The sequence below is a fragment of the Colias philodice genome, chromosome 29 (assembly GCF_061535455.1).
Source record: "Colias philodice isolate Cphi_HAF_F1 chromosome 29, ilColPhil1 Martin Lab GWU primary, whole genome shotgun sequence".
In the NCBI taxonomy this organism is placed as follows: Eukaryota; Metazoa; Arthropoda; class Insecta; order Lepidoptera; family Pieridae; genus Colias; species Colias philodice.
In genome coordinates, this window is record NC_143114.1 from 5,857,113 (window position 1) to 6,267,019 (window position 409,907).

General features: G+C 34.7%; 17 protein-coding genes, 4 long non-coding RNA genes and 2 other non-coding genes across 31 annotated transcripts; 10 read left to right on the top strand and 13 right to left on the bottom strand.

The window, feature by feature from the left end:
* The first annotated feature begins 2,739 nt into the window (after window positions 1-2,739).
* On the top strand, window positions 2,740-235,367 carry LOC149476015 (uncharacterized). The gene is made up of 3 exons (XR_016318002.1): window positions 2,740-2,824; window positions 159,520-160,923; window positions 235,044-235,367. It is a non-coding gene; the product is annotated as an uncharacterized LOC149476015 (long non-coding RNA).
* LOC149476016 (uncharacterized) lies at window positions 11,127-12,221 on the top strand. The gene is made up of 3 exons (XR_016318016.1): window positions 11,127-11,628; window positions 11,756-11,817; window positions 11,892-12,221. It is a non-coding gene; the product is annotated as an uncharacterized LOC149476016 (long non-coding RNA).
* LOC149476017 (uncharacterized) lies at window positions 61,913-67,069 on the bottom strand. Of its 3 annotated transcripts, none has more exons than XM_089712582.1 (3): window positions 66,727-67,069; window positions 65,313-66,360; window positions 61,913-63,501 (listed from the first exon to the last, which is right to left on the bottom strand). In XM_089712582.1, the coding sequence occupies exons 1-2, from the start codon at window positions 66,860-66,862 to the stop codon at window positions 65,318-65,320; spliced, it is 1,179 nt and encodes a 392-aa protein (XP_089568708.1). In that variant the 5' UTR covers window positions 66,863-67,069; the 3' UTR covers window positions 61,913-63,501; window positions 65,313-65,317. The 3 variants fall into 3 exon arrangements, with proteins under 3 accessions (XP_089568708.1, XP_089568707.1, XP_089568706.1); XM_089712581.1 differs by having other exon boundaries at window positions 61,913-63,508; XM_089712580.1 differs by having other exon boundaries at window positions 61,913-66,360.
* LOC149476018 (uncharacterized) lies at window positions 70,451-71,783 on the top strand. The gene has a single exon (XM_089712542.1). The coding sequence runs from the start codon at window positions 70,504-70,506 to the stop codon at window positions 71,488-71,490; it is 987 nt and encodes a 328-aa protein (XP_089568668.1). The 5' UTR covers window positions 70,451-70,503; the 3' UTR covers window positions 71,491-71,783.
* On the bottom strand, window positions 124,024-151,335 carry cv-d (vitellogenin-like lipoprotein). The gene is made up of 30 exons (XM_089713015.1): window positions 151,294-151,335; window positions 149,382-149,423; window positions 148,593-148,777; window positions 147,954-148,046; window positions 147,493-147,615; window positions 146,921-147,061; window positions 146,378-146,499; window positions 140,339-140,495; window positions 139,258-139,352; window positions 138,678-138,846; window positions 137,846-138,098; window positions 137,150-137,313; window positions 136,632-136,852; window positions 135,475-135,676; window positions 134,546-134,683; window positions 134,131-134,224; window positions 133,342-133,443; window positions 132,771-132,885; window positions 131,937-132,080; window positions 131,111-131,234; window positions 130,659-130,753; window positions 130,290-130,490; window positions 129,701-129,836; window positions 128,459-128,686; window positions 127,629-127,744; window positions 126,741-126,862; window positions 126,011-126,125; window positions 125,233-125,322; window positions 124,602-124,830; window positions 124,024-124,204 (listed from the first exon to the last, which is right to left on the bottom strand). Exons 2-29 carry the CDS (start codon window positions 149,410-149,412, stop codon window positions 124,677-124,679), a joined length of 3,930 nt encoding a protein of 1,309 aa, XP_089569141.1. The 5' UTR covers window positions 149,413-149,423; window positions 151,294-151,335; the 3' UTR covers window positions 124,024-124,204; window positions 124,602-124,676.
* LOC149476020 (uncharacterized) lies at window positions 140,845-146,019 on the bottom strand. The gene has a single exon (XM_089713183.1). The coding sequence runs from the start codon at window positions 145,461-145,463 to the stop codon at window positions 143,946-143,948; it is 1,518 nt and encodes a 505-aa protein (XP_089569309.1). The 5' UTR covers window positions 145,464-146,019; the 3' UTR covers window positions 140,845-143,945.
* LOC149476021 (uncharacterized) lies at window positions 153,950-155,809 on the top strand. The gene is made up of 4 exons (XR_016317907.1): window positions 153,950-154,001; window positions 154,621-154,657; window positions 154,943-155,063; window positions 155,504-155,809. It is a non-coding gene; the product is annotated as an uncharacterized LOC149476021 (long non-coding RNA).
* LOC149476022 (glutamate receptor ionotropic, kainate 2) lies at window positions 162,011-200,452 on the bottom strand. The gene is made up of 21 exons (XM_089713105.1): window positions 200,083-200,452; window positions 186,343-186,455; window positions 185,785-185,946; window positions 183,328-183,459; window positions 182,645-182,776; window positions 179,969-180,132; window positions 179,239-179,292; window positions 178,581-178,742; window positions 175,877-176,020; window positions 174,315-174,554; window positions 172,886-173,089; window positions 171,020-171,124; window positions 170,232-170,368; window positions 169,323-169,446; window positions 168,140-168,337; window positions 167,357-167,557; window positions 166,214-166,397; window positions 165,058-165,185; window positions 163,834-163,941; window positions 162,819-162,942; window positions 162,011-162,440 (listed from the first exon to the last, which is right to left on the bottom strand). The coding sequence occupies exons 2-20, from the start codon at window positions 186,413-186,415 to the stop codon at window positions 162,895-162,897; spliced, it is 2,700 nt and encodes an 899-aa protein (XP_089569231.1). The 5' UTR covers window positions 186,416-186,455; window positions 200,083-200,452; the 3' UTR covers window positions 162,011-162,440; window positions 162,819-162,894.
* Window positions 202,178-212,369, top strand: Egm (acyl-CoA dehydrogenase family member enigma). The gene is made up of 9 exons (XM_089713107.1): window positions 202,178-202,974; window positions 203,741-203,902; window positions 204,634-204,777; window positions 205,442-205,592; window positions 206,714-206,865; window positions 207,843-207,958; window positions 208,904-209,061; window positions 210,174-210,245; window positions 211,619-212,369. The coding sequence occupies exons 1-9, from the start codon at window positions 202,308-202,310 to the stop codon at window positions 211,830-211,832; spliced, it is 1,836 nt and encodes a 611-aa protein (XP_089569233.1). The 5' UTR covers window positions 202,178-202,307; the 3' UTR covers window positions 211,833-212,369.
* On the bottom strand, window positions 214,603-240,500 carry Ir8a (Ionotropic receptor 8a). Its single transcript, XM_089713023.1, has 18 exons — window positions 240,424-240,500; window positions 233,689-233,835; window positions 232,604-232,795; window positions 231,603-231,769; window positions 231,310-231,483; window positions 230,496-230,683; window positions 229,640-229,799; window positions 225,553-225,669; window positions 225,115-225,219; window positions 224,533-224,632; window positions 223,562-223,739; window positions 222,291-222,474; window positions 221,524-221,645; window positions 220,253-220,365; window positions 217,638-217,728; window positions 216,691-216,852; window positions 216,103-216,176; window positions 214,603-215,356 (listed from the first exon to the last, which is right to left on the bottom strand). The coding sequence occupies exons 3-18, from the start codon at window positions 232,731-232,733 to the stop codon at window positions 215,061-215,063; spliced, it is 2,361 nt and encodes a 786-aa protein (XP_089569149.1). The 5' UTR covers window positions 232,734-232,795; window positions 233,689-233,835; window positions 240,424-240,500; the 3' UTR covers window positions 214,603-215,060.
* An 820-nt stretch (window positions 240,501-241,320) lies between these two features.
* On the bottom strand, window positions 241,321-275,134 carry LOC149476025 (uncharacterized). 2 transcript variants are annotated; one of them, XM_089713033.1, is made up of 7 exons: window positions 249,547-249,796; window positions 249,008-249,223; window positions 248,143-248,301; window positions 244,986-245,344; window positions 243,924-244,002; window positions 242,707-243,107; window positions 241,321-241,739 (listed from the first exon to the last, which is right to left on the bottom strand). In XM_089713033.1, exons 1-7 carry the CDS (start codon window positions 249,581-249,583, stop codon window positions 241,449-241,451), a joined length of 1,542 nt encoding a protein of 513 aa, XP_089569159.1. In that variant the 5' UTR covers window positions 249,584-249,796; the 3' UTR covers window positions 241,321-241,448. The 2 variants fall into 2 exon arrangements, with proteins under 2 accessions (XP_089569159.1, XP_089569160.1); XM_089713034.1 differs by lacking the exons at window positions 248,143-248,301; window positions 249,008-249,223; window positions 249,547-249,796 and adding an exon at window positions 274,934-275,134.
* LOC149476026 (uncharacterized) lies at window positions 273,434-274,357 on the bottom strand. Its single transcript, XR_016318018.1, has 2 exons — window positions 273,966-274,357; window positions 273,434-273,715 (listed from the first exon to the last, which is right to left on the bottom strand). It is a non-coding gene; the product is annotated as an uncharacterized LOC149476026 (long non-coding RNA).
* Window positions 275,135-276,165: 1,031 nt separating the features above from the next.
* On the bottom strand, window positions 276,166-280,305 carry RpL32 (Ribosomal protein L32). The gene is made up of 3 exons (XM_089712564.1): window positions 280,111-280,305; window positions 278,006-278,115; window positions 276,166-276,363 (listed from the first exon to the last, which is right to left on the bottom strand). The coding sequence occupies exons 1-3, from the start codon at window positions 280,223-280,225 to the stop codon at window positions 276,184-276,186; spliced, it is 405 nt and encodes a 134-aa protein (XP_089568690.1). The 5' UTR covers window positions 280,226-280,305; the 3' UTR covers window positions 276,166-276,183.
* On the bottom strand, window positions 276,923-277,051 carry LOC149476028 (small nucleolar RNA psi18S-841/snoR66). Its single transcript, XR_016318028.1, has one exon. It is a non-coding gene; the product is annotated as a small nucleolar RNA psi18S-841/snoR66 (small nucleolar RNA).
* On the bottom strand, window positions 279,119-279,247 carry LOC149476029 (small nucleolar RNA psi18S-841/snoR66). The gene has a single exon (XR_016318029.1). It is a non-coding gene; the product is annotated as a small nucleolar RNA psi18S-841/snoR66 (small nucleolar RNA).
* Window positions 280,306-281,092: 787 nt separating the features above from the next.
* Ssdp (Sequence-specific single-stranded DNA-binding protein) lies at window positions 281,093-294,315 on the top strand. Of its 4 annotated transcripts, none has more exons than XM_089713154.1 (7): window positions 281,093-281,572; window positions 283,391-283,603; window positions 287,697-287,852; window positions 288,355-288,540; window positions 290,068-290,187; window positions 291,256-291,363; window positions 292,150-294,315. In XM_089713154.1, the coding sequence occupies exons 1-7, from the start codon at window positions 281,227-281,229 to the stop codon at window positions 292,281-292,283; spliced, it is 1,263 nt and encodes a 420-aa protein (XP_089569280.1). In that variant the 5' UTR covers window positions 281,093-281,226; the 3' UTR covers window positions 292,284-294,315. The 4 variants fall into 4 exon arrangements, with proteins under 4 accessions (XP_089569280.1, XP_089569281.1, XP_089569285.1 ...); XM_089713155.1 differs by having other exon boundaries at window positions 292,126-292,264; XM_089713159.1 differs by lacking the exon at window positions 290,068-290,187 and having other exon boundaries at window positions 292,126-292,264.
* Window positions 294,316-299,351: 5,036 nt separating this feature from the next.
* On the top strand, window positions 299,352-308,170 carry LOC149476031 (uncharacterized). Of its 3 annotated transcripts, none has more exons than XM_089713163.1 (8): window positions 299,352-299,451; window positions 300,195-300,308; window positions 300,704-300,833; window positions 301,633-301,787; window positions 305,248-305,379; window positions 305,670-305,780; window positions 306,682-306,780; window positions 307,625-308,170. In XM_089713163.1, the coding sequence occupies exons 2-8, from the start codon at window positions 300,216-300,218 to the stop codon at window positions 307,670-307,672; spliced, it is 768 nt and encodes a 255-aa protein (XP_089569289.1). In that variant the 5' UTR covers window positions 299,352-299,451; window positions 300,195-300,215; the 3' UTR covers window positions 307,673-308,170. The 3 variants fall into 3 exon arrangements, with proteins under 3 accessions (XP_089569289.1, XP_089569288.1, XP_089569290.1); XM_089713162.1 differs by having other exon boundaries at window positions 307,636-308,165; XM_089713164.1 differs by having other exon boundaries at window positions 299,368-299,444; window positions 307,636-308,170.
* Window positions 308,171-308,415: 245 nt separating this feature from the next.
* On the bottom strand, window positions 308,416-312,448 carry LOC149476032 (uncharacterized). The gene is made up of 6 exons (XM_089713075.1): window positions 312,401-312,448; window positions 311,676-311,843; window positions 310,978-311,086; window positions 310,548-310,743; window positions 309,810-309,983; window positions 308,416-309,519 (listed from the first exon to the last, which is right to left on the bottom strand). The coding sequence occupies exons 1-6, from the start codon at window positions 312,446-312,448 to the stop codon at window positions 309,207-309,209; spliced, it is 1,008 nt and encodes a 335-aa protein (XP_089569201.1). The 3' UTR covers window positions 308,416-309,206.
* A 573-nt stretch (window positions 312,449-313,021) lies between these two features.
* Window positions 313,022-320,361, top strand: kin17 (kin17 DNA and RNA binding protein). Its single transcript, XM_089713069.1, has 7 exons — window positions 313,022-313,576; window positions 314,130-314,322; window positions 315,385-315,529; window positions 315,960-316,104; window positions 316,816-316,975; window positions 317,438-317,560; window positions 320,257-320,361. Exons 1-7 carry the CDS (start codon window positions 313,269-313,271, stop codon window positions 320,326-320,328), a joined length of 1,146 nt encoding a protein of 381 aa, XP_089569195.1. The 5' UTR covers window positions 313,022-313,268; the 3' UTR covers window positions 320,329-320,361.
* A 5,459-nt stretch (window positions 320,362-325,820) lies between these two features.
* On the bottom strand, window positions 325,821-374,415 carry LOC149476034 (unextended protein-like). The gene is made up of 14 exons (XM_089713016.1): window positions 374,038-374,415; window positions 344,969-345,398; window positions 343,941-344,480; window positions 342,529-342,645; window positions 340,656-340,827; window positions 337,829-338,020; window positions 335,715-335,858; window positions 334,829-334,966; window positions 334,046-334,188; window positions 333,091-333,217; window positions 332,565-332,694; window positions 331,746-331,842; window positions 330,574-330,639; window positions 325,821-327,005 (listed from the first exon to the last, which is right to left on the bottom strand). The coding sequence occupies exons 1-14, from the start codon at window positions 374,403-374,405 to the stop codon at window positions 326,907-326,909; spliced, it is 2,763 nt and encodes a 920-aa protein (XP_089569142.1). The 5' UTR covers window positions 374,406-374,415; the 3' UTR covers window positions 325,821-326,906.
* A 4,927-nt stretch (window positions 374,416-379,342) lies between these two features.
* On the bottom strand, window positions 379,343-383,688 carry Prosalpha2 (proteasome alpha2 subunit). Its single transcript, XM_089712557.1, has 6 exons — window positions 383,569-383,688; window positions 383,308-383,384; window positions 383,103-383,201; window positions 382,028-382,184; window positions 380,019-380,174; window positions 379,343-379,545 (listed from the first exon to the last, which is right to left on the bottom strand). The coding sequence occupies exons 1-6, from the start codon at window positions 383,607-383,609 to the stop codon at window positions 379,371-379,373; spliced, it is 705 nt and encodes a 234-aa protein (XP_089568683.1). The 5' UTR covers window positions 383,610-383,688; the 3' UTR covers window positions 379,343-379,370.
* Window positions 383,689-383,918: 230 nt separating this feature from the next.
* On the top strand, window positions 383,919-390,868 carry Scgbeta (sarcoglycan beta). Its single transcript, XM_089712556.1, has 4 exons — window positions 383,919-384,312; window positions 386,677-386,842; window positions 388,538-388,700; window positions 390,173-390,868. Exons 1-4 carry the CDS (start codon window positions 384,024-384,026, stop codon window positions 390,542-390,544), a joined length of 990 nt encoding a protein of 329 aa, XP_089568682.1. The 5' UTR covers window positions 383,919-384,023; the 3' UTR covers window positions 390,545-390,868.
* A 3,693-nt stretch (window positions 390,869-394,561) lies between these two features.
* On the top strand, window positions 394,562-401,698 carry LOC149476037 (acyl-CoA Delta(11) desaturase-like). The gene is made up of 5 exons (XM_089712555.1): window positions 394,562-394,655; window positions 399,010-399,239; window positions 399,577-399,751; window positions 400,233-400,394; window positions 401,181-401,698. Exons 2-5 carry the CDS (start codon window positions 399,017-399,019, stop codon window positions 401,635-401,637), a joined length of 1,017 nt encoding a protein of 338 aa, XP_089568681.1. The 5' UTR covers window positions 394,562-394,655; window positions 399,010-399,016; the 3' UTR covers window positions 401,638-401,698.
* Window positions 401,699-409,907: the final 8,209 nt, after the last annotated feature.

The window sequence follows — 409,907 nt, forward strand, 5'->3', positions numbered from 1 at the left end:
TTTTTGTAATAAAAGTAATAAAACTATTCTAATATTATAAAGCTGAAGAGTTTGTTTGTGTGTTTGAACGCGCTAATCTCAACATACACTGATCCGATTTGAAAGATTCTTTCGGTGTTGGATAGCCCATTTATCGAGGAAGGCTATATATCATCACGCAGGACCAACAGGAGCGGAGCCACGCGGGTGAAACCGCGAAGAGCAGCTAGTAAAATAATATAAACTTGTGAATTGTGTGGTTTTTAAACATCTCTTTTTTGTTTTAAAATCGGAAAGTTTGTTCAAACGGCACGGCACGTGGCAGCCATTTGTAATTCTAATCGAATCTTTGCCGCCATTTTAGAAATGCGCGCCAAAAGTTTTGAAGCCTTTTGGAATTTGAACCGAATTGTTACATTAAAAAGCTTTCCTTGAATTTTGATGGATGAGTTTGGAATTTTCGTTAACTAGCCGTTTTCCTGGGTTTATTCGGGAGAAATAAAAATTTGTTGATTTATTTTTTTGTAGTATTAAGAGTCTGTAATTAGGGTTATTATTGGCTCATTTGTCAATCCCTACTAATATTATAAATGCGAAAGTAACTCTGTCTGTCCGTCTGTTACTCAATCACGCCTTAACTACTGAACCAATTTGCATGAAATTTGGTAGGTATAGAGATATTTTGATACCCGAGAAAGGACATAGGCTACTTTTTACCCCGGGAAATAGGATAGGTTTTATCCCGGAAATCCCACGGGAACGGGAACTATGCGGGTTTTTCTTTACTGCGCGGGCGATGCTGCGGGTGGAAAGCTAGTTAATATAATATGATTGAATAAATATGATATGCATAATTGACCCGGAACAAAAGTAATCTACCTAGTTAATAGTTAAGTTATTTGGTGACGATGTAATTTTTTTTAATGGAAAAATAATTTTTGTATATTAAAACGTATCAAAACTTTGTTTTTTTTAATAATTGGTACCTATAGTTTATTTACACATTTTCTATTAAATAAACATAATTGCGAAAGTAAATAATTAGTCATTTAGCTATACATATTAGAAAGTTATATACCTACTAGCGGTCCGCCCCGGCTTCGCCCGTGGTACATATGAAAAATAGATGTTGGCCAATTCTCAGACTTACCCGATATGCACAGAAAATTTCATGAGAATCGGTCCACCCGTTTCGGAGGAGTATGCAGACTAACATTGTGACACGAGAATTTTATATATAAGACTAGCGGTCCGCCCCGGCTTCGCCCGTGGTACGTATGAAAAATAGATGTTGGCCGATTCTCAGACTTACCCGATATGCACAGAAAATTTCATGAGAATCGGTCCACCCGTTTCGGAGGAGTATGCAGACTAACATTGTGACACGAGAATTTTATATATAAGACTAGCGGCCCGCCCCGGCTTCGCCCGTGGTACATATGAAAAATAGATGTTGGCCCATTCTCAGACTTACCCGATATGCACAGAAAATTTCATGAGAATCGGTCCACCCGTTTCGGAGGAGTATGCAGACTAACATTGTGACACGAGAATTTTATATATAAGACTAGCGGTCCGCCCCGGCTTCGCCCGTGGTACGTATGAAAAATAGATGTTGGCCGATTCTCAGACTTACCCGATATGCACAGAAAATTTCATGAGAATCGGTCCACCCGTTTCGGATGAGTATGCAGACTAACATTGTGACACGAGAATTTTATATATAAGAAGAAGATGTACAATTTTTATTCAAGTTTATTTTAAACAAAAATACAAGTTTCCCTCTAATAATATTAGTATAGTGTATATCTATACAGCTCTCAAGTGATTAATTTTGAAAAACAATTCAAAGAATTGCTTTATACTTACAAAATTGTTAGGTAATTGGGATGGAAATTTACAGTCAAAGGTTTTTAGGACAAGACCGTTAGGTAACTTGATACTAAAGATAGGTTCATACCTTCTACAAAATTTCAAATGTTGTATATAGATGAATCATTTAACAATTTTTTTTGTTAAATATGATTTCGTTGTTTAAAAATAAACTTATTAAATAAGATATAAATTCAAAGATATTAAAAAAATATATATTTATAAAAGTTGTGTCCTGTGCCTAGTAATTATTAAAAAAAAACATTTTACCGTATCTAATGTACTGTTAGTAGAAAAAAGTACATTTATTACAGGAAAGATCAAAAATCAAAAGTCAACTAAAGAAGTGAAATAGGAGACAGGAAACAATTTTGAAGAGTAATCTGCGACCGAAGCCGCATTTGGCTAAAATAATGCTTGGGCGTAATCTACAATCGATATTGATGCCAAAAATAAAGTCTGTTTGTCTGTATGTCTGTCCGGATTTCGGACTAAACTCCAAAGTTCCAAGTACATGGATTTACTTCAAATTTTGAATATAATGAATATAACTAACAGGTTGGGTCAACATATAGGCTATACAGGGTGTCCCACTATTGGTATACTAAGCGTGAAGGTCCTTGTAGTCTTGCATACACAGATCACGTAAAAAATACTTAAACAACAAAATTACGCCAAAAAATTTTTGCTAAATTTTTCCAATTCACGTTTTCTTCTCTAGCTTCGCGCAGCCGGCATATAACGCTTCGCTAATTTGAGCATTTTGTCTATGAAAACATAATCTTAAACGATAGCTCACGTGCGGCACACGTGCGGGTGGCAAAGTTTTTTGTTAGGGGCGTACACAAAGAGTTTTAAGAATTCATCTATTTTAAAAAAATGCATATGGATTTTTATAAGAATTTTTCACGTACTCAGCGTATGCAAAACTATAACCTCCATTGAGCTTAGAATACCGACGGCGGGACACCCTGTATATCATTAAAACTAGTAAAAAATAACAGTTAACAAATACAAAAATACATGACATACTCAAAAACGCAGTCCTATTATTAAAAAACCCTCATTCAGGAAACAAATATAAAAAGTAATAAAAGCTACAATGCTATAAATGTAATCAACACCTGTTTCAGTAATAGAACATAAAACATGATTACAACTCGAGTGATTAAAATTTACCTTCCCATTTTTGATATGGCAACATAATCTGTCGGATTTTGGGCATTTATTATCTGTGAAATATGACATTTCATCTGTCAGTCATGAATTTCCCGCGCGTTTGTAAATAACCGTATGTAATTAGCATGTATGTTTTTGGGAAGTTCAAAAAGAGATGTAGCTTAAATAATAATAAGTCGTTGTTTTTAGATATTTTGTTTCTCATAAATTGTGTCTATTTATTTAGGATGTTGGTCTTCAAATTTTCAATATTTATTATTTTTTTTACGAGGAAGTATGTTTATTGTTCAACTTTATATGAACGTCGCATATTCAATACAACCAGGAATCGCTTACCTATAATACCATGTAGCCTATTATTTTACAATTTTTGAAATTAAGGTCAAATACTTGCCGATGATTCTTTCATTTTTTACTCTTTTCATTAGAATGTCATTTTCTGCCCATAAAAATAAAGGTACATAATTACTTAAAGCTACAAAAGATTATTATAAATATAAATATTATATATTACAGCACAATCCAACAACTGAACAATCTTTTCTTCTTTTCTTCTTCTCTAATCTTCCATTCTTAACTATTCTTTTCTCTTCTGTAGCAGTACCACACCGTCTGCAAGTAGTTTCCGCCGGCCTACAGTCTATAAACAGCTGAAGGCCGAAAGAAACCCCTGCAGACAGAGCGTATCTTCTATCTTCTTCCGTCTAATACTAATAATACGGGCATTTCTCCGCAACTCGACGTCAAGCGCCTATTTTGCGTGAGAGAGGGAGGTGGGGGAAACCAGCTAAAATTGAAACCACCCGAGCTCCTCCATGAAGCCAAGCAGCTTGTGAGGGCTGCCAAATCTCTTGCTCTTCTTCCGTCTTCTTTTCTCTTCTTATCTCCTTTCGTAGTAATTATTTACAAACATTTCACAAACTTTCAGAATAATTATTACTACTATTTTTAGTTAAGAATACTACCAAGTAGGTATGACCCCGGCAAAAGCGAGGCTCGCGACGATTGGCTTACGTTCCATCTCTTAAAACTGCTAGATCTGTACCCAGTTACAAAAAAACATTTCCCTCAGTCTAACCTCTTTCAAAAAATACATATTTCTACAATCTACCATACCATAGTCTTAATAAAATTCACATAGGATATGAATATTAGGTATATAGAATGTTTTACATTTTTATATTCTTCTTTCTCCTTTGGCTGCTTATAAAACTTTCTATCAGGTAGTACCTACCATAATTACAACCGAACAAAGTCATAAATTAGCTCCATTACAAATTACAATGCCCAAATTATCAACTTACTTCAACCCAGCCACGACCTCCATAGCGCCGTTGAAGTTGCCAATATTCCAGCAGGTCAAAGCAACCCGTAGCACGCAGGTGAGCACCACTTTCTTGTCTTCTAGAGACGCCGGAGACATCACCAGGTCGGTTACCCACGCGGAGACCTGGGGACAAATGCACAATTTTATAGAAGAGATATTAAAGGACAAAGGGATCTCTTTCATTGGATTTGTCAAGTTTGTTAGAGAGATTTTATTCTTACAATTGACTTTGACGATCAAACAAATAATGGGGTGTTATTTTAAGAGGGTTAAGTTTGTTCAATTCCCGGGTGTGGCAAGGAAATCGGAAAGTGTTGAATTAAAAAAAAATATTGGGATATATTCTGTGTCTAAACATTTCTACCTTTAGTATAAAGAGTAGCTGATATTTTATAAAGACTAAGTCTTTTCCCTTTAAATGGCATTCCACCTTGAATAGAAATATTTGACACAGAAAATCGATTCTGTGATTAGCGCGTTCCAAACAATTTGGTTTGGTTGTAACCAAACTATACTTTTCGAAAGAATCTAGAAGACTTAACCTTGAATGGACTCTCCTAACACTTCAAAATAAACAAAAAATAAGTAAGTGAAGTCCCATGTCCCCTAGTGGGGTAAGGGGCAGATGCATTATACATCTGTTTCACTGATCGATTTTCTTTAGGGACAAGTAGGTGATCAGCTTTCTGTGTCCTACTAGACCAAGACATTTTTTTTCTTCGTCTCCACCGGGTTTCGAACCCAGGACCCCTCGGTGCTACGCTTACGCGTCAACCACTGTACCGAGGAGGCGGTCAAATTGTATAATGATAGGTATATATCAATCAACGGTTCGAGAGTGGCATCTTTCTACTTTGGAGGCTAAAACTTTTTTACATAACAAGCCGAAGCCGAAACAAAAAATACTTTCAGCCTTTATAATCCAACCAAATAAAGGAATAATACATATTTAACGGCTGCTATTACATATAATACAGATAAGAAGCGAGGAATAATCTCAAAGGACACGGACAATATATTTCGGCCCAAAACATCCACCCTTCCATTTATTTTTTGTAACTTTACACTCGCGTCATTTAATCGTACTTAACGATACTCAAGCGAAATGTATTGAACCGTTTATACGCTATAGAGCGTGCCAAAGAAACATACATACACATTACCTTACCACATAATATAAAACAAAGTCACTTTCTCTGTCCCTATGTCCCTTTGTATGCTTAATTCTTTCAAAATACGCAACGGATTTTGATGCAGTTGTTTTTAAATAAATAGTGATTCAAGAGGAAGGTTTTTAGTATGTAATTTATTAGGTTTTAGACAAAGCGGGCGAAGCCGCAGGCGAAAAGCTAGTAGATTCTAAAAACAAAACCTTTATGACGCAGTTGGGTAAAATTATCATAAACTTTGCTTACCTTTCTTATATACCTACTTGAAATATCTACACTAATATTATAAAGAGGAAAACTTTGTTTGTTTGTTTGTTTGTTTGTTTGATTGTAATGAATAGGCTCATAAACTACTGGACCGATTTTAAAAATTCTTTCACCATTCGAAAGCTACATTATCCACGAGTAAAATAGGCTAGGTTTTATCCCGGAAATCCCACGGGAACGGGAACTATGCGGGTTTTTCTTTGAAAACGTGGGCGAAGCCGCAGGCGGAAAGCTAGTGTATTATATATGCGAATGTGTTTGTTTATCTCTATTTTACGTCGCAACGGAGGGATACGACGAAGGAATTGTGAATAGAAGGGAAACTAGAGATTGATGTAGGCTTCTTTTACTCAGGTGAAACATTAATTCATTCCCATGGGAATTTCCTTTACTACGCTGGGGCCTTAGACAAAGTAACAATTAAAAAACGATAACGAAGTTAGAAAAGGCAAAAATGTATGGGATTGACATACGCCGCGTTAGATCACGTGGTCTATCTAATGTCAATCCCATACATTTTTCCTTTTCTAACTTCGTTATCGTTTTTTAATTGTTACTTTGTCTACGGGCCCAGGTCGCGAGCGTTACGTTCGACTACCGGTTCCTTATATAATTATACTAGCTGCTCCACGCGGTTTCACCCCCGTGGCTCCACTCCTGTTGGTCGTAGCGTGATGATATATAGCCTATAACCTTCCTCGATAAATGGGCTATTTAACACCGAAAGAATTTTTCAAATCGGACCAGTAGTTACCGAGATTAGCGCGTTCAAACAAACAAACAAACTCTTCAGCTTTATAATATTAGTATAGATACTTCTTATACTAACGAATTTGTTTGTTTGTTTGAACGCGCTAATCTCAGAAACTACTGGTCCGGTTTGAAAAATTATTTTGGTGTTAGATAGCCCATTTATCGAGGAAGGCTATAGGCTATATATAATCACATTAAGACCCACAGGAGCGGGGCAATGCGAGTAAAACCATGGGGCACAACTAGTCTCGGGAAAACAACAAACAATGTCGACTTATGTGTGGAGTGACATACTCCAGAAAATCTATCTTCTGGTGTATGAATGAAAGGAATCTGAATTTTCGAAATTAATTAGCTATTTTTAGTTTAACCAACCACATCTTTTTCTCTATAACATACATAGAAAATCTATATATACTATCAAAGATTTAACGCAACCAGTCTAATCTCGACATCAGAATTGTAAGATTATTCGAGCCAAGTTTTTAAAGAACCTTGCAGTTTCCTCTTGACATTGTTCCAATCGTTTTACATTTTGAGAGGAAACTCGTAATAGGGTGTGAGAGTTTGTATGCATGCATTTAGAAGTGGACGATTCGTAAATGCACGATTTGGATATGAATAAAAGGAGTAGGAGTGATGATTAATGGATGAATTATTTCTTAGAATGAATTTCACTCTAATCTCACGAATGTTCTAAAAATGAACGTATGTAGTGTCCACATTCAGGACATTTTCGTGATAAAGAAATATATTATATTCGCTAATCGCCATTGAATTTATAAAGCTTGTAGGTATATTAGGTACCTACATATAATATATCAGCAAAATATACTTGATGTAATGATATATGCTTGCCAGCGCATAAAAGGATAACAGGTTGATCATCTTGAATGAAATTGATCTCGTTGAAAAATTTATCTCGACACGAAAAACAAAAGTTCATACAGATGAACTAATAATAATAAATGGCTGGTGTCCCACAACACATTAAATTCTCTAAAGGGCCTCTGCGTGTTGGACCTGTGTCCCCACGTAAGCTTTCCAAAGGACCGGGTATCTTCCTTCTGGTTGTGCCCGTGTATTATGGAGAGAGACATAAATAAAATAAAAAATGTGTGCGTGTACTAGAGTACACACGTAAGAAGTGAAACTTCTTTATGTCCTTATTTTTCAAAAAATAATTTACTATATACAATATTAAAGAAATACGTTAGTCACACGCTCGTCGCTACCTACTAATATTTACACCGGCCGCTGCTGCAACTCGCTCGCTTCGCTCGCTCGGCTCGTGCGGTAGTTCAAAAGTTAACCTAAGGCGCGGGTCAAACACAAGCGGCGCGGGCGCGGGCGTGCCATAAGCGCACCTCTTGAATCTGTTTTGCACCACGTCCTTCTTATACATTTTGTATGAAAGAATTTTGGAAAGGCGACGAGGCGGCACGCCACGGTTGCGCCGCGGGCGTACCGCAGGCGTACCGCAGGCGCGCTTCCCCCATCGCATCCAAATAGAGGTCAATTCACGGTCATACACAATCAAAAACAAATCGGGTGGTAGTAGACCGGGAGATACTGACACAAAATTTCGAGTCATTTGTCTGTTACAATTTTTACAAAAAAAAAATTTGCAGATTTTCGGCGGTATGGCGACCATTTGGAATCGTCCGAAAAGTATGGCATGGCGATTTTCGTAAATGGCTGCACGACGATGGTTACCTGTGCAAAAGTTAGCCTGGTACAAATGGTTGAATTGTTTTTTTTAAATCAACACATTCGCGTCGGTATGGCGGGCTGTAAGTCACACCGGAAAAGTATGGCATGACACTACCGCCTACTTCTTTTTTATGGGCTATCGGTAAATTCTAAATTTTTTGTGTTACAAATCGTTTGACTTCGCTATTTTTCCGACGAGTTCGACTAACGCCCACGCGACTAAGCCGACGGTACCAGCGTTCACACCATCGTTTTTCTTTTTGTCATTGCGTACTAAGACCCCTGTAGAACCGCCATCCTGTTACAAATGACTCGAAATTTTGTGTCAGTATCTCCCGGTCTATAGGAGACGGTAGCCTGTCAGTCAAAAATGTGTTCTCTCTGTGTGGAATTATATAGAGCTGCTATTACATACCCTTCTTCGTTTTGTTTTTAAAGGTGAATTGAATTAATCGATGAAATGATTTACACAGGTGATGGCAGTAGGGAAAGTGAAAATGAAGAAGAGCATAATGAAAGTTCCCATGTAGGTATTTACAATGTCAGAAATAAAGATAATCCTGATTTTGATTGTGTTTTTTATTTATTTGTAATTGTAATAATATTGTGGAATGATCAGTACTGTAAATACTTTTGAACTGAGATTTTAATGATAAGATTTATATGGTTTAAATGTAAACCTGTGTTTGAAAACCATATTTTATCTATACTAATATTATAAAGAGGAAAGGTTTGTATGTATGTATGTATGTATGTATGTATGTATGTATGTATGGTTTTCACGCATAAACTAGGTACTGGACCGATTTTGATGAAATTTGGCACAGATAATCTTTAGACCCTGAGAAAGAACATAGGCTACCTTTTATTGCGAAATATGTACCACGGGCGAAGCCGGGGCGGACCGCTAGTACAATATAAATTTTGTGTTATTTTAACCTTCTTTTCTTCCATCATTACACCAGTACTACTTTAAAATTACTTTAAAAGTACTATAAAATTTTCCAAGTAAATTCCAACATTTCCAACAAAGATATATTTGCAATCGTGGGGTTATCCTCGCTATTTACTTACAAGGAATTATCAAAACAAAATCGTTACTTTCAAATTAACGTTACTTTCAAATCTCTTTTAGCACAAAAAACATAATTTTACTAAATTATGCATGAAGAAAATGCATTTAACCACTCTATATAAATATCATTTTCGGACGCCAACAGCGCGCCCGATGCGCGCCGCGCCGCTTGTATATGTCCCGCGCCTAAGATGCTCGTCGCTTCGCTCCTCGCTACCTATTTAAATATTTACACCGGCCGCTGCTGCAACTCGCTCGCTTCGCTCGCTCGGCTCGTGCGGTAGTTCAAAAGTTAACCTAAGATGCTCGTCGCTTCGCTCCTCGCTACCTATTTGAATATTTACGCCGGCCACTGCCGTTTTCAGCTTATAAAGGATTTCGACTTAGGCGGATTTTGTTTGGACAGAGAGTTTGAGGTTTACTCTTATAAATTTTGAATTCATAAAATTATAATTGAACACCTGACACCAATCAAGCAAACACGTGTTTACGTGAGTCATAGATTTATTATCGTATACTCCTAAAATGTTTTCTAAGAAACAATAGTGTACTTACATTGTCGGCACGTTCTTAAAGTCGGTAACTTATTTTTGTTTGAACAATAGAGGTAATAAATTCCTAATGATCAAGTTGTAAAGGTTGTAAAATAAAAAATATTCTATATTAAAACGTATATATAATATGTGCGTCATTAATTTCTGACTGTTTCGAAATTTGGTGCAAAATAAAATAGTGTGTAAATAAAATTTGTAAAAAATCAATAAAATAAAACAATTGAGTAAAGATCTATAGGCATATTATGTATGTATTTATACAAGATATGTTTAATATTTATACAGGGAACTTCTCAACGTGTTATCTATGAAATTATACTTTTACTCAATTGTTTAATTTTATTTACACACTGTTTTATTTTGCACCAAATCTCGAAACAGTCAGAAATTAATGACGCACATAGTACATAATATATACATATTAAGACAGAGGTTAAGCTTAAATAACTTGAAAAATAAATAACATGATCACGCCCACGTGTTGGTGTTTTAAAAAATTCAATCATAAACTGAGAATAACTGTAAATATTTTAGAATTAGAAAAATAAATATGTACCACAATAACATTCAAGTATTAGAAAAAATTTATACATAATTCCACCCACGTGCTAGTGTATCTATACATATTATCTATACATATTATAATAAAATTGAAAAAATTGAAAAATACAATAAAAAAGTGAGGTTAATTTTAAATAACTTAGAAAAATAAATACCATAATTACACCTAAGTATTAGAAAAAGATATGTAATTACTTACTTTTTTTTTTAAATTCACTGGAATTAGAATAATTAAAATAAACACTTTGATTGTGCTGATCACTTTAATATAATATTATCACGTCACCATAGAGCGTTGGAAATAAATACGAGTGCAATAGAAAAACGGTCAAGTAAAGTGGTAGGACGTACGTTAAAACGATACGATATCCCTACTCCGCTGGAGAAAGTATACGTCGAATCACGCGTGGTAGGGATAAGAAAAAAAATGTCACGAGTACGGCGTAACGCAAAAATGTAACGCGCGCGGCGTAACGCAAAAAATGTAACGCGCGCGGCGTAACGCAAAAAATGTCTCACAAAATTTTTGTCCACCCCCGATAAAGAAGTTTCACTTCAATAATAATAACTAATAATATAATAGTTGTGTCCAGTCTTTAGTTAAGGTGATGAATTAATTTTTCTAACATTTACGGCCCTTTTTAAACCTTCGTAATTTTTATATTACTAAAGTTGTCGTGATGAAAATTCTTGACAAGAAAGTTCAATAGTAACACAATACGTCTACCGTTTTAGAAACATGATTCCATGATATTTTCTCGATAGAAAAAAAAAACAAAGTTCTCATTGTTATTTTTTTTTTAATCTCTGGCATCTTCAAAATAACAAACGTAAAGTTACGACTTTTTGGATATTAACTATAAAACATACAACCTATACGTCTACCGATTTAGAATTTTGAAATATGCGATGGTTTTGAAATAAACAAGAAATACTTGAAATTAGCGCGCGACCAGCCAATATAGCGAGAGCCGCCCTGTACCTTCCCACCCCGATCGCTGCATGAGTCATTCCCGCTACGGCCGTCACACGGGGAACTTGTGTCGCTCGCGCCATCGTAAAAAAGGGTGACAACACAATAAGACAAAATGAGACAAATGGGGACAATAAAGAAAATAAGAAGAAGAAACATAAAGGTTGGAGGAAAAAGAATGCTTACAATTGGAACAAATTAATGAAGTAAGTTGGTTTTATTTTAAATTTGATGATAATTGTATTATAGACGATGTTTGATATGTACCCCTGTTTTAAGTACATAACGAATGTGTAAGATTTTTTTCATTTATAGCATAGATAATCTTTTCAGAAATCCGGAATCCAGAAGGAAAATAAACCCACTGATTGTTCACAATGTGAACCCACTCCTTCGTAAGTACCTTTATTCAGTCAAAAATGTATGTTATCAACGCTCTACTGGTTTTATCGCATGATTCCATTTTTAGCAAAAAGCAACAAAGTGCAAAGAAATAAAAAATCATGGTGAACTTAGTGGAAGTATGGTGGCCGTAATATGGAACAGGAGCTCATTGGAGTAGTATTATATTTAAAAAAATACGAAAAAATTTCAAGAATTACATTTCTTAGTAGGTGGTAGATAAGTATGTTGTATAAAGAATTTGATGTTGATATTTATTTCATTTATACTTACTACACCTGTGCGGGAAATTGCTTAGTACTAAAACAGGTTTATATTCATATTTACATAGTAATGTGAGTTTTCATTTCGAAAAATTTTGTGTAAGTATATTAAATTGAGTTCCTGGGTGATCTGGAAACATAGTTGGGCCCGGAAGATGGCGCTGCAGTCACTCCTCCTAATCACATGAACCGATTTGGATGAATATTTGTGTGCACATTTCATTGTTGTGGGATGATTGGTTGATTCGTTTTCACATTAGCTAATATTATGTATTTTTGTTGTAAACTTAATTTAATGTTTATAATACATTATTATTGGTATAAATAAGCCAGTGTTCGTCTCACATTGCTGTACCTGCCTACCTACCCTACCAGGGCCTAACTTTGTTCTGGCTATTTTATTTTGATTATTTGTAATGAATAATTACAATTATAATAGAGTGCAAAAAATAAATACATGCGTCAATATATTTTGTGTTTTTTTTAAAACAATTTTTTTATTTAAAAAAATATCATTCCGACCGCGGCTTTGCCCGCGTGGAATTAGGTTATATCGTGAATCCTGTTTTTTCCCACAGAAGTGTTCAGTTCGGATAAAAAGTATCCTATGTGTAAATCCAGGCAATTAGCTATATTTTATCAAAATTGGTAATGTAGTCTTGACGTGATTAAGTAACAACTAACAAAAAAATATACAAATTAACATCCAAAGTTTCGCATCAGTTTTACTGTATTAGTGATATCTTCCACTCTTGACTTTGACTGAGAAGAATTAGGGTTTATAACTTCTTTCAGAAATAGTACCTTTCATTTCTGGGCTTGATGTAATATCTACGTCAGCATCAAATTCTATCTAAATCAATTCAGTAGTCCGCGTTATTGAGTACCATTTCATTTTTTCAGAGTAACAATATTTTTTGTTATTTTAAAGATTATTTATAACCTGTATTATTTTGTAAAAAAGTAAACATTACGAAATGATAATAATTATTAATAATGTCTAAGTAGTTGTTAAAAAGAAGATTATTTGTTTATAAGCAAGAAAATAAAACCAATAAATCAACAATTAAATAAATGTATGACAATATTATAACTGTATGACGACTCCATACATGTTTGTCCCGAGTCGGCCAGCGGCAGCGCGGCGAGTTTGCAAGAATGACTTCGCGCACACCCGCGTTCGCGATAGCGAGCTATTAGACTCCGCCCGCCAAGCAGTGGATTTTTTTTTGTGTATCGTCTTAAATAACTCGACTTATAATATTACTAGCTGTCCCAGCAAACGTTGCTCTGCCAATTATATCTATGATTTTAATTCCGGTATTCTCAGACCTACACAAAAAAACTTCGTATAAACGACCAAGCCGTTCCGGAGGAGTTTGGTTACACTGCGAAACAACAATCCATACTAATATTATAAATGCGAAAGTAACTCTGTCTGTCTGTCTGTTACTCAATCACGCCTTAACTACTGAACCAATTTGCATGAAATTTGGTATGCAGATATTTTGATACCCGAGAAAGGACATAGGCTACCTTTTATTGCGAAATATGTACCACGGGCGAAGCCGGGGCGGACCTCTAGTTTCATATACATACTTATTATACAGGGTGTCCCACTTTCGGTATACTAAGCGCAAAGGGACTTGTAGTTTTGCATACGCTGAGTACGTAAAAAATAATTATAAAATTCCAGACGCATTTTTTTTTAAATAGAGGAATTCTTAAAATTCCATGTGTACACCCCCAACAAGCAAACCGCCCAACTTTGCCACTCGCATGTGAGCTATCGTTTAAGATTATGTTTTCATAGACAAAATACTCACATTAGCGAAGCGGTATATGCCGGCTGCGCGAAGCTAGAGACGAATACATGGATTTTAAGGAAAAATTTAGCAAAAAATTTTTCGCGTAATTTTGTTATTTAAGTATTTTTTATGTGATCAGTGTATGCAAAACTACAAGTCCCTTCGCGCTTAGTATACCGAAAGCGGGACACCCTGTATAGATTACATCTCAACCTGTACCGGCAGAGTCTTTACCTCAGGCTAAATAGAAACCTTTGATATTATCATAACGCTAATAGAATCGGGAATCGAAACCTAAACCTAATCTAGGGCATTCACGAGCTGGGTTAAGGGATTTTCGTAGATCTATTCACGAGATATGTTTGTAGGCGCATGTAATTTATTTTTATAATAATATAAGTCTATGTTTCACATAGTGGTTTCTGTGAATGTGATTTCTGAATGCATTTATTCAATCTTAATTTTTCGGTCCGGAATTCAGAAAGCTTGTGAAACATTTTGTCAGATCTGAAAAATTAGAAATCTGTAAAAATCAAACAAGCGTGGAACTGGTGGAACGGTCAAATTGTTTGCATTTCCATGATTACTGAATTTAGATTATTAATTAAGATCCTGAATTTAGACAGGGATCCGAACTGTGTGAGGCATATTTTTATCATAATGATTAAAAAATTACACACCTGCGTTACACTTACATTAAGTAACCACCAAATATATCAAAAAATAAATAAATATATTTAACACTGAGCCGACACACCCTTAGCCACTCCGTTAAAGCTTCGATATTTGATTCTGCCCGTTCACTTTCTTTCAAGTAGGGTGACGTAATGGTATTACTCGAACCTTTGTAGGGTGACCATTTTATTGGATTTTTTTGGGACTTATATTTAACTTAACATAAATCTCATGTATGTAGTTTTATTTAACTTTTCATACGACATTTTTATCAAAGTAAGAAATAAAAAGAGAAGACCAGGAACAGCCAGTCGTTTATTCGTCATAAATACCTACATATTGAGGATATTTTATAATAATATGTTAGTTTTGTGACCAATTGAAAAAATATATGTTCTTCAAGTGGATTAGAATCCACATTCTCATACGTCAGTCTTTGTCAACCATTGGTACCACATGGTGTAATCATTATAAAAACTGTGTTATCACAATAGAACAATTGTACCTACTTGTTTTATTTACTAATGAAATTTAAAAAAGCTAATTGCGCGACTAATACTAGCTTACCGCCCGCGGCTTCACCCGCTTCGTCTAAAACCTAATAAATTATACACTTAAACCTTCCTCTTCAATAGTGATAGAGTGCTATCTATTTAAAAAACCGCATCAAACTCCGTTGCGTAGTTTTAAAGATCTAAGCATACAAAGGGACAGAGAAAGCGACTTTGTTTTATACTATGTAGTGATCAGCACACGCTTGACTATGTCAATGATTCATTATTTGATTTCATTTCGCACACCTTCTTACTATGACGTAATGCTATTACTTTAAAAGAAGTCGTGTGACCATTATTTCAGGTTTTACGACATTTCTCAAGTATTAAAAATGTTGTAAAATTTCATAAATGCAGAGACAAGTTATGTTAAAGCTCACACAAATACTATTTTAAATTAAAAGATATATAATTGCAATAACAACAAAGAAATTTTAACGAAAATCTAACCATATTCAAATTGTAAGTTCTAAATTAAATTTAATAGGCCTCATTCAAAATAAATTATCGAAATCAGTTCACCCAGTCAAAAGTTATTAGGTAACAAAGCCAAAAAATTATACAATCGAATTGAGATACACCTGTTTTGAAGTTGGTTAAAAGAAAAAATTCAACTACATACCCATATTAATAACTAATTATTTCTTTCAACCAAAATTATATACACCCTACAGAGTACAGTCCGGCTTATAAGCTGATCATGGTCGTCCTACATCCTAAGCTTACATATATGCGATCGACCCTGAAGAGAATATTATTATATCTGCCAATTTGTAAGGAAAATATTAAAATTGACAAGATTGGGAAAACTGGCAACACTACAAATTTTACCTTAGAGAGGTAAGGAACAGATTACGTACCCATTTTTGTAAGAAAGTTCCTTAGAGACTAGTCTTTTACATTTAAAAAGCTTTTTAAAATAAGTCGGGTAGTTTTAAGTAAAAACGTAAATTTTTAGTAAAAAGTGTGTGCTGCGCTCACGTGTCAGAAGTGAAACTTCTTTGGCAAGATTCAAAGATACCAAAATCATCACCGTACTCCATGACGTGACGGTATTGCCATGACGTGACCTTCCCCCCTAGACAATTGGCTTTCTATTAGCGTAAAGTTTAATAGAATAGATATATGAATGTAATAGCGGTCCGCCCCGGCTTCGCCCGTGGTACATGTTTACGTTTTCTCTACATAAGAACCATCCTCGTACTTCAAGGAATATAATAAAAAAAGAATTATCGAAATCGGTTCAGCCGTTCTCGAGTTATGCGCTTACCAACACATTTTGCGATTCATTTTTATATATAAGAAGAAGAAGATGAGATTGCCGTAAGCAGGAGATCTCTATCTCGTATCTCGGGGGCTTGAAATTTTAGTCTCAACGCGGCGCAAGAAAATTCACTTCAAAAAGCGAAAAAAAAAGGCTTGAGCTCATAAAATTATTGTATTGTCACCGAGTCAAGTCTAGTGGAGTCGACATACAAACATACAGGTGAAGCTAATAAGTACATATCCAACGGTGAAAGAATTTGGCATCGGTTCGGTAGTTCCTGAGATTAGCGCGGTTAAACAAACAAACTCTTCTTATTTATATTTTTACTAGCGGTCCCTCCCGGCTTCGCCCGTGGTATCTACATGTTTACGTTTTTTTTTTATAAGAACCATCCTCGTACTCAATATATAGCCTATGTTGCTCAGTGAAGATGCAGCATTCTAATGGTGAAAGAATTTTTGAAATCGGTCCAGTAGTTTATGCGTGAAAACCATACATACATACATAATTACAAACCTTTCCTCTTTATAATATTAGTATAGAAAACGATCCGTTTAAACTTTAAATACATAAAATGGTACTACAAAAGGTTGTGAATAAATTTTGTTTCATTTCCATACGAAAATGTTAATTTTAGTAAATTAATTTATAAAGATAACTCAATTGGCCGAGTCGTCGAAATTAATCTTATTTATTTTCAATTACAATTTAATTTTTGATTCATGAATACCTCATTATTAGTATAATCACTACATAGTATAAAACAAAGTCGCTTTCTCTGTCCCTATGTCCCTATATACATAGGCTTAAATCTTTAAAACTACGCAACGGATTTTGATGCGGTTTTTTTATAGATAGAGTGATTCAAGAGGAAGGTTTTAGTATATAATTTATTATGTTTTAGACAAAGCGGGCGAAGCCGCGGGCGGAAAGCTAGTTAGTTAATAATTTTAATTATAGCTTGAAAGTAATGTAATTTTTGCGTCCTCTGTGCTCCGCGGTTTTACCCGCATTGCTCCGCTCCTATTGGTCTTAGCTTGATGATAGCCTTCCTCGATAAATGGGCTAACTGACACCGAAAATTTTTTTTCAAATCGGACTAGTAGTTCCTGAGATTAACGCGTTCAAACAAATAAACAAACAAATTCTTCATCTTTATAATATTAGTATAGATAAGTATAGATAACTAGCGGTCCGCCCCGGCTTCGCCCGTGGTACATAATATTTACGTTTTCTCTACATAAGAACCATCCTCGTACTTCAAGGAATATAATAAAAAAAGAATTATCGAAATCGGTTCAGCCGTTCTCGAGTTATGCGCTTACCAACACATTTTGCGATTCATTTTTATATATAAGAAGATATAAAATTCTCGTGTCACAATGTTAGTCTGCATACTCCTCCGAAACGGGTGGACCGATTCTCATGAAATTTTCTGTGCATATCGGGTAAGTCTGAGAATCGGCCAACATCTATTTTTCATATGTACCACGGGCGAAGCCGGGGCGGACCGCTAGTATGTATATAAAATTCTCGCGTCACAATGTTAGTCTGCATACTCCTCCGAAACGGGTGGACCGATTCTCATGAAATTTTCTGTGCATATCGGGTAAGTCTGAGAATCGGCCAACATCTATTTTTCATATGTACCACGGGCGAAGCCGGGGCGGGCCGCTAGTTTTTATATATAAGAAGATATAATACTAGATATAAGTATAGAGCTATTTTAAAGTGATGTCCCATATCGATTCGTTCACGATTCAAAATCGATAAAGCATTATAACATACCAGTACATAGTGTCGTACTTATACACGTGATGCCATTAGAGGAAGTTGTAGGGATGGTACGTGATATCGATGTAATGGGTTCTAAAAAGGGATGGAATTATAGTGATGTCCTTGTTTATCGATGGTGTCGATACAACTGTAGAGACATGTTAGTGAACTTAGCAGATCATTTTTAGCAGATCAAAAAAAATGTGAGTTCTTATCGCGTGCAGTTGAGTTCTACAGTTCCTGATACTTTTTAGAAATACTCGCGTAAAATGAAACACTAGAAAATTTATTTATGTCATATTTCATCACGCCGTAGCACCATGCCGTAGCATTACGCCGTAGCACCATGCCGTAGCATCACGCCGTAGCATCACGCCGTAGTATTATGCCGTAGCATCATGCCGTAGCTTCATGCCGTAGCATCATGCCGTAGCATCACGCCGTAGCATCACGCCGTAGTATCATGCCGTAGCATCATGCCGTAGCTTCATGCCGTAGCATCATGCCGTAGCATCACGCCGTAGCATCATGCCGTAGCATCACGCCGTAGCATCACGCCGTAGTATCATGCCGTAGCGTCATGCCGTAGCTTCATGCCGTAGCATCATGCCGTAGCATCATGCCGTAGCATCACGCCGTAGCATCATGCCGTAGCATCACGCCGTAGCATCACAGCGTAGCAGTACGCCGTAACACATGCCGTAGCATTACACCGTAGCATCACGCCGTAGCATCACAGCGTAGCATCACGCCGTAGCATCACGTCGTAGCATCACGTTATAGCATCACGTCGTAGCATTACGTCTTAGCATCACGTTAAGCCGGGTCCAGGTCGGGTTTTTTCAAATGTCGTTTGTTAAGGTAAAAACGCCAGAACTATTTCTAAAAAGTATCAGGAACTGTAGAACTCAACTGCACGCGATAAGAACTCACATTTTTTTGATCTGCTGAAAATGATCTGCTACGGGAAGTTGGCAGATCATTTTTTCAATTGTCGTTTTTTAAGGTAAAAACGCCAGAACTATTTCTAAAAAGTATCAGGAACTGTAGAACTCAACTGCACGCGATAAGAACTCACATTTTTTTTTGGATCTGCTAAAAGTGATCTGCTAAGTTCACTAATATTAGTCCGGGATACATCGCCCATTTTTGCAAGTGATTACTATCAAGCTAATTTTTCGTGAGTAGCTTTATTTTGATGAGATGCCCAATAATTTCATGTACGAAACTCTCGATTGTGGTAGCTTACAGAGGTAACAAGGATAAAAATTTTTGATTTGACGGTTCTCAAATATTTATTACGCAATTTGTAGGACAATATGTCTGTTGAATTATATAAGTATTAAATAAGTGAAAATAAAAAAATCAGCTGGTTAGTAATCATTTATGATGACTTCGTTATCGATACACATTGGAAAGGGGGACTCTTTGATCAAACCATAGATTTTGTAGGACAAATATTTTTTTGAATAATTTAGATAATTATCTTGAGATTGAACAAAAAAAAACATTCAGTTAGTAATTAATATTTGAGAACCATCAAATCTAAATATTTTATCCTTGTTTCCTCTGGTAGCTACCACAATCGAGAGATTTGTACATGAAATTATTGGGCATCTCATCAAAATAAAGCTACTCACGAAAAATTAGCTTGATAGTAATCACTTGCAAAAATGGGCGATGTATCCCGGACTATATTGTAGAGACTGAAAATTTCAAAGTGGCAAGTTTTAAAAAAAGCTGTGGTAAACAAGTTAATTAATTTAAAAAATGAATGTAAGTATATGCACTAATAAATAAACAAAATTTGAATTTTTGACTACTGTATTATAATTTTATTGACTTTTTCTAATAATTATCCCCATGAACTACATTGTACTTTAACCGACAAAAAAATCGAAGAAAATATTAAATAACGCACCAATATAAGTTAATTATTCTACGAGTTATAATTCCACAGACAGAAGAGTTTGGAAGAGTTTCATAAATAAAAAATCAAATTATAAGTTATAGATAAAACACAGCACATCCCTACCCGGCGCCAGTACCGTCTACCTAAATTACACAATTATATACAATTATACCCACTCAATTTGTCGATAATTCGATCCTAAACACCAATAATTAGGCGCTATTTGACCTTAAGAATATCGTATTCAGGAAAATGGGTGAAAGATGTTTTTAGGATTCTGTACAAAAGGGCTACAAAATAATTTTAGAAGTGAAACTTCTTATTAGAGCAGAGAGTAAAATATCAAGGTCGCGTCATGGCAATACCGTCACGTCATGGAGTACGATTTTGGTATCTTTGAATCTATCCAAAGTCTCACTTCTGACACGTGTGCTCAGCGCGCATGCTATTTTTTCTGTCGGTGGTGAAAGGCGGGTTCTGTATCCAATCCGCAGTTAATCATTACATAGTATAAAAACAAAGTCGCTTTTTCTGTCCCTATGTCCCCATATATACTTAAATCTTTAAAAATACGCAACGGACTTTGATGTGGATTTTTTAATAGATAGAGTGATTCAAGAGCAAGGTATAATTTATTTGGTTTTAGACAAAGCGGTCGAAGCCGCGGGCGGAAAGCTAGTATTAATATAAATATAAGTTATTTCATCGCGGAAATACTTCAATTATCAATTCAAAACAGTATTTAATTAGAAAATCAGGAACGCAATTCAGATTTGAATAAATGGAGTGTAATTGACACTAGAGTTAACATAATCTGTGGTTTGGCGAGATTGTCACGAAGCAAAATTAGGTTAGGTTAATCTTTTTAAATTAGCTTTTATACAGGGTGTCCCACCGTCGGTATTCTAAGCTCAATGCAGGTAACAGTTTTGCATACGCGGAGTATGTAAAAAATACTTATAAAATTCCAGATGCATTTTTTTTTCAAATATATGAATTCTTAAAACTCCTAACAAGCAACCCGCCCAACTTTACCAACACCACGTGAGCTATGGTTTAAGATTATATTTTCATAGACAAAATGTTCAAATTAGCGAAGCATACAAGCATACAACATGCTGGCTGCGCGAAGCTAGGGAAGAAAACATGAATTTTAAGGAAAAATTTAGCAAACAATTTTTGGCGTAATTTTGTTGTTTATGTATTTTTTACGTGATCAGTGTATGCATGACTACAGGTCCCTTCGCGCTTAGTATACCGATAGTGGGACACCCTGTATAATTTATTTAAATATTAATAAAAAAATCCTGCCAATCACTATATCTTTATAACTAGATTGAGCACAACATTATATCCAGCTTATTAAAAAAAAGTCGTTGTTACACGTCATATTTCGCAAATAATTAATTTTAATTAAAAAAAAAATTAAACCATATCTTTATTTTCTGTGCCTCCAGTGAATAAGGGAAAAACTCAAAAACAGCACTTTTCAGGAGAGACAAAAAACTATATATCAATACTAAATCTTTATAAATTCAAAAATTTTAAGCTTGTATGGGAAAGATATGATGTTAGACTATAGTTTTACATATGAACACATATTGTATCTAACAACCCCATAAATATACTTTTTTCGAGTTTTTTTGTAGTTGTGGCCTTATGAACGAGTACTTCATGGAATAACTCAATGTATTCACATAATTTTTTTTTACTCTTTGCAATATAACGACTTATGCCCTTACGCACTATGTTCATAGTCGCACAACACGACTTATATTATTGCCAGTTTTGGTTACATCACTAGTGATATTAACATCGATAAAAAAATTTGAACGCCATCTTTTTTACTTTTATGTAAGTACGTTCTTCTAGGAAGGACAATAATAATACAATGTAGGTAAATTATAAGGAATTTGGACCGAAACATTTCCATAAAATAACAATAGGTACGTCGTTTTTATTCGAGCATTTATTTAGTAGAGTACTTATAATAATTTAAATTATTATTGAAGTGAAACTTCTTTATCGGGGTTGGAAAAAAAATTCGTGTAACATTTTTTCGTTACGCGTGACATTTTTCCGTTACGCGCCATATTTTTCTTATCCCTACCACGCGTGATTCGACGTATTTCTTTAAAGTTGCATATTATAGTAGGTAAATTATTTTTTGAAAAAAGGTCATGAAGAAGTTTCACTTCTTACGTGTGTACACGCACACATTTTTTTACACGCTTTATATTAGCTTCACCTGTATGTTTGTAACCGACTTCTTTGGGCGCGATTTTGACCCACTTTAAACGGCCAGATTTCGTTCAAACTTTGTAGATTTATTGAGGACCGATGACAATACACTAATTTGATAAAATTTTCTATTTTTTAGTTCGGTTTTCTATAAAAAGCGTGTTTTTTTAGTTTTATTAAACTATTATTATTTTAACAGACAGACAGAGTAGATAACTTTCGCATTTATAATATTAGTTAGGATAGTTAGGATTTTATTACTTAGTAAAGACAACTTTCAAGCTATATATTAGCACATAAAACACAACAAAATATATCAACCGGCCACGTGCAAACCGCCATTACAGGCCAATACAGGTAAATTAGCTTGGAGAAATTTTTGCATATGTAGTGGTGTGTATATTACTCAGATCTTAGAGCGCGTTTCCACTATATCGTTCTGGCCTATACAAAAATGTTTCGATATCCTAACATTACTATTTAATTTTATACTTATTCCTAGCAACACTTTTGTTTTCAATAAAAACAAGTTTTTATTTGAAAGAAAATGGTTTTGACTTTATAAAAAAAAATATATCATTCAATTTTACGTCCTTGAGCAAACGACAAGGCGACTACCGTGAAACAATAAAATATCGTGTCCATAATAATTTGTTTCATAATTAATATTTGACCATAATAATTACGAAACAAAACAAATAAATAAATCGTCACTTGATAGTGGAAAGTGGAAACACGCACAAAACCAGAATAAACCAGTTTACGCTGTCCGCAGGTGCCACGTGCAGTCGTTTGGTAACGTTAGAACATAAAGCACATTTCATTCAAAAATTATAATTATTATGTACGTAGTTTAATTGATAAATTTTGTATTTGTTGATTGTTGTTATTATTTGTTATTATTGTTATAATATTTGTTGAAGTGAATTACATGTCCCGCAGCCGGAGGCCCCAAATGAAAACTCAGATGTACTTAAAAACTACATTTAATAGCTAAAATGAGACTTTTACACCCATGTCTGCACGATGCAGACCGGAGTTAAAGAATGAATTTATACAGTTTAATAATTATAAAGACGTAAGCTTGGATGCTAACTAAGGGAAATCGCATCCACATTCTATTCCCGTGCGAACGGCGTATTCAGCAGTTTTGTATGAAGGCAGGGCCATAACTAGTGTTTAATTTGTGTGTAAGTGTTGTAACTTTATATTGTTAATTCAATATGGCTCCAGTGTTAAAACATGGTCTTTTTTTTTTTCTTTTTTTTTGTGTGGTGTCTCTCAATGTTAGCCAGAAGGGCTTCTACATTTTAACGCGGACGCGGGGGTGAACTGAAGGTTCACCCTGGTAGCGACATGCACAAGGGCGTCCCCCCTTGACGGGGGAAAACATGGTCGAGGCAAGCCTTTGACTTCTCAAACTAAAGAATTGTGCCGTCAGCACATTACAGTTACTTATTAGGTCAGGCATCATGTAACATTAATATGTATTCTACCAATTGTACTTCAGTCGTAAATTGGCTCCAATATAAAGAGGTTGTCAATCCGTTGTTTCATTTCCGCTATCCAAAATATATAAAGCCGCTACAATCTGGTGACCCCGACAAACAACAACACCCGACTAACCACAACGCCTGACAACGCGACAACCTGGCAACGTATTTCGTGACCTCGGACTTTACACGAAGCCATAAGAATATAAAAATGACAACTGAAAATAGAGCTCCGTCAGCAAGCCCAGCGTCCGAGTTAGCAACAGTAACAGTATCATCTAGGATACCGGAATTTTGGTGCGATCAAGCTCGCTTATGGTTCGTGCAGTGTGAAGCCATCTTAACACCTCAAAAACTAAGCGACGAGGCGAAATTTAACTTAGTCGTCACGAAATTGGGAAAAGACGTCATTCAACAAGTAAGCGACATATTGCTTCAGCAGCCCCAAACGAAGAAATATGACACCTTAAAAGCAAGATTATTAGCAGTGTATGAAGAATCAGAAAACCGGCAACTCCAAAAACTTTTGAGCGAAATCGACCTTGGCGACGAAAAACCCTCTCAACTCTTGAGGCGCATGCGAGATTTGGCCCGCGGAAAAATTCCCGATGAAACGCTGAGTATCATGTGGCAAGGTCATCTTCCAGCTGCAGTACGCTCCGTTCTCGCCGTCACCGACGTAAAAGATTTGGAAAATTTAGCTACGATTGCAGACAAAATTATGGAAAATATAAGACCTAATCAAATATCGGAGGTTAGTAGCAAACCGTCGACGTCAGCTGATACCGTTTCCGTGCTGCAAGAGCAAATAGCTCAATTGACTCTACAAGTGATGGAATTACAGAACATTTATAGATTGCAACATAAAAAACGAAATTATAATTATCGTAATCGGTCTAGTTCGAGATCCCGTGGACGTAACATGATACGGCGTGAGCCGCGGAGCGCCGACAGTCTTTGTTATTACCACGCGCGATTTTATCATAGAGCTAACAAATGTATAGAGCCGTGTGCTTGGAATAAAAAACCTAAACAGCAGGAAAACTAGAAGGAGTGCAATCGCAGGCGGAGATTTGCACTATTAAGCCATCGCACCGCCTTAACATTACCGATAGAACATCGGGACTAAATTTTTTAATTGATACGGGAGCGAATATATCAGTGATCCCTGTGACTAAAACTGTGCATAAGCGACCGAAGTGCGATAATTACGAGTTATACGCTGCTAACGGAAGCGTTATAAAGACTTATGGTGTAAAGACACTTACATTAGATTTAAAATTACGTAGACCTTACCGGTGGACTTTTATTATAGCCGAAGTGAAACAAGCAATATTAGGTGCTGATTTTTTGGGACATTACAAACTTTTAGTGGACATTCATCGTCAAAAATTAATTGATACAGTGACAAACTTATGTGTAATCGGTTCAGTAACTTTGAGTAAACATATACCAGTGAACACAATCGACTTTAATCATAAATATAGTGATCTGTTATCGCAATTTCCGAACATTACTAAGCCAATGCGTTTCATAGAGACTCCACGACATTCTATAGTCCATCACATCGAAACAAGCGGCCCACCCGTATTTTCGCGACCGCGACCTCTACCGCCTGACAAATACAATAAAGTTCGCGCAGAATTTCAGCGAATGCAAGAGATGGGGATTTGTCAACCATCAAAAAGTTGCTGGGCCAGTCCTTTACATGTGGTAATGAAAAAGAACGGAGATATTAGACCCTGTGGAGATTATCGACGCTTAAATGCGATAACTAAACCGGACAGATATCCCATACCGCGTATACAAGACTGTACATACCTATTGGCAGGAAAAACTATATTTTCAAGGTTAGATTTGCAACGTGCCTATCATAATATTGGTGTCGCCGAATCAGATATTGAGAAAACAGCCATAACTACACCCTTCGGCTTATATGAATTTAAAAGAATGACTTTTGGACTTAAGAATGCAGCGCAGACATTCCAACGATTTTTAAACAACGTTGTGTTCCGTGACCTTCATTTTCCAACTGATTCCGAAAATGGCGAGAAAAGCGAGGAAAACGTTCCATTTTTATTTTCCTACATCGATGACGTCATCATTGCGTCATCAGGACACCAGAGCCATACGAAACACTTACGAATGGTTTTCGAACGTTTGAATGAGTTTGGAATCACTATCAATTTATCAAAATGTGAATTCGGCAAAACGGAATTAAGTTTTTTGGGATATAATATTTCACAACAAGGATTAAAACCATTAGAAGATAAGGTCAAGGTCATAAAAGAGTACCCAAAACCACAAACAGTCGAAGAATTACGACGATTTCTAGGAATGCTAAATTTCTATAGACGTCATTTACCTCACGCTGCAGAAGTACAATCAAAACTAAATCAGTACATACATAACTCCGGCAAGAAAGATAAAACTCCGATACAATGGACTGATGAAGCATCAACAGCCTTCGAGCAATGTAAGGAAAACCTTCAAAGTGCCGTTACATTGTCATTTCCCGCCGCAGATGCTACTATTGCTATCATGACCGATTGTTCTAGCACATGTGCCGGTGCAGTACTTCAACAGAGAGAAGGAAACTCATGGAAGCCTCTCGGATTTTTTTCACAAAAATTAAGCGAAGCGCAACAACGCTATAGTACATTCGATCGAGAGTTGCTAGCTATATACATGGCTATAAAACATTTTAGATATATGGTCGAAGGCAGGCCATTAACCGTGTATACTGATCACAAACCTTTAATACATACATTCAAAAATAATACAATCAGCAAAAATGATACGCCGCGAAGATTACGTCATCTCGATTTCATACTGCAATTTTGTACATCAATCGAACATATAAGCGGATCAGAAAATGTAGTGGCCGATGCATTATCAAGGATAGCTACAATAGATATGCCATCGCCCATCGATTACGAAAAGTTATCAAAAGCTCAAGAAAATGATGAGGAACTCAAGTTATTACTACAATCGAAAAATCTAAACTTTAAAAAGATAATTTTACCGCCTAGTAACATGCCAGTGTATTGTGATGTAACTATGCAGAACGCAAGACCATATTTGCCCGAAGAATTTCGTATATCGGCTTACAACGCCATACATGGAATTAGTCATCCTAGCATACGTACGACACGAAGACTCTTGCGAGACAGATTTATATGGACATCTATAAACAAAGATGTTACCAATTGGACACGTGCATGTATAGAGTGTCAACGTTCCAAAGTACATAGGCATACTATTTCGCCTACTGGAACTTTTACGAAAAGCGACCGATTCGAGCATTTGCATATCGACATCGTTGGTCCTTTACAATATTGCAATGGTTATCGATACATTCTAACCATGATCGACAGAAGTACCTCTTGGCCAGAAGCTTTTCCCATAAAAGATATTACAGCAGAGACTGTAGCTGAAATTGTCTATTCAGGATGGATTTGTCGGTTTGGAAGTCCTATACGGATAACTACCGATCAAGGACGACAATTCGAGTCAAGTTTGTTTACAAATTTAGCAAAGCGAATGGGTATTAAAAAGATAAGGACTTGTGCATATCACCCGCAAGCGAACGGTGCTATAGAAAGATGGCACAGAGTATTGAAAACAGCTCTTATGTGTAGAGGCAATGCAGTCGACTGGGTTGGACAATTACCATCTGTTTTGTTTGGACTAAGGGCGAGTCTACGAGACGACACACAGACAAGTGCCGCCGAAATGGTTTATGGTGAAGCAATAAGATTACCCGGAGATTTTTTCCAGCTGCAAAGGCCTAATATTTCCGAGAATGAAACATTCCTTAGCCAACTGCGTAAAAAAATACACAACATATCGTCAGTTCCTAAAAGAGAGTCCAGTAAACGCAATATATTTGTTCATCCAGAATTGCAAAAATGCACACATGTATTTGTACGTTGTGACAAAATGGTAAAATCGCTGACACCTCCATATCGAGGACCTTTCAAAGTTTTGGAAAGAAATGATAAATATTTCAAAATATCACAAGCAGACAAAGAGAACATAATTAGTATTGATCGTCTTAAACCAGCCTTTATAATAAACATTGATGACAATAGTCCGAATACGGTAGCGCAAGCGCCTAATGTAAACAACTTGCCGACTGTAACACGATCAGGTCGCATTGTTAAACCTGTCGTAAGATTTAAATTGTAATTAGAAGTACTTACATGTTTATTTTATTTTTTATATCAATGCATTATGTTTATATTAACTTTTCAATTTTATTTTTACATTTATTTCTATTGTTTTATTTACATTTTTAACTGTATAATGTTGTTTTTTGCTATATACACTTTTATATACATTTTTTTTTTTTTTTTTTTTTTTTTTTTTTTTTTATTTTTTTTTTTTTTTTTTTTTTTTATTCTGTAATTTATTTATTTATTTATTTATTTATTAGACACACCAATAATGACTCAATTAATACAATATACAGAAATACATTAATAATTATTTCATAAACTGAATTGGCCATAAAGCAGGCGTATACAACAATTATAAAAAAAAATGTCTTAAAATTTTTCAGTTTTAAAAGTCTAAAAATACATAATCAAGTTTATCATCCATTGACGAAAAAACATAAAATTCATCACATAATTAAAAATTTATCAAGAATACATAAAATTAATACTACAATGATAACATGATTAAAATTTTGAAATTTGAAACATCCAATATATACCTTTCATCCTTATTATCCTTATTATATACCTTTTTCGATTATATTAGACAATTTTGAAATTAGAAATTTAAAGTTCATGCTAAAGATTATTTTTTATGTTTGTGATGATTATTATATTGTACAAGTAATGTTTACTGTTAAAAAAAAATTTTTTTCAATGTATAATTTTTTTCCAAATTTAGGGGAAAGCTATGTGCCGTCAGCACATTACAGTTACTTATTAGGTCAGGCATCATGTAACATTAATATGTATTCTACCAATTGTACTTCAGTCGTAAATTGGCTCCAATATAAAGAGGTTGTCAATCCGTTGTTTCATTTCCGCTATCCAAAATATATAAAGCCGCTACAGAATTAAACTTTAAATGTCGTTTCTTTTTCAGGTTAGTAAATTTTTCATTTTAGTAACATTGTTAATGTAAAAGTTATATGTATGTTAAATGTGCAAATATTAAAATAAAGTCTCATCTTTTTCAGAGGAGAAACACATATAGTTTAATTTAAAATCCCTTATATATACAGGGTTACTTGTAAAACACCGGCAACCTCGCAGGACAAGATAGCTAACATCATAAGTAACAACATTTGTTCTACGACTTTTGATAATTTGTTAGATTTTATTTTCATACAAAAATAAATATTCATTTAATTTTCCGTCTGAATATTATAAACTCTACGCCTCCCAAAAATTACGTAAACAAAAAGCGAATGAGAGGGGGAAGGGGGCGTCGCGTCGTCCATCCGATAATTAATAGAACATAGACTTACAAATGTAAGGAGAGTACAATAAAAGTTTAAAAAATCATTTAAAAATAATTTATTGCGTTATGCCAAAAGTCGTAGAACAAATGTTGTTACTTATGATGTTAGCTATCTTGTCCTGCGAGGTTGCTGGTGTTTTACAAGTAACCCTGTATAAAATAAAAACTAAAAATAAAATGTTGTTTTATTTTATTTGCTGACCATACACTACTACAAACGCAAAAATTTCTCCAAGCTAATTTACCTGTACAATGTATGTACGTTGTTAACGACTATAACCCGTGCCAATAAATGACGCAATTGAAAGTTTTGCGCCATTTTTGTCGCACGGTTTTTAAGTTTAATAAATTTCCACATTTTAAATAAGGAAATCTGGATTAATTAGAAACTTATAGATAACCATTGAGGTTATTGATAACCATTGATTACTAGAGAGGGCACCACGAACAAAATCTGTGCGACAAGCGCGGCGGCGCGGGGAGGCTAGTGAGTAGTGAGCACTTTGTAGATATTCTGCCTCTTATTACTTATAAATTAAAACTGTAGCGACACCTCGCTCTGAATCGCGCAAGCGAAATGTTTTCGCTACAGAGCTATATATACAACTTTCCGACATCATCCATCGGGGCCTTCACGGCCGGCCAGTCAAGTTGACTGGTCGAGGATCCTCCCTTTTTCGATGGAGGAATTCCACCTTCCTTCCTCCACAGTGGTGACCCCTGACAGTTCACAACTCCTTCTGTCCATCCATGATGTCCATGCTCATCTATCCCTTCCCCGCCTACGATCAACGCCCGCCAGCCAGCGCACTCGGCTTCAAATGGAGTCCTGTCCACTACCATGTGCGATCGCGCATGCTTGGTCAGCTCCACAGCCATCCTCACTGCACACTCCGACTCACTGGAGCATTACACGCAGCATCACCGCACTCAGTTCCGACTCACTGTGAACTAGCGGCTTCCTGTTCCGACTCACTGGAACATACCTGGCACTGGCAAGGCAATTCGTACTACGACCTCCGGTCTCGGAGGGGAGTCCTGTAGCGACACCTCGCTCTGAATCGCGCAAGCGAAATGTTTTCGCTACAGAGCTATATATACAACTTTCCGACATCATCCATCGGGGCCTTCACGGCCGGCCAGTCAAGTTGACTGGTCGAGGATCCTCCCTTTTTCGATGGAGGAATTCCACCTTCCTTCCTCCACAAAAACCAATCAATGTAACAAAAAAAATTGGTTTGAGACGATTGACTCTAACTCATGTTACAAATAGTGTAGAAGCGATGTCCTCTCTAGTACGTAGTACATAGTAAATCAATGTAGATAACTTGAGAATTTAGTCGCTAATTCATTAAATCGCTAATTCATATAGCTAACTAGCTTTCCTTTTAAAATCTTCCTCTGGAATCAAACTCAAACTCTGATATTCAATACCTACTGCTCTCCGAATCGGTGGTTAATGTTAAAAATATGTAATGACAATTCAAAAGTGCTTCTAGATGAAGTCTAATAGAATAAATAAATGTTTGAGATTGAGTTTATTCAATTTTGATCGCCACATTTATCGCACGGATTATATTTGAATATCGAGTTTTATTGCTGTTGGCTAACTTTCACCCCCATTTCACACTTCGAGGACAATTCCCAACATCGTGTATTGTTAATTTCATTTAATGTCTCTTTTGTTATAGCTCATACTAGCTTATACACCCGGCGCCTCTCGAGTTTTCAATAGTTTATGTAGTAATGAATTTATTATTTGCCGAATTCAATATTTAGAAATAAAATACCTTATAACATTAACGTTTTCTAATAGTATAAAACTTGCGTTAAACCAAACACAAGAAAATACTGTGAATTCGTATATATACCTAAACATCTATTGTAAGTTTGTAAATTGTATGTCTGACCGGCTACTCACCTACCTGCAGCAGGGGCAATATTGGAATTGGACCCATAATTGGCTCCTTAATTGTGATGTGTATAGGCAAGCAGGGGCAATTTAGAGAACAACTGAAATTGTTCCGACCGCGCCGTGCAACCGAGATTGTTCCAATATTGCCCCTGCAGCAGGTACGTGAGTACGGTCTTACAATTTTGACGTGACAACGTCTTATAATTCGATAGAGCCGGCTGCACGCTCGAAAAAACATGACTCATGCGGCGTTACCTCGCTCTGAGGCGTTCCATGTAAGGCTTGAAGTGCAGGCGAGAGCGCGGAACGAGCGACAAAGAAGCACAATCGGACGTTGTCACGTTCAACTATCGTCAGTAAACCGACTTTACAGACAACCAATTTTTTCAGCTAAACCACATCACCGATTTGGATACAATTCGGATCGTTTTTGTTTTAATAAATCAACCGTAAAAGGTAGGAACAGGGACGGAAAGTTTTTGCCAAAAAAACAATCTGTAAAATCGGTTGAAATACGTGACAAAAGCTGCCCGCAGTTTGCCCGGGTCAAGCGAGTAATGAAATACTCTATCCCGGGTGTCATAGTTGTTCAACACAGATTATATTCAAACTAGCTGTGGCGCGCGGTTTCACAAGCGGATATACAAAATCAACTTTTTTATAGCCTAAGTGTTATCTGATATAACCTATATGTAAAAAACCGAAAAGTTTCATCTAAATCAGTAATCAGTCTAAATCAGTAGTATTTTCGTGAAAGAGTAACAAACATCGATCCTCACAAACTTTCACAATTATATTAATACACAAGCTTACCGCCCGCGACTTCGCCCGCTTTGTCTAAAACCTAATAAATAAATTATATACTAAAACCTTCCTCTTGAATCACTCTCTCTATTAAAAAAAACCGCATCAAAATCCGTTGCGTAGTTTTAAAGATTTAAGCATACAAAGGGACATAGAGACAGAAAAAGCGACTTTGTTTTGTACTACTACTATGGAGTGTAGCCGCCCGGGCTTACCCACGATATAAACGAAATAATGTATAGCCTATTACTTCCTAAAAATGTAGCTTTTTTAAGTGACCCATAATAATAATTATTATTATTATGAAAAAAAAAACGACTTATTACCACATCTCTGATGATTACAAAGACGTCTCATAAGTCAAAATCCGTCCATTGGTTCGGGCTGTAGCCGTAGGGCGTGCCAAAGAAATATACATACATATATACACTCGACACGAAAAACGACTCGAAAAATATAACCCTCCTTATTTCGCAGTCGGCTAAAACATCATTAAAATAGGTCCAGTACTTTTGTAGCTTATCCAATACAAACAAACAAAAATCTTGTTATAATATTAGTGAATTATATTCAAATATAAACCTCTTCGTTACGGTGATTGATACGCCACGTTATTGAGTCGGGAAGATCGATGTAGCAATATTTGAGATAGACACAAATTGCTTCAGAGCGTAGGTTGTGGTTTCAGGTCTTTGGTTAGCCTGTGGCCTGTTGGTGAAAGTATATCTATATAGTATACTTTATATCTATATAGCAGACCGCCTTCTTGGTACAGTGGTTGACGCGTGAGCGTAGAACCGAGGGGTCTTGGGTTCGATTCCCGGTGGAGACGAAGAAAAAAAATGTCTCGGTCTGGCAGGACACAGAAGGCTGATCACCTACTTGTCCCTAAAGAAAATCGATCAGTGAAACAGATGTATAATGCATCTGCCCCTTACCCCACTAGGGGACATGGGACTTTACTTATACTTTATAGAATACTATACATATACCTTCTATGCAACACAAACTTGAAACGTGTGTTAAAGAAAGTTCTTATAAATGAAATTTTTGAAATTGTTAAACGTGTTTTAATTCCGTTAAATTCATATTCAAATATTAATCGTCAAGTTCTTTGATGTAGTTACACAAAACATAAAGCCTAGAATTAGCAGAATTCCATCACACGAAAGAAAGTAAGCGATAGAAATATCCCAAAACTTCTTCATAACTATCACAAATCTGTAATCCATACTAATATTATAAATGCGAAAGTAACTCTGTCTGTCTGTCTGTTACTCAATCACGCCTTAACTACTGAACCAATTTGCATGAAATTTGGTATAGAGATATTTTGATACCCGAGAAAGGACATAGGCTACTTTTTACCCCGGGAAATAGGATAGGTCTTATCCCGGAAATCCCACGGGAACAGGAACTATGCGGGTTTTTCTTTGAAAACGCGGGCGAAGCCGCGGGTGGAAAGCTAGTTATCTATATACCAATGAAGCAGAATATTGAACGATGATGAATCGTTTGCTATTCGTAGTCCATCAAGTATAGAGACTAAGGACTTTGCAAGATAGAACGCATAAAATGCGCGCGTCAGAGTGCTAACTTGACGCCGCGCTATGTCGCGGAATTGTGTTGTACACGCGGTAACATATAGAAAATAAGAGCGACAATGCTCTGACGCACGCTAAGTACTTCTATCTGACGAAGCTAAAAGAGCGTAGTACAGTACATCTCGGCGTAATAGCGCGGCATCAGGTTAGCACTCTGACGCATGTTAGTGAACTTAGCAGATCAAAAAAAAAATGTGAGTTCTTATCGCGTGCAGTTGAGTTCTACAGTTCCTGATACTTTTTAGAAATAGTTCTGGCGTTTTTACCTTAAAAAACGACATTTGAAAAAATGATCTGCCAACTTCCCGTAGCAGATCATTTTTAGCAGATCAAAAAAAAAAAATGTGAGTTCTTATCGCGTGCAGTTGAGTTCTACAGTTCCTGATACTTTTTAGAAATAGTTCTGGCGTTTTTACCTTAAAAAACGACATTTGAAAAAAAATGATCTGCCAACTTCCCGTAGCAGATCATTTTTAGCAGATCAAAAAAGAATGTGAGTTCTTATCGCGTGCAGTTGAGTTCTACAGTTCCTGATACTTTTTAGAAATAGTTCTGGCGTTTTTACCTTAACAAACGACATTTGAAAAAACCCGACCTGGACCCGGCTTAACGTGATGCTAAGACGTGATGCTACGACGTGATGCTACGACGTGATGCTACGGCGTGATGCTACGCTGTGATGCTACGGCGTGATGCTACGGCGTAATTCTACGGCATGTGTTACGGCGTGATGCTACGCTGTGATGCTACGGCGTGATGCTACGGTGTGATGCTACGATGTGATGCTACGGCATGATGCTACGGCGTGATGCTACGGCATGATGCTACGGCATGATGCTACGGCATGATGCTACGGCGTGATGCTACGGCGTGATGCTACGGCGTGATGCTACGGCGTAATGCTACGGCGTGATGCTACGGCATGATGCTACGGCATGATGCCTCGGCATGAAGCTACGGCATGATTCTACGGCATGATACTACGGCGTGATGCTACGGCGTGATGCTACGGCATGATGCTACGGCATGCTGCTACGGAATGGTGCTGCGGCGTGATGAAATATGACATAAATAAATTTTCTAGTGTTTCATTTTACGCGAGTATTTCTAAAAAGTATCAGGAACTGTAGAACTCAACTGCACGCGATAAGAACTCACATTTTTTTTTGATCTGCTAAAAATGATCTGCTACGGGAAGTTGGCAGATAAATTTTTTCAAATGTCGTTTTTTAAGGTAAAAACGCCAGAACTATTTCTAAAAAGTATCAGGAACTGTAGAACTCAACTGCACGCGATAAGAACTCACATTTTTTTTGATCTGCTAAAAATTATCTACTACGGGAAGTTGGCAGATCATTTTTTCAAATGTCGTTTTTTAAGGTAAAAACGCCAGAACTTTTTCTAAAAAGTATCAGGAATCTAAGTTCACTAACATCTCTGACGCGTCTAAAATTGCGTTCTATCTGAGAAAGCTATAATATAACGTCAAAACGAAAACGCTCTGACGCGCGCTAAGAACGCGTTTTACCTGACAACACGTGGTACAATAACCGGCATTATAGAGCGGCATCAGAATAACGCTCTGACGCGCTTAGAACGCGTCCTATGTGACAAAGCCATAAATTCGATCAAATAATGGTCCTTCGAGATTGTCATTTCGTACTGGATTAGCCATTAAAACTCGTATAATGTCTTCATATAATTTTTCATGAGCGCATTAAAGCATATTGATATTTACTACCCATAAAATGATTATACACTAATGCTAGATATATTCTAGCTCTCAGGTCATGCATGAAATGGTATATGATAATGTATTCCCACTAATATTAGAAATGCGAAAATAAATCTATCTGTCTCTTCTTCACACGTATACTAGTGAACTGATTTGGATGAAATGGTACTGAGATAGGTTAAGACGTGAGAAAGGACATAGGATTATTTTTTCTTGAAATCCTACGACAACGGGAAATATGCAGATATACTTATGGATATATGACTGAAGCTGTGGGCGCTGAAGGGAAATTATTATTTTTTTTAAGTGAAACTTCTTTATTGGGGTTGGAAAAAAATTTAGTGTAACATTATTTCGTTACGCGTGACATTTTTCCGTTCCGCGCCATCTTTTTCTTATCCCTACCACGCGTGATTCGACGTATTTCTGTAAAGTTGCATATAGTAAATTATTTTTTGAAAAATAAGGTCATAAAGAAGTTTCATTTCTTACGTGTGTACACTAGTACACGCACACATTTTTTTAATTAATTATATCCACGCAATCATGCGGAAAAGAGCCAGGCGCGGTCCTAGCCTGATATTTTGGGGGGGAGTCACGCGGCTGTAAAAGTATGCAAATTTCTACATCGCAAGGGATTAAAAACAACTTTAAACGGAACTTTTATAGGTGTGCGAGTGACTCCGATTCGCACTTGACCAGTTTTTGTTATATTTTGTACAGTACCTATAAGAAATTTTTTCTATTTTATCAAGTACGATTTTGGGGGGGGTCATGTCCCCCGTGACCACCCCCCTGGGACCGCGCCTGAAAAGAGCGGTATCCATGATGCGCCGTGTCCGGCAATCGTCCAGCAGCATCCTAACTCTTCGTGGACAGATGGGAAAGCAATGTCTTGAGACATTGGAAATCCATGTCTCAAGCACGTTGTGATTTAAAATAGTATTGTTAATAATTAATTTTGTAATTTTAATGCTAACATAGGTTTAAGGTAACAAGATACTAACAATTATATGGATTACTAGAGGTCCGACCCGGCTTCGCCCGTGGTACATATTTCGCAATAAAAGGTAGCTTATGTCCTTTCTCGGGTATCAAAATATCTCCATACCAAATTTCATGCAAATTGGTTCAGTATTTTAGGCGTGATTGAGTAACAGACAGACAGACAGAGTTACTTTCGCATTTATAATATTAGTATGGATTGCAATTATCTGAAATAAATGAATAAATAAATAAATAATGTTTATAATTCTGGTTACAGGCATCTCGGTCAAGCTTAGAGAATCTCAGTCAGAAAGTTGTGGTCAGTCTAAGCTAATGTAGTATCTAGAAATGCTCGCTTACCGCCAATCGGATATCCGGGCAAATTTAAATTTCTCAAATACTGATATGAAAATGTGTGTAGGAACAAGTTTATAAACACAACTATGGGGATCATATTTATTATTATTACTAGCGGTCCGCCTCGGCTTCTCCCGTGGTACCTACATGTTTAAACTATCCTATCTCTCAAGTTGGATCGAACTGCACATGGTGTGTGAATTTTATTATAATCGGTTAAGTGGTTTAGGAGTCCATTGAGGACAAACATTGTGACACGAGATCTCTTATATATAAAATTCTCGTGTCACAATGTTAGTCTGCATACTCCTCCGAAACGGGTGGACCGATTCTCATGAAATTTTCTGTGCATATCGGGTAAGTCTGAGAATTGGCCAACATCTATTTTTCATATGTACCACGGGCGAAGCCGGGGCGGACCGCTAGTTTATATATATATTACGATGTATTATACTTCTTTCTATATTTCAGGTAACACCAGAAATAAATCGATCACTTATACAAGGTGTTCTGCCATCGGTGTACTAAGCCGAATGGATTATAGTTTTACATACACAGATGTCGTAAAAATACTCATTGACACCAACTATGGGACATCCTGGATATGGTCGTTAATGTAAAGATGTTCGTTGTTAATTAATTCCTTTATTAGGTACAAGCTTTCCACCCGCAGCTTCGCCCGCGCAGTCAAAGAAAAACCCGCATAGTTCCCGTTCCCGTGGGATTTCCGGGATAAAACCTGTCCCATTTCCCGGGATAAAAAGTAGCCTATGTCTTTTCTTCGGTATCAAAATATCTCCTTACCAAATTTCAAGCAAATTGGTTCAGTAGTTTAAGCATGATTGAGTAACAGACAGACAGACAGAGTTACTTTCGCATATTAATATTAATATTAGTATGGATTATTAAGGTTACATATTTAGTTTTATATGACAATTGAGAAGTATTTAGTTTTATATGACGATTGACAAGAACAGATCCTCTTATTCGTAAATTATTAAGGTGCGTATAAATTAAGCGCGGCAGCCGCGCGAGCCAATGTTCGACCAGAGTTGACGTTCATTTGCTGCGCGAGCCAATATGTAGATATATTTTAAGTTGAACGTAGTTGCCGCGCGCGGCAGGCGATCCATCACGAACATCTCTTCTGTAGGACGCCAAAAGTGTAGTCATTTTCTTTTTCAAGTCAGGAATAGGTATATCCATTTTCTTACTGATTTCTACCCACGCATCATACCTCAGCGATTTATTGTGGTATTGGGAGGATTTGCTGTTCCACAAAAATTCATTAGCGCCATACAATTGTATTAGTAAACGGCACTTTTCGTTGTCCATTTTTACGTATACGCCGCGCGAGCCGAATCACCAAAACTACAAACCGTCCACACGGCGCGCGAGCGAACGCCTGAAGCTCCTTTGATGCGGTCTCAAAAACCGACAGTGAGCGGATCGCCCCGCGGCACGTTCGAGCGCGGCAATGTTCGCGTCGCCGCGCGCGGCGATCCCGTCTACATAGTGCGCGGCCGCCGCGCGCGCCTATGTTCGATGGTTTGCCGCGCTTAGTTTATACGCGGCTTTACACTGCGAGGATTGTATGAAAAATGTATCAAATAATTTTCTTCAATACAAATTTTTCCTCACTAGAGAAATACGTTCCACTCGGCCTAGCATGTGCTCCACAACTGAAGGTTGTCGACCCGTTCTGTCACGTTTTGATCGTAAATGTCTATATCTCTTACGCCCATAAGGCTAAAACCACACTACGCTTTTTTCCGCAAGCGGTAAACCGCCCGAGTTGTAGGTATACTGCATCTTATAGTGATACTAACACTACGTACTGCTAAAATCTGTGTGCCGAAAATTAATTAATTATTAATTATATTTATTAATTTTGGCGCGGTCTCGCGGGCTTTTGAACTTGAGCATTTTGTAACAACGTAGTTTTAAAATCTGTAAGGAAGGTATTCGTTTGCTTCAAGCACAAAATCAAGCCGTTAAAAACCGTGGCGGTTCTACCGTAGTGCGGCCAAAACATAGCATTGTAAGAACTAATCTATACTTAATTTTATAAAGCTAAAGAGTTTGTTTGTTTGTTTTAACGCGCTAATCTCAGGAACTACTCTTTGAAAAATTCTTTCGGTGTTAGATAGCCCATTCGTCGAGGAAGGCTATAGACTATAATTATAATATCATCACGCTAAGACCAAAAGGAGAGGAGCCACGCGGGTGAAACCGCGGGGCACAGCTAGTCCTGTAATAACGCTCATATAAATAATGTTAAGTGAATAAACTCCCTCAGGGGATGTAATCCTCTGTGGAAAAAATATGATGGCAAATAATACTCGACCTCTTGTGTAGATATTTGATGTTTATCAACAAACGACATTGTTTCGTCTACAAACCCTGTATTGCCGGCAAATTTTATAAAATATATTATTTCTTTCTCTGATTCCAATATAAAATATCTGCCGCGTAAAAAGTTAACGTTAAAATTCTTTTTTTATTTACAATAAAAGATTTATAAAGATAAGAATTCAATACTTTAATTTTTGTCATACTGCTATCTACGCTGTCTTGTCGTGCTACGGCTACGCCATTTTATTTTGCTACGGCTAAGGCTACGGCAGTTTATCTTGCTACAGCTACGCTATTTTATCTTGCTACAGCTATGGCGTTTAGTTGTGCTACGGCTAGGCTTTTATGTTGTACTAAGGCATCGTGATTTTATATTGCTTCGGCTACGGCATTTCATCTTGCTACAGCTACTACGTTTAGTAGTGTTACTGCTACGGCATTTTATCTTGCTACGGCTACGCGATATTAGCTGGCTACAACAAGAACTTTATCGACGATGCTACGCATGTTTAGAAGTCTGGCTAGATGCGATATATATGGAGAAATTCAAGCCAGAGCAGTCATATAATTTCTCTTCACACGTGATAGCATGACCATATTAAAAAAGGCTTCATATACATGTACACGATAAAATGCATAGATTAAAGTAATAAAAAAACCTCGTTAAATCTTCGTATAAGTGATCGGACGCTGCTCTTAGCTTGCGGCGTGTGTGTCGCCGGCGGCCGGCGTATCATGTGACGCTCGCTGACGGTACCCAGTACCCCCTCGCCTCCGAGATCCAGGGTCACTTGGCGGAGGTAGTCTATAGGTGGCACCTGAAAAAAGAAAATATTAATATTGCGTTTCACTATAAGGACATATTTGGTCTTAAAACAAAACAATTTAAACACAGTCCAACTTTAAACCAAGAATCTGTCACTTTAATAATTGTCTATGTGAAATACGACAAAACCAGATTAAAGAGAACCCGCGCTTAAAGTTAAACCCTGTCTAAAGTTTTTTTGTGGCAAGACAGTAGTATTATGTTTATGTACATGGGCAAAATTTATGATGCCTTTTATTTTGTGGCAATCTCTTTGGTACAGATATAAACGCATGGTAACTAAGGGGTTGATTATTTTTGAATCTATATCTATTTTATTATTTGTATAATACAATTAGGACAGTAGATAGATAGTTCTTGAGAACGTCCTCTCTTTTTAAAGTCCATTTGTATTATACAAAGACTAGCGACCCGCCCCGGCTTCGCACGGGTGCAATGGCGGCCGGCCGGTACCGCCGCAAACGCTACGTCCCGCAATTTTTAAATCTGTAATATATTCGAAAAGATTCACTTAAATCATACGGTGTAAAGGGTCATATAGATCTATATTAAATGAACAATGTATTCAAGGTATTTAATTCGTTAAGGATTAATGCTGTATTGGTTAAAATCAAAAATTAACCATTATTTGTCGTAAAAAGTAAATGACAAAAAAAAGTTATTGTGCGTTATCCATAAGAGATAAACTTCGCGGACTTTTCTGTAGACCTTTTCAATGTGTACAATACTTAGTACATTATTTTGATAAAACTCGTAGGGTTCAGCCTGCCTTTGCAATGTAAGCGGAAAAAATGTAATTATTTACCACATCACATTAGAAACCTCAAAAATAACAGTACTTCTCCACTATTTAAAGGATGTTATTATACATATAGAGAGAGATGGAAGTCTTTAGAGGAGGCCTTTGTCGAAAGACAAACTGTTAACTATTGAAACCCATTGATAGAAAAAAGTAATTGTTTAAGAAAATCATCATCATCAATACATATAATAAAATTCTAGAAACTAGTGGTGTCTGTACAATGAAAATATGTAAAAAAAAATTAGCAGGGGTTATTACTACATCGATCCCAAACCCAAAACTGTCGTTAAAATTTTTTTTGTCTGTTTGTCTGTTTGTCCGTTTGTCCGTTTGTCTGTTTGTCTGTATGTTTGAACACGCTAATCTCAGAAACGGCTTATCCGATTTAAATGCTGTTTTCACTAATATATTGTGGTAATCTTCATTTAACATTTAGTGTTTATTTCATGTCAATCGGTTTATAAATAAAAAAGTTATGACCATTTAAGTATTCACGGAGAACATTTGCTAAGGCATTCTATGGTACACTATTATACAGTGTACGATAAAACGTAAGTTATCTGTTATACGCTACAGTTATTTCTATAAAATGTCCAGGTGATCATATCGAAAGTCCCCAAGGGTGGGGTGGGCCGTGGGGGTGGGGGGGTAAGCTGAGGTAGTAGGGGGGGAGGGGTCAAATTAAAATTATGCTTATTTTTAGGTAAATTTTATACATAAAATGTCCTTTAAATTATGTCGTATTACATATATTTTTAAGCCCCGACACAAAAAGATGAGTGATAAGTGTTTGACCGCTATGTGTGTATCTGTTTGTTCCACCGTAGCTCGCTAACAGGTAATCCGAATTAGATGCGGTTTTTTGTTAGGCAGCATATTTTCCGACGCTGGTTCTTAGATAAAGTGTATCAAAATCGGTTCATCCATTTATTATACCTACCTATAGGGGTAAAAGTGGGAATGAAAAAAATTAAAGTTGTCGAATCTAAGTGATATATATTAAATGAAAGTGAACGTTTTATCAAAATCGGTTCATCCATGTATTTGATATAGGTATAAAAGCGGTAATAAAAAAATGAATTTTGTCAATTATACTCAAGTGACATATGAAATGAAAGGGCATGACGTGTAAAGTTTAATTAGACGTATTTAATCAAAATCGGTTCATCCATTTACTATACCTATATATAGATAAAAAAGGGGGAATGAAAAAAATGAATGTTGTCAAATATACCTAAGACACATATATCAAATGAAAGTGCATAACGGGTGAAGTACAGTTAGTTATATTTTTATCCAATTCGGTTTATCCATTTGTTAGACTACAGAGGTAAAAGTGGAAATGAACAATAATCGAATGTGGTCAAATAATATACTCAAGCGGCATATCAAAATATGAAAGGGCAACGTGTGAATTACAATTAGTTAGTAATTTTTTATAGAAATCGGTTCATCCGTTTATTACATATAGGGCACTTTAGGGTAGGACTGTTGATAAAATATCTATATATCGAAATATTGATATTATTATTTCGAAATATCGATATTTTTTACTAATATTTTTTGGACGATATATCGATAGTTCGGTATTGAAATATCGATATCGATGGTCGATATTTTTTTTAATAATTTTTTTTCCGTAATTTATTTAATCTAAAAAAATCATCGTAAACTTAATGTTAGCAGTCGCTTGACAATTTTTTATCATCTGAACGAGTTGCTTCTTCAATCAATCTTTCAGTGCCTAACAATCTTAGTAGCCAAACAGCTGAACATATTTAAAACAAAGAGTATTTTTAAAAACTCTTACAGAAAAATATTGGTATTGGTATACATAATTGTCTTATTTAAATTTAAAAAGTAATTACCAAGAACTGTAACCTACTACTTATGTACATTCATAATTTAATTTGTTTAATAAATCTACTAGACTATAAATTGTGTAATCATTTTTGAGCTGACTTACGATTTTTTTTAAATAAAGCCGATATATCGAAATATCGATATTTTTTTCGATATATCGAACTCCGATACTGATATATTTGATAATATCGATGCATCGAAAATCCGATACTTTAAAAAATATCAACAGTCCTACTTTAGGGGTGACAGTTGTTGGATAAATAAACCAAATGGAGCATCAAACGACAGGATATGACGTGTACATATAGATACAATTAGATATGGTTTACATCAAAATCGGTTCTGCCATTTACTAGGGGTGGAAAGGGAAGTCTGTGAAAGAAGAAGGGACATGGGAGCGAGAGGATAGCCACACCCTGGAAATTTTGAACTCTACTTATAGCCACATAGGCCAGGCCATTGGCAATTTTTTTTCCTAAATATACCTTCTTCCTACTTCTTTTGCCACTGTGGTCCATTGCAATTTGTGCATGGTTACGGCCCAACTTAAAAGATTTCAAGGAGCAAAAAGCTTATAGATATCAATATGATGTAGGAATGTAATATGGAGGTAGAATTGATAGCTCGGTCTCGCTCACTTGAAAATATTACATGAAAATAAGAAAATTTAATTATAAAAGAAAATTTAATAAAAAAAAACCCAACGCAATGAAGAAAAAATTTTAGGAATAAATAATTTTACAAACTTTCCGACGATCTTTAAAATTAAGTACCATTATAAAAGAAAAAATATGATATAATATGTATTATGATAATGATGGCATGGCAGCCCCGACGACTTTGTTTTTTATTTTTATAAATATTTAAAACTAGCTTTCCGCCTGCGGCCGTTTCCGGGATAAAACCTAGCCTATTTTGCTCAGTGAAGATGCAGCTTTCTGATGGTGAAAGAATTTTTGAAATCGTTCCAGTAGTTTATGCGTGAAAACCATACATACATACATAATTACAAACATTTCCTCTTTATAATATCAGTATAGATGGTATTTATTTTTAAAGAGCGTCGGGAAGTTTGTGAAATTATTTATTCCTTTTTCTATGCACTTTTATTCGTTGCGTTGGGTGTTTTTTAATTTAATTTTTATTGCATGGTCTAAACGGTAATTAATTACTACATGCGTGAGACAGGAAAGATCTGATTTGGATTTGGTGCTGGATTTGATAAAAACTGAGTATCGATTAAGCTGATCAGCAGGCCAAGACTAATGTCAGAGAATAGAATAACGCTAAAGAATAGAAACTACTATCGCTAATTTTTTACATAAACTCATGATATTTTAGTAATGGTTCGGACACACTACCAACGGCGACGACGACTACGACCAAAATTGTCCTCCACACAAAATTGGTTTAAAAAAAATATTAAAATTTCCCGTCATTGCGACTGAATGAAAATTTTTTTCGTGGTCGTCGTCGTCGTTGGTAGGGTGAACAAATCCTTAGCAAAACATCATACGCTTATGTCAATTAGTATCGATAGCGGATTCTATTCCTTTGCGTTTTGACGTTTGTCTCGGCGCTCAGTTGCTGCACGATACATTGTTAAAAACACACATACAAGAAAGGAGAGTAAATAAATTTGCTCCCCTCGACCCTGGTGCCTAAAAAATAATATGACATAATTTAAAAGAAATTTTACGTAAAAAATTAACTAGGCATTTCTTTTTTATTTTTTAGCTCAGTTTAGTCATAAATTTTACTAACAGTTCTTTTAATTATTTATGGTAGTACGTGTTTACTCAATATTCCACGCGGACGAAGTCGCGGGCACAGCTAGTTGTAAATATTATTGTAAAAGATTAAAGTAAGACTAAAGTTGTAACTATTGTAAAATTAAACAGTAATAAAGGCTTATTTTATTTTATTTTATTTATTTTATTATACATATAAACCTTCCTCTTGAATCACTCTATCTATTAAAAAAAATCGCATCAAAAACCCTTGCGTAGTTTCAAAGATTTAAGCGTACAAAGGGACATAGGGACATAGGGACAGAGAAAGCGACTTTGTTTTATACTATGTAGTGAAGAGAAAGACAATTTCACTACATTAGTACTAACATACCTATTCAAAGCTAGTCGGTCAGTTTTACGAGCGAATACGTTACAATCACTCCTCGTTAACGGTTTCATTACTTTATGGGTTATAAACGTGATGGAGACACGGCTCATTGCGAGGGCAACTAGCGGATTGCAGTTCTACATCTATATACTACTAAATTACTAATCCATACTATTATTAATATTATAAATGCGAAAGTAACTCTGTCTGTCTGTCTGTTGCTCAATCACGCCTAAACTACTGAACCAATTTTCATGAAATTTGTTATGGAGATATTTTGATACCCGAGAAAAAACAGAGGCTACTTTTTACCCAGATAAAATAAATAGACAGATAAAAGAAAACAATCAATATCATTTCGGAATAATAGCTTCCTATTGGCGAAATGAATAAAAAACAACTCTCTCTAAATGCTAATACCATTTAAAGTTTATTGGAAATTAAATCTATCAAAGAAAAAAGAGAGAACAATTAAGCTACCCTAATCTAAACGTTTGAAGGGTCAATCAGTTAGGGATAAACAAATACAATCTAATTTGAACCTTATATCTATTAGGATAAGGCACAAAACTGCTTGATTGATATTCGGAACGGTGATTCGAAATCTTTAAACAATTTTAAGATGTAGGTATTAAGAATGTTCGTATTTTCTTCTAAACTAGAGAGATAAGTAGTCTATGTGCTAATACAGACTATAATCTACCTCTCTACAAAATTGCATCCACATCCTATTAGCTGTTTACGCGTGAAAGAGTTACAATCGACACATTCACAATTCAATAAATAAATAAATAAATATTTCAGGACATTTTTCACACACGGCACGATCTGATCCCATACTAAGTTTTTGCTTGTTATGGAAACCAAATGGCTGATAAACATACATATATAATTTTAATTAAAAAAACAGAGCAAGCATCTATGTTCATCACACAAATATTTTCCCTGAGTGGGAATCGAACTCATGACCTCTGGCTTACTTCTAACTACCACCAACGAGCCAACCGGTCAGTAAGAGAAGTAGGAATTGATTTAATTGTATAAAATTTCAAATGCAGATTTTAGCGAACAAAACAGAGATACATTAATAAAAGATCAGAATTGTTTATGGGTAACCCTAATTCGAAATAAATCGATAAGGGACAACCCTTATTCTATTTCAAATTAAAAATGGCCACCTTTTTATTTTTTAAAACCCAGATGAGGTTTTCTGTCTGTAAAAGTTACATGAAAAACGTTCCATGTGTATTATAGGTAGGTAAGTTAATACAAACATAGCCCTTACAAATTCCTACGTATTATAGTTAAGTTAGAATTACAATATTAAACACAATAGTGTTGAATAAATAACATATCTTTTTTGAAGTCGGTTAATAAAAGACGCAGTCAAACTGACTTTAATGGCGTATTAACACAAATTCAGAATATCGGGAAAATCCACAGATATAGAGAAAACTAGATACGACAGCGCACATATTTTAAGAATACTAGTAATTTTTATTATTATAAGCAGAGTTACAAAATCAAAGGAAATTCTGCGATGTGTAGTACCAAAATTGACAAAATTTTAGTTTATAACGAAATTTGATCATTTTAATCTCAATAATTGCACGATATAATTTATGTATTAGTTTCAACATCATCGAATCAACGCTTCTATTTCAGCTGCATAACTGAATTACATAATATGTTCAATTAGACACTGCCAGCAGCCAGACATACAAATAGTAGGACACTCGTTAAAGTATAAGTATATACTGATTGAGCATTTAACATTAAGTTAATCCCAAATTAAAATTTACATGCCACGGAGAGCCCGTTAAGATCTCTCCTCTCTATCACTGATCTTAAGTCTTCCGTGCGATTTTGAGAACTCAAAAACTACTGACTGATTTGCATTATGTTTTCACCAATGGAAAGGTTTTATTATGTTAATTTTTAAGGTATGGAAAATGGGGACGGAAAGTTAGTTAAAATTAATTCAGTCACATCCAGTACTTATACATCTATGTTCTTTCAAAACTTTACCGATATACCCTCAATTGAAATGTTTTCAAAGTTGAATTTTCGATTTGCGAGAATCCTTATTTGAATTACGATGGAATTGTTATTATTACAGCTTTGAGTGGAGTGGTTACAACATAGTAACGGGTTCGATATTTATTTATTTTATTTATTTAGTATATAAGGTGTTATGTTGTTTTTGGATATTGTTTGTAGTGTCGAAAAAAATGGAGCAATTTTATTTTAAGAGGCGTGTAAAAAATGATTTAATATAGGTAATATTATCCTTCCTACTAATATTATAAATGCGAAAGTTTGTTAGCATGGATGTATTTGTATGTATGTTTGTTACTCTTTCACGCACTACTGAACCAATTACAATAAAATTTAGCACACATATAGAGGGTAACTTGGATTAACACATAGGATAGGTTTTATCTCGGAAATCCATGGGGAACGGGAACTATGCGGGTTTTTCTTTGAAAACGTGGGCGAAGAAGCGGGCGGAAATCTAGTATAGTAGTCTATTACAAGTTATTATGTTACTTTTTTGTATTCGTAATTTCTATACTTAAATAAAACTTTATCTTTAACGTGAGTAAATTATAATTTTCCAAATCAGTCCAGTTGTTCCTGATTCTCTTAGTACATATACAGACTACTAATATAGTATGCAATATTGATTTCCGAACCGTTAGTAAATGATTATTCTGTATTTTGACGATTCAAAAGCGATTCTAAACGAAGTCAAGTTGAATAAATAAATGTTTGAGTTTAAGTTTAAGCATATATAATACTAGCTGCGCTCCGCGGTTTCACCCGCATGGCTCCGCTTCTGTTGGTCTTAGCGTGATGATATGGGTGTCCCACTATTGGTATACTAAGCACGAAGGAACTTGTAGTTTTGCATACACTGATCACGTAAAAAATACTTAAACAACAAAGTTACATCAAAAAAGTTTTGCTAAATTTTTCCTGAAAATCCATGTTTTCTCCTCTAGCTTCGCGCAGCCGGCAAATACCGCTTCGCTATTGAGAGCATTTTGTCTATGAAAACCTAATCTTAAACGATAGGTCACGTGCTGGTAGCAAAGCTAGGCGGGTTGCTTGTTAGGGGTGTACACATAGAGTTTTAAGAATTCATCTATTTGAAAAAAAGTGCGTCTGGAATTTTATAAATATTTTCTACGTAGTCAGCGTATGCAAAACTATAAGCTCCTATGAGCTTACTATACCAACAGTGGGACACCCTGTATAGCCTATAGCCTACCTCGATAAATGGGCTATCTAACACAGAAATAATTTTTCAAATCGGATCCAGTAGGTCTTGAGATTAGCGCGTTCAAACAAATAAACAAACTCTTCAGCTTTATAATATTAGTATAGATTGTCTGTGGTACAGATATTACTCTTATTAAAGTCATAACCAAAAAGCTTAAGTATTGATTTCGTCTAATTTTAAACCGCGCCACTCTGGGATGGAGGGTCACCATCATTTATTATTTATGCCTTTTATTTGTGGGAACCATTTTAGTTTTTTGTACAGTGGTTACAGTGAAATTGAGGGGTTTGGGTTCGAATCCCGGTGGTGGAACAAGAAAAATCTAACTCTTTAACTATTTTCTTATTATTTCATACTACTGCTTTACTTTCTCTAATAAATATTTAAAAAACTTCGCTTATAACTAACAATATAAATAGAAATAGTATAGTAATAATACTACTTAATAGTATTTTCTTGCGTTTGATTATTTACGGGAGCATTATACAATATTATTAAATTATTTAATAAAATAAACAATCATTTTAAATGAACAGAAATTTAAATTGCCCTTTGCTTAAAAAAATATCGAATGTCCATCAATGTTCAAAAATTATAGTCACCGTCCCTTGACCCAGGGTTGGTTTATCTCCACATGACCTTGTCTAAGAATTTCGGTCCGAATGTATGTCATTTGGAGTATGGGGTAATGGTGACTATCTTTTGTGTAAAAGTGGGACGGTACGAAAAATTCAATACAACGTCAAAAATAAATTATTTCATGAAGAAAAAAGACTTTTTTAAAGTGAAACTTTTATTACATCGTCTCAAACTTTTTGGTCTGTGTAGCGCATGTCGCGTGTATCGCGGCTGCCGAGTAGGTATACCTACTCGGCAGCCGCGATACACCGACCGTCACGCGACATGCGCTACACAAAGCAGTGTTCGGAACCGTTCGAACAGTTTCACTTTTACCGTGGTTTCATAAAACCACACAACATTTTTTTTTAGGGTTCCGTACCTCAAAAGGAAAAAACGGAACCCTTATAGGATCACTTTGTTGTCCGTCTGTCCGTCCGTCCGTCCGTCCGTCCGTCCGTCTGTCAAGACCCTTTTTCTCAGGAACGCGTGGAGGTATGAAGCTGAAATTTATATCAATTACTCAGGTCTACTGTCCCTTGAAGCTGTGAAAAAATCAAACTTCTAAGCCAACGCAATCAAAAGATACAGCCGTTTATGCCGCAAATTTTCGACATTTGCAAGGGAATCAAAACCTACAGGGTGCTTCCCGTAAACTCAGAATCTTGAAATTTGGTACGAAGCAACGTCTTATAGCATAGATAAAGGAAAAATTACGAATACCATAAATTGTACTTTGTAAACCTTGCAGGTTTGTACGGAACCCTCGGTGCGCGAGTCCGACTCGCACTTGGCCGGTTTTTGTATTTTAACTAGTACTAATGTTAGATTTTATGCGACTTTGACACGTTGAATTTAATTCTTATAATTGGATTATAAATACGATTTATGCTTTACACGAGCAGACTCCACAACGCGTGACCGCGTCGCTGTAAAGTGTTTGAAATGTCATAGCATATGCCATAGCATATGCATATTTAATTAAAAGCCTTCAAAATCTGTAAATGAGTCTTATACAACTTTTATACAATTGTAATTATTTTAAAAGTATCATTTGTGTATACAAACCATTATTTGACAGCCAAAATAAAAAATGCCTCAGACCCCTATCGCGGATAGCGATACCAATTAATAGTAGAGGATATTTATTATTATGAAAAAAAAAGAGCGCGTGTTCCGAGCACACGTGTCAGAAGTGAAACTTCTTTAGCAAGCTTCTAAGATACCAAAATCGTCGCCTAACTCCATAACGCACCAAAAGAAGTTTCACTTCTAAAACATTAGTACAACATACAACTTTTGTCGAAACTTACAACACATTGTTTTTTCTCTTACGGCGGTCCATGACATATTGAAAACGGGACAGTCCCACAAAAATGGGACTTATGCCGTCTATAGTGTGGGGTATGGGGCATATCCTGTTAACAATAATTACACTGGGGTAGATCCCTTTAAAAATAATAAAAAGTGCAAAAAAATCGCAGTCGGATGAAACCCATTAGAAAAGGAGGGGAATATGATGAAAATTAAAGGAAAAATAAATTACGGTCAATCCGAGTTCGGGAAAAGGGAGGGGGGAGCTTTTAAGAGAAAAAAATGGTTTCTCTTGATTTCCGACAAAACTACAAGTCCTACGGAAAAAAGTTCAATGGCAAAGTTGTAGATAATAAAAAGATCTACAACTTTTGTATTGACAATTTTTTCACATAACCTCAAAATTTAGGTGAAAAATTCAAAAAACCAAATTTTTGGTTTTTTATTTTTATCTACTTCAAAATTTATTTTTTTTCTACGAAATTTGGTGGAAACTTGCTTTATTATGTCCCAAATACACTGTAATTTATTTGACTGAAAATATTTATTTTTTCGCCTTATTTTGAATTAATACCAAAAAAACAACCTAATTTTCAATCGAAAAGTCACCCGTCAAAATATCAGCTTTTTTCAAAAACTTTGGGAGCCTTTTATTCATCAAAATCTCTACTTTTATATGGTGTAAAAAAAATAAACCTTACCATAGTAAATGTTCTCAGGAAATGCTTACAAACAGTGTCATAATTAGCTTTTACTAAATCAGGCACACTTCTCGAACTCTATATCTTCTCTTGTATCGGCTTTTCGGTAATATTTCAAAAGAAAAAAAATATCTGTTCTAAGTATAATATTTTACAGCATATTCAAAAGCAAAATGATTTCGATAAAAACATTTTAGGTAGTTTGAGAAGTGTGCCTGATTTAGTAAAAGCTCATTTTCACACTGTTTGTATGCATTTTCTGAGAACATTTACTATGGTAATGTTTATTTTTTTTTACACCATATGAAAGTAGAGATTTCAATGAATAAAAGGCTCCCCAAGTTTTTGAAAAAAGATGATATTTTGACGGGTGACTTTTCGATTGAAAATTAGGTTGTTTTTTTGGTATTAATTCAAAATAAGGCGAAAAAATAAATATTTTCAGTCAAATAAATTACAGTGTATTTGGGACATAATAAAGCAAGTTTCCACCAAATTTCGTAGAAAAAAAATAAATTTTGAAGTAGATAAAAATAAAAAACCAAAAATTTGGTTTTTTGAATTTTTCACCTAAATTTTGAGGTTATGTGAAAAAATTGTCAATACAAAAGTTGTAGATCTTTTTATTATCTACAACTTTGCCATTGAACTTTTTTCCGTAGGACTTGTAGTTTTGTCGGAAATCAAGAGAAACCATTTTTTTCTCTTAAAAGCTCCCCCCTCCCTTTTCCCGAACTCGGATTGACCGTAATTTATTTTTCCTTTAATTTTCATCATATTCCCCTCCTTTTCTAATGGGTTTCATCCGACTGCGTTTTTTTTTTGTTTCAAAAATTATCTACTCTAGTCTAAATGGACATTTTGTCGTATATAATATAGTTAGAACATGCGGGTTTGCGTATGTTAATTATATATTTATCTGTTCGTGAAATATGATAGAATAAAATAATATTAGCTGTCCCTGCAAACGTTGTTCTTCCTTAACTCTTATAACTTAGAGATTGAAAAATATAATAATTCGATTCTCAGATCTACAATTGGGTAGGTCTGAGAATCGAATTATTCTATTTTGCACGCAAAATTTCATGAGAATCGATCAAGCCGTTTCGAAGGAGTTTAATTACAAACACCGCGACACGAGAATTTTATATATTATGCTAGTTTTTCTCCAGCGGCTTCGCCTGCTATAACTATCTAGAATTTAACAAATTATGTACCAAAAATTTTTCCTAACTAATCTACATCTACAAAAAACCGCATCTAAATAATCCTTTGCGAAGTATAGCTGTTACAGGCAAATTGTAAGATTTTGCCATTTTCAAACGTCGTCAGTTTACAAACGCCCAGTTTTGTATTATGCCAAGAATTTTGCTTTTCCCAAACGTCCGTCAGGAGCAGGTTGCGAGAGAGACTCCTATTTTCTATGTAGTTGGGAATAAAACGAATCTAACCTACCTCACCTGGTAACTAAACCAATATTTTTTAAGCTATTGCATAGCTTCTAACGCGGGCTTTGAGCGCGGGGACCGAATCCAGAAATTGCGTAACGAAAAAAACCTCACGCTCCCCACTCCGACGGACACGGAGGTGTGGCTTGAAGGCACTATTGACTATGCAATAGCTTTACCGCTTTTTAATAGAATTTCTCAATATATCATGTAAAATGTCTAGGTATTGAAACTTTGTAATTATTCCACTGTTATGATGGTAATCCTGGGTGCCATATTGGATAATTTTTAATTCTGAACAATATATACATATTATAAATAGTAATACTAAAGTATGTAATATCTATACTAATATTATAAAGGTGAAAGGTTTGTTTATTTGTTTGAACGCGCTAATCTCTGGAACTAATGGTCCGATTTGAAAAATCATTTCGGTGTTAAATATCCCATTTATCGAGGAAGGCTATCCATACTAATATTATAAATGCGAAAGTAACTCTGTCTGTCTGTCTGTTACTCAATCACGCCTAAACTACTGAACCAATTTTCATGAAATTTGGTATGGAGATATTTTGATACCCGAGGAAGAACATAGGCTACTTTTTATCTCGGGAAAATGACGCAATCCCGGAAATCCCACGGGAATGGGAACTATGCGGGATTTTCTTTGACTGCGCGGGCGAAGCCGCGGGCGGAAACCTAGTTGGCTATATATTATCATCACGCTAAGACCAACAGGAGCGAAGCAATGCGAGCAAAACCGCGGGGCACAGCTCGTAAATTATAAATTCGGACGTGTGTTTGTTTGCCTTTCTTTTATGTCTTTACTTATAACATTAAGAAGCGCTTCTTAAAGAAGTCTTCAGTAAAACATGTTTGAATATAAAAATAACACAGCTGAATAATTCCTTCTTAGCTTTTCAGGTGTACAATCCTGGACGCTTCCCGCGTTACCATGGCAACGCCATCAAGCTGTCCCATTTTCCTTGCTTTCCGCCATTTTGAATTCAGTATTATCCCGTATTTTATGTTTTTATAGTCTGCAATTTCTTAACATCTTCAAAGGGATAATTTAATGTACAGGAATCCTTATCATAATTGTGAATAAAAAGTGTGTAAGTATGAAACGTTTTTAAGCAAAACAGCTGAGCTGATTTTGATGTATTTTAAAATGGAAAGATTAACTAAACAATGAAGATGATTAAAAACTACTTTTAATAGCCGATATAACATTATGAAGGGTGGAATAAGTCGGTTAGTCGTGCGATAATGTACAAAACACGTGAGCAAAGCCACGGGTACAAACTACTTTCTAAAATTGCATAAAAATACGAACGAATTCCATCGACGTCATAATATTTATCTAAAAGTAGTCCATGTGCTTATCTTGTCTGATAATATCAAAGATAGACTCTCTTCCAAATGTCATATAGATCCGAAGCTGTTTTAACTTGAATGAAGATCATCTATACAACTTAACAAATTTTAATAAACGGAGAAAGCGGTTTTCCGGGAATACCCGGGTAAAATAGAAGCTTACGTCATCATTCAGACTATGGATTATATACTGATTACTGTATTAACAAATCTATACTAATATTATAAAGCTGAAGAGTTTGTTTGTTTGTTTAAACGCACTAATCTCAGGAACTACTGGTCCGATTTGAGAAATTATTTCGGTGTAAGATAGCCTATATTAATCGAGGAAGGCTATAGGCTATATATCATCACGCTAAGACCAACAGGAGCGGAGCAATGCGGTTGAAACCGCGGGGCACAACTACTACAAAATATATTATGAAAAAATATTACCTAAAATAAAAATATCATATCAGGTGATACCGCGGAGCGCAGCTAGTGCGTTAATACAGATATAAATCTTCACTATTCTCTATGCCAAATAAAAAAATAATAAAAAAGACCGATCACTTTTTGCGCGTGCTAGAGTAACATCCATCGTTACTTTTTTTCTATAATATTATATCTAATATATACTATAAAGGCGAAAGTTTGTATGGATGTTTGTTACTCTTTCACGTAAAAACTACTGAATGGATTTGAATGAAACTTTACCACAATATAGCTTATACATCAGAATAACACATAGGATAGGTTTTATCCCGGAAATGTCACGGGAACGGGAACTATGTGGGTTTTCCTTTGAAAACGCGGGCGAAGCCGCGGGCGGAAATCTAGTTAGGAATATAATATTAGGAAGAAGTAGGAAAGGATAGGAAAAAGATAGAATCATGAGATAGTTTAGACTTTAGAACAAGTTTAGGAGAAGTATAATATAGTAGGGTTGAATAAATTCGATTGCTCTGGCGGATACACAGCTGAGGTCAGGCGTAGTCCCGGAATGGCGAAAGACGCGGGTTCGATTACCGCCTCGTGATACAATTTATTTCTATTCTTTAAAAATTTATAATGTACGAGCGGTTCGCCCCGGCTTCGCCCGTGGTACCTACATGTTTACGTTTTTTTTTCATAAAAACTATCCTATCTCTCAAGTTGGATCGAACTGCACATGGTGTGAAAATTTTATTATAATCGGTTAAGTGGTTTAGTCCATTGAGGACAAACATTGTGAAACGAGATTTATATACATATATTAAGATTAAAAATAGGACTTACTTGATAAAAAAGTTTATATTCCGTATCTGTCAATCTCAACGCAACCTCTTCTGGGAAATGCAACAATGTTTTCAGTGAAGTTAACTCTTCATAACTATCTTCAACGCCTGTAGCACCTGGAATGAATTGATATATTTATTGTGTATTTGTATAACAAAAAAGAGCGTATGTACCGAGCACACGTGTCAGAATTGAAACTTCTTTGGCAAGTTGTGACGGTATTGAAATGACGTGACCTTGAAATTTTACTCTCAACGCGCCTGAAGAAGTTTCATATAAATTATATTTAACAAAAAACTTAATCGCCTTCAAATTGTTAAAACGAGGCCAAATTTAAATGGAACACGGAAGGATCCAGCATTCAAATAAAAAAAAGAATCATCTAAATAGTATATTATATACTTAGTCAAAATTTCTGAGGTAACAAACACAAAAAAATACAGTTAAAACTCCTTTTGAAGTCGATTGAAATAAATTAGATAGCTCTTGGAATAATGTTTATTTTGTGGTTTATTTATTATTTTAACATCGTATTTTGTAATGGTACAATGTAATAGAAAATGGGGTATGGGGTAGATGCATTATGCATATAATATCTGTTCCACTGATCGAGTTTTAGGGACAAGTAGGTGATCAGCCTTCTCTGTCCTGCCAGAGAGAGACATCTTTTATTTCTTCTCCACCGGGAATCGAACCCAGAGCCCCTCGCTTCTACGCTCAATCGTTAACCACTGTACAGTTCGATTCAAACTTAATGGCAGTTCTGAAGTTAGCTGCGAATGCACGAATGCTCTGGTATCCGACCCTTAACGTTCCGGTCATATTTAAATTATTGTTTTCTGCGCATAAGAACGTTCGATGTTCCTAGCCGCCATTAAGTTTGAATCGTACTATACTAAGGAGACGGTTTTGTTTGCCACCAGGAAAAGAACTCAGGTCACCACGGTTCTACGCTCACGCGTTAACTTTTACAAAGAGCCGGCCACTCAAAGCAGTGTTGACGGTAATAAAATTTTATTAGACCGTAATTGAAAACCTCGAACAAACTTTACCTATCACGCCGGCAGGATTAACTTGCACCATAAACAGAAGTTTTTTAATTGAACGTCCGTTAATGCAGCCTTTAAAGTACCCTACTTGCGTATTATAATGTTTAGCACGGGCTTATAAAGGATGTCATCTGGTTGAATCTGCTATTTGGTTGAATGACTAGCGCGTTCATAGAATGACGTTCGCGCTATAGATTTGTTTAACTAACTTCAAAAAAGTAGGTTCTCAAGTCGACTGTTTATTATATAATATTGTCTCGACCTGTTGGTACTATGTGTTGTCCCGATCTGTTGTAATATTAACGCAATATTTGAAGTTAATCCATACAGTACCCGTTGAGTTCAGAAAACTACATTTGTGGCTTCGATATCGATTTTAGATCACGCCCCAAGTATTCTTTAAAATTTAAATTTAAATATTCAAAGTACAGTTTTGACATTCCTACGATTTTTTGGCAGATTTAAAATCGTCACATGAGAAAAAGATCTCTTGTCCTAACTTTTAAAAAGTTTTTAAGCCATCGAATCCTAAACGAAAATCGAAACGTGACGCGCATTCGTAGCGATTGTCTTTCGTTGTTTATTCAACGCACGTTCCAACTACCCTCACTTTGTTAATGGTCTTTGTGAAGAAGATTTGTTATCAGCTGCCTACGATTTAGGCAGTTGTGTACAGTCGTACGTTCCTATGTTCAAACTAATATTCTACGCAGCTTCCTTAGATTTCTAAAATACTAAAAAAATACTACTAAAAGGAAATATATTGGATTTTTATCTATAAAGGAAGTTAGCACCATTATTTAAGAGAAAAAAATGTTGTGTGGTTTTATGAAACCACGGTAAAAGTAAAACTGTTCGAACGGTTCCGAACACTGCTTCGTGTAGCGCATGTCGCGTGACGGTCGGCTGCCGAGTAGGTAGGTATACCTACTCGGCAGCCGCGATACACGCGACATGCGCTACACAGACCAAAAGGTTTGAGACGATGTAATAAAAGTTTCACTTTAAAAAAAAAGCAGAAACTTAAGCATTAACTCGATGATAAATTTATTTTCACCTTATTTTAACTTTAAAACTAAATTTTCACAGTTCTCATGTATATGTCGCCGTCATCTATTAAATCAAGACGTTGAACGTTATTGACGTTACTTGACGATTTGTCCTTTAGTGATACAATTGAATATCGTCATTAAATGAACGCGCCAGTCATTCCATCAAACAGCAGATTTAACCAGATGTCTGCGACATATACAAAGTGCGTGAAGCAAAAGTACAGTATATAATTAAAAAGATACTTAAAAATGTATAACTACCTTCAAATTCAGATTCGAATACATGCCCCGACAAGCCACCACTGGGGCCTGGTTTGGACCCGTCTCGCATTTCACACAATTCACTTAATATTTACACTAAACACTACACTACATTACACTAACACTTTCAACTTGTCACATTGAGATTAGCGCCATCTATTGGTACAAAAAACAAATTCACTACAGTGCCATTTCTTGGTGGAATTATGAACTTATTTTACGGCATTTTTCCGAAGTGGCACCTGAAACAAATGAAAAATTTTGTTAATAAATTGATCGATTAATAATAGTATTATTTCTAAATTGAGATATGGATAAGAAATCTATACTAATACTAATTAATACTAATACTAATTAATACTAATACCAATAATATTATAAAGCTGAAGACTGTTTGTTTGTTTGAACGCGCTAATCTCAAGAACTACTGGTCAAATTTGAAAAATTATTTCGGTGTTAGATAGCCTATTTATCGAGGAAGGCTATGGGCTATACGTATATCATTACGCTAAGACCAATAGGAGCGAAGCCACGCGGGTGAAATCGCGAAGCGCAGCTAGTAAAAAGATACAAGGCCAATTTTTTAAAGCCCTACAGTGCGCCCGCATTTCAAAAGAAATTTCCATGAGAATGAGATGTTTCAGTTTTCACCACTTTAAAAAGTAGCTTACTTTTATCACTTTCTATCTTCCCATATTTAGACTCAAAAATCATATGATAGTTTAGATATTTCGAACCTAAATATGATGTTACGAAACCGGTCTTAGTTTTTATAATACACAAAAAGAAAATAAAAGTTGAGCAAGTGAATTGTGTTTCTTTAAAATATCTGAACTATAAAATGCAATTCCATCAGGAGGTAATACAAAGTATAAATTTTAAAAATCATTTGATATAATCGCTCCGTTGCTACGTAAAAGAAAGACAAACAAAACACACTTGCATTTAATATATTAAGTAAGGATTTATAGGTGACTAGCTGTGCCCCGCGGTTTTGCACAAAGTGCTCCGCTCCTGTTGGTCTTAGCGTGATGATATTATATTATAGCCGATTACTTTCGGTGTTATTAGCCTTCCACGATAATGGGCTATCTAACACCGAAAGAATTTTTCAAATCGGACAGTACTTCCTGAGATTAGCGAGTTCAAACAAACAAACAAACTCTTCAGCTTTATAATATTAGTATAGATAAATAAACAAATACGAAAAAGGATATCTATTATAACACTCGTAAATTTAGAGTGTAATTCTAGAATAAAATAACGTAAGGCAATCTTTAAATCACCGGAGCTCTGGAGTGGTAGGGATGGGAAGTAATTTATCGATATCGATAATGTCCAATAATGTATAAGGTTTACATAATATCGTACACAAAGGTTTTTAAAGATGATATTAGTACATTCATCAATCGAACCGAAATAATATAACATTGTATAATTCTTATATTAACTGTAAGAATAACATTTAAAAGATGATTCCTGAACGAATTAAATGACATATTGTCGAAGGTACCTTTAACTTATATTTAAAACTAGCTGCTCCGCGCGGTTTCACCCCCGTGGCTCCACTCCTATTGCCCGTAGCGTGATGAAATATATCCTATAACCTTCCTCGATAAATGGGCTATCTAATACCGAAAGAATTTTTCAAATCGGACCAGTAGTTCCCGAGATTAGTGCGTTCAAACAAACAAACAAACAAACAAACAAACTCTTCAGCTTTATAATATTAGTATAGATGGATAAGAACCCAGAAACGTACAAATAGTGTTATAAATAGCTAGTAAACTTAACAAGTAATTAATTTTAAATTAGTTTAAGTTTAAAAGTAAATTTTCTACTAATATATGCGCTAATTTTCATCCAGATCCGTATTGTCGTTTTCACGTTATTGATACACATTCATGTATACTTACAAACTTTGCTAAACTATTTATCAAATAATTATCGATATATCGATACAAGGTGTCACATCACTAGCCGCACAGCTGTTATATTTCACCTAAAACCTTTCTGAACGCACCGTATCCCTTATATATTTCGTAGCAAATAGTTATGTACATAATATTATTTATACTAAACGTTTCCTGTACATTTTATTTACAAGCTGTTTCCTGTGACTTTACCTACGTTTTTTAAGGTATTATTTGTATATTATACACAATCATAGATTACTAAATGTACCAACTACGTAAAATCTATTACTAATCTCTACTTTATATTATAAAGCTGAAGAGTTTGTTTGTTTGAACTTGCTAATCTCAGGAACTACTGGTCCGATTTGAAAAATTATTTCGGTGTTAGATAGTCCATTTATCGAGGAAAGCTATAGGTTATATATCATCAGGAGCACTGCGGGTAAAACCGCGGGGCACAGCTAGTTAACTACAAGTGAAGATTACCGTGATACATTACTGAAAACGAAACGGTTAATATATTCCTGAGATTACTGTGAACAAACTCTTATCAATCCATTATTTATTGAAACATTTTTTTATGAAATGAACAGAGTTAGTTACATTTTTTATTTATAGATAGTGGTCTAACAACCAAAACTTTTATGCACTAAATACGCATAAATCCAACAACATCACTAAAAGCGAAACGCGAAATAACGTCCCGAAATCACACATTAAAATAACATACAAAAATTATTTTAAACCCGGAAAGATTCTGAAAATTAATATCACACAAGTGCAAATTACTCCATTCAAATTTCGTCAACACAAAAAGATGTAGCTCAAAGGGTTTGTACTTTATGATCTTCAAACCTATATTCTCGTTGACCTACTTCCCGCCATGGACTGTCCAGTGACGTAGTTGGGGCCCGGGACCCTAAACGTACTGGGGCCCGGGACCCTAGCTGTGATTTGTAGGGTTCCATATAGAAAGAAAAAACATTTATTTTAAGGAAAATGAAAGAAACATACAATTCACAAGCTAGAAAAAAAGTGTCAGAAGTAAAACTTCTTTGGAAAGATTCAAATATACCAAAACCGTCGCCTTACTGTATAACGTGACGGTATTAACTTAACACGACCTTTGACATGAAGCTGAAGAGTTTGTTTGTTTGAACGCGCCAATCTCAAGGACTACTAGACCTATTTCGAAATTTCTTTCACCGTTTCAACGTTAACACGTAATCCCTGAGTGAGTTATAGGCTATAATATATAATTACAAGCTTCCGCCCGCGGCTTCGTCCGCGTGGTGTTTTGATAAAAGGTAGCCTATGTTCTTTCTCAGGGTCTAAAGATTGTCTGTGCCAAATTTCATCAAAATCGGTTGAGAGGTTTAAGCGGGAAAGCGTAACAGACAGACAGAGTTACTTTCGCATTTATAATATTAGTAGGGATTTCAAAATTTAATATTATTTCAAAATATTTTGTTAATCTCAATAAGTGCTGAATACATAATTTAGTCACCATTTAATTTTAAATTCGTCACTCAATTAAGACGAAACGACACCTCTTAAGCTGAAACCCATCAAGATGTTTACACTACAGAGAGTCTAAGAAATATACGTAAATTAATGTACTTATATGTGAAATGTATACCATAGAATATAGATTATTATATTTTATATACTGGCACAGATAATCTTATATATAAAATTCTCGTGTCACAATGTTAGTCTGCATACTCCTCCGAAACGGGTGGACCGATTCTCATGAAATTTTCTGTGCATATCGGGTAAGTCTGAGAATCGGCCAACATCTATTTTTCATATGTACCACGGGCGAAGCCGGGGCGGACCGCTAGTATATATATATAAATCTCGTGTCACAATGTTTGTCCTCAATGGAGTCCTAAACCACTTAACCGATTATAATAAAATTCACACACCATGTGCAGTTCGATCCAACTTGAGAGATAGGATAGTTTAAACATGTAGGTACCACGGGAGAAGCCGGGGCGGACCGCTAGTATACTAAAGATACTGGTAATCTAAATATAACTATTCAAATATATAACTTTTTTAAGCGAAACTTCTTTAGGTGCGTTGAGAGTAAAATTTCAAGGTCGCGTCATGGTAATACCGTCACGTCATGGAGTAAGGCGACGACGATTTTGGTATCTTTTAATCTTGCCAAAGAAATTTCACTTATTTCTTCTTCACGTGTACTCGGCACACACGCTCTCTTTTCTTATAAACAACATATATTATGCATGATGCAACTTGAAACACGCAAGAGATCCCACGGCCGAACACTAGTCATAAATACCATACATTCAAACCCAACCCCTACTAGTAAATTATGACGTCACATATCTTCCGAATACCCATAATGCGAGGGCATCATTACGTAGGACAAGTCGAAAAGGAATGTAGCATGATGAATTGCTGTAACTTATGTAGCGATAGCAAATAAATAATACACTTTTAGTTTTATTTTCATATATAAGGGTGTTTATTTATACCCGGGGCACGACAGTTTATTTATTTATTTATTTGACACTTAATTAGTTGTACAAATAGGAAACCTTAGACTTACAGCTAAACCAGAGTACAACTAACTTGGCGGCCTTATCACTAAGTAGTGATCTCTTCCAGGCAACTACGGTAAAAGGTAACGAGCAAAAATATCACTATTGGCGGGACGAGAACAGAACAAAAAGAATAATAATATTGATAGTGTTAATGTCTGACAAAAACCGGGGCAAAAGCATTCGTAATACATAGATTTAAATTATATTATAGAGATTAATTTATTTGTAAAAATAGCCGTTGTTTTCTATGCCTATGTTGATGTAGCCTGATTTCTAACTATTACTATTGTAAATTTCATCCAAATCAGTCATTTGTTTTGGACGTGAAATCGTTACGAACAGACAGACGTAATATATTACTACAGTATAGCGAGTAATCTGTATAATATATGATCAAACGAACTTCTAGAAGGAAGTTCGATCATTATTATATGAATAGCTCCATTCGAAGATATAGTATTACCATGTAGTTTCCCTAACGTACTAGGTAGTGTCGCACTTTAAGATTTATATCGATTGTTTTTACTCGATTCGAATTTTAAAACCGTTATCTATAGCCTACGCATCCCTACCGCTCCAGTGACTTGCTCATTCTTTTTAGAGATACCAAAACTTTTACAAAGGGTTGAGGTGGGTGGGTTCTTATATCTTCGAATGGAGCTATTCATATAATAATGATCGAACTTCCTTCTAGAAGTTCGTTTGATCATATATTATATTTTCATAGCTCCATTCTTCAGATATAGTATTACCATGTAGATGTTCAGAGAACTGAAGTAATGAATAGATATTTTCTAAAAGTTTTGGTAGGAATCGTATAAAATAAAATAAAATAAAACACAGCTTATTGAAACAAAAATGATTTTTATTTTAATAACTTCCAAATCAATATAACAATCAAAATAAATATAACAATCAATATAACAATCAAAATAAATAACAATCTCCAATAATTTTATACAATTTTTATATAATCAATCAACCTTAGTCAATACCATTATCAAAGACAGACCTAGCTACCTCTTGTGAAATAATGGGACGATTATAAAATTTTGCAAACGTCTGTGATGAAGCCGTCCATCCAGCTGTTTTGCGTATTGAGTCTATGGATACGCCTGCGGCGCGGGCGGCCGATGTTGAGGCGTGACGCGTGCTATGAGCGCTAAATTTCGTCACGTCAATGCCACTCTCTGCTAACATACTTTTAATCCATCGACTGATGGTTTGTGACGTCACCGGCTTATGGGGACGTTTGTAAGTTACAAATAAGTTTGAAGAACCATTTCTAATATTTTTAGTAATTTCTAGGTAATCTTCCAAACATTTTGCAGGACAAATGCTAGGTTTGTCAGTGAAATATGGTATGACTAAGGTTGGCTGCTCGCGATTGATAGCAGAGGTTTTAATTAAATTTGTAATGGTTATAATAATTTGATTTTTATGAACTACAATACTATTAGTTTTTATTAAAGACAATGTTTGTACGCGATGTGCTGTACAAAGGGCCAAAAGAGTTGCCAACTTTTTTGAAAGTTGACATAATGATAAATTTGTATGAGGGAACCATTTATCCATAAAGTCTAAAGTTACTTGTGGGTCCCATATGGTGTTATATTTAGGTATATTAGGTCTACATTTGAAGACTCCTTTTAGTAACCGTGTCACTTGTACATCAGAACCTATATTATTGCCTAGCAGCAGTGATATAGCTGAACGATGGCTATTTAATGTGCCATATGAAGCTCCATTCTCATATTGCTTAGTAAGAAATAAAATTACCTCTGATTTTGGTGCTTCTAAGTAGTTTATATGATTGGTTAAACAATGATTCCACCAAAGTTTGAACGATGTGTTATATTGTTTAATAGTGTTTTCCGCCAACGAAGAGACCATTAGATATATCGCTTCTGATGGAATGCCTTGTTTTTTGAAGGCTTCCCGGAGACAATGGCTGCTGCCAGGATAGTCTGCGTGGGAAGATGTAGCCTGTAATCTGACCGAATTGCATTTTTTAGAAAAATAATATCTGATATTATAATATTGCTCAACAAAGGAAACCACACTTGGGTGGGCCAATAAGGAAAAACTAAAATTCCAGTAGACCTTTCGCTGACAATTTTTTGTAAACATTTTTGAATTATTGCAAAAGGGGGAAAACAGTAAAAATAATATTTTGACCATGATATTGTAAAAGCATCAACCGTAAGTGCATCTGGGTCTGGTCTCCAGGAAACGTATACCCTACATTTGGCATTGGTGCGAGATGCAAACAAATCTATATCAACTTTACCTAGTTTATTAATGATTTTTTGAAAAGCATTCGAACATAGTTCTATTTCAGTGTCGGGATTAATTCTGCGTGATTCGGTGTCAGCTTCTTTATTTTCTTTGGAGTTGATATAAGATGCAAATAACCACAAGTCGCGTTCTTCGCACCACTGCCAAATGGATCTCGTTAATTCATTAAGGTGTGGGAATTGTATACCACCCATTCTGTTGATATAACTAATAGCCGTTGTGTTGTCGATTCGCATCAATATAGCGCAATTGGTAACATTATAGGCAAAACATTTAAGGCCAAAAAATGCTGCTTTAAGCTCTAAATAATTAATGTGATATTTTAGCTCACTTTCTTTCCAGTGGCCATTAGCGCGCATATTATTGCAGACAGCACCCCAGCCTGACCTTGACGCGTCCGTGAAAATTGTCAATTTGTATATCGGAGGCGTAATAAAGCTTTTAGATATTAAAATATTACTTTCCCACCAATTTAAATCTGGTAAAATGTTATTTGACAGTCTCATAATTGAATCGTAATTATTGTTAGATTTTTTGAGGGCGAGATACTTTTCCCTTTCAAATTTCTTTGTGTATAACCAACTATATTTTATTGCCGGGCATGCGGCTGTTAACACACCTATAAATTGAGAGAATTCTCGAATGGTACATTTATGTAATGTTTTGAATTTTTTCACTAAATGTAATATATGACTTTGTTTGTTTTCTGGTAAGTACATAGTCATATTTTCTGTGTCAAACATATAACCTAAAAATTTGCATGTTCGTTTTGGTTCTAACGAGCTCTTTTCGAAATTTATGATAAAACCTAAACATTCGAGGATTCTCACAGTTTCATTTACGTTCAAAAGACATTTTTCGTAAGAATTCTCGATACACAAGGTATCATCTAAATATGTTACTGAACTAAAACCACGTTTCCTTAAGTAACCGATTACTTCCTTCATAATTTTTGTAAATGTTCTTGGTGCTGATGATAGGCCGTAAGGGATTGCATTAAATTCATATGTGATTAAATTTTGTGAATCGTCTTCATTCTGAAACCTTAAATACTTTTTATGTTCTGGGTGTATAGGAACTAATAAATATGACTCTTTCAAATCAATACTAGCCATGTAACTGTTCTTTGATAATAAAGTACATACACTTCTATAATCCTCCATCTTAAAATGTTCGTTTTCTACATATTTATTGAAATATTTTAAATTTAAAATAAAACGATCTGTCCCATTAGGTTTTGGAATCAAAAAAATCGGTGAAAGAAATTGTTCAGTGCGTTTTTCGCATACAGAAATAGCTCCTAAGTCAAGAAGGTTATTAATGGCAAGTTGAATTTTTTGTTTTTCTTTATATGATAAAGATTTATTTGGTATATACGGTCGTGAAACATTATTTATTAATGGTATACGATAGCCATTTAAAATATAATCTAACACGGTTTTATTTTTTGTTATGTGTAGCCAACAATCATAATAAAAAGTTAATCGACCTGCATGTACCTGAACTACTGACGTGTTGGGGCACGTTGTCTGGTTGCTGGCTTCGCCTGCGACTGCGGTGGCGGCAGCTGCGCTGCTTGAGGGCGAAATTGTCTGTTCGGATGTAATCTGCTCGTCATGTATGCTCCGCGCCCCCCCCTGCTCGACGACGAGGCATATCGAGGAGGAGGTGGCCAGTTTCCCGTGTATCTGCCTTTTGTTGATTGAGCTTGATTATTTCGTTGCGGTATGCTTCTTTTAATTTGTGAGCCTTGTTTTTCAATGGCTTTTGCAGCCTTTATTTTTTCCGACAATTGACTACCAAATAAGAATTCGTCTCTTTCCTCTTCTTGGATTATGTTCAGTATAGATTTATCTAGACACGGAGTAATACATTTAGTGCGAATTTGTGTTTCTGTATAATGTAGATCTGTCAAAATTCTACAACCATTAGAAAGATGTTTTATAGCAGTAATTTTATTTCCATCATTAATGATGGTTTCCATAGCTCTTGAAATAGCAGTAATAGCAAAGCCTAATTGGTTTTGTTTTACTTCCATCTTTTTATCCCTACTCCGAACTGCTTCTGCGACAGCAGCGGCTATCTCGGGGTTTAAACTGGGTGATTTTAGTAATTTGCAGTTACCTGGAATATGATATTCCTTCAACAAGTTTTCTTTAACTTCTTTGGTCAATCCTTTCTTTAATATAGGCAACCAGCGCTGTGTCAAGTCGCTGTGAATATTGGGTCCATATTTAGGACTGTCTTCAATGGGGTCCCCCAATGCAAGACGTATTTCTGGATCAAGTTCTATATGTAATTCATTTGAGGATTCTGGACCCGTATTAATTTGGTCTTGTGGAGGATTTGGAGTTTCAGATAATTCGCCATCATTTTTACTATCTCCGTCCATGCATCTTTGCGATAACAATGGGTCGCCTATAACTGATGTACTCGCTAACGGTATGTCAACCGGTATCATCGGTAATGATTCATCCTGTATATTAGGGTAATCATGGTGCATAATCTCAACTCCCTCAATATTATCATTTTCGGGTATTTGGATATCTGAAAGTATAAGGTTAAAATTTAAATAACTTTTTTTCTTTTTTTTTTTTTTTTTTGGAGGTAGTTTTAAAATAAAAAATAATATCTTATTACATAATATTATAATATCTTATGAATCTTTGTTGTTTTACATTAGGTTTATATAATTATAAAAATAAAGTTTTTGTATTCGTCAAATGCTCATAATGTACATTGTATGTATTATGCCTTCGTGTATGACTCTCAGTCAACCTCCAGGCTTAAATTTTTGTGTCATGTCTAACCATCGTGTATAACTCGCGGTTACCCTCCAGGCAGACTTATAGACACTGTATTGCACACATTATTATTAATTCGTTAACACTTGTAAAATTAAAAATTGCTTACCTTCGTTTTCGATATCACTCTCTGAGTCCGAATTTATAATAATACGGCGATGTTTACGCCCTTTCGTTTTCTCTTCTAAACGTTTTATTTTTTCTTTATACCGCTTAATTTTGTCTTCCGCCTTTCTTTTCGGCATATTTGAAATGTAATTTTAAGCGACGTGCGTTCACTACCGCGCACTAAAAAGGAATGAGCAAGTCACTGGAGCGGTAGGGATGCGTAGGCTATAGATAACGGTTTTAAAATTCGAATCGAGTAAAAACAATCGATATAAATCTTAAAGTGCGACACTACCTAGTACGTTAGGGAAACTACATGGTAATACTATATCTGAAGAATGGAGCTATGAAAATATAATTTAAAATTTTATATTATAAATACTAGCTTTGACCTGCGGTTTTACCCGAAGTGCTCTGGTCCAGTAGTTCCTAAGATTAGCGCGTTCAAACAAACAAACAATCAAACTCTTCAGCTTTATAATATTTTATTTATATAAAATATCACTACATAGTATAAAACAAAGTCGCTTTCACTGTCCCTATATCCCTATGTCCCTTTGTACGCTTAAATCTTTGAAACTACGCAACGGATTTTCATGCGGTTTTTTTAATAGATAGAGTGATTCAAGAGGAAGGTTTATATGTATTTATTACAGATTTAAAAATTGCGGGACGTAGCGTTTGCGGCGGTACCAGCCGGCCGCCTGGCTATCTATATACATATTATTATTTTATACCCGTGCGAAGCCGGAGCGGGCCGCTTTGTTTTTATATAGGTACAACGTTCACAGTTTTTCTGTAGTGTAATAAGTATCAGCATTGCACCCGTGCGAAGCCGGGGCGGGTCGCTAGTAAAATATAAACATATTCAAAGAACATGTTTGTCAAATAGTGAAATGATGTCCTAGTTGTGTAATTTTGTAATTTAATTGTTATTACTGTATAAGAAACCATTATTTTAATTGTCTTTCTTTTATATCTTACTAGAGGTCCGCCCCGGCTTCGCCCGTGGTACATATTTCGCTATAAAAGGTAGCCTATGTCCTTTCTCGGTTATCAAAATATCTCCACACCAAATTTCATGCAAATTGGTTCTGTAGTTTAGGCGTGATTGAGTAACAGACAGACAGACAGAGTTACTTTCGCATTTATAATATTAGTATGGATTATAACACGCTTCAAATAACTGTAAGCTGTATCTAATTGTAGTAGTAATTGTACACATTTTGTTGGGTTGCGATCTGCTCCTGAAATTGATATGTCGCCTATGGGTCCGGCAAGATCGTGACCTGATATGTGTATTTAATTTAAATAAATAAATAAATATAAATATTTTATTTTCTTTATTGAATTTGTATACGCAATAAACGGAATGTTCATAATTTCTCGCACACACGGTGTACATGTCGATAGATTGTAACATGATGAATTGATGTAACTTCGGTAGCGTCAGCAACGAAAAATAACTTTTTTCCAATTTTTTTTTTTATATATTGCTTATGTAATGATAGAAAAGGCCATCTATTCTAATATCATAAGCAGAAAATATATCGTGTTTTTTGGAAACTACTAAATGGTTTTTATAATAATTCGAAGGCAGAAATAAAAGAGCGTGTGTGCTGAGCACAAGTGTCAGAAGTGAAACTTCTTTGGTAATATTCAAAATACCAAATTTGTCGCCTTATTTCTGCGGTATTGCCATGACCTTGAAATTTTACTCTCAACGCGCCTAAAGAAGTTTCATTTCAAAAATAAATTAATAAAAATAAAAAGACCGTGTATGCTGACGGTACATCATATGTTACAGAAATTACTTAAGGCATCGACTTTGAAACTTTTCCGAACCGTGACGAAAATTAAACAGAACAACTTGTGTGTAATAAGTTTGTGGGTTATATTAAGAAAAAGATGGATAACCTATAAATAAATAAATATTCCACTTGACACTTTTCACACACGGTACGATCTGATCCCATACTAAGCTTTCGCTTGTGTTATGGAAACCAGATGGCTGATAAACATACATATATAATTTTAAATAAATACTTATATAGAAAATTAATACCCAGACACAGAGCAAACATCTATGTTCATCACACAAATATTTGCCCCGGGTGTAGATCAAACCCACAAACTCTGGCTTGGAAGGCCACTACCAACTAAGCCAACCGGTCAGTCAATCTCTATACATCATAGTCATAATAATAGTTACCATTCTCAGAAACGGCTGCACCGATTTTCATGAAATTTTGCGTGCATATGGGGTAGGTCTGAGAATTGGTCAACATAATTTTTTTTCATACTCTTATGTAGATTAAGGCAGAATAACAGAGCATTATCCATCTCTGTCCCTATATACCATTGTATGCTTAAAACTATGCAACGGATTTGATGCGGTTTTTTTTAAATAGATAGAGTGATTCAAGAGGAAGGTTGTAGTAGGTATATAATTAACTAGCTGGGCTCCGCGGTTTCACCCGCGTGGCTCTGCTCCTGTTGGTTTTAGCGTGATATAGCCTATAGCTTTCCTCGATGAATGGGCTATCTAACACCGAAAGAGTTTTTCAAATCGGACCAGTAGTTCCTGAGATTAGCGCGTTCAAACAAACAAACAAACTTTATAATATTAGTATAGATTAAGTTTTCAGACAAAGCGGGCGGAAAGCTAGTGTATAATCCATACTAATATTATAAATGCGAAAGTAACTCTGTCTGTCTGTCTGTTACTCAATCACGCCTAAACTACTGAACCAATTTGCATGAAATTTGGTATGGAGATATTTAGATACCCGAGAAAGGACATAGGCTACCTTTTATTGCGAAATATGTACCACGGGCGAAGCCGGGGCGGACCACTAGTAATAATATAATACTGTGTATAATTCCTTTTTTAAAAGAAAACTTATTCCATGTTCCAACATTTCATAAAACAGATTCATTTCAAATAAAATGGGTTAACTATTCAGAAATGCTAATTTATTTCAACTCAAGTAACTTAACAACTCTTTATCGTGTTAAAAGAGTTTAAGATAAAACTGTTTGAAATTAAGTTTAAATTGTAAGCATTTAAATGTTTTTAAGCTATTGCATAGCTTCTATCGCGGGTCTTGAGCGCGGGGACCGAATCCAGAAATTCCGTAACGAAAAACCTCACGCTCCCCACGGGGACGGGCGCGGAGGTATTGTAAACCTTTAACCTGAGAGCGTAAGGTTTGTGTGTGCTTGATTGGTGTCAAGTGTTCAATTATGATTTTGTGAATTCAAAATTTATAAGAATAAACCTCAAACTTGTGGTTAACACTTGTGGTTTGTACATGTAATAGATGAGATCGTATTAATGACAGTTGGAGTGACAGTTACTGTTCTGCAGAAATTTAAGTTTTTAATTAATTATACGTAATTTATTAGTTTAAAAAGTGCACAAAATCATTAATTCTAACACATACTACCTCGATAAATGTTATCTCAGTGTTCTGTTGTGTTATAGTGGACGTATCTCGACGGTTAACACGGCTGACAAACAGCTGATGTAACGGCTGTTACAATCAAACAGCTGATGAACACAAAATCATATTGGAGATAAGGTTTGGAACGATTTATTTATAGTTTCTGGCAGAAGGCCTTTCGTTTTAATATAAATCTCATCCCTCCAACTATTAATATTAAAGATATCAAATATTAAAAAGTTCATATTATATCATACAATAACAACGTTATCTTCACGCCATCTATCTAGTCGATATTACAATAACTGGTGGATCAACTCTTATAAATCATTATGGCTAATAAATGTTCCAGCTGTGGTAAGTTCTTTGCGGCGACAGATGGCGCCAAATGTAACAAATGCAGCGTTACTTACCATAGGCAATGCTGTAACTTAAGCCCCGATACGCGTACAAATGCCAAATGGGTTTGCCAAAAATGCAAGCCGAAAAGCACTGCAAAAGCCTTAGACAATATTACCACACAAGACCATGATATTGACGAGTTCCAGGACGCAAATCCTTCTCGAAGTGATTCACCTTTACTTACACGTGAAATACAACTCTTACGATCCGAGTTATCTAGTTTCAGACTAGAGATATCTAAGCTTTCCGCACTTGTTTCCAACTTTGGCACTAGGCTAGACAATATAGAGGAGCGCGTATCGCAACTTGAAGCCGTTAATACGGGCACCGTGCACGAGCAGGAGCTGATTCAGCAAAATATTGAGTCTATTGATACATTAAAAAAGCAACTGAATGAATCGGAGCAAGAGAAGCTGTTGAACGATATCGAGATAACAAATGTACCGGAGGTTAGTGGCGAGAACTTGCTACATGTCGCTATTACGTTGGCGCAGAAGATCGGATTAACTCTCGATGAACGTGATATAGTGAATGTACATAGGCGTGGGGTACGACGGCGTGCCGAAGTTGAGAGCCCGGGCAGCGCGAGCGACGAGCGAGTGCGCGCGCGCCCCATCGTCGTGCGTCTCACGCGCCGGCATCTGCGCGACGAACTACTGCGTGCGGCGCGCGTGCGCCGCGGTGCCGACACTGCCAATACGGGGGTGGGGGGTCCACCGCGACGATTTTATCTTAATGAACATCTCACGTACACTAATCGTAATTTATTTTATTCAGCTCGCGAAAAACTGGGCCGGTCTAATAACTGGCGCTTTATCTGGACCCGAGGAGGTCGTATTTTTGCCAGGCGAGATAATAAATCAAAAGTCGTATATATAACTTGTGAAAAAGATATAGATGAGGTTTTTTGTTCTTAAACGATTTGGAAATGTTTGTCGTCACTACTTTTATTTTTATGTTCTATCTCAATATTATGAATACGATGTTTTATAATATGTCTACGTTAAATAATTTTAATAATGTATATGCGCCCAATTCAACTCATATTACAATAATTTTAACTTTTTATTTTTTCCTTAACTTAAAAAACTTCAATTTGAAATTTTATTTAGGTATAAAATCGAATCACATAATTAGTAATAATATTGTATTGCATTTTGGTGTTGTCCTATGTGAGAACAAACATCCTATTGATTTACTATTTCCCTCACTCTCGCAATATTTATGTAGTATCCTAATATATTATAATAACTTGTTACTTATATACACTGTATGGCTTTGTATTTGTTACTTGTTGGTCCTTAAGAACAAACAATTATTAATAATATTATTCTTGAACGTATGTGATAGCAATGTTTAATGTTAAGGATAAATTAAAATTTGGATTCTTAAACCCAGGATCACTCGGAACTAATCATGATGAATTTCTTGTGGCTATGTTGCGTCACTCCGTCGATTTGATGGCTATCAATGAGACGTGGCTACGCGAAGGTGAGGAAGGGCGCGCGCCTGTCGTGCCCGGCTACCGGCTGCGTCATGTGCCGCGTCCACCCAGCACTCGTTCGCGCGGAGGTGGTGTCGGGTTTTACATAAAAAAGGGACTATCCGTACAGGTAGTTTCTCATCCTGGACATGCCTTTCCGATGGTGGAACAGATGTGGCTTAAACTCGTAGTTCGTGGTAAAGTGCTGGTCGTGGGTACTGCGTATCGCCCTCCGTGGATGGACTCGGGGATGTTCTTTGAAGCCTTAACTGAAAGTATGGGAACTTTTGTGTGGTGTGATTATATCATTTTATTAGGGGACTTCAACATTAACACTTTAAATTGCAACCACTCAAATTTTTTAAAACTAGATACATTTTTGGGCACCTTTAAATTAAAACAACACGTAACCGAACCCACACATTTCACTGCTAACTCGGAGACATTATTGGACTTGGTTTGCACAAACGTTCCAGTATCATGCGTCACAGTAGACCACATCGGAGCCCTTAGTAACCACGCTTTTATTACATTCTTACTACATCTAAAAAAAGAAAAACCATTGACCAAGCATATTACCTATAGATCCATTAAAACTATCGACAACGACCTTTTTCAACAATCTTTAAATAACATATCGTGGAATAATTTACTGTTACTAGACGATGTAAATGACCTAGTGGCTGCTTTGACTGATATTATATTGTCTCTTTTTGATTTTTACGCGCCCAAAAAGATTATACATATAAGAGAGAAACATTACCCGTGGATAACCTATAATATGAAGAAAATTATGAACTGTCGCGATAAAGCCCAAATTAAAGCGCGGAAAACGAAGCTTAGTGCAGATAAAGACACTTACCTTGAATTAAAACACTATGTAAGGCTCGCTATTCATAGGGAAAAGGTGGCATATTTTGACACATATATTAACAATAATATAAATCGCCCGTCGATAATGTGGAAACATATTAAAGAGCAAGTCCAGATCAACACAAAAAAAGACACTATTTTACCATCCCACATTAATAACCCGGTTGAAATTAATGATCACTTTTTAAATATACCTGGCACCATACCTGTTGACCAGTCAACCCTTACCTACTATCAGTCTCATAGGTTCAATGACTCTGTATTTAAATTCAAGCTTGTCGACGAGAATACCGTACTTAAAACTGTGAATGAGATCAAATCTCAAGCTATAGGCGTTGACGATATCTCGTTAGATATGTTTCTCCTCACCTTGCCTAATTCGCTGCCTACTTTAACCCGTATAATAAATACATCTTTCCAGACTCATACATTCCCACACTCATGGCGTCAAGCAATAGTTTACCCTATACCTAAAAATAACCACCCAGATAGCCTGAAAGATCTCCGACCTATTAGTGTGCTTCCTTGTTTATCAAAGGTTATAGAAAAGCTTGTTCACAAACAATTAACAGAATTCCTGGAACTACATGACATCTTACCTGAGCAACAATCTGGCTTTAGGAAGCATAGAGGTACTGCTACGGCACTCATGGACGTTGTTGATAACGTGTTATGCGCTCAAGATGATGGAAAGGGCACAATCATGCTACTGTTAGACTATTCTCGGGCTTTTGACACAATAGACATTAACCTGCTACTTTGTAAGCTTGTATACTACGGGTTAGATGAGAATAGTGTGAAATGGTTTAACAGTTACCTGTGCAATCGTACTCAAACTGTCTCAGTCTTAAAAGAAGACGGAAGCAGGTCACTCTCGAATACTAGTAGTGTCCTTAGAGGTGTTCCTCAGGGATCAATTTTAGGCCCTCTCTTATTTATATTGTACAGTGCAGATGTTGTAAATATGATTAAAAACTGTAACTATCAAATTTACGCAGACGACATACAACTATACTACTCATTTCATCCTAATCAAACTCTTGACGCAATTACTCGAGTAAATTCTGATTTAAAGGATATAAATACATGGTCTGAACGTAACTCACTTATTCTTAACCCATCCAAAACAAAATTTATGATCTTAGGTAATCCATATATAATAAATAAAATTAACCAATATGACATAAATTTAATAATTAAAGACAGAAAAATTGACCGAGTACACGAGGCTCGAAATTTAGGTATAATCTTTGACGAGAACTTAAGATTCGAGAAACACATCAACACTACTATTTCCAATTGCTTTTATCGCTTAAAAACTCTATATAGAATACGAAAATACATTGACACATCTCTTCGCATTCGCCTCTGTGATACGCTTGTACTGTCCAAGTTCAACTACGCTGATACTGTGTATGGGCCTAGATTGCTCTCACGGACCAAATCAGCAATTCAACGTGTACAAAACGCTTGTGCACGTTATTGCTGGAATATACCGCCACGAACTCATGTCAGTCCATACATTAAGAGTGCCAAACTTTTAAACATGGAGGCGCGTAGGCGTTTACATTTTGCCACACTTCTTTTCGGAATAATGCAAGCCAAAGTTCCACTTTATCTATATACTAAACTTGCTTGGATGGGTGAGCGCAGTGCCCAAAACTATGAAACAAGATCTGCATTCCAAAAACTAGCCATTCCTAGACACCACTCCGCAGCGTTCAGGGGTAGTTTCCGCTACAGTGCCACCATGTGTTGGAATAATCTTCCACCACCACTGCGCCAATTGCGCAATAAAGAAAACTTCCGTATAAAATATCGTAATTACTTATTGATCTCAGCTTCTTGAAGGCCTTGGTGGCACTGAAAGTAATTCCTTACTTCCTTTTTCATATAGATTCCTGTGTTTGATTTTCATAAAATATTAGTTTCCGTTAGTTTATTTTAATATGTTACTGTTTTTTTATTGTTATTTTTTTTTTTTGTACGCTTTAAAAAGTTTTTGTTTGTTTTTAGACCTTTTTTACTTTTCTTTGGTTGTTTTAATTGTATTTTTTTTTTTTTCTCTCATTTCTGATACTCGTTTAATTGTAAGTATTGTTAGTGACGTGTTTTATTAGTTTAATTTTGCTGTTGTTTCAATCTCGTTTATTTTTATTCTTATTTTTTTTGTATTTCGTAATTGTCAACTCCAAGTGTCATTAGGGGCCACTGAAAATCAGTGGCACGAATGGTTTTACTATCATTCGTGCCGAATACTGAGTTGGTCCCTTTTGTCAACGTGAAAATGCCCAGTACCTTCCCACATTATAGTATGAATACATTTTTTTTTTGATGATAATAATTACTTATTGATGATAAATAATTTAATGTTTGTATTATATGTGTGTTGCTAAATGCCTATATTGTGTAAAATCTCATGCTCTGGTGTATTTGTGTTATGTTGACAATAAACGTTTATTTATTTATTTATTTATTTATTTAAACTCTTGATGTCCAATCAAAATCCGCCTAAGTCGAAATCGCGTGTTAGACTAACGTATTTCTGTAATATTGTACATAGTAAATTATTTTTGAAAAATAAGGTCATAAAGAAGTTTCACTTATAAGAAGTGAAACTTCTTTGTGTGTACACGCACACTTTTTTATATAATATATCGTGGTTATTGAAAAAGTTAAAATGTAACTAACTAATAAGTATTGTAAATGAATAAAGGACATTTATTTAATAAATTAGTAAAAAACATTTTCTCCTCTAAATATTTCATGTAAACTGCACTTCATTCAAAAATGTTTGTGACCACTGTCAGTAGGTAAAGAGGTCATTGTACGAAATTCTTTCTGCTCCGCGACCGTACTTTACAGAAAAGATGCTGGGAACAATATCCTTCCTACTAGTAATATTATAAATGCAAAAGTTTGTGAGGATGGATGTATGTGAATGTGTAGGTTTTTATGTATTCAATTAATTATCAAGGATTGGTGACAATACAATAATTTAATGAGATTAGCTTATTATGAAAAGCTGGTTTTTTATTTATTAATTGTATAATTTGGTACTCGTATTATTCATATTTGGTAAGAAATAATCGTCATGTGATCATTGTGGTGTTAGTATAATACTTACTAGCGGTCCGCCCCGGCTTCGCCCGTGGTACATATTTCGCAATAAAAAGTAGCCTATGTCCTTTCTCGGGTATCAAAATATCTCCATACAAAATTTCATGCAAATTGGTTCAGTAGTTTAGGCGTGATTGAGTAACAGACAGACAGACAGAGTTACTTTCACATTTATAATATTAGTATGGATTAAGTTTAAGACAAAGCGGACGAAGCCGCGGGCGGAAAATTTGTTTATAAATATAATGAAAAGTTTCAAAATTTAGAGCAACGCCAAAGGACAAAGCTAGTAATATTTAATGAACGAAATATAACTATAGTTCAACATACATAACATTAAAATGCCTTTAGTTTTTCACTTAAACTTCGACGGCCATATTTAAGTATTAATGTCATGAAAATATACAGTTTTTAATTCGTAATACAATCTTCGCGATTTTTTACTCAACGCAATTTCGACAAATTGAAAAAGTTTTCCATAAACGTTGATTTTTTACACTATAGATTCACATGCAAACAGTAATAATATTAAATTGCAAAAATAACATTAAACTAGGTACAAGGCAGCATAGATTTGCAAGAAAAATGATGTTTGTTTGCAGAGCCGCTGCATTTATAGATTTATAGAGTTTTGAGCCTTCTTTTACTTTTTGAAAATTTTGAATTGATATTTATTACGTTGATTCATTACGTAAAATAATAATAAAAATTAGGATATTAAAATATATCCAGAGATGTTAGCTTAAAAGCAAACGCTACATGTTATATAGATTTTTCTGCCCGTATGTTTACAAAGATGCCAACAAACTAAAACAGCTGAATCGTTAAAACAATGCCCTCCATTCACCTGTTAGGGTTGCTAGTGATGTTCCGACTTATATCGATATTTTAATATTTTAAACTTTCCGCGGCTTCGGGACTGAGGGAAGCGACTTTGTTTTATATTATGTAGTGATTTATATAATACCTTCTTCAGGAATGTCGATAGATTCGTTTTTATGGGTGAGCAAACGATTATTGATATTAAAAACATACAATCAACTTTTTTGTTAAGATATAAAGTGAAAATTAATATGTTCGATTAAATCCTTAATTTTCTTTCATTATCAATAATGTAAGTATTGCTCTATTATGTGCTCACAAGAAGTATCAAATTCGCTTCATAATTGTATAGTTTAATGTTTTACAAATACACAACGTGTTATATCGATATAAATCTTTTCTTAAATTTTATCGATATAAAGGCACATCACTAGTAAGCTTTGATTAGAGAAAATAGAGATGCGGTCTGAATATGACATTAAGTACGTAATTTACCCTTTTACCTTCAGTGAGCTTTTTAACATCAAAGTTGAACGAAATTGTAAACCTCTTCACGACGCGACGTTTAAAGGGACAAACCGACAAAAATTATAATAGATTTTGCTTGACTCTTTATATAAAGTAAGTATGACCTTCTACAAAAATTAATACTGTGAATCGATTATCTATGAAGAGTTTGTTTGTATGTTCGTTTGTTTGAACGCGCTAATCTCGGGAACTACTGGTCCGATTTGAAAAATTATTTCGGTGTTAGATAGCCCATTTATCGAGGAAGGTTATAGGCTATATATCATCACGCTACGACCAATAGGAGCGGAGCAATGCGGGTAAAACCGCGGAGCACACCTAGTACAGTAAACTCAAAGTCTGCATCAGAATTTTTGAAGTGAAACTTCTTATGCGTTTAGAGTAAAATTTCAAAGTCTCGTCATGGCAATGACGTCACGTCATGGACTAAGGTGGCGATTTTTCTTATATCTTTGAATCTTGCCAAAGAATTTTCACTTATGATACGTGTGTCTTTTTATTTTTTTCTTACTTTTATCTTCAACATAACATAATTTAATCCATTGTTACAGACGAAGGTAAAAATTCATTTCCTTGTAATAAATGAAGAAAATTCGATATATTACAACGCTATAGTATCGAAATATAATATTTTATACGTAATAAGCTGAGAGGGTTGATAAAGTAAGAATTCTAATGCAAGAGCGGATACACCAAATTGGCGTATCAAATACAATTACATGTAATTCGGAGAAAATTCAATGAGGCAATATATGGAGGGTGTTAAGTTTGTTAGATATGGTTTCTTTTTGGGTTCATGCTTCCATGTATATGCAATTATCAATATACTAGCTGTGCCCCGCGGTTTCACCCGCGTGGCTTCGCTCCTGTTGGTCTTAGCGTAATGATAAGTCTATCGACTTCCTCTTAAAACTTGGATCGTGATCTACAACAGATACCGAAGCCAAAAATAAATGAAATAATTTATACTAATATTATAAAGAAGAGTTTGTTTGTTTGAACGCGCTAATCTCGGGAACTACTGGTCCGATTTGAAAAATTCTTTCGGTGTTAGATAGCCCATTTATCGAGGAAGTCTATCAGCTAGGTATATATCATCACCCTAAGACCAACAAGAGTGAAGCACTGCGGGTAAAACCGCAGGGCACATCTAGTATAATATAAGCATGATGACTCGTTATTGCCGACCGTTTATAAACACAGTTTGAAATGACGAAATCACTGTTTGCCTGTAACATATATGTACATAATATATGTATCATACATAGTAACATGCCAGCAGGATGCGACCTGGTTATCGAATAAGCCGGCATCCGGTCAGGTTAATATTTCATTTAGGCTTGTCATAAGGGAATTGAGGAAAATATCCAGTTATTTACCTTTTGCTGTAAGAGATAATGTATGTTTATTAAGTCGTAGCCAATTAGTTTGTTTTGCAGTTAATAGCTTAGGTTTCTTATTAAACGGTTGTAATATTAAACTATTGTTCTAAATACTAAAAAAGAATAAAACGTTAGGTACCGTTAGAATAGCATTAATTATTAATTTATTAGCCACTAAAACCACCTTACATTTTTAACAGTAGGTATATATAAACAAAATATATACTGTTCAGTGTTCACATTGAGTTACCATGCACTACGTACATGTAGATAGGGCATCGCTACTAAACTATTTGTAACACGAGTTAGAGTCAATCGTCTCCAACCATTTTTTTTTGTTACATTGATTGGTTTTAATTGATAATTTTATTCATATTTTTTAAATAAGATAAACAATATTTATTTGTTACATTGATTGGTTTTAATTTATAAGAAATAAGAGGCAAAGTGTCACAAAGTATCTACAAAGTGTATGACTCACTAGCCGGCCTGCGCCGCCGCGCTTGTTGCACAGATTTTGTTCGTGGTGTCCTCTCTATAATAATACCTCAATAACTGTTCAACCAGAATCATAAATTTAAAAAATCCAAATAAAACTACAGTAAATCAAAAATCTTACCATAGATGACTACATACATATTACCATTTCAATAATACTATTAATTTGCACACAAACCGTTTCATCCATCTACGAGCTACAGACAAACAAACATACAAATAAACATATCAATAATTATTATGCCTCATAATGACGTCATTCACAATATCCGGAACTGGAAACCACTTGACCTATATTAGTTCAATGTACGCTTTTCTATTCATCAAAATAATGTTCATTTTATTGAATGACAATCGCAATTAAATTTAATTAACTGAAAGTTAAATTTGTAAATTATCACTAGATACTTAAAAAAATAAAGTCACTTATGTACAACACAAAAGAATAAACAACTGCGTTTGGTTATAAAATGGCGCCTACCATTGCACTTTGAAATTCGAAGGAATTTCGTTTTTTTTTCTTTGAAGAATGGACAAGAATTTCTATTAATATTTTTTTCAACATTTTGTTTAAATTTCATTTTTATTTTCGAATTTTCAAATACTGGCAACCAAATTCAATATAAAAAGAAGATAAAAAATGTTGTGTGGTTTTATGAAACCACGGTAAAAGTGAAACTGTTCGAACGGTTCCGAACACTGCTTTGTGTAGCGCATGTCGCGTGACGGTCGGCTGCCGCGATACACGCGACATGCGCTACACAGACCAAAAAGTTTGAGACGATGTAATAAAAGTTTCACTTTAAAAAGTACCTATATCTCAAACCAAAAATAAATAAAAACTGGATCGCTAAACTTCGATATAACTATAAAACCTTCATCCATACGAACTCTTGAAACGTTCTAAAACTAAAACATTGCGGTAATAGTTAGCTACCATGCTATGATGACTCGCGTGTTTTAACATAATTTTACAAGGGTCAGAACTATTAAATACCAGCTTTCTAACGTGAGCGAATAAAAAGTTTTATATTTTGAGCTTTGAGGGAAACGCTTTAGCTTCAATAATTCTTATACCTAGTTTTTTTAAAAGAAATTATTATAAGTAATAGCTGACCCCAAGAATGTTCTGCAAAGACACCAGCCAAACGGTATGAAATATACTTAAAACTTACTTTCAGACCTAATTGTATGAAAAAAATTATAAAATAAAAATATGTAAATCTAAATATTTTTTAAGTAGGTAGTTAAAAGGCGAAATTAATAATAATATTTTTACTTTTCTGTGTCCTATTTCCCCTACTGTTGCATTTTACAGTTTTCAAAAACATTAATTATTATCTATATATAATATTTTTTGACAGCTGTCAATTCAAATTGCGCGCTACGTTTTGACAGTGCGGATAATTTGGTGCCACGTCAAAAAAAAAAACGATGAAGATAGCGCCGTAAATTTAAATATAGAATTGTATTGTTATAACTGCGATGTTGATTTAGTTTCATTAAAATATCAATGAGATATTATTAAGTATTAGGATATCATAAGTGGAGAGATTGTTTGTGTTAGAACTAGAAAATTACCCGGAAAAGGAATCATAATTGAAGTAAATAGTAAATGGAATGTAAGTGAACCTTTTTTACCTTCGATAGCTTGTATTAGGAGAAAGATCTCCTTTAGATTAGTAAGAACTAAAACTAAGACGGTATGTCGTCGACCTTCAGATACGTATAAAATAAATAGAATTTGAAAATTTCCATTTACTTGGAAAATCTTATTACTTATCACTAACGGTTTATTTTATAAAATAACTAGCTTTCCGCCCGCGGCTTCGCCCGTGTTTTCAAAGAAAAAACCGCATAGTTACCGTTCCCGTGGGATTTCCGGGATAAAACCTATCCTATGTGTTAATCCAAGTTACCCTCTATATGTGTGCTAAATTTCATTGTAATCGGTACAGTAGTATTTGCGTGAAAGAGTAACAAACACACACACACATCCTCACAAACTTTCGCATTTATAATATTAGTAGCTTCCCGTCCGTGGCTTCGCCCGCTTTGTCTAAAACCTAATAAATTATATACTAAAACCTTCCTCTTGAATCACTCGTTCTATTAAAAAACCGCATCAAATCCGTTGCGTAGTTTTAAAGATTTAAGCATACATAGGGACATAGGGACAGAGAAAGCGACTTTGTTTTATACTATGTAGTGAAGTAGGAAAGGAATTAGTAGGATTGGATCTAGAGAATGACGTACATGACCCAACTATAAAACTTGTATTTCCTACTAGATTTCCGCCCGCGGCGAGATAGTTCCCGTTCCCGTGGGATTTCCGGGATAAAAACTATCCTATGTGTTAATCCAAGTTACCCTCTATATGTGTGCTAAATTTCATTGTAATCGGTTCAGTAGTATTTGCGTGAAAGAGTAGCAAACACACACACACACATCCTCACAAACTTTCGCATTTATAATATTAGTAGGATAGGATCTAGAGAATGACGTACATGACCCAACTATAAAACTTGTATTTCCTATCATAGTTCCTAAAGGAATCAATGCAATCATCCGTATAACTCGAAAATTGGACCAAGTACTGTTCCTGGCAATTCTTCGTCAATTACTTGAATTATTGAGGAGATATCGATTCTTGTCCAGCTGTGTATTTTCAATTTGATTATATTTTACCAATGTTTTTGGGTTTTGTTATGTTACTTGGTTTTTCTGCTACGTTTTGTGAAATTTTATATCTTCTTAAATATAATAAAACCGGCCAAGTGCGAGTCGGGCTCGCGCACAAAGGGTTCCGTAGCAGCAAATATAATAAATTACAGTTAAATCAACCTATCTCAAAAACTATAAGAGATACTTTGATCAAACCAAAAATCGTTGAAAGAGTTAATTAGCATGCATCACCTCTATTTTTTTTAGAATTTTATACCCCGTAGTTATAAAAATAGAGGGGGGGGGACATACTTTTTACGACTTTGAGAGCTGATATCTCAAAAACCGTTCACTTTAAGAAAAATGTTTTTTAGAAAACTTTATATCATTTTAAAAGACCTTTCCATTGATACCCCACACGGGTATGTACATCGAAAAAAAAAATTTCATCCCTCAGTTACATGTATGGGGGGCCCCACCCCCAATTCTTTTTTTTTACTATTTAGTGTCATATTTTTGTAGCGGTTCATACAACACATATTCCCATCAAATTTCATCACTGTAGTACTTATAGTTTCCGAGTAAATCGGCTGTGACAGACGGACAGACGGACAGACGGACAGACGGACATGACGAAACTATAAGGGTTCCGTTTTTGCCATTTTGGCTACGGAACCCTAAAAATGAATCGCAAAATGTGTTGGTAAGCGCATAACTCGAGAACGGCTGAACCGATTTCGATAATTCTTTTTTTATTATATTCCTTGAAGTACGAGGATGGTTTTTACGTAGAGAAAACGTAAATATGTACCACGGGCGAAGCCGGGGTGGACCGCTAGTAATATTATAAAGCTGAAGAGTTTGTTTGTTTGAACGCGCTAATCTCAGGAACTACTGATCCGATTTGAAAAATTATTTCGGTGTTAGATAGTCCATTTATCGAGAAAGGCTATAGGCTATATTATATCATCACGCTAAGAATAACATGAGTGGAAGAATGCGGGTGAAACCGTGGAGCACAGCTAGTTCTTAATAATGATTAAAATATGTACACACGTAATTGCGATATTATAACAACATTGATTGTCATTTAAATTATTTTTAGAAAAATATCCAGTAAAATCTTTTTCTTAATGTTGTTCTTGCTTCAAAACAATTCTGAACATTTATATTATTAACCACATAAGAGAAAATCAAATAAGGTTAAATACTAGCCCCATACCCCACTAGGGGACATACTCCTTCCTACTTCCTATTAAAGGCTCATAAAACTGCAATAAAATTGCAACAACTAACTATATAACTTGTAACCACCAAAAGAGCTTAAGGGTGCTTTTACACCAGAGATATGCTATGCAGCTATATTGCGTAAATGTTATAGCTATGCTTTGAAACTATGTGAACGTTTTTACTGCTATGTGGTGCGAGTAATATATTATGGTATGAAGATGCGTCATGCGCAGATCGAGCTATGTGGTATCTGTTTGTCGTAGTCATCTGGTTGAATCTGCTATTTGATTGAATGACTAGCTTGTTTATTGAATGGCCTTAGCCATTCAATAAACAAGTCCCTTAGGACAACTCGTCAAATTGTTGAATGTAACGTTCAACGTTGACTGAACGTCATTTAGCATAGTCGTTGGTTTGGATGAGGGGTTAGGTTCGTGTTTTATTTAACTACACAGATATAAGAGCCCATACCATAGTATATCTATCCATAGCACGCATCCTTCCATAAAAAACGTATATTAGTTGAATCCGTTTCAGTACTAAGTTATATGCATCAACTAGCTGTTGCCCGCAGCTTCGCCTGCGTGGAAAAGGTAAATTTTCATGGTACAAACTTTCATCCCCTATTTTATACCCTTGGGGGTAGAATTGATCAAAATCCTTTCTTAGCGGATGCCTACGTCTTAAAATCTACCTGGATGCCAAATTTCAGCCCAATCCTTTGAGCTGTGCGTTGATAGATCACTATGTCAGTCAGTCACCTTTGAATTATATAATATACTAGCTGTGCTCCGCGGTTTTACCGCAGTGCTCCGCTCCTGTTGGTCTTAGCGAGATGATATACATATAGCCTATAGCCTTCCTCGATAAATGGGCTATCTAACACCGAAAGAATTTATCAAATCGGACTAATAGTTCCTGAGATTAGCGCGTTCAAACAAACTCTTCAGCTTTATAATATTAGTATAGATTAAGATGAATATTATTGGTGGATATCAAACGCATCTACAGCAGGAGCACATCTCTGGTGCAAAAGCACCCTAAGTCTATATATGTCCATGCAATAAATAGCTTATATACAAGTTACCTAAGTTACATCAGAGCCCCCAAGGAGATAACTTGGCCAAGTTAGATTGGTTCTACGCTAAAATTTCAAGTGAATTTTAAGCAATTTACACTTAGTTGTTTATTTTATACCTTTGATGCTATCGACCTAGATAGCGTATTGATATTACTTCTGGAACGGGTTTAAAGCGTGATTTTTTCCCGTTTTAATCTCGAAGTTTGAGTGAAAAAAGATATTGGAAATGTTCCAAATAAAAATGTTTTCTGGAATCATGTATGTATGTTTCGTTATTTCACTGTAGCTTCTAAATTCGTGAACCAATATGTATGTGATGTCGTTTAAATTATTACGTAAATAGTATTCCTTTATTATTTTTATCCTACAAAGAAAAACAAATTAAAGGAGGTTACAAAATCGTTATATTTATAAGACGAAAAAGTTATTATTTTAACACAATGTGGAAAGTGCGTCATCAATGTTACAGGTAAATTGTTGAAACCTGTTATTTTATAATACAACTAGCTTTTACGGGCTTTACCCGCTTTGTCTAAAACCTAATAAATTATATACTAAAACCTTCCTCGAGAACCACTCTATCTATTCAAAAACTCTATCAAAAGCTGATGCGTAATTTTAAAGATCAAAACATACAGGCATACACGGGAAAGCGACTTTGTTTCATACTATGTAGTAACTATTGTTTTAGTTTTGGGAACTTTTGAATTAAACTCCATTTTCTAAGAGACTCTATCGCTTTGTTTTGGTTCATTTAAATTTATAATTAAGCGCTATTTATAGCTTCATAACTTCTGAATATGTTCCAAATTCTGTTTTGTTTATGTCCCAGCAATGTCCTAGTTCAGAATTATATGAATACTAGCTTTCGCCCGCGTGGTGATTTGATAAAAGGTAGCCTATGTTCTTTCTCAGGGTCTAAAGATTGTCTGTGCCAAATTTCATCAAAAATCAAAATCGGTTGAGAGGTTTAAGCGGGAAAGCGTAACAGGCGAGAGTTACTTTCGCATTTATAATATTAGTAGGGATGTACATATAGGTAACTAGCGGTCCGCCCCGGCTTCGCCCGTAGTACATATTTCGCAATAAAAGGTAGCCTATGTTCTTTCTGAGGGTCTAAAGATTATCTGTGCCAAATTTCATCAAAATCGGTCCAGTAGTTTATGAGCCTATTCATTACAATCAAACAAACAAACAAACAAACAAAGTTTTCCTCTTTATAATATTAGTGTAGATAACTCAAAACTGGCTGAAAGGATTCTAATGATTTTTGTTTGTTTTATCTCCATCTATATAAGAATAATAACTATTAAAGATTCGAGAGGTCCTAGCAGTGGGAACGTATGTGGGCTGGTGATGATGGATAAATTTATCAGTAAGACGTGAAATGAATTCTACGTGTTTTTTATGTTTATTGAGACTTATTATAATATTCTTCATCTTCATATTGTCTTCAAACGACTTCAGAAAAGGAAAAGGTTCCGTCAGAACGTATGACTGGGGATTTGAATGACTTTTTTTCGTTAGAAAGATAGTGTCTTCCTGTTGGTCTATGTAACTTTTGCCCTCAAGGCGGTTTAATTTTTTGTTAAAAAATAATTAAACAAGGATTACAGAAAACGTTTCTAAAAGATACTAATTTTAAAAATAATGACAAATATACTAAATGTACCCAATTGTAATTGCACCTTCACCATAAAATTATGTTATCCTTATGGTTTTGCGGGTTGTCTGGCAGAAATCGCTTACAGCGATAAGACCACCCTCTGTACATGTTTTAACTTTTGTCGCTCTTCTGTTGTAATCCTGTATGTGTGTGCAATAAAGAATTTTTCATTCATTCATTCATTCAAATATATGTTCTCAAAAGATACTAATTTTAAAAATTATCCCAGAAAATGTTTCTCAAAAGATACTAATTTTAGAACAACTTGTCATGTTGAGACGCTTCCAATATAATACAATTCGAAATTACCATATCTTGTTCCAAGGACTTATTAATGTTAAGCTGTTCATTAATAAATTGAGATCATCCGAAGATAAGTCGAAACTTTTGGCTTCAGCGATTAATTGCTTTTGTTATTTATTATTTTGTGTAAGAAAATATTGGAGATACTTTTAATAACAACTAGCGGTCCGCCCCGGCTTCGCCCGTGGTACATAATATTTACGTTTTCTCTACATAAGAACCATCCTCGTACTTCAAGGAATATAATAAAAAAAGAATTATCGAAATCGGTTCAGCCGTTCTCGAGTTATGCGCTTACCAACACATTTTGCGATTCATTTTTATATATAAGACTAGCGGTCCGCCCCGGCTTCGCCCGTGGTACATGTTTACGTTTTCTCTACATAAGAACCATCCTCGTACTTCAAGGAATATAATAAAAAAAGAATTATCGAAATCGGTTCAGCCGTTCTCGAGTTATGCGCTTACCAACACATTTTGCGATTCATTTTTATATATAAGAAGAAGATTACGTATTACCTTCGCGTACATAATGGAATAAAAATATATAAATCTATATACCTAGTTATGTGACATTTTTTGTCGCCTCTCTAGATAATCTATACTTACCTAATATTATAAAGCTGAAGAGTTTGTTTGTTTAAACGCGCTTATCTCAGGAACTACTGGTCCGATTTGAAAAATTATTTCTGTATTAGATAGCCCATTTATCGAGGAAGGTTATATCATCACGCTAAGACCAACAGGAGCGGCGCCACGCGGGTAAAACCGCGGCACGCAGCTAGTCTTTATAATAAAAACGAATCCCCAAATACGTTGCTAAGCGCAAAAGTTGGTTCGTTAATTGTTTTTTTATAATATTCCTGAAGTACGAGGATGGTTCTTATGGAGAGAAAACGTAAACATATACCACAGGCGAAACCGAATAGGACCGCTAGTATATAATAAAATGTTCCGAATATTTTTTTCTATGCTGCCTCATCGATCTAGTACATCTTAAGGGTGCACTCACACACATCAGTCACCGTCACGGCACGTCACCGGACAGGATTAAAAAAAAATATGTATCAATAGTTCTAGTATGACTCTGTTCCCACACGACAGTCGCCGGCACGAAATCTATCAGTGACGTCACCGGTCAGGCACGTCAAATAATCTTTCCATACATGTATCATACTTTTATCCCCACTCACCCGGTGCCGTCACGTCTCAGTTCAGTCAGCGTCGTGCTACCGTCAATTGCTACATGTTCTCTAGCGTGACACACGTCTAATCACTGACTAACCTGATGTATGTGTTCAATGATTCAGTCAAACCGGCGACGTGACTGACGGACAACATGACGGTGACTGGTGTTTGTGGATACGTACATGAACCGTCACCGATCAGTCATCGGTGACTTGACGGTGACTGATGTGTGTGAGTGCACCCTTAGGGTGCACTCACACACATCAGTCACCGTCACGGCACGTCACCGGACAGGATTAAAAAAAAATATGTATCAATAGTTCTAGTATGACTCTGTTCCCACACGACAGTCGCCGGCACGAAATCTATCAGTGACGTCACCGGTCAGGCACGTCAAATAATCTTTCCATACATGTATCATACTTTTATCCCCACTCACCCGGTGCCGTCACGTCTCAGTTCAGTCAGCGTCGTGCTACCGTCAATGAAACGTGGCATTTTATCCGTCAGGGCAGTATCTGTTCTCTAGCGTGACACACGTCTAATCACTGACTAACCTGATGTATGTGTTCAATGATTCAGTCAAACCGGCGACGTGACTGACGGACAACATGACGGTGACTGGTGTTTGTGGATACGTACACGAACCGTCACCGATCAGTCATCGGTGACTTGACGGTGACTGATGTGTGTGAGTGCACCCTTAAACGTCTTAAAAATAAACTTATTCACAACTGTAAAAAAATATTTATGAACAGAAAACTACATTAAATAGTCATTTACAATTTCGCTAAGGTCAATACAAAAAAAAATCTGCAGGTAGACACTTATATAAAACGCAGATTCCACGAAGCAACAGCAACGTGAATACCGCAAAATATTCGTTTGAGAGCAAAAAGTGGACTTATTCAAATAACTCGACAGCTTACAAGCTTCTGAGTCAGAAATAATTTTCATACTAATTATATATACTTGGTAAAGTTGCGAAATGTCTGTTTGTTGAATGAATTTGAGGTTCGCGCTCTGGCGTCGGCTTGAATCTATATAATACTAATAATATTATAAAGCTGAAGAGTTTATTTGTTTGTTTGAACGCGCTAATCTCACTAACCACTATTCCGATTTGAAAAATTATTTCGGTGTTAGATAGCCCATTTATCGAGGAAGGCTATAGGCTATAATATAATATCATCACGCTTAGACCAACAGGAGCGGAGCAACGCGAGGAAAACCGCGGAGCACAGCTAGTTTTTTTGTAATTTTGTTATAGATGGGTATTTTCAACAGGGATTACTATTTTTATCTTTTGTTTGATTCGGTCTAGTATATCTGTAAATATCTATATTTTGCATATTTCCCAATTTATTTCACATCGATAAAAGGTATTATTTTTGACCTCCAATCTTCAAGTTAAATTTCATTAAAATGTGTTCAACATTTTACCCTACAAACCGTATCAAACATTACTTTCAACGGAACCTTTCAAAATAATAAAACAATGACTTTTCCTATACTCAGGATTTTAAAAACAACATCACAAGCCCACCACGTAACAACATTTCATGTGTATGTCCATCATAATACACGTAATGGATGGCTTCGTTTAAGTGCTTTTACGTCGTATTATAGCAAGGTAACCTTGTTACTGACGCTTTGAAACACGTTATTGGTCGGTAATATTATTTGCCTGGTTGTGTATACTAACACTAGCTGTGCCCCCCGGTTTCACCCGCAGTGCTCGATCTCAGGAAACACGAATTTTAAATATTATTTCTCTGTTAGATAGTCCATTTATCGAGGAAGACAATACGCTATATATCAACAAGCTAAGACCAATGGGAGCGGAGTAATGCGGGTAAAACCGTGGGGCACAGCGAGTCTAGAACAAATAAGCACTAATAAAACACTAACTCTATAGAAACATGTGTGATAGGATTCTATCCAACCTCCTTTATTGAAGTCAGTTAAAATAATGACAAATATAAGTTTTCATCAAAAAATAAAATAATCCAAATCGGTTTACTCAGCCAAAAGTTCTGTGCTAACAAATCTAAAACAATCAAATTAAAATCCTCCTTTTTATGAAGTCGATTGAAAATAACAAATGTCTTGATATAAAGTGAAGTCCCATGTCCCCAAGTGGGGTAAGGGGCAGATGCATTATACATCCGTTTCACTGATCGATTTTCTTTAGGGACAAGTAGGTGATCAGCCTTCTGTGTCTTACCAGACCAAGACATTTTTTTTCTTCGTCTCCACCGGGAATCGAATCCAAGACCCCTCGGTGCTACGCTCACGCGTCAACCACTGTACCAAGGAGGCGGTCTAAAATAACAAATGTCTTGATATGGAAACTATAATTTACAAATTACTCATTAATCGATCGATACTTGATAAATAATTCAGAACCAATTATTGGCTGACATGTTGTCGAAATACAAGCGAAATTGAATCAAATGTAATTATAATAGAATTCAATTTTCAATGTTATTTGTTATTGGATATGGATGATGTTATAGAGAACGGTTAATTATTAAAAAAAAAGACGTGTGGCCCTCGGGGACTGCCGCGGTAAAGCTATTGCGTAGCATGCTTTCAAGCCACACCTCCGCGCCCGTCGGAGTGGGGAGCGTGAGGTTTTTCGTTACGCAATTTCTGGATTCGGTCCCCACGCTCAAGGCCCGCGATAGAAGCTATGCAATAGCTTAAAAGAAAATGTATGCCTATGAAAAAAATTGAGGCATTATTTAGAATTTCGTCGAAAGTAAAAATGTAAATTATTTATTGTGTTACATAGATACATAAAAAAAAAACTAAAATATAACAGCAAAAGACGGCCTTACCGCTAGCTAGTGATCGGTACCAGGCAAGCCTAACAATTAATATAGGAGATCAAACAATCTGGTAGGTGAGCCAAAATAAGGCAACACACTGTTTTATAATAATTTTAAATAAAAATGTGATTCAATAAAACAATCCATACTAATATTATAAATGCGAAAGTGATTCTGTCTGTCTGTCTGTTACTCAATCACGCCTTAACTACCGAACCAATTTGCATGAAATTTGGTACGGAGATATTTTGACACCCGAGAAAGGACATAGGCTACCTTTTATTGCGAAATATGTACCACGGGCGAAGTCGGGACGGACCTCTAGTAAAAAATACTTTCCTACAATAACATGTTTTGATGGAATGATGATAAAACTTTTTCTCTAATGTCATATTTAGTACTTGCAACGTAACACTAAAATACGCGAGAAATAATAATTAAAAAAGCTAAAAAGCACGATTGAAATTATTGTATAGTCATCGATCCTTGATAAGTGTACAAAGTTTGAATTAAATCTGTCCGTTTACAGTGGGTCAAAATCGAGTCTAAAGGAGTCGGTTACATACAAACATACAGGTGAAGCTAATAAAAGCGTGTTAAAAGCCATTGAGTATAAATAGACTTTTATACTATGTTTAGAAATGTATTCTTTCTCCGTTAAGAATTCCTAGAACACGGAACGCCCTGTAAACTTATATAGGACTAGCTTTCCGCCCGCGTTTTCAAAGAAAAACCCGCATAGTTCCCGTTCCCGTGGGATTTCCGGGATAAAACCTATCTTATGTGTTAATCCAAGTTACCCTCTATATGCGTGCTAAATTTCATTGTAATCGTTCTAGTAGTATTTGCGTGAAAGAGTAACAAACATACACATACATCCATCCTCACAAACATTCGCATTTATAATATTAGTAGGAAGTGGAAAACCTTCCAGATCGTTACGAGGAAGCTTTGGCCTAATGAAGAATATTAGATCCAACCAATCTAGGGTTTTTGTTTCATCCCTACGTGTTGAGAAATACAATTCAAGTTTGTGTTTGAGTTTTTAGTTAGTTATAAGTTTGTCCCCTTGAAAGGTAAAAAGGATATGCGGTCAGAAATAATTTTTAAAAGGTTGGTACTATTTAAAGGAACAATCACTCTCGTTTTCGTGATTGATAATGTTGCAAATAAAAAAGAGCGTGTGTGCCGAGCACACGTGTCAGAAATGAAACTTCTTTGGCAAGATTCAAAGATCTAAAATCGTTGCTTTACTCCAAGACGTATTGAAATTTTACTCATAACGGGCCTAAAAAAGTTTCATTTTAATAAAAAAAAATACGTTTTAACCGAAAACAGACAAACCTTCGAATTTATTAGTATACTAGCGGTCCGCCCCGGCTTCGTCCGTGTTACATATTTACGTTTTATCTACAAGAACCATCCTCGTACTTCAAGGAATATAATAAAAAAAGAATTATCGAAATCGGTCCACCCGTTCACACGTGATGACGTGACAACGCGAAACGGTTTTCATTTTTATATATATAGACTATTATTTGTTACTTTCTGGTTGAAATATCGCTTGAGCATTTTTTGAGTTATATGTTACTGATTTTAAAAATATTTCGTAGTTAAGTTACTACCGTATGTATGCAATTAGCCTGTGTGAAACATGACTTTTCATTTTTTCTGACTCAGTTGGGAATAACTTTGTTATTTATATGCGAATTTTACACTAGTTTTATACGTTTTTCATGCATTTGTATTCTATACAATGAAAAATGTTTGACGAAAAAGAGATTATAGTCTTAATTACCGAATAGATTATTTTATTCGGTTAAGTAACTGAGTAACACCGCGGTTCGACCTAGTTAACCTTGCTAATATTATAAACTAGTTGTGCCCCGCAGTTTTAGCCACAGTGCTCCGTTCCTGTTGGTCTTAGCATGATGTGTTATATAGCCTATAGCCTTCCTCGATAAATGAGCTATCTAACATCGAAATAATTTTTCAAATCAACCAGTAGTTCCTGAGAGTAGCGCGTTCAAACAAGCAAACAAACTCTTCAGTTTTATAATATTAAGCATAGATTGAGAATGCGTTTGTTTGTTTGTCTTTCTTTCACTTTAGAATAGAGCGATTTTTAAGTATGATTTTTATATCTACTCATTCCCATGGTAATTCCCTGAGACCACGGTGTCGAAGCCGCGGTCATGATAAATATGGTAAATATCTTACTAATATTATAAAGGCGAAAGTTTGTGAGGATGTGTGTGTGTGTGTTTGTTACTCTTTCATGCAAATACTACTGAACCAATTACAATGAAATTTAGCACACATATAGAGGGTAACTTGGATTAACACATAGGATAGGTTTTATCCCAGAAATCCCACGGGAACGGGAACTATGCGGGTTTTTCTTTGAAAACGCGAAGCCGCGGGCGGAAAGCTAATATAACAGTTTAAGTAAGTAAAGAGCATTGATATCAAAAGATAACAACGTATTGATCAACTTTAATGCTAGATTAAGTTTGATAAAACTCAACGTTAGTGATAGTAAATATAGGATTATTTATGGATATAATTTATAAATGATAAACCTGGCTGATTGATATTATGTTATTTCAATCAATATAAGTCTGTTTGTCCTTATAATATCTCAAAACCATAATCCATTACGCCTTACTCCAATTCAAATGTATAAGAAATAATAATAATAATGTTTTAATAAAAATATAAACCGCATTCTAATTGTCAAAACAAAAGAAAATTAAAATGGAACGAGCAGAAGAGACGAGAGAAAGCACGAGCTATCAAATTATGTGAGTATCATCAATTATCGGTTCACCCAGTCGAAAGTTCTGAATTAACAAACAGTCGAATTGAAAGCCTCTGCTTTGAAGTCGGTTTAAAATTTATGAGAATAAAAATTGATTTACTCTAGAAAATCTCATGATATAAAAAAATATATCGATCCCTGAACCTTCTTTCTTGAAGTCGGTAAAAAGCAACCCCAAAAGCACATATTTAACCTTAATTTGATAAAAAGCCCCGAAAACACCGCAGAATGCACGTCTGTACGGCCCGCGGGTAAACAGTCTTGTGAAATATTATCATGTATAGCTAGAGATGTAACTAATATATCGATAAAAATGTATATAATAATGTATAATAAATGTATATAAAAATGTATATGTAATAATTTATATAAAAATGTTTAAATACAAGGTGTTAATGAGCGACGCTGTGTTATTAGCTCTGTCAATAATGACACAGAATAAAAATATTCTACTAACACTGGAATAATTAATTATAAATTCGATAAAACAGTAGGTACTGTGTATCTAAAGTTAATTGTAAAGATTTAATTGTTTGTTGCGATTTAACTCAAAAACTATACTAACATAGCATGACTTTTTACTTTATATTTATACTAAATTACCGCCCGCGGCTTCGCCCGCTTTGTCTAAAACCTAATAAATTATATACTAAAACCTTCCTCTTGAATCACTCTATCTATTAAAAAAACCGCATCAAAATCCGTTGCGTAGTTTTAAAGATTTAAGCATACAAAGGGACATAGGGACAGAGAAAGCGACTTTGTTTTATATTATGTAGTGATACTTTATATTCTTAAAAACCCAAAATATGCAATTTATACCTTCACTATTGGGATAAACTTTTGATAGAAATTGTAGGTATATGTTTCAACATAAACTTAACTTACACACAGCGAAAGCCCTATTTCAACAAAGCGAACAAAACAACATTAATTCAATTTACCTAACCCAAAAAAAAACATCGACAACTATCACAACAGTCGAACAACACTAAAACGAATCTAGCACACGTTCAAAAACAAACAATGTACGAGTACACAAATCGCTGCTCTCGCTTGAATATAAAAAAACATTTTTTTCACAAAAAAACAAACATTTTTAGTTTTCTTTTGTTTATCGGAATAATGGAGCCAATTCACAGTTTTTGATTTATTGTTGACGCGATTCGAGCGGTTTGTCTATTTCTGTTTTGTAATACTAGTTATATTGTCTGACTTTGTCTGTTTTTAATGGATTTTTATGGATTTTATATTTTATGGATAAGCTTTTGTGTATTATTTAAAAGATTATCTTGTATTGACAATCATGATTGTATTTTAAGTTAGGGTGACATAGAATAGAATAGAACTTCTAAGTTATCTATCAATCATCTGCTTATGAAAGTCTCGTTAAAATCGGTTCAGCCGTTTTTGAGATTATTTAAGTACATTGAAAGTTTAAACTAGGGATGTAACGATACCGATACCGATACCGATATATCGGCCGATATAATCGGCAAGCCGATATATCGGTATCGCCGATAATAAAACAACCGATACCGATATCAAACAATTCAAAAAACCGCGCCCAATGAACGATGCGGGAGACCGCCCGCGCGTGCGCACTTTGTTTTATGAAAAAACTCTACCAATACTAAACTTTTATAAGGTACTGATTGTATGTGTATTACTTAAAGTTTAACTGACTTTGTAAAATAATAATACTAAAATAAATGGTTTTGTTGTTTTTTGATTTGTCATTTTTATTTAAAAGAATACGATTAACAGTTGAGTCTCTGTTAAATGTTGGTAACTTTTTATGCATAATTCACTATTTATTAATTATTTTTCTACCAAGCCATCGATATCGGTATCGGTATCGGTATCGCCGATACATTACTACAAATATCGGTATCGGTATCGTATCGGCAAAATCATGTATCGTTACATCCCAAGTTTAAACCTTCAAATAATTTTATTGTAGTAGTGTAAGTAATAATATTAGTGTTCCTGACTGCTTTGAATCATTTGAACACATGTGGTTTTTTTTTAATTTTGATTTTGAAATAAAACTGCCTCGTATGTTTCAAGCCTAAAATTAATTATTAATCATTACACATCTATGAACCAGAACGTAACGTAACAACATATTTAAGCGCTTATTTATATAATCCAATGTTATTCAGAATTCCCTTTAAGACACAAGGCATTGAGATTTTTTGGTTTGTTAGACTTAGGCTTTTACATACTACGCGTGTTTATTTATGAATTCTAAGAACCAGTTTCATAATTTTCTTGTTAAGTTACTGGTAGCATATTTAATACTGTTGATCTTCTTTTAAATGTTTTTTACACATTTGTAATTGTTGAAGAGAACATATAAAAAATCTGTTTACACAAGGAGGCATTTAGCAATGAAATACCTTTAAGGCCTGTCTGTGACCACGCTAATATACTAATTGAAAACATTTTAAATATACTAATTTTTGCTAAATTTTTCCTTAAAATTCATGTTTTAGTCTCTAGCTTCGTGCAGCCGGCATATACCGCTTCGCTAATGTGAGTATTTCGACTATGAAAACTTACTCTTAAACGATAGCTCACGTGCGGGTGGCAAAGTTGAGCGGGTTGCTTGTTAGGGGTGTACAGTACGATTCACGAAAGACGACCACAAATGGCGGCCGTCTGCGCACGTTCACTCATGAAGAAAAGACATAAGACAAAATAATATTTTAATGTTGGTTTAATAATTTATTTTTTATTTATTTAAAAATAAATCCGCCCGCGCCTCACCTCGCACCTCCGTAGGGACCTAAAATATGCCTTCTGCGTCGTGGTCATCTTTCGTGAATCTTACTGTACACATAGAGTTTTAAGAATTCATCTATTTGTCAAATTGATAATCTTACCGATCTCACGCGTAAAATCAGGATTCTCGTTTTTTACAGAAGCGTAAAATCAAAAGCTCCTATTGATTGGTCGAACAGTTTAGAATCTTACGAATGGATATCCGTTAGTTTATAAATTTACTCAGTATTATCTTAACTCCAAAGATAACCGCGGACAGGACAACAGGGGCCTTAGACAAAGTAACAATTAAAAAACGATAACGAAGTTAGAAAAGGAAAAATGTATGGGATTGACATTAGATAGACCACGTGATCTAACGCGGCGTATGTCAATCCCATACATTTTTGCCTTTTCTAACTTCGTTATCGTTTTTTAATTGTTACTTTGTCTAAGGCCCCTGGGCTTGCTGATCTTGCAATCTTCCTGTGACAAATACATTAAAAAGAACGCCGCGTTCCAACCGCCCTGTTATATCAGGCCTTAACATACCAGGTTGGTCGTCACAAAGATTTAATTATGTTTGCAGTCAGCTAACAAAGTAACAATGCCTACGGGATAGAGAAGAGTGATTACTTTTTATTTTTCACTGCGACAGAGATGGCTCTGTTTTTATTTCACCTATATTTTTGTCTTAGCATGTGGTTTGTGTACTAGTTCGCCGACCATGCTTCGCTTGTGTTAAATCAATGTAACTTTACAACTGCAATAGATCATACAACGCGAAATTTAACGCTTGTTAGCTTTTTATTCAAAAAAATGTGAGCCGCCATGGGATGACCGCGACTGGCAGACGTGAAACACCGTACACACTACAGCTGTAAGTCTGTATATTCTATGTAATATGAATATAATATTCATCATATTATAATACTAGCTTTCCTTCCGCTGCTTCGCCCGCGTTTTCAAAGAAAAACCCGCATAGTTCCCGTTCGCGTGGGATTTTCGGGATAAAACCTATCCTATGTGTTAATCCAAGGTACCCTCTATATGTGTGCTAAATTTCATTGTAATCGGTGCAGTAGTTTATGCGTGAAAACCATACATACATACATAATTACAAACCTTTCCTCTTTATAATATTAGTATAGAAGTATAGATATGCTGTGGCTAAGCGTAGCCACGGCATGCGTCGCCACGCCACAATTCGGTATTACGACATAGATGTTTCACATCAAAATTTGTACCACAGTAATATCCATATTACTCCGTAACAGCTTGACAGATTTTAATGAAACCTTTTATGCATATTCGGTAGGTCTAAAAATAGGTCGTTAAATATTTTTATACCCCTACTAGTAGCGCCCCGCGGAATCACCCGCGTGGCTATACTCCTGTTGGTCTTAGCGTGATGATAAAACATACATTTTTCAAATCGGACCAGTAGTTCCTAAAATTAGCACGTTCAAACAAACAATCAAACAAATTCTTCAGCTTTATAATATTAAATATAGATAAGTACCTAACTATGACGTGTCAAATAATCTTCTCTTATATATAAAAATGAATCGCAAAATGTGTTGGTAAGCGCATAACTCGAGAACGGCTGAACCGATTTCGATAATTCTTTTTTTATTATATTCCTTGAAGTACGAGGATGGTTTTTATGTAGAGAAAACGTAAATATGTACCACGGGCGAAGCCGGGGCGGACCGCTAGTCTTATATATAAAAATGAATCGCAAAATGTGTTGGTAAGCGCATAACTCGAGAACAGCTGAACCGATTTCAATAATTCTTTTTTTATTATATTCCTTGAAGTACGAGGATGGTTTTTATATAGAGAAAACGTAAACATGTACCACGGGCGAAGCCGGGGCGGACCGCTAGTTTTATATACTATTATAAAGGCGAAAGTTTGTATGGATGTATGGATGTTTGTTACTCTTTCTAAAACTTATCGATTAATCGACATACTTAATTAATAAGTTATTTAAACATATTAATATCATTAACATTATTCTCCTGGGAATCTATAACTTCATCACATTAATAATTAAGGTAATCATGCTAATTTCTCTCTTGAGTATAGGTTAAGGGCATTAACCATGCGAATATCCATATTCGTAATATATAGGCGAATGTCTGTCTGTTACTCTATCACGTCTAAACAACACTACCGATTTGAATGTAATTTAGAAAGAAAACAAAGTGAAAGACAAACATAGGCTTTTTCCTAAAAAAAACAAACTTTTAATGCTTTTAGAAAATGAAAGTGTCTGGCCACGGATAGCGTTAGCTACAATTTAGTATTCTGTGCCACGGATGAAGCCGCAAGGTGTAGCTAGTATAGTTAAAATCAAAGAGATTGGTATTACGTCATAATCATACCTTTTATCATGATTATTACATTATTTTTTTTAAATAATAATCAAACAATATATAATCAAAAATAATAGTGTAAATAATAGTCAATCTACACTATTTTTAAGACTGCTTAAAAATTTAAGACTTAGAATTCGTATTATTCACAAATATCAACTTAAAATCGAACCCACAACGTCTAACTTAAATAACTTGCGCTAAGCACTGAACCGACAAAGCAACCATGTCACAGATAACTTGTTTGTAATTACATTAGCTTATTCGGTTAGGGTTGCCATCTACAAGTTATTAAAGTTATTTCATATGTTGTACCGAGTTGTTCAATTAAATTATCATGTTTATTACTTGAATTTGAATTTGAATTGTTGAAGTGAAACTTCTTTATCGGGGTTGGAAAAAATTTAGTGTAACATTTTTTCGTTACGCGTGACATTTTTCCGTTACGCGCCATCTTTTTCTTATCCCTACCACACGTGATTCGACGTATTTCTGTAAAGTTGCATATAGTAAATTATTTTTTGAAAAATAAGGTCATAAAGAAGTTTCACTTCTTACGTGTGTACACTTAGTACACGCACACATTTTTTTTATTTGATTAGTGCATTATGCCAGATAGTGTGAATTCCTACGAGAAAAATAGTTTAAGGTCAAAACTATTGTTTATCATTCAGATTTTCTGAGATACTAACTTATTGTAGTATTGGAACGAAGTACCTTATCGCGCGTTGCGAAAGGGGACTAGACGGAATTAAAAACAAAAGTTGTAACGACACTTTTTGCTATAGCTGTAAGCCGTGCGGCGTGCGCGTGTTTCTCTGTCTACCTCTCACTCTCTCTCTCATAGAACAAGCCAGTTATTTTAGTACCTTCGTTCCATCTGGGTGTTCCTTGATACCTCTCAAGTTCATTCTTAATTATTCAGAATAGGGACAAAATGTATTGTTAATTATTATTTTATGTAATTAATTTGGTATAGACATAAAGGTAATCGCGTAAGTGTACTCAACTGTACTCAAGAACGATTAAACTGATTTTCGACTTCTGAAATGAAATAAAAATATTTTTATTTGATGGATATAATTTTTTTTTTCATAATTATATCAGTTGATAAGGCTTTTTGTACACATATTTCCATAATTGTTAAAAGCAAAATTTTGCATTTATAATAATACTAGCTTTCCGCCCGCGGCTTCGCCCGCGTTTTCAGAGAAAAACCCGTTCCCGTAGGATTTCCAGGATAAAACCTATCCTATGTCCTTTCTCGGGTATCAAAATATATCTATACCAAATTTCATGCAAATTGGTTCAGTAGTTCAGGCGTGATTGAGTAACAGACAGACAGACAGACTTACTTTCGCATTTATAATATTAGTATGGATTATTTAAAGCGTAGCAGCCCTATTCAAATATGTCTACCTACAAACAAGACAAAGGGTATGCCCTAGGGCGAGTGGCGAATAATTATTTTATGACCTTCACAAAGAGGTATAACATTATATTAGATGGCTTTTAAATTGTTAGATTTGCTAATATAAGATCTTTTGAAAAAGTCTGAAAGAAAAAAATTATATTTGTTCACATAGCGTTCTATATAGGTATTGGTAAATTAAAATCATCTTTAAAAAGAGCAAGCTACCGTCTACGGTAATAGATACCTCTAGGTAAGGTAAACGGTTAGGGTATATCACACTGGCCAAGTGCGAATAAGTAAATAAATAATTATTTTCGGGACAATTTTCACACACGGCACGATCTGATCCCATACTAAGCTTTCGCTTGTGTTATGGACACCAGATGGCTGATAAACAAATATTTAATTTTAAATTAATACTTATGTAGATAAAATTAACACTCAGACACAGAGCAAACATCTATGTTGATCACACAAATATTTGTCCCGGCTGGGAATCGAACCCACGACCAGGCTTGGAAGGCAGGGCCACTACCAACCAAGCCAACCGGTCAGTCTTATATTTATGTATACTACAATTAAAATCCAAACTAAAATCATCAAATTAAAACTGCACACATAAATTCATTATTCACAGCGTAATTCAAGCTTACATTATTATATCTTCAACGCGATTCGTTCCCGTAAAATGAGATCCTATCTCGTTTCCAAGGCAGCGTCTGTCCCTATCTAACCACGCTTGTAAGAGCGAGAGGGTGATACGTTGCGAGAATACAAATAAGCCCTATGTTTTTATACATACTAGTTGGCGCACGTGACGTTATTTTAGAGGGATTCTGTTTTCTTTAGAGCAATCGCTTTTTACAAGCTGTGATGTTGAAAAGTTTTGTTAGTATTTAATGAAGTTAAATGGAATTGGGTGAAAAAGGTTTGTGTTTTAGTTAGTGGAAATTATCAGAAAAGGCTTTGAATTATTATTATTATCTTAAATATATATAAATCTCGTGTCACAATGTTTGTCCTCAATGGAATCCTAAACCACTTAACCGATTATAATAAAATTCGCACACCATGTGCAGTTCGATCCAACTTGATGAGAGTTTAAATATGAAAAAACGTAAATATTATGTACCTCGGGCGAAGCCGGGGCGGACCGCTAGTATTATATATATATTATTATTTTGACAATGCTTTTAGAAAGTTACATTATTAAAACGTAACACTAAATATTAAGTTACTAGCGCTCTGCCATCGCCCGTGGTACATATTTACGTTTTCTCTCCATAAGAACCATCCTCGAATTTCAAGGAATATAATATAAAAAGAATTAACGATATCGCTTCCGCCGTTCTCGAGTTTTGCGCTCACCAACACATTTTGCGATTCATTTTTATTAATATATAGAAGATAGATAATAATTTATACGATTTGTTCACTACATTGTCACGAATAAACTCAAAAATTACTAAACCGATTTTGAAAATACATTTCTATATTGAAAATGTGTTAAAAACAATATGACTGTATATGCAAGATATAAATTTAATTTATCACATATTAACGAGAAATTTTATGAACAAATTTCACAAAAAAGCAGATTATCGTAAAATGTTTGGCCTACTTATATATTGGCCTAGATTACAGACATAATATTTTTCGAACTCAAACTCAAACATTTATTTATCCAATTAGACTTCTTCTAGAAGCACTTTTGAATCGCCATAACATATTTTTAAGACTTACCAACGATTCGGAAAGCAGTATCTATGGAGAAGAACCGGCAAGAAACTCAGTGTAGTTACGTACTTTTTATAACAGTATGCACTTTATTTATTTTTTTACTACAAGAACGTATAATTTATTTATTTCAAAACGCGTTGTAAGCGTTTTCATACGAGGCACAACATGAATTATTTGAAGGAAAGAAAGAAAAAATGTTTATTCAATAGCACATTACAAAAACAATATTAAAAATACCTACTTATATGATACTAGTGGCCCGCCCCGGCTTCGCCCGTGGTACATATTTCGCAATAAAAGGTAGCCTATGTCCTTTCTCGGGTATCAAAATATCTCCATACCAAATTTCATGCAAATTGGTTCAGTAGTTTAGGCGTGATTGAGTAACAGACAGACAGACAGAGTTACTTTCGCATTTGTAATATTAGTATTGATTAAAAAATACACATTGAAGTGTGTCTGTGAAGCATAATGCCATTAAAAGGGGAATCATTCGGTGAACATCTGTTACGTAAATAACGTCGTAGCACCGATTTTCAGTAGGCCCCACGAATTAATTTCTTCATATTACTTTTACGCGAACTCAAACCTAAGGCCTCATGATACTAACACGCTTACCACTTCACTAAGGGCTTTATTTATCATAACAAAGTAGCATACAATATTTATATTTACTGGTTTACCCTAATAACTCAATTATTCGTAGCACATTGTAGCAAAGTGCTACGAATACGACGTAGCCGTACTTAAAAGCTTGTAAAATACGATGTTAATATATTTGTTTTTCAGGTTTAGTAAAATATTTATGAAGATAGTTCATGTTCGGATAAAGTTACATGGTAAATCTGCACTAATATAATAAAACTGTTTTTTTTTTGTTCATTTGTTTCGATATAACCCAAAAACTACACGATCGGTTTAAAAATAGGTGACAACTGACAAGCAGGTATTAATACCTTTAATATCTAAATTTGTCGTTAAGGATTGAACCCGAGACACATAGGATAGGATAGGACTAAGGCGACATTCAAATATTTTATGCAAGCAATACCGACATGATGTTTGACATGATATTTTCCTTTGAAATTATAAGTTTTGTTTTCTATTCTTATTCTTGATATCAATCTTCTAAATGTGTTTAACATAAAGGAATGATCTATCTAATTTAGTGTTCACAAATAGAAAAATGTGTGTATGTGAACAAAATCTCAGAAATGTATTATTTTGTATAAATAACGTCTATTGTACATTTAATTTCATCGTATCTCGTTTAGTAGTTTTTGTTAAAAGCAATATGTGTTCGTTCACTCATATTGCTACTAATATTAGGAGGAGAAAAGATTAAATTTTTTGTATGTTACTTGCTATGTAATGGAGTATCTGCAGACCGCTACTTCGCCAGTTAAACTAAACAAATACTAAAACCTTTCTAGAGAACCACGCCAATTGGTGAAAACAAAATTAAAATCGTTGTAGCAGTTTGTGAGTTTAGAGCGTAGACAGATAGATAAATTTGTTAGTATAATATGTTGTGTGTGTGTGTGAAGTCCCGTGTCCCCAAGTGGGGTAAGGGGCAGATGCATCATACATCTGTTTCACTGATCGATTTTCTTTAGGGACAAGTAGGTGATCAGCCTTCTGTGTCCAGACCGAGACATTTTTTTTCTTCTTCTCCACCGGGAATCGAACCCAGGACCCCTCGGTTCTACGCTCACGCGTCAAACACTGTACCAAGGAGGCTGTCTATAATATGTTGTGGTGAAGCAAAAAGTTACATTATCTATAAATGGATATGCTATTTCCTTGTAGTTTTTATATTGGGTCATCCCGGACAAAACTGAGACGCGTTTACGAAATAACAAATAAGTGTGGCAATGTAGCATTTTGTGGGGACAGGATGTATTTTATTCATGCGAGTAAAGATTACTGGACTATTTTCACGAAGATTGTTAGTCATGTAATGCATTATATCATTATGCATTATTTATTTGCATAATAATACACTGTATTTAGTAGCAATATAACATATCTGAATAGAATATATATTCCATAATAATATTATAAATGCGATAGTAACTTTGTCTGTCTGTCTGTTACTCAATCACGCCTTAACTACTGAAACAATTTGCATGAAATTTGGTAGAGATATATTGATACCCAAGAAAGGACATAGGCTACTTTTTACCCCGGGAAATAGGATAGGTTTTATCCCGGAAATCCCACGGGAACGGAAACTATGCGGGTTTTTCTTTGACTGCGCGGGCGAAGCTGCGGGTGGAAAGCTAGTATAGATATATAGATAAACTTTTTATTTGTATGTAAAAAAAAATCTATAATTTATCTAGCTACTACGCAGGTAAAGTCGCTGTCAGATTTTTGTGTTTTAATTTAGTTTAGACATTGTAAAAATTAGCGGTGTTTAGCTCCTATTTGTCATCATATTTGAGCCTGGTCCTTTGGCCACAATGACCCTCTGTGTTATCCTACAAATATTATAAATGCGAAAGTTTGTGAGGATGGATGTATGTGTATGTATGTATGTTTGTTACTCTTTCACGCAAATACTACTAAACCGATCACAATGAAATTCAGCACACATATAAAGGGTAACTTGGATTAACACATAGGTTAGATTTTACCCCGGAAATCCCACGGGAACGGGAACTATGCGAGTTTTTTTTTAAAACGCGGGCGAAACCGCGGGTGGATAGCTAGTATTTTAATATTGTTGGTTATGTTTCACGTTAAGAAGTTAATAAAAATTTACAACATATTGTTTCGAAGCAATATATTTATTTGTAGTGTATCTAGTTAAAAAATCCTTTACGAATAAAGCATGTATTTAACCGTTGAATGAATGAATGAATGAATTCATTCATTCATTCACGTATTTAACCGTTCTTTAAATATTTCGGGACTATTTTCACACACAGCACGATCTGATCCCATACTAAGCTTTCGCTTGTGTTATGGAAACCAGATGGCTGATAAACACACATATATAATTTTAAATAAATACTTATATAGATAGTTAGCACCCAGACACAGAGCAAACATCTATGTTCATCACACAAATATTTGCCCCGGGTGAGAATCGAACCCACGACCAGTGACTTGGAAGGCAGGGTCACTACCAACCAAGCCAACCGGCCAGTCAATCGATCTTTTGACTAGGTAATGAATAAATACCTAAAATAAACACAAGTAAACCAACCATTGTAAGTAGGTTACACTAGACCAACACTTTATTGCAAAGTGTCTTTAACAATAGTTTTTGTATCGTTTTCAGCACCGTTTGTACGGCTTTCACTATTTCTCTTTGGAGCTTTTCTATTCTGTGTTGGAATATTTTCTAACCTTAGCTTGTGTTAAACTTAGTTTGAGAGAGTATTTTACGTAGAGAAATGCTTATACGGATACCTTTTTATGGTTTAACGTTTTTGATCGATTTACTTTTAAAGGTATTGAGAATTGTTTTTTACATGACTGCTTAACAAAAGGATATAGTAGTTAATTTATTGATTTACTTTTAATGTACCCTGTATATAGACACGTTAAAGTGAAGTCCCGTGTCCCAAGGTGGGGTGAGGGGCAGATGCATTATGCATACATCTGTTTCACTGATCCATTTCCTTTAGGGACAAGTAGGTGATCAGCCTTCTGTGTCCTGCCAGACCCAGACATTTTTTTTTTCGTCTACACCGGGAATCGAGCCCAGGCCCCTCGGTTCTACGCTCACGCGTCAATCACTGTACCAAGGAGTCGGTCATATAGATATAGACACGTAGGACACGTTATAAATTTTATTATAATAACAAAATTCTCATTTCAGGCTTTTCTTTTTTCTAAATATCCACTAATGGACATAGGATTCCCTCGCCTAAACAATTTCTGTCTTTAATCAGGTCATTCGTCCATCTATAATCAAATCGCCATTACGATTATGCTTTTTTCCTGCACAAATGACTAAAGAAAGACGACAATTTGTTAATAATTGAATATTTATGTATCTAGTTTTGTTGGCTAGCCACTCAAAGTACTGTCTCTGATTTTAATGGACATTTAAAAAAATCTAGAGTTTTTCTAAATTTTAAATGCGATACTGAAAAAGAGGTTGTTTTGTAATGTTTGAATAAATTAAATGGTAAGTTCTAGGCCCTTGATAGAAAAAATAAGATAGTCACAAACATCTGTTTTAAATTTAAAATTTTAGTTTCACATAACTATTTATCTGAAACTTATTTAAAAACATGTAACCTTTCATAAATACTAGAAAAACTACGTTGTTTATTTACAACGCCTATTCGTTACGATATCGTAGCACACAGCTACGCGACGTAGACACGCTACAGCGTAGGCGCTACGGCGTAGGCGTGCTATTTATAAAAGCATTGGTTTTTTAAAGCATTTTTCTTTCCTTTATGATGATCGCAATTAGCTTTTACCCTCGGCTTCGGTCACGAGGGATTTATATTACATTTTTAAAGGAATAACGGAATTTAAAAAGGCTTGACATCAAATTATTTACATATATTACTGAAAGGTCGTAACGATCGTTCAGTTTTGTTTGATATTTGATTATATTAAAACGATACAATAAACAGCTGTTTTAAACCTATTTAAAGAAATAAATATAGCATTTATAACACTTATAATGAGTATGTGTACTACGTAAAACTGTGGCCGAGTACCATGCGAATAAAAAGGGCTCTGGAAGAGTTTGTTTGAACGCCAAAATCTAGGGAACGACTGTTTCGAATTAAAAAAAAAGACGTGTGGCACTCGGGGACTGCCGCGGTAAAGCTATTGCATAGCATGCCTTCAAGCCACACCTCCGTGTCCGTCGCAGTGGGGAGCGTGAGGTTTTTCGTTACGAAATTTCTGGATTCGGTCCCCGCGCTCAAGGCCCGCGATAGAAGCTATGCAATAGCTTAATAATTTGCCTTTGTATATATGGGCAAAACTATATGGTACTACATGCTATCACATAATATGTGAATCTGCTTACCCTTACTAATATAAAAAATGATGGGTGCTCGTTTGCTTGTCTGTTTTTCACGTCGCAACGTATGTTAGAAGAAACGCTCAACTGTTACTATACATTTTAAATTAACAATTTGTAGATTGTTGAATGTGTTAAGTTTTTAAATTATTTCGTACACCATTTATTACTTATCACTACATAGTATAAAACAAAGTCGCTTTCTCTTTCCCTATTTCCCTATGTCCCTTTTTATGCTTAAATCTTTAAAACTACGCAACGGATTTTGATGCGGTTTTTTTAATAGATAGAGTGATTCAAGAGGAAGGTTTTAAGTTTAGTATATAATTTATTAGGTTTTAGACAAAGCTGGCGAAGCCGCGGGCGGTATGCTAGTTAATTTTATAAAGCTGAAGAGTTTGTTTGTTCAAACAAATATTCGTAGAAACACAGCATAACAAACTATCTCAGAAATGTACCACAATTCTAAACAGTTTAATTGATGTTCACAAATCAGTCTGTCAGCGTCTATTAACTATGGGTCGAGTAACGACTTATTTATTACTATATCGCAACAACCACATGTCTGGCATGCTGACACAGAGAATGAATACTTTGATAAATTGAATGAATGAATGAATACAAAATTCTTTATTGCTAGTTTTTAAATTATTTCGTACTAGCTGCGCTGCGCAGATTCACCCGCGTAGCTCCGCTCCTGTTGGTCTTTGCATGATGGTATATAGCCTATAGCCTTCCTCGATAAATGGGCTATCCAACACCGAAAGAAGTTTTCAAATCGGACCAGTAGTTTCTGAGATTACCGCGTTCAAACAAACAAACTCTTCAGCTTTATAATATTAGTATAGATTTGAAAATGTGTGAAAATCTCATCTTTTTGACATTTGTATTTTTTTGGTTTGGTCTCTATTACAATTTTTATCTATCACCTTGTGTCTACCTTGTATTTCCCTACATATACACATACACATAAACACGACCACACACACATACACAAGTAAATCTTCTTACTATCCCCAGGGAAAATGACCGAAATTTCCAGTTAAGAAGATTAATTTAATAAGATAGGATATAATTGTTCACTAAATTCGGTGTTGTATATTAAATATATCGTTAATTAACTTAACCACTTTTCTCGTCTACTGCTCTTTATTTGTTCGTTATCTTATTGTGTTTAATATCTTGGTTCTGAATAATTAATCCGGTATATTTTCATGATTTTCTTTATATAGTTTGTTATGATTAATTTCATGAATTTATACTAATATTATAAAGAGGAAAGGTTTGTATGTATGTATGGTTTTCACGCATAAACTACTGAACCGATTACAATGAAATTTTATAGCACACATATAGAGGGTAACTTGGATTAACACAAAGGATAGGTTTTATCCCGGAAATCCCACGGGAATAGGAACTATGCGGATTTTCCTTTGAAAACGCGGGCGAAGCTGCAGGCGGAAATCTAGTTGTATTATAAAAAGTATGATAATTTAAGTAAGTAAGTATATCGTTATTAATTTTATATTAAATTCAATTTGATATTTGCAATACCTAGTCGTGGAAAAACTAAAATATAGATACCGTACAAAAATAATGTAAGAAATTAGTTCAAATTTTAATTTCCTAAGGGCCGCTTTTTCAATGCTTGGATAAAACTTATCCGCCCAATAAAGTATTACACGATAATATTAAAATGTCACGTAAACTGTCAAATACGGGCAATTAGAATACGTTTTTAAAATGGTAGTTTTATACATTATTCGACGAATAAGTTTTAAACAAGGATTGAAAAATCGGCCCTAAGTAAGATATAATTGATACCAATTACCCATATAACACAGCTACGTGAGTAGTACTTGATATTTTATTAATAATAAAAAAGAATTAAAAACTAAAATAAATATTCTAACACTAGTTCATTTAAACTACACTTTTATTCTATAAGGGCTGATTTTTCAATCCCTGGTTAAAACTTAGGGTGCACTCACACACATCAGTCACCGTCACGGCACGTCACCGGACAGGATTAAAAAAATATATGTATCAATAGTTCTAGTATGACTCTGTTCCCACACGACAGTTGTCGGCACGAAATCTATCAGTGACGTCACCGGTCAGGCACGTCAAATAATCTTTCCATACATGTATCATACTTTTATCCCCACTCACCCGGTGCCGTCACGTCTCAGTTCAGTCAGCGTCGTGCTACCGTCAATTGCTACATGTTCTCTAGCGTGACACACGTCTAATCACTGACTAACCTGATGTATGTGTTCAATGATTCAGTCAAACCGGCGACGTGACTGACGGACAACATGACGGTGACTGGTGTTTGTGGATACGTACACAAACCGTCACCGATCAGTCATCGGTGACTTGACGGTGACTGATGTGTGTGAGTGCACCCTTATTCGTCGAATAACGTATTAAACTACCATTTCAAAAATGTATTATAATTGTCCGTATTTGGCAGTTTACAGGTGACATTTTAATATGTTCGTGTAATAATACTTTATTAGACGGATACATTTTAACCAAGGATTGAAAAATCGGCCCTAAAAGGAAAATCCGCCCCAAAATTAATTTATTTCCCGTACAGACCTTAATTACAAATTATATACAGCCTATCGTTAATAATAAATTCGAACCAAAATGATTTTCTTATCAAAACTGAAATATCATGAGAAATAACCTCTATTGTGAATTGATTATTAATACGAAATTAATTGAAATGAAGCGATTTAGAATATTTATTAATATACTAGCTGTGCCCCGCGGTTTAACCCGCAGTGCTCCGCTCCTGTTGGTATTAGCGTGATGATTATATATATGGGAAATTAAGTGTATGGGATTGTTTAATGTAACTTTTTTGGATATTTTTCGTTTTATATTTAAAAAGTTATTATTGTCATTTTACTTGTAACGTACTTTCGACATAAGTTTAAAGTTTTTACATACTTATCTGTAATAGTTACGAAATAATCGCCTGTGCACACTTAACGATTACACCCTGTATATACTCTTACTCTACTTGTATATACGTACTCTTTCGAACATTAAAATCACAACTAATATTTATATACTAGCTTCCGTCCGCGCGGAAAAATTAAGATTTATTTCTTTTCTACGTATTTTTCCGGGATAAAAAAGTATCCTATTTTATGCCCAGGATAATAAGGTATAATTATACCAAGTTTCATCGAAATCGAACCGCTAGTTTTCACGTGATGCCTTCATATACAGACATACAGACAGACAGACAGACAAAAATTTTTTTTATCACATATTTGGGTTTGGTATCGATCCAGTAACACCCCCTGCTATTTATTTTTTCAATATTTTCAATGTACAGAATTGACCCTTCTACAGATTTATTATATGTATGTATAGATTAGTTACAATATAAGTTGTGTTAAGTGTTACTAACACATTAATTATGCAACTAATGCTGATATTTTATATCTCAGTAAGATCTTTGTTATAACCAGCTTATCACGATAAAATTAATACAACCAAACAATTCAGAAATAATGTAGCTTCCTTCTTATGAATTTTTTCGTTATGATATTTCAAAATCTGTAGAGTACACTTGAGTTTCGTTACAAGTGTACTTAGGAACAATGAAATATTTATCAATAAAAAATAAGTGGACAATACTTGTAAGCTCTATATTTTAATACTAGATGTGCCGCGTGCTCCGCTCCTGTTGGTCGCGTGATGATAAGATGGCCTATAGCCTTCCTCGAGAAATAGGCTATCTAACACCAAAACAATTTTTCAAATCGGACCAGTATTTCCTGAGATTAGCGCGTTCAAACAAACAAACTCTTCAGCTTTATAATATTAGTATACATAATAAGTTTATTTTTATAGTTTATACTGTTGTCACGAGTAAAACCACGTGATAAAGTATTCGTTTGACTTTTAAAGAATATATACATACGTTAAAAATGTTATAATAAATTTTCGTCTCTACATTATAGAGCGAAGCCTATTTTAAGAAGAATAATTAATTTAATGAAAAGATGATTTTTTCAAATAATATTCATTCAATTAATATTGCTCTAAAAGAAATTTTTAATAACGAAATGAGTTTTTTACGTTAACGTAACAGAAAATATACTCATATTTTTCTTATAAATATTATTTCTATAAAACTTAGAATTTCTACGAAAATGACTTTCTCGTGGAAATGGTATTTGTGGAAATCTTTAATATAATGTATGATAGCGTAATCATAATACACAATGTTTTTTTATACTGACTTAAATTTATCTACAAAAAACTGTATTTTCTCGTATAGAATTTAATATAATTAAAGCCAAAGTATTATTTCCTATATTACTCAAACTCAAACTCAAACATTTATTTATTCAATTAGACTTCTTCGAGAAGCACTTTTGAAACGTCATTACATATTTTTAACATTTACCACCGATTCGGAAAGCAGTATCTATGGAGAAGAACCGGCAAGAAACTCCATAGTTGCTCTTTTAAATCATTTCAGTATTACAATTTAATTTTACAAAATATGTAACTGTATATTATCATAATATGCCAAAGAACTATACTAAGTACTAACTATATAAAAAACCTCTTATCACACAATACATGATAGAATAATAATGATCTACAAATATATTCGTTTCTCATAATATCCGGTCTCAAATAAACATGTCGAAAATAACATTAATTCCAATTCAATTTCCTCACACACAAATAACGAGAAACTAAAAAAAACCCCACGCAAAGCCCGATTCATATCTATATTTCATTAAATGGACCACAAAACTTCGATTACAAAATGCCTATTACCATTTTTAACAGCACGGCTTTGGACGATTGAAATGTAATCTTATTACCCTGTAATACGACACAAAACTACCTGTACTATATGAAAACTTACCAATTTTATAAGACACAACACCTATTAAATCATAGTTCATAATTAAGTCCGTAAGAATGGTAACTTGGCAATACACCCGCCCACTACGGAGCGATCACATCGACTGAACAGTGGGGCTATTTTACGCCTATATATTATAGCTACGAAGGGCGGAAGGCAGTTCGGGGACGAGCGTCGCAACCGCTGGTTTCATAAATGTAATAGCTGAGTCAAAAAACTGTTAGGTTTAAGACTCAGACCTAGACAAACTGTCTTAACTGAGGTCTGAGTAACAAATGTCATGGCTTAAAACTCGTACCTACAGAAACTCGTAAACTCGTTCCTTCATCTGTTACCGTACCTACTATGTTCTAGTTAACAATAAGATTTATTCCTCACCAACTCTTATTTATGGAATTCTGATATTCTATATTTGGAACTAGTAATAGGATATTCATTTTGCAGTTTTATACCATTCAAATGTGATATATGAGACAATTTTAAAGAATAAAAAAAACACTAGTCTTATTTGGCCAAACCGATGCATAACATGACATTGTGATCATAAAATCTCAAACAGATGAATAAAGACTTACACATTTATAGCGCTACTCTAGTGTTTACGCTAATGTTATTGTAGAGTGTAGAGTATTGTACAAAGACTAACTACAACCAAGATTTTTTCTTGTAAAAACCTTATAAAAACTTGTTATGCAAAAGCTCCATACCTAAGGGTACTGCGTTAAGTAGCAGTCCTATTGAGCGATAAAACTACCTTTAATCATTTTGTGCAATTAGTAGAGATATGGATGTTTATTATCTATTAACACATTTATTTAAAATTATGTATGTATGTTTATCAGCCATCTAGTTTCCATAACACAAGCGAAAGCTTAGTACAGTATCAGACAGATGGGGGTCTTCAAGCGTAGAGTGAACAGGTACCTTCTAGGGAAGCGCGTTCCATCTTAGACCACATCTGTACTTAACATCAGGCGAGATTGTGGTCAAGCGCTTCCCTATCGACAAAAAAGACCGTGCCGTGTGTGAAAATTGTCCTGAAATATTTATTTATTTATTTTAATCCTAACAAAATTGATATTTTGTGAAGTTGAAAGCTCTACATAAGATAGCTAGGTTATGCTGAATTATTATATGAAACGGAATTACCGATTTTGACGAGTTTAAACAAAAAGACACAGTAGGTACCTATAGCATATAATAGAGATAATCTTGTAAAACTTTTATTCATAGATAACCTACCTCTACGCAACTGCTACGAGAAAATATTAAACATTTGATGTTATAAAGAAACGGCTAAATCGATTTCGAATATTATTTTATAAGTCGAACATTATTTTCGATATTTAGACCAATTGTATTAATTCGGATAATTACTGTAAAACGGGATAAGCTAAAAAATAGATGTCCTAAATTATTTTCCTGCGTTTCAACCGCCTCGTATGTAACCAGCCTTAAAGCTTAGGGCATAGTAGGTAAAGCGCTTGGAAAATTTATTGTTACCATACTGGAGTGAACGTATCGGGAACAAACTTATAAAATTTATTGGAAATCCGTGAAGGTGGAATATTAATTGAAGCTCTTTGGGAGATCGAAGACCGGCTTAAAGGTATGTATTGTGTTTATGTGTTACATGCTGATATACTATTATAAAGAGGAAAGAAAATTTGTTTGTTTGTTTGATTGTAATGAATAGGCTCATAAACTACTGGACCGATTTTAAAAATTCTTTCACCATTCGAAAGCTACATTATCCACGAGTAATAAAGGATAGGTTTTATCCCGGAAATTCCACGGGAACGGGAACTATGCGAGTTTTTCTTTGAAACGGGCGGAGCCGCCGGCGGAAAGCTAGTTTGACATATGTTTTTATCTATACTTCTACACTTATATTATAAAGAGGAAAGGTTTGCAATTATGTGTATGTATGTATGGTTTTCACGCATAAACTACTGGACCGATTTCAAAAATTCTTTCACCATTAGAAAGCTGCATCTTCACTGAGCAACATAGGCTTTATTGCATTTTCAAAAAAATTAGTTTCTCTCTGTTCTGGCTGCGCCGATTTTGATGGGACTTTCACTCCAAGCTCCATTTCATTAAGCGAGCAACTTAACGTTTCTATAAGTCATCATAAACTTTCACATTTATAATATTAGTAGGATATAGTGACAGGTACGAACAAACGACCCCTTTCTAAGGGGTTTCTGGAACCCTGTTTCCTGCAATAGGGGTCTTAAGTTCTACGCAATACTATATTGAATTGTCTTTCTCAGAAGCTTGAGTATAACGTCCGGATTATTCTTATACTATCTTCTTGTTCTGTATTTGACCTGGATATGATTTATAATATGCTATTTCATAGAACCGAATATTCAATGCACGTTGTCTATAGGATAACTAGGAATTTTTCCTTCCATAGTAATTTAATTTATTTACTAGCCACATTGCGCGGTTTCAACCGCGTGGCTCCCCTCCTGTTAGTCTTAGCGTGATGATATATAGCCTATAGCCTTCCTCAATAAATAGGCTATCTAACAACGAAAGAATTTTTCAAATCGGTCCAGTAGTTCCTGAGATTAGCGCGTTCAAACAAACAAACTCTTCAGCTTTATAATATTGAAGAGTTTGTTACTGAAGAGTTTGTTTGTTTGAACGCGCTAATCTCCGGAACTACTAGTCCGGTTTGAAAAATTCTTTCGGTGTTAGATAGCTCATTTATCTAGGAAGGCTATGGGCTATATAATATCATCTCGCTAAGACCAACAAGAGCGGAGCACTACGGGTAAAAACGCGGAGCACAGCTAGTAATTGATAATTGATTTGACTTGAAAATATTCTAGTTACAAAAATAAGTCAATATTTTAGGTAACAGCCTATCAAATATGCAATTTATCAAGTACTTAAGTAGGATAATTTTCTTTATTGAAATTTAATCCTAAAATTACCTTCCCGATCGTCAAATCAATCGTAAGTCGATTGTGATTCATCATACTCGATCAAATTAAGAGATCGGATTGAGATATTACCTCATTTCTTTTTTATTATCGTGTTTAGTCCGTAGAATTCAGAAAAAAAGACGTGTGGCACTCGGGGACTGCCGCGGTAAAGCTGTTGCATAGTATCGCATCGCTGTGCCGGTTGGAGAGGGGGGCGTTAGGTTTTATCGTTACGGAATTTTTACATTCGGTCGCCGCGTTCAAAGTCTGAGATAAAAGCTATGTGAGTGAGTGAGTTTTTTTTCAATCAATTTCCATTTTTACATTATCTCCATAGAGCAATCGGTGGGAAGGGTTGGGTTACCTTTGTCTATCACCCAGCCTGCTCTTGAAAAGCGTAGTAGCCTAAAACTGAAAGTATTTTTAAATCAACTTTACTCATTACTTTACATGAGGTGGAATCACATTGTAAAAAGTTTGATTTTTACAGTACGAATACTTCCATTCTACATTTCAAATTGACATTTTTTTATGTTCTTGCTACCTCTACCTTATAAAATAGTATAAAGTTGATGGTACACTGGTTTCTTTCTGTGGTTGGATAAGCTTATTTTAAATGTACAATACGTAAACATAATAGTGTTATGTTATTTTGATAAATGTAAAACGATAGCATTTCATAAATATTTTGCGTAAAAACCGCGTTACTAATTTGCATTTACTAATGTTATCTACGATAAAGTGAAATAGCATCGATTTAATAATATCGTAGAGCCATGAAATTGGGCAAAAAGATATACTACAGTCTTTATTTATAAAATAATAAAAAGTAAAAAAAAATAAAACCCAACTTCGACAAAAAACGGCGTTGAAAAAGTATAAAACAAGATTTTCGGAATACTGAACTGAACAAAGTTGCTAATGTAGTTGCAAGTAAATGGACACAGTAGACACTACCAAGATGTCTTCGTTGTAAATTGACAATAATGTCATACAATAGGTACTATTCTGAAGTATGCAATATTCCACTATGTAGAGATAAATTTTCATGTTTGAAAAACCGCAGTCACACGTTGTCAAAGTGCTACCGACGGTAGATAGGTATGTAAATCATAACCCTCCTTTTGCTTTGCCGTAGTCGGGTAATAAATATACTTATTACACTAGCGGTCGGCTCGGGTAAAGCCGTTACCCGGGATATAGAGAAACTAACACTGACAACAATGTAATATTATGAATGAAACGTAGCCGCGAAAGCGATGATATTCAATAAGATAGGGAACAGTTAGAAATATATGAAAAAATACAACCACAATGAATATCTAACACCATTATTATTTCTCAGTGTGCTATCAGCCTAACGCTTCAAAACCCATTTCCTTATTCAGTATCAAGTTTCTTTTGAGAGAATTAACGTGGTACGGTGCAGTGCTTCGTTTACATTTCCATCCCATCTATCCTATCTCAGTTTAATTATAAATATTACTTAAAATAAAATAAAAAAGCCTTTTATTTCTAGACAGTGATAAACATTAACAAAAATAAATGTAACTTAAAAATAAAAAAGTAACTTAAATCAAAAGCAAAATATGAATAAATGTAATTACAATCTAAGTTTGATCATCTGCCAGAACCCCTCTGCAGGTGAAGGCCTCCTCCAAGGCTGTCCAGTCTCCTCTAGATTTGGCTAATTCCAACCAATCCACACCGGCGACTTTAACTAAGTCATCTTCCCATCTTGCAATGCGGCGAATATTACTTACTTTAAATAAATTCGTCTATGTGTACATCTGATATCTGCATAAAAAAATATTCGATTGACTTATAATTATTCTTTAATTAATCTTTATAATGCACTAAGCATTCTAGTACTTATCATTCACATTTCTGGCTTTAGTATAATATCTGTTAAAAATGTTTAGTAGATAACTTAAAAATATAAATCATCTTAACATATTCTGGACGAAATAACTTAAAACAATATATTCATATAGTCCAATCCCAAAATTATCATCATCATCATCATCTGAGGCTCTACAGCCGCGAGTGGCTCTTGGCCTGCTCCAGTATTTTCTTCCAGACCTCTCGATCCTTTGCCCCGGTTCTCCAATTTTTCACACCTATCGTTCTTAAGTCCAACCTTATCACTTTTTCATTAAAAACCATTTAATTAAAATTACACACTTCTAAAAGAATATACTCATGCCAGTACACTGGCCCATTAAAACACTCCTGAGCTCGGGGTCAAAAGTACCACGAAGCGGTTAAAAATCTGTTTGTATTTCTAATTAATATAAACCCAGGTTTGTACTTGGGCTCACCTGTTTGTTCTTGGAGCGGGCTTAATGTTAATACTTGTCAATATAATTATTGCGTTAATTATTCTGTTATTTTGGCACTTGTTTATAAGAAACTAGCTTTCCACCCGCTTCCCCAGCTTCTCCAGCTTCCCCAGCTTCACCCGCTATGATTAAAACCTTCCTCGAGAACCACTCTATCTATAAAAAAAACCGCATCAAAATCCGTTGCGTAGTTTTAAAGATTTAAGCATACATAGGGACATAGGGACAGAGACTTTGTTTTATACTATGTAGTGAAGTAGCGTAATGTCGAGTTGACTTTGCATAAGAAAATGTATCCTTTTCGATGAAGATGTAGAGCTGCCTAATGATTTTTTTTTATAATTAGTAAAGTAGCTATTGAATTAAATTTAACAAAAACTCAAATGTATCCTCTTTACAACATAGTTTACGTGATCACTTATTAGGTGTGATGTTATTGGACTAAGCTATCCTTCCCTTTATTTTCTTGATTAATTTGACTTAATACAGTTTAAAATTTGTAAAAAAGCACGTTTAAACGTATTAAATTATTGTATTGTCATCGATCCTTGATAATAATTAGTGTACAAAGTTTTAATGAAATAAATAAATAAATAAATAAATATTTCAGGACAATTTTCACACACGGCACAATCTGATCCCATACTAAGCTTTCGCTTGTGTTATGGAAACCAGATGGCTGATAAACATACATATATATAATTTTTAAATAAATACTTATATAGATAATTAACACCCAGACACAGAGCAAATATCTATGTTCAGCACACAAATATTTGCCCCGGGTGGGAATCGAACCCACGACCTCTGGCTTGGAAGGCAGGGCCACTACCAACCAAGCCAACCGGTCAGTCAATCTGTCCATCTAAATTGAGTTGAGTCGAGCCTAAAGGTCGAGTCTAAGGAGTCGCTTACATACAGACATACAGGTGAAGCTAATTTAAGCGTGTTAAAAAGAATATAGTGTTCAATATAATAACGATCAGCGATCAGCACGAGTAAACACCTCTCAAACGCATTAAAAACCACAACTGCATAAGCAACGCGTAAATAAAACAACTAGGTTGGAAATTCACGCTATAAACAACTGACAATTTTTAATAGAACCATCGACACTTGAACGATCAAACGTGCTGTCCGGCCGGAGGGCGACGCTCGAATGACCAATTTTACGTCACAATTTAAATATGGAACGCGGCGAGCGCGAGTAATGATTGGTCAGAACCATAGGTAATAGGCTTAGAGCCGCAGCCGTGCATAGTCTGTAGTCTTTGATCATCCTTACACTCGGTTAATCTAATCTTACAAAGGCCGTTCATTAGGTATCTGTTAAGCTATTTTTTAACGTTTTTCTTTTGATTTTTAGACCGTATATGGGTTACCTATATTTCTAAAATAGTTACAGTGTGTTTGTGTTTATGTACTTTAAAATATGAGTAGCTTCGATTTTTATAACGAAAATACTGACAAATCGTAAATATTATATTGGTAACTAGCTTTCCGCCCGCGGCTTCGCCCGCGTTCTCAAAGAAAAACCCGCATAGTTCCCGTTCCCGTGGGATTTTCGGGATAAAACCTATGCTATGTGTTTATCCAAGTACCCCCTATATGTGTGCTAAATTTCATGCAAATACATCCAAGTAATAAAAAGTTTCATACAAACTTCTATCCCCTATATTACCCCTTTAGGGGATGAATTTTCTAAAATCCTTTCTTAGGGGACGCCTACGTTATGACATCTACCTGCATGCCAGCCCGATACGTCCAGCGGTTTGGGCTGTGCGTTGATAGATCACTATATCAGTCACCTTTGGGTTTTATATATTATATAGATAGATTACTAATAACGTAGATAGCTCATAGCTAGTTAGTTGTTATCACTGTCTTTGACCAAGTAGTCCTTCATTCATGAACTTATTCATATGAAATTATATTCAAATTCAATATTAAAATAAAACAAGCAATTATATTAAACAACGTCATACTGTATCAGTGATTACCACAGTCGTTTAGCTATTCAGCCCCCCTAGTCTATTCTATTGAACGCTACGCTAACAGAAAGCCACTTGACTAGGGGGGCAGGTATTTACAGACACAAACAGAAAAACAAAATTTAATAATTTGTGTTCTATTGTGATATTTGAAATAAAATATCTTTGCAACTATAAGAAAATATGGTGAAAAACTCAAAAACTTCAGCTGCGCAAAATACATTCATTCAACACGGGTAGAGCCAGAGTTAGAGGCTTGTATTTTGAATTCTAAGTAATAAAAAACAAATAACAAATTGTTGTATTTTTGAATTGAAACGACTGTATGCGCGTTGAGTGTAAAATTTCAAGGTTGCGTCATGGCAAAACCGTCACGTCATGGAGTAAGGCGACGATTTTAGTATCTTTGAATCTTGCCAAAGACGTTTCACTTCTGACATGTGTGCTCGACACACACGCTCTTTTTTGTGTACAATATATTGAGGAGACTACGCTGTGCATAATGAACGACGTGGGTGAAACCGCGGGGTACAACTAGTATATAATATGCGTGTGCTCGTCACACACTCTTTCGTATTTTTAAATAAAATGAAACCCAATAACTCTCTTTTAATTATCTAACTTAAGAGAAAATATCAGATAGCTAAGATCTCTATTTGAGTTAAGCAAGTTGTACCAACTTAGTGGCTAAGTTAGCCAAGTTACCCGGTAAGTAAAAAGCCTTTCAAGTAGAGTTCTTACTTTTATTGACTATGGACCTTTTATACAAGTAATCTCTATATAATAATATAAATGAATCGTCAATGTGTTGCTGAGCGCAAAACTCGAGAACAGCTGAACCGTTTTCGTTAATTATCCTACTTATATTATAAACTAGCGGTCCGCCCCGGCTTTGCCCGTGGTACATATTTACGTTTTCTCTACATAAGAACTATCCTCGTACTTCAAGGAATATAATAAAAAAAGAATTATCGAAATCGGTTCAGCCGTTCTCAAGTTATGCGCTTACCAACACATTTTGGGATTCATTTTTATATTTAAGATTTATCTTGCAGTTACATAAACTACAATTTTACTATATTACTAGCTTTCCGCCCGCGGTTTCATCCGCTGTGTCTATAACCTAATAATTTATAGAAATTAGAAATAAACCATCCTCTTCAATCACTCTATCTATAAAAAACCGCATCAAAATCCGTTGTGTAGTTTTTAAGATTTAAGCATACATAGGAATATAGGGACAGAGACAGCGACTTTGTTTAATACTATGTAGTGATAACTGCTACGCCGTAGAGGCTTCATGTTTTTTACTAGTTGCGCTTCACAGTTTCACCCGCGTAGCTCCGCTTCTGTTGGTCTTAGCGTAATGATATATAGCCTATAGCCTTCCTCGATAAATGTGCTATCTAACACCGAAAGAATTTTTCATATCGGCCCAGTAGTTCCTGAAATTAGCGCGTTCATACAAACAAACTCTTTAGCTTTATAATATTAGTATAGATTACATCGATCTTATTTCAGTCAGCTCTTACACCATAAACGGCTCTTAAACTACAAAATAATTCAGTTAAAACACACGTTAACATACTCAAAGGCCCTTTGATCATTGGTATGACTAAGCTCGTACACCCGGCTGCGCACGGGTTTGATTCTATACGAATTACGCAGGTGTTTGGTAGATATGTATTATGTGTAAAGTTTAGCCGACGTGGGAAAAGGTTTATTGCGTATTAAACTGTGTAGAAATTGAGGATATTATTTGGTTTAGATGTGAATCAAAATTAGTAATATGTAATGTATGTAATTTTCCAAATAACCGCCTCCTTGGTACAGAGGTTGACGCGTGAGCGTAGCACCGAGGGGTCCTGGGTTCGATTCCCGGTGGAGACGAAGAAAAAAAAATGTCTTGGTCTGGTAGGACACAGAAGGCTGATTACCTACTTGTCCCTAAAGAGAATCGATCACTGAAACAGATGTATAATGCATCTGCCCCTTACCCCACTAGGGGACATGGGACTTCACTTATTGTATGTAATATGAAAAAAGGAACCAATAAAATAACGCTGAAAAGTCTGTTTATTTATTGTTTGTTTAAACTAATCTCAGGTACCTACCTACCACGATGCACGGGTCCTATTTGAAAAAACATTTCACTGATAGATAGACCATTTATCGAGGAAGGCTTAAGCGCGTCACACATGGTGAAGATACTATAATATTTTATGTTAAGATTCTCTAATATAAAATATTACAGTAAATTTTGTGTCAGTGTTTCGGGTCATTTGTAACAGGATGGCGGTTCTACAGGGGTCTTAGTACGCAATGACAAAAAGAAAAATGATGGTCAGGACGCTGATACCGGATACCTTAAGAGCGCATATTCTATTTAACGCAAGTCAAAAACTCCGCGATCTATTACGATAGATCGCGGCTTGCGCTATCCTTTTACTATGAACAGCATAGGTCCACAGGAGAGCGCCGAGCAACATGTCCTCTCTCTGGAAAGGCTCGCTGCCGACTGATTTTAATCGGGTCGCGCGCAGTGTTTTATAGTACTTTAAAAAAAATTGTAGAAAAATAATAGAGGTACCTTAGTTGATTTTTTAAATTTTATCTTATAAGTAAGACATTCTTTTATTGCAATATGTATAAATTATATTCAATAAAGTCAAATATCTTGGTGAAAATAATCATTTTGTCGACTATAATTTCTAAAATAATTCACATTGTTCGGATTTTAATTTCGTAAGTTAGGAGTCCAAAATAAAAAAATTTTCTAACTAACTATTTTAATAAGGATTTTTGCAGTTAGTTAAAAATAATTGTTTGTTAGATCTCTCAGCAATTTCAGATATTTTTAGCTTCGAAATTGACACTAAAAGTGAAATCAAGTAATCATCGGCTCAGTTATCTTGATGGTATTCAGAAATACTGTATTAATTGAAAAAAACTCTTAACTAACTACATAGACATTAAAATTTCCTAAAATTATTAGTAATTCATATGTTTGTAAGATAAGTGGTTGATGGACAATCTGGTTTGAAAAATCACATATTTGAGCCAAACAGCGCACGGACCGCGTACACGGCCTTAAGATACTGTAATTTTTTATATTAGAGAATCTTAACATAAAATATTATAGTATCTTCACCGTGTGTGATGCGCTTTACGCTTAGACCAATTAGAACGGAGCCATGCGGATAGAGTAGCTGTTCCGTCCTGTTTGCATAGGACATTTTAGTTTAAAATTCCATCCAAATCGGTAAGTACTGTGGTTAAGACAGACAGACTCACAGTTATATTATTAATATTTTCATATTTATTTTAATATTATTTCAACAGAATCAAACAAGTAATCCAATTCATTCCACTAAACCCTAAAGGACTCAGTTGCTTAATCACGTGTGTCTTATGTTAAGTTGAGTGTTAACCATGTGTTTACAAGCTTAGGGTGTGGCTCAGTGGTTAATATATTTGAAGGGTCGTGGGTTTGAAAGAAAGGCTGTACAGATAATAATCTATACTATATAATATTATAAAGCTGAAGAGTTTGTTTGAACGCGCTAATCTCAGGAACTACTGGTCTGATTTGAAAAATTCTTTCCCTGTTAGATAGCCCATTTATCGAGGAAGGCTATAGGCTATATATCATCACGCTAAGACCAACAGGAGCGGAGCAATGCGGGTGAAACCGCGGAGCACAGCTAGTAACTTATAATATGCTTTGTTTAGTCATGTATATCTTATTTTAAACTAGCTTACCACCCGCGGCTTCGCCCGCTTTGTCTAAAACCTAATAAATTATATTATACTAAAACCTTCCTCTTGAATTACACTACTATCTATTAAAAAAAACCGCATCAAAATCCGTTGCGTAGTTTTAAAGATTTAAGCATACAAAGGGACATAGGGACAGAGAAAGCGACTTTGTTTTATACTATGTAGTGATTGAGTGATAACTGCAGCTCTGTAGCAAGCTTAGGGTGTGGCTCAGTAGTTATTATCTTTGAAGGGTCGTGGGTTTGAAAGAAAGGCTGCACAGATAAGTAATAAGTTATAATATGCTTTGAAGTAGAGCTTATTTAGTAGAGTAATTTTAGAGGTGTCTATAGAGTTTTGTGTTGTTACAAAAACAAAACGGAAAAATGAATTTGACTTAAAAATGAAAATAAAATATTAACTAAATGTGTAAGTTTAACAAAAAAACAATTGTCAGATGATGTGACTTAAATGTGTGTTTGCTATTACAAACAAAATTCCTAACATTAGATTGAAATTAAGAATTCCCCTTTTTTTTTGTAAAACTTGAAGTTACTGCAATTAATTATAGACAAATTAAATTTTATAATTAAAACTAGCGGTTGCCCGCAGCTCATTATAGAAAAGATAAATTTCCATGGTAACTACAAAGTTTCGTCTCTTATTTTATCTCCTTGAGGATCAAAATCCTTTCTTAGCGGATGCCTACGCTTTAACATCTACCTGCATGCCAAATTTCAGCCCGATTCGTCCAGTGGTTTGAGCTCTGCGTTGATAGATCACTATTACAGTCACTCAGTCAGTCATCTTTCAGTTATATGTATAATTACATATTGTAATAAGGTCTTAAAATGTTGTATCCTTTAAAAGTATGCTCCGAAACGAGGGTATTGAACCTAGTCATACGAAATAGGGTAAAAAATAAAACATCAGGTATTCTTTCAGATATTTATTTACATCTGTATCTTAAAACTAAATATTATCTTATATCTAATAATATTTATAGTATTTCATGATATAATTGTTAGGTTTAACGCCCTTTGCCCTAGTATTATGTCCGAACTATTTTTAATCGAATCTATTTTTAATTCAAATAATCTGTAAGAAGTACATATTTAATCTTTATACAATCTTAAAATATAACTACATAACATGAAATATGTATTCTTTTAAACGCACTTCTAAAAGAAAGTCCACTTGAATTAATCTTCTTATATATAAAAATGAATCGCAAAATGTGTTGGTAAGCGCATAACTCGAGAACGGCTGAACCGATTTCGATAATTCTTTTTTTATTATATTCCTTGAAGTACGAGGATGGTTTTTATGTAGAGAAAACGTAAATATGTACCACGGGCGAAGCCGGGGCGGACCGCTAGTTTATAATAATTACTACTCGATCAAACTAAGTTTGCACCTCGCGTCGATTACTGACGCTTAGGTACGCCTAAGCGTCAGTAATCGACATCCTTTTTTGCAGACCGTAGTCTGCAAAAAAGGATTCGCTATGACTTAAAAAAAGTAAACAAATGTTTGTTAGATTTCACTTTGCATTTATTATTTATTTTGCAGTTTTGTGCAAACTTAGCTTGGTCGAGTTGTAGTTAGTTTAGTCTTTAAGTGCTTAATTGTTACAATACAAAGACACTGTTGGTAATATCTATCCTTTTTTTAAATACGTTTGTGTTATAAAGTTCCATTAAATATTCAATAGATGGCACTGAAATAAAAAATCTTATATACAATATGGCACTTTCATTGTAAATAGGAAAATTCACGTGGTCTCATATTATATTTAAAACATATTTTCACGTATGGCAAGATATCAATAGTTATTTCATTCAAATAAAAATTGTAGTAATAAAATTCAAGCAGTATAAGAAAAACGAATTATGCTTGTATACAAGGTGGCCCACTGTTGGTAAACTAAGCTCAAAGGAGGTTATAGTTTTGCATACGCTGAGTACATAAAAAATACTTATAAAATTCCAGACGCATTTTTTTTTTCAAATAGATGAACTTCTTAAAACTCTATGTGTACACCCATAACAAGCAACCCGCCTACTTGCCAACCGCACGTGAGCTATCGTTTAAGATTATGTTTTCATAGACAAAATGCTCACATTAGCGAAGCGGCTGGCGGCTGCTGGCTGCGCGAAGCTAGAGAAGAAAACATGGATTTTCAGGAAAAATTTAGCAAAAAATTTTTGACGTAATTTTGTTGTTTAAGCATTTACGTGATCAGTGTATGCAAAACTACAAGTCCCTTCGCGCTTAGTATACCAAGGACACCCTGTATGTAGATTCTCATTTCGTCTTTTTAGGGCAAGATAGGGGCTTATAATATTACCTATCGAATACAAATGATCAACAATTATTATATTCTTGTCCTAAACATTCTCCGCAAACGGAGTCCATGTATGCAAAGGGAACTAGTATTACTGTTTCATTGTATTTCTTATAAATTAGCACTCCTGTGGACTCTGAAGCCACTCTGACTCCATCGTTGATCGGAATTAATCTGAAAATATAGTTATTTGTAATAATTTTCAATTAAAAAGGAGAGATAACACAAACATAGTAGGTAAGAACACAAACGTAATAATAAGCGAATGTATGCACAAAAACACACACACATATACCTACTTTCAAACTCTTCCTCTCAAACACATATAAGCAAGCATTAACACATTATATTATGATATGCGTATATACACACGCACTTAAATAATAAAAGTGCACGCACACATTTGTACTACCTACTTGCATATACACTCAGGTATACACATACACCACAAAATACACGCACACACTTATAAGTACGCTCACACACACACAAACACACGCTCACACGTACACACTGCACAAGCAATACACACATTGACAAACACGTACACAAAATTCAGTATCACAAGAGACTTACGGCGATTCGGACGTGTTTCCATTGCCAGCTGCGCTGTGATCAGCGTCATACATTTTGATACCACCGTCCTTTTGACGAAGAATTACGAAGCTGTAAAATAAAAAGCGGTTTTAGTTGTAATTATAATAAACTTGTTGGTATATAAAAATGCTTTATACTATGATATTCTTTTTGTATTATATTATAATACTAGCTTACCGCCCGCGGCTTCGCCCGCTTTGACTTAAACCTAATAAATTATATACTAAAACCTTCCTCTTGAATCACTCTATCTATTAAAAAAACCGCATCAAAATCCGTTGCGTAGTTTGAAAGATTTAAGCATACAAAGGGACATAGGGACAGAGAAAGTGACTTTGTTTTATACTATGTAGTGATTTATGCCGTTTTTTTTTTGTGGAACAAGATGTAAACTGATGTAAAATATAAACTTAACTTTATTATTTATGTAAACTTTTACAAGTAAAACTGTATAGTAATTTTTAAACTGCCTTCGACTGCCGACTACGGCCCTATTTTACTGACATGGTAATACCACAATTGTTGTTATTTTGAGTAATTAGGTACCTACAGAATCAATATGAAATCTTTGGAAAACGATTTCAAAATGATCTATAAATTACGGATTTCTAAAATCTAATCCAACATATAAATCGAAAAAAAATACCTCCCTCTACACTGCCATCATAATTATCATCATTTTATAACTATTTTTGAATCGACTATTACAAAAAATGTTTATTATAATTACTAATTTTCTTATTTAAAAATATAATACCTAGGAACAGCAGAACAGTCAGCCAACACCAAATTATCAGCACAATGCATGGGCTGCAATTGTTCCACGCCTCCTGATAGAGTCTGAACTGTGAGTTCTTGGAGTCTGCATTCCCCTGAAAATAGAATAATTTACATTAATTAATATTGCCTATAGTCTTTCTTATTTGTACAAAACTATCATTCCAGTAAATGTATAAAATATTTTATGTTATAATTTGGATTTATACACATGAGTGTATAAATCAACTTTAAATGGATTTTAAAAATAATTAGGTACTAGCGTAAAAACGTATGTAGAGTCTGAGTAAAAAAACGAAATTATACAGCTTTTGTTTGTAAAAAATTCTCAGAATGATATTATCCAATCCATATACAATATACAATACTACAAATCCATTATATCCATATACAATACTCAACATAATATAGGTACGACGAAGATGCCTGATCCTCCTAATTTTATAAACGCCAAAGCTTATCAGAATGTATCTATGTATGTTTTCTATTTACACGGAAAATGGTTATTGCTAGTATATAATATAACTAGCGACTCTCTCCGGCTTCGCATATTTAATACATAAATAAACCTTCCCATTTAATCACTATCTATTAATAGAAACACATCAAAATCGTTGCGTTGAAAGATGTAACCATACATAAGGACAGACAAACACGCAGGAAGCGACGTTGTTTTCTACTATGTAATGTAAGTAAGAAATAATACTCACTGTAAATACCAAACTTCTTCATAATTTGCATAGCAGTTAGACTATCAAGTAGTGTCGCTATATTATCCGATTTGAACTGCATTTCCGGTCCTTGATTAACTACCAACGATGCGACTCCATTTCTCTCCTGAAAATTAATAAAGTTTATAAGTACCTAATCCTGTTTATTTTTTAAATTTAAAATCGTATTATCATTAATTACACTTGTCATACGTTTAAAATCAGAAAGATAAAAAAATCAATCGAATTCATGATCTCCTTAAAATTGATATTATTTAATAACGATATTATTTGTAAGCATTGAGTTACTATGTACTACGTACTAGAGAGCACATCGCTACTACACTATTTGTAACACGAGTAAGAGTCAATCGTCTTAAACCATTTTTTTTTTGTTACATTGATTGGTTTTAATTGATAAGTTTATTCATATTTTTTTAATAAGATAAACAATCTTTAATTTGTTACATTGATTGGTTTGAATGTATAAGTAATAAGAGGCAGAATATCTACAAAATGTATGACTCACTAGCCGCCACGCGCCGCCGCGCTTGTCGCACAAATTTTGTTCGTGGTGTCCTCTCTATACGTAGTAATAATACCTCAATGTTTGTAACAAAAAATTTTTTCAGCTGAACCTTGTTGAACACTTATAAATAGAAAAAAGAAGGATCGAATTCTTGATCTTCTTTTTACGAGTTTCACAGTTGTCAGTTTTGTTTTCATGATATTGAAATCCAGTAAATCCTATATAATTAAAAAATGTTCTGAAACATCAGTTTGTTTGTGGTTTCCTTCTATACGTTAAACTCGTATTTGCCAATTTATTTACGCCAAAGACAAAGAATTTTTTTTATTTATGCTCACAAAATAACTAAATTACTTAACCTTACCTTGATAACAGCAGTAGCATTAATCGAGTCTTTATCCAGGCTGCCAAGGAACTGACCAGCCGGAGTGCCCCCCATTAAACCTAGTTTTGGTAGAAGGTCGAAGTCTTGAAGCTGAAATTATTATTTATTTAGGAAAAACGAAAAAAAAAATACAAGAGGAATACATTTTACAGTCATTTAAAAAACTGCCTTTTTTACAGATTCGATCAGTGTAGATCATAAGGAAATCTTTTTTTGGCGCTGAAAAACAATATAGGTAATATATCGATCAGTCAAATAAATGTGAAATCCGACTAGGGTGATAATACCAAAGCACAGAACAATAATAATATATTTAACGCCTTACCTAAAAATATAAGAGAGCTATCGTTTAAAAACTGGTTAATTGACAAATGCCATAATAATTTAAATGAATTTTTTGATGCAAATATGTAATTTTTTTTTGATTTGAATCTCTGTCATCATCGTTAATAAATGTTTATAATTTATATTAATTTAAAATTTAACAAGCACTGTAAAATTTAGTGTAACCATTCGCATGCCAGCTGTGACTGGCGAATTGTGTAGAACATGTTCTCTCATAACACCATTGTATTACCACTTTTCTTGCGAATAAATTCATTTCATTTCAATGCCTATACCACAAATTGAGACAACATCTTGTTGTCTCAATTCTAAAACAATCCTTTCTTTTTCATATTTTGAATTTTTAATAATGCATAGCGATAAGACCGCAAATTGCTTAAATGTATTCTTAGGTTAAGTCTTCTAATAATCATAAGAGCAATAAAGTATTAATAAATGAACATATAAAAATATACTAACCCTCTGCCCCATAACTTGCAAATCCACTCGTCTCTCCAAACTCCCCTGCAAGTATTTCGGAGCACCTCTATACCGTATAGACACACTGGAGCTATCATCCATGGAACAGCTGCTGAATTTATCTGATGATCTGTACGTGATGGTGGTCCGGCCTTCGAAGGCGGACGGTGTTGTGGTGATGTCTTCGTCTGCTGGTGCGTGGCTAACGTCGTCTTCTTTGTAGCAGAGCTGAGAGAATTTCAAACCCCAACTTGAACATGACTACATAGTATAAAACAAAGTCGCTGTCGCTGTCCGTCCGTCCGTGCTTAAATATTTAAAATTTACACAACGGTTTTTGAAGCAGTTTTTTATAGATATAGTGATTCAAGAGAAGAAGGTTTATATGCATAATTTGTTGACAAATATGGGCTATAAGTGGATAGAGTACGCTGACTCACATCAAAATACCTAGCCATGACGTCCCATAGGCTTTCAAAACACGGAAAGAAACTTTTATGCAATTGTGGATTACCATCTTCCTTTTGAAAGCTGTTTTGTTGTTTTATGAAATAACTATCAGGAATATTAATATTTCAGGACAATTTTCACACACGGCACGATCTGATCCCATACTAAGCTTTCGCTTGTGTTATGGAAACCAGATGGCTGATAAACATACATAATATTATATAATTTTAAATAAATACTTATATAGATAATTAACACCCAGACACAGAGCAAACATCTATGTTCATCACACAAATATTCGATTTCCAACCTACGACCTCTGGCTTGGATGGCAGGGCCACTACCAACCAGGCCAACCTAAGACCAAAATATTAAAACATATATTGTACCTGTTATTTTTTATGTTAATACAATAAAGTGTTCAAAATAAATAAATGTTCAATACCTTCCAGCGGTGGGAAGACGATATTAAAAAGATAGCTGGCCCGGAATGGATCAGAATAGCTAAAAATAGAGCGAAATGGAAATCCTTAGAGGAGGCCTTTGTCGGAAGACAAGCTGCCATAGAAGAACCAAGTTTGCCGATTATATAGATTAACAACTAACGTAATAATATAATACAGAAAATAGTTTAGAAACGTTTAAAATAATATACAATATAATATAATATAGGAATAAATAAGGAATATTGTCAACGGCATATAGTATTAGTAGTATAAGATTTTTTGTAGTAGTTTGTAATGTTTTTGCAGTAATTGGATGGCTTATTTTATTTTATTTTTATTTTATTACCTTCCAATGAGTTCTCTTAGGGTCTGCCGCGTGTGGTTGTTTCACATATAAATTCCATTCTACAGATACATTACGGCCTGCACTTCTTATTTTTGTATTTGAGTCGATTTTCAAGAACACATTCTTCTCATCGAGACTGAAAATAAATAACAATAATTTAGAAGATATTATTATCGTATCCAAGCGTTTATTTAAAATTAAGATATAATATATTTATCAATTACTAATATATCCCTCTAAAATAATCATACAACTCTTTTCAACCTTTTCACAAGAAAACAGAACAAATTTCATAAAATTGTACCAATTTACCAAACTTTAATTATAAAGTTAGAAGTACCATGGCACAAACCCATAGTTAGTATCTAATATCTATGTATTTGATAACTAGCTGCGCTTCGCGGTTTCACCTGCGTGGCTCCGCTCCTGTTGGTCTTAGCGTAATGATAACGTATAGCCTATAAGCCTTCCTCGATAAATGGGTTATCTAACACCGAAAACAATTTTCAAATCGGACCAGTAGTTCCTGATATTATCGCGTTCAAACAAACAAACTTCAGATTTATAATATTAGTATAGATGTACATACCTATAATAACTCAACACGACACCAAAATTAGCCTCCACTCGGTCTATCCTTTCCAAAGATACATTGCCCAGTGTAAACTTAACCCGAATAACTTCATCCCCCCCTTGTTCCTGTCGTGTAGGGGGGAGAATCAGCCCACACCCGGGGAGGGGGGTCAATTGGTGTATCGTATCCAGGATCGTCTTTTGGGAATGCGGTGTACTGAAAAAAAGAGCGTGTGTGCCCACGTGTTAGAAATGAAACTTCTTTGCCAAGATTGAAAGATACGAAAATGAAACGTCTACCCGAGTGGGTGAGCTTTTTTCCTCATCTCCACTAGGAATCAAACCCAGAAATTCGTTTACAACCTTTGAGTTTATAAATACTTACTCGTAGTTGATAATTTTGGACATGATATACTTTTCGATGACTTCAGAGCCAGATGTCTGCTGCTCACAGTCGAAGAATATGCCCTTTTCATTCACCTACAATAATAAACGAAATTATATTATTGAGAATCAACGAAAAATACCTGTAGCTGTATTATTACTACGTAGTGTACGTAGTACATAGTAACTCAATGATGCATCCAAATTAAGTTTTAAATAATAATTTCAGATGATTTTAAATGAGAATTATATCTACGTGTAATTCTGCCATATTTCAATCATGATTTTGATGAAATTCGTAACAAAAAGAGGAAACAAGGGACCTTCTTCTCCCCTTCAAAACCCGATGCCAAAGATGAAAGAAAATTTTAAATCGATGCTATAGATTTCCAATAATAAAAACTCAGCAGCTTTATATTATTAGTAAAGATATCGATAGGAGATTGAACTTACATTAGATATAGGTCTGGAAGACACGGTATACGCATCACGTCCTGACTTCGAATCCATGGTTATTTGGACCCTAGAGTGCATGGCTACTCCCGCCCTTTGAGCGAATGGATTTAACCAGGTTAAACTGAAAATGAAGATTGAGTTATAAACTTTAGGATGCTACCTTAAATATTTTTTTACATACTTGAAATACATTTTTTCATACTACGCTTATAAAAACGTTTTTAAAATACTTTTGTAACCAATATTTCATTTCAACATCCGAAAAAAAAACAGTTAAACCAGTCTCACAATGGGAAAATCTGATCACAGACGATGAAAAACATAAAATAGTAGAAATTCCTATATTTAATATCTCCGCTCCGCGTTGCTCCGCTCCTGTTGGTCTTAGCGTGATGATATAATATACTACTATCTAACACCGAAAGAATTTTTCCTGAAATTAGGGCATTCAAACAAACAACCAAACAAACTCTCCAATTTTTATGATATTAGTATAGATGGACTGTGATCCCGTATTATTTTCATCCTTCCCAGGACTCTTTTTTATTTCCATCAAGAAAAAGACAGTTAATCCATACTAATATTATAAATGCGAAAGTAACTCTGTCTGTCTGTCTGTTACTCAATCACGCCTGAACTACTGAACCAATTTGCATGAAATTTGGTAAAGATATATTTTGATACCTGAGAAAGGACATAGGATAGGTTTTATCCCGGAAATCCTACGGGAACGGGTTTTTCTCTGAAAACGCGGGCGAAGCCGTGGGCGGAAAGCTAGTGTTCTATATGTAACCCTAAAAACTTATTGAAACTGTATACTCACGCCACAGATCTCGTAGAAGACTGGCAGGTAACATTGAACTTGATCGGCAGATGAGCTACCACAGATCTCTGGACTCTTGCTGCATGTTCTGATTGAAGAAGTGGTGCTGTTGTTGATATGGATGTTACTTGTGTACCTTGGAACCTGGGAACATACTTAATTGGCGGTTTTCTGACTTTGTATGGGTGATTCAGGATGAGAAAAGAATTCAGAATAATAGCCTGTGTTAGAAGAGAATATTTATTTATTTATAGTTAAAATAATGTTGTTTACGCGAGCTTGTTAACTATATAAGCGCTAAAATATCACACATACAATCAAAATGGAACTTTGGTATATAATTTATTGGGTCTTTTTCTTTCCATGTACAAGACGTTACGTAACGAAGAAGAATTTACGTAATTGTAACATTTTCGCTCGATTCATTCAGTTAGTAAGATACTATTAAAATATTATCTGTTGTGATTCGATTGAAACTTTTAAATAAAGTAAGAACTATCCATCCTGAGGCGTGAGGCATGATGGTACACACAGCATCGCCACAAGAAGACGAAGGACGCGACAAATATTTCAAAATTGTATAATTATAATACTAATATAATTTTAAGGTATACTAACATTTATATGGATGAAAATCTTAATTTAATGAAAAAAAATTAAAAAAAATCTACAGAGATATCCAGATCGATAATATAAAGCTATATATTTGAAACGAGCCAATCCAGGAACCACTTTTTAAAATTGTTGAAGATAATGAGGTTTTGATCGTAATAATAATTATGCAGATGATGATGATAATAATAATAAAGAAGAAGATGATGATGATGAACTAACCGTATATGCAAATCGTTCTCCCAATCCAGATCGAGTGAGGGATCAGGTGGTGCTGTGAGGTTTCCACGCACTGATGTGAACGCCATGTTCAATGTTTGCAGACGTACTGGTGTTCCTGTAGATAAACATACAATAATTTTGAATACATTTAGTACTTTGTGTTTTAATGGTCTGCTTTTCATATAATATCTTTTTTTTATTATGTCTGATAGATGAGGTTTAAATTAAACAAAATAAAAACTCCAGATATTGTTTTTATTTTTGCCCACCTCCATCAAGATTCCTTTCGGTTCCAGGTTTATTTCAAAAGAAAATAAAAAAATATACGTGTTTGGGTTTGAGCTTAGATTTAGTTTTTATACTTAAGCTTAGCCCGCGGTTTTATTCGAATGTTACTCGAAGATGAAATCATACACCCTAACTATACTTAATTTTACCCTACGGTAAATTTCATTCAGATCCGTTGAGTCTTTTTAGAAAAAATATAACTCTCTTTTCGTATGATATTATTTCAATATTAACTTAGCTTGTTTCCTGTACTTCTCCAATATTCTGACTGTTCAATTCTTACCTAAATCACTGGGCAGGTTAATTTCCATTTGAGTAGGATAGTACACCATTTGTTGGTTTATGTGACTTCCAAAGCGTAGAAACTCCATTATTGATTTGGCCACTAAAATAAATAAGAACATTAATTTTCGTTTAACGTTTCGTTAATTTATACAAATTTTCGTGAATTATAAATTGATTTCCACTATATTTTTTGATCCTTCCTAAATAGATCTTGACCGAACAAATTTTTTGAAGTGAAACTTCTTTAGGCGCGTTGAGAGTAAAATTTCAAGGTCGCGTCATGGCAATACGTTATGAAGTAAAGCGCCGTCACACACGGTGAAGATACTATAATATTTTATCTTAAGATACTGTTATATTTTATATTACAGTATCTTAACGCATCCGGTATCAGCGTTCGGACCATCATTTTTCTTTTTGTCATTGCGTACTAAGACTCCTGTAGAACCGCCATCCTGTTACAAATGACGCGAAATTTTGTGGGTCATTTGTAACAGGATGGCGGTTCTACAGGAGTCTTAGTACGCAATGACAAAAAGAAAAATGATGGTCAGAACGCTGATACCGGATACCTTAAGATACTGTAATATAAAATATTACAGTATCTTAAGATAAATCTTCACCGTGTGTGACGCGCTTAAGGCGACGATTTTGGTATCTTTGAATATTGCCAAAGAAGCTTCACTTTTGACACGTGTGCTCAGCACACACGCTCTTTCCTTACTGTTTGATAAAATTTTGTTAATATTTTTTGCCTATATTTTATTCGTAAGAAATAATTACGTACTGTCGTCACCGTTCCAACTATTAAATCTTGTCTGATTTACATGTGTTGCGTAGACAGTTTTATCCTGAATCTTTATTACAACATCTATATGTACCTGAAACAAAATTATTATATTATCAACCAGAAAGCTGCTAGTACACGCAAATTAGTCCGCTCTAAAAAGCAATATTTTTGCAACATTTTTTATTGCTTCTCCCCCTCTGTTAGTCTAGGCTACAGGTACTGCTTATTTTCAATCGATTTCAAAAAGAGATTCTCAATTTGACTGTCTTCTTTCTTGTACAATAATCCCCGAAATTGCTTAACGAAATTTGCAAATTATTTCAGCAACAGAAAGCTTATTTACCTGTCGACATTTATATTTTTTGTCGTTTTATTTTTAGCTTCAAATAAACTAATAATGCTTATCATTTACCTCTTGCGGTGTTTTCAATGTCCATATCTTCATCTTCTCCAAGACTTTCACCAGCGTTTCCACTTTCATGTCTTTCACGTTTGAGTATCTCATTTTCTTGAATATATGTGACGATACACCCTCCGCTATAAAATATATCTATAAAAGAAGTTGGTTTACATTTAATAAGGATAACATAACATAAGGGCATAGGTACACACATACACACAGGGACATAAGGGCTGGGTCATAGTTGTATTTTTCTTTTTGTTTTCGTCAGTGTAGTCATAAAGTAAACAGTCAAATCCTACTCTCTATTTACGATTTTGATATAAGATCATCAGGTCATCATTTCGGTTACTTTTTATATAAATTTAACATAAAAGATTTTATATTGTAACCAATTTTAATTAATTAAGTACTTGCTAAGAGGCTTTTTGTGAATTTATTTTAGAGGCAAGCTGTTTCTCCTAAACACAGGTTGCCCAGTAACCTAGCTAGGGAAACATTGGCTTGTATAAATTGTTTTGGTAGCCTTTTTATTTATATAATTTTACATGAATATTAATTGTATATTGTCATAAATTGTAATTGTAATTGTATGTATGTATGTTTAATAATAAATAAAATTTGATTTGAAGATCGGATTTTTATTTTTAAAGTGAAACTTTTATTACATCGTCTCACACTTTTTGGTCTGTGTAGCGCATGTCGCGTGACGGTCGGCTGCCGAGTAGGTATAAAGCAGTGTTCGGAAAGTTTCACTTTTACCGTGGTTTCATAAAACACACACAACATTTTTTTATTTTTCTAAGTCTGCTCGTTTTTCTTCTTCTAATGAAGCCAGGAAGGTAAGTTGTATTATTTTTATTGTTTGTATTTTTATTATCTAATGCTTTTGTTTTTTATTGTATTTTGATTGATTTTTTAGATGTATCTAAATGACTCACAGCAGCCTGATACGGCCTCCTCCCCCCAGAACTGATCGTGGCACTTGCCATCGCCGGCATGGCGTTCGACTCCTCCCCAATACTGAACATTTGGAAGGCTGCTCCGTTCTCATCTCCATTTGTGATGATGTAATTGTTTGTCGCCCAGTATGTTGTGTCTGGGTTGGTGACTTGCTTCGCTACGAACGGGACGAAGTAGGATCTGTAAACATCATGATAAATTAAAGGATTATGATTAATACGGTATTGCCATGACGCGACCTTAAAATTTTACTCTCAACGTGCCTAAAGAAGTTTCACTTCAAAAATTTTGATGTATTCTAAACTTTGCTTTTTCTATTCTACACAACATTATTGACCTATAGTTATTTATTTATGACACTTTATTGTACATATAACAGGAATTTAAAATAAGTGAATACATAAAATTGGAAAGTGTACAATAGGCGGCCTTATTGCTTAAAAGCAATCTCTTCCAGGCAACCATAAAAATAAAGGACATGTAAGACATTGGAAAAAAGCGAGGGCGCATCAAAAAGATTTAAAAAAAAGGATAGATAATACAAATTATTCATTACTAATTAAATAATAGACATAGATAATTCAGTATATATGTATTAATCAAGTTATATTTATATTATACATACAAATTAAATAAAAATAATAAGTTAAATACAAATTAATAAATATATTTATATATATATATATGCATATAAATACATATTATACATAGTACTTACATATACATATATAAAATATAAATACATATTTATAAGATAAAAAAGGAAACTAAATACTGGAGAAATAGTTCTCCTAACCAACAAAATAGTTATATATATTAGTGCGGTCCGCCCCGGCTTCGCCCGTGGTACATGTTTACGTTTTCTCTCCATACGAACCATCCACGTACTTCAAGGAATTTTATAAAAATATAATTAACAAAATCGGTTCAGCTGTTTTCGAATTTGGCGTTAGTAATACATTTGACGATTGATTTTTATTATATAGAAGATAACGGTGAAAATTAATAATAAATATTGTTTAGGAAAAATGGAAAATATACCCAGGCTTTACAAAACTAGCAACAAATAGTGTTTGTGTTTATGAGTCAAATATCTTTATTTTATTTTAAATAAACAAACAAATTAAATACTTACGCAGCGCTATACCCCTCAAAGTGCTTATTCGTTTCCAAGCTCTTCACAGTGGTATACCAGAATCTCTTGAGTTGGTCATCTTCAGAGCTCGTAATGTAGTTGTGGATGAAAAGGAAGTCTGTTGCTCGGATGTCGGACCGTAGGATCGCGTGTAGCGCCGCGATACGAAGTTGTATGTGCTCTGCGTCGTTGGTCAAAATGGGGAGGCTTATTTCTAGCGCCTGGAAGTTATTGGTCATTTATTTAAGTTACCAATAGATATTTATTTATGATTTTCCAACAAAGGCGACCGCTGAAGTAGCCTCTGCCGTTCACAACTTGCCGTTCGTCTGTTATAACTCTTAAATCAACATTGTTAATGTTTTCATCCTTCTCTACATTTTTAATAAAATTAATAAATAATTAAATAATTCCTTAATAAATTAAGCTTTCTTACTAAAATAGGACGCAAGGAGGTTTTATCTGTTTTATATTTATTAATGTAAAAAGGTCATAGCTTCTAATTTCCTTCAACTTACCGTATAACCTCTAGCCTCCAAACCACACGCGAGAGACGCCCACAGCCTCTCATGCCTGTTCCTACTCGTATCACTGTAAATGGTTCGAATGTAGGATTCGGCCGCATAACCCAGACTGCAGAGACCTTGCAGCCAGATCATCCTGTCCAGGTATTGGGGGCAATCTGAAAATGTATTTATATAAGGTAAGTGAAACGAAGAAAAATTCAAGCAGTTCTAACAGGCATAAACATTAACAATGTGTGGTTGAACAGCTCCTGGATATGGTCTGCTTATCTATATCATAACTATAGTTATGTAGGTAATTTAATAGTTGCCCACGTGCATTTATTTTTTTTAAACGTGAAAAGTTTTGAAATGTGTTTTGAAATAGAGGTGGATATATTATTACACTAGCGGTCCGCCCCGGCTTCGCCCGTGGTACATATTTACGTTTTCTCTACGTAAAAACCATCCTCGTACTTCAAGGAATATAATAAAAAAAGAATTATCGAAATCGGTTCAGCCGTTCTCGAGTTATGCGCTTACCAACACATTTTGCGATTCATTTTTATATATTATAAAGATTTCGTTTAAATCGTAATTTCGTAAATCAACAAAGTTTTATAAAGACCTTAACCCCTTATCAAACGGCTGCTCAATTTAAGACATTCCATAAGACACTAATACTAATACACAAATAATTTGCACACTCACCACTATACATCCGGAAGTACTTCACGACCAGATTGTCAAAGTAATCCTGTTTCACCTGATTCGCTTCAGCAGTTTTATACGCAAGTATAGCGAAAGATAGGATCCCAGCATGTCGTATATCCGTGGGAAAGTCCAGACCGAGCTTGGTGAATGTCTCCAGGTCTTCTAACAGGGATTGGCTGTGGTTGCCCATAGCAACGTTGAACGGGAGCTTTCGTATGAGAGAAAGGAGCGTTGCATCTTCTATTTTTGACTGAAAATAAGGATATTTATGCAGTACTTTCTTGTTTTGTAAGTAAATATATTGGGCTCTGTAGATCTTTGGTGTTTTGGTGAAACGTTAGCATGAACAATATAACGAATAAATGGCGTTTAGAATCAAGACAGTTCGTATTTTTTAGGTATTTTGTAACTAATTTTTTTTCCTCTAATTTAAGATTCGTTACCATTTCTCTTATTTTTTTGCTTCGCTTCTATTGATGTAAAATCAATTTTGTCATTCCATGTTTATTTTGTTTGTATGACTATTTATTCTAGTTGTAGTATTTTTTATCGCACTAGCATTCCACCCGCGGCTTCGCCCGCTTTGTCTAAAACCTAATAAATTATATATTAAATCCTTCCTCTCGAATCACTCTATCTATTAAAAAAACCGCATCAAAATCCGTTGCGTAGTTTAAAGATTTAAGCCTACATAGGGATATAGGGACAGAGAAAGTGACTTTGTTTTATAGATACTATGTAGTGATGTGTAATGTCCTTTTTATAAAAAAAAATTCTTACAAATAATTAATTTAATTTACTAGCAAAAATCATTTAAATAAATCTTTACCTTCTGTTCAATAACAAGATACTTGATGAACCTCGCGCACGCTTCACTCCTAGCGTGAGGCAGAACTTCTAGGAACATATTTCTAGCAGTTTCTAGGTCATAACTAGTTCCTAGGACTAGGTCTGCGAAGAGCTGTACTAGAGAGTCGTAGGAGAGCCGGGATACGGTGCTGAAATTTGATGACGTTAATTTTAGTCTCAATGATTTCATTGTGAGTTTTGTAATTTGTGAGTTGTGTAAATTTTTGTATTTAATCAAAAAGTCAAGTTTGAAGAGTGTATACTGAATAATAATTGAAATAGATAAAGGAAATGCGTCATTTATAACATTTCTAAACGTACGTTTTTCAATACTCATTATAATAGTTTAAGCTGAAGGATTATCAAAATTCTACAAGATAAGACTACAATATGTTGAACATTAATATTGATCGCAGTGATCGCAGTAAGCTTTCAAAATAAAAAAGATGTGTTATGTACGCCGTGGGTCAAAAACCAGATAATTTTTTGCCCATTTGAATTTAGTGTATTAGTCAATTTCGAGTAATGTATTATGTTATAATTATAATTAATACACTCACTTCAGAAGATCAATGAAATCCAAGCTATGTATCAGAGCCTCATTTCTAACGATGTTATCTGCGTCTATTCCTTTTGTTGCTATTTTCATTAATATCTGAAACATAAACTGTCTTACCACAAAAAACTTTAGACAGGGGCGCAGGTTCTCTTTAATCTGGTTTTGTCGTAGTTCACATATACAACTATTAAAGTCACATATCCCTGGTTTAAAGTTAAATTGTTTTGTGGTAATACTAAAAATATTTTTAAAATCCCAAAGCTAAAAAAGGATGAAGGAATGATTTTGAGTAAGTATCTAAAATAATTGAATTATTTTAATGAATAACCCAGAAATATACGAATGTCTCCTGATAGCTCCTAAACAAAGGGACTGATATTTAAATGTTTTTCTTAGTTCTCAAATATGATGTTTATGTGTTTAGAAAAAAAAACAAGAAAGCATTTATTTCATACACTCAAACACACTACAAAAACATTATAAATTAATACAAGGTAAATTATAAAAAGGAATGAAAACATTGTGTGGTTGCGTGTGCCAAAAAAAGATGCCAATTGGGATAATTTTTAAACTCACACAGAAACTCAAAATAAGCATGTTATTAATGAAACTTTAAGCTTATTAACAGGAAGCTCATAAGGTTATGCATATTGTACAAAGAATCTAATATCTAATATATATTATAAAGGCGAAAGTTTGTAAGGATGTATGGATGTATGGATGTTTGTTACTCTTTCACGTAAAAACTACTGAACCGATTACAATGAAATTTAGCACACATATAGAGGGTAACTTGGATTAACACATTGGATAGTTTTTATCCCGGAAATCCCACGGGAACGGGAACTATGCGGGTTTTCCTTTGCAAACGCGGGCGAAGCCGCGGGCGGAAATCTAGTAGTATATTATGAGTTTCGATTGTTTTTGTCTTACCACAAAAAACTCAACTTTAAGCGCGGGTTCTCTTTATCTGGTTTTGTCGTATTTCACATGGACAACTATTAAAGTGTCAGATCCCTGGTTTAAAGTTAGACTGTGTATAAATTATTGTTTTGTGGTAAGACTATTTATGTCTAAGCTACCTCATAAGTCCGATTCTTCAAATGTTCCTGACTAGACGATCGAATGCCATTTGTAGGGTCAGCAAAATCATTGGCCTGGTACTGAATGCTCTCCTTAGATATATCCAGTTTGGATGTTTGCGGGGCTGCTGATTCGCTGTCCAGGTAGAGGGATAGCCTGGAATATAGCAATACTGATAAGATTTGTGTACTAGAATGGCAGTAAATGCTGAACATGACAGTTTATCTGAACGCTTTGTAAGGAGTCATCTAATTTTTAGCTTTATAGCATTCAAATGCTTTTCTATTCTTTAAAATTTTACCAAGGCGCCATCTATTATTAAATCTTTTTATACTTAAAATTCCTCCGTAATGGCTGGACCGATTTGTATGAAATTTAGTGTATTTGTATTAAATACCGGGTAAGTAGGTTGAGAATTGACAAACATGTATATTTCATACCCCTGAATGATAAGGGTGTCCTGGTAGAACAACGATTCAAACTCAAACATTTAAACTCAAACTCAAACATTTATTTATTCAATTAGACTTCTTCCAGAAGCACTTTTGAATCGTCATTACATTCTTTAAATTTACCACCGATTCGGAAAGCAGTATCTATGGAGAAGAACCGGCAAGAAACTCCATAGTTGCTCTTTTAAAGTCATGTCCATATACAATATAATTTTACATTACATGTTACTTACATCTAACTACATAATATTATATATTATCATAATATGCCAAAGAACTGTCCTGTTATTCTTACGCGACAACCCTCCATGGATTTTCATCTTCCATATATTCCTTAATGCTGTAGTAGGCTCTCTGAACTAATACATTTTTTAAATAAGTTTTAAATTTAACACTACTAAACTCTTTAATACTATGAGGAATTCTATTGTAAAAACGTATACCTTGGCCCATAAATGAATTTTTAACTTTAGCTAACCTATAAAATGGCATTTCAATTTTATTTCTATTCCTTGTGCCATAACAGTGTCTATCTCCTACTTTTGTGTGTAAGTCCGCGTTTTTGTGTACATGTAAAACATTATTAAATATATACTGTGATGGTACAGTGAGGATACCAATATTCTTAAAGAGATCTCTTAGTGAGTCCCGAGCACGTAAATTATATATAGAGCGTATGGCTCTTTTCTGTAATATAAATATAGTTTCTATATCTGCAGCCCTGCCCCATAGTAGAATTCCATAGGACATAATGCTATGAAAGTAACTAAAATAAACCAATCTAGCCGTATCTTCATCGGTGAGATGCCTTATTCTTCTAACTGCATATGCAGCTGAGCTGAGCTTAGCAGCGGTGGTGGCAACATGGGTCCCCCATTGTAGCTTCTCATCTAGTGTCAAACCAAGAAAAACAGTAGACTCGACAGGGTATAATACCTCCCCGTTTAAAATGATATCCCTTTTGACCTTTTTTACATTTGGAAGGATAAACTCTACACAATTTGTTTTTTTTGCATTCAATAATAAATTATTAGCATTAAACCAATTAGATATGCGTAAAAGAGCAGAGTTTACTTCGTCAACATTTGTGTCATATCTATCCACATTAAATATTAATGAGGTATCATCTGCAAACAGTACTATTTCACACATATCCTGCAAATAATAAGGTAGGTCATTAATATACACTAAGAACAAAAACGGTCCTAAGATAGATCCCTGCGGAACACCAATGTTAATCGGCGCACCGCAAGATTTCTCTCCATTAACAACAACGGTCTGTACCCTGTTCTGAAGATATGAAGCTATGAGGTCCTGAGATAAACCTTTGATACCATAAAAATTTAGTTTCCGTAATAGAGTGGAATGTTCTACACAGTCGAAAGCCTTAGAAAGGTCGCAGAATATCCCCAAAGCATTCTTTGAATTTTCCCATGCTTTATATATATGTGACAAAAGAGCTATTCCAGCATCAGTGGTAGAGCGCCCCCTTGTAAAACCAAACTGTTTGGCGTGCAGTAAACCATTTGAAACAAAATGACTACATAATTGGTTTAAAATCAATTTCTCGAAGACTTTGCTCAAAGTTGGTAAAATAGAAATAGGCCTATAGTTATTACAGTCTTCTTGGTCACCGCTTTTGAATAAAGGAATAACTTTACTAAACTTTAATAAATCAGGGAATATACCACAGTCACAACATTGATTAAATATAAACGCTAAATGGTTGGCAATGTTTTCTATAATATTATTTACTAAATTCACAGACATTCCCCAGAGATCACATGTTTTTTTTAAGTTTAATGTTTTAAAAGTTTTAACAATTTCATCTGCAGTCACATGTCGCAATTCAAATAATACATTACACTCCGCAACATGGTCCCTCAAAAGGGACTCCGCAAGCACTGATGATGAATTTAATTTTTTAGTAATACTAACAGGGACACTACTAAAGAAATCTTCAAAAGCAAGCGCAACATCAGCACTTTTGTCAATTACCCTGCCAGCATTTACAAGTTTTATGGTACTATTTGTCCGGCTTTTGCCCATTTCACCATTAATAATTGTCCAAACAGTTTTAACTTTGTTATCAGAGTTGCGTATTTTATCTCTGACATATAGACACTTGGCAGTGAAACAAACTTTTTTAAAAGTTTTTGAATAATTTCTAACATAATTATGGAATGACAAGTCTTTGTTATATTGCTTCATGCCATATAACTCATATAGAATGTTCCTGCATCTGTGTATACTAGGTGTTGCCCATTGACTAAATGGTAAATCCTTGGTGATACTTAAAGATTTAACTTTAAATATTTTTTAAACTCATTATGAACTAAATTAAAAAGATTTGTAAACATTTCACAAGGATTATTATAAAAGGATTGATCATTCAGGTTAGGCAGTTTATTATTAATATTATCTCTAAATTTATCAATGCCTTTTTTAGTTATAGGCCTAACATTAATTCTTTTAAACTTAGGTATGCAATCCCATTCCAAAACTACTTTCTGGCCACAGTGATCTGAAGTCAGTATATTGAGGATATTTTTTTCTAGACAGTTGCAATCACAGTATATATTATCAATACAAGTTGCAGAAGTAGGTGTAATTCGTGTGGGTTCATCAAAAACTTTATACAGATTAAATGAGTGAAACAAATTAACTATTCGTGTTGCCGTCTGTGTGTGTGAAAGTAAATCAATATTAAAATCACCACATACTATTACCTTCTTTTTACTCCTGCCTAAACGCTTTAATGTTTCTTCCATGACTGTCTCAAACATATTATAGTCACTGGAAGGAGGTCTGTATACGCAAACAATAATATAACGCTCAAGCTCAACACAGGACAGTTCAATGGTGCGTTCTACAGAAAGACTTACAATGTCAGTTCGTTCTTTGCATTTAACACTATTGTGAACAAAAATAAGAGAACCTCCATGAATAGCATGTGCCCTATAGTATATACTTTTTAATTTATAATTATCAATATTTAATAACAACTGACATTGTTTAAGCCAATGTTCTGTTACACAAAATATTTTTATACTATTATGATTTAAAAATAATTCTATTTCTAATAATTTGCTAGCCAAGCCTTGAATATTTTGATGTACAATGGAAAAATGCTGCTTAGCTGTTGTCTTACATACTAGTTTAAATCTAGCTTAGGGCTAGTTTGTCCGTCAACACTTAACCTCGGTTGATGTATATAATTACTACTACATAAAATTATAGTAGATCGTTGGTCTGATACCAAACATGTACCAGACTGGTTAATAATTTTATATGCTATTAACATAGCAAGTTCTCTCTTATATCTAAATGGCAGATACACTGTATTCCTTGTCAAGCAAAAAGATTTTGTACATGAATTTATGTCAAAATATATAAATGCATCACTATGATGATTTGTTAAATTATATAATTTTAAGTTAATGTTATAGATAAATCTATATTGATTTTGTGTCAAACCAGGCAAATATGGTAATGTACACAACATAAATTTGCATTTTGTCTCACTACTAATTTTCAACATTTTTTGAAATCCTATATCAATGTCATGTTTTTTTAGATTAAGACTATCTCCATATAATATAACAACAATGCTATTTTCATTAAAACTAAAATTATCTAATGAATTCATGATATATGTAAATGAACTATTAGGAGTACAAAAATTAGTTACTTTATGCCCTAAGTTGTTAAGCAAAGCGCCAAATCCCTGACCAATGTTATCCGACAACACAATAATTTCCTGCATGGAAAGATGTTTTGTTTTACTAGATGAAATTGTTGCCGTGGATGGAATACTATGCATGTCAGTGCAGTCAATGGGCTTATGGGGCGACGGTTGCTCCTTGTCACTTATGGAACACTTACATACATAGTTATTGGTTAGAGACTCGAAACGATCCATATTTTCATTGCTTAACTTTATAAGGTAATCTGCCTCTTTTATGTGCTCATTGATTTGTAACTGGGCAGCAGAATATTTTTGGTTGAGGTCATGTAATATATCATTTAATGAGTCTATTTTCTCCTTTAGTTCAGTAGTTTCCACTTCATATATCATTTTATAATGTTCTAAGTCCCTATGATATCTATCTAACTCTTTCACAAGGCTTTTATTTTTAGTTTGCAATTGTGCTACATTTCTTAATGAAAATCTATTTTTAATTACTGATTTTGTGTGCTTAATAAACCTACTTAATTTGAGATAATTTTTTAATTTGTTATGTGAATTTAACTTGATTTTTTTATTGTTTTCAAAGCCACTTAACTGTCCACATTCAACCAGTTCACCATAAAGACTGTTGGATGAATTGCATAGCCGCTTGGAGTTATCCTCTTGAACCTCCATTAAACTGCATTCCAGTTCAACGATACGACTGAGAGCCTTCTCGTGGTCATTGGAACACTGTTGGAAGCTGTCAACAATGTCTTGGAGGGCTGTGCACTTGTTTTGGCTGTCCATATATTGAGTGTGGAGTTCAGCTAGCTCGGCCTTCAAACTTGTGTTCTTTTTTATTATTTTCTGGATTTCAAGTTCATGTTCCTCTCTCTCCAGCAAGAGTTGTTCACACAGGGATTGTGAAGCCTTTAAGTCCTGTAGTGTGGCCTTTAGTTTGTTTTCCATATCTTTGGCCACTGCCTTGCGGGTCAGCATGTTGTAATTTTAGTTGCTGAAACAGGTGAAATAGATGTTAAAAAAATTGTATTTATGATGCAATTTTAATAAAATTTACTTGTGTTAGATAGATAGTGAATAGATAAAAAGTAGTTTTTTAGTAGAAATGAAGTATATTTTGTCTGGAGCTATTAGTTTTTGTCCTCTAAATTGCTTCCAACTTGTCAAGCAAAGTGAGACGATAACTATGCGCTCATGTATTTATTGTGACGTTACTCATAAAATATGAGCAGTGTTATTAGTTAAAATGAATGCGAATGTTGTGTATAGTGTTAAATATAGTAGATATATTAGAACTAGTACTCCCCTGGTTTATCGAAGAAATTCGAATTTGAATTTCCGTTGGCTCGTTGACATCCACGTTATACAAAACGTTGCTTCAGTCACATAAATGCGTACTTCACATTAATTAATACACATACGTTGATAATATAGTTAACTAATACTAAATATTACTGTTTTTACCACTAATTATTGAATTTATTATATTTTATTGAATTTAAAACTAAGAGCTGATGTTCACTCAGCTGTTGACATCTGTACCAAGGATTCCTAGGTGATCTAGTTAATTCAATAAAAATGTAAATTACTTATTTTTTTAAACTAGGCAAATGATACTTCTATAAGTGAAGTCCCATGTCCCCTAGTGGGGTAAGGGGCAGATGCATTATGCATCTGTTTCACTGATCGATTTTCTTTAGGGACAAGTAGGCGATCAGACTATGTGTCCTGCCAGACCGAGACATTTTTTATTCGTCTCCACCGGGAATCGAACCCAGGACCCCTCGGTTCTACGCTCACGCGTCAACCACTGTACCAAGGAGGCGGTCGATACTTCTATACATTCTAAGAAACTTTTCTATACAATATTTTCTATGTAATAGAATACTTACTCTGAAGTAACGCTTAAAATGTGTTCATTGACTTTGTATCGGAAATCTCCCTTCATATTTAAGCTCGTTAATCCATGTTCGTCTAACTCGTATATCCTTTCTGATGTTGCGATGTTTTCGGGCTGAAATTTAATAAAGATTATCGAATAAAGAATAAACAATAACAAAAATGTAACCGCTATACAAGATTGAATGAAATATAAAGAATAACAAAAATATAACCGCTATACAAGATTGAATATCTTAGATACAAAGAAGATGTTGAAAATGGTGCTGACCCATTAATTATTATTTTTGTAAGAATTTTTGAAGATTTCTTTCTCTGTTAGATAGCCCATTTATCGAGGAAAGCTATAGGCTATATAGTACATAATCAAGCTAAGACCAACAGGAGCGGAGCAATGCGAGTAAAAGCGCGGGGCACAGCTAGTTAGCTATAATATTAGCCACTTTGTTTTACACAGAACATTCTAGAACCTTCTAGAATATTCCAGAACATTCTTGAACCTTCTAGAAAATTCTAGAACATTCTAGAACACTTACCACACGTCCAACGCTATTGACCCAAGGAACAGAGCTCCACGAATACTCCATGCCACCAGAAGAGAATTGGATAGAACTGTACTTCTTTATAGAATTACCACGAGCCGTGTAGATCATTACGCAACTTGCGTAGAGACATGGCTGAAAGAAAACAATATATTTTTTTTAAACTGTATCATTTAAGGAGTTTTAAACACGATTTTAATTTTTTCGTATCAAACTTGTTTTATATTAATATCATATTGCGTATGAAAATCAAAATGTTTATATTTTGCTGGGATCCCGCTTCGCGACTTTTTTTTTATTCATAAAATGTGTATAAAATAAAACATTAAATGCTATGGCAGTAAAAAAAAAGAAGAATAAAATATTCATTTTCATTCAATATCCCTTTGCTCGTTATGAAATATTTCACAATTTTACAAAAACATTTTGACTGCTTTCTACTTATGTAGGTACAGACAATGCAATACAGGTAGATCAAAGCTAAAGTTTTTAATATTTTAAATCTTTATTAATTATTATTGTTTTTTATTAATTCTTTACATTTATTCTAAGTCTGGAAAACTCACCTCAGTATTAGTGTATGACCCCACATCCTTCTTCAATTGGAAGTTAATAGATATCGCCCGTTTTATGTTCTTTGACCATGTTGTATCATTGCCAAAGTATATAGAGCTGATAAAACCGTTTTCCTGAAATAAATAATGTTATTTTAACATGCAGGTATTATTCTTGTACATTATTTAGTGTTTCTACATAATATTACGATTTTATATAATATTATATCGTTGTTCCTGTCTCAGAATGCGGATTTGTCGAATGAATTTTTCAACAAGATACGTGCTTTGTAATCGTTGGAGAGAGAGAACTGATGGTGACTAGATTTTCTTTGTTATTGTGTACAGAAATGATGTATTGATTAATTAAAAATATTTTGCAAGTACTGAACTCAGCGAAAACTGTTAAACAATATCAGCGCATAATAATATATGCTTTTACAACACCACATAATATCTTCTATTATGTTTACCTGATACTCCACTTCCCAGGGTTGAGAGAGATAAAACACTGCATCTTCTGAGTGATATGATGCGTAGCCATTGTTTCTGCTCCACAATGAAGCCTGAAAAAATATTTTTTTTCCATAAATTTCGACATCTTGATGTGTTAGAATTTGTATTGCATTTATTTTTTCAATTTTCTCGTACTAAAAGTCGTAGTTTTTTGATAGTATGGAATTAAGTTCTCTAATTAATACTAGCTTTCCGCCCGCGGCTTCGCCCGCGTCTTCAAAGAAAAAACTGCATAGTTCCCGTTCTCGTGGGATTTTCGGGATAAAACCTATCCTATGTGTTAATCCAAGTTACCCTCTATATTTGTGCAAAATTGCATTGTAATCGGTTCAGTAGTATTTGCTTGAAAGAGTTACAAACACACACATACACATCCTCACAAACTTTCGCATTTATAATATTAGTAAGATTTCAATTGGAGTGTTTAAGAGCATTTTTTTTATTGAGACAACATTTATAGCTTTTAAATGCTTGGAGTAGAACATCTCGCTCTTCCTTAGACATAACATTATTTAACACGAATAAAATTTTCTTTAATAAAGTGATTTAAAGGGAAATAATATGTGAAAATTAAACAGTAAGTCCATATAAGTTACCTGTAACCCTTCCAGCTTTAATCTAATCCTATTCCTATCATACAAGAGCACCAGAAGTCGGCCACCGAGTGACCAATAGCTAGCGGAGTCCAGACTGCCCACAGACACGTTGGCCTTCAGGTCATAGTGGTATTGCTTCTGCTCAGGGAAGAGGGACTCCAGGCCAGAGCTGGCAACGAATGTGGCTGGAGAGAGAAGATTTAGTTATTAATTTATTTACACTTTATTGTACACTAGCTTACCGCCCGCGGCTTCGCCCGCTTTGTCTAAAACCTAATAAATTATATACTAAAATATTACAAAAACCGCATCAAAATCCGTTGCGCAGTTTTAAAGATTTAAGCATACAAAGAGATATAGAGACAGAGAAAGCGACTTTGTTTTATACTTACTATGCAGACACAAAGACAAAGCGGGTGAAGCCGCGGGCGGTAAGCTAGTTATTATATATACCTACACTAGTTCAATAGAAGTGTTTTTGTAGCAATCTGAAAAAGTGACTTCGATTGCCGATACTTTTCAAATCAGAATTTTAGCCTAAAGCCTTAATCCATGATCATTGGTCATCGTTGGATAGGCTATCTGCCATCAAATCCGAGATATTCTATAAACCTAGGATATATGACGAGGTTTTAAATAAATTATTATTTACTAGTACAATATGTTTACGTTTTCTCTCCATAAGAACCATCCTCGTACTTCAAGGAATATTTAAAAAATGTTGTGTTTGGGAAAAATAAATAACTATTTAGTTATCACAAACACAAAAAAGATAGTAAGGATACTCACCAGCCAACAGCACCAGCCCACAAGTTAACATTGCTGTCTTTTCTGAAAAAAAAATAACAAATTCGTAAAAATTATTTTCGTGAACATTTAATAACAAATAAACTACACAAATTCAAACACTATATTATAATATCCATTCGCGACCTTTCTTGGGTCTCCAACTATCTTTGTAGACAATTTCATCCAAATCGGTTAAGTGGTGCAGGCGTAAATAATAGAGTATAGACAGAGATACAAACAGGGTATAAATTTTCATATTTATCAAACCAGAATTCATTGGTGTATAAATTTTCATATTTATCAAACCAGATTATAAACTTTAATCACTATTTAACTCCAAATACCTTCAAAATAAGTACAGTAATTTTAACGAAACAGAAACGAACAATCAATCTTAAGACCTTCAATTACTCCTAGTTATAATTAGACTAGCCGCAGCTCGCGGTTTCTCGTGGTAACTGGATATAATGTAGCCTACATAATACATATTGTCCGCCTCCTTGGTACAGTGGTTGACGCGTGAGCGTAGCACCGAGGGGTCCTGGGTTCGATTTCCGGTGGAGACGAAGAAAAAAAAATGTCTTGGTCTAGCAGAACACAGGAGGCTGATCACCTACTTGTCCCTAAAGAAAATCGATCAAACAGATGTATAATGCATCTGCCCCTTACCCCACTAGGGGACATGGGACTTCACTACTACACATCCTACTACTATGTAATGATGTTTCTGCTTCAAAACTGACTAACTTTTAAAGTGAAACTTTTATTACATCGTCTCAAACTTTTTGGTCTGTGTAGCGCATGTCGCGTGTATCGCGGCTGCCGAGTAGGTATACCTACTCGGCAGCCGACCGTCACGCGACATGCGCTACACAAAGCAGTGTTCGGAACCGTTCGAACAGTTTCACTTTTATTCATACAAACACACATTTTTTAGCGCCCCAAAAAGTGCGAATTTCTAAAATGCTTTCTTGATGCCCACTTACACTATAAAAAGAAATGGTACATAATTTCAACTGTCTTATGCTTGTAGCTATCTTTTTATGTGTCTTCACTTACGCCACAAAAAGAAAGCAGCAAAAATTTCAACTGTCTTATGCTAGTAGCTGTTCCATTTTGTGTCAGTGAGCCACTAAGTTAGTTTTCCTTATTATTTTAGATTACTTAATGACCCGGCAAACTTTGTTCTGCCTACCCTTATCACTTAAGGGTATAAAAATAGTTCACTATTCTCAAACCAACCGTATTCATAAACTTTTCTTTAGAAAAATCGTTCGATAACACAAAAATACATAAAAATCGTCTAATTTACACAATTTTGGTGACAAGCACGAAAATAATCCATACTAATATTATAAATGCGAAAGTAACTCTGTCTGTCTGTCTGTTACTCAATCACGCCTGAACTACTGAACCAATTTGCATGTAATTTGGTATGGAGATATTTTGATACCCGAGAAAGGACATAGGCTACCTTTTATTGCGGGCTACATATTTATATGTACCACGGGTGAAGCCGGGGCGGACCACTAGTACTATATAAAGACTAACTAAACCGGCGAATGTTATTCTGACACACTTATCATTTAAGTATATAAAAAAACTTAACGACCTATCGAATACTAGCTGTGCCCCGCGATTTTACCCACTGTGCTCCGCTCCTGTTAGTCTTAGCGTGATGATATATAGCCTATAGCCTTCCTCGATAAATGGGCTATCTTACACCTAAAGAATCTTTCAAATCGGACTAGTAGTTCCTGAGATAAGCACGTTCAAACAAACAAACTCTTCAGCTTTGTAAAATTAGTATAGATACACAAAATTTCAAGTTACTCAAGAGTTTCTTACAAAAACAGTGACAAAATAGGTTGTATATAAATAGATCATTTAAAAGAGAATTATAAATACTTACGATTAATAAACTGTTATTCGCACTGTTTTCATCTCAAGAGACTCACACTTAATGATTACGTACTAATATTAGAGGTAGTGGAACAGGGCTGTAACTCGATTGTGTTATCTTTTATTTGGTACTAGCTTTCCGCCCGCGGCTTCGCCCGCGTTTTCAGAGAAAAACCCGTTCCCGTAGGATTTCCGGGATAAAACCTATCCTATGTCCTTTCTCGGGTATCAAAATATCTCTATACCAAATTTCATGCAAATTGGTTCAGTAGTTAAGGCGTGATTGAGTAACAGACAGACAGCAGAGTTACTTTCGCATTTATAATATTAGTATGGATTGTTTAAACGGATTTAGAGAAGAAAGAATACGAATAATATGATAATATTATGTGCAACAAAAATAAATTAATATGGCTAAAATATAATCCCAACAAAATTTGTTTTATATAAAATGTTGTTTAGACTACAATATAGGGCTTGCACTTTACATATTAAAGGAAATTTAAACATTAAAAGTAAAGGTAAACATTTGTTATAAATTATAGTGGATACAATTCTAGATCCTTAATTTATATTCCAATGTCCGTAGTCCATACTTAGGTGGCGAATCTTTCAAATGTCTCTTAAGAATTATGTTCTGACTAGATTTCCGCCCGCGGCTTCGCCCGCGTTTTCAAAGGAAAACCCGCATAGTTCCCGTTCCCGTGGGATTTCCGGGATAAAACCTATCCTATGTGTTAATCCAAGTTACCCTCTATATGTGTGCTAAATTTCATTGTAATCGGTTCAGTAGTTTTTACGTGAAAGAGTAACAAACATCCATACATCCATACAAACTTTCGCCTTTATAATAGTATTAAGATTAAGATAACTTAAAGCTGTCGTTCGGGATGTACAAGCTTTTGTAAAAAAATGACTCCATCGAAAACACCTTGTCTCTTTTCTAAACACAACTAGTTACTAGATAAATAAGTAGACAAACAAAATTTCCCAAAATACTCCACCAAATTATAAGTCATAAAAATAATATTTTTTATCAAGTTACAACCGTAGCCCCTCACGTTTATCAGCGTACATTGACAAGACGTGACCTTTAGCCCGTAAATTAAATTCATTACCTGACCACACTAATTGGCCCCTCATTTCTGGTACTAGAGCACTTTTTGTATGGAATTTTGTTCGAAGAAATGGTGGGGGAGGTCAACGTGACTGGTTCATGGTTGAACACTAGATTTTAATTTTTAGTGAATCGGATGTTGGTTTGCGTTTTAAGTATGGTTTAGGGCAGATTTTACAATGCTTGGATAAAACTTATTCGTCGAATAATGTATAAAACTACCATTTTAAAAACGTATTCTAATTGCCTGTATTTGACAGTTTACGTGACATTTTAATTTTATCGTGTAATACTTTATTGGACGGATAAGTTTTATCCAATGAAAAATCGGCCCTTATAAATATAGGGATAGTTTATATATGGATTAAATATTTTGGGATGTGGATCTAGAGTAAATGCAAAAAATGTTTTACTATATAATTGATATCTGCTACCCTTCTAAATATTTAACAAATGTGTTGATAATAAAATTGCATCTTCAAGTCAAATCAAACATGGACAGTTCTTAGGCATAACTATCAATATTGATAAATATTGTGTATAGAATGTTTAAAATTTCTTTACTTTTTTACCTAAGATAATATACTAGCTTTCCGCCCGCGGTTTCGACTGTGTAGTCAAGCATAGTTCCCGTTCCCGTATTACTTCTGAGATAAAACTTCTCTAGCTATTTTTGTGCTAAATTTCATCAACATCGGTTCAGTGATTGAGGCGTGAAGAAGACTAGACAGACAGAGTTACTTTCGCAATTATAATATTAGTTAAGATTAGTTAGGATGCCCATACTAATATTAAAAAATAATGAGATCATATTTTGTCACACCTATGATGTATTGTTTTTACAATAATAATTTGTTTTAAACAGATAAATACAAAATTATAAGCCTACTTCCACCTTCATTACACCCGCATGTCATTATGAAAACCAAGACTTGACTTTTGCTACATGGGTTCTGTATTCGATTTTCTAAATAAAAAAGGAAAATAATCCACATTGTGTTTAATATGAAACGATTATCAACGTTTTTACTAAATATGTAAGTATAATCGGTTAAGAAGCAAAAGTGACTTAATGATTGACTGTCTGATCAACAAACATACATACTATGTATTTAAAATTAATATGTACTTAAAATTTAATTTATCAAAATATATCTAAGGCATTTTCGTACTGATTTTACCCCGTTTAACTTTATCTTGTCCCAATTATTAAATGTGAAAATCTATTTTCATACGAAACTAGCGGTCCGCCCCGGCTTCGCCCGTGGTACGTATTTACGTTTTCTCTACATAAAAACCACCCTCGTACTTCAAGGAATATAATAAAAAAAGAATTATCGAAATCGGTTTAGCCGTTCTCGAGTTATGCGCTTACCAACACATTTTGCGATTCATTTTTATATATAAGAAGATAATGGAATAACTTTTCCAGCAGCAGTTTTAAAAACTCTTTGGAGTCTCTTTTTTTGGGGTGCGGAACGCTAAAATGGTAGCAATATATAAATATATATATCTATAAAGCAGAAAATATATTTTAAATGATCATTACAAAATGTACCGTTTCGTGTTATTTATCATATTACTGTTGGTGTTTCAGCGAGGTTAGTTACATTGTTATTTTTTTTAATGCTATGAGGTGCATTAGGGTAATTCCGGATGACGGGGTAAATGCAATAACGTTAAATTAAGCGTTCTAACAGACGAACGGCTAGTTGCGAACGGCAGACTACTTCTGCCGTCGCCACATGTCGACGGTAGTCGTCGACGCGTCGGCCGCAGCAGTCAATATGTGGACAGGTGGCGACGCGGCTGAAGTAGCCTCTGCCGTTCACAGCTTGCCGTTCATCTGTAAGAACTCTAATACGTAACTATGTGATTGATTAAACAAATATGAATAATATTGTTATCAAACCTTATTTTCATGCCATGTGAAGGATACTCAAAATAAAACGATGCTCTGAAGTGGTATTCATAATTTTCCGAATTACCCGACATCCGGAATTCCTCGAATGCACTAAATTGTATTGGCTGAACATGTTTGTACTTTATTAATATAATTGTATCACCATATTTTAATGCCATGTTTAAAGCAAAATAAAGATTTATTTTATTTATTTTTATGTTATTGGAAGACATATAAATATTTTCTTTCTACGTATAATTCTTGTTTCTTATAAATAGGTAATCCTATAATTATAAAATAATGTTTACTTTCTACAGATATCTATGGAAATGCTGCTAGGTCCAGACAAAAACGGTATTTATAATAATTAAAACTTTGATACTTAATGATTTTGAAGTGAAGCTTATTTGGGTAAAGAGTAAAATTTTGAGGTACTTAAGAGTAAAATTTTAAGATCGTCGTTGCCATGAGGCAATACCGTCACTTCATGGAGTACGGCGTCGATTTTGGTATCTTTACCAAAGAAGTTTCACTTCTGACACGTGTGCACGGGGTAGACACGCTCTTTTTTCTGTGTCCTACATATTACCTACTAGTTAGAATTTAATATTAGTGATAATATTTATTTCTTAATTTCAGTTGCATAGTTTTTCAAAAGCAATCAGGCACGCATGGAGACAGCACTGAAGAAAATTCAGACGGACAGTCAGAGAGATTTCGACCCGGGAAAAAACTTCTTGAACTAAGCCATGATGCAGAGGTAAGATGTTTTCATCATCATAATCAGTAGCCCATTTCGTTCCCACTGCTGGGACATGGGCCTCCGTTGCCCGGGCCACATGGGATCAAGCCGTAATCCACCACACTGGCCAAGTGCAGGTTGGCAGACGTCAAATGTCGTCGAACTTTTGATTCTTCGACATGTCGGTTTCCTCACGATGTTTTCCTTCACCGTTCAAGCAGTGGTGATTATTGCGCAGATAAATTGAAAAATCCTGGTCCTGAAAATTTAAATGGAACCAACTGGTAGACGCCATATTTCAAATAATATTAAAATCGGATCACCTAGATCTTTCCCTATGCATGCTTAGATCTTTAAAACTACGCACCCGATTTTGATGCGGTTTTTTTAATGAATAGTTTTATAATAAATATGTAATGTATGTAATTATGTATATAGATATAATTTTCTTTTTTCAGGTTTTGCCAGATTTGCTGAAGCGCGGATTGAGTCCGTTAACAAAGATTAACAATGAATTATATAAATTAAGAAACAAGCTTATTCATCATAGACTTTACTAGAGGAAGATTCTTAAAAAAACACCTATAGCACAGACTAATAATAATATACTACGTATCCTATAGTATCATGTGTTTTTAATTATTCGTAATAACACCTGAATTAGATTAGCCTTTTACACGGTTATTTCTTTTTTAAGAAAATACTTCGAAAGAACAATCAATCAGCCGAAGACGCCTATTCCACTAACTCCTGATATTTTGTTCAGCGAGAATTGTATATCTATGTAGTAATGTGGTAATTATAAAATAAATTGTAAAAAATATAAAATTTTGTTTTTCCCTATTACCTACATCTCCTTCCTTAGGTATACATTTTTTCTATATATATCAAAAACAACTTTATAAAAATCGATCCTTCCGTTTGTAACATACGTCACACATTAACAAGTGATTACTTATCACTTTGGACTCTGTGTCGTATTTTTTTTTCATAAGGGTGAAAAATTACTAGGAAAATTTTGTATTATAGATAGTATGTAATTTGAAAATTTTTATCAAATCGACACAGTAGTTCCTCAGATGCGCGTTCAAACAGACGTTTCAGCTTTATATTAGTGTATATTTCCTATTAAGACACAGATTCGCTAAGAACAGAGAACAAAATAAAACAATATAATATTATCAACGCATTTTATTACAAATCTCGATATTACAATCACAATTAACACCAAACATTACTGATGACGTCACTCCTCGCTCCTCTTGGGACATGGGGCATACAAGTATATTTTATATAGTACAAAAAACAGACTTTTTAAATATTAAAAATCTATTTGTTTAAAGAATTAAATTTCGAATTAAAAATCGTTTAAATATGTTTAAAAACTTATTTTTTTAAACTTCCAACTTCAAGTAGTGATATCAAAGATAATTAATCAATAGATTTTATTTTTTACGCATTTTATTACGCATAAAAACAAATGTCATTAAAACAGAATAAGATTGAGTTATAATAGTAACATGGGAAGCGAGCCTTATCAATAAAAACATAGAAAAAAAGACGTGTGGCACTCGGGGACTGCCGCGGTAAAGCTATTGCATGCTATGCCTTCAAGCCACACCTCCGCGCCCGTCGGAGTGGGGAGCGTGAGGTTTTTCGTTACGCAATTTCTGGATTCGGTCCCCGCGCTCAAGGCCCGCGATAGAAGCTATGCAATAGCTTAAAATTGAAAAATAATACTTGTCATCATTGGGCCTTGCTTTTAGAAATGTTTTACACAGTATATTACAAAAACAATTGATAAAACTTACGCTTCAATTTAGCTAGGTACATCTTTTTCTTATACGTGTAAAAATTAATTAATTTTTAGTTCACACTTCACTATATTATCCTCATTTTATCGAAACAAAAATCTATTGCCCCATGCCATGTTCAACATCAGCTATTACATGCAGTTATCTAAAAATAAATTATCACATAAAACTGATTTTATCGATATTTTTATAACTTTTGAAACGCAAACATTACCTATAATGTTTAAATATATAGTCAAAGAATACATATAATAGTCCAAAATAAGTTTTTAAAGAGGAACAAGTCTTCAATCTCCATTATTTCTGAATATGTCATTCTCGAAAAATCATGCACAAGAAAATATTATTTGTATGGATTTTTAGTGAGTGTTAATGGTGTGAATTCCTAATATGTAGTTATCTAATTGTTAAATTATACTTATAAAATATATATATATATGTCACGGCTAAAGGTAGGTGAGAACATAAACTTAAGATTAGCCGGCTAAACTTAGGTTTATTTTCGACGAGGTGTTAATGTTAGTTTGTTCTATCTTTAGCCGGCTAAACTTAAGTGTAACCGCAGGCCCGTGGCTAAAAATGTCGGGGTGGGTAGATTTGGTTAGCGCCGGGCCGGTGGAGGGCTTGAGGGGCCCGCACAGTGCCAGAAAACACTCGCCCTGTTCCTTACATGTATTATAGTAACCAAATCTACCCACCCCGACTCAGGGCAGAAAGCTGGTGGCTAGGTTAGGTTAGGTTAGAACTCTTAAGACCCGCACGAGCCGAGCGAGCGCAGCGAGCGTGCTGCGGCAGCAGCCGGCGAAGTGCCAGAAAACACTCGCCCTGTTCCTTACATGTATTATAGTAACCAAATCTACCCACCCCGACTCAGGGCAGAAAGCTGGTGGCTAGGTTAGGTTAGGTTAGAACTCTTAAGACCCGCACGAGCCGAGCGAGCGCAGCGAGCGTGCTGCGGCAGCAGCCGGCGAAGTGCCAGAAAACACTCGCCCTGTTCCTTACATGTATTATAGTAACCAAATCTACCCACCCCGACTCAGGGCAGAAAGCTGGTGGCTAGGTTAGGTTAGGTTAGAACTCTTAAGACCCGCACGAGCCGAGCGAGCGCAGCGAGCGTGCTGCGGCAGCAGCCGGCGAAGTGCCAGAAAACACTCGCCCTGTTCTTTACATGTATTATAGTAACCAAATCTACCCACCCCGACATTTTTAGCCACGGGCCTGCGGTTACACTTAAGTTTAGCCGGCTAAAGATAGAACAAACTAACATTAACACCTCGTCGAAAATAAACCTAAGTTTAGCCGGCTAATCTTAAGTTTATGTTCTCACCTACCTTTAGCCGTAACATATATATAAATGCGAAAGTTTGTGAGGATGTGTGTGTGTTTGAATACTCTTTCACGCAAATACTACTGAACCGATTACAATGAAATTTAGCACACATACAGAGGGTAACTTGGATTAACACATAGGTTTCATCCCGGAAATCCCACGGGAACGGGAACTATGTGTAATACCCTTATAGTAAGACTAACTTCCGTTTCATGTGATAATTTTTTAAACCATACATACGCTGTACAAAATCTTATAATTACTCTAGCGTTACACTATTGCGAAGTATGATCCGGTACAAAAAACGCTCTCTTTGCAAAGGTATAAATTAATAGTAATAACAAATATGTGCGTGTACTAGTGTAGGTACACGCACGTAAGAAGTGAAACTACTTTATGACCTTATTTTTTTTTAAATAATTTACTATATGCAACTTTACAAAAATACGTCGAATCACGCGTGGTAGGGATAAGAAAAAGATGGCGCGTAACGGAAAAATGTCACGCGTAACGAAAAAATGCGACACTTTTTTTTCCAACCCCGATAAAGAAGTTTCACTTCAATAAATTAGGTATATATAAAAAGTACGTGTCACTATGTCCGCGATGGATTCCAAAACTACTGACCCGATTTTTAATTTGATTTACACATTTATTTGTGTGATGTTTAACCCAATTTGAATTATAGGATAGGTTTCAAATTAAATTTATTTTATTAAATTTATTTATTTTATTTGACAGTTACAATCTGTGCCTCTGCGTATTGGACCTGTTTCCCCATGTAAGGCTTCCAAAGGACCCGAAATTTTGTGGGTCATTTGTAACAGGATGGCGGTTCTACAGGGGTCTTAGTACGCAATGTCAAAAAGAAAAATGATGGTCAGAACGCTGATACCGGATACCTTATAAAAATATTATAGTATTTTCACCGTGTGTGACGTGCTTATGGCGGTACCCCGTGTATTGTGGAGAGAAAGACTTTATTGTAAAATGCACAGATATAAAATACAATATCATAGAAAAGGAATCTTCACCGTACAAATTGACGGCCTTATCACTTTGAAACGATTTCTTCCAGGCAACCTGTGCATTCTTACAATAAGTAAGTATGTAATAGGTTTTTAAGTATTTCAAGTTTTTTTGTACCGGATCGTATACAAGTATACACAATCTATATCCACACAACAAACATTTCAAAACATTTACATTAAATAAATATTATACGCGTATAAATTATCCGTGTTTTATAATCGTTATAAATTTGTATGAACACAATTCGTAGGTTTTTGAAATAAATAGATAATATAAATAATACTGATAATAAATTAAGATTATCTTGGATTTAGACGATTTAACTATAGGGTCAACCGGGGCAAATGCAACTATGGGGCTATGGCAACTAGTTATCATAACTAATTTATTAGAGTTGTTGTAATAAATCGCCACCTATGATTCAATAACTCAACGACTAATAAATCTTACAAGTAATAGATGGTGCCCCTACGATGAAAACTATTTGATTGATAGGCCATTGTGTCAAACCGCTATTTTGAAGTTGGTGTGCGTAAAAACAGGTGTCGAGTTTTGCAGACAAAAAAATTGTTTAGGAGTGATTTTTTGCAGGTGTTTTTGATTGGACACGATTATCACAAGCCGTTAAGCATATTTCATTTATATTTTTAGTGCGTTAGTTGACTCTATTTTGTGTTATTGATGCAGTTACAATTGCCTCATGAAAATTTCACTGTGGGGTTATTGCAACTGTGAGGTTAGTTACAATAGCCCCTTATATTTTTGTATGAAACTAAAAACACTAGTGATGTGACAGTGTCGATATTTTTATTATGTATCCTTCTTGGTAGTCAAAATATACTTTCTTTATGATTAATTAAAGAAGAACCATCGATTATTTCTTCGATATTATACCCAGAGATGGGTTCATAAGTAAAATTCAAATTAGATAAAGCGTGGTTAAAGAATATAAGTAACTAAAAACGATAGGTAGGATAGTTCTGTGATTGTTCAAGTAATTTTTAGTAAACGGTTGATTAACTAATAAACGTATTTTGTTTGGTTTACGTTTTTAACAATATTTAACACAAAGAATATTATTTGTTCTGAACAAAAACTAAAATTGACTTAGTAGGTAGTACACTGTTATTTTTTTTTGTTGCGATTTAAAGTGGTAAATCAAAGTAGGTACATGAGTTTTTCCTCTAAATAATGCGGCGCCATCTACGATCGCAACGTTATTGTATAGATAACGTTATTGTATATATATATAGAATAATAAAAATATATCGATGAATAAGTTTTTTGCATTCCCCACACTAATTCTCTAACAAATAGTTGCATTTGCCCCACAATCAGAAAAATAAGATTTTTCCTGAAAACTCGTCCTTGCTACACGGTAATCCAGTTCAAAATCCTATGAATAACATGAAATCTCATAAATATATTCTATATTCGTTGTTTTATATGAAATAGAAGAAGAGCTATGGCAGTTAGTTGCATTTACCCCCGACTAGGGGTTAATGTAACTTTTTCTACCAATTTTAGGAAATATTCTCACTACCAGTTATTTATAAGACTACTGTATTGTTTGATTGGTTGAAAATAATCTTGAATAAATACAAAAATCACTAAATGGGTCAAATAAATGACCAAATATAAAAGGAGATAACTGCAACCGATCAAACTTGAAACTTGTTATTTTTTAGTTGCATTTACCCCGGTTGACCCTAGATGAAAATTGAATTCTATGTTGTTTACAATATGGTCGGTTTTAGAATAATTATGTGTGTGATTTATAATTTTGAGGAATGAAATAATTTGCATATAAAGCCGGCTACTCACGTACCTGCGGCAGGGGCAATATTGGAACAATCTCGGTTTGTCGGCGGTCGGAGCAATATCAGCTGTTCTTAAATTGCCCCTGCTTGTCTATACACATCACAATTAAGGGTACAATTCCAATATTGCCCCTACTGCAGGTACGTGAGTAGCCGGCTTTAAAATACCAAAATATTAACCCAGCGATTTTGATTAGAGTTGATCCTTGTTATATTTTAATAAGAAAAAAGCCAAAATTAACATAAAAAATTTCAAAGATTTTTAATGATATTCAAGTGAAGTATTTAAAATATTTGTACTAATACAACAAATCTAGGTACTTATTCAAAAAATCCCACGAATTAAGTACAGTTGTACACAAAATAGCTGTATCATTTAATACATATCATTATAATCATATTACATCCTCAATAAATATATATTTTATACAAGAATTATAATTTAATCTAAATTAAATATTTGTGAAAGATCTTATTTTTATTTGAACGTTTCTAATAACCTCGTCAATTTCAAACTTAAATAGATAAATCTTATATATAAAATTCTCGTGTCACAATGTTAGTCTGCATACTCCTCCGAAACGGGTGGACCGATTCTCATGAAATTTTCTGTGCATATCGGGTAAGTCTGAGAATCGGCCAACATCTATTTTTCATATGTACCACGGGCGAAGCCGGGGCGGGCCGCTAGTAATTAAATAAAATTCATAAAGAAATCGTGTTGACTTTAAATTTAGCCAAAATGCATCAAAAATATACAAAGAGAATGAGCACACGTGTCAAAAGTGATACTTCTTTGGCAAGGTTTAAAGATACCAAAATCGTCACTTTACTTTACTTTTAATGCGCATAAAGTAGTTCCACTTCAAAAATTTCAAATCTTAAGGAAATATATTATAGGCCAAATATAAATAGGCGAATTCGTTTTAGTAAATGACTTGAATATTATATGGCTGTGACAAAATATAAGATTGTGTTCCATAATGCTTTAGACATGGTTGCTTATGTAATTTTTCCTTATATTTTCAACTTCAAATTATAAAAAATCTAATTAAATAAAACATAATATGAATTTCGTTCTTAAATAACAAACAGAATTGATATATTCATTAGTTAATATTCGCAGAAACCATTAATAAGTTGAATGTATATTACACGGTGTTCTTCAGGGTTCTTTAAAAGGGCCTGTTCTATTCCTATCTTATGTAACAGATATAAGTATAATTATTAAAAATGAAATTAAATAATATTGATAAATAATATTTTTATAGATATACAGGTTATTAGAAACGGCAGTAAAAAATCTACATTTAGATTTAGGCAACTATTTGAACATGTTTCTTCTCTCGAGGCTCCTTCAGGACGTACGACGACGTTCTTCGTAGAGTACTTGTTGAGTCTGAAAATTATACAAATTTATATTATTATGGTTTTCTTTAACTTCACTAGAGAAACTAAAACAAACTTTAAAACTAGCACTAAAAACTAAAACGCTCATGATTTTAAGCCGAGTATTAATGCATTATGCTGCAAAAGATTGCAGCTTTATAATGGGCAGAATGAGAATTTGTCTAGTTTTTAAACGCAACGAATTGATACGTACGTGTGTGTGTGTGTTCGGTGCGCGAGCGGTGTGACCAGTGACAAATAAACTACAAATACGTACGTGTTTGTGTATCTGGGCGGTAGGGATAAGACAAGTGACTGTAAATTCATACGTGTGTGTGTCTATCAGACCCGGTAGGGATATGACAAGTGATAAGTGGCAAATACATACGTGTATGTGTATGTCGGGTGGGAGCTAGCGCAGGCGCGGGCGAGGCGGGCGCGGAGACGCCGCGCCGCGCCCCGCGCTATGACCAGCGCAGCTCCTTGAGCTCCACTGTGCTTGACGCGTCCGCCTGGACACACGACATAGTATCACTACATAGTATAAAACAAAGTCGCTTTCTCTGTCCCTATGTCCCTTTGTATGCTTAAATCTTTAAAAGTACGCAACGGATTTTAATTCGGTTTTTTTTTAATAGATAGAGTGATTCAAGAGGAAGGTTTTAGTATATAATTTATTAGGTTTTAGACAAAGCGGGCAAAGCTAGTAGAACCATAATATACAAACAACATGTAGGGAAACTTCATACAACACGTTCGAAATGGCTCACACACACAAACAAGGGGGTTTACGAGAATCGTAAGCCCGGCCGTACACGGACTGCTCGAGCGGTCGGTCGTTGACTGCTCAAGCTGTCGCTACAAACCGCGCAGTTGACGGCTCGAAGCTGTCGCGACCGCTCGAGCAGTCCGTGTACGGCAGTGAATGAATATTTATAGTTCACCGCGCGGTCGCGGCTTCAAGCCGTCGGTCTCAACTGCTTGAAGCGGTCCGTATACGGCCGCTCTAACACCCAGACACAGAGCTAACATCTATGTTCATCACAAATATTTGCCCCGGCTGGGAATCGAACCCTCTAGCTTGAAAGGCCATTAATTCGGTTAATCGGGGTTCCAATGTATATATCAAACAAATAATGCTATAAAAGGAAACACTATCCTACTATATAATTATATACTATTTATAAAGGCGAAAGTTTGTAAGTATGGATGTTTGTTACTCTTTCACGCAAATACTAATGAACCGATTACAATGAAATTTAGCACACATATAGAGGGTAACTTGGATTAACACAAAGGATAGGTTTTATCCCGGAAATCCCATGGGAACGGGAACTATGCGGGTTTTTCCTTGACTGCGCGGGCGAAGCCGCGGGTGGAAAGCTAGTAATTAATAAACCTACCTCATATCTAGCTGGAGCTGGTGGCACGTGTGTGGCTGGAGAGCATCTGGAGCAGCCAGGCTTTAGCACCGTCCTGGATGAACCGCCTCGCATCGCTGTGCGGAGCTCCTGGGGTTAATTAGCGCGTATTATTAACAAATTTCACTATGGAAATTGATATATACTTAAATGTTATGATCGAATGTTTTCTATTCTTTCAAAATTAATATTTATAAAGTATTTGAATGCAATAAAAAAACGAAATATCAGAACTTTTTAATTTTTGAAGTGAAACTTCTTTATCGGGGTTGGAAAACAATTTAGTGTAACATTTTTTCGTTACGCGTGACATTTTTCCGTTACGCGCCATCTTTTTCTTATCCCTACCACGCGTGATTCGACAGATTTCTGTAAAGTTGCATATATGATAATTATAGTAGGTAAATTATTTTTTGAAAAATAAGGTCCTAAAGAAGTTTCACTTCTTACGTGTGTACACTAGTACACGCACACATTTTTTTTTATTATAAAACAATTCTGTGTAGACTTGCAAAGAACATGGGACCAGACATAGCGAGACTTTGACGCTAAATTTTAAGTAAACGCAAAAAAAACGATTGTCAATTACTATTATTAGTAGATTTTATAAGACTATTTCAATTATAATCAAAATTAATACCAAAAAAAAATTAACATTTTTACAAAAAACAATATAATTTTATTTTTGTGATATTACCATTTTATATACAGTCAGAAAATTCTTCATACATCTATACTAATCCATACTAATATTATAAATGCGAAAGAAACTCTGTCTGTCTGTCTGTTACTCAATCACGCCTTAACTACTGAAGCAATTTGCATGAAATTTGGTATAGAGATATTTTGATACCCGAGAAAGGACATAGGCTATTTTTTATCCCGGGAAATAGGATAGGTTTTATCCTGGAAATCCCACGGGAACGGGAACTATGCGGGTTTTTCTTGGACTGCGCGGGCGAAGCTGCGGGTGGAAAGCTAGTATTATATAAAGGAAAGGTTTGCATGTATGGTTTTCACGCATAAACTACTGAACCGATTATAATGAAATTTAGCACACATATAGAGGGTATCTTGGATTAACACATAGGATAGGTTTTATCCCGGAAATCCTACTCCTTTGAAAACGCGGGCGAAAAGCTAGTTTTTTTATATTTTGATGAAATATAAAATATCCCTAGATTTTCTTATGTAGTGCATATTTACCTGACCCATTTCACTGCACAGGGACTGCCTACCCTGCGACGCGTTTTTCCTTGTGTTCCAACAGAATTCTAAAATGGCCACCACTATGGCCAGAACCAAGCCACATAGAAGTGTGACGAATACTCCACCTGAAAATTATAATATTGTTAGACGTAACTTTTGATTTTATATTTTTGTGGATGAATAGTTGTCAGTTTGTCACTGTTTCCTGTGTGAACATGCTTAGCTGTCGAATACTATAAATTGCCGCTTTCCTTTGACTCGTGGCGCTCGTACGAATCGTGCCTCAGACGTTTTTTATACCTACGACGTTTTGACCCAACTACCCTCACTTTGCTAAAAGTCGTTGACTTGCTGTGATTTGTTATCAACTACCTACATCAATAAGGTAGCTGTGTAGAATCGCAGTACATTCTTATTACATTCAAACTAATATTTAACCCGGCCTCGCGTGTAATTTCTAATAATATTTAAAATTCTTAGAAAATAGATTTATAAGGTTGGTCATATACTCAAAAACTGCTATACCGAAAGTTCTGTCACCAATTTATACCTAGATATTTTTATTTCGAAGCATAAATCGAGTTGTTTTTTAAATAATTCTAATTTTTTAACATTTCTGGGACCATGAGTAACTAACTCCTAAATAAAAAAAAACAACAATGAATGTATGAATTCAGGCAAACTGATTTTACTCTTACATATAAATTTCTCTTCGCTTAATAAATCTGTACTAATATTATAAAGCTGAAGAGTTTGTTTGTTTGAACGCGCTAATCTCAGGAACTAATGATCCGATTTGAAAAATTATTTCGGTGTTAGATTGCCTATTTATTAAGAAAGGCTATAGGCTATATATGTACCACGAACGAAGTCGGGACGGACCGCTAGTGCATTATAAGAAGACACTATATTTTTCCACTAAGAATGATCAAACCCATTAGCTATTTTTAAAATAAAAAAAAAATTAAATACCGTTTAGCTATAGCCTAATTATTTAAAATACAACGAAAAATATTATCATCATCATCAGCCCATATACGTTCCCACTGCTGGGACACCTCCTATGAGGGTACAGGCCATCATCCACCACGCTGGCCAAGTGCGGGCAGATATCAAATGTCGTCGAACTAAATCGTTGAAGAAATATTCTTACCAATATTCTGAACGCCCAGCGGATTAGCCTTACTATCCTTCCCATCACGGTTACATACATCGCCCGTATTTTTCCACCATTTGTCATAGAGTATCTGTATTACTCCTTTTTCCTGTAACTCCAGTATGGCTAGCGATATCTTGTCCCGCCATGGACTGCCTTTCCATGTTGCTATGCCGTAACCCTGGAAAAATTATTGTATTTTTATAGCTTTTAAACGCTTACAAATGTTCAAAATATTTATAAAAAACTTTTTAAATATTTTTTTGCCTAAATCTAGATAACTATTCAATACTGTTTCAAAGCAAGGTAGTTCGATACTATAATAAAATATGTAAGTTTGCAATATTTTAACAATAAAATAAAAAGAGCTTGTTATTATTTGGGAACAATTAAGGTAAACAGAATTATCATCAAAATAATATTGTTGTTGTTACAAAATTTTTATAGCCTTTATTTTAAGATGGGTATTTATTCAACTTGACTTCATTCTAATAAATGAATCGTAACATACAGAATCTATTATGGCTAGTATCTTGTGTCATGGACTGCCTTTCCATGTTGCTATGCCGTAACCCTGGAGAATATTTTTCAAACTCAAACTCAAACTTTTGAAGTGAAACTTCGCTGAGAGTAAAATTTCAAGGTCGCCTCATGGCAATACCGTCACGTCACGGAGTAAGGCGACGATTTTGGTATCTTTTAATCTTGCCAAATAAATTTCACTTGTGATATGTGTGCTCGGCACACACGCTCTTTTTTATTGTATGTTTTATAGATTAAAAATGCTTATAAATATTTTTAAAACTGTATAGAACAGAAAATATGGATGAAAAACATTCAAAGTATTTTTTTCCCTAAATCTAGATGACTATTCAATACTATTTACGATAAAAAATTTCACACAAGGTCGTTCTATACTATAATGAAATCTGTAAGTTTATAATATTTTAACAATAAAAAAAATTGCCACTATTTGGGAACAATTAAAGCAAACAGACACATTTATATTCTTATACAAAAATTTTATAGCCTATATTTAGAGATGGGGTGCCACAAGTCCAGTATTAGGTCCACAACTATTCCTTCATTACAACAATCGTACATCCAATCTTTTTATGAATTTTATTCATTTTTATTTACCTTCGAATCCAACAGCCCTCCAATTTGTGTCAAATTACAATCCCTCTGTACTCTATGGTCCAACATGGTGGACTCCATTAGGAACGCGTAGTTTCCCCCCAAGACCCTTCTAACTCCTTCTTCATAAGAGGAAACTAACGCCGGAGGGGAGGCGGTCGACATGTGTTGCCACATACGCTGGTATATATCTATGTTAGAATCCTGGAAAGTGGAAAAAAATATAAGAATAGTAGATTGAATAGTGGTTAAAGCATTTGAAAGGGTTTAAAGCTTTTGAAAAAGATAATTCGTAAAGAGAAGTAATATTTAATAGATTTTATATTTATCTGCAAGCCATCAACACAGGCTATAAGTGGTAGTTTAGGTCATAATACATCACGCTTTGCCCTTTCTTTTATCTTTACCTCAAATTTTTTTTCATATCAATAAAAAGGTTAAGCAAAACACACCCACGTATTAAAACTAAATTCCATCTCCACTTTTGTAATAAATATTTATCAATATAAAAATTCTTCAATTCGTCCCCGAGTACTACTGAAAAGTAGCAAAAATCACAACAACATCATGCATTGATGCAACAAACATAACCTAAAACTGAATTTGATATGTTGGTTTTATGGCATTCAAATGCTTTATAAATATACATTTTTAAAGCATAGAAAAAATTCGATCACGAAGCGGTATTCGAACCCGATCATCGATACCTACGAATTACGATACATCGATTAAATATTAATATGTATTAATATTACCTAAAACAACAAAAAATCTTGAAAAACTCACTCTAAAGAACGTCATAGTAGACCCTCCATTGAGTGTCCCATACTGCACACTGTTCTGAGCGGCTAAATCCGCTGCGCTCTGTATTGGTAATACCGTCCGCTCTACCGTGAGGAAGGCAGCCAAATTCGCGGTATACGATGATAGTATGATTAGCGTGAAGAACCACCAAATACCACCTACTATTCGCGTTGATGTAGCCTAAAAATACATTATTGTAAATTAAAAATAATTTGGAAAATCCAAAAGTGCACGCCTCATAATTTTTTTTAATAAATATTTATTAATTATTATTTTTGTTTATTTAATAACAATTAAACCACATCGAATCAGACCCTGAAAAATGAAAGGGTTCTATTCCTGAGCATACTCAAGCGTAAGAGAAAAAAAAAGACTCGATTAGTAAAGTATTTCGGTCGCTATCGTGTTAACAAGAAAAAGGATCCGCACATACAGACACACGGACGTCCAAGACAGAACTTTTTTAAACTGTTTTTTAACTAGTTTAAATAACAAAAATGACATCAAAAATATCATGAACGTTAAAAATAGTGTTTTTTCTTAATATGTGTGTGTATGTATTATCTTACAAGTGCAATGTATGATACATAAAGACATTTTAAGTTTGAAAAATCAGATGTTTTGCGCGAAGTGACAGTAGTACCCACCTCAACGCTTCGCTTATGAGGCGTGCAAAAGCGTGTGTATGGAGCACACGTGTAAGAAGTGAAACTTCTGTGGCAAGATTAAAAGATACCAACACCGTCGCCTTACTTCATGACGTGACGGTATTGCTATGACATCACCTTGAAATTTTATTCCAACGCGCCTAAAGAAGTTTCACTTAAAAAAAATCTAGTTTTTTTAATTGAATTTCGCTCCTTCCGACTAAAAATGTGAAAAAAAAAAAACATTTTTTTAATATATTTTTTTCCAATTTAGGATCGGACTGCTAGCAAAGTTATTCATGGGAAAAAGCATGTAGTATATGAATTCTACAGTACCTATATAAAGTACTTATATGTAATAGAATTGAATTAAACATAAATAATAAAACATAAATTTTGTAATAATTTATACGTTGGAATAAAATATATGAAAAATTGTATCTAGACTTTAGTAATAAATGGACCTAGACCTCTTAAAATGCATAAATAATTTAATTTATTAAAGTAGTAAAACTAACCTTAGGATTCAATCCAGAGCCCTGTCTCAGAAACGTTCCAGTTATGAACCAAATGGAGTTACATACACTAAATTGATTTGTTAGTAATTTAGTTTCATGACCACATACGTGCGTACTGCTTGACCTGAAAAGTGTAAAAATAACATAAGTATTATTAAAAAAAATATTGGAATAAAGAGCGTGTACACGTGTCAGAAGTGAAACTTCTTTGGCAAAAAATGTTGTGTGGTTTTATGAAACCACGGTAAAAGTGAAACTTAGGCACAAAATTATCGTATTTGTACGATAATTATCGTACGGTTCCGAACACTGCTTTATACCTACTCGGCAGCTGACCGTCACGCGACATGCGCTACACAGACCAAAAAGTTTGAGACGATGTAATAAAAGTTTCACTTTAATAATTTTATAAAATTATTTTTGAAATAAGAATACATTTATTCGTTAACAGAGCGTGTGTGCTGTGCACACGTGTCAGAAGTGAAACTTCTTTGGCAAATAATTTTACAAAATTATTTTTGTAATAAGAATACACTATTGGAAAAATAGTGCGTGTGTGCTGAGCACACGTGTCAGAGGTGAAACTTCTTTGGCAAGATCCAAAGATACGCAATCGAAGCCTTACTCCATGACATGACGGTATTGCCATGACGCGACTTTGAAATTTTACTCTCAACGCGCCTAGAAGTTTCACTTCAAAAATAATAATCTATACTAATATTATAAAACTGAGGGGTTTGTTTGTTTGGACGCGCTAATCTCAAGAACTATTGGTCCGATTTGAAAAATTATTTCGGTGTTGGATAGCCCATTTATCAAGGAAGGCTATATATCATCACGCTAATACCAACAGAAGCGGAGCCACGCGAGTGAAACCGCGGAGCGCAGCTAGTATAAAATATGACTCACCATTCATAAGGTGAGAATCTCGCCATAACAAATAATGTAAATGAAACCAATATATACGCAGCTAGAACATATAACCATATCTCTATTGCTAGTGGGTTTAGAAAGCTGAATAGACGCGTTGGTTGGGATGAGGGTACCTGTAAAATTGATAAAAAAAATACTTTAAAAAAATAAAATTAAGATTATCAAGGAAAAACGCATATCAACACACTTGCAACGCTATGAGTGAGAGTGAGAGTAAGAGTTAGAGTGAGAGTGAGAGTAAGAATGAGAATGAAAATGAAAATTTATTTGTCATAGATGTAGTTACAAAGTATTTATATATAAAAAATTGACTTGGGTATTATTTTAGTAATACATATACAGGATGCCCCACAAGGGCCTCGTAGTTTTGCATACACTGATCACGTAAAAAATACTTAAAAAAAAAAATCGTCAAAAAATTTTTTGCTCAATTTTTCCTGAAAATCCATGTTTTCTTCTCTAGCTTCGCGCGGCCGGTAAAATGCTCACATTCTCTAATGTGAGCATTTTATCTATGAAAACATAATCTTAAACGATAGCTCACGTGCTGGTGGCAAAGTTGGGCGGGTTGCTTGTTATGGGTATACGCAAAGAGTTTTAAAAATTCATCTATTTGAAAAAAAATGCGTCTGGAATTTTATAAGTATTTTTTACGAACTCAGCGTATGCAAAACTATAACCTCCTTTGAGCTTAGTATACTAACAGTGGGACACCCTGTATAATATATAAGTTTATGCATGGACTACGGGAGTGAAGTCAGTACCTTAAACAAGATCCCAATGCCCAAATTCATGAACGGCTTCGTGAAATCTATAACGACTTCCCGTGCGTAGTTGATCGTCATCGACGCGACTGCTATGTCTGCTTTCTGAAATATAAATACAAAAAAATGAAGAGCAATACATTTTTTTTTTATTTTATTTAAATTTATTAAATACTTTTTAAAACTTGATAATGTTCTACCATAAGGGATTTTTTTCTATGTTTATTTTTGTATGTTAAAGGGATACTCTATTGTATTTATCATTGTTCAAATAATATTAATTTATTAATTGATAGTTTTTTAGAAAATTAAGGATTCTTATATATGTTTAATCGCTTAGTTATTATCTTATGAATGGAGAACATGAGGGTCAAAATATTACTAAAATATACACTTACAAACCACTTTGGTCGTTAATATCTCAGCCATTTTTAACCTTTAAGTATGGACGTGGAGTCTCACAGGCTACTCAATGTTTACGTTTTCATAGTTTCACCTATTTCCCCTCGCTCCCCGGGATTGAGCGGCTCAGTAGCTTTTGTTTTAGTTGCCAAACTAACAACGAGGAAGGAGGTTGTGTCGTCCGGTGAATATTGCGTGAGTAATAACCATCCAAAAATGGACTGGAGCCTGTCAGGCTACACGTCCATTGTTGTCATATAATATATTTTATAAGGGCGATTATGTTTGTTTCAGATTTTGTAGTACAAAATGTCAAATTATAAATAATGCCGTTAATTTTTCATCAAAACTACCGTCTACGACTTCTGTTCAGGGCCCTGCGCAAAAAATTTCCGTGTCGCTGATCCAACTTTCGAACAAAAAGTGAGTGAGTTGTTCGCTACGGATTAGTCTGACAATGAAGAGAATATTGAAGGTTTTTTTTTTATATTGGAGTCCGAACTAATACAAAATCATGAGAGTGACAGTGATGAAGATCAGGACCAAGATCAGGACCATGATCAGGACCAAGATCAGGACCAAGATCAGGACCGGGAACCGGACCAGGTCCTAGGAGAAGAATCGGACAGTTCCAAAAGCTGTGGAAAGAGGAGATTTAAAAAAAAACTAGCACTCGTGCTTGTAGTGCCTCATGTGCAAAGACGTGTTATAAATACTTCATTGCCAAGAGAACTGAGGTTGACAATGAATCGCTTTTTAGGTAATGATATGGTTACAGATGGTGTCCAGGATCAAGAAACCATTCAAGGGTCCAGAAGAGCATGTAGAATCTGTCCCGCGAAAAAACATAGGATAACTACCTATGTTTGTGTTGGGTGCAAGAAACCTGTGTGTCTCCTATGTTCTAGACCTTTGTGCACTGACTGCCAATAAATTAGCGTTATTAGACCGTTGTCAATATTTTTTGTATTAGTTACCGGAAGTAGGTATTTTGTGTTTTTGGTTCCTTATATATTATATTTTAAGAAAAAAAGACTCATTTTGTTATGTCATAAGTTTGGCTGTTTTTAATATCTAAAAATGTAGCCTAAGTAAATTTAGACTTAAAAGTGTCACGATTTTTTATTTTTTACATTTCTATATTTTTTTTAATAAAAGTTGATTACATAAGCACGTTATTTTATTGCTAAATCCCTTAAATTCAATATCCAATCAGCTTTAAAGCAACCTTATATCAAATTCTCAAAAAAAAAGTATGTACATATAGGAGCCTGTGAGACTCCACGTCCGCAGTAGTGTTAAGAAAAAATGACGTCCATACTTAAAGGTTAAAGATATGAAAAAACTAAAAACACAGTTTCTTTCGTAATTTTTTGAAGATTTTTTTGACATGTAAAGTGAAAAACGCTTGTCGGACCCATTATTACCAAAATTAGTTTTTACAAACTTACACACAATACTCACCCGATCTATGAGCTCTCTCACAATCCCGTTCCACTGCCCTGTATCCGGATCCCAAGCCCCATACATATTATCCGGCACGAGCCTCAACCGGTAATCGAACCCGGCTCTAGCGGCGACACGAGCTAAGAGATCTATGCAGAAACCTTCGAAGCGAGCGTTGCCTTGCAGGTTCCAGCCTTCTTTCACCATTACGTAGGGTTTTTCCTGGTTTTAAAGATATTGGCTGTTAGTTCGTTACGAATACGGGATATTCAAACTCAAACTCAAACATTTATTTATTCAATTAGACTTCTTCGAGAAGCACTTTTGAAACGTCATATTTTTACATATTTTTAACATTTACCACCGATTCCTAAATAATAAATATTTAAGAATTAAGGTATGTAATTTAGGACGTGTTTTACAATTTCAAGGCATGTTCTGTTAAGCGTATATCTGTCAGTTAATTTGATATAAAATATATAGAAATGTACCTATGTTACTAAAATCACAATATAAAAAGATTTACATAAAAGTGTCAGATAGCCTATCAAAAATATTATCAGAATGTGGTGAAAGGCAGTCGGTAACCGAACCCGGTGTAAGAGGCAACTCTAACCAATAGAGTACAGGCCCATGTTGAAAAATTTATGGGTCATTTGAACCACCAGGTGACCTATCTAAAACGATATAAGAGCATAAAATAATAAGATTCAGCACTATGCCGTTACTTGTAAGCTGTCCAACATGCCGTACAAAATAAAATGACCAAATTTACCCCAGCAATTGGCGGAAAATAAAAATAAATTCCGTCTTTGTGGAACACCATTTAACTTTTTCAACATGGGCCTGTAGTCTATAAATAGAAACTCTCTAAATAGCATTGCCTTGTTGCCTTTAGTAGGAAAAAAGTAATTTCTTAACCTAGGTTCTCAATTCCTTTTTAATTAACCCCTATTACATCACAAAATGGCGCAGAATCGATACTATTCTTGAGGTGTCATTGTAATCATCAGAATTTTGGTAGTAACATAGGCTACGTAAACTAGCAGTCGGGATTTTTGTTTCCGTAATAATAATATTTTTAAGCTATTGCATAGCTTCTATCGCGGGCCTTGAGCGCGGGGACCGAATCCAGAAATTCCGTAACGAAAAAACCTCACGCTCCCCACTCCGACGGGCGCGGAGGTGTGGCTTGAAGGCATAGCATGCAATAAGCTTTACCGCGGCAGTCCCCGAGTGCCACACGTCTTTTTACACGCTTTATATTAGCTTCACCTGTATGTTTGTATGTTTGTAACCGACTTCTTTGGGCGCGATTTTGACCCACTTTAAACTGCCAGATTTCGTTCAAACTTTGTAGATTTATTGAGGACCGATGACAATACACTAATTTGATAAAATTATCTACATATACATACGTATATCTGCCACCCATCCTTTCACTTACCTCAACAGTAACAACAGTAAGCGTAACATTAGGCGGTGGGTCCCGTCTATACGCGGCCGGATCTGTGACTTCGAGCCCATCAGTCGGGTTCCACGTACCCGACATAACTGTCCCCCCATCCCTACCCCCAGCACCCCAAACACCCCCAACACCCCCCACTAGACGCATCAGCTGCAGGTTGAATGTGGTTCGGACTCCGTTTGTGAATTCCATGGGTCCAGTTAGACCGTGTGCATGTACCTAGAAATGTAAGATTTGTGTTTAGTGTAGACGAGATAAAAAAAGACGGGTTGCACTCCGGGAGTGCCGGCAGAAGTGAAAACTTGATAAACGTTCAGCATGTTTGATATTTTGGAATGGTATCCGTCTTACGCATGGAATATAAGGGCTAAAAAAAATCCGTCTTACGCTTTTTCGATGGTCACGTGTCCTGACGCGAGTTTAAGATTTTATACCCAACGCCGCTAAAGAAGTTTTCACTTCAAAAATTGAAAATCTGACCGTTAGCAAGTAATATTGCGATAGTGAACGAATAATATCTGTGAGTATAGTCAGAGTCTTGTCTTTCATATGTAATACTAGCTGTGTCGCGCGGTTTCACTCGCGTGGCTCCGCTCCTGTTAGTCTTATCGTGATGATATATAGCCTATAGCCTTCCTCGATAAATGGGCTATATAACACTGAAAGAATTTTTCAAATCGGACCAGTAGTTCCCGAGATTAACTAAAATTTATGTTAATTCAATTGTTAGTCGATCTGTTACAGATTGATATTATTGCCTTTACTTTTTTACGTTGTTGTTAAGTTTCAATTTAAACCAGTATAAAAATTTCAACAGTTAAAAATGTTTTGAACCCCGGAAAGGTCACTTACATTCTCTATTAAAATTTTGTATAAGCGGGGAAAAAAACATTTTTTGACGTGACAACGTCTTATAATTCGATAGAGCCAGTTGCACGCACGAAAAAACATGACTCATGCGGCGTTACCTCGCTCTGAGGCGTTCCATGTAAGGCTTGAAGTGCGAGCGAGAGCGCGGAACGAGCGACAAAGAAGCACAATCGGACGTTGTCACGTTCAACTATCGTCAGTAAACCGACTTTACAGACAACCAATTTTTTTTTTTGAGGGCTTGCAAATTGCAATGCGACCAATTTTTTCAAATTAGAGCGGGGGCACACGATGCGTTGCGGCGGCGGTGCGGTGCCGGAGCGGTGTCGCTGCGTCGTCTTACATAGAAATATCTGTGGCATGTCACACGATGCGCTCCGGCGCCGCACCGGACTTGTAACCACCAAGACGAGGCGGGGAGGGGTGAATGCGGTGCGACGTCGGAGCGGCACCGCTCAGTTGTTTTGCGTCACAAGGAAGGACACGCTGTGCAACGCTGCTACGACGCCGCTGCGACAGAACAACGTTACGGCGCCGCACCGCTCGTGTGCCCACTGACACGGTGAAATCTTTGCGGTGCGGCGCCGCAACGCATCGTGTGCCCGCGCCCTTACTGATAACGAAACCGCAGGCGACAACCATTTAGTTTTCTATAGATATATATTGATTACCTTATGTATATTCTCCCACAACATATTCCCGTGGGCCATAGGCGTTTCCGTGTCACAGGACACATTGCTTTTGTGAACATCTTTGGTTGAAGCCAGTGCTAAAGCCAGCACTTGGACAGCGTCGTAGAGAAGCGCAGGGTCAGTCTGAAATTGAGATATTTAATTTTATTTAAATACATAAATAATAAATATTTCAGGACCATTTTCACACACGGCACGATCGGATCCCATACTAAGCTTTCGCTTGTGTTATGGAAACAAGATGGCTGATAAACATACATAAGTATATAATTTTAAATAAATACTTATATAGACAATTAATACCCACACACAGAGCAAAGATCTTCATCACAAGACTATTTTCCCTGGGTAAATAATAAAAAAATCATAATTTATTTCTCAAATATCTCCCATTTGAGATTTAAGTTTGTACAAAATCGAGCCATTAATGCAAAAAATCTGCATGTTTGTCTGTTGCGCTTTCACGGCTGAAGTTTGAAAGAAATACAAATGTCTACGGCCAAACATAGGCTATTTTCAAGGCTAATCTCCTCTAAACAGTGAATCAGAAAAAAAATTTGCCCATTGCTTTCCTAGCTGTCTGCGACAGCTAGGACAACTAATTTATTATCTACTAGCTTTCCGCCCGCGGCTTCGCCCGCGTTTTCAAAGACTAACCCACATAGTTCCCGTTCCCGTGGGATTTCCAGGATAAAACATGTCCTATGTGTTAATCCAAGTTACCCTCTACTTTTGCGCTAAATTTTATTGTAATCGGTTCAGTAGTATTTGCATGAAAGAGGAACATACACACACATACACACCCATCCTCACAAACTTTCGCATTTATAATATTAGTAGGATAGGACGTAGTGATGCCACGCCCCGGACACTCCATACAAAATTATCGTTTTGACAGTCACACTGTTGAGACTGCAAATGTGTGTGTTAACACTTTATGGTTAAATAAAATAAATAAATAAATAAATCGTTTATTTGCACATGAACATGGTATACATAGGTGTTAAGAATAAGATACATTATTTCAGCATGTTTAGCCGTTATTCAACGGCATGCAAATACATTTTACATTAGATATACATTTTATATTATGTCTTCTTAATTTTATTTTATTAAAATCAATTCATTTGTTATTCATTCACATTATTATAATTAATATTTCACAATTCATTCATATTCATTACAAAAATTACATACATTATTACAAAATCAATATTAAGACGCAAGTAGACAATGTTAATTACGAGTTTAGATATTCTTTAACACTATAAAAACATTTCTGTTCAAGCCATTTATGAAGTTCTTTAAAAAATAATTTAGTATCTAAGTTTTTTAATTTAGTTGGCACCTTATTATATATTTTTACACTCATACAAAGACAGTTTTTATTATATTTTTTTAATCTAGGATTATCTTTTAAAATTAGTTTACTTGGATCTCTGCGACTACGGCTATTTAAATCACTTGCCTTTTTATAAAGATACATATGCTTAGTCACAAACACGCACATATCATAAATGTAAAGAGATGGCAATGGCAGCAGACAAAGTTTTTTAAATATCGGCTTACAGGACTGATCCGATCTCATACCACATAAGGCCCGTATACATCTCTTTTGAGCCAGAAATGCTCTTGTTATATCGGTACTATTGCCCCAGATAACAAGGCCATAACGCAAAACAGATTCCACGTAAGCGTAATAAGAAGTAAGTGCGGTTTTTAAGTTTGTAACCCTTCTTACTTCCTTAATGCATAAACAAATTTATTTAATCTACTACACACATTTTCTATATGTAGTTTCCAGTCTATATTTGTATCTATTGTCACACCTAGAAACTTTATTTCATTTTTTGCTTGTATTTTAGGAATGTCAAAGTTAAATTTATTAAATTGTAAAAATTTTGTTTTGTCCAAATTTATTTTCAAATCATTATTGTCAAGCCATTTTATTATGTTGTCAATACTATAATTAATGTCATTTATGTGGTCATGTATATTATTTTTGTCAGAAGTTACAATTAAAGAAATGTCGTCAGCAAATAAGATGCACTTGTGATTTGTTATATTAACTATGTCATTTACATATAATACAAAAAGAATTGGACCAAGTACACTGCCTTGCGGTACGCCATATTTTATTATTTCGTAGTCAGAAAAATAATGCGTTATTTCATCGTTTTTATTTACTTCAGAAATTGTTACACACTGCTGCCTATTTTGAAGGTAAGATCTTATCCAGTGAAGCGTTTGCCCTCTTATACCGTACGATTCTAGTTTTTTTAATAGTTTATAGTGTGACACGAAGTCGAACGCTTTGGAAAGGTCAAAGAAAAGAGCTGTAGTTAATTTGTTTTGATTAATGCTGCCTAAAACTTTATCCATCAGGGAATATATAGCTAGCTAGCAGCTATTAATAATGGTTGGCACATTTTTGACTAGCGTAAAAAAAAATTAGCGTTTTTCTGATGAAATACATGCGTAAACAGCACAATATCTAACCATTTTCTACGAAAAACGATAATCACAAATCCAAAATAATAAAATTACTATAAGTCAATTTGAAATGTGGACCATTTTTAGACTGATCGTGCGGGGTGAGGTAAGTGTTTAATTTTGGCGGGAGGCGGAGAGTGTCCGTTCTGTAGCGTTTAGCTATTATTATGTATTCTGTGGTGATGCTTACCTTAATATGTCCCCCAGAGAGTATAGACGCCCCAATCGGATGGAACTTCTCCATAACTTGTAGCGCATCTTTCACTTTATCAGAGTCTCTATTGACGAGCCTCCATCCGCTCATGTTCACGCGGTTATAGTAAAAGTCTTCTAAATCGAATAATTCCATATCCTGAAAAAAAAAATATGAGGGTAGCTGTAGATATTAAAGTTTTGGGAATTGTTCTGGAAGAAGTGACATTTGAAATTGGTAGAAATATCTGAAATTTATCAAAAAAAGTATGTTATTGAAGTTAAACTTCTTTAGGCGCGTTAAATTTCAAGGTCACGTCATGGCAATACCGTCACGTCATGGAGTAAGGCGACGTTTTTGGTATCTTTGAATCTTGCCAAAGAAGTTTCACTTCTGACACGTGTCCTCGGCACACACGCTCTTTTTTATAATATTTGTTAGCATGTTGTTTAACGTGTTCCACTATTAACTAATAATTTCTCTGATTCGTCTATTTGACACTTCATAACGTGAATTTTCATACATTATTAGTAATTTTAACTCTAAGTTTTAACCGACAGATAAGTTAATCATACAATATCCAGAAGCTGCGAAGCCGGTCTTTTAAAATATTTTTATATCGTAAGATTATTGATTGAAAAATGATAATACTTACAAAAGAAGTAAAGATATAATGATAGTTTTCGTTGTTCATTTGTAACTGTAGGATCTGAAAAAGAGAAAATATAATTTTAAAAAATTATTTCCCACACTTCTACATGACCTTAAAAAAACAAGTTTTACCTATAGTTCTTCATAGTTTATACAGTTCTAGCCAACAGAGCCCAGATAATCAACTTTTAAATAACGTTATATAATTACTAGGTTTCCGCCCGCGGCTTTGCCCGCGCAGTCAAAGAAAAACCCGCATAGTTCCCGTTCCCGTGGGATTTCCGGGATTGCGTTATTTTCCCGGGATAAAAAGTAGCCTATGTCCTTTCTCGGGTATCAAAATATCTCCATACCAAATTTCATGAAAATTGGTTCACTTGGACAGAGTTACTTTCGCATTTATAATATTAGTATGGATGCTCTGTCAATTTCCATTCCCTAGCAGAGCATATTTTACTAAGGATATGTTCTCATACGTAACCTAAGGTCAGTGTCAACAATAATATGTCGGGTTTGAGCTGATACAGCTCTCAATTAACATAATAAGTACACATACAGAAATCGCCAATAGATTTAAACGCCTAAGATTTGTCTTTTCACAGTTTAATCCTATATAAAATCCTTTTTTTCGAACTACCCTCACCTATTAGAGCATGATTTATTGATTCGATATTGACATTTGTATGTGTGCGTGTATGTGTTTCTATATCTATATGTTGTGTGTGGGTACTTACAGCTCTAGCCAATTGCCGTAAATGCCTAGGATCCGTGTCCACAATAATATGGCTGATCCCTTGCGCCTTAAGTTGGTACAGCGCTCGTCGGTAGTCGCGGGCTTCACATCGCACCGCGTACATGTCTCTGCCGTCTCGGGCTAGGTTACCTATGTTTAGTTCTCCTGGAATTTATAATAATTATATAATTAAAAACAAATTAAGGAATAATTTGGAAAATCCAAAAGTGCACGCCTCATAATTTTTTTTTAATAATTATTTATTAATTATTATTTTTGTTTATTTAATAACAATTAAACCACATCGAATCAGACCCTGAAAAATGAAAGGGTTCTATTCCTGAGCATACTCAAGCGTAAGAGAAAAAAAAAGCCTCGATTAGTAAAGTATTTCGGTCGCTATCGTGTTAACAAGAAAATCCTCCGCACATACAGACACACGGACGTCCAAGACAGAACTTTTTTAAACTGTTTTTTAACTAGTTTAAATAACAAAAATGCCATCAAAAATATCATGAATGTTAACAATAGTGTTTTTTCTTAATATGTGTGTGTATGTATTATCTTACAAGTGCAATGTATGATACATAAAGACATTTTAAGTTTGAAAAATCAGATGTTTTGCGCGAAGTGACAGTAGTACCCACCTCAACGCTTCGCTTATGAGGCGTGCAAAATTCATGAAATTACTGTATTGTTAGACGTAACTTGTGATTTAATATTTTTGTGTATGAATAGTTGTCAGTGTAGTTGTCACTATCCGAACATGCTTAGCTGTCGAATACTATAAAATGCTGCTTTCTTTTGAATCGTGGCACATTCGTACAAAGGGGCTCGGGCGTTGTTTATACGAAGTTTGACCCAACTACCCTCACTTTGTTAATAGTCGTTGACTTGCTGTGATTTATCAACTACCTACATCAATTAGGCAGTTGTGTAGAATCGCAGTACATTCTTATTACATTCAAACTAATATTGAACCCGGCCCCTCCTGTGTAATTTCTAACAGTAGTGTCACCGATCCTTGATAAGTTTAATACTTGAATTTATATTTTTGGTTTTTATGGCATTCAAATGCTTTGTAAATATAAATTTATAAAGAATAGAAAAAATTCGATCACGAGGCGGGACTCGAACCCGCATCCTTCGCGCCATTCCGGGGCGGATGCCTCACCAACTCAGCCACTCGTGACCCGCCCGAGTGATCGAATTTATTCTATTCTTTCAGTTTTATGTGTCTGAAGGGACACACTGCGCGCCATCTATTGAGATGATTAACAACCATTTCAACCAATATGAAGCACTTTTCAGTGAATACAATATTGTAACGATGGAACACGACCTTTTTTGTTGAATTTATATTTTTGGTTTTTATGGCATTCAAATGCTTTGTAAATATAAATTTATAAAGAATAGAAAATTTTCTATTCTTTATAAATTTATATTTACAAAGCATTTGAATGCCATAAAAACCAAAAATATAAATTAGAAAATTTTCTATTCTTTATAAATTTATATTTACAAAGCATTTGAATGCCATAAAAACCAAAAATATAAATTCAACAAAAAAGGTCGTGTTCCATCGTTACAATATTGTATTCACTGAAAAGTGCTTCATATTGGTTGAAATGGTTGTTAATCATCTCAATAGATGGCGCGCAGTGTGTCCCTTCAGACACATAAAACTGAAAGAATAGAATAAATTCGATCACTCGGGCGGGTCACGAGTGGCTGAGTTGGTGAGGCATCCGCCCCGGAATGGCGCGAAGGATGCGGGTTCGAGTCCCGCCTCGTGATCGAATTTTTTCTATTCTTTATAAATTTATAAGTTTAATACTTTGTACAAATTTTGAATTAGATCTTGAAGAATATAGAAAGGCTACTTAAACAATTTGTTCAAACCAATGTTTCCCTAGCTAGGTTACTGGGCAACCAGTAATAAGAAGAAACAGCTTGCCTCTAAAATAATTTCACAAAAAGTCAAAAATTGTGTGCGATTGTGCATTTGTGTATGTAGGTAAGTCTACGTGCGCGTCTATATGTGTAACTATAAGAGTAAGTAGCTATAAGGTGTATGTGTAGATGTATATTACTCTGGAAAATATGGGTATGCAGGGAGTCCCACTGTTGGTATACTAAGCTCAAAGGAGGTTATAGTTTTGCATACGCTGAGTACGAAAAAAATACTTATAAAATTCCAGACGCATTTTTTTTTCAAATAGAAGAATTCTTAAAACTCTGTGTGTACAGTGTACACTATACACATGCTGAACACCCATAACAAGCAACCCGCCCAACTTTGCCACCAGCACGTGAACTATCGTTTAAGATTATGTTTTCATAGACAAAATGCTCACATTAGAGAAGCGGTATATGCCGGCTGCGCGAAGCTAGAGAAGAAAACATGGATTTTCAGGAAAAATTTATCAAAAAATTTTTGACGTAATTTTGTTGTTTACTTAATTATTTTATACATGATCAGTAAATGCAAAACTACGAGTCCCTTCGCACTTAGTATACCAATATTGGGACACCCTGTATAATTAAAGAGTAAAAGTGTATCTGTATTCTGTATGTATGATGGTCTCTGTAAGATGTATGTGTATATGTATACCTATAAGAGTGAATGTTTTGTATAGAAATGTAAGTCAGTTTGTGCATGTATATCTCTACTTACCAAAACCATAGTCTTCATATATAATACCCATTCTGGACCAATTCAAATACGCTGTGAGGTCCGTGAAAGCCATGTCCAATAACTCTCGCGATGGATACAAGTTGATTGTGAACGACATTGTGCTGTTTTGTGCTGGAATATCAATTTTAATGCTCTGTGAATAGGGTTGAAATTCGTTTGACAAGTAAGGTCGATCGTTTTTGATACTTAGAAGTACTGGAGAAGTTTGGTTATTCGTTAAAGAGATGAAAAGTAGAAAGAAGAAAAATGGCGTGTTCATTTCAAATTCAAGAAATAAGTACGATATTTTTAATTTGAATTTAGAAATTCTCTTTTGTAGATCATCAGTTATTGAACGACTTAAAAAAATTGGGCCAAGCAATAATTTTTGTAATATATTTATAGTCTATATTCAATTACAGATATCCCAAACATTCTGTCAAACAAAAACTCACATAATATAAACTTAGGGTCTATAATCATTTAAAAATATCCCTGATATTTGCCCGATCAAAAACATACCCACGGTCCAATCCAATCAAAAACATATTCAGTGTATATTCATTTACAAATATCTCTTTTATTTGGCTATTCAAAAATATACCTACGCTCTATACACAAAAAAGTCTATATTCATTAACAAAATATATCTCAATTATTTAATCAATCAAAAATATACTTACGTGCTATGTACTTAGGGTCTATAGTGAAGTGTGGCGCGTGCAACGATTGGCACATTGCAGACAGCGTGGACCCGAGGAGCGGACCAGCACTGCTGAAGATGGCTACTGCGCCTGATTTTATTTGTATGCACGCTGGAAGATTAATTTAATAATTAATATCAATACATAGTGTGTATGCTTAAATCTTTAAAACTACGCCGGATTTTGATGTTTTTTTAAGCTATTGCATAGCTTCTATCGCAGGCCTTGAGCGCGGGGACCGAATCTAGAAATTCCGTAACGAAAAAACCTCACGCTCCCCACTCCGGCGGAGGTGTGGCTTGAAGGCTTGCTTGCTTGCTTTATCGCGACAGTCCCAGAGTGCCACACTTTTTTTTTTTTATTAAATAGAGTGATTGAAGAGGAAGGGTTGAATATATAATTTGTTAAGTTTTATAAAAAGCGATCGAAGCCGCGCGCGAAATTCTAGTAAACACTAGGTATTTTGAGAAATAACAAAAGTAATTAAAGTATGGATATTAAATCTCTTGCAACCTTTCCTTAAGAGGAATGGTGACCTGGAAGAGGTTGTTTCTATAATGTTTCCGTTCGCCCGCTTTGTTAAAAAAGAGAGTGTGTGCCGAACACAAGTGTCAGAATTGAAACTTCTTTGGCAAGATTCGAAGATACCACAATTGTCGCCTTACTCCATGACGTGACGGTATTGCCATGACGCGACCTTGAAATTTTACCCTTAACCCGCCTAAAGATGTCACTTTAAAACAAATAAAATCAGTCATTTTTAAAACTTCCGAAATTTTTAAAGGCAAATTTCTACATGACGACCATTTTGAATATTTATTGAAGCTTCAATGCCCATTTTTATGGGACAACAAACGTTGTATAAAACTACAAAACCTAATCATCCACACAAAATTACGGATTAGTTGTATGGTGTATCATGTATGGATTATACTAGTTGTATGGATGTATGTAACTCGGTCAACACAATCGTATTAGCGGAGTAGGTCAAGGCATGTCGGCTTACCGCGGTTTCTCACTTTGAGATCGGTTTTAATGTCTTTTGTTTTTAACTACAAAAAGTATCATTTGGTACATCTTTATATACATACTAGCGGTCCGCCCCGGCTTCGTCCGTGGTACATACATGTTTAAACTATCCTATCTCTCAAGTTGGATCTAACTGCACATGGTGTGCGAATTTTATTATAATCGGTTAAGTGGTTTAGGAGTCCATTGAGGACAAACATTGTGACACGAGATTTATATATATTACTAGCGGTCCGCCCCGGCTTCGCCCGTGGTACATATGAAAAATAGATGTTGGCCGATTCTCAGACTTACCCGATATGCACAGAAAATTTCATGAGAATCGGTCCACCCGTTTCGGAGGAGTATGCAGACTAACATTGTGACACGAGAATTTTATATATAAGAAGAAGAAGATAAAAGAGATGTAGCTAATAAACCAGAATAAGGGTGCTTATCCACCAATAATGTGCAAGTATGTATAGTAAGGAATGTGTTTCTAAATAACCAATAGCATCGCTTCAAACGCTAAACGCTTTAAACTTCGAACTAAATGAAGCGATATGATTGGTTATTTACAAACACATTCCTGGCTACACATACTCTCACATTATTAGTGTAAAAGCACACACAGAAAATTTAAATGCAATGTTATTAAAGTGAAACTTTTATTACAGCATCGTCTCAAACTTTTTGGTCTGTGTAGCGCATGTCGCGTGTATCGCGGCTGCCGAGTAGGTATACCTACTGACCGACACGCGACATGCGCTACACAAAGCAGTGTACGGAACCGTTCGAACAGTTTCACTTTTACCGTGGTTTCATAAAACCACACAACATTTTATTCTCTACTAAGATTATTAATTCGTTTGCGGTTTGTATTAACATATAAGAGGACGCAAAATGGCGGAGAATCAATCCCTATTCTTAGTTAAATCGCATAATTTAGACATTTTTATTGAAACGTATTTCATATAAATGACATTATCGTAGTACTTTATTACATGAGCGTGGGCGAATTTTTGATGTTCAATATTGATAGAATCTAATTTATTATAGAAATATAAGATGTACAATATTTATTTAAAAGAACGTTGGTTCGTATTTTTATTTGTATCTTCACTAGATTGATCACGCGGCTTCACGCGTGTTGTATTTGTATAAAAATAGCTCCTGTGCTCATTCTTCATTCTTGTGTAAATTTGATCTCCTGTTTTGAAGTGAAACTTCTTTAGGCGCGTTGATAGTCAAATTTCAAGGTCGCGTCATGGCAATACCGTCACATCATGGAGTAAGGCAACGATTTTGGTATCTTTGAATCTTGCCAAAGAAGTTTCACTTCTGACACGTGTGGTCGGCACACACGCTATTTTTTTAGTTTGCGTTTTAGTTCGAAATTAACTTCAACCAAAAGACTATAATGCTTACCTTTTTTATACGCTCGAAAAGTATCCCTAGGCGTTGTATACTGTATATCATATACTAAAGTGGATTCAGGTAATATGCTCCTTTCTTTATTTATTCTATATATTGCGTATTTAAAAGCCAACTCAGCACTCCCTCCTCTGGCGTCTTCGGTAAAAATTGCACCTGAAATTAAAAAAACATAAAAAATAATTCCCCATAATGAATCAAGAACGATGAGTGTATATTATAATTGGGACTTTTTATTAATTTAAATAACTTACGAATTACGAATAGTTCTTTTGAAATTAACTTATATAATTCAGTAAATTATGGAAGACTTCAAAAAATTGGTCACCTCGCCACCTTTTGACCTCGCCAACCGTTACCAAATTTTTATTATTTGTTAGTACAGATACATATAGAAATATGTACCAAAAAATACATAATCTATTAAAATATCAACTGTCTAACTATACAGGTCTTTATCACAGACAGACACACGGACGGCGAAGTTTTAGCAACAGGATCCCATTGTATCTGATTACGGAACCCTAAAAATTGATTTAGCTGTATCCTTACCAATTTTAATAACCGGAGACAATGAAGACACCACATTCACAATAGCCAGAATCCAACCCAAGCTGTTCCACATGATGCCTCGACATCACAGCATCCAGGATCCTGCCCGCTACCTGGAACAGAATTAGAACAATAAGAGCGGCTGTACACGGACTGCTCGAGTGTTCGGTCGTTGACTGCTCGAACTGTCGCTACAAACCGCGCAGTTGACGGATTGAAGCGGTCGCGACTGCTCGAGCAGTCATGTGTACGGCAGTGAATGAGTCTATAGTTTACCGTACGGTCACGGCTTCTTCTTGCTTTTTTCGCTTAGAATCAGAAAAAAATCAGTCAAGTGTGAAATGAACTTCAACACGGGTTCCGTACAAAAAAAATAACTAAACATTGGTCACGTTCTCAATTTGTGACCCTTGTTTAGACGCGATTTTCAATTAGTTGATGATATAGGCAATATAGTGGCAACAGAAATACATGATCTCTGAAAATTTCAAGTATCACTTTTCACGAAATACAGCCTGTTGACAGACGGACATTTCAATATTTTTTCTTTATATTAAGTGTTCAAGAGCTTAATGAATAGTCAATATAATTTTAATGAAATTCAAAATGTTTCTTCCTGCTAAGAAATTCTTCTATTCAAATAACTAGATATAAAGAAGAGATTTTTTGTTGATTTTTTATAAACCAAATTAGCTGTAGAACTAAAAATCAAAACGGATATTGCCGTTGCCACAAAATAGCACGCTGAAAAATTGATATACCAATTTAATTTTTGGACATTCCTCCCATACCTCAACTTTTCAATACCAACTATGTAAGGTTAAATTCAACTCGAAAACTTCGCTGAACCTTTCCTCAAAAATACACATAAAAATTTATTAAATTTTACAGTAAGTAATAACAGCAAAAATTCATCATGCTTGCAGCTACAGTTGCGTGTGAAATTAAAAACACAACACAGAGGAAGGCTCGGCGGGAAATAGGTCGAATCATTGATATGAAATAACTGGGAACATTGCAATGTAGGCAAGTGCGAGCGGCTAGAAATATGTGGGTTCCGTATTCAATAATTTCTTTTTTAACAAAAAACTATAAATTAACTACAAATTGTCGGAATTACAGTAAATTTAATGGGACCATGGGCATACATTCAAATAAAAAAAGAATTATCAAAATCGGTTCACCCAGTCAAAGGTTCTGAACCAAGAGACTAAAAAGTGTAAAGAAATTAACGATCGGAGAGGTAATTTTAGAATAAAATGTCAATAAAAATTAAAATTATATAAGGCTTTACTTCTTCAACTAGCGCTTTTTTTAGCGCCAGTAGTTCCTGAGATTAGCGCGTTCAAACAAACATACGAACAAACTCTACAGCTTTATAATATTAGTATAGATTAATGCAAAAGCACGAACTATGTACTACGTTTCTCTCTTTTTAAATAGGATGATAATTTTGTGATTTACATGTTTTAATTACACAGGACACTGTTGAACCCTAAATAATTTGTAACTACAATGCTGTGTATTTTTCCGTGTTTTACATAAAACAAATATTGAGGACAGATTCATTTAAACTAATGCTAGTTTTTTGTTCCGACTTCGCCTAGTTTAAACCTGTAACCTACTATTCTAAACCCGAAAGTTTGTAAAAATATATTTTACGCAAAAATAGCTGATCGTCTCCTTATGAAATTTGATAATCTTAATACTATTATAAAGGCGAAAGTTTGTATGGATGTATGGATGTATGGATGTTTGTTACTCTTTCACGTAAAAACTACTGAACCGATTACAATGAAATTTAGCACACATATAGAGGGTAACTTGGATTAACACAAAGGATAGGTTTTATCCCGGAAATCCCACGGGAACGGGAACTATGCGGGTTTTCCTTTGAAAACGCGGGCGAAGCCGCGGGCGGAAATCTAGTATGTTAATATAATTCAATTGAAATACATTATTATAGTATGGATACTTGTAAAATTATAAACATTTGTCCAGGTATGTCTATGGTATGTATCGTCTTTGAGAAAAAATATAGCTTTGTACTCGTTAGAGAATTATCAAGTCAGTTTCATCAATATTGGTTCAATAATATAAACAAACTAACAAAATGACGTCGTTTTATATTTATGTTCCTTCTCCTACTTATCTTGAAGCACTAAATTCAAAACCTAGAACCATATACATAATCTGTTACGTATTTTAATTCTAGGAAACTCGTAAAAGGATACTTCCTATTGACCTAAAATTATAGGAATTGGCAAGGGAATGGCTGTCACGATACATATTGTTAAACTCAAACATTTATTTATTCAATTAGACTTCTTCTAGAAGCACTTTTGTAGGTAACTAGGTTAGGACGTAATAGTTCAGTGGTATGTATCTTTCCTATTTCGATAGAAAGTTTGATACTCTAGTAAAGACAAAATATTATATGGGTATTATAGCATTATTAGCATATATTATATTAAGCTATTGCATAGCTTCTATCGCGGGCCTTGAGCGCGGGGACCGAATCGAGAAATTCCGTAACGAAAAAACCTCACGCTCCCCACTCCGACGGGCACGGAGGTGTGGCTTGAAGGCATAGCATGCAATAGCTTTACCGCGGCAGTCCCCGAGTGCCACACGTCTTTTTATCTATGCAATATCTACAAGAATATTTTGTTGGACTTTTCTCTGCTTCGATCAGGATTTAAAATTTGAACTATGACATTAGTGAAAAATTACAGGACAAAGACACGACACGACTGTGTTCTGTTAAATAACACTTTATACTTTAAAGCCTATTGGTTACTTATTTTCAAAACATGTTGTTAAAAAACTTCAAAATATTGGCAAGTTAATACATTTCCCAAGATCCCCGTAAACTTGGAAGCAGTTGGACAGTTAAATTAATATTGTCAGTAATAATTCAATGCGGAAGTTTAGACCAATTTGAATTTCCAAGTTGAGATGGTCTGATTAATATCATGGTTGCCGTTTCCCGCCATATTGATTTCTGGAGAGTTCTATATCTCAGTTCTATGCACTTATGATGTCTTGTATATTGCGACTCTGTGGTTGTTTGTTATTTATTTATCTCTTTTTCTGCTTGAATTAGTCATTAAAACAATAAAATTGTGATTGTGATATTATAATATTAAAAAAAGAGCGTGTGTGCCAAGCACACGTGTCAGAATTGAAACTTCTTTCGCAAGTTTCAAAAATACCAAAATCGTCGTCTTACTCAATGACGTGACGGTATTGCCATGACGCGACCTTGAAATTTTACTCTCAACGCGCCTAAAGAAGTTTCACTTCAAAATAAGTGAGTTTTGATTTTATTTATTTAGAGTAAATCCAAATTCACAAAATCCAAATTCAAAATGTTAAAAAAAGCTTAGTTGGATGGGAAAGCTTAGGATGATGAAGTAAGAATTGCATTCTGTGTAAAAGTAATACTAAGTAAATAATGTATTATAATACCTATTATCTGTATCTGTAGTAAAACTAAACCATCGGTGAGCTTCCGCCACCTAAGAGCGCTTTCTGCAATTTCTGCGTTATTCCGCCACTACACATAGGCCAATGCATTGGCAAGTGCCCTGGCCAAGCCACTGGTCCAATGTGTAGAACGAGCGTTGGCGCATTGGCGGTAGATATTTTAACGTTGACCAGCCCCCCTAGCCAAGTGGCTTTCTGTTAGCGTAGCGTTCAATAGAATAGACTACGAATGTATGAGATTGGCGTAAGCTGTAGATACGTTGTATCTATGTACGTAAGCTGTAGATACAACGTATCTACAGCTTACGCCAATCTCATACATTCGTAGTCTATTCTATTGAACGCTACGCTAACAGAAAGCCACTTGGCTAGGGGGGCTGAACGGTTGCGAGCTTGCCGCGCTGAGTCGGTAATATCAAAAGGCACTTGTCGCAAGCTTGGTGCACCATCCACACATTGGCTTCGCGATCAAGAGTGCATATTTTCTTCTTGAGGCGAATTGACACCTAACCTAACGAAATGGCGTATAATAGCGCCATAACACATGGTCAGAGAAGCCTGATCTAGTTCAGGTGACGTGTTTTATATAATCTGCCTATATCTCGTTAGGATTTCTATGTTATTATATTGTTGAACGCTTTGAAATTTAAGAGGTCATCAGTGAACATTTGAAATCAAGAATTCGAAATTGCAGTATTTTAAACTGATTTTAAACGTGATTTATTATTTATCTATGCTAATAATATAACGCTGAAAGATTGTCTTCACTACATAGTATAAAACAAAGTCGCTTTCTCTGTCCCTATGTCCCTATGTATGCTTAAATCTTTAAAACTACGCAACGGATTTTGATGTGGTTTTTTTTTAATAGATAGAGTGATTCAAGAGCAAGGTTTTAGTATATAATTTATTATGTTTTATACAAAGCGGGCGAAGCCGCGGGCGGAAAGCTAGTTATGTATTTAACTTTTGTAGGGTCCATTTTTAATCTTTAAATAACTAGCGGTCTGCCAAATCTTCGCCCATGATATAGGCCTACAACATCCATATCCATATAACGGTGAAATAGTTAATTTTCAAAGGTCTCAGTTACTATCCTGAGATTAGTACCTTCAAACAAACAAATTTTTCTAATCATAATAAGTATAGATAATTGACTGGCCGGTTAGTGTGGTTGGTAGTAACCCTGCCTTCCAAGCCACTGGTCGTGAGTTCGATTGCCATCCGGGGCAAATATTTGTGTGATGAACATAAATGTTTGCTCTGTGTCTGGGTGTTAATTATCTATGTAAGTATTTATTTAAAATTATATATGTATGTTTATCAGCCATCTGGTTTCCATAACACAAGAGAAAGCTTAGTTTATGGGATCGATCGTGCCGTGTGTGAAAATTGTCCCGAAATATTTTTCATTATTTATTTATAAATAAACAGCGTTTAAACCCGTTAAAATGTGCAATTCAAAACACATATACTTTTACGTTTAAAGCCCGTAATTCGATATCTATTCGAGGTCTATTAAAGAACTTTTATTAACAACTAGCGGTCCGCCCCGGCTTCGCCCGTGGTACATGTTTACGTTTTCTCTACATAAGAACCATCCTCGTACTTCAAGGAATATAATAAAAAAAGAATTATCGAAATCGGTTCAGCCGTTCTCGAGTTATGCGCTTACCAACACATTTTGCGATTCATTTTTATATATAAGAAGAAGAAGAGCGATTTCATAATACACTAGCGGTCCGCCCCGGCTTCGCCCGTGGTACATGTTTACGTTTTCTCTACATAAGAACCATCCTCGTACTTCAAGGAATATAATAAAAAAAGAATTATCGAAATCGGTTCAGCCGTTCTCGAGTTATGCGCTTACCAACACATTTTGCGATTCATTTTTATATAAGATAAGAAGAAGAAGAGCGATTTCATAATACACTAGCGGTCCGCCCCGGCTTCGCCCGTGGTACATGTTTACGTTTTCTCTACATAAGAACCAACCTCGTACTTCAAGGAATATAATAAAAAAAGAATTATCGAAATCGGTTCAGCCGTTCTCGAGTTATGCGCTTACCAACACATTTTGCGATTCATTTTTATATATAAGAGAAGAGGGTATTATACTAGTCTCAATTCGTGGCTCGGTTTGTCCCAAATCCAGTAGAGCACTTGGGTGTCATCCAAATGTGAGTTTCTTTGTAAATCGCAACATTTTTTATTCTTTGGTACGAAGGCTCTTTGTAACTCGTAACATTTTCTATTTTTTGGTACTTACTGACTTGGTACGGTTGCATATCCTTCCTACTAATCCTACTAATATTATAAATGCGAAAGTTTGTGAGGATGGATGTATGTGTATGTATGTTTGTTACTCTTTCACGAAAATACTACTGAACAGATTACAATGAAATTTAGCACACATATAGAGGGTAACTTGGATTAACACATAGGATAGGTTTTATCCCCGAAATCCCGCGGGGACGTGAACTATGCAGGTTTTTCTTTGAAGCGGAGAGCTAGCAAGTAATATGCCATGATGACTGCCAAGCTTTATTTTACCGTGGATAAAACATGAGCCAGATGAAACTAATCTATATTCTCTTATATATAAAATTCTCGTGTCACAATGTTAGTCTGCATACTCCTCCGAAACGGGTGGACCGATTCTCATGAAATTTTCTGTGCATATCGGGTAAGTCTGAGAATCGGCCAACATCTATTTTTCATATGTACCACGGGCGAAGCCGGGGCGGGCCGCTAGTATATATATAAAAGAAAGTCGTGTTATTTACTCCACTTATAACTCAAGAGGGGCTGAACCGATTTAGCTGAAAATTGGCAGGGAGGTAGTTTAGAGCCAGGAGAAGGACATAGGATACTAAATATGTACCACGGGTGAAGCCCGGGCGGACCACAAGTATTATATTAAATGAAATAAGGTAAAAGTTAATGTTATAATATATATTTCATATTTTCCCTCCATAAGAACCCTTCCTTGTCCCTTGTCCTTGTTCCTTGCCTGAACAATAACGTTAAAAATTATCCGAATTTGTCGAGCCGTTCTCGAGTTTTTTTTTTTTTTTTTTATTCAAAACAGAGCATCCATCACGCGAACCACGAGCTCAATTGCTACATAACCTAAAATCTGGGGACCTTCAAGAGCGTACTCCTATCTTAAAGGCCGGCAACACACTCACAATGTCCCCGGCGTTGTAGGTGCATATGGACGACGCTGGCAGCTTACCATCAGGCATCGCGTCTGCTCTGTTGCCTGATGCCTCCTCTCACATAAAAAAACCCCTACTACACTTTTTTACCAAAGAACGCACCAACAAAAGAACAATTCAAGTTTCACTGCGAGCTTGTTAGCTCAATGCTCAAGTATACAGCCGTGTACTAATCTAGCATCTTCTCGAAGCTTCTTGGGGTTCTTCACGCTGATGACGTAAGCAGAAACGAGGGCTCTTGATTGGTCAAATTTTGTGGATATTTTGTTCTTCACTACATAGTAGTAACAAAGTCGCTTCCGCTGTCCCTATTTCCATACCTATACTAACATTATAAAGCTGAAGGGTTTGTTTGTTTGAACGCGCTAATCTCGGGAACTAGTCTGATTTGAACAATTATTTCGGTGTTAGATAGCCCATTTATCGAGGAAGACTATATAACTCGCTAAGACCAACAGGAGCGGAGCACTGCGGGTAAAACCGCGGAGCACAGCTATGTATGCTTAAATCTTTAAAACTACGCAACGGACTTTGATTGATAGATAGAAGAAGGTTTTAGTATATTGGGTTTAAGCAAAGCGAGCGAAGCTGCGGGCGGAAAGCTAGTATATTATAAAGAGGAAACAATGTATGTTTATAATGTTTTCACATAAAAAGTACAGGGGCCGTATTATGACCCCTTATTTCCAGACAGCTTACGCCGGGCGTATATAATAATATACTATCTGGAAATAAGAGGCCCCTGAACCGATTTCCAAAATTATTTATTGCCACTATAATAAAAATTTCACACATTAATTAATTTTGAAAAAAACCTTTAAAATCTTAACGTACATCGAGTAAAATGAAACACAAGTAAATAAATTTATTCCTGTTATGTACTTTGTAAATTATGAGCATACATAATGGAATTAAAATTAGATTAGTATAATATGATTTATCCGAGTCCACATTAATCTATATTAATATCATAAAGTGGATGGTTTGTGTTTTTGTTTGTAAATTATAAACTCAACTAATGGGTCGATTATAAACTTCTATAATATAATTACTATACCTATAGGTAGTATGTCATTTTTCTATTATCCTGCTTAATATTTTTTTGTCGTATATTTTGTCTACATAAACTTACTTGTTTTAACTACGAATGAGGTGTACCCATGGTGTACCTACTGAACTTCTACTGAAAGACATAAGACATGTTCACTGTTGTAGTAGATTAGAATATATTTAATATTCTTATGGATTTTATGAATTCTGACTATTTTAAAATGTACTAGAAAAACAATTAAAAACGAACAAAAGCTAATAAATTCGCGTTCCAGGTTTCTTGCCGGCGCTTCTTCGTAGAAACTGCTTTCCGAACCGGTGGTAAACATGTAATAATACAGGTACTGTGAAGATTCAAAAGAGCTTCTCTAAGAAGTCTACTTGCTTAAATAAATACTTGAGTTTACAATATTCAAGGTTTCCGAAACGATGGTTAATCTAGATATATACAGGGTGTCCCACTATTATACTAAGCGCGAAGGGACTTGTAGTTTTGTATACACTGATCACGTTTTATTTTTAAAAATTTACTATGGCCATTTTACTCATTAGGTTAAGTACTTTCGATATCAGTTTAAAGTTTTTTGATATCTGTAATAGTTACAGAATAACCGCCTGTGCACACTTAACGATTACACCCTGTATTATTAATCTACTAGCTATGCCCTACGGTTTTACCCGCATTGCTCTGCTGCTATTGTTATTAGCGTGATAATATATAGCCTTCCTCGATAAATGGGCTATCTAACACTGAAAGAATTTTTCAGATCGGAGCAGTAGTCCCTGAGATTAGCGCGTTCAAACAAACAAACTCTTCAGCTTTATAATATTAGTAATTAGTATAGATAGTATAAATTACAATACAAGAAGTCTAGTTGCATACAAAAAATGTTTGAATTAGAGTTAAAAACCGGCTTGAAAAAGAGCAGCACTTTATTATTAAACAAACTGTTAGATAATATATGGATATAAAACTTTAAAAACCAATAAGTCAACAGTGACTTTGACCCAGTTTTCCGTTTAACATATTGCTCGTTAGTTGACCGAGTTTTGTGGGTATGTTTTTGTTTTGTGTGTCGATATTATTATCCCCGTATACTATAACATAACTGTAGTACATATAAAGTATTGCAAATAATTACTTCATAGTATACCTAAAACAAAGTTATCGTTAAATAAGTTATCGAGTACAAACACGAAAAATACAGTCAAATTCAGAAACTGCTACGTTTTTGGAAACGTCGGTTGATTATTTGTGTTTATTTGTGAATAAAATTATTTTAAATTAACATATACGATTTAAATAAACACTCATCAGTTCCTTTTTTTAAAGTGAAACTTTTATTACATCGTCTCAAACTTTTTGGTCTGTGTAGCGCATGTCGCGTGTATCGCGGCTGCCGAGTAGGTATACCTACTCGGCAGCCGACCGACACGCGACATGCGCTACACAAAGCAGTGTTCGGAACCGTTCGAACAGTTTCACTTTTACCGTGGTTTCATAAAACCACACAACATTTTTTTTATTTTCAATAGTTTTTTATCCCAGGAAACCGGAACGGAGCCGGGAGCCGACGACTTTCAGATCTTTTTAATTACTTTTCTGAAGGCATTTTACAATCGATCCTAAACACAGAAGTATTTTCTTTTTTCCAATCTACACCGAAGTATCTGAACGGATTTAAGACTAAAATAATTTACCTTGAGAATACGGACATAATATCATACTTTTTATTCCGAAACAATTTTGCCAAATTCCCATGCCAAAAAAGAGATGGGTCATAACGGACGATATCTATACTAATACTATAAAGCTGAAGAGTTTGTTTGTTTGTTTGAACGCGCTAATCTCAAGAACTACTGGTCCGATTTGAAAAATTCTTTCGGTGTTAGATAGCCCATTCATCGAGGAAGGCTATAATATATTATCACGCTAAGACCAACAGGAGCGGAAGGTACGTAAAGCTGGCGATGAAAAATTAGCGAAATTAAAAAAAAAAACAACACCAGAATTTGTTGCTTATTTGTTGCTAATTAGTTGCTATAATGACGATTTTGTTGCTCAACCCGTTCGCTGAAAATCAGCAACAGTTCTAGCTTAACGTTAAGGTAGGGTGAAGAAATCGGAAAAAGTCAGGTGAATTTGTTGCTAATTTGTTGCTGCATAAAAACAGTGAAAATTTTGAATTTTTTTCATTGGCGCCAAAAATAACACGGATCACGTCAACTTAACTGTCGATTTTTGGTAGTGAAACATAAAAAAAAATTTGTTGCTCCTCACATCGTTCACTGGCACAGTGTACAGAGCCAGCAACAAAATAGAAACCGGAAGTCGAGTTAATTTTGAAACCAGTTTGCTAGAAAATCGTCCACGCCAGCTTAACTGTCGATTTTCGGTAGTGAAACATAAAAAAAAATTTGTTGCTCCTCACATCGTTCACTGGCACAGTGTACAGAGCCAGCAACAAAATAGAAACCGGAAGTAGAGTTAATTTTGAAACCGGTTTGCTAGAAAATCGTCCACGCCAGCTTAACTGTCGATTTTCGGTAGTGAAACATAAAAAAAAAATGTTGCTCCTCACATCGTTCACCGGCACAGTGTACAGAGCTAGCAACAAAATAGAAACCGGAAGAAGAGTTAATTTTGAAACCGGTTTGCAAACACCAAACACCAAACACCAAACTTGTTCGTTGTTCGTTGTTCGGTGTTCGGTGTTCGGTGTTCGGTGTTCGTTGTTCGTTGTTCGTTGTTCATTGTTCGTTGTTCGTTGTTCGTTGTTCGGTGTTCGGTGTTCGGTGTTCGGTGTTCGTTGTTCGGTGTTCGTTGTTCGTTGTTCGTTGTTCGTTGTTCGTTGTTCGTTGTTCGTTGTTCGTTGTTCGGTGTTCGGTGTTCGGTGTTCGGTGTTCGGTGTTCGGTGTTCGGTGTTCGGTGTTCGGTGTTCGGTGTTCGGTGTTCGGTGTTCGGTGTTCGGTGTTCGGTGTTCGGTGTTCGGTGTTCGGTGTTCGGTGTTCGGTGTTCTTTGTTCTTTGTTCGTTGATCGTTGATCGTTGATCGTTGATCGTTGATCGTTGATCGTTGTTCGTTGTTCGTTGTTCGTTGTTCGTTGTTCGTTGTTCGTTGTTCGTTGTTCGTTGTTCGTTGTTCGGTGTTCGGTGTTCGGTGTTCGGTGTTCGGTGTTCGTTGTTCTTTGTTCTTTGTTCTTTGTTCTTTGTTCGTTGATCGTTGATCGTTGTTCGTTGTTCGTTGTTCGTTGTTCGTTGTTCGTTGTTCGGTGTTCGTTGTTCGTTGTTCGTTGTTCGTTGTTCGTTGTTCGGTGTTCGGTGTTCGGTGTTCGGTGTTCGGTGTTCGGTGTTCGGTGTTCGGTGTTCGTTGTTCGTTGTTCGTTGTTCGTTGTTCGTTGTTCGTTGTTCGTTGTTCGTTGTTCGTTGTTCGTTGTTCGTTGTTCGTTGTTCGTTGTTCGTTGTTCGTTGTTCGTTGTTCGTTGTTCGTTGTTCGTTGTTCGTTGTTCGTTGTTCGTTGTTCGTTGTTCGTTGTTCGTTGTTCGTTGTTCGTTGTTCGTTGTTCGTTGTTCGTTGTTCGTTGTTCGTTGTTCGGTGTTCGGTGTTCGGTGTTCGGTGTTCGGTGTTCGGTGTTCGGTGTTCGGTGTTCGGTGTTCGGTGTTCGGTGTTCGTTGTTCGTTGTTCGTTGTTCGTTGTTCGGTGTTCGGTGTTCGGTGTTTGGTGTTTGGTTGTTCGTTGTTCATTGTTCGTTCGGTGTTTGGTGTTTGGTGTTTGCAAACCGGTTTCAAAATTAACTCTACTTCCGGTTTCTATTTTGTTGCTGGCTCTGTACACTGTGCCGGTGAACGATGTGAGGAGCAACAAATTTTTTTTTTATGTTTCACTACCGAAAATCGACAGTTAAGCTGGCGTGGACGATTTTCTAGCAAACCGTTTTCAAAATTAACTCTACTTCCGGTTTCTATTTTGTTGCTGGCTCTGTACACTGTGCCGGTGAACGATGTGAGGAGCAACAAATTTTTTTTTATGTTTCACTACCGAAAATCGACAGTTAAGCTGGCATGGACGATTTTCTAGCAAACTGGTTTCAAAATTAACTCTACTTCCGGTTTCTATTTTGTTGCTGGCTCTGTAAACTGTGCCAGTGAACGATGTGAGGAGCAACAAATTTTTTTTTATGTTTCACTACCGAAAATCGACAATTAAGTTGACGTGGCCTGTGTTATTTTTGGCGCCAATGAAAAAAAATCAAAATTTTCACTGTTTTTATGCAGCAACAAATTAGCAACAAATTCACCTGCATTTTTGCAACGATCCATCCCTTTTTCCAATTTCTTCACGCTACCTTAACGTTAAGCTAGAACTGTTGCTGATTTTCAGCGAACGGTTTGAGCAACAAAATCGTCATTATAGCAACTAATTAGCAACAAATAAGCAACAAATTCTTGTGTTGTTTTTTTTTAATTTCGCTAATTTTTCATCGCCAGCTTTACGTACCTAGGAGCGGAGCCCCGCAAGTGAATAAACTGTCCAAGTGAGTGCAGGCGAGAAATCAAAAGTGCAGGTAGAGTGAGTACATTTTGGTCATTTATTTAGCGAGCGTACAGGAAATAAATTGATTTTTCAATTTATCTGCTCCTTTGCTAATATTACCACTGCTCGAAACGGTGAAGGCAAACACTGTGAGGAAACCGACATGTCGAAGAATTAAAAGTTCGACGACATGTGTCATCCGCCCAGCCGCACTTGACCAGCGTGGTGCACTTTGGCCTGTGCCCACTTATGAGGCCCGTGTCCCAGCAGTGGGAACGTAGGTACCTATATAGGCTTGTCTTGTTGTTGATGATAATGACGCATTTTACAGGCATTTTCACAATTACGCTAAGTTTCTCGCTTAGTAGTTATAGTGAAAAATTATGAATGGGTTCTCTTAATTTTATACGTTTATTAGTCAGATACCTAGGTACATAACTAGTTAATAAAAAGAATAGTTAAAAGCATTTATTATGTAGGAACCTACTAGCTGCGCTTCGCGGATTCACCTGCGTGGCTCCGCTCCTGTTGGTCTTAGCGAGATGATATATTATGTATAGCCTATATCCATACTAATATTATAAATGCGAAAGTAACTCTGTCTGTCTGTCTGTCTGTTACTCAATCACGCCTAAACTACTGAACCAATTTGCATGAAATTTGGTATGGAGATATTTTGATACCCGAGAAAGGACATATGATAGGTTTTATTCCGGAAATCCTACGGGAACGGGTTTTTCTTTGAAAACGCGGGCGAAGCCGCGGGCGGAAAGCTAGTTTCCTATATTTCCTTGATAAATGGGCTATCCAACACCGAACGAATTTTTTAAATCGGACCATTAGTTCCCGAGATTAGCGCGTTCAAACAAACAAACTCTTCAGCTTTATAATATTGGTATCGAAGTATAGATTTAATTATTTATGTTTGACAGTCATCGTTATGAACACAAACCAATAGATAAAGTAGTTAGTAAATATTACATCTTTCTAATGAACTATGAAAATAGTTGACTTCAATGTGTAATTATTTTATTAATGTTGAACCACTAATTTTCGTACCTATAAATTTCGTATAAAAAAGAGATACATATCTATGTAACTAGGTATGTGTAAAAAAACATAATATACCTAGTAAGTATTAAAAATAAATGACATTTACGATATTTTCGAAGCCGGTCCACATGCTTTTATATAATTCAATATCCAAATAAAATAATAAACAATCAATAATAATTGAATCAAATTTTTGATCATACGTAAAACGGAATGTCACAATTTTTAACAATGACATACAAAGTACCTGGGGATGCGCCAATTACAAATTTATAGGCACAAATCCAATTATTGATACTATCCGTTAATTAAGAACAATATCGATTATTCGCACATACTTCAAATTCGAACGGAAACAACAAAGATATATATTTTATCTATTCAACACACTCACCATCAAAATATTCCTCTATAATGCAAAGAATACGAAATCACTAATAATTTTTTCATGACACAGACACTAACATGCTTACATCCTCTTCAATTTTCAACATTTAACGTCATTTTCACCGGAAAAATCCACATTCAAACATCACAAAATACATGAAACACTATTATCTACATAAATATGATTTAACAATAGTCGATTTTTATCAAAAACACGTTTAAATTCACATAAATTCACATCGAAAAAAATACGCGCGTCGCTCAAAGAAAAGCGGGTCCTACTGATTATTTCATAGGAATACATAGCTATGATTATGTAAAATAACATAAATTCATTGCAAACAAACAAAAATGATCCTTATAATAACTTGTGGTGGGTTAATATTACGATAATCACGAGGGGGTGGTAAATTTTCACCCCACAAAGGGAGGGTATAGAATGTCACGAGGGATGTCCTCAATGTAATGTTGTTACCTCTCCTATCCATTGTTAAACTCTATTGTCTATTCGCTATTTTTAGAACGTGAACCGATATTCAAGTATCGAATATCACAGTTTTTTTTTTAATTATACATTTTTTGAAGTGAAAACTTCTTATGCGGCGTTGAGCACTTTTTCTGTAATGGGTATAAAATCTTAAACCCGCGTCAGGACATGTGACCAGATCGAAAAAATGTAAGACGGTTAGTCGGATACCATTCCAAAATATCAAACATGCTCAACGTTATTAATCAAGTTTTCACTTCTGCCGGCACTCCCGGAGTGCAACCCGTCTTTTTTTTTATTAGATAATTTTAGCTACTCATTTTAAGGATAATATCCGTAGTTTAAGGATAATAATAATTGAGGTTCGAGAAAGTTTATATGTTTATTTTATTGTTTAAAAATAAATAACATAGATTGTGATATTCAATTGTTTAAATTACAGTCATTAAAAAATTGGATAAATAAAAAAGAATTCCTGCATAAAGTTAATAATATACAATGTTAGATATTTATTTATTATTTGATACTATGATCATTATACTTTTAATTTTGACTGGAAGAGCAATTTTCATGAAAATATTAAATTAAATAGGTACAGTTTATTTATCCACTTTATTTGAAAGCCAAAATTTTCATAAAAACAACTTTGAATAGGAAGCAGTTGTATGAACAATAAAACCTTTCCATTATACATAATATTAATTAAAGAAGTCAGAAGAAAGAAGAAGAAGCATTTTTTTATATTCTTCGCGAATATAATTCATTATAATAAAAAATATTAACTTGATATTTTATTCGTTTTTTTTTAACTTACCGAACTACTATAGCATCTACAGACGCTCCGATTTGGTTGGTGCCAACCATATCGGAACCGACAAGGCAACCATTCCAACATTGCTACAGATTGTCCGACGGTTGGCCTTCCAACTGTCAGTTGACCATAGAGTAATATGTCAGTTGACCATAGTACGAAGAGAATGGGCTAAATTCTACTATAGAAATAGAGAAAATTACAGTCATATGCGGCTCTTATAACTTATTTTTTAAGGTTTTTAATGTAGCCGCACTGTCAATTTTTTTAATACTTCTAACATAATAAAATACACTTGATTTCTGGCATCCCTATTTGCGTAATCTTTGTTACTTAAGTCCCACAAACAGGGAAAGTCTTTATATAGCTCCAGTAATTTTATTAATATGTCACGTTCGGTGACCGTAACTCCCTCGGCGTTCATGTTGACGTCCTACACCGGCGGCGTTGCAAATGTGAATGAGCCAATTACCTATATTACTCTATGGAATGAGCCGATTTGGTCGGAACAAAGCTTCCAAACGTTCCAATTTGGTTGGATCGGATAGGAAGTTGGTTTGGTCGGTATTGCTGGCGCATCCGACCACGTCAAACCAATATTAATAATAATTATGTCGGACCGACCGCTCTCTACACTTTCCGATTTGGTCGTGGTCGGATGGTTGGCACCAACCAAATCGGAGCGTCTGTAGATGCATTAACTTAAATACTTAATATTTGTATCGATTATTTTTAAAAAGAAATCGATTTTATACAGATTCCATACGAGTTTCGAATTTTATTTTGACGTGTGACATCTGTGTCGTGAGTTTGACATTCATGATAACCTAAAAAAAGTGGAGTTCTATTACGTGATTATTATTGAAAATAAATACGTATCTTATTTGAAACCAATAACAATTATTTACTCCCAAGTGCTTGAATAAAATAACAAATGACCACAATGAATATCGCATGTAGATTATCTGCGCTGCCGTATCAAAATATTCGGAAAACTTTTTTTAGGAAACTAAGAATTTCAGCATTTAACTATGATTCTGCGGGCAGCACACAGCCGAAAGTGCAAGAAGAGAAGTTCGACTTTGAAGACATCAAAACGATAGAGCGCACGGAGCGCAGAAACGCAAAAATAGAACCTTTTATGAAAAATGTATTCGTATCACAGTATAACCGCGAAATGCTCGCATACCCTGAAATTCTAAACAAAGAAGAGAACACAGAACTCGAAAGAAGATTATCGATGTTAGAAAAAGCGTTTTCCAATCCAGAAAGTACAGTAGATGACAAAAAAAATGCAATGAAAGACGCCAACATGTATGCGGCTACCGTCAGTTTAACTAACGGAGGTTTGGCGGCGAATTATACAGAACTATTGCGTTATTTAGAGCTTATAGGAAACGATCTTCAATTGGGACAGCAAATAAGTGACCATTGGGTGGGGTTAAACATACTTAAACTGGGTTTAAACTCAGACGATTATATAAACATTATTGACGACCTGAAAACGGGAGATGATACAATTACTTTGTGTATTAAGGAGAGAATATCGGAAAGACTGGCTCAAGCTGACTTTAGGTCAACTGCTGAATTGGATGATAATGGTAAATCAAGACTAGTTTATCTTACTGATTTTTTATAGACTATTATATAGTTTAACCGCTGCTTCATTATAGAAAATAATCTATACTAATATTATAAAGCTGAAGAGTTTGTTTGTTTGAACGCGCTAATCTCGGGAAGTACTGGTTCGATTTGAAAAATTCTTTCAGTGTTAGATAGCTCATTTATTGAGGAATCTATAGGCTATATATCATCACTACGACCAACAGGAGTGGATCCACGTGGGTGAATCCACGAAGCGCAGCTAGTCTTAGATAATTTATAAGTTATCCTATAATAACATTAATTAAAACCATTAGTACCTACATAATAAATGTTTTTAACTGTTCTTCTTATTAACTAGTTATGTATCTGATTAATAAATGTATAAAATTAAGAGACCACATCGAGGAGGGCTATAGCCTATATGTCATCACGCTGAGACGAACAAGAGCGGAGCAATGCAGGTGAAACTGCGGGACACAGCTAGTAAAAAATAATGTAATTGTGTATTACCATCAAGTCATTATACCAGAGCACTAATACTGGTTGAATTTAATCTGATTTTAATTACTACATTATATTTATCTACTATTTGTTATTATTTTATGTTATTTATTCCATCTGGTGTGTGCAATAAAGTATTCATTCATTCATACATACATTATGCCACAGTAACTATTAATTCTACCTATCGGTATATTCGGCTGCTGTCTAAAACTTAACACTAAAAATCTATAAGTAGTGATATAAATTTAAAATTTTCAGGTGTCTGGCGTTTAAACGGAGAGAAGGTATGCACCAATACATCAGGGTACCTACTTACCCTATGTATAGTTGAGAATAATAGGATAATGGCGTTCCTGGTCCACCCCGGGGCAGAGGGTGTCATATTTAAGGATAACTTTGTGACATTTAATAATGTGCATGGTAAGATGTTAACTCGTTCTAGTGTAGTATTCTGTATAGTATCTTACTGATATTATAAACGCAAAAGTTTTTAAGGATGGAGGAAGGTGTGTATGTCGCAAGCAAATTGTAATATTTCGCTGTTTAGAAACGGCCGGCATTTTGTAAATTTTTTTGCATTTTAAAAATTCGTAATCAGAAATTATTGGTTTGGATAAAAGGGTGGATTAGGTTAGGTTCTTGTTTTTAAAACTACACAGAAATAGGTAGTTTTAAAAACAAGAACCTACCCTAACCCACCCCCTTATCCAAACCAATAATTTCTGATTACGAATTTTCGGCATATTACAATTTGCAGACCATTTGTAAAGTGACAGACGCCTTTTGTAAACGGCGAAATATTACAATTTGCCTGCGACATGTATAAGGGACACACCATCTGTTGAGATAATTAACAAATATCTCAACCAATACAATATTGTAACGATGGAACACAACCTTTTTGTTAAATTTGAAATTCTTTATAAATTTATATTTATAAAACATTTTCAATGTCTAACACCAAAGGACTGTTTGTAATTAACGGATTTTGATATTACTTGGCATAGCTTATACAGAATAACACATAATAAATACGCTTCACCTGCTTTGTTTAAAACTTAATCTAGTGATTATAGATTTAAAAAAACGAAATATCTCACTATCAGCCCCACAGCTACTGCGGTCAAGCTATAATATTTTTTTTATTACAGCAACACCGCTCCAACAAGCGACAGATAATCTATTGAGCAATGTGCTCGGCGCGAACCGTTTGCACACGGCAACACTGTGCAGGATCAGTTTGTTGCAGGCGATGAAATCGTGTTTGGACTATGTGAAACCTAGGTTTTTTAACGGTTAGTATTTTTCTTTTTTATGAATAGAATGTTAATTTTTACGTTAGGTTACTTGAAAATATATTGTATTAACGTGAAAAGGTTTTCAAACATTATTTTTTGTAAAATTATATTATCTGTATACAAATTTATTTGTATACTAGCTGCGCTCCGCGGTTTCACCCGTGTGACTCCGCTCCTGTTGGTCTTAGCGTGATGATATATAGCCTAAAGCCTACCTCGATAAATGGGCTATCTAACAGCGAAATAGTTTTTCAAACTGTGGTTTCTGAGATTAGCACTTTCAAGCTAAAAAAACAATCAAACAAACTCTTCAGTAAAAATTATCGTACTATGTACATATTATGACGTATAAAAAAAAGTTATGTATAAGAAAGTTTTGTTACATACACCATTTATTACTCAAGAATGACTGTACTGATTTTATCATTTTTGTTTGTTAGATTTGTCTCTGCTTGGATAAATATTATAACTAATATAAGTACCAAAAAAAAGTATTTTCATCCAAGTATAAACAGTTTGACAAAGTCATACATCATACACAGTTAAATGTTTTGTTTGAAAAATATTTAACTTTTCCGTATTTTATGATTTTTTCTTACTCACCTATTATCCATACCCATATTTTTTATATTTTAACCAATTTTCCATATAAACATTCCAGGCAAACCGCTCTCCGAGCTATCCACAATACGCTCGGTGTTAGGGGATGCGCTCATACACACATACGCGTCAGAGAGCATGGAGTACTTCACCGCCGGCATCCTGGACGGGTACCTGGAGCCCGATGCTGAACTGGAGATGGCCATGTGCAGGTGATTGTGAAAAAAAATTTTTTTTGACAGGATTTTTTTGAAATTTTTTTGAAGTGAAAACTTCTTTAGCGGCGTTGAGCACTTTTTCTGTAATGGGTATAAAATCTTAAACTCGCGTCAGGACACGTGACCTGATCGAAAAAGCGTAAGACGGATGGAGAGTAGACAGCTATCCCCTCTCTACTACGCGCGTTTTCACTTCTGCCGGCACTCCCGGAGTGAAACCGCTTTTTTTTTTACAGGATTTTTTTGCTAAATGTGGTGTTTTTTTTTTTGATAAATTTGTTTTTTTTTAAGAACTAGAGAAGATTATGTTCAGGTTTGGTAGTCGGTTTTTTGTTTTATAGCTTTCAAATGCTTTTTAAATGAAATTGAAGAATGAATCACTAAAGGTGGGAGAAATATGGAACTTTTGGGTTCTTAGAAGCATGGTGTCCTTGAGGTTATTTTTTTGTGAGGATCGATGTTTTTTTTTTTTTGTTGGAAAAACTTGATTTTGGTGTTAGAGAATGTGGGAATGTGTGAATTTTGCAGTTAGTGTTTTTTTTTTTAATATTACATACGCTCGTATTAAAACGAAGCTTATTCTGGTATTTATTTATTTATTGATTAGACACACATTACAGTCAGTAACAAATACATTAAGTAGGTATGGAGAGATTAATTCCCTTTTTTTTGTTTTATAACCTAACTAGCTTAACCTAACCTAACTAGCTTACCCGCGGCTGCGCCTGCTTTGTCTAAAACATAATAAATTATATACTAAAACCTTCCTCTTGAATCACTCTTATCTATTAAAAAAAAAGACGGGTTGCACTCCGGGAGTGCCGGCAGAAGTGAAAACTTGATTATTAACGTTCAGCATGTTTGATATTTTGGAATGGTATCCGTCTTACGCATGGAATATAAGGGCTAAAAAAAAAATCCGTCTTACGCTTTTTCGATCAGGCCACGTGGCCTGACGCGAGTTTAAGATTTTATACCCAACGCCGCTAAAGAAGTTTTCACTTCAAAAACCGCATCAAAATCCGTTGCGTAGTTTCAAAGATTTAAGCATACATAGGGACATAGGGACAGAGAAAGCGACTTTGTTTTATACTATGTAGTGATTTTATTTACAGAAACTTCATAGCTCACCACGCACAGGGCATACTACTAAACCTGCTCGCCATACCGGGTGTTGAAAAACAGAAGGAATGTCTACAACTATTGGAGAACATGAGATCCCTCTCGTATAGAGGGGAGACTGTGGACGATGTGAATCTTTTTATTGGTGAGATTTATATAATTTTAATTAAAATTAGTTTATAAATTTATAAAGAATAGAAAAAATTCGATCACCAGGTGGGACTCGAACCCGCATCCTTTCACACCAATCCGGGGCGGATGCCTAACCAAATCGGCCACCCGTATAGATAAAATTCGTTTTTTTATGTAATAACTAGCTTTTCGACTGCGTTGTCAGAGAGGAACCCCCATAGTTCCCGGTGGATTTCCGGGATAAAACCTATCTAATGTCCTTTGTCAGGTTTCAAGCTATCTCTGTACCAAATTTCATCCAAATCGGTTCAGTGGTTGAGGCGTGAAGAGAGACATACAGACAGACAGAGTTACTTTCGCATGTATAATATTAGAGAGTAGAGAAACAGAAGGAATGTCTACAACTATTGGAGAACATGAGATCCCTCTCGTTCAGAGGGGAGACTGTGGACGATGTGAATCTTTTTATTGGTGAGATTTTTAATTTATATACATAAACCTAGCTTTCCGCCCGTGGCATCGCCTGCGTTTTCGAAGAAAAACCCGCATAGTTCCCGTTCCCGTCGGATCTCCAAAATAAAACTTGCTCTGTACCAAATTTCATTCAAATCAGTTCAGTTGTTGAGGCTTGAAGAGAGATATATACAGACAGACGGAGTTACTTTCGCATTTATAATATGAATAACTATGCTAGATATACCGGGGGTCGAGAAACAGAAGGAATGTATAAAATTATTGGAGAACATGAGATCCCTCTCGTTCAGAGGGGAGACTGTGGACGATGTGAATCTTTTTATTGGTGAGATTTTATTATTTAAGTTTCAGTTAGTTTTTAGAGGTTTTTTATATAATTATATACCGTCACGTCATGGAGTAAGGCGACGATTTTGGTATCTTTGAATCTTGCCAAAGAAGTTTCACTTCTGACGTGTGGTCGGCACACACGCTCATTTTTTTTTTTAGTTTTATAAATAACATATTATTTTTCAGCTCTCCAAGGTATACACCACGCGGGAAATTATATGGCGACGGAGATCAAGAAGATACGGAATCCATTCTTCAATCCGAGTTTTGTTTTTAAAAAAATACTCGCGAATAACTCTCAGGTTAGTTATAAATATATAAATAACTAGCGGTCCGCCCCGGCTTCGCCCGTGGTACATATTTTGCAATAAAAGGTAGCCTATGTTCTTTTTCAGGGTCTAAAGATTGTCTGTGCCAAATTTCATCAAAATCGGTCCAGTAGTTTATGCGTGAAAACCATACATACATACATACAAAATTTTCCTCTTTATAATATTATTATAGATTAAAAAGTTATTATAATGAGGGTATAGGTAAAAAAATGAATTAAAACTTAAATTTAAAAAAATTCCGTCTGTCAAAAGTATTTAAAATAAACATAATATTATAATACCAAGCATTTTTTTCTATTGAAGTGAAACTCAATCGCTCGAAGGTCGCGTCATGGCAATACCGTCACGTCATGAGTACGGCGACGATTTTGGTATCTATGAACCAAAGAAGTTTAACTTCTGTCACGTGTGCTCGGCACACACTCTTTTAACCGACTTCAAAAAAATGGAGGAGGTTATCAATTCGGCCGGTATTTTTGAAGTGAATCTTCTTTATCGGGGTTGGAAAAAAATTTAGTGTAACATTTTTTCGTTACGCGTTTCATTTTTCCGTTACGCGCCATCATTTTCTTATCCCTAACATTCCCTACCACGCGTGATTCGACGTATTTCTGTAAAGTTGCATAAAGTAAATTATTTTTTGAAAAATAAGGTCATAAAGAAGTTTTACTTCTTACGTGTGTAGGCTAGTACACGCACACATTTTTATTATTGAAGTGAAACTTCTTTATCGGGGTTGGACAAAAATTTAGTGTAACATTTTTGCGTTACGCCGTACGCGTGACATTTTTGCGTTACGCCATACTCGTGACATTTTTAAGGTCATAAAGAAGTTTCACTTCTTACGTGTGTACTCTAGTACACGCATACATTTTTTTAATGTATGTATTTATATTTTAAAACGTTTATTTCCAGGAATCCGACAATCCAAAGTTAGACCTACACTTGGCTGAACACCTACATCCGACCCTTAAGCCGGGGTCTGATAATTTGGAGTATTGTGTCAAAAGAATGAGATTCGTGTGCGAAACTATGTTAGCGAGACATGGTCTAGAAGTGGCTACTGCTTATACGTGAGTTATTCATTCATTCGTTCGTTCATTCATTCACAAAGATAGTCTTAAATATTGTTTGTGTTAAAAGAAAAAGATTCGTTTTCGAGGCAGGGTCTAGAAGTGGCTACTAACTATACGTGAGTCAGTCATTCATTCAATAATTTATTCGTTCGTTTATTATTTAGACCGTTAGTTCATTCCTTCTTCCATATATTCTATCTTTCATTCTCTTCTCCTCCAACTCCAATTCTATAATATTGTATCAAAAGAAAGAGGTTATTTTGCTGTATGACGATTCGTTCATTTGTTTATACAGTCATTCGTTCATTCTACCCGATTGAAGTGCAATCGTTATTTTTTCACTAATTATTTGGTTCGTTAATTCATTGATTCATTATGAAAATTTGAAGATTATCCAAAATATAGAAAAGAAGATTTCTGAATCGGAAGAACCCGTTGTTGAAGTTGCTAGGCAAAAATTTAGTTACGTCATAGAAAAAAACAAAGGATTTCATATCCTAAAAAAAATTAACAGCTTGGTGTGTGGAAGATTTAAAAAAACACGTGATTATTTACTGCAATTCAAATGTTAGTGAATCGGAAGTTGATTATAATTGTTATTTTTTATTTTTTTCAATAAACAAAAGCTTTATTAAAAATATTGTTACTTTTTATTGTACATATTTTTTCCATATTTTAGTTTTTTCAGTCCATTTTATCTAATATCTAATATCTATCTAATATTCTAATATATATTATAAAGGCGAAAGTTTGTAAGGATGTATGGATGTATGGATGTATGGATGTATGGATGTTTGTTACTCTTTCACGTAAAAACTACTGAACCGATTACAATGAAATTTAGCACACATATAGAGGGTAACTTGGATTAACACATAGGATAGTTTTTATCCTAGAAATCCCACGGGAACGGGAACTATGCGGGTTTTCCTTTGCAAACGCGGGCGAAGCCGCGGGCGGAAATCTAGTATTTACATATTTCGAAATTTTTAATACATATTTATCCGGGCCCTAGTAATGACCCTTGTGAGAGAGATAAATAAATGTTTTTATTTATTTTATTCATTTTGAATAATATATTTCTTATATTTTATAATTTCTCATTACAGAGAATTATCCAGATTGGCGCAAGCGGCAACAGAAATATTGGCAATGACAGCTGTGCTTGGCAGGGCTTCTAGGTGAGTTTTAGTTTGTTTGTCCGTTTGTATCTACAGAATGGATTGACTGATGTTGATGTAACTTTGACTTAACAGTAGATGCATTTTGTTTAGTTGATTATTATAAGTGTAATAAATGAACAAGATATAGTTAAAGTTTTTTATAATTAGCACAGAATACATAATAGTAGCTAAACGCTACAGAACGGACACTCTCCGCCTCCCGCCAAAATTAAACTTACCTCACCCCGCATGATCAGACATAAAATGGGCCATATTTTTCTGCAAGGACGATACGCAACGAAGATTGACAACATTAATCAAATTGACTTAAAGTAATTTTATTATTTTGGATTTGTGATTATCGTTTTTCGTAGAAAATGGTTAGATATTGTGCTGTTTACGGATGTATTTCATCAGAAAAACAAGAATTTTTTTTACGCTAGTCACAAATGTGCCAACCATAAAGCGTTAACACACACATTTGCAGTCTCTACGGTGTGACTGTCAAAACGATCATTTTGTATGGAGTGTCCGGGGTGTGTAATTAGTGTTAGTGTTTATTTCTACAAACTTCTCGGCATTAGGAACTGATTTCGGCAAATATTTACTAATACTAAGCTCTGCTTCATTTAAAATTATAAAGCTGAAGAGTTAGTTTGTTTGAACGCGCTAATCTCAGGAACTACTGGTCCGATTTGAAAAATTATTTCGGTGTTTGATAGCTCATTTATCGAGGAAGGCTAGGCTATATTATATCATCACGCTAAGACCAACAGGAGTAACAATGCGGGTAAAACTGCGTAGCACAGCTAGTGAAAATACTAAGAGAAAGAAATTTGCAAATATTAATAAAGTGCGGTTTGATTAAACAAAACGGTTTACTCCTATAATAACTTAGTTTATCATTCACACGCTTTTACTAGTTTTTATTTTTGTATGTAACCGACTCCTTTGGACTCGATTTTGACCCACTTTAAACGGACAGATTTAATTCAAACTTGTACACTTATCAAGGATCGGTGACAATACAATAATCTCATGAGTTCTTATTCAAGTAGTTTTCAGTTTGGAAAAGTCTATTTTTGAAGTGAAACTTCTTTATCGGGGTCGGAAAAAAATTTAGTGTAACATTTTTTCGTTACGCGTGACATTTTTCCGTTACGCGCCAACTTTTTCTTATCCCTACCACGCGTGATTCGACGTATTTCTGTCAAGTTGCATAATATAGTAAATTATTTTTTGAAAAATAAGATCATAAAGAAGTTTCACTTCTTACGTGTGTACACTAGTACACGCACACATTTTTTTTAATATTGAATAAATGGACAATGTCCGAAAAACATTTTTCTATTTTTTAAATAAAATATTAAAGTATTTATTCCTTGTTTCAGGTCATATTGCATAGGCGTAAGAAACGCAGAGACCGAAATGAAGCTAGCGGCCTGTTTCGTGGAAGCGAGCAAAGACAGGACGAAAAAGTTGTTAAATGACATCGTAGATGGGGAATATTTAAATTTAGACCATTTTAAATTGCAATTCGGCAAGAAAATGGTAGAAACCACGGATATTGTGGTAGAAAAACCCACGGCTAGAGTGTTTTGGTAGATTTTGGTAGTAAAGAGAGGGGATATAAAAATGGGGAGTTCAAAATATTGTATTTCGAAAAAGATTTTCAGTTACAAATATAGTTTTTTCTTTATTACAAAATTTAGTTAAAATTTAGTTCGAAGTTTACTTAGGTAACATAATAAAAAATTGTCCATCTTTTTTCGAATATGTATTATTTTTTGTTTCCAAAATACTCGATAGTATACCGATTATTAAGTTACATACCATTCAAAAACATAATATTCAATTTGTTTGTAATATAAGTGATATTGTTTATTTTTACTTAAAAAAATATGGAAGACATGGTCCAAATAATTCTGGGTACCAAATAAAAATATTTTAAATTTCATTGGAAATCAAATCCAGAACCTTTAGATTATAAATATTTACTAAGCCAGGAGATATAAAGAAACAGTCGAAAAACATTTCCCCTTTTGCGCAATTGGGTAAATATATTTCCTTACTGAAATATTTAATTCGATAAAAATGTAGTAACGTAGTTATATAAATTATTAATGTTAAGTTGTACATAATTTGTTTTAATAAATAATTTTAAATGTTTATTTTGTTTTATTTTTTACCTTATCACTTACATACCTAGTATAAAACAAAGTCGCTTTCTCTGTCCCTAATCCCTATGTCCCTTTGTATGCTTAAATCTTTAAAACTACGCAACGCATTGCCCGAGGCTTCGCCCGCTTTGTCTAAAACCTAATAAATTATACAGGGTGTAATCGTTAAGTGTGCACAGGCGATTATTCCGTAACTATTACAGATATCAAAAAACTTTAAACTGATATCGAAAGTACTTAACCTAATGAGTAAAATGGTCATAATAAATTTTTTAAAATAATACGAGAAATATCTAAAAAATTAACTTTAAACCCTCCCATACATTTAGTATGAGATATGAATATCCCATGTACATGGGTTGATCCAAAAGTAATGATAATCAATATTAAACAAGGTCATTACAGTTAAAATAATTATGTATTTCTCTAGAAAGTCTTCTAACTAGATAATATACTTCGATATTTTTTTTCCTTAACTTAGAAAAAAAAAAACTTTGACTTCATCTACAAAAACCCCTCAAAATCGGCCATCACTTCGCTGTCGTCTTAAAATTTCTTGTATCGACGGTGTTTCTTGTGCCGAGGTAAGAGATAGAATTAACTAGGAGCTAGATCTTACAAACAGGGTGGGTGTTCAAGCATTTTCAATGCCGATTTTTGATTGGCAGCCATCGCAACTGACGCTTTGTGATCTGGTGCGTTGTCTTGGTGAACCAACATTCAAGACCGAAGTTTGCCATGTCTCTTTTTCTTACTAACCTACCCGCAATCTTTTAATTTGGTCTGTGTAGTAAGAGCCCTGTGTAGTAGTGGCTACCTTCTTAAAATATTCCACATTTCTTCAGCGTCCCAAAAAACTACGGCTTTAATCTATCCCACTAATTTTCACTTTGAAAATCTTCACCGTCACTTTGGAAGCTCGCATCCAGGCTATTGATTGTTTCTTGGTTTCAGCATAAACATGGTGAACCCAGCTAACGCCCATGGTCACAAATCGTGACAAAAAATTATCCTGATCTCATTAAAAATTTAGAAATTCACCCTCTAAATGTCGAATCGTTGTTTCTTCTTTTCGTCGGGAAACATTCTGGCTCGCACTGTTCACATTAAAATTAATGTTAATACTTGGAAACGTGGCCTGTAGATATAATTTTTTTGTGATAACTTAGTGATTACATGAGCAAGCATAAAACATTTATTTTATATTTTTATGTGCACAGGAAATACCCAATTATCATTACTTTTGGATCAACCTATACATTTAATATGAAAGATTTTAGCTTTTTTTTGTTTTTTTTGGTTTTCTGCTTTAATTACTTCGCAAATTTGGAGGGAAGTTCATTTAGAAACTGTAAATAGACCTCCTCATTGTATTGCACAATAAGGACGTCACTTCGAAAATCTACTATGAATACAAAATGTATGGGAAATAAATTGTATGGGAGCGTTTAATGTAACATTTTTGGTTATTTCTCGTTTTATTTTTAAAAATTTATTATGGCCATTTTACTCATTAGGTTAAGTACTTTCGATATCAGTTTAAAGTTTTTTGATATCTGCAATAGTTACGGAATAATCGCTTGTGCACACTTAACGATTACACCCTGTATACTAAAACCTTCCTCTTGAATCACTCTATCTATTAAAAAAAACCGCATCAAAATCCGTAGCGTAGTTTTAAAGATTTAAGCATACAAAGGGACATAGGGACAGAGAAAGCGACTTTGTTTTATACTATGTAGTGATGAAGTAGTATGTAGGTATATAATATACAGCAGATCAACTGTATTGTTATGAATGCTACTCGGCTTAGGGATAGATAGTGCACAAAGTATAGGTATAGTGATGATTATTAAATAAGACACACATTGTTCTCGTATATTTTTATTGCATATTCTAAAATAAATTATTCTATAACAACAGTGTTCATAAATTATTATAACTCAGACATTTAGAGAAAAACTAAACAGATAGTTACGGTCTTACTAATAAAATATTATCCATTCGCTATGCAATGGATTGTCTTGTTTTTATGATTGACGTTTCATGTGAGCAAGAGCAGGACACAGCTATGGTAGAAAATGGTAGAAATTTATCAATTGTTTAACTTTTTATTAGTAAGGCCGTAATGTTTTCAAGCACATGTCGATCATAGAATGAAAATATAGTGGTAAGAAAATATGAAATCTGACTATTAATAATCTGTCAAAGTACAATATAAACTCTAAATCTATGGGAATACGGTCTACAATCAGTATTCTGCGAATTTGCATTCATCTAGAAATATCCATCACTACAATGAACTCTAAACCTATATTGGTAAGATCCATAATCGACTATTTCATACGTACTAATTTACGAAGCAACTACATTAGTCACATTGAAATATGAACTCTAAATCTATCACGTTACGGTCTATAAAGACAATTTTAATTCGTACTACTAGACTAAATATCTGTAGTCTATAAAAGTCACAAATCCATACAACTATGGTCTATAATTCAATTTTTTTTAATATACATAATTTATAATGCAGTCTAGAATACAATATGAACTCTAAATCTATACAGGTAAGGTCTAAAATGCATATTTTTGTGTGCACACGAAAATTCTACACAAATCACACTTCAATAAGAACTCTAAATCTATACTCTTACGGTCTATAATCCATATTACGTGGATACACGTTTATATACGACACACCCTTAGCCGGCTTAAAACTGTCACCGATTGTGACAGTTTTGACAGTTTTCTTTCTTTTTCTCAATTTACCGACGCTCTCTTTTATTTTCTTCGGCAAAGTTTTAGTGACGGGAAAAGCTTCTTTTTCTAAATTGGCGTCTAGGGCTTGAATTTTGTTTTTTTCCTTGCGTTTGTAGTAAAACACCTCCCAGGCTAGTGTTAGCATTGCTAAGCCTAGGCCAAATAGGGTTGCTATGAATACGCCGCCTGGTAAAAAATAAATAATATTTATTTATTTATTTATTTATTTAACACTTTATTGTGCAATAAACCAGATACATAAAATAACAGTTTACAATAAACAAAAGCACAAAGGGCGGCCTTATCACTATGCAGTGATTTCTGCCAGGCAACCACGGGGAGAAGGCAAAGAAGCGAGATAATAAATTGAGAAACAGAAGAAAAAATTATTGGATCGAGTAGAAGTAATAGTATTTTATACCATTTATTTTATTGCTAAAAAATATCCTATCCTACTAATAATAATATTATAAATGCTCTTTCACGAATCACGCAAATACTACTGAACCGATTACGATGAAATTTAGCATACATATAGAGGGTAACTTGGATTAACACATAGGATAAGTTAATCCCACTGGAACGGAAACTATGCGGGTTTTCTATATAAACACGCGCGAAGCCGTGGGCGGAAAGCTAAAATCAACTACAATATTTTTTGACGTCCAATCTGAATTTTTTAAGTTTTAATATTTTGATGATACTCAAAAAAATTCTAAATTAAAAAATGTTTAATCTTATATATAAAAATGAATCGCAAAATGTGTTGGTAAGCGCATAACTCGAGAACGGCTGAACCGATTTCGATAATTCTTTTTTTATTATATTCCTTGAAGCACGAGGGTGGTTTTTATGTAGAGAAAACGTAAACATGTACCACGGGCGAAGCCGGGGCGGACCGCTAGTTTTTAATATAAACAATGTTGTTTTACCCAAACTTTCCAATGTTATTCCTTCTGATTCGTCTGCATCAGGGCAAGATTGTCGAGCCGTTTCATTCCAATACCTGTACAGAATATTAAATCTTTACTAATATTATGAAGCTGAAGAGTTTGTTTGTTTGAACGCGCTAATCTCGGGAACTACTGGTCCGATTTGAAAAATTCTTTCGGTGTTAGATAGCTCATTTATCGAGGAAGGCTATAGGTTTATATATCATCACGCTACGACCAACAGGAGTGGAGCCACGGGGGTGAAACCGCGGGGAGCAGCTAGTCTTATATAATTTATAAGTTATCCTATAATAACATTGCTATCATAACATATACTTTTGCATTGAAATGTAATTGTAAAAAAAAAACATTCTTCCGGTTAACACATAGAGTATAGAAAGAAAAAAAAATATACTTAGGTACAAAATCTTAAAGACAAAGCTTCTCACTTAGAAGCCAGCTGCTCTAGGAACCCTTCCTTCTGCAGGTCAAGCAGGGTCCTGTATATTCACTTACCAACTCAGAAACCTTCGTAATGGTTAAGGTAAGCCGTCTCAAAAATCCACCTTGTATAGATGATGAACTCACTTAGAAGCCAGCTGCTCCAGGAACCTTTCCTTCTGCAGGTCCAGCAGAGTTCTGGACAGGTCCTCCTGCAACCTGGAGCCCTGCTGCACGGCTATCGCATAGGGCTGCTCAGCGAATACCTCGCCAACCTCGGTTAGATTGCAGTTACGGGTTATTTCGTATCTGGGAAAATTTTAACGTATTTGTAGAATGTACTTAACTATTCTAATTACCATACTGATCATTTTTATAAAATTTTAAAAGTAGTAAAAAATGTAAGAATAAAAAAAAGCTGTATATGTTAAAATAATTATGTCGGTTTTTAGAAGTTAGTGCAAACTTGTTAAAGAGGGCGTGGATGATCTCTTTCTCTTAATTAATATGTAAAAGTGAGTTTAATCTTAGAAGTCTAGGCCCTAGGGCATTTATATTATAATACAATTCAAATACCGCTAATAATAAATATTATTTTTCATTTTTTCAATTCTATGGAATATTTTTTTTAATGTTATAGAGTGTTAGGTTTGATATACTTATAGTATTATATGATTTGTTATTTCATAATTTCAAGAATTTAAAAGAATATGTTACCGGCCAAACCCGATTTCAGGACAAACTAGTTTTGCCTAGGCGTAACTAGTTCGACCTATACACGATCGGATGAACTGGTTTTTATTGTTTTAACGTGATGACGTTTTTAAAATCGTTTTAGTCGGGTGACATGTTCAGAAACTTGTGTCACACCAAAACCTCACGAGCGCGATCGCAGGTATAACGAGAGAGAGACGGACCGATCTCCCGTCTCATCTCGAGCGCTGCCACCAATAAGACGTTATCACGTAAACATCTCGATCGTAAACCTACTTTACAAACAACCAATTTCTTTTACAAGAATTAATTGTAATGATAATGAATATTAATTATAATACGAATATTTCTCCTTAATCTTATAAAATTTCTTCACTAACTTGACTTCAGCGGAATCGTGTATGAACGCAAAATCGGCTTCTGTATGTTCGTTCACTTGCTGGAATCCTGTTAAAGCGTCTGGCACTGGTCCTGTAAGAAATATTATAATACTATAATGTTTTAATTTTTAGTTAAAATGTTAAGTAAGTAAGTAATTTTAATTTTAAGTATTAAAATGTTTAAACAAATTCAAGAATAGATAAGTCGCAGGCAAATTGTGTTATTTCGTTTACAAACGCTCCGCATATTGTAATATGCCGAGAATTTACTTTTTCCAAACGTCCACAAAAAGACAGTTGCGAGCCGACTCTTTCTGTGTAGTTAAAAATACAACGATCCTTAACTAACCTTTTGGCCTTTGCCCGCGTTTCTTCAAGAAAAACCCGTTCCCGTGGGATTTCCGGGATAAAACCTATCTTATGTGTTAATTCAAGTTACCCTCTATACAGGGTGTAATCGTTAAGTGTGCACAGGCGATTTTTCCGTAAGTATTACAGATAACAAAAAACTTTAAACTGATATCGAAAGTACTTAACCTAATGAGTAAAATGGCCGTAATAAATTTTTAAAAATAAATCGAGAAATATCAAAAAAATTATCTTTAAACCCTCCCATACATTCAGTATGAAATATGAATATCCCATTTATTATGAAAGATTTTAGCTTTCTTTTTCTTTTTTGGTTTTCTGCTTTAATTACTTCGCAAATTTGAAGTGGCATTTTCCACGCTTTTTCCGGACATTTTCACGCATTTTCCAGATATTTTCCGGGGATTTTCCGAGCATTTTCCGGGCATTTTCCACGCTTTTTCCGGACATTTCCACGCATTTTCCGGATATTTTCCAGACATTTCCCTGGCATTTTCCGGTAATTTCCCAAGCATTATCCGGGAATTTCCCAGGCATTTTCCGAGCATTTCCCGGGGATTCTCCGGATGTTTTCCAGACATTTTCCGGACATTTCCCTGGCATTTTCCGGGGATTCTCCAGGCATTTTTCGGATATTTTCCGGACAATTTCACGCATTTTCCGGATATTTCCAGGCATTTTCCAGGGATATTCCACGGTTTATGCGGAAATTTCCACGCATTTTCCGGATATATTCCAGACATTTTCCGAGCATTACCAAGGTATTTTCCGGTTATTTTCCGGGGATTTTCCGAGCATTTCCCGGGGATTTTCCGGATGTTTTCCAGACATTTTCCGGACATTTCCCTGGCATATTCCAGGCATTTGCCACGCATGTCCCAACATTTTCCGGACATGTCTCAGGCATTTTTCGGGGATTTTCCAGGAATTTTCCACGCTTCTCGCGGACATTTTCACGCATTTTCCGGATATTTTCCAGGCATTTTCCAGGGATTTTCCAGACATTTTCAACGGTTTTTCCGGAAATTTCCATGCATTTTCCAGGAATTTCCCAGGCATTTTCCGGAGATTTTCCGAGCATTTCCCGGGGATTTTCCAGGCATTTTCCAGACATTTTCCACGGGTTTTACGGAAATTTCCACGCATTTTCCGGATATTTTCCAGACATTTTCCGGACATTTCCCTGAAATAGCCTGTAAATGTCTCGAAAATGTCTGGAAAATCCCCGGAAAATGCTCGGGAAATTCCTGGAAAATGCATGGAAATTTCCGGAAAAACCGTGGAAAATGTCTGGAAAATCCCTGGAAAATGCCTGGAAAATATCCGGAAAATGCGTGAAAATGTCCGGAAAATATCCGATAAATGCCTGGAAAATCCCCGGAAAATGCCTGAGAAATGTCCGGAAAATGCCTGGGAAATGCGTGGAAAATGCCTGGAAAATCCCCGGAAAATGCCAGGGAAATGTCTGGAAAACATCCGGAAAATCCCCGGGAAATGCTAGGAAAATCCCCGGAAAATCCCTGGGAAATTCCCGGATAATGCTTGGGAAATTACCGAAAAATGCAAGGGAAATGTCTGGAAAATGTCTGGAAAATATCCGGAAAATGCGTGGAAATGTCCGGAAAAAGCGTGGAAAATGCCTGGAAAATCCCTGGAATATGCCTGGGTAATGCCTGGAAAATGTCTGATAAATATCCGGAAAATGCGTGGAAATGTCCGAAAAAAGCGTGGAAAATGCCCGGAAAATGCTCGGAAAATATCTGGAAAATGCGTGAAAATGTCCGGAAAAAGCGTGGAAAATGCCACTTCAAATTTGCGAAGTAATTAAAGCAGAAAACCAAAAAAGAAAAAGAAAGCTAAAATCTTTCATATTAAATGTATGTGGGATACAAATACAAATGTTTGAGTTTGAGTTTGAGTTTGATATTCATATTTCATACTTAATGTATGGGAGGGTTTAAAGATAATTTTTTTGATATTTCTCGATTTATTTTTAAAAATTTATTACGGCCATTTTACTCATTAGGTTAAGTACTTTCGATATCAGTTTAAAGTTTTTTGATATCTGTAATACTTACGGAAAAATCGCCTGTGCACACTTAACGATTACACCCTGTATATGTGTGCTAAATTTCATTGTCATCGGTTCAGTAGTATTTGCGTGAAGAAGTTATAAACATACACACATACATCCATCCTCACAAACTTCACATTTATAATTATACATATTAGTAGGATCTAAATACCTGAAGCATTGATTGCCAGTAGGATGTGTCCATATTGCTCTCTGATGGGATAGTCCCACACTCGGTACTGAGCTTGGTCAGATGTCGCGTTTAGAGTTATCTCCTTCCATACTCTGGAAATAAACAATTTATTAATTATCAGTTATACTTTTAAATTTTAATGTAGTTTTGTTTTTTGAAGTGAAACTTCTTTAGGCGCGTTGAGAGTAAAATTTCAAGGTCGCGTCATAGCAATACCGTCAGGCCATCTGGCCAAAGAAGTTTCACTTCTGACAAAAGTGTCAGAAGTTTCTTCAAAAAACAAAAGTGTTTTTGAAGAAACTGCAATTTTAACTACAATTCGCAAAAAGAACGGTAGTTTTATTTGAGAACTAGCGGTCCGCCCCGGCTTCGCCCGTGGTACATATTTACGTTTTCTCTACATAAGAACCATCCTCGTACTTCAAGGAATATAATAGAAAAGAATTATCGAAATCGGTTCAGCCGTTCACACGTGATGCCGTGACAACGCGAAACGGGTGCGGACCCGCCGCCTTTTTATAGCTCCCGCCGCGAAGCGCGTCGAACGCGACAACTGATACACAAAAATAATCCTTATGGCATGTAATTCACGCGCGATGACTTATAGCGTATTTCATGTATAACTTTGGTGTTTCTACACCGATTTACATGATTCTTTTACTATAACCTGCCCAGGAGTATGAAGAATAATTGTGCCAAATTTCGTTAAAATCCGTCGTGTAGTTTTTGTTTCTATAACGAATATACAGACAGACAGACAGACAGACAGACAGACAGACAGACAAAAATTTTACTGATTGCATTTTTGGCATCAGTAGCGATCCCTTATCACCCCTTCATAGTTTTTTTTTAAATATATTTCATGTACAGAATTGGCCTCTCTACAGATTTATTATAAGTATAGATAATAAATTATTAACTAAGCTATATTTGTTTTAGTTGTTCCATATGTTTTATTTTTATTGTTTTTTGGAAACAAATTTTAATGATACTAACAAAAACCATATTTATATTTTTTTTTATAACATTATGTCCGCTCTAGTTCAAATTAACTGATCTTATATTATTTCTTACATGTGGGAATCTGTAAATCAAAAAGATGTTTCAAGTTTGTTCGTTTGAACACACTAATCTCAGGAACTACGGGACCGATTTCAAAAATTATTTCACCATTGGATATGTACATTATCCCTGAGTACTATAGGCTATGTATATACCACAAGCGAAGCCGGGGTGAACCTCTAGTTTACCTGTATAAAGTGTCTTCAGCAAACTTCATATTGATAAAATATTGGTGTACTGTAGACCCCTCTACTACGGTATAGTTAATACGGGACTGTCTCGCTAGCTGTTCTAGTGATGACACAGGAGTCTGTTTAATAAAAGAAGAAAGAATCATTTATGAAATAAAATATTAAGTTAGAAAGAAGACCTTATTGTAGACACAAATACAATCTTAATATATATAAATCTCGTGTCACAATGTTTGTCCTCAATGGACTCCTAAACCACTTAACCGATTATAATAAAATTCGCAAACCATGTGCAGTTCGATCCAACTTGAGAGATAGGATAGTTTAAACATGTAGGTACCACGGGCGCAGCCGGGGCGGACCGCTAGTAACTTATACAATACCTATCATCCTCCACATAGTTACATAATCTGTGGAAATTTATATAATACTAGCTTTCCGCCCGCAGCTTCGCCCGCGTAGGAAAGGAAAACACGCATAGTTCCCATAGTCGTAGGATTTCCGGGTTCAAAACTATTCTATGTCCTTTCTCAGATCTCAAAGGTCTCCCGTCTCATCTTCAGTGGTTGTGACGTGAAGAAGAGCCAAACAGACAGACAAACATAGTTATTTTCACATTTATGAAATTGGGTAGGATTTCTATACGACATTGAAATTTATGTATTTTTTTTTTACATATTATGTAGTTACAAATAAGTTCATTTCTTTGCTTAATATTAAAAAAAATATTATTAAATAATAATTAAGCTACATTAATCCTATACCTGCATCCTTTCAACTGTCAAAAACGCCGCCAAATTGGCGGTAAATGTTGCCAACATCAAAACGACGAATAGCCAATACGCAGCGACTAACGTTCGGCCGGACAGCGCTTTTGGCGCTTCCCCGCCCCCTTGCGGCGTGAACGATGTTAGCGCGAACCAGAAACTCTCTTTTAGTGTGAATTCTCTGAAATATTAATTCGGGGATAAAATAATAATATGTATTTAGTTCCAAATAACTCTGGTTTTTTTTAAATTAGCTAGTGTATAGGTATAGAAATAAGTAATAACAACACACACAAGACACAAACATGATTATTTATTAAAAATTGTAGGTATACCTACTTATGTATTTTAAAAATTTGTTAAATTGTATCGAACAGCTGTTGTTCTCTATATTTTTATTTTTGTATATGTCACGGCTAAAGGTAGGTGAGAACATAAACTTAAGATTAGCCGGCTAAACTTAGGTTTATTTTCGACGAGGTGTTAATGTTAGTTTGTTCTATCTTTAGCCGGCTAAACTTAAGTGTAACCGCAGGCCCGTGGCTAAAAATGTCGGGGTGGGTAGATTTGGTTAGCGCCGGGCCGGTGGAGGGCTTGAGGGGCCCGCACAGTGCCAGAAAACACTCGCCCTGTTCCTTACATGTATTATAGTAACCAAATCTACCCACCCCGACTCAGGGCAGAAAGCTGGTGGCTAGGTTAGGTTAGGTTAGAACTCTTAAGACCCGCACGAGCCGAGCGAGCGCAGCGAGCGTGCTGCGGCAGCAGCCGGCGAAGTGCCAGAAAACACTCGCCCTGTTCCTTACATGTATTATAGTAACCAAATCTACCCACCCCGACATTTTTAGCCACGGGCCTGCGGTTACACTTAAGTTTAGCCGGCTAAAGATAGAACAAACTAACATTAACACCTCGTCGAAAATAAACCTAAGTTTAGCCGGCTAATCTTAAGTTTATGTTCTCACCTACCTTTAGCCGTAACATATATATGTATGATTTATGAATAATGAATATTAACGATAAATACCTACTAAGGTTTTTATTTAGTTTCCATTTAAAACAAGAAATAGAATTAGCCGATAATATTAAGCAGATTTTTTCTTAAATATCATAACAGACTATAAGTTCTTACCCATAAGGATAAAAATAGGCATCCGATATTCCTTAAATGCTTATCAAGATGAATAGCCATAGTCATTAGTCATTCCATTTATTCCAAATCAATTTTACGGCTATCGCAATATCTCTTACATTTTAAGTATTATCACCTGCAGGGATAAGGATACGCGTCCGGGTTATTCCTAGCTGAATACGGCGAGTACTTCTCCAGCAACCAGATCATGAAGCCGGTCAGCAGCAGCGCCGCTACGATGCTCAGCCACACCTCCGTGCGGAGTACTGTCATGAACTTGAAGAGAGATGTCTTGCGGATTGGCTTCCGGATAACTAATAAAAAAAGAGCGGGTGTGCTGAGCACACTTGTAAGAAGTGAAATTTCTTTAGCAAGATTCAAATCGTCGCCTTACTGCATGACGTGACGGTTTTGCCATGACGCGACCTTGAAATTTTACTCTCCACTCGCCTACAGAAGTTTCACTTCAAAAATGTAGTTTAAATACTTAAAAAAACACACTTTAATTAGATAAACTCATGAAATTGTTTTATTGTCAGTACGAACTCAAACACAAACAGTCTCAAACTCAAACTCAAACACGAACACGAACACGAAAACGAACACGAACACTTGCAGCGCCTCTACCAATGATTAATGTAACTATTTTACGATATGATCAAATAATTTTGATCATTTCATGAAAAAACCGCGCGTTTAGTTGGCCATATCGTGAAACGATTTCTTATCATTGATCTGCTCAAGCCACATCATGATGTGGCCAATCATATCATGAAATTAGCAAATTTACAATATGGCCATGACATATACATTATCAAAAACAATATTTTATCGATATAAGTTTCTTATCCAAGTAATTCGAGATTTAGTCAAAAATACTTAGGGCCGTTTTTTCAATGCTCGGTTAAAACTTATCCGTCCAATAAAGTATTACACGATAATATTAAAATGTCACGTAAACTGTCAAAAACGGACAATTAGAATACTTTTTTAAAATGGTAGTTTTATACATTATTCGACGAATAACTTTTATCCAAGCATTGAAAAATCGGCCCTTAGTCAAAATAGTCAATTGTCAGTTTTTCTTGTTTGTTTTCTTTCACTCACCAATCAGAATCCCAGTTTGTTCGAAGTACGGTGCCACAAAGTCTATAACTTCCTCTCTTTCCGCCGTCATCGTTAACGCTGCTATTGACATATCTGTTTCCTGGAATATTTTACATTTTAAGTACCTATATTGGTTAGGTTGACCGCCTCCTTGGTACAGTGGTTGACGCGTGAACGTAGCACCGTGGGGTCCTGGGTTCGATTCCCGGTGGAGACGAAGAAAAAAAAATGTCTCGGTCTAGTAGGACACAGGCTGATCACCTACTTGTTCCTAAAGAAAATCGATCAGTGAAACGGATGTATAATGTATCCTCCTTACCCCACTAGGGGACATGGGACTTCACTTTATATCAACTGTTATTATGTATGTATAAATTATATAAACTACTAGCGGTCCGCCCCGGCTTCGCCCGTGGTACATATGAAAAATAGATGTTGGCCGATTCTCAGACTTACCCGATATGCACAGAAAATTTCATGAGAATCGGTCCACCCGTTTCGGAGGAGTATGCAGACTAACATTGTGACACGAGAATTTTATATATAAGATTATACGTTATAATTATTTAATTCTATACTTACCCCAGTCATAAGGTCTCCGACAACCCCGTCCCAGGTGCCATTAGCGAGGCGTTTGCCAAAGTCACCCACTTTCGGTGTAACAATCTCATAGTCAAAACCCATTGCCTAGTTACATAATAGTTATTATTTATTTATTATTTTACTTCTAAAATAAACGATACAGCAGTTCAATCAGGTAAACTAGGGATCTTTACACAAGTATAAACACAAACATATTTTAAACTTTTATCTGTCTGTCTGTTTTTACACAAAAAGGACTGAAGGGATTATGATGATCAAAGATTCAAATGCAAAATAAAGATTTTGCATTTGAATTTACGTTCGACTCGTAAGAACATCGCCGACACAGTATTAGTTAGAAATGTCATTTATATGAATCGAAATTTGTGAACGGGAGTCTTTACTATTTATTTACAAGAATAAGAAAAGCTCTAATACCTCGGCAATTTTATCAATCAGGTCAATGCAATAGCCATAATACATTGGTTCACCGTCTTCTGTGAACATGGGTTGTCCGGTTTCTGTATCTAGCTTTTGTAAGGTCCAAGGCACTGCCTGATAGTAAAAAATTAGAAAATTTCAAACTGTTTGTTAACTTTATTCATAAAATCACTTCATCTTTTAATCCACAAAAATAGTAAGTAGGTTTAGAAATTAAAGATTCTATACGGATTTTATACGCTATATTTTATTCATTAAGGCTGCAGTCTAGCAAAATTGCGTTTTCAACAAGTTATTTGACAATTTTTTCCCGGCTAATGAAATGATAAACTGAATTTTTTTTTCTTGTTTATCAATTAGTGTTATATACGCAATGCGCGTGAATTTTTTCACATTTATAAAGTTACTTTATGTTACCTTAATCAGGCCTTCAAGATAAGTCTATTTCCCCCAAAGACATTTCGAGCTAAGTTTGTGCACTCACTACGTTGCAACCGATTACAATTTACACAATCTGATCAGCGCATTATTATCCTTATATAGTCGTTATTAAAAACTGCTGAACACAATTGCCGAAAAACTTATGATTTTCTTAATTAGAACGTTATAAATTCAATAATTTCCCATTTTTTGCCTTACAAAATCTATTGATAAATACTGCTAAAAGTTATTTTTTCCATTAATTTATTCGAGTTGGTTGAAGACCAATGAGTATTAATCCTTTAAAAAAATTTTTTTTTGAATTTTGATAATTCCTTAAATATTAAAAAAATATTTAAAATAATTAGGAAAAATCCTAGCGAATTTCTTTAGTCGCGCTCCTTGGGCCGGAGCGTTCTGACGTGTGCTCTACGCTCGATTTTCCTTCATACCGAAGTGAAAGTTGCTCTACTTCATTAAATTTAATATTTTTGTTAATTGATTATTTTTATCTTAGTTTTGTGCAAATATTCGTATTTTTAAACATTTGATTTCGATATGGAAAATAAACGAAAAAAATACGCGTGTAACTACTAGAAAAAAAATTATCTTCGAACATAAAGTTAATGAAACCAAATAGATTGCAAAGGTGATTGGCAACAATTTCTTTATTTTACGGGGTGTCAGTAAAGGGATGTATATTTCTTTAAAACTAAAGTAAGCTCATAAATTTTCTTATAATATAATTTTTTTGAAGTTCCAAAAATGTTTATTTTTCGTTTGAGAAATACGAAATATAATATAAACTTGTATTGAGAACTTAAACTTCCCAAGTTCATCCGGGGAAATCCCCATACGGGGAAAATGATTTGTTTACTCCAAAATTGATCCGAGGTGTTTTAATTTTTTCTTCTAGTCATTTTCAACGTAGCGGCATGTTGTTTGATTATTAATTTTGTAACTTAAATACAGGATGTTGGTTTTATATTCTGATCTTACAGACGCGCTGACAAATTTAGTCCGCCATTTCTAGTTTAGTCTACCAACTCTAAGTACCAATATTAAAACGAATGGATTATCATCACATCATCAAAACTCAGATGTAATGGAAGATCACAATAACATAGAAAATTCAGTGGGTGTTGAGAACTAAACAAACAGAAGTAACAGAGACGCGAAGAATAAAAAAAGAGGACGAAAACGATAATTCGTTGATGCTTTCCCTTTTCGACGTATTGTTAGGGTACATCACCAATCTGCAAAAAACAAAACTGATGATTCCCAATTGCTGATTAAAAATGAAAAACAAATAATCGACAACAGTGGTGAAAATTTGCTGATCACAATGAAACATCCTTCAGTGGTAGCAGATTTACTCATTTCAAATGTATCGGTGAACAGCGTAAAGGAGAGGAGGACAGCAAAACATTATGAATGTGGATGGTGGATTGTATACAGGTTGTAATCGATAAGTATGTGCAGGCGATTATGACGTTATTATTGCAGGTATCAAAAAACTTAAAACTGATATCGAAATTACTTTACCTAATGAGCAAAATGACAATAATAACTTTTTAAAAGTATAACGAGAAATATCTAAAAAATTTACTTTATACACTCCCATATCAAAAAGGGAAAATGGGACTAGTAGAAGTTAAATGTCTAATTCCGGCAAAAGACATTCATGTCTTCCGCATTCAAATCAAATTCTGTCCGCATTCATGCGGAAGATACGGTTAAAAAAAATTAAATATTTGAAATACAATGCAAAAAATAACACTTTTGTCATAGATAAGAATCATGACTATTTTTTCTAAATTCAGGGACAACTAAACGTTGCAGAAGCAGAAGTCTGCTTATTTGCTGTTTGGACTGGAGTGAATCATTCGTTAAAAATAGAATATATAAAAAAGTATGTAACGTTTAGGCAAAATAAAATGATGGACCATTATCAAGATTTTACATAAATTGCCTACTGTCAGAATTGATTGATTCGAGACTTCAGCATTCGATGCCCATCAAGGACCCATCCTATATCATTCAAGCGATTGAAAAAAAAGAGATAAATCCAGTGCAACCGATAAAGCATCAGAATGCTAGCAAAAGATTTATTAGGTTTATCAATATAAATCTATATATTACACATAATATAATAAATCTGTAGAAGACGCGAAGACTGACATCCGCGCGGACGGAGTCGCGGGCGGAAGCTAGTCAGAAATAAATATCTTTTGTTTTCATTTAACACAAACATTACATTTTTTTTTATTATATACAAAATTTGTTTATCCGTTTTATTAGTTAAACTGAACAACTTTCACTAAGAAACTTAGGTCGAAAAAAATGTATAGAGTTCTGCATTTTGTATGGAAAGCTTATTTTTTTTATATTTCGTCCAAATTTCTTTGTAAAAGTTGATCAGTTATATAAACATGAAGTTGAAGATATCAATAGAAAGTATTCGCAAATTTTGTGTACTGATAAAAAAAAAATCACCCGGTGTAATTTTCACGAAAATTGTTTCAAATTGTCATTTTTGGTACTTATTACGAATATTAAATTATGCATACGAATGATTTAATTTTTAAAAATTAAGTGGAGCAACTTTCCCTTAGTACATTTGTATTATTTACATATAGGATGACAGGATGCATTTGTTTGCACTACTAGACCAAGCCCTTAAGTACATTATTTTCCCGACGTTTCGCACACTTTTACTACAATGAATAAATCGCGTTTAAAATCCGTTAAAAATCTTTAAATATAAATATAAATAAATATAATTAAATAAATAAATAAATATTATAGGACGTTATTACACAAATCGACCTAGTCCCACAGTAAGCTCAATTAAGGCTTGTGTTGTGGGTACTAGGCGACGATAAATATAATATTTAATAAATACATATATAGATAATAACACCCAGACCCAAGAACAAAATAATTGAGTTCATCACACAAATATTTGCCCTGACCGGGGATCAAACCCGGGACCGTCGGCACAGTAGCGCCAACCGCGTCGTCATCTTTAATTTCTAAATGTATAATACTCGCGTAAAATCAAAATAGAAAATACTATTATCAGTAGGTTTATTTTTATTCGACGGCGCGAGCCCAACGCGATCATAAATTATAGGAAAATCGATTATTTGCATTTAGCTCGACAACTATTGCGAGTTTTGAATTGCGAGAATGAATTTTATCAGGTTTCTAGACCACAGTCGATTAATTATTATTATTTAATTTTTTTTAATCTAATAGATATTTTGACATACATAGATCAATATTGAAAATTTGAATTGAAAACGTTATCATATGTTTTTAAATTTTTAAACATTCGATACAATTGTCTTCTTGTAACTGCTATTGAACTTGGCTTGACACGCTACCGCATGCTTAGATCACATTATGACACATTCATTGCCAATAAACAATTAACAACCATACCAATAAATTGCAGAAAAAATGTTGTGTGGTTTTATGAAACCACGGTAAAAGTGAAACTGTTCGAACGGTTCCGAACACTGCTTTGTGTAGCGCATGTCGCGTGACGGTCGGCTGCCGAGTAGGTATACCTACTCGGCAGCCGCGATACACGCGACATGCGCTACACAGACCAAACAGTTTTGAGACGATGTAATAAAAGTTTCACTTTAAAACCTACAGGATAAGTTCCAATCCTGAAGAAATTCCTCAAAGGTTCCAACTCAACTCCTGGCAGTAACTTGTACTCCTCTGTGGCTGACCAATCAGCTATCTTTTGGAGACCTTTGTCTTGCTTGTAGGTTGATAGGATATACCGTGATCTGAGGTTGAGAATGTATCTGAAATATTATTTTATTAATAGAGGCGTAATTAGTTTTTTTAATCCATACTTTAATAATATAAAGCTGAAGAGTTTGTTTGTTTGAACGCGCTAATCTCAGGAGCTACTGGCCCCCCTAGACAAGTTTAGGCTTTCTATTAGCGTAAAGTTCAATAGAATAGATTATGAATGTATGAGATTGACGTAATCAATCGTCGTCGTCGTCGTAATCAAACGTCAATCTTATACATTTATAATCTATTCTATTGAACTTTACGCTAATAGAAAGTCTAGGGGGGCTGGTCCGTTTTGAAAAATTATTTCGGTGTTAGATAGCCCATTTATCGAGGAAGGTTATAGGCTATCATTTCGCTAAGATTAACAGGAGCGAAGTACTGCGGATAAAACCGCGGAGCACAGCTAATTTTATGTATGTACTAGATTTCCGCCCGCGGCTTCGCCCGCGTTTTCAAAGGAAAACCCGCATAGTTCCTGTTCCCGTGGGATTTCCGGGATAAAACCTATCCTATGTGTTAATCCAAGTTACCCTCTATATGTGTGCTAAATTTCATTGTAATCGATTCAGAAGTTTTTACGTGAAAGAGTAACAACTAACAAACATCCATACATCCATACATCCATACAAACTTTCGCCTTTATAATAGTATTAAGATATAGGGAGAGATTATAAATTGAAATGCAATATTTAACTCACTTATCATGATTCCAGTAGAATAAGCTTTCATTGTTTAAATTTTCGTCTTGCAACATCTTATATAATTGATCTCTTGTACCATTTTCACTTTGTAGATCGTCGCATAGTATTTTTGGTTCTTCAATATCCATTTTAATTAGTGTTTCTGTTACGTATTTGATTAGATTGTTCAAAATTTGTTGTTTTCTCTGTAAAATTAATATCAGTAAATAAAAAGTTTCTTTTTTAAATTGGCTGCATTTTTTAACTTTACATTTTGATAAATGAACATTATTGTTACTATTTTAATTATTAATTGAATTTAATATACTATTTATTGTATTAGTAATTATGTCCTTTAATATTTATTCCGTGTAATCAAATTATGCATATGTAAGAAATAACGCGCGAGGCCGGGTTAAATATTAGTTTGAAATGTAATAAGAATGTACTGCGATTCTACACAGCTACCTAATTGATGTAGGTAGTTGAAAACAAATCGCAGCAAGTCAACGATTATAATTAGCAAAGTGAAGGTAGTTGGGTCGAACGTCGTATAAACAACGTCCGAGCCCCTAAGCACGATTCGTATTTTCGTACGAATGCGCCACGAGTCAAAGGAAAGCGGCAATTTATAGTATTCGACAGCTAAGCATGTTCGGACAGGAAACAACTATTTATCCACAAAAATATTAAATCAAAAGTTACGTCTAACACATATATAATCATTTCCTTTAATAGTAAGAACTAATAATATAAGCACAGACTAATAATAATATACTACGTATACAAACATAAGTAATAAAACTGATAAAAAAAGTCTAATCTTTCTTACCTGCATATTTTCAGAGCAAGTACACTCGCTCATACCAAGTAACTTGCAGCATTCAGAAGAATCTAACTGAAGATGAACTGTAGGTAGAATTAACTGCGCCGGGTCCAGAGTTTCATAGTCCGTTACAACAAGATTCCAACGATAGTCTCTCTTCACTAATCTTTCCTTGACAGCCTATATAAAATTCCCATTTAATTATACTTTTTTTTAATTCATTTCTTTTTTCAATTATATGATAAATAAATAGCAAAGGACCAAACATTGATCCCTGTGGAACACCGTATGAAACTCACTCGTTTGTATGTAGTAGTGACGAAGCTGTGGTCACCCAGGATAACATAGAAGCTTGGCTCAGGTCGCATTTTGCTTAGAGACTTGGCAGAATCTCTAGTTAAGCCAGCGTGCACCCACACACGAATGTTTGAGTTACCGAGAAGGGTGTATAACGTTCTATCGACATCTAAAAGTGAATTTAAACTAATAACGATAGAGAAATCATAAAATAGCATAAATATTTTAATCAAAATTATTTACGTATTCGTTCCTTTATAAAACCAACAATAAAATAAAATTGATACTCAATGGCATATTTATCTATATTAAATAGATTTCCTTTAATAAGGAATATTAAAAATAGGATTACAGAGAGTTTACTTCAATACTGTTTCTTTCCTCTAAACATAGGTGGTGACTTATACACACATTAAAACAGTCCACAGAAAAATTAACAATAGTAAGTATTCGTTCCAGCCTTTTAAGACGTCCACTGCAGGACATAGGCCTCCCCCAAAGAATCCCATAACGACCGATCACCAGCGGCCTGACTCCAGCGGCTCCCCGCCACTTTGATCAGGTCGTCTGTCCATCTTGTTGAAGGCCGTCCCACACTGCGACGTCCTGTACGTGGTCGCCATTCGAGAACCTTTTTGCCCCAACGGCCATCGGTTCTGCGGGCTATATGCCCAGCCCAACGCCACTTCAACTTACTAATACGGTGGGCTATGTCGGTGACTTTAGTTCTTTTGCGGATCTCCTCATTTCTGATTCGATCACGCAAAGAAACCCCAAGCATAGCACGTTCCATAGCTCATTGAGCGACGCGAAGCTTGTGCACCATGCCCGCGGTTAGGGACCACGTCTCAGATCCGTAAGTCAACACCGGTAACACACACCGCTCGAAGACTTTCGTCTTTAGGCACTGAGGGATATTGGACGAAAAGATGTTGCGTAGAAAAAAAAATTAAAAGACAATGATCATATTAATACTTAATTTAAAATACTTATTCCAACCTACCACTCTCACTTTCAACCAATATAGCTGCATCAGAAGCATTTCTTGATTCCAAATATTTGTCTATTGCAGTCACAAGCTGTTGCGAATCTAATAGTGTTCTTATCATTGGTAGACCTAAATTCATAATCATTTCCCAGGATGACCAAGATAGATCAATGATTATTGATACTCCTTTTGATAGTGACGCGCATACTATAAAACGAATAAGTCATATACAGGGTGTAATCGTTAAGTGTGCACAAGCGATTATTCCGTAACTATTGTAGATATCAAAAAACTTTAAACTGACATCGAAAGTTCAAAGTACCCTTATGAGTAAAATGGTCATAATAAATTTTAATAAATAAAACAAGAAATATCCAAAAATGTTACATTAAACGCTCCCATACGTTTTATTTCCCATACATTTTGTATTCATAGCAGATTTTCGAAGTGATGTCCTCATTGTGCAATACTATTTACAGTTTCTAAATGAACTTCCCTTCAAATTTGCGAAGAATTAAAGCAGAAAACCAAAAAAATAAAGAAAAATCTTTCATATTAAATGTACATATGGGATATTCGTATCTCATACTAAATGTATAGGAGGGTGTCAAGTTCATTTTTTAGAGATTTCTCGTTTTATTTTTAAAAATTTATTATGGCCATTTTACTCATTAGGTTAAGTACTTTCGATATCAGTTTAAAGTTTTTTGATCAGTGCGTTTGGACGTGTCCTATCCAGTCGTAAAAAGTAATATTATTTTAGCCTATTCAAATGAAAAAAAAGGCAAAAGATTTATACGTTGACCGCCTCCTTGGTACATTGGCTGACGCGTGAGCGTAGAACCGAGGGGTCCAGGGTTCGATTCCCGGTGGAGACGAAGAAAAAAAAATGTCTCAGTCTGGCAGGATACAGAAGGCTGATCACCTACTTGTCCCTAAAGAAAATCGATCAGTGAAACAGATGTGTGCATAATGCATCTGCCCCTTACCCCATTAGGGGACACGGGACTTCGCTTTTTTTTATTCAAGTGAAACTTGGCATGCTTTGAGTTTTATGTCTTCTATCCTATTGATTATTCTATTAGTTTCAAAATGATTACATTTATTATACGCGTCTTCTTCATTTTCCCTGTCCAATACTATCAAATCGTCTTTAATTTGAAGACCGGACTTCGATTCTTCTGTTAATTTGATAGCTTTGCCTATTTGCTCTGGCAGATCCAAATCATGGTTTTCTATTATAAATACTGTAACAATTTTAACAACAATTAATCTTATATATAAAAATGAATCGCAAAATGTGTTGGTAAGCGCATAACTTGAGAACGGCTGAACCGATTTCGATAATTCGTTTTTTATTATATTCCTTGAAGTACGAGGATGGTTCTTATGTAGAGAAAACGTAAACATGTACCACGGGCGAAGCCGGGGCGGTCCGCTAGTTCATAATAATTTTCAAGGAAATACAACGAATGTTAACTACGGTTTATTCATAAAACCATCTACTGCTTTACATTTTTTAACCGACTTTAAGAAAAGGAGGAGGTTCTGAAGTCGAATACATTTTTTTTCTTTTTAGTGTTGGTCAGAACTTTCGACTGGGTGAACCGATATTGATGATTTTTTTTATTTGAAAGCTAGTACCTTCCGGTTTGAATAAAAATAATTATTTTACTTACCATATCTCAAACTAGCCTCAGACACAATGCAACCCAAATTGATGAGGAAAATTAATAAAAACAAAAAGTACACTTCCATTGTTCAATTTTCTAATAAAAATTAATTTGTACACGATCGGCAAGTTTTACAACGACCGATTTTACTAATAAGTATTATTGATATGTATTCTTGTAATAAAAATGGTATTAACAACGTTAAACAAATGTAAAAAATAATTCTTAATCTTTCAAACATCACTTTTATTAAATGCAAATTTAAAAGTTTAATAAAACAATTATTTCCTTTTTTTTACTGGCAATTATCAAAATTCTTTATGAAAAAAGACAGAAATGGCGCCAAAAGGTGTAGAAAAATGGCGCCAAAATGACTAGCCGTTTCTCCTTTATGGACATTTCAAAATTCTAAGACGGTATCCTTTGTTGAGAAATATGATTTAGACGGGCTATGGTTTTCTTAAATAAATTATTAGAATATTGAAGGGTGAGCCGCTAAACAAAGGGGTTACGTGATTTAATACATTATCTGTGTACAGTCGCGTAAAAAATATTTTTAAAGTTAAACAATGGTTAAACATGTACTTATTTTTTGTAGATTATTTCAAATTCAGATGAAATAACATTTTCCTTGTTAAATTTCTCTTTCTCAATTGAAGTTCTTATTTTTGACTAAAAGGCGAAGTCTTTACGCAAGGTGTCGGTTATTCCTGTTTCAAGTTTCACCAGCAGTTCCTAGAATATACCTATTATTAGACACGTGTCTCATATTTTGTAATGAGATAGATAAAAGCTTTTTTTATTTTAACCTTTTGACCACCAGAGCAAAAACGCATCGCCGTGCCCTCCACGCCAAGCCACAAATTCAATGAGATAACCTTGAAAATAGTAGGGAGTCCAAAATGTTATCGATAAACATAATAATTCACGTCTTAATATTTGAATAAACAGCTTATAACACAAAAATAATATTTATTTAACCTCATCTCCTACTGTAAAAACTTAAGACCACATTTATAGCAACTATCAACAAAAAAAATCTACCTTTTGAGATACAAAAATACATATAAAATTGCAGCAAGTTACAGCACTATTCTCTATCAGTTACGCCCCATTGGCATGTATATGTCACGGCTAAAGGTAGGTGAGAACATAAACTTAAGATTAGCCGGCTAAACTTAGGTTTATTTTCGACGAGGTGTTAATGTTAGTTTGTTCTATCTTTAGCCGGCTAAACTTAAGTGTAACCGCAGGCCCGTGGCTAAAAATGTCGGGGTGGGTAGATTTGGTTAGCGCCGGGCCGGTGGAGGGCTTGAGGGGCCCGCACAGTGCCAGAAAACACTCGCCCTGTTCCTTACATGTATTATAGTAACCAAATCTACCCACCCCGACTCAGGGCAGAAAGCTGGTGGCTAGGTTAGGTTAGGTTAGAACTCTTAAGACCCGCACGAGCCGAGCGAGCGCAGCGAGCGTGCTGCGGCAGCAGCCGGCGAAGTGCCAGAAAACACTCGCCCTGTTCCTTACATGTATTATAGTAACCAAATCTACCCACCCCGACATTTTTAGCCACGGGCCTGCGGTTACACTTAAGTTTAGCCGGCTAAAGATAGAACAAACTAACATTAACACCTCGTCGAAAATAAACCTAAGTTTAGCCGGCTAATCTTAAGTTTATGTTCTCACCTACCTTTAGCCGTAACATATACATGCCAATGGGGCGGGCAACCATCCTTTTTTTTATAATCTCTCGCTTCTGATTAGGGATGTGTAGCTGTATATTATTATAACTTATCGAGTTTATTTATTAAGTTTATATGAACTATAGGTATTATTGTGGAGTGTTTATTTGTAAATATCAAAACAACTATGACCTTTAAATAAAGGGAATTGCATTAAAACTACATATTTATTTTCCAATCATTTAGTTTAATACTTGAGTTATTACAAATACTAATTATATGTAGGTACCTATTTAGGTCAATTACCATATTTTGATATGACATAGCGACAATTTGTATCATAAGAATATTCTAATAAAGGCACTGATTAGACTTATTAGGTAATAAATTTTGAAAACTGCTCGCTCACTCGCCCGCTACTCGATAAAATATTTTTACAACTTTCCGCACTTAACAACACGGCACGCGCTTACGACGTCACCAGTCCGACATCTATTCACAGAACACTATTACTCCTAGCCATCTATTCATGTCAATGGCGCAGAAGGGATTGCATATCGATACTGTGCTAGGGATGCGCATGATTGGCGAAAAGGAAAATATTCAAATCAACAATATCCACAATATAGACAATATGGTATTATACCAAAGAATGTAGTATTTACCTTTTTTCTCAGTGACTAAGCTTATATATTTTTTTTGTAGTTATTACAAAAATTAGGCGAATTAGAGTAATTTCGCTGAAATTTTAATGAAGTTACTTGAATATTACACTACATCACTAGTAGGCACGTATACATGTCATTGGCGCGAGAGAACATGCTTTTTTAGCCATTAATTAAGTTATTTTTTGTCATCAAATATTTGAATAACTATAGTGGAGCCATTTTAATAGGCAACATTTGACAGTTCAACAAAATTCAACAATGTAACCTAGTAACGACAACATAGAATAACATGATATTTCGTTTTGTTAGAACTGCACATTTGCTTAACTTTTTTCAATTACGATTACCTATTTATAATAATAATGACCGATACAAGTAATTTTAAGATTTTATTTTACTGATAAACCATTCTAAACATAATAAACAATTTCTGATTTAAAGAACTGACGTCGCTACAATTTTGTGTCAATAAACCTTTTTTCTTTTTAAATACCAGAGACGTTGCTCTAAAAATCAAAATCTGACATCTAGAATCGAATGCATTGATTACTTGTGAATAAAAATCATCATAAATTAATAAATGCGTTGTGTTTTTTTAATTATGTATTATACTTGTGTTATTTTGCTCCTTAAATTTACGAAAGAAAGTATATTACTGGGACAGGGATTCGCCTGATGAATTTTAAAATTGGCATGTGTTTCAAGTTCGATTGACAAATGTTTCAAGTCCGTATCGATTAATTCACTTTAATCGATGTTTTTAAGCAGGTTACCTCTCTTCGAAGATAAAATTGATAGACGTCAAATGTTGCCTATTAAATTGGCTCGACTATACTTGGCAATTTTGTTTACTGTGTACAATTATGTAATAACTGGGGATTCAGTTCATAAACTGTATAAATAAAACACGTAAAAGTAAAGGTTTAATATGTTTAATTTGTATTTATCTATGATCTGTTTCTTGGCATGTATAGGTGTCGTTGGCGCACAGAGCACGATTGCGCATGACATCTATAGATGTCATTGGCGTTCAAAAGGTTAATCAAAGGATAAAAGTATACTTAAATGGCTTTGAATACTTTAAATTATTTATAGAGTTCCATTATAATTCAGATAACAGTTTAATATTATGTGCAACAATTATCTTCTAGTAGTTGATCTTCTAGTATATTTAACACATCGTTGGGCGGAGGCGATTGAGAGCAAGGGTGAAGCGTTGGCGGTCAGCTTGGACATAGCGAAAGCCTTTGATCGGGTCTGGCACAAAGCGCTTCTTTCGAAGCTTTCTTCCTATGGGCTTCCCGAGAAATTTTGCCGATGGGTCACCAGTCTTCTCACTGAGCGTAGTATGACAGTCGTGGTCGACGGTTCATGCTCCGAACCTAAGCTCGTGAATGCTGGTGTACCTCAGGGCTGCGTTCTGTCTCCCACACTGTTTCTTCTGCATATCAATGATTTGCTGCGCGTTAGCAGCATTCATTGCTATGCAGACGACAGTACGTGTGATGCAGTTTATGCCGGCTGCAGCAATATTTCTCGGGATCGCGTCATTGAGTGCCGGAACGATCTTGTGTCCGTAATCGAAACTTCCTTAGATGAAGTCTCGAATTGGGGTCGAATTAACCTGGTCCAATTTAACCCCAATAAGACACAAGTCTGCGCATTTACCGCTAAGAAGAATCCCTTTATCGCGACTCCCGTTTTTCAAAGTACTCCTCTAAAAGCCACAGCCAGTATCGGAATTCTTGGACTCGAAATCTCGAGTGATGTGCAGTTCTCTTGTCATCTGGAAGGTAAAGCTAAGTTAGCTTCGCAGAAACTAGGTGTAATCTGTAGAGCGGGGCAGTATTTCACTCCGAGCCATCGCCTTAACCTTTATAAGGCGCAAGTCAGGCCGCATATGGAATACTGCTCCCATCTCTGGGCCGGTGCACCTCAACAGTATCTCCTTCCATTTGACCGAATTCAACGGAGAGCTGTGCGACTCGTTGGCGAGCCAAGTCTAACCGATCGGCTTGATTCTTTGGCATTGCGTAGAGAAGTCGCTTCCTTATGCGTCTTCTACCGCATTTATCATGGGGAGTGCTCTGAAGAACTGTTTGGTGCACTGCCTGCTGCTGAATTCCACCATCGTACGGCACGTCATAAGCTGAAATTCCACCCATACCATCTGGACAGCTGGCGATCAACAACTGTTCGCTTTAGAAGAAGTTTTTTGCCTCGTGCTACCGAAATTTGGAATCAGCTCCCGCGGGCAGTGTTTCCAATGAGTTACGATTTGGGGACCTTTAAGAAAAGAGCGTACACCTACCTTAAAGGCCGGCAACACACTCGCCATACCCCTGGTATTGTGGGTGCAAGTGGGCGACGATGATCATTTACCATCAGATGACTCGTCTGCTCGTTTGCCTGCTCTTCACATAAAAAAAAAAAAAAAAAAAAAAAAAAAAAAAAAAAAACAATTAAGAACGCAACCTTATAGTATGTATATCAAAACTATATATCGGCGCGCTGCTTCGCCCTCTATGTATTAAACTTAACAAATTATATCCTTAAACATTCGCCTTTAATCACTCTGCCAAAAATCACGCTTAAAATTCGTTGCGTAATTTTAAAGATTTAATCATATAGGGACGGAGAGACAGCGACAGCGAATTTGTGTTATACTATACAGTAGTGGTACATTAGGCGATAGCTACAATTAAATAAAAATATCTCGTTTTCACTTTTCTCAACGATTGTACCCTGTTTTATTCAAAAAGCCCTACCTCGTCGGTAAACAAGCGTGAGAATGCTGCAACCGGTAGCATATTATATTAACTACGTCTTTAGCTTTGATTTGATTATAGCCATACTAATATCACAAATTCAAATTTACTTATTTCTTTATTTGCAGAATGTAGATTTATAAAGATAAATAAATAAATAATAAATAAATAAATATTTCAGGACAATTTTCACACACGGCACGATCTGATCCCATACTAAGCTAATAAGCTTTCGCTTGTGTTATGGAAACCAGAAGGCTGATAAACATACATATGTATATAATTTGAAATAAATACTTATATAGATAATTAACACCCAGACACAGAGCAAACATCTATGTTCATCACACAAATATTTGCCCTGGGTGGGGATCGAACCCACGACCTCTGGCTTGGAAGGCAGGGCCACTACCAACCAAGCCAACCGGCCAGCAGTCAAGATGTTAGGTAGGTACAGATTACATAGATTCTTAAAAATTCTGGCTCGTAAATTTAGCATGCTTAAATCTATACTAATACTAGCGGCCCGCCCCGGCTTCGCCCGTGGTACATATGAAAAATAGATGTTGGCCGATTCTCAGACTTACCCGATATGCACAGAAAATTTCATGAGAATCGGTCCACCCGTTTCGGAGGAGTATGCAGACTAACATTGTGACACGAGAATTTTATATATAAGAATATAAAGCTGAAGAGTTTGATTGTTTGTTTTAACCCATTGACCACCGTAAGCCCCGATCGGGGCGCGACACAATAGATTTTCTATTGTGTCTGTGATTCCGAGGACTGATGGATTAACGCGCTAATCTCAGGAACTACTTACGGGTCCGATTTTAAAAATTATTTCGGTGTTAGATAGCTCATTTATAGAGGAAGGCTATAGGCTATAATATATCATCACGCTACGACCAAAAGCTGTAGTGGAGCCACGGGGGTGAAACCGCACGGAGCAGCTAGTAAATGATAAATTTTGAAGAATAGAATAAATTCTATCATGAGGCGGGATTCGAACCCGCGTCTTTCGCCTATCCGTAGTATATTACTTACTCTGTGGCCTTACCAGGGCGATACCTGACCTCTTGGCCACCCGTGATCCCGCCAGAGCAATCGAATGTATTCTACTCCTTCGGTCTTATATGTAGGGACCACAGAACAGTAAAAACATACTGTTCTGTGGTAGGGACCACAGTAGGGACAAATCATCTCAATAGATGGTGTGGGAAGATACTTTCGTCGCTCCGGCCGCGGCAACGCGAAAGACGAGCCGTAAGCAGGGCTAACAGCGACACTACATAAAAAATAGTTTATTTTAAATTTTCAACGCGAATGTTATGATACTACAGCACCGATTTGGATGAAATTTGGAATAAAAAATTGTTAACGATTCAGGGTCTAATATGGGCATTTTTTATATAGCATACCTATTATACAAGCACTAAGGTATCACTCATCTACATTAAAAATAAATAATATTTGAAATCGGTTCAGTAGTTTTAAAGTAAGTAAGAACTTACATAGGTATTAGGTACCTAAGTAACTACCTACGAATATATACATTCTTTTTATTCAGAATAAAATATTCCTTTTGATTTTCCAGAAGAACTTAATTCTCTTTAAATATTTCAAAGAAATGTAACATGTAAGTTTCTATGGGAATTAGTAAATACATATTATTTTAATTGCTAACAAAAAAAATATCTTGTCATGTATTAATTTTTAACAATAACTATATATTATGGTACCTATTTACATCAATGTATTTCTTGGTATAAAAAATTACTAAATAATCGTGTTGTCGAGACAGGAGAGTTTCATAACATTTCACAGAAAACAAAAGTGTATTTAAATGCAAAAAATAATAAATAATATGTACATTGTACAATCCCCTTCCAACACCTAAGTGAATTACTACTTCTTCGCCATTTATTCATTTATTTATTTACAATTAAATAACTAATTATACTACTTCAAAAACAATACTCATATCATACACTTTTCATTATCATATATCAGAAAGAGCGAAGGACCCAGACCGGTTCCTTGTAGCACCCCTAACCAATATTTCCTACAATTCACATAAAATCATCATCATCATCATCATCACTGCTCCCAGAATCAGAACACACATCTATATAACAAGGATCGTCCAAATAAACATCGTTTTTACGATATTGTTCTTCAATTTTACTAACTTCGGCGCAATAGTGCAACCAATGTATAGGTTTCATGATATCTAGTTTTTCCTTTATCAGCTGTGGTACTTCATCTTGTGGTATATTATCTGTCATGATTTGTCTCTTTAGACCTGCCCAAATCTTTCCCATGGGATTTAGATCGTTATGGAAGGGTGGTATACGCAGTACCTGAAAGAAAATTTATCATTACATAGTATAAAACAAAGTTGCTTTCTCTGTCCCTATGTATGCTAAAATCTTTAAAACTACGCAACGGATTTTGATGCGGTTTATTTAAATAGATAGAGTGATTCAAGAGGAAGGTTTTAGTATATAATTTATTATGTTTTAGACAAAGCGGGCGAAGCCGCGGGCGGAAAGCTAGTAATGAATAATTTTTAAAGAATAGAAATAGTTCATTTTCGAGGTGGGCTGGACTTTGTGACTTTCGCCTAATCCCGATTGCTTCTATCTTTCAAAAATTTTCACAATGAATGATGTTAAAGTAAATATCAGATAAATAAATAAATAAATAAATATTATAGGACATTATTACACAAATCGACCTAGTCCTACAGTAAGCTCAATTAAGGCTTGTGTTGCGGGTACTAGGCGACGATAAATTTAATATTTAATAAATACATATATATAGATAAACACCCAGACCCAAGAACAAATAATTGAGTTCATCACACAAATATTTGCCCTGACCGGGGATCGAACCCGGAACCGTCGGCTCAGTAGGCAGTTACTTACCACTGCGCCAACCGCGTCGTCAAAGATCAGAGATAGGTATATAAGAAATTTTTGTTAAAAATGACACCACATTCATCCATGATAATAATTGTAAAATTCTTTATTTTTTTACAGATCCTTATTAATAATTATTAACGTGAATTAAAACAATTATTTTTGGAAGTATGCTTGTTACTATTTAATAATACTCGGCAATGATGTAAACTTATGTACCAGAATAACACATAAGGGGGCATCCATAAATTACTTGAGGTGTTTAAGGGGTCGAGTCAAATCTCATCTAATCTTACGTTGGATTGAGTTCAAAAATTTCAAAAAAAAAACACCTCACGTAATTTATGGACGCCTCCTAATTTGTTAATAGAATTTCTACTATATTAAAAATACCCTAAATTCTTACCTTATGTCCCAACGCGTTTAAAACCGCATCCACAGCATACGCCGGCTCCGGCCTGTTCTTCTTTAGAATTTCTATCAATTGCGGTCTAGTCAATTCACTAGAAACAATTATACCATTCTCTTGAAGCCACACTTGTATTTCCTCCTTAGACGAATTATATGTTGGAGTACTGTTTATCAATTTATTATGATGTACTGCATTATCCATAACTATTACAGAGTTTTCTTTTAAATTTGGCGCCAGTTTTTGTTGCACCCATTGTATGAAATTGTCTTGGCTTATGTTATCTTCTTCAAATTTTAACTGGGCTTTTTCAACGACTTCTGCTCCTTGGATAAAACCAGATTTGCTACCAGCATGCATAATTAGATATGACTGTTTTTTGTTAGGATTATTTCCATCTGGAGACAATTTAGATTATTTTATAAATAAATAAATAAATAAATATTCCAGGCCAATTTTCACACACGGCACGATCTGATCCCATACTAACCTTTCGCTTGTGTTGTGGAAACCAGATGGCTGATAAACATAATGTATAATATTAAATAAATACTTATATAGATAATTAACACCCAGACGCAGAGCAAACATCTATGTTCATCACACAAATATTTGCCCCGGGTGGGAATCGAACCCACGACCTCTGGCTTGGAAGGCAGGGTCACTACCAACCAAGCCAACCGGTCAGTCAATTATTTTATTTATTTACTAGCGGTCCGCCCCGGCTTCACCCGTGGTACATGTTTATGTTTTCATAAGAACCATCTTCGTACTTTAAGGAATATTATAAAAAAAAGAATTAACGAAATCGGTTCAGCCGTTCTCAAGTACGCTTACCATCACATTTTGCGATTCATTTTTATATTATAGACTGGTTTAAACACACTAATTATAACTCCTTGACATAGACCGCCTACTTGGTACAGTGGTTAACGCGTGAGCGTAGAACCGAGGGGTCCTAGGTTCGATTCCCAGTGGAGACGATAAAAAAAAATGTCCCGGTCTGGCAGGACACAGAAGGCTGATCCTACTTGTCCCTAAATGAAATGGATCAGTGAAACAGATGTATGTTGATGACACGGGACTTCACTTTTTCTTACATACTTATAAGTAGACTAGCACAGAAGGTGGCCTTATAACTTAGCAGTAATCTCTTCCAGGCAACCCACTGTGTGTGTTAATCAAATTTAATTAATAAATTTCTTATATCTTACCTATAGTGGCAACTTCTATGCATGTCTCATCCAAGTATATAACTGGTAGTTTCTCAATTTCTTCATTTTGTTTTATTGCCTAAAATTTAAAAAATAAAATTAATATCATCTACCTAACCATCACTACTTCCCTACTAATCCCTACTTTCATACTAATCCATACTTAATATTATAAATGCGAAAGTAACTCTGTATGTCTGTCTGTCTGTTACGCTTTCCCGCTTAAACCTCTCAACCGATTTTGATGAAATTTGGCACAGATAATCTTTAGACCCTGAGAAAGAACATAGGCTACCTTTTATCAAAACACCACGCGGGCGAAGCCGCGGGCGGAAGCTAGTGTACCTATAACTTAAGTAAAATTCCAAGATCGCGTCATGGTGATACCATCACGTCATGGAGTGAGGCGATGATTTTGGTAGGTAACTTTGTAACTTGTCAAAGAAGTTTTACCCCTATTACGTGTGCTCGGTACACACGATCTGTTTTTTATTTAAAAAGAACTATTAAAATGAGTCCACAAACGACGAAGTGAAAAAAATTGAATCCTATCCTATCCTACCCTAAGAAAATCGATCAGTGAAACAGATGTATAAATAATGCATGCTTATTGCTTACCCCACTAGGGGACATGGGACTTCATTTTTCTTTATCCTATCCTACTAATATTATAAATACGAATGTTTGTGAGGTATGTGTATGTTTATTCCACAAACGTAAATACTACTACTGAACCGATTACAGACTACAGTGAAATTTAGCACACATATAGAGGGTAACTTGGATTAACACATAGGATGGGGTTTATCCCGGAAATCCCACGGGAACGGGAACTACCTATGTGGCTTTTTCTTTGAAAACGCGGGTGAAGCCGCGGGCGGAAAGCTAGTAAACAATATAATAAGTCGAAGTAGTTAGTAACTTGTTCAAAATTTGAAGACACAAAAATAATAATTAAAATCGGTCTAGCCGTGCGCGTTCAGAGGAAAATGCACGCACAAAATAAATATAATATATAAAGATACAATCGAATCCTCCTTTTTTCAAAGTCGGTTTACATACCTGCAAATAATACGCGCGACTGGCAGACAGATCATTCCGTTCCACCAACACACGTCTATTTGTCTTCGATCTCACGTACTTAAAACCTATATTCTTTATAATCTTCCGTAATGTTTCCCTGCTCCCTTGAAAGCCGATTTCCTCTCGCAAAATCTCATACAACTTATTCACAGTGGGAACTTTTTGCTTATGAGAATAGAACTCGTGTATTTTCCGACGTAAGAGTCCTTCTTCATACTCGTCTAGAATTATTTTGTCACATCTAATTTTTCTGGTTTTATTTCTCCACGGCTTAGAAGTTGATGGCTGGGGTGTATTCCTGTCCTTGACTATTCTCGCTACACTTCGCTTGCTAATGCCTGAAAATATATATTACTATCACTACATAGTATAAAACAAAGTCGCTTTCTCTGTCCCTATGTCCCTTTGTATGCTTAAATCTTTAAAACTACGCAACGGATTTTGATGCGATTTTTTTAATAGATAGAGAGATTCAAGAGGAAGGTTTTAGTATATAATTTATTAGGTTTTAGACAAAGCGGGCGAAGCCGCGGGCGGTAAGCTAGTATATTTATATTTTAATTGACCACAATCTCGCCTGATGTCACAGAGTACATTATTATAACTACATTATTATAACTGGGTATAGAGTCTTCAGTCGGGGTCGCCTACTAGCGACATCTATTACGCAATGTTCGAACTACAACTCATTACCTAGAGCGTTCTCCCCAGGCTTTTCTTTTCAATTTCTAATTTTATAATTTTATTCGATTTCTGGGGGTTTAATCCAATTAAAACACTCAAATGAGATAAATATCATTTATATCCTCTTCCTTTAATCTTTATTGCAATAATTAAAAGCTTCTCCTTGAATGGAGTCTTCAGAATCGAAGTGTTTATTGATACCGCTAATAATTTATTTGTGGCCTTACACCAACTGAATGTAAAAAATCTGCACGTAAAATCAAAAAAGAAGTCTATTAAATCTCTTTTATGATTTGGACAATCAATAAATTTTGTATCTGCTATTACATGTAACAAAGTTTTAATGTAATCGTTTATGTTGACAACATGACTTTTATTTTTTAAAACATTATGAATTACATCCTGTAAACATGAAAAAAATATTTTCATATTCGCACTAGGGTACGAGAAAAATTTTCTATTTTTTATAAATTCTCGACAACTTATATAATATGTTTTCTTTTTCATTTTTTTCAAATAATATTTTCTCACAAGTTTTACAATTTTTAAAGATTTTTCTACTTTTTCTTAACAAATATCCGGTTACATACTCTAGTTGAGCCTTCAAAATGGGATTGTTTTGCTTTTCATTATAATCAATTATGTGATCATCTAACATGATATAGACCGGGAGATACTGACACAAAATTTCGAGTCATTTGTAACAAGGATGGCGGTTCTACAGGGGTCTTAGTACGCAATGACAAAAAGAAAAATGATGGTGTGAACGCTGGTACCGGTGTCTTAGTCGCGTGGGCGTTTGTCGAACTCGTCGGTAAAATAGCGAAAGTCAAACGATTTGTAACACAAAAATTTTAGAATTTACCGATAGCCCATAAAAAAGTAGTAGGCGGTAGTGTCATGCCATACTTTTCCGGTGTGACTTACAGCCCGCCATACCGACGCGAATGTGTTGATTTAAATAAAACAAACATTCAACCATTTGTACCAGGCTAACTTTTGCACAGGTAACTATCGTCGTGCAGCCATTTACGAAAATCGCCATGCCATACTTTTCGGACGATTCCAAATGGTCGCCATACCGCCGAAAATCTGCAAAAAAATTTTATTTCGCCAAACTTTTTGTACCAGTATTGCATTTGCATTTTTGGAGATTATTTGATAAAATGTGACCATTATTATATTTGCCATACTTCTAGTAGGGGGAAAAAGTGCTGTTATACTTGAAAACTTAATTTATTATTAATTTATATAAGTGAGGATTTCCAACACTTAGATCTTTGAAATTTTGTATTTATATTTGTTGATCCTCAAACTTACAGGAAAAATAAGTGCCATACTGTTACAAATCGTTTGATTTTCGCTATTTTCCGACGAGTTCGACTAACGCCCACGCGACTAAGCCGCCGGTACCAGCGTTCACGCCATCGTTTTTCTTTTTGTCATTGCGTACTAAGACCCCTGTAGAACCGCCATCCTGTTACAAATGACTCGAAATTTTGTGTCAGTATCTCCCGGTCTAATATCTTGAAAATCAATTTCATTGACATCTACCGCGTCACTTTGTTTTTTAGAAAATATTTCATCAAAAGTTTGAAATACTGAGCAAAAATCATCTTCGCAATTCGACCCAACTGCATAATTGCTACTTAAATTATTAACTAATAGCGAGGCAAATGCTGCTTCAAAGGCAGCACATGTAGGGGAAACATTTCTTAGACCGTGACTATGTATGCTGCCAAAAAAATTTTCCAAAGGGTCTTGGTTCAAATGCCTACACCACAAAGATTTCATGTTTTATTTATTTTTCTTTATTGGAAAACATACAGAGACAAAGACAGAGATATATAAAACAAAACAAATCTTATTAACTAAAAATACATGAAAATGTCTCCTTATGGAGTTTTCACTGTGAACATATATTATTTTTGCCAACACCCAGCAGTGGGAGAGACAAGGAAAACATAGTTGATAATAATTAATATTTAACATGAGTAGTTACATAAAGATGGAGGTAAATACCATTAACATTCTTATGTGTTCAATAGTAGTTTTTTTACATTCGTTTTGTAAGACGAAGAGGAACAAGAAAACATATCAAGATCATTCATATAAGTATTATAAAAACTAGACATTCTGTGAAGAGGCACACGAAGACCCATATTGGTTCTGGCGGTCGGTATATGAAATAAATCTTTTGAGCGCGTTGATCTGGATGGGATGCGATAATTTATTAAACTAAGAAGTTCTGAGCAGGCTATTTCTCCTACGCATATTTTTCTTAACGTGAGAGAATCGATTAAATGTTATGTTCATTAAACAATTTGTCTCTTAATAGCTCGATATTTTTTACAGTATACAACCAGTTATATATAGATGACACAGTACCAGGAGATCCTGTGGCAGATACAAACTTCATTGATTTTAATATATTTTTCGATTGAGTCCATACATTTTTGTGCAGGTTTTAGAGGTGTTACATTTCTCAATAACTCTTTGCTACTGCGGGTTTTTGCATTTAGACAACTTCCATTCATTGAATCAAATGAATTATCTATAAAGATTAATAAATCTGCAGTGTCCTTTGCATCCTCAGGAAGAATTCCATTCTCTGAAAAAAAAGGAAAATATATTTAGTTACCCAATGATTCAAAAAAGTTTATAAGCATAAGTACACCGACTAATTTATTAACTGCAGTAAAGTGTATCTTGTATGTTGAAGAGAAAAAAACAACAAAATGAATGAAAACTATCCTATATACCCCAGGTTTCAATCTATTTCTACACAGAATTTTATCTCACTCGCCGTTTTCCCGTGGAAGCATAACAGACAGGTTACTTTCACATTTATAATATTAGTAAAGATCGCAACAGTATTCATTCATTTTTAAAAGGGTAGTAATAAAAGTACCGACAAAAAATTGAGAATACTGATTGAGAAAAGAGCTCTTCATTTACCTACAAATCCCAAAAAATGTATATTGAAAAATGAATAAATTACAAATACAAAAAAATACCGCTTATACTGTCCATGACTGGTGACTTTACCTTACCAACAGACATGGAAATCACTACATAGTATAAAACAAAGTCGCTATCTCTGTCCCTATGTCCCTTTGTATGCTTAAATCTTTAAAACTACGCAACGGATTTTGATGCGGTTTTTTTAATAGATAGAGTGATTCAAGAGGAAGGTTTTAGTATATAATTTATTAGGTTTTAGACAAAGCGGGCGAAGCCGCGGGTGCTAAGCTAGTCTAGTAATTGAATAATTTGCCTTTGTCTGTACAGAACCCAAAAAAATATAAATTTCTTACTTGATAACCTAAGTGTGGGGACAGCATTAATTGATAGTGTTTTGTTCCTGGTGTGATATTTGCTCTCAAAATGTAAGTGGCATACTCTTCGGTACTTAAAGATATATTCATTATCCTTTCCCAAAATGTCACCTCCAACATTATATATCCAGGTTCTAAAGCGATCAATATCTTTATTAGGGTTAGGAAATTTGTGAAGAATATCATTAGCCAAACCTGAAAACAAAGTATAATTATGACACCACAATACAAGATCTTTCACATCATTCATCATCATTCCATGACAAGGGATTCAGGTCAAAAAATTAATTTAAATTTTACTATTAAACTAACTTTTGTCAGCGGCTTTGCTTGTCCTTTCTCCTAAAGGAAATTTAATAGGTAACAAGATACATTAACCAAAAGATACAGTATTGGTTAATCCAAATACCCAAATGATATCTAGCATTATCGTAGAAAGTTATTTTTCCAGTTTAGAAATTGACAACAAAAAAACCTATTCTTATTCTATTAGTTATTACTTATTATTATTCACTCACCACAATTTGGCACACAACACTTTTTTTCTGCCGCCATTGCAGCAAATTGGAGTCCATGAAATGTCAAATGTAGCCGGGTTCGGATAAAAAACAGTTGTCGGAGTCCAAAACAGAGCACAGGTCAAAGAAATGTAACAGAGCCACCAAAATCCATAAAACAAAGCCAAATCGTCGTGAGAAAATCCAAAATAACGCGAAAACCACCATATAAAGAAAAATATAAACTTTTTGAACATGACATTGACACATGTAATTTGTTTGATCCGAACAAAGATTTTAGAACGAAGCGTTATAAAATTGCAATTTTCGGATAAATACCTGTGATAAATACTAATTAGATATTTCCAATTTTTGTATACAATAGTTTGCTTTTAAAATATTATTTACATTATTTGAGTTCATTATTAAAAATTAATTTCTTACTATTATAATAAATGTATTTATTATATTGTTCAAAATGCATTATAGGTGGTGCCATCTTATAGCGAATGTTTGAACTATTCCGTGTTCACGATTTTGTACTGGAGTTAAAATGTACTGAGTGAAACGACCCTCTGTTCACTCTACGCTTGAAGACTATAATATAATAAATATAGAAATTATATATGTTTAAATATTAAAAATAATCTTATTATTATCGAGTTTTGATCATCCTTTTATGTTTTTTTTAAGTAACGTGTTTAAAAAAATATTCATAACTAGCTTTCACGCGGCTTCGCTCGCTTTGTTGAAAACTTGATGATACTAAAACGACTAGAAAATAGTACTATACATATATATTGTGCTAAAAGTTAAAACCTTCCATTTTGTAAATAAGTGGCTATATTATAAAACCTCATCCAAATCCGTCGTAATTTTAAAGATCTAAGCATATAGGTACCTATACTAGGATTATAGATGACGGACAGACAGCAACAACGACTTCGTTTTACAATAAGTAGGTAGTGAATTATTATCTATACTTAAGAATAGTAATATAAAGATAAAGGAAGAGTTTTGTATGAACATGCTAATCTCGGGAACGATTGAGCCAATTTAAAAGAAAATCTTTGGTTGATGTTCCGACCGTCCCTCCATACATTTTTGATTACCTCTAAACACTTAACACAGACACTATTTCTTTAAAACTAATCATTTTATCACTTCTCTATAATGAAATGTGTGCGCGTTCGACCTTTTTAATCAATAATTTACAATATTTACTTAGAAAAACAACAGTAAAATACCGGAAAAATTTGACACTTCTACAGTAGTGTGCGTGACTTTTGCCAAGCGAAACACGACATAAAGCACGACATCTAGCGCATAGACTATATACTTATTACAGATCTAGCGCGTCAATGTCTAAACGAAAGGCGATGTTTAGACATTGACGCGCTAGATGTCGTGCATTCGCGTTCGTTATCTTATGCATAATGAGCATAATTCTAATAAATCAAAGTTCTGTGTAAAAATTGAGTAATTTCATTTCCAATCGTTCAAAGAAAATAACAATAAAATAAAATAAAACTAATGACCTTAGAAACCAATGATATTATATATAGAAACAAGAGGTAGATACGTCATAAACGCACCAAAACTGATTCCGTGAATTGGTCCTATTTGGGACCAATGCAATCAGTCAGATTGTCACTGGTCCCAGTGAGCGCATGTGCCGATGGGTACATTAAAGTTGTCGAAAATGCCTTGCTGTGTGTTCAGAAAGTGCACGTATTCGTGCAAAAAAATAAAGAAAGATAAAGGAATATCATATCACAGCAAAATATATTAAATTATTACAGTTTAAGAGTAAAAATAACAATTTACAATTCTTTATGAATGACACTTGCTTGACACGTGTATTGAAATAATGAAAGGGATAAAACATTGCTTCAATCACTAGTGTGACAAAGCTAGCGTACACTGTGTTCAAAGATTATCATGTAGATACGATTATTGAAAATAGAACGGTTATTTTATTAATTTCGATTTGGGTAAATACTTGATTATTTTTATATTTAAATCCACACAGTGCATATAATTAACAAATATATCTATTTATTATATACAATGAAATCGTGATGGCAAAAATGAAGTTGAATATACGTAATAGGTACGTATACATTAAAGAAAAGATTATCGCTACTGACGAAAAATGCTATTTGCTTTTCTGTAAATAGCTATTGAACATAAATTTTATTTATGTTTTAGATAAAAAAGGCTTATACTTCATCCTTTCTTTTATTTCATCCTTTTTTTTTTCATCTAGGCACCACTATTATTATAATTATCCTACAAGTTGGAGTGATGACCTTGTACGGGTTTCGGGAACTGCCTTGAAACGAATAGCGTAAGATCGGTCCTTATGGAGTTCTATAAGGAGCCAAGGAGGACTATGCAGTATGCTCAACAGTGGGTGTTTATCGGGTGAAATGATGATGACCGAAAACGAACACCACAGCTAGTAATAAATACTTAATACAGTTATATCTCCAAAAAAGTTTTTTTTTTCATTTTAATACGACATCATAATAATCATAAAATAGTAAGGGCCGATTTTTCAATAGCGAGATAAACAGTCTAATAACTACCCATCCAATAGATTTACTCAATTATTTATCTAACTCATAACGGCTCGCCTATTTTTCAATCGTGATTTATTTGATGAATAACTATCTGACCAAATATTTCCATATTGGCAGCTCTGCTCTCGGAGTGGCGAAACAAACATATTAAATTAGTCAGGTTAGAGCGGGATAGAGTCAACTCTTGCAATTTGTCAACAACCGTCATTATGACTCACGTCAGGAGTGCACTTGTCTTCTATGATTGTTGATTGTTGTTTTGATTCGAGTAAAGAGTTTGGTTAAATTTGTGTTTCAATTTATATATTTTACGATGGAAACGACATACTTAAAGGCAGCGTTCGGCAAATTTTCAATGGCATGGTCATCAGTACTATCAAAAACCTCAATTTCAATATGATTTTAATTGATAATAATTATATAGAAAGAGGTTTAATTGTTAATAATTCTACGCTCTATGTTATGACATACGAAAATATCCCAAATTTGACGCGTCAGTTGTCAACTCAAACGCCTAACCGTCGAATAGCGCGCTATCTGGCCGTTGGAGCGGCAAATAGATTTATTCCTCAAATAACGTAGTTATTCGATAGGTAAGTCCTATTCGCCTATTGAAAAATTGAATATTTTGTTAACTGAAGAATAAAGTCTATCTAGCTGTTTATCTGGGCATTGAAAAATCGGCCCTAAATGAAATTGTCACATTTATTTACTTGTGCAGGAAACCTAACATCTATAACATTGAACCTTCTGTGTCGTTAGTCTATGCCAATTACCATGGCAACTATTTGTTTATTTATATTTAATTGGTGAATTCTTATGACTTTTGCTTACACCTACGCGGAAGTGACAAACTATCTTTGTCTTTTTTGTTTATATCATTTTATTAGAGCCATCTCTCTTATACAGTCTGTCAATGTAATAAATTAAGTAAAATGAAACTTGTATTTGTGTGTGCCTGACACTGCATATGAAGCATTTTTTTTGGATATATTGTGAGTATATAACGTATCTATACATAAAATATCATTGTTAGAAACTATGTTTTTTTTTATTTATTACTCATTATTGTTCGTCCGTCGTAGGTCTGTAAACTGTATTGTACACTGAAGGTAAATGGTACTGTAGGTACTTTAGTTCGGCGTCGTCGCTCGTCGGCTTGATATAAAATTACATTCTTGATTTCATTGACACGCGCTATGATTTGCGCGCGGAATTTCTTGTGTTGTGAATTTATTTTTGTATGCTATGCATTTTAATTGATTCAAATTGCAATGTTTCTCTAGTATGCATTTGAGACTATATTGTAAATTGTAATAATTGATCGTGGGTATAGTAATTAATTATTCTAATAACGCAATTAGTAATATATGTATTTTCGGTGGGATTCAAAACAAAAAATTGGCCCGTGATTTTTATGAAATTTCACCACATTGCAAATCACATCAATCATAGTTCATACACATGTATGACGAAAGTGATTAGTATTGTGGCTAACATTGACTCATCAGTTCATCACTGAAACCAGTGATAAATCAGTACCTATATCATATTGTGTTTGAATATTTTTAAACAATGATATAAGTATACAATTATTATAAATCGGTAAACTATCAAAGTAATCACAAACTTGCAAACATTGGTAAAATGTCCAGTAGTTTATGAGCCTATTCATTACAATCAAACAAACAAACAAAGTTTTCCTCTTTATAATATTAGTGTAGACAAACACTATGAATACGATCACGAATGCAAATTCGGGGATTTTCTAATTATTGCTAAATAATAATTGAATTCGTTTTGAAATACTCTATAATTTTTAGTGTATAAATAGACATTTATAATGTGGTGCTCATTTTTTTTGTACTGCTAACGCTATTGTATTTTCGTTGTTTTATTTCAAGTGAACACGGCCATACAATTTTGTCACGAGCCGCCTATGATTGTAGGTACTTTTGTTAGGCTCCTTCGTCGTCCGCGTCGCGTCGGCTCGAAAGTTCTTGATTTCATTGTCACGCGCTATGATTTGCGCGCGGATTTTCTTGTGTTGTGAATTTATTTTTGTATTATTATTATTTTTTATTTTTTTTTTTATTTTATTGATTCAAATAAAATATTTCACTAGTATGCATTTGAGACTATATTGTATTATGTATAATTTATCGTAGGTATAGTTATTCTTATAACGCAGTTATATTTTCGGTGGGACAATTTGACCCGTGATTTTTCTGAAATATCACCACGTTGCAAATCACATCAATCATACACACGTATGACGAAAGTATAGTGGCTATAATTGACTCATCAGTTCATCACTGAAACCAGTGATAAATCAGTATATCATATTTTATTGTGTTTGAATATTTTTTAAACAACGATATATATACAATATTATTATAAATCGGTAAACTACCAAAGTACTTCCGAATTTTCAGACAGACAAACAAGTAGTTTGAACACGCAGTTTTCTTATACTAGTAGCAAAAATCAAAACCATAATATTATGTTTACCTACTATATTTTACTAAAAGTCGAGTGCGTCGAAATCGTAAATAATAATATGTTTTTCACCTTCCTGGTTATTTTCCCATAGTAAATAGTGTTTTAGGTTTGTTGTTGTAGGTAGGAATAATAATAATTATTCTTACATGTTGGTTATGAAATGTGTATTGAAATAATTTACTTTTACAAATCATTAGTGATATAAGTTTTGAGTGAAAATGCTTGGATCAGCATAATATTATATGGTACTTCAAATACATGTTTTGATAAAAAAAACAATAGTGTAATAAAATAAAACTGCGTTTTATTGTAATCAATGTTGACAATTTTAAATTCCAAAATAATTGATCAATAAAATAGTTTACACCAACAAATATAACTTTTATTTTTATAACAATCGTTCATAACACTAAGATCCCTTACAGTCCGTCTGTCAAAAATCTCGGTGTCCATATAGACCTTACACTTTCCTGGCATGAACACATGAAAAATGTCAGTAAAAAGTTATTTGCGGCATACCACTCCCTTAAGCGATTACGAAACTTTCTTCCGATTCCGACCAAAATTTTGTTAGCACAATCACTCCTTCTCCCTATCCTCGACTACGCCGATGTCAGTTTCTGTGACCTTACTGAGATACAGCTCGATAAGTTTGAGCGATTTCAGAACTTGTGCATCCGTTTTATCTTCGGGTTGCGTAAGTATGACCATGTCTCTGCTTATCGTCGCAGGCTGAAATGGCTGCCTATCAGATATCGCCGGGATGCTCATGTGCTGCATCTGTTGTATGGAATATTATTCGATCCCAGAACCCCACCCTACTTAAAAAACAACTTTGAGTACGCAAGTAACCACGGATTAAATCTTAGATCCAGTGATACTTATCTCCTTAATGTACCCATACATAAAACTAAATTTTTCAATTCCTCATTTACAGTGAAGGCTATTAGACTATGGAATGACTTACCAATAGCTATACGCAAAGCGAGTTCCATTGATGCTTTCAAAAACTTGCTTTTTAATTACTACATATCTTTAATTAAGTGATGACCTTATATATTTATGTATTTTCTCTCATCTATTAGTACGTATTATACATATTTATTTATTCTTTATCTTTTTATTGCTTCAGTGCTTCAGTATACACCACCTACCTGTATTCGTTGTTTTTGTCATTGCTTTCCTTGGTTGGGTTACCTGGAAGAGATGGCTCTGTAGCCATAAGGTCGCCCATTGTGCAATTTATGTGTATTCTATTTTATGTAATGTCTGTAATTTGGTGTGTACAATAAAGTTCTCATTCATTCTCATTCATTCATTCATTCATTCATTCATTCAATATAAACCGTAGCAGGTGGCGTTTTGAAGTTCTGTCTACTCATACAGAAAAATGGAAAACTTGTTTTTTTTGTAAACAATTTATTACTCATGTTGTTTGGCAACTCGAAGCGTGGTCGTCCGTCGTAGGTACTTTTGTTCGGCGTCGCGTCGTCGTCCGCGTCGGCTTGATATAAAACATTCTTGATTTCATTGACACGCGCTATGATTTGCGCGCGGAATTTCTTGTGTTGTGAATTTATTTTTGTATGCTATGCATTTTAATTGAATCAAATTGCAATATTTCTCTAGTATGCATTTGAGACTATATTGTAATAATTGATCGTGGGTAGGTATAGTAATTAATTATTCTAATAACGCAATTATATTTTCGGTGGGATTCAAAACAAAAAATTGGCCCGTGATTTTTATGAAATTTCACCACATTGCAAATTATATATTATACAATTACAATTACAATTATTATAAATCGGTAAACTATCAAAGTAATTACAAACTTGCAAAATATGCTTTTCCGAATTTTCAGACAGACACACAATTTTATTAGTTTGTTTTAGCAAAGTAGGTACCTATACCTATACGCTTACGTCGCGCGTCGCGTCGTCGAAAACGGTGCGCCCAGAAACAAACATACCTAATTCAGTTACAATCCTTTTTTTGTTCCGTAATTTATTGTATTTATTCTAATACGATTTTTTTTATTCGTCGGCCAGTTCTACTAGGTATAAAAAGATAAAATTGAAATATAATTATTGTAGCGACAGCCATATTATGTTACTATGTTTTCGTAAATATGTTTTTCACCTTCCTGGTTATTTTCACATAATCTTATCTTATATATAAAAATGAATCGCAAAATGTGTTGGTAAGCGCATAACTCGAGAACGGCTGAACCGATTTCGATCATTCTTTTTTTATTATATTCCTTGAAGTACGAGGATGGTTTTTAATTTTTATGTAGAGAAAACGTAAATATTATGTACCACGGGCGAAGCCGGGGCGGACCGCTAGTATATATATATAAATGAATCGCAAAATGTGTTGGTAAGCGCATAACTCGAGAACGGCTGAACCGATTTCGATAATTCTTTTTTTATTATATTCCTTGAAGTACGAGGATGGTTCTTATGTAGAGAAAACGTAAACATGTACCACGGGCGAAGCCGGGGCGGACCGCTAGTCTAATATAAAAATGAATCGCAAAATGTGTTGGTAAGCGCATAACTCGAGAACGGCTGAACCGATTTCGATAATTCTTTTTTTATTATATCCCTTGAAGTACGAGGATGGTTCTTATAGCTAGAGAGCTAGTTAGTTTAGTTTTAGTGCAGTGGCAGTGTAAATGTTGTTGTTGAGGTTATGTAAATTTAACACTTTAGTTAACTACCAAGATATAAAGAAATGAGGATAGGACACAATAACTATTGGTTGAGGTATTTATAAACTCATAATATACTTTTAAAAAAATCACGTTTTAATAAATTTCTAGAATTAAATTAGAACAGCTGATTCAAAATAGCCTAAAAAATCTTAATAATAATAATTACGCTTCACAGCAAGAAGAAATGTACCATATGTACCCGCACAAAGTCGATATTGTGTTGCCTACCGTTCGACTCAATGGCTAGGGTTGTAACTACCTTTAATAATTATTACCAAACTAATAAACCGAGTGATGCGAAATAACCATAATTCTTTTAGAGTTTGATAAAATGATCAGGCAGGTATTTTCTTTAATCCTCTGAATTCTCGGTTACTAAATTGTATCGTTGAAATTATTCTTAATCGCGTAAATTTAATAAATAATCATATGGAAAACACTTTTCATTTGTTTTTTTACTTTCACGCCCAACTACTATACAATAATTACGTTGTTTCGGTATTTTGACGAGAAAACGCAGGAAACATCCGTTGTATCATTTTAGATAGATTGTATATTTTGTATCTGTAGAATTGAAATCAAAGCTATGTATATGTTGTCTCCATTCTTTTCTTATCGGATTGTTGATCCCAATGCGAATGCGTCACTTAAATTTTATAAAAGACAATTAAGAACATCAAAAATAAAGTGATACGTAAATATTTCACAGTGCAATATATTATGTAATTAATAATAATTATATATTTATGAAAAAATAATTACATCAGATTTAATAATAGCAATTGTTTTGAATGTACATAATATGAATAAATGATTACATCATAATAGTAATAATCACAATTGTTTTATTTCCCATTTGTTGCAACCCTAGCATATTTTCATGTAGCAGCAGAAGTACCTACACTGGCGGCGCGGCGGCATCGTGCGACATCAAAGGCATTCAAACTCAAACTCAAACTCAAACATTTATTTATTCAATTAGACTTCTTATAGAAGCACTTTTGAAACGTCATTACATATTTTAAAATTTACCACCGATTCGGAAAGCAGTATTATAAATTTATAAACTTACCTAGTAGCATTGCCTTACTAGGTAAGTTTATAATGACTCATTTCTTTTATTATATAATTTACGTTTTACTTTTACAGAATCCGATTCAATGGATTATGAAGACGAGTCACACAACGCCATACGATAGTGATGATGAATGAACATTTCAATAAATGCATGCGTGTTTTTTTATGTTGTTTTGTAATTGTTAATTGTTTCTTAAATAAAGAAATAAACTAAATATTTAAATGATGATTTGTTATTTGCAACACAACTTTATATTTGAGATTCTTTACAAATGTATATTTAGTTTTGTATCATCAAATTTATAAATTTTATTCCATAGCTGTTTTCAAAATTAAATGTAAATGACCATAAAAACATTAATAAAGTAAATCATTGATGTAAGGTCAGGGAACGTAATACATATATACATCTGACCATGTAGAAGCTAAGTGACATATCACACTAGCGGATTGCGAGCGGTTTCAAAGCGGAGCGGGTGCGCAACGAATACGTTGCGGTTGCGCAGCGAATTCGTTGCGGACGCGTGGCAGATGCGCAACGTTTACGTCGCAGTCATGTACACTCATTAACAAAATGGAATCCGTGCTGGTTGTTACTTATAACTTGTGATAGTATAATAATTATGAGATCATTATTTTTTACGAGTTTCATAACATGTTAATGTTTAGGGTATTGTTTTATCTATTAAATCTTGGTCGAAATGCAATCAGATAACTTAATTGCTCATTAAGAAAGTTCATTAGTGAAATAAATGTTAAAGCTCCTTAACTAAAACAGGGCTATCTTATTATTAGATAAATAGCAGTGAATAGAAAATTTTATCAAGCAACCAGCAACTCACTATCACTTTGCTCATAATTAGGTTCACAAAATCTCTTTATAACATACGTTGCTATGGGAGAGATTATACTGGTCAGTCGTTACATACTTTTGGAATGTATGGTACATTCTAAAAGTCCTAGTAATTCAATTTTATAGCACCTTTTTTTAACAACTCCAGTTGTTATTACATCTTTAGTTAACTGTTAAGTAAGTGCATTTCCACAGTACGGTTAAAAAATTGAGTGCTACAGAAACGATGGAAATATTGAATGGAAGTTAGGCAAGGCGGAAGGGCTGGCTTTTGTGCGAGAGTATACAAAATGACGCGTCCGCAACGAATTCGCTGCGCAACCGCGGCGTGTTCGTTGCGCGCCCGCAACGTATTCGTTGCGCACCCGCTCCGCTTTGAAACCGCTCGCAATCCGCTAGTGTGATATGTCACTTAGTCTTGTTGACTGCTGAAGTCTGTAAAGTTTTGTTGTCTGCTGAAGTCTGTACGCAATGAAAATGTCTGCCGTTTCGAAAATAAGTTTTTAAGACCCTAATAAATAAAATATATGAATGGCAGATCTGGTCAAATACTTTCAAAATTGTATTTTTTTCAGCACTTTCATAAGTGTCTGCCAGAATGTTATCCGCGTGATAATGGTCTGCCATTGTTATTTTCCGATAGTAATAATAATCTATTTTCAAATATCAAAATGGCAGACGTGGTCAAATGGTTTCAAAGTTCGCCAAAAATTTCCACCTGTCTTACCTAAGCGCGCGCCCCGTCCACCACTCTGGGCTTAGTGACTCCTCATCTCATGTATAGTAGGTATAGGGGAATCAACACACAAAAATCCAGGTCTGGTCAAATACATACAGGTAGCTTTGCGCTAGCTCTCTAGCTATTACTTCTTATGGAGAGAAAACGTAAACATGTACCACGGGCGAAGCCGGGGCGGACCGCTAGTAAATAATAAAATAATAAATAGTGTATTAGATTTGTTATTGTATCTTGTATACCTACGAATAATTATTCTTACGTCTTGTTGGGAAATGTTCAAATACCTACCTATTGAAATAATTTACTGTTACAAATCATTAGTGTTATTAGTTTTGAGTGAATAGGCATGGATCAGAAATTCAGAATATAATATGCTACTAACTACTCAAATACATACATGTTTACACAACAAACACCACTGACCTCTATAACCACAGTATTACAATAATACTGTGCTATAACTATAAGTTATAGAGGTCAGTGACCGTCAGTGACAAACACTATGGATACCTACGCTCGCGAATGCAAATTCGGTGATTTACTAATTATTGATACCTAGTCATTGAATTCGTTTTGAAATAGCCTGTACTTTGTAATTTTTAGTGTTATAGACATTTATAAAATGTGGTGCTCATTTTTTTGTAATAAATCATCCCGAACGCTATTGTATTTTCGTTGTTTTATTTCAAGTGAACACCTATACAATTTTGTCACGAGCCGCCTCTGGCCTCTGGGTGAAATAAACAAGTCAAATGATTTTTGTTCTAATTGTATTTTGGTAGTAGTTTGTTTAGAATTTACATTACCATTGTTTAATTTTTATTTTGTATTTGCAGTAAAATAAAAAGATGAAAAACTTCATTAGGTATATTGTACGACACCTCACTCTGAATCGCGCTAGCGAAATTTTTTCGTTACAGAGCACATATACAACTTTCGGACAATCTTCATTGAGGCCGGCCGGCAAATCGAGTATGTCGAGAAACTTCACTTATTCGATGGAGGTATTCTACCTTCCTTCCTCCACAGTTGTGGGACCCCGACGTGCATTGAACACGCAGCTTTCTGATACTAGTAGCTAAAATCAAAACCACAGATATGTCTGTGATCAAAACCATAATAATATTTTTACCTATTATTTTACTAAAAGTCGAGTGCATCGAAATCGTAAATATGTTTTTCACCTTCCTGGTTTTTTTTCCATAGTAAATAGTGTTTTTGATTTGTTGTTGTATGAATAATTATTCTTATGTACTTGTTGGTTATGAAATGTATTTTGAAATAATCTGGGGGCACGGCAGTGCCCCCGCCAAGTCGAGCAAAAAAAAGCGGCACGGCCGTACCATCCTTTTCTCGAAGCAATTCGGGCCTTTTTCGACCCCCTATAATTCGGTTGTGGATAAAGCAAGAAACCTGAATCTTCAGTAACTAATCCGGCATTGTATAAACACGGAATATTTAAAATTTCAGTCAATTTGAACCAGTAGTTTAAGAATGACAACTTGTTAAAGTTTCTAAATTTTGTCACTCACTGACTCACCGATCATCAAAAGTCCAAGGTACTTCTAGCAGACTTAGAAGCTTCATATTTGGAATACATATAGAGTTTAGTGTCTTAATCATGGGAAAACTTAAATATTTTGTAATTTCGGTCCAGTTTTCCAAATACACCAACTGCATCAATAACTTTGTAATCCCATATAAATATATGGGATTACAAAGTTATTTATGCAGTTGGTGGTTGGTGGTGGTATCAAAAAGAAAGGCTCTACAAAAAGAAGTGAGATCCCATCAAAAACATCCTGTAAAAAACCCAAGTCTCGCAGCTCAGTCTTTCTACCGTCAAAAGTTGTGAGATCCATGTAATACCAAGTCGGTTAATCTATTTAGTGTCTACTTGAAGGACCTTCTGTCTTAAGTTATTACATAAGTTATTATCATGCCAATATTAAAAATATTTAACGTTTTAAACAAATAGATCGACTTGGACATCGCCTGAAAACAAAATGAATATTACAATATTATATTAGATTCTTTAGTCTCTCGCGCCTCACGCGATTGAAACTCTCGTTCCTGTTGGTCGCTGGCCCGTCGTGCTGTGTAGTGTGATACATACTAATAATCAAATCAAGCGATGTCCAAGTCGATCTATTTGTTTAAAACGTTAAATATTTTTAATATTGGCATGATAATAACTTATGTAATAACTTAAGACAGAAGGTCCTTCAAGTAGACACTAAATAGATTAACCGACTTGGTATTACATGGATCTCACAACTTTTGACGGTAGAAAGACTGAGCTGCGAGACTTGGGTTTTTTACAGGATGTTTTTGATGGGATTTACTTTTACAAATCATTAGTGATATTAGTTTTGAGTGAAAATGCTTGGATCAGCATAATATCATATTTGCTACTTCAAATACATGTTTTGATAAAAAAAAAAACAATAGTGTAATGTAGGTAATAAAATAAAACTGCGTTTTATTGTAGGTAATCAATTTTGACATTATTTATTTCCCAAAATTACAATAAAATAGTTTACGCCAACAAATATAACTTTTATTTTTATAACAATCCTACTTCCTACTAATGCGAAAGTTTGTGAGGATGTGTATGTGTGTGTTTCACGCAAATACTACTGAACCGATTACAATGAAATTTAGCACACATATAGAACGTAACTTGGACACATTGAATAGGTTTTATCCCGGAAACCCCACGGGAACGGGAACTATACGGGTTTTTTTTTGAAAATGCGGGCGGAAAGCTAATCGTTCATAATAATATAAACCGTAGCAGGTGGCGTTTTGAAGTTTTGTCTACCCATACAGAAAAATGAAAACCACAGGAGATTGCCCAAGTGACTATGGCACTTGGTATCGCAATCAAACTTATTGTGTCAAGATGAAATATAGCTCAATTTAAAGCTTGATGTTAGTACTTTTAGATATGATTAAAGTTTTTATGTAAATAAGCCGCAGTTCGCGACAATAAAAATAAAACAATAGTTTTATTCAACACTTCAAAAAACTACTTAATCGAGTTTAAACTAACGATGAACGTTAAGTTTTACATTTATTACATAGGTAATATTTTAATTTACAAGACAAATGTGAAAAGTAAATCGTAATTTAAACATTATTTCAAAATAACATCGAACAATGCGTCGAACACATTCATTTGACATTTCAAATAGAAACTATGACATAATATGACGTTTGCAAGAGAGATAGATATAGGTATGTGTCAAAACAAAACTTTTACTTTTATTTCTATTTATTCGGTATAATTACAACTTAATAGTGATAAATATGATCATTATAAATACAAATAGGAATTAACAATATCACGAACACGTGACACAACTAGTATTTTACCGATTCCATACGTAGTCATACATGTTTCAAAAGAAAAACTTTTACTTTTACTATTATTTCAATTTATCCGGTTTAATTAAGACTTAATATTGATACATATGATCATTATAAATACAAATAGGAATTAACAATATAACGAATACGTGGCACAACTAAAATTTTACCGATACCACCCGTGGTCATTCTCCTTTGTGGGTCATTTGTAACAGGATGGCGGTTCTACAGCGAAAAAAGAAAAATGATGGTCAGAACGCTGATACCGGATACCTTAAGATACTGTAATATAAAATATTACGGTTTAAGACATTTATTTCTCAAAAAGATTACATTTGAATCACTTACAGAGAAATAATAATATAAATTATAAACATTTTTGCTCGCTTAACGTTGTACGTAGTAAGTAGTTTGTTAACACAAATAGAATACATTCAACAAGAATAACAAAAAAATGGGCGGTAATTTTTATAAACATAATTTCAGACTACCCCAACGACATTCTTAAGATATAAGGCTTGTGTTCTAAGTAAAGATATGCTATTTACATGAGATAAAAATTAGTTTAATTTTTGTAACACTTTGTTTTTACTAAATATATAATATGTATTTTAATAGTAAAAGTATAGTTTATAGGTTTTATTTATGTTTATTTTTTATAGTTATTTATATATTGTTATATATTTTTTTTATTATACCTAATTATTTAGTCTAGAAGATGTTTCTTTAGCAATTTCTTGAAATTAGTTATCGATTTGGCTTCTTTAATATTTTTAGGCAATTTATTATACAATTGAACTCCTTCGAATAAGATACTCTTTTTCCCGTAACTTGTCCTGGTACAGGGCAGGGCTATATTGTTTGCGCGCCGAGTCATACGGTTTGTGTGTTGTATATTGGTGGAAAAGTTAATTAGAGAATGAACATTTTTAGTCAAGATTTTTTTTATTAACAGACATATATTAAATTGATAAGTTTGAGCCAGATTCATGAGCCGAGTTTTTTTATATATGAGTGACGTGGGTGTTCGAGATTTATATTGAAATAAAGTTTTTATAATTTTATTTTGTGTTATTTGCAATTTTTTCAAATTTGTTGCTGATCCTGAACCCCAAACCTCGATTAGATAGTCAATGTGACTTGACTAGGCTATTATAAATTGAATACCGCACTTTTTGTGGTAGACAACGAGCAATAGGTCGTAGCACGCCTATCAACGAAGTATGTTTTTTACGTACTTTTTCGATGTGGGCTTTCCACGTGAGTTGTTTATCGAGAAGGAGACCGAGATATTTTTCTTCGTTTACTTTTTTTATCGTTTCTCCGTTTATGGACAATGGATTGTAGGAGCCTATTTTCTTATTTTTTGCGGTAAAAATGATGTAATTGGTTTTGGAGGCGTTTATCGTAAGTAAATTTGATTGAAACCATCTGTTTAATATGTTAAGATCTTTTTGGGCTTGATTTACTACAATATCAATAGAATGACCATAGTAAAACAAGCATGTGTCATCAGCATATAAAGTAATATCTCCGGTTAATCCTATTTCGTGAACGTTATTAATATAGATAAGGAAAAATAGGGGGCCCAAAAGGGAGCCTTGAGGCACGCCACAGCTAATAGGTCTTTTTTTGCTATATAAATCATTAATTTTTACGACTTGATACCGATTTTTAAGGTATGATCGAAATATGTCATAAGCTACTCCGGTTATTCCCGCATTTCTTAATTTCAGTAGTAAAATTTCGTGGCTTACGGTATCGAAAGCTTTAATATTACTAGATTAGATAAAATATTATAGGTAGTATCTTCACCGTGTGTGACGCGCTTTACATTCACGCCATCTAGAGTTAAATCTTTATCATTTTTGTATACGTCTGTGTGTGTAAACGACCCTGTATGCAATGACAGATGTTAAAACGCATAATTTTACCGAATTGGGTGGATTTTAAGGCAATGATATAACATATTTCAATAAAATATAATATTCAGTAACCGCCATGACTATTCCTAGGTTTGATGACTATTCCAATTACGCAAAAACTCAAATAAACTAGAAATGTAGAATTCAGCGCCATCTAGCGGGATATTGGCTGGGAACAGATCGTTGCAATCACCTTATATAATATCTGATAATATCTTAGTATAATATACAGTATTATCTATGCCCAAACGTTTTACGCGTGCTACAGAGTTACAGACCATAGACTATACAGATAACAGACTACAGACCTGAACCGAATACCGATTAGGCGATTCCCTTTCCACTTTAAGTTCAATAAACGCGCCAAGTTTAAAATTCACCCGGACAAATTTTCCCTGTTCCCATGAAAGTATCGATATGAATCACGTCAAAATTTCATATTTATAAAGAAAATTAAGAAATGGATTTGAAAAAGTTGTGAAATAAAAAATGAAAGAATTTATTTTATATATCAAAGACTTATATTTATAGAAACAGAAAATATAATTATTATATTTTCATATAATTTTTCAAAAATATAACATAGTTAACGTATTCAGAAAGAATAACGTATGTATTCATATACAATTTAATATAGTTAACGTATTCATAAAGATTAATTATTTGTGTTAACACTTAGAAATCGTTTGGCATTAAAATATTATTAAATTCCTCTACATCCGTGTCACTATACAAATCTTGAAGCAGTGCTTTCTGTAGTAATAGTTTTTTTATAGAGTAACGCTTTGTTCATCCGACTGTATTCGCTCTGTGATGAATCATACGTTGTGCAATCGTTTCCTTTACCTCTAAGTCGTTGTTTAGCTAATAGCACGTGCTACAGTTGCGGTACAGATACGCAAGCAGTTTTCGCTTCAAGTGGTTTTGATTAGATCATAGATGGCTCTGTAGAGTGTAGTTTACCACTAGACAGGCGGGACTGACCAATGGGACTGACATATGAAACTTCACGTTTTGACTTTTGACAGTTCGGTCTTGGGAGTTTGGCTTTGGGACATTTTGGTATGGGTGAAATAATATAAATTCTCGAATTTTGCATCATGATAGAAATTATCGTACAATCAGCGTACAATGATACCATGCTATCGTACATCGTACGTAGGCACCAAATTATTGTGTTTGTACAATAATTATTGTACGGTTCCGAACGCTGGTTAAACGTCATACAAAATAAAGTCTACCATTCATATTTGTCAAAAAGTACATTTTTAGTCAAGTTTTACGTGAATAGCGGGTTTTATTTCGATAATGTTACTAGAAAAAAATACATATATTGACGTAACTTAGTTGAGAGACTGCTGAGATAGGTTTATAAGTACCTAAGATTATTTTAATCATTGTTTAAGGAGTTGAGAGTTATTTAACTGAGAGGTGTTTATGCAACAGATCAGTCAGTTTTTATAAGTAAGGCTGGTAATTTTTTACGACATCACATTAGAAACCTCAAAAATAGCAGTACTTCTCCACTATTTAATGGATGTTATTATACATATAAACCTTCCTCTTGAATCACTCTATCTATTAAAAGAAACTGCATCAAAATCCGTTGCGTAGTTTCAAAGATTTAAGCGTACAAAGGGACATAGGGACAGAGAAAGCGACTTTGTTTTATACTATGTATAATATAATAATGATAGTGATAGCACAGTATTACAATATTATTTCCTACAGTAAGGAAACGCCTTTGATGTCGCGCGATGCCGCCGCCAGCGTAGGTACTTACGCTGCCACACGAAAATACGCTAGGGTTGCAACAAATGGGAAATAAAACAATTGTGATTATTAATATTATGATGAAATCATTTATTCATATGTACATTCAAAATAATTGCGATTATTAAATCTGATGTAATCATTTGTTCATAAATATATAATTACAGATATTGCACTGCTAAATATTATTTACGTGGACACTTTATTTTTGGATGTTCTTAATTGTATATTATACCATTTAAGAAGTAATGCATTCGCATTGGGATGTACAATCTGATTAGAAAATAATGAGGACAACATATACATAGCTTTGATTTTAATTCAACAGATACAATTATTAATACAATCTTTCTGAAATATTGTTTCCTTCTGGAATTCAATGTAGATTTACATCCGTAAACGGAACAGTTTTTGCGCGCCATAATAGAATATGTAAGTACCTATGTATAATAAAATTATTACACAAAAAATACGACTGCGTCGTCCTTTCGCGATAGTTAATGCAAACTCAGCGTGATTGCATTAAGCGGCCCGCGTCGCCCGACCCCCCGCCAGTTCCCCTCCGTTTCTCTGCACAAGTACATTCGTCGCCATACTGTAGGAAATATGGTGATACTGTGGTGATAGTCCGGCTAACGAAAGATAAGACTGGAAAAGGCGGCAAATTCAAAAAATCATCATATTAAGGTAACCTAATGGTAACTTAGGTTTTTTTTTTTTTTTTAAATCATTTATTCAAGGCTTTTGAACGAATGTTCATGGCAGCCCCATTGTAACAATCAACTTACAAACTAAACACAAATTAATAAACATAATATATATCTAAATAACAATGAGAACGCCTAGGAGCCAGCGCTATACGTTGAAAGAAAATCTCCCACCATGCCATACACCAACCCTGCCTCCTCCGAGCAAGGGTTGGATAACGAGCTATAAAAAATTCCCATATTGGCCCGCGAAGCATCTAGCTTTTGAAATAATTCCACACGTTTCGTCTCATTCCGGACACACTCCACAAGCACATGATGCACGTCCTCGGTCTTTCCACAAATTATACACAAAGGAGACTCTATTTTACCCATCATATGTGCAAAAGCTCTTAATGGCATGTGCCCGGAACGCAATCTATGCGCCAACACAACAATATTGCGCGGTATATTTCCAACAAACCAAGGAGAACGATGAGGCTGACTTTGCATAATTTTGTACCAAATACCCTTTGTTTTTGAACGGACATCAAAATACTCGCGCCACTGCTCCAAACATAAAAATTTAAATTTAGGTAAAAGTTCATAGTGATTCGGAAGAATATAAATTTCCGAACCGTCACTGATTGCTGCCTTTGCCAAACGATCAGCCTCCTCATTCCCTGCTAAGCCAATATGGGAAGGTATCCACTGCAGTTTTACATTTATATTATTTTCAAATGCCTTAATTAATTTACTTATAATATCGTATGCCATAGGATAGCCTCTAAAAGTCCCATTTAAACAGTGCAATAAATGTTGTATAGCGCTTTTACTATCACTAAGTATAACTACACTATCCTGTGCCTTATAATTATCTAGAATATGGGATAAAGCTGCTGATATAGCAAACAACTCCAAAGTCATGATACAAACAGGTGACGAATTTTTATAACAATCTTCTACTTTAGAAGTAACATCGATATAAGCACAACCGGAGGGCAGCCCGGTGCCCTTTGATCCATCCGTAAATATTTTAAAACAATGACTATACTTAATATTAATTTCACGAACAACTTCATTTTTTAAAACCAATGAATTATAATTTTTTTTTGAATCCCGTATACAATCCAAGTAATCACATATATATTCTTTAATATTTGCTCCAGGGACCCAATTTTTAAACCGAAACAATTCTAAAGTGTTAGAGGTAAAAAGCCTCTCATCTTTAATTTCTATGTAAGTTAACGCCAACAGTGGCTGCTTTTTTCTAGACCAATAATTATTTGTACAAAGAGCACCGAGCTTGTCCAAAAGACTAGTAGCGGGATTATTACAAAAAGATTTGGCTTTAAGACAATATTTGTAAGCCAAATATTTCCGACGTATAGCTAGCGGAGGTATACATATTTCACTCTCCATTACGTGCACTGGCGTGGATTTAATAAAGCCACCAATAATTCTTAACGCTTGATTCTGTATTTTATCAAGTTTAGAAACATGACATTGTGCACTGTTGTCGTATAAAAAGCTACCGAAATCAATTCTACTCCTAATGATACTTATATATAGCCTTCTTAAGTGCTTGGAATGAGCTCCCCAACCGCTACCAGCTAAGACTTTCAATATATTGATGAATTTTTGAGTTTTGCCGCAGATTTCATTTATGTGCCTACCCCAACGTAAAGAGCGATCCAGCCAAACACCCAAATATCTAATATTTTCATTATATTTTAAATCTAAATTATTGATTTTAAGAGTAATATTATGTTGTCTTCGTCCCCTGCTAAATAGGCAAAAATTTGTTTTATCTACCGATACCTGTAAACCTATATCATGAAGTAAGGATACTAAAATATTTAATGCATTTTGAATGTCCTGAACGCTATTATTAATAACGGGATTACTCGAATATATCACAAAATCATCAGCGTACTGACCTATTCCTACACTAATGGTTTTACTAATCTCAGCAGTAACCAAATTAAAAAGAAGAGGAGATATTGGATCGCCTTGGCACAAACCGTTAGACGCCCATCTAACCAAAAGATTACTACTACTACAGCTACTATTACTATTATCATTACAGTAATCAGAATTATTAATTAGTAGATGTCTCTCACTTAAAAACTCCCAAAAATAATTGCACATTTTATAACCCACATTTAAAAGGTCTAATTTTTTAATTACGGCTTCTGTAAGAACATTGTTATACGCCCCTTCTACATCAATGAAACAAGCTAACGTCGGTATATTTTTAGTAAGACCAATCTGAATTGACGAGACAAGGCAAGCTACTGAATCTAGACAAGAACGCGATTTTCTAAACCCTGTTGTATGAACAGACAAAATACTATTTCTTTCCACATACCATTCTAATCTTTTACCAATCATATTATGAAATATCTTACATATGCACGATATTAAGGAAATAGGCCTCAATTTGACTTCGTTATTTAAATTTGAATTTAACTTAGGTATAGGTACAATTTTAATATCCCTCCATTGTTTAGGAATATAGCCAGTATCGAATATATCGTTAAAAATTTTAAGCAGATAGCGTTTACCTATTTCCGGGAGATTAAATATCATAGAATAAGTAATACTATCATTTCCTGGGCACGTGTCTTTCTTTTTGAGACACACCTCTAACTCTTCTAAACTGAAAGATGATTCAAGTAAATTATTTACCGATAATAATTCTGGCTTACGTGCTTTGACAAAATCAGGAGCTAATTTACATAGTAACTCTTGTAAATCCCGAGTCGGAGCCCTAAATCGGGAATTCCGATTACCTTTGATCCATTTAACTTTATGCCACATATCTGATAACGTAGTATTTTCATTAATAGAATCGCAAAATTTCTGCCAGTCAATAGACCGAGCTTTTCTTAATTCAGATTTAAATAATTCATTTTTACTTTCCAATATTGTAAGATTATGTGGAGTTGGATTTCGTCGAAATATGCCTAAAGCTAATCTACGTTGGGCAACTAAATGAGAAAGAGATGGGTTCCAGTATGACTTAGGCTTGAATTTATTCTCAGGGTCAATGCTTACTTTTACAAATGGAATATGTTTGTCAGCAGCTTCATTTATAATTTCAACAAATCTATCGTAAGCAGCTTGAATACTCTCAGATTCTATACTATATTCTAGTAACGCGAGTTCGCGAGCCCTAGAAAAATCTGTCCAATTAGCTTTTTTAAAATTTCTCTTTTTAACAAAGTGGCCAACATCCTCAAAATTTACAGAAACTTTAATTATCATGTGGTCACTACCCAGATTTTCATTCATTACACCCCATGTAAAATTTGCAATTACGTCAGACGTAACAAATGTAATATCCGGAGAAGTCTCTTGTACAAGGTTATTAACTAATTTAACTCTAGTTGCGGTTCCTGTATTCATAGCAATGAAATCATTATCTAGTGAAGCATCTAACACCTGAGTACCCCTGACATCACTTTTCGAAGACCAATTTGTATGATGCGCGTTAAAGTCTCCGGCTATTATCGTTTTATGTCTATACAAAGAAAAAAGTTCATCCCAATCTGATTGAGTTGTTCTAACTGATGACGGACAATAAATGGAAACTATATTTTGAATAAATTTACAATTTAATAATTTTAAGGCTACTGCTTCTATTCCAGGATTATTAATGTTAACATGATTTACTTCAGTTATGATTGATTTGTGAACTAAAATTGCAACCCCCCCATATGAATCAATTCTATCCTTTCTATGCATATTATAATTAGTCATATTTATATTTATTTCCTCATTCAACCAAGTCTCGCTTAAGATGGCTATATGTATCTTATTCTGTATCAACAAACATTCTAACTCTAACAATTTTGGTTTGATGCTTTGCGAATTCCACTGGACTATGTTAATGAAGCGCTGCTTAACAGGAACGCTATCCATGACCGAAAATAGATAGAAGATTAGAGAAGAATTCTCCTCTTCTAAATAAATCCGCTACCAATGGGTAGCACTCCTCAAACATTACGCTTAACACGTCCGTGAATTTCTCGCTCAGCATTTTTCTTGATAAAATAATGTCTCTTAATCTATTAAGTAACCTAATAAAACTAAAGTTATGCTTCTCTCTGGTTTCATAATCTTCTCCATTACACTCACTTATTTCCTGATCTGCAGTTTTCTCTCTATCATCACGTTTTTTCCTGGGTTTATTTTTCATTTTTTTTTTAACTTCTTGTCCCTCTTTCACTGAAATGTTCTCTGACTCCTTATTTAAAAATTGATGATCGTTAGTGTATTCCTTATCTATATGTTTTTTATTCTGGTTTAATACCGCTCCACTGTAAGTTTCAACATTCCTATCGACGCTCATATCATTCGGTATATTTATACTTGTATTCTCCACTATTGTATCCTGACTTCCTAAAGAACCTGTTTTCATCTTCTCTGTATACACCATCAATGCTTTTTTATATGAACAGTTCTCCACGCTCATTATACATCTTATCTCTTTTTCTTTTTTAAATTCTGGACATATACTTCTTTCAATCGCCATATGTGGACCGCCACAATTTACACATTTGAAAAATTTTGTGTCACAATTCTCGTGGTTAAGACCACACTTAGGGCACACTCTTTTTTTATGTGGACAGAATTTTTTAATATGACTAAAGCGCCAGCAATTCGCGCACTGCGAGACTGGAAATGTATACGGTTCCACTATAAAACGACAACCGTATGCAGAAACATAAGGCGGTATAGCGGTACTCTTAAAACAAATTCGAATAGTTTCACTGTCAACCCATATTCCTTCACTATTTTGACGACGTAAACGCCGCAAAGACACTATCTCACTCTCACATACAAAAATTTCTTTTAACTCTTCTATACTTGTGTCTAAATCTACTTGCCTCACTATACCATAACAAAATTTCAGCTCATCAGTTCTATAACATCTCCAATCTCTCTTAATTAATTCTTCGCATTGTATTAAAAGGTCAGCATTCTCTTTATCTCCAAAAGCAATCGATACTTTATAATTACTTTTAAATTTAATTCTTACTATATTCTTAATGTTCAAGTCCCTTAACAGTTTTGCGAAAGCGATTTGTTTAGGAAGTTGATCTTTTGACGTCAAAGTTACCTCATATATTATATCCGAACATTGAGAGTGAATCGAACTATTGTTCGTTACCTGAATGTCGTTTACTGCATTTCTTTTCGACTGCTTCTTAATTAACCGCTTCGATTTTCTATTTACCTCAATGAAATCATCATTGTCTAAATCACTATAATCTCTCACCCGTTTACGATGTATTGATTCGTCCGAAGACATAACCGCAGACATAGGGTGTAAACCAAATAGTTCGCCACCCGATTCTTCGTTAAACACACTACCGCATGGTTCGATCGCACACGCATTGTCAGACATTTTTATACGACGTTAAGCGCCTGCGCGTAAACAACACGTACAGCTCACACGGCTGGCGCTGAGCGACTGGTAACTTAGGTTATAGTTGGAAATAAAGTTTTGATACTTTAATTTATTATTACGAGCTTTGTTTTTTTGAGAGATTAACAACCTCTACAAACTCTTCATCTATATAATATTATATATATGTAATCTGGTACAGTTATCTGATACAGATAAAAAAAAGAACAGCTAGTGAAAGTAATAAAAAACATAATAAAATACAATTAAATTTTGTTTAATCAATATAATCATATTAAATCTAAAAGCCGCGTTCAGCCGCGAATAAAGAATAAGAATCACTATCATTATCTCTGACATCATTAACTCTTCCATTTCTGCAGTTATTCCATCTTGTTTTTTTTGTACTGCTCTTCAACATGAATAACATGGTTCGGTCATAGAAGAAATCTCGTTGAGATACTGATTTTGTGTCTTTAAACATTTTGAACGGACAGATCGTTCAATTTTATATTGTTGCTTTAATAGTTTATAACTGGATTACTGGTATCATCCATGCAAAATAATAATAATAATATTAAACAAATCATATAATGTGCAATGCAATCAAGATGAAAAGTATCAAAATATCAAGTCACACTGTGTGTTTTTCCTTGAAAACTACATCTCTTTCAAATTGTTTCTTTTTAAATTTATTAATCATAGTTTAAAGTTTTCGTCATGTTTTCAACTCAGTTTTCAATTATTAGAAATCACTAAAATCCTAAGCTAAAATCGCAGAAAATAAAATCACTTTGACAAGCTTTGACACATCAACAACTCAGGTTTTAATGACAGTTAACTGTTAAGTGTTGCCAAATAAATTTTCGAAATAAAAAGCCAGTCTCATCTTTCGAACCAGACGTGACTAGTATAGATTTATTTATTGATTTAATAAATGAAACGATACCAATTTAAATTTCGCGCTGTTTATGTATGATGTGCGCATGTCTTAATGCTCTAAGGCGCATGCGCAGGTTTCAATTATTTTATAACTAGTGCCCCGGCTTCGCCCGTGGTACATATTTAGTATCCTATATCCTTCTCCTGGCTCTAAACTACCTCCCTGCCAATTTTCAGCTAAATCGGTTCAGCCGTTCTTGAGTTATAAGTGGAGTAACTAACACGACTTTCTTATAAATATATAGATTTAAAATAAATAATTTAACAATTTCAATGATGGACCTATACGGACCTAACGGTAAAGAATACGATTTTGATAAAATTCGCCAATTTTGATATGGATGAGGTGCTAAAGTGTAATTTTTTTATACCCAAAATTAAAAAAAAAATATTTAAAAAAAAACTAAAGGGGACCTAACGAAAAAATTGTGGGACCTTATAGGACCTAACGAAGACCTATAGATTAAGGTCATTTTTGACCCAAAATTCTATGGATGGGGTGCTAAAGTGTAATTTTTTTATACCTAAAATTTAAAAAAATATTTAAAAAAAAACTAAAGGGGACCTAACGAAAAAATTGGTGGACCTTAAAGGACCTAACGGGGACCTAACGATCAAGGTCATTTTCGACCCAAAATTCCATAGATGGGGTGCTAAGTTTGCACTGGTTTGCACTTGCGCTTTTGATATATTTTGTATCATTACGTACATCGTTCGTGTTCGTTTAATGGCAAAGAAACTTTATCTTGAAAGTGACTATGCAATTTTAACATAAATGGAATTAATTACCTACATAATATTGTTTAAAATGAAACATACCTACTGCAGCCGCAACGCGTTCGTGAAGCTTTTGGAAGGGTAATACAGGCCCGTCATTTCGCTTTTCCAATTCAAAAAACTCAAAAACCTTCAAAATAACTTGCCTCGCGGCGGTTTTTATCATACTGGGCATGTTTTTAAATAAAAAATACTCTGAATTTTATGAGTAATACGACAAGGGTATCTTGGCGCATTTATGACATTGACAGAACAAAGGCGTCGGCCGCAAAGCGTCGGCTTTCGCGTCGCGTCGTCATGCTTGCGAAAAGGTTACCGTTTAAAAAAATCACAGATTTTTCCCAACATTGTAAATCTGTCTAAGCAGATGGATACGGTTAATTCCGACGAGATATTAAATTGCTATGAAGATTAGTATCAATTTCCAAGATAATATTATATTATGTTCGCACATTGCGTGAGGCTGCTCTGCTCTGCGAGTCGCCTTTTCAATTTGACTACTCAAACATGACTCAAACACATTAATCGTTCATTAAAATTTTCAATAGGTAACTTAGATATACCGTCACGAAAATTACTCCACTTAATCAATCCGATATCAAATCAAAATACCATGACTACATGAGACTACAAGCCCCTTTCCGCAGTCAGACGTATGCTTAGATCTTTATACTTAGGTACACAAGAGATTTTGATGGGATTTTTTTAATAGATAGAATTAGGAGAAGTAGATATAGTTCTAGTAAATAATTTAAGTTTTCTACAAAGCGGGTGCAGCCGCGCGCGGAATGCTAGTAAAATAAACATATATTTATTACTCCACGATGCTCTTGCTAATATTTTCAAATAAACATATATCCCAACAAAATTATCAATTCAGTAATAATACTGATACTGAAATGAATGAAAAAATTGAATTGTAAAAATAAAACACAGATAAACTATAAACGTATATTTATTCGTTCTCCTGGCTGCGGAGGCGGGCGGCCGCGTTGGTCACCCGGATGCTGAGCTGTTGTCCCTCTACAATACTCTTTCAATTGAACTAAATGAACTACGTCATATTACCAAGAACATTATAAAAAAAACTCGACTGCCAACTTTAAAATTTCATTCTATTATGTAAATTTAAATCCAGAAATTGCTTGGTGAAAAAAAAAGTTTTCAATTTATTGGCGCCATTTTGCTTGCCTCAAATGTCAAAATCTGACATCAACTGTCAAAATAAAACTCAAATATGACTCAAATCAGGTACATAAAAAATAAAACACAGATAAACTATAAACGTATATTTATTCGTTCTCCTGGCTGCGGAGGCGGGCGGCCGCGTTGGTCACTCTGACGCTGAGCTGCTGGGCCCTCTCTACGATGGTCTTGCGGTTCTTGGAGGACACGCCGTGCGCGATCTCCGCGCAGTATTTCCTGTTTTGCATCATGAGGATCTCCAGTTCGCGGACGTTGTGCACGAGGACCTGAAAGAAGATTAATTTCAATTATTTACAAATTACTTTTTATTTGACACAGATGGAAAACTAAATAGGTACACCACAGTCCACAACTCAGACTAATCCAAGACTAAAATTAACTTAATTTAAAATGAATGCTTAGACTAAGGTTTTAAATTATTGGTGGAACATGGTAAATCTACTTCTAAAGAGAATTTTTTTTAGAAGTATTTAAACTCTAATCTGTATGTTTCTGTAGTTTTTATTGGTGAGAATTTTTAATGAATAAAGATTATTCAATCACAAGTATTCAGGTATTATTACTACGTATAGAGAGTACACCACGAACAAAATCTGTGCGACAAGCGCGGCGGTGCGGGACGCACGTGGGGCGGATCATATACGAAGATATGCATACATCCAGCTTTCATTTTGCTGTATTATTTGAATTATTAGTGCAATATCTCAGCACACATGAAGGCATTTTGAACAGAGCAACGCGTACCGTGTCAACAAACTACCCTTATAGCACACCCCGGACACTCCATACAAAATTATCTCTCTAATTTCTATCTATACTAATAAAACTGTATCTTCTAATATGACCAAGCACCCATGTCTTAGTTGCTCGGAATAGGGTTTAGTAGATTTGATGTAGCAAGGTAACAAATTGTAATTAACATATTTATTATTATTAACACAGAGTGCCCTTGCATATTGTGTGGAAAAAGTTATTCTCATCAAAATTATTTATTCAGTTACAAATATGTTTACTATTTTACCAGTCATATAGACACCATTTTAAGAATTTCAGTGCTTGTGTTAGAACACCTTGCTCTTCCGACAATACATTATCTTTTATTGTTACACAAATAACATTTTCTTGTGCTACACAACTAACTTGTCACCCGCGGCTCCGCCCGCATTTCGAAAGAAAACCCCGCATAGTTCCCGTTCCCGTGGGATTTCCGAGATAAAACCTATCCTATGTGATAATCCAAGTTACCCTCTATATGTGCTAAATTTCATCGTAATCGGTTCAGTGGTATTTGTGTGAAAGAGTAACAAACACAGACATACACATCCTCATAAACTTGCGCATTTATAATACTAGATTTCCGCCCGCGGCTTCGCCCGCGTTTTCAAAGGAAAACCCGCATAGTTCCCGTTCCCGTGGGATTTCCGGGATAAAACCTATCCTATGTGTTAATCCAAGTTACCCTCTATATGTGTGCTAAATTTCATTGTAATCGGTTCAGTAGTTTTTACGTGAAAGAGTAACAAACATCCATACATCCATACATCCTTACAAACTTTCGCCTTTATAATAGTATTAAGATTAGTAGGATCTGATCAATGTTATCAAGCATAATAATCTTTGCTGTGTATCGTCTTTGTGGTAAGCGCTAGCCATATTACTCGTGATCGTGCGGGGTGAGGTAAGCGTTTACTTTTGGCGGGTGTCCGTTCTGTAGTGTTTATAGCTACTATTAAGTACTCTGTGCTTGTATGCACCCAAGACCCCGGAATAGCAATCAAATTAAGTTTTTTATTTATGTGTCTAAGGGACACCCCATGCCATCTAGAAGGATGTTTATACAATCATCTCAACTCATCTAAGTTTGTAAGATTTTAATAAGTTTTGTGGACCATTTTTTAAATAAGTTACCTTGCGGAAGCCATTGGGCAGCATGTGGCGGGTCTTCTTGTTTGAACCATAACCAATGGTGGGCATCAAGTATTGACCCTTGAAACGCCTGCGCACTCTGTTGTCAATACCTGGAATTAACAAAGATTGTTTTTTGTAAGGATATTAAATAAAGAGGTATGTAGATATATTATGAAGTGTAAATAAAAAATTTTACATCTGAAAATTTTTATCACTACATAGTATAAAACAAAGTCGCTTTTTCTGTCCCTATGTATGCTTAAATCTTTTAAACTACGCAAAGGATTTTGATGCGGTTTTCTTTAATAGATAGAGTGATTCAAGAGTTTTAGTATATATTTTACTAGCGACCCGCCCCGGCTTCGCACGGGTGCAATGCTGATACTAAATACACTACAGAAAAACTGTGAACGTTCGGGCGGCCGGCCGGTACCGCCGCAAACGCTACGTCCCGCAATTTTTAAATCTGTAATATCTTCGAAAATATTCACTTAAATTATACGGTGTAAAGGGCCATATAGATCTATATTAAATGAACAATGTAGTCAAGGTATTTAATTGGTTAAGGATTAATGCTGTATTGGTTAAAATCGCTTCGAAAATTAGCCATTATTTGTCGTAAAAAGTAAATGACAAAAATAAGTTATTGTGGGTTATCCATAAGAGATAGACATATACCATCGCGGACTTTTCTGTAGACCTTTTCAATGTGTATAAATACTTAGTACATTATTTTGATAAAACTCGTAGGGTTCAACCTGCGTTTGCAATGTAAGCGGAATAAATGTAATTTTTTACGACATCACATTAGAAACCTCAAAAATAACAGTACTTCTCCACTATTTAATGGATATTATTATACATATAAACCTTCCTCTTGAATCACTCTATCTATTAAAAAAAAACTGCATCAAAATCCGTTGCGTAGTTTCAAAGATTTAAGCGTACAAAGGGACATAGGGACATAGGGACAGAGAAAGCGACTTTGTTTTATACTATGTAGTGATTATGTTTTACACAAAGCGGGCGAAGCCGCGGGCGGAAAGCTAGTTTAATAATAAAAAAGACTGTTAAATTTTTATCTAGTGCAAAAATAAGTGTGTGAATAATAAAACTGTATCTTCTAATATGACCAAGCACCCATGTCTTAGTTGCTCGGAATAGGGTTTAGTAGATTTGATGTAGCAAGGTAACAAATTGTAATTAACATATTTATTATGATTAACACAGAGTGCCCTTGCATGTTGTGTTGAAAAAGTTATTTTCAGTATCTATTGCTTTTGTAATATAAAATGTTATATTAAAATTATTTGTTCGGCTGCAAGATTAGTATGGTTTAAAACAAAAACATGAGCAAAAGCAAGTATTTCTTTAGGTATGTTATTCTGATACATATAAGCTACAGCCAAATTTTAACAGTGGTTTTTTCCATGAAAGAGTAAACATACTAGGAATAAATCAACATTTCTAAATCTTTCTTAAGTTATAATTTTATAAACATTAGTAATTTAATATTCAGCATGCACATATCTACGATATTGTGATATTACGGACCAGAATTCTAAAGTAAAATATACACCTGAAACCAGTATTTGATAGGTACATAAAAATTAATTATCAGCCTAGTCTGTATGTGTAGTTTGATAGACAAATAAGAATTTGTATGTATCGTGAATAAGTATATAAAGGATAAGCCATGTGTCGTGTCATTTTTTTGTTTTATCAATAAGGTTATATTCAAAACATTCTTCCAGTGTTAGACTGAAAGTATGACTGCTTTTGAGAGGGTAAAACAATACATTTGATAGAAAATTAAATGTGTGCAATGATTTATTTATATTATTGAAGCAGGATTCATCAATTTTCTTAGTACAAGAACATTACAGTAATGTTAATCGCTAAATTCTAATAGCGGACGATTGAAAGATAACCTCAAACCTTTATTATTTTAGGAATAATTTTTGATATTCAACTATTCGCGTGGAGATTTAACATTACAAAATCATGTATTAGTGTGATTATTCCAATAATATTACGGCAAAGCATGATTCTTGTTTACAAAAAAAATACAAAATGTGGCTAAGTTACCAATAACATTCACATACCTCTAGGTTTACGCCAGTTACGTTTAAGTTTGTCATAGCGGTCGGATTGATGTCTGATGAATCTTTTCGTCCTCTTTTTGACGATAGTCGGCCTATATACCGGTCTGATTGCCATTTTGACTTTGTTTCTGTAGCGAAACGCGGCTGTGAACCACGCGGTGACACGGCCGCACGAAAAGGAAGAAGGAATAGACAAGAACAAATATTCCTAGAGTTTCAGTGCGTTTTCAATGTCACAAAATATTAAAAAAAAAATGATTTCTACTATCTATGGCGTTTAGACATATAAAAGTTGCAAGTTTATAACTTTTGCTAAATTCTGTGCATAAATGGACTATTGTATTAAATATATTTCAAAAATAAGTAAATTTGAAAGTATGTTTTATGTATATAAACCGGTCTGGAAATAAATAATATTGTATAAAATTCTTTTAAAAAATATTGACGATCTTTATTACAGTAGGAGATTAATCTCAATATTGTTCTTTGTTATATTTTTTACCTTTTAGTATTTACTTACAAAATATTGCTGCTATAATTAATTTATGTTAAATGAGTTACCTTTATATAAACCTTACAATAATTTATTTTGTATCCTCATGGGAACTTTAGTCTTCAGGTACTGACAATACTTAATAGACTGTTCTTCACTCACGTAAAAATTTACGTAAATTATTAAATGATAAAATGAAAAGGGTTTTACGTATTTATTTTAAAACATATATTTACCTAAAATTGAAAATAACTATTTATGTATGTAAACTTTTAAATAATTAATATTTAAAGAATCCTATAATATCTTTTCAATTTTTAATAAACAATTGAAATGTGATTTTGCTTATGATTAAAGCGTTTTTTTTTGAGTTAGAATCCAAATAATTATTTAAACGAATTTATAACATCTGTACATAACCATAGACAACGATTTATGACATTACAAAATGCGCTGTAGGCGTAGACGCGGCTGTAGGAAATTGAGAACAATCCGATTTCTCTATGCCACAGACGCCAAATGTCGCCATCGATCAATGACATTTTGTGAAGTTGAATTTATTGATATAAAGCGTTAATGTAAATAATAAACAATTCCAACATAAACGTCGGCTTCCAGTCGATATGTATGCCAAGGGCAAAGGCTCTACGGTACCTTCGGACGCTCAGGCTCGCGAGAAGTTGGCCCTCTATGTGTACGAGTACTTACTGCATGTCGGGGCACAGAAAGCGGCGCAAACGTTCCTCTCTGAAATACGATGGGAAAAGAACATAACGCTCGGCGAGCCCCCCGGGTTCCTACATTCCTGGTGGTGTGTGTTTTGGGATCTTTATTGCGCCGCACCAGAGAGAAGGGACACATGTGAACATTCGTCAGAAGCGAAGGCTTTCCACGACTATGGCTTCGTCAATTCAGGATATGGTGTTAATGGAATCGGTCATAACGCTGGCCCAGCGCCTCCAAACGACGGTAAGCGAGCTATTTTTAACATACGCGCTATGGGAACAATTTGTTTTTCTAATGCCAAATTGGAATTCTAGGCCAGTATGTTTCTTATCATTGTGAGCAAATAGTATAGTGCTTTCGACGTTTTATGTTTGGAAGTAGCTGTTTTACGACGTTTACTTATTTTAAGGCTTGGAAACAGTACTTTTTTTGCACATGTATCCATGATACATGCTTATGTAGATGCATATGAAAGTATGAGCATAAGATAGGAAATTATTTAAATGGAGTCTGAATATTGTGTTCATGATGATATCTTCATTTTTACTAAGTTTTTATACATTTAAGACACTCCTGCATCTTTATTTATGTCAGTCTACAAATTTTAAAGTAAAAAAGTGAAGTATACTTTACTCCAAAATTTTTATATTCCACAACCTAATTCTTAATTAATAGATAACAATAAAAACGCTTTCTACAATTTTTATTAACGGAATTTTCCAAAGACCTTGAGTGCAAAATAATAGGTACATTATTATACTTAGAAATAATCTACAAATATTTGCTTTAAACAAACTTATCAAATTTGCTCTGATTAACACAATGGAAAAAGTTCCATAAATAAAAAAAGTATGGAGAATTCATAATTTCAAACTCAAACTCTAACATTTTTTTATTCAATTAGACTTCTTCTAGAAGCACTTTTGAATTGTCGTAACATATTTAATCATAATACAAATGAATATGATTTAGCTGGTATTTTCTAGTGTTTGATTTTACGTGAATAATAGACATTTAGAAATTAAAGATATTTAGAATTAATCGCGTTTAAAATCCGTTAAAAAATCTTGAATTTCTATATGATTTAGCTTCTATTGTGTTTTGGACACAGAAATTATGTTTTGCCTATTTTCCTTTAATGGAGAAAGCTTGGGCAATCGTATTTGATCATAGTATCCATGTTTGAATATAGTATTAGTCTTATTATAAAAGGGGACTAATTATTAAACAGAAGCCATATTATGACCTATTATTTCCAGACAATTTACACACCAAATTGAACTGGGGCTGTATTATGAACTCTTATTTCCAGACAGTTTACATCGCAAATTGAACGGATTGGCAAGTTAATATTATGATCGCAATAACCAGCCATATTTAATTATGGTATTATATGAATTTGCCAGTCAGTTCAATTCACAGCGTAAACTGTCTGGTAATAACACGGCCCCTGTTCACCATTACTAGTTGACTTAACCAGAGCAACAACATAGTTTCTCTGTAGTGACTGCTACGGAAATATGTGACACTAGCTGTGCTCCGCGGTTTCACCCGCATTGATCTGCTCCTATTAGTCTTAGCTTGATGATATAATATAGCCTTGCTCGATAAATGGGCTATCTAACATCGAAATAATTTTTCAAATCGGACCAGTAGTTCCTGAGATTAGTGCGTTCAAACAACAAATTCTTTAGCTCTATAATATTAGCATAGATATGTCTTTCGAAGTGGTAATAAATATGTATCTATGTATTGTGATTTAAAAGCGCTTCTAAAAGAAGTATATTGAGTAAAGTTGACTTAATGTTCGAAGTTAAATATATTTTGTAACAAATAAGACAGCAGCCAGCAGTTTCTAATCAATGTTGTATTTTGTAAAATAAACAGGTCTCTTCTAATAAATTATTTCTTATAAAAATTTGTTGATATAAAGACCTTTATAATTCCTATTATATTTTCCATTTAATTTTTTGTTAAAAAATAAAAAAAACATACCGGCCGAATTGATAACCGCCTCCTTTTTTTGAAGTCGGTTAAAAATATTTTCACTCACATTTCCAGGCATGGGGGGAGGTGGTATGCCCCCCGGGTTCTTCCCGAACTCGTCACTCCGACCGTCGCCCCCAGCGCCCCACCCGGGCTCTCAACCGTCCCCGCATGGACCTCAGCCGCAGTTAATGGGGACTGGACAGCCGTTTATTGGGCCTTGGTACTCGGGCGGGCCGAGGTCTGCGGTTAGGATGGGCATGGGCAACGATTTTAACGGGCCACCAGGTTAGTTTGTGTGTGTATGTTCTAGAGTTTTATCTGTTAAGCTATTGCATAGCTTCTATCGCGGGCCTTGAGCGCGTGGACCGAATCGAGAAAGTCCGTAACGAAAAAACCTCATGCTCTCCACTCAGCAATAGCTTTACCGCGGCAGTCCCCGAGTGCCACACATCTTTTCTTTATATAGTTTGAACTTGTATATAAAGAAAGAGATAAATTGCAGTCTGCTGCTGAAATATTGAATAAAAAAAAAATAAGTTTTGGCTCAATGCTTTGCCATTTGTATCTTCAGTTAAAAATTTTAATCCTTTTTTATGTAAGAAACTTCAAAAAGCATTTGAATGCTAATAAATAAAATATAAATGTTTTTCTGTGTATTTGCAAGTGCAATGTTTAATTTTATTACATTATCTTCTCATGCAAATACATAGTATAAACAACAAGTGTTACATTTTTTCGGTATTGGTTAAGCTTATGAGTCAGAAATTACAACTAATGTATGAAAACAAGGATCTGTTTCATGTTTGATAAAATTTATATTAAACACTAGCTGCGCTTCGTGGTTTCACCCGCGTGGCTGCGCTCCTGTTAGTTTGAGCGTAATGATATATAGCCTTCCTCGATAAATGGGCTATCTAACACTGAAAGAATTTTTCAAATCGGATCCTGTAGTTCCTGAGATTAGTGCGTTCAAACTCTTCAGCTTTATAATGTTAGTATAGGTTACAAGTTTAGCATATGTATTTTTTACTACATATATGTACATACAGTGCAACCTTAATATAACGAACCTCAATATAACGATTTCCTCGATTTAACAACTTTTTCGTAATCCCCTTGAATTGTCCATAAGATTCAATATAAAATATCCCTTTACACTACGAACATTTTTTGCGAACAACCTCTTTATAACGAATTTTTAACTATCAAGAAAAGTATAATTACCTCTAATTAACGAATTTCGTCAACCCAAAACCTTTATATAAAGTTCCAACCAATGTAATGATTCTTATTTCTTAATCTCATAGTATGTGATTCATGTCGCGACAGGTTTCGACATGCTTTTGTTCGTTAGAGCGAGCGCGCACGAGCAACTTTGTCTCCGCAACTATTTTGTCTCTCCCATCAATTTGTATGGGGAGTTGCGTCGCTACGTGCGCGCACTTTCATACTAGCCCATAGGTGGGAGAGACAAAATAGTTGCGGAGACAAAGTTGCTCGTGCGCGCTAGCTCTAAAACGATCATTTTTGTTTAAGGGGATTACTATGGTCAAAACCGGAAAACACCTTATACATATTGAATTTTGTTGAGGAAACTGTTGGTACGATTGTCTTAAAAAAAATATATGTGATACTCAAGGATATAATTAACAAAGTGTATTGTTTACTTTTCAGTTTAGAACGGCCTAAACATAAAAAAAAATACATACAAATCAATCCCTTTTTGAACATAAAACGCATTTTGTTAGGAAAACGGCTACATATTTATACATGAAATTTATACCAAAAAATATGTTATGATATTTGTAACAATTTGTATTGATTGTTTTTTCAATTTTCATTATTATCGTTAAATTATCAAGAAAAAACTCGAATTTATAATAAAACCCACATAAAACCTCACCTCTATTGCATATTTTCGACGAAATTTGACGGTGTCAGTTCGACTCGGACGGGGGACTGTACGTGCGGTTTTTTTGCAAAATAACGCTAAAATTCACCGAATTGAATGTTTTGTTAAATTAAACCAGATTGTAATAGGTATTTACATGAGCAGTTCATGAAATGAAAGTTAAAAATAGGTATGTAAAGATATAAAAATCTGTTTGTAAATTAGTTTTGTTTTTGAAAGGCGTCATTGAATAATATCCAGTGTTGATAATTTTTGACAGTAAAATATTATCAGAAAACACATACCTATAAAACAGTAACCAGACTTTCCCTGTGCCTTGAATATTTTTTAAAAAAGATTAATTGCTGTTCTATCGTAATTCGTATATTTTAAGGGTCCAAAACAATCCAAAGCCGGGAGATACTGACACAAAATTTTGGGTCATTTGTAACCGGATGGCGGTTCTACAGTGGTCTTAGTACGCAATGACAAAAAGAAAAATCATGGTCAGAACAGTGGTACCGGCATACTAGTCGCGTGGGCGTTAGTCGAACTCGTCGGATAAATTACGGAAGGCAAACGATTTGTAACACAAAAATTTTAGGATTTACCGATAGCCCATAAAAAAGAAGTAGGCGGTAGTGTCATGCCATACTTTTCCGGTGTAATTTACAGCCCACAATACCGACGTGAATGCGTTGATTTAAAAAAAAATTCAACCATTTGTACCTGGCTAATTTTTGCACAGGTAATCATCGTCCAGTAGCCATGTACGAAAATCGCCATGCCATACTTTTCAGACAGTTCCAAATGGTCGCCATACCGCCGAAAATCAGCAATTTTTTTTTATATTGTATAAAATCATTTAATTTTATATTATTGTATAAAATCGTAGGAAAGTCAAAACTGACATAAACGTATAGCAACATTTTTAGCCGACGCCATTATAGGACGAAATTCTCAATTCAACTGAATTTTTTGTTGGTTCCGTTACCTCCGCACTTTTAACTGGGTGAACCGATGATTTCTTCTACACCAATATTATAAAGAGGAAAACTTTGTTTGTTTGTTTGTTGGATTGTAATGAATAGGCTCATAAACTACTGGACCGATTTTAAAAATTCCGTTCACCATTCAAAAGCTACATTATCCACGAGTAATATAGGATAGGTTTTATCCCGGAAATTCCACGGGAACGGGAACTATGCGAGTTTTTATAGATACCGACACAACTAACACTGTATTCTTTGTACGGAAGGTATGACCCATATCAGTCATAGTCATAGGCTCTGGTAACTTCAGTCGCAGGAAAATCACTCATTTTGTAATGTGTTCAAAGATAAACAGTAGAAAAAAAACTCAGTTTAAAACACGTTATAATATTTTTGATTTGAAGCTGCTATATAGTCGATAAATAGGCACCAAACTCTTAAAGGGGTATAATATTTTAATGTTTAAAAATCGAAACACATTTTATTTCTCGTCATCATTTCAAAGACGTAAGGGATTTAAAAAATTAACCCCGAACTAACTACAAAATACATAACAAGTCGAAAAAAACGTGATTTCTTGTCCGTTCCCCTATTTTTTTCGGTGTGTGTAGGTTGCATGCATATATTCCTACTAGGTATGAAGAGATATACAGAGAACGCTAAATACATTTGCCTGGTCACCATTACCATTCGATACACCATGACATGGTAGAGGCCGTTCTATAGAATTACGTCAAATAATGTACTCCATCTTTTATATCTCTGTAGGTGAGATGTTCTCCACCCTAGCCATCATCAGGTCTCCAGAATATAGTAGAGTCCGTGTTGAATAAAATTAATTTCTAAATCGGTGTTTTCTTAACTGTTCCCCACTCTAGAACTTATAATTACTTGCTTAGTCATTTTAAGGTCTCCAGAATGGGTCATGTAGTAGAGACTTTGCTTATAACGGTTAATGTTGAAAGATGAGTCTTCCTACATTACATTTACAACATACATAGTACACAATATTTACTATTCATAAATGTAATATGTTACTGCCTCTCAGAGAAAACATAAATTAGGTAGAAACCACTAACACATTACGATACAATACGATACAGTATACAATTCCATAATCTTTGGTCACTTTTACTTCAACAACGATGTATATTTATAGAGGGCGGTTAAAAAAACAAATTCAAATGTAGTGACAGAATCATTAAGGTCGTTGAACCGTGTAATTGCCTTAATTTAAATTGGAAAGTAATGTGAAAACTGCTGCTCGTCACTATTGTTAAAGATACAAGTTGTAATGGATCAGAAACGTAAAAGACCTCTTTATAACGAATTTTAGACCAACCTAACCTCAACATAACGAACCTCAGTTCAACGAATTACTTGATATAACGAATATTTATTTGTTCCCTTCTGATTTGTTATATCGAGGTTGCACTGTATTTTGTTTTTAAAATGTTTAAGTTACTATTTAAAGTTGTTTCACTTTTCACTACAGGCCAAGGCATGATGGGCAATTCCCTAGAACGGGGTGGTGGCGGCGGTGCAGGCATGCTCGGAGGGCCCCGCATGACCCCTCCAAGGCCCGGTATGGGGCCCATGAGCCCTGGTGCTTATGCGGCCGGCATGCGTGGGCCTCCGCCGCAGGGCGCAGGTAAATATGGACAAAAATGTTAAAAATAAATGATATGTAAAAAGAAATGTAAAATTTCCCCCACAAAAGTGATGTTTTGTGGGGAACAAATAAAAAAAAATATGCATTTTTTGTGTGATATTCAGAAAGTTTTTTGTCGTTTAGAATGATATAACTAAGCATAGTGTTGATATCGTTATTATGTGTGTAAAAATGTAAAGATATCTATTTATAGATAAGTAATAGTGAAATTTACAACAGTGGTGGGTCGGCACCGCTATACTACAGCGGCGGGTCGCCGGGCACGACTGTCTAGCCACCCGTGTGTCTAGCTTTTGTGTGACGAATTGAGAACTTTGGTAGTGGGTTATTTCGTCAATTTTTGCTTATAGTCGGTTGAACGTGAAATTACTAGTATAAACATGCCTCCAATAAGAAAAAGCTTTTTTTTGGGCTTAAAAAATTTTTTTTCGTTTAAAAATCTTTTTTTTTGTTAAAAAAGTCTCGTTAATATCATAAATAGGTATGCCGCCAATGGGTATGGGTCCGCGCGGTGCCTGGGCGGGCGGTAGTGGGGCGGCTGGCGGGTCGGCGCCATTGAACTACAGCGGCGGGTCGCCGGGCGCGTACGGAGCGCCGCCCGGCTCGAACGGCCCGCCGGGCCCGCCGACGCCGATCATGCCGAGCCCGCAGGACTCGTCTAATTCGGGTAAGTGGGGTTATTATAAGTGTTAGAGCTTACGGTTAAAAAATATTGATTAAAAATTTTTTTTAATCAATATTGTGGGGGATATTAGTAAGTGTACTTAAAAAATTAGATAGTGTGATCATTTTTTTCGTTTGTAAGAAATTGGAGGGGGGATAATTGTAATTACTGCGTTGGAGGGAGTTTAGAGTTAGTTGTGAAGAATAAATAACTAAGTTTATTGTTACTACCTGAATTTACTTTAAATTATCATACAATATATTTAGAAATGCCTTATCTCGTGCTCTTATATGTTAAACGACTTGTTTCACGTGATTTTGTCCGCTTTAACTTTTATAATCAAAACTTATGTTATAAATGAGTAAAGTATTGGAAGACTTAATTTATTACATTTTTTCAAGATTGCGATTTTTTGCTACGTTTCTTTATATCTACGCCATATTTTCTACTAAAGTATATACGTATATTCACAATTTCAATTAAATTCACAATCACATACTTCACTTTTCTTTCGTTCGCTTGCTTCATTCTTGCATACCCACGTTCCACGCTTTTATCATTTGTCTAACGTTAGTGTTCATGATGCGACCGTCGTGCGACTTTCTTGCGACTAAATTGACGTACGAAAAGTCGCAAGACATCTGACAAATATCAGATTATGTCTTTAATTATTAATCGTAGGTAAAATGAAATTATACTATAGCTTGTGTGCAATGGCTGTAGGGCTGTTTGTGTATGTGCGCGGCGAGGCTGGGGAGAGTACCGACCGTTCCGTTTCTTTCTAACTTCTAACTCGTGCTCTTTCTTACCCAGTCCCCCCCCCTCACCGCACATACCTACACCGCCCTACAGCCACTGCATCAAGCTATATCATATATGTTTTAGAGACTTAAATACGACATATTAAGACATTATCTATTGTATTTATCGACGGTCGCATCGTAATTTATGCTTCTTACATTTTTTCTTCACGTAACCACATTATTAAATGTTTAGTTTAAGGGGTAGTTTTCCAACTAGAAAGGTAACTAATAAAAAGTTTTACTAAGTGTAAGGTGTGATTCAGAAAAAAACAAACATATTTGTCTATGGGCCACTTTTATCCGTCAAATTTTGACACGTATGTAGTTCCAAGTTTGTCTATGGTCTCTAGTTGGGAACCTACATGTAAAACCCTGGTTGGAAGTCATAAAACGAAATCAAATAATGCTTGACTACATCCATTTTTTTTGTGGCCAGTAATTTGATAGTTTTTTTTTTAATCTAACATTTTACTTTTAGTTGCGTCTGCATCACACTTTAGGCTCGAACGGTACAATAATAACTACGTAGAAAAAATAATGAAAACGTTACAACGGTTAGAACGTTATAGTACTATAGAGTTTTATGACTTCTGATCGTGGACTTGCCGTACACAAATCGAATTTTGACATTAGAGCAAAATTAAAAAAAAATACTCGAATCTGACACCTGTCTAACTCGATCCGTCATCTGTCAACTGTCAATTGCTGACGCGTTGTTGCGCGTCAGGCGGTGACAACATGTACACAATGATGAAGCCCGTCGGCGGAGCGCTAGGGGCGGAGTTCCCACTCGCGGGAGATCACGGGCCGTCATCGCAGCACCTCACGCAACCGCCAACCAGCGAAGGTGCCACAGATTAAATATAACTATTGTAATATGGTTTTGATCGATTTTTAAATTTGAGTTTATATCTGGAATCGAAATGAAGTTTATTTTGTGTTACAATTTTTTCTACGTAGTTATTATTGCTCGTTGTGCTGTAGGTATCAAGGAAATGTAATTGTATAACTAAATCATCGTTTTATGATGATTGGCGAATATTTTTAACGTTTATAATTATTTTTATGGGCCCTCTTAACAATGGGCAGCATTGGGCGAGTAGAAGCAATCCCGATAGCGTAGAGGGCCTAAATGTCTATGATCGGCCTTTATTGTTGATGTTTATTCATAATCGCCGTAATGGCGGCAAACATCGACGATCATTTGTTGGGCCAACGCTGCCCATTGTGAAGAGGGACCATTAAATAATATTTAAAATTATTGAATGAGAACGTTTTGTGGGAGAATGAAGCAATTTGAACAAAAGTCTCTTCTAAGGTGACGTTTCGACTTTTTGTGGATGGACATAGGCAGACTGACGATTTAAGTCGTGTTATTGTAGGTTTATATAATGTTCGCTCTACAAAAAAGCTACTAATGAATCGGTTTATTAATCATGTCAATCGAACCCGCGTCCTATTCTTAGCTGGTGGTGGCGGTGCCTTAGACCGCCTAGGTTATTGTTCAGATACTACTGTAAAGGATGATTTACGCTACACCGTGTCGCGACTGGGCCGTGCCCCGTCCTGAGCTCGATCAAACACTATTACATATATACTTTTGAAGTGAATATTCTTTAGGCGCGTTGAGAGTAAAATTTCATGGTCACGTCGTTGTAATACCGTCAAGTCATGGAGTTATGAGACGATTTTGGTATCTTTGAATCTTGCCAAAGAAGTTTCACTTCTGACACGTGTGCTAAGCACACACGCTCTTGTATGAAGTGAATCATGCCTGAACGTGACTCGGACGGGGCACGGTGTTGAAATTTCTATGGATATTGTTTCATTTGTTTCCCGGATCAGGCATAGTGTAGCGAAAATCATGCTTAAGCGGCATTTAATGCTATGAAAAATGTACGATTTTTGGGTGTAGGTTTAGGCGGTGTTGACGGGATGAAGTCTTCGCCGGGCGGCGTTGGGGGCGGAGGGCCGGGGACTCCGCGTGAGGACTCGGGCTCTGGAATGGGGGACTACAACTTAAGTAAGCATACGATGGTGTTTTCTTTTTGCTTTTGAGGGTTTTTTCTGTGCGATAGGTTTTTCATCTTAGGGTAGTCAGTCAGTTCAGTCTGTTTTAGATTGCCTTGCTAAAACAGACTGTAATCTTTCTAACCGAGCCAAATTTCGTTGAGATCTCATGTGCCGTTAATTATCTCATCTATCCGTTCTTCAAAAAATCCCATATAATAGTTATCTGTCCTAGGTTCGTAGGAAATTGTTCTACAGGATTTCATATTTATCCCTCGTTTAGTGTATTAAGATAAGTGTTTTTCACTTAAATAATTCTTAGTCTTTTACTGTACATACTACATACTACTATAAAATCTAATAATAATAAATTCTTTATTTGACAACAATAAAATATACATGTACATGCAATTATGGGATAACTAACATATAAGTAAAACATAAACCGTAGCTGTAGGTACAATTAATTGCAATATTTGAACAATGTCTCCTATGCTAGGAAATGTCCTGTGTTACAGGAGACATTTATCCATCCGTTGATACAAGTTATATACCTGAATATTATAACAATTCTATACTATGCAAGTATCACTTTAGCCAAAAATTTGATGAAATTAAAAAATAAACTCTTTACAAAAAAATAAGAGAAATTGAACTAAAAATCTGTTGATAATGTAATAATAACTAAGTTGATTAATAGCAAAACAACTTATTTTATATGTAACATTGGAGAACCAGGAGAATATTCACGTTATCAGTTGATAAAATTAAACAGGTGGTGTTGATTTCTGATTGTAAGGTTTCGGCGGGCCGGGCGGCGATCAGAGCGATCAAACTGAATCGGCCGCCATTTTGAAGATAAAAGAGAGCATGCAGGAGGAAGCTAAGCGGTTCGAGAAGGATCCAGATCATCCGGATTATTTTATGCAGTGAAAGATCAATGGGTGAACGTACCGGTGTCTATGGGGAGAGGCGCCAAACGTCAGTTAGCTGTCAAAATGTCATCTGTCACGTCAAATGTTACTGTCATATGGAAGATCGACTGTCTTACCATAAAAAACTTTAGACGGGGTTTATCTTTAAGCGCGGGTTCTGAAATCTGGTTTTGTCGTATTTCACATAGACAACTATTAAAGTGACAGATTCCTGGTGTAAAGTTAGACTGTGTTTAAATTTGTTTTCTGGTAACACAATTATCGCGGTCAAATGGCTTAGCGGCGTTTTTGTAACTGTTTGCAGTATTGAACGGGTCAAAATGTTAACGTTGAAAACATCATTCGTCACCATCACTGTTAATTGTTATATGGCAGTTATAAAAGAAATTGAAAGAAAGAAAGAAAGAAAGATCATTTATTTGACTCCACAATAATAATTAATAACAAACACAATTGACACAGAATACAATACTTAATTCAAATTAAAACAACACAACATGAAACAAAACAATACAAGTATAATAAATGAAAGAGTAAAATAAAATAAAATGAAGCCGAAAAGTGGAGCCAAGTCAGGTAGCCACTCAGCATAAGTTGCAATATAGTTGCAACGCTGATTTTCAGTGGCCCCTCTCTGAAGCGATTGCCACAATGTCCGCGGTTAAAATTCTAACTATTATTGACAGTGTCGTATGGACCAAGTTTTTAAATCAACTGTAATATGTCCACGACCTTAATTGACATTCAGTCAAATGTTCTATGCTGGACATGTAAAAATCTTCGATTAACAAAATACCAACTATATTTGTGATTTTCTTATGACAGTGACATTCGGTCAACCTTTCGTAGCATTTTTAACTGTCACTGTCAAAGTGACGTCTATGTGTCAATGACATTTGAAGATGGCTCGACCTAGCTATTTTACGCTGTATTGTGTAAATAAACGATTATATTCACATTTTTCGTGTATTTTAGTGAAAATTGGCGCCAATTAAATCTCTCAAGTTCATTGTACGTTGATCTCAGAAATGGGAGTCCGGTATGTGCAAAGGCTCGAACTGCCCCCGTACTATGACGTCTTACAGCAGTATTATATCCAGTGTGGAAAAGAGACAGCGCTATACCGGTCGTCTAGCGCCATCTCTCTCTCACACTGGCAGTAATACTGCTTTAAAACGTCACGGTTAAATGATCTTCCTTATTTATTGAGTTTTCAGCACCGCTCTATGTATTTTTTCTTTGGCGGCTTATGGCTGTTATGTTGTTACTATAGAACTAAATGAGCTTACGGTTTTTATAGACAAGTAAAGGGAACACAGTGCGTCTCTTTCTAACTCGTGGAGTAATTTACTTTGTGTCTTTGTCACACGATGATCTTAGGGACTTAAACATGTTTTATGGTTGCTTTTAGGCTTTTTTTTTTTCATGAAAATAAATTTAAAAGGTACTTATGACTTCGATGGTTTTTTTTTTAAATGTACCCGCATTATTATTATTTTTTACTTTTTAAATGAGTTAATCAAAATAATTTAAATTTTTATCTTAGACTGGGCTTTTCATTTTGGACCTTATTACACGAACAAATAAAGTTGTATGTTGAATGAAATGTTTTTCGTAATTTACGTAATAGCTCATAAGCTGTCAAAGTCCACTATCAGCACTGTAGTTGAAATAGCAATTGATGAGTGTTTTTATTTTTCTATTTCAAATGAAACTGGACTTTGTTGTAGCGAGATAAGAGTGGTTTTCAAATGGTAAGAGTATTTTTATAATGTCGGTACAGCTAAAGTCGGTAAAGATTGTCGTTACTCTTTTCTCTGATGAAATATCAGTATTTTTTTATATACAGGGTGTCCCACTGTTGGTATACTAAGCTCAAAGGAGGTTATAGTTTTGCATACGCTGAGTACGTAAAAAATACTTAAAAAATTCCAGACGCATTTTTTTTTCAAATAGATGAAATCTTAAAACTCTATGTGTACACCCATAGCAAGCAACCCGCCCATTTTTGCCACTAGCACGTGAGCTATCGTTTAAGATTATGTTATTGTTATTATGCAAAACTACAAGTTCCTTCGCGCTTAGTATACCAATAGTGTGATACCCTGTATAAATGCCCTAATTTTTTTTTGTTCTTTTTTATGACACTTTTTCTGCTAAAATTTATTACGTATATGGTTTTATCAATATCTGTCGAGCATAGCTCAATAAATACAAAAATTGCAACAACAAAGTTCAATTTTACATATTATTTGTCAGTCTAACCGCGGGAATTTGAAAATACTGTCACAATTTAATCTGTGGATTTTAATATTCATGGCTGTTTAAAAAAAATAAACACCATAGATAGTGCTTGTAGAAAAAAAAAACATTTTGACAGCTGTCAAATTTTCGCGCTCTAGACTGCGAAATGGTGACGTTCTTTTTACACACGATAAATGTATTAAAAATAATTTCGAATATATGTATGTAATATGTAATTGAATATACATATAGACGTTCTTAATTTAATTTTTTATTATAAATGTAATGTGTATAATCGATTTTTTTTAATGTATTCTCTGTAAATGGGTGTTCTATCGATGTTTTACTAACTCGTTTTTTTTTAAATCAGCTCGTAATTGACAACGGTTTTTCCGGCATTTTTAAGACAAGATTACTTAATAATTGTTTTCAATGAAATTAACATGTTTTTTAAGTTGTGGAGATTTTTTCGGTCTGGTATAAAATGACTTGATAGATTCTGTTAGAATCATAGTTTTCTATGGACACAGATAATTAATTCAATAAGGTATACATCATTTTATTTTGTAACTTTTAAGTTTTTAAACTTTGATTAATAAATTAGTTTGCATGAAATCTTAGATCAAATTTTTATAAATTCTCAACTTCTGCGCATATATTGTTTGAGGATTAAATGGTTAAATCGGTAAAATTGCTTTTTTTCCCTATATCCATATTATTAATGGACTTTGACATAAATTTGAGTTATTTACTTCGATTACTTTAATGAGATTTAATTGATTTTCTATTACTGTCAATTGAATATAACAGAAAGATTCATAAGAAAGAAATTTAAAAACCTTTTTTAAGGTATCCCTAAATTTTGGTACTTTTTACCTATTTCGAGTCATTTTATATCCAGACACGGTCGAGAACGCACGCTCGTGAAGCGTCCGTTCAGTATGTCACTCTATATGTATACATCTTCCATTTTTTTATATAAATTATTATTATTTAGCTTTTGTTTTTAAGATATAATGTTCCTAGATTCGTATTTTTACATATAAGTTCAGTTTTTGCAATGTATTCGCTTGTAGAAATGTTCGTTTGTAACCGCGTTTAGATTCATTTAATCAATCTATTTATTTTAATGTAAATATGGAAATTATTTTGTTTCTTATACAGGGTGTTGGTGAATTTTGATCTTGGTTTTTCAATAGCTTAGTTTACGATACCGCAGAATAAGGGCCTATTCAGATTAGAGTGGTATTCTACCGCCGTTGGTAGCGGTATCCCGATGGGCACGCGATTAAATCTCTTACGTAGTATATTATAAAGACTCTAATCGCGTTTATTTCGGCTGTTCGTTACTGTACTCTGATCGGTACGCGATTACAGTCTCTATATTATACTATGTAAGAGATTTAATCGCGTGCCCATCGGGATACAGCTACCCACGGCATAGCGGATACCGCCGTAGTTTGAATATGCCTTAAGTTTTAAAACGTTTACTGTCTTACCACAAAAAACTTTTGACAGAGTTTAACTTTAAGCGCGGGTTCTCTTTAACCCATTGAGCCCCAAGCGGCCCGATCGGTCCCAGACACAATAGATTTTCTATTCTGTCTGTGGTTCCGGGGCCTGAGTTATTAATCTGGTTTTGTCGTATTTCACATAGGCAACTATTAAAGTGACAGATCCCTGGTTTAAAGTTAGACTGTGTTTAAATATGTTTCGTGGTAAGACAATTAAAATCGTTTAAATTTTATTTTTTGTAGGATCAATTCTAGAACAGCCTGTATAACGTTTTTGGTACCCAATCATTTGATGTATATTTTTTTAATACGAGCATTTTTATGTGGCTTAAGATTTCGAATGCACGATTGATTTTACATTTAAAAAAATCCTCTTTCATTCGAATACGCATTTATTCAGGTTAAATTATTGATTTTAAATATCATTAGACGTAGATGTGCGGACTGCCAAAAGTATAACGGAATTGATTTACTTGTCCAAAATTTTTGGTCGTCCGCGTGGGATTTCGAAAAATTTTTATGCAAAAAAAAACATAATTTTTGTACTAAAAATAATTAAAAAAAAATTCAGAATTTTCTTTCAAATCCGGTATTTAAATAGAATAGTTTTTTTTCTCGGGGTGTATGGAAATTTGTATAAAATAGGTTATTATAGCGAGATTTTCGGTGAGGTAGCATCTAAGTTGAGGGCGTTGCCCTGTCCATAGTTATGTACAAGTTTTTGGTCCTTTTAGTGCTGCGTAAATTTTTTTATCTGTGTCATTGCAATGACATTGACAGTTTCGAAAGTGACGTAGAGAATGTTGCTGGCATCTACGAAAAAATATGGAATTACTTTTTAATTCCACGTTTGAAAAAGGAACGCTTTTTTTTAGATAGCTTAATAGTTTTGGCGGGAAAATAGGAAATGTCACAAGAAAATTGTTATTGAATCTCGGAAAACACAAAATTGATTGCGATCGTGTAATTAATGTAAATAAAATTGAACGTGTCATTATTATTTGGAAAAAACAAACTAACGGGGCCGAAAAATTTGTAGATTCGTGCAGTGTTAATAGATTTAAGAGTAAGCGTAAAATATAAAAAAAAAAATAGATCGATAATGCAAAAGTGGACATTGCAAGATTTTTTTAAGAGAATTCTATTGGTTTTATTTTTTATTTAAATAAAAATATGTGTAGTGTGAGGATGTATGTTTTAAGGTATAGCCCGGCCATTTTACGAAGGTAAGTGAACTCTTAGCAAATGTGTTCTTTGTCTGCTAACCTTCGTGATATGACTGTATAATATTATTAATTATGTTTTAGTTTTTTTCGTGAGTTAGGTAAATGAATTATTTTTTTCTTATCGATGTACTGTTTATATACTTACATAAATAGTTATTATATATTGATTGGTCGTTTTATTTATTAACCTATTATAAATAATTATAAGATAGAAAATGTAATAAGATTGTAGAAAACACAATCTTTTTTATCTTGGTGGTGGTACTAAATTCAAAATAAACCGATTTTTTTTTCTATTATTAAAAAAAAACTAATGTAAGATAGTGCAACATGATATACATAGGTATATAATAAAAAAAATGATATGAAAAAAGCTTCTGTAAGAACACAATGTAGTAAATACAATATAAGAAAAACGTGTTTTATTAAAAAATCACATTTTATTCAATTCGTCAGTTACTTATAATCAAATTCTTATTAGGTAAGTATATCTTAGAAGTTTATTAATTAAAAAATCTATCATTATTTTAAAGCCAAATTAAATTACATATTTTTAATTTAGAACCGTTTATCAAGCACTATATTTTTCAAATTAGGTAAAGTTAAGTAATGTTACTAAAGTAACATAATTACAGCTTAACCATGGCTTATTTTTATCCAACAAGCAATGCAAGTGCGTGTTCAGTTCGCGTGCTGTGCAGTAATAATTTTAGCTTTACCGAACTACTGTCATACTGTGGATGGCGTTATGCAACATACAACTTTTCAATCGCATAGTCAAATTATTGAAGTGAAACTTCTTTATCGGGGTTGGAAAAAAATTTAGTGTAACATTTTTTCGTTACACGTGACATTTTTCCGTTACGCGCCATCTTTTTCTTATCCCTACCACGCGTGAATCGACGTATTTCTGTAAAGTTGCATATAGTAAATTATTTTTTGAAAAATAAGGTCATAAAGAAGTTTCACTTCTTACGTGTGTACACTAGTACACGCACACATTTTTTTGATAATTGTATGAAGAGGCAAAAACAGGCATTACCTGATGGATCCTAAGTGATCAGCATTATCCATTATATGCACTGGGATACTGCGATAAAATTCATGAACAATTAACATACACAGTACACTGATATTGTATTAATAAGAAGCCATTTTTATAAAAAAAATAAAAATACATCTTGTCAGAGGAACAGTTTGTAAGTTAGATTTCTGCTGGAGAATTTTCATAATCAGTCCAGTAGTATCGAATCTTGTTTGAGATGATAAAAATGTAATTTCTATTACTACTAATCCCAGTACAATATTTATCATGGATTTGTATGTGTTTGTTATATAAGTACAATCAGAATTAAATTAAAAAAAGAACAGTGTTTTGCTAAAAAAATCACTGTTACATAACGCGATCCAAATCACAGATCGCCAGCGAAATGGAATGGAAAAGGCTCATCGGCAATGTTATGATATTTTTTACGATGAACGAGGGCGTACCAAGTACGGCTTGTTAGCCTCTATGTACAGGGTGTTCTGAAAACGAGATTGTATTTTTTAACGCCTTTCCCAACCTTGATTGACTTATGTGAGTACTGCAAATAAGTTTTTAGGGGTCGCGGATCATGGTAAGACGGTGCTAGGGGTCCACCTTTGGAAGAAGTTGGGAAAGGCTGCTATATGGCTGCTATAGACTTGCTGTATATACTTTATACATACTTAATCTTATAGCGGTGAAGGAAAGCATCGTGAGCGGTGAGTACTGAGTTCGACGTTCGACGTTTCGACGTAATCTGCTAAACCGTACTAAGGAATTCCTAACTACAAAAAAAGGTACGTACTAAGTACTAATTATATAGAAAAACATTTCAATTTGCATTATTAAAAAATATTCCTTTGCCGTTCCTATAAATGTGCTTCATCGTACTTAGGTTACTGTTGATTTGGTACAAGTATAGTTTTAAAATATATTAGCTTAGTCTAGGCACTAAATAGAGCCCGTGCACAAATCTCCAAATTAAATAACTGATATTGAAACAATTATTATCCAAAGATACACACATAAAACATTATTTATATAATAATTATTTATTTTATTGAGAACATCCTGTATAGTCAATTGGATTTATTGCGATGTACGAATTTTCATGCAAAAATTGGTTGAACAACAGAACGAAGAGACTTGTATCGGGTAAGAAACATTTATTTATCTATTGTATGTAATACTAATTAACGACATGTGCTGATGCATTATTTTTCAGACGTGGCCTCCTTTATATCATAACAACCTATATACATTTTTTATTACCTATTTATTATATTTTTAATCATTTGTGTGTGTTAAAAGATACATTTCCTTCATTCTTTGACTCTTCCTATTGCCCGCAACTTCACTATCGAAAAATTTGGTGAATCACATCAAAAATAACGTATGGGGCAGATAATTTATTTATAAGTCCTCGCAAAAAACAACCTACTCTACTCATGAAGTTTTCTTTGATCAAACCTTGCTTATATCCAAATTCCAAACCTAAGCGAAATCAACGAATTACAAAAAAGTCAACTGAACACTTCCTAAAATCAGACTTAGTGCTTACTATATAACGTTTTATAGGAATCCATTAATTTTAGTCTAGACTCGAGCTATTATACTGCGTACATGTAAGCTTTTTATACATATTGAGGTCAACTACATAATATCAATATGTTGAATAGCAGACAACGTTACATTATTAAGTACTATAGGATTGACAAATAGATAAAACAGTTTAGGTAATCATGGCAAAATTTCATTCGTTTTTTATGTTATAATGAACAAGATAAATGAAACAAATCCCAATATAACACATCGATTTTCGATTCGATCGAGACATTATTTTTAAGTATCTATAAAAATAATAATTACATATGTACTAACACAATAAAATTAACTAGATTTCCGCTCCCGAAAACAAGATGGCGCTGAAAATAATGCACCCAAACACGCCCAAGCTGCGGCATCACACCGTGCGCTTTTCTGGTGACGATCTACCGAAATACAAGTCTTTGGTAAGTGTAATATAGAATTAATTATTAGTGCTCATATTATGTTCTGTATATTACAATGAAAAACCAATTTTACGCTTATTTTTAATTAAATGAAATAAATTTTACTCGCTAAACACTATTAAAAATTTAATTATGTGTTATGAAAGAACACGAAAAACACCCATTTTTAATAAAAGAAAATCGTGTTTGTTACAGTTCTTATACTTACCTCAAGAAAGGCTGACCGAATTTGAATGATTTTCGGTTTGTTTGAAACATCTTCGCTTGGATAAGAAAAAATATAATAAAAATAAACTTAGTGAAGGAGAAAAACTTGTATAGTATTCAAAATATATTAATAATTATTAAACAATTATAATTTAACATTTCACATTTAATAATTTAACATTTCACAGGACCACTCAGAAACAACGATGCCAGACTACGCGGGGCCCCAGTCGTTCCCAGGAATAGATTCCGGGGCCCCGAGTCCCGATAGTTGTTCGTATGTACCCGCCGCGCAAAGATTTCGACTTAATGAGCAACGTAAATATTTTAACATAAATAAACTTAAGTGATAATATTATTCATCATTTTGAATTTAAAATCTGAACTTAATAATTAGGTAAGGAATAAGTTAAGCTGACTGAAACCTAATAAAATTGCACTGATTTGCACTGCAGCCTACAACCGATGATTTTATTGTAACCAAAATATAATAGCAGGATCGACGTTCCATGGTTTCACTCGCGGATAAAACTACGGGCAAAAATTAATATCTGTGTCTATAAATTATGCTTTAACATTGCCATTTTCAAAATTTTTGTGCGATTAAGTAACAAATACATCCAAACTTTTATTTATTAAATTGTACCGAAACCTGAATCGCGAATATATACCTACAAATTTCCGGCAATATCAATCAGTCTTACCGGCTGCGGCTTGTTGCGTAGTCTAGTAAAGGATGCTCCTTTTTGAAGTGAAACTTCTTTATCGGGGTTGGAATAAAATTTAATGTAACATTTTTTCGTTACGCGTGACATTTTTCCGTTACGCGCCATCTTTTTCTTATCCCTACTACGCGACAGTCGACACGCGTGATTCGACGTATTTCTGTAAAGTTTCAATTAGTAAATTATTTTTTGAAAAATAAGGTCATAAAGAAGTTTCGCTTCTTACGTGTGTACACTAGTACACGCACACATTTTTTATTTCAATGAAGGAATTTCACCTTCCTTCCTCCACACTATTAATAGTTGCTATAGATAATTACAATATGTTATTTTCCCTCATTCCAGCCATAAAACTACTAACCTACCGATAAAACTATTTTTCCTGAATCCAGGTATAAAACTACTAACAGCAATCAACCAAATAGTCCAGCACCGCGCTGAGTTAGAGTCCAACCGCGCGACCCTCTCTTCCCTCCTCGACGAGTTGAGGAGGAAACTCAAGAGGAGGGTCGAAGAGTGTCACTATGAGAAGCGGGATCAGATGAAGGTAAAACCAATTTAGTGAAGGTATTACACTTAATCACAGATAATATAATACCTACTATAAGCTTATGTTTTATAAAAGCCCAGCAAGCATAATATAAAATATTGTTTACAAATTATTATTACTACATAATATTCGGATGGATATCATTCAGGCTGTTAATTGAATGGCTATATAAAAATTTGGTCGGCATAGTTGGCTGTGACCTTAGGCTGTGACATATAGATTTTCGCTCTGTGGCCTCTAAAACCACATAGATAATGTGGTTCGAACAAATACATATACAGTGGTGGACGTTTAATTAGAAACACGTAACAGATGAAGTAGTCATCAAATTTATTTACATTTGTGTATTAACGTATTAGAGATTAAGCATTATTTCATATGAAATAGAACACCCGTTTATCTAGTTTTATAAGAAATTGCTTAATTTTAATCAAACGTTAGCTTAAATTAATAAAATTAAACAACTTTAAGTGAAGTCTGATTTCCGACTATTTTCAGTCTGGACAACAAATTAGAAACAGCATGGTTCGAGTGTTCCAAAGTCAAAACCTGTTGAAATGCCGCCAATATTTTTATCTTCTACAAATATTTGCACCCTTTTTTTAAACATACCATCTAAAAGTTTCTGAAAATTAATTTACTTTGCAGTATAAATGGGTAAAAGTAAGATTTGTGACCCATTAACAAGAAAAATAATTTAAAGTTTACATTTTGACAAAAATTGGAGTTACAGTAAAATTGCAAATCATTTAGAGTGTTCAATAAAAAGATATTCAATGCTACAGTTTATTTAAAATAGCATGGTACTTCTGATCAAGTGCCTAAAAAAGCTCGACCATGAAAAACCACTGCTCGCGAGCATAGGCAAATAATTCTTTTCGCAAAGATGGATCCATTTAAAGGTTCCAATTGTATTAGGAAATATGTTTTTGCAAACGTGTTAAAATCTCATACAATCTAAGCCACGACGTTGTAAAGCCGTTGTTATCTATAAAGATTATAACAATCTAAAAACAACCCCATTAGTGCCCATACTATAATGTTTCCTCCGCCATGCTGAAGCCTGAACTGTTTATTTATTATCTAACAGAGGCGGCTCGTGACAAAATTTTATGGGTGTTCACTTGAAATAAAACACTGAAAATACATGGTGTAAAGCAGTACAATTTATCAAAAAAAAAATTACTTATAAAGAAAATGCATACGTGATACGTCATACGTCTTTCTTTTTGGTGTGAAAAAATATCTATAACTTAAAGCGACAAGACCGATAGACGCCAATTGCAGTTCATTCAACAAATGGTACCGAGATTGTGAATGTTTTTTCATCTTGATTGAAAGATGAGCTAAGTCGTCAACGCCCGTTTCAGTCCAAGCACTCTCACCTCCGCCGGCCGCGCCCGCTTTAAATAAAAGACACGGAAAACAAAATAGTTTGTTGCTTTCATCACAACCACACAACCACGGTGTTTTCACATATTGTTCAGATTTAAACACACGCGTATATGTTTTCGTTTTTGTCGTACATTTTTGCGTAAGATCAAGTTCAGGCCGTGGCGGTCCCTTATTAGCTTTACATTCAAGCCGAATTTGTAACGTTTTAACACACTTTTTAATGAACGCCACATTATAATTATTGTTCATTTTAACACTCACAAGTAATACTGATAACTACAGGCTATTTCAACACGTATTTTATAATTTTAATTAGAAAATTGCATGAATCGCGCGCGTGCATTGAAGTTGACTCGAGTGTTTGTTTATATTATAGAAGTGGTAACTGGCAACCTCGCGCGCAATCGCTGTCCTGCCTGGCGGTAAAAACGAACCGGCAACGTTTGCGGGTGCGGCGCTCCGAATTTTGCTACTTTTCCATAGAAAATCTTTTGTTTCACGCGCAGGGCTCTGGCAAAACCCTCTCTTTCACTCCTATTGGATTTCGTATTAGGAAATGTACTAAATCTTTTTTCATTGGAGCGCAATCGTGAGCGCTCCGCTTCGCGCGTTACATAATACAGTAGGTATTATACAGGTGTATGGGATGATGGAATGATGGATATATTCATTGGTATTAACTATTAACAGTAGTTTTAAAGATTACGATTGATTTTAAATAGTAATAATTAAATTAAGGACTATGATTTTATTATAATTATTTATGGGAGTTCACTGCACCAGCGCTCCTTAGGGCGAGCCGCCTCTGTTATCTAAGGCCTGGTTAACTGAACGACGAGCCTTTAAAGACGGCAATTGCCATCAGAATTGATTAAATCAATTTTAGTTTCATCCAAAAATAAAACTTTTTCACTGGCGGACTGTCCACGAGCAATATTTCTTAGTAAATGAAAATCGTTGTTGTCGCTGTACTGCCTAGTAAGAACCTGCACTTTCCTGGCGTCTCTCCCAAAAATTTTTGCCTCGACTTACCGCCTGCAAATTGATTTCATCGACACATTGCGAGGTTCATCTTTGGAAAAAACTAATTTTATAATAGAATTTCAACTTTTAAATGGAACCATCTTTGCCAAAAGAATCATTTGCCTATCCTCGCGAGCAGTGGATTTTCATGGTCGAGCTTTTCTAGGCACTTGATCAGAACTTTTAAATAAACTATAGCATTGAATATATTTTTATCGAATACTCTAAATGATTTGCAATTTTCCTGTAACTCTAGTTTTTGTCAAAATGTAAACTTTAAATTATTTTTCTTGTTAATGGGTCACCAATCTTACTTTTACCCATTTTTACTGCAAAGTTAATGAATTTTCAGAAACTTTTAGACAGAATGTTTAAAAAACGGTGCAAATATTTGTAGAAGAAAAAAATATAGGCGGCATTTCAACAGGTTTTAACTTTGGAACACTCAAACCATGCTGTTTCTAATTTGTTGTCCAGACTGAAAATAGTCGGAAATCAGACTTCACTTAAAGTTGTTTAATTTTATTAATTTAAGCTTATGTTTGATTCAAATTAAGCAATTTCTTATGAAACTAGATAAACGGGTGTTCTATTACATATGAAATAATCCTTAATCTCAAATACGTTAATACACAAATGTTAAATAAATTTTATGAATACTTCATCGTGTTACGTGTTTCTAATTAAACGTCCACCACTGTATATGTACTTTATTCATGGTAAATCTTTGTTTAGCAACAATTTTGTTTAAGTGCCTACGCCCTACATGATACATATATTGTATACTAGCAGTCCGCCCCGGCTTCGCCCGTGGTACATATTTACGTTTTCTCTACATAAGAACCATCCTCGTATTTCAAGGAATATAATAAAAAAAGAATTATCGAAATCGGTCCACCCGTTCTCGAGTTATGCGCTTACCAACACATTTTGCGATTCATTTTTATATATAAAAAATTATGTGGTAAAAATTTTAATAGTAATATTGAGCAATTCGGGTAAAACCATAAATTTTAGGGAAAATCTATAACCATTTCAGGCATTAAAACAAGCGAACCAGCGGCTCGAGAAAGAGAAGCACAACATAACAAGCGAGATAGAACACTTGAAGCGGCATTTGGAGAAAGAAGAGTCACATCACGTTCAACACGCGAGGAACGCGGTTGTGCATGTTAGTTTTGTTTGCTAATTTTATAGTTTTTGAGTGAAAATATTTAAATACTTTGTTACTTAAAAACAAGAGCGCCGAGCACACGTGTCAGAAGTGAAACTTCATTGGCAAGATTCAAAGATACCAAAATCGTTGCCTTACTCCGTGATGTGACGTTATTGCCATGACTCGACCTTGAAATTTTACTCTCAACGTGCCTAAAGGAGTTTCACTTCAAAACATATACATAATAATATGTATTGCTATTGTTTTAATAAATTATCTTAATTTGTTCTAATTAATATTTGCAGGCAATCCAAGGAGTAACAAAAGCGCCAAACGATATATTCACTCCATGCTCCGTGTCTCAGTTACCGGACATCGTCAGCAGGAACGTCGCTAAGAATGCTCCTTCTAAAGTTGTAAGGCGTATATCGTACTATTTTGCTCGATAAATCTAACTATAGGTTAAAATAATCGTGTCAATCATTAAACAAAACGTAGTTGTTTCAGAAGTAAGTAAGTTTGAGTTAGATATTCCAGGAGTGATTTTGTATCAAATTAAAAAAAATCTTAAATAGGTCATCCTTTCTGTTTGTTAATCCAATAATTCTAATCAATATTCTGCATTTACTTTTACCTCTCTTCATCTCTTTACTTTTACCCTGCCAACGCTGTTCTGCTAGAACATTACTTAGGAATACTAAAAATACTATAAATAATTTATCATGGATTGATAATTGATAACTGGACATACCATTTCTGGAGATTTTGTTTACAAAGTCGAAAATGCTACATCTTAATACTATTATAAAGGCGAAAGTTTGTATGGATGAATGGATGTATGGATGTATGGATGTTTGTTACTCTTTCACGTAAAAACTACTGAACCGATTACAATGAAATTTAGCACACATATAGAGGGTAACTTGGATTAACACAAAGGATAGGTTTTATCCCGGAAATCCCACGGGAACGGGAACTATGCGGGATTTCCTTGAAAAACGCGGGCGAAGCCGCGGGCGGAAATCTAGTATTATATACTTTAACCATAAAGTGAAGTCCCATGTCCCAAAGTGGGGTAAGGGGCAGATGCATTATGCATACATCTGTTTCACTGTACGATTTTCTTTAGGGGACAAATACCTAGGCGATTAGACCGAGACATATTTTTTGTTTGTGTCCACCGTGAACCGAACCCGGGGCCCCTCGGTACTACGGTCACGCGTCAACCACTGTACCAAGGAGTCGGTCAAATTATTAGATATTATAATATTTTATTATCTCATTCTTTAATTTAGAGTATCTATTACCAATTTTCAGGCAGACTACAAGTTAGCAGCTGCAAGACTAATGCGAGATATTGTTGACTTGCGACAGCGACTTGCGCAAGTGGAGGCTAAACTGGCTAACGAATTGAAGGTAACTATAATAGTTATTGAACTATCAAGTAAATATATGACATCTATACTAATATTATTAAGAGAAGGAGGTTTGTAATTATGTATGTATGTATGTATGGTTTTCACGCATAAACTACTGAACCGATTACAATGAAATTTAGCACACATATAGAGGGTAACTTGGATTAACACATAGGATAGGTTTTATCCCGGAAATCCCACGGGCATGGGAACTATGCGGGTTTTCCTTTGAAAACGCCGCAGACGGAAGGCTAGGCTACCTTTTATTGCGAAATAATAATATGTACCACGGGCGAAGCCGGGGCGGACCTCTAGTAGATAAATAAAAAAACACGGACAATTTTTTTGATAATAATTCATATCTATAAAAACCTTATGGGCCCCTAATTATACGGGGCCCCCAAGGCACGTTACGCCACTGGTCCAGGTATATCTCATCTCTTATCTTCTTCTCTATAAAAAATTCTCATGTCACAATGTTAGTATAACCATACTCTTCCAAAACGGCTGTACCGATTCTCGTGAAATTTTGTGTGCCTATTGGGTAGATCTGAGAATCGGTCAATATCTAAGTATTTTGAAGTGAAAACTTCTTTAGCGGCGTTGATCACTTTTTCTGTAATGGGTATAAAATCTTAAACTCGCGTCAGGACACGTGACCTGATCGAAAAAGCGTAAGACGGATACCATTCCAAAATATCAAACATGCTGAACGTTAATAATCAAGTTTTCACTTCTGCCGGCACTCCCCCAGTGCAACCCGTCTTTTTTTCACATCCCTGAGTGATAAGAGTAACAATAGAAACTTATTTAACTGAACGCGATACAAAATAATAATACAGTGCATTTCCAGCGTAAACGGCAGGTTGAGATCGACATTGTGCGACTGAGGAAGGAGCTGTCAGCGTCCAAGAGCAACATGGCGTCGTTGAGGTTGTTACCCGCGCCGCAACCGAGGAAACCGTGCTCGAGATTCGCGTGATTTGGCGGGAAAGTTACTTTTTTTAAATAAAGGTTCTTTTTATTGAATCATTTTCTTGATTTTGGCGCGATTTTGATGTTTTTTTTTAATGTTAATTGATATTTGATTGTAGATGACGCAAGGGAGGAAAGCGTGCTCGAGATTTGCGTGATTTGACGGGGAATTTGTTTTTTTTTCAATAAAGTTTTTTTTAATTTGCTTGATTTTGGCGGGTTATTGATTTTTTTTAATAGATTGTCTTTTATTTTTTTAATTTGATTATGGACGGCACAACGAAGCGCAACACGCGATTTGTTGAGAATTTCATGTTCTTTTTTTTATAAAAAAAAAGAACTGCTTGACTTTGGTTTTGGTTATTGACGTTTTTTTTAATCATTTTTTTTTAAATGAATCTATTATAGAATCACACGAGGAAACCTTGCTCGAAATTCGCGTGATTTAGCAGGAAAGTTTTTTTTAATTAATTGTATTTTTTAATCTTCTTATACATATATAAAAATGAATCGCAAAATGTGTTGGTAAGCGCATAACTCGAGAACGGCTGAACCGATTTCGATAATTCTTTTTTTATTATATTCCTTGAAGTACGAGGATGGTTTTTATGTAGAGAAAACGCAAATATGTACCACGGGCGAAGCCGGGGCGGACCGCTAGTAATAAATAATTGTGGGTATAATAATATTATAATATAGCATAAAAAAATTCTCTCGTGATCCTTTATCATATAATGAAGAATACGTGGGCCACTATAATATGTTATTTAATAGACAAGACATAGATGAAATAAATTATTTATAATATAGAAGAATTTTTATTTAATTAAGATTCAGTAGTCACTAAGTACACACGATGACTTTAAAATTCGTCGTCTTTTAATAATTTATAAATAAAACACATTTAGACAAAGCAATAATTTTTTAATTTTCATACAATCACGAAAAAAAAAACAAATATAAAAACATCCCGCCAAAAGGCGCTTACAACGTAACCACAGACTTAGAATAATAATGCCTGCATAATTATTATTCCAAACCATAGTGTAAGAGATTTTGCTTACAACCTCTATAAAAAAAAAACATTTTGAATTAAAAAAAAACTTTTGAAAAATTACATCTAAGACATTATTCACAGAACAAACCATCGTTATAATATTATTATACATAGGTATTTTGATATTTTACATACATGATTGTTGTATTCATATTTGGACCAGAAATATTTTAAATCGTTTATTATTTCTAGTCATTAAAATTAGACAACCATGTACTGGACATATTATATTATGTGACTATTATATGTAATTTTGACCTGGTATTTAAATAATTTATCTCTTTTCATTAAAATATGTAAGTAATCTAGGAAAACAAATACAATTATGTTTACAGACCGCTACTATTTATTTATCATTAAAGTAACCCACGATTTAGTTTTACAATTTAAAACTATCTTCCATGTGTTAAATAGTGCGACTGAAAATTTCGTTTACCCTTGAAATATCTCAAGCAAATGTCACATTGATAAATCGGCTGGCCCGTGTGCATCCTCATGTGCCTGTCAAGCATTTCCCGCGTTTTGTAATTCTTACCACAGACTGCGCATAGATAATCTTGTTTTTTATGGTCCGTCTGCATGTGTGTTGCCAGATTTTGTGCATTTGCGTATTTTTTGGGACATTGTGTGCAATAGTGTTTCAATTGCGTCAAACGGCTTTCTGTTCTTAAAACTTGCGTTGACTTTTTCGGAAGCGTACATAGTCTGTAATAACAAGCATAAAATAAGAATAAAGGATAAGTACAAACGAATCTCGAGTCGATCTCTTTTCCAATTTTCATACCTAGCTAACAAGTAACAATAGTCTATTCATGTCTTAGGGGGCGTCCATAAATTACGTAAGGTGTTTTAATTTTTGATAAATTGCGTGATATTTTCCCCTCTCCCCAATGTAAGGTTAGATAAGATTTGGCTCGACCCCCTCCACCTCTAAAACATCTCACGAAATTTATGGAGGTCCCCTTAATTATAAATCGTGTAAATTAATTATTTACCTGCTTTTACCCCGTAATTCCGGTTTCGCATGCATTTCTAAGTGTTCACGCAACATATTTGAAGGCATGATCATGTTGCATTTCCTACAAACCCTGTTGCTTGGTGCACTCTTCTGCTTGCATCGAGAGCAAATGAATAGGTGCGATTCGTTCACTGGTAGTATCATTGGGTACCTATTTAAAAATAATGTAACTTGTATAGCTAGTTAAGTTAGTTGTACATAGGAAGAAATTATAATTAGTACGTATTTTAACCCATTGACCACCGTAAGCCCCGATCGGGCCACGACACAATAGATTATCTATTGTGTCTGTGATTCCGAGGACTGATGGATTAAGAGTGTGAAACAATATAAAATGTTAATGGCCATCATCTAGACAACAAAAAATGGACAAGGTTCTTAATTCCTTTCGACTGGGTGACCCGTTTTGGAAGCTAGTGATTTCCGGTTGGCCCCATTTAAATTGTGTCAATAATATAAACCGGGACCACACTTTTAATATTAACGTTTTATTAAATAATGTAAATGAATAAAAATAAAAAAACGCAGCTAATTTTAAGCTATTGCATAGCTTCTATCGCGGGCCTTGAGCGCGGGGACTGAATCCAGAAATTCTGTAACGAAAAAAACCTCACGCTCCCCTCTCCGACGGGCATGGAGGTGTGGCTTGAAGGCATGCTATGCAATAGCTTTATCGCGGCAGTCCCTGAATGCCACACGTCTTTTTTTACTATACCTCTGTTTACACATAGAACAAGCGATATTGGTCCTCTTCATTTCAGTGGTATTATTTGAAAAGGACTTCCTCGATCGCCGCTTGTTTATGGACATTTTTGTTGTTTTCTTTGACAGCTCTACGGTTGAACGTTTCTTGTTCTTTAGTTTACGTTTACAGCTTCCCCTGCCGCTCATTTGCGAGTGACGTGTTGAATCTGAATTGTGTTTATTTATACTATAATTGTAAAAAAAATATACTTGCGCAAAGGTTAGGCCTTTTACAAATTCTTACTTCACATATTTTTGATAGTCTATTTTTAAATTGAAAAGGGAGCATCATATTTTTTTTGAGCGTGTGTGCTGAGCACACACGCTCTTTTTTAGCATATTGCTATTTAAGTAAAAATAAAATTCGGCAATTTGATATTGTTAATTTTGATAATACTCACATTCACTCGGCGCACTGGCGAATGCTGATAGAACTAAAGCGCGAAATCGTTGTATATTCCGAAGCTGTCGGATGCAATTCTCGCAAATCATACAGTCAGATGGTGAGACCTAAAAAATCACATAGTTATTCAATTTTTAGTTTTATAGCATTCAAATAGGAAATTTTTAACGATCACGGGACATCTGGATGTTAGGCGTTGCCACGGTATGGCGAAAGACGCGGGTTCGAATCCCGCCTCGTAATAATTTTTTTATTTTCTTTGAAAATTTCTAGCGTTTTGAGATCATGAAAAGATTTCAAAACCTCTTACGTAACTAATGAGTTTTTAAATTACAAGAATAGGAAATATTTCATCTTAATTGTATTAATGAAGGTTGCCTGGCAGAGATGGCTTAGAGCCATAAGGCCGCCAATTGCACATTTAACTTGTACAATGGAGAATAAATCCATACTAATATTATAAATGAGAAAGTAACTGTCTGCCTGTCTGTTACTCAATCACGCCTAAACTACTGAACCAATTTTCATGAAATTTGGTATGGAAATATTTTGATACCCGAGAAAGGACATAGGCTACTTTTTATCCCGGGAAAATGACGCAATCCCGGAAATCCCACGGGAACGGGAACTATCCGGATTTTTCTTTGACTGCGCGGGCAAAGCCGCGGGTGGAAATCTAGTAAATAATAAATCAACCTGTACACCAAAACAGTTATACAGCAGTTGATCGTATCTTTCCTCAGCCCCCTCCCACAGGTAGGATGTGCAGAAGCTGCGTAGATTATTTTCGCCCCCACACAACCTACAGCACCGATTGACTCCTCCATCTCCTGATCCTTGGGCCACAGATAATCGAATCGAACTCTGAAAATATAAAAACTTGTTAGACATTGCCGAGTCTAGATTATAACATTTAGTCCAAGCTACCCTCTATATGTGTGCTAAATTTCATTGTAATCGGTTCAGTAGTATTTGCGTGAGAGTGTAACAAACACATCCTCACAAACTTTCACATTTATAATATTAGTAGGATTAGTAATTTTGCTTTATACCCACTCTTAAGCTAAGTATGAGTTTTCAGGTAATAACAAAAATTGTTGAATATGTTCGTGCTTATTGCACGTAAAAATGGGTGTAATCAGTAGTGTTATTTATAAGAATCTGAAATAGGTTTAAAAATAAATAAAGGATTTGTTTACGAGAACCACAAATTCCCTGCTTTAAAATTTAAATGCAACTGACATATGGCAATCTTGAACATAAACTTAGGATCAATGAATATTCAAAGTATTTTTTTATTACATAGGTAGGTGATAGGTACAATATCTTTATTACCCAAATATTAGTGAACAAACCATGTTGTATTTGCAAGTTTCTTTTTCAATTATTTTTCTTTAAATACATTTAAATTACATTCTTACTTTACTGAATATTTTAAATAATTTTTCTTTCGACCACAAAACGTCCATTGTTCCACGTATGTTTTAGTACATAAAATCTTCAAAATAATTGCGATAGTTTTGTAGACTTTAAAATATTATGTCAAATGACGTGAGTTTTGTCTTTACATTTTGTCATCTAACGACAAATTCAAAATAGTTAATAGTTTTTATATACCAGTAGGTAAGTATACCTACTAAATATTTTATTAACTTATACTTAGCTCAAGAAAGGCTAAATAGATTTTCATTATGATCTACGTTTAAACGTATAGAAAAGGAATGTCTGTCTCTTAGTTCCTTAAGAGAATCGTAAACTTTAGGCATTTGATCATCTTCAGTAGCGTTGTTCATGAGCTCACGAAGGTTTCTGAGTTGGTGTGGCCAATCTTCCTCAGTATACCATAAGCGAAGCCGGGCTGCACTCTTAGTTATTTTAAATAACACCTGTGATAACACCCAAATATGTCAGTTCACTTATTTTTACAATGGTTAAAAATATGCGCCCAAAAGACTTGTAGTTCATTATTTACTCTGTGGGACTTGTCAATAGTATTTTTGATGAAATGTCATAGATGATAGACCGAAACGTCACATCTGAATTCTGTCATTTTTGTCAACAACTGTGTTTTCCACAGCACATTCCATAGTTTCAATTTCTTCGTTATTTTTACGTTTTCTAATACTTATTAAAGAATCAATGTGCTAATTCAGTAAAATGTATTTAAGTTAGTGACTACCCGTATTCCATGTGTGTTTCGTAAAAGTAGGTACTCGTGTAACAAAGATTACTTAACAAAACCAACAACATAGTTTCGAAGCCCCAAAACATTAACAACACAGCATCAAAATGGGTGGAAAAGCAGAAAAAGGTACACCCAAGTACATAGCAAACAAAATCAAGGCAAAAGGCTTGCAAAAACTGCGATGGTATTGCCAAATGTGTCAAAAACAGTGTCGCGATGAAAACGGGTTCAAATGCCACACTATGTCTGAATCACATCAAAGGCAGTTGTTGTTATTCGCTGACAATGCTAACAAGTATATAGACGAGTTCTCCAAAGAGTTTGCGGACGGTTATTTAGAGTTATTACGCCGTCAGTTTGGTACAAAACGAGTAAATGCGAATAAGGTGTACCAGGACTATATTTCTAATAGGTGAGTTGGTTTGATACTGGTTGGTTTCATACTGTTTTACCGTTTTTATCAAGCATAGCGCTTTAACTTCATACTTCCAAGCTTATATGTAATAGGAAGAGAAAATTAATCACAATGTTTTTACCTTTATTAATGACTAGCTGTGTCCTGCGGTTTCACCCGCAGTGCTCCACTCCTGTTGGTCTTAGCGTGATAATATATAGCCTATAGCCTTCCTCGATAAATGGGCTATCTGACACCGACATGATATTTCAAATCGGACCAGTAGTTCCTGAGATTAGCGCATCAAACAAACTCTTCAGCTTTATGTATCAATGTATCACATTTTAAATCTATACTAATACTAGTGGTCCGACCCGGCTTCGCCCGTGGTACCTACATGTTTAAACTATCCTATCTCTCAAGTTGGATCAAACTGCACATGGTGTGCGAATTTTATTATAATAGGTTAAGTGGTTTAGGAGTCCATTGAGGACAAACATTGTGACATGAGAATTTTATATATATTAAGATTATACATAGAAACTACTACTTACTTATAATTCATCCATAGAGAACACTTACACATGAACGCGACACAATGGGAGACCCTAACAGACTTCGTAAAGTGGCTCGGCAGAGAGGGCAAGTGCGTGGTCGACGAAACTGAGAAGGGATGGTTTGTGGCGTACATCGATAGGGACCCGGCGACTATCGCCGCGCAAGAGGCTAAGGCGAAGAAAGAAAAGATGGATAAAGATGATCAGGTTTGTAAAATAAATGTTTATAGTGGTGTTATATGGTAACTGGTTGTAATTTTAAGGGCTCATTTTTTGATCAAAACTTATTCTTCGAATCTTAATACTATTATAAAGGCGAAAGTTTGTATGGATGTTTGTTACTCTTTCACGTAAAAACTACTGAACCGATTACAATGAAATTTAGCACACATATAGAGGGTAACTTGGATTAACACATAGGATAGGTTTTATCCCGGAAATCCCACGGGAACGGGAACTATGCGGGTTTTCCTTTGAAAACGCGTGCGAAGCCGCGGGCGGAAATCTAGTAATGTATTAAACAACCATTTTAAAAACGTATTCTAATTGCCCGTATTTGACAGTTTACGTGACATTTTAATATTATCTTGTAATACTTTATTGGACGGATAAGTTCTAACCAAGCATTGAAAAATCGGCCCTTATTAAGATATCATATTCAGAACTTAAATATTGTGCAGGTTGATAAAAAAAAAATTTTTTTAATCAACTTTGACTGGGGCCCATATTACGAGGATTTTAAGAGGACACTCTTGTTTCCAGACAGTTTACGCCAAGAATTGAACTGACTGGCAATGTTATATAATGAACGCAATAACCAGGGATGTTTAAAAAATGTAAATTTTTGATGAAAATTAAAAAAAATCATGAAATGTTTTTATTTTTTAAATTAAAGACCTTAAAATGAGTAATAATTCATCCATTTACAATATCACAAAATTCTCCATAGATTTTGAGATATGTATTTGATGAAATAAATATCCCTAGACTTTGTTGATGTGTGTATTTTACAATAAGTGCTCTTTTTTTCATTTCTATGAAAACCCTTATTTATTACAATAAATTTAGAAAAAAATACGTGAGGCACTTGGGGACTGCTGCGGTAAAGCTATTGCATGCTATGCCTTCAAGCCACACCTCCGCGCCCGTCGGAGTGGGGAGCGTGAGGTTTATTCGTTACGGAATTTCTGGATTCGGTCCCCGCGCTCAAAGCCCGCGATAGAAGCTATGCAATAGCTTAATAATAAAAATTACAACTTCTGTTTTCAGGAAAGAATGTTAGAATTTATACAAAAACAAGTGGAAAGAGGAAGGAAAGAGAGGGAAGATGAAGAGCCGAAATACACAGAGTTCAAGAGAGAGAGCAGTCAAGAGAGACTTACGCTTAATTTGAATTTGAAACGGAAGAACCAAGGTAATTGTTGAATTTGATATTTTTGGTTTAATGGCATTCAAATCTATACAAATCTATACTAATATTATAAAGAGGAAAGGTTTGTAATTATGTATGTATGGTTTTCACGCAAAAACTACTGGACTGATTTCAAAAATTCTTTCACCATTAGAAAGCTGCATCTTCACTGAGCAACATAGGCTATATTGCATTTTCAAAAAAAATTAGAGATCCCTACCAAAAATGCAATAATGTTAATTAAAATGCAAAATGCAATTATTATTTATTTATCTTTACGTATACTTTCTACCTACCTCCTATTTCTAGTTTATTATTTATCCTTCTATCAGTTGGTTGCCTGGAAGAGATCACTCTTAAGTGATAAGGCCGCCTTCTGTGCTGTTTTTCCTTTAGAATAAGTTTTACCTCATTTGTTTCTTTCTTATTACAGAAAAGGCGGAATTACCAAAGTCAGCGTTACAAATGGCGAAAATAAAACCAGAAACGTCGAGTAAAAAGCAAAAATCAGACAACAAGAGTAATGCGTTAGATGAAATAATGGAAATGACTGAACGACAGAGAGAGAAAGCTAATAGGTGAGAGAGATAGCTATATTTGCTTATACATATTTTGTAATAAAATATCGAGTTATCCAATAAGATTTGAAGTGAAACTTTTTTAGGCATGTTGAGAGTAAAATTACAATGTCGCGTCATGGCAGTACCGTCATGGAGTAAGGCGATGATTTTGGCATCTTTGAATCTAGCCAAAGAAGTTTCACTTCTGACACGTGTGCTCGGTACATACGCTCTTTTTTCTATAAAATGTCATGTTATCATATGTTGTGTTAATTTTAAGTTTTATGTCATTTATAATAATATATTTATTACTAGCTTTTCGCCCGCGTTTTCAGAGAAAAACCCGTTCCCGTAGGATTTCCGGGATAAAACCTATCCTATGTCCTTTCTCGGGTATCAAAATATATCTATACCAAATTTTATGCAAATCGGTTCAGTAGTTCAGGCGTGATTGAGTAACAGACAGACAGACAGAGTTACTTTCGCATTTATAATATTAGTATGGATTCTAATCCTGGCAGACAAATTCAAAAACCATTAAAATCTGTTCAAACGTTCTTGAGTTTTAAGTGATATAAATAACTTTCTTTCATATATTAGATTGTATATTTAATTAGGTACCTAATGAAATAAATTTAATGCCAAATAATACTTGTAATAATAAATATATTTTAATTAATAATATGTTATCAATTATCATCTATAAAGAAATATTTTTCACCATTCCAGAAAAGACTACTGGCTAACGGAAGGAATAATAGTTAAAATAATTACCAAATCGCTCGGCGACAAGTTCTATAAACGCAAGGCGGTCGTCGAACGGGTCATAGACAAATATGGCGCTCATGTCAAACTGACAGATGACAATGTCAAATTGAAGCTCGATCAGGTATTGTTGCCATACATGAAAATATAAACCTATGACTAATATTATAAAGCTGAAGAGTGTGTTTGTTTGTTTGTTTGAACGCGCTAATCTCAGGAACTACTGCTTCGATTTGAAAAATTCTTACGGTGTTCGATAGCCCATTTATCGAGGATGGCCTATAGGCTATAAAGTATAAATCATCACGCTTAGTCCAACAGGAGCGGAACAATGCGGGTGAAATGGCACTTTGTTAAATAATGTTGCCATATTAATTAAAGTAATAGTGATGAATTCAGTTCTCATTCAATCAGATGAATGAACAATGAGTGTGAATAGTTCATCATTTCAAACTATAAAATAATATAACTTCTGTCTATCTGTCTAAAATATATAAAGCTATATAAGTTACTAGTAGAATGTAATTACAATCAGTTTTTTATTTATATGCATAGATTTTTTATATTTATCGTAATTTTTTTCCAGAATCACGTGGAAACAGTGATACCGTCCCCGGGCCGAGCAGTTCGATTCGTGAACGGAGCCTATCGGGGTCATATGGGAACTTTGCAACATGTCGACACTGAACACTTCTGCTGTCAAGTTGAAGTAAGTTATATTTTATAACTAGCTGCGCCCCGCGGTTTTACCTGCAGTGCTCCGCTACTGTTGGTCTTAGCTTGATGATAATATGTAGCCTATAAGCCTTCCTCGTAAATGGGCTATCTAACACCGAAATAATTTTTCAAATTGGACCTGAGATTAGCTCGGTCAAACAAACAAACTCTTCCGCTTTATAATATTAATATAGATAGCTACCCCAGAAGACGTTGTTCTGCCCTTTTTTGTGTTTTCCCTCCATAAAAGTCTTCCTTATGCCTTAACAAGGAAAAAATAGCCGAATTTGTCGAAACGTTTTCGAGTTTAACGCTTAGAAACATATTTGGAGATTCATATCTATACTAATATTATAAAGCTGAAGAGTTTGTTTGTTTGTTTGAACGCACTAATCTCGGGAACTACTGGTCCGATTTGAAAAATTCTTTCGGTGTTAGATAGCCCATTTATCGAGGAAGGTTATAGGCTATATTTCATCACGCTACGGGCAACAGGAGTGGAGCCACGGGGGTGAAACCGCGCGGAGCAGCTAGTAATATAGATATTTACTATTTAGCATAATAGAGTGGACCTTTCGGAGAAAGTAGCAATTCACTAACTCACTGACAGAGTCACATTTTTTAGAGAATTTCGAGCAAAAATATCTGCTAATAACATTTTAACAACAATATTAAAACAACATTTAATAGACCGGCTGCCTTATTACGGATCTTGCAGACGATCAGCAACAACCAAAAATTGCGCAATAGTTGTTGTCAATCGTCTATTTCTTATTACGTAAAAGCAGACAACAAGCAGATAATCTGCCGTCAACAGTGCTGCCTCTGTCGAGCAACTGGAAAACTAAAAATGCAGTTGTCGCTAATGTAAAGTCAAAAGTTGCTTTGCAAACGGTATTATCTATGACTTGTGACAGCAACACGACAGCAACAACTTAGCAATTCATATGTTAAATATGCGACAGGTCTAATGCTTGTTGTTGACTTGTTGCTGCTTGTGTTATCATCAATAAAGTGTATAAAAACGCCAAATTACTCACAAATATAGTGTTTTTTATTGATTGTTAACTAAGATCATCAAATATTTATAAATATAATTAAAATATATTGCGGTAAGTGTGCAAAATGTTTTAGGTTAAAATTTTCGACAAGTTTTCGAACATAATTGTAGCATTGTACCAATAAGGAGGTATTAAATTTTGTCGTCGCATACATTAACAATATCTTAATTTACGGTTTTATAAACAATGGCACGAACATGTTTATTAATTAATAAATGTTAGAGGGAGAACTACGAGTGTCTGTGCTTGTTTATAAACATACGTAGTACCAACAGTTGCCACTTGATTGTGAGTGGCGCTGCTTTCCATACAAAATCAAGTGCATCGGTCGAAGAAAGCAGATGCTGTGCGACAGCGACGCAACAGCTTACATAATACGAATTTTTTTGACGTTTTGCGACCAGTCGCGAACCTGTCGCGCTGCTGTTGCGCGGTGGTCGTTATCTGCTGATTTTTAGCTAATAAGGCCGCGGGAGATACTGACACAAAATTTCGAGTCATTTGTAACAGGATGGCGGTTCTACAGGGTTCTTAGTACGCAATGACAAAAAGAAAAATGATGGTGTGAACGCTGGTACCGGTGGCTTAGTCGCGTGGGCGTTAGTCGAACTCGTCGGAAAATAGCGAAAGTCAAACGATTTGTAACAGTATGGCACTTATTTTTCCTGTAAGTTTGAGGATCAACTAATATAAATACAAAATTTCAAAGATGTAGGTGTTGGAAATCTTCACTTATATAAATTAATACTAAATTAATTTTTCAAGTATGACAGCACTTTTTCCCCCTACTAGAAGTATGGCAAATATAATAATGGTCACATTTTATCAAATACTCTCCAAAAATCCAAATGCAATACTGGTACAAAAAGTTTGGCGAAATAAAATTTTTTTGCAGATTTTCGGCGGTATGGCGACCATTTGGAATCGTCCGAAAAGTATGGCATGGCGATTTTCGTAAATGGCTGCACGACGATGGTTACCTGTGAAAAAGTTAGCCTGATACAAATGGTTGAATAATTGTTTTATTTAAATCAACACATTCGCGTCGGTATGGCGGGCTGTAAGTCACACCGGAAAAGTATGGCATGACACTACCGCCTACTTCTTTTTTATGGACTATCGGTAAATTCTAAAATTTTTGTGTTACAAATCGTTTGACTTTCGCTATTTTTCCGACGAGTTCGACTAACGCCCACGCGACTAAGCCGCCGGTACCAGCGTTCACACCATCGTTTTTCTTTTTGTCATTGCGTACTAAGAACCCTGTAGAACCGCCATCCTGTTACAAATGACTCGAAATTTTGTGTCAGTATCTCCCGGTCTACCGTTTCCTTCTTAATCTGTTGATAGACTCATAAAAACGAAAATCTCTGAAGTTTTTCGATAAATAATTATCCTAACTATATATTTTTACAATCCATACTAATATTATAAATGCGAAAGTAACTCTGTCTGTCTGTCTGTTACTCAATCACGCCTAAACTACTGAACCAATTTGCATGAAATTTGGTATGGAGATATTTTGATACCCGAGAAAGGACATAGGCTACCTTTTATTGCGAAATATGTACCACGGACGAAGCCGGGGCGTACCTCTAGTTAATAATAAGTACATTTTTAATTCCAGGTTACAGAGGGACCTCTAAAAGGAAGACTAGTGAAAAATGTACAATATGAAGATATAAGCAAGATAGCGTGATATTGATTTTATATAAATAAATTATTTTTTAAATATCTCTGTTTTATTTTGTTTCGCACTAGATTTATACGCATTTTATGCGTTTGAGGTCGATCGCATACAAAAATAATAAAAAAATTAAAAGTATAAATTGTTCATAATAATCTGCTCTCATAAAAAGAAAGAAAAAATATGGTCAATTTCACTATTCCGTAAGAAGCAATGCGAAAAAACATGTAGGTACCACGTACAATAATATAAAATTAGAGCTAATACAATAAAAAATATCTCAGCATCAGTTTTTTGCATAAACACTTAAAAAAGTAAAAAAAAAACGCTACTACCACAGACTAGAAATCTACTAAAAACTACTACTCAGTACATAGTACAGTGCCACAAACTTATCTGACCTGGTGGCAAAAACTGGAACTACGTGCCGCCATTTTGAAATGTCACATTTTCACAGACTTTTCATACGGAATATTTTGTTTATATAAAAGAAAGCGACATCAGTGACACTGTCACCGGGTCAGATAAGTTTGTGGCACTATAACTCAATGTATTAAGCTGAGAATTTACTTTTCCAAACGTCCACAAAAAGACGGTTGCGATAGTTGCTATTACTGTATTATTAAACACGAACCTGATCTAACCCATTGAGTTACTACGTACTAGAGAGGCCATTGCTACTACGTGGCTACTACACTATTTATAACACTAGTTAGAGTCAATCGTTCCATTTTTTTTTGTTACATTGATTATTTTATTCATATTTTTAATAAGATAAACAATATTTATTTGTTACATTGATTGGTTTTAATTTATAAGTAGGCTGAATACATATCTACAAAGTGTATGACTTACTAGCCACCCCGCGCCGCCGCGCTTGTCGCACAGATTTTGTTCGTGGTGTCCTCCATACTAATATTATAAATGCGAAAGTAACTCTGTCTGTCTGTTACTCAATGACGCCTTAACTACTGAACCAATTGGCATGAAATTTGGTATAGAGATATTTTGATACCCGAGAAAGGAAAGGATAGGTTTTATCCCGGAAATCCCACGGGAACGGGAACTATGCGGGTTTTTCTTTGACTGCGCGGGCGAAGCCGCGGGTGGAAAGCTAATAATAATAATTATGTATGTTGTATGAGAAGCGTTCTATCATATTGGTCTTTTTTGTTAAGGTTTAAGCGGTAGGAAAAATTATCAATTTATACGTAAAATTATCGAGTATAAATTTTAAGATGTTCAATAAAATGCACGGTTTCTATAAATTATAAATTATGTCAAAACTCAAAAATAATCCTGTAATAATTTGAATTGATCCAAAATTTCATCATGAAGAAATATTAACAGGAGTTGGTAAATCAATTAGGGAATTATTAATAATTTTTAATAATGGGTGAGATTTACGGGTGTAGTCACAAAGTAGATGATGACTAACAATGTTTGGAGCCGCTAGATGACGCTACTATTGAAAATAAGTCTTCTAGATAACGCTAACAAAAATGTTTTCCCCTTAAGTCTAGTCCCCAACACCAAATCGTATAATCTCTAATCTCCATCTTAATATGCATCAATTTTTTAATACCTTACTTATAACACCTATAGTAAGGTTTATAATCTTCTTATATATAAAAATGAATCGCAAAATGTGTTGGTAAGCGCATAACTCGAGAACGGCTGAACCGATTTCGATAATTCTTTTTTTATTATATTCCTTGAAGTACGAGGATGGTTCTTATGTAGAGAAAACGTAAACATGTACCACGGGCGAAGCCGGGGCGGACCGCTAGTTATAAAATATAAATAAATAAATAAATATAAATATATTATCTATCTATCTACTAGTAAAGTAGTTATATTATATCTAACCTAACCTTTTATCACAGCTTTTATCGAACAAAAAAATTCTGATTACGTATTCTCGTAATTTTACAAAATGTCGATCGTTTCTAAACGCCGTAAACGGCGAACTAATACAATTTGCCTGCAACAGCTAAACGGCAATAGCCCTAAGCCACTGTATCTATGAATAATAATTTACTTGTAATATAAGTTCCGAAGTAATGATTGGAACCACCTGTTGTGGTGTTTCCAAACAACGGTTATCATTATGGGACATTAAAAGAATAGAGCCGGTAAAAGACAATGTCTCTTATTGTTATTGTTTGAAAATTGTTTGAGTAAGAGTACCTACTTGAAAGGTATATATCGAGTGTATTTAAAAAAAAATACCTACGCAAAACCAAAGATCTTTAGACAATTTTTTCAAATCTCCACTCATCTTAAAAGTCTCATCCTTTTGCGAAGTGCACCAGTTGCTAAGTTCACCATTCTATTTATATACGTACATTATATTTGGCGAGTGAACAATATAATTTTTAAAGACTAAATTGGCGATTTGTGCTGAACAATTAAATACGTATAACACTTGTACATCTATAAATCTTTGTACCACATTTCTTGCAAATAAATAATTTGAATTTTTGTAGGTGCATATGGGCGTCGCTGATCTTACCACTGAAGTTCTGACTTCTGACACGTGTGCTTGGCACACACGCTCTTTTTTATTTGAAAATCTATGCTGCGCTATTGCGCATGAACAATTAAGTTCCTATTTTACCCTCTTTTCTGTTCGGTCGGTTCACTAACTTTTTGGTTACAAAAATATTCGTGTATGTACTTTTTTAAATGTAAAATTTTAGGAATAATTCATTCATCTTATTTGTAGAAGGGAAAATTTGGTGCAGAAATAAAACACAAAATTAATCAATAAACATATATATTTTGCATTCGATTGTACAATAGAGTCGGTTCACTAACTTTTTGGTTACAAAAATATTCGTGTATGTACTTTTTAAAATGTAAAATTTTAGGAATAATTCATTCATCTTATTTGTAGAAGGGAAAATTTGGTGCAGAAATAAAACACAAAATTAATCAATAAACATATATATTTTGCATTCGATTGTACAATAGAGTCGGTTCACTAACTTTTTGGTTACAAAAATATTCGTGTATGTACTTTTTAAAATGTAAAATTTTAGGAATAATTCATTCATCTTATTTGTAGAAGGGAAAATTTGGTGCAGAAATAAAACACAAAATTAATCAATAAACATATATTTTGCATTCGATTGTACAATATAATTCATAAATATAATGTTACAAATATTCAAATAACGCGTAATATACGTAATAAATGGACTTATTGAAAGGTTAGACGGTAATAAGGCACCATACGGAAGGACACTATATTTTATATAGGTATTATTATAAAAAATCGATAAATATTCATAAAAATTTATTCTAGCATACGACTAGTAGTCCGTTGAATGAGTCCCTCCAAGGGGGGTCTAGAGTGCGTGAGTTAGTAACGTAAGATATTTCTTCGGAAACATGTCAAGAGTCCCTAGGTAATAAACATACTAAAACCCCGGGCCACTAGGAGGAGCCCCGGAGTGGGGGGAGGGGGGAAATGGGTCCATTTTTTCATTTTTCGCTTAAATCTCAAAAACGGTACATGTTAGAGAAAAACTTTCAAGGAAAAGTTGAAAGGCCATAAAATTATCTACAAGTTGTACCTCAATCATTTTTTCCTATATCCTACCGTTTCTGAGTTATACGCAGTAAAACATGATTTTGGCTCAAACAATTTCCACATCAATCGATCAAAAAATATTTCTTTCTTCCATAAAACTCAAATGTGCAACTTGTGACCGGTACTGATAGATTGCTCTTAATTAGGTCTATAATTGGTAAAATAAACACATTCCTCCATGAAAGCCTTTAGGAGGAATCGATTGTCAAAATATTATATTAGGGTAGTTTGAGTTACTGAACTTGATCTTTTTATTTTTTTCTTCCAAAAAACTCAAAAGTGCAACTTGTGACCGGTACAGATAGATTGCTCATAATTGGGTCTATCATTGCTAAAAATACCAGATTCCACCACGGAGGCGTTTACGGGGAATTGAATTTTATCAGGGTAGTTATGATACATGAACTTTTTATTTTTTTTCTTCCAAAAAACTCAAAAGTGCAACTTGTGACGTGTACAGATAGATTGCTCATAATTAGGTCTATCATTGATAAAAATACCAGATTCCACCATGGAGGCGTTTAAGGGGAATTTGAGTTTTATTAGGGTAGTTACGATACTTGAACTTTTTAACTAACTACCCTAATAAAATTCAATTCCCCGTAAACGCCTCCATGGTGGAATCTGGTATTTTTATCAATGATAGACCTAATTATGAGCAATCTATCTGTACCGGTCACAAGTTGCACTTTTGAGTTTTTTGGAAGAAAAAAAATAAAAAGTTCAAGTATCGTAATTACCCTAATAAAATTCAATTCCCCGTAAACGCCTCCGTGGTGGAATCTAGTATTTTTATCAATGATAGACCTAATTATGAGCAATGTATCTGTACCGGTCACAAGTTGCACTTTTGAGTTTTTTGGAAGAAAAAAATAAAAAGATCAAGTTCAGTAACTCAAACTACCCTAATATAATATTTTGACAATCGATTCCTCCTAAAGGCTTCCATGGAGGAATGTGTTTATTTTACCAATTGTAGACCTAATTAAGAGCAATCTATCTGTACCGGTCACAAGTTGCACTTTTGAGTTTTTTGGAAGAAAAAAATAAAAAGATCAAGTTCAGTAACTCAAACTAACCTAATATAATATTTTGACAATCGATTCCTCCTAAAGGCTTCCATGGAGGAATGTGCTTATTTTACCAATTATAGACCTAATTAAGAGCAATCTGTCAGTACCGGTCACAAGTTGCACTTTTGAGTTTTTTTGGAGAAAAAAAATAAAAAGTTCAAGTATCGTAACTACCCTAATAAAATTCAATTCCCCGTAAACGCCTCCGTGGTGGAATCTGGTATTTTTATTAATGATAGACCCAATCATGAGCAATCTATCTGTACCGGTCCCGAGTTGCACTTTTGAGTTTTTTGGAAGAAAAAAATAAAAAGATCAAGTTCAGTAACTCAAACTACCCTAATATAATATTTTGACAATCGATTCCTCCTAAAGGCTTTCATGGAGGAATGTGTTTATTTTACCAATTATAGACCTAATTAAGAGCAATCTATCAGTATCGGTCACAAGTTGCACATTTGAGTTTTTTGGAAGAAAGAAATATTTTTTGATCGATTGATGTGGAAATTGTTTGAGCCAAAATCATGTTTTACTGCGTATAACTCAGAAACGGTAGGATATAGGAAAAAATTATTTAGGTACAACTTGTAGATAATTTTATGGCCTTTCAACTTTTCCTTGAAAGTTTTTCTCTAACATGTACCGTTTTTGAGATTTAAGCGAAAAATGAAAAAATGGACCCATTTCCCCCCTCCCCCCACTCCGGGGCTCCTCCTAGTGGCCCGGGGTTTAAGTATGTTTATTACCTAGGGACTCTTGACATGTTTCCGAAGAAACATCTTACGTTACTAACTCACGCACTCTAGAACTTTTTATTCAATGGACTATAGGATAAAACAATTGATTGAATTATAGAAAAATAATTGTGATGTTCATGATAATTACGGATTTAAAATGGACGTCGTCTATTTAAAATAAGTACCATATTTGCTTACTCACTAATAGCGCCATCTGACGATTAATTGCAAAATATTTTTGGAAGCTACGTGACGTCAGCGAGCGCTAAAACTACTACGTATAATTAAATCGCAAATGCCTTTAAATACTTCGAAAACTAAACCTAGCTTATATTTTCAACAAATGTAACTTTACATTAAGCATTCACTGCGAATTTGTCATATTGCAAGGCAGTGTTGCCCTCTACTGATAGTAGAATAAAATTGAACCACAAAAACAAAATTGTAATTAAAAAAAAACTGACACATCCATAGAAAAAAAAATTAAAAAAAAATTGACAGTGACATTAGTTTTTTTTAATGTGTAGATAAAAATATATCGATGACTTTATAGTGAGTATTAAAAATGATTAATTTATTTTTAAAAATTATTATTATATTTATCTAGAGGTATGTAAGTTATCAAACATAAAACACTCAAAAATAAATAATAACACGCATACTTTGTTCAAACGTAGGAACTTTTAGCAATTTTATTTTTGTGGTACAACATTTTTATGGTGGTAAAAAATGGCGCCAAACTTTTTGAAACATTTTAATGAAATTCTAAATTGATATTGTTTTCAGAAGGTATTATTAATAGGTAGTTAAAATTATGTATTTTTAATAAATTTGATTAATATTTTATACTTTTACTTAATTATTAATTTCACTTTTAAACTTACTCTTAACTTTCAACAATAATTTTGTACTTTCAACTACATATAACGATTTTAAATTTACTTTTTTCACAAACTACAAAAACATACTTTGGCGCCATTTCGATACAGATAAAAAATAACATGGCGGCCGTAAACAACACAGATTAAAATAATTAAGTAACAAGTGTGATTATAAAAACATTATTATTTAATATTAAGAGTAAAATTGTAAAAAAAAACTTTAAAATTAATATTCATTAACAACTGCTTTTCGCTTCGCGCCATTATTCTACCTATATTTTTTTATTTTGGTAGATTTGTGCTACTTTTTTAGTAGTTTTTCTTCTTCCGGACTCTTCGCTTCTGCCTCGGCGTTCTTGAACGTAGAATTCGTGAGAAGACTTGATGGTTGTGGGACAAACTGAAAATACAAAGATTATTATCACTACATAGTATAAAACAAAGTCGCTTTCTCTGTCCCTATGTCCCTATGTATGCTTAAATCTTTAAAACTACGCAACGGATTTTGATGCGGTTTTTTAAATGAGTTAGAGTGAATTAGAGTGATTCAAGAGGAAGGTTTAAGTATATAATTTATTATGTTTAGACAAAGCGGGCGAAGCCGCGGGCGGTAAGCTAGCAATAATATATATAAATCTCGTGTCACAATGTTTGTCCTCAATGGACTCCTAACCGATTATAATAAAATTCGCACACCATGTGCAGTTCGATCCAACTTGAGAGATAGGATAGTTTAAACATGTAGGCACCACGGGCAAAGCCGGGGCGGACCGCTAGTATTACTCTATTTTCCTTTGGAAAATCTCATTCAAGTCGGTGTAGCCATTCCACTGTGACTGAACGAATGTTAGATTTTTTTTTATCTTCGAATTTCTTTAAAAACTTACACAAATAATATCAATAAATAATATATTTTCAAAACTCAGTGCGATTTATTTAAATTAAAAATTAGTGCTTTAAAAATATATTTAATTTCTCCGATCCATATACCAACCTGGCGTCTTAATATCTAGTTTTAGGAACATCCAATGTCTAGCGGCGTGAAAATATAAATTTTATTCATTTAAAGTTGCCAATATTAAAAAAAAATTAATAAATAATGTTGCCATATAATATATATATTGTAACAATCAGGAATGTTAGTCTATTTCAAATCTATACTAATATTTCAAAGCTGAAGAGTTTGTTTGAACGCGCTAATCTCAGGAACTAATTGGTCGGATTTGAAAAATTCTTTCGGTGTTAGATAGCCCATTTATCGAGGAAGGCTATAGGCTATATATCATCACGCTAAGACCAACAGGAACGGAGTAATGCGGGTGAAACCGCGGGGCACAGCTAGTTTTTTATATAAGATCTAGTCCTTACTATATAAGATTATAAATGCGAAAGTAACTCTGTCTGTCTGTCTGTTACTCAATCACGCCTAAACTACTGAACCAATTTGCATGAAATTTGGTATGGAGATATTTTGATACCCGAGAAAGGACATAGGCTACCTTTTATTGCAAAATATGTACCACGGGCGAAGCCGGGGCGGACCACTAGTATAATATAAAATTATTGTTATAATAAGCATTATGATCCAATTTCAAATAAATAATACGAGTTATTTGTTTTTTTTTGTATTATAAGACTACAAAAACCAATTACTTTTTTTACTCTTTTTTTGAAGTGAAACTTCTTTATCGGGGGTGGACAAAAATTTTGTGAGACATTTTTGCGTTACGTTACGCCGCGCGCGTGACATTTTTGCGTTACGCCGTACTCGTGACTATATACATGTTATATTAAAGTGATCAGCAAAATCAAAGGGTTTGTTTTAATTCTAATTCCAGTGAATTTCTAAAAAAAGTAAATAAGTAATTACATCTATTTTTCTAATATTAGTGCCATATCACACTAGCGGATTGCGAGCGGTTTCAAAGCGGAGCGGGTGCGCAACGAATACGTTGCGGGCGCGCAACGAACACGCCGCGGTTGCGCAGCGAATTCGTTGCGGACGCGTCATTTTGTATACTCTCGCACAAAAGCCAGCCCTTCCGCCTTGCCTAACTTCCATTCAATATTTCCATCGTTTCTGTAGCACTCAATTTTTTAACCGTACTGTGGAAATGCACTTACTTAACAGTTAACTAAAGATGTAATAACAACTGGAGTTGTTAAAAAAAGGTGCTATAAAATTGAATTACTAGGACTTTTAGAATGTACCATACATTCCAAAAGTATGTAACGACTGACCAGTATAATCTCTCCCATAGCAACGTATGTTATAAAGAGATTTTGTGAACCTAATTATGAGCAAAGTGATAGTGAGTTGCTGGTTGCTTGATAAAATTTTCTATTCACTGCTATTTATCTAATAATAAGATAGCCCTGTTTTAGTTAAGGAGCTTTAACATTTATTTCACTAATGAACTTTCTTAATGAGCAATTAAGTTATCTGATTGCATTTCGACCAAGATTTAATAGATAAAACAATACCCTAAACATTAACATGTTATGAAACTCGTAAAAAATAATGATCTCATAATTATTATACTATCACAAGTTATAAGTAACAACCAGCACGGATTCCATTTTGTTAATGAGTGTACATGACTGCGACGTAAACGTTGCGCATCTGCCACGCGTCCGCAACGAATTCGCTGCGCAACCGCAACGTATTCGTTGCGCACCCGCTCCGCTTTGAAACCGCTCGCAATCCGCTAGTGTGATATGTCACGGTGTAATAATGGTATTTATTTTTCTAAGTTATTTATGATTAACCTCACTTTTTGATTGTATTTTTCAATACACTAACACGTGGGTGGAATTATGGTATCAATTTTTTCTAATACTTGAATGTTGATTGTGGTATTTATTTTTCTAAAATTGTATTTAAAGTTAACCTCAGTTTTTGATTGAATTTTTTAAAACACCAACACGTGGGCGAGATCATGTTATTTATTTTTCAAGTTATTTAAGCTTAACCTCTGTCATAATATTATGTATATACTATGTGCGTCATTAATTTCTGACTGTTTCGAGATTTCGACATTAGGAATTTATATTTATTACCTCTATTGTTCGAACAAAAATAAGTTACCGCCTTTAAGAACTTGCCGACAATGTAAGTACAGTATTGTTTCTTAGAAAACATTTTAGGAGTATACGATAATAAATCTATGACTCACGTTAACACGTGTTTGCTTGATTGGTGTTCAATTATGGTTTTGTGAATTCAATATTTATATAAGAATAAACCTCAAACTCTTTATGTCCAATCAAAATCCGCCTAAGTCGAAATCCTTTATAAGTTGAAAACTCTATATAACTCGAATTTTTTGGCGTCTCCCTTGGTCTTTTGAACTACCGCACGAGCCGAGCGAGCGAAGCGAGCGAGTTGCAGCAGCGGCCGGTGTAAATATTTAAATAGGTAGCGAGGAGCGAAGCGACGAGCATCTTAGGTTAACTTTTGATTTTTGAACTACCGCACGAGCCGAGCGAGCGAAGCGAGCGAGTTTCAGCAGCGGCTGGTGTAAATATTTAAATAGGTAGCGAGGAGCGAAGCGACGAGCGTGTTAGACTAACGTATTTCTGTAATATTGTATACAAGCTGTGCCGCGCGGTTTCACCCGCGTGGCTATGCTCCTGTTGGTCTTAGCGTGATAATATATAGCCTATATTACTCGTGGATAATGTAGCTTTCGAATGGTGAAAGAATTTTTAAAATCGGTCCAGTAGTTTATGAGCCTATTCATTACAATCAATCAAACAAACAAACAAACAAAGTTTTCCTCTTTATAGGTAATATTAGTGTAGATAGTAAATTATTTTTTGAAAAATAAGGTCATAAAGAAGTTTCACTTCTTACGTGTGTACACGCACACATTTTTATTTTTTATAACAAAACTAATATTTAAACTGTCATTTCTACAGACTATAAAATCGCTGAAAAAATAAAAAATAAATAAATAAATCCTTACCTGCTTGGACGGTGTTGTCTTTTCATTTTCAACGATATCATCCAAACGGTCTCCTTCACGCAAAAGCTGTAACAAATACGTAAAAAATATTATAAAAAGTTTTTTTTTGAACATTTATATTTTTTCTTTATTTTGAATCAAACTTTTCTATAACAATGATTATTGATTAACATAAACTTTTCTATGCCAATAATTTTAATTGAACAGCCCATATAAGAATATCGGACATGATTTTTTTTCAAATTACATTGCAATAATTTTTATTTAGAAAATAAATACAAATGAATTTGGAATCTCATGCCTATTTTATTATTTTTTTAAGAGCAGAAAACCATTTGTGGTTTAAAACTATAAGCAGGCCTCCGTCACTCGCTCAAGGTCGCGCTATAAGTGCCTACCGCACAGTAGGTCGGTACCGACCCAAGCGGCAGTTGGTTGGCACACGCGAGACTGCGCACCCGCGTCACGTTTCCCGCGCTCGCTACCAAGATGCCCGGTTTTTGCGATGTGGACGGGTGTCGGAGTTCAAGAGTGAATAACAAGGAATTGTCTTTTTTTCAATTGCCTAAACAGGAACAAACCTACCAGGCTACTTTTTATCCAGGAGACACATATAGCGAGTCCACGCGGGTGAAACCGAAGGAAACAACTACTATCAATAAGATTTCATTTTTTTATTGTATAATGTAACAAATATAATTAACAATAAAAAATTAAGTGTTTCAGCAACTCTGTGTTTAATTTACGCGCTCGGTACAACCCTAAAGTTTTCGTTTGATGACGCAATCACGCGGCGTGCGCGGGAAACTCGCTTCTCGATGCGTGTTCGTAGAGTACATTTCTTACTGCAGCCGAGTTGCGGCGCATTTTGTAGGTAAATATAGCGTAGGTATTTTAGCTTTTGTATGGGAGTGATGTATCTGTTACGAAGTAACTATTCTCTAATCTGTGCTATAAGTATATAAAATGTAAAACTTCTTTAGGCGCGATGTGATTAAAATTTCAAGGTCGCGTCATGGCAATACCGTATCATAGAGTAAGACAATTTTGGTATCTTTAAGTCTTGCCAAAGAAGTTTCACTTCTGACACGTGTGCTCGGCACGCCCTTTATATTTTTAAAAGCATGATTTTAAAACTATAAGTATATTAATTATTTATCTGTTTGTCTCACCTTATCAACCTCCGGCTCAATTTGTTCGTTAGTACCGCCCTTATTCAAAACTCCCTTTTCCATGAGAGTCGCGCGTTTTGCTGCTAAGTACATTGATCTGTGAATAAATAGTTTTATGTGAATGGACGCCCCCTTTATTAAATAAGGGGGCGTCCATACATTATATATGATAATAGATATCGTTATTAGACATAAATTATATAATATAGGAAAATACAATCTATACTAATATTACAAAGCTGAAGAGTTTGTTTGTTTGAACGCGCTAATCTCAGGAACTGGTCCGATTTGAAAAATTCTTTCGGTGTTAGATAGCTCATTTATCGAGGAAGGCTATAGGCTATATATCATCACGCTAAGGCCAACAGGAGCGGAGCAATGCGGGTGAAATCGCGGAACACAGCTAGTCTATATAATCCATACTAATATTATAAATGCGAAAGTAACTCTGTCTGTCTGTCTGTTACTCAATCACGCCTAAACTACTGAACCAATTTGCATGAAATTTGGTATGGAGATATTTTGATACCCGAGAAAGGACATAGGCTACCTTTTATTGCGAAATATGTACCACGGGCGAAGCCGGGGCGGACCACTAGTATTATATAAAACTCAAAGGTGACTGATATAGTGATCTATCAACGCACAGCCCAAACCACTGGGCGTATCGGGCTGAAATTTGGCATGCATGTAGATGTTAGGACGTAGGCATCCGCTAAGAAAGGATTTCCCGAAATTCTTGCGGGAACGGGGAAAAACGGGGATGCACGTACAAAGTCGTGGGCGGAAGCTAGTATAAATATAAAGTAGTAAATATACCTTTTAATAGTAAGATAGTATAATTCCGCGATGGCCTTGACAGAATAATCTGGAACGAAGGTGTGACGTAGCATCGAGTCCATGTTCAAGTTCTGCAGGGAACCGAGCGTGGATGGTGCTGGGGATTCCGCTGGAATAAATAAATAAAACAGTAATTAATTTAGAAATTAAAGATTTTAACCGATTTTAAACGCGATTTATTCTCTTCTCGCGTCAAATCAAACAATAATTTTGGGGTTCTGGTCGAAATTTAGAGCAAGCTTTAAAGTAAAAGGTATTATTTGGTGACAGTTAAAGTAAAAGTTAGTATGTGGTTGAAATTCTCAGCTTCGGAAGGAAATTTTTAGAAGTATACATATATTTCTTTGTAAATGGTAACAAGCAGTTGCATGCATAAATGGTAACAAGCATGGTTTCAATTTGACTGGGACTACACATATTATTATATCCTCTTTCATTTTCATTTTTTCATTTCATTTCATTTCGTCCGCACTAAGTAGTCCCCCCAGGGGGGGTCCACACTCACCGAGCCCCACGTTCTGCGTGAGCGCCTGCACGCCGAAGTACGTGAAGGGCCCCGCCTCGAACACGAGGTTCTCGCGGCCCACCGTCACTTCTACTCGGCCCTCCAGGATCAGCACGAAGTAGTCCGCCTATAGGACAAAAAACAATTTATATACTTATACAAAACTGAATTCCGGATAGGTTTTATCCCGGAAATCCCACGGGGACGGGAACTATGCGGGTTTTTCTTTGAAAACGCGGCCGGAAAACTAGTTTCTCTCTAATCATCAATCATCACCATAAGGAACCCTCCTCGCTTCACACATCATGCAGCACACATAGCTTCCATTCAGCCTAGCCATTGAGTTACATGTACTAGGTACGTACTAGAGAGGACATCGGTACAACACTATTTTTAGCACGAGTTAAAGTCAATCGTCTCAAACTCATTTTTTTTTGTTACATTGATTGGTTTTAATTGATAAGTTTATTTATATTTTTTTAATAAAATAAACAATATTTATTTGGTACATGGATTGGTTTTAATTTATAAATAATAAGAGGCAGAATATCTACAAAGTGTAAGACCCACTAGCCGCCCCGCGTTTATCGCACAGATTTTGTTCGTGGTGCCCTCTCTAGTAATAACTAATAATACCTCAATGCACCTAGCCCATTGCCTCATCACCGACACTCATTACTATTTATCCACCCCTAACTTACTAATCACGATAATTTCCACTTACCCACTGTTCATTTGCTCTTTCATCACCATACTACTTTCGTCCCACACATCATCACCTCCCCGCCCATTTTCACATCACAAACTCATCACCCAACATCATCACTCTCTTCACCACTGTCACATTCATCATCATCACATTCACCATTATGTAATGTTATTTCTTCCTTTCCATCTCACTCATCACCCCTCCCCCACCTCCCCACTCATCATCATCATCATCATCACCACTCACCGGTTTCCCCTCCAGATAGACGAATCTCTTCGGGTCGTTCTTCTCTTCATCACCGCGGAGACGAATGTGCTGGATGACATCTTGTTTCAACAGTCTGCGTAATACTGTTTCAGATATCATGTCCGCTCTGAAGGGGTCGACGCCTGGAGGAAATAAATAAATAAATATTTCGGGACAATTTTCACACACGGCACGATCTGATCCCATACTAAGCTTTCGCTTGTGTTATGGAAACCAGATGGCTGATAAACACACATATATATAATTTTAAATAAATACTTATATAGATAATTACAACAGTTTATGGACAATCGGGTACAAAATCTAAATAATAGAGAACAATTATATAGATTTGAAAAAATATATGATAGTCATTGCTGATAGTAAAGCCTTACTATTTCGAAACTTGTATGTATATATAATATCATTGTTTCGAAATAGTAAATATTAACATATTCTGAAACTGATCAATTCTAATTTCTAACACCGTTATAAAATACTGATAACTTCATAAAATTTATCAGCAAACACCAACAACATCCATAACTTCCGCAGCAAATATTAATAAAAGTATTTCATCCCATCACATTCAGCAAACACTGATATTAAAACTCTCTCAGCAATTACTGATAACTTATAAATCCTACTATATAAAACCAGATACCTACTGCTATAAAATGTTTCTCAGCATATATACTGATAAATTACACACAAAGTACCGGTAAAATCCAACATAAAACATACTAAAATTTTGCATTAAAAAATTTCTCAGCAATTACTGACTTGTGCTCAAAAACTGGAACGTGGCCAGCACGAGCTGAGGCGACACGTGCACACGCTGGTGCTGGTGGCCAGCAAATGCTGCGATATCGTGGAGCTTGTTCAGCGGTCTGGCTAGACGCTTTTTGGTGCGGTTGTCCGCTGGAAGAGAGATAAAGTATAAGATGTAAAAGTTGAAGAAATTATCTGATGTGTAAAAAATAAAAATTGCTTATTTGTTTATTTTCATGACCCCAAAAAATAGGTATCTTGTCTTAAATAAGATCATAAGGGTGCACTCACACACATCAGTCACCGTCACGGCACGTCACCGGACAGGATTAAAAAAAAATATGTATCAATAGTTCTAGTATGACTCTGTTCCCACACGACAGTCGCCGGCACGAAATCTATCAGTGACGTCCCCGGTCAGGCACGTCAAATAATCTTTCCATACATGTATCATACTTTTATCCCCACTCACCCGGTGCCGTCACGTCTCAGTTCAGTCAGCGTCGTGCTACCGTCAATTGCTACATGTTCTCTAGCGTGACACACGTCTAATCACTCACTAACCTGATGTATGTGTTCAATGATTCAGTCAAACCGGCGACGTGACTGACGGACAACATGACGGTGACTGGTGTTTGTGGATACGTACACAAACCGTCACCGATCAGTCATCGGTGACTTGACGGTGACTGATGTGTGTGAGTGCAACCTAATGCGTCAAAAATGCGTACTAAAATATTATCATTACGGCCTCATGGCAACTCAATATGTTTTTTTTTTATAATGCAGTTATAAAATTTATTTCTAAAAAAATATTTTTTTTATTGTTCTGATCACAGGTTTCAGTTTTATTTTTTATATTTTTTTAACATAATTAACTTTTCCTAAATATACTTACATATAACATCACTTTCATCCACAATCTCCGCTTGTATCATCTCCTCGATGACGTCCTCTAACGTCACTAAGCCAACCGTTTCGTAAACTGGATCCCCGTCACCTTCCTCAATACGTTGCACAAACGCCATGTGACCCTTGTGTCCTGGAAATCGTTATTTACTTATTTAAATAAAAAACCGGTCAAGTGCGAGTCGGACTCGAGCGTTTTATGGGGGGGAGGTCCCCATAGACAGTTAAAGTTTTCAGAAATGATGTACATATTTTCATTACGGCCCAACAAATAAATAAGGTTGAGTAATGATTGGCGCGGTCATAAATTGGATTGGTGAACATTTATTTATTTTATTTATTTCATTAAGGATCACCAACATGACATACACTGATACATAGATAAAAGCATTCTCAAAATTATTTTCCAAAGAAGCAAAGTTATATAAAACCTAATCCTTGAGTAGTGGCACTATTTTTTATGTCTTTTAAATAATAAGATACAATAAAACATAAAACATAATTCATAAGTTGTTGTTGATAGCATGTCATAATATCTCATTTTTCCTTCACATTTATCACGTAGGTATACCAACATTTTAACAAAGTTGTTCTCTCTTTATGTACCACTTCAGTTTTCAATCGAAGTAGTTGCCCCATAGAATTCTAAATAACAAGGCACTAGAAGTGTTATAATGTCATAATTAGTATGAAAACCACATGAGTTTCCCCATTTTGACCAATTTTTGCTATAAATAGACAGACAGATGAAGACCATCAATTTTTATCCCAGAAACTACACTCCAAGATAAGGTAGGAAATAGAAGACGAAAATTGTTCCAGTAACAGTTCTAGTCCTATATTGTGAAAAACACGAGTAAAACCACATGCAGAATCATAACTATAATAGTGCACTATAAAATAAACCAGACACTTCATGGTCTATTGTTAAGAATACATTGCTTAAGTCATAAATTGAACACGCGAGCTGAAAAATGGACGTCATACCCATCATGCCTCATTCTTAATATTTCTGGCAAATGTTCAGATGTTTAGTGAAAGTGTAACTATATATATCTGGCTGACACAACGCTGTCTGCTCAAAAGGAATACTTTTGGAATTTTTTCAATGTCTGGTGAAATAATAATTCTTAGGGCCGATTTTTCAATGCTTGGATAAAACTTATCCGTGCAATCAAGTACACGATAATATTAAAATGTCACGTAAACTGTCAAATACGGGCAATTAGAATGCGTTTTTAAAATGGTAGTTCTATACATTATTCGACGAATAAAGTTTTATCCAAGCATTGGAACAATCGGCCCTTAATGTTCGGCTCCTATTGATTATAGCGTCATGTTAGATAGCCTCTAATCCTTCTTGTATTCAAAACAGAATTTTCAATTCGAACCAATATGCACTGAGATTGGTTTGTGCAAAAAATCTCTTCAGTCTTATAATTTTAGTATTGGTACATTTTTTTTGGTCTTGAGACTACGGCCTTTCCGGATCGAAGTACAACCTAGATACTATGGAAAACGGTATATTTTAAAATGAAAATACCGTCAATAATTAAAATTTTATAATCACGACATGCCGAAGCGTTTAATTAATGTGTCACTATAGCTTAGCGATAAATTTATTTAATAAGCGACAAGATAATAAAGAATTAAGATAATTGGCACTTGAATCACGGATATAAGCTGATTATCTATACTAATATTATAAAGAGGAAAGGTTTGTAATTATGTATGTATGGTTTTCAGTTTTCACGCATAAACTACTGGACCGATTTCAATTCAGCATTAGAAAGCTGCATCTTCACTGAGCAACATAGGCTATATTGCATTTACAAAAAAATTAGAGATCCTTACCAAAAATGCAATAATGTAACCCAAGGTGTAAAAAATTCTATCTATTCCTTGAAGTACGAGGATGGTTCTTATGAATAAAAACGTAAACATGTAGGTACCACGGGCGAAGCCGGGGCGGACCGCTAGTTAGATATAAAAAGATAGATCTTTGACAAACAACTCTCTTCTTCTTTCTCAAACCTAACCTCCGTAATCTGTAAAATCATAAAGGAAATAAACTATTTTATTTTTAATTTATTGGTCACTAACCTTCCTTAAACTGCTTCAACATGACATCCAAAGTGACATCTTCGAACACAAAGTTGCACGGGTTCTGATAGTACTGGCAGAGCGTGCGCAGCGGCGTGTTGTCGTCCGGGTCCACGAACGCGAGGTCCTTTATGAACAGGACCGTCACTATGTTCCCGCGGTGACCCTCGTATACCGGGATACGGGAGTAGCCTGGAGGGAGATAATAATAAAAAATAATAACACACAAACACAACACATTCAAGCAAGTTAGGAACTCCTATAACCAGATCTTCCAGCTAAGTAAAAGATCTCAAATCAAACATATGACCTACACAGATGACCTAAGATACATATGGAAACTTCGCCGAAATTCAGAAAATATTGTCAGAGATCATTCTATCAGTATCTATACTGGGATACGGGATACGCGAGTAGCCTGGAGGGCCTAGTTATATATGGACTAGTTATATATAGGAACATGATTGGAACTTTTAGCAGAGGGTGACGTTCCGGCGTAATATTATATGGTAAAATTTTATATGGGATATTTAACTTAGGGAGATCAGGTGGAAAATGGGTGGCAAAACTTTTGAAAGACAGTGTATTTGCGACTAGGATGCGGGAGTATGCGGGAGAATGGTCAGAACTTATAATTCAGATTCTAATTCATATCTAGTGAAAAATTTGTAAGGATTGAATAAAAACTGTTGAACGGATTGACCATATTGGTCAAATGTCAGTCTTTGAAGTTAGTTTGCATACGTCATCAGTCTGATATGAGAACTACATTTAAGGGACTAATGGAAAGCATCCACAAAAAATGTGGAGAAACAGTGTCAATATTTGCGCATACAATACCATGATATGGAAGTACCCTACATACAGTATTCTATATCCAAAAGCTTTTCTGTATATCTTAATTTTCAACATAAATTCATTATTGAAAAAACAAAAAAGACCCAAATATGAAATGAATATTCACGTAACCTTTGTTACGACTCTCTATATATGCCCTATATCTATTATACATAATAATTATAACCCATATAGACAGATTTTCAGTATATCTTAATTTTCAATAAACATCCATATTTTAAGGGACATAGACCCAAATATTAAATAAATAAAATGATAAATAAATATTTCGGGACAATTTTCCCACACGGCACGATCTGATCCCATACTAAGCTTTCGCTTGTGTTATGGAAACCAGATAGCTGAAAAAAAAATTAAATAAATACTTATATAGATAATTAACACCCAGACACAGAGCAAACATCTATGTTCATCACACAAATATTTGCCCCGGGTGGGAATCGAACCCACGACCAGAGACTTGAAAGGCAGGGTCACTATCAACCAAGCCAACCGGCCAGTCAAATGAATATAAATTCACGTAACCTTTGTTACATCGTCTATATATGCCCTACATCGGTTAGCAACATTATAACCCATATAGACAGACGAGCCCATTTATTGACCGTCCGTACACATGCGTATACCAACCCTATCTAATGCAAACATGGGAATGTTTCTTAGCAAACACATTTGATATACGGTGAGTAAACATTTTTGTGACAAGCGATGTTTTCGCAGTTCTTTACCCGATTGCGTAAGGGCAAGGAGGGTTATGATTTGTGTCGTGTATGTATATGTATGTATATGTCGGAGAATTTAAATAACACTCCATAATTAATTATAATTAGGTAGATATGTGAAATAATATTAAATAATGACTCAGTGCGCACACCTTTCGCGGTCGATGGTAGTACCGAGACTATCAAGGAATATAAACCATAGCATGGCCCGTAACCCCATGCATTTCATATCAATTCATTGTCGACATTATGTTGTACAGCATAGAGTACATTGTAATAGGAAGGTACCACATAACAACTACTCTATTGTAATTCTCTCACATATATATCTTTGGTACACTGTAGTTTATGGATTTGTTCTTGAAAGATATCATTAGAAGCTATGTGTGGTATTCTAAAAGAATACAAAGGCTTGGAAGATTTTTAGCTCGAAGGCGTTAGATTCGTCTTTATTTGTAAGAATGACTCTTGGTAAAAATAAATTGCATTAATACCTAGCATATTTGTTTTTCACAACTTATCGATTACCTAATAATTGTAAATGTCAAATGTCACAAGTGGGTAGCTTAATTTCAATTAAGCATATAGACAATTTATTTTTGTAAAATTAATTACTAATTACATAGCAGTTTAAAGGTAAATAATGCAAATATATTACCCCTCCCCCCCCCTCCTAATAATACGGCATTGAACAAAGTACACACGTTTAGCAAATGAATTCCAAAATCATAACAATTGATCTATTCCGAGTGTTACAAAAATAAACATTACGCATGCGCACAAAAGCTGACCTGAAAAGCGTTGTCCAGGACACCCTTATCAATTAGAAGTATAGATAATAATTTACGAACCAATAAATTTATTTGTTTGGGTTGTTTTGCGTCCTTGTATCTGTCCGTATGTGTGATGTGTGTTGTGTTCGGGGTCTGTGTGTGCGGAATGTGTGTGTGTTTCAATAATCGAGTATCTTTTGTTTGTATCCATGTATGCGTTTTAATATTTTCTTACGCGTTGTTTTGAGTCCTTATTTCTTTCTGTGTGTGTGGTGTGCGGAGTGTGTGTGTGTTGCAATAATCGATTATCTTTTATCAGTGTATGCGTTTTTGTATTTTCTTATTCGTTGTTTTGCATTCCTGTGTCTCTCTGTGTGCGTGTGTGCGGCGTACGCGTACGTGCGTGTGTCTTTGGGTGTGTGTGAGTGTAGTGTGTGTGTGTTACAAAATCTCCCTTGAACTGTATTCACTTACCAGACTTAACAATCTCGGTCATGGTCTCGAAATCCAGCACTGTATTGATGGGCAGCATGAAGCAGTCCTTGAGTTTGGTCATCACATCTTTGACGGTTTTCTTGCGAAGGTCGAGCGCTCCAGAGATGATGTTGACTTCCTCTTTGTCGAGATCGTTCACGTGGTTTGTTACCTGGTGACATTTGATTTATATTTAGTTTTATAGCATTCAAATGTATACTAATATTCTATGTTGAATAGTATGTTTGTTCAATAACTACTACTACTAATCTCAGGAACTACTGGTCCGATTTGAAAAATTCTTTCGGTTTTAGATAGCCCATTTTTCGAGGAAGGCTTATAGGCTATATATCATCACGCTAAGACCAACAGGAGCGGAGCCACAAGGGGAAACCGCGGGGCACAGCTAGTAATATTAAAAAATTAATAAATATACCTATGCAACAGAAACCACTCCAGAAGCGCGAACAAAAAAAACTATCGTCTAAGTATTCGTACCGTCAATCGTCATCGAAAGAGAATTTGAAAAGCGCCCCTGCCGTGCGTAAAAGAAACTACTTTTTTGTATGTTATAAAAATTTTATACATTTTTACTGGCACCTTACTTTTGTGTTTTAAAACACTTCGTTGACGTTTTATAAATGAGAATTATGTAAAATAAATAGAAAAGAATAGATCATAAGGCGGGAAAGAAGTTCCTGTCCCGAATTTCATAACCGAATTTAAAAATCGAGTCGATTTTCAGAATTGAATATTTCTTGACATTTCGACCACCAGATAAGGTTAAAAAACATAAAGTGTTTCCGTAATCTACCACGCTATTTAAATGTTAAATTAACTAAAATGTTTAGATCCTCCTTTTTCACAAATCGTTTATCTTTGGGTATGTTATTGAGATTCAAACATATTTAATTATTTTATTAATATCAATCTGGCTGGATCAAGGGTGTACTCTTGACCGAGAGGTCAAGCCTGCACACTCGTCGCCCCGTTAAGGCCAAAAGACGCGAGTTCGAATCTCGCGACACGGTCAATTTTTTTCCATTCTTAATAAAGATCTATTTCCAGAACCTAAAAATATATTCCTTCCACAAATATTGTCTGTCTATCTTCCAGTCTCCTTGGATCATATCAAAACCATAATTTATTTATTTTACATTTAATTCTAAAATTTTTCGCCTTGAATCTAAACAAAATTGGGGCCATCACAGCCAGGTTATAAAAATATAATTTAACCGCAGATTCGCGAGTGCCGTCTGCCCTTGCGCAGTTTCCAGAATTCTTAAAATAAACGTCGCCAAATCTCAATGTCACCTTCTTACTTATATGATCGACTCTCTCTATTACAAATATTATAATACACCACGATAGTTAAGTCTCTGAACAAAACTTGTGACATGTGTAAGAAGCCTTCATTAATAGGACAAATCTGTGGAACTGCTAAACCGAATTTAATGGGATGCTTATAAAACTCTCACGCAAATTCTAGATCGTATTACCAATGTCATTAAAGAGAAGTTTGTAATATGTAGTTAGACATAAAAACTGCCTACTTGATTAATTTCGAAAAAATCAGTTCACTCAATACAGTCGTTACCCTGAGCTATTTATGCCAATTTTTTACACGCTTTATATTAGCTTCACCTGTATGTTTGTAACCGACTTCTTTGGACGCGATTTTGACCCACTTTAAACGGCCAGATTTCGTTCAAACTTTGTAGATTTATTGAGGACCGATGACAATACACTAATTTGATAAAATTTTCTATTTTTTAGTTCGGTTTTCTATGAAAAGCGTGTTTTTTAGTTTTTTTTAACTATTATTATTTCATCCCCTATGTATTTATATTCCATACATAAAACTTCGACATACCTTGACCAATTCCTTTAGCCTCTCTCTGTTATAATGTGTACCGATCTCCTCTCCTAGGAAGTAGTCCAGTAACTTGCTGGTCGGCCAGGCGAGTGGAGCACATATACCCATGACGATCTGACGAATAAATAGGTATTTTTATTATACACACTAACATTAAAAGGAAAAGAAAATAACAATACAGCTTTATGTATAATGGGGCGGTCTTATCACTTAAGAGTGGTCTCTGCCAGACGACTTAGGCGTGATGTTTGTCAAATACATACTAACGTATAATGCCGGGTAAGATTGTTTTTAATGATTTTCACTTATTTGAAGAATAAATTTTCATTACATTAAGGGCCGATTTTTCAATGCTTGGATAAAACTTATCCGTCCAATAAAGTATTACACGATAATATTAAAATGTCACGTAAACTGTCAAATACGGGCAATTAGAATACGTTTTTAAAATGGTAGTTTTATACATTATTCGACGAATAAGTTTTAACCAAGGATTGAAAAATCAGCCCTTAATGTTTATTCATACCAAAGAGTCATTAAAGTATAAATAATAAACTAATTAATTTATTTATTAGCACTTGACCTAGGACCGAGATGTCATCCTTTTGATTCCCAGTAAAGATTAATAAACAAAAACATCAATACAAAATAACAATATTGACTGTTATATAGCTAGATCAATTAAATCGGCAATACCAGTGTACTACAAACTTTATCTTCACGATATTCTAATGTGTTGACCATTTTGGCATCAGTGTGCGTTCTTGTTTGTGTAACTATTTATTTTTAATGTAACAGTGGAAATTTAATTGTGCGTAGATTTAATTTATTAGATTAATTTATTTTCTGTTTTAATATTTGCACAACCATTGGGTAGAATGTATTATTATTAGGGCCGATTTTTCAATGCTTGGATAAAACTTATTCGTCGAATAATGTATAAAACTACCATTTTAAAAACGTATTCTTATTGCCCCGTATTTGACAGTTTACGTGACATTTTAATATTATCGTGTAATACTTTATTGGACGGATAAGTTTTATCCAAGCATTGAAAAATCGGCCCTTAATAAAATATAATATAATTAATATTGTAACCAAAACATCTGTAATTTGTAACTACATTCTTGCAAATAAATATACTTTGAATATAAATTTGTATTTTTGTCCCAATAAAGGTCCATCTAAATTATATAACCTATAGTCCCTTTTCTGGAAATGCAGTGCACACACATTACAAAATTCTCGGCAAACATGATGGTTTTCAAAATTAGAATTTTATGTATTGTACTTCTTCTTGTGTGTGTAGTGTACTTTTCTTTCTGGAAATAAATTTATCTTTCTTTCTTTCTTTACAAATCATAAAAACCCAACATTCCTATAATATATCCCAAGAAAATAGAACTAACCTTCATAATCCAAATACTCTTAGCACCGATTAACAACCCGTGCCTTGCACAGATCGCTTGGGGTGTGATTTCGGCAATAAACACTATAGCCAGCGTCGAACCAATCACAGCGTACAACCCAGACGTTAAATCATCCAGAATAACCGTAAACGTGCTGTTAACAGCCACGTTACTCAACAAAATGGTACATAGCAAATAGTTTCCATGAGATCGCACCGGCATGATAGCCCTAGCGTACTTCCTCTCCGTTTCTGTCCCTGTATTCGCGATGATCCGTAGCTCTGTCCTATCCAACGCCATCAGACCAAGATTCAAACCAGAGAATAGAGATGCCATGACCAGCAAAATGACAATGAGGACCAGCGAGGCCCAGAGGGGTAATAGCTTGTTATGTGTGGCTAGGATCTTCCAGCCTTCACTGCCTTGGTGAATAAGGTCTCCGTCTGGCGTGTTTCGTGCGCAGATGTAGAATTTATAGTCTTCTAGAGGCGGTGGTGCTGTCAGTTCGAAGAGACCAGAATCATGTTCTGCTGCATTTATCTGAAATATAACATTTTTTTCAGCTGCATTATACTGGTTATAACTTATGCTATATGGTTTCATGTTCGTGAATTGGAACTAATTGGATTGCATTGTTTTCATTATTATTTTAATAGATATGATCCTAATGTTTTGCTATAATATTATGATGTACATTTATAACTGTTATAACAACTTTAAATTAAAATGTTCATAATAAAAATGGAGACAAAGGAATACTGTGTGTTTGTGATGTCAATATATTCAAAAATATTTATAAACATAATTTTATTAAATTAATATGAAACTATTCACTTTTCAAGTACTATACCCACTAATTCTATTTTTGTATAACAGACAGCGTCACTATCCTATATTTTTATCCTATATTTTATTGAAAATAGCTGAAGTCATTAGTCTACTCTCCATTTATTTACCTAATTTTGTCATCACAAACAGATAAACCTTACCTATACCATCAAAACCGTAAAAATGCCACTAGCACGTACCTTATACTCTCCCTTAATCAAAAAGTGGCACGACGACCCATACGCTTGGGGGTGGTGCGTAAACGCGATCGACGTATCATCCGTGAAGCCTTCGCCAAACAGCCTTAATGTGAACTTTGTGTCCCTCAACACACTGGGTATCATACCATCTACAATCTTTGGTTCCTTTTCCCCTTCTTCAATCCTAAGCCCCATAATTTTTAGAGTAACATTTGTTTGTACTGCTTTAACACCTAGGCTACTAGTTTCTGCATCTGTGACTTCTGTTTCGTTTGCTTCACGTTTCTTCCTTATGCCACTATTGGGTATAGTTTCGACACCATCATCTTCTTCTTCACCGTATTTATTGATATTGAGATCATTGTAATACTTTCTGTCTGTTTCACTGAAGTCTTCTATCTCATCTGGTATCACTTCATTCTCACTGGCTCTGTGGACAAAATAAAATAAAAAATTAGAAATTTTTATTATTTTGTAGCATTTCATTTCTGAAAATATTTAAATCCTATGCTATACAACAAAAAAAATACATGATAATGCTGCATTCCAAAAGGTTAAAACTTTGCACTACGCAACGATGACAAGATTCAAGCGTTTGGTTTTTAGAAATTTTACAATTTATAGTCTCGCAAAATAATAGACTAAATAAACCCTAAATGGAAAAATTTACAACAAGAATTGTATGAATAAATATTGCCTAATCATTTATACAATACTAGCTTACCGCCCGCGGCTTCGCCCGCTTTGTCTAAAACCTAATAAATTATATACTAAAACCTTCCTCTTGAATCACTCTATTTAAAAAAACCGCATCAAAATCCGTTGCGTATTTTTAAAGATTTAAACATACAAAGGGACATAGGGACAGAGAAAGCGACTTTGTTTTATAATAAGTAGTAAAGTAATAGTGATTTTTGGAAAATCTTGATTATTTACATAAAATACAATTTTCGGGGTAAAAACCGAAGTTTATTAATTAACACATTGATTACAGAGCATAGTTAAAGCTTTAGTCCCTTTTTATTTTAAACTAGCGGTCCGCCCCGGCTTCGCCCGTGGTACATATTTACGTTTTCTCTACATAATAACCATCCTCGTACTTCAAGTAATATAATAAAAAAAGAATTATCGAAATCGGTTCAGCCGTTCTCAAGTTATGCGCTTACCAACACATTTTGCGATTCATTTTTATATATAAGATTATAATTAATAGAGCTGTTTATATTTTGAAATAGTTATTGCTACAGTTTACATGTCGCCGGGTCCATTAGCTTGTTACCCTTGAGATTTAACCTGTTTATCACCCTATACCACTGGACAGTCTCGAGTAAATCGAATCAAAGAGATTGGGAATCGAAAGAGAAAGAGAGCCAATTAAAATCCTACTAATATTATAAAAATGCAAAACTTTGTTTGTTTGTTACTCCTTCACGCAAAAACTGAACCGATTTTCATGAAATTTGACACAGGGGTAACTTGGTTTAAACATAGGAAAGTTTTTGTATGTATATGTATTCCTACTAATTGGAATAAGGATAATAAGGAATTGAAATAATATTTTTGTGTTGGAAAGTCCATTTATCGAAGAACAATATAATGAAGAAGAATAAGAAATAAAGACAGATCTATACTAATATTATAAAGCTGAAGAGTTTGTTTGTTTGTTTGAACGCGCTAATCTCGGGAACTACTGGACCGATTTGAAAAATTCTTTCGGTGTTAGATAGCCCATTTATCGAGGAAGGTTATAGGCTATATATCATCACGCTAAAAGCAACAGGAGCGGAGCCACGGGGGTGAAACCGCGCGGAGCAGCTAGTTATAATATATAGATAGACAAATTCACATACGAAGCTAAAAGGAGCTATGATAAATAGGACCAGAAAAGCAATGAAAAATCCTTTTGAAAACAGACGAAGTCGCATGGTTCATCTATACTATCTATACTAATATTATAAAGAGGAAAGGTTTGTAATTATGTATTTATGTAACTATGTATGTATGGTTTTCACGCATAAACTACTGGACCGATTTCAAAAATTATTTCACCATTAGAAAGCTTCATCTTCACTGAGCAACATAGGCTATATTGCATTTTCAAAAAAATTAGAGATCCTTACCAAAAATGCAATAATGTAACCCAAGGTGTGAAAAATTCCTTAATAAAAATTCTGTCATCGCTTGCGCTGCGGAATCTATTCCTTGAAGTACGAGGATGGTTCTTATGAAAAAAAAAACGTAAACATGTAGGTACCACGGGCGAAGCCGGGGCGGACCGCTAGTACTTCATAATATAACTAAACAAAAGCCCTTTTAGAAGAAATCTACTTGAATACATGTTTGATTATAGTTTTACCGTTAACGATAGCAACAGACAAACAGATAGCGTAATATTTGACTTATTATTTGTAACAAAAAGACAAACAGACTAGTCCTAACGTCCTCTTGACCTATTTACCGTTCAAGTATTTATAGATAGTCGGACGAGTACTAACACTTATCTATATATAATAAACATGCGCTGTCTGAACAGAATTGAGAAAAACTATTTGTTATTGTCGTTGTTGACAATACTTTAATTCTTAAATAATAAAATGCGTCATACTCAGTTATAAGTGCAAAGATCCACTCGGCTTCGCCCGCGTTTGCAAAGGAAAACCCGCATAGTTCCCGTTCCCGTGGGATTTCCGGGATAAAAACTGTCCTATGTGTTAATCCAAGTTACCCTCTATATGTGTGCTAAATTTCATTGTAATCGGTTCAGTAGTTTTTACGTGAAAGAGTAACAAACATACATACAAACTTTCGCCTTTATAATAGTATTAAGATTATTTTTGCGTAATATTGTCTAATTGTCATCCTCATATTGTTAGAATTAATATCAAAATATCTAGTACATTTATAATCTGTATTTTGTTGTATCTGTATCTGCTCTGTGGTTTAATATGAATAAAAAAGTCTTTAGTCTTTGAACCGCCATCCGTGTGTTTTTAATAGGTTATGGGCCCAGTCCCTTAGATTCTCGTTTAAAAAGTGTATTTTCGCCATAGAAGTTCGTAAAAAAGACAAAGACACGCTCAGTATTGTGTTTGATTGGATTCGTGATAAAAAACTATCGTGGAACTGTATTATACGTCGTTGTGAAGATCGGGTGTGGCTTGTGCTACGCAACAAAATGGCCGGTAGCTATTTGGTCAACGTACCGAAGCTCAAGGGTCGCGAAAACTATGACGAGTGGGCTTTCGCCGCGGAGCATTTTCTCTTATTGGAAGGCACGGACATTACAAAGAATCCGGCTGCAGATGCATCGGATGCAGACAACAAAAAGACAAAAGCGAAATTAATCATGACGATCGATTCAAGCTTGTATGTCCATATCAAAGATGAGAAAACTGCTCAGGATGTGTGGAAACGTCTAAAAATACTCTTCGATGACTCCGGTTTTCAAAGAAAAATTAATTTGTTAAGGCACCTAATATCAATACGACTAGAAGATAGTGAATCCATGACAAGTTATGTAACCCAGATTGTGGATACAGCGCAAAAATTGCAAGGCACAGGGTTTCACATTACAGATGAGTGGGTTGGCTGCTTATTATTGGCGGGATTGACTGAGAAATTTTCCCCAATGATAATGGCAATCGAACATTCCGGCATGGCAGTTAGTACCGACGTGATTAAATCTAAATTATTGGATATGAGTTCTGAAGTAGATAGTAATGGAAATGACAGTGCTTTTTTATCGAGAGGTTGGCAGCAGCGCAATAAGAAATATAGCAACACTACAGAAACGTCAGCGACGCCATCTTCGAAAGCTGTCAAAACAAAAACAATTCGCTGTTATAAGTGCAAAAATATTGGCCATTATAAAAACCAATGTAAATTAAATAAAGAAAAAGAAAGTGCAGTATTCAGCGTATTCTTCATGAACTCGAGTTACAAAAATACAGATTGGTACATTGATTCCGGTGCCAGTGCTCATATGATTACCGATGAAAAACGTTTGCAAGATGTGTCATATAACAATGCTATAAAAAACATTGTTGTGGCGAATAAGACAACAGTACCGGTACTATGTTCTGGAAATACACAGATAACAACGGTGGTGGACGGTTCAGAATTCAATATTACTGTTAAAAACGTCTTGTGCATTCCGAAACTTACTACAAATCTCTTATCAGTGAGTGAACTTATAAGAAATGGAAATCTAGTTATTTTCCAAGGAGATATTTGCAAAATATTAAATCACAACAAAGTGGTTGTTGCAATAGCGCGTCTCGTGAATGGAGTGTACAGATTAGACACAAAACAGGATTGTCTGTTAGCAGGAAAAGCAGAAACAGCAACCAGCATGTTATGGCACAGGCGGTTAGGCCATATAAACAGTAAGGATTTGAACAGTATGAAAAATGGCGCTGTGGAGGGGGTCTCTTTCCCAGAAAAGGCTGAAATTGACAAGTCCCAGTGTATCACATGTTGTGAAGGGAAGTTAGCGAGATTGCCATTTACACACAGTGGTTCCAGATGTGACAGTGTGTTGGAGGTGGTGCACGCAGATGTGTGCGGTCCAATGGAGACAATTTCAGAAGGAAAGTCAAGGTATTTTCTCCTTTTTGTAGATGACTACAGCAGAATGGCCTTTGTATATTTTCTAAAAGCGAAAAATGAAGCCTTTAAATACTTCAAGGTTTACAAAGCTTTAGTAGAGAAACAGACACAGAAAAGCATTAAGATACTAAGAACTGACAATGGTGGGGAGTTTTGTTCCACAGAGTTTGAAAGTTTCTTGGATAAAGAAGGAATAGTGCATCAAAAAACTAACCCTCATACACCAGAACAGAACGGGTTATGTGAGCGGTTAAATAGGACCGTAGTAGAAAGAGCTCGATGTCTTCTATTTGATGCAAAGATGGAAAAGAAATTTTGGGCAGAGGCAGTCAACACTGCTGTATATTTGCGAAATAGAACATTAGCCTCCGGTTTGCAAAAAACTCCATACGAGCTATGGTGTGGAAGAAAACCAAATCTTGACCATATCAGAGTGTTTGGAAGCCCTGCAATGGTTCATGTTCCCAAAATAAATAGAACAAAATGGGACAAGAAAGCTGAGAAATATATTCTTCTCGGATTTGCAGAAAATACCAAAGGATATAGGTTATATAACCCGAGGACGAAGAAAATAACGACCAGCAGAGATGTTATCATAATGGAGACTAGTAGAAAGCAGGACACCGTAGATGCTTTGGTAGAAGAGAAAAAGGAAGAAGAAGATAGCCAGAGTGAAATAGATGACAACAGTAGCTCAACAACCAGTCTAGAGACCATTGTAGATCCAATGGATACCACGTACGTACCAGATCATACCTTGGATTCATCAACTTCAGAAGAATTCTGCGACAGCCTGTCAAATGAGGAAACTTTTGAAGCAGAAAGATCGAACTCTGAAAGAAGGAGCCAGCGTGAGAGAAAGCCAACAGTGAGGTATGGGTACAGTAATGCATGTGTTACAGAATGTTTGGATATGCATGATGACAGTCTTACATATGAAGAAGCGATGTCCGGTCCAGAAAAGGAAGAATGGTGCAAGGCTATGAAGGAAGAGTTGCAGTCTTTCGACGATAATAAAGCATGGACATTTGTAGACAGGAGTGAAGCTGATAGAATAGTGCAGTGTAAGTGGGTGTTCAAAAGAAAGTATAAAAGTGATAATAGTGTGCGCTATAGAGCAAGACTAGTTGCGAAAGGTTTCACCCAAAGAGAGGGTGTGGACTATTATGAAACATACTCACCAGTGCTTCGTTACTCTACATTAAGACTCTTATTCGCTTTAAGTGTTAAACTTAACTTTCAAATTACTCACTTAGATGTAATAACAGCATTCCTAAATGGTTATTTACATGAAAATGTATACATGCAAGCTCCACCCAATTTGGATTGTAAAGAAAATTGTGTTCTCAAACTCAATCGAGCAATTTATGGTCTTAAACAATCAGCCAGGGCATGGAACGACAGAATAAATGATTGTTTATTAAAGTTAAATTTTGTTAAATCTAAGTTAGAACCATGTTTGTATACGAAAAAATGTAAAAAGGAGCAGGTTATAGTAGCAATTTTTGTAGATGATTTTTTCATTTTTTCAAACAGTAGTAATATGGTTAAGGAATTAAAAACTAATCTAATGTCAAAATTTAAAATTAAGGACCTGGGGCAAGTAAAACAGTGTTTGGGTATGAGAGTAAAGATGTATGAAAATGGCTGTATTTCCTTAGATCAAGAAAAATTTGTAGATCATATTTTAAGTAAGTTTAATATGACAAATTGTAAAGTTGTTGATACTCCCATTGAAGGTAACCTAAAATTAGAAAAAAGTGTAGAAATTTGTAAACAATATCCATATCAACAACTAATAGGCAGCCTGATGTACTTAAGTGTTTTAACTCGTCCAGACATTTCCTACAGTGTGAGCTATTTGAGCCAATTCAATAATTGTTATTCCTATACACATTGGAAGCATGCAAAACGTATCCTAAGGTATTTATGTAAAACTAAATCATATGGGCTTATGTTTAGCAAAGATAATTGTAGATTGGAAGGTTTTGTTGATGCAGATTGGGCCTCAAACACTCTAGATAGGAAATCCTATACAGGTTTTTACTTTAAATTCTCTGGAACTGTTATATCATATGAATGTAAAAAACAATGTACTGTAGCCTTATCAAGTACTGAGGCAGAATATATGGCGATAGCAGAAGCCTGTAAAGAGGCGATTTATTTAAGAAACTTGTTTTCTGAAATTATTGTAAATGGTTTTGACTATGTAATCACATTATATAACGATAACCAAGGCGCTCAGAAGTTGACTGAGAACCCATTGTTTCATAAAAGAACAAAGCACATTGATGTGCGGCATCATTTTGTCAGAGAGGCTGTTGCTGGTAGTCTCATTAAGATAGTTTACATTCCAACAAGTGAAATGCCAGCGGACCTTCTAACAAAGGGATTAAATAGAATAAAACATAATTATTTTATTAAGAAACTAGGTATTCAAAGCATTGTTTAATAGCAGACTATGTAATAAATAAAAGATTTTTTTTTTTATATAGTTTAATAAGTTTTCTGCAGAATGTTTAGATTATTTTGATAAGTGGAGATGTTAGAATTAATATCAAAATATCTAGTACATTTATAATCTGTATTTTGTTGTATCTGTATCTGCTCTGTGGTTTAATATGAATAAAAAAGTCTTTAGTCTTTGAACCGCCATCCGTGTGTTTTTAATACATATCTCATTACCTTTTGGTGTTTCTGTCTTAATTTTTCTTTACTAACCTATGACAAAATGGAGGGTATGTTTTATGACAGTATGTGAAAATAATTTTTGCTGATTGTTATAAGATTTATATTAGGTATTGGTTATGAAACTGCGGCATTCTAGGCTTATAGTATAAAAACAAAAAAAGAGCATGTGTGCCGAGCGCACGTGGCAGAAGTAAAATTTCTTTGACAAGATTCAAAGATACCAAAATCGTCGCCTTACTCCATAACGTGACGGTATTGCCATGACGCGACCTTGAAATTTTACTCTCAACGCGCCTAATGAAGTTCACTTCAAAAACTTTTAGCTAGCATTGCTTTTACTATTAGGTACAAAATTATTCATTATTGACCTATAAATTCTCCTAACCAACAAATAATAATAGTTTAACAAAACTAAAAAACACGCTTTTAGTTCGGTTTTCTATAAAACGCGTGTTTTTTATTTTTTTTTAACTATTATTTATTTTATCAAATTAGTGTATTGTCATCGGTCCTAAATAAATCTACAAAGTTTGAACTGGTTTGAACGAAATCTGGCCGTTTAAAGTGGGTCAAAATCGCGCCCAAAGAAGTCGGTTACAAACATACAGGTGAAGCTAATATAAAGCGTGTAATAAAGCGTGTAAAAAAACAAAATAGCCAACAACATACCACCAATGTCCTAACAAAAAAATCGAATGACAAACAAGTGACGTCACGAACCGCCCACATGCGCGTGCGCACATTCAACTCAACATTCATTGTGCAAAGTGATTGATTACTGCAGATGACCGATTTAATTTATTTGTTGCTAGTTGTTACCCGCGGCTTCGCACGGAAATTGATATGAGAATAAGATGTTTTTATAACAGTAAAGTACCTTATTTTACCTCCTTCATACGTGATTCTGTTACAAGATCTTGGGTTTTATCCCCAGCAAATAAAGTTCTAGTCGTTGTTGTAAAATATATTTTCTAATATTTTTAATACATATCTTCTAACTAGCAGTGCCCCGCGGTTTTACCCGCAGTGCTCCGCTCCTGTTGGTCTTAGAATGACGATAATATATAGCCTTCCTCGATAAATGGGCTATCTAACACCGAAATAATTTTTCAAATAAGACCAGTAGTTCCTGAGATTAGCGCTCAAACAAACAAACTCTTCAGCTTTATAATATTAGTATAGATCTGTGATAGTAACAGTGACAGTAAGAACATTGAAATGCCTGACCTATACACCAGAAGGGGACATGGGACTTCACTTTAAACTGTAACGATTAAATACAACAGTTAAGCGCGTCACACACGGTGATGATACTACATATAATATTTTATCTTAAGACTAGCTTACCGCCCGCGGCTTCGCCCGCTTTGTCTAAAACCTAATAAATTATATATAATATAAATTATAATAAATTATACTAAAACCTTCCTCTTGAATCACTCCATCTATTTAAAAAAACCGCATCAAAATCCGTTGCGTAGTTTTAAAGATTTAAGCATACAAAGGGACATAGGGAAATAGGGACAGAGAAAGCGACTTTGTTTTATACTATGTAGTGATGATACGGTAATATTTTATATTATAGTATCTTTAGGTATCCGGTATCAGCGTTCTGACCATCATTTATTCATTTTTCTTTTTGTCATTGCGTACTAAGACCCCTGTAGAACCGCCATCCTGTTACAAATGACCCACAAATTTCGGGTCAGTTGTAACAGGATGGCGGTTCTACAGGGGTCTTAGTACGCAATGACAAAAAGAAAAAAGATGGTCAGAACGCTGATACCGGATACCTTAAGATACTATAATATAAAATATTACCGTATCTTAAGATAAAATATTATAGTATCTTCACCGTGTGCGACGCGCTTTAGCTGTTATCACATTTCTGCAAATAGTCCACACGCTTTCCTCAAAATCGTAACCAGGGACAATTTACCACACACATTTCCGGTTCAAACGTTGACGCAATGACGTCACAATTACAGATTGACGTATCGTCTATCCTCATTTCGCAACAGTAACATAATTATAATCTGTGACGACACTGGCGCTGTGCCGAGTCTGCGCAGACTGTGTTTATGGCAACGCCGCGCAGACGGCGGAATGGCGGCCATGTTGGATTTTTACGACTTTTTTTATTGTCCATAATGATGAGTCTATGAATTTTGTTTATGGAGTTCTGGATGGACAATTAAATTTATTTGTGGAATTAGTCATCGGAGTTTTTGGGTGCATATTTTGCAATATATCCTAATCACTACATAGTATAAAACAGTCGCTTTTTCTGTCCCTTTGTATGCTTAAATCTTAAATACGCAACGTATTTTGATGCGGTTTTTTTTAAATAGATAGAGTGATTCAAGAGGAGGGTTTTAGTATATAATTTATTAGGTTTAAGACAAAGCGGGCGATACCACGGGCGGTAAGCTAGTAATATTATAAATGCGAAAGTTTGTGAGGATGGATGGATTTGTTACTCTTTCACGCATATACTACTGAACCGATTACAATGAAATTTGGTATACGTAGCTGAAGACCCGGGATAAGACATAGGCTACTTTTATGCCGGAAATCTCACAGGAACAGGAACTATGCGGGTTTTTCTTTGAAAACGCGGGTGGAGCCGAGGGCGGAAATCTAGCTGTATCATATAATTTGCGTTTCATGCTTTTAAAATCACATCACTATCTCATATTTACCAAGGGCTCGTTTCAATAATGTTCCAATCCCTCCCTAGAGCGATTCATTTAATAAATTTAGTTCATTTGATCGTAGTTTGTCACGCAACGGCGCATTTCCATTAACTTATAAATTACAGAGAGGTCAGGGCTTTTGGTATTAAATAATGTTTTATATTGTCTACTAGAGGTCCGCCCCGGCTTCGCCCGTGGTACATATTTCGCAATATAAGGTAGCCTATGTCCTTTCTCGGGTATCAAAATATCTCCATACCAAATTTTATGAAAATTGGTTCAGTAGTTTAGGCGTGATTGAGTAACAGACAGACAGACAGAGTTACTTTCGCATTTATAATATTAGTATGGATTGGAACTTATTTTTGGGTTAAATGATAATGTTAGCTGACTATTCGTAAATGACTTAAAATAAGACCCACGAGGTAACATCTAGGTACTGTACTAATTCGTGATTTTGTAAAAAATACCTATGTACATTACATTATCCTTCTAATATTATAGATTCCCTAAACCTATTTTGGTGATACTCGGTAGCAATATCTTAATACTATTATAAAGGCGAAAGTTTGTATGGATGTTTGTTACTCTTTCACGTAAAAACTACTGAACCGATTACAATGAAATTTAGCACACATATAGAGGGTAACTTGGATTAACACATAGGATAGGTTTTATCCCGGAAATCCCACGGGAACGGGAACTATGCGGGTTTTCCTTTGAAAACGCGGGCTAAGCCGCGGGCGGAAATCTAGTACCATATATACCAGAATAACATAGCATAGCATTATACTAGCAATGCCCGCGGGTTCAGTCGCTATTGAATCAGCGCGACACAGCCAAATAGATACAATAATTCAATATTCTTTATTTGGAACAAGAAACAAAGTGTACAATGTACATATACTTAAGATTATATGGTTGCCGCAAATTCTTAGGCATTATTCGAAAAAAAAGTTTACAAAAGTTACGTACATTAATATTCTCGCTGTAACTAAATAAACATTACTAAATACCTATACTAATATTATAAAACTGAAGAGTTTGTTTGTGTTTGTTTGTTTGAACGTGCTAATCTCGGGAACTACTAGTCCGATTTGAAAAAATGTTTCGGTGTTAGATAGCCCATTTATCGAGGAAGGCTATATCATCCCGCTAAGACCAACAGGAGCGGAGCAAATAGCAATGCGGGTGAAGGTAGTAAATAATATTTTACCCTAAAAATTATAAGTACCCTAATATACATCCTCAGGCACAGGCTACAGGCACCCTTACATCCAACGCTTACATCCTATCAGCTATCAGCCAATGAAAGTGACATATTTAATTAATAATTTAATCATTTGTATGCTAATTGCTTCTACAATAGTGGGTATGATAAAAATAACCGATACAATGGAATCGGTTATTTAACAAATATGTATCTACATTTAATTTTTTATATATCTCGGTGGTAAATAATTTATATACAGTACTACTTACTAGCGGTCCGCCCCAGCTTCGCCCGTGGTACATGTTTACGTTTTCTCTACATAAGAACCATCCTCGTACTTCAAGGAATATAATAAAAAAAGAATTATCGAAATCGGTTCAGCCGTTCTCGAGTTATGCGCTTACCAACACATTTTGTGATTCATTTTTATATATATAAGAAGATTACCTACGTAGCAACTATTTAGAGATCTGTAGTATTATGACGATTAATTAAAATGTGAATCTTATAAGAAACCTACCTATTTAAATAGCTACATAAATGTTTGTATATCAAGTAGAAAATTCGTTATGTAACATCTCCGTGGGAGCACCCTGTATATATAAATTTTATTTGAGTTTGTGATCTACATTTTGACATTAAATTCGAACCAAACATTATATTTATAATCTACCCATCCTGTATATGAAATCCAAAACAAAACAACACCCTGTATATAAATTTCCGACCTATGATCTATTTCGCTTTCTGCAGGCAGAATGCCAAGATGCTAACCACGCTACTGCCAACTCTTACTTTTAATTCAAGTGTCACTATGCGTAGGCGCAGCGTATGAAAATATTAACGTTTAAAAATATTCACTCCAGTTACGTTTTTAAATTAAATCATTTAACTATATATATACGTTGGGCTATATTAATGTGAGAATAAACATTTGATTGTATGTGTAATGTAATTAGTAAAAATTATTATTTTTTAATGAGGTAAATCTGAATGGGACTCCTCTTTACAAACTATAACTATCTACTAATAAAGAGGTTAAGTTTCTAACTTTTAATTTTAATGTTACTAGTTTTCAGCCCGCAGCTTCGCCTGCATAACTAGTCAAATAAAAACCCGCATAGTTCCCGTTCCCGTGGGATTTTCGGGATACAATCTATCCTTTTTACTTTTCCGGTTCTCAAGCGAACGAATTTCATCCAAATTCGTTCAGTAGTTGAGACGAGAAGAAGAGTCAGACAGACAGAGTAACTTTCGCATTTTTATTGATTAAAATATTGGGTTTCGTTTATATGCTTGTTAGAATGTAAGGCGAAAGCCACACTATTCAAGGGTGCCTAGGTATTAATTGTTCCCGGTCAAACCATGCGAAGTCGGATCAACCGCTAGTTTTAACTAACTTTGATCTCGTTTACTCTTCAAATTAAAACTATGACGTTATCATAGGTTAATATTAATTGATCTAACATTGAATAGCGATGAATCGTTTTGTTGTGAATGACTAAGCTTACACGTTTCTGTGTGCAAACAATCACATTCCCAAGTGTCAGTGAGGTAATATAGACAGACAAACAAATAAATAATTATAAACAAAAGATTTACTATTGAGAAGATGGATAAATCAGTGGAAAGGCGTAATTACAATTCTTATTTTAATCCTGCTTAAAAAATCATAATATCATCATCGGCACGTTCCCACTGCTGGGACATGGGCCGCCTATGAGGGTACAGGCCATAATCCACCACGTTGGCCAAGTGCGGGCAGATGTCACCATGTCGTCGACCTTATTGATTCTTCGACGATATTACACAATTTGACTTCGACACATACTTAATTAATTCATAATTTAATAGGTAAATTAGTCCGAGAAAAATAGTAAAATTAGCGGAAATAAATCGTGTAGTTTTGAAAATGCTTGCCTTGATATTAGACCGGGAGATACTGACACAAAATTTCGAGTCATTTGTAACAGGATGGCGGTTCTACAGGGTTCTTAGTACGCAATGACAAAAAGAAAAATGATGGTGTGAACGCTGGTACCGGCGGCTTAGTCGCGTGGGCGTTAGTCGAACTCGTCGGAAAATAGCGAAAGTCAAACGATTTGTAACAGTATGGCACTTATTTTTCCTGGAAGTTTGAGGATCAAAGAATATAAATACAAAATTTCAAAGATCTAGGTGTTGGAAATCTTCACTTATATAAATTCATACTAAATTAATTTTTCAAGTATGACAGCACTTTTTCCCCCTACTAGAAGTATGGCAAATATAATAATGGTCACATTTTATCAAATACTCTCCAAAAATCCAAATGCAATACTGGTACAAAAAGTTTGGCGAAATAAATTTTTTTTGCAGATTTTCGGCGGTATGGTGACCATTTGGAATCGTCCGAAAAGTATGGCATGGCGATTTTCGTAAATGGCTGCACGACGATGGTTACCTGTGCAAAAGTTAGCCTGGTACAAATGGTTGAATAATTGTTTTATTTAAATCAACATTTTCGCGTCGGTATGGCGGGCTGTAAGTCACACCGGAAAAGTATGGCATGACACTACCGCCTACTTCTTTTTTATGGGCTATCGGTAAATACTAAAATTTTTGTGTTACAAATCGTTTGACTTTCGCTATTTTTCCGACGAGTTCGGCTAACGCCCACGCGACTAAACCACCGATACCAGCGATCACACCATCATTTTTCTTTTTATCATTGCGTACTAAAACCCCTGTAGAACCGCCATCCTGTTACAAATGACTCGAAATTTTGTGTCAGTATCTCCCGGTCTATATGTCCAGATGATCATATCGAAAGTCCTCTAGAGTGGGGAGTGAGCTAAGGGTGTAGGGGTGGTTCAAAGTACCCTTTTTAGATTTTTGCTCAAATAAAGTATAATACCTGCACAAATACATGTCTCTATCATCAATTTTCATTCTTTAATCTCCAAAACGTCCAAAACCATCACTTATAGCCCTAAATATAACAATTATCTATCCCTTTTTATCCACAATAATTAATTGTCTTTACATTTTTAAAGAAATACATTACCTTTGCCCTGTTAAGTGTTAATTAAATATCCAAAGAATTTAATAAAAAATACGATACGTTATCATTTGTTTGCTCAGTTTTTGTCGCATTTTTATAACACTTCACTTTATTTGTTTTTATATGATTATTATAGTTTACTTTATTTTAACCATTTATTTACTGTTACAGTGTTTTTATCTTTTAAATGATTGATGTGATTTATTAGGATTTTTTATTCTAACATATTTAACAAGCTGCGCCCCCCCGTTTTACCCGCATTGCTCCGCTCCTATTGGTCTTAGCGTGATGATATATAAGCCTATAGCCTTCCTCGATAATTGGGCTATCTAACACTGAAAGAACTTTTCAAATCGGACCTTTAGTTCCCGAGACTGGCGCGTTCAAACAAACAAACTTCAGCTTTATAATATTTGTATAGATTTACACAGTTTTCTTTCCGTATTTCGTTTTGTCATTGGTGTCATTTATATAGGCTTTGCATGTATTACAAGGGTTTAAAAATATATTTATTACTTAACGAACTACTTGGCTCAACGCTATTGGGTGTAACATAATCTTTATTAGGTGCAAATAATAATCGAGATTGATTGGTATAGGAAGAAATCTATACTAATACATATTATAATGCTGAAAAGTTTGTTTGTTTGAACGCGCTAATCTCAGGAACTACTGATCCAATTTGAAATTTCGGTATTACATAGCCTATTTATCGAGGAAGGCTATAGGCTACATATCATCACGCTTAGACCAGCAGGAGCGGAGCAATACGTGTAAAACCGTGGGGCACAGCTAGTATATTTTATGAATAAAGATTTGGTGACTACTCCAAATATTTTTTCATCTTGTATTGTTTGCGACTGGGCGTCTCTAACAATTGAATAAATTAACCCCAATTTAATTTTAATTGGTCAGCGTGTGTAACTGGCCGAACTATACTCAAACTCAAAGTTATGTGTCGAAATACTGTCATATTACTGGGTGACTTTAATATTGATTATAGTAACAGGAGTACATCAGATTACAGGAATCTTGACATTTTTTTAAAGCAAACCAGTTTGAATCAGTACGTTGATGGCCCCACGCACTTTACTTTAACCTCGCAAACTACTTTGGACTTGATTTGTACTGACGCCACAATAAAAGACATAAAAATTAACCATATTCCGGACCTGAGCGCTCATGCATTTGTTGTTGCTGAATTTAATGTTAAAATAGAGAAACCGCCTCCACGTTTCGTAACATATAGACGTTTAAAGGAAATAGACATGGTTGAATTTAATAAACATTTAGATTTGATACCCTGGGAAGAGATATTAGCCCTAGGCGACATAAACGCTATGGTTTCTACTTTTAATCAATACATAATCGGTCTTTTTGAACATCATGCACCATATAAAACCTCGCGCGTAAAAAATGTAATTACACCATGGCTAACGGATAATGTCAAGCTCATGATGCAACTTAGAGACCAAGCATTTTATAAGTATAAAATAAGTAAATCGGATATTGATAAGACCCAGTACAAAGATATGAAACATTTGGTAAATTCTGCATTATTTTACGAAAAAAGGGCATACTTTGATAACAACATAAATAACAATATTAACGATCCAAAAAAAATGTGGAAGAGTTTAAAAATGTCAATAATGCCTAATAATTTACCTGAGCTGGACCTTCCCGATTGTTTGTCTGACCCTGAAATCATTAATGACCATTTCCTGAAACTGCCTTGTTCAAATTTTGATAACTCTAATGAAAAAATATTTTTCGAAAATAACCTCTATGGGCCAGCAAAGTTTGAGCTTAGCACTGTGAATGAAACAGTTGTTTCTAAATATCTGCTCCACATTAAAACAAAGGCTAGAGGATGTGATGATATATCCATAGATATGTTGTTGCTTACTTTACCAAGAACTCTCTCTGTAATAACATCTTTAACCAACAAAATACTTACCAGTAGTACATTTCCAACCTGCTGGAAAACCTCTATCATTCAGCCAGTACCCAAAAATAGTAATCCCACTGTATTAACTGACTTGCGACCTATTAGCATATTACCGTGTCTCTCTAAGGTGGTGGAGCGTGTAGTATGTGAACAACTTACTCGATATCTCGAAACAAACAATATTCTTCCATCCTTTCAGTCGGGCTTTCGAAAGAGGAAAAGTACCACAACAGCGCTTTTAGATGTTGTTGATAATATTCTCACAGGACGCGATGAAGGCAAGGGAACAATATTAACCCTCCTCGATTTTTCTAGAGCCTTTGACTGCATCGATATTTCGCTTCTTCTCTCGAAGCTCCATTTCTACGGGTTTCAAAAAGATTCAATAAAATTTTTCAGAAGTTACTTAATGGATAGATATCAAATGGTTCGTGTAAATGCTGCTCACGGTTATATTTTTTCTTCATTGAAACCTGTGGAAAGGGGCGTGCCACAAGGCTCTATATTGGGTCCGATTTTATTCATCATTTATTGTACCGACATTACCGCCGCTATTAAATATTGTTCGTATCACATATACGCAGATGACTTACAATTATATGTAAGCTTTCCACCATCTTCCTCTTTATCTGTTGTAGACAAATTAAACAACGATCTTATTAATATAAGCGATTGGTCGAAAAGAAATAAACTTGTTCTCAATCCATCTAAATCTAAATTCTTAGTTCTTGGTTCTCCAAAGCAGGTAGATAGGATAAATGAAATGAGTCTTAAGGTTGAAGTTAATGGTGAACAATTAGAGCAAGTTCAGATAGCAAGAAACCTCGGCTTATTAATGGACTCGTCACTAAACTTTGAAGACCACATAGCTGAAGTAGCACGTAACTGTTTCTACCGTCTAAAAATTATATATAAGATCAGAAATTACATAAACGAGCCGTTGCGTATTCAGCTTTGTAACTCACTCGTGCTATCAAAGCTTAATTACTGCGATGTTGTTTATGATGGCTGTTGTCTGGCAAGAAGTAAGCGTCTCATTCAAAGGATTCAGAATGCCTGTGCGCGCTACTGTTTCCAGATCCCACCTCGCACGCATGTTACGCCTTTCTTAAATAAAGCAGGAATACTAAAGATGTCAGCATGTAGACAGCTCCATCTTTGTAGTCTTTTGCATGGTGTTGTCAATAACCATTCACCGCCTTACCTCTATGAGAAATTAACTTGGTCACGAAGCCAAAAGCTCTGCAAATCAAGGCCTTTCTCTTGTGTTTTTCGAATACCTAAGTATAAAACAGCTGCATTTAGAGGTAGTTTTAAATATCGGGCTAGTAAATGCTGGAACGACCTGCCTCCTCCTATACGCGAATCAAGGTGTCTTGGTACATTCAAAGCTAAACTAAAAAGCTATTTATTAATAAAACAAAAAGAGCAGTGCCCAGTGAATTAGTTGATGAATGGGTAATTTTTATAATATATATATATTTTTTATATTGTGTTTTTACATATTTAAATACTTCAGTAGTAATTATTTCACCCGGGTATGAATGAACTGGCTATTAGATATAATTGTGTGGTTGATTAATTATTATTAATATAAGATGTATCGATGTATCCCACCGGTAGAAACGGAATAAAACATTATCCTGCATTCCTTTCATTTTCCATTTTTTTGTTGTTTATTTTTTATTGTTTTACCTGTTTTCCTAATGTATTGCATGTTTGTTTTTAAATAAGAAATGCTGTTAGTTTGTATACTTTTATTTTAATAACAAAATTTTTGTTGTATCAACTCGTGTGACATTTGTGGCTACAACAGGCTATGGCTGAAAAACAGCGGTGAAAGCACTGGCCTTTTAGTCATTGCTTCCACCATATGCTGAGTCCATAGCCTTTTCGTAGTAAACTGTTATTTTTCTTGTGTATTTTTTTTTGTTTATGTGTTTGATTTTTACTGCGAATAAATTCTTATTCTATTCTATTCTATTCTAAATATGTAATACATATTTAGTTCATTGAAATGTTACATTTTTTAGGCCTAACCTTGCATTTTTTAGAGGACGCAATTTTGTTTTTTTGATATGTAGGGGGGGTCAGTGTGAAGCTAAAACCAAGTTTGTGGGGTCGCCACCCTTGTCCCACGGCCGCCATCTTGAAAATAGCGGTTGGAATGGTTTTTACGATATATCTCATATACTATTTATTTGATAAAAAAATATTGTTAACATTATTTGTTGCAAATTAAATTCTCTACAACTTTGGTCCAGTAACTTTTTGTCGTAGAACTATAAATAAAAAAGTTATACTTAAGCGAAAATGTTCAGAAATTAGAGATGTTTATATTTTTCAATAAAACTTTTTTTTATAATTTTACGAAGAAATGATATCAGACCATTTTTGTAGATTGTTTTTCGAGGAACAACTTTTACCTACAACATTTTTTCATTACGTCAATAGTTAAGGTTTTACAGCGCTCAGAAGTGAGTACTATTTTTCAGTAGTAGCTATACATAATATATTGGCTATTGGCTCTTTTCCCAGACTCCACAACAATGGAAGCACACTGCAGAACATTTCAGCCCTGCTTTTCGACGTAAAAAAAACGCGCTTCCAGACTCTATCTCCTGGGTGGTGGGGAAAAGATTCAATAATTAATTATTAATGATATTCCAAAATTAATTATTAAAATTATTATACTTAATAACAAAAAAAAAACAATTACTGATGACAAATTATTATTTACACACATAATATAAGTATACTGTATAGATCAGAGTACTGAAAATTAGTACTCACTTCTTTTACTTAATGACAAAATGTTGTATATAAAAGTTGTTCCTCGAAAAACAATCTACAAAAATGGTCTGATATCATTTCTTCGTAAAATTATAAAAAAAAAAGTTTTATTGAAAAATATAAATATCTCTAATTTCTGAACATTTTCGCTTATAACTTTTTTATTTATAGTTCTACGACAAAAAGTTACTGGCCCAAAGTTGTAGAGAATTTAATTTGCAACAAATAATGTTACTCAATGTTTTTCATCAAATAAATAGTTTAAGAGATATATCGTAAAAAACATATCAACCGCTATTTTCAAGATGGCGGCCGTGGGACAAGGGTGGCGACCCCACAAACTTGGTGATAGCTTCATACTGACCCCCCCTATACATCAAAAAAATAAAATTGCGCCGTCCTCTAAAAAATGCAACCCCAAATGTAACTTTTCAATGGAGTAATTAAGCTCTTGTCCCTGTTTATAATCACTAGGTATTTATATAAATTTTCGCTTTCCGCCGTCTGTGCGTCTGTATGTTTAGATCTTTAAAATTACGCAACTGGTTTTGATGGGATTTGCGGGTGAAGCCCTATAGCAAAATTATCATTTACATTTGAAATTATAAAAAAATATGACGAATATCTGCTAGCATTCGACGCATCAAGGCTACTTTCTTCAATAAACCGGTCAAGTGCAAGTCGGACTCGCGCACGAAGGGTTCCGTACCATGGGGACCCCCCCTTAATATAATATATGTATTTATTATTTTTTTAATTTTTAGTATTTGTTGTAATATAGCGGCAACGGAAATACATTATTTGTGAAAATTTCAGCTTTCTATATCTATCACGGTTTATGAAATACAGCCTGGAGACAGACAGACAGACATCGAAGTCCCAGTAATAGGGTCCCGTTTTACCGGTTCGGTACGGCACCCTAAAAATCAAGGAATGCTATAATTGTCTGTTACTCGAAAAACATTTCGGAGTCTGGTAAAAATTCGTTGAGAATTTTAATGCAAAATAAGTGTTATTCTTGTTAACTTTCCTCAAAGCAAACTCATTTATATTCATAGTTGAAATTATGACGCATGGAAAACTACGGGGATTCCACTTTGAGTATAATAAAACTTTTACAGTTTATATCTATTGCACGCCTCATAAGCGAAGCGTTGAGGTGGGTACTACTGTCACTTCGCGCAAAACATCTGATTTTTCAAACTTAAAATGTCTTTATGTATCATACATTGCACTTGTAAGATAATACATACACACACATATTAAGAAAAAACACTATTTTTAACGTTCATGATATTTTTGATGTCATTTTTGTTATTTAAACTAGTTAAAAAACAGTTTAAAAAAGTTCTGTCTTGGACGTCCGTGTGTCTGTATGTGCGGATCCTTTTTCTTGTTAACACGATAGCGACCGAAATACTTTACTAATCGAGTCTTTTTTTTTCTCTTACGCTTGAGTATGCTCAGGAATAGAACCCTTTCATTTTTCAGGGTCTGATTCGATGTGGTTTAATTGTTATTAAATAAACAAAAATAATAATTAATAAATATTTATTAAATATATGAGGCGTGCACTTTTGGATTTTCCAAATTATAATATTATCATGTATGACTTATGTTATAACTTATAATTACATATTTATGTATAAACGAAGTTTTTCCGTCTCTGGGCCCGTAGACAAGGCAAAAATGTATGGGATTGACATACGCCGCGTTAGATCACGTGGTCTATCTAATGTCAATCTCATACATTTTTCCTTTTCTAACTTCGTTATCGTTTTTTAATTGTTACTTTGTCTGGCCCTCTGTTCAGTTTAACAAGAGTATTAACAAAAATATTTTACCTACCTTCTGTGAAGTAGTGTCAGAGTATATGTATTATGTACCTATTTGGTGCAAACTAATTATTAACAGTGACATTATTTGGCTGGTTGTTGCGATCATAATATGAATTTGCCAGTCAGTTCAATTTACGGCGTAAACTGTCTGGAAATAAGAGGTCATAATACGGCCCCGTAAATAAAAAATGTAAATAATGTCTGGACAATATTCCAGAGGTGGCGCGAACACCCTGTGATGGAGGGTGCCTTTAAAAAAAATACGGCCCCAGAATAGCTTTTTTATTATAATGTTTACATAACTATTAATATACATATAACATTAATATATAAACAGATCATTTAAGTCGTAACATACGATTACGGCTTACTAGAACCGGTCATAATTTAATTATATTAATATATTTAATTAACAACAGTTAAAAATAACTACAACTTTACGTCAACTAATGAATTTTAAAAATAAATAACGCGAAATCAATCTTTATTTGCATATGTCAATCACGTCATAACGGCTTCACCGATATGAATGTAATTTATGAGGAAAGAAACATTTTTATTTAGACGATACGAATGAAATAATGTTTATTCGGCGATGAAAAAAGTAAAACCGGCCAAGTGCAAGTCGCACTCACGCACCGAGAGCTCCAAACAAACCGTTATTTTTTATTATGTTGTAACCAAATTTATGTTTTTAGCAATTATTCCTTTTTCTGTGCGATAAGGCGTTGCTTTTGACCAAATTTCAAGACTCCTGTGTTCACGGGAAGTACTCTGCAGGAATTTGATTCCCTTACGAATGTCGAAATTCTCGAAAAAATGCAACACAAACGGCTGTATCTTTTGATTGCGTTGGCTTATAAGTTTGATTTTTTCACAGCATCAAGGGACCGTGGACTTCGAGTATTCAATATGTATTAATATCAACTTCATACCTCCACGCATTCCTGAAGAAGACCTGTCTTGACTGACAGACAGACATACGGATAACAAAGTACATACAGGCGAAACTAATATACTTACGAGTATTCAAATACAAAACAAGCGTCTACGCGAGCGAAACCGGGTCACACAGCAAGTATATAAATAAGAATGTTTATCAGTAACAGTTGTAATTAGTGTCTGTTCGCATTCCAGGGATCGAGTTGGTTACAGTCTGAGAAACGATTTAACTGACTGATAAAAGAGGGGTATGGTTCTTCGAGTGTATGTATGTGTAGGTATGAGTAGAGTGTATTTGATAAATTTTAGCGTAATTGAGAGGTGTATTTAATTAAAAAGTTATACTGGTTTCAACAAAATGTTGAAAAGAAAATGGAAGATTTTTAGCGCAACGTTTTTTAGGGTTCCGTACGGAAAGGGTAAAACGGGACCCGAATGTCCTATTTGCGCCGCAATGCGACATGAGGTTTTTTTATACTAATAAATTTTTATACATTATTATTTATTACTGTACAATATATTATATAATGTTTCAGGAACCCTACCCTTAATAGTAAATACGGGAACATATTACTGTGACGTGTGTGTGTGTTCATCAGATACAGCCTGATAACTGACGGACACACGTCAGTTATCAGGATGTATCTGATGAACTGTGATAAAAACATTTGAAATTATCAGAGATTGCGTACTTTTGAAACCGATATATACCTATAACAACAAGTAATAAAAAATCACGATCATAAATTCAAAATGGATGACACATTTTCTTGCAGTTATTCTATAACGTACGTAGGTAAACGGAACCCAGTGTCGCGAGACCGACTCGCACTTTACCAATTTTCAATTTTATTTAACTGCCGATGCATAAACGACAGTGTAGGTATTTAATAAGTTTGTGTGTGTGTCTGTCTGAGGGATCGTACCTCTCGAACGGATGAACCGATTTGGATTTTTTTTTGTTTGAACGATAAATTAGACAGGTTATGTTATTATTAGCTAAGTTTTTAGGACTTAGATCATTAAATCTAAGGCTTACTTATATGAAAATCGGTCAAATGAGTATATTTCCGCCGCCGCAAATTGGTTTTAAAAACTTCAATTGAAGTAGATAGGTAGGTAATAGTTTCGATGGACTATAACTAACTAGCTTTCCGCCCGCGGCTTCGCCCGCGTTTTCAAAGAAAAACCCGTTCCCGTAGGATTTCCGGGATAAAACCTATCCTATGTCCTTTCTCGGGTATCAAAATATCTCTATACCAAATTTCATGCAAATTGGTTCAGTAGTTTAGGCGTGATTGAGTAACAGACAGACAGACAGACAGAGTTACTTTCGCATTTATAATATTAGTATGGATAGTATGGATTAGGTAGGTAGGTATAATGCGTTTAGGGTTCATAGGCAACCTAGACTAGGATACTCATATCCTTGTAGCTAGGTATATATACGTGTATATACGACCTATGTGAAGTTGGCAACTAACTGAATAAAAATGAGTGTTTCTCAATTCTATTCGATTGTACTAGGTTTGTACCGGATTGTACCGCTATTTATTTCGTTTGTACCCCAAAGGGGTGGGAAGAAACATAGGGTCGTAGTTATATGGCAACTAACTGAATAAAAATGAGTGTTTCTCAATTCTATTCGATTGTACTAGGTTTGTACCGGATTGTACCGCTTTTTATTTCGTTTGTACCCCAAAGAGGTGGGGAGAAACATAGGGTCGTAGTTATATAGTTCGCTGCTAACTGAATAAAAATGAGTGTTTCTCAATTCTATTCGATTGTACTAGGTTTGTACCGGATTGTACCGCTATTTATTTCGTTTGTACCCCAAAAGGGGGGGAGAAACATAGGGTCGAAGTTATATGGCAACTAACTGAATAAAAATGAGTGTTTCTCAATTCTATTCGATTGTACTAGGTTTGTACCGGATTGTACCGCTATTTATTTCGTTTGTACCCCAAAGGGGTGGGGAGAAACATAGGGTCGTAGTTATATGGCAACTAACTGAATAAAAATGAGTGTTTCTCAATTCTATTCGATTGTACTAGGTTTGTACCGGATTGTACCGCTATTTATTTCGTTTGTACCCCAAAGGGGTGGGGAGAAACATAGGGTCGTAGTTATATGGCAACTAACTGAATAAAAATGAGTGTTTCTCAATTCTATTCGATTGTACTAGGTTTGTACCAGATTGTACCGCTATTTATTTCGTTTGTACCCCAAAGGGGTGGGGAGAAACATAGGGTCGTAGTTATATGGCAACTAACTGAATAAAAATGAGTGTTTCTCAATTCTATTCGATTGTACTAGGTTTGTACCGGATTGTACCGCTTTTTATTTCGTTTGTACCCCAAAGAGGTGGGGAGAAACATAGGGTCGTAGTTATATAGTTCGCTGCTAACTGAATAAAAATGAGTGTTTCTCAATTCTATTCGATTGTACTAGGTTTGTACCGGATTGTACCGCTTTTTATTTCGTTTGTACCCCAAAGAGGTGGGGAGAAACATAGGGTCGTAGTTATATAGTTCGCTGCTAACTGAATAAAAATGAGTGTTTCTCAATTCTATTCGATTGTACTAGGTTTGTACCAGAACGTACCGCTTTTTATTTCGTTTGTACCCCAAAGAGGTGGGGAGAAACATAGGGTCGTAGTTATATAGTTCGCTGCTAACTGAATAAAAATGAGTGTTTCTCAATTCTATTCGATTGTACTAGGTTTGTACCAGAACGTACCGCTTTTTATTTCGTTTGTACCCCAAACCCTTCTTCCAACAGAGAAAATCACCGATTGCGAATGTATTCTTGGGAAACTTTCGCAATTCCACAAGATTACAACTGTGAGCTTGCTTCGCATCGTCGGTACTCGTTTGTACTCTTCAGTAGGTCGTCGAAATAAAAAGCGGTACATTCTGGTACAAACCTAGTACAATCGAATAGAATTGAGAAACACTCATTTTTATTCAGTTAGTCGAATTTTCTTTAGTATATTTATATAAACGCGAATATTAGTTTTTTAATATATTTTTTTCGGTTCTGATAACGGTACAATCCGGTACAAACGAAATGCTTTGAGTTAGCATTAAAAAAATGCTGTATTTCTAGGTCAGCAGCAAACTATATAACTACGATCCTATGTTTCCCCCCACCTCTTTGGGGTACAAACGAAATAAAAAGCGGTACAATCCGGTACAAACCTTATAATACAATACAATACAATACCTTATTACAATCGAATAGAATTGAGAAACATTCATTTTTATTCGGTTTAACTACGACCCTATGTTTCTCCCCACCTCTTTGGGGTACAAACGAAATAAAAGCGGTACGTTCTGGTACAAACCTAGTTCAATCGAATAGAATTGAGAAACACTCATTTTTATTCAGTTAGCAGCGAACTATATAACTACGACCCTATGTTTCTCCCCACCTCTTTGGGGTACAAACGAAACAAAAAGCGGTACAATCCGGTACAAACCTAGTACAATCGAATAAAATTGAGAAACATTCATTTTTATTCAGTTTAACTGCGACCCTATGTTTCTCCCCACCTCTTTGGGGTACAAACGAAATAAAAAGCGGTACGTTCTGGTACAAACCTTGTACAATCGAATAGAATTGAGAAACACTCATTTTTATTCAGTTAGCAGCGAGCTATATAACTACGACCCTATGTTTCTCCCCACCTCTTTGGGGTACAAACGAAATAAAAAGCGGTACGTTCTGGTACAAACCTAGTACAATCGAATAGAATTGAGAAACACTCATTTTTATTCAGTTAGCAGCGAACTATATAACTACGACCCTATGTTTCTCCCCACCTCTTTGGGGTACAAACGAAATAAAAAGCGGTACAATCCGGTACAAGCCTAGTACAATCGAATAGAATTGAGAAACACTCATTTTTATTCAGTTAGCAGCGAACTATATAACTACGACCCTATGTTTCTCCCCACCTCTTTGGGGTGCAAACGAAATAAAAAGCGGTACATTCCGGTACAAACGTAGTACAATCGAATAGAATTGAGAAACATTCATTTTTATTCAGTTTAACTACGACCCTATGTTTCTCCCCACCTCTTTGGGGTACAAACGAAATAAAAAGCGGTACGTTCTGGTACAAACCTAGTACAATCGAATAGAATTGAGAAACACTCATTTTTATTCAGTTAGCAGCGAACTATATAACTACGACCCTATGTTTCTCCCCACCTCTTTGGGGTACAAACGAAATAAAAAGCGGTACAATCCGGTACAAACCTAGTACAATCGAATAGAATTGAGAAACACTCATTTTTATTCAGTTAGTTGCCATATAACTACGACCCTATGTTTCTCCCCACCCCTTTGGGGTACAAACGAAATAAATAGCGGTACAATCCGGTACAAACCTAGTACAATCGAATAGAATTGAGAAACACTCATTTTTATTCAGTTAGCAGCGAACTATATAACTACGACCCTATGTTTCTCCCCACCTCTTTGGGGTACAAACGAAATAAAAAGCGGTACAATCCGGTACAAACCTAGTACAATCGAATAGAATTGAGAAACACTCATTTTTATTCAGTTAGTTGCCATATAACTACGACCCTATGTTTCTCCCCACCCCTTTGGGGTACAAACGAAATAAATAGCGGTACAATCCGGTACAAACCTAGTACAATCGAATAGAATTGAGAAACACTCATTTTTATTCAGTTAGTTGCCAACTTCACATAGGTGTATATACGTACCTAGGTACCAACTTTCACATTTTAAAAATAATTTAGGTAGGTACTAAGAACATGGGTTGCATTTCAATTCACGCATTACAGTTGTCTTGCAATTAAAAAAAAAACTGTAGGTCAGCGTACTCCGCCCTACCAACTTTAAAACTTTTTTTAGTACCTACCAAAACCGCTTCGAAATCGGGTCTTAATTTAAAAATCACTGGACCATAGCGTCCATTTACTGTTAGGCCCTGCGCAGACGGCACACTTTTTGTGCGATCGAGTCTGCGGCGCACAAAAAGTCTGCATGGCGCGCAAAAAGTCGGTCGCGGATTTTTCACAGACTCAACGCACACGACGCACATCTTCGATCATTTTGTCGGCAGAGCCGTAGGGACTTAGACGCTATGGAAATCGTGCAGAGATCGCGAAGTATTATTTTGTACATGAAGTACAGAAAAAGAAAAAGAAATAGAGAATTTTGGGTACATCCTATACTTTCGGAAAGCCATGATAATAGATCGCGTGCGTTACGTCCACCCCTAGCAAATGCACCGAAAAGTGTGCGCCGTCTGCGTTAGCGCGCGGTGAAGCAAACGTTCAATTCTTGTGTGCGTCAGGATTGCTCCGCCAAGTTATCAAATCAGAAAATGGTTTCAGCCAAAAATTTGTCAATATTTGTCAAAATCGAAAGAAACAAACCCCGTATTTGTCAAAGCAGAAATAAAGAAGTTATAAGCGTTTTAAGTTGGCCGCGCAATCCTGACGTCAAGGACTGCGCGGCCACGGAGATCTCAGCAACTACTTGGGATAGAGAAATAATTCCTTTTGTCAACTCAAGTCTGTATTTGTCAAGATTTGTCGAAAAATGAATCAAAGCTCTATATCAATTTTATAATTAAATATTCGCCTTGAAAGTCATGGCCGCGCAGTCCTTGATTTGCTATTTTGTTTTTAGTATTTTTTTTATTAAAATTGAAGACTTCATATAGTATAGGAGTTAAAAGGAGAAAGGTCTTAATTTGTCGAAACTGACAAAAGCTTTAAAATACGACTAAAGTGTAATTAAACAGACGAAATCAATTTAAAACACAAAACTCGTGGCCGCGCAGTCCTGACGTTACTTTAAACCATGATATCTCAATAACTATAGTAGCTAGGATTTTGCTGTAGACGTCCATATAATCCTTATATTAACCCCATTAAAATGACATATCCTTTTACCCTCAACACTGTTTGGGACGCGAGTAATCTCAAGAATTATGTTACCCCATACAATGTTCTAGTAGAGTGACCATAATGTCGATTTGTTTTTAATCTTTGTCAAACTGGCTATGACAGCACAGTTCAAGGGCATTCTGTTCTGTTAGTCAAAAACTTAAATAAAATACTAAATAAGACGAAATAAAAAACTTGTTTAATCAAATCTTGACAAATACAGACTTGAGTTGACAAAAGGAATTATTTCTCTATCCCAAGTAGTTGCTGAGATCTCCGTGGCCGCGCAGTCCTTGACGTCAGGATTGCGCGGCCAACTTAAAACGCTTATAACTTCTTTATTTCTGCTTTGACAAATACGGGGTTTGTTTCTTTCGATTTTGACAAATATTGACAAATTTTTGGCTGAAACCATTTTCTGATTTGATAACTTGGCGGAGCAATCCTGACGCACACCAATTCTTTTCACACACTTTTTGAGCGGAGCGGCGCGCCGCGGCGCGGTGCGATCTGCCCGAATTACACGGATTTTTTGTGCGCCGGACTTTTTGCGCGTCGTGTGCGTTACTGCATATAATTTCATAGGTTCTATTTTCACAGACTAAAAAGTGCGTCACGGATAGTCTGTCGTCTGCGCAGGGCCTTATACTTATAGTACCTACGCACTTTTTCTGTATTCACATTTCACTACATATAGGTAATATTACCTACTTCATATTTTACAGTTACGTAACTAATAGGTACCTATTCAATCAAAAATTAAAATTTCAAGATTCACTTGGTAGAAATGTTCGCAGTTATTAACTTTTAACCGTCTTCAAAAAAAGGAGATGGTTCTAAGTCAGTTTAATTGTATTTTCAAAAAAAGGTGATAAACTAATAGAAGTCTTGATAAAAATTCATGAAAGTTCGTAATTTGCACAGTACAAAGACTGGTCTAAATAGGTTGATATAAAATATGATTTATTTAACGAACATACACAGAGATAAAAACTTCAAACATTGTTTTTAGTTAAGCAACGGTATTGAATCATACGTGTTTATCAAGTTTTCTATTTATAAACTTATTGTAATATTAGTATTGTATTATTGTAATATTATTTGAAAGTCACCTACCTCCCAATGAAAATTCAAAATACCAAAAAAGGTTAGCGTAACTACCAAATGTAATAATTATAAAAATAAATATGTCAAGCTACCCACGATAATAACCTCGTAATTATATGAATCATCACTTAATGAAATTGCATTGCGAATAAGTTAAATCTAGCTCTTAGTCATCTCTCAAATTTGGGATCATGAAACAATCGAATTTCGTAAAACCGCGCTAAAAGTTAACACAAATAAAAGTTATGAAAACTCACTCTGGTAGTACGCGGCTGATGACGTCACCGCCGACCAAATATAATCCAGGGCCCTCATGATACAGAACACCATCACGCTCCACACAAAAATACAACTTATCGAAGACAGGTACAGTCAAATCGACAAACTCATTCGACTTTTCAACCATAAAATTATCGGAACACACATCACCACGATTCTTAACTCGGGAGGTTAAAGACCATTCACGCAAACCACCAGACACTTTTATGCGATAATTACAATTGAACTCATCGCACAATGCGTTATCTACGTCCACCGATGTTATCCATGGCGACACGGCGAGCGTGTTTATTAAAAATAATAAAAGTATTAAACCACTAGTCCGTAACACACGCACAGTCGCCATGACACACGGAACGCGATTACGCGAATGAAACGAAAATACGGGACGGCCCGCGGCCGACGGGAATATCGATTATCGATTCACATTGATTCCGAATCGAGTTGCAACTCGAATGAATGTTTCGATTTATTTATTATCTGTTGCGTATAGACCATAGTGATGTAATCGATAATTATTAACGATTAATGGTGTATTTTCATATTATGCGTGTTATATGAAAAATATCAATAATAAAAAAATTGCGAGAAGGTAAATTTTCTTATTAGACTCTTATGTGCTTTTCTAAGTTGATTCTAATTTGAAGAGTTATAACCACGAAACAATATAACTTACACTGTGTTATAACTATCGAGTTATGTTTTATATTAATCGATTCAGTTAAGTTCATACACAACACTAGTGTTTTTTAAAGTTGTCGTTAAAATAATCTTCATTTAAGATTAGAGATAATAAACGATAACGTTTGTAGGTTAAATTATGTAAACTGATTAAATGCAATGTCACGTGTTGGATTTGAATTTAAAACATAGTTTATCTGGAGACAAATATGCAAAATCCCAAGTTTTAAAAGCTGATATTTTATAAGTGTGTATTGTGTTTTTGCTTTTGGGAGTTTGCGTGTGTGTTTTTAATCCAGTAATTCAATTAATTATTATTGAATGAAAGCTTCTTATTGTATATTATATTTTTATACAAAAATCGCAATAACATTGAAAAGTTGGCGCGAAAGATAATTTTATATTTCGCTAGCAGTATGTAGCGATTCTATAATCTATTTACGTAGGTTAATTATACTTACGTACGTAGGTTATCAGATTATGAATATTTCTGTTTTAACAAAAATCTATAAACAACCTTCAAGTGGTTAGAACCACCTAGACAAGAAATAAATAAATGAATACCTAGATTTTTCCAAGATTCCGTGACCTGGGAGGTATATTTCTCTCAAACTCTTTCAATTAAAACAAGAATTTTCGAAATCGGTGCAGGCGTCTTAGAGAAATCGGGGAACATACATAAAAAAGGGCGTGTGTGCCGAGCACACGTGTCAGAAGTGAAACTTCTTTGGCAAGAATAAATAGATATAGTCAAATTTTTTACCGCCTTACTTCATGACATAATGGTCGCGGTATTAATGCCATGACGCGACCTTTAAATTTTTCTCTCAACGCGCTTAGAAGTTTCACTTTAAAAAAGATTCCGACGAATTGAGAACCTCTTTTTTTTATTGGTAAAGAGAGACGTGTATTTTTTTTTCTTGTAGATAGCATCACTAATAATACTGCTAACTACCTACCTATACTTATTGGACTACTAATTTACTGACGTGTATCGATTGATTACGATCAGCGGACGTGTACTTACGTGTTTTCCCATTTAATTTAATTTTTAATAATACGGGCAAGTGTGTGTCGGGCATTTGAAAGAGAAGGGTTCAGTTATGAAGTTCAAATAAAATAAATAGTACCTAAGTAATAATTTTTGATTTCTTTCGAGAGCACGACCAGTCGACCAATATTATAATTAATGCAAACGTAATAATGTTCCGTTACCCTTTACACTTTCATACCACACCACTAAAGTGATGGATGAAATTTGAACAGTGACAGACCGAGACCTTGGACATTTATTTATTTATTTATTTATTTAGGTTTACCAGTAATTGTTACACAAATAAGCAAATATACAAAAAAATAATCTTAAAACTAAGTGCACAATTTAAGTAGGTAAACACCACATGCGTACAATTAAACTATAAAAGGTGTTATTATACAGTGAGAAAAAAATAGTTATACTTAAATCTAAACAACAAATCAACATCCATTAGTCTAAGTGACATCCATTAGTCTAAGTGAGAGTGGAGAGTGGACATGGAGAAGGTCCAAAAAGAGAAAAAAAAACCTTGATGCTAGTGTAGCAGCTGTCTGTTATCAGTTTATTGTTGAGTTACTTCTGTGTATCTAGTAGGTAATTTGCGCTATTGATGTAGATAATTCGACTACAAAAAAAATATAAGTAGTCTATAGGTACCTATAGTTACATAATAGTTGTATACGTAGTATATTATTATTAGTCTGTGATAATAGGTACTAATAATTTACACACTGGATTTTTGAGACGAGTCAGTATTAGTCGAATTAAGTACGAATATGGTCAGATTTCCCGTATTTTCTCAACTTGAATTTAGTTAGTTGCAAAATAAGTACCCTACAACTCGACCAAGCTTGCACCTCGCGTCGATTACGTCACACTGACGCTTACGTACGGTCTGCAAAAAATGAGTAGCTGTGACTTAAAAAAAGTAAACAAATGTTTGTTAGATTTTATTTTGATAGTTTGTTAGATTTTGGGAGGTGAGCGGGAAAGCGGGCGGGGCGCCGCATTCAAACGAGGATTTCGGGAAGTTTTATGGGTTTTTCGTACAAAATGTTATGAATGATTGATACGTTTTCCTATACCCTGTAACACCTTTTTTATCTAATCCATGCCTGTAATCATCCTGTAACATAGGACACAAGAAATTGTTTTGTGATACTTACATTGTTTATCTGATCCACGGAACCCTAAAAACAACGCATCCCTATTAATCGGTGTTTTGAAAAAATTACGCAAAGTTTTACGTAATTCAATGCGATACAATCGATTGATTATCTCTTATCAAAATCACACAGATAGGCTGTGATTTTATTTGATTAGAAGTTTTTATCGGTTTTTTAGTAACACTGAATAACACTGATATAGTTTTTGTAATCGATTCATATAATTTAATCGGAAAAAATATTATACCGGACAGATGTTCAATGATATTAGTAGTTAACTAGCTGCTCGCCCTTTCACAGATTAGAGAATAGTTACTTCGTAACAGATACATCACTCCCATACAAAAGCTAAAATACCTACGCTATATTTACCTACAAAATGCGCCGCAACTCGACTGCAGTAAGAAATGTACTCTACGAACACGCACCGAGAAGCGAGTTTCCCGCGCACGCCGCGTGATTGCGTCATCAAACGAAAACTTTAGGGTTGTACCGAGCGCGTAAATTAAACACAGAGTTGATTGGCCCTGTCTCCACCTGTCTAAGTTTTTTTAATATCCTGTTGGTTTTAATACGCAATAGCTTTCTGCAGGCGGCTTCGCCTGCTTTGTCTTTTAAACCTAATCAATTATAATTACTTAAAACCTTCCTCTTGAATCACTCTCTATTAAAAACCCAATCTGTAACGAAATTTTGTTAAAAATCTAAGCATAAGTAGGTACTGCAGACACAAAGAAAGACGGTTTGAAGTATGTTGATGATGCGGGATTTTCGATTGGCCCGATTGCCCCACATGCTGAAAATGTTGCTACCCTGTCTCATACATTCGTTTATCTATTCTATTGAACTTTACGCTAATAGAAAGCCACTTGTCTAGGGGGGCTGGAATAGTTTCCACATATAAATTTATAAAGAATAGAAAAAATTCGATCACGAGGCGGGACTCCAACCCGCGTCCTTTCACGCCAATCTGGGGCGGATGCTTGACCAACTCAGGTCACGTGATCGATTTTTTTCTATTCTTTAAAAATTTATATAAATAAATTCTAAAGCATTTGAATGCCATACAACCTAAAATATCAAATTAAATCTTCACAATAAATCTAGACAAGCGGCAGCGTCTCAAGCCAAGTTCAAACGAAGAGAACTCGCGAGCAGCAGCCACTTATTTCCAAACAGTTTACGCCATAGATGGCTATTGCGATTTATTTATTTAAAAAAGGCTTACCAACTAGATACATAATTTTTTGTTCAGACAATTCAAAATTAACTTAAAATAAACATTAGTATTTACGTATCTAAATTACAGGTAGGCACCGCTTTAACAATCTTTTAAATAAAAATGAATCGCAAAATGTGTTGGTAAGCGCAAAACTCGAGAACGGCTGAACCGATTTCGATAATTCTTTTTTTATTATATTCCTGGAAGTACGAGGATGGTTCTTATGTAGAGAAAACGTAAACATGTACCACGGGCGAAGCCGGGGCGTACCGCTAGTTTTTCATAAAAATTAAATTATAAATTAAAACCAAATGTGATCATAGTTTTATTTTGCCACTCACTTCAATTCAAGGCATAAACTGTCTGGAAATAAGAGGTCATAATTACGGTCGCAGATGTTGCGGAATAGAATTATGCTGATAGAAATTCATAGAGCTAAATAAATTATTAAAAATATCCTATTCCTGCAAACAAATTAAATGAATGGCATATTGTGAAGAAAAGAATGCGAGTTTCATCAATACCGAAAATTATAACAACCTGATTTTGTATCAAAACCTCAAAAATAAGCATCTTGAAGAAGTTAAAATCAATTTATAGATTTATAATCTACGTATTATACGTATACCTTCTTATTCGATAACTATTGATAGTGAAAGATTTTTTCTAGTAAACAATAATAATATTATGATAAAAGATAAAAAAAATTAACAATAGGTACAACATATTATAAAGTACATTAGTTGAATAATAAAATTGGCAACATTTTAGGCACCGACAGCGGCTATGAGACTTCTTTCGTGGCGCATTCAGATTTATAGAAAACATTTTTGCATGTAAAATTTAAGAAAGAAATTAAGAAACGATCCAACACAAAATTACTACCTATTAAATTTATAATACTAGTCTACTAGCATAAATTAATATCACAAAGCTGACGAGTTTGTTTGATAGAAACTATTAGAAATTATTACGTACTGGTCCTATTTAAAAATTCTTTCGGTGTTAGATAGCCCATTTATCGAGGAACGCTATATGCTATATATTATCATCTCGCCAAGACCAACAGGAGCAGCACTGCGGGACACAGCTAGGCTATTATAACATCACTCTAATCAAATAAAAGAGATAAATAAAAAAAAATAAAAATCTATATATAAAAATAAATAAAACACACGGAACCAAAACACAAATTTATTATACATATTACGGAATATTAGCTAGATAATCTTTAACATGAGCCGGTTCCAGTCTCCGAAAGCCACTCGCATCACAAATCCCCACTTCAATATTGTCCGCAGTCATTTGTCCCTCGAAACCCTCTTTGAGAGTTAAAATTGCTGTGTGCACTGCGTCATCTAATTCTAGCTCTTCTGTGTATCTGAAATTGAATGGTATTTTATTAAATATTGGCTAATATTTGTGTTGGAATTTGGAAGTGAAACTTTTTGACGCGTTGAGAGTAAAATTTCAAGGTCGTGAAAGAGTAACAAACACCCACACACATCCTCACAAACTTTCGCGTTTATAATATTAGTAGGAAGTCTGACTTATTGTAAAGCTGAAGAGTTTGTTTGTTTCTTTGAACGCGCTAATCTGAAGAACTACTGGTCCGATTTCGAAATTATTTTGGTGTTAGATAGCCCATTTATCGAGGAAGGCTATATGCTATATACCATAACGCTAAGACCAACAAGAGCGGAGCACTGCCGGTAAAACCGCAGGGCACAGCTAGTATAAAATAAAACTAAAAAAACATCACTGTTTAATTGATTTTTATCTTTTTCTTTAAAGTTAAACAAATAAGTGTATTTAAAGCTATAAAAATAAACACATTACTACAATAAAACCAACCTCTTCTCCAAGAAAGTTTTCCCGTTATTAAAGTTTTTCCCCATAGCGGTGGCTTTCCACGCAAAGTATGCCCCGGACGGGTCACATTGGAACAAATAGGGACGGTCTCCGTCCCACCCGCAGATTAGGAGCGACACTCCGAAGGGACGGACACCACTGAAATAATAACATACTTTTAAAACGTAGGAATATTCAATTTATTATAGGAGATAGACACTGTTATGGCACAAGGAACAGAAATAAAATTGAAATGCCATTTTTCCGTTTAGCTAAAGTTAAAAATTCATTTATGGGTCAAGGTATACGCTTTTACAACAGAATTCCTCATAATATTAAAGAGTTTAGTAGTTCTAAATTTAAAACTTATATAAAAAATGTATTAGTTCAGAGAGCCTACTACAGTATTAAGGAATATATGGATGATAAAAACCCATGGAGGGTTGTCGCGTAAAAACCACAGGACAGTTCTTTGGCATATTATTATTATAATATATTATGATGTTACATATTATGTATATTGTATAATTCAATTGTAAAACTGACATGATTCAAAAGAGCAACTATGAAGTTTCTTGCCGGTTCTTCTCCATAGATACTGCTTTCCGAATCAGTGGTAAATGTTAAAATATGTAGTTAATAACGTTTCAAAAGTGCTTCTAGAAAAAGTCTAATTGAATAAATGTGTTTGAGTATACAAAAATGGCTTTTTCATTCAAATGAAGGTGTTCTTGAAATACATAAATAGCCTTTGGTGTTGCATACAATACTATGTATAAATTTTTATACGGTCAATCTAGATAATTGTGAACAAGGGTGACTGGAAACAACTCCTCTTACACTTTTAAATAACTCTTCTTTTACATCTGTAAATCTTAATATGTATATATAAATCTCGTGTCACAATGTTTGTCCTCAATGGACTCCTAAACCACTTAACCGATTATAATACAATTCGCACACCATGTGCAGTTCGATCCAACTTGAAAGATAGGATAGTTTAAGCATGTAGGTACCACGGGCGAAGCCGGGGCGGACCACTAGTAATATATAGATCCGAATCCAGTTTTAAAAATTTGGAAATGGACTGATTATAGAAAAAAATCTTGTTATTTGCTTAAAATCCACCCACCCACCCCTGTTCACACCATGGCTATATACACAATTTATAATAACTTACACCCACATGCAAAATCAACTATAGTACATGTGTTTTTTCATGAAAGAGTGACACACACATACATCCGTCCTCAAAAACTTTGTAATAACATTTGTAGGATAGAATTTGACCGCCTCCTCGTTACAGTGGTTGACGCGTGAGCGTAACACCGAGGGGTCCTGGGTTCGATTCCCGGTGGAGGCAAAGAAAAAAAAAAATGTCTTGGTCTGGTAGGACACAGAAGGCTGATCACCTACTTGTCCCTAAAGAAAATCGATCAGTGAAACAGATGTATAATCCATCTGCCCCTTACCCCACTAGGGGACACGGGACTTCACTTTATACAAGTTAGAATATGTATACTTATTTTATTTATTTACTAGCGGTCCACCCCGGCTTCGCCCGTGGTACATATTTACGTTTTCTCTACATAAGAACCATCCTCGTACTTCAAGGAATATAATAAAAAAAGAATTATCGAAATCGGTTCAACCGTTCTCGAGTTATGCGCTTACCAACACATTTTGCGATTCATTTTTATATATAAGATTTAAGGTCAGCCATCAGTTATTTACATCAGTACAAACATACAAAAAAAAGATTACAAAATAACTTGCATAAATGTAATAACTACTTAAAGGCTAACACCACATGCGAAATAAAACGGTTACATATTATGACAATAACTACAACAATTAATTCTTAGAAGTTTGTATATAACAATGTAAATAGGGTAAATCAATAAAAAAAAAATCAAATAGTAAACACACAAAACTTGATGGAGACCAATGATGTTAATCATGAGACAAATGAAGCTTATAGATACTTTAATTATACTTATATACCAACATACCCAGACTGCGTATACTCTTGCATGACGGTAGCGACTCTCTGCACTAATTGCGCGGTAGGTATCGGCTCATGGTACATCAGGTAATACTGCTGCGCCATCTTGCGAGCCTGCGTCACGAGCAGACGATAGTCTGGACCCATCCCGGAGTAGACCATACCTGGGGAAATAGGTGGTTAAAAACTAACAATGGTTGTATTAGATTTTGTCATTATGATTAACGGGTGACCAAAGTAATAGTTTGAAATTCCCTTCCATTTTTTTTATTTTAAGGCCGACTGTACATGGATTGCTCAAGCAGTTAACGGCTGAGCAACGTACAGGACTGCTCGAGCGGTAGGTCGTTGCCTGCTCGAACTGTCGCTACAAACTGTGCAATTGAAGTGGTCGCGACTGCATGAGCAATTGTGTACGGCAATGAATGAATGTCTGTAGTTCACCATGCGATCGCAGCTTTAACCCATTGACCACCGAGCGCCCCGATCGGGGCGCGACACAATAGATTATCTATTGTGTCTGTGATTCCGGGGACTGATGGATTAAGCTGTCGGTCTCAACTGCTTGAAGTGGTCTGTGTACGGCCGCTCTAACAGCATACAATATTTATAAATGAAGTGACTAAAGACAGAAAAACAAGTTGTACACTTATTGAATGTAATAAATTATGTTTATCAAATTAATTTAGAATCTATATCACTTAACAAAACTATGTATATTGAGATTTTAATACGATAAACTCAAACATTTATTTATTCAATTAGACTTCTTTTAGAAGCACTTTCGAATCGTCATTACATATTTTTAACATTTACTACCAATTCGGAAAGCAGTATCTATGGAGATGAACCGGCAAGAAACTCCATAGTTGCTCTTTTAATGGTTTCTAGATACTTATTGTATTCATTTAGTTTATGTGGGAATCATCCTATTCTATAATCTATTATGTTTGGCTGATGCTAAACTGAGAAAGTTTTATTAACAAAGGAACATGAGGCAAAATATATGTTATATTTGGCATAAAAGTTGTGTTCTACATTTATACGCATTACTATTGAAGATAAATAATGAGTAAACTCACCAATATGACCAGTGATCATCTCAACTTTGTTGACACTGTGCTCATCATACAGAATGCTTTTATGTTTGTTCTCTGTAGCTATAACCACTCCATTTGATGCTGAAATGATATAAATAAACTTTTAAAACAAAGCCACTTTAAATTTTATTGGTAGTTACGAAGATTTAGATGTAGCGTATAACCTATAGATTTTGTAAGTTTTTACCTTTAATTCCGACGGAAGTCCCGCCGGCTGCTACAGCGGCTAAGGCATATTCAATTTGCACCAATTTTCCAGATGGACTGAAATATAGAGAGCAATTTAAAGATTTGTACAGAGGACATCACGAATCAAAGTTTTGTTTGTCATTGTTTCCGTAATTGCGGGGGAATTCTAAATTTAACTTTGTGGGGTATTAGAATAATTGATAAAGCACTCAAATATGCATGAATTGTTATAAGAAATAGCGTAAATAAATAAATTTACCTAAATGTTGTTAACGAAAAACTATAACGTTCCGACGCCATGATTACAAAGCAAATTGTCAAAATTTTCGCTCTGTCATATTTCGGTGCTGGTTTGACAAATTTATGTTCGGATAATCGACTTATATGAAAGCATGAAAATTTGAAGAAAATATATTTAAACTCATTAAGATTTTTATCCAATAGAAATATACATTAACTATAAACAGATTTTTTTTAAATTACTGTATATGTAAAATGTTTTTACAAACAATATTTTTTTTTAAAGATTACCGATTATATTGACGATTTTTACCCATCACTACCACACATTTTTGATTGGCTACTTTTCAACCAATAGCATTGCTAAGCTTTCGCTCAATAATTTGAGTTTTGAAGATTGCGTCAATACAGTAAATAAATCAGTCTATTTTTAAATAGTCAATAGTCATCTCAAAATAGTATAAAAACATAGAAATGCTCACAAATCTACGTGGGATATCACCGCTATCGGAAACAATGTCTGACAACACGTTAGAAAGACAATGCGCCGAAAGAGCTCTAATAACCAAAACTCCGTCACTGCCTCACAAGAATTTATTAAAAACCAATTATTCCGATACCAATGGGAATGATGTTAGTAAAAATGTGTATAAGGGTAGAAAAACCTTCGTGTTCTGGACATTGGTGTGCTTATTGTTTATTCTGGCGATTGGAAACCTTATTTTAACTTTCATTATACTCGCTGTATTACGACTTGGTCAAGGTAAGTCTTTAGAATATTATGAAATTTGAAATCATGCACGTTCCTTTTGAAAGACTTGGCATAACTGGACAGCAGAATATTTTTTATAAAAGGTTTTTCGAAACAGAATTTCTAGTAGTTTAACTGAAATATGTACATAAATCACTTTAGCATGATGTAGCTTTGCGTTTGGTATTTCTTTAGAAATTTGCGGCACGAATTAAGGGGGGGGAGGGGAGGGAAAGGGAGGGGCGAGGTAAGGGGAGACCCCCTATAAAGTGGGGGGGTGAGGAAACCCCCCCTTCTATTTTTTTTTAATTTTTTTTGAGATTATATTTATACTAGCTTACCGCCCGCGGCTTCGCCCGCTTTGACTTAAACCTAATAAATTATATACTAAAACCTTCCTCTTGAATCACTCTATCTATTAAAAAAAACCGCATCAAAATCCGTTGCGTAGTTTGAAACATTTAAGCATACAAAGGGACATAGGGATAGAGAAAGTGACTTTGTTTTATACTATGTAGTGATGTAGTTAGAAATATAACGAAGATTATGGGCTTTCTTGACTGCTCCGGCGCTGCAGAACGTGGCGCTTGCCCCCGTATACCTCGTTGCAGGCAGGAGTCTTCACTCGCCTTCGTAGCTTCGGCTTTTTGGTCGCCTTTGGCGACCAGCCTCAGCCACTCCGGCTCGCTTGACTCTGCCTGCTCCTCAGCACACGCGGGCGCCACGCTCCTCCGCGCCTCCGACTTTTTTAATACACTCTAGTGTATGACAGACAAGTACCACGTGGAATCGGGGTGGACAGATTCGTTTCTGTGATTAACAATTTGTGTGCAATATACATACAATAAAAACATTTTTTTTAAATAATTATTTATTCAAATCTTGTATACATGTTTGATACAATTTACAATGGCAATGAATGGATCCATTTTATTTTTTTCTACCCATCGTCTCCACATATTCTATAATATTATCACCGAAGTTTGCTGGGTGGTTATAGTTATCTTTTTTAAAAAATCTTTTTACAACATGCCACTAGGACTCAAATGGGTCAGAGGCAACAAATGGGTTGTCTGGGTCTGAGTGATTAACTTTTTTATGAACATACCCATATTGCCCCAAACAATCATATGCTCGCCAATAACCCGTATGAATTGTTGTCCCCTGAGCAACATGCTTTTGAATGAACTATGGTTTTTAATATGTACATTAAGACATTTGTTATCTCTTTCAAACACAATTCTTGTAGTTTTGTCAATGTAACTCAAACAATTTTGAACATAATCTCAAAAATTAAAAAAAAAGATTTCTCTGTAATTACACGTTTCCGCACGAAAAGCCGCTAATGTATGTTTCGGGGCATCAATATCGATCGATAAAAATTAAAATCGCGCCGAAATTCGTGCCGCACGTTTCTAAAGTCAACCCTTGCGTTTTGTATAATAATGAAATAATTTTAATAATCAGATTAATACTTCTGAAGATTACCACCTACAAATGTACAGAGTTAGAAACATTACGTCTTCATAATCTTTTAAAATATAGAAAAATTAGATTTTATTGTTCAATTTGTTTGTTTGCACTAGGATTAGTTACTATAAGAAATTAAAAAAAAAATACATACATCTAACAATAGAATAGACTTTTTAATCAACTTTAACCAATGACTATTATACTAGTAGACGTGGCATACGCCAACATCATTGCACTAAAAAACAGCATAATTAATACATACCTACTTAGTACTTACTAACGCATTATAATCAATACAGTTGTTCTCTCTTTCACTCTCACGCAAGAGACATAATACATGTCTCACTCATGTACTACTCGACCAAGCCAACTAGACGCTCGGGTGGAATGCGGCCTCCCCGCCCGCTTACCGCCTCAGGTACCGCGTTCGCCTTAGTACGGTTCGCAGCATCGACGCATTCGTACGTTTCGCATCGCTAGTTATTTCTGTACTTTTTATTATTAATCGTTAAAGCTTGTTGTTGACTGTTAAGTTTTTCGTTGTTATTTGTTTAAGTTTTTACTGTGTTGTTATTCATAGACAGCCCTCGAAATGGGGAAAAATAAGACTATTCATAGCGGAGAGCGAACAGTGATATTATTAATATTTTTTTTTTGCTATCTGTACCCGAGACATGGGCGGGTGACGTCACAGTTGAAAAGGGTCTAGTTGGCTTGGTCGAGTAGTACTTCGTAATAACAACTGCCGATTAAAATATATAAAGAACGTCCAGCCACGACGCTGAATGGTGCGTGACTAAGTGAAACTCGGGCACTTAGCTGAGTTTTTTCTTGCCAAAATAGAGAGCGGGTAACGTATCTAGCTTTTTTATATATATCATAGACTATAACATATGTTTTCAGGTCTAGAAAGCATGGAGTTCCTACCAGAGCACAACGCTATAAAATTCTTTGGTGAAACGAACTTGGATCATGTGTACAAGAAAGATGGACTGATTGAAAGCTTCCAAGATGTTCCCATGGTGATAAGCAGTGAGAATGGATCTGTGCTGTTTAATTTGCAGACTCGGTAAGTGCTTAGTGAGATTTATAGTTCAGAAGATCAATTTTCATTAAATATAAACTCTAACTCAAACATTTATTTATTCAATTAGACTTCTTTTAGAAGTACTTTCGCATCGTCATTACATATTTTTGACATTTACCACCGATTCAGAAAGCAGTATCTATGGAGAAGAACGGGCAAGAAACTCCATAGTTGCTCTTTTAAAATAATTTTACATATCGTACATGTCCTTTATTTTTACGGTTGCCTGGAAGAGATTGCTGTAAGCAATAAGGCCGCCAATTGTGCACTTACCATATTCATGTTCTCCATGTTAAATTATATATGTTTTTTATTACTGGTATTGTACAATAAAGTGTAAAAATAAATAAAATAAATAAATAAATATGTAACTTACCTACATAATATATCATAATATGCCAAAGAACTGTCCTGTGCTTCTTACGCGACAACGTTCCATGGATTTTCATCTACCAGTCAATTCAAGATCAATTCTCATTAAATACTACAAGCAACTATGGAGTTTCTTCTAGTTTCTTCTCTATAGATACTGCTTTCCGAATCTGTGGTAAATGATAATATATATTATGACGATTCAAAAGTGCTTCTAGAAGAAGTCTTATTGAATAAATAAATGTTTGAGTTTGATGGAATAAGTTAACTGCGTTGGCTAGTTTGTGAATGCAATTATGAAGATTTACCAACAAAAATATACATAGTACAATTTATTGTTAAGAGCTTAGAACTAGGGGCCAATACATCTCTTATTGACAAAAAATTGGGGATAGTTCTAATTTCCATTATTTTTGTTATCTTTTTCAACGATAACACGTCGAGTGATGAGCTTGCGGGCTAAGAAAGAAATCTAAAGGAAAAGTCCAAGTGTGCGTCCACACATTCAGCGCGGTGGCGGCGGCCTAGGCGGGCGCGACGAGCGGGCGCTCGCGGTGGCCACACCGACGCGCGAGCTCAAGTAGCGGTTCGACGTTTTTCGGGTGTTGCAAACTTTGGACGATTTGCTATTTTTACTGGACAGTCCGATTTTGAGATGAGATCATTATAGAAGTTGTACACGAAATAAATAAAACAGAGGAATAACGGGTGAATCTTATATGAAGAATTGAGATTATACCCTACAAAATTACTGTGGAGAATATAAGTGTTTTAGATTGAATCGCACTTATAAATAAAGAAGTTTCACTTCAACAATTAAGTATTTACCGCTATTTTACGAAAAACATAAAGGATATAATATAAGAAGTCGAGCGATAAGACCGAACTGGTTTGATACCCCCGCCGTCCGCGCATTGGGTCGCTTGCTGACTAGGCCCGTAGTGTGGCCAGAACGCGCGGATAGGAGAGTTTGAAAACTACGCGCGCTGGCTCGCTCATTACCGTCGCACTAGGCTTCCGCCATAGTCATTTCAATGTGGACGCAAAGGCGCGTTTCATACGTTTGATATTTCGCGCCCGCCGTCGCAACCGCGCTAGGCTCGCAGTGTGGACCTGCACCAATGATGTTGTAACCACTTTTTAGGGTAGTTTTAAAATTTCCATATCTCGTTCTGACATGCGTCACATACATCTGCAAGAAATCTTTATTATATCAAAAGTTACCACATTTGAAAGAATTTAAATTTGAAAGTTTTATGACTTAAAAAAATGTGGGTAGTTTAAAATTTTGTTCAAAATTTCCAGTCTATCCCGCTCAGACACACGTCTAACAGTGAACAACTCGGGCGTGTTCATACGGGGCGTGAATTCGTTCGATTTAATCGAACCCGCGACCGGCGAGACGGTGTTCAGCACGAACAGCGCTGAGATGTCGATCACTGAACCATTGAACAATTTAGTTGCTAAGGTAAGTTCTGTATAATATTTTTGTATATGTATAACACTACCATTATTCATTGTATATAATACTAGCTTTCCGCCCGCGGCTTCGCCCGCTTTGTCTAAAACCTAATAAATTATATACTAAAACCTTCCTCTTGAATCACTCTATCTATTACAAAAAACCGCATCAAAATCCGTTGAGTAGTTTTAAAGATTTAAGCATACATAGGGACATAGGGACAGAAAAAGTGATAGATAGTGATAATTCGATATTTATTTTAATTCTTTGTTTACATAGGCCTTATTTATTGTTCACCCGCCTCTTTAGAATGTGGTAATAATATGGTAGAGATCGCTATCTTTTTTTTTGTATTGTGTCTCTCGATGTTAGCCAGAAGGGCTTCTACATCTTAACGTGGACGGAAATTTGCTACAACAATATATGCACACGATATAAGGCCGCCTTTACACCTGTAAGTTTTACTTACGTAAGTCACTTACGTAAGCTACTTACGATAAATTTTCAAGTGTAAACACTCGTTGTAAGTAACTTACTGTAATTTTTTACAACTTTCGTAAATTTAAAAATTACAAGTCTAAACGTGTTCGAGTTTGCTTATGGAAGCGACTCGCAGCTTATTGAATTATTTTGATAAGTTGAGAACTCACCAAAACAATGTCCTCTAAACAAAAACAAAATAAAATCTGGTCACCAAACGAGGTAGAAGCTTTAATTACCGCTTTTGAAGCACGTCCCATACTGTGGGACTACAAAAATAAAGAATACAAAAACCGTAAGAATACAATAAAGAATACAAAAATTTTTTTCTAACCAAGGTTTTACCCAGCATTTTCTTTCAGTATTATTTTTCCGTCGCTTTTTATTGGACAAAATTATATATGCAGCAGCCGCTTGAACGTGGCGTCTTCGAGGCATTTTTTTTAACTGATTTAATGTAAACGGGCGTGTAATAATTTATGTAAGTTTAAAGTTTAAACTCACAAAAATTACGTAAGCATTATTTACTGTAAGTTTATTTTAAGTGTAAATGCAACCGTAAGTCAGTTACATAATTTTTACGAAAGTAACTTACAGGTGTAAAGGCGGCCTAAGAAAAACATAGCATATGTTTAATCAGAAAATACTAACGTTTCCATAGAAAATTTTTGTGAAATATGAATGCAATGGCAGGCAATGTTGGCATATTTCACGGTACTAAGTGATATAGGATAAAATAAAAAACAATAATTATTAAAACACTAGCTTCCGCCCGCGGCTTCGCCCGCGTGGTGTTTTGATAAAATGTAGCTTAGTTATGTTCTTTCTCAGGGTCTTAAGATTGTCTGTACCAAATTTCATCAAAATCGGTTGAGAGCTTTAAGCGGGAAAGCGTAACAGACAGACAGACAGAGTTACTTTCGCATTTATAATATTAGTAGGGATTCTATATTTCAATAAGCAATTTGTATTTTTAAACTATATTTTCAATTTTCCAGCAAGTCTCCACAAAGCGGATATCCTCCCCCGTGGATGAGGACCTACTCCTCCGTTCTGAAGCATCAGCCCACCTCCAGGGTGCTGAAGGAACCCACATGGAGTCCAAACTACTCCATTGGTCAGCTGACCAAGACATTTACCTAAAATCCATAAATGGTTCCATAGTTCTTAGCGGAAAAGAGGGGGTTTTCATTGATGTCCGATATTTGCCCATAGCCGTGCCCCTGAATAAAGGGGATAGGGCAATAGGGCAGTTCAAAGTGTGTGTCTGTATGCCCCAAGGGAAGTTGTTCAGGGTTGCCGTGCCTTCGGGGCAGAAGGTCACGTGCTCTCATGTGAATATGACGGGGGATTTGAACCCTTGCCTGTAAAAAGTTTTCCGAAAAGAAAAATTCTAGAGATATTTGAATAACTTTCTTGGGATTGGGTAGGTCGTGTAAAAAGGAATATTTTGCAAGGAACAATAAATGGAAATTTGATATTTTTGGTTTTATGGCATTCAAATGCTTTATAAATATAAATTTAAAAAGAATAGAAAAAATTCGGTCGCTCTGGCGGGTCACGAGTGGCTGAGTTGGTCAGGCATCCGCCCCGGAATGGCGCGAAAGGATGCGGGTTCGAGTCCCGCTGAGTGATCGAATTTTTTCTATTCTATATAAAATTATAAATAAACGGTAAGTTGGTTTTATTTTTGAGTACCTACATAGGGGTAGATTGAAAATGCTGTCATTATAGGTCAATACGCTTATTAGAGTAAAAATACGGTCTATATTTGGAATGTTAAAGCATGATTTGCTTCTTTTTTTTTCATAATAGTGTCATTACCTTAAATTGCCTTGTTTAAAAAAAATAATATTATTTTATTTATTTCATCTATGAAGGATTTTGATGAAAACAAAAACATACACTTAAAGATGTTACATATTTTTAATATCATAATATAATTTGCATTTAAAAGGAATGAGATAGCATGATAGTGAAAAAGAGACGTATATAAAGTGACAGTTAAATTTGGCGCCAAACGTATTAATTTTTTTTGTCTGTTAAAATTTTTTTACTGATTAAAAAACAAATTTATTGTATTATAATTCATACTTATTTTAAATACTTATGCCTATAATATATTATCTTGGATATTTTTTCTATACATATAAAAATACAATGTGTAGTACTTATTGTTAAAATATTAAATAGAGATGTGGTAGTTTTTATGTTGTTACTGTTTTTAGCATTTATAATGTATTTATTGATAGTTTTGTAAGTTAAACATATTTTTATGCACAACATAGATTTTGAAAGTATTTTTTTTATTTCTCATATTCTGATCTCTTAAGTTAAAATATACAGGGTGTAATCGTTAAGTGTGCACAAGCGATTATTCCGTAACTATTGCAGATATCAAAAAACTTTAAACTGATATCGAAAGCCCTTTACCTAATGAGTAAAATGACAATAATAACTTTATAAAAATAAAACGAGAAATATCCAAAAATAAAACACGTAAAGTTTTTTGATATCTGCAATAGTTACGGAATAATCACATCGATTACACCTTGTATACAGGGTGTCCCAAAAAGTAGTAATGAACTGGGCTATCCGAATCACCCCCATGTATGTTATGCGATTTTTCGTATTTTCGGAGTTATGACATTTTTTTTTTCAATTATTCACCTATCGCCGAATACGATGATATTTTCATGGTGACGTGAATTATTGCGATAGATGCTCGATTTTTTTGTGTGCTAAGCTGAAGGATACGTGCAATAATTGACGTCACCGTGAGTGAAAATATCATCGATGATTCGGATAGCCCTCTAGGTCCTCTACCTCCCAGCTTCCGTTCATCACTACTTTTTGGGACATTCTGTATATAGAACCTAAAATATATTAAAGTTGAATTTTATTTCGATAAAAAGCAGTATTATTAATATAATACGTCCATCAGAGGCACTTTATTGTATTTATTTTTAAAATACTCACAGATGTAATTAAAATTATTTTTTTTTTAATTTCTAGTCAAGCTACTTGATGTATGTAGAATAGATAATAAAAAAATATGAAATGGTGTATTATTAATTTTCCTTCTACCCTAATGCTGTTATTTCAAACTCACTTCTATATCTATAAAAATGAAAGGAACCCGTTTTCCTTGGTCACGGCATCACGCGTGAACGGGTGGACCGATTTCGATAAATTTTTTATTATTATAGTTATTCCTTGAAAGTACGAGGATGCAGGTTCTTATTGAGAGAAAACGTAAATATGTACCACGGGCGAAGCCGGGGCGGACCGCTAGTTTTTCATAATCTATACTAATATTATAAAGCTGAAGAGTTTGTTTGTTTGAACGCGCTAATCTCGGAAACTACTGGACGGTTTGAAAAATCCTTACGGAGTTAGATAGCCCATTTATCGAGGAAGGCTATAGGTAATATATCATCACGCTAAGACCAACAGGAGCGGAGCAATGCGGGTGAAACCGCGGGGAATGTCTAGTATTTGATAAGAGTTATTATAAGTAGGTATACCTAGATATGAAAATATGACTTTCTAAAATTCTAGAAAAGTGCGCGCGGAAAAGATTTAAATTGTGAAAAGTCATGTCTACCTCATTTATAGAAACATGCATTATGCAACATAAAAACAGTTTTTATGATTCATTATAATATATTTAATGGAGTACTAAATGTACCTTCAACTGTAGGGTAATTTTCCATGAATTATCTGAAGAAATGTGTAGTAGGTAATTATTTACGAGAAATAGTTAATTAATAAATACTTTGTCATAAAAAATAACCTTAAGCCTTAACTAGATAATAATATTAAAAACTGGCAATTCTTATTAATCTATTATAAAGTAATCTATTATATAATATCATAAAGAGGCTTAAGAGGTGAGATGGATGCATAAGAGGTCCTGAGTTCGATTCCCGATAAAGACTAAAAAAAGACGTGTGGTACTCGGAGACTGCCGCGGCCGCGGTAAAGCTATTGCATAGCATAAAAAGTATCTTCGCTTTGCCGGTCGGAGTGTGGTTAGGTTATTTCGTTACGGAATTTTTACATTCGGTCGCCGCGCTCAAGGCCCGCGATAGAAGCTATGCAATAGCTTAAAAAATGTTGATAGGACACAGAAGGCTGATTACGTCCGTGTCCCAGGAAAAAAAAGTCATAAAATAACTACTTATTTGATCCTTGATATATATATGTGTAAGACCAACTTACGGACAGATTTCATTCAATCTTTGTACATTTTTAGGGAACTAGCTTCCGCCCGCGACTTCGCACGCGTGGTGTTTTGATAAAAGGTAGTTTGTTTGTGCCAAATTTCATCAATAACGGTTGAGAGGTTTAAACGGGAAAGCGTAACAGACAGACAGACTGACAGAGTTACTTTCGCATTTATATTTATATTTATATTTAGTACCTACCTAGTAGGGATTGATAACATAAAATATAACTTGAATTTATCTTATTAGGGCGTGTCTTTTTTACTCTTTTTAAACTTTATATATTAAATTCTCTTTCTATGTTTAAAAATCAGACACCATACAGAGCGGGCCGTCCATAAATTACGTGAGGTGATTTTTATGATTTTTTTTGTTTCAATCAGAAAAAAATTGCGTGATATTTGTCGAGGCCCCTCACCCCAACGTAAGATTATAATAGATGAGATTTGACTAGACCCCCACAAAATATCTCACGTTATTTATGGATCCATTACAAATTAGAGCTGATTTTTCAATCCTCGGTTAAAACTTATTCGTCGAATATCGTATTAAACTACCATTTCAAAATGTATTCTTATTGCACGCAATTGACACACAGTTTACAGGTGACATTATTATATCATCGTGTAATACTTTATTGGACGGGTAAGTTTTAACCAGGGATTGAAAAATCGGCCCTCATAATGAAATAAATTAGTCATTGTTTTATTACTTATTTCCCGACTTTGCGTTTGGAATTTTTATTGAAATTTGAAACCTCTCCATCTAGAGATAAACATACTTATCGGACCAGTAGTTCCCGAGATTACAATTTAGAACAAACAAACAAACTCTTCAGCTTTATAATCTTATATATAAAATTCTCGTGTCACAATGTTAGTCTGCATACTCCTCCGAAACGGGTGGACCGATTCTCATGAAATTTTCTGTGCATATCGGGTAAGTCTGAGAATCGGCCAACATCTATTTTTCATATGTACCACGGGCGAAGCCGGGGCGGACCGCTAGTATTAGTATAGATCTGTGAACAATCTTTCTTTCATTACATTAGATAATCAATAATATCTTAAGTTTTTTAATTATTTATTGTCATATTAATGGCCTTTTGAATAACTGTTATTGTTAGCTAACGTACTTATTCTATAATAAATAGTTTCGAACTCAGTGAGGAACCACGTTTTACATAATTTGTGTATAAATAATTAAAAAGTTTTTGTGAAAATTTATTTTTTTGAACTCGGATTTTTGTGCGGTAAGTTTTGCTTTTTCTGTGACTTTTAAGAATATTCATTATAGATTTTATTCAAATTCAAATTGAGGTCTTTTGTGTATTAGTTTTATTTTCGAAGTTAAATACTAAGTTATCGTTTGCGTTTATTATCAGAAGCGTAGCGTGCCTTGGCTCCGTATAAAAATTTGTTTGGGGGCCCTTAGGAAGGGTAAAGATTTCTCACAAAAGAAAAAAAAATGCATAAAATTAAAAAAAAAATATTTATTCATCATATTATCTATCTGTCACTTATTCCAAAATTTTTACAAACAATTCAAATTAAAACACACAGGAGACCAGAAAATTGTTTTTTTTTACTTTTATCATTTCTGAAAAAAAAAATGTTGGGAATTTTATTTATTTATTTAACACTTTATTGCACAAACAAAATGAGGACAAAAATAACATTAAAATACAAAAGAAACCTGAAAGGGATAGTTTGTACAAGAGGCGGCCATACTTTCTTCTTATGGTATGCAAAACTGTTCAGTGTACTTTGTAACTTATCAAGGATCGGTGACCATACAATAATTTCATGAATTTCACCTTGTTTTTAGTTTTTCTTACTATATTAATTACTAGCGGTCCGCCCCGGCTTCGCCCGTGGTACATATTTCGCAATAAAAGGCCTATGTTCTTTCTCGGGTATCAAAATATCTCTATACCAAATTTCATGCAAATTGGTTCAGTAGTTTAGGCGTGATTGAGTAACAGACAGACAGACAGAGTTACTTTCGCATTTATAATATTAGTATGGATTATAGTTACATTTCATGATAAAATTACTTTTCTATGTCTATAAAAAGTACGTAAGTAATTAGTACCTACGTATTAAGTAGTTTTACACGATTTTTCATCGTAAATTTTTGCTTTCATGCCCTTCAGATGCATTTACTTATCTAAGCAGGTAAATATGTATATACTAGATTTCCGCCCGCGGCTTCGCTCGCGTTTGCAAAGGAAAACCCGCATAGTTCCCGTTCCCGTGGGATTTCCGGGATAAAAACTATCCTATGTGTTAATCCAAGTTACCCTCTATATGTGTGCTAAATTTCATTGTAATCGGTTCAGTAGTTTTTACGTGAAAGAGTAACAAACATCCATACATCCATACATCCATACATCCTTATTAAATTAGATTAGATATTAGATTAGATATTATGTATTTTAAAGACCGCCTCCTTGGTACAGTGGTTGACGCGGGAGCGTAGACCGAGGGGCCCTGGGTTCGATTCCCGGTGGAGACGAATAAAAAAAAATGTCTTGGTCTGGCAGGACACAGAAGGCTGATCACCTACTTGTCCCTAAAGAAAAATCGATGAGTGAAACAGATGTATGGATAATGCATCTGCCCCTTACCCTACTAGGGGACACGGGACTTCACTAATACATTTTAAATGTAATTTTATTTAACTGCGTTTTCAAAAAGGACGAAGGTTCTTAATGCACTTATTTTTTGGACTACACGAAAGATTATTTTTTATTTTATTTTATAATAATATAGTTATGGTATTTAATATTTTGTAATATGTACATCCATACTATCCATACTAATATTATAAATGCGAAAGTAACTCTGTCTGTCTGTCTGTTACTCAATCACGCCTTAACTATACTGAACCAATTTGCATGATAGAGATATTTTGATACCCGAGAAAGGACATATAGGATAGGTTTTATCCCGGAAATCCCACGGGAACGGAAACTATGCGAGTTTTTCTTTGACTGCGCGGGCGATGCCGCGGGTGGAAAGCTAGTTATTAATATAGGTACTTATATATTTTTTTAATAAAATTGTAGGATAGTCAATTGAATTTTTTTTTAAAAGAATACTTGGGGTGTGATCTACAATAGATACTGAAGCCAAAAAAATACTTTTTCGAATTTTTAGCTGTTTGTCTATTTGTATGTAGGTATGTCCGGGCTTATCTCAAAAAGTATACTGCATGGATTTACTTCAAATTTGGTACACAGATAGCTTGAGACCTGAATCACCTGAAGAAGGGCATAGGATAGGTTTTATCCCGGAAATCCCACGAACGGGAACTATGCATTGAGGTATTATTACTACGTATAGAGTACTAGAGGTCCAACCCGGCTTCGCCCGTGGTACATATTTCGCAATAAAAGATAGCCTATGTCCTTTCTCGGGTATCAAAATATCTCCATACCAAATTTCATACAAATTGGTTCAGTAGTTTAGGCGTGATTGAGTAACAGACAGACAGACAGAGTTACTTTCGCATTTATAATATTAGTAATTAGTATGGATAGAGAGGACACCACGAACAAAATCTGTGCGACAATCGCGGCGGTGCGGGGCGCGCCAGGGGCGGCTAGTTAGTCATAGATACGTAGTATATTATTATTAGTCTGTGGTCATAGATATAAGCGATGTTTAAGACGCTTGGCTCTAACTCGTGTTACAAATAGTGTAGTAGCTAGTACGTAGTATCTCAATGGAAGTATGTGGGTTTTTCTTTGACTACGCGGGCCAAGCCGCTGGCGGAAAGCTTGCGATTAATATTTTTTTATAATAATTAATTACGAATATAATTATTTTGGTTTTTATAATGATATATGATAAAAAATTAAGGACACGTTATCCGAAAATAGATTAATTTTCATTGTTCATTAAAATTTATTCTTAATCTACATATACTAATATTATAAAGCTGAAGAGTTTGTTTGTTTGTTTGAACGCGCTAATCTCAACTACTGGTCCGATTTGAAAAATTCTTTTGGTTTTAGATACTCCATTCTTGAAGAAAGAAAGAAAGAAAGAAAGAAAAAAAGCTTTATTGCCAACAAAAACTAAGACTATCTTAACTTAAAAGGTAAACACGTATTAGGCAATCGGAACAGACTCAGCCATGCTGTGGGCTAACACCCGAACAGCGCTGATTTTCAGTCTGCCCGCGTATTTTCCGAGGTCCTACATTTATAAAAATTTCGAGGAAGGCTATAGCTATATCATCACGTTTAAGCTTAGACCAACAGGAGCAGATCAATGCGGGTGAAACCGCGGAGCACAGCTAGTATTATAATAAAACAGTAGCTAGTATTTTATAAGTAGGCTCTAGTATTTGTTGCACACGTGTCAGGAATGAAACTTCTTTGGCAAGATACCTACCAAAATCGTCGCCTTACTCCATGACGTGACGGTATTGCCACGACGAGACCTGACGGTATTGCCATGAAATTTTACTCTCAACGCGCCTAAAGAAGTTTCACTTCAAAAACCCATACTATTTGTTTATATAGATTTATTTTTTTATTTATGTAGGTACTTCTGTAAAAAAAGTTACTTTCAATCAAACAAAAAAAACCTTCATTGAATAGAAAAGAAGTGATATAATTTTTCCATTACCGGGCTTAAGAACTCATAAATATTTTATTAATTATTATATTATTATTATAATTGCGTGTTACCGCAAAACACGTGTGCGAAAAAAGCATTAAAAAAGAAGTTATATCTTATAGCTTCAGTCAAACCATTTTATTATTTTGATGCGGATGTGAATCACTACATAGTACAAAACATTCGCTTTCTCGGCCTATATTCCTATCTATTGAAAAGAAAGGTTTATATGTATAACTACATTTCCTGAGATTGGCGCGTTCAAATAAACAAACTCAGCTTTACAATGTTAGTAAAGCCTAGATTTCCGCCCGCGGTTTCGGGCTCCCACACATAAACACGATACGACGTCGCGTCGTACAACGATGCGGCGTCGTTTCACGCGCGAGTGGTCTTCGCAAACGCGGCCTCCGAAGGAGGCTGCGAGGGGATGCTGTTCAGGACGATTCGTCCTCTGCAGCAGGTTGCTGGCGCCGCCCGCTAATACGGGCGGGTTACTGGGAGGACGAATCGCCCTGTATCGTTTCACGATAAGGGCTCCCACACATAAACACGATACGACGCCGCATCGTTGTACGACGCGACGTCGTATCGTGTTTATGTGTGGGAGCCCTTCGCCCGCGTTTTTACAGGAAAACCCGCATAGTTCCCGTCGAATTTTTTCAATCTTAATCTTAATACTATTATAAAGGCGAAAGTTTGTAAGGATGTATGGATGTATGGATGTATGGATGTTTGTTACTCTTTCACGTAAAAACTACTGAACCAATTACAATGAAATTTAGCACACATATAGAGGGTAACTTGGATTAACACATAGGATAGGTTTTATCCCGGAAATCCCACGGGAACGGGAACTATGCGGGTTTTCCTTTGAAAACGCGGGCGAAGCCGCGGGCGGAAATCTAGTTCTTTATAAATTTATATTGTTTGCATTTATTTAACAGTACACGTAGTTATAACTTCAATTTACAGCAACAAAATGGCGCCGGACGTGACAGAACAACCCGTAGATGACACCCAGGTGACTGAATATGGTCACGTGTCAGAAGATGCACTAGAAAAGCTGGTGGCACCGCAGGCAGAGCCGAGGACATATGATATAGTATATAAAAATCTCGTGACGTTTGGCTATGGACACTTTTGCATGTTCTACGCAATATATTTGGGTTTTACGAAAGCATTGTGGCCTACTATATTCTTTAGTGAGTGAATTTTATTTAGTAAACATAATATGGAGGAAAGTTATTATTTTTGTTCGTTTGTTAGTGAAGCTCGTTCACTGATTAGTTTACTCACTTGTTTATACTGTACCTTGCAAGTTGCAGGCCGGAGTAACTGTGAAGAGGTATTTGATATATTTTTTTTAATTTTCTTCCTAATACATATATTCAGTTTATTGAACTTTTCATATTGATAACTTCCAAATTTAACACACGGGTTGAGCTCAGGCGAGAGCTAGTAAAATATAAAAATTACATTGAGCATATATGGACGATTTAATGGACTATTATAACGGTAATTTATTTAAATTACTCATAGATTGGGTGATCTACATATTAGCAGCGGTTGGAGTGACAGCCGGTGCCCATCGCCTCTGGACCCACAGAGCATATAAAGCCAAGATGCCCTTACAAATCATACTGATGCTGATGAACACGCTGGCTTTTCAGAACACTGCGACGGACTGGGTCAGGGATCATAGGATGCATCATCGGTAGGACAAGATTTTTTGACCTCTGTTTTATTTTTGGCTTTGATGAGTCTTAAAATTATGTTTCGACTTAAGTCCCGGAGAAGCAGATCAAATAGGTACAACACAAATAAAAGAAGACAAATGCAAAAAGGTTTATTTATAAAACAATTCACTTAAACAAAATAACATTCTATATATATAAAAGAAAGTCGTGTTAGTTACTCCACTTATAACTCAAGCACGGCTGAACCGATTTAGCTGAAAATTGGCAGGGAGGTAGTTTAGAGCCAGGAGAAGGACATAGGATGCTAAATATGTACCACGGGCGAAGCCGGCCACTAGTTATAATATATAAGGTAGCATGACTGCATGAAGCCTAGCACAAAAGATCTTCAGTTAAACTTTCGTAATACTTTCCAAATCGTTGGTTTGACGTTGTTTTTTTATATCTGTTTCTGTATCACACATATGGTCAATAACGTGTTTATTATTTTCTCTTTAGATATACAGACACAGACGCGGATCCACACAACGCCGTGCGCGGTTTCTTCTACTCCCACATGGGCTGGTTATTGGTCAGAAAACACAGGGAGGTGAAGGCGAGGGGCAAGTATATAGATATGAGCGATATACACGCGAACCCTGTGCTGCGGTTTCAGAAGAAGTGAGTATTTTGTTGAATTTGATATTTTTGGTTTTGTGGCATTCAAATGCTTTAGAAATATTTTATTAAGAATAGAAAAAAATCGTTCACGAGGCGGGACTCGAATCCGCATCCTTTCACGCCATTCCGGGGCGGATGCCTGACCATAGATAACTACTAAAATTAATTAAATTTTGTTTTTCAAAAGTGGACAATTTCAACGGGAAATACAAGAATTTATAGGGGCATTATATCCTTTATCATAGATAAATGTTTCTATCCTAGAATTTTCTTAATTTTTTCATGTATAGTCGATAACGACTTCAGCGTGAAAGAAAATGTAGGCTCAACTATATTTCAACCTACTTAATACGTACTTTTTAACTATTCAAACTCAAACTCAAACTCAAACATTCATTTATTCAATTAGACTACTATTTAGTAGCACTTTCGTATCGTCATTACATGAGTATTTTTAACATTTACCACCGATTCGGAAAGCAGTATCTATGGAGAAGAATCGGCAAGAAACTCCATAGTTGCTCTTTTAAATTATGTCAATATTACATAAGAGCGAGCGCGCACGAGCAACTTTGTCTCCGCAACTATTTTGTCTCTCCCATCAATTTGTATGGGGAGTTGCGTCGCTACGTGCGCGCACTTTCATACTAGCCCATGGGTGAAGAGACAAAATAGTTGCGGAGACAAAATAGTTGCGGAGACAAAGTTGCTCGTGCGCGCTCGCTCTTATTATATTGTTATCTGTATCCTTTCACTTACTTTCTTTAATCGAATGTTCATTTCCAGATACGCGATCCCCTTGATCGGCACAATCACCTTCCTCCTGCCAACCCTGATACCCTGGTACTTCTGGAACGAAGATCTCTACACCGCCTGGTACATAGCCATGGGCCGTTACGTTCTGAACCTCCATGGGACTTTCCTCGTCAACAGCGCTGCCCATATGTGGGGAAACAAGCCATATGACAAATACATCAAACCCACCCAAAATCTACCAGTTTCCTTCATCGCTTTTGGGGAAGGCTTTCACAATTACCATCATGTATATCCCTGGGATTATAGGACAGCTGAATTGGGTAATAATTACCTGAATATGACGACGCATTTTATAAACTTCTTTGCGTGGATTGGATGGGCGTATGATCTGAAGACAGTGCCTGATGATGTAATTAGAAGCAGGGCGGCAAGAACTGGTGATGGAAGCGATCTTTGGGGACATAAAAATGAAAAGTTGAAGGATTAGGTGACGAATGATTGTCTTTTCAGTTCGTAGTATAGCGATATTCATGGAAAACATCAGTGATATTGTATAGAAAGATAGATACATAGTAAAAAACGCTCCGGGAGTCCGTTTAAATGTGCATTATTAGACACTAGTTGTCTCTTTTTCGCTCACGATAGTCAATCATGCCATCTCACTTTGACGTCTAATCGTGTGTGCGTGTGTGCCGTTTTTGAAGTTCGAATCGTGTTGGGAACCTATCCTTTTTGACGTTTAGTATCATTGGATTGGTTTAACAAGTGATTCAACATTTTAAATAGTTAAAGGGGTGACAGACGTACGAGTAAGTACGCGAACTTGTGGCTCGACGACCTTTTTCGCTCGTGTATCATCCCAAGTACGCGTACTTAAAAACCGTCGAGTAAGTTCGTTGACGATCCAACATGTTTGAGATTTTACTCGTAGCTCGCCTTCGCTCGCACGTCTTATATGACATGTTAGGCCGGGAAATACTGACAAAAATAAAGATGACTTAGTATGGCATGACACTACCGCCTTCTTCTTTTTTATGGAAGCCTATCGGATAATATTAAAGTTTTCGTTTGGCATTCATAATTTATCAGGCCGCCGGTACCAGCGCTCTGACCATCATTTTTCTTTTTATCATTACGTAACTACTAAGGCCTGAAGAACCGCCATACTGGTACAAATGATCCAATAATTTCTGTCAATATCTCCCGGTCTATGGCCTTTCATAGCAAATAGACTATTTGTATATATATATGTATTTATTTTCATTGTCGTCAAAACCATTTTAAATCGTGATATTATAATAATGTTATTTGTGATAAGAATACTATTATTATTTTACAGTGTAGTCACGGGCGGAAAGCTCTCATTTGATGAATAAATTGTTTTTAATACGTTGTAAAGTGTTTTATTTTTATTTGTTTGTAATGAAATAAAATATCAGCTGCTTTTTCCTGCTGATTTTATACTGAGAAAACCTTCTCTATTAAACTTAAACATATAATATGTAGTTTAAAAAAACTAAAAAACACGCTTGTACTTCGGTTTTCTATAAAACGCGTGTTTTTTTATTTTTTTTTTAACTATTATTTATTTTATCAAATTAGTGTATTGTCATCGGTCCTAAATAAATCTACAAAGTTTGAACGAAATCTGGCCGTTTAAAGTGGGTCAAAATCGCGCCCAAAGAAGTCGGTTACAAACATACAGGTGAAGCTAATATAAAGCGTGTAATAAAAATATGTAGTTATTTAGTTGTGTGTTGTAGTCAAGCGCGGATCCAGGGGGGGGGTCACGGGGTCATGACCCCCCCCTGGGCTAGGTCCACGACCAAAGTGAACCACTAATTTAATATTCACTTTTTTAAATTAACAAATTAATACTGTTCAATATGATGTTTTTATTTAATTTTGAGACATAAAAGTAATATATAGAACAATGAAATCAATTACAAACGGTAACGGAAGAGAATATAACAAAAATTATAGAAAAAGTTTATTAGGGTCGACCTATGGTCGTAATTTAAGGACAAATAACAGGTTTTTCGATTTAAAAAAAAATAATAAAAAAAGTGTAATGGTAAAGTTGTATGTAATTATTTTTTTTCTACAACTTTTGCTGTTACACTTTTCACACAAAACCTCAAATATCGAAATATCCCAGTTCGTGGATAAGACATAAAATAGCAAAATTTTTTTTCAAACGAACAATAGAAAATACAGTCAAATTACAACAAAAAATCGGCCAAGTGCGCGTCGGACTCACGCACCGAGGACTCCGAGCAAACATATTTTTTCATTACGTTGTATCTTACAATTTTGTTTAAAGGATTTTTTTCTTTATCTGTGCTTGTAAGTGCTTAAGTCGTTGCTTTTAACCAAATTTCAAGACTGTGTTCACGGGAAGTACCTTGTAGGTTTTGATTGATGATTCCCTTGCAAGTAGTTGCGAATTACAGAATATGCGGCTCTAATTGCTTATTCTTCAGATTGCGTTGACATAGAATTTGAATTAAATAACAGATTTAAGTTATTATCGACCTGAGTTCTGATGTGAATATCAGTTAAATACATGTAGACGTTCATGGGTAAAGGGATTGTAAGTTTAAAATTATTTAAAAAATTAAATTTTTATTTAATTTAATTTAATAATTAGGGTTTTCGCAGTTAGATTGTTAGTTTAAAATTATTTAAAAAATTAAATTTTTATTTAATTTAATTAAATAATTAGGGTTTTCGCAGTCATTACTACATCTGTGCTATAACATGATACTTTTTACTCAATTTCAAGACTGTGTTTACGGGACAGGGTGCTCCCTGCAGGTATTGATTCCCTTGCTAATGTCGAAATCCTACGGTCTACGGTCCCTTGATGCTGTGAAAAATTCAAACGTTTTAGCCAACACAATCAAAAGATGCAGCTGTAATTGCTGAAATTTTTCGACACTCCCTAAGAAATAAAAACCTACAGGGTAGTTCCCGAGCACACAGAGTTATGAAATTTAGTACAATCAAACGTCTTATAACGTAGACTAGCTTACCGCCCGCGGCTTCGCCCGCTTTCTCTAAAACCTTATAAATTATATACTATTCCTCTTGAATCACTATCTTTAAAAAAACTGCATCGAAATTCGTTGCGTAGTTTTAAAGATTTAATCATACATAGGGACATAGGCACAGAAACAACGACTTTGTTTACTAATTGCGAAAAGCATGAATTTTTCCTTAGATTATAATATAAAAAAATATTAAAAAAAAAATTTAACTTACAACCCTGTTACTCATGAACGCTGACATGTATTAACTTGATATTCATACCAAAAACTCAAGTCTAAAATAACCTTTACGCTGTAATAAAATCAAACTTCTGTGTCAACGAATCAGAAGATACAGCCGTAAATGCCGAAAAATTTCGCAAATTTCGACATTCGCAAGGGAATCAAAACTCAAAACCTACAGGGTACTTTCCGTAAACTCAGAATCTTGAAATTGGGTACAAAGCAACATCTTATGGTACAGATACAGGAATAATTGCAAAAACTATATATTTTTCAAGTTTGTCTGCCTGTGAAGACCCTTTTTCTCAGGAACGCGTGCAGGTATCAATCTGAAATTCATACCGAATACCTACTCAAATCTACGGTTCCTTATAGCTGTGAAAAAATCAAACTTATAAGCCAACGCAATCAAAAGATACAGCCATTTATGCCGTAAATTATCGCAAATTTCGACATTATCGCAAGGGAATCAAAATCTATAGGTATTGTACTACTTCCTGTGAACACAGAGTTCTGAAATTTGGTTAAAAGCAATGTCAGCACAGATGGAGGAAAAATTGCTAAAACATACATTTCATGCTTATCAACATTCGCAAGTGTTGCCAGGAATCAAAACCTACAGGGTACTTCCCGTGAACACAGAATCTTGATATTTAATATTTTTATTTTTTTTCAAAAAATCGCAAAAAGCATAAATTTAATATTAAAACATATAAAAATGTTTGTACGGAACTCTTGGTTCGCCAATCCGACTCGCACTTGACCATTTTTTTTAAATCTACGTATCAATTAAATTACCAAAATATAGCTTTTGAAAATTGACCACGTCTATGTGACCCCCCCCTGGCACTAAAGCTGGATCCGCCCTTGGTTGTAGTTCTTATAATCATTAATATCTATATACCTGCCTAAAATGTTTAATTTACTTTCTATAATACAGAAAGTACTGGAATGATTTTAAAAATTTTCCTGGTCAACTCGAGCGAATCCGGGACATGCGGCTAGTTATGCTTATAGGCTGTTATTTGGTACACTTGGTTTATGAAACCATAGGTGCACCAAGTTTATCCTATTTCCCCCCCAATACTAGTGAAATCAATAGTAACATTATAAAACCGAAGAGTTTGTTAGCTTGTTTGAACGCACGAATCTCAGGAACTACCTATTTGTTTGATAGCCCATTTATCGAGGAAGACTATATAAATCTGTATTTTATTATCAACTAATATTCGTTGCTTGTTTAGTTTATTTGTCGATTACTCAAATTCATACCGCTCAAGTTATTAAATCAGTACCTCATAATCAGTCGCTCACTTTATTTTCAGTCGCTCGTTTTATTATTCCCCTATAATATAATATATATCATATCATCACGCTAAGAACAATAGGACCTGCGCAATGCGGGTAAAACCGCGGGGCACAGCTAGTAATTAAATACTAAATGTTTTTGGTAGGTAAATAAAACACAATATAACATGAAGAACTTTACTATTTTAACGTGGACGTGTTCAATCGACACAGCGAATCCCTATTTACAATAAATTACACTTTATAATTATTAATAAATAAATAAAAATTCTTAACGTCGCCATTAAAATTTCAAAACATCTCTGAGATTTCCTGTCATTATTATTAATAAATAATTAATAATTAGCGGGACAATTTAAAGATATTTAATTCGGCTGTCGATAAATTTGCAAAGACTTATTCAAACTACAGCGGTATCCGCTACCGCCGTGGGCGGTATGCCGATGGGCTGTTCGCTACCGTACTCGGATCGGTACGCGATTACAGTCTCTATAATATACTGCGTAAGAGATTAAATCGCGTGCCATCGGGATACCGCTACCCACGGCGGTAGCGGATACTGCTCTAATCTGAATAGGCCTTTATTCAGTTAATATTATATTACAACAATACAGCAATAGAATTAATCTTATAATAATTATGTCAAAACATGGAACATTATTAGCTCATCGAATTTAATAATTATATGCTAGATTCTGTTGACAATATTAAAAATGGCGTAAAATAATTACTTAGTTTCAAAAATTTATTTATAAAATAATTATAGTCTGTGAAATTAATTAACAAGAATACATAATAAATAATAATTAATAATATTATAGCCATGGACGTATAAAAAAAGACGGACGCCATATTACGAACAAACAACGTGAAGCCACCATAGTAAGCTAGCGATCGTGTAAAGACAATAAACACGCACACACTCTCACCATAGTAAGCTAGTCGGCCGCCATTACGTCGTGAACTACCGACTGATTAACTGCGTCACTGTTTCACAAAAAATATTTAAAATGCCGTCTTGCGTGGTTAAATGGTGTCGCAACAGTACAATTTTAAATAACAAAACACAAGGGATTACATTCCACAGGGAAGCAAGTTATTTCTTTTATGTTTTAATGACAAAATTATTACGGCAAAATTTATAGAAAAAAATACAGCCGCCATTGTCAACAGGACAGCTGTTGCCATGGCAACATGGCACACACACATGGATGTTTCGCCGCCATTACTAGGCTTCACTTAATGTTTAGGCGATATACCGTCCGTCTGTTTTTATACGTCCATGATTATAGCTATAAAACCTTTACTCTGACATATACCTATTGTCTATGCCAAACGCCAATAGCCCAAAATTATTTAAAAATATCCAAAAGGAATTTGAAAAAAAAATGTATTATTTAAACATTTGAAACAAGGTTAATGACCGCATGCGCTTGGTATAGACAATTTTGCACTTTTTTCAAACACACCATTTTTAATATGAAAGTTTTGAACTAAAAGTTATACTACAGCTATGAAAGTCTATTTATATCTAAAACTAAACCGACTTTAGAAAAAACAACTGCTTTTGCTAGCTATTTTTATACATATCTTGTAAAATTTTTACATGTCATCTCATTCTATTCTGGTGAAAATTGACATGAGAAAGCGGGATAGAATGATTTCTATTCTTTTTATTAATACCTCAAAAAAAAACTATATTTTTCGCAATTTTCTATAGCACTAACTAATTCAATACATGATACAATCTAAGAACAGCTTGCTATTAATTATTGAATTAGATTTTTCATCTATTTCTGAACGACTTTTTGGTTTTTAGAATTCCATTTCTATTCGAGATCTATTAATATCTGTCAACATTTCCCGCCAAAACTTTTTTTTTATTTCGACGAAATACATAGCTTTGGACATTACAAAAGTAGTAATAAATGGCAATTTTATTTTACTTTTATTCCGTAATATTCATCGGCACATCATATTAAGTAGAATTCGAATTTCATAAGATAGGTAATACTATAATTTTATAATAATGTATATTATATCTAATATATAAGATAATTATTTTTATACAATACTTAAAAAAACGAATTATTGCGAATTTTTAATTTTCTGTCAATATTACATGTTAAAACTAATAAACAGCATGAAAATATCATTGAGGTATTTTTACTACGTATAGAGAGGACACCACGAACAAAATCTGTGCGACAAGCGCGCATGGGGCGGCTAGTTAGGCATAGATATAAGCGATGTTTGAGACGCTTGGTTCTAACTCGTGTTACAAATAGTGTAGTAGCGATGCCCTCTCTAGTACGTAGTACATAGTAACCCAATGTTTTTAATATATTTAACTATGTAACACTTTTAAATTATAATTAACGGACAGAATTACTAATCTATCATCTTAAAACTTAATTATATACAAGGCTTTGTAAAATAATTTAAATAATATAACTTATGATAACTTAAAGTATGATATGAATTTAATTGCATGCGTTAAAAGATTGCTTTTAAATTGATAATTTAATAATTATTAAACAATACAAATATTTATTTTGAAATAGATTAAAATATACAAACAGATAATCAAGAATTCATATATAAATATTAAAAACTATTAACTAAACGGATTTATATTATTATTTATTCGTTAAAAGTTTTTAATTATTAAGTATGTAAATATAATATTAGCGTTAAATCAAACACAATATGGTAAAATGTAAGTAAGTAGAGATAAACTACGATAACATGGCGCGCCCCTCCAAAATTCAAAACGTTTGAAAGTATTTGTGAAATTCATAATAAATAATATAATAATATAATATAAATGGAGTTTTTTTTCACACCGCCGCGAGGCGAGATACTTGCCCCCCCTAATATAATAATAAAAATTAATAATTTAATTATTATATTGTTATAAATAATAATAATATAATATTTAAATATTTTTTTTCACTACACACATTGAAACAGTAATTTGGAGGGGCGCGCCATGTTATCGTAGTTTATCTCTACTAATATTTTAAAATATTTCTACAATTCTATACTGAATAAACGTATTACAGAATTTTTTATAAACTATACAAATATAATAACAAGAATACATATATAAATAAATATTAAATTTAATTAGGAACATAATTTTTATTAATTTATTAACAATATTTTTACTTTATCCAGCTATGAACGTTAAAAAAACTAGAATAGCATTAGTTTTGATATTTTTAAATGCAAAACATTTTTTATATAGTTTTCAAAATGATGATAATCCAATAAAGTAGGTACATATACCATTTTTACCTTTTTACCCAAAGTTTTTTTTTTTGGATTTTGACACTTGGCACAGATAACTAAATAGCATACTTAATTTGAAGAAAATAACAAGTATTAAAATAATTTTACGTTTACGAAGCCATTAGATTTTCATATTATTCTTTTAATAATGTTTTCATATGTTTTTTGTGAAAACAAATCTTCATTGATTATTTCTATTTTATTTGAAACTTTTTCAGTAGTAATAAATAATAATATTTATTTACAAATATATAAATAAATATTTTGTGACGTCACTATTGAGGTAGGTCAGTGCTGTAAGAAATCGATGAAAAAAAAATTTAAAATAGTTTTTTTTTTATTCCGACGAAATAAATTATCTGCAAAGAAATAGAGTTGTTTCTAGAAATATTTTTATTTTTAGTAGAAAAAAAATGTATTTAATATAAGGAAAAACTCATTAAATGTTATATAATGAGTTAAAAATGAAAAAAAAACCGCAGATAAGCGTAAAAATGACGTTTTTCGTGTATATGTTTAAGCATTTATCAAAAAAACCTATACCCTGTTGTCTCGGTAGGTACATATGTATTTAAAGAAATTTAAGATTTTTTTTATTTAATAAATTTTACAAAAATGCACACGCAGTTTGCTTAAAATAATATTATTGTTACTTTAATAAAAATGTAAAAAATCCGTACAGTTGCTCAACGTTTAGTAAGTTAGTATGTTCGTCTCTTAAAGCAAAAGGACTGAAATGATGACTGACTTAAATTGATTGAGTTTTGCATTAAAGATAGTAACAATGTAATTAATATGCAAAACCAAAAAAAATATCAATTTTGTATATAAGAGGTCAGAGTTTATGAGAAAGTTCTATTGAAGATTACATTTCTTTAAAAAA

Coding starts and splice junctions, on each gene's coding strand:
- LOC149476017 (XM_089712582.1), bottom strand. CDS start 66,862: ATGCCGAAAAGAAAGGCGGAAGACAAAATTAAGCGGTATAAAGAAAAA. Junction 66,361..66,726: donor GAGTGATATCGAAAACGAAG/GTAAGCAATTTT, acceptor TTATACTTTCAG/ATATCCAAATACCCGAAAAT.
- LOC149476018 (XM_089712542.1), top strand. CDS start 70,504: ATGGCTAATAAATGTTCCAGCTGTGGTAAGTTCTTTGCGGCGACAGAT.
- LOC149476020 (XM_089713183.1), bottom strand. CDS start 145,463: ATGCTGACCCGCAAGGCAGTGGCCAAAGATATGGAAAACAAACTAAAG.
- cv-d (XM_089713015.1), bottom strand. CDS start 149,412: ATGTTAACTTGTGGGCTGGTGCTGTTGGCTG. Junction 136,853..137,149: donor TGGAGGCTAGAGGTTATACG/GTAAGTTGAAGG, acceptor AATAACTTCCAG/GCGCTAGAAATAAGCCTCCC. Junction 129,837..130,289: donor GTCGTGTTGAGTTATTATAG/GTATGTACATCT, acceptor ATTTATTTTCAG/TCTCGATGAGAAGAATGTGT.
- LOC149476022 (XM_089713105.1), bottom strand. CDS start 186,415: ATGTGGAACAGCTTGGGTTGGATTCTGGCTATTGTGAATGTGGTGTCT. Junction 165,186..166,213: donor GCTGGGCGTTCAGAATATTG/GTAAGAATATTT, acceptor TATAATTTTCAG/GTGGAGTATTCGTCACACTT. Junction 162,943..163,833: donor CAGCTCCAGCTAGATATGAG/GTAGGTTTATTA, acceptor TCGTGTGTCCAG/GCGGACGCGTCAAGCACAGT.
- Egm (XM_089713107.1), top strand. CDS start 202,308: ATGACCACAATGAATATCGCATGTAGATTATCTGCGCTGCCGTATCAA. Junction 204,778..205,441: donor GAAACCTAGGTTTTTTAACG/GTTAGTATTTTT, acceptor TAAACATTCCAG/GCAAACCGCTCTCCGAGCTA. Junction 205,593..206,713: donor CTGGAGATGGCCATGTGCAG/GTGATTGTGAAA, acceptor TTTTATTTACAG/AAACTTCATAGCTCACCACG.
- Ir8a (XM_089713023.1), bottom strand. CDS start 232,733: ATGATTATGAATTTAGGTCTACCAATGATAAGAACACTATTAGATTCG. Junction 231,770..232,603: donor ATTGGTTGAAAGTGAGAGTG/GTAGGTTGGAAT, acceptor ATTCACTTTTAG/ATGTCGATAGAACGTTATAC. Junction 216,177..216,690: donor CTGGAGCAGCTGGCTTCTAA/GTGAGTTCATCA, acceptor TATTCTGTACAG/GTATTGGAATGAAACGGCTC.
- LOC149476025 (XM_089713033.1), bottom strand. CDS start 249,583: ATGGCGGCAGAAAAAAAGTGTTGTGTGCCAAATTGTG. Junction 249,224..249,546: donor GTGTTGTGTGCCAAATTGTG/GTGAGTGAATAA, acceptor CTTTGTTTTCAG/GTTTGGCTAATGATATTCTT. Junction 248,302..249,007: donor CCCCACACTTAGGTTATCAA/GTAAGAAATTTA, acceptor CTTTTTTTTCAG/AGAATGGAATTCTTCCTGAG.
- RpL32 (XM_089712564.1), bottom strand. CDS start 280,225: ATGGCAATCAGACCGGTATATAGGCCGACTATCGTCAAAAAGAGGACG. Junction 278,116..280,110: donor TAACTGGCGTAAACCTAGAG/GTATGTGAATGT, acceptor TGTTAATTCCAG/GTATTGACAACAGAGTGCGC. Junction 276,364..278,005: donor TGCCCAATGGCTTCCGCAAG/GTAACTTATTTA, acceptor ATCTTCTTTCAG/GTCCTCGTGCACAACGTCCG.
- Ssdp (XM_089713154.1), top strand. CDS start 281,227: ATGTATGCCAAGGGCAAAGGCTCTACGGTACCTTCGGACGCTCAGGCT. Junction 283,604..287,696: donor CGATTTTAACGGGCCACCAG/GTTAGTTTGTGT, acceptor TTTTCACTACAG/GCCAAGGCATGATGGGCAAT. Junction 287,853..288,354: donor GCCTCCGCCGCAGGGCGCAG/GTAAATATGGAC, acceptor TATCATAAATAG/GTATGCCGCCAATGGGTATG.
- LOC149476031 (XM_089713164.1), top strand. CDS start 299,394: ATGTACGAATTTTCATGCAAAAATTGGTTGAACAACAGAACGAAGAGA. Junction 305,781..306,681: donor AGAATGCTCCTTCTAAAGTT/GTAAGGCGTATA, acceptor ACCAATTTTCAG/GCAGACTACAAGTTAGCAGC. Junction 306,781..307,635: donor AACTGGCTAACGAATTGAAG/GTAACTATAATA, acceptor GTGCATTTCCAG/CGTAAACGGCAGGTTGAGAT.
- LOC149476032 (XM_089713075.1), bottom strand. CDS start 312,448: ATGGACGTTTTGTGGTCGAAAGAAAAATTATTTAAAATATTCAGTAAA. Junction 311,087..311,675: donor ATAACTGTTTTGGTGTACAG/GTTGATTTATTA, acceptor GTGATTTTTTAG/GTCTCACCATCTGACTGTAT. Junction 309,520..309,809: donor GAATTACGGGGTAAAAGCAG/GTAAATAATTAA, acceptor TTGTTATTACAG/ACTATGTACGCTTCCGAAAA.
- kin17 (XM_089713069.1), top strand. CDS start 313,269: ATGGGTGGAAAAGCAGAAAAAGGTACACCCAAGTACATAGCAAACAAA. Junction 313,577..314,129: donor CAGGACTATATTTCTAATAG/GTGAGTTGGTTT, acceptor ATTCATCCATAG/AGAACACTTACACATGAACG. Junction 317,561..320,256: donor ACTTCTGCTGTCAAGTTGAA/GTAAGTTATATT, acceptor TTTTAATTCCAG/GTTACAGAGGGACCTCTAAA.
- LOC149476034 (XM_089713016.1), bottom strand. CDS start 374,405: ATGGCGACTGTGCGTGTGTTACGGACTAGTGGTTTAATACTTTTATTA. Junction 330,640..331,745: donor TTGAGCCGGAGGTTGATAAG/GTGAGACAAACA, acceptor TATTTGTTACAG/CTTTTGCGTGAAGGAGACCG. Junction 327,006..330,573: donor AGACAACACCGTCCAAGCAG/GTAAGGATTTAT, acceptor TTGTATTTTCAG/TTTGTCCCACAACCATCAAG.
- Prosalpha2 (XM_089712557.1), bottom strand. CDS start 383,609: ATGGCGTCGGAACGTTATAGTTTTTCGTTAACAACATTTAG. Junction 382,185..383,102: donor GATGATCACTGGTCATATTG/GTGAGTTTACTC, acceptor CTATTTCCCCAG/GTATGGTCTACTCCGGGATG. Junction 380,175..382,027: donor CAAGAGTATACGCAGTCTGG/GTATGTTGGTAT, acceptor TTATTATTTCAG/TGGTGTCCGTCCCTTCGGAG.
- Scgbeta (XM_089712556.1), top strand. CDS start 384,024: ATGCTCACAAATCTACGTGGGATATCACCGCTATCGGAAACAATGTCT. Junction 384,313..386,676: donor TGTATTACGACTTGGTCAAG/GTAAGTCTTTAG, acceptor ATATGTTTTCAG/GTCTAGAAAGCATGGAGTTC. Junction 388,701..390,172: donor TGAACAATTTAGTTGCTAAG/GTAAGTTCTGTA, acceptor TCAATTTTCCAG/CAAGTCTCCACAAAGCGGAT.
- LOC149476037 (XM_089712555.1), top strand. CDS start 399,017: ATGGCGCCGGACGTGACAGAACAACCCGTAGATGACACCCAGGTGACT. Junction 399,240..399,576: donor GTGGCCTACTATATTCTTTA/GTGAGTGAATTT, acceptor AATTACTCATAG/ATTGGGTGATCTACATATTA. Junction 399,752..400,232: donor GATCATAGGATGCATCATCG/GTAGGACAAGAT, acceptor TTTTCTCTTTAG/ATATACAGACACAGACGCGG.